Source organism: Grampus griseus (genome assembly GCF_964374135.1).
Source record: "Grampus griseus genome assembly, chromosome: 17".
NCBI lineage: Eukaryota > Metazoa > Chordata > Mammalia > Artiodactyla > Delphinidae > Grampus > Grampus griseus.
The window spans coordinates 38,094,671-38,656,583 of NC_139011.1; the positions used below are offsets into that span (position 1 = coordinate 38,094,671).

Consider the following 561,913-nt stretch of genomic DNA (forward strand, 5'->3'; position numbering starts at 1 on the left):
CCCTGTGCCTGCAGAAGGGGGCGGAGGGTGAGTGGTGGGGACAGGAACGGTCGCAGAAACCCCGGAGTGTGCACATCGCTTGCACACTCAGCTCAGCGTGGCCCAGGGAACACTGTATCACCGGAGTGCTTTTCTGCGGGAGGCTGAGCTCTCTCTGGAGGTTTTTAAAAAATAACAAGTAAAAGATAATTCCTTCTTTCTGGAATGACGTAGGTGTGGTCATGTCTTTTAAAAGCAGAGATCAGTTGACGCCTAATCGTCCCGTTTAGCTTTATGACTATGATGAACCATTACTGGACAGGGGGACTCACTGTTTTGAACATTACTAAATCTGTTTTTAATAACGTCGCCAACTCAAGACCAAACCCCGACCCATCGCTGCAGTAAAGGTCCATCATCGCTGGAGAGAGAGCGCTGGGTCATGGAGGGCGGAGACGGGAGAGCTGGGACAGCCTGTTTGTTCTCAAGGATGGGACTTGGTGAGTCATAGACCAGCTCTGGGATGGGTGGAGGGCTTGAAGATTTATCTCAGATGAGATCTGAGGAATAAAGAAGAAAACAACAGCAAGGAGACAAGAGCCACAAGGATAACAGCCCAGCTTGGAAATTGCTTAGGAAAGGGACGCGGAGACCACGTTGTCATCGGCATCCACACGACATGTATAATGTGCAAACCACAAGCACACAAAGAGAACACCCAGTGTGTCGAACATGATCCGACAAATTTGTCTCCGGCTATATCCAGAAGTGACCAAGCTCCTATTACGTGACTCCAAGATTAAACATTAAATTGAAGGTCCGCCGGGGCCCAAAACACTGGTAGGCGCTGAAGAAACAAGAAGGACCTACAGAGGAGAACAGGACCCAGTAGCCACCTTCCAAGAGGTGCAAACCAGTCATGGGGACATGCAGTGTGACAAGAGGAAAGAGAATGGACAGGATCTCAGAGGGCAGTAACGCCAATGGCCAAGGGAGAGATCCCGGGGCATCTGGCCAGCTGGCCCTCGGACGCTGCGGGTGTTGACAGCACTCCATCACCTCCAACCCCACCAGAATCCAGGACTTTTTGTATTGAAAAGGAGGACGGAGTCCACGTTGGGCAAAAGAAGGATAAGCGTGAGCAGGCCCTGGCTTCTGGCTCTGATGCTCAGATAGGTGAGCACCAAGCCCCGGGAATGCTGCTGGGTCGGGAGACTAGGTTACCTGGGTCCCACAGCAGCGTGGCTTGTGCACAGAGTTGCCAAAGTTGTCACTGACAAAGGCAGGGGGCCTCTCTCCCTCGCCTGCATGGATCCCGTGTCGCTCCAGCTCCCAGGGTTACACGGACTCAGCGGCTGCCACATGATGCTCCCACGTGGGGCTGCAGCAACAGAGCAGCGGTGAGGCTCCTCCAAGTGGCCCTCAGGGAGTGCATGTCTGGGACAGGACCTGTGACCTGCGACCCTGGCTAAGGGCCTGGTGTATGTATTCACCTGATGTCCCCTTGGGAGGGAGGAGTTGAAGGCCCTGCCTGAGTGGATGGGAACTGGAGCTTTAGAGCCACCAGGAACATGAGGAGAAGCAAACTCAGGCAGGGGGCCTCTGCAATAAAAAGCTCCGGTGCTCGAGGCCCCAGCCCGCCCCCCTCCCCCTCCGCGGGCTGCTCAGGACCAGAAGTGTACACACCTATGCCCAAGAGCTGCAGTGCGTGCCCTCCCCCTGCCCCCGTGGCCTGTCCCCACGACTCCCCTGCTTGTTCACGCTGCTCCAGCCATACAGGCCACTTGCTGTCTCTTGAAAACTCCTGACACTTGCACCTCAGGGCCCCTGCACTGACTGCTCCTCTGCCTAGGACATTCCCCCCCTTGGAATCACCGGACTCAGCCCTCGCCTCCCACAGGCCTTTACCCGGTGTCACCTGCTCAGTGACGCCTTCCTGGCTTGCCGGCTGAAACTGCGGCCAACTCCTGATTTGCTCTCCCCTTCTCTTCTCGCGTTTCCCTCACAGAACCTCTTGCTAGCAAATATTCAACAGAATCTCTTTTACTTATTTGGGTAATTGTCCACTTCCCCAACCAGAATGTAAGCTCCCCTGAGGGCAGGGATTACTGTTTTGTTCCTGCCAGCTCACGAGTGCTTAGGACTTACAAGTCATTGTGGAAGGAATGAATGAACAAATGAACAAAAGAGAGAAAGGGAGAAATGTCACAGGGTCCCTGCCCCAAGGCCCTGGCTGTCTGCTTGGGTAGGTTCTTTTGCTTAGAACATCTTAGGAGGAGCACAGACTCATTTCTCTTGTAAGATGTTTAAAAATGTGTCAACATTTGCAGCCCTGCCCTCCAGATTCCAGGCAGAAAATCCCGTTGATCTCAGTCCTTTATTCCAAAAGAGTCGTGGCCCATGATGGAGACTCTGAGGGACTTAGGAGGAAAGTCATCTGCTGCCTTGTGTTCCTCACCCAAACCAGCTGGCCTGGGGGCGGGGGCAGAATGCTGACAGCAAGCAGAGCCGACTGTGCTCGCAGTGCTGAGCACTGGAGCAGCCACTAAGGAATGTTGGCAACACCCAGGCGTGGGGAGCACAGAGCAGCACCGAGGCCATGAAGGGGAGGGCTAGCAGTGAGGCAACAATATGGAGCACATGTGGCAGCAAGGTGATTTTATTTTTTTTATTTTTTATTTATTTATTTATTATTTATTTTGTGGTACGTGGGCCTCTCACTGCTGTGGCCTCTCCCGTTGCGGAGCACAGGCTCCGGACGCGCAGGCTCGGCGGCCATGGCTCACGGGCCCAGCCGCTCAGCGGCATGTGGGATCTTCCCGGACCGGGGCACGAACCCGTGTCCCCGGCATCGGCAGGCGGCCTCTCAACCACTGCGCCACCAGGGAAGCCCGCAAGGTGATTTTAAAACGCTCCCAGAACGCATGGCATCAGCCTTGCTCCAAGAGTGGGCAGCTCAGTTCTAGGAAGGGTCTTAATGCCTGAAATTCTACCCTTTGAGTCCTGTCTGTATTAGTTAGCTAATGCTGCATAACAAATCACTCTAAAACTTAGACACTTAAACACCAGGAGCCATCCATTCTCTCTCATCATTTCTGTGCGTGGGGAATTTAGGAGCCACTTGGCTGGACAATTCTGGCTCAGACTCTCTCATGAAGTTACAGTTGGGTTCCAGGCAAGGCTGTAACTATCTGAAGGCTTGGCTGGGATTGGAGGGTCCACTTCCAAAGTAGTTCACACACATGACTGGCAAATGGGTGCTGGGCTGTTGGTCTGGGGTCTCTTCCCGCCCATGTAGGCCTCGCCACAGGACTGCATGAGTCTCCTCCTGGCATGGAATCTGGCCTCCTCCAGAGCAGGTGATCCAAGGACCAAAGCAGAAGCTGCAATGCCTCTTTGACATAGCCTTGGAAGTCATCCATCGTCACTTCTACCACTGTCTATTCACCACACAGGCCAGCCCTGATTCAGTGTGGAGAGGGGCTACACAAGGTATGAATACCTGGGAATAAAGGTCACTGGAAGCTCTCTTGGAAGCCAATTAGCACATTATGTTTTGTGACATCAAGTCATCTCCCCGAGTTGGGGTACATGGGTCTCTGGTTCCAAGCCTGAGTTAGAACTTGAGCTTGTGTAGCTGTGTTGCCCAGATCTCATTACTTAAAATTCCTTTGCCTCTGTTTTTCTTCTGGGATGTGGGTCTAATGATATTGACCTGGGGATTCAAGATTAAGTTAGGTAACTGTCTTTGTTGGCTTGGGCTGCCCTCACAAAATATCATTGACTGGGCTGCTTAAACAACAGATACTTATTTCTCATAGTTCTAGAGGCTTGGAAGTTCAAGATCAGGATGTCAGTGAGGTAGGTTTCATTCTGAGGCCTCTTCTCTTGGTGTGTAGGTGGCACCATCTTGCTGTGTGCTCACATGACCTCCTCTTTGTGTGAGCGTGGAGAGAGTGCCAGCAAGCACTCTGGTGTCTCTCCTTAGAAGGGCACTAATCCCATCATAAGGGCCCCACCCTCATGATCTCATCTAACCCTAATTAACTCCCAAAAGCCCCATCTTCAAATACCATCACATTGGGGGTTAGGGCTTCAACATACAAATGGGAGGGTGGCGGGCAGGGACAAAAACTTTTAGTCCATAACAGTAACGTACACTGAGGAGTCCCTGTGTGCCAGGTGCTAATTCCCTGGCCCTCGTGACCTCCTTCTACCCTCCTTACACCCCAGCAGGGTGGCATGAGGCAGGACAGCTTCATGGCTAACAGCCTAGCTCAGAAACTACCCACCTGACATACAGAATGTGCCAACCAGTATTTGTCATTATTTGCTTTACTTTCTGGATAAGGAAACTGAGATGAAAGAAGACAAGAAACTTGCCAGAGGGGTGAGCTGGGCTGTCAGTCTGGGCTCCCCAACTCTAGGCTCCACATGGAAAGCACTTGGTGTGATTCCAGCACAAGGCAGAGAGATATTGAACGGGAGAGCGAACAGTAGTGCAGCCGCTGCTGACGACCGTGGTTTCCTTCTCCCTCAGGCAGCTGCCCGGCCACTGTTGCCTGGGTGCTGTGGGAGACCCCGCAGGGCCAAGCCCCCATCCCTGAGCCATGCCCACCACTGCAAACTGTTGTGTCGCCTTCCACCCTCTCCCACTCCCATCAGCCATGGCCCAACTGCAAGATGCAGCTTCCTCAGCTGGTGCTTATGGGGGGCTTCTGGTGGCCAAGGGCAGTCAGGTGTTGCTGATGCAGGGTGGCCTTGGCCGTGGTTCCAGCCTCCTTCCCAACCTTTCTGTGCACTTCCCATCAGGGATCAGCTGCTCGGGCAATGCTGAGCGAGCTCCCGTGTGCCTTAGTCTGTGCTCCTCCCCGTCAGAGCTAAGTGGTACCATGTTCCAAGGGCTGGTGTGAAGACTCCCCACATCACTCCCCACGCACCCTCTACACACACGCACAGACACACACGCATACACTCTTCCACAGGGTCTCACCCCTCTTTGTCTTCCAGTTATTACAGCACATGCGTTCTCTCTCTCACCAAACTGCATGCTCCCTGCAGGCAGAAACCAAGAGAACATTGTGTTCTGAGTGTCCAGAGACGTGCCAGGCCCCCAGCACTCGCTCCAGGAATGTTTATCAAACTGGATTGAGTTGTTGGAGTGAAATCCAGAGCTCCTAGGGAATCTCATTATCGCCTGATCCGGGCCAGAAACGCCAGGGTGAAGGAATGTCTCTGTGTCCCAGACACTAATTTCAGGCCTCTCCTGAGAGAGGGAACAGGGGATCAATCAACACCGAGGGTTTAAAACCTTGGCTTTTCTTTTTTTTTCCCTTTAAGGCAGGTTTATTTTTATAATTGGCCCCAGTATCTTAATTCCCACAAAGACGCGTCACCTCCAGTCTCTGTAACGTCAAAATGTCATCAGGTAACCTCCCAGATGTCGCTTTTAACCTCTACGTCAGCCATCAACACCCACAAGGCGGGCGCAGCACAAAGCCGCGAGGAGGGGGAGGTATAGTCACCCCCTCTTCCTGCCTCTCCTGTTTCTATATATATGCAAAAGAATTATCAGAAATAAAACCTTTGTCTCTGGTGCTCAAGCTAAATCTTGCAGAGATGATGTTTTGCTGCTCCCTCTGTAAACCGCCCAGGAATGGCTTGTCTCCAGAACTCTGTTATCTTCAGAAACAGAGAGAACATCCTCGTCTCTCTGTGTCATCCTTGCTTTCACCTGCTTGTCTGCTGCTCTGCAAATTTTCTCCCAAAACCTCATTTTTGTCTTCTGTCGTAAGCATAACACTTTGCTAAATAACAATGGGGAAAAATAGCTTCTTTAAGAAATGCAGCCCTTTTAATTTCCCAACATGCAGATTCTTTTACACAAGTCCTTTCTTTTGGGACACACAATGTTCTGCAGACTCTCTGTGTCTATAGAGGTGGTTTCATATTTAGGACTTGTATCAGAGCACAGTTCATAGGTGGGTACACTTCTGGTCCAGGGCAGCCCCTGTGTCTGTGTAGTGGAAGCTGTTACTAGATGAAGGTTTGTGTTCCCCCAACATTCCTATGTTGAAGCCCAGACTCCCAGTGTGATGGTATTTGGTGGTGGGGCCTTTGGGAGGTGATTAGGCTTAGATGAGGTCATGAGAGTGGGGCCCGCATGATGGGATTAGTGTCCTTCTAAGAAGAGGAAGAGAGACCAGCACATCTCATTCTCTCCCTCTCTCTCTCTCTCTCTCTCTCCTATGTGAGGACGCAAGCAAAAAGGTGGCCGTCTGCAAGTCAGGAAGAGAGTCCTCACCAGGAACCAAATCTCCTGGCACCCTGATCCTGGACTTCCATTCCTCCAGAACTGAGAGAAATAAATGTCTACGGTTAAAGCCACTCGGTCTGCGATGTTTTATTACAGCAGCCAGAGCAGCAGTCTTGGAAAGATGTATTCTAGATGAAATAGCTTTGAGGTAGAAGAAGGCCATGGCTGTGATGTGAAGTATAACTTCTGGCGTGTTACGTATTTAGATTTCAGGGTTGACCTGTTGCAGCAACTCGCATCACCTCACTTCTAAAATAATGCAGATAATACCAAGTGTACAGGGTGTTGTTAGGGCTGGATTAGATAATCACTGTTAAAAGAAATCCTGTGTGTGGTCTCACTCAAGTAACTCAAATTCAACAAGTGCCTAAATTGCACATTCTACCTGCCTGGAACTGTGCTGGATGCTAGAGATTCAAGCCCCAAAAGCCTGCCCTCAGGGACGTTTTAGTCTAGCAGGGCAGACCTGTAAACAGACAGATTACTATACGTGGCGAATGTCCAGTCATTGGAGGGCACACAATACACAGGAGGGAGTGGTTAATTCTGGAGGATTCAGGAAAAGTGACACCAAAAGGGTAGATGGGTAGCTATCTGAGGAAGAACCAGAGCTTGCCAGGTTAGAAGAGGCAGAGGCCTGCCCCAGGTGAGATGGGTTTGGTCATGAATGGTGGGATGTGCTTAGTAAGGAAGGCCCATTACTGGTCTTTAGAACATTCATCTAAGCCCTGGGATTCCCAGATTCCACTCCCTATGGGGATGGGTCACTCCCAGTGAGCAGGCAGGACTGGCGGAGGTCTGGGGAAGCATGAAGTTCTCATTTGCTGGCGGTAAAGAAAATACAAGTTTTAATTTTTTTTTTTAAGGCCATAAAAAACTGTCCTGTTTTTTTTTTTTTTGTATTCACTTTGAAGGGACCAGCGGTATCCGTGTCTGCCTCCCCAGGTGGACTGTGAATTCCTAGGGGACAGGGACAGACCTGGTCATGTATGCCCCCGGGTTCCCAAAGCCCATGTCCTAGTCTGTGGCCAGAGCTCCTCAAACCCTGTTGAATCCAAAGGAGCGTAAAGCTCACCTGGTTCCCGGGCTGCAGCGCTGGACAACAAAACTGAAGGCCCCTCCGGGGCCTGCTTTCCTGAATCTCCATCCGCGGACGTGTCAGAGGCGGAACTGAGGTTCCTCTCCCGGGGACCTGGGGGAGCGTCTGTGTCGGTCCACGGCGCCACCCCGCGGCCAGACCCGGGAACTTCATCGCCTCGGACTGTGGGAGCCCACCCCCCACCACCACCACCTTGCCAGTAGGATCCTCCTCATTCCCACGGTTTTGAGGGAAATAGGAATCCTGAGCTGGTCAGCCTCAACCCCACCTCCTTCCCCCTATGAAGGCTCTGAGAAAGGACAGGCAATGCTTTGACCTCCATTGTTTTGGTCCTTGATCCCTTAAGCCCCTGTTTGCTAAGGGCCTATTAAAGGGAGGTCACTGTGACAACCCAGTTAAGGACGTGGACAGATGTGGGTTTGATCCCAATTAGCTGTGTGACCCTGGGCCTTGCCTCACCTCACGGAGCCTCAGTGTGCCTCTCTATAGAATGCGGATTATATAACTCACAGAATTGCTGTGAGGATTACAGGACATAAGCCGTGTAAATGAGGCCAAGGATCTGTGAATGGCACGTGGCAAGTGCTCGACAAATATAAACACAAGCGTTTGTGCTCCTATAACTCCACTTGAGTCTTGCTGCGAGACGGTGAGGTGGACGTTGATATTATTTCCATTTGAACGGAAATAAAATGGAAATGGTGGATCCAACCGCTTAAGGGACCTGCCCAGGGCCTTTCGGCAAAGGGAAGGCCAGGACTTGAACCTGGCCTTGTTGTTCTCGCCAGCTTTCCAGGCAGCTTCTGAAAGAAGAGATGCAGAGGGCAGAGCTGCCAAAGAAAAGTTGGGGGCAACACAGGAGAGGAAGAAAGAGTAGCTGCAGAGCTTGAGTGCAGCATAGACCTGCTCCACTCTCTTGTGGATGTTAGACTCTTTCTGGAAAAAGTTTTAGTTTAAGAGATGGTCCCGAGAAGCACCTGGCCCTGTCAGGACACCTGGGCTCTGGTCCCAGCTGTGACTGGGTGACAGTGCGACGTCCCCTCCTCGGCAAAATGAGCGAGGGGGTTGGCCAAGACGTCTCTCAGGGACTTTCAGCTCCCAACCTGTCCCTGGACAGCCTGCCTTGCAGAGACCCTGTATGTGTCCAGGGTCGGGGGTCATCACCGTTGGCCCTCAGAGACCTCGGATGGAAGGAAAGGAGGACACAGAGCTCTGGCCTGGGGGGTGACAGATGGAAAGAATAACTCAACTCACTCTCATGGACAGGAGATTAACATTAATCCTCGTTGGGACTGCAGGGCTGGGCCCGAAGAGGCCCACACAAGCGGCCGGGGGAGGAGCAATGCTTGGAGGGATGCAGGCGGGGGAGCCGGGCCCACTGACTGGGGGGCAAGATGAAAAGAATCAGATGAGCTGAGGCTTCGAAGACCAGCACTGGGCAGAGCGGGAGGAGAGACAAGTGCTGGGAGACCACCTCTCTGGGCTCAGAAAGACCATGCTGTGCTGTGTACCCAGTCCTCTCTGGGAGGAAGAGTGGCTGTTTTTTTTTATTGCTTTGCTTTTTGGCTGATGTTTCAAACACGAGCAGGCCAACTGGGAGATGTAATCACGGGCTTTTCATACATGCCTATCAATGGCAAGATGAATGGTTTGGGCGGTGCTCGAATCATAAATAACAGCAGCATATCGGGGCAAAAGGAAGAGAGAGAAAAGCAAGTGAAATAAATCTATTGGGACTCCAGGGCCATCTTTCCTAGGAAAACATCAGGATGAGAAAGGCTTGATTCCTATGCCAGACCGAGAGCCAAAATTCTGAACACTCTTCACGTGGCACCACAGGAGCAAGTTGTTGACCTTGAATGGCTTCAGGACATGCCCACGTCTGATGCACGCTTGTGTCTGACCCTCCGGTGCCTGGCACAGAACACACTCTGATGGTCCAAATGGATGAAGGACGGGGGGCAGCAAAGCCTGGTGACCAGACCCCGAATCTGTATCTTTCTAGCAGATTACTGAATTTCTCTAAACCTCAGTTTCCTCATCTGTAAAATGGAGACAGTAATAAGAGTGTGGTTGTAAATAGTAACTAGAATATCGCACGCAAAGCCTAGTGTACAGTGAGCACAGTGTCAGTGCCTCTTTGTTACTGCTAAGGACTGAAGGAAGTAGCTGGAAACTGAAAATCCATCCCACATGCCACGCTGGTATAATTTTTTCATACCACAGGGAGATACAGGCTGAGGAAGCACTGGTGACGATGATGAGGGAGGCGTTATGCTGGGGTTTGGGGCTCCCTAGCCACCCGTTCCCCTCTTTCCTCTCTGCACTCCCCCTCAAACTCGGGGAGGTGTCCGCTGATTCAGGCTGCAAACGTGGCAAACACGCAGCCCATGGCCCCCCTCAACTCTGGCCTCTGGGAGGGTGGGGTGGGCAGAGCTGTCTGTGATGATGCTGGCCCAGGAAAAACAAACCCCAGACCCCGAACCTGCATTGACACCAGGCTGAAGGCCAGCTTCCCCTTAGCTACCACTTCCTTCCCCGTCCAGGGTACCCCGTCCCCAGTGTGTTCAGCTAAACGAATGGCAAGCTTTTGGGGGAGCCAAGCTCTGCCCTTAGGAAAAAACAATTCCTACCTTCTCTCCTCTCTGTTCCAAAGGGATAGCTCTGCCTGCCACGGAGAGGCAGAAAACCATGAATGACACATCAAGGGATTTAATGGGGTGAGATATTAGGCTTTGCATGAGAGCCCAAGTGCCAGGAGCACCTTCGACGGAAATCTTTCTTTCGGTTTGGTGCCTCCTGCCACCCGGCTGGGGTGCCCGGAGGTCTTCAGACGCTTCAGTGCCCTGTGCTCCGGGGCCAGTTAGTGCCAAGCCAGCCAAGCTCCTCTCCACATGAGGTGCTACCACAGATGCCCCCGCCAAGGCGCCCACGGCGAAGGATTGTAGCTGCTTCTCAAAGGCTTCTCAGGCTTGCGTGGGTGTGAAGTCAGTGGACAGGACCAACTCGGGGCATCCGAGACGCCTGATGGGACCAAATGCAATCAGACACTCTGACTTCTCTCGGTAGATGCTTTGGGCTCCATCTCTCAATAGCATAACCAGGGAGTCCGGACCGGGCATCTCAGGCACGGCATCCAGCACTTAACGCCTAAGGGGCTGAGGCAAAACGCCATCCCAGGCGCCACTGGAGCGTCTCCAGTGGGAGCTTGCAGGGCTTGGCAAAGTACCCATGAGTTACTTAAAGGGACATCAGGACACTGGGACTCCAGGGCCATTAGATCTTGGAAGAAAGACAAGTTCCTGACCAGAATATTCAGAAATTAGAAACCAGGCCTGTTTAAAACACACACACATACACACAAAAACCTTAGGTCCTGCTAATTCATAACACCCAAAAAGAGCGACATTCAAATTTGTGAAAAGTCAGTGAGCGGCAAAAATGTCAGAATCTTAGAAGTGGAAAAAAACCAAAAGATGCCTGTTCTGGTGATTCTCAGACATGATCCCACGAACGGCCTGTGTTGGAATCACAAAGGGAGCTTAATAAAAATTACAGATTTCAGGGCCACCGATGCTCAGAAATTTGTGTTTTTATCAAACTCCCCAGGTGCTTCTGATGACAACCAGGTTTAGAAACCACTGAATCGATCTGCTGCACCTGCAACTTTCCTGTGGCCGTGAATCCCCTAGCGACTTTCTTCAAATGCAAACTCGTTTCAGGAGGTCTGGGGTACGGCCTGAGACCCTGCATTTCTAATGCTGATGCTGCTGGTCTCAGGACCACATTCTAAGTAGCAAGACTGGATAAAATGTGTGTATTTCTCAGACAGAAAAGACATGTCGAGGTAGAAACGTACCTTTCAACTATTCACGGGTAAGGAAAGAATTTATTAGTACAGGATGCTTGTGAGAGATACAAGCGGGCGGGCAAAGGAGTGGTGCCCTGAGAACTTACTGGGCTACAGTTTTATAATCAAAGGAAAAGTTGGGGGGAGGGGAAGACCACCTTCTTCCTCATTCTTGAGTAGACGTCACCGTTTCATCATCGGTTCCTCCCGCACGTCGGGCAGGGGAGTTTTCTTGGTCCCTACATGGTCAAGCTGGGACTGTCATGGCACAACGGAAATAAGCAGAAAGGCAAGTAACGTAGTACACTAAAATATGATAAACCATCTCAGGTTTCAGTCTAATTTCATCTTTTCCTTGTATTTTTGTTTTTAGTGTGCACAGAAGAGCATGTCCCAGGATTCATTAACTTACTGACCTCACTGGGCAGGATGTGGGTCTCACGTTACCCTTGTTTTGTTGTTTGGGGGCATGTCTCATGCTTCTGTTGCATGTTTTGTTGCTAAGCAAGCCTGCTTTCTTGAGTGATCATTCATTTACAGGGGACTCCCATACTTGTTTTGTCTACTTGCAATCCCCCAGTGGGATTAATTTTTTTTTTAACATCTTTATTGGGGTATAATTGCTTTACGATGGTGTGTTAGTTTCTTCTTTATAACAAAGTGAATCAGTTATACATATACATATGTTCCCATATCTCTTCCCTCTTGCGTCTCCCTCCCTCCCACCCTCCCTATCCCACCCCTCTAGGTGGTCACAAAGCACCGAGCTGATATCCCTGTGCTATGCGGCTGCTTCCCACTAGCTATTTTATATTTGGTAGTGTATATATGTCCATGTCCATGCCTCTCTCTCGCTTTTAATCACCTACTTTGGCCCTTTTCTCTGTCCCTATCAATATTACCGAGGAAACGGATAAACTGAGCTGCAGGCATGGGGGAGGCTGAGACAGGAACCCCTGAGTTCGGAGGAAAACAATGAGGTGGGTGGGGACGAGCCAAAGGGAGCTGGAAGCTAGTTGGGCAAAAACGACGGGAGAGTCAGCCCTAGAGCCAGCAGAACATCTCCACTGGGGGATTTACTTACCAGACAGGAGTCCTGGGACTTGTTTCCTAACGATGGCTGCAGGCGTACAATGGGGAATATTCAGAACCATGCCAGGCGGGGCTCACCGAAGGAGAAAGGCTCTCCGCAGAGACACCCCACCCCCGGAAGGACAGGTGGCAGCGGCTGGACCATAGCTGTCCCCACTTTGGCAAGATCAGCTTCAGAGTCTACACGCCAACTGCTGGGACTTATTCCAGAAAACTCATCAAGCACCTCCCCATACAAGCGTGCACATGCGTGCGCCCCCCCCCCCCCGCCACACACACACACCCCTTGGCTTCTCAAAAGTGGCACCATGAGAGAGTCACCTATTCCGAGGGCTCTACCCCCGGGCACAGGTTTTGTTCAGCGCTGGCTGCAGCTCTGCCTTAGCTGCACCTCTTCTGCCTCGGGGCTTTGCACAGGCCTCCCTGGGATGCCCACGAGCAGATTCTGCCGTTCTAGCCCCTGTGCAAACCTGGAGGTGCAAGGAAATGAAGACTCCCTGGGGTAGCCCTTGCCCAGGAGGAATGAGAGCTGATGCAGAGATTCCCCTCTCCTGGGCCTCACGTGGACCGTGCGGGGTGCCCTTACTGTCCAGCTGTAAGGGCATGTCTCCACGGGTGACCAGCTGAATAATGCCCGCTTCATCGGCTCTCACTCCTTCTCCAGTTCCCTTTGCCCCGGCTCTGCATTCCCGTTCCCTTAGGTCACTTCCTAAAACAAACTACCTGCCCGTAAGCCATCCAGGCTCTGCTTTTGAGGAAAACCACGCTCACACACGCCTCAAGCAGTAGCGGCTAAATCCTGCAGGGCAAGGGAGGAGAAGGCTGGAGACTTCAGAGAGGACCCACAGTGAGCCAGAATGTTCGAGGTGCTCCCTAAAGCCAGCAGCCCCTGCCCGAGGCTCGTGCAGCAGTGCAGGGGTGTTCTGAGAACAAATTATGTCTTGTCCAAAAATTAATTTAAGGTCCTCTGTGAGATGCTGGAACCAAGAGAAGGGAAGCTAAAAGAAAGGAGGCTTGTTTAGACTGGAGAAGAGAAAGCAAAAAGGTTAATAACTGACTTCCTAAAAGTAAACTGCTTGTTCTCAATGTGAGCCCACGGAAGCAGGGAGGAGGGGAGACAGGCTGAAGCTGGGGCTAAAGGGCTAGGTTGCCCATCAGCATGCTGCCAAGGGGGAGATGGCATCTTCGGGTGAAGTAATGAGCTCCCTGTCATGGGAGGCATTCAGCAAACTTATTGGGGATAATGTGTATGGGATTTATTTTTTAGATGAGAGCTTTTCAATTTGTTTCTTCTCTAGGCCCCTCTTTAAAAATCACGGAGCCTTTTCAAAGTAGGATCTTGGGAGTAGGGGTCTGCCCCAGAAGAGAGAACATTGCTTGATCTGTAACCTCATAAACTCCCCCCCCCCCACACACACACACACACACACACACGACTGAATTGTATTCCACTTCTGATGTTATTCCACAGCAGGCGGTTTTCTCATGAGGTCTTGGCACCACCTAGTGGCTCCTTAGTCCATTACAACATATACTGGGGATAGATGGTATTGTAGTTTGAACACAAACACCCTCTTTGATTAAGACATCGATTCAACAAAAATATATTAAATACAAGATGTGGGTGAGGAATTCCCTGATGGTGCAGTGGTTAAGAATCCGCCTGCCAATGCAGGGGACACGGGTTCGATCCCTGGTCCAGGAAGATCCCACGTGCCGCAGAGCAACTAAGCCCGTGCACCACAACTACTGAGCCTGCGCTCTAGAGCCCGCGAGCCACTACTACTGAGCCCGCGTGCTGAAGCCCGCGCACCTACAGCCTGTGCTCCACAACAAGAGAAGCCACAGCGCACCGCAACAATGACCCAATGCAGCCAAAAATAAATGAATGAATGAATTTTTAAAAAAAGATATGGGTGAGGGACTGTGCTAGAATCTGAGGTGCAAAGGTAACCAAATAAGACATGGTCTCCCCTTCGTGAAGCTCACAGCCTAATGGAAAGACAACAAACAAGTAAACAACAAAATAATCATTACACATCGTGCTGTCATCAGGAAATAAATCCATTGTGTGATAGAAAATAACGTAGGCAGGAGCGGGTCTCCCTGAGAAACATCAGGCCAAGCTCAGCAGGATGGGATGAGAGGGACAGGGGTGCAGAAAGCATGGGGGAGGGGTGACAACATTCCGTGAAGGCAAAGCACAGCACACGTCTGGTGGCATCAAGAGCCTGGCTGGTCAAGGAGCCTAAAGATCAGTGTGTTCAGTGCAAAGTGAAGAGGACGAAGCGGGGTGCAATGAGGCTGGGGCAAGGACCTAGGAGTGGTCCACGTTTGTAAACACTTCCTTAAGCGAAAGCACACGGGTGGTTAGGGTGGGTTCTTCCAGAACAGTACCTGGTTGAATTTTAATTTTAGAAAAAGAAGAAGGAAAATGCCATTATGTGAACTTGGCCGTTTGCTCCAATGCAGCAGGACCCCATCCGGGGACATCAGTGACAGCTGCATGCCCTGCTGAAGACAGCCTACATCTATCTGCTCCTGCCCTGCATGATAAGCTGATAAGCTTCTGTGTCCTTGGCTAATTGCATTGAACCTCATATTAAAGTCTAGACCACGGGTTCTCAATCCTGGCTGCAAGTCACCTGGAACTCATAAGAATCCTAAAGTCAGGCCACACCCCTGACTCGTGAAGTCGGCATCCCTGGGGGTGGGCCTGAAGTAGGAGATAGGCCCCTGGACCAGACAGCTGGTGTTTGTCAAATGGAGCAAAAGTGAAGTTTTGTCCTCAGCCAGACGAGAATGACACCCGTTTCCCTTCCTTCATTGATATGGAGGGAATGAACTAGCAGTGGGGAATTTCTTGCAGCAGAAATAGAAATGAATTTTCCTTTTCCTAGGAGCAAGGGAAAAAAAGGGAACAGCAAACAGACCAGAGGAGAAATATAACCTGGCCTGAAAGAGTTAATCACTCCTAGTTTTGTTTTGTTTTGTTTTTTAATAAATTTATTTATTTGTGGCTGAGTTAGGTCTTTGTTGCTGCGCGCAGTCTTTCTCTAGTTGTGGCAAGCGGGGGCTACTCTTCGTTGCGGTGCGCGGGCTTCTCATCGCGGTGGCTTCTCTTGTTGCGGAGCACGTGCTCTAGAGCGCAGGCTCAGTAGTTGTGGTGCACGGGCTTAGTTGCTCCGCGGTATGTGCGATCTTCCCGGACCAGGGCTCGAACCTGTGTCCCCTGCATTGGCAGGCGGACTGTTACTAATCCGTCGTGTCTGTAACTAGATTTGTACTTCACAAAGCTAACCTCACTCCCTGACACTATGTAAATTACACTCTGCACCTATCACCCCTAACTCTGTGTGAGTTACATCCTGTGCCTATCACTCCCTAACCTTATTACACCCTGGTGCTTACATTCCCTATGCCCCCTTCTAATAAATGACCCCCTTCTAACAAATCACCCCCTGTAGGGTCACCACTTCAGAGAAAAGGTTGCTGGCCGATAAACCAGAGACAAACGGACCCAATTACCAGAATACCAGACCCAAGTTACCGGGCTGCCTGATGCCAGCTATGACTGTTTTGAAATAATGCAAAGGAAAAAGAATACAAGGCCTTCACTACTCTGATCCTTATCACATACCCCGGACTGCAAGCCCCGCGTATAAAATCTTCTCCGATTCTCCGAGGAGGGAGGCGCAGTTCTTGAGGCTCTAGCCTGCTGTGTCTTCCCTTCTGCCTGGCAGAAAAATAAAGCCATCTCTCTCATCCTCCAAAACCTCTGTCTCCCTATTTCTGTTCGGCAACGGTGCACAGAGAAGCCGAGATTTTGGCAACATCACCTGCCACTGGCCGGGAAGAAAGAACTCACCCTGGGCAAGTGGCAGCCAAGACAGCAATGCAACATCGAGTACTAACTTCCGATAAAAGGAGAATGAACATTAGGGTCACGATAAGCTCCATAAGGAACTGACAACATGCACTTAGGCGGCGCATGTCCTGCATGGGTTTTTTATACACTATATATTGCTGATGCTATTTTCCTTAAAAGAAAACTGCCGCCATACATCTCAATGCCTAGAAGGATATGCACCAGAAAGGTAACTGGGCCTACAACCTGGATGGTGAAAATCCAGGTGACTTAAGTTTTGTGATGGTTGTTGCTTATCTGCATTCTCTAGGTTTTTATGATGAATGTGGATTATTAATATAAAAACATTACTTATGTACTATTTTTAAAAAGCAGAGCATAATCACACAGACAGAATTCTGTTTCATGCACAATTCAGGCGTGTAGCTGGTCCCGGGTGCTCAGCTCACAACCTGGCTGCTCAGGACACTTCCTGACCGAGTGAAATCTCTGCTGCTCAACCAGAGGGCGGGAGCCACACTGTCCTTATTCGGTTGCTCGGCAGACACCCAGTAGGATCACCATAAACACGTCCATTCATTTCATTGCTATAGAGAATAAGACCATTCCTATCAGTCTTTTTCACAACAGAAATGGACACTTTCCTGTTTATCTACTTATGCAAATTCTGTCACACTGTTTTGCAAGGTATATTTCACGAAGAACTAGCATTCTTCGGACAATAGGTATGCAAAAAAAAAAGTGGTGGTCTGTGAAAGACAGATGTCCTTCCTATCGGTATTTGCAGAGCCTCAACTATACAAATATTCATTGTGGATGTGCAATAGGAGGGTACAGTATATGGCCTTCCCCAAATTTATGTAGCCATGAAACACTTTTTTCCCAGGAAACATCTCCAGGGACCAGTGCTCCCAGGAATGTATTTTGGGAAATGCTAGTCTATCCTCTTAGCGCATAGTTCTTTGACCTGCCACCACAAAGCAGAGCAATTGTGCCCTGTCCCCCGTGATGAGGGCAGGGCAGCAGGGCCCATGCGGGGTGCTGTACGGAATGAGACAGTGACACAGCTAGCTCAGATTTCTGTCATCAAGCGAGCTAAGCCACAGAAGTGGCTTAGAGCCTAGAAAATAAATGAGGAATGGCCCATCAAATATTAACAACCAAGCACCAGGTGCCATTTTAATTTATTCTGCTTACAGAAACCAAAAAAGAATTATACTATTTTTTTCAGTTTCATCTGCGTTGGACACAAATACTTTCAGAGGCAGAGTGAGAGGGAAAATGACAGACGTTTCACTGGCTACTGTAATACTGCTGTATCTCTTCCCAGCCTGTCACTCCCAAAGACAGTCACTGCCAAACGCTATTGCAGAAACACAATGCATTTACGTCAATAACACCTAACTGTACATTTAAATAAAAAATTAATACTAATCCCACCTAAGCTCTGCTAGAAATGTATGGCAGAAAACGACGGAGTAAGAGTATGAGTGAGACATATGAGTGTGAGTGCACAGCCACCAAAAGCTGATGAGCACCTAGCTTCCCTGCAAGTGAAAAAAAGCAGTGATGACGCCACTCTTCCATATGGGGCAGGATGAGACCCCTCTTTTATACCCTGCTCAAAATGTCAGGTGGACAATGGGACTGCATGAACGTTTAAAAGCAGCTCGACATTTTAGCTATCACCTTGCAGAGGTCATCGCTGCACTGCACGGCCGCACTTCCCAAAGTATGTCCCTAAGAACACTGGTCCTTGAAAACAGAATTTGGGGCTCAAAAAGATTTATAAAATACTATAAAAAAAAAAAGATACTATAGACTATCATCCACTTCTTGGAGAATCACAATATACATTATCACATGGAAGGTTCTAGAAGTCCTTTAAAAAGAAGTGCTTAACTGTATTTATTTATTTATTTATTTATGGCTGCACTGGCAGCAGGGGCTACTCTTCATTGCGGTGCGCAGGCTTCTCATTACGGTGGCTTCTCTTGTTGCGGAGCATGGGCTCTAGGCGCGCAGGCCTCAGCACTTGTGGCATGCGGGCTCAGTAGTTGTGGCTCACAGGCTCTAGAGCGCAGGCTCAGTAGTTTGTGGCGCACAGGCTTAGTTGTTCTGCGGCATGTGGGATCTTCCCGGACCAGGGCTCAAACCCATGTCCCCTGCATTGGCAGGTGGATTCTTAACCACTGTGTCACCAAGGAAGTCCCGCTTAACTGTATTTAACCCAGAATTTCCCACTCTGTCCTTGGACTCTTTTCCTTACGTAACATACTTCATAGAACATATTTTGAGAAATGCTCCTCTATGGCTTTGAAAAATTCTTTGCAGAAACAAAGCACAGAAAAATTAAGTAACTCCTGGAATCATGCGCTGGTCAACACCACAGAGGACGAGTGGTCATAAAACCACAGACCACCACTCTAGTTCCATCTCAACACTTTTGCCATAAACTGAGCCTGCCTGAAAAGAGGCAACAATACGTTTTCCACGATTTCCTTCTTTATGGTGTAAAGCGTTGGGCATGCTGATCACAGTACAGAATTTAACGTGGCCCCCAGGGCCCCATACTTCATGCACAGAGACCAGATGTTTCTAGTCTTTCCCACTTCTGTAACAATCAAATCATTAAACAACCGTCGTCGCTTATCACATGACTACAAGATTTTTCAAATAGACTTGACAGCCCTTTGTTCTTGAAAGGACACAAGAAAACAATAGGGCTTCTAATTATTTTCAGCAAGAATTACACAGACCAAGAAATCAAAATACGAAAGCTTTTGGCTATATATGCCAAAAAATTTTAAAGTATTACAGCAAGGACAGGGAAAGATGGAAATCAAGGACATTACTGGAATGAGGTAAACATTTCATCCATTTGCATAAATACATAATTTTTTAAATTCTCATTTCCAAGGAATTTAACATGATATATTGAAACGGAAGACAGCAAAAACAACTCTCCAGTTGTGGGACTTGGCAAACACAGTTATTATCTGTGCCAGGATGTAAACCGACCTCACACCTCAATAACGATTCTCGCAAATCGATACTGCAGAGAGGCAGGCGGCCTCAGCAACACGAGACCCCTCTCCACTCCTGGCTGGCTGGACAGCATATCCAGCAAGCCCGTCAAACTAACAAACCCCAGGGCTTCCCCACAGCCGACAGCCATGGAAAAATCTCCCTGTGTGACAAAGCCAAGGAGAACTCTGGAGCAGTGAGAAGTCACAACCGGGAGAGGGCCTGACCACAAGCCCAGGGTCAGAGGCTGCTGTCCAGCTGCAGAGTCCCCCTCTGCCAGGCCCTCAGATGCAGCACAGCCTCGCTTCTGCCTCTTCTCTAGTTTCTTCTTCTCCTTCTGTTTCCGGATCTGGCTCTTGAATGGGTCACTATGCTTGGGCTCCTGGGGCCCACAGTACAGCCGATCCTGGCTGAGCTGGAGGAGGTCCTCCTCAGCTGGAACACAGATCATGGTGTGCGGCTCGGGGCTGCCCTTCCTCAGCAGGGACAGCCTGACCCACACCAGGGCCTTGGGGAAGCGGTCCAGGATGGACAGGCAGGCCTCTCTGCTCAATTCTTGCTGCCCTGTGCCAGGAGCTCGTGGGGCTGCCCGACTGTTCCCAGAACTGGGTCCACACCAGGCTGACAGCTGCCTCAGTAATTTTCTACTCCTGCATGAAGTGGGAGACACACGTTTTGAGGATATTTTGTTCAAGGGGAAAATATGCAGTTAGAAGACTGGACGTTGCTGGAGTTCATTTGATTTTCTGATACTCTATGGGGGGAAAGGATCAAAACTTCGATTTTTTAAAAATCAAAAATACACATTTGTGTGATGATACTTTTCTTTTTATGTGTCTACTACTCTGAGACTCAAGGATTAAAGGTTTCAAGTTGAAGGCAGAGAAAAGTAAGACAGTGGAGTAGAATCTATGGCTATATTCACAGTGAGAGGATTCGAGTAAAAAGGAACTGATGTTTTGATGAAAAAAGAAACTCTAAGGGACACTTATCTGAAAAGTAAGAAGGAAGGATATGAAATTACTGTACAGAAAAATAAGTATAAAGCAAAGGGGTGGCACTCTTTTAAAATCAGAGCACAGAATAAAGGGTTAATGATAAGCAGAATCGGATAGCCTGCAGCAGCACTGAGAGAAGAACACATTTTACACAGTAACCTCTGTGATATGACAATATCACAATGAATGGGGATCTAGTCGGCCACAAATGCAGGTCATTCAAAAGCAATGGGAAGAAATCTAATTCAATGATTTAAAGAATGCTTGCAGGGGTTCTTCATTACTTAAGATCACAATCGTGAGGGGACTGCTTTGTGAGCAAAGACTAAATAAAATAGGTCATAAACTGCCCTGGTTTAGGTCTATTGACGCGATATTTTAAATCATTTCGTCAGTTAGCATCATGCCCCAAAGCAAATGTATGTGATTTAGCCTTTTCCCTGGGCCCTCTATGATTCACTGGCTTTCCCTTCCAGAAGGTCCATAAATTCACTTGGGCTTTGTGTAAAGGAGCAATGATAACTTTTACTTCCTGGTCAGTATCAAAAAAACAGACAATCCAAAAACGTACCCGGAAGTCGTGTGCACTTACCTCAGAACGCAGAGGAGACTGCCGGTGGCACCCTGGCCCACTACCCCCTCAGTCCCCACCCGGGCTGGACCATCTGTGTCCATCACTCCCTTGGGCTCGCTGGAGTCGTTTAGGGGTGTGCCCTCGTCATCAGACAGCTGTCGAGTCCTTCCAGGCATGGGAGCACAAGGCACCACATCTCTCCTCAGGCTACTCTCCTCACCACCAGGAGAGGAAGCTGCAGACGATTTGTCTTGGGCCTGGACTCTTGATTCCCAGTCTCGAGTTAACTGCTCCCAGGGACAGCAGAAAGGTGCCAGGGTGCCAAGCTTAACGTAGTTGGGCCGTTTTGCCGGAGGGCGTCTAATGGAAATCAAAGAGGAGAACCAATTTTGAACAATTTAGGATGGACAATGAAAATAACCATGGCCACCGTACTCCATCTCTATTTTAAAAACAAACATACAAAAAAGTCTTCTAAGAAATACGATTTTAAAAAATAATAATAACCAACTCTAGTGGCTGAGCGTTTTTGTTTTCTTCGGTTTTTACTGTAATAGATGATGCACCCACGAAGTCGCCCTACGTGTATCACTCCGGGGAGCGCCACTCCTGAAGAGCTGCAGGTAAAGGGTGCTCCTGGAGCTGTGCAGTGATGCCCCTGAATACTCACAGGGTTTGAAGTTCAAAAGGTGCAGAAGGGGGACCTCCCTGGTGGTCCAGTGGTTAAGAATCTGCCTTCCAATGCAGGGGACGCAGGTTCGATCCCTGGTCAGGAAACTAAGATCCCACATGCCATGGAACAACTAAGCAACTCTGAGCCCACACACTCTGGAGCCCTCGTAACCCAACTAGAAAGCCTATGCACCGCAACTAGAGAGCCTGCGTGCCACAACTACTGAGCCTGTGCACCACAACTAGAGAGAAGCCTGCACACCACAACTAGAGAGCGCACCACAACTAGAGAGAAGCCTACGCGCTGCAACACAAGATCCCACGTGCTGCAACTAAGACCCGATGCAGCCAAAAATAAAAAAAATTTTTTTTAAAAAGTTACAAAAGGGGTGATGGTGAAGTTTCTCTCTCACCCTTGACCTCTGCTGACCCAGCTGTCCTCCACAGAGACAATATCATCATCTGTTTCTTATATATCCTTCTAGAGACATTTTATAAACTTACAAGCAGATATATACATATTTCTTTTTTTACCCATTTTACACAAATGGTGGCAAACCGATCCTGTACTCTTTTGCTTAACTTTATTCATTTAACAAAATATCTTGGAGGTCATTTTATATTAGCACATCAAGACATCCCTCATTCTTTAGCACAAGTCTTATCCCACTGGATGGTTTATACCTTATTTAGACAGTCCTCTCCTCGAGGACATTTTGGTTATTTTCAAGCTTTTGCTTCTACAAACGATGCTGCCATGAATGACCTTGAACATGTTGTACAAGTACAAGTATATCCACAGGATAAAGTCCAGGGAGTGGAAGTGCTAAGGCAACGAGTATTATTAGCACTTGCAATTCTGACAGATATTCCAAACTGCCCTCCACATGGGTGATACCAAATGACTTTTCCAGCAACATGTAAGTGAGGGAGAACCTTCAAAAAACCACTAACTAGTGGGAACCAGGGCCTGCTCTGGTATGTAATGACCCCAAGACGTAGGGAGCAGCCTGGCCATGGGCCCTTCCGGGCTGGGGTACTCTGTGGGAGTCCCAGCCTGCACCCTCAGGCTGATGGTCTCCTCGGGGACAGGCCCAGACATTCCTTCCCCCCTCTGTTTCTTACTGTGTGCTGTGCCCTAGGACCTCAAATGGAAATGAACCTGTACACTTAATCAGAGGTTCAGTTTGAGCCTATGTTCTGGAGACTGAACCAAATGTGTTCTGGCCTCCTGAGAGGGGCAGCTGGTGAAAAACCCTCTCAGGGTACTTGCTTCACCCAGAAACTTTTAAAAAGAGAGACGGGCAGTTTATAAAAAGAGAGACAAAAAATGGTGAAAACACTTAAGAGTACCCAACCTCACTTGTAAGCAAACAAACAAAAACTGAGAACGGTAAGATGCCATTTTTTCATGTATGTTTTGTCAGTATTAAGATTGGTAAGAACTTCCCTGGTGGCGCAGTGGTTAAGAATCCGCCTGCCAATGCAGGGGACACGGGTTTGAGCCCTGGTCCGGGAAGATCCCACATGCTGCGGAGCAACAGAGCCCATGTGTCACAACTACTGAGCCTGCGCTCTAGAGCTCGCGAGCCACAACTACTGAAGCCCGTGCACCTAGAGCCTGTGCTCCACAACAAAGAGAAGCCACGACAACTAGAGAAAGCCCGCATGTAGCAACAAAGACCCATCGCAGCCAAAAATAAATAAATAAATAATTTTTTTGATTAATTAAAAAAATAAAATAAAAGATTGGTAATAGCCCATGTTATCGAGACGTGAGGGAAAACAGGCACCCTCGGAACTAGCGGTAAAATTCTACACTAATACAAATAGCCATTTGCCAATGGTATGTCAAATCCTCAAAGCATGCAGCTTTTTTTTCTTTTTAACTAGAAATCTTATTTATGAGATTGAGCCTAAGGTCCTTCTTTGCCTTCTTTCCGCTACAGCTCCTCTCAAGTGATAGCTCTTTCTTTTTCACACCCCACAGGCCTAGGGGTGGGCACATTCCTCCTGATGCCCCCAGACCGCTTTTCTTCTCCTTCCCGCTCTCCTGAGGCACAAGCCATCAGATAAACCTGGCTCTCCCTGCTCAGCCAGGGCCTCGGTCAACTCCCCAGGCACCCCATTCCCCGCCACTCTGCCTTCTCCTCCATCCCGACCCATTCATCCTTCTAGTACCCTGGCCCACCAGAAACTTCTCACACCTTTTACTTCCCCCCATCTCAACCACCCACTCTCCTGGTCACACCTTACCTTTTGGTCACTGCCAACACTTGCTCCACCTTAAAATCTCAATTTCAAGTATCCTTCACTCAGAATGACGCCTCCTATGTTGCCTGCCCATTTACCTCTCCACGGCAACAATTCCTCAACCACTGGAACTTCCTACGGTAAGTCCCCTACATACGAATGAGTTCCGTTCCAAGAGCGAATTCATAAGTCCAATTTGTTCGTAAGTCCAACAAAGTTAGCCTAGGTACCCAACTAACACAATCGGCTATATAGTGCTATAATAGGTTTATAATATCAATACTTTTCACACAAATAATACATAGAAAACAAACACAAAAAATAAAGAAAACATTTTTAATCTTACAGTACGGTACCTTGAAAAGTACAGTAGTACAGTACAACAGCTGGCGTACAGGGGCATCGAGTGAACAGGCAAGAAGAGTTACTGACTGGAGGAGGGAGAGGAGGTGGGAGATGGTAGAGCTGAAGGATCCTCAGCAATAGGAGACGGAGGGCAGGCTGCAATCTCACTCACGCCTGACGCTGATGGAACACACGTTCACATCGTTGAAAGTTCGCAACTTGAAGGTTCGTATGTAGGAGACTTACTGTATTCGTTTACCACTTCATCACTGCTCACTACCATCCTCACGTCTCTCTCCTTGGAAGCCTAGATGCCACAGTTCCTAAGAGAGTCACTCCCTTTACACATACCCCCAAGTCCCTCCTCCGGCAAAGCCCCTGCTGGTTACATTCAACCCTCCACTACCCCACGCCAGCACCTCGTTGGCAGAACATGGCTGGGGAAGAACATGCAGTAGTCCCGAAGGGTCTCACTATCAACACAACTTAAGTGGACTCCTACACTTCTTACAAATCTGATACGTTTCTCCAGTCGATTCTATCTTCCACTCTCCCAGAACACTGTTTATATCAATTCCTCTCTCCTCAAATCTCCAACAGCCTCTCTGCCCCTTATTCCTAGATGATAACCTTGCCTATTTTTCAGAGAAGACGGTCACAGTCAGACTACTACCCAACCTCTGCGCAGAGTCTAGCCTACCGAAATCTGTATTCACATTTTCAGAGTCAGCCTTCCAGCCTTACTAAAAATAAGACAGCTAAGCCTGACCCTAAGGAATGCCACTCCTCCCCTTATGCCCTGGATGCCACCCCGTCTTCCTCACTCAAGGGCTTTGCTCTGGCCATTTTAGCCTCCCTCCCCTTGCCTGGATCCCTCCCACTAGTGTAGAAACACGTACTTCCATCAAGAATAAGCCCCACAAGGGCACAGCAGACTTTGCCCGTCCTGTCCCCTGCTGCAGCCTCAGTGCCTAGAAAGGTTTCTGACACATGGCACGTTCTAAGTCAACATGTGCTAAATGAATAGATCAGACAAATACGTAGAGATACAAATGGAAAGCTGTTCACAGAAGCACAGAGCAAAGATTCAGAAAGAACCTACAGGGCCACTGAGAAATCACAGAACAGCCATACTGCATTGGCAAACTACACCTCACTGGGCAAACCTGGCCCACTGCCTGTTTCTGTACGACCCGCGAGCTAAAAATGGTTTTTACATTTTTCAATGGTTGAAAAAAACACAAGAGGGAATTCCCTGAAGGTCCGGTGGTTAGGACTCCGCGCTTCCACTGCAGGGGGCCCGGGTTTCATTCCTGGTTGGGGAACTAAGATCCCACAAGCCGCGCGGTGCGGCCAAAAAAAAGAAAAAAGGAAAGAAAAAAACACAAGAGAATAATATCGTGTGGCACATGAAAATGCTATGAAATTCAAATAGGATTGTCCATAGCATGAGCCTGGAACACAGCCGTGCTCACTCATTTATGCGTCCTCTGAGGCTGCTTTCATGCCACATGGCAGAGTTGAGCAGCTGCCATGGAGACCAAAGGGCCCACAAAGCCAGAAATAGTTATCATCTGGCCCTTTACAGAAAAAGTTTGCCAACTCTTGGTTTAGAGTCATATTTATTGATATGGGAAAACTTTCCATAATACACAGCTAAATGAAAAAAGCAGGTTTCAAAATAGTGTATGTAATACAATGCCTTAAAAAAAATTTGTGTCTATGAAAAATTTACATACATAAAAAAATCGAAAGGGTGAGAAATAAGTATTACTGTCAATTATTATTTAACAAGCATGGAGAAGCCCCTGCACACTATGGGAGGCGTAGGATGTACAACACACAATGGCTGCCCTCAAAGGGCTTGTAAACCAGCAATCCAGGAACGTATCCCCGTTCACTCACTCACTCATTCATCCGTCATTCAAACAATAGCCGGAAAGCCAAGCCAACTGTGGCCAAGCCTGTCTCTAGAGTTGCAGCCGTGCACAGGAGAGCACAACTGTGGAGCTCACAGTCAAGGAAATACAACATTCAATTAGTCACCCATTCATCAGTCAACAAAAAAACAGGTATTAAGGCCCACTGTGCACTAGGCACCGGCTAGATACTGCAGATGCCACAACAAACAAGAGAGTTTTTGTGCTTCCCGAAGTCTACAGTTCAGTAGGAAATACAGGTGTCCTATGTTTCCTTTCCAGAGTATAAAGGAAATAAAGCCCCTCACTGGCCACTCCTCCAATGGAAAAGAAAAAAGTCTAGATGGATAGATACCAAAATGTAAAAACAGTGCTATCTCTCTGGATAAAAGGAATACACCAGTTTATAAAGTATTTTTGTATGTTTCCATACTTTCATTAAAATTCATAGGTATGTACTCCATCTATAACCATTACGAAAGACACAATTTCCATTTTGAGGAGGCAGGGCTCAGTAGCGGGAATCAATTAACAAGTGCCCGGAACTCAGGTCCACAGCTTAGGTGTACACCATCATCAGTGAAGCAAATAACAAAGAGAAAGGCTTGTAACCTGCATGGGCTATAAAATCTAGATATAGGGCAATCTCCTGACCTAAGCAGCATCTTCTTAATTATGTCTTGGGAATGTTGACAAGTCTAAGAACTCCACATTATATAGTAAGAGTCCCTGAAGCCAGGACAAACATGATTGTTCAATGTGTCTTCCCCTTAATACATCAAACTAGGGACTTCCCTGGTGATGTAGTGGTTAAGAACCCGCCTGCCGGGCTTCCCTGGTGGCACAGTGGTTAAGAATCCGCCTGCCAATGCAGGGGACACGGGTTCAAGCCCTGGTCCAGGAAGATCCCACATGCTGCGGAGCAACTAAGCCCGTGCACCACAACTACTGAGCCTGCTCTCTAGAGCCTGTGAGCCAAACTACTGAAGCCCGCGTGCCACAACTACTGAAGCCCGCGTGCCTAGAGCCCATGCTCTGCAACAAGAGAAGCCACCGCAATAAGAAGACCGCGCACCTCAACGAAGAGTAGCCCCTGCTCGCCGCGACTAGACAAAGCCCACACTCAGCAATGAAGATCCAATGCAGCAAAAAACAAATAAATTTATTTAAAAAGAAAAAGACATCAAACTAGAGAAGCCAGTTTCTTACCTTTTGTACTTTTCAAGAAGATTCTTAGCTTGCTCTTCAGCAAAGAGAATCCCAGCAGGGCAGTCTGGGAAATCACCTGGGACATTAGGTGACCTTTTATACTGAGAATGCACTACAGTCTCTTTTAATCCTCCAACTCTTGCACCTCGATAGATCTAAAAGAAATGCCAGAAAGATCCTGTCACTATACCAACTTAAAGTGAAACTGCTAAATTCTTTGTATGGAGAAAAATGGGAAACCTAAATACCCATCAAAAATAGAATGGATAAATACACCGGGGAACTACCCCATGATGGGTTACCATACAATAGTAAAAATGAATGAAACAGAGCTTCACCAATCAACATGGAAAAATCTCAATGTTGAGTGAACATTGCAAGTTGCAAAAGCATTTATACAAGGAATAAAGTTTAAAAACATGTCAAATATAGCTATTTTATTTTAGGATATACACACACACTTAATAAAGCTATAAAAACATGCATGATAGTGACAAACACCAAAAATAGGACTCGTGATTCCTTTAGAAGGAGAGAGGGAAATGGGATTGGAGAGGGATACACAGAGCGCTTCCAATGAACCTGTAATGTCTTATTTCTTAAGCTGGATGGTGGGTGAAAGGTACACAGGTATACCTTCTGTATGCTTAAAACAGTTCATAATTTTAAAGTTAGATTTAAAAATATTCCCACTCCTAAATGATTAACTGAATGTCCTTTGCACTATGCATAATCAATAAAATTAATTATCTGCCTGAATCTAACGGTCTTACATGTCATGTCCTTTATGCTTTCTAGCTCAAAGTAATTATTTAACCAGGAAAAAAAAAACACACATTAGACTTTTAATAGAATTTTTAGCTGCAGTTAATAAAAGAGGAATAAATGGAACAGTACGTAAAAAAAAAACTGTATTCTATACATCTATAAAAACGAAGTCTTTTGGCTTTTAAACTGTAACAAATTTCAAGTAAAGAAACCTCAACATTTTGTTGCCACTATTATTCAAAAATCAGGCCACTTTTAAAACCTCAAAAATTCAAAAAATGTCAGCACAACTCTTAGTAATGAAAACCGGGCTCCAGGGACTCTATGAAGTATCTTATATCCAGGATTATAGCTCAAAGGGCAGAAAACTAGCGCTCAATTTCTAGGTCGTGCGTAAAGTCAGGAACATTTTCAGTGCTTGGCATTCACTAGGAATGTATTTTAAATGTTGTAACTGTTGGTCAGAATCGAAGAGTAACTTACAAATGGAATCCAGAAAGCCATGCCCCAGCCCTTTGGGAGGAGGACATCCCAGCCACTTCCCCAGCCTCGCTGGTCATCACCAGTCACTTTTCCTGGCTGTTGAATCAAAAGTATAGGAACCTTGGATTCATGGGGACCTAAAAAAAGTTGTGACCCGGGCACCAGCAATTCACTCCTCTTCCGGTTTAAATCCTGAAGTAGAAGAAAATAATTCAAGACAAACAACCCTAGTCTTCCGGGAGATCCTACTGGGTCTCCCTATAAGCAGCTTTAGAAAGTTCAATGCTCTTTTAAAAAGCAAGAAAAAGGTGTTCTCAATAAATAAATGTAAGCCATTTTAAGTACAAGATATTTCTCCCAGGATGATTTTCCTCTATACAAGTGCTTTGGTAGAAAATGCCAAATTGTCTTAAATTAGAATATACTAAGTGATTCAAAGTAATAAAATAATATACATTCATTCTGCTAATTCCTTATCTATCAGGATTAATCTTACATTGTGATACTCTGTCCCTACATTTATTTTGGTTAAGATTGGTGGTCATGAAGTAAAAAGGGCTATAAACAAGAACTTCTCAAGGAGGGGCACGTGGGAAAATACTCCAGCTCTTAAGAAAATATCTCAGCAGGTCTTAGAAGATGCTATAAATGATCTATTAAGTGGACTGCAGGGAGTGGATAACAACATCCTTGCAGTCTTGCCAGGTGGAGACAGGCCTGACGCTCAATTGAGAAGACTACACAGGAGACCACCTCCATGCTACAAAGTCTAACTCACGAATGCCCTTCATGCATGACCAAGTCCCGAGTCTCCTTTTTTTACCTTTGGTCAAGTTTCCACTACCTTCTACATATTGGTAATTCCAAAATATCTATCTTTTTAGTCCCAACTTTTCCTCCTGGGATAGAAACCTGTCTCCTGGACATCTGCCCCTGGGACGTCCTGAGGCCCCTCAGTTTATCTGAGACTAAACTCATCTTCCCCGCTGCGTCACTCTCCTCCTGTGTGCCCCGGCTGGCTGGATGACATACAATTCTCACAGTTCATTAGCTCATTCATTCATCCTTTCAAATGTTTAGTCTTCATTCATTTACTTGTTCATTCAAATATTTCCTAAGCACCTGTTATATGCCAGGCACTTAGCTAGAACTGGGAAAGACAGCAGTGACAAGTCAGACCTGGCTCTGCCTCTCTTTTATCTGAGCTCCTAAAACCAAGCTAGACCATTAGGACCTAACCCACAGGCCTCCTCCTTTCTCACTTCCCATCTTCCAATCAACCACTGAGTCTAGGCAGTTTTACCTTCCAGGTATATGTATTAAACCCCAGCCCCTCCGCTCCAGCCATACTGCCACACTTCAGGCCCCCATCATGCCATCTGGACTACTTCAAGGGTCTCTTCTAAGCCATCCAACCACAAGCCCTCTCTCCAGCTCTTCCGCCCCTTATCCCCGTCTCTAGTCTCCGTAGCACTCCCAGACTGAAATCTGATCACGTCATGGCCCAACTTAAAATCTTCAATGGCCCCTGCATCTTCAGTCCAAATCCAAAAATGCCTCAAGGTCTTTTATGCTATAGCCCCTTTTTATCTCCTCAGTTCCATCTCCTACCCTACCCTTAACTCCAAGATACTGATCTACTTGGAGATTCCCGAACATGCCATCCTGGTTTTGGCCTGGGCCCTTGCCCTCGTTCTCAACTCCAACAATCCTTTCTCCACTGTAGCCTTAGCTCCTGGCCCCTGGCCGCCAAGAAGCCTGGTTAATTCTCACCACACACCTAAGAGTTAGCTCAAATACCAGCTCCTCCACCCAGGAAGCTTTCCCCAGTTTCCCTAGTCCGGGCTCAGTACCCCTTCTTTGGACTTCCTTTGTACTCTGTACTTCTTCAACCTAATCCTAGTCATCTACCCCATTATCTAATACAATACCTGGTGCTGATAGGAGCTGAATCATTGTGAAATTAATGACAGAGAACATTTAAGGGGAAAAACAGTAAAAGAAAAACAAATTAAACCGTAAGATTATCATTTCAAGAAGAAGTCTTTGTATTAACCTTTTCTAGAGATTATTCTTCTCTAAGAACGGAAAATAGCATTGTATATATCGTAAGGGATCCAAAAATTGAAAATAAAAGGAAGTCTATGGGATTCTATTAAATATGAAATAACGTTCATGGTCTCTAGAGTGATGAATTTCAGCCTGTTTTCACGACTTTACCATTAGTTACCTGATCCGAGATTTTATTCTCTGTGACACTCTTACAGATATCTTGGTTCCAAAGAAAGCTATGCGAACACTCCACAGGCACACCCTCCAGAAGCAGCTGTCTAACTTTCTCATTATCTAAGAGGGAAAAGAAATAGCCTTAAACCACATTCCTTAGATCAGTGAGGTCAAATTCTAAACAAAGCCAGGTGACCTTTTCTTCCAAGAAACTATTCTATAGGCTCCTCTAGAAGCCTAACTTCTCTAGAGGAATTTATTTACTTGAGTAGAAATTGTTATTCTTACAGTTGGTTTCATAATCTGTGAAACAGCAAAGGCTCCTAAACTTATTTCTTTGACATTTATTTTTAGTCTGTAAGATGCAAACATTACATTAAATTGCCTCTAAATATCTGCCTGATTCCACATTTAAGATAATCACATTCTAGGCATCACTGCAGAGGCGAACCATTTCTTGATTATATGCTCTTGACAGCACAAATCATATTTTAACTATTGGCTTCAGGGCTCTTTATATCACCCCTGACCCAATGGTCTTGAGCCAACAGATACCATCCTTTTCTTCTGTCCTATTACTTCAAGTCTCTGATAACCCTTTTTTATTGAATTGAATGTATTCCTTTCTGTAAAACGTATTTTTCTCAGTCCTTTAAAACGGATATATTTGTTGTGAAATATGTTGTTTCATCCCTTTAAACCAGCTACACCATGCCAAAAAGTACTCTAGTGGGAAAGGAGTAGGAATTTTTTCAGTTATAAACATATATATTGATAGAAGAGACTTCCTACATGCAATTTACTTAAACACTAGGGGAAAAAAAATCTTTCAAATCTTACTTTGTTGGACTGAAGAATTAAAAGTAAAAAGTCAGACAATTCATGAGTTTAGGCTAAGGTCCTAAAATGCCAACATAGAAAGGTCACTCAACCTGCATGGGTCTGATGGCTGACAAAAGTAAGTTGGAAGTGACTTGGCCATAATGTGACAGATATCAGGGATAAACAAGTTAGAAAAAACTAAACTGGTGAAAAGATCTGAGATGAAAGCTCCTTAAAAGCAGCAACTGCTTCTAGTGCAGCTGGAGAGAATAACCAGCAGCATCTCAAGTGACAAGGCGTGTGCTGTAAAAATTCACACGGCCTGTCTAGGAGCAAAAGAGCCCCATCCAACAGCTGTCTGCCGAGAAGGCTTTCCTGTGGAGTGCTGCCGTAGATCTGAGTGACAGAGCTGGGATTTTATTCAGATTTGGCCGCAGACAAAAGAGATGGCTAATACTTAGGGTGTAAAGGCATAGGAAAGCACAATTTCATCTTCAAATATTCTAAAAAATACTAAGTAAAAAGATGAAACAAAGTAGATGGTACATCCAGACAAAAAAAAAAAAAAATGAGCTATCAAACAACCTAATCCAAAAATGGGTAGAAGACCTAAACAGACATTTCTCCAAAGAAGATATACAGACTGCCAACAACACATGAAAGAATGCTCAACATCATTAATCATTAGAGAAATGCAAATCAAAACTACAATGAGATATCATCTCACACCAGTCAGAATGGCCATCATCAAAAAATCTAGAAACAATAAATGCTGGAGAGGGTGTGGAGAAAAGGGAACACTCTTGCACTGTTGGTGGGAATGTGAATTGGTACAGCCACTATGGAGAACAGTATGGAGGTTCCTTAAAAAACTACAAATAGAACTACCATATGACCCAGCAATCCCACTACTGGGCATATGTCCTGAGAAAACCATAATTCAAAAAGAGTCATGTACCAAAATGTTCACTGCAGCTCTATCTACAGTAGCCAGGAGATGGAAGCAACCTAAGTGTCCATCATCGGATGAATGGATAAAGAAGATGTGGCACATATATACAATGGAATATTACTCAGCCATAAAAAGAAACAAAATTGAGTTATTTGTAGTGAGGTGGATGGACCTAGAGTCTGTCATACAGAGTGAAGTAAGTCAGAAAGAGAAAAACAAATACTGTATGCTAACACATATATATGGAATCCAAAAAAAAAGAAAGAAAGAAAATGGTCATGAGAACCTAGGGGCAAGACGGGAATAAAGATGCAGACCTACTAGAGAATGGACTTGAGGATACGGGGAGGGGGACGGGTAAGCTAGGACAAAGTGATAGAATGGCATGGACATATACACTACCAAACGTAAAATAGATAGCTAGTGGGAAGCAGCCACATAGCACAGGAAGATCAGCTCGGTGCTTTGTGACCACCTAGAGGGGTGGGATAGGTAGGGTGGGAGGGAGGGAGACGCAAGAGGGAAGAGATATGGGAACATATGTATATGTATAACTGAGTCACTTTGTTATAAAGCAGAAACTAACACACCATTGTAAAGCAATTATACTCCAATAAAGATGTAAATAAATAAATAAATAAATAAATAAATAAATAAAATAAATGAGCTATCAAGCCATGAAAAGACAAGAAAGAACCTTAAAAGCGTATTACTATGTGAAAGAAACCAGTCTGAAAAGGCTACATACTGTATGATTCCAACTATGTGACATTCTGGAAAAGGCAAAACCATAGAGACTGTTGAACAATCAGGGGTTGGAAGCAGTGAGAAAGGGATGAAAAGAGAGAGCACAGCTGACTTAGGATAGTGAAACTATTCTGTGTGATACTATAATGCCAAAGCAGAGGATGTCTGAAGGCAAAGGAGGCCTTTAAGTCAACAGTCTTCACTACTGAGAAAAAAATATTATCAGCTGAGTCAGCACGCCCCTCAGTGTGCCCAGAATGACTGTCAATTCCGTGCGTAATTCTAAGTCCTTCCCCCAAGACTCACATAAAGCACATTCTCTTTCATCTCGGACCAAAGCTAATTGACTACAGAACTCCAGAATTGTGACTTAAAGGTTGAATAGCTTATCTTCTCCTTTCTTAAATGTATTTGAAGATTACCAGATTTTAAAATTTCCTTAAGTGTTTCTTAGAGAAGCAAGGGAAATGAATAAAAGGTTTAATCATTTGGGATTCAAATGAACCAAAGTTACAGCCTTCAAATTCACTCTATTTTAAATTAAATTTGCAGAACAGTTAAAAAGGCCCAGCTGAAGCTATCAGATATTTTTTCTCCCAAGAGCAGAAACTGAGAAGTCATGGCAATAATGACCAATAACTGGGAACTTGAGAAAGTCAACTGTTTGGGGTACACGGTAATAGAGAGGGTATAAAGAGAAAGACTAAAAGGAGCCCATGAGCACAATGTAAGGTCATTATTTTCTAAAGCAAATTCATCTCTGGAAGACAAAGACTAGTTAAAATAATCTAACAAAGCAAACCAGATGTTAAGGAGAGCAAATACTAAAAGAACAGATAGTAGAGCAGAACTTGTATTTTTAAATTTCACCCAGAAAGCCAGTTCTTTACACAGTGAAATGCTGTGTTAATGAAGTTGAAAAGATTCGCAAAAACATATTGTTAATATTTATCAAACTCAAGAAATGAATGATAGGACTTCCCTGGTGGCGCAGTGGTTAAGAATCCGCCTGCCAATGCAGGGGCCACGGGTTCGATCCCTGGTCCGGGAAGATCCCACATGCCGGGGAGCAACTAAGCCCGTGCACCACAACTACAGAGCCTCTGCTCTAGAGCCCACGAGCCACAACTACTGAGCCCGCGTGCCACAACTACTGAAGCCCGGGCACCTAGAGCCCGTACTCCACAACAAGAGAAGCCACTGCAATGAGAAGCCCGTACAACGCAACAAAGAGTAGCCCCCCGCTCGCCACAACTAGAGAAAGCCCGCGTGTAGCAACAAAGACCCAACGCAGCCATAAATAAATTAATTAATTAATGAAAATAAATTTATTTAAAAAAGAAAAAGAAAGAAATGATCAAGTAAACTTTTTCAAAGCACCTGAGGATACGCATCATCACCTCAGGGTCTTCACTGAAAGAGAAAACCATTTCCATTTCTGTACTCTATTCTACTCTCAATATTTCTGACGCTCAAGTGTGTGGTTGTTTTTCCCACAGCAAACAATTCTCTGACACCAGCTGAGTGTCCTACAATTTAACTCAATCCTGACGCTACCTACCTAGAGATAGCATCAGATCCCACAGGTTAAGGGCTCAGTCCCACAGACGGCTCCCACTTCAGACACCAATTTTAAGTCCTGACCAACTGGCTATAAATTGGCCAAGTCCAATAGTTTGCTAGAATGGCTCCCAGAACTCAGGAAAACAGTTCACTTACTACATTACTGGGTGATTTTTTAATAAAAGGATACAGCTCTGAAACAGCCAGATGCAAGAGATGCACAGGGCAAGGTAAAGGGGAAGCGGTGTGGAGCTTCCATGCCCTCTCTGGGCACCCCACCACCCAGCACCTCCAAGGGTTCAGCAAACAGGAAGCTCTCCAAACTCCACTCTAGGATTCTTATGGAGGTTTCAGCAGGTAGGTATGATTGATTGGCCATTAGCGATTAAGCTTAATCTCCAGCCCCTCTCCCTTCTCAGGGAGAGAAGGGGTGGCGCCTGAAAGTTCCAACATTTTGGTTGGTTCCCCTGGCAACCCGCCCCCAACCTTAGGGGCTTTACCAAAAGACACCGCATTAAAATAAACTCAGGTGTGGTTGAAAGGGGCTTGTTAGGAATAAGAAAAGGCTCTCCTTTTAGCCTTTAAGGCTCTTGTCACTTAGGAAATTACAAGAGTTTTAGAAGCAAGGTGCCAGGAACCATGGACAAACACCAAAACATGTATTTCTTATTACCTCACAGTATCATATTGCTGTATCTTCTCTTTTCCAAGCTCTCTATAATTCCCAGCACACATAAGAAGATAAATTGTTTATGTTATGCAAGTCAGGCAAACCCTTCCTATGGTTTAAGTAGCACCAGAATTGATCTGTTTTGTCCAAGTCAAAACAAAGAATGACTTCAGATATGGAAAGACAGACTGGAAGTTATGTCAGAGAATTAAGACCATCATGACCTTAAGATTCTTCTAAGGATTCACCTTTTATTAATTGATCCAGCTCATCAAGGTATATTTCTAAAATTAGTTTTGAATTGTCATCCCAGATGGTATGTTACATTTGTTAATAATATTTGTGTAATACTAAATCCTTAAAAAGTTTACTTTTTTATATAGCTCACATGCCGATACTTCTTCAAAGAAATTACTTAAAACAGGTTTTAATAAAATACAACAATAAGATTGGTGGCCACGATGGTGAAGTAAGACCCTGAACATACCTCCTCACATGGGCACACCAAAATTACAACTGTTTACAGAGCAACTATCTATGAGAACGTCTTGAAGACTAGCAGAACAGGCTCTCCACGACTAAAGATAATAAAGAAGGAACCAGATAGGAGAGGTGGAGACATGGTAGAGTCAAGATACACACCCCTGGGTAGGCGACCCACAAACAGGAGGAGAATCATAATTGCAGCGTTTCCCCGAGGGAGCAGGGGGACCGAGCTCCTCATCAGGTACCCCAGCCTGGGGGTGCTGCATAGGGAGGATGAGCCTGTACAACGTCTGGCTTTGAAGGCCAGCTGGGCTTGAGAACAGGAGAGCTGGAGGGCTACAGGAAACACAGACTCCACTCTTAAAGGGTACACGTAAAATCTACATGTTCCAAGTCCCAGCACAGAGGCAGTAATTTGAAAAGAGCCACTTGTTGATCTTCGAGAGTTTCCCAGAGAGGCAGAAGGCAATTGGGAGTCCTCCTGGGGACACAGATCTGGTGAGGATGTGGAGAAAAGGGAACCCTCATACACTGCTGGTGGGAATGTAAATGGGTGCAGCCACTGTGGAAAACAGAATAGAGGTTCCTCAAAAAACTAAAAATAGAACTACCATACAATCCAGCAATTCCACTTCTGGGTATATTTCCAAAGAAAACGAAAACACTAATTCGAAAAGATACATGCACCCCTATGTTCACTGCAACATTATTTATAACAGCCGAGGTATGGAAGTGTCCATCAACAGATGAATGGATAAAGAATATGTGGTATACATACAATGGAATACTACGTAAAAAGAATGACACTTTGTCATTTCCAACAACATGGATGGACTTGGAGGATATTACACTAAGTGAAATAACTCAGAGAAAGACAAATAGCACATGATATCACTAATATGCGGAATCTAAAAGACAAAACAAATGAACAAACATAACAAAACAGAAACAGAGTCCTAGATACAGAGAACAAACTGGAGGCTGTGAGAGGGGAGACGTGTGGGGGGTGGGGGGGATAAGTGAAATAGATGAGGGAGATTAAGAGATACAAACTTCCAGTTATAAAATAAGTAAGTCATGGGGATGTAATGTACAGCATGGGGAATATGGTCAGTGATATTGAAATAAATTTGTATGATGACAGATGGTAGCTAGACTTATCCTGATCATTCGGTAATGTATAAAAATACTGAACCACTATGTTATACACTTGAAACTAATATAATATTGTAAATCAATTATACTTTGATTATTAAAAAACACAATGACATAAGATGGCAAGCTTTAATAGTAGAAATTAAATCATGTTTTTCAAGATAGACTTTAATTTTCCTTGAACTGATTTATATTAAGACAAAAGGTTTAGGAAGAATTGAATACTGCCTTATTCCAAAAAAGCATTTGAGGCAGCAAGAGAAACTAAGTAGAGTTTAACTACAGTTTTGAGATGATTACGACAGTAAACATTTATTGGTGTAGTAGACGCTGGTAACTTTTATGGTTGTTCCAGACCATATTGCTATTAAAAAAGAAAGAGGCAACAATGAATTGATTAAAGTGTTAGGCTCTGTAATTAACTAACTTACCTATATATCTTAAACTCCTCCCTCATCCAATCCACCTTTCATGTGAAGTTCTGGCAGAGTACTTTATTGCCCCCTTAATAAGCTATCTAACTACATGTGAAGGTAAAAAAAAAATTCTGAAGTTGTTTCTACACACACCTGTATCCTTTCTCCAAAAATTCATAAGCTGATTTTAATCATTCTTCCAATTAACCGTGTTTAAATGACAGTAAATACGAGACATGATCACAATGGCTGCAAATCGCAATCTTAGACTAAAATTTTAGCCAGCCCCTACCCATCCCCCACCGTGTCACCCCAAAGAACTCCTGCAGGCCACTCTACTGAGTCTAAACCAAGACGTCTTACCCTTCAGCACCTGGGATGGCCTTGCCAGGATTCGAACCTGGATCATCTGTATGGTCAGACAGAGGCTTCCAAAGAGCACAAGACCAGCTGCGGGTGCAGATCCCTTCCTCACAATTAAAATTCTGCAAAGCCAGGCATTTTCAGAGAACCAAGTTTGCAGAGACAGGTTTTACTTAGATACTAAAAATAGAGAACTCAGGGAAAAAAATGAACATATTGATCAGGCTACATGTTTACAGCTAAAAGATACTTCCTCATACACATCTCCTTTGATCATAATCACCTTGAAAGGTAGGCAGGTAAAGACTGCCCTAATTCTTCTATAGATAAAGTTACTGCAGAAGTGTCACAGGCAGAACTCTTCTAATGGGACTGACTGCTCTAAATAGTAAGGAAAACCAGGTTGTCTCAGGAACTTTACCTTGGCATTTTTCTGGATTGGGCAAAACTCTGGACCTCTTTTGAGGCAAATTTATTCGTGGATCACCAACTGTCAGTCCCAGAATAGTACCTGCTGGAATTTCTGCTGGTGATGTTATTCCTTTAGCAAAAAAACAAAACAAAACAAAAAGCAAACAAAAAGTTATTCACAAATACATATATATTTGCTTTTATTTTCAAATTTCTCTAATGAAACTTTCACCTTGGGCTAATTATGTAAAGACACGTATTCCCCTTTTTTTCCCCGAAGATACTTTCAGAGAATAAATTAACGTTCATAAAGAGTGAAGTTTCTTACAAAAAGCATTAAATTAACATAACAGGTTATTTTACTACATGAGCATGTATGTTCGTATCAATAACTACAGGAGCTTCACACACAAATGCAATCATGTGAAGGTAAGTAAGATTTTAGTTTAGTAGCTGGCACACGCATTTATCTATAGCAATGGAATGCCAATTATTTAGAATACTAACACCTCATTTGTGCTTTCTTGCTGTATTTTAACAAACAGTTACAAGTTAAAAAGCACACTACATTTAGGTAGCTCAACTGCAAGATGCTCTTTTAACCCATTTCCCACTCTTCCCTTCTTCCCCAGTACAACCCAGTATCCCCCGTTATACCTCCCAACAATTCAAAGATGGTTTCCTGTCTGTGATGAAGGGAAACGCTATCAGGATTCCTGCAGGTTTCAATCCACCAACAGTGAGGTGTCTTCTCTGTGTCCTCTCTCTCCTGAAAAACAACAAGTCCTGTTCACCAGACAAATAATGGATCAGACTTAATAATTTTGGCGAAAATCGTTGTGCTATTGGCCCCATCCTTTTTTCCCTGTTTGTGGGAATGAATCTTTTGTGAGGGGAACCAGGGAAACTGTCACATCAGACTAATGATTCTTCTAATTACAGACAAGGACACAGGACTATACTTCTCTCAAGATTTCACAAACTAAGAAAAACATTCGTGGTTTTCTGAGAGACTACCTACCTAACTGACCGCACACCTGTGGTCTCTGTAGCACAGTGCCAACAAGAGATGCCGTGTTCTTCTCCCACTCTACCAACTTCATCACCACAGAATGAAGCAATAAAATTTTCCTCACCAAAGAAAAACCAAACCAATACCTTTTGAAGAAATCTTCAGCAAAAGGATTTATTACTACTATAGAATTTCTAGAAATTTCAAGGAAGTTACACAAGTATTTTACTTGCCTTTTTTCTGAACAGAACTAGGAATTGGGAAAGGTTTCAAATAGCACTTCAAGTACCATAAGCATGCCCAGGAAGAGAATGTACAGCTATGATTCATACCAAAGTTCACTGAAGTAGGATGTGCCCCTACAGATTCCAACCTGTAATACATGCGCCCATTACCTCACACAAACTCAGGTGGCACAAACTAGTGGTTCAAAGTACAGGCCCTGGAACCAAACTTCCGAGGTTCAAATCCTCCCTCTGCAACTTATGAGCTAGCATGGAGTAACAACTCTGCACCAGGCACTGTGCTAAGCCCAGGGGACAGAGTAAAGAATGGGACTGCTCTGTCCTCGCCATCACGAAGCTCAGACTCTTATGAGACACGAACATCGAATAAATATGCAAACAAATCTAGACGTAAATAGAGGAAATGTGCAAGATGGGATGAAAACAACAGGAGGGATGTAATTTAACTTAGGGGATCAGAAAAGGATTCTAGAGGAAAATGATATAGATGTTGAAACTTAAAGAATGAGGAAGGCTTAGCCAAGAAGAGCGATAGAGGTGGGACGTTCAGACAGGCTCTAAGGGAGGTGAGATCTGACATATTCTAGAACTGGAAGAAGGCCAGGGTGGCTGAAGTGCCAAGGGCGAGGAGAGACGAGCCCAGACAGACGTGAAGGTATAAGATTACCAGTCAAATTAAGGGCTTTGGAATTTATCTCAAATACAATGAGAAGCTATCCAAAAGCTTTTAATCAGGAAGTAGCGCGATGTGAATAAATTTTCAAAATATCACTTTGCCTCCTGCGTGGAGAACAGAGTGAAAAGTGAGAGCAATGAAGGAAAGTTAAGAAGCTGCTTCAGGATTCAGGAAAGAGACAACAGTGGTTGAGACTACTGTGGAAACAGGGAAGAGGGAGAGAGAAGTCGTCTTTTTTTTTTTTTTTTTAAATATCTGTCTTTTAACAGCTCAAACTCCGTTCAGATCTATCACCATATTCAACGTGTCCAATCTGCAAGAGGCACAGGCACTGAAGGGTTAATTGCACAAATACAGAAAAACAAACCGAATCTGAACCCAAAGTGTCTGATTCCTAATCTAGTCTCTACTCTCCAGACCTGCACTGTCAACATGGCAGCCACTAGCCACTGAGAACAGTTTGAATTTAACTGTTAGTTAATTAAAATTAAATAAAGGAACCAATTCACTTCCTCAGTCACGCTAGCAACTCGGTAGCTACATGTGGCTGGTGGCTCCGTAATGGACGGCACAAAGAAACATCACCCTCGCAGAACATTCTATTGGACAGAGTTGCACTCAACACACTGTTCTCAACCTGTTAGACATCACCCTTAAAACTAGCCCCAGAAAATATGCATCACACAAGTACAAACAAAAAAAACTAGCATATACTTTCCAGGATTTTAGGGCTCCCTGTTAGCTGCCTATGGAGAAGTTAAGAACCTTCTACAAGACTCAGAAGCTCAGGAGCAGTCTGTATTTAAATAAGAACAAGTCAGTTTACTTATTCCATTCACTTAGATTTGCTCTTCTAGGAAAAGTGAAAGATAAAAGTCTTTGATAATAAGCATAAGTAGGGAAACAAACATTTATAAGCCATGGCCCAAAATGTTACCAAATTATGTTAGGTTTCACAAATTTGCTAAGAAGGAGGTGACCAGAATAAAACATTACAAGCACGTTTACTCTTACAGTGTGGACAGAAGCAGCTTTGAGTGCTTCAGTTAGGATGGAGTGGGAAAGTGGACCAATCAGCCGGAATCTGTTCATCTCCATCGTCAAATCACTGAAAGAAAGAAAAGGTCTTAAAATGGAAACTTCCATCGTATATGATGTCTGTTTCACCGGCAAAAACAGAGCACACCTTCACTGAAAATGGTCAGTAGGTTCAGAGCAAATTCAACCCATACCTGATTACAATGCCTGTGGTTGGAGAGATCCAAGAATACGGCTGAAGTGGATCTCTAGTTCCATCACCGATGACTTTTTTAATTGGTTTAGTATTTTCCTCATCATCTTTCCATTTTCTTTTCTTGCCAATTTTCTCTGTGGGCAGGTCAGTTTGGCTTTTTTCTTGGGATGGTGTCAGAAGGGGATCAGGGAGGCAGACAGTCGACTTGGTGGGTTCCACACACTGGCACACTGCTTTTATTTCCTCTAAGATATCCTAAGGATATGTTTAAACATTTTACTTTTAAACTCTGGAATTTAAATACGTTTCGAATTTAAGTTGGTTTAGTTTATGTTATTTTTTCTACCTTTAAAAATGTACATTTTTATTCTTCACAAATTAAACTACATTTATCATCATCAAAAAGGTTTTTTGATTCCTCTGCACTTAGAACAGAAAAAGAACTCTGAAATGTCAAAGATTAATGAAAACAACATGAATACTCTGACCAGTTTTTTTAAAAAACTAGTTTAAAGAGGAATTTGGAGAAAATTTACAGTCTACTGTATAAAAGCAGGGAGTATGATAAAAAAGGAAAGCTAAGCTAAATGCAGTATTAAAAAATCATCAGAATTACTCAAAACAGATTCTCATCATCAAACAGGCTCTCACAAGCACCTGAATACCAATGAACCCATTCAGGCTGATGGAAGCATTAGTCCCAGTGCACCATTTCAAGCCCTTTGCCTAATAAGATTGGTTTTCATCTCTCCTTCTACTTAGGGCTTACTAAAAGTCAGGTCAAGATTTGCTCCACTTAATATTCACATAACTATCCTCCCTATATTCAAATACCAAGCTATCAATCAAACTTTTAGACTATTCAAATTTCTATAGCACTGATTTCCAACAGTCATCAAGAATACAGTGACAGAGTGATGAGGAAATACTGTCAAGGATTATACCTGTTTAAGACTTGGATGAAGCCATATCCACAAGTGCCTGCTCTCAGAAGTGTCACCAGGGGTCCTCTCAGCCTTCCAGATAAATGTCACAGGACCCAGCATTTCTCTAGGATATTTATTTGCCCGGTAAAGCATGAGACTACCTTGGCGCTTTCCAGACAAACAGTGAACTGCTGCAAAAGTCAATCCTGACATAAACAGAAACAGAATTCTAAGATTTCAAGTGCTGAGACTGCATTATTAGTTCCTGATAGCCATACTGTTATTTATTGTCTAACTCCATGATGGATGAGGTGTTGGTTTCGATCACTGCTTAGATCAAGAAGTGATCAAAACCACCCAAGAAGTTCTCAGTTAAATATTTGAGTAAATGATTTAATGAGTTTTGAGTTTCCTCCTGCCTAAATTCACTCCACCAGAATAATGGTTCTCTCACTTTACACTCAACAATATTTGAAATGGCTGTAAAGCCACCCCAAGCTTTCCTTATATGAACATAGTCATTGGTAACATGAACTGTCTCAGTAAAGCGTGTTTAAATTCCAAAATGCTTACAGCAGACACTTGTTCATGAAATGAATACATATATAAAGACTAAAATAGGACTCTGGGCTTCCCTGGTGGCGCAGTGGTTAAGAATCCGCCTGCCAATGCAGGGACACGGGTTCGAGCCCTGGTCCGGGAAGATCTCACATGCCACAGAGCAACTAAGCCCATACGCCACAACTACTGAGCCTGCGCTCTAGAGCCCGAGCCACAACTAGTGAGCCCACGTGCCACAACTACTGAAGCCCGCGCACCTAGAGCCTGTGCTCCTCAACAAGAGAGGCCACCGCAATGGGAAGCCCACGCACTGCAAGGCAGAGTAGCCCCCACTCGCCGCCACTAGAGAAAGCCCGCACACAGCAACGAAGACCCAACGCAGCCAAAAATAAAATAAATAAAAATAAATAAATTTATAAAAACTAGAATAAAATAAAATGGGACTCAGCTCTGAAACAAGTTTACCTGTGTCTATGCTACACATTGGAGAAAGTGCCTTCAGTATTTCTTCCTCTTTGCCCTTCAACTCCAAACAACAGTAGTAGGATAAATCCTGCAAAAAGAGGGAGATACAATCAAAAGCTTGAATTTCCATTGAAAATGTAAGTGGCAGTTCCTACTTTTTAGAAAGAAAATATGTGTTTTATCCCATATTCACAGATAAGTTCGAAGTAGGGTGTAAAAACTACTGCCTCTAAGTAACGGATTATCCCTCTCCAAAACCTAACTAAAGTAAAAAAAATCAGAGTAGAATAAGCAAGACGGTAATAAATTCAGCAATATTATGTTAAGCTTGCTCACTTTGGTTCCCTAATTCAGGACCTCAGGATTACTAAACACTGAGCCTAAAGACACACGTGGCAGTTTATCCCACATTTCTCCACTGCTCAGTCTTGACCATGATATCCAAATTTGACTAAGCAATGGCACAAGGAAAACTGAGAGCAATCAGAGTAAGGTCATACCAACTTAAGTAAGATGAAGAGAGCTCAGACTGAGCTAATAAAATCAATTACATTAAAGAACTATAATAATGGTTAATGGATACTGAAAGGTTACTTAAGTGCTAGCAATGGGCTAACTCCTTATATGGACTGCCATTTAATCTTCCCAAGACCTGATGAACCAGGTACTATCGTAATCTTATTTGACAGATGAGGACACTGAGACAGAGACTGTTACTTGAACAGAGCCATATCTTCAGTAAGTGGAGAAGCTAGCGTTCAACTCAGGCTCACTGACCCCCAACCAACCCCTCCGCCATGGCTCCTTTAAGCAATTTCAGTACACGCAGCAACTGAAACTAAAGTCATAGGTAAGGCTCTGACAAACTCACATTAATCAATGCTACCACTCACACACAGAAATCTTCCCAGCAATAGCGATCCGCTCTCAGCTGTCAGTGGCAGAGGAACCCCACCAGAGTGTGTACAACTGGGTGACAGCAGAGAATAATGGTTAAGAGCGTGGAACTCTGGAACCAGACTACCTGGGCTCAAATCCCAACTTCACCACTCATTAGTTGTATGGCCGGGGATAAACTGCCCAACGTCTCAGTTTTCTCATTTGTAAAATGGAAATAATGGTAAAACTTACCCCATACTGTTGTTGTAAGGATTAAGTGAGTAAACACATGTAAAGTACTAAAACAGACATAAATTAAGTACTCAAAAATATTTGTTATTACTATTATTTTTATTACTTAGGACTAATCAAAATATAAAGAAAATACCTGATAACCTCAGCAAAAATTCTGTCCAAAATGAGAAGTAACTATATGTCTGCCTTAAAATTTGAGAGATGACAGAGTACAGTGGAAAAAGCAGAGGCCAGGGGAATCAGCTCCCGACGTAGCACTGGGGAGGGCCTATCTTGCTACGTAGGCCACCAACAAGCTGTGCAGCCCTAGGCAAGTCACTTCATCTCTCTGGATCCCAGGCTCCTCAACAATCAAAATGAAGAATTTGACTATAACCCATGATTTCTGCTGCTGAGTCTTCAAATCAAAGGCTCTTATAAGGTTCTTGTATTTACTTTACACCCATTAGGATGGCAATTATCAAAAAAACAGAAAACAACATGTGTTGGTAGGACATGGAGAAACTGAAGCCCTTGTGCACTGCTGATGGGAATGCAAAATAGTGTAGCCTTTATGGAAAAAAGTATGATGGTTCCTCAAAAAAATTAAACATAGATCTACCACATAATCCAGCAATTCCTCTCCTGGGTATATACCCAAAAGAACTGGAAGCAAGGAACTGAAGAGATATTTGTACACCCATGTTCATAGCAGCATTACTCACAATAGCCAAACGGTAGAAGCAGCTCAAGTGACCACTGACAGATGAATGAATAAACAAAATGTGGTATATACATACAATGAAATATTATTCTGCCTTAAAAATGAGGGAGGACGCCTCTGGTGGCACACTGGTTAAGAATACAACTGCAGTGCAGGGGACACGGGTTTGAGCCCTGGTCCGGGAAGATTCCACATGCCGCAGAGCAACTAAGCCCGTGAGCCACAACTACTGAGCCCGTGTGCCACAACTACTGAAGCCCAGGCACCTAGAGCCAGTGCTCCACAAGAGAAGCCACCACAATGAGAAGCCTGCGCACCGCAACAAAGAGTGGCCCCCGCTCGCCGCAACTAGAGAAAGCCCATGTGCAGCAAGGAAGACCCAATGCAGCCAAAAATAAATAAATAAATAAATATAATTTAAAAAAAAAAAAAAGAGGGAAACTGACGAATGATACAACATGGATTAATCTTGAAGACATCATGCTAAGTGAAATAAGCCAGTCTCAAAAGGAGCTGGCTTACTGTGTGAGTCTGCTTATACGAGGTACCTAGAGTAGTCAGATTCATAAAGACGAAAAGTAGAGTGGTGGCTGACAGCAACTGGTGGAGAGAAGAATGGGGAGTTAGTGTTTAATGGATGCAGGGCTTTGGTCTCGGAGATGAAAAAGCTCTAGAGATGGATGGTGATGACAGTTACACAACGTGAATACACTTAATGCCACAGAACTGTATACGTAAAAATGGTTAAAATGACAAAGTTGTTGTTATGTCTAATTTACCACAATTTTTTTAAGGTTCTTGTATTGACTATTCTGCTACATTGCTCTCAAGAGGTAGCAGAGGATGCTAATACTAACGGCTTTCAAAAGTTGGCCAAGGTCATCCTGCCATTGAAAGATAGGCCCTCTGCAAAGAACAAATTTCTAAACACGTACTGGAAGAGAGAAAGCTGCTGAATTAGCAACTGACCGGGGGCGGGGTGGGGTGGGGGGATGCACAGGAGAAGACAGGACAGCCAAATAAATACTATTATGTAGCTCTAAAACCAACTGTCCTCTTAAAGAGTTTAAAACAAACTTCCCAGCATAGATGGTTCTCAAATATCTGTGGTGGTGAATGACCGCTGAATGAATCCCGAGCATGACCGACAAGATCCTGCAGGATCTGGTTCCTACTTATTCTCCAGAACTAATCTCGCCCTATGTTAGCCCTGCTCTCACTCTCTTCATCTTTCTCACAATGAATTTATTTCAATCCTTCCTTCCTATCTGGCTGCCTCTGCCTTCACCCACTCTGCCATTTCCTTATCCCTTAGAGCTCCGCTCAAGCATCACTTCCATGGGGAAGCACCCTATTCCTGTTACGAACGGTCACGGTATCGTATGGCATTCCCTTACAACTGTATATTTGGCTAATTATTTGATTAATGTCAGTGTGCCCCAAGAACTTTAGGCTGCTTCATCTCCAGCATCTGGCAAAATGCCTCTTGCCCAGTAATTATTTTTAAAATGAATAATCTTAGATAGGGCTTTGGCATACCATGAACTGGTCTAAAAGTCTAAATCAGAAAGGGTCTAAACGAAAGTAAAGGGGAAAGCAATCGGAAAAGCATACCTGAAGGAGGCAGCGGCTCGTCATGGCTCGATAGCAGGCTCTGTGGCTCTTGACTGTCGGCCTCTCCCCCAGGCAGTAGCCCCACCTCTTGACCATGTGAAACCGCTTCGCGTGCCAGATGTGAGTTTCTAGCCATTTGTTCTTCTTTTGTCTCCGGTTAAATTCTAGCATCCGGTTTATGTGACATCGCCGAGCTTTATGGCACTTATTTTTTGAGTGTTCTTTTTTCTGATGAACCGCTTTCTCTGCCTAGAGTTTCAAGAAGACAGGCAGATCCTAGTTTGTAACCATCTCAAAACAAAGTTAAATGTTAGGAATTCAAACAGCTCATTTTAGGTGAAGTGGAGTACCTTACAGACTCCATTAGTTTGCTTAATTTTTTAACTTGGTGATTTCTCCAGTGAAAGTAGAGGAGGCAACAGAAAGAGTGAAGATTTTAGAAAAAGGTAAACCTAGGAAGGAAACACAGTTCTATCACTTACTAACTGGGCAAGCTTCGGGGACTGGGAAGATTAGAATATTTATAAAATGTTCAACACAGTAACTCAAACTTATTTGTGGCTATTAATATTAGAAAGCAAGAAAGAATAAATCAAACGCTAGCTTTGTGTTGATTTTTTTTATTGTTTTTTAACATCTAAGAATATAACTAAACCCAAAACTTAGGACCAAAGATATAAAAGTGGGGAAAACCTGCACATTTCATATCACTTAGGTACTGACAGACAAATGTTTAATGTTACCACTAGGAAACAGACTTCACATTAAATCTAGAGAGAACAAAATTCCTGTTTAGTTTTCATTCTTCACTTCTTCCATAGCTAAGCTAAACTTCTGTGGGAAAAACTCTTTTCCATTAGTTTGTGGGCCCCTTAAGAATAAGGACTTTACCTTAATGGACCCTAACCTCACCACCAGCATAATACCAGTACACGGAAGGCACTTGATAAAGAAATTCTGAATCAATTAGTAAAGACATAGTGTGGTTAGACAATCATAGAATGTCCAAGCCAAGAATTTTGGTAAAGCCAAAAACAACTGGACATGAACAAAAAATTAAATCCAAGTTCAAGTTTTCAACATTAAAAAAAGACAAAAGGCAAATACTAGGCATTGATGCTGCCTTTTTTAACCTTCCGACTCTCAACTGGTCACACCCCCAAAGTGCAGAGCTAAAATTATTTATCTGGTAAGAAGGTCAAATTTTCATTTTAAATCTGGCAGGGGAACATCAACTGTTTAACATCATAGAGAGAGGTTCCAAATGCTGTATCTAAAAGTAACTGTAATATCCAACAGCCTGCTAATTTTGGAAGGGAGTGGAGGTGGAGGTGGGGAATATAATGATTAAACCAAAAAATATGCAAAATGAGCATGTTGTTTTTTAGTCTTCATTTTAATAAATTCTGTTAGGTTAATACTTCTCAACTTCCTTTAAGGACCACTAACCTAAACATTTACATTAAGGGACACTTATACCTCTTTCTGGGCAATCTCCTGTAACCGTCGAGGAAGGCGTTTGACATTGTGACTCATGGCTCTTCGTCTCATGTGCCGTGGCAGTGTCTGGAAAACCAGTGAATTAGAAGATTTCTGGGCCACTGCTTTCAACATGGCACTGATTTCAGCAGCTCGAGCTTGCGCAAAAGTAGAAGCTGTCGAAGAGAACACCACCGTCATTAAAAACTCATCTTGAATTGACACTTTTCCTGGTAGGTTTCAGAAGGAAAACAGATTTGAAGCACATGAGCTTACAATTCACCCACTACCCTAACTCCTAATAGATTAACACCAATAGTAGTTATTTCTGTTACATGATTGTGAAACTAAGGATTCGGTTTTACTTTTCTAATCAGAAGAAATTTAGTTAAAAAATAAGGTAAAGGGCTTCCCTGGTGGCGCAGTGGTTGGGATTCCGCCTGCCAATGCGGGGGACGCGGGTTCGTGCCCCGGACCGGGAGGATTCCACATGCCGTGGAGTCTGCGCGACCGGAGCCTGTGCTCCGCAGCGGGAGGGGCCGTGGCAGTGAGGGGCCCGCGTACCGCAAAAAAAAAAAAAAAAAAAAACGGTAAAAAAAGAGTTTTTTTAAAACAGAGAGCTGGGCTTCCCTGCTGGCACAGTGGTTAAGAATCCACCTGCCAATGCAGGGGACACAGGTTTGAGCCCTGGTCCAGGAAGATCCCACATGCTGTGGAGCAACTATGCCCATGCACCACAACTACTGAGCCTGTGCGCCACAACTACTGAGCCCATGTGCCACAACTACTGAAGCTCACATGCCTAGAGCCCATGCTCTGCAACAAGAGAAGCCACCGCAATAAGAAGCAACGAAGAGTAGCCCCCGCTCACTGCAACTAGAGAAAGCCCGCATGCAGCAACGAAGTCCCAATGCAGCCAAAAATAAATAAATAAAATAAATAAATTTATTAAAAAAATAAAAAAAACAGAAAGCTACATGCAATATAATCACAACCATTCTTTTTTTTTTCTTTTTTTTCTTCTTTTTTTTTTTTTTGCGGTATGCAAGCCTCTCACTGTTGTGGCCTCTCCCATTGCGGAGCACAGGCTCCGGACGCGCAGGCCCAGCAGCCATGGCCCACGGGCCCAGCCGCTCTGCGGCACGTGGGATCCTCCCGCACCGGGGCACGAACCCACGTCCCCTGCATCAGCAGGCGGACTCCCAACCACTGCACCACCAGGGAAGCCCACAACCATTCTTAAGTGTAATAATCCCACAAGAAAACAAAGAAAAAACAAAATTTTAAATGATTTTGACTCCAGGGGTTTTCTTCCTTAATATTTCCTGTTTTTTTACAAATATGTGACCGTAACTATTTTCAGTTTTCTTTATTGAAAAATAGACTATTTTTTCTGAATAATAAACAGAGCACTGGAGAAATTTAAGTGAATGCCTCCAAGAAGGCATAAAGAAACACCAGAAGGCACGCTTAAGGTGTGTACAAGGAATACAGGGTTACCAGGTAGTGAGGGGTGACGGTGAAGGGGGGTATTGGAAAATGAGACTGGACAGGGCCTGGAGACAGGTACTTACAGGTCTTGGTTGCCGTCAGAGTGCGTTAAATTGGGTTTTATCTTTGGAGATTCCATGCTGAGGAGTGTGGATGGCGTTTTATACTTTTTAGAAAGGGGGGAGGGGGTGACAAAGATGACTTTAAGACAAAAAGGAACAGTTCACAAATCAGAACCTCTAAGAAGACAGTAAGAGAGAGGAGGGAGCCCGAAGGAGGGAGAGCTAGCAGGCCCAGGGAAGCGCTGGTCTGAGTCCAGGCTGGAGGTGAGACACGCCCATGTGGACAGAAGGGAGGAGAGAGACAGTGAGGCGGGGCCAAGGCCCGGGGCGGAGAGAAGGCACTAGAAATCTGGCTGCAGGAGAAACAGAGAGCTCCCGGTACAATCAAACTTGGCTTCTGTACAAACACCTACCGGTTATATACTTGGGAATCTCCTGAGAAGTGCCCTCGGGACCTGCTTTCCATCCTCCCTTTTTTTTAAAGGTTACCCTGGAGGAAGGCTGCTCCTTCGCATCAGACTCAGCCAGCGAATGGTGGCTCGTTTTGGTTTGCCGCTGTCGTGAAGGTCCAGAATGAGGCTCTAGTATATTTTCAAAAAAGAAAACAAAAAGAAAAAACGTCACTTTTATCAGAGATAAGGATTAGAGTGTTGGGTGAAAACTGATCAGGTTTTTAATCCTGCAACCACCCTGTAAGTGGCTATTACTGTCCTCCCCTTAAGGAGGAGGGATCTCAGGCAAGGAGGTGAATTGACTTGCCCAAGGTCACATAGCTAGGAGGCAGCACACTAGCTAATCATGTCAGTGTGACACATGAAAGAACCTTGGGTATAACAGAGGGAACTTTTCTCCATATAAATAGTGCAATGTGGCTTTTTCACCTAAGCTCCCTTAAATACTATAATCCACATGATTTTGCATATGCAGTCTTTAATCATAATTCTCTGGCACACTCAAGTTGAGAGCCACTATGCTAAGAAAGAAATAAAAGCAGTCTCTATACAAATGTCTAGGCATTCAAACCATTCTGACTTTAACACAATATCTCTATGAATACAGGGCAAGATCAGTAGAGAATTTTACAGTCTTCCTGTTTATTTCCATGGCAGTGATAATTAAGCCCCTATAATCATGAAACATGTTGCAAGGTCTGTCATTGTGAGGTTTAAATGAGATAATGTGTGCTATGGCTTCTCACTTGGCACAGTGGGCATGAATGTTGGATCTGAATCATTTTTCTGTTGCTGCCTGATGAACAGCTATCCCCTTCATATCACTTTACAAGGTTCTAAAATCAGCACACAAGTTAAACGCAGATATGATGAATGCACTGCGTTTCTTTTAGGAAATATAGAAGTGTCATTTAATAATAACTGTTAAGGTACAGATAAAATATATCAGCTGTAAAATACCTACAGCCAATTCTCATTATTCCCAGCAGTTATGTTCTAGAAAGTCACAGCCAACACTGAACTAGTGAACACTGAACCACTGCTCCTAGAGAAAACAAGTATGTATCTATGTATGTATGTATACATACATCTCACAGAGATTATGACCTTAAATCGTAAGAACAACTCATCCTAGTAGATTCTATTTCCTTTCTTTTACAAAGAGAAAATGAGGTTCAGAAGTGTTAAGTGACCTGCCTCAAGCTGCCCCACAATCCCAGTTCAAACCCCGGTGAGAGCTGGAGCTTCCTGCACTACACTGCCCTGTCCCACCAGTCTCCCTCCTCTGGTCATCTCTGTACGAAGCTGAAGCAGGAAGGCACTGGGAACCTCCACTGGGAATACCCACATCAGGTGACTCAAAATTTTCCCCACTCTTTGCACGTCCGCGAATAACCATCAAAGTGCCATGAGTATTAAGTTTGGGGTTACAAATTTAGCAACTAGGTGAATGTGCAAATACAAAACTTGCAAACAATGGTCACCTGTATCTATTTTTAACTCAACTCCTTTATCATTTAGATTATGACTAACAAAAGGAGCTGACAAAAGCAATCCAAATGGAAGTATGTGTAGAGAGCACCATGTTTATCTTACCTTTTGGAGACTGGAAAGGTTTTCTACCTCCATTATGGTACTTTACACCACTGTCAGCCACAAAGCCAGAGGATAAAGTCACATTGGTGGGCTGGTTTCTCATTTTCTTAGCATGTTTCCTTTCTTTTGCATTAGACATTTCTGGAAAGAAAGTAATAAATTTACTACAGGGAGAAGGAACTTCCTTTCAAAAATAAAAATAAATTTAATGGATAAATGTTCATGTGACTCAAAATTTGATTCTTCAATGTAATAAATCTCCATTTATTATAGCTGGATTGATGATATCAAAACGTTATCATGATATTGATCTACAGCAAGGACCCAAAACCCGATTCAACAGAAAAAAATAATTTTGTTTTGCACTGTCAAATAATTAAGTCACATACCAGTGTTGACACTGCATAAAGTCTATTGGAAGAATGAAAAATGAACTGTGAGATAAGATCCCTATGCTGCGGTAAAAAACTTAAATTAGCTAAACCAGTTTATCAAAATTCTTAGGTGAAACGAGTCACATGAATTAATGAAATATGGGACACACTATTCAGATACGGTAACTTCACTAAAAACTGAACATAAATTACTGATGTTTTCATTTCTACTGCTGAGATGAGGCCAGGTGTACCTTTAATTTAGAATAGCAAAACGATCTCAATTTGAAGTAAGAAGGACAAAGGACAAAAACCTAGTGGAGCCTGATTACACAGTAGTTCTCAACTCTCAGACTCAATGTCCCCTTTCTTTTACTGAAGAGTTTGAACACCTGTTTTCTATTTTTAAATGAAATTCATTAATTACATAACCTACTAGACACATAACTTTTATCAAAACATGTCCTACAATATGTGTCCTCATTGTGATGCAGAGGAGAACTAAAAGTAATTCTAATAAAATAATATCTATTTTCTATATGTAAATATTTCACCATAACTAGATGGCATTATGAAATAGAGATATTTTTAACCCAGGGAGATAATCACCGACACAGGCACCAACACAGGCATGGGCACAATCTGTAGAGCTGGAGAAGGGTCCCGAAGCTCCCATGCAACAGTCATTAACTCTTTCCTTGCTGACTGTAGGGAGGTCGGACACAGGGAACGGTCCTGCAGGAAAAGGGGGACAACCAGGAGGCTGGGAAGCTCAGAGTAGCAGAACCAAGCTATTCTCCAAGCATTTAAATGTTTTAATACTAGTCTTTACTCATACCTAAACATAGAATTACGTGTCTGAGGCTTCCCTGGTGGCACAGTGGTTAAGAATCCGCCTGCCAATGCAGGGGACACGGGTTCGAGCCCTGGTCTGGGAAGATGCCACGTGCCGTGTAGCAACTAAGCCTGGGGGCCACAACTACTGAGCCTGTGCTCTAGAGCCCGCGAGCCACAACTACTGAATCCTGCGCGCCTAGAGCCTGTGCTCTGCAACAAGAGAAGCCACCGCAATGAGAAGCCCGTGAGCAGCAATGAAGACCCAACGCAGCCAAAAATAAATTAATTAATTAAAAAAAAAAAAAAGGATTACATGTCTGCAACAGCTACAAAGGCAAAGTAATATGGGTGTGTTGTACGAGTACCTCTAAGAGAAGGTAGTAATACCACTGGCGACAAAGGCAAAGTAATATGGGTGTGTTGTACGAGTACCTCTAAAAGAAGGTAGTAATACCACTGGCGACATAATCTCCCAAATTGGTAAACACTCTTTGATAAAGTACAAAATTTTTTTTAAAAATACAATCTTGCCTCATTTATTGTATTCCTGGAAAATTCAGTGTATATTAAATCCATGAAGCCGATGCTTTTATGCAAAGCAGAGTCAGGTACTACACACTGCAGGATGGCTAACATCCCTGACCCCTGCCCAGTAAATGGCAGCAGTGTTACCCCAATCATTATGCCCACCAAAACAGCTGCACAAACTTTCAAATGCCACATCCGGATTTGCACCACGTCCAATAAGTAGCACTGAACTAACGACCTTCCATTCACTTACCACCTTTCCAATGCAAGACTTCATGCAAAATTAAGAGTAACCTATGTGGCATAGTGTTTAAGAGCCTTCACTATCTTCCTTAACACTTTTTAGTTGTATAATCTTAGGAACGTTACTTTCCCTCTTTGAGCTTCGGTCTCTCCTTCTATAAATGGGAATAATCAGCAGGTTGCTATGAGTATTAAATAAGGTAATGTACATAACACAAATCATGGGGCTTTGCATAAACTAAGGGCTCAGTTTATGGTAGCTCTTATTCTTAAATAATAAATGAAATAAGAGACTTATGTCATTTCACTTTCTCACTCCATTCTGCTTTGACCTAAATGAAAGACAACCAGATCTACACCCCAAAACATTTTTCAAACTAAAAAATATGTAGGAGGTAAATTGAGTTCTACAGAGCTTGTTGGCTAGTGAAGGACATGATTCAGATCAGTCTGTATTAAGAATCATTCAAAATTATCCTACAAAACAATTTATTCCACCTGCTTGCATCGGAACTTGCCCAGCAAAACAGAGCACTACCTGGGAACCCTGGGTGGGACACTACGGTTAGGGTGACCTTCAGAAGTCACATCTCTGAGCTTAGGTTCGAGGGCAAAAAATTAGCATTCCATTGTATGTATATACCATACTTTGATTATCTACTCATCTATCAACGGATATTTGGGTTGCTTCCACCTCTTGACTATTGTGAATAGTGCCGCTATGAACATGAATGTACAAATATCTCTTTGAGATCCCGCTTTCAATTCTTTTGAATATATACCTACACGTGGGATTTATGGCTCATATGGTAGCTCTGTTTTTAATTTTTTGAGGAATGGTGATATGTTTTCTATTTTGGTTGTGCCATTTTACAATCCCACTAACAGTGAATGGGTGCACGGCCTTACTTGCTCCACGGCACGTGGGATGTTCCCGGACAAAGGCTCGAACCCATGTCTCCTGCATTGGCAGGTGGATTCTTAACCCCTGTGCCACCAGGGAACAACGAGGATTTTCTTATATTCCGTTTCAGAAGCAGGATAGGGCAGGGATTTTGCCAGTCTTTTTCACTGTTGCATCTCCAAGACCTAGTCTTGCACAAAGCAGGGACTCAATGTATATATTTGTTGAATGTACATGTGCACGCATAAATGGAGTGAAACGTGCCTATAATGCGTATATTAACAGTAAAAAATATTTAGCTACAGCATGACCGAATATCTTCCAAGAGAACAGCTCTGGGGCCATCTGCTGGACCAAGACCTATAATCTACCTGAAATCAGATCCCAGTCACTAGGCTTCTGCTGAGATAGAAAGGGAATGCAGAGACACCTTGAAAATCTTGGGGAGCTCTCCCAGAGAAGGGAGCATGGGAGGGAGTAGGTGAACAATGGCCAGGTCTCAGCGTGGTCCCCTCAATGACCCATCTTATTCCTTTAGGATGTGCAAGCCAGCTCCCAGGACGGCCTCTGCCCCGAGGTGCAATGCAGAGAAATGACAGACACAGTGGGCTCAGTCACAGGGGCTGAAGTGTAAGTAGATGAAGTAGGGGGTCCCCGGAGAAAGAGAAGCAGGCATGAATTTCTTGACATAAGAGAAGCCATTTTTGGCCCAAGCCATTTTGTGATCTAAGCCTGGCCACAATGTTTGTCTTTAAACAGGTCTCAGTAATAGTGATCTTAAGGGAACTAAAGAACAAACGACAGTTATCAGGCAAGAGAAGTAACAACAGTAAAAATCAGTTGTAAACTCCCATTTCTATTCCATGGCAAGATTAGCCTGAAGCACTTTCTTGAGCTGTTTTGCAGAATCTGAATCCCCTCGAGCACTCAATCACCAGATCAACAGAACCTAACCCAAGATGATGTTGACCTTTCTTATGACCCTGGATGTTTCAACTAAAGCTTGGACTCTGTTGACCTTTGCCACAATTCAATGCTGAATTCCCCTCTGCTGGAGCCCCTTCATGAATATGCATGCATCCTTAGCTTAAATCTTCCCCAATTTTTCTGTTGGAGAGATACTGCTTTGGGAAAGATCCCCAGTGTTCTGCTTACTTGCAGCAAGTAATAAATCCTTCCTTCTCCTGATCTTTGTCTTGGTTGGTTTTTTTGGTTTTGTTTAGTTTTGCTTGTCTTGACATCCACCAAGACGTGAACCCAGTTCTTGGGTAACAGAAAGAGGTGCCAGGCAGGAAGAGGGGCCCCTGCGCAGGCAGCAAGAGAAGAAGAGTAGGTCAGCTGGGTGTGAGGGAGAGAATCGGAGGGGAGCCCGGGGACCGCCACACACACTCCCCCATACTTGCGAACCCTGGCGGACGCCAGCCCTCACGACCTACCTGCCAGACGCTCCGTGGTCCCAGGTCAGAATGACAATGTTCTACCACAGTCCCCGGCGCGACGTGCGCGGCGAGAGAGCTGGAGAGCGCATGCGCCACTGTGACTGCGTCCTCCACGTGGCCCGGAGTCGCAAGGAAACTACAACTCCCAGAATGCCGAGCGAACCCCCCCCTCCCCGCCAACCAGCCACTCTTTAAAGCAGGAATTCTAGCCCCAGCTGTTCAGACCCGTGAGACACGAGTAGAAGCAGCATACGTGGTAGTTGTCTCCGAGGGGCGGCAAGGAAAAAGGATTAGCCATGTCGGCTTTGATCAGAAAGGTGATCAGCACCGCGAAAGCCCCAGCGGCCCTTGGTCCCTACAGGTACAGGAGGCCTGTGGGAGCTGAGAAGGACGCGGGGCCTGTGGGGTCGGAGGTTGTGGGGTCGGAACTTAGGGGCTTGGGCCAGTCCGGGTCCGAGCTGCGCCAGGCCTTCGGGGTTCACCGGGCAACCTCATGCAACATGCTGAACCCGGAAACGGAACCCGGGAAGGCGGGAAGCCCACCGAGAGACCCACTACGTGTTATAAAATTATCAATTTTGTATTTAAAATTATAAAGAAGAAAGATAACGGTCTGCAAATCAGGGGAAATGCCATGAAATGAAAGATAGGAAAGTTGGGAGCATGTTGGAAAACAAACTATAGGGAATTAGAAATGAGAATATCTTGTTTTCTAAATAACCGTGAAATGGGGTAAAACAAATTTTACTTCTAAATTTAAATTGATATTGTTTTCTTTATCAAAAAAAATTTTTTAAACATTTAATGCCATTGAACTGTGTACCTTAAAACGGTTAAAGCGGTAAAAAAAATTTTTAATATAAATTTATTTATGGCTGTGTTGGGTCTTCGTTGCTGCGCGCGGGCTTTCTCTAGTTGTGGCGAGCAGGGGCTACTCTTCGTTGCGGTGCGCGGGCTTCTCATCGCGGTGGCTTCTCTTGTTGCGGAGCACGGGCTCACGGGCGCGCGGGCTTCACTCGTTGTGGCTCACGGGCTCTAGAGCGCAGGCTCAGTAGTTGTGGTGCACGGGCTTAGTTGCTCCGCGGCATGTGGGATCTTCCTGGACCAGGGATCGAACCTATGTCCCCTGCATTGGCAGGTGGATTCTTAACCACTGCGCCACCAGGGAAGTCCCTAAAATGGTAAATTTTATGTTTGATGTATATTTTTTTATCACAGTTAAGAGAAACAATGACGGGGCCTTCTTTATCCAAAAACAAATAAATTGCCTTTAAAGTTGATGTGTTTGGCTCTCTTTCAGGTCTCAGTGTAGCTTATGCTTTTTCTTGAGACCTTATCCTAATTCTGATATTTAGTATCCTCATTACAGAAATAATCAGTTCCGAAAATAAGCACTTTGCAGAAAAATGTACCCTCACAGGTGGATCCTTAATTGACCCTTCAGCAGTGATCAACCTTGTCTAATTACTTATTTTCTTAAAAGTGCTCTTGGCATTGCTTTCTTTTGCTTGTTTTACAGCTTTACTGAGGTATTAAGTTACATACAAAATTCACCATTTTAAGTGCAGAGTTCCATGAGTTTGGGTAAATGTATCGAGTCATGCACCTACTGCCACAGTCAAGTTTTTGAACATTTACATCAACCCCGCAAACCACCCCCCCTTGCAAAAACAATCCGTCATACCCGTTTGTGTTCAATTCCCACCCCTACCCCTGGCCCCAGGCAGCCACTAATCTACTTTCTGCTGCTTTTTTTGTTTGTTTTTTCTAGAATTTTATATAAGTAGAATCAAATAATATGTAGTCTTTAGTTGGATCTATCCGTGTTTTTTATTTTTATTTTTTTCCTTTTTGCTATCATGAATAATGCTGTTCTGAATATCCATGTGAAGTTTTTGGACATATTTCTTTTGAGTAGTTGTCTAAGAAAGAAGTCGCTGGGTTGTATGTTATGTGTATGTGTTTTGTTTTTTTTTTTTTTGGCCACGCCTCGCACTTTGCGGGATCTTAGTTCCCCCACCAGGGACTGAACCACGGCCCTCGGCAGTGAAAGCGCGTCCTAACCAGTGGACCACCAGGGAATTCCCTGCTTAAATTTTTAAGAAACTGCCAAACTATTTTCCAATGTGTACTATTTTGCATTTGCACCAATAAAGTATGAAGGTTCCAGTTTCTCCACATCCTCATCAATACTTGTTACTATCAGTGATGCTTTATTGTGTGTGATGGTATCATAAGTGTGCCTTTGGTTTGCATTACTCCTTCACCTTTTGTATGTCTTCTTTAGTGAAGTGTCTGTTCAGATCACTTGCCGATTTTTTACTGAGTTGTCTTTATATTATTGAGTTGTAAGCGTTCTTTATATATTCTGAATACAAGTCCTTTGTTAAATATGTGTTTTGCAGATATTTTCTCGCAGTCCGTGACTTGGGCTTTCATTTTCTTAAAGCTGTCTTTCAGTAAGCAAAAGGTTTTAATTTCAATGAAGTCCAATTATCAATTATTTTATTTTACATTTTGTTCTTTTTGTGTCTTAGCAAAGAAATCTTTTAGCATTGAGTTTCACATTTTATGTTTATGTTTTACGTATATCCTGGATTTCTGTTCATTACAGTCAGGCTGTGTTAGTCGACAGGACCATTTACATTTCAGGACAGCTAGGCATGGATCCTGCAAGTGGACAGCTTGTGCCAGGAGGGGTGGCAGAAGAGGCTAAACAAGTGAGTCATTTTCCACATTTGGAGTTCCCTTCTCTACTCCTTTTTAATATTGAGGAGTATTAAGAATCCATTTGGCTGGTTTGTTTATTATAGAGATAATCAGATAAGTACTTTTTAAGTTACTGGTTAACTAAAGACAGTTTTATGTCAGTAGAAAGTTGGAAATGTGATGACTCATTTAACAACCAAAAAAAAAAAAGATTTTACTTTCCAAGGTGACCTTAAACCTGAATTACTGGATATCAACTAAACTTATTGTGGTAATGATTTCACAGTATATACATGTATCAAATCATCATGTTATATACCTAAAATTAATAAATGTTATATGTCAATTATATTTCAGTAAAATGGGAGGGAAAAACCCTGAATTATTGAAAACATCTTGCCACTTCCACCTGGGTTGGGAAATTGTTTTATCAGGGCCAATGACCTGCAAAAAAAAAAAAAAAACTCCACCACCACAAAAATAAAAGTCAACATTTTGTTAGAAAGAGAAATATCAAAGGTTACATGCAGTATGTTTTTTTTAAATAAGAATGGGGGATATAATTCTAATCCAATAAATGGAATTAAATTATAATTTAATACATTCACTGAGTCATTTGTAATACCCAAAGATAGAAAACAATCTAAATGTCCATCCATGAGGAACTAGATAAATAAATCATGCTACATCTGTACAACTAAATTCATATGGAAAGATCTCCAAGATAAATTATTATATGATAAAATAAAACCAAGATGCAGAACAGCGTGCACAATAAGCTACCCTCTGTGTGTGTGTCTAAGGATACATACATTTATGTTGGTACAAGCATTCACTGTCTCTGGAAGGATATACAAGAAACTAGAAACAGTGGTTACCTTTGATGAAGGAAACTGGGGAGGGGGAGTAAGGGTGGAAGACATCTTTTCACTGTATATGCTTTTTTATTGCTTTTGAATTTTTGTCATATCTATGTATTACCTATTTAGAAGGTTAATTTTTTTAAGTCATCAACTATTACAATGTGACCAATCAAAGTGGAAGAATGAACTGAAAAATAATAAATTAAGGACAGGGTGAAAAACTAATGTTTTTCCAAAGCCCAGAATATCAAACATGTACACAATTTACTACTATTGTTTTTTGAGAAAAAGGAAAAGAACCTTTTTAAAATCAAATATTGCTTTAAAGAAAACAGGTTTTAATGCTTACTAGCTCATACTTATCCTCAGAGTGATATGGAATTAGGAGCCCCAGCAATAATTCTATTTTAGCTTAGTGGACATTGGCTGAGAATTTCACCATTCTAGCACTGAGGAAGAGAGTTCAGTCTTTTTCCTCACAAAAGGAGGCAACTTCTCACTGTATTTCGGAAAGATTCATTCCATTAAAGAAAGCCAAGAAGCAATTCACTTGTATAGAGGTGGCCTACAAAGAGTAGAATTTCCTAGAAAAGGGAGATTTTTCTGCAACATAGGCTATTTAAGGAGATTTTAGTAAAGATGGTTAATTGAATTGAATTAAAGCTTCAATGTAGCATCAGTGCCTTAGGCCTTTCTTACCTCGGTTCACAGGCTCTTACAAACATGGGTGAAATTCTGAAAGCAGCAGGCTGTGACTTCACAAATGGTGAGCAACTTGGTATTATTTCACATTTCTGTTTGATATTTCTTTGGTCTTTTTGAAGAACACATGGCATCCAGTAATATATCATGCCATATCTTTGTTATTTGAAGTTGGTTTAATTTCAGTCCCATTTTAATCAAGACAGTCCAGAGCCATATACATAATATCAATGAAAAGTTAATCATTAGTCAATCTAAGAAAAAAATGGAAAATTTTATTTGACCCAACCTGAGGATTATAACCTGGCCGACTTACAGAAAGATCAGAGGACTGTTCCAAAGAGGTAAGGGGAAAGGCCAGAATATATATGATTTTGGCAAAGAGGTACATGCAATCCAAATGGCACACATCTTGGTAGAAGGTTACTGCTGTTCGCGAGGAACAGATATCTTAGTTAATGGTTTTAGTGCTTCTCTTAGTATGGGAACATGTGAAAAACTAGGTGCATAAAATTTTCTCCCGAAAGTATCTGAGGGCCGGTTCTGCCAGTTTTCCCAGAGCACAGAGTGCCTTATCCTGATCTCTTACCTGAATTCCTTTCTCAATATATTGTAGGTCAGCGACCGCAGTGGCTAATGACTTGATTCTTGTAGAACTGGATGGTGGGCAACGTTCTTACTTTACAGTCCCCTCTCTTTCAATCTTAATTTCAGCCAAGGTTTGGGAGGCATTTCGTGACCAATTTGTCCCGCTGTGCTAGAAATGCTCATTCCCAGGTCAGGTGGAGATTTCATTGCTATGCCACTCAATGTCCTATTAGTGGACTAAAGCTCTGTTAATAGTAGCCAAAAGCCAGGAAATGATTCTCTCTTGTTGCTTCTTCCCATATCTAGAGTTACACTATTATAATCATTGATCCTGTAGAACTATATTTTAGGTGAATAATTTCAAGTCATCTACTTATTATTTTTATTGGAGGCTCAGTCGCATTTGATCATGCAAGAAACAAGAATCTTGTAAAATAGGCAGAACACAAGTAATATAGCTAGTGCCATTAATAAGGTCATAAGTAAGAAATGTTATGTTCTAAGGGGTCACATGGCTGGCACCAGCAGAAGAAGAACTGAACTTCATGGTTGGGCAGGTATTTCTGTTGTTGGAGGGGTCCGGCTAATGCTCAGTGCAGATGCACACTGCACACTAGAGGGGACAGAGGAGGACTAAATGGGCAGAGAAAAAAAATTTTATGTTTAAATTTTTCTTGTCTTGCCTTAAAATATGAAATTTATTTCATCAGTACTGTTTTTCTAAGTAATGTTTTGGATCAGACCAAATAACTAAATAAACCTAATGACAATGTATGTATCTCCTAGTGGTAAAAACAACGGTTTTGCTGGCTGACATAAACGACTTCAATACTGTCAATGACATCTACAAACAATGTAAGTAATTTGGCTTTATTACTATTTTCCATTTTAAAGAGAAATGTATCTATTAACCTTAATAAGTGTCCATTATGAATTAGGAATGTTGGGAGATGCTAAAGAAATGGTCATAGATCCTGTCCTAAAAGAATTAATAGCCTGATTAGAAACACACACTGTCCCCCCCATGAAAACATCCAAGATATTTCTATTGCATTTCCTAGAATAACATACTACAACCGGACAAATCCATTTCCCTAAAGCTTCATTTTGTTATACCCTCCTCAGGCTTTCTAAGCCCTCCTAATCATTTTTCAACACATAGATTGTATTTATTATCGCTGTGATAAGGTCTAGCCACCACCTCTGTTCTACTCTCTCAGGATCATTAGCTGGTTAGTTAATATTTCTGTGCCTTGGTTTCCTCATATGCAAAATGGGGATAAAACCTTATAAGGTTGTTGGAATTTTAAATGTGTTAATACAACATGTAAACATGTTAGAACAGATGCTGGCACGTTGTAAGCACTCAGTAAGTGTTATCTGTTATTAACATTGCTGTCCTAGTGGGGAAAATGAGTATCCCTATCACCTGGTGAGATAAGACAAAGGTATAACATGGAAAAGGCATCATTACTTATAATTATCACTTTAAAAACAACCTCCTTCATGTCAAACAAGATCAAAGTGTCAGAGTATGTGAGTATTTTCATATTTTTCCCCAGAAAACTAAGATTTTTTAAAAATATTAAACATCATGGGAATCATGGCAAAATATCTTATCAAATATAAATATGAGCTTCTTCTTTTCCACGTTGCTTGTATCTAAGAACTGACACATAGCTGAAGCACTTACCAGATTCTTGATCCTGCAGTGTTGAGTTTCAGCATAGTATCTGAAAACTGAAATGAAATTCTTTTAAATTTAGATTTCCAGAGTAGTTTTCCTGCAAGAGCTGCCTACCAGGTTGCTGCTTTGCCCAAAGTAAGTACACATTTGTCTTAAAATTAAGAAAATTAAAAATCAAGGCCATACATGGACATGAACACAACAGAATCAGAGTACTTAAATTGTGAGAAAAACTAAAATAGCGCTGTATTGTTTTACTGTTACTTAGAGACTATAAACTGAGCCAGGTCTGTGAGTTCTGCAGTAAATATTTTACTTTTCTATCATATAATAAAAAATCTAGGGTATTCTCTAGCAGTCGGTCCAGGGGTTAGGACTCTGTGCTTTCACTGCCAAGGGCCCGGGTTTGATCCTTGGTCTGATCCTTGGTTGGGGAACTAAGCCCGCCAGCCACGCGGCGTGGCCAAAACAAAAACAAAAACAAAAAACAAAAAAACACTAGACCTTCTATTAGAAAAAGTCATCTGAAAACCAGTGGCTCATAGATTTCTCACCATTCCTACTTTGGTATTCTAGTCAAACTAGAAGCTCTTCCTATGCCCCTTAGCAGCACAGTATTTCTACCTATAAAGAAGCAGCTCTCATGGACTTCTGGCAATTTTCCACTAAAGAAATTTATCTTCTATGAGTGGTATTTTTGTTGCTTTAATTTTTTGTTACTTGGAATGATCAGTATCTTCAAATTTATTTAGGTATAGAATGTGATGGAAGGAGCTCCAAACTTGGAGTTATAAGACATGGGTTTGAACCTCTGCTGTTTAGTTTTGTTTGTTTTTTTTGGGGGGGGGGTTGGTACGCGGGCCTCTCGCTGTTGTGGCCTCTCCCGTTGCGGAGCACAGGCTCCGGACGCGCAGGCTCAGCGGCCATAGCTTACGGGCCCAGCCGCTCCGCGGCATGTGGGATCTTCCCGGACCGCGGCACGAACCCGTGTCCCCTGCATCGGCAGGCGGACTCTCAACCACTGTGCCACCAGGGAAGCCCTGCTGTTTGGTTTTGTGCCCTGGGATGGGTTAAACAACCTTTCTAAGCTACAGTGTATCAATCCTCTGCATTGAGAGAACCCCTGATAATAGAGCTGCTGTGGGAATCACATGAGCTAACATAGACGAACACATTGAGCATGATAACTTGGCCTACTGTAGATTCTTGGTGCATGTGCCCCCTCCTTTACTTCTTTGATAAGTTTAATGTTAAAAATGCATATGTTAAAAATTGCATATGTTTTTAGTAGGTATTATGGCGCTCTCTTAATTTATTCATTATTTTCCTGACAGGGAGGCCGTGTTGAGATTGAAGCAGTAGCTGTCCAAGGACCTCTCGTGACAGCATCGCTCTAAGTGGGCCCAGTGTTATTTAGTCTGGAATTTTAATAATGTTTTTAAATTAACATCTTAATTTTTACAGTATTTGTTGGAAAGTGTAAGGTTGACTGAAATATCTGAAGTTATTATGGAAATACCATATAATAAGGGGAATTGAACATGCGTTGAAGATTAATGATGAATCTAGTTACTGATGTTATAAATTACACTTCTGTAACACTCATTACTGGATGTGGGAAAAGAGACACACATTACATAGTTACTCAGAAAAATAAAAGTAAAGGGAAATAGCATGTAGGAAAGATGAGTTACTCTTCCTGAGAAATAATAAACAGCACACCTAATTCAATTAAACTATTAATTTAATGGTGTGAACTATTTAGTTCTCGTGTCAGATACATGATTCTGCTTTTACTTGAGTAAAATTAAAGCATTTAAGTTTGAATGGTAGAGGTAAAGGAGAAGAAACTGGACCAAATTTTATATAGATAATATTTTTCTAATGGAAATAAAATAGCATGCAGATTTTCCTTTGTGTCATTCTGTTCATTTATTTTTTAAAAGTTTAATGTATACACTAAATCCTATTACCTAAATAAAGGTGGGGCAACTATGAAGTTTAAATTCCAACTTTTTTTCTCAAAGCTTACTTCTGGCTTTACATTTTTACACTGTGGTAATAAGGCTATGTATAACCATTTTGTGTTTGTTCTTTGAAGTCTTTTAACATTTTCAGAAACTACTACGTGAATACCTCCTTGTTGTAGAATAAATTCCAACACAGAATTATGTAGATTAAAAAGTAAAAGTCAAAAGAAAAAAAAAAAGTAAAAGTCCCAGGACTTCCCTGGTGGCACAGTGGTTAAGGATCCACCTTCCAATGTAGGGGACACGGGTTCAAGCCCTGGTCCGGGAAGATCCCACATGCAGCAGAGCAACTAAGCCCATGCGTCACAACTACTGAGCCTGCGCTCTAGAGCCCGAGCCAGAACTACTGAGCCCGCGAGCCACAACTACTGGAGCCCGTGCACCTAAAGCCCGCGCTCCACAGCAAGAGAAGCCACTGCAATAAGAAGCCCGCACGCCGCAACAAAGAGCAGCCCCCGCTCGTAGCAACTAGAGAAAGCCCACACGCAGCAACGAAGACCCAACACAGCGAAAAATAAATATATAAATAAATTTTTAAAAAAAAAGTAAAAGTCCCCGTCACTCACTGGCCATTCCACTTACCTCCCCAAAGATGACCACTGCTAAGAGTTTTGAGTGTAACCAGCAGATAGTTTTCTATTCATTATATACTTAATCATCTAGTTTGGTTTTGGCTTGTTTACATAAATGGATCTTTACTGTAGATATTACTCTACAGATTGCTTTCTTCTTGTCTTGAAGGTCTTCCATGTAACTACATATTGATCTCCCTCATTTTTAAAGCGGTTGCGGAGTCATCTTTTCTGTAAATATACCTTAGGTGTTTAAGCATTGATCCAAACAATTCCATATTTGCAAAATTATCATATCAATGCTGCTGTAACATTCTTACATACACATGTAACATTTTACATATACCTATTTGTTTGAGGTTAATTTAGAAATGTCATGCTAATTTGAAAAGTTTGGTAAACCAAAAGATAATATTAGAAGCACTTGGGAAGAGCAGTTATAACACATTGACTAGAAATGTATTAATGTCTTTTGTTACCCGAACGTTATTGACCAGAGAGACATATCAATATCACTTAATAACAAATCACCGGCCATAGGAGTTAGTTTCTGCAAAAATCGCCCAGTCAATAACGGGTTTAAGAGCACAGACTTTGGAGTAATTCTAACGGGATTCAAGGCCCAGATCTACCACTTATTAGCTGTATGATCTTGAGCTAGTTATTTAACCTCTTTAAGTCTCAGTCTCCTGAGAGAGAATAATTGCACCTTCTCAAAGGGATGTTGTAAGGATTAAATAAGATAATGTATATGGAAAGTACTTAGCAGTGTCTAGCATACAGCAAAGGATCAAAAAAGCTGTCACTATTCATCAGTATTTAATAATTATCATATAGAATAATGTGCTAGATGGAAAAGTTTCTGCTATTTACATACCTAAATTTATTGACATAAAAGATAAGAATGAGGATCCTTCAAGGAGGTAGAGTTGGGGAATATAGCACTATGAGTTGATAAACAAGATTAGGCCCTGAAAATTATTTTAGATATTTTTACATGAAGCAGTACAGTACAGTAGTCAAGGGTGTAGGCTCTGGAGCCAAACTGCTTGATTTCAAATTCTATTCCACCACTTACTAGCTTTGTAGCTTTGGGCTAGTTACTTAAGCTCTCTGTTCTGTTTCTTCTGTAAAATATCTCCTTTGTTTCATCTGTAAAATGGGGATATTACTAGTACCTACCTTATAAAGTTGTAAGGTTTAAATAAGTTAATATGTATAGAGCACTTAGAATAATGCCTGGCACATAGCTATGATGATAATGATAGAAACCTTTCTGTTATTTGGCAATAAAAAGAGATGAGGGAATTCCCTGGCGGTCTAGTGGTTAGGATTTGGCACTTTCACTGCCATGGACTGGGTTCAGTCCCTGGTTGGGGAACTGAGATCCTATAAGCCGTGTGGCACAGCCAAAAAAGAAAAATAAGCTATCAAGCCACAAAAAAGACATGGGGAACCTTAGATGCACGTTACTAAATGAAAGAAGTCAATCTAAGAAGATAACATACTGTATGATTCCAACTATGTTGCATTCTGGGAAAGGCAAAACTATGGAGACAGTAAAAAGATCAGAGGTTGCCAGGGTGGCAGAGGAAGTAGGGGAGGGATCAACAGGTGAAGCACAGGAGATGTTTAGGGCAGTGTAACTACTATGTATGATACTGTAATGGTAGATACATATCATGCATTTATCAACCATAGAATGTAAAACTCAGTGAACCCTCATGTAAACTAGGGGCTTTAGTTAATAATGTGTCGCTGTTCATCAATTGAAACAAAGGTACCACACTAATTAAAGACGTTAATAATTGGGGAAACTGCAGTGGGGAGGAGGAGTATTTGGGTACTCTTTGTACATACAAATGCCCTAGAAAATTTAAACCTTTTTTTTAAGGACTGTAGTAATGCAGTCTGTGGTAGACTGTTAAGTGAAAGGTCTTTTCCCTTTCAGTTAAAAAATGTTGCTCATAGTTAACTGGTATTGCCTAAAAATATAAAGACTCAGGAAAGAGCTTCCCTGGCAGCACAGTGGTTAAGAATCCGCCTGCCAATGCAGGGGACACAGGTTCGAGCCCTAGTCTGGGAAGATCCCACATGCCACGGAGCAGCTAAGCCCATGCGTCACATGAGCCTGCGCTCTAGAACCCGCGAGCCACAACTGCTGAAGCCCGCGTGCCACAACTGCTGAGGCCCGCGCACCTAGAGCCCATGCTCTGCAACAAGAGAAGCCACCGCAATGAGAAGTCCGTGTACCACAACGAAGAGTAGCCCCGGCTCACCGGAACTAGAAAAAGCCCGCGCACAGCAACGAAGACCCAATGAAGCCAAAAATAAATAAATCATAAATAAATTATTTTAAAAAAAAAAGGCTTAGGAAAATCAGCAGGTGACAAACACCCCCCGCAAAGTGTGCTTGGAAAAATGTTGGCAGGTGATGAAATTTGTCTAGGACAATACCCGAGTTTATGTTACCCATCAAAACCGGTTTATTATCCACTACTTCACACTTATCAAAGAAGCTATGTAATTTACATGCATGGTTTTTGTTTTTGTTTTTGCGGTACGCGGGCCTCTCACTGTTGTGGCCTCTCCCGTTGCAGAGCACAGGCTTCGGACGCGCAGGCTCAGCGGCCATCCCTGCATCGGCAGGCGGACTCTCAACCACTGCGCCACCAGGGAAGCCCTATGCATGGTTTAAACAATACTAAAATGAACACCTACGTACCAAATCCAGCCCAAGGAAGGAACATCACCAATAATCTGGGAGCCCTGCATAAGCCATTACCCTCACTTCTGCCAAAGGTAACTACGGTCCTAAATTTTATATGAATTGTTCTTGCTTGTCTTTATAGTTTTGCCATTTAGAAGTTATGCATTCAAATAAGAAGTGAAGATCATTTAGTTTTGCCTGATTTTAAATTTTATATTCATAAAATACAGAATACATTTGTCTGACTTGTTTTCACTCAATATTATGGTTTTAAAAAATTTTAAACATCTAATACCAAGCAGATACAAAAGAATGTTGACCACCCACGTTCCTACCACACAGTTTGAGAAAAAGAACACTCTTACTGCTATATAAGACCAGATATGATGCTCCAATCCGGATGTCCCCTTCCCTCCCATCTCAGAGGAAACCTGAATTTTGCATTTATCATTTCTTCTTTCTTCTGTTATCATATGTTTGAATCATTGAAATATTTTAAGTCTCTGAGCTGAAACAAAAGTGAAATCAGGGCTTCCCTGGTGGTGCAGTGGTTGAGAGTCCGCCTGCCGATGCAGGGGACGCGGGTTCATGCCCTGGTCTGGGAAGATGCCACATGCTGCGGAGTGGCTGGGCCCGTGAGCCATGGCCGCTGAGCCTGCGCGTCCGGAGCCTGTGCACCACAACGGGAGAGGCCACAACAGTGAGAGGCCCGTGTACCGCAAAAAAAAAAAAAGAAAAAGAAAAAATCATATTTGCGTTGTTATTTGTTTTTAAAGGAATGTCTTTGACATGTCACCATTGAGTATGATGCTTCCTATTGGTTTTCTTTTAATAAATTTATTTATTTATTTTTGGCTGTGTTGGGTCTTCGTTGCTGTGCGCGGCCTTTCTCTAGTTGAGGGGAGCGAGGCCTACTCTTCGTTGCAGTGCGCAGGCTTCTCATTGCGGTGGCTTCTCTTGTTGCAGAGCACGGGCTCTAGGGGCGTGGGCTTCAGTAGTTGTGGCTCGAGGGCTTAGTTGCTCCTCAGCACGTGGGATCTTCCCAAACCAGGGCTCAAACCCGTGTTCCCTGCATTGGCAGGAGGATTCTTAACCACTGTGTCACCAGGGAAGTCCCACTATTGTTTTTTATATATCCCTTTTATTAGATCAAGAAAATTTCCTTCTAGACCTACTTTGCTAAAAGCCCTTCCTCCCTTCCTTCTTTCCTTCCTTCTTTCCACAAATACTTAATCAGCCAGATATTGTCATGAGTGCCGTGATTTCCGCAATAAACAGCCTAAAATTCTTGCCCTCAGGGAATTTACACAAACAAAACAAGTAAATTATATACTAGGGAAATATATATCATAGGGACAGAAAATAGATTAGAGCTTACCAGGGGTTGGGAGTAGCAAGCTATGGGGAGCTATTGCTTAATGGGTTACGGTTTCTGTTGGAAGAGATGGAAGAGTTTTGGAAATAATTGGGATGGTTGCACAGCATTGTGAATGTATTTAGTGCCACTGAATTGTACACTTAAAAACAGTTAAAATGGTAAATTTTGTTATCTATATTTTACCACAATTTTTTAAAGTAAGAAAGAAAAACCAGACAAAAAATTATGTTAGATTGTTAAGAGCTATAGGGAAAAGCAAAGCAAGGGGATTTGGAGAGTATAAGGGAGTGCAGGTTTAACAGGGTCAGTGAGAAGGTGACATTGGAGTTTAAAATGGTTGCTGAAATTTGTTGAATTTTTCCTGTTATCTATGAGGTCGTGATATGATTTTTTTCATTCAATTTGCTAATATGGTAAAATACAACTATAGTAATGAATTTTTTATAATGTAGAACCAACCTTTCATTCCTAGATAAATTTAACTTGGTCAACATATATATCATAATGTATGTTTTATACACTCAAATTCAGAATGATGTATTTTTTGTTTGTTTAAGATCTTTACATTTATGTTCAGCTGTGAGACTGGCTTTTTTCTTTTATAAAAGAGTTTATGGTTGTAAATATCTATCCTTGAATGTTTGATGGCGTTTACCTATAAAACTGTTGGGGCTTGGTATTTTCTTTGGGAAAAAATTTTAAATTACTGATTCAGTTTGTTTCATGGTAACAGGAACATTCAGATTTTCTAGTCTTTCCTTCAGTTTGGGGTCATTTACATTGTCGTAGAACTTGCACACTTCATCTAAGTTTCACCTTTTTAATCTCTTGCATCTGTATTCAAGGGCCTTCATTTCATCTAATATAGTTTATTTGTGCTTCTATTGTTTTTTAATCAGTCTTGCCCAGAAGTTTATCAATTTTATTAATCTATTTACAGAACCATTTTTTGGCTCGTTTGATTCTTTCTATTACCTTTCTTTTCTTTAGCATTAATTTCTGCTCTTATATTTAATATTTTCTTCAGCTCATTTATGACACTTCTTTCTACTTTTAATATTAAGACTCTTATTTGGATGTGACAGAAACCCAACTCAACTAGTATAAGTGGAGAAAAAGAGGAGTTCATAGGCTCATGTAACAGAGAAATCCAGAGTACAGCTGGCTTTAAGCATGTGTGTTCCAGAAACCTCCCGGCTCCATCTGTCTCTTAGGGGAAGATGCTGCAGGGCCACCAAGGTAGAGAGAGACCACCAAGGTACTAACCCAGCAGAAAGACATCATTTCCTGATATCTCTGGCAGGAGAGTCTCAGAGAAGCCTCTGATTGGTCCAGCCCAGGATAGGGACGCATTCCTAAACCAGTCACTGTAGTCAGGAAATCAGATACTACTCTGGCCAGTCAGGGTCTGAGGGGCATAGTTACAGATAGGTCATGACTTCAAATTCTAACCCTACCATGAGAAAGCTGGAAATAAAGTGCTGATATCCAAGCTGGTTTGTTAGCGACTGGGTTGGGATTTTGAGTCTTCTTGCCACAAGGAGAATCATGATTTTGTTAAACGTGAAGAGGAACACATTGCACGTTAACCTTTCAAACATAAAGAAATAGCAATCTCTTTGAAGTGTGTTATCATTAAATAAGTGATCATAAAATGTCTAAAGAGTCATCCATATTTCCCTGCTGTTGTCATACTCCTTACCTTTGTGGGAGTGGGTAATTTAAAAAATGCTTTTCTTTCTGAAGGACACAATGAGTCAAAAGTAATATGTTTCTATAACAAAAATTCACATAAATACAGAGAAAAGCTTTCAAACACTTTATTTCTAATAACATTCAATCAAAATTGTAAATATTGAACCAGCAGTACAAAATAATTTTATAAAAATGTTGGCCATATTTTCCCTATAGCCAATTATATTCAGTTCTGAGGAAATTATCATGATTATATAAGAATAAAGAGCATGTATCATCAACAAGCATTTAGAGCGCAAAATTTGTACTAGGCCCTGTAGGGCACTTTTCCTGCTCTCTAAAGAGCTTACAATCTTTTCACTGACATTTGGTCAACAGTTAGAAAGCTTTAACAATAATTTCAAATAAAATTTTTAGTTTCAGTGTTTTTTCCTAAGATATCAAAAAATTAGTTATCATAAACTGTGGTCAGCTAAGTGCTAATATACTTGGGCATAGTTGCTCTCTCTGTAACACTAATCAATATTTACTAATATAGCAAGGATTATTGGAACATTCTCTGTAACCTGCTATCTCCAATAGATTCCAGTGAGGAAAATCCAGAAGTGCTATGCTCAGCGGTTCAACAGACATAAAGTTCTAATAATAGTTGTGCTTTGGCTAACTTGCTATTGCAACACTAAAAAAATAATAATCCCTGATTGTATTATGTGTAATGTTAGATTTCCTCTTTTTAAAGTTTATATTTTCTGAAGTTTCTACCGTGAACATGTATTCATTTTTTACTAAGAAAAAAGTATTATTTTAATAGTAAAGGAGTTCTTCCTTGCAATTATTACCTAAATAATCACTGTGTCATATACAAGTACTTAGAAGCAGTGTTTTTACCAAAAAAAACCAACAACAACAACAACAACACTTTTTAACAAAGCTCTGATATCCAGAAAACTTGAAGCAAATCCATACTGATCCACTAAATAACCACTAGCTGAAATAAACTTTTCATTTGTTTTCACAGTGGACTGCTATGAGTTCACCTTTGGGCCTGGTGTCTTCCTAGTGAGGTGCTGGGGCTGAAACTCCCTCCCAGCCCAAAGCCCCTCTACAACAGTACAGCTGCTGTGGAGAGCCTCTTCTCTTTATCACTGAATATTTTTTTTTAAGTGTTTGGAATCAGGGTCACATAAATTGATTCAGTATACTATGCATTACTTTTTTCATAAATTTATATGATAGCATGAATTATGTTTTGCTACAGTTACTTTTATTTTGTTAAGAAAAGTTTGAGAACTACCTATATTTTACAAGGAAAAAAAAAAATGAGGCAGATTTCAAACCAAAATTATTGTCCCTAACTGGTTTCTCAGAACTCTTTTTCTGTAAACTGGTGAGGCTTGCAGATCTCTGTCCCAGTAGTGGATAGAGTTATATGTTTATTCATGTCAGTTGCACATTATTAAACAGAAAGGGTAATTTAGATTAACATAATACAGACTGGCCCCTCTTCGACCTTCAAAAGTTATTAAAGCCTGGCTGATGTCTGGAGACTTCTTTCATTAGGCGCAGAAGTAACGATATGGTTGTTAGCTTGCAGTATCTCAACTATTGCCCAACACATTTGCTGGGTGGTATTTCTGAAGTAAAGCTGAAGGTCTCCAGTTTGACTCCATATGGGTTAACACTGACACGGAATTCCTTAACTTTTGCTGAAAGTAACAAGAACTGAAAAGAGAAATTCCACACCTGTCAACAGTTCTCTGAGATTACACTGATTCTGCAATTAAAACCTTGAGATTACAACGAATCTCACTCCTTAACTTTATAAGCTCTGGGGACAAGAGGAGCTGACAAAGTTTTAGATTAAATGATACCTTGTGAGCAAATGCTTTCAACTTTTCAGACACAGCCATGCCTTGCTATTAGAGGATCATTCTCCTTTCACCCAACAGATGCACTAGGCTACATGAATGGCTTTATGATGTTCACATTGCTGACTTTTGTGAAACAATTCAGAATTGGGTCACCAGATTAGCTTTATAAAAATGAGATGCTTGTAATGTTAGATGCTATAAGAAGCTATTGTATTTACCAAAAGAGCACAGATTATTTGACTATGACCACCCAACACTCTTTGATTACTTCAATGTGGAAAAGAAACATTTTCCTTTAAAAGCCATTTTTAACTCAAGGCCAAGTGTGGAATAAAGCATTTGTTAAGAATGATGATGGGGAATTCTATGGTGGTCCAGTGGTTAGGCCTCTGTGCTTTCACTGCTGAGGGCCGGGGTTCTATCCCTAGTCAGGGAACTGAGATCCCACAAGCCATGCCGCATGGCCAAAAAAATTTTTTTTTAAATAATGACTTGGGTGTTTTGACTGCTCAAAGGCTATTAGCTATGCTAGGACTCTTACTGCAAAGCTGAAATGGAAAAAGCAATGAGGTCACATGTTGGCCACACACTCCTATCCTGTGGGTCCCCCAGGAGTGATGCAGAAAGCTCAGCTTCTCTGTACACCGGTGCCAAATCAAATCTTGGAGGCAGAGTTTTGGGTGAAGTAGAAAAGGATAGCTTTATTACTTTGCCAGGCAAAGGGGAACACAGCAGGCTCCTGCCTGAAAATACTGTGTGTCCTCACTTGGAGAAGATAGTGAGAAGTTTTATAGTAATTGTTCAAAGACAGTGTGATCAGCTCATGGACATTGTTCTGATGGGTTGGTGGTGAGGTAAGAGTCGGCATCATCAACCTTCAGGTCCAACTGGTCTGGGGTCTACATGCTTGTGGGCAGCATACCGTCCTTAATCGTTAACTTCTCCCACCTGGAGGGGGTTTCGGTATCTGCAAAATAGCTCAAAGATATTGTTGTGTGCCTCGGTTGATGGGGAAACAGAGCCTTGCCCCAAGGCTGCTCTTGACTGTTTGTTTCTCCCAGGTCTCGCATCCCCTTCCTTCCCTAATTAACAACTGCTTGAATTTGCCTATTGGAACTCAGGGAAGGTCATGGAGGCTGAATGAAGGCTGTTTCCTGTAATCACAGAAATGGGGGACACAGAAAGTCTTTGTGCCCAGGAGCCCCACAGGGCCCTGCTTGGTATCAAGTGATGGTACAGAGCACATTTGGCCAAGAGTTTTGGAGTCTGGTTTGGAATTTCCCAGATTTGCAACTGGCACCCTCTATCAGTAAACGCCAATGTTCACGCCCTAATGGGGATACCAACTGGTGAATCGTTCGTTCACCATTTCCTTCCCAGCTAGATACAGAGAATTCTGCAATCATCTTAATAGATCACAAAACTAGGTTAAAAAGTGGTTGTACGGCCACTGGAATTTGAAAATCCAGTGGAAAATCCAGCCCTGATGGTAGTTTTTTCTATTAATTCATTATAAATAGCTCAAGCCTTATTCAACTTGTGCATTTTGAATCTGGAAGCAAAATTGATAAACTCCTCTCCGAGTCTGGGGACTTAGAATGCACTTTGATATGCTAAGTCTATATACCAGTTTTAGGCAAAAGAAAAAACTTCTAGCAGTGGAAAGGATGGATTCGTGGTTTTACATGCACTTTTTCACAATGTAAGGACAAAATAGTGATTCGTGGGTTTTTTTCTTAATTAATTAATTTATTTATGGCTACGTTGGGTCTTGTTGCTGAGTGGGAGTTTTCTCTAGTTGTGGCCAGCAGGGGTTACTCGTCGTTGCAGTGTGCAGGCTTCTCATTGTGGTGGCTTCTCTTGTTGCGGAGCATGGGCTCTAGGCGCGCGGGCTTCAGCAGTTGTGGCACGCGGGCTTCAGTAGTTGTGGTGCATGGGCTTAGCTGCTCTGCGGCATGTGGGATCTTCCTAGACCGGGGCTCGAACCCATGTCCCCTGCATGGGCAGGCAGAGTCTTAACAACTACGCCACCAGGGAAGCCTGTCATTTGTGTTTTAAAATGTGGATGTGTAAGCATACACTTCTGTTTTAGCATATCCACATAGCCTGGCTTATACATCACCCTTTTTAAAAATTTATTTATTTGGCTGTTCTGGGTCTTAGTTGCAGCATGTGGGCTCTTTTAGCTGAGGCATATGGGCTCTTAGTTGTGGCAGGTGGACTCTTAGTTGCGGCATGCCTGTGGGATGTACTTCCCTGACCAGGGATCGAACCCAGGCCCCCTGCATTGGGAGTGTGGAGTCTTAACCCCTGGACCACCAGGGAAGTCCCTACATTACCTTCTTATGAAAGTAAACACAAGAAGCTTTATCATCTTTTCATAGAGGGACAAAAGGATATGGGAGGAACAACTTTACTTCCCATTTTATACCTTTCTTTATTATTTGAGTTTTACTACAGGCACTTATTACTTTAATTTTGTTTAAAAAAATAAATTAGCAGATTATTTAGATGAAACGTTTTAATTTTGGAATATTCAAATATTATGGAACATTTCAATTTTCTTTATAGGTTTTGAATTACAAAGTTATTAATATTATCTAAAAGAATAATTTCTAAAAATGTCTTAGTAACCACATTAAAGGCCAAAGACAAAAGTATAGAAAGTATCAGAAATGTATACAAATTTCCAAATTTTTCTGAGAATAAATGATTTTAGTTATTATGGAAAATAATGGTATTAGTAAGTAATTTTAAAACTTTTACATTACAACTATATAATAATGCTTTTGAGAAAGACTTCTTTCAAGAATGAGCTCTGAATAGAGGTCTCTTTAACATATGTTAGAGATTTTTTTTTAAATCCACACAATGGAGAATGGACCTTTATGCCTGTTAAGTAAATGAATCCTACTATTTGAGTACTTGATACAAAGTACAATCACTTTTTAAGGTGATCATACTTTACACTAAGCTCTGACATTTTCTATTTACTAGATATCTATATAAAAATACCTTTGGGTCAGGAAAAACACCTTTGGATTACAAAATGTAGCTTGAAAGATGTTATAGCAGTTCTGAGTTATGTAACTTTCTGACCCCAAATTATTACTGTTTTTGGAACTACCCTAAATATATAGTCTTACTAAGCTTGAGCAGCTTTGGAATGAAAACATTAGTGTCACACAAATTCATATTTCAAATTCAATATATAAAGAATTCTATATTGGTTTTTTTGTTTGTTTGTTTTGTTTTTTTCTCGCAGTACACGGGCCTCTCACTGCTGTGGCCTCCCCCGTTGCGGAGCACAGGCTGCGGACGCGCAGACTCAGCGGCCATGGCTCACGGGCCCAGCCGCTCCGCGCATGTGGGATCTTCCCGGACCGGGGCACGAACCCGTGTCCCCTGCATCGGCAGGCGGACTCTCAACCACTGCACCACCAGGGAAGCCCTATATTCTTTTTTAATGAATTAAGTGTAAATGGGAACACTTGGTATTTATTATTCATTTATTGATTAGACAAATACTTATCAAGCACCTATCATGTCCCATTAAAAGAGCTAAATGCATGAATTCAGACACATAAAACAATCCTTGTTCTCAATCAAATCACAACCCAGCTTCTATACTTTGCAGGAAGGATGAAGTCACCTACTCAAGTAACTCCTCTTGTTGGCTACCTCAACTCTTTAAAGTCAGAAACATACACTAACATTAAAATCAGAGTAAGGATGATAATTCTTCCCTCTATCCTATATTCTTAAAATTAATTACATCATCTTAATAGTCAGTTTAATATAGAAGCTAAAGTAAAAATAGTCTAGTTAATTCATCTGAGCAGTTATCTTTAAACCACATATGTACAAATAAGATAAAGATATAAAATGTTTCCAGAATATAACTCTATCCTGATATTCATAAACACAAGGCACTCATTGGTGGGCAAGATTGCTACCATTATTATTATTCACATATCATCGTTTACCAAAATCCCTTGCAACTTTGGAGGAATACTTGAAAAGGGACTTTCTGTGGTGTATCATTTTAACACAAAGGAAATAGTATAAATGGTTTTTAAATCCTGATTTTTCAGCTCTTTTCCACATCTAAAGCCTAATATTAAATCAGAGTAATCTTAAAAAAAAAAAATAGGGCCCAAGGAATAGACTCCACATAGGCAACAAATCTAGGTTTTAATTCTTGCTGTTTGTTGCCTCTGAAATATATTTAAAAGTCAGTTAATTTAAAATACCTTTAATGTCAGTCAAAAGGATAACACCAATTGAAACACCTCACATAAGTATAAAATCACTAGACGATTCAAAATGGCACATAAAACATGTATAACCTTTCATTGTGAAAATGCCTAATCTTATAACAGCACCAGAGTCTGCATTCCTTTACGAAGAATTTGGTTACCATATTTAATACACCACGATCAATAAGGATGTATGGTAGTAGATAGACTTAAGGTGAGAAGGTAATTAGATGACATACTTTCCCAGGTTCCCACCAGCTCTAAATTCTGTGATAGGAAAGAAATACTACGTATAGTTTGCCCGGTTATTGTTGATCATTCTTACTCCATCCTAATTCCAACTGTATGACTTTATTATCATGAGCTCCCTAAAATCTGCTAACTCCTTTCTCCGGCCACTTATACTTAAAGGTTTATACTTTCTTTTAGGGTCTTATTTTCTACACTGAATGGACCCATTGCCACAGTGGAGAAAACACCCTCACACTCTTAAACGAACATATACCCTAGTTGGTATTGGCTCTAGCTATTGTATTTTTCGTCTTTTTTTTTTTTTTTTGTAGTTTTGAATTGTAAGTAGCTAGAAAAACTGTTCACAGCTTAGCAGTTTTATGGAACAATGTAATCAAGAACATGATAACATGATAACACTCCTTGTATAAAACACGTAGATGTTGAAAGATAAGATCTGTAACCACAAACTTCACTGCCGCTTTCTGTCTTCTCTGTTATAATACGCTGTGTCCGTTCACCCTTCCATCACCATACCTATATACGGGGCTGCTGAAAGACCCACAGCTTCTCCCGTTTCTTCTTCTTTTGTTTCAGCCCCTTCACTTACTTTCTCATTCTCCACGTCTGTTTCAACCTTTTCTCCTGTTTCACCTGGAAAAGTAATCAAAGGTGACATTAAGAGATACTTGTTTAGCATTAGCAACAAAGTGCCCCGCAGCTGGTTTCCAAGGCGGGCAGCTCTTGCTCTTTAGGTCTAGACAGTAAGTTTCTCTGGTGGTGTCAAGAAAGGCAATTGCCCTGGGTCTCGCAGATCCTCGGAGTGGCCCATGTCACTTACCATTTCCGAGTCTTCGCATTTTCTTATATAAAATCAGGATGCAGAATTACCCAAGAAAGACAGTAGAACATATTACAAATAGAAAATTCCATTTGTATTTAATTCAAAATGTGTTCTATGGGTGCCCAGAAAGCGTCTTGTTTGGTCATTCTGGTGTTTAAAGAAAACAATCATTGAACTTTTAAAGAGTTTAAACATTTAAAAGCCTGGCCATTGCACATACAAATTTTTCCGTAAGAAGTCACTTTGGGCAACACTGGTCCCCGTGCTTTGAGTGGAGCCCAGAAGCAGCTGCCTCTTTTGATAGGATGGTGCTCCTGTTAACCAAGGTGCCCGGGGCTTCCCACAGCATTACATATGCCCCTCACTTCACCCGCTGTCATTATCCTAGGCCCTAGAGACTTGAGTTTGCTAACCCTGATCTAACAAATATATACCTTTACTTGCTTCTCCCTTGTTATTCCCAAAGCACTTTTATATACCTTCACTAAAGCACTTACCTCAGTAGACTGTAGTATTTTGTTTAAATTCTGCCTTCTCCCTGCTAGACTGTGAGCCCCTTGAGAACAGGGAGTAACCCATTATTCCTGCAGCTAGCAGATGATTAGACACTCAAAAACTGCTGCATTAACTAATGAGAGAATTAAAAAACAGATGAATGTTTCACTTAATTATACTGTAGGGTGAAGCCAAAATTTACTAAAATGTAAAACCTGCCCTAGAAGATTTTTTTTATTATAACTCCAATAAAGAACAGTATAGATACCATTTGCTTTATACTGGTAAAGTACATTAAAAAAAAACACCATTTGCTAAGACGTAATACATTTCTCTAGTCTTCTAATAAAGATAAAAAGACTATAGGAGAACAGGAGCAGGCTGACAGTAATTTTCTAAGGATAAGAGTGCAAAGATGGGGCTTCCCTGGTGGCACAGTGGTTGAGAGTCCGCCTGCCGATGCACGGGACACGGGTTCATGCCCCGGTCCAGGAGGATCCCACATGCCGCGGAGCGGCTGGGCCCGTGGGCCATGGCCGCTGGGCCTGCGCGTCCGGAGACTGTGCTCCCCAGCGGGAGAGGCCACAACGGTGAGAGGCCCACGTACCGCAAAAAAAAAAAAAAAAAAAAAAAAGTGGAAAGATGAAAATGACACTCTAAGAGGCATTATTTGTGTGTTCTTTCATTAAAAAGTCAGTTCCTCCACTGACCATCTTTAACTTGTATCCTCATGCCATACATGGGGCCTGATGAAGAGTGAACTCGGAAAAATTCAGAAATTTAACATTCCTTCAATATTCCATTTTATTCAACAATGAAGCTCTAGGTTACAAATCTGGACACAGACTATGCTTTAGAAAATTTGTGCCAGAAAGTCAAATGCCTGTTTTTCAAGTATGGAATCCTTTTGGGTTTGGGTCAAATGAACTTCAACCACTGAAACAGAGACTAGAGGGACTGTGTCAGCCACCCCTGTCCCCCAGAGATGATCTTTTATGGAGCACACCTAAACAACCTGAATCTGTGACAGCATGACTTTTACCTTCAATGTGTTGGTCCTCTTCGTTAGCATGAATATTCCTGACCGTTTCCACATTTGCCCCTGTCTCTAGAATTTCTGCTGGATGTTCCATGTTTCCAACTATTCTTTCAGGTTGGATCTGCTCCATGTTTCCTGGACCTTCAGGAGTTTTATGGAGCGAATCATCCTTGACAGCTGTTTCCATAAGCTGGCTTCTGTCTGATACTTCTGGTGTTCCATTCTCTCTGGGAATCATCTCTAGAAGTTGGGACTGGTGCTCTTCTCCCAGCGTTTCTTGAAGTAGCTGCTTTTCAGCTGTTTCCACAAGCTGACTTCCTTCCAATATTTCTGGAGATTCCGTCTCCTTGGGAACTGTTTCTGGGAGTTGGGACTGTTCATCCGTCCCCATAGCTTCTTGAGATTGTAGCTCTCTAGCTGCTTCCAGAGGTGGAATTTTCTCAGCTGTTCCTAGGGGTGTCATCTCTCCGGCAGCTTGTGGATTCTCAGTACCTTCCACTGCTCCAGGAGAGTCCCTCTCTCCCGCTGTCCTCAAAGGTTGACTCTTAGCTTCTGCTCCTAAAGCTTCGGTCTCAGCGTTTCCTTTAAAAGGCTGAGCCTCTGTCACTGCTTCCACGTCCTTCTTCTTTTCTCCTGCTCCTGGAGTATCATCTTTGCCACCTGGCTGAGGTGACCCAGACTCCTTCAGTCCCTTAAGAGGCTGAGTTTCCTCTGTGGATCCTGGTGGGTCTGCAGCATCCTTTGCCAGGGGCTGTTCATGGAGGGATTTAACACCATTAGCTGTAGACACAGCTGAAATCTTGAGCTTTTCTAGTCGAGGAAGGCTTTCGTTTTGTACCTTGCCATATAAAGTAGATTCTCTTCCCAGTGTGCGTGGTTTTGGTTGGACAAAGCAGGACTCACTTTCTTCTGTGGTTGAAAAATACATATTTGAAGTTACTTTTTATCATTCATTTGAAAAGAAAAAAATACAAATTCTTGTTTAGTTTCTATCCTGAGAAAGTGTATTGCTATCAAGAAGTAGATTTAACAGTTCAAGACAGTCCTGGGTACAGTACAGTTGAGAACAGAGAGGCCATACCATGACCCTAACATGCCCTAAGTCAAATCTCTTTAGTGTTTTCAGCTCAGATACCTAGTCTTAAGCATGAAGATCCCCCAAAATCACAGGTTTTTTTCCTGTTTGTTCCTTGTGCACCTTCTCATTGACTCCAGTTCCATATTCTAATTTAGTACCCTTTGTTTCCTCATGCTCTTTCCTCTGCCCCACCCTTTCTCCTCCTTAGGCTTGGTAGAAGATTTTATAGCCCAAGAAGTGGTCCTTGGGCTGCTAGAGAGGTCTTACCTTCCCCCTAAAGCAGAATGGCCCTCAGTGAAAGGAAAGGGTCCCATGACAGAGAAGCCCCACTAGGTCAAAACTAAGATGTCTGGGAGAGAAAGTGGCAGGCACAGTCCAGCCTGAGTTTCATTTCATTTGGGGGTCCTGGTTAGAAGAGAAATCAAGAAAGAGTTGGGAAACATGCATTTTAATTCTGGCTCTTCCGCCAACTGTGTGACCTTGGGAACTTAGCTCCCAATAATCATATCTATAAAAATGGCAGTGAATCTGTCTCTCCTACCTACGTCAGAGTTGCAAGAGGCATCATATCACATTAAACAATGAATGCATAAGTGCCCTCTGGACAATTTAAGAAAGCAACGTGGCAACATGTTTATACTCTTTGACCCAGTGATCCTACTTCTGGAAATTTACCCTAAAAGCAGAAACTTCAGGGAAATGCTCTGGGGGAAAATATATCATCCCAGTATTCTTTATAACAGCAAAATCTGGAAAACAACTTAAAAGTCTAATAATTTGGGGGAAAGATCAATAATCCATTGGGTGGAATATTATTGTGCCATGAAAAAGATGATAATGAAGACCATATGCTAAAATAATAAAATAATTATTATATAATAAGTTAAAAAATCAGCACTCCCAGTTGGGTTAATCAAATAAAATAATGGATATAAAGTGTATATTAGCACAAGGTCTGCTGTGCAACTATGTGCTCAATAAGTTAGCTATCAATTTTACATACAGTATGATTATAGCAATGTTGATCATTGGAAAGGAGAAAGACAGGAAAAGCAAACAGAGGGGGAGATACTGGAAGAAAATAAACCAGCATGTTAAAATGGGCCTCTAGGTGATATATTTCCTCTTCTACCTTTTTTTCCCCAAAGATAATTTTTCATCTTTTCTTGTTCTTTTTTTCCCTAAGTTACCCCTGACCCCAGCTATATATGCATATCGTTTAAAGAGTTACCTGCTTATTTAATGTAAGTTAAGACATACAACTAAGACTCAGGTCTGCTCTCTCTTTTCCCCTTCTCTAGGGTCAAATTTAGCTGTCTGGGAGGGATACTTTTTTTTCCTGTATCTTTAAGTGAATTGCTACTTCATTATTTTTTAGTTTGGGCATTTCAACTAACTCCCACTATAGAAAATAAAGACTTAGCTCTTTTTTTCCGCACCTCCATCATCCTTCACCCTCTCCCATTACACATTCACATTTCCTTTCAATTCAGTAATTGCATATTAGTAATGATTTAAGATAGTAATCATGAAACTTCCCAGGTGTTCCAGTGGTTAAAAATCCGCCTTCCAATGCAGGGGACGTGGGTTCGATCCCTGCTCGGGGGACTAAGATCCCACGTGCCGTGGGGCAACTTAGCCTGTACACGCTGGAGCCTGCACGCTGCAATGGAATATCCCGCATGCCGCAACAAAGATCCCACATGCCGCAACTAAGGCCCGATGCAGCCAAATACATGAATAAATAAATATTTTTTAAAAAATAAAATACAATAGTAATCATGTTGTAATTTGGGTTATATCGATATTCAGTTATATGTACACATAATTAATATGTCTGCTACGAAGAACTGAGCCATGTAGTAAACTATTACTTGTGTAAATAAGTTTTAGTTTGTTTTTCCCGAGTTAGTAACTGTCATGGATCTTCATGTCCTTAGTTTATGTATTCTCATTACTTCATTTCACTGCCAATTGTTTCTCTTTTTAATACATTTATTCACATCAAATAGTCTCCCACCCTACCTCTGCGACTGTGTTTGAATCCCCCAGTGGAAAGGAATTGGAGCCTGAAGCTGGAGAAGCAGAGTTCAGAGAGGATTTTGTGAGACACAGGACACAGGCTGTGGGCCTGGGGTCCAGAGCTGGGAGGAGGGCTAGCCTTCGCCTCCCCCTCCAGCCTCATTATGCACGAAGACTTCAAATTAATAGCACAGAAGGCAACTTAACAGAAGCAATTTCTCAGGTCTATAAAGAAATTCATTATGACAAGATAATTCATTTAGATACCACACAAAGGATGTTTAGGCGATGGCTGCGTTAGGGAATTGACAAGGAAATGTATTATTATGCTAATCACAGATGTCTGCCAAATTATATTTTCTGCTAAAATAGTTATTACAGTGATCAGTACTGTCAGTTAAATGAGACGAATGATTTTCATCCAGCTGTGCCAGCTGTGGGTGCATTCGATCGTCATCATTCTTCTAGAGCAGAAAGCTTGAAGGAAAAAATGTGTTGACACACCCAAATCATAGCCACTCAATTTTATATTTTGAAAAATATATTATGCTATCAGGCTAAGTCAAGTATTTTTCCCCTAAAACCAAAAGCTTTGTGAAAATTTATTTATACACAAATGGTGTCTTATGTTTCCAAAGGATCTATCAATTTTTGTCATAACTAGAACGTTGATGCCCATGATCACAGTATTGATTTTCATTCTTATGTACTTTTTCTAATCTTACTGGCATACGTGAAGTAGAGAAATGTCCTCAACATATAATATTCTTATACTGTAACCTGAAAATAGTCAACCAAGCTGGGAAATATTACAAAAGAAGTCACTGTCTCTAACATTTTTCTGAGGTAGCCCCAAAAGCTAAAACATCTTTAAAATGATCACCAAAAATTAGAGAAAATGCGAAAAGTGTAGTGACACACTCATTGTGTAATTCATGTTGATTAACTGCACTCTGAATTTTGAAATAAATGTATTTTGGAGTTAATAACTCCTCACTAATCACTCAGTAGTTCTTTTTCCTATGTGATAGAAGAGAGTAATCTGCTCTAAAAGGGAGGACAGAGATCTTATGATCTTGAAAATGACACCTCCAATGTACTAGGTTGGAATCCTCATTCTTCCACTTACTAGCCTTGTTAAGCCTCTTTGTGCCTCAGTTTCATCACCTGTAGAGTGGGAAGAGGAGCGGTCGAGCTGTTGTGAGGATTACACGAGTCAATACCTGGAAAACACCAGCACAGCGACTGGCACCCCCTGAACCCAAGCAAGCTAGCCATGGAAAGCGTTACACTTCACCTGCCAGCCCTAGCAAGGAAGAGACCGTGGTGGACACACAGAAAGGGAAGGTAATTCCATTCATCCTAATACTGGTACCTTTCTCTGAGCCTATTCAGAAAAAAAGAAAGATCAGAGTCAATACATGAAAAGGGTTGGAAAACAAATGGTTGTTTCAAACCCTCTCTCAGAGGACACAATACTAAAGACTACAGTGACCACAAAACTTCCTTTCTTATGCTTCGGAATGTTTTTATCCCCAGCTGCTGAGGGAAGTACAATTTGGGGATCCATCTGGGCTCCCTCCTCTTCAGCTGGAGCAGGGCATTCCAGACTGTTCTGATGTTCAGTGTGACCCCTCATCCCATCATTTACTTAACTGTGCAACACGGACAAGTTACGAAACTCTCTGGACCTGGTTTCCTTATCTATCAAATGGGGATATTATCTTTGCCTTTCAGGCTTGTTAGGATCATTGATAATTCTGAGGTGATATGTGTGTGATTACTCAACATGGTATGTGACATGAGAAGGTACTCAGTAAACAGGGACGCAGCCAACGGCTCTGCAGGTTTCTCAATGCATGGGGTGTGTCCCGCTGAAGGGGCAAGGGAGAGATGAACTCCAGCCTGTGTGCACCAGCAAGGTTGCATGCATCAGGGGTGGGAAGGGCAGCGTTTTCTGATTTCATAAAGGTCCTCTGTGGGTTAGCAGTAGCCCAGTAGTAGTCAATAAATTATAGCTAATTTAGCAACAGAAAGAATGAACTGCAACATTAAAGAGCTTGGATAAACAGTCCCCTAAACACTGTAAAGTTGTCACTGTTGACCTATAAAATTCTGTTCTTACTAACGGTAAGTTTTAAATCATGATTGTTGATAGAGAGTGAAGTAGTATTCATGTCAGCCATGATTTGACCAGATTTGACTGGCATTAATAAAGGCCACTGTTAGCTTTTATATAAACAAATATGTTTCATTCTGTTTGTTGGCTTTAATTTCATTTATTCATCAAGTATTGATCAAGTGCCTACTATATGCCTGCCCTGGGCTAAGCACAAGGGTTACAGCAGTTAACAAGGAAGATCTGGTCCTCGCCATCCTAGACTTTACTGTCTGCAAGGATTTTCAAATAATAGCTACTTCCCATATTAAGCACAGCTTGGTACCTACGCACGACCTCTTACCCAAGGGTCTCCACACTCTGTCCACGTGGTTTTGTGAATCCCTAGGATAACTCCTTGAGGTGGAAGAAGTTTCTACACCATTTCTTCTAGCACTCTAACTTGAAAAGCAGTGAGATCTTTTGTTCAAAAACAGGAGACATTTTATGCCTAATCTGTATTATTATGTAATAAATATTGTGGACAGATGCATTGTTTCCACACCCGAAGTTGTTTAAGGATGTGACTGTTTTCTGAACCCTACATTTTATCAAATCATACACTGCTCTGGGCCTAATCCTTCGGTGCTCATTATCTCTCTTGATTCTGTTGTAAATTGATCCCTGCACAAATTTGTTGTGACAGCTGAACTAACAGAACCCTTGTTGCAAGCACCATTGTGATAGGCACACAAAGAAATTAAATACTAGGCAACATTACAGAAGGGATTAGAACCAGAACTAACATACCTGAAATTCACATTATGGTGGAAGCTTTTTTACTCAGTTCATTACCCTAATCAAAAATGAAAAGTTTCTACCCAGCAAGGAGAAAAACTTGAGGTCAATATTTCCTAATCCACGGCTGGGGCATATCAGCCATCCCAAAGACCTCACTGGATTGTCTGCTGAGTTTTCTAGAGAATCAATGAGAAAGGGCATCCTGGTATTTTCCCTTGCTGCCACCATTTCTAGGTAATGGGTTACTCTTTGCTGCGGCGCACGGGCTTCTCATTGCGGTGGCTTCTCTTGTTGTGGAGCACGAGCTCTAGGCGCGCAGAGGAGTCAGTAACTGTGGCATGCAAGCTCAGTAGTTGTGACTCGCAGGCTCTAGAGCTCAGGCTCAGTAGTTGTGCCACACGAGCTTAGCTGCTCTGCGGCATGTGGGATCTTCCCGGACCAAGGATCAAACCCGTGTCCCCTGCATTGGCAGGCGGATTCCCAACCACTGCGCCACCAGGGAAGTCCCTAAAATTAGTTTTGATATCACAAGGTAAATGCAATAAAGTTTGAAGGTAAATCTAATTTTGAAATTTAACTACAGAGTAACAAGAACATGTAGTTGGAAAGATACTTCTGGAATACTTAAGAAGTACACATGGAGATGGGGGGCTTCTGCCTAGGGGAGAGGCTGACATTGAAGAGCTACAGAGCCAGTCATCAAACATAACAAATAGTCACCACCTTCAGATATGATTTTCTAGTTTCATTTTCTTTGGTTTCTTCTAGACTCCCATCAGATAAACTCTTATTTCAAAAAAGGTATTTTACAGTGATTGCATAAAACATTTTAAAAATTATCCACAGTATTTGTACTAAAAAAGGCAAGTTTCATTGATTGATGGTCATTATTGGCACATGGGAATCCAACATTTGAGCAGAAATCCAGTCTACAAAATCAAAGACTCGTCAGTGAACAAGGAAAAAGAGAGAGAAAGTGAAGATTATGTCTCTGACATGTATAAATTGTGACACTTCACCAACCTAAACAGGCCTCGCCCATGATGCTTCACTAGGAACAAGAGTGGCTAACATTTATTGAGGCACTGTGCCTAGACCTTTACAGGGATTATCTCATTCAATCTTCCCAACAACTCCACAAGGTAAGTCCATTATTATCTCCATTATATAGTTGAGGAAATACGGCACAGAAAGATTAGGAACATTTATCCGGGAAGGGTGCACAGTTCGGAGTAGCAGAGCTCAGATGTGAGCCAAAGGAAGTGTGATCCTACTTTGAAGATTTAGGCGCTTTAAAGCAAATTGTGGTTCCAGAACCTGCACCATCAGTATTACCTGGGAGGTTTTTGGGTTTTGTTTTAGTGTTGACTCACAGGCCCACGCCCAGATCCACTGAACCAAAATCAGTATTTTTAATAAGATCCCCAGATAGTTAGCTTATCTATGGCAGCACTCTGGGTTTATCAGGGAAAGGCATGATGGGATTAGTTAGGAGAGACTAAAGTGGATGACAAACACACAGAACTGATGGGTGTGGGTGTCCCGTGTTCTCCGCAGGCAGTGCTGCCCATCTTTAAACATTGGGTATGGTCTCTGTCCTCATGCTAGCATGCCATGGCAACACAAGAGATGAGGTGAGTATATTGCTGCAGCAATGAAGCAAGGGCCAGAGCTGATCTAAGTGAGCTCCATACCGGGGAGCAAGATTTTTCTCAAGCTTCCTCATGTCCCAGAACTGACTGGGTTTCCTAAGCCTCCACCTTGGCTAAAAGACAAAGAGGTCTTCTAATTTCTCATCTGAAAGGAAGGTTAATACTCGCTGCGCCTCGCTCTCTAAGGGCTCTGAGCAAGCGGCTCCACCGGTGCTCATATTGGTGGCTGTTCTCCCGGCTCTGTCTCTGAGGCCACTGTGTCTGTGCCTCACTCCATCACGGTGCAGAGTACAAAAGTGCCTGCGGCCAAGAGCAGGTGTCTGTGCTCAAGAAGGGAGTATTCCCATTAGCAGTTAGCAAGTCTGTGGCTGGGATGGAATACTTAAATTTTGCAACAGAGCAGTCAGAGTCACACCAGACATTTGGACCTCAAGTCTGGGTGGTTAGTGTACCCTGAGAGCCCCCCAGAAAAAGCAGTGGGCAGACCAAGTAGGATTGTGAGCCCAGGTCTTTCAGCTGACCGCTGCTACTGCTCTCTCAGGTTAGGGATCCACATGCAATTCAGATGACTTTGCTGCCATGGTTAGTACAGATCACATTAAGGGAAGTGGGGGGGGGCTTCCCTGGTGGCGCAGTGGTTAAGAATCCGCCTGTCAATGCAGGGACACAGGTTCGAGCCCTGGTCCGGGAAGATCCCACATGCTGCGGAGCAACTAAGCCCATGCGCCACAACAAGAGAAGCCACTGCAATGAGAAGCCTGCTCACCGCAAGCAGAGAAAGCCCACGCACAGCAAGGAAGACCCAACGCAGCCAAAAAATAAACAAATTAATAAATTAAGTAAATTTAAAAATAAATAAAGTATGGACTTTGGTTCATAATAATATATCAAGCTTGGTTAATTTCTTGTGACAAATGTACCCTACTAATGTAAGATGTTAATAATAGGGGAAAGTGGATGTGGACTATATGGGAACTTTCTGTACTATCTTCATAATTTTTCTGTAAATCTAAAACAATTCTAAAATCAAGTCTCTTTTTTAAAAATTATAGTAGCAAAAGTACAGGAGCAAGTAACCTAGCAAAATAAGCTCTAGAAGCCTTAGAAAAATGTTCATAAAACTTGGGCCATTCACATAACCGCTTTTGTGATTTTTGAATATTTTTGTACCACTTGTGCTATTACTGACAGTATTTTTGTCACTTTCCTTTAACACATTTACTAAAAAGAAAAAAAGCTCAGAAAATCAACAGATTCAGATCTAGACCTTGATCTTGAGGGAAAAAACAAAACTTGATCTTGGAAAAGCAATAAAAATTGAGATTTACTAAAATTGATATTAACTGATCATTTTTTTTGAGGACTTACTAGACAATATTCTAAGCCAGGGGTCAGCAAATTTTTTTCTGTCAAGGGACTGACAGATGGTAAATATTTTCAGCTTTGCCAGGCATAGGGTCATTATTGCAACTACTCAACTCTGTCATCTGTCATTGTAGTGAGAAAGCAGCCTTAGACGATGTGTAAGTGAATGGGCATGTCTGTGTTACAATAAAACTTTATTTACAAAAACAGGTGGTGGGCTGGTTTGGCCAGCAGGCCAGTTTGCCAATCCCTGGTGTAGGCAATATTTAGGTTCCATTTAGTTCCATTAGTGTACTATAGGTACACTATAGTATTAAATCATTTATTCCTCAGAACAACTCTATGAAATAGGAACTACTGTTAATCCTATTTTACAGATGACATCACTGAGGCATAAAGAGGTTGAGTGGCTCAAAGTCACACAACTAATAAATGATCCTGAACCATGATTTAGACCCAGACAGTCAACTCCAGACCCACATTTTAAATTGGAACTCTATACTGTCTCTTAGTATGTTGAAATTCTCGCTTTCACGTGTGCCCCCCACCTCTTTCTCTCTCTCTCACACACACACACACACACACACACACACACACACTAATTCAAGGTGTACAGGTGATTATAGCCTCTCACAACCATTTAGTCCGTAAAGGACTTCCCTGGTGGCACAGTGGTTAAGAATCCGCCTGCCAATGCAGGGGACATGGGTTCGAGCCGTGCTCTGGGAAGATCCCACACGTCGCAGAGCAACTAAGCCCGTGCACCACAACTACTGAGCCAGCGCTCTAGAGCCCGCGAGCCACAACTACTGAGCCCATGTGCCACAACTACTGAAGCTGGCACGCCTAGAGCCCGTGCTCCGCAACAAGAGAAGCCACCGCAATGAGAAACCCGCGCACCACAACGAAGAGTAGGCCCCGCACACCGCAACTAGAGAAAGCTGAGCGCAGCAACGAAGACCCAATGCAACCAAAAATAAAAATAAATTAAAGAAAAACAAAAAACCATCTAGTCTGTAGAGGCTACTCCAGGGCAAACAAAGGAAAAGGAGATTAGCCAAAGGAAACTATGCAGTTCCTATCAGTCTTAGGAAAATGGAAAAGGATAAGAATAAGGAGGGGAAAAAAGTTCCTTATCATTACCAATGACAGTGAGAAAGAAGCAAGGAGGGCGGTTTGGGGAGGACATTTCAACAGAGGTCCTCAGTGGGATGGCTGAAGGCAAATGTTCTCTCTCAGTAAGAGAAACTACTAGTGAAAGCAATAGAGCAGTTGGAAGGCCTAGCCCAGGGCTTCCCATCTCTTTAATGTCACAAGCACACATAGAATATGGTATTTGTGCAGCACACGGGGCACATGGAGAAAGCTGTACCCAGAGGGCTCGGACCATCCCGACCCTGCCTCCCTAGAGGCTGGGAGGAAGGCTGGCACACTGGATCCCATGCTCACAGGCTGGGAAGCTCTGATACATACAGCACAGGGACAAATGTATTTCTGTCACCAAAAATAGACTAGAGCAGCATTAGCTGGGCAAGGCTGAGAAGATAGATGAAGCAGGGCGGTCTGCAAAGGGTGGAATGTTCTCATCCTGCAGGGACCCTTTAGGACTGGGTTTTAAAGAAAAGCTGCTTATTGGAGAAAGCAGAAAGGGCCTTTTCACTGAGTATAAAGACAAACACATTACAGGCTTGAAAAAGTATTGTCCCCGAATGAGTGTCCTGGTGAAAGAGGCAGACAATTAATTGATAGGAAAAAAAAAACTTGATTTGATGGTACATCCTTATGACTGTAGGGGAAGAAAGCAGATCGCAAGGGCCTTTCTTTTAGTGAAGAGGAAGCAGGTCTATCACTGACCCCCAGGGGCCTGGCATGGGGGGACCTGGGGGAGAGGAAGTTGGAACAGCCACAAAGGAGCAGGCCGAGGCTGGGGGCTCAGGTCGTAGAGAAGCCTTGTTGAGCAGCCTCTTGACTGAGAGTCATTTCAATCTTTAGCCTATGAAGTCAAGTTCATTTTATACTTATCTGTCTTACGCGATGTTAATTGGTGCTATTTTGATGTCCACTTTGAATTATACTGTCATGGCCATAGAGTAAATTGTATATAAATGAAATGTGACTTTCGGTGACCTGGAAAATATATAGATAGGGCAGAGATGTCATGATGCTTCTTGTATCTTTATACATCTTGCCTCTCCTACTTAATGTTCATTTGGACCTGTCACTTATCTAAACGGGCCTAATATGAATCTGCTCATCTCAAAGCAGGTAAAGCCATACAGATTTGAAAGTCGAGAAGTGTTTGGTAGGAATAAAGAGCATGTTATCAGGCCTCGGGGGCTTTTGTCTTATTAGAAAAGCCAGGCTGGAGGAGAGGCCCAAAGACTGTTGATTGTGTCGTCTGAGAAAAGAGGGTCATCTCTCTTGGATGTGGGGCTACGGCCACACAGTCACCACGTCACCAGAGCCCAGTCCAGTAGTCCTGAGGACCCTACAGCCCCTTGGGCCCTTCCACAGAGAAGAAAATGGTGTTAGCTGAACTTGACCCCATGACACAGGTTGCCCTTTCTTTTCTCCATCTCCAATGACCACCCTTGTTTCTGAGTACGCTAGCACCACCTGGCTTATTTCACTCACCTTCATAAAGCGTAATGCCTACGGCGTTTTAGCTGTTAAAAACAATGTGAGGCTTTATGGTTTGGATTTTTGGGGTTCCCCCCCCCCCGCAATCTTCATCCTTAAAGGGATGAAGCTCTGACACCCTTGAATACACACAAAAGAATGATCTCTAGCACCTGATGGCAATTCCCAAGGAAGGGTTTAAGGAATGTGAACGACAGCAACAGCTCCGGGACTGTAAGGAAGCTTCTGAGGCCATCATGATACTTCCCTGACATTAACACTCACTTGGAGAGCTATATTCTGATATTTCGCTTTAAAAAAACAAAATCATTACCTGTACTACCTACACTTATATACACCGGGATTCGAAGCCTGGCCAAGTTTGATGGTTTTTTTAATCAGTTTTGGTGAGCCTTTCAGGAACCCTCACAAGTATTCGTTTTTTATTTTAAACTTGATGTTGTAAAACATTAACACAAAAGGGAAAGAGTGAAAGTGTACATGTGAGCTGGAATGTGCAGCAATCTTACAGAAGAATGATTTCATAGAACACAATAAAGCTTTGTTTTGCTGTGTTGATCTTTTCCTGCATGACTAGGAGAGTCTCTTCACAACCCAACCCTGTCTTCTCAAGTCCATCTCGGCCAATGTTACCTTCCAGTCTTTGTTATTCCATGGGTCCTGATGCCTACTCTCCCTCTGCTTTTTCCAGTAGTACTCTCATCCCCCTGAATTCCCATCTCCATCAGTCCATCCATTTACCCAACCACCCCCTCAAGAGATATGGATTGCATTTCTCCTTCGTGGACAGCCACATGACGAGTTCTAGCAGAACCAGGACAGGACCCAGATGGAACTGGAGTTTGTGAAAAGAACAAGAGCTTTGGAGGCACACACATTGGGCTTAAGCCCCAGGTCCATCACTTACTAGCTCTGAGACCTTGGGCAAGTTACCTATCCTCCCTAAGCTGCAGTTTTCTAGCTGTACTTGGTGAAACTAAGGCTCTTATGGGGATTACATGAGATTATGAGCTAAAGTATCTGAAACCAACTGGGTGCTCCTACCTTGTCTCCTGATTTCTGCTCCATGTTCATGTTTTGATGAGGTTGCACTAATGTCAAAAGCCTTCAATTTTAGAAAAAGATGTATTATGTTGTTGATGAGAGTGTAATTTGGTACAACCCTTATGGAAAGCATTTAGGCAGTTAGCTCTCAAAATTATAAATGTGCATACCCTTTGACCTAGTAATGCCACCTCTGGGAAATGGTCTTACAGTTATGCTTGCATACTTTCAAAATGATGTATGTGTAAAGGAATTCACTGCAGTCTTGTTTGCAATGGAAAAGACTGGAAACAAATCAAATGCCCCTTGCTGGCGGTCTGGGTAAATAAATTACACAACGGATTCTTAAACGAGGGTAAAAAAGGAGAAAGAAGTACTCTATATTATAGAGAGATTATAGAAAGAGCTCCATATTTTTAGCTGAAAGAACAAGGTAAAGAATTATGGGTATAATACACTATATTTTATGAATAAAGATGGGAGAGGGAAATAATATTTGCAGTATATAAAGAAACTTCGGAACAATACACAAAAAAAAAAAAGAAAACCTAATAAAAGTATTTACCCATGGCTGTGATTGGAACTAAGCAGATGGTGGAGCTAGGGTGGGAGGTATACTTTTCACTGTACGCATTTTTCAAATGTTTTCAATTTTTTGAACCACGCACATAGTTCTTATATTCCATTATAATTAGCTGTATGTAATAATCAGGCCCACCACAAAGACTTACTGAGCATTCTCTGTGCCAAGCTCTAGAGGTGACACAAAGACATACAAGACTCAGTCCAGAGACTTCTAGCACTTGAATGAAAGTGATCCCATTTATATAATATGTGTATGCCAGAAAAGCCTATAAAACTCATTTTAATGCTAATGATGTTTGTTCTTCAATTACAAAGAAGTGTTTGTCTACTTAGGACTGAAATGTCACTGTGTGAAAATATTGGTTGATGACTGAAGGTATTTCTACAGTACAAAGATCAATTCACATAACTGTGAAATTCAACCCTCTTCCTATTACCTAGGCAGTGTGGACTCCAAGCAGCTAGTGAGAGTTCAGATAAGAACAAACACATGATTACAGCTGTCAGTGGAAATGTACACATTAACCTAGCAAAGAATTTGTCAATAATTACCATCTGTTTACTCTGTCCACATTGTTGCTTAAGCTATAAAATCTCAGGAAGAAGTTTGCCAGAAATGGATGGCATTTATATTAGGAAAGAGTGGAACAGTAATCACACCTAGAGGCAGGGGGCTGGTAGCACAGGGAGGAAGGTTCAGATGCCAAAGACCTGGAAACCTTTGGGTCCATTAATGTCTATGAAGTCAACAGAATCTCTGTGTTCAGACTCATCAGCTCCTCAAGGCACTGAAAGGAATAAAAATTGTCCTAATATGTAGAACATGCTTCCATGAACACAAGAAATTCCAAATTCAATCTGTCTAGTTGTCCTTTGGAAAAGAAAAGCCTCTTTTCTCACACATTTCAGGGCATTCAGTAAAAATCTATGTGTGACTACCACTTACTAGGCTCTGTTCTGCACTTTGAGTAGCACTGGATAATTATTTACACCAGAGGCCAGTCTCTACCTCTGTCCTCGTCCCCTCCCCCCCACATCTCTTTCCCTAGTGAGTCATCTTTTGGAGGTGATGGAAAGCAGCTCAGTGGGATTCGGTGTCTGATGGGTCAGAGCAAATGTCTGCATGCAATCAATAGTATGGACTATTCCTATTCAGCCTAACAGCTACCTGACCAGTAGTAACTCTCTGATTCGTTGGAGCCCAGAAAATAAGTATTATACCTCCATATTTTAGTGTTACAGGATTTTAGAGCTGTAAGAGATCTTAGAGGTAATCTAGTCCAAGCCATTATTTTATGATGCTTTTGCTTCTAGGCTAATACTGCACTATGTATAACAGTTCTTAAGCCAGTTACAGAAAATTGTTAGGCGGAACTGTACAAACAGAAATCCAGTCTACAGGCTAGTTGATGTATTTTAGCTTTAACTCATGGAGTTCTAAGGTTGATATTGTGAATTTTAAAAGAATCTCTTATGATATGAAGATTATCTGTAGCTCTATGGGAGGGCACAGGAAACTTCTCTACATCTATGTAGCTGCTGAAAATATCTCTAAGGCTAAGTGTCCTCCAAACATTCCTAGTTTAAACTTGGAAGCAAATATAAACTTTATATTTTACTGACTCATACTTAGGGATAAATATTTTACTTGTGATAATATTTATTATATTTATATCATATGAATATATTATGTGCATGTACTATAATATTTCTATAATAAACTCTATTATACTATTAAATTAAATTTATTAAATTATAATAAATACTCTATTATACTTTACTATATTTCTTTTGTTGTTTGCATAGTGGATGACCACACACCTAATGGGGAACCAGAGTGATTTGAGACAAAAACAGGTTTAAATCTAGTTATCACAAACTGGTTTAAGGAGGAAAAGAACAGATGAAAGGTCAAGTTCTAGAATCACAGTACCTGAGTTCAAAGCCCAGCTCTGACTCTCAAGGAGCCCCGCAACCTCGGACAAATTATTTACTCTTCTCTGTAAAATGGGGATGATCATAATACTTAGTCAAAGCATTGTTATAAGGATTAAATGAAGTAATTCATTCAACAATCACGTGCCAAGCATCGTTAAGCACTGGGAGTACAGTGAGTAAATGCATGTAGGGGACATTTAATAACCTTGGACTATTTTTATCTAAAAGCACATAAACACAGGCTTAGGGTTGTATACGGAATTTAAGGAAGTTGTGAGCTACAGAAACAGGAATGAATTATTTATGGGGTCTCCAAGACCATGGAGTTGAAATGCTAATGAACATACAATAGTATCCGATTACAAGAGAGTACTGTCTGAGGATCAGAAGCAAAATACACCTGTTGATGGATTCGAGATGTGCATTGAGCAATTTATGCAGTGTCTTAATTGATTTTCTATGCAACTGGTTGTTACTCGTTTTAACACTTCTTTCAGAACAACATCTGCGAAAACTTAGAACAGCAATGAAAGCATGAATAAAAAATGAAACGGTGTGACTCATGTGGATGGCTATTTATACTGGCGATAAAATGTTTTTTAAAACAAGGTTACTAAAAAAAAAAAAAAAGACAAGGTTACTCATTCTTTTCTGAGAGGATTAAAAAACCCTTCCATCCGTTGGACACTTCTGTCCCTCCCCAAGAGTAACATTCCCTACAATCATTTGTTTAACTTGTTTGTTGTCTGTCTCTTCCAACCTCAACCCCCAAGAGTAGGGTCACTTACATTGAATACCTTCAGCATCTAGCCAAGCACCCGGCTGTTATACAGTAGACACTTAGATAACATGTTGAATTTCTATATAGGATTCAGTGAAGACCACTTTTTTTTTATCACATGCATATTCGTCAAGAAATACTTAAGTCAAGGATAGAGGAAAATGTATCTGACCTCTTTAAAAGTGCAGGAACTGGGGCTTCCCTAATGGCGCAGTGGTTGAGAGTCCGCCTGCCGATGCAGGGGACACGGGTTCGTGCCCCGGTCCGGGAGGATGCCACGTGCCCCGGAGCGGCTGGGCCCGTGAGCCACGGCCGCTGAGCCTGCACGTCCGGAGCCTGTGCTCCGCAACGGGAGAGGCCACAACAGTGAGAGGCCCGCGTACCGCAAAAAAAAAAGTGCAGGAACCTATTTGATGGAGTAATCTGAAATCTCGTACGTTTAAGAGATTAACAGCAGTTATCGTCAATTGAGGAAATTCCGCCTCTGTTGAAGAGAACGCCGTGGCTGACCGCGTTAGGGATTTAAGGCGAACTCCCCGCGCTCACACCCCCCAGCAGGGCCTTCCCACGCCTGGGCTCTCGCGGGGGGCAACGTGCGCGGCGGAGCGCGCGGGAACCGCCGCATCCTGGGGCACAGCAGCGCCGCTCCGGGTTCCACTCGCATACTCAGGGAGGAGCTGCCCCCTGCCGGGCCGCCTGGGCACGAGACGCACCTGACGGACACCCGGGGAGCAAACTACCCGAAGCCCGAGGCCCGGGCGGGGGTGGGGCCGGGTCCCCTGCTCACCGCTGCGGGGCCTGATGCCGTCGCCGGCCTTGTTGAGGGCGCTGCTGGAGCAGCCCATCGCGGGCAGGAGGGCGCCCGGCGGGCGAGCTTGGCCCCCTGTCCCAGCTCCGCGCGGGCTTGGGTCCCCGAGTCCGGATCCCGCGCGAACCGCTGCCTCAGCACCAGTTCCTCCGACTTCGCGCGGCCGCTCCCGAGGCTGCAGAGCGCAAGCCTGGAAAGGAAAGCGAGCCGCTCGCTGGGGGAAGGAGCCAGGGTGGGGACAGCAAGGACGCAGAAGAGGACAGAGACAAGGAAGGAGCCAGGTAGGGAGAAGGTGGAGAGGGTGGGAAAGGCAGAGAGGAAAAGGGCTTCAGCAGCGACAGGGATGATGTCAGGGAGAGAGAGGGCGAAGGCCTGGGAGGGCTCATCTGAATCATCGCGAAATCTCTGGGGAGGGGAGGAGGCGATTGTAGCCAGTGGTATTGATTGGTGACTAGATTTGTGATGACAGTCTTCTTACATAACTTCAGTATTGTTACCACAAGGAAGTTTAACGTTGATAACATACTATTTAATCCACTCTCTCTTCGGGTGTGGTCAATTGTCCAACTCAGGACCACACTTTGCATTTAGGTGTCGTGCCTCTCTCGTTTGCTTTAACGAACTGAAGTAGTTCAGCAGTCTTTCTTCGTCTTTCGTTTCTTGTTTTGTTTGTTTTTTCTTTGTTTTGAGAACAGGCCATTTATTTTGTAGAAAGTTTCTGTTTGAGTCTGATGTTTCCTCATGATTGTTTTCAGGTGATGCAGTTTTGTCTGGAATGGGCAGACGTTTGTTGTCTGTGGATTCATATAAAGGGGCACATGATGTCAGTTTGCCCTATTATTGGTGATATAACTTTTTGCTGCGTGCGGGCTTTCTCTAGGTGCGGCAAGCAGGGGCTACTCTTTTTTTTTTTTTTTTTTTTTTTTTTTTGCGGTACGCGGGCCTCTCACTGTTGTGGCCTCTCCCGTTACGGAGCACAGGCTCCGGATGCGCAGGCTCAGCGTCCATGGCTCACGGGCCCAGCCGCTCCGCAGCACGTGGGATCTTCCCGGACCGGGGCACGAACCCGTGTCCCCTGCATCAGCAGGCAGACTCTCAACCACTGCGCCACCAGGGAAGCCTCCTAATCTCCTTTTCTTATAAGGACACCAGTCATATTGGATTGACATCATTTTACCTTAATTACCTCTATAAAGGCCCTAGCTTCAAACACAGCCACATTATAAGGTATAGGGAGTTAGAGCTCCAACATACAAATTTGGTGGGGACACGATCAGCTCATAACACCATCATTATTTATTTTGATGCTCAAATTGCCTAAAATTTGTCATATTTCCCTCTATGGGTCATGGGGTACACAGCTATGGACATTACCATATACTTAGAGGTCTCTCCCTCCCTCCCTCCCTTCATTCCAATCTTCCCTTCTCCTTCCCCTCCCGATGCTGTCTCTATTCTCTCTTTCCATCTTCCTCTCCCTCTCCCTTCTGCAGCGCAAGCCTGATGAAGCCTTGGCCATCCAGCAGTCGGTTCACAAATCCCTTGGTAGGAAGAGGAGACTGGGTATCTTTGAGGAAGTACGCTTCATAACATTACAAATATGTACTGTGATTCTTCTCCTTACCTTCTACCTGGGGTTACTGTGCCCCAAGGAAAGAGAAGTACTTTGAAAGTGGCTAATGATTTGGCTGGATTCCAAGTCAAGAACTGAGAATACAGGATTTGTGCCAGGAAGTTTAAAGGAGGAATGTGGATGGACCTTTCAGAATAAGCCTAGATTTGGGAAATATTTCTCATATAAATGTTATCAAAAGGCCCTGTAGAAGTCAGTGTGGGCTGCCATAACAAAACACCATAAACTTGGTGGCTTAAACAATAGATGCTTATTTCTCATACTTCTGGGGCCTAGGAAGTCCAAGATCAAGGTGCTGGCCGATGTGGTTTCTGGTGAGAGCTTACTTTCTAGCTTATGGATGGCAACCTTCTCACTGTGTCTTCACGTGGGGGGTTGCAGAGGGGGGGAGATCTTCCTCTTCTTGTAAAGCCAGAGTCCTATCAGATTAGGATTCCACCCTTATGACCTCATTTAACCTGAGTTACCTCCTAAAGACTCTGTCTCCAGATTGAGCCACTGTGCGGGTTAGGGCTTCAACATAGGACTTTGGGGTGGGCCACAAGTCAGCTCATAGCAGGCTCCCACTTCAGATGATTCTCTTTCTTTTTTTAAGTGAAAGCCACATTTTATTTAGCTAGTGAAAATTTTCAAAACTCCATTGTTACAAAAAGGAATGCAATCACTCACAGATTAAACATAAATACATGACTTGGAATTCTCTGCCTCTTAATGCTTTCGTGCTAAACCAGGGCTTATTGAGCCCAGGTAAGTTCCCCCTTTTCCCCATCAATTATGTTTTAGGAGTTGACTTGGGTATCTTACTTTGCCTCAGAGGTAACTTGTTAGTCAAGTCATGGTCTCTTCCATTTCTTTCAGAGGAAGCATTTTATAATCAGGTGAACAGTAATAATCAGGTGCCCCACGGATGTTAGGAGATCTTTCTCACGAGACACCCCAATGCTTGCTCAATGGGCTCAAGTATGAAATGACAAGGATAGAAGGTATGTACGGGCTCACACCACTTAACATGGTTTTCCTGGCTGAGTGCCTGATTTGCCAGCAGCAGCAACAGTAACCAACTGTAAGCCTCTGAAATGATATCCTTACTTTGAAGATCTTGCTTGCGGAAGACTTATTGGACCTCTTTGGGGACAGTAGAGAATCTTTACTGTAATACACACTGGATTAAATTTGCTTTTCCTGCCCATCATGCCTCTGCCAACACCATCAATTAGGGGATGGTATTATCAAGCCATTACACATCCATCAAGACATTACATTCAGTATCATATCTTATCAAAGAACTCACTTTACTATGAGACAAGCAAGGTAATAGGTTAATTTCTATGTGATTTACCGGTCTTTCCATATACCTCATCATCCAGAAGAAGCCAAACCTATAGGATGATAGGGTGGCACTCAGTTATGGCACAGACAAGGTGAAGCACCTTTGAAAGTTGGGATGCTGTCCTGAGGTTTGCAGAGTGTGCTCTGAACCAGTGACTAATAAATGGCGGTGCCTCCCCCATGACCAGTATACACAGATCCAGTTCTTGCTCTCCAGGCTTCCTGTTCATTTGGTGAACTACAAAATAAATTCCTTTTCTGCTTAACTGGCTAACTTGTTTCTATTGCTTACAAAATAAGTATCTAAGCTAAGATATAATGCTTACTCTCCCTCCCCTCTCCCAGACCACACTCATTCTTAGCAATTACCAGTCCTTATTCCTTTAGTCCTATCTTGATAATACGGAATCATAACTGATACTGTGATTTTACAGGCTGATGTGGTACATCTTGAAGGCATAGTTCATAAATCTTTTTTACCTTCAAGGACTCCTTTTATCACTTTTCTTTGACATACCCATGTTATGATGTTGTCACAAAATTGCATTTATTATCTATTTCTCCATTAAGTAATCAGGGACATTTTCTGATCAGCATGACATGCAGTGTTACAGAATTAAATTTTACTTAAAAGAGAAAAAAAAGAAGCCTGTGCATTATAGCTTTATTAAGAATAAAAGTATATGTTAGACTTTTCAAATTATTAAAAATAAAACGTAAAACGTCATACTTTTGTGGACCCTTAGAAACACAGGAATCTCATTTAACACTGAAATTTCAAAAACTGACTCTAAGAAATGTAAAACTACTCTACTTTCCAAAAGTGTCACTCCTCCACAGTAAAATAGTGAATAAAGTGCTCTGGGTTCTTTGTATGCAAGAGTATAAAAATATACCCATTTTGAAGAATGGAAAAATTATTTTTAAGAAAATAGGAGAAGGTGTTTCTCTGCCCTACTTTTAACGCAGTGCAGTCTGGAGCATTCCCAGTCTGAACAGAAAGGGGTATAGGAGAAATACATTGGATTCTTCATTATTGTGGAGGCAGAAAGGGTGGAGAGGAATAGGTGGCATTCATTCCCTCTTGTCCTCTATGGGTTCAGAATTCATGTCTCAGTGTATGTATGTTTAGCTAGCTGAAAGGCCACCAACATTCACTGAGTTTACAGGGTCTTTTCACTTGGATTCACAATCCCTCCCTCTCCCTGCTTTATTTCTGAGCATGTTTAATGTCCAGGGTGCCTTAAGAATATGAAGGCTGAGTTATGACAACGAATATGATAGATTTAACTGCTTAACAATAAGGGGATGGGCCAGTGTACTGAACCCATGAATAGCAGATGATCTTGTTGGTATTTGCTCTAACAGGGAATGCAGCCTGTCACTTTTCATTCTCATAGCAAGTAAAAACCAAAAGCACAATAAATGCAGGTGTCTGCAGAATTCTCAGAAATTTAGAGCAGTGATTTTGGGGAAGGAAAACCAGAGAGCCTTGTGTGAATTCTGTCCTGTCACATTTACCTGTTGGTATTCTTTCTAAATCACTCTGAAATGCTACAGACTAGCATCCAGAAAAAATAAAATAATGTCTGAATGGCAAAGTCCTTTCTTGAAACATATAAATTCCTCGACTTTTTGGTATGAAGATTTTCAAACTCACAAAAAGTTGAATAGTACGATGAATACCTGTATGCCCCCCATGTGGTTTTTCATTTTTATTTTTTAAAATATTCTTTTTTTTTTCTGTAGTTTTACTTATTTATTTATTGGCCATGCTGTAGGGCATGCAGGATCTTAGTTCCCTGACCAGGAATCAAACCCAGGCCCCCGCCGTGGAAGCGCAGAGTCTTAACCACTGGACCACCAGGGGAGTCCCACCTCACCGCTCCCCCGCCCCCGCCCCGCACTGTAAAGTCAAGAGTTGTTAACATGTTGCTGCATTTGCTCTACCTACTTGTTTATCTACATTTATTTTAGGATTTTATTTACATTTATTTTAGCAATTTGGAAGTAAGTTGCAGATATTATGACACTTCATCTGTAAATACTTCAATACACATCTCTTTAGAATAATGACGTGACTTAAAGTAGCTATTTTTAACGAAAGTAATAGTCATCTTCTAACACAGGGGTCAACAAAGTATGGCCTGCAGGCCAAATCCTGACTTTGTAAATAAGGTTTGACTGGAACACAGCCGTGCTCATTCATTCAATGAATGAAATTCATTCATTTACATATTGTGGCTGCTCTTGTGCTACATCAGCAGAGTTAAGTAGTTGCCAAAGAGACCATATGGCCCAAAAGCCTAAAATCTTTACTATTTGGCTCTCTACAGAAAACGCTTGCCAACTCCTGCTCTAATAAATACAAGTGTGGAAATATTTACAAAATCTTCACGAGCCAAAGGATTTGACTGTCGTTCTTGCGTGGCAAGTGTTTCTTCCCCTAGCGTTTGGGGTTTGCAATGTGGTGAACCACAACTTAAGCTGTGGATGGGTGGCTGCAGTGGGGAGTTAGGGAGATAGGAGTGGGGCTGAGGAAGAGAACTAACATCCACTGCACACTTATTATGTACACGGCCCTGTTCTAGGTGCTTCATACACCGTTATGTTTACTGTGATCCTCATAACAATGCCATGAGGTAGACATTATTATTCCAGTTTTTTGATGAGGAAGCTGAAGCTTAGAGAGGTTAGACAATTTGACCAAAGTCCTGCAGGTATTAAATAGAAAAACCAAGAACCTAAATATATCTCCAAAAAGATATGGCAAAAATCAGTTAAGATACCCTAGGAAGAATTCTCAAACATTTTGTGGTCATGGTTCATATATATGAATGTATGGATGAATGAGTACTTTGGGCTTCCCGGGCTTCCAGTACACAACCATGGTAAGATCCCTGTGAGAAAGCACCTAAGGCCTTTCTTTAAAATATAGTGAGGACGGGGCTTCCCTGGTGGCGCAGTGGTTGAGAGTCCGCCTGCCGATGCAGGGCACACGGGTTCGTGCCCTGCTCTGGGAAGATCCCACATGCTGCGGAGCGGCTGGGCCCGTGAGCCATGGCCGCTGAGCCTGCGCGTCTGGAGCCTGTGCTCCGCAACGGGAGAGGCCACAACAGTGAGAGGCCCGCGTACCAAAAAAAAAAAAAATATATATATATATATATATATATATATAGAGAGAGAGAGAGAGAGAGAGAGAGAGAGAGAGAGAGAGAGGACATTAAGAAAACAAAACAAAAAATATATATAGTGAGGACATATATTAAGGACCAGAAATTTGGTATTATAAAGTGAAAAGCACCGAGGAAAGTCACCTCAAGTGCTTTAATCATATACTTTCTAAAATGCGGGTAATATTTGGCCTGATTACTTTGAGGGAAAGTAGATATTAAAAAGCATTCAAAGTATAGAGCTCATTATAAAAGTGTAAGGCATCATTAGTTTGTGTCTCTGTCTAAGCATGCATGCCTCAGAACCAACTAGGCTATTTCATTCCTCTCGACTTCTCAAATTTATATATGAGAATCGTGGAGGCTGCTCATTAACCTCAAGATTCCCAGGCCCTACATCCAAAGATTTCTTCCACAGACCTGGGTGGGGCCCAGGACTCAGAATTCCAGGTGATTCTGAATCAGGTGATCTGGGAGCCATACTTTGAAAAATACTGCTTTAAGATATAATTGACGTTTCACAAGCTCTATTGAAAACAACCACTTTTTTTATTAAAAAGGAGCTCTTTACGTAACAATGCGTGCTGTAAAATAATACAATGTAAAATAATTCAAGCAGTACTGAAACATACAAAGTAAAAGTAAATGTTCTCTCCTCACCACCTACTCTTATCTCTCATCCAAGTTACATTCCGATGATTAGTTTTCCAGACTTGAATTGTCTATGCATATACCAACATATATACTGGTTAAGAATGATGAACATTTGATGTTTCTATTTTTGTTTTGCTATTAAAAATTAATGCTGAACTAAATATCCTTATTCTCATGTCTTTGGGCATGAGAATGTAGGATAGATTCCTAGAAGTTGACACACGATGACAGCTTACCTATTGGTCAGATTTTACCTTTTTTTGCGTGTGTGTGTGTGGTGGTGACTTTCTGTGCCTAATATTTTGAATGGTTCGTTACTGATATCTGTCCAACGTTCACAACAAAAAGATTTTTAATTAGACCTGTTATCACCCCCAGTGAAAATTCGGCTTACAAGTTCCCACTAACAGGCCACAAAAGAGGTGAGTTTAGGGGAGCCAGAGGGGGGCGCCACCGTTCTCTGACAACTTGTACAGGCAACTTGGGTGAGTGCAGGGGAGTGCACGGAGCTTCTTCAGCCCCGGCGCAACCGACGGCAGAGGGTAGACCCGGGAGCTGCGGCACACCCCGGTCCTCCCCGAGTCTCCTCAAGAGCCCCGACTTGGGGCAGAGATGCACTCAGCGGCGCTACGACCGAGGTCCAGCCGCCGCCGCCGCCGCCGCTGCCTCTTCTCACCGCCCCTCCCGCCTCACTCTCAGTCGGTTTCTCCAACTCGCGTCCGGTTCTACGTTCCTCAGTCCTCAGCTATGAGCAGCGGAACAACACAGACGGCGAGGTTTACGGCCCGCAGCCGGCAGGCGAACAGCACCAGCCAGCTGCCTAACCAATTCCAAGCCCCTAGAGATACCCACATCAGCCCTTCTCTTCTTGCCCCGCCCCTTCCGCTTGTGATTTGCTTCAGCTTCCGGTCACGGGGTCTCAGCCCTGAAGTGAAGAGCGTGGCATTGTGGGATTTCCTTCCTTTCTCGCTCTCCGGCCATCTTGGCGGCTGCAGTGGGTGAGTAGGCTGTTCCGTACCGAGGTTTAGGCCTCGCGGGGAGTCCAGGGTGTTGCCGTTTGGAGCTTCGCATCCTAAACTTCCTGTCTTGTCCTCTGTGTTCTAGGCTGGGGGCGTCTCGCGCCTAAGGCAGGAAGATGGTGGCCGCAAAGAAGACGGTGAGTGTAGCAGGCCAGGGCCGGAAGCCTGTTCACATGGAGAGATGAGTCTCGGCCGGGGCGGGCGGGTCCGAGCACAATGGGCGCACAGCGTCTCCGCTGGCTTTGTAGGGGTCCAAAATAAATCCGAAGGACTCTCCCAGGGATTTGGGACCCTCTGCGGAGGTTTTGTTAAGGGGTTCAGCTTCCAGGAAGCTGGATCCAGTTTTAAGTGGTTACAAACAAGGCCTTCAAGTCCGTGTTACATGTTTGCTTTGTAGAAAAAGTCACTGGAGTCGATCAACTCCAGGCTCCAACTGGTTATGAAAAGTGGAAAGTACGTGCTGGGGTACAAGCAGACTCTGAAAATGATCCGACACGGCAAAGCGAAACTGGTCATCCTCGCCAACAACTGCCCAGCCTTGAGGTAATTGAAAGAACCTGAGTATGTTTGTCGCCCACTGCAAATTGGTTGTGAGCGAGTATCCGGGAATGTGAACTTGCAATCTGGGTAGCATAAACTGGGTATCATGTAAAATTTTGTATTACAGAGGGACACCTGGAGAATAATTTAACGGTTGTTGATTTTGGGCTCTTGATTTTTCTCTCCCTCATCATATTCTCTCCTCGTATGAGGTTCTCTTTGGGAGAAATGCGTGGCAGAAGGGGTAAAAACCAGAGAACGTCCAAGTTTGAGGGCAGCGCAGAAACATAATTTGTTTGTCCATGTGTCCTGCCTTTTGGGTCGTTTTTTTTTTTTAACTTTAAGATGCTTTAAAAGAGGTTCATTTTATGAACTTGTAGAAAAGCTAAGATCAGAGAAGTTCAGGCTGGCCTGTGGAGCTGCAGGTTCCCAGTTCACCCAGTTTTTGCTTGCCTCACTGTTTTGAAACTGAATTTAGTGGGTATTTTAAATAAGTTAAAGAAACTTGGACCATGCAGAATATAAGCCGTGTTTTCAGTCCCTTTCCCTTGTTGATTTTCTGTGGTAATACATAACCTCACAGCATTTTATATAGTGTCTGTAGGTAATTGGCAAAGCCTGGAGAGATCTCTTTTTCCATCCCATCCCCTCCCAAACCTTTGGTCTTATTCCAAACCTTTCATGCTTACCTTCTATAGCAGTGCTTTTCAAACATGAATATGCACACAGTCACGAATGATCTGGTTTAAATGCAATTTCTGATTTAATGTATCTGGATTGGGGCCTGAGATAATGCATTTTTAACAAGCACCTTTTGGCACTACTTGTCTGCGGCTGCACACTTTGAGTGAGTAGTGGCAACAATGTATTAGGACTCCCTTCAAATTCGTAAAACCATTCACGTCTGCCTACTTAGTGGACACAAAACTGCTAACTCTGGGTAAGTGCAAGCATATGGCATCCCTGGTTTTATTGCACTTCACTTTATTGTGCATCGTAGATACTGTGGGGTGGCTTTTTTTGTTTTTTTTTACGCATTGAAGGTTTGTGGCAACCCTGCATTGAATAAGTCTGTAAGTTCCAGTTTTTCAACAGCATTTGCTCACTTCATGTCTATGTCACATTTTGGTAATTCTCGAGATATTTCAGACTTTTTCTCTATTGTTATGGTGATCACTGATCTTTGATGTTACTACTGCGACTCTCAGAAGGTTCGGGTGATAGGCAGCTTTTTAATTTATTTATTTTTGCAATAAAGTATTTTTTAACTAATGTATGTACGTTGGCTTTTTTAGACATAATGTTGTTGCACACTTAATAGGCTGTAATATAGAGTAAACACAACTTCTGTATGCACTGGGAAACTAAAAAATTCCTGGGACTAGCTTTATTGCAATATTTGATTTATTGCAGTGGTCTGGAATGAATATGCAGTATCTGAGGTATACCTGTAATATCACTCTCCATCTAGGTTTCAGAGCGCCAGAGGGTGATAGAAACGGCTTAGAAGTTGTCATGGGAATTTTATAATGTAAAGTGTCTGGCGATAGTAAATGCTAAGTAAATGATAATTTTATTTTGTACTCTACTCTTTTCCACAAGCACAGGTATTTACTGGTTGTCCCATCCCTTGTAAGGGATCCAAGGAAGGATGATTTGTATTGAATAATGGATATGGTAATGTTTTTAAAAGTAATAACTGGCTTACTGTTTGAAGACCTTACCAACATTAGAACTGATGAGAGAAGTAACATTTAATCTGTGTTACTTGGTATGATATTTATCTACCTTGTTTTGGTTCCCAAAGGAAATCTGAAATAGAGTATTATGCCATGTTGGCCAAAACTGGTGTCCATCACTACAGTGGCAATAATATTGAATTGGGCACAGCGTGTGGAAAATACTACAGAGTATGCACACTTGCTATCATTGATCCAGGTATGCTTTTTAAATCATAAAGTAATTCTTTTCCTTTATGATGTAATACAAGTATTTCTTGCTATACAAATGTCTTTAGTTTCTAAGTTCAGATGTTGAGGATTTGGATACAGCAAGGGATATCCTGTAATTTTATTTTACAGAGAATTGATAATGAAGGTCAGTACAGAATTACCTTTTTATAAATGAAATTCTCTTTATTTTGAGATCATGAGTTTCATTTCATGCAGCACCTAAGAAATGATGACTTCAGGGCCTTGGTAAAAGGTGAAATTATAAAGGGACAGAATAATCAGGTGAAACGGTAGAAAAAAGGAACGTTTACTGGCTGTCTGAGAACAGATGGATAAAATTAAGTTGAGAAAAAGAAGGGCCTACAAAAACATGTCATGTTTTGAACTTAGGAATTTTTAATTAATTCATAAAATACTGCGAATATTCTCGCTGTTCTGATGTTGTAATAATCAGGGCAGGCTAAACATTCGCTATATTAAGACCATGCATGTGTCCCCGGACCTAGTTCTTTTCCTAGGTCTGGTTTTATAAATGCTGGTGATAAACTAAGTCTGATTTACATGATGAATCTTATGTGGGAAATGTCTGTGACTCTAGGTATCCTATCAACCTTGAGAAATGGTAGCACAGCTAGTGTAATAACTTTTGAAGATAACAATTGCTAATTTGATGATTACCTGTTGACATTAAATGAATTGTAAAATTATTGTGTTTTATTTTCTAGGTGATTCTGATATCATTAGAAGCATGCCAGAACAGACTGGTGAAAAGTAAATCATGCACAATTTTTCTTTAATAAAACTGGCCAGAGCTTGTTTTAAAAATACTGTATTCATTTCAGTCATTTTTTAAAATTTCTTTTTGTTTCAGTGTACCTTCCTGAAGCTAGGATTAGAGGGCATGGGGCAGCTAGATATATTGGTAAGACTTCCCAGACATTGCTGTTTCTTTCCCTGTTTTTGTAAAGGGAGCGCACTGAGTTCCTTTCCTGTACTAGATTTTTAAGAGACTTATTAATTTTCATCATTTTCAGTCTCAGGTTATTGTTATTTTATATTTGAGTATGTCAGAGGCAGCAAGGTTCCATACCCAGAATCTAACCAGAATTGCAATTTACAGTCCAGCTTAAATCCACCAAATCTGAGTAGCAAAGAGGATTAAGTGAAGTATGTTCCTTCCACCCCAAAATTTTCACAGGCTGAGAGAAGTTCTGTTTAATGAAGCAAGGTCTTACCGAAGGATGTGCAGTGGTTAGGGTAGAAGAAGTGTACTTGGACAACTTAAGAATATTCCTAGATCTTCAATAGTGTTAATTCCACAGTTTTGCAAAGTGTTTTATATAATTATAGTCCTAAAAGATATACTGTGAGGTAGGTTTGGTGTTCAGATTTTGGGGAAACTGCATACTACATCTCCCAAGTATGTCCTATGTAAACCTTTTCCCACATTTAATAATATCCTTTGGAACATTCAAAGGAGTTAACTTGGGGGAAGAATGTTGACTTAGATTTATAGAGCTGAATATTGCTGGTAGGGTATACCCTGCACAATTTGTGTTGGGTTCTAAGGTTCCAGAAGTGTCAGAAATGTCTTTTGGTCTTCAGAATCAATCAACTTGGGTAGGCAGTTTTTGGTGGTAGACGAATGAGCCATAGGAGATGTGGATGCCTTCAGTACACTACCCAGGAAATATTTACTGAACTTGGAGTCAGAAGGCTACCTCTTAATAGTTATGTAACAGCCATGGGTGGGTCAAATTCCTACTTTCACAGGTGAGGGAATTGGTTTCTTTCAAGCTAGATGTTGCATGATTTTAGGTTATATCTGAAGTTAATCTAAGGTTGTGGGTATAATTTGGAGAGTGGCCATCAACTAGAGTTTTCTTACCAGTTCATTTACTCAAATTTTCTCGATTAGGGAGTACTACTGACATTTTTCGATGGGACGGTTCTTTGTTGTGGAGGATTGTGGATACTGCTTGATGTTTCTCATTCCTGGTTTTCCTTCCATGTTATTGTAACAACACCCCCAAGCGTCACCATGTTTTCACAGCATCTCGTGGTTAAGAGCCACAGTTATAAAATCTTTATCTCTGATAAGAATTCCTTGGTCAGACTACTGCTGATTTCTAATGCTGTTAGTCTGTTTCCATGGTCATTGAAATGTTTGTCTTTTGGTTAAGGAAGTTTGTGTGGTTATTACTTACTTGATCAATTTCTTCTTTCAAATTGACCTTTCATGCTATTTTGTTTTGTTTTGTTTTTTTTTTTTGGCTGCGTTGGGTCTTCATTGCTGTGCACGGGCTTTCTCCGGTGCGGTGGGTGGGGGCTACTCTTCATTGCAGTGTGCGGGCTTCTCATTGTGGTGGCTTCTCGTTGCAGAACATGGGCTCTAGGCGCGGGCTTTAGTAGTTGTGGCTCACAGGCTCTAGAACGCAGGCTCAGTAATTGTGGTGCACGGGCTTAGTTACTCTGGCATGTGGGATCTTCCCAGACCAGGGCTCAAACCTGTGACCCCTGTATTGGCAGGCGGATTCTTAACCATTGCGCCACCAGGGAAGTCCCTTTGGGTTATTTTTGGATTATTTTCCCCCTCAAGGTTGACTAGTTCCAATTTCTTAAGGTTTGGATGGTACCCGAAGAATACAATATTGTGACTACCGGTGTACCATTTCTTTGTAAAGGTTCTGTTGCATGACTTCGGCTGTAGGCATTTTGGAATTATGATTTTTGGAAAAATAATTTATAATTTCTAGGACCTTCTAGGTAGTGTTAATATGCTGTAAGACCATTTGGATTTTACCTTGATATGTGGCTTTTATGCAGTCATCGTTTCAGCAGAAAGTTTAAAGTTCAGAGGAAAGGAGTCTAGAACTAGTAGATGGGAAACATACCTCATTCATTCTGGCCTAGGGCAACTGTGATGAAGTGCCATTAAAGTGCTGCCAGACTTGGAGAAAATAAGGTCTAAGGTGGCATTTTAAAATATATTTTTCAGATTATAATGAAAGTACAGTAAGTCTCCTGCATATGAACGAGTTCTGAGAACGTGTTCCTAAGTCCTATTTATTTGTAAGTCCAACAAAGTTAGCCTAGGTACCCAACACAATCGGCTATATAGTACTGTACTGTAATAGGTTTATAATACTTTTCACACAAATAATAAAAAAAAAACATTTTTAATCTTACAGTACAGTACCTTGGAAAGTACAATAGTACAGTACAACTGCTGGCATACAGGGCAGGTTCGCATCTTCGAAAGTTCACAACTTGAAGGTTCGTATGTAGGGGACTTAACAGTAATGTGTTTGGCTGGGAAGCTCTAATATGCAAGGATTGCAGGAAATTCCAGTCAATTGGACTTAATCCATACTTAATGCTGAGCTACCTGTTTTTAGGCCTAGAAATAGGAAGGTCCCAAAGAAGAGTCTGGATATTGTGGAGTATGTTAATTGCAATCGATATGATATGGAAGCAGGAGCAAAAGGTATATAGAGAAGAAAGAAAACTTTAGGCTGGTAGCAAATGCCGTTAGTTGGGCCTTCTAGACGATGATCATCTAGTTCATAGAAAACAGTTCTCTTTGATTTCTTGCAGCTCTTCCAGCTACTCCTTAGACTTGCACTCTCTCTGCTTTCAGTGGCATCTTGTTTCTTTCCCTCTTCCCTCATTGATAGTAGGTCTTGAACATCTTGTACATTTACCATTTATTATATTTACTACCTCCTACCTATTTGCTTCAAAAGATAATGTAGGGGCTTCCCTGGTGGCGCAGTGGTTGAGAGTCCTCCTGCCGATGCAGGGCATACAGGTTCGTGCCCCGGTCCAGGAAGATCTTACATGCCGCCGAGCGGCTGGGCCTGTGAGCCGTGGCCGCTGAGCCTGCACGTCCGGAGCCTGTGCTCCGCAACGGTAGTGGCTACAACAGTGAGAGGCCCACGTTCCACCAAAAAAAAAAGATAATGTAGGAGTGGGAGTCTGCCAAAGTACTCTCCTCAGGTAAGATAAGCAAAGAATCCATTTAACATACAGTTAAAAGTATCATCCTTGTGTGCAGTACTCTTGGCTACTGAAGAGTAAAAACATAGTATCTAACGTAACATGTAAGTACTGTACGTGTTAACCCATTCAATCCTTATGACAATCCAATGAGGTAGTACTTTTTTATTGAACTATAGTTGATTTACAATATTGTGTTAATTTCTACTGTATAGTAGAGTGATTCATTTAAACATATACATCTTTTTTATATTCTATTACAGTTTATCAGGATATTGAATATAGTTCCCTGTGCTATACAGTAGGTCCTTGTTTATCCACCCTATATATAATAGTTTGCATCTGCTAACCTCAACCTCTCACTCCATCCCTCCCTGACCCCACCCTCCCTTGGCAACCACAAGTCTGTTCTCTGTGAGTCTGTTTCTGTTTCATAGATAAGTTCATTTGTGTCACAGATAAGATTCCACATTTAAATGATAACATATGGTATTTGTCTTTCTGACTTCACTTAGTATGATAATTTCTAGGTCCACCCATGTTGCTGCAAATGGCATTTCATTCTTTTTTACGGCTGAGTAGTATTCTATTGTATATATGTACCACATCTTTATCCATTCATCTGTTGATGGACACTTAGGTTGTTTCCATGTCTTGGCTATTGTAAATAGTGCTGCTATGAACATAGGAGTACATGTATCTCTTTGAATTATTATTTTGGCTGCGATGGGTCGTTGCACGCAGGCTTTCTCTAGTTGTGGCAAGCAGGGCCTACTCTGCATTGTGGTGCGTGGGCTTCTCATTGCAGTGGCTTCTCTTGTGGAGCACAGGCTCTAGGTGCACAGGTTTCAGTAGTTGTGGCTCATGGGCTCTGGAGCACAGGCTCAGTAGTTGTGGCGCACAGACATAGTTGCTCTGTGGCATGTGGGATCTTCCCAGGCCAGGGCTCAAACCTGTGTCCCCTGCATTGGCAGGCAGACTCTTAACCACTGTGCCACCAGGGAAGTCCTGAATTATAGTTTTGTTTGAATATATGCCCAGGAGTGGGATTGTTGGGTCATATGGCAACTTTTTTTTAGTTTTTTCGGGAACATCCATACTGATCTCCCTAGTGGCTACACCAATTTACATTCCCACCAACAGTGTAGGAGGGTTCCCTTTTCTCCACACTCTCTCCAGCATTTGTTATTGTTATTTGTAGACTTTTAATTGTGGCCATTCTGACCGTTGTGAGGTGGTAGATACTTCACTGTAGTTTTCATTTGCATGTTTATAACAATCAGCAGTGTTGAGCATCTCTTCATGTACCTGTTGGCCGTCTGTATGTCTTCCTTGGAGAAATGTCTATTTTGGTTTTCTGCCCATTTTTTGATTGGGTTTTTTTGATATTGAGTTGTATGAGCTGTTTGTATATTTTGGAAATTAAGCCCTTGTCAATCATATCATTTGCAAATATTTTCCCCCAGTTCATGGATTGTCTTTTTTTTTTTTTTTTTGTGCTACGCGGGCCTCTCACTGTTGTGGCCTCTCCCGTTGCGGAGCACAGGCTCCGGACGCGCAGGCTTAGCAGCCATGGCTCACGGGCCCAGCCGCTCTGTGGCATGTGGGATCCTCCTGGACCGGGGCACGAACCCGTGTCCCCTGCATTGGCAGGTGGACTCTCAACCACTGTGCCACCAGGGAAGCCCTGTCTTTTTGTTTTGTTTATGGTTTCCTTTGTGCAAAAGCTTATAAGTTTGATTAGTTCTCATTTATTTTTGCTTTTATTTCTATTGCCTTGGGAAACTGACCATTGGTACAGCTTATGTCAGAGAATATTTTGCCTAAGTTCTCTTCTAGAAGTTTTATGGTGTCGTGTCTTATATTTAAGTCTTTAAGCCATTTTGAGTTTATTGTAGTGTATGGTGTGAGGGTGTGTTCTAACTTCATTGATTTACATGTGGCTGTCCAACATTCCCAGCACCACTTGCTGAAGAAATTCTTTTCCCCATTGTATATTCTTGCCTCTTTTGTTGAAGATTAATTGACCATAGGTTTGTGGGTTTATTTCTGGGCTCTCTGTGCTGTTCCATTGATCCATATGTCTGTTTTTGTGCCAATACCATGCTGTTTTGATTACCGTAGCTTTGTAGTATTGTCTGAAGTCTGGGAGGGTTATGCCTCCTGCTTTGTTCTTTTTCCTTAGGATTGCTTTGGCAATTCTGGGTCTTTTGTGGTTCCATATAAATTTTAGGATTACTTGTTCTAGTTCTGTGAAAAATGTCATGGCTAATTTGATAGGGATCACATTAAATCTGTAGATTGCTTTGGGTAGTATGGCCATTTTAACAACATTAATTCTTCCAATCCAAGAACATGGGATATCTTTCCATTTCTTTGAATCATCTTCAGTTTCTTTTATTAATGTTTTATAGTTCTCGGCATGTAAGTCTTTCCACCTCCTCGGTTAGGTTTATTCCTGAGTATTTTATTTTTTTGGATGTGATTTTAGGAGGAACTGGTTTTTTACTTTCCCTTTCTGATTTTTCATTGTTAGTGTAAAGAAATGCAACCAATTTCTGTATGTTTGCTGTATCCTGCTACTTTGCTGAATTCGTTTATCAGTTCTAGTAGTTTTGTGTAGAGTTTTTAGGGTTTTCTATATATGGTATCATGTCATCTGCATATAGTGGCAATTTTACCTATTCCCTTCCAATTTGAATACCTTTACTTACTTTGTTTGATTGCTGTGGCTAGGACTTCCTATACTGTGTTGGACAGAAGTGGTGAGAATGGGCATCCTTGTCATGTTCTACATTTTAGCAGGAAGGCTTTACCTTGTCATCATTGAATATATTATATTGGCTATGAGTTTGTCATAAATAGCTCATTATGTTGTGACATATTCCCTCTATATCTCTTGGTAAGAGTTTTTATCATGAATGGATGTTGAATTTTATCAAATGGTTTTTCTGTATCTGTTGAGATGATCATGTGTTTTTTGTCTTCTTTCATTGATGTGGTGTATCACATTGATTTGTGTATATTGAACCATCCATGTGACCCTGAGATGAATCCAACTTGGTTCTTGTTTATGTGGTGTCGGATTCAGTTTGCTAATGTTTTGTTGAGAATATTTACATCTATATTCATCAAAGATACTGGCCTGTAATTTTCTTTTTTGGTAGTGTCTTTGTCTGATTTTGGTGTCAGGGTTATGGTGGGTTCATAGAATGTCTTTGGGAGTGTTCCCTCCTGTTCAGTCTTTTGGAAGAAGAGTTCAAGAAGGATTGGTATAAGTTCCTCGTGTGTTTGGTGGAATTCACCTGTGAAGCTATCTGGTCCTGGACTTTTGTCTGTAGGCAATTTTTTTTTTTTTTAACAGGTTCTATTTCATGTCTAGTGATCAGTCTGTTCAATTTCTTTTTTTAATTTTTATTTCTTTTATTTTTTTTTTGCGGTACACGGACCTCTCACTGTTGTGGCCTCTCCCGTCGTGGAGCACAGGCTCCGGACGTGCAGGCCCAGCGGCCATGGCCCACGGGCCCAGCCGCTCCGCGGCATGTGGGGTCCTCCCGGCCCGGGGCACGAACCCATGTCCCCTGCATTGGCAGGCGGACTCTCAACCACTGTGCCACCAGGGAAGCCCCAAATTTCTTTTTTTTTTAATTCCATTGCTGTGTGCAGGCTTTCTGTAGTTGCAGTGAGCGATGGCTACTCTTCGTTGTGGTGCGTGGGCTTCTCATTGCAGTGTCTTCTCGTTGTAGAGCACAGGCTCTAGGTGCGTGGGATTCAGTAGCTGTGGCTCATGGGCTCCAGAGTGCAGGCTCATTAGTTGTGGCACGGGCTTAGTTGCTCTGCGGCATGTGGGATCTTCCTGGACCAGGGCTTCGAACCCGTGTCCTCCACATTAGCAGGCAGATTCTTAACCACTGCGCCACCAGGGAAGTCCCAATTTATTTATTCTCGATTCAGTTATGGTGGGCTGTATGTTTCCAGAAACTTGTTTGTTTCTTCCAGGTTGTCATATTTGTTGGCATATAATTCTTCATAGTATTCTCTCAGAGTGTTTTGTATTTCGGCCGTATCGGTTGCTATTTCTCTTTTTTCGTTGCTTATTATGTTTATTTGGGTCCTTTTTCTTCTTGGTGAGCTTGGCCAGAGGTTTGTCAGTTTTTGTTTACCCTTTTAAAAAACTAGCTCTTGTTTTTATTTTTTTTTCTATTTTAAAAACATCCTTTATTTATCACCTCTATGATCTTTATTATTTCCTTCCTTCTGTCATCTTTAGGTTTTGTTTGGTCTTTTTCTAATTCTTTTAGGTGGTAGGTTAGGTTGTTTGAGATTTTTCTTGTTTTTTAAGGAAGGCCTATATCACTGTGAACTTCCCTCTAAGAACTGCTTTTGCTGCATTCCATACATTTTGTATGGTTGTGCTTTCATTGTCATTTGTCTCAAATTTTTTTTATTTATTAATTTATTTATGTCTGTGTTGGGTCTTTGTTGCTGTGCGGGCTCTCTCTCTAGTTGCGGCGAGTGGGGGCTACTCTTAATTGCGTTGCGCGGGCTCCACTGCGGCGGCCCCTCCCATTGCAGAGCACGGGCTGTAGGTGCGCGGGCTCAGCAGTTGTGCCTCGCGGGTTCTAGAGTGCAGGCTCAGTAGTTGTGGCGCACAGGCTTAGTTGCTCTGCGGCATGTGGGATCTTCCCGGATCAGGGCTCGAACCTGTGTCCCCTGCATTGGCAGGCGCACTCTTAACCACTGCGCCACCAGGGAAGTCCTGTCTCAAATTTTTAATTTCCTATTTGATTTCATCGTTGACCCATAGGTTTTTTAGTAGCGTGTTTAGTCTCCATGTAATAATTTTTTTCTCATTTCTATTTCTGTGGTTGATTTCCAGTTTCATGCCCTTGTGGTCAGAAAAGATACTCAATTTCTATAATCTTAAATTTGTTGAGGCTCATTTTGTGCCCTAATATGTGGTCAATCCTAGAGAATGTTCCAAGTGTCTTGAAAATAATGTGTATTCTGGTTTTCTTGGATATAATGTCCTGAAAGTATCAATTAAGTCTAAATGTTCTATTGTATCATTTAGGATCTCTGTTGACTTATTGATTTTCTGTTTAGAAGATCTGTCCATTGATGTGATTGGGTGCTAAAAGTCTCCTACTATTATTGTATTCCTTTCAGTTTCTCCCTTTATGTCTGTTAGTATTTGTTTTATGTATTTGGGTGCTCCTATGTTGGGTGCATATATGTTGACAAGTGTAATAACCTCTTCTTGTGTTGATTCTTTTATCATTATATGGTGTCTTTCTCTATGGTCTTTGTTTCAAAGTCTATTTTGTCTAATATGAGCATTGTGACCCCCTCTTTCTAGTCATTTCCATTTGAGTGAAATATATTTTTGCATCCCCTCACTTTTCAGTCTGTGTCCTGAATTGGGTCTCTTGTAGGCAGCATATTGTAGCCTCTTTTTTTTTTATCCAGTCTGCCACTCTGTGTCTTTTGATTGGAGCATTTAGTCCATTGACATTTAAGGTAATTATCGATAGGTATGTATTTATGGCCATTTTAAACCCTGTTTCCCAGTTGATTCTCTATTTCTTTTTTGTTTTTCCTTTTGTGGTTTGATGAGTTCATTTTATATTGTGCTTTTGTTCTCTTTTTAAAAAAAATTATTTTCAGCTGCGTTGGGTCTTCGTTGCTGCGCACTAGCTTTCTCTAGTGGCAGCAAGCGGGGACTACTCTTTGTTGCGGGGCATGGGCTTCTCATTGTGGTGGCTTCTGTTGCGGAGCACGGGCTCTAGGAGCGTGGGCTTCAGTAGTTGTGGCACGTGGGCTCAATAGTTGTGACTTGCGGGCTCTAGAGCACAGGCTCAGTAGTTGTGGCGCACGGGCTTAGTTGCTCCGCGGCATGTGGGATTTTCCCAGACCAGGGCTTGAACCTGTGTCCTCTGCGTTGGCAGGCGGATTCTTGACCACTGCACCACCAGGGAAGCCCTGTTCTCTTTTTGGTTTTTGTGAATCTCTTATATGTTTTTGATTTGTGGTTACCCTGTTTTTCAAGTATGTTAACCCCTTCCTTTACGTGCTTTAGACAATATTCATATATGCTCAGACACTTTCTAAAAAAACCCTACATTTTCTTACTCTCCTCCACATTTCATGATTTTGAGGTCTTCTTTTACATCTTCATGTTTATCCTTTTGCTGTTCATTGTGGTTATTACTGCTTTGACAAAAATTTTTTTTTCTTTTAATCTGTATACTGGCTTATTTTCTCTTTCCTATAGCTTCTTGCTTCTTTTCTATTTAGAGAAGACCTTACAGTATTTCTTTTAGGATAGTATTTTTTTTTTTTTTGAGCATTTAAAAAAATATTTATTCAGCTGCACCAGGTCTTGGTTGCAGCATGAAAACTCTTCATTGCGGCATGTGGGATCTAGTTCCCTGACCAAAGGATCCAGCGCGGCCCCCTGCATTGGGAGCGAGTAGTCTTAGCCACTGGACCACCAGGGAAGTCCCTGGGATAGGTTTAGTATTGCTGTATTCTTTTAGTTTTTGCCTGTCAGAGAAATTCTTTCTCTCTCCTATTCTAAATGATAATCTTGCTGAGTAGAGTATCCTAGGTTGCATATGTTTCCCTTTCAGGACTTAACTGACTATATCTTGCCACTCCCTTCAGGTCTGTAAGGTTTCTCTAGAGAAATCAGCAAGAGGATTCCCTTGTAATTAACTCTTTGTTTTTCTCTTGCTGCCTTTAGAATCCTCTTTTTATCTTTAACTTTTGCCAGTTGAATTATAATATGTCTTGCTGTAGGTCTGTTTGGGTTCATCTTGTTTGGGACCCTCTGTACCTGGATATCCGTTTCCTTTCTAGGTTTGGGAGGTTTTTAGCCGTAAGTTCTTCAAATACGTTTTCGATCCCCTTTTCTCTTTCTTCTCCTTTTGGAATTCCTATTATGCATAGATTGGCACGCTTTATATTATCCCATAGGTCTCTTATATCGCTTTCTTTTTTTTTTTTCATTTGGCTTTCTGACTGCTGTTCTGATTGGGTGATTTCTATTCTATCTTGGTTCTTCTGCACTATTCAATCTGCTGTTCACTGCCTTTAGCTCTCATCTCTGCAGATGAGTTTTCTAATTTTTCTTGGCTCCTCTTTAGAGTTTCTAGTTCCTTTTTACAGTAATCTGTATCTCTATTGATAGCCTTTCTTAATTCCTTCAGTATTTTCATTATCTATTTTTTTGAACTTGGTGTCTATCAGACTGAAGAGATCTGTTTGTTCTTTCAAAGGGGAGTTCTCTTGATATTTTAACTGGGGGTCATTCCTCTGCTTCATTTTACTTGTATTTCTCTTACTCTGAGTTTAGGAGAAACAGTTATCTATTGTGATCTTGGAGGGCTATGTAGGAGCATCCCTGTGTAGCCTGCGTGGGTTTAATATTTTTGGTGCGAGGGCTGTGTTTAGTATGGATGCCTGCCACCTCTTTCCTCAGTGTGTCCTTATCTCCTTGATAAGGGGGTGTGACTGGTGGTGTGACCAGCGCCTGCACCGGATGTTAAGTGGGGCCTTCTTTTTGCTCTTTGGTTGTTATAACCCTGTCAGGCACAGTATCTGCTCCCTAGTTGTTGGAGTAGAAGCCCCCAGATCCGTTTCTGAGTTGCGCTTCTGAGCTGCGGTGCGAGGTAGGTGGGATTGAAGTGCTCCCACTGGGAGGAGAGCCACTGAGTATTCCTCCGCCAGAGCTGTCTGCCTGGGAGTGCGCTCTATTGTTAACCTGTCATCCTTTTGTGCGGGCTCACAGAGTACACTGTTGGCACTGCCATCTGTCCTGCCTCAACCGTAGGAGTGCTGGCAATTGGCTCTGGTACCCCTGAGGTGGTGTTTTCACAAGGCCACCAGCGCAGATCCACTGAAGTCAGGTCCCAGGACTGCAGTAGTCTCGCACCTGGACCCTCTGTGGAAGCTATGGAGGCAGCCCAGACCTGTCCCAGCCATGGGGACACCCGTTTATCAGTCCACGTCCCGTAGTGCTGAGTTTACAAAGCTGGAGGTGGAGGTGTAAACCCGCGTCTCACAGCCCTGAGGAGAGGTTTAGCCCTGCTTCCTAAGTTGCACAGCCTCCAGCACCTGATCCCGGAGGCCGCTGGGGCAGTGGCTGGTACACAGAGGAAAGAGGCTGCCACACTGGGCCCTGCCCCCTCCTTCGTGCGCTGCTTAACAGTGGCGCTTTGCTTCTATGGTGGGCCTGGGCTTCTGTGTACACCTCTGCTTGCGGCCGTACCGCGCTCCAGCCCCTTTGGGCTGTCTCCACACGGCCAACCCCAATCCTCTCCCCAGGTCTGTCCTCTAAACCCAAGTTTCAGCACCCAGCCCCCACGTGTACCCACGGGCGCGGGCGTCTCAACGCTGGGGAGCACGGAGAGGTGGCACGTGGTTGTGCTCCCATCTGAGCCGCTGATTCCTCTTCACAGCTCCTTCCCAGGGGCGCAGGTCCCATCCCGCTTCCCCCACCCCTGCCTCATCCTACACAGGTTCACGGGGAGATCTTTCTTGTCCTTTCAGGTGTTTAAGGTCTTCTGCTAGTGCTCAGTAGGTATTCTGTGAGAATACATACGTAGATGTATTTTTGGTGTATTTGTGGAGGTGAGTTCCATGTCCTTATACTCCGCCGTCTTGATTAGAGCCCTGAGATAGTACTGTTTGACAGATGAGGAAATCAAGGCTTGGAAAGGTCACACAAATAATGAAACTGGAAAGCAAAACTTTTATACCTGAGATGTACACAGAGCAAAACAAGGAAAATGGAGAACTATTTCAAATTTTAGACAATATTCAAGTTAAATATTTTAGATTAATATGTACATTTGATGGACTGGTTGGAGGTTTTGTCTCCCACGAAGGCATTTTCCTTCCCAAGTTGGAGAAAGTTGAAACATGTATTTAATAGCTAAAGTGTGTGGGAGTGGTGGCTGTGTGTTTGTGTGCACACAGTCTAGAGCCACTAGAGGGAGCCAGGACTCAACAGAAGACAGATTTGCGCCAGCTGGAAAATGCCTAAACTCTGACTACATCTCAAAAGGTAATGCCAACCCAAATCAGCACTTCTAATGAAAACCTGTTTTCAGGATCATTGGGAGGACTCAAATATGAATATAAACTGAAGGTTTAATACTTCGAATCACAACTCTTATGCTTGGAAAGAATTAGATGATTTCCAGATAGGATTGTAGCCCAGGAGATGTTCTTCCTAGTTTAGCACACTGCCCTTTGGGAGGAAATTTTGATGGGAACACTTGTCTTGAAGTATTTAAACATAAGCCTATTCAAGGTGTTTTGTTTGTAAAAGCATCATTTGGCCTCAAAAATACAGTAGGTTCCATAGGATGGATGTCATTGGGGGTGGGGGGGGGGTCTTCATTTCTTAAAGAAGCTGCCACTTGTATTTTCTTGATCCTATAAGTGCCTTGAACTGATAGATTTGAAGTCTCCTTCGACTCTATCCCAATCCCCACTTCCTTGTTTTCCCAGGGACAACACCACTCTTGTGTGTATCCTTCTGGAACATATTTGTACTTAAATGTACATATTTATGTATCTTTGAACAACTAGCAGTGTAGTTTGTTTTTTTTTTCATTTACCGAAATGGTATGCTAAACACAGTTTGCCATTGACTTTTTAAATTCATCTTTGTTTTTGAGTTTTACCATGTATACATGTAGACAATATGTTTCTTCTAATTTTTTATTTTTTCGTTTGTTTTTGGCTGCGTTGGGTCTTTGTTGCTGCGTGCGGGCTTTCTCTAGTCGAGGCAAGCGGGGGCTACTCTTCATTGCTGTGCGCAGCCTTCTCGTCGTGGCTTCTCTTATTGCAGAGCACGGGCTCTAGGCATGCGGGCTTCAGTGGTGTGGCTCACGGGCTCTAGAGTGCAGGTTCAGTAGTTGTGGCGCACGGGCTTAGTTGCTCCACAGCATGTCCCGGACCAGGGCTCGAACCTGTGTCCCCTGCATTGGCAGGCAGATTCTTAACCACTGTGCCACCAGGGAAGCCCAATACATTTCTTTTAAATATTGCATAGTATTTCTGAGGTATGCCACAATTTATCAGTTCCCTCTCTGAAGATGATTTAGGTTATTTGTAATTTGTTAACTTTTATCAACTCGAGTAACATTCTTTTTCTTTTCGGACAAGAAAGTAGGATTTATTGGTGGGCATGAGTAAGGAGGGGACAGCGCCAAGGCTCTCATGCGTGCAGGGCCTGCCATTTGTCCAGAGAGCCACGATTAGGGATGTATTTGACCCCACAGGCCCCGGGATGAGCCAATTTTCTGCCACCATGTTTTCAAATTCATCTGCATTAAACTTAGTAAATCCCCACTTCTTGGAGATATAGATCTTCTGGCGGCCAGGGAACTTGAACTTGGCCTTGCGGAGTGTCTCAATCACATGTTCCTCGTTCTGCAGCTTGGTGCTGATGGACATTATGATTTGGCCAATGTGGACCCTGGGCACTGTGCCCTGGCGCTTTCCAAAGGTACCGTGCATACCTGTCTGGAGCCTAGATTGGGGACAGCATGCCAGTCATTAATTTACACTGGAAAGGGCTGTCTCCAACGTCCGTTAGGGCAACCTGTATAGGCAACAGGCTGCATACACTACCGAGGAGGCTAAAATCATCTAGTTAGATACCTGTAACTGCAGTAGCTAGAGTACAGGGTAGGGCTGCATTTTCAGTTTTACTAGGTGTTGATAGATTATACTCCAGAGGCTGCCCATTTGTGTTCTCACCAGCAGTGTACAAGAGCCCCCGTATTTTCACATCTTTACCAATGCTATAGTCAGACATGCTAACTTTTGCCAAGCTGATTGTTTTAACCTGCGTTTTCCTGATTCTCAGTGAGACTCAACATTTTTTTCATATGTGTTTCAGCAATTTCTCATGTATACATACTTTGCATTTAAAGTTAAACTTAGAATTTTACACAGTACCATTCTCTGAAGTGAATTTTAATATTGTATTAAAAAATGTAACTTGTTACACGATACATATGTTCTATGACTTTATGTATACATCCATATACATATATCAAGGTAAAGTCCAATACAAAAAAAAAAAATAGTTTTCCCATGGCCAGTGTTCTATGGAAGTAAGCCTGTGCAAACTTTATTTTGGAGTCAAATAAGATTGCAACACTAAGGCAGAACAAGGCAAAAGCAAATGTGTCCACAGTATATTACAGAATATCTTGCATAGCTTATTTGTTCTCACTTGATAAACTCATTTTAGGATTCTGAAAGATTTTTTTTCTCAATGAATTTATACAAGTTAATGTGTACTTTTTGCCTTTGCTCTATAGCAAACCAGCTTTCTCAGTACTAGTTATGTTTTAGTTTACAACCTTACAGAATTAATGATAGCTTGAGCTTTTGGGGCTCTGAACTGTTTCACTGTAATCCTTGATACAATGACGTACAAATACATATAGCATTTTGAATCTTCATCTGTATCTCAGGCGATTTTCCAGGGCTTCCATTCTCTGTGTCATTTCTTCTAGTAAATCTCAAATTAAGGAAGAGGAATCTGAATGGCCTATATTTATTTACATTCAAATCAACCTGATTTATCTACATAAGAATTTGTGTCCTGAAAAATCTAAGGCTTTTGGTTTTTTTTTTTCCCCATTTCTGTTAAGTATTTTAAAATTCTGACTTATAAGTTTATAGTAACTCATTAGCACGTGCTATCAAGACTATAAATCTGTATGGGGTTAAATACTCTTTTCTTTTTTTTAACTTTAAAGCCAGATATTTCAGATTTTTCTTATTAAAAATTTTAATTCTACTCACACCCCTGTTGCTTATAAATTAATTTGCCATAGCACACCTCTTGAAGCCAAACTGATAATGTTGGGAATGAGGTGAAGAGAAGAAAACAAAAGGATTAGGCCTTGGAAAGTAAGATATGACATTAGAAGAGATGAAGAAAGATGGGGAGTTTTCACCAATGATGATAGGACCAAAGTGTAGCAGCCTTGAAGACTTCTGACCTATGCTCTTTTATTTTTTTTATAATTTTTTAGATTTTTTTTCTTTTTTTGGATGTGGACCATTTTTAAAATCTTTATTGAATTTGTTACAATATTGCTTCTGTTTTATGTTTTGGGTTTTTGGCAGCGAGGCATGTGGGATCCTAGCTCCCTGATCAGGGATTGAACCCGCACCCCTGCATTGGAAGGCAAAGTCTTAACCACTGGACTGCCAGGGAAGTCCCAACCTATTCTCTTTTCTATATAACTGCCTTATTCTCTTGTGAGGTAAACTCTCAGAGGTGGGCTGGGAAAAGGCAGAGCAGAGGAGCATTACAATAAACATTTGTCTTCCTTCCTGAAGCTTCTTAATACCCTCCACCTGCTCCCTCAATGGCAGAATGAGAGCCTGGATTCATCACCTGTATTAAACACTGTCAGATTATTTTACTTTACTTTATGGAGCATATTTCCAGTTTTCAGAGAGGGAATGGCTGTATGCTGTTCTTTATTTTATAAACCCATTTGCACAGAAATAATTCAGAATTAAACCATTTCCCTTTAGACTAGTTGATGCATGTTGAGCTAGATATCAGGCAGCTTACTATAATTTTAAGTTCAGAGCAGTTGGCAGGGTGTGTTCAGTGTATAAAAGCACTGAGTCCTCATTTCTCCATTATCCCAAAGCATCCCTTTTATTTGTAATGTTTTAATGAATCATTGGATCCTGCTGTTCCCTTGGTAGAATGTTTCATCTTAGAGTGCTGATAAAAAAGATCTCTGCTGCCAAACAAAAAAACCCCCACCCCAGTCCTCTAAACCTACACACTGACCAGATGTGGCCGCAGTGTGGCTTGGGGCCAAAGGAAGGGTTTGGAGTTTAGGTAAAAGACTTTGAAACCTCTTCATTCTACATAAGTCTTTGCCTATACGCACTGTATCTTTAATGCACTTCAGATCTCGTATATAGCTTTCATTTCCTCCCAGCAGAGAAGGAGTTAAATAAGTCTTTTTTCTTTACCTTGCATACTGACTGGCAGACTGGCCTTACTGCTAAACCTCCTAGAACCAACCGCAGATAGCAGCTAAGTGCTTGACCTGTGCCAGAAGCTTGGCTTGCCCTTGGCTCTCAAGCACCTATCAGTCTGCTTAAGAAAAAGCCTTTCTTGGAGTTCACTGTTCTTGACTTTGTGGAAATGACTTCATTTGATATATACCCATATATAGTATTTTTTGAAGTTGTGGTAATATTCTTTGCATTCCATACAGAAGCATAACATTAGAAAAGGATATAGCGCTGCGTTAATTTTCTTACTTCTTCATTTGCAAGGTTCTGGAACATTATAAGGTTTTCACATTTGCATTGATTGTGTTTTTCTGCCAAAGGACTTCCTAAGAAAGCAGATGGAAAGTGTTCAACTCCATAACCCACCAAACTTCCCAGACGCATAACAGTAGGACTGAATCAGCATATGAAGGAAACCATAATGAAAGAAATGTTCAGCTTTTTCCATGCAGCCACATCCAGTAAATACCAGGAAAGGGCTGTATGTGCTTCCAGTGCTGGAAGGGGCTTTTACTGTGGACTGCGGGAGGACTACTCCACTTTCTTTTAGTTTATTCTTTTAGTTCTCATTTTCCTTAAGTTCTTCTCTTTCCCCCACTCCTACTTCCTCCTTTCCTGTCCTCCCTTAAGCTGAGTTTGTTGGCAAATTGAGAGGCTGATAGCAAATTACCCTATAGTAATATTTTACTTGGAATTACCTGAGGATTTTGTCGAATGGAAAAGTTTTTGTGTAGACCGTGCAAGATTGTTTTCTTCAAACAGATATCTGTGTTGCACTGCAAAATTAGAACAGGAAAGTATGTCTCGGATATTTATGGTGACTGGCTCAGATTCTGTAAAGAGAAAGAAAACTGAAGTCAAACCTGTTTAACATGGCTGTGGTTATAATATAGCCATCAGCTGTCAGAGTAAGGTACTTGGTATTCCTAGAATGGGGTACATAGCTTTATTTTGGGACATACTATGGCAGAAAGACTGTCAGCAGAGAGGCTATTACCAACTATGGCTAAAAAAGTGTAAATGTTTCCTGTGTGATGGAACAACTTTTGTCTGTGGGGAAACCACGGTGTAAGTATCAACCAAAGATTCTAAAAATACGGCTTTTAAAAAATGTACCTGTTGGCTGGCGCGCCCTCTTTGGCAGTTCCCCTGCTGGGGAATCCCGTCTTCCACCAGAGTCTTCCAGAGCTGAGAGGTAAAAGATGACCAAAAGAGTGACAGTTGTCCACATGGGCGCATGTGTTCTTTAGGAAACTGGTCCCAGACCAACTCCTTACCTACCTGCCACCACCCAGGATGTTCTGGTTTGATTTGGTAACACCACCGATTCACAAAAGCACTTGGTTCCCCCGATAATCTAAGACCTTTCTAGGGCAGTTCTCTCTAGTAAGAGAAGCCTGGATCCCTTAAATGCATCTTAAGAATATCCCCAAAAATGTTATGTCTAGAAGGCAGGGTGGGAAAAAAAATTAAGTTTGTCCAAGGGTTAAGTTGCAGTGGCAGCAGCTCCATTTGAGGTGTTTCAGCTTAAATGAAAGAGCTTAGAGGCAAAACATTATCAAGTTGCATTAGAAATCTGAAAGGCCTTCCCTTCCTGGCCTCTTTCATCCCAGTGCTCTTTCCTGTGGAGGAATAAGACACATCACTTTGACTGGGATTTTACTGGCGACTGAAGCTGGGACAGAAGTAAAAGGAAAAATGGGCAGAACTGCTATATGCAAGGACACCCACACAGTAGTGAACTGGAGAAAAGCACGAGGGGCTCCTATACATAAGAAATTCTAAATTCTAAAGGGCAGTTTAATGTTCTGTAAACAGAAGTAGTCCATGCAAGAGGGCATTCTTTACATTTTCATCAGTGAGCTTGGAAGGACTACCATCCCTTTCCACTCTAGTTACAGGTATATCCCAAAATGTGCATCAGCTTTCCTGATTCATATAATGGTTTTTTCTAGTTACGTGTTCATCTCCATAGGGTTTTTGTGAGGATTAAGCATTTTGCCATGTGTCAGAACACTCATCACACTGCTCAGTACAGAGCAAGTGCTCAAGCAACGTTAGCTATTATTTTGTCTTCTCTCTCCCCTATTCCACTTTGTGCTTAGTGTTTCTGGGCATCACTGGCCCTGCCTACAAGGGAGGCACTTTTTTGAGCACTTTGAAGGAGTGGGTTGAGAATTTCTCATTCACATGTTGCTCTGTTTGCTAAGGTCTCTCCTAGACGTAAGCTATACTACCTTCACATATGCCTTTCCGTAGTTTATCACTTATCTCGCCCATCGTGCTGAAGTCTTCGGCATAGAAGAGATGCTCTTCTGTGGGCTCAGAGGCAATCTCTTGTAGTTCTTCCTCAATGGCTTTCCCTACCCCAACAGCATACATGGTTACACCTAAGGAACAGAGCAAGTTAAGAACAGGGTAGTTACACAGACATGGAAAACAGACTTATGGTTACCAAAGAGGAAAGGGGCGGGGAGGGATAAAATAGGAGCTTGGGATTAACAGATACACAACTATATATAAAATAGACAACAGGGTCCTACTGTACAGCACAGGGAACTATATTCAATACCTTATGATAACCTATAATGGAAAAGAATCTGAAAAAGAATAATATATCTGTGTGATTATATATATGTGATATATATATAATCTGAATCACTTTGCTGTATACCTGAAACTAACACAACATTGTAAACCGACTTTACTTAAATTAAAAAAAAAGAACACAGTAGTTAGAGTTGTATTCCCAGGATCTGGAAGTTGTGTGTACTGCACCCACAGCCAGCTGGATATTAATAAGTGGTGTGATTTGAGGGGTCCATGTCAACCTCCCTTTACTTTTGCATCATTTTTATTTTGGCCTTGTGAGCAAAAGACAGGGATCCAAGCGAGAGGAAGGTGAGGCATGAAGGAGGTTGGGGAGCTAGACCACCAACCTGTTGCTCAGCTCTGGACAAGGTCATTAACAAATCTTCAACTTTTCCCTGAATTAGCCTTGTGGTAAAGTAGAAAAGAGCACTACCTTATGGCTTACTAAATGAGAATCTCTTCTGGGAGAATTCTAAGAAACAGGTCAGTTTATGACCTTGTAACCTAGGTTCTACTTCTCAGAGGTACAGATAGGAACTTTAAGTGACCTGTGGCCAAGTGAAGCTGTATTCTGCCCACCCATCTTGGGAGGACAAAGCCTTGTGAGGAGGTGCTAAGCTGAAAAGGAGAATCTGCAGACCAATGGAAATCCCGTAAGTCAGAAAAAAGAACAAACCCAAGTATCAACCTTAGATTTCAAGAGGCATATGAGATTGTTCCAAAAGCTTTTCTAAACAAAATGAATCATTAGACTCCCTTCCCCAATATCCTCTTCAACTGAAAGTAAAACATAATAAGAACCTAAGTTCTGCTTGATTTTCAACATTTTTCAGCAGGTATCTTATTCTGGCTAATTCATTAGACTAGATTTTTTTTAAAAAAACAGACATAAAAATGGCTCTTTAAAAGCCAAAGGGCAAGAGTTGGCCTCGTTCTAAAGTCTGTGTCAGGTCAACAGCCAAGTTCAGCATATTTGTCTGAGAGCCCAGTGACTTTATGCACAGCTTCCTAAAAAGGATAACTACTATTTTAAGATTGTGTTAGCTATACGTAGGAGTAATTAAATTCGTTAGAGGATGTCACTTCAGATAAATCTTGTTGATTCAAGAACCAAGTAAACATGTTTCTTCCACCACCTGTCTTTGGAGGATTCGTGGAAATTTGGGTAAGAGTAAGGTAGATTGGCTTCAATGAGACAAATAAAAGGGTTGACAACTGATTTTGGAGACAGGGTGCTTTCCCCTATACATTTTAAGAATGCAGATTAGAGGGGCCTGTGGGTTTGACATAGGCTCAGGTAAGCTAGTCTAGAAGCAGGGGAACTGCGTGTGAGCAGCCAGTTTTAAAATCCACCCAGATGATTCAGGCAGGACACTTTGTGGCTCCTACTCTATTGGGTTCAGAAAAAAAGAGTGACGTAAGCAATATCAATAAAACGGCCTCCTCTGTGAAGAGAGTGACTGAATGTTGAGGTGAACCAGCCTTTCTGTGAGCAGGAACGGAGTTCACCAGTGCTATTGCCAGCACTTTCACCCTTTGTTCACTCACTCAGCAAGGACTGGTCACACATGTACTGTGTTCCATGCCTGATGGAGGCACTGAGTCCATAAAGTCTTGAATGGAGCCCTGGTTGGTACATATCCTTTCCCGCTTACAGGACCTGCTGCAGCAATGTGCCCACGACAAGTTCTTAAAGAAAGCAGCTTTCAAGCAAACTGCTTCACAACCTCAAGGTTTCTCATCTCCCCAAGGAATCCAGACACTTTCCCTCAAGCTCTCTCCACCAACCATCATAGCTTTTGGGTTTCCTTTCGTCAAGAGCCATACTCCCCCGCCACACTTGACATCTAGACACAAATGAAGTAACCTCAAGTCCCCCTGCATTATACATGGAGTCAGACAAACCTCAGAGAAGAGGCTGAGCTCTACTGAGCAACAAGAGTTTAGGGTCACGATCTTGTCTGACATTTTGATTTTCTCGAAAGTTAACTTTTGCCTCCTGCAAACACAAGAGTATTCGCTGTCCTAAGGCCACTGCACTCCCAGAGTGTTCACTGGAAGCATTGCTTAAAAAAGGAAAAAAAACTATTGGTAAGCGTTCCTCCTACCAGGAGTCAATTTTTATCAAGCTCTTCAGGTGATTCTAAAGCAACCAGACCAGTGTCTGGGAACTGTTGTATATTTCTCTGGTTAAATAGCACGTGCAGGATTGATTCTCTGCTCTGGCGGTCACACCCTGGCTAGTAAATCACAGTAGATGATTACTCAGGTATAGTCCGCAAGATTTTCGTATCCTTCCCGAGTCCTTTAACTCCTGTGGGGTGCCTTTAAGGCCACTAGGTGGCAGTTTAGTAAAGGTGTGTAACAGTGGGGACAGGAAGCCTTTCTGTTCGCTCAAAGAATCTCACTCCTGTGGCCCCATGTGAACACCAAGTGAGTTTAAGAAACCCGAACCTTGAGTGGTGTAAACCACACCTCCATCCCATATTACCATTGGCCTGGGCTTTACTGGCCCACTCGGAGACATCATCCTGAGCCCGTCCATCTGTTAACACGATGGCCACTCTGGGCACCCGTGCGGAGAGCGGCCTGGCCCCTTCTACTTGGGTAAAACTTCTCTCAAACATGTGTTTCAGAGCCAGTCCGGTCATAGAGCCCTTGCCCATGTATTTCATGTGGGCCACAGCTTTTTTCATGTCTTTGGCCGAGCTGAAGTTTCTCAGTGTAAACTCTGTGCGGACCTGCGTGGAATACTGGAGCAGCCCCACTCGAGCGGCTTTTGGGGAAATTGCCAAGGAATCTATAATTCCAGTGACAAACTGCTTCACAATCTCAAAATTCTCTTCTCCGAGGCTCTTGGATCCATCGATCACAAAGACCAGGTCAACTGGGCCTTCAGTGCATCCTACAGGAATGAAAGGAAAGTTGAGCTAGTTAAATGATAAAAATCACTTATGCACAAGAGAAGAAAACTGGGCTTCCCTGGTGGCGCGGTGGTTGAGAGTCCGCCTGCCGATGCAGGGGACACGGGTTCGTGCCCCGGTCCGGAAAGATCCCACATGCCGCGGAGCTGCTAGGCACATGAGCCATGGCCGCTGAGCCTGCACGTCCGGAGCCTGTGCTCCGCAACGGGAGAGGTCACATCAGTGAGAGGCCCACGTACCGCAAAAAAAACAAAAAACAAAAAACTCTGCTTCCACTGGAGGTATAACCACTTGGGAGAGCCACCTTTATTCTTTACATAATACACAGGACAGACAAAGGGTAGGGAGAGTAACGAGCAACAATAAAGCTCAGAATTGCCTTTATATGCGGCTTGTCAAATTGTTAAAATTGTATTTTCCACAAGCAAAAACACAGCCGATGTACAAATTGGAAACCAGGTCCACACTGTACCCTGGGTCACCGGCAGCCAAGTCTGGGAGGGACTGTGTGTACAGTACTCTGAAGGGTCTGACAGCACCCAAAAGATTCCAATAACTTTACTCCAGGCGGGTGATATCACCCCGGTGCTGGCATCTGACAGACAACGGACTTGGAAAGTCTTCCAGTTCAGCTCGGCCATCACCTCTTCCAGGGATATCTCCTAGTAACCCAGCTTGTCTTAGTTACTCTCTGTGTAGCCCTAACACTACTAATTTAGTGGACAAAGAATTGTTTATTGAGCACCTGCTTTGTGTAAGGCAGTCAGTGCAGTAGGATTGCAACAGTGACCAAAGCAAAATCCCTGACACCACGTTGCTTATAGTCCAGTGTACTCTGTGCAGTGCTCCACACTGTACAACAGCTAGTTAATTATGTGTCAGTTTCCTCCTCTAGTCTGCCAGTTCCTCCTCAGCAGGAGCCATTTCTCATTAATTTCTGTACCTCCAATACCTGGCACACAAGAGTTGTTAAATAAATGCTTGCTGACAGAATAAATCAAGGAGGTGGTGTCCATTGGGTAGCACACCCGTAAGTATCCTATTGACTTTTTCTTTTTTTTTTTTTTGGCCAAGCCACACAGCCTGTGGGATCCTAGCTCCCCAACCAGGGACCGAATCTGGGCCCTCGGCGAACCTGGGCCCTCGGCAGTGAAAGCACGGAGTCCCAACCACTGGACCGCCAGGGAATTCCCCCCTATTGACCTTTTAAAGTTTTAAACTGAATTATCACTGTGAATTCTTTATCTATATGGAAGTTTTCCAGGCAACTCAGATGGGTGACAGTAAAAGCTTCATGCAAATACGTAAGCAAACTGGGCGTAGAGAGATTTTTTTGTTATTTAGGGCTGCATAAGAAAAATTTACAGATCCCAAATGAATGATCTCATTTCAAACAGTCTACAGTACGCAATATACATTCTCTTTTACATATCAAGCAGCTGTCTAATATTTGAAAATGAAGCACAGCAATATTAGGAAGTAAAGACACATGCAAAAATATTTCTATTCCTGGGCTTAACTAACATGCTAATGTAATTGTGTGTGTGTGTGTGTGTGTGTGTGTTGGAAGAGTTGGGTTCCTCTCTTTCTTCATTAAGTGCTTATCCTCTTTACCCAACCTATTGATCTGTTATTAATGAAAGAGGAAAAGGCCAATTCAGAGCTTCATTTACATTCATAGCCTGAATCTCAAGGACTGTGCACGTGACTCTCCAGCAGATTTCATAAATAGTGAAATAATTTTCCAGCAGTGAATCTGTTTTCTCCTCTTCCCCATATACTCTTTTCTTACAGAATGAAACCAACACCTGCAGCCTCCATGCATAGAGGGGTGTAGAAGGCTTCGCCAGGAAACAAGAATCCTAGGTCTAGTGGAAGAGCATCAGGGTGAGAGGTGCCAGACTCTCACTTTTAGATCCAGGGAGAATGACAGTCCCTCTTGCTGGCTACTTGTTTGCAGGAAGGTCACTCAGCTTTCCTTGGATGTTTTCTTTGGGTAGTTAAGTCAATGAGACTGGAACGGAGCAGCGTTTTGCCTTCTGAACTTAATTTTCACAGAGTTCCAGAATTTCAGGGTTGGACAAGACCTTTAAAAGCCACTGGTCCAGCCACCCCTGTTGCTCACATCTTTACTGCATCCCTACCCAGTAGCCATTCATTCAGCCTGGACCTGAATACCTCTCCTGATGAGGAACTCATCACTTCACCACTGAAGCCCCATCTGTAGACAGCTCTGCTGTTGATGATTACATTTGTAGCTATCATTTGTCGAGCAATTGGAATGTGCCAGCACTGGGCTAAACACCTTTAAATACATGATATCATGTATTCCTCATAACGATTCTGTGAGGTATTGTCTTCATATTATACGAAGAAACTGAGACTCGAGTTAAATAATTTCTCCAAGGTCACACAAATGTATGAATAGGGTGTTCAAATCCAGGTCTGTCGAAGCTCATGATCTTAACTAATTAATCACACAGCTTCTCTGAGACAAAGTGTCTTTGTCCTCATGTTCAGCTGTAGCTTCTCCCCAATGTCCTTTCTTTCCCTGGGGTTTGGGGGGGGAGTGTCATATAATTAATGGGTGAGGAGATTGTCAGTTTGGTATTTGAAAGGTACCTCAAGTCTTTTTTTCTACATAGATCTTCCTTTATTTTTCACTTGACATCATATTGAACTTCCCCACCATGATGCTTTCTAAATCTTGTCTCTATCCTTTTTATTTTTTTCTAAAAAAAAATATTACATGCACATGGAACAAAGTTCAAACACTACAAAGGGTATCTATATCTATATATCTCCATCTCTATCTACCTATATAGCTATGTCTATATTGAGAGAGAGAATATAGGTTAGAAAGAGCCTTTTGCAAAATACATCAATGGTAACATACTATAAAAACCATTCAGCACCATGCTTTTTTCACCTAAAATATCTTGGGGATACATCTAGAGCTGCTTCATTCCTTTTAACAGCTGTATAGTATTCTATTGTATAGATGTACCATAATTTATTTAATCAGTATCTTATGGATAGACATTTACCTTATTTCCCATTTTTGCTACTGCAAATAACGCTGCACAAAATATCCCTTTAAATATGGCTATGTGTTCTTATGTGATAAGAACACATGCACTTATCTGTGGGATAAACTCCTAGAACTGGAACTGCCTTTAAAATATTACCAAATTGCCCTCCTAAAAGTTGTACCAATTCAGACGCCTAGTGATAAATTTACAATTGCCTATTACAACATACCATTGCTGGAGACTTCCCTGGTGGTCCAGTGGCTAAAGTCTCCACGTTCCCAATGGAGGGGCCTGAGTTTGATACCTGGTCAGGGAACTAGATCCCACATGACGCAACTAAGAGTTCACGTGCCGCAACTAAGTGTTCGTGTGCCGCAACTAAAAGATCCCACACGTGGCAATGAAGATCCTGCGTGCTGCAACTAAGACCCAGTGCAGCCAAAACACACACACACACACACACACACACACACACACACACACACACACACCATTGCCAATATAAGGAATCAAACTTTTTGAACTCTGATAACTAAGAGGTAAAAAAATGTAGCTTTAATCTCTCACTGTACATTTTCCCTTTTTTTTCTTTTATGGCTTTTATGTTTCATGTCATGTTTAGAAAATTCTTCTCTACTCTGAGATGATAAAATAACTCAAAATTTTTTCTGCTACTTTAGAGGTATTATTTTTTAAGTTTAAAAGCACAAGTCTTACCTCCCTCATTCCAGATATTCTTATTCAGCTAGGCTCATTCTAGCCTCTTAGCTGATAGTGAACTTACTGTTAACTAAAACCATAAGTTTTTTCATAGGTGCAGTTAAGCTCTCTCTTCCCCATTCTGTATCTATGCATACACATTTATATCTATGGTAGAAGCAGAGGTGAGGGATTTATTTCCTGCAAATACTCCAAAAAGCAGTTGCTCCCAAACCAAATTAAGGCAAAAAAACCAAGTTGAGATCACTTACTTTTGCACCGTCTTCCATCCTCAGCTAGAATAAATCCCTTTGAGCATTTGCAGATGTAAGAACTGCCACGATTAACACAAATGTGTTCACAGCCGTGGTGGGTTGATTTGCAGACATCCTTCCCTGAGGGTAATGAAGGAAGTTAAGCAACCTCATCAATGTAGAAATGAGCTGGATTGAACAGTCATGTCAGGACAGATCATAGAAATAATCCATTTTAAAAAATCTCTATTCAAACTTCCTCTATAACATCCCCCCTTTCAGTCTAATACTCAGGATAGGGCATGGTAAAGGAAACCTCTCAGAAAGCTCTAGCTCCCATGAAACTGCGTGGTCAGATGGGTGATCACGTGTCCTGGATTTATTGTTAATTTTTAGAATTGTTCCATGTGCTTTGAGTTTTGGTTTTCCCAAGCTACTGAATTTTCCCCATAGACATCCCAAATGCTTCAGTTTTAATTGTCTGATGAACATTTCTCATGTCTGAGATACTTTAAACTCTCCAGAGTAGTTACAGCCTTTTAATCTTCACAACATCCTGTGGAAAGAGGAGGGCAGGGATAATTATACCCAAGGTATAAATGAAGAAACGAAGTTTCACAGAGTTGCCCAAGGTCGTACAACCAGTTGATGACACAGCTGAAGCAGGATGTGTCCTGAGTAGTCCTCCTCCACGGCATGAAAGCCTTTGGCTCTCTGGTTCTTTTCGGTCATTAGCTCCCTAAAAGGAGAAGCTTCCTACAAAATTGGAATCAGTGACTACAGATCCCTCTGGAAGTGGGAATGGTGGGATTTGATTTAGCAATCAAATTTCACAGGAAGAAGTTGTGCCTTGTGTACAATTGTGTACAAATAGCTCAACTTATTGAGCAAAAAATACATTGAATAAAGAAATGATGCACACGTGTGCCCATGCTTACAGAAAGAGAAGCATGAACAAATGGCTCAGGCAGACATAATGGGCAGAACTGCAGCCATGGGCTCCGTAGAAGGACACCCCCTCGTGAAGGCAAAACATAGGCTAGTGTAGGGAGCCCTGCAGAGTCAGGCCACGGACCCACAGGCATCCCAGGAATCGGTTTTTCAGACAGAACTTCTCACTAACAGTAGAAGCCCCTCTTCCTGGCAGAAGAATGAGGAATGAGCTCTCCCCAACCCCACTAAGGTTGACCTGTGGAGGCCCCCAGTTATTTCGGGTATCCATGAGGATATTCCCCCAAATCAACCTCAACAGCGATTGAATTTTTTTTTTTAACTAAAAAAAAAGAACATTCTGCCCACCGGAGCAGAGTATCACAAAAGCAAGTAGACAGTGTCAAGATCACCCAAAGTAGGGATTAACAGCTCAGAATCTCACAGTGGAGGAAAAATCCCCACCCTGTTCTTGTCTACTGCCCACCTCACTGAGCTCGGCCAACCCTGTCTCTTCTGTTGGGGGCTGTGATGGTTAACTTGATGTGTCAGCTTGTCTAGGCTATGGTGCCCAGTTGTTGCGTCAAACACCAGTCTAGATGTTGCTGTGAAGGTATTTTTTTTAGATGAGATTAACATTTAAATCAGGAGACTTTGAGTAAAGCAGATTATCCTCCATATTGTGGGTGGACCTTATCTTGAAGACCTTTAGAGAAAAAAAGACTGAATTCCCCAAAAGGAAGAGGGAATTCTGCTTCCAGACTGCCTTTGGATTACAGCTGCAACATCGGTTCTTCCCTGGGTCTCCAGCCTGCCCGCCTGCCCTACAGATTCCCTGTCTATTTATCGATCTATACACACACACACACACACACACACACACACACACACACACATTTTACTGGTTCTCTGGAGAACCCTGACCAATATACCTTCTAAGTAAACTCTCAGAAAATCTGTTTTGAGTGACCTACAGAAGCAAATGATAGAATGGATAAACAAGACTCACAGAAAATCCTTTCGGCCCTTCTCGCACCTTCTGCCCTTACTTATAAGGTTTTCCAAGAAGAAATAGCACTATAACTGTTCTTTGATCCTTATAGAGATTGCTGGCAGAGATTCTAATCCCATCCAATGGCTAGCCAGGCACCGTGCTAGGCTCTGAGCACCCACACAACTCTTGTGGAAAGGGCCTATAGCTGGGAGAAAGTGAAAAGCAGCGAAAAGCCTGACAACTCAGGATCTTGACTGAGAAATTCTTGAAGAACTAAGGGTCTATTGTACTGATCACTAGCACAACAGTTTCAGAGCACCCAAGGCAGGAACTTAACAATAGTGACACTGATTATAAAGGAAGACTTTCAGTGCTTAATGAAGTTCTCCAACTGTCCAAGACCCACAGATGGAAAAGTCCACCTCCACCTTGAAGCCACTTACTTCTGCAGTGTTTCCCATCCTCAGCGAGTCGGAATCCCTCCAAGCACTTGCAGATGTACGACTCATCACTGTTCACACAAATGTGTTCACAGCCGTGGTCTACTGCTTGGCAGATATCTTTCCCTGTGGATAGCAGAGCAAGTTAAATGTTACCAACATCAATTTTCCCTGGGCTTCACCTGGGAATTTCCATCCACCTCAGCCCCTGGACTCCAGGGCCCCCTGAGCTCAGTGATCCGTGGGGAGGAAGGTAAAACTGAGGATGACCTTCAGCGGCTCCAATGCGGGCTCACTCTCCCAACTTCCTCACTATCACCGCCACCGTCATTCACCAGCACCTACTTCAGTGTCTCATAAATATGCAGTCCATCATCAGCTTTCTGCAGATGCAGTTTGTGATATCAGAAGGGAAACACTGTTGGTACGATTACTTAGGAGATTCAACCTCAATTTAGATTAGTGGCACTGAAATCTAATTTTGGCTTTTTCCCTGACATATGACTTTGGAGAATGACTTAACCTTACCTTTCCTTTCTGAAAAATGAGAAAAATACTTTCAGTTACCCATCTTTTCTTCACATGTGAAATATGAGTTGTTCTTTGTAAAGTACTTTTGAGAAGCTTAAGAAAAAGACGACTGATAGGGGTGGGAATCATTTGCTCAGGGTTACACACTCCCCTTTGACTATATAGAGACGTGTCTTGGCCCCATCTAAGAGGCCTTGCTTTCTGAGACGTAGAATGGCCTCACCATAAGGTGGTCTCTAAGAGGGATTTGTGCCACCAGAAACAACAACAACAATACTATTAAAGATAAAGAAACAGAGGCTCAGAGAAGTTAAGCAACTTGCCCAGCTAATAAATGGCAGAGCTAGAAGCTGATAGAATACTGGATTTCAGACTGTACATCTTTCCAGTAGAGCACACTGCCAACCTGTCGTTTCTTTCCACAGGGCATAAATGAACATCTTCAGTTGTAGCTCTGGCACTGACTTTTTTCATTTGTCCATTTGTTTGTTTTCTTTTTAATAGACTTTATTATTTAGGACAGTTTTAGATCTACAGAAGAACTGAAGATAGTACAGAGAGGTCCTATAAACCCCATACCCAGTTTCCACTATTATTAACATATTATACTAGTGTGACACGTTTGTTAACAATTAATAGACCATTACTGATACAGTAATATCAACCAAAGTCCATAGCTTATTTATATTTCCTTAGTTTTTAAGCCAAAGTCATGTTTTTCTGATCCAGGATCCCACATTACATTTAGTGGTCTTGTGGCATTGGTTTTTGAGAGTAACTGATACACAGAGATCAGGACGGTGGATTTCATGCAGAGGTCAGATACAGTAATGTGAGCCCACTCCAATAAAAACTTACTTCTGCAGGTTTTCCTATCTTCACGGAGTATATACCCTTCAAAGCACTGGCACACAAAAGAGCCTCCACTGCTTACACACGAATGTTCACAACCATGGTTCCCCAAAGCACAAGAGTCCAATTCTGACAATCCAATTGGAATTAGAGAAAGAGAAAAAGGAAATGATTCATACATTAGCTACTTATTCAATCTTATAAGACATTTCAGACACCTTAAATGAAAGCAGTACTTTATCCCACAGGGCACATTTCAAAATAGAAAGCATGTCTATGAGCAAAAATTCTTAATATATAAAGAGCACATAAAATAAAACAATATGATCATCTCCATAGGAAAAATGAACAAAAGACATGGAAAGAAAAGTTACAAGAGAGATAAAAATGGCCTATAAATATTGGAAAATAAGTTCCACATCATTGATTATCATATAACTGTAATGTCAGCTTATCTACATATCTGCTTATGTATGCATGTAGGTGTCCTACTTTGGTCATCCATCCATCCAGTCATTCATTCATTTGTTCACTGAGTTGTGGAATATTTCATGAGTCCCTTCTCTCTGAGTCAGGTACTCTTCTAGGGTCTGGGGACATAACAATGAATAAAACCAAGTTTCTGCTTCTGTGAAGTTTACATTTTGTGGCAAGGGTGGGAGGAAAGAGGGGGCAAGACAAACAACAGACAAACAAATATATATGTTAGATGGGGAAGGTGCTATGGAGAAAAGCAGGATAAGGGGGATGGAGAGTGCCCGCTGGTTTGGGGCATAGGGAGGGCTTGTTATTTTACATGCTGCAGTCAGAGAAGGTGACGCTGAGCAGAGCCCTGAAGAAAGGGATGAGTGAATACGTAGTGTTTGGAAAGAACAGCACCCAAGGAGAACAGCATCTGCAAATGGCAGTGGTAGGAGTGGGTGTGGCACGTTTCAGGAAAGGTAAGGAGACCAGGGGGCCAGGCAAGTGATAAGCCGGGATAGACCACGTGGGAGTCACAGGCAGTGGTTGCATCTAAGTAAGAAGGGGTCACTGGATGGTTCTGAGCAGTGGAGAGACATGAACTGACTTTATTTTTAAAGGACTACTGTGCACAGAATGGGGCACAGGTAAGGCTAGAGCACGGAGAGCTGGAAGAAACCCAGTGCACTGATTCTGGTGGCCCAGACAGGCTGGTGAGAGGGGTCAGACTGTGCCTGTACTTTGAAGGTAGAGCCTACAAGCTTTGCTGATGGATTGATATAAAGAGTTTATCTTCATATGGATATGACAGAAGAGTCACAGGTGACTCTGAGGTTACAGGACTGAGCAACTGCAGAAGGGCGCTGCCGTCCACGTGGCTGGGGCAGCTTCTGCGGGAGCAGGTTTGTGAACCTGTGAAAACCAGGCTGATAGTTAAAAAACCCATTACTGAGGATAGGTGGGAAGTGATTTTTTATAAGAACCAGACATAATTCTGAGAGTCAACGCTATCGTTTCAGATCGAGGAGAATTTCTACAATGGATATGACTTGAGGTTACTAAATAAATGCTCCAAAGTGCATAATCACTTCCACAGTCTGGCACAGACCACACGCTTTTTTCTGAGACATTTTTGCAGTATTTCTTTTGGAAGGGAGTCCTGAGAACCACCCTATGCGTTAATTAAAGCAGCTGTTGTTGTTCTCATTTACCAGCGAGGGAAACTGCAGTTTGGGAAGATTAGTGGCTTGCCAACATCAAATGCTAATAAGTGATAGCACCAGATTAAACATGTAATCTTCAGATAATAAATCCCTAGCTAAATAAATGTTTTCCCTAGCTACATTGCGTTGCTATATTGTAAAGTAAGCTTCCAAACATTAAGGGAATTGTGCTTGTCTTCGTTTGGGCAGAAGTGCTGCCAAAATCGTTGTTCAGTGGGAAGGCATTATATCAACTAACAGTATAACTGCAGAGGAGAGTCAAAGCAGAGCTGTCCCTTCCTCTTTGCTCTGAACATGACTTACTTCTCTGGGCACAATCTAGACTCATTATTAATGCAGAACATCACCCGATAGCTTGGGGTAATCCCTCACATAGTGTTGAGTGGAAATGCAGTTGAGTGATCCATAATACAGACAGCTGGCTGGCTGTGGAGGCGAGCACTTTTTTCCTCACCATGAATTTATATTAAGAAGACTCCATTTTCCAATGCAATAAAATAGCTATACATAACTCTTTCAGTCCAGTCTTGCCAAGCCATAATCCAGACAGACCCCCATGGCACACCCCTTCTTTTTTTTTTTTTTTATAAAATTATTTATTTATATTTTTGGCTGCGTTGGGTCTTCGTTGCTGCACACGGGCTTCTCTTGCTGTGGCGCACAGGCTCTAGGTGCGCAGCTTCAGTAGTTGTGGCTCGTGGGCTCTAGAGTGCAGGCTCAGTAGTTGTGGCGCACGGGCTTAGCTGCTCCGTGGGATCTTCCCGGACCAGGGCTCGAACCCGTGTCCCCTGCACTGGCAGGCGGATTCTTAACCGCTGCGCCACCACGGAAGCCCACACCCCTTGTTTCTGGAGCTTCCCCCATGCCCTGTCCTGTCCCCATTGCTCCATCTCAGGCTGCAATTTTGAAGAGTAATTGTCTCGGTGCAGGGACCCTGAAAGGTCATCGTCCCCCAGCTTCTCCCACGCCGAGCCATGGTGGTCTGAGCCTGTACGAGGCAGAGTGGCACTGCTATCCTTTATCAGGAGCCTGCTGAGCCTGAAGCCCCTGTTCTCAGGGGGCGTATTCACTCTTGCTGCAGACTATCCCAGGAGCTCCCAGCCCAGCTTCTGAGCTCTCCTGGGCTTTTGTACTAATAGCTGTTTGGAAATTTTGTTGTGTGCATGCTTTAAAAGCATGTAGAGAGTTTGGGTTTTTAACCTTTCCCCTCCTCACCCGCTTAGAGCATGTGATCAAGAGAGAGGAGAGCTGCGGTTCTCAACCTCTGGTGAGCATCAGTCACTTGCAGAGATTATTTTAAAGGCAAAACAGGCCCATCGTTCAAGATTCAAACATATTAAGGGCGGACTTCCCCTATGGAGGGATAGCTGGCAATATCTACCCAAAGTACAAAATGTACCTTTGACCCGGCAACTTCAGTTCTGGAATTCTCTCCTGCAGATACCCTGGCACATATGAAGTGTATCAATAATTTGATATACTTTTTAAAAAAAATTATTTATTTTTGGCTGCATTGGTTCTTCGTTGCTGCATGCGGGCTAGTTGCGGTGAGCGGGGGCTACTCTTCGTTGAAGTGCGCGGGCTTCTCATTGCGGTGGCTTCTCTTGTTGCGGAGCATGGGCTCTAGGCACGCAGGCTTCAGTAGTTGTGGCTCACGGGCTCAGTAGTTGTGGCTCACGGGCTCTAGAGTGCAGGCTCAGTAGTTGTGGCACACGGGCTTAGTTGCCCTGCGGCATGTGGGATCTTCCCAGACCAGGGCTCGAACCTGTGTCCCCTGCATTGGCAGGCAGATTCCTAACCACTGCGCCATCAGGGAAGCCCCGGTATACTTTCAGGTTATTCACGGCAGCATTGTTTGTAATAACGAAAAGTGGGAAACAACCCAAGTGTCCATGACTACTCAGGAGACAAGCTGAATAAATATTCTGTACAATGAGACACTTGCTCCCGACACGGCTTCCCCAAGAGTGAGTGATTCAAGAAGTGAGAGAGAGCTCCCAAGAGAGCAGCCACAGTGTCTCTGATAACGTAACTGGAGAAGTGACCTCCTTGTTATTTCCATATGCTATTGGTCACACAGAGCAACAATGAAGGAGGGACTACACGTGTGTGAATTCAGGAGATGGGGATTGCTGGGGGCCGCCCTGGAGGCTGCCCACCACCATTCCTGATGGGAAGTGGAGGTAGGGGATGGGTGGAAGGGTAAGAGTAGGAGCCAAACTTCTTAATGTACGTCTTTTCGTATTGTTCTGATTTTTAAACTATGTAAAAACCTTTTACCTACTCTAAAAATAGAATAAACTTTAAACAAAAAAACTTACAAAAGTATTCCTCTTGCTCACCTTTGACACACTACAGCATTATTTTTAAAGGCTGCACCATGATTCATTTAACCAGTTTTTTTTTTTTATAAATTTATTTATTTGGCTGTGTTGGGTCTTCGTTGGTGCGAGCGGGCTTTCTCTAGTTGCGGCGAGCGGGGGCTACTCTTCGTTGCGGTGCACGGGCTTCTCATTGCGGTGGCTTCTCTTGTTGCGAAGCACAGACTCTAGGTGCACGGGCTCAGTAGTTGTGCGCACGGGCTTAGCTGCTCCGCAGCATGTGGGATCTTCCCGGACCAGGCATCAAACCTGTGTCCCCTGCATTGGCAGGGGGATTCTTAACCCCTGCGCCACCAGGGAAGTGCCCTAACCAGTTTCTTATTGGAAGGGCGTTTAGGTGGTTCCTAGGCTTTGCTATTACAAACATTATTGCAATGGATATTCGTGTGCCTGTAGTTTTGCAGACAACGTGAAAGCACGTCTGAAAGATAAACATCTAGAAGTGGAACTGCCTGCTTAAAGAGAATGAACATTTACAACTGGATACATATTTTCAAATTGTCCTCCAAGGAGGTTGCATCAATCACCGTAAGATAATCTCTATTTCTGGGGGTCCAGGGTGCCGCCTGGGCTTCTGGATGTTTTAAAAGCCCCACAGATGATTCCAGTAAACCACCAGGGGTGAGATGCTGGCACTGGACCCAGAACTTATGTTCAGAGACCTTCCCAAGTGTCCAGACGATTCTGCACCTCCACCATCATGAACCACACGCTATCGTCTTTCTCTCGGGCTATTATTACATCGTCCACTAACGGGGTCTCCACAAACCTACTTCCGGCCCCTCCAGCCCATCCTCCCCGACTCAGCCCAAGTCCTCTTTCCAAAATGTGAATCTGCTCACATCACTCCCTCCCTCTGCCTGAGATCCTTTAACGCGTCCAAGAGTCTGGATAAGACACAGAATCGTCGGTGAGGTTCGCGGGACCTGCCCTGCTGCGTCATCTCATCCACACTCCCCCAACTCTGAGTACTTTCCTTCAGAACCTCAGTACCAAGCCAGAAGCTCTCCCCGCACAGGGCTCTGCACAGCCGTTCCTCTGCCCCTCCTTCCTCCGCCGCCTCCTCCAGATGTCTTCCCAGACACCCCCGCATAGGGCCCAAAGCACCAGGCATCTGCCCCCTCTGGTAACATCACAGCTGTCACTGAACAGTTAGTTATGCGGTTGCTCTGGATCTGTGCCCACCTCCTCACTGAACTACGCTCCCATGGGCTCTGACCTCCAGGGCACCACGGGCTGCATCTGCCCTCCTCTCTGTGGACCTAACTTAATGCTTGGCCCACAACAGGTCCTCAGCAAATGCCTGCTGAGTACAAGGAAACATTTCCTCAGTTTTCTACTCTGAAAACCGAGGGTAACTAGATCCACCGCCCAGGGGTTTTGTGCAGGTGTTTTAAATCAGAACCCATGTGGTGGGGATGCCGGCGATCAGCTGGGCTCCCCTTTCTCTCCTATGTACCAGCCTTGCAGAACTCAATTCATATTTGTTCAGCAAAATGTCCAGTTTCTGCACACCAGGGACATTCCGGTCACTCATAATTAGAGAACTACACGTGGTAACTCCCCAACCACAGGCTCTAGCTGCCCTCCAGTCACCAAGTCTGGAAACCAGCTTGGAGTCAGCTTCTCCCCAGAGCCAAAGGTACTCCCACTATGAAAGCACTTCAGTGGTTCCCTAACAGACAAAGAGAGCCACCATCCCTGACTCACGATCATGGGGTGCCTTCAGCCTGGGGAGAATGGTGGGCACCCCGACAAGAATTCATTCATTCAGCAAGTGTTAGCAGAGCACTTACTCTGCCAGGCTCTACCCTCATTCTCAGGCTGGAAGGGACCTTGGGGATGAACTGGTCCAACTCCTTCCTTTAGAGTCCAGGAAACTGATGGCCACAGAGAGGAAGGGACTTTCGCAAGGCCCCTTACCCTGCAGAGATGATTAGTGTCAGCTGTGCTGGGGGCAGAGGCGTGATTAGATCACAAGTCTATCACCTCCATGTTCCCTGGTCCAGCTGCACATCCAGTGGTCATCCTAGCCCAGCAGGGTCAGCAGAGTCTGCTCAGATAGGCTGGTAGATTCTCAGAAGACAAACTAAAATGGTTTTCTCAAGGGAGGCTGGGTCTCTATATAGTCTAATGTAACTCTAAATGTAACTCTAAAAGAGCCCACTTCTCCAGGCTCCAGGCTCCCTCTCACATCAGTACTTAGTACTCAGTACTCAATGTTTAGTACTCAGTACTGAGTACACTCAGCTTCCTTCAGTCCACTCTCGGGACCCTGGGCTTGCATGTGCTATTTCCTGTGCCTGGGAAGACTGCTCACCTCCGTTTTAGTCCTTTCAGGCTGCTATGACAAAATACCACAGACCGAGTGGCTTATAAACGATAGAAATGTATTGCTCACAGTTCTGGAAGCTGGAAGTCTGAGATCAGGGTACCTGCATGGTTGGGTGAGAGCCCTCCTCCGGGTCACAGACTTCCTGTATTCTCACATGGTGGAAGGGGCTGGAGAGCTCTGTGGGCACGAATCCCATTCATAAGGGCCCCACCCTCATGACCTAATCACATCCCAAAGGCCCCACCTCCTAACACCATCACCTTGGGGGTTAGACTCTCAACATATGAATTTGGGGAGGACACATTCAGTCCATAACACCCTCCATCTCTGGCTAGCTCCCTCCATCAATCTCTAGGTGTTGGATCAAACATCTCTTTCTCAGGAGACTTTCTCTAGACTAGGTGAGGGTCCCCCTGCCACACGCCCCTGTGACACCTCTTCTTCCCATATCATGACTCTCATCACACAGAACGGATGATCCATCTTTAATATCCTTCCTCCCTGAGAAACTTGAAACACTGTCAGGGCAGAAACTGAACCTGCATCAACCCCAGGGATGCCCAGTGCCCAGCACAATATGACCAGCACAAAAATGCAGGTCCATGGTAAATCCTTGTGGAGACTGAGAATCAATGACCCAAGAGCTTAAGGAAGTGCCTAGACTCAAATCCAGAGACGAGCGTGAGGACAGACTTGATTGGGAACCGTCACTTAAGTGAAATGGATGAGAGGACTCAGGAGAAATCTCAGGGTGCAGGAAGAAAACATTTTCCCTCCAAGAGAAGGATCCTCTGTTTTTCACAGGTAAGGAGGCAGGTCTACACGTTAATTAATCCCTCGTCGTGAATGGGGTCTGCGATTTGTGATCAAGGTGAGCAGGAGTTTCAGGACACAGCACAGGCTTTTAGGGCCCGTGTCTAGCAGCCCCACACACTGCTACAGCCTGCACTCCTCACATCTGGATTCCACATGCACGTGACTCATGGTGACTCACGCACGTCTGCGGTGCAGCAGTCATGGGGTGATGTGTTCTGAGGTCTCACACCTCTGTGGCGATGACAAACAGCAATCCTGTGTCTGGGGCTCCACGTAGGAGGTTATTAAAACCAACTCCAACCCCAGAGGGAGAAAGCCACAGTGGCCACCTGCCAAGAGGGTAACCAAGGCCGAGAGATAGAATTACACCATTTGCTGGCTTTTTAAAATAATAAAACTAGGAGCAGCCGTTCGTTTGCTAACTCTGTGTAGGCTCTTTCTCAGAGAGAACAGAAGCAGCTGAACTGAGATGTCCTTTTTTTTTTTTTTTTTTTTTTTGCTGTACACGGGCCTCTCACTGTGTGGCCTCTCCCGTTGCGGAGCACAGGCTCCGGACGCGCAGGCTCAGCGGCCGTGGCTCACCGGCCCAGCTGCTCCGCGGCATGTGGGATCTTCCCGGACTGGGGCACGAACCCGTGTCCCCTGCATCGGCAGGTGGACTCTCAACCACTGTGCCACCAGGGAAGCCCGAGATGTACTTTTAAAGGGTATCTCACATTGGGTAAGAGATCCTGAAGTCAGGAGACCCCAGTTCTAGTCCTGACTCTGTCACTGACCCCCAGGGCCAGCTTGAGGGCACCAGTTTTCTCCCTGTGCCTGTTTCCCACAAAAGAAAGGAAAGATCTTTAAGTTTCCTTCTGTTTCGTTAAACCTCTAATGTGAATACATGAGGGTAAAGGTGGTCTTTTGCCTTCACTCTCTGTGATGGACTGAATTGTGTTTCCCCCCAAATTAATATGTTGAAGCCCTAACTCCCAATGTGCTGGTGTTTGGAGGTGGGGCCTTTGGGAGATGATTAGGGTTAGTTGAGGTCATGAGGGTGGGGCCCCCATGATGGGATTAGTGCCCTTCTAAGAAGAGACACAAGACAGCTTATTCTCTCTCTCTCTGTCATGGGAGGACACAGCAAGAAGGCATCCATCTGCAAGCCAAGAGGAGGGTTCTCACCAGAACCTAACCATACTGGCACCTTGATCTTGGACTTCCAGTCTACAGAACTGTGAGACAATACATTTCTGCTGTTTAAGCCACCCAGCCTACAGTATTTCATGATGGCAGCCTAAGCAGACTAATACACTCCTCTTGCCCTGCTCAGGGTTGCTTCTGTCCTTCAAAGTCAAGCTGGGAGGCATCAGGTTGGAAAAGGCCTTTGCATTTCACACCCACCTCTGGTGGCCAGAGTAGGAGTATACCCAACGGAAATTCCCAGTGCCCTATGCTTGTGGCTCAGATCCCCATCAGCACCCTCCACTTGCTAGAAGAAGGTAGTCCCTGGGTTCCTGAGTCTGACTCCTCCCAGGGTGGTCCATCTCTGGAGCTCCACAAGGGGGGCAGGCCTGGCCCTGGGAGTGGGTCTCCAGGCAGCAAGGCAAGGATGCTACCTCACCCCTCTCCTCAGTGTGGGGCAGTCCAGCAGTGGGAAGCAAGACCATAACAAGAGTACCTTAGGGTTTATGGCAATTGACAAGCTTCCCAATGAATGTCTCTCCCTGTGCCACACAGAGGCCCTGAGAGAGAGGCAGAAATGATCATTCCCAGTTTACATATGAACAATCAGATCCAGAGAGGTCAATTCCCTTGCCCAGCATGGGAGCTATAGGATTTAAACCCAGTCTTTGGGCTCTCAAGTTCAGTGTTCTTTCTACTCTGCCACACTGGTTCTAGATCTGAGCACAGACAGCCACAGGGTGAGGTGGGGCCACGAGAGGTCCTAGTGGAGCCTGCCTTCAGTGGGTGGAGCAGAGCTGCTCCCAGCAGGTGAGAGGGGCATGAAGTTCCCCATGGAGGGGATGCTGGCCCTGGGCTGGGTTTCGGCCAGCAGGGTGGGATAGGGACGTTGTCCTAAGTGGAGAGGGGATGGGCTGGAGGTACAGGGCTTACTCAGAGGATAGGGGAGCTGCCCCCATAAGAACTGGAAGGAGCAGGGAAGACCTGGGTGGGGCTCAGGAGGGGAGGAAGGGGTTCTCCATCACTGCCAAATCAAGGCACTCGACTGGAAACTGAGGGAGACAGTGGAGAGCCACTGAAGGCTACTGGGCAGGGGTGGACCCTGTGCCAGGTGCCACAGGATGAAAAGACTGGTGGTCTCTGTCCATTCACTCTCTCATTCACTGAACTTTATAGAGCATCTCCTGTGGGCCAGGCCTGGAACTCAGGCTGCAAACAAGATCCAGTCTCTAACCTCCAGGAGCTCACAGGGCAGTGGGCTGTGTGTTCCATGCACATCTAGCCTATAGAGTCTTTCCTGGTGCTGGGATGCCCTTGTACTAGGTCTATCTCAGGGAAATTTCCAGGAGGTAGAGATGGGAGGAGTCCTCTCAGCTGCAGCTTGTAGAGGAGACTCCCCCATTCCTCTCCCCACCTTACCCCCCAGTCTGTGGAACAATACTCCAAGGCAAGGAAGGTTCCTACGGGCAATCACAGCTTGGGGGCCAGGGGACCTAGAGGAAGGGAGGATGGGCGTCACTCTAGAGGCCGGAGAGCCCAAGGTGCCTGCAGGGGTGTGGGCATAACTGTGTCTACTTCCTTCCCGGGCCCTGGGAAACTGGGCGTGCTCTCCATGCTTCAGAGAACCTTCCAAAAAGCGAGTGAAGTGTTCTTCAGGACACCTGCTATCAAGGCTCTAAGTGGAGGCTGCCTTTATGGAGGGTGAAGGACACCCTTAGCTCCTGAGCCAGGCCTGGCTGAACCCCAGCTGCCTCCCCATCCAGAGCCCAGCATGATTTACAAAACAGATGCGGTCACGGCATCAGGCTCTTTGTGATCTGGCGTAGAGCTGGGAAACATACATCCCAACCCCAGTTAACTACGGCCACACCGAAAACACAGCCCATTATTTCAGGACAGGGCAGCTAGACAGAATCATCCTTGGGCAGACAGAGAGTCTTCAATTAGGGGACGAGCTCAACAGATATGTATGGGTAAAGTGCATCTCTTACATACCACCATTGCCTGAGGATAGGATAATTCTAACCCATCTGATCATCTCACATTTCATATGGACACACCATATATAAATCAATACTTATCAAAATTCACTTCTAATGGCATTGTTGAACATTTACTCATGTGGATGATATCACTGTATCATTAGTTACAAACACTATAAATGAGAAAATGGGCAACATTTAAAAGCGTCAGTGGCCATAACAGATGTGGATGTAGGGAGGGAGGGAGACGGGCACGCGATTGTAAAGGAGAGGAGTAGCATTTGTTTGGAAGGGCCATGAGGATTTCGTAGAAGTCCTGCAACTATCTTATAGTCAGCTCTTGGTCCTCACAGTAATGGGGAGGACCAAAGAAAGGCATGAATAATCTAAGATGATGAGAATTAAAACAAACCAGTTAAAAAGTGTGCTTCTGGCTTTGGCATGCACTCAAAGGTAGATACAATTTGACACACCCACCCTCTTTCTGCACCCCCATACCCAGCCCGTCCCTGTGCTGGCTGTGCTGGCCATGCTGGCCAGAGCAGCGGGCTGGGAGGCAGCTGGGCAGGCAGCCACAAGCAAGCCATAAGACTCAAGACTCTATCCCAAATGGGGGAAACATTTTCTCACAGGCTGCATAGTTAGAGAGGCACACCCAGCTGTGCAATCAGCTCACCTGCCCAAGAGAACAAACGATATAAAAAGGTGGACAAGTTGTGGCCACAATTGTATCAGGGGTCAGGGAATTTGGCCCCATAACCAGAAAGACCAGCAGGACAGACACGGTACATTACAATCCTTTCCCTCCACTTGTGAACCCTTCTCTCAAAATGACTATTTTTTAATCTTTATCTAGGCCAACTTGGAAACAGGATTGCAGGGCAGAAAACACAGCATTCTTGAGTGAAGAAGAGAATACCTGGGAGTCGTTTTTTTTTTTTTTTTTTTTTTTTTTTAAAGTAATGGAGACAGGAATTGGGACCAGCTGCAGGGAAGTATGTACCCAGGAAACGTCACCATCTGCTGCCGGATTATCCGGATTGCGGGTGAGGTTCTCAGCAGCTTCCCCTTCTCCCAGAACTGACTTTGGAGTCACATAGCCCAGAGTTTGAACCCATCACTTAATAGCTGGTAACCTTAGGCTCTTTACTTAATCTGAGCTGCAGTTACCTCATCGGAAGATGGGGATTCCACGGGGCTGCGGCCGGACCAAGCATGTGCTCAGCCCAGAGCCCCGCCTGAAGTCCCCAGTCAGTAATGCGTCCGCATCATTATAACTCGTGCCAGCTCGAAAATGACCGTGAGGCAGACAGGAATAGGGAACAGCCGTCTCAGGGAGTGGGGAAAGGAGCTCGGGGCCGGGGAAGCAGCAGCCACCAGCGCTGAAATCTCCGGGAGAGGCCTTCACACACTTTCACCCACGAAACCGGGGTGCAGACACACCGGTGGTCCCTGTCCTCAGTGCCCCCCACTCACGATCGCTTGTGCCAAGTCCCGCTCGTCCGACCTCAGAATACTCACTGGCACAGGTCTTGCCATCACTGCGGAGCACGTGTTCCTCGGGACACTGGCAGGCGAAGGATCTGTCGGTGTTGACGCAGGAGTATTCGCAACCGTGGTCACTCAGCAAACAGTAATCCACTCCTGCAAAACCCAACAGCCCGGTGAGAGGTCCTCGAGGCTCCTGGGCTACTGAGGATAGGAATCAAGTGACAGTCGTGCTTATACCACGCCCCCACCTCCGCCCCAGGTTCTGCACCGGGGAGGCACGCAGTCCCCAGGAGACACTCCTACGATCTCCAGGGTGCCAAGAGCAGGGGACAGAGGGAGCCTGACGTCCTGTGCAGTCGTCACATTTTTCACGCCTGTTGCGAAAACTTTTGCCCTGTAAGAGAAGTGCGACGGGGACTCACGGGAGCAGGTCTTGAGGTCCTCGTTGATGACGAAGCCTTCCGAGCACTGGCACACGAAGGAGTCCCCGGTGTTGAGGCACAGCTGCGCACAGCCGTGGTCCTGCTCGGCGCAGTGATCCACCCCTGAGGCAATCACATACGAAAACAGCGTAACCGGAATAAAGACGCAGACCTGCTAGAGATCGGACTTGAGGACACGGGGAGGGGGAAGGGGAAGCTGGGACGAAGTGAGAGAGAGGCATGGCATACCAAACGTAAAACAGATAGCTAGTGGGAAGCGGCCGCATAGCACAGGGAGATCAGCTCGGTGCTTTGTGACCACCTAGAGGGGTGGGATAGGGAGGGAGACGCAAGAGGGAAGAGATATGGGAACATATGTATATGTATAACTGATTGACTTTGTTGTAAAGCAGCAACTAACACACCATTGTAAAGCAATTATACGCCAATAAAGATGTTAAAAAAAAAAAAAGTAACCAAGGGCGCTGCGCCCACCAGCGAGGGGGCAATAAAAAACAAAACCACCTCCCAGGGAGCCCCTGCTGGGCTATTTCACTTCGAAGAGAGTGACGTGGAAGGTTTCATTCTATGCTGTGCCACTGGCCTTGTTTGTTCTTCTTCACATTTCTTTGAGGAGTAACGTGCATACGACTCCTGTCATGGGTGGTCATGACAGCAGCCCTCTGTGCCAGGCCTGGGCACGCATCACCTTCAACCGCGGGGCAACGCTGAGAGCAGGCAGGTGCCTTCCCCACTGTCACAGAGAGGAGAGCCAGGCTCAGGAAAGTCGAGCTGCTGAGCCCACAGCCCGCAGCTGACAGAACAGTGCGTCAGAATGAGGGCTCCGCACCCAACTACTTGGGCTCAAACCCCACGTTCACCACTTCCCAGCCGCAGGATGCTGGGCCGTCATTTGGCCTCTCTGTCATCATCTCATGACTTGAGAAATGGGGTTGACGATTACTTTCTTAGAGGAACGTGGTGAGAGGAGTTGACTGACCTACAGCCCTCAGAACAGTAGCTGGCATACAGTAATTACTTCCTGAACGCTTATTATTACTAGTACATTGCTGGGGAGGAATTAACTGTATAGTTTCTTTACATCTGAAAATGAAAAAGCATTGTCACCCCCCATAACCAGGACACCCAGATTCAGAAAGCAAACCAAAGCCAAGGCCTGCATGCGTGGCCGATCCTGGCACCGGGACCCTGAACAGCCGGCCCCGCTAGGATAACAGACACACAGCTGTGGTGAACGGCTCCCACAAGACAGCCCTGCAGGCCGCCTCCCAGATTTCCTTGACGGAGGAAACGCACACCCGGAGACTGGAGGGACACTGGAGGCCTTGTGCAGGGCCATTGGGTGAGCCTCTCTGACTCCCACAGGGCCTGGGACTGGTGCTTTCTGGAACATTCCACCAGTGGATCTGCCTCCTGCAAACACTTGCAGGATCTCAGGAGCCAGAGGCCTGTATTCACATCTCAGTTATACCATTTACCAGTCATGTTGACCCCCGGGAAACTTAACTTTGTTGTGCCACAGTTTCCCCATCTTTAAATAGGGATAAGAGTGTCGATGCCTCATAAGGCTCCAGGGCAGGTAAAGTGAGCGAGTGCCTGGGAAGTGCTCACGGCCGTGGCTGCACAGAGCAGGTGCCTTGTAAGGGCTTCCGGTCATGACGGCCTGGGGGGCTCCCTGAGCCCCCATGGGGAAGAGGATACCATGCCTTTCTCTGGGGACCCCTGGGAAGAAATGGCTTGGTTTACAGTTTCTTGAAGCTGACTAGATGGTCCTTCTTACTAGATCCCAGAGAGGAAGGAGGCAGGTCGTGGTCCCTGGGGCTCTAGGTGGGCTCATCGAGGCCATGCCAAGCCTGCCCTGGGATACCTGCCAGAGCCGTCAGATGGCAGACTCCGCACTCCTGGAAGAAGGCAGACCGTACACAGATCCATCTTCACCAGGGCATCTTCTTGAAGAGTGGAAGGACTCTTCCTCACCACTGGTTTCTCATAAGGACTCAGAGACTTCCAGAGGCAAATGCAGAGCAGTGCCAGCTTTCTGGTTCAAAAATTCTTTGACTTCCGAGATCGATCCTTAGAAAGCCTAATCGAGGCACTCTGTTCCCTCTGGAGACGGGACGGGGCACTAGCTTTCCTGAGGACGGCTGTCTATCTAACACTTCATCTGTGAAACCTCCCCTCCGGGCAGTTGAAGGTCCAAGTGCTGAACAGCTGCACTGTTCTCACTCACAATCTATCTCTGTCCCCAGAGCTGGAGCAGATGTGCGGCTTGCCGGGTGGAAAGCGACACAAAGGGCCCCTTCTACGCTGGTCACATCACTGCACCCCTCTCCAGCGCACCAGGGTCACAGGCCTCCACCGCAGTGTCATGCGCCCCCCACCCCCACCCCCGCTGGCCTGGACCAGTGGAGACCGTGCCTCATAAAAACGACAGAGCCATCCAGCTGGCAAAGCCTGCACGTTTCCACGCATTGACATCACCAAATGGAGCTTTGCTGTGCCTCTTACAAAAGAAAATGAAGAAAAGTCTTCATAAAAAGTCCCATGTTTCTCAGCTCTGCCCTCAGATCAGCTCTGCGGTAGCCCAAGTGCTCTCTGAGGTCTGCCTCCTCCGTCCCATTGTCTCACCCCGGGGCCAGCACTGGTTACTCTGCCAGGCTCCATGACAATAATGAACTATTATCTTTAACCGTATGTTTTCCTTGGGCCAGGCACAGTGCTAAGAGATTGAAATGGTCCTGATTTTTCCCTTTAACAACTCTAGGAGACCAATACTATGATTATCTTCACTTTTTTAAACAGATGGGGAAGTCAAAGCTTGGAGAACTTGCCCGGGGTCACATGTCTAGTATGTGGTACTAAACAGTCCAATCTCTGAGGTAGGTAGCATGAGTAGTCCCATTTTACAGGTGATGAAACTGAGGCCAGGAACGTTAAGGCTGTCGGACCGTCAGGCTCACTGGAAACCCAGGGGCCTCAAAAGTGACTGGCTGCTAGCGAGCCTGGGGGCCTGCGTGTGAACCTGGCCTTCCCATCAGAGCCCCTGCCCCGGGCACACTCACGGCTGCAGGTCTTGCCGTTGGGGTCCAGGGTGTAGCCCCGGTGGCAGCGGCAGTAGTAGCCCTCCTCCGTGTTGATGCATTCATGCTCGCAGCCCGGCTTGTTCAGCGCACAGTAGTTGATCCCTGAGGGGAGAAAGGGCAGATCCTACTTCAGGCTCGGGGCTTCTCCAAGGGCTGAGGTCAGCCCCTCACAGTAAATATTCAGTAAGTAAGATGCTCTATAGCAGGGGTCCCTAACCCCCGGGCCACAGACCAGTACCGGTCCGTGGCCTGTTAGGAACCAGGCCGCACAGCAGGAGGTGAGCGCCGGGCCAGGGAGCGAAGCTTCATCTGTATTTACAGCCACTCCCCATCGCTCATGGTACAGCCTGAGCTCCGCCTCCTGTCAGCATTGTGGTGAGTTGTATAATTATTTCATTATATACTACAATGTGATAATAATAGAAATAAAGTGCACAATAAATGTAATGTGCTTGAATCACCCCAAAACCGTTTCCCCTCCACCCCACCACCCCCAAGTCCGTGGAAAAATTGTCTTCCACAAAACCGGTCCCTGGTGCCAAAAAAGGTTAGGGACCGCTGCTCTACAGGATGGAGACAACAGCTCCTGCTCTCCGTGAGCTTGTTTGAAAGAGAACCTAGCACCTGCAGCGAGCCTCCGCGTTCTCCAGCATAGGTCTCTTCCCCATCTGATGGCCAAAAAGTTGGTGAGATGGGTTGAGCGCCACAGTTCCCAGCACATCTCCCCCCAAGAAAGATGGAAAAGCTGGCAAAATTCAGTCTCTTCTTACAGTTAACCGGATAACTAGGGCTCAAAACATGTAGGGAGCTGCTGTTGGCAGTGACATCTGGCAGTGACATGGGACAGCACAAGGCAGAATACACAACAGCTGATGTTACAAGATACCCAGCTATTTAGGAGAGGCAGGAACAGGCAGTTGCATTAAGAAGGATCCAATGCTCAAGCCGGCTCTGGGTGAGAGCATAACAGCAAAGGTATCAAGAAACTGGAGAAGACGCATCTCTGATGCTGGCCCAGGTAGCTGCAGCTCTGTCCTATGGTAACATTCACCCCCAACCTAGCTGTGTTTCTGCCAGCAGAGGGAAGCAGCATCACAACCAGCAGCCAATTAGCAGTTTCATTTTCTGGTAGAAAATGCTAAAACCACAAGATAGGCCACTCCCCACCCCCCGTGCCCCCCCCCCCCCACAACTTACACACACCAGAGAAGGTAATGGGAGAGACGGAGAACTATAACGGGAAATAAAATAAGCTTGTGGAGGGCCTCTATGGGACTGGTGTTGTGAGAAATGGTCACCAGCAACCTCAGGGGCTGAGCTGGATGCATTTAACTGCATTGTTCTCTTTCCTAGGGATGTGGCAGACATTGTTGGTTGCCTTGCCAACAACTATTACCCTGTCTTCTTGAAACCAGAATCCTGACCCCCAAGGCATGAGTCACGAGTTGTCTAAGGCAACCTGGCAACCATGTTTTCCTTTGTCAGTGATTGGTCTAGAGCTGGGAATATGCCTAGTTCTCGCCAATGAGACATAGGAGGAATTTATTGGGGCCCCTAGGAAAGATTTCCCTTCCTGAAAAGACAAAGATGTATGAAAAAAAATGAAATGAAACCCACACCCGAGGGACCTCAGACTATCCCTTAAAGGGTCCATGATGTGCGCTCCCATGTGACAAGTGGGTGGAACTTTCCACGTGCACAGAGCACGAGTAGAAGTACCTGCAGACCGAGCACAGGGAGAGAACTCCCACGACATGCAGGGGCTGGCCTAAGAGAAGAGATCCCACCACGAGGGTCACGGACCCCTTGGCACTCTCTCTGTACCTCATCCCTTCTGCATGACAGAGGCAGAATATTGTTAGCTGTGCGCGATTTCTCAGTTCATCAACAGCCTTACCTGTGCAGAACAGACTGAATGCCAGGAAACAAGTCAAGAGCTTCAGTGAAGAAAAACAGACCCGGCGATAAAACTCCGGCCACAGACACACAGACAAACAAAAAGCCGAGCAAACAGACACAGAACACAAAGGGTCCCACAGTTTGGGGCCACACAGTGTAGGGCCTGCAAATCCTACACTTCATTACACCATCAGAGAAAATGAAATTATCCTCAGTAAACACTGTTTTTAAAAGCCAGCACTCAGCCACTATGGAAAACAGTATAGAGGTTCCTCAAAAAAATTAAACATAGAATTACATGTGATCCAGCAATTCCACTTCTGGGTTTATACCCAAAAGAACTGAAAGCAGGAACTTGAACAGTACTTGTATATCCATGTTCGTAGCAGTATTATTCACAATGGCCAAAAGATGGAAGCAACCCAGGTGCCTACTGACAGATGAATGGATAAACAAAATGTGGTATATACATAATATGGAATTTTTTTTTTGCAGAATTTTATTTAAAAAAAATTTTTAATAGATCTTTATTGGAGTATAATTGCGTCACAATACTGTGTTAGTTTCTGTTGCACAACAAAGCGAATCAGCCATAGGCATACACATGTCCCCATATCCCCTCCCTCTCGAGCCTCCCTCCCATCCTCCCTATCCCACCCCTCTAGGTCATCGCAAAGCACCGAGCTGATCTCCCTGTGCTCTGCTGCTGCTTCCCACTAGCTATCTATTTTACATTTGGTAGCGTATATATGTCGATGCTACTCTCACTTCGTCCCAGCTTCACCCTCCCACCCGATGTCCTCAAGTCCATTCTCTATGTCTACCTCTTTATTCCTGTCCTGCAACCAGGTTCATCAGTACCAATTTTCTTTTTTTTTTTTTTAGATTCCATATATATGTGTTAGCATACAGTATTTGTTTTTCTCTTTCTGACTTCCTTCAATCTGTATGACAGTCTCTAGGTCCATCCACCTCACTACAAATAACTCAATTTCGTTTCTTTTTATGGCTGAGTAATATTCCATTGTATATATGTGCCACATCTTTTTTATCCATTCATCTGTTGATGGTCACATAGGTTGCTCCCATGTCCTGGCTATTGTAAATAGAGCTGCAATGAACATTGTGGTGCATGTCTCTTTTTGAATTATGGTTTTCTCAGGGTATATGCCCAGTAGTGGATATGGTAGTTTTATTTTTAGTTTTTTAACCACCATACTCTTTTCCACAGTGGTTGTATCAATTTACATTCCCACCAACAGTGCAGGAGGGTTCCCTTTTCACCACACCATTTCCAGCATTTATTGTTTCTAGCTTTTTTGATAATGGCCATTCCGACTGGAGTGAGTGATACCTCATTGTAGTTTTGATTTGCATTTCTCTAATAATTAGTGATGTTGAGCATCTTTTCATGTGCCTCTTGGCCATCTGTATGTCTTCCTTGGTGAAATGTCTATTTAGGTCTTCCGCCCATTTTTTAACTGGATTGTTTTTTTGACATTGAGTTCCATGAGCTGTTTGTATATTTTGGAGATTAATCCTTTGTTGTTTCATTTGCAAATATTTTCTCCCATTCTGAGGGTTGTCTTTTTGTCTTGTTTACGGTTTCCTTTGCTGTGCAGAAGCTTTTAAGTTTAATTAAGTCCCATTTGTTTATTTTTGTCTTTATTTCTGTTATATAATGTGGAATATTGTTTAGCCTTAAAAAGGAAGGAAATTCTGACATATGCCACACATGGATCAACCTTGAAGACATTACGGTACGTGAAACAAGCCAGTCACAGAAGGACAAATATTGTAAGATTCCACTTATATGAGGCTCCTAGAGTAGGCGAAGTCATAGAGATGGAAGATAGGATCGGGGGTTGTCAGGGGCTGGGGGGAGAGAGAATCGGTACAGAGTTTCAGTTCGGAGAGATGATAAAGTTCCGCAGCTGGATGGTGGTGATGGTTTGACAACAACATGAATGTACTTAATGCCACTGAACTGTACCTGTAACAATGGTTACAATGGTAAATTTTGTTATGTATATTTTAACACAATTTTTTAAAGGGCCAACATTGTCTTTAAGAAAGATTTACACACAATAATTAAATTAAAACACATGAAGATTCTCAAAGAGGTTATCACTCAGCTATCTGGCAAAAAGCAATTTAAAAATGCCTCTTCTCCAAATGGAACTTTACAGCAGAGGTTTAATTGTAGATCTTTGCTTTCTTTACATGCTTCGGTCACAATTCTTCACCTGTTACTTAGTCATTCACACATTTATGCATTCAATCTGTATTTATTGACTACCTACTCTGCCCCCCCACATCTGGTCCAGTCTCCTCCCTAACTGCGATGAGCTACACATGGGCCAGGCTTGGGTGTAGGTTTATCTGGCAAAGCCTGGAGTGTCCAATAACCCTGCGAGGTCAGATGGCAGGACTGTCAGATGACCAATGAAACAGCTCTTATGAGTGCCAACTCGCGAAGGAGCTGGAGACCTCACTGAGAAGATGAGAAATAAAAACATGAAAGATCAGTGACCCAGACAGTAAATTATAATGCCAACTGAGTGGCACAGAGAAGTAAGTTTTAGAAAAATTGGACAGGCTACAAAATGTTAAAGCAGAAAGTCGTGTTCCTTCAGTTTAGGGAATCGGGGTCCAGAGAAGCAAAGCAACCTGTCCAAGGTCACACGGCCAGCATGAGTGACACTGCCAAGACCGGCCTTGGCATCCCCTGGCTCAACCCGTGGCCCCCGCCCCAGCGGTTTAGAATGTGATGTCTCCAGGACTTCCCTAATGGTCCAGTGGCTAAGACTCCACACTCCCAATGCAGGGGGCACAGGTTCGATCCCTGGTTGGGGAACTAAGGTCTCGCATGCCGCACGGTGCGGCCAAAAAAAAAATGAATGTGATGTCTCAGCCATGGTGCCAGCGTGAGCAATCCTGGAGTCCAGCACGTGGGACCCACCCACCTCTGATTCCACCCTGGGGCCCCCGCCTAGACCGCCAGTCCCGGTCTCTGTGTCTCTGCCTTAATAATTTATGCTTTAAGTCGATGACAGCACTTTGCAGAAAAAGAAATTATGCCTGGATGAGGAGGAAGAACAAAACCTGGCCAAGGGTGTTTTCTTCAGTAGGATTCTGCCTTGAACTTTCTTTTTTTTCCAGTTTAATTGGATGACATCAAATTCCTTTGAAAAATAGGTTTCTTATTAGAATTGAAAATAGCCCACATCCATCAACTGCCGATTAAACGTGAATGGCTGTACCCTGCGCTTGAGGTCTTTAATGCTCTCGAGATCCTCAGATTCCTAATAACAAACTCCAGATTTTAAGCCCCATTTCTCTGCTTCCCGATTCCATGTAACGCCCCAGAGAGAGGGTAAGCGCTCACTTTCCGTTCTGCCCTAACTGCCGGCGTGTGCGCATTAGGGCGAAGTGGCTTCCAGAGGGACCTCGGGAGTCGAGGGCTGGGTTTGTAGCAAAGACAATGGAAAAAGTAATGATGAGGCAGGATGCTGGGAGAAGGGCTGATGAGGACATTGGGTTTTAAAAACAAATTCCATTTTTCTTGGATGAAAAGTAGGGCACCTGGCTAAAGAGGAAATGGAGCTATCACTGAATACATATGAATGAGCGTTAGGGACTGGGGCTGGGCCGCAGCCTGAGACTGGCCGTCTGTGGGCGGTGGTTACAATACTCCCAAACGGTCCCTTGCTCTGCACTCGTCCTTCTCTTCTTGGCCTGCCTCCTCCCTTGATAACTGTGCAGTCCATGCCTTGGACTCTCCTCTTACTCCAAGTGTCTCTCCAGGCAGGATGTGGAGGGAGGGGCAGAGGGCGAGGGACTCCTAGATGATTGTAAGAGATGCAGAGCTTCAAGCCAAGTCCCCTCCACTGATGGCCACATGCCCAGCTCACGTCCTTCTCCCTCCAAAAGCGACACACAGTGAAGCCTGCAACTCCAATGAGTGTCTGAGTTGAACCAGATCTAATTATCCCCCAGGTAAGAGATTTGGGTTCACAAAGGAGTCCAATGGTGAGTGCTTTTCTCTGGGTGAAGTCAGCCACTGATACTCTCACCCCTAGAAAGAGGTGTAAATAGCACAGAAAGGAGTGGCCAGGCTGACCTTTCCCACGTACTGCATGCATGTGTGGTCTAACGGAAAACTGTCCATCTGATTGTTTTCACATTCCGAACGCTCTCAGTTAAAATTCCCGTCCGATGCTTGAATGTTTCTGGGGTTTGCATCCAGGCAAGGTGGTGGGAATCATTTTTTATGAGAGAGGCTCAGTTTCAAAATATGGGCTCTGCCACCCTCTGCCACCGTACAAGGTTTAACGCGTATTAGAGTGAGTGTGTGAGTTACCATGTGCTGCAAGCAGACTGTAGCTTGTGGACTCAATTCTATAAACCACAAAGCTTTTCAGAAAAGATATATGGTAAAACTTTTGAAAATCCGGTCCTGTGATGCAGAACGCTGCTGTACTTATCACCAGGAGGAAGTGGATAAAGGGACACATAAGAGACTATGTCCCTTAATGGGAGTTCCAGAGAGTTCTGTGAATGACACTGTTGGGAGAACGTGTACAATTCAGTGTGCATAGGTGTGGACTAACTTCGGGAATGCTTTTTGAGAAAACACTTGCATGCCTTAAAAGGGCCATCTTTCTAACAAGATAGAATAATTCAGACGATAGTTGCCATTTCTCCAGGATGATAAATCTCAGAGATCCATTTGCTCATTCATTCACTAAATATCGTGTCACACCAGCATGCGCCAAACCCTGAGGTGACGAGGATTCACGAGTGAGAAGAAGAGAAGAACCTCTGTCCTTGTAGACCTTGCATTCTAGCAGCCTCTCAGGCACAGATCTCTTAAAGAGATCCCACTGGGGGTCCGGGCTCTAGGTCCCCGGTCAAGCCCTCTGAGGTGCTAGACGACAGTATCTGAGTCACTCAGCACATCCTTAATATCATCCTGCTGACACCATGTACCTCTTGAATGCTGCAGGGATGCCCCAGAGTCTTCTATTTTTCCTTCCTTCCTAACAAAGAGGAAAGAGCTGCAACTTCCCCTTTCTTAGCAGCCGTCAAGTGTCTCATCTTGTAGGACTGGAAGAAACCAGCTCCTTTTGCCTCCGACTCTGGACCCAGCCTTTTCTTTCTCAAAGTCCCAAATACTTGTTGCAGGTTGGGGGCGGGGGGTGGTCAAAAGAAGGGAGGATGTGCCCTCATTTCAAATAGGTGGGAGCTTCAGCCTGGGCCTCGATTTCACTAAATGAATCTGATGGACAGACCCAGTCTACGCGGTCTCTAAAAATTCTCCCCATCACAGGATCAGGTGAGACAAAAGGTAAAATAAAAGGCAGAATGCTGTTAGCAAACACAAATACCGAGTACAAGTGCACCTGGTTGAGATTTGCAAGGCGAAGGAAAACCAACAGGGCCATCTGAGGAACAAGCCCTTCTTCAAGGCCCAGCGCAACTTACTTCTGCAGGTTTTCTGATCTGGATTCAGGGTAAAGCCTTTTAAGCAGCGGCAGGAATAGGAATCATCTGTGTTAACACACTCGTGCTGGCATCCGTGGTCAGGTGAGGCACAGTAGTCTATCTCTGAAAAGAAAGAAAACTCAGAATGATGAACAAAGCTAGAAATCTAGCATAGAAAAGTCAAAGGATTTGCAGTCTTAACTTTTCCTAAACAGATACATTCCCGTGACCTCAAACACTCATGCCATAGAGGGATCTATCAGTGAAGGTATTTCCATGTTTAGGGATACGGCCCCCACAGGAAGAGAACTTTCTTGACATGTTACAAAATGTTTATGCTTTGTGAAGATGCTTTCCTTGTCTGGGCTCATGTCAGAGCCACTGGGTGTTGTTCGTTGTGTCACAGGCCAGGAAGAGAGAGCTTAGCTGAATATGTTACTGAACTTACGTAATTAAAATAATGAAATCTTCCCAAAGTCAAACTTTAAACCACTTAACTGAGTGAAACACTGCGCCAAATAGGATAAAAATGATATCCTGGGAAAAAGAAGGCCTGGGAGTGAAAGGCGTATTTTGAGGGCAAAACACCTCCCCTGTTAACGTCATTGGCCTCATCTACACTTAAATCATCTCAAGGCTTCACAGTCAGGGAATGTGATCTCTAGGTACGCATTAATTTAAACCAAAATATTCAGAAACAAAGGTCACATGGAATTTGTAATAGTGAAATTTTACTTGTGTGAGTATTTTTTAGATATGGATTAGGACTGTTGTACTGACAGGTCTGTACCAAGCATTTTGCTGTAGTGGAACTTGGTGCACTGTCTAAAATGGCTTGAAATAAGTGGCCACTGATGGGGTCTTAAAAGGTGTCTTTTTGTTTTAATGAGGATTTTTATCGTTTTAAGGAATATATGAACTGCATATATCATTTTCCTAATGAAGCATTTGGTATAAATGAGTTTTCCTAGCCTGTACCAAAGGAAACGAAACGAGTAAGAGAAAGGCGTACAATATTCTCAAACGAAAAAATATTGAGAAAATGCCAATTCTTCCGAATTTAAAGTCATGGAAAATTTTAAACATATATAAACAAATGAACTGACTAGTATAATAAATCCACGTGCATATCACTCGGCTTCAAGAGACTCAATCTACAGCTGACCTTGTTTCCTGTACACTCCCATCCCCCGTGCTAAGATGCCATTACTTGAAAGCAAACCCCAGATGTTATATCATTTTGTCTATAAATATTTCATAATGTATCCTTAAAGCACTGGAACTCTTTAAAAAATATAACTGCAATACCACAATCACATATAAAGGTATTTAAAAAGACTTTTTATTTGGAAATGATTTTAAACTTACAAAAGTTGCAAACATAAAAATACAAGTAGATAGGTACAAGAAGCACATATATACACTCTACCCAGATTTATCTATTGTCAACATTTTATCCCATTTGCTTTATCATTTGCTTATCTCTCTGAATTATTTGAGGGTAAGTTACATATATCACCATCCTTTTTCCTTAAACACAGTGTGTGCTTCCTAAGAGGAGGGATATTCTCTTATATAACCACAGTGTAGCCATACTTCATAAATTTACATTTATACAAGACTTTTACTTAATCTACCATCCTTATTCTAGTCTTCTAAGTTGATCTAATAATGTTCTTTGTAGCATTTTTCATCCTCCAGTATAGAACTCAATAGAGGGTCAGAGTTTATAGTTAATATTCATGTACGCTTAGCTTCCTTTAATCTGGAACCATGCCGTCTAATGTGGCCATTTAAATTAAAATGGAATGGAAACAACCTAAATGTCCATCAACAGATGAATGGATAAAGAAGGTGTGATGTGTGTGTGTGTGTGTGTGTGTGTGTGTATATATGTACACACACAGTATGAAATGTTATTCAGCCATAAAAAAGAATGAAATAATGGAATTTGCAGCAACATGCATGAATCTAGAGATTATCATACTAAGCGAAGTAAGGCAGAAAGAGACAAATACCATATGATGTCACTTATATGTGGAATCTAAAACATGACACAAATGAACATACCTATGAAAGAGAAACAGACTCACAGACATAGAGAACAGACTTGTGGTTGCCAAGGGGGAGGGGAGGTGGGGAGGGAAGGAGTGGGAGTTTGGGATTAGCAGATGCAAAATAGTATATACAGGATGGAAAGCAACAATGTCCTATTTCATAGCACAGGGAACTATATTCAATATCCTGTGATAAACCACAATGGAAAAGAATATGAAAAAGAACATGTTATATATATGTATAACTGAATCACTACAGCAGAAATTAAACACAACATTGTAAATCGACTATACGTCAATAAAATTTTTTTTAAAATTAAAATAGATTAAAATTAAATAAAATTTAAAATGCAGTTCGTCAGTTGCACTGGCCACACCTTAAGGCTCAGTAGCCACAGTAGCTCCTGGCTACTATATTGAATGGTGCAGATACAGAGCATTTTCACTATCACAGAGTGTTCTATCCAGTAGCAACAGTCTAGAAACACTTCCACAGCCTTTGTGTTTTATGACATTAACATTTTAAAATAAAACAGTCTCCCTGCTCATTTTTAGTTTTATTGATGTACAAATGACAAAAAATAAACTGCACATATTTAAGATGGACATTTGATGTTCTGACATACATATGTGTCCATGAAACTATCACCATAACCGAGGTAATGAACTTACGCATTTCCCTCAGATGTTTCCTCAAGACACTTTCTAATTCATTCTTTCCTACTACTCCCTCTGCCCCCAAATAATCGTTAATCTCCTGTCAAGATAAATTAGTTTGCATTTTCTAGAATTTCACATAAATGGAATCATACGGTTGTGTTCTTTTTGGTCTGGCTTCTTTCATTCCTCATAATTATTTTGAGATTCATCCATGTTCATGTGTATGTCAACAGTTTGTTCTTTTTTTACTGTAGAGTAGTATTTCATTATATGGATATACCACAATTTATTTGTCTATTCACCTGCTGGAGGGATTTGAGTTGTTTCCAGTTTGAGGCTATCACAAATAAAGCAGCTATGAACATTCATGAACAAGTCTTGGTGTAGACATATGCTTTCTTTCTTTTTTTTAAAAAAAAAATTTATTTATTTATTTGGCTGCATCTGGTCTTAGTTGCGGCATGCAGGATCTTCGTTGCTGCGTGTGGGATCTTCGTTAGGGCATGTCGGATCTTTAGTTGCAGCATGCGAACTCTTACTTGCGGCATGTGGGATCTAGTTCCCTGACCAGGGATCGAACCCAGGACCCCCGCATTGGGAGCGTGGAGTCTTAGCCACTGGACCACCAGGGAAGTCCCATAGACATATGCTTTCATTTTGAGTAAACATTTAGGAGTAGAATGGCTGGGTTGTATGGTAGATGTATTAATTTCTTAAACGTTCCTACCAGCAGTTTCATCATGAGAGTTCCAGTTGCTCCACATCCTTACCAACACTTGGTAATTTTAGCCCTTCTGGTAAGTACATAGTGGTTATTTCATTGTGGTTTTATTTTGCATTTCCCTCATGACTAATGCTGTTGGATATATTTTCATATGTTTATTTTCCATTTCTATATTTTCTTTAATGGAGTGTCTGGACAAATCTTTTGCCCATTTTTATTAGGTTGTTTGTCTCCTCACTAAGTTTGAAGAGTTCTTTATATGTTCTAAATACAAACCCTTTGTTGGATATACATTTTGCAAATATTTTTTCCCAGTCTGTGGCTTGCTTCTTCATTTTAGTAATAGTACCTTTTTTTTTTTTTTGCGGTACGCGGGCCTCTCACTGCTGTGGCCTCTCCCATTGCGGAGCACTGGCTCCGGACGTGCAGGCTCAGTGGCCATGGCTCATGGGCCCAGCCGCTCCGTGGCATGTGGGATCTTCCCCGACCGGGGCACGAACCTGTGTCCCCTGCATTGGCAGGCGGACTCTCAACCACTGCGCCACCAGGGAAGCCCCTAATAGTGCCTTTTGAAGAACAAAAGTTTTAATTTTGATGAAGTTCAATTTATTCATTTTTAATTTTTATAGTTTGTGCTTTCTGTGTCCTCTTTTAAGGCATCTTTGCCAAACGCAGGGTCACTAAGATCTTTTCCTATGTTTCCTTCTATAATTTTTATAGTTTTCAATCTTACATTTAAGTTTAAAACTGATTTCAAGTTAATTTTTGTATGTAGTGTGAGGTAAGGGTCAAGTTCCTTTTTTTTTTTTTTTGCACATGGCAATCCAATTGTTCAGCACCATTAGTTGAAGATATTATCCTTTCCCCCATGAATTGCCTTAGTACCTTTGTTGAAAATACTTTCACCATATATGTGTGGGTCTATCTCTGGACTCTGTTCTGTTCCATTGATCTATACTCCATCTTTACACCAATACCACACTGTCTTGATTACTGTTGCTTTATAATTGGTATTAAAAATCAGGTGGTTTAAGTCCTTCGACATTGTGCATCTTTTTCAAAAAGGGCTATTTTAGTCCTTTTCATTTCTACGTATGTTTTAGAATTAGCTTGTCAATTTCTACAAAAAAAGCATGCTAAGATTATGACAGATAATACTGTGATCTATATAGATTAATTTGGAAAGGACAGACATCTTAACAGTATTGAGTCTTCTGATCCATGAATATATCTATTTAGTTAAGTCTTCTTTAATTTCCCTTAGCAATGTTTTGTAGCTTTCATTGTAAAGGTTTTCACATCTTTTGTTAAATTTACCCCTAGGTGGTACATATTTTTGATGCTATTATAAATAGCATTTTAAAATGTAAATTTGTGATTTTCCATTGAAAGTATATAAAAAGGGACTTCCTTCATGGTGCAGTGGTTAAGAACCCGCCTGGCAATGTTATACAGCAGAAACTAACACAACAATGTAAAGCAATTATACTCCAATAAAGATGTTTAAAAAAAAAAAAAGAATCCGCCTGCTAATGCAGGGGACATGGGTTCAATCCCTGGTCCGGGAAGATCCCACATGCTGTGGAACAACTAAGCCCGTGTGCCACAACTACTGAGCCTGCTCTCTAGAGCCCGCGAGCCACAACTACTGAGCCCGCGTGCCACACTACTGAAGCCCGCGTGCCTAGAGCCCATGCACTGCAACTAGTGAGCCAGCGTGCTGCAACTAGTGAAGCCCACACACCTAGAACCCGTGCTCCACAACAGGAGAAGCCACTGCAATGAGAAGTCCATGCACTGCAACAGATTAGCCCCCGCTCGCTGCCACTAGAGAAAGCCCGTGCATAGCAACGAAGACCCAAAGCAGCCAAAACAAAACATAAAACAAATGAATGGCAAAGAAAAAAAGAGGGAAGGAGGACATACAGAGTAAAAGAGACTCAGTTTAAAAAAAAAAAAAAGAAAGTAAATAAAAAATAATTGATTTTTGTATATTGACCTCGTACCCTGCATCCTTGGTAAACTCACTAATAGTTCTAGAGCTTTTCTGTAAATTCCGTTGGAGATGTTGTCTGTTAATAAAGACAGGTTTTGTTTGTTTGACTTAATCATTTTTTTTGTATAGAGTTTTCCATTTTTAATATTTAACAAATTTTTAATTTTCCATTTTTAATATTTAACAAATTTTTCCATTTTTAATATTTAACAAAACATTTTTAATATTTAAACAAAAAAATATTTTATAAACAAACCCAGCACAGGGCCAACAAAAAGGAATAAAAGCAAGAAAAACAAAAAGCCTAGGGTTGCCCCTTACTGGGTATCAGGGTCAGGCCTGCTCCCTTTCTTTTTTTTTTTTGGTACGCGGGCCTCTCACTGCTGTGGCCTCTCCCGTTGCAGAGCACAGGCTCCGGACACGAAGGCTCAGTGGCCATGGCTCACAGGCCCAGCCGCTCTGCGGCATGTGAGATCTTCCCGGACCGGGGCACAAACCCGTGTCCCCTGCATCGGCAGGTGGACTCTCAACCACTGCGCCACCAGGGAAGCCCCTGCTCCCTTTCTTAAAGGAAGTGGGGCTTTTTGCCCTTGGACATCAGCATAGCTCCCTGTTCCTAAGCACCAGAATTGGATATGAACAGAGAAACCAGCCCTGAAATGTTTTACTTAATCATTTTGATTTTACATTTGTATTTGTTTTCTCTTATGCTGAAAGTATAGGTACAAAGTGACATTAACATTATATATATTTATTGTGTCATATATTTATATGTGTATATGTATAATTTCAAAATAAGAAAACAATTCTACTATTAATGCTAATACTACTGGAAACAGTTAAAGCTCTTTTGTTTTTCAGATATATGCCACTTAGAATGTAAAGTCAACATATTCCCTGCCTGTCACTTACAATAATTCTCTGGGTGATTATGCTAACAGCCTCATATACAGTTAGGCTCATTTGCTTCAATTTGTTCTGCAGACAATTCTCCAACACCAATTGGGAGCCCTGTAATTTAATTCAATTCTGACACTAACTACCCAGAGTTAACATCCAGTCTCACAAGGTAAAGTGTAAGGTCCCCAGTAAGACTGTCCTTACTTCAGATACCAGCCTCCAGTGGGCTCCCCAGGCCACCTTCACTTCTGCACAGCCACCTACAATTTTGGGGTCTCCCACAACTCACTCCTTTCAATAATTTATTAGAATCACTCACAGAACACAGGAGAGTGCTATATTTACAATGACCTTTTAATAAAGATGCTTTTAACTCGTCCTTTCCAATCTAGGTTTCATTTCTTACTTTCTTTTTTTCTTCCTTATTAGAATGGCTAGAACCTTACAGTCCATGCTAAATAGAAGTGGTGAGAGTGGGTATCCTGTTTTGTTCCTCATCTTATAAGGAAAGCATTCAATCTTTCATCATTAAGTATGATGTTAGCTGATAGTTTTTTCATTGATGCACTTTATCAGATTGAGGCAGTTCTCTTCATTCCTAGTCTGCTGAGAGACTTTTTCTTTTTAATAGTAAATGAATGTCAGGTCTTGTCCAGTGCTCTTTCTGTATCTATTGACTTGGATCATATAGTTTCTGCTTTTTAGTATGTTAATGTTTTAAATTTCATTTGCATGTTAAATCATCCTTGAATTCCTGGGATAAATCCCACTTGTTCATGAGGTATTATCCTTTTTATATATTGTGGAATTTTATTGCTAAAAATAATTAAAGATCTTTGGCATGTATTTCATGAGGGACATTTGTGTGGTTTTCTCTCTTTTTTTTGGCTGCACCATGCTGCATGCTGGATCTTAGTTCCCTGACCAGGGATCGAACCGGTGCTCCCTGCAATGGAAGCGCGGAGTCTTAACCACTGGACTGCCAGGGAAGTCCCTGGTTTTCTTTTCTTGTAATGCCTTTTTCTGGACTTGGTATTTGGATAATGCTGGCCTTATAGAATAAGTTGAAAAATGCTCCTTCCTCTACTGTTTTCTGGAAGAATTTGTATAAAATTGGTATTTGTTCTTCCTCAAATGGTAGAATTTGGTAGAATTTACCAGTTAAGCCAACTAGCCCTGGAGATGTCTTTGTGGGAAGGTTTACAAGTACAAGTTCAACTTCTTTTAATAGATAGAGGCCTATTCAGATTATCTATTTCTTCTTGAGTTAATTTTAGGAGTTTGTGAATCCAACAACACACAGAAAACATCATACACCATGACCAAGTTGGCTTCATCTCAGGATCACAAGGATGTTTCAACATATGCAAATCAATCAGTGTGATACACCACATCCACAAAAGAAGACAAAAACCACATGATATCTCAACAGATGCAGAAAAAGCATTTGATAAAATTCAATATCCATTCATGATAAAAACTCTTACCAAAGTGGATATAGAGGGAACATATCTCAACAGAATAAAAGCTATTTATGACTAACCCACAGTCAACATAATACTCAACGGTGACAAGCTGAAAGCCTTCCTGTTAAAATCTGGAACATGATAAGGATGCCCATTCTCATCACTTCTATTTAACATAGTACTGGAAGTCCTAGCCACAGCAATCATATAAGAAAAAGAAATAAAAGGTATCCAAATTGGAAGGGAAGAGGTAAAATTCTCATTATATGCAGATGACATGATACTATATACAGAAAACCCTAAAAATTCCACACAAAAGCTACTAAAACTGATAAACAAATTCAGCAAGGTAGTAGGATACAAGATTAACATACAGAAATCGGTTGCATTTCTTTACACTAACAATGACATATCAGAAAGTGAAAGTAAAGAACAATCCCTTGGGGACTTCCCTGGTGGTGCAGTGGATAAGACTCCATGCTCCCAATGCAGGGGGCCCGGGTTTGATCTCTGGTCAGGGAACTAGATCCAACATGCATGCCACAACTAAGGAGTCAGCGAGCCGCAACTAAAGAGCCCATATGCTGCAACTAAGGAGCTGGCAAGCCGCAACTAAGGAGCCCACGAGCCGCAACTAAGGAGTCCGCCTGGTGCAACCAAATAAATAAATAAATATTAAAAAAAAGAAAGAAACAATCCCTTTTAAAATTACATCAAAAAAGATAAAATACTTAGAATAAACCTGACCAAGGAGGTGAAAGATTTATAGGCTGAGAACTATAAAACATTGATAAAGGAAACTGAAGATGATTTAAAAAAATGGGGACTTCCCTGGTGGTCCAGTGGTTAAGACTTCGTGCTCCCAATGCAGGGGGCACGGGTTTGATACCTGGTCGGGGAACTAAGATCCCATATGCCACACAGTGTGGCAAATAAATAAATAAATAAATAAATAAATGGAAAATATCCCATGCTCTTGGATTAGAAAAATTAGTATTGTTAAAATGGCCATACTTGCCAAAGCAATCTACATGTTTAATGTGATCCCTATCAAACTACCCGTGACATTTTTCACAGAACTAGAACAAATAATCCTAAAATTTATATACAACCGTAAAAGACCCAGAATTGCCACAGCAATCCCGGGGGAAAAGAACAAAGCAGGAGGCATAACCCTCCCAGACTTCAGGCAGTACTATAAAGCTAGAGTAATCAAAAGAGCATGCTATAAAAAGAAATGAAATTGAGTTATTTGTAGTGAGGTGGATGGACCTAGAGTCTGTCATACAGAGTGAAGTCAGAAAGAGAAAAACAAATACCGTACGCTAACACATATATATGGAATCCAAAAAAAAAAAAAAGTCATGAAGAACCTAGGGGCAGGACGGGAATAAAGATGCAGACCTACTAGAGAATGGACTTGAGGATATGGGGAGGGGGAAGGGTAAGCTGGGACAAAGCGAGAGAGTGGCATGGACATATATACACTACCAAATGTAAAACCGATAGCTAGTGGGAAGCAGCCGCATAGCACAGGGTACTTGGTGCTTTGTGACCCCCTAGAGGGGTGGGATAGGGAGGGTGGGAGGGAGGGAGATGCAAGAGGGAAGAGATATGGGGATATATGTATATGTATAGCTGATTCACTTTGTTATAAAGCAGAAACTAACACACCATTGTAAAGCAATCATACTCCAATAAAGGTGTTTAAAAAAAAAAAGAGCATGCTATTGGCACAAAAACAGACATTTGGATCAATGAAATAGAATAGAGAGCCCAGAAATAAACCCCCACATCTATGGCCAATTAATCTTCAACAAAGGAGGCGAGAATATAGAATGGAGAAAAAGTCTCTTCAGCAAGTGGTGTTGGGAAAGCTGGACAGCTGCATGTAAATCAATGAAGTTAGAACACACCCTCACACCATACACAAACATAAACTCAAAATGGCTTAAAGACTTAAATATAAGACAAGACACCATAAAACTCCTGGAAGAGTACATAGACAAAACATTCTCTGACATAATCGTACCAATGGTCAGTCTCCCAAGGCAATAGAAATAAAAGCAAAAAGACCCAAATGGGACCTAATCAAACATAAGCTTTTGCACAGCAAAGGAAATCATAAAGAAAACAAAAAAACAACCTATGGACTGGGAGAAAATATTTGCAAACGATGTGACCAACAAGGGCTTCTAAAATATACAAACAGCTCATACAACTCAATAATAAGAAAACAAACAACCCAATCAGAAAGTGGGCAGAAGACAGAAATAGACATTTCTCCAAAGAAGACATACAGATGGCCAACAGGCACATGAAAATATGGTCAACATCGCTAATTATTAGAGAAATGCAAACCAAATCACAGTGAGGTACCACCTCACACTGGTCAGAATGGCCACCATTAAAAAGTCTACGAATAAAATGCTGGAAAGGTTGAAAAGGAAACCCTCCTATACTGTTGGTAGGAACATAAATTGGTGCAGCCACTATGGAGAACAGTACGGAGGTTCCTCAGAAAACTAAAACTAGAGTTGCCATATGATCCAGCAACCCCACTCCTGAGCATATATACAGACAAAACTGTAATTCAAAGAGACACATGTACCCTTGTATTCATAGCAGCACTATTTACAATAGCCAAGACATGGAAAAAAGTGTCCATCGACAGATGAATGGATAAAGAAGACACGGTACTTATTTCCAATGGAATGTTACTTAGCCATAAAAAAGAATGAAATAATGCCATTTGAAATTACATGGATGGACCTAGAGATTACCATACTAAGTGAAGTAAGTCAGAAAGAGAAAGACAAATACCATATGGTATCACTTATATGTGGAATCTAAAATATGACACAAATGAACTTATCTATGAAATGGAAACAGACTCACAGACACAGAGAACAGACTTGTGGTTGCCAAGGGGGAGGGAGGCTTGGGGAAGGGTGGATTGGGAGTTTGGGATTAGCAGATGCAAACTATTATATATAGAATGGATAAACAACAAGGTCCTATTGTATAGCACAGGGAACTATATTCAGTACCCTGTAATAAACCATAATGGAAAAGAAAAAACAATTAGTAGTTTGGGTCTTTCAAGGAATTTGTCTATTTAATCTAAGTTGCTGAAGTTATTGGCATAAATTTGTTTATCATTTTCCCTTATTATCCTTCCAATGTTTATAGGATCTGCAGTGATGTCCACTCTCTCATTCCTGATATTGGTCATTTGTGTCTTCTCTGTTTTTTCCCCCCTGACCAGTGCGGCTAGAGATTCATAAGTTTTACTAATTTCAAAAAACCACTTTTTGATTTTACCAGTTTTGTCTGTTGGTTTCCTATTATCTATTTCTTTAATTTCAGCTCAGATATATACTTCCTTTCTTTGAATGTCTATTAACTTTGTGAAAAAGTGTTAACCTCACTATTCACTAAATCATTCAATAAATATTCTCTGAACATCTACCATGGGCCAGGCAATGGAATCAGCAGCGGGCAAAAGTACAGTCCTTTCCTTCATGGAGCTTATAGGAGTCACTTATATATAATCTCTTATAATGGAACAGATTGTTCATTAATCAAATAACACCAACAGACATACATTTATAAGTTGGACATACATAATTTTATGAAGAAACGGTAACTAAAGACATGATAATAAATAAAGCAATGAGAAAAAGTTTTCTCCTAGTAAATTAACAAAAAGTTTTAAAATCAGGCAATTTGGGCTTCCCGGGTGGCACAGTGGTTAAGAATCCGCCTGCCAATGCAGGAGACACACGTTCGAGCCTTGGTCCGGGAAGATCCCACATGCCGCGGAGCAACTAAGCCCGTGCCTCACAACTACTGAGCGTGTGCTCTAGAGCCTTCAAGCCACAGCTACTGAAGCCCGCGTGCCTACAGCCCCGTGCTCTGCAACAAGAGAAGCCACTGCAATGAGAAGCCCGCACACTGCAACGAAGAGTAGCCCCCGCTCGCTGCAACTAGAGAAAGCCTGCACACAACAACGAAGACCCGACGCCACCAAAAATAAATAAATAAATAAATTTATTTTAAAAAATCAGGCAATTTTATGGTATAGTATAAAAAAATGGTACAAAGTTTTTGGAAAATAATTTTGTAATATACATCAAAAGCCTTAAAAATGTTAATAGCCTTTGACTCAATAAATTTCCTTTCATGTTTTGTTCCTAAGAAAATGATCAGAAATGCAAAGATTTATATGCAAGAACATTTATCACAACACAATTTAAACAGCCAAAAAAGTGCTGAACAAACTGTGATACATACATATGATAGGATATTATGCGGACATTAAAATGCTTTTGATAAAGTTTAAATGACATGTGAAAATGTTCATGATTTAATGTTATACTCTATGATCTCAACTCTATAAAAATATATACATAAGCATTAAAAAGAAAGACCGAGAGAAAGGTAGCAAATCAGTATTAACAATGGTTATTGCTGGGTGATAAGATTACAGATCATTTCATTTTATACAATTTCATTTCTATACTATCCAGTTTTCTACAATGAGTCTATATTACTTTTGCAATTAGAAAAGGTGTTAAAAATAAATATACGCATACATAATTGTGAGACTAGTTGCCATGGAAAATGGCAGAAATAAAATAGAAAAAAGAACGGTGTGGGAGGTGCCCAGTAATTTGGAGAAGAAAATAATCAGGGAACATTGCTAGGAACAATATTTATAGCTTCTGATGTCTATACCTGACACACAAGATATAGGCAAACAAACAAAGCCTGTTTGGGAGCTCAGCATAGGGGAGTGACCATGAGCTCCTAGGGATCGCTGGAATTTGGGGAGATAGGAAGCGAATGTATGACTGTGGAGAGGGCAAGCTGTATGCACTATGGACCATAACACCTGCCTCACCATCTCTCACTCTAATCTAGTCATATGGACTTTCTTGCTGTCCCTCAACACTGCCAGGCATCACAGTTTCTGCCTCAGGGCCTTTGCACCAGTGCTGTTTCCTCTGCTTCAAAAGTTTCCTCCTTCCCTCACCTGCTTCAAGTTTTTGACCAAATGTCACTTTCTTGTTGAGACTTGTAATCCTCTGTTACCCTGCTCCAATAGAATGTACGCTCCATAAGTACAAGAGGTTCTTGGTCTGTTTTATTTACCACTGCATTCCCAGTATCTACAAATGTATCTGGCACATAGTAGGCAATCGACAGGTATTTGTTGAATAAATAAATGGTTACTGGTATTACTCTTAATGGAGTGTTTTGTGAAAGTTTAGATGTGTAAACACTGCCCACTAAGAACCAACAAGGAGTCACTAAGAACAGAAGACAGCTCGTGAACCCTCCTTGATGCTTCTGGCCAGGCTGTTTAAACACTTCCCTCCAGGAGGATCTCAGCTCAGACATTCGGCCAGTTATGAACTCAACCAATGACTCTTTCATCCAGCACACATTTCTCCATCCGGTCTATGGGGCGTGGGGATCTCTTTAGCAAATCGATGGAATGTCTGTTAGAGTCTAGATAGTTGCTTCCACATTTTCCATGCCTGGCTAGTCTACTAAATGAAATAAAATTATTCGGATATGACTCATTCTTAGTGAACAGGAAAATGTGAGAAGCTTAATTTGTCCTGTTGGTCTCAAAGTGCAAGGAAGTAGTGATCAGGTCAGTGTAAGGAATCACTTTCTAAGAGTCAGAGCTGTACAAAGTGAAATGCACTGCAGGGGGTGTAGTAAGTGTCCTGTCAGTAGGGGTATTCAAGTGGAGGCTGGATGATGACACAGTGAGGATATTGTAGGATGGGTGGTTGGGCTAGAAGTAGGTTGAACTTGAGGTCTCTTTCAACTGAGAGTCTTCTTTTTAAAGAAAACACATTTATTTTCTTTTCCATTATCATTTATCACAGGATATTGAATATAGTTCCCTGTGCTATACAGTAGGTCCTTGTTGTTTATCCATTCTATATATAATACTTTGCATCTGCTAATCCCAAACTGTCAATCCACCCTTCCCCAACCCTCCCTCCCCCTTGGCAACCATAAGTCTGTTCTCTATGTCTGTGAGTCTGTTTCCATTTCGTAGGTAAATTCATTTGTGTCATATTTTAGATTCCACATATAAGTGATACCATATGGCATTTGTCTTTCTCTTTCTGACTTACTTCACTTAGTATGATAATCTCTAGGTCCTTCCATGTAACTGCAAATGACATTATTTCATTATTTTTTATGGCTAAGTAATACTCCATTGTATAAATGTACCACATCTTCTTTATCCATTCATCTGTCAGTGGACATTTAGGTTGATTCCGTGTCTTGCCTATTATTAATAGTGCTGCTATGAACATACGGGTAACTTTTTTTTTTTTTTTTTTTGTGGTATGCGGGCCTCTCACTGTTGTGGCCTCTCCCGTTGCGGAGCACAGGCTCCGGACGCGCAGGCTCAGCGGCCATGGCTCACGGGCCCAGCCGCTCCGCGGCATGTGGGATCTTCCCGGACCGGGGCACGAACCCGTGTCCCCTGCATCGACAGGCGGGCTCTCAACCACTGCGCCACCAGGGAAGCCCAGGGGTAACTTTTTAAATTATAGTTTTGTTTGGATATATGCCCAGGAGTGGGATTGCTGGGTCATTTGGCGACTCTATTTTTACCAACTGAGAGTCTTTGATTCATGCACACAGGTCTTACGAAAGCAAGTGGCATATTGCAGCCTGTAAGAAGATACTGGGGCTCAGCAGGTTAACAACAAGCTGGCCAGGAAACCCAGAGACTGATACATTCTAGTTCGTCTATTGCTGATGCAGTAAAAAATTATTTCCTATGTCTGTGTTTCATTTTTTTTTACATCTTTATTGGAGTATAATTGCTTTACAATGGTGTGTTAGTTTCTGCTTTATAACAAAGTGAATCAGTTATACATATGTTCCCATATCTCATCCCTCTTGCGTCTCCCTCCCTCCCACCCTCCCTACCCCACCCCTCCAGGCGGACTCTGTGTTTCATTTTTAATGCAAGTATTAATATTCATTTGGTACTTTGTGAAAGCACTCCTATTTGAAAAATAAGGATAGAAATGTCAACCAAGTTATCAATGGAGCCTGAAAAATAATGATCTCAAAGCCAGTAAGTAATAAACAGGAAGATGCAAAATACGACGTCAACAACTGCCCTTACTCAACATTACAGGTGTTAGATGATTAAGCATTAGACATGAAACCCACAGTCTCCTTGATACCAAAGACACAAATCCCTGTCTCCTGAAAAGACCCTGAGCATCTGAGAATGTTCTCGTGCCAGTTCAGGAGTAACGGTTTCTATGGACCTCTGAAAATCTTGTCCCCATAACATTCAGCAATTCCACTTCTAAGTATATGCCCAAGAGCTGAAAGCAGGGACTTGAACAGATACGTGTACACCCATGCTCATAGTAGCATTATTCATAATAACCAAGAGATGGAAGCAACACAAGAGGATGAAGAAACAAAATGTGGTGTACACATACATGGAGTATTATTCAGCCTTAAAGAGGAAGGAAATTGTGACACATGCTACATCATGGATGAAACTTGAGGACATTATGCTAAGTGAAATAAGCCAATCACAGAGGGACAAATATTGTATGATCCCACTTGCATGAGGTACCTAGAGTAGCCAAATTCATAGAGACAGAAAGTAGAATGGTGGTTGCCAGGGGTGGTGGGGAAGAAAGGGGAGGGGGGAATTATTATTTAATGGGTACAGAGTTTCAGTTTAGGGAGATGAAAATGCTCTGCAGCTGGACGGTGGTGATAGTTGTACAACAGCATGAATGTACTTAATGCCACTGAACTGCACACTTAAAAATGGTTACAATGGAAAATCTTATATTATGTATAGTTTACCACAGTAAAAAAAAAAGAAGTCTTGCCAATATTTTGCAAATTGATGGTACCTGCATATTTCTACCCTTCTCCCCTCTAGAAAATATTCAGATGGATTTGTATGGGATGCTTTAGGGTAAAGAACTGAACACTACTTACATATTTTAATTATATGATTTGTTCAGGAACATAAAGCTCTATTATGTACATTTCGGCTTAATCATAAATTAATCATGCTGGTATATTACATTCACAAGTCTATATTTTTTAGACAATAATTGCACACTTACTAGTTGGATTCGCTTTCAAATATACTTTTGGTTAAAAATAGAGATTCAGGGGCTTCCCTGGTGGTGCAGTGGTTAAGAATCCACCTGCCAATGGAGGGGACACGGGTTCAAGCCCTGGTATGGGAAGATCCCACATGCCACGGAGCAACGAAGCCCGTGCGCCACAACTACTGAGCCTGTGCTCTAGAGCCCGTGAGCCACAACTACTGAGCCCGCGTGCCTAGAGCCCGTGCTCTGCAACAAGCAAAGCCACCGCAATGAGAAGCCCGTGCACCGCAACGAAGAGTAGCCCCCACTCACGGCAACTAAAGAAAGCCTGCGCGCAGCAGTGAAGACCCAAGGAAGCATAAAGAAATAAATAAATTTATAAAAATAAAATAGAGACTCAAATTTAAGGAACTGAGTTTCTTTTACTTCATTTTCTGCAAGTTGATGAGGAACGGGAAAAACCTGTTTTAAATCTCTCACCATCACAGCAGCAGCCAGGCTCTGACTTGGCGGGAAGCTGATGTGATACCTCATTAATTAAAAACAGGATCCCTGCCTTGATTCTGAGCTTTCACCTCCACCCTGTGTTTCTGTCCTCTTAACTGGTCGCTATTTCTCAGTTTGTGTTCCTGTTTTTGTCAGAGATCTGGAGCATTCCCAAGTGTCTTGGTTCTTACAGCTGAACTGCCTTATTCCCTACTCTCACAGCCTTCCAAGTCCTCCGGGGGGGGGGGGGGTGGTTCTATTCTCTTGCCAGTCCCCTCCCCAGGTCTGGCTCCCTGCCGCGCCCCCAAGCATAGCAGGAAGGGGACCCTTCTAGGGGACTCATCTCCCGGAGGCTGATTGCCCAGCACTCTTCTCTGCCCACACATTGGTGGGGGGGCCCACTTCTGGGTCTTGACTCCAACAGGGCCCAGAGACAGCTGAACTGCCAGGCTCCGTGCCTAGCCGGTGAGACCTCACAGCTGGACCAGTCCCTCCCCTGACTTTCAGCTGGAACTCCTCTCCCAGGTCCCCTGCACAGCACCATCTACTTCTAGGGTCTCCCTGTTTGTACTGTCCTGGGGCTTGTCATTCTCCACATCCCGTGAGATTCGGGATAGGTGACATGTTGATGGTGAGGCTCTGGGAACAGGGGCTGGCGGTGAGGTCAGGTGACCTTCCCAGCCAGGGAAGGAGTGCTACAGAGGCAGGAAGGAGACTGGAGAGGATACATGTGTCCCTCCAGGCCTCGTCCCAGGGCGGCAGCCGCATCCCCACCTCTTCTCGTCCCGCTGGCCTCCTCCTTCCCTTAACTCCTACCATGAGTCTTGTCTGTGTCACCCTGGGAGCCTTTGGTCATATAACACCTTGCAGGTGGCTGAGCTGCTATGTGTGGCTTGTGTTCCCAAGCAGTCTCCAGCAGAAGTCTTGAAGTTTGAATTTTTTAGGCGCTATTAAACTTACCCCAGGCACGTGGTATATTCTCAGTAGATCCCAATTTAAAGTCTTTTTGAAGCCAGTGTCATCCCTTCAAGAATTTGCTTGGCACCAGGCCACGTGCTAAACGGTTTAGATGAATTCTCTCATTGAGCCTTCAAGACAACACCATGGAGTAGGTGGTATTATCTCCCCCATTACAGCTGAGGCAACTGAGGCATAACTTGCCCAAGATCAGCCAGCAAGGGCTTCCCTGGTGGCGCAGTGGTTGAGAGTCCGCCTGCCGATGCAGGGGACGCGGGTTCGTGCCCTGGTCCGGGAAGATCCCACATGCCGCGGAGCGGCTGGGCCCGTGAGCCATGGCCTCTGAGCCTGCGCATCCGGAGCCTGTGCTCCGCCACGGGAGAGGCCACAACAGTGCGAGGCCCGCGAACCACAAAAAAAGGATCATCCAGCAAAAATTGCAGATGAACTGGGATTTGAACTGCCCTCGGCAGCATGTGGCCTCCCCTTTGATGGACAGAACTGACTCATCAGCCCAGCAGCCACAACTCCCCGAACGCTACCCCAGCCCAGGCCGCTGGCTCACAGCTCAGAATATTCAGAAAGGAAGGGAGACTAGGAACAGAACAGTCCATTCACTCTTTCTCTTATTCGGTCAATAAGCAACCGTAGGCCAGTTGTAGAGATGGGTCTGCCTGGCTGATATGTTGCACATCTTTCCTCCTCCTGGCCACCTACATCTCACTCTTCTTTACCTGGTGAAGGATGGCTCTGCCTTCGACTCAGCCGAGATATCTCCTCCAGGAAGGACTTGGCCTTGTTCACTGCTATTGGCATGTGGCTTGGGGTCCAGAAATGTATGTTTTGACTTCCTGTGCCCCTTACAGTTTTATCCTAGACCCCTGCCTCTAGCTCTGGTGCTTATAAACTGTTGATATGCAGGGAGGGACTGAAAAGCAAGTTGATGTTTCAGGAGTTTTGGGGGGGACGCTTTTTAAAAACTATGCAGGCATATCCTGCTTTACATAATAGACGTAGTTAGAAAGGTTGTGAGTACATGAACTTTTTATGAATTGAAATCCTGTTTTCTCACTGACGGACGTTTCAGAGGTGACTTTATTCTAAATTGCTATTAAATGTCACTTTTTAAACGTGCTGGGCCCCAATACTTTAAAAACAAACTTTCTCAAGTGAACCTTTCTATAGGGTGATAATTACCCAAACACAATCCCTTACGTGCTCTGACATATCTTTACATTTAAAAGAACGTTTTTGGAATCCTTTTACAAAACGAACGACCACCGTCAGTTTATAAATTGTTATAGTCAGATTTGGGGAGCTCAAATTAATTCTGATGTGGATGCGTATAGTTAAAATAGAACTAAATAGCTCAAACAAACACTGAGCAGTTCTTTGCAAAATGCCCTCCACCAACTCCTCCCCCACCCAGGGGCAACCACAGTCTCTGAGCCTTTTGGCTCAGAGATTTCCCTTTACTTGTGTGGAGTCAGAGCTGCAGCCCACAAGCCACAAAGCTTCAGTGAAAGTATTTCTTAAGCCCTGTTAACACTGGTGGGCACAGGCAGGCTGAGCCAGCATGAAGTAAGATGGTCTGATCGTCAGCACGCTCTGTAGATGCTGGAGGAACACTCCGACATGTGGTCTCTGATCAAAGATACATACTGTTGTCAGATGCTGTGAAGAGTGACACTGAGATAGAGTGGGCTACGGTCTTAGGACAAGTTAAGAAAGGTCTGACAAAGGAGGAATAGGGCAGAAGGTAAAAGGCCCCCTAACCCCAGCACATAATCCTGTGCTTGGAAGATTTCCACAGCCACAGTAGCATCAAAAAATGTGTGTGTATGTGTGTAACTTACTTGTGCATGTCTTCTTATCCGGGTTAAGAGCAAATCCTTTAGGGCACCGGCAAAAGTAGGAGCTGTCGGTGTTTACACACTCATGTTCACATCCGTGGTTTTCTGAGGCACAGTAGTCCACAGCTGTAAAGATGAAAACACAGCGTTTCAGTAGAAACACAAACAGAGGTAAAGGGCATTGTAGAATGGAAACATACTTATAACAAATATAAGTAAGGATTCATATTTTTGCCCCCAGAAAAGGATGGATAAATAAATATGAATCTAAAACCTCCCTTTTGAAAAAAAAAATCAGGAGTCTGGATCAGACAATTCATATCAGAAGATACTAAAGAACTTACAGGACTTCCCTGGTGGCTCAGTGGTTAAGAATCCGCCTGCCAGAACTATTTACAATAGCCAGGACATGGAAGCAACCTAAGTGTCCATCGACAGATGAATGGATAAAGAGGATGTGGCTCATATATACAATGGAATATTACTCAGCCATAAAAAGAAACGAAATTGAGTTATTTGTAGCGAGGTGGATGGACCCAGAGTCTGTCATACAGAGTGAAGTATGTCAGGAAGAGGAAAACAAATGCCGTATGCTAACACATATATATGGAATCTAAAAAAAAAAAAAGGTTCTGAAGAACCTAGGGGCAGGACAGGAATAAAGACGCAGGTGTAGAGAATGGACTTGAGGACACGGGGAGGGAGAAGGGGAAGCTGGGATGAAGTGAGAGAGTGGCAATGACATATACACTACCAAATGTAAAACAGACAGCTAGTGGGAAGCAGCCGCATAGCACAGGGAGATCAGCTCAGTGCTTTGTGACCACCTAGAGGGGTGGGATAGGGAGGGTGGGCGGGAGACACAAGAGGGAGGGGATATGGGGATATATGTATACGTATAGTTGATTCACTTTGTTATACAGCAGAAACTAACACAACAATGTAAAGCAATTATACTCCAATAAAGATGTTAAAAAAAAAAAGAATCTGCCTGCCAATGCAGGGCACACGGGTCCAAACCCTGGTCCAGGAAGATCACACACGTTGTGAAGCAACTAAGCCCGTGTGCCACAAATATTGAGCCTGCACTTTAGAGCCCGCAAGCCACAACTATTGAGCCCGTGTGCCACAACTACTGAAGCCTGCGTGCCTAGAGCCTGTGCTCCACAACAAGAGAAGCAACCACAATGAGAATCCCACGCACCGAAACGAAGAATAGCCCCCGCTCGCTGCAACTAGAGAAATCCCGCGTGCAGCAATGAAGACCCAACGCAGCCAAAAATTATTTATTTATTTATTTATTTATTTAAAAAATCCAATGGTGGCAAGGGAGCATGGAAACAGAGTCCGATCATTAATAGTGGGTGGCATTATGAACTGATAAAAATTCTTCTGGAAGGACATTTGACAATGTTCACTCTGGAAATGTGGCCCCAAGAAATAGTTGGAAAAAAAGGAGGAAATTAACTATACAGAATAAGCTATTTATAGCAGCATTATTTACAGTGACCAAAAAATTAGGAAAATAAGATGAACAATTAATAAGGATAAATGGTTTAGTAAGTTACGAGAAAATGTGCTGGCCTACTTCTCATTAATCCTACGAATATTCACTGAGCACCTACTCTGGGCCTGGCCCTATTTTAGGTACTAAGGATGGAACAAATAACAAAACAGACAAAAATCCCAGTCCTAGAGAAGCTTCCATTTGGATGGTGGTGGTAGATAAAAAAGAAAACAAACAAGTAAAGAATACAGTCTCTTAGAAGGTGGAGAGTGTTCTGGAGAAAAATAAAATGGCACAAAGGAACAGAGACTGTGGCAGGGTGGGTGAGAGTGAGGGTATGATGTAATAGCAGTGGTCAGGAAGGTGGCAGTTGGGCAGAGTCTTGAATGAGGTATGGGCCCTGTGGATATCTGGGAGGGAGCGTCTCGGGCAAAGGGAACAACAGCAGGTGCAAAGGCCCAGAGGTGGGAATATGCCTGGTGAGCTGGAGAATCAGCAAAGAGGCCAGAGTGGCTGGAGCAGAGAGGGGTGAGAGGTGAGAACAAGTGCAGATCAGGAGGGACCGTAGGGCCACTGCCAGGACTTTGGCTTTTACTCTGAGTGATTAGCGAGTCTCTGGAGGGTTCTGAACAAAGGAATCAAGAATAGACCATAGCAGGCAAATGTGACAGTAGAAGACCAGCTAGGAGGCTAGTACAATAATCAGTGAGGAACTGGAGGGGCGGGGGGAGGTAAACCAGAACAATGCAGGAAGGAGGTGGGGTGGAGAGAGAGGGGTGGTCCTCTGGGTTGAGGTGTGTCCCCCTAAAAAGACACCTGTGAATGTGAACTTATTTGGAAAAAGGGTCTTTGCAAATACAATCACGGTAAGATGAGGTCATTAGTCTGGGGCCTAATCCAATATGACTGGTGTCCTTATAGGAAGAGAAGAATGCCACGTGAAGACAGATGGGAGTGATGCAGCTGTAAGCTGAGGAGTGCCGGGGACCAACACCCACCGTCAGAAGCAAGGAAGGGTTCTCCCCTACAAGGTCCAGAGGGGGCATGGTCCTGCCAGTACTTTGATGTCAGACTTCCAGCCCCCAGAGCTAGGAGGCAATACATTTCTGTTGTTTTCAGTCACCTGGTTTGTGATTCTTTGTTGTGGCAGCCCTAGAGAACTGTCAATAACACACCAGGTTGAAAGTGGGGTCAGTAAGATTCCTGTCGGATTAGAGGTGAGGTGAGGGAAAAAGGGAGGGATTAAGGCGGACTCAGGGATGGGGAAGGTGCAGGTTTTGCAGGGAACGCTCAGGAGTTCCATTTGGGGCAGTAGGTAGTTATTAACATTATAATTCTAACATAACTATAAATAGGAAGACAATTATGAGTTGGTGAAAGAAGAAGATCTGAAAGTTGTATATTTACGGTGATTATATCCAGGTAAAATATGGCTCTAAGGCAGAACCTGAAAATTAGAAATAAAAATGTTTGCTGTGTAGGCAAGGTAGTAGGATTAAGGATGATATTTTTTTTTCCTTAAAAAATGTTTCCCTCTATATAATGATTTAGGATATCTGAATAGCAAAACCCTGTAAATAATAACAAGGAAATGGAACCTGCAAATCAATACACATGCACAACTTAAAAGAGCAAAACCACGCATTGCGAAGATATTACATACTTAACACAGTAATCAAAAGATGCGAGGGGAAAAGCTAAAGATTTTTATAGGGTAATGACATGCGTTGTTTATTCTTTAGCTCCCAGGCTTCATTAAGTTTCTGTTAAGTTATTGATTTTTTGTAACTTCACTCCCTAAAGAGTTCTAACAGCACCTCATATTTGTGATTTTAATAGGCAAGCAATTCTGGTGGGAACAGTGCATACAGTCTTAGGATCTGAATATCATGGACCTTAGCCAGTTCCTGGAGTTGAGTCAAAATATAAATTTTGAGCTAGCACCAGATCCTTCTAAAAGTTAATGTCTCATCTTTCAAGAACCAATGTATCAGGACTTCCTTGGTGGTCCGGTGGTTAAGAGTCCACGCTCCCAGTGCAGGTGGCCTGGATTCGATCCCTGGCCGGGGAGCTAGATCCCACATGCTGCAACTAAGAACCCACATGCCGCAACTAAAAGATCCCACATGGGGCAACGAAGATCCCGCACATGGCAACGAAGATCCCGCATGCTGCAACTCAGACCCAGCGCAGCCAAATAAATAAATATTAAAAAAAAAAAGAATTACTGTATCATTAAACAAATAACTGGAGACACTGAGGGCACAGATAAAGGATACCAAGCCCTGGCACGTGCCCCAGGCCACATGTCACAGGAGTGGGCCTTGCTGTAGCCCACACTAACCTGTATTAGCAGGAGACACTCCCCATCTGCAACCTCCTTGTGCTGGGCCTGAGCTGCCATCTTGCAAATCTCCCAACCCTTGATATGGGTGTCTGCTGTCAGTCAGCTGCACCCACCTCAGGCCACCCACTCGTTAGTATCCCTTCCAAACGGAAGAGCTGCTAATCTACCTGACACAAACGTTCCACGGCCCTGACAGCACCACGATGATGAGTGGGCAGGTCACTGTACCTAAAAGGCTGAAACTCAGACTCTGCCTCTCTCTCGAACTTCCTCTTACACACCGTGGGGTATAATCTCTGTGCCCAGCCCTCAGAGAGACACTGGCCCCATATTAGACTGGGGAGAGACTAGAAACTTTGCTTAGACCTAAAGTCTAAGCCACATACTCCAATCTCCCCTTTTTTCCCAGAATGCTCTAGAGCACAGTATCCAATATTGGATGAGGTGTGAATAAAGTTGCACAGAAGCAGCTCTTTTAATTGACCTCCACTCAACCAACTTCCGATCAATCACTGCTTTTCATGCCCTCTGAAAATATGGGACCTGATGCCCAGAACACGCTAAATGCTCAAGGTTACTGGAACCCCTGTGCTTTCGAATACCTGTGCACTTCTCTTGTTGGCTGGGCTGCATGCTTATTCTTTCTTTCTTTCTTTCTTTTTGGCTGCGTTGGGTCTTCACTGCTGCACGCAGGCTTTCTCTAGTTGCAGCGAGCAGGGGCTACTCTTTGTTGCGGTGTGTGGGCTTCTCATTGCGGTGGCTTCTCTTGTTGTGGAGCACAGGCTCTAGGCACGCAGGCTTCAGTAGTTGTGGCACGCGGGCTCAGTAGGTGTGGCTCGCGGGCTCTAGAGTGCAGGCTCAGTAGTTGTGGTGCACGGGCTTAGTTGGTCCGTGGCATGTGGGATCTTCCCGGACCAGGGATCGAACCCACGTCCCCTGCATTGGCAGGTGGATTCCCAACCACTACAACACCAGGGAAGTCCCTGGGTTTCATGCTTATAAAGCAGCCCTGGAGGAACACTTGTGCTCCAGAGCACCTATATACTTTTCCTATTGACTGATTGTACACTTATAAAGCATCAGTTGTCTAAGTGTGGTGGTGACCCAACTGCAACAATCATCCCTTGAGAACTTCTTAGGAATGCAAACTCTCAGGCCCCACCCCAGACTTACTGAATCAGAACCTCTGTGTATGGGGTCCAAGAATATGTGTTTTAACAAGCTCTCCATGTGATTCTGATGCATGTGAAAATTTAAAAACAACTGTTAAAATGAATCAAAGTTGTTTTTGTTTCCAAACTTTTATATGCCATTTGTACACATTATTGTAATTAATTGAAATACTATAAAACCCAATTAAATATAAGTAAGCACTAAAACGAATTGAATTTTAAAAAAAGAAAGAAACAAGTTGAAAGCTTTGGAAAGAATTAAGGCAATCTGCTAACCAAAATTTCTCTAGAACCAGGCATAGATGAAACACGTAAAGGACTAGGGAATATTTCATAAAAATTTACAGATTCTGCCCTTAGACTGTTTTATAGAAATCTTCAAATTCTTTTTTTTTAATTAATTAATTAATTTATTTATGGCTGTGTTGGGTCTTCATTGCTGTGCACGGGCTTTCTCTAGTTGAGGTGAGCGGGGCTACTCTTTGTAGCGGTGCACGGGTTTCTCATTGCGGTGGCTTCTCTTATTGCAGAGCACAGGCTCTAGGGCGCGCGGGCTTCAGTAGTTGTGGCACATGGGCTCAGTAGTTGTGGCTCGCGGGCTCTAGAGCGCAGGCTCAGTAGTTGTGGTGCACGGGCTTAGTTGCTCGCGGCATGTGGGATCTTCCCAGACCAGGGCTCGAACCCGTGCCCCCTGCACTGGCAGGCGGATTCTTAACCACTGTGCCACCAGAGAAGCCCAAAGTCTTCAAATTCTTGCTCCAATTTTTAAAAAATCAAAATTGAAAACCATAGACAACACATTATGGGTATGATTTATGCAAGAAAGATCTTTTTAAATCATATTTTAAAAATGAACTTAAAATTAGTAATTTTTGGAAGAGTAATCAAAAGCAATTTTTTGTTGTTGTTGTTGTTGCGGTACGCGGGCCCTTCACCGCTGCGGCCTCTCCCGCTGTGGAGCACAGGCTCCGGACGCGCAGGCCCAGCGGTCATGGCCCACGGGCCCAGCCGCTCTGCGGCACGTGGGATCCTCCCAGAGCAGGGCACGAACTTGCGTCCCCTCCACCAGCAGGCGGACTCTCAACCACTGAGCCACCAGGGAAGCCCAAAAGCAATTTTTATTATAGGTACATTTATGTGTTTTAAAGAAAGTGTAAATGCTTAAGGTAGGTTTGGAGATGCATTTTCCATGATTCTGCTCTTTAAATGAAAATTTTCATCTATTAGCCAATCTCACAGGATAAGAAGTTTTCTCCTGGACTTTGATTCTCGTGTTGGTTTTGTTTCTAGTGTGCATGGCTCTCTGGGGAACTGAAGGGAAAAGGGGAGATTGGCAAGGCAGGATTCAAGCATTCCTGGGTCCCAAGACCCTGGCCTGTAAAACCTGAAGGTGTCAAACCCCACTTTGATTTGAGGGCCACCCACTGGCTCACTGCCAGACCTCTGGGGACAGCAGAGACGGGCATCGTGAGACACGGAAGAACCCACTTCTGGGCACGTGAACCTAAAAGCTTTCTAAGGGTGAGAGAGCTCCAGTCCGTTCAACTCTGACATCCTTCGCTGCATGTTTTGGGTTCTTTGCATAACTTCCTTGGTTGCCAAATTGTACTTATAAAAAGAGAGGCCTAGCTAGCGGGAAGCAGCCTCATAGCACAGGGAGATCAGCTCGGTGCTTTGTGACCGCCTAGAGGGGTGGGATAGGGAGGGTGGGAGGGAGGGAGATGCAAGAGGGAAGAGATATGGGAACATATGTATATGTTTAACTGATTCACTTTGTTATAAAGCAGAAACTAACACACCATTGTAAAGCAATTATACCCCAATAAAAATGTTAAAAAAAAAATAAGGGAGGCCAAGTTTAGGGGGCGGATGTATGGAGGTGACTTATGTGTATAACTCAGAGGACTGTTGTTCCAAGTCCTCTCCTACTTCAACGAAATCCTTTCTTGGTCATTTTGCCTGAAAATTCTACTCTCTACAACCAGAAAGATTAATTCCTTGGTTGTCGTCCTTCGGCCCTCCAGATCACAAAGTGCTAAAGTCTCAGGGTCGGAAGCCAGTCTCAGCCTAACATGTGAGAAATCGCTCATCTGTCTCCTATTTGGCGCAAGGTCATAAAGCCTAAGATTGACAGTCTCTGATTTACAATCTGGTCAGATTCCAAGGTCTCCCAGCAGGGATCAGTCTGCAAAGAGGATGGCCTTAGAAGAAACAGGATATTTTACGGAGGAATGTTTGGGTTTTTAAGTGTGTTGATGACAGACTAAGAAAAACCAAATTTGTCATTTAGAGAAATGGTAGAACCAGTTTACTTGCTGAGTATATATAAGACACACTCACAGAGTCAGATTCACAAAACCTCTCTTACCCAGGGCATGACTGAATTCTTACATGTAGGAGTTCAAAACTCAGAGAAAGCTTCCTACTGACTTTGATAGCAATAAGGAAGTGTTCTGGGCTAAATTCTGTCTTCCCACCTTAAATTCATTTGTTGAAGTCCCAATCCCCAGTTGGTCAGATGGTGATTGCGTTCGGAGATAAGGACCCTTAAAGGGTGATTAGGTTAAAATGAGGCCATTAGGGCGCGTCCTAATCCAATCTGACTGGTATCCTTATGAGAAGTGGAGATTTGGACGCACACAGAGGCACCAGGCATGCATGGGCACAGAACAAAGACCACGTGCAGAAGCAGCAAGCCAAGGAGAGAAACCTCAGAAGAAATCAACCCTGCCGACACCCTGACGTTGGACTTCCAGCCTCCAGAACTGGGAGAAAATAGATTTCTATTGATACTCGCTCTGCGGTATTTTGTTATGGCAGCCCTAGCAAACTAAGACAGGGAGAAACCCTTGTACTGGGGGGAGATCATGCTTCCAGCATGAGGAGTAAGCTGAAAATCTGACCTTTCAATACAAAGATTGATCCTCCCATCCCTTGTCGCCAACTTAAAAATCAACCATTCCCTTCTCACTGAAGGTGACTGATATAGGAGAATATAGGAGGAAAGCTTTGAGGGCAGCAATAACAGCATGCTAAATCCCCATGTTATGTACCACCATCATTCTGGGTATGGACCTCAATATGATATTTCAAATGTACCGTATGTTTGATGCATTATTAAATGCAAGCATTCATAAGAAGACAAAAATTCATAAAGGATATAGAAATTCAGATTCAACTGTTTCTCAGTTGACCATGTATAGCACTGTTCCAAGTGCTTCCAATATATTTTTTAAAAATTTTTTATTGGACTGCAGTTGATTTGCAATGTTGTGTTAGTTTCAGGTGTACGGCAAAGTGAATCAGTTATACGTAGACATATATCCACTCTTTTTCAGATTCTTTTCCCATATAGGCCATTACAGAGTATTGAGGCTTCCCATACATTAACGCATTTCACCCTCACAACAACCCTTGGAGGTAGGTATTGTTTTCCTCAATTTACAGATGAAGCCACTGAAACAGAGAGGTCAAGAGACCTATAAAATGTGGATGACGATAGTACCTACCTCAAAGGACTGTTGCAATTATAAGTAAAAGGTTTCAAGCAGGTTCTAGGATTTAGTAACATTAAAGAACTGTAGATTATATTTTTATCACACTGCCTCCCTAATCAGATAAGGTTGAATTTGGGAGTAAAGAGATACCTTAATGCTACTCAGTTGTTCCACAACCGTTTACTGAGCAATTACTATGTGTCAGGCATTGCGCTAAATCCTGGATGGTAATGACAAGCAAATAGCATCTTAAGATGGTAAGTCATCTTTTTCTTTCTTGAATTTTATTTTGTTTATATTTTTATACAGAAGGTTCTTATTAGTCATCCATTTTATACACATCAGTGTATACATGTCAATCCCCATCGCCCAATTCATCAACACCACCACCACCACCACCACCCCGCCGCTTTCCCCTCTTGGTGTCCATACGTTTGTTCTCTATATCTGTGTCTCAATTTCTGTCCTGCACACCGATTAAGATGGTAAGACATCTTTGAAGACAGGCAGGAAGGAGAAGCCAGGCTTTTAGCTGTGATTACCTCCAGGAAGTGAAATTGAGGAGTAATGTCTTTCAGGTTTTGATTTTATACACATCTCTACTCTGACTTTTTTTTTAATAAGCAAAAGTTGATTCTGTAATTTAAAAACCAATGAAGTGGAAAAGTTTTTTTTAAAAAAAGAAACATGAATACTTGAGATGGTGATCCCTCAGTCTCAGTCAATGATTCAAGAAAAACATTTTGCAAGTCTCCTCTGTGAAAGATGAAAAGTATAGGAATTGGTGTCTTCCCCCCATGGGTTTACAATCTGCTTGGGCAGATAAGATGCAAACAGGACCAAAGCTACCCCAAAAGGCAAGGCAGTCAGTAAACATCAGGAGAGCAAGTTCAGCAAAAAATTTACCCTCAAAGATAGAGCTAAATGGTCTTTGAAAAAATGTACAGTTTTGGATGGAAATTAACACAGCTTTAGTGGAAGCCGATGGATTACAAACACCATGACTCAACTAAAGCAAAACGAGGACTTCTGTTAGTCAGTAATCCACTCGATCACCTGAATGTTGAAACAAATCCAGTTCTAACCAGAGTTAAAAGAGCAGTTAGGGAAATGGGACTCTAGCACTTGAAGTTAAAGTTCCACTAACTCAAAAGTGTGGAAATGTTGGCTAAAAGGTCCTCAGTCTGGCTAAGAATTGAATTTTCATGTGGTCACAGTCATAATTCTGGGATGAGTCAAAGCACTCCCGTGGGGTCCATTCACCAGTAGCTGGTCATGGTGAATTTCTACCAAACTTCTTTTAAATGAAGAGGTTAGACTTGCTGTCCCTACTTTCTCACCCCCTCCCCCCTCCCCCTAGAAATCTGTCCTTTTACCCCACCCCTCTCGATCGTTATCAATGGCCTCCTGGTCATTTCTGTGTCCCTAAGGTCTAGCAGAGTGCCTGGTAGAGTCTGGAAATGTCTGCTGAGATGAATCAATGACTCAACTCAATGGCTTTTTCTCTAAGTTCTGTTCCATTTGGCCTCGCTGGGGCATGACACTAATATTGACCTGGCCTAGAAATTCTCTTTCCCATCATGTTCCATGACGTCTGGTTCTCTCGCCCACCTCTCCCCAACTCCTCCATCCCCACCTTAGGCGGTTCCTTCATGGCTATTCTTCCTGCCCCACGTCTCCCTCCTGCTTCCCGCATGTGGCTGTAGCCCAAGGCTCAGGCTTCACTGTCTCCTAAGGCCACACTCCATGGCATCCAGGAGATGATGATGATAATAATATGTGTTATAATAATAACAACAGTAATAACAACAATCGTCTAATGTGTATTGGGAACTTTACTCGTTATCTTATTGAATCCCACAGACTCTACGATGTAGGTATTTTTACTCTATGTTATAGATGAGAAAACCAAGGCTCAGAAATAAAATGACACATGACTAGCAAGTAGCAGAACTGGGATTTGAGCCAAGGTCTCGCTGTATTGAAGGTCCAAAACAAACACATAAGTGAACACTGGAAATGGAAATTAAAATTCAGAAGGAAATGGACCGTGCTGCTTCCTGCCTGCACCACTGGTTCTACCCTCTCCTTGCGGTGTTAGCGCTGCCTCTGCTCCCTCTCGACGTGTCCTTGTAGGTGTCCCATCTCAGCTTCAAACCCACTGTGTCTAAAACTACTCATTATCTTTTCTAAAAATCCCATCACTTTTTCATCACTGTTGCCATCACTCTCAGAGTCATGGAAGCTCAAACCCAGGATTCAACTGTGACTTTTCCTCTCCCTCTTTATTCATCGCACCTTCTCTCATTCCTCACCCCTTCCTTCTCGTTTCATTTCTACGCTCTTCAAATCCGGCTCTTGTCACCCCTCACCAGAGGGCTACCATAGTCTCCTAACTGGTCTTTGCAGCCCTCCCTATCTTCCCCCTGGAATCCATCCTGCCCTCTACCACGAGATTAAGTTTCCTAAAATGAGGCTTTGCCTTTATCAGTCCCACTTAAAAACCCTTTAGTGTCTCTTTTTCAGAGATAAAGTCCAGACCCTTTAGCCTGGTTTTCAAAGCCCTGTATCCTCTGGTTCCACCTGATGTCTTCAACTTCATCTCCTACTTCTCACCTGCAGGAATTCTCTGCTTCAACAGAGTTAGTCTCCTCTCCTGCTGAAGTCAGGTTGGCCTTAACTGGGGTGATCCTATACTTTCGCGTTCAGACTGGAGCCCCCTTGAAAGCGAAAGGGAGTGTTCTTGAGAAGTGAGCCAACAGCCGTAACCTGGTGTATCTGTGGGGAGGAAGGTGATCTCCGCGTCTTACTCTTCTGCCATCTTCCTCCCAATCTCCAACAGCCATAAACTGGGACCCTCCTGGATTAACTGGGATTATGGTTCCCCACATTCATACCGTTCTCTGCCCATCTACATACAGGCCACTCAGACCAGGAGCTAGTGGAATGCTTCCAGGGTCCCTAACAGCCTCTGTTTCTCCTCTAAATTTCCTGCTCTAAGTCTGATACCTGGAGTCTCCATCTTGACAAGTCCCTTCAGACTGATGTCTTCAGGTTAGGCTGCCGGTTTAGCTTTCAATTTGGTGGCTTCTCACTGGGACCATCTCTCCTGATCTACCAGCTCTCTACCTGGCCCTCCCAGCCCCGTCTCAGTCCGCACCTCTACAGCGTCACTGCCCTCATGTCTCCCCTTGCCTTAGACATCTGTCCCATTGCTACCCTTCCTTACATGATGAGTCTGTCCCTCTTCTCTGACCTCCTGTGGCCTCTATTACCTCTATCATTTGCTTTGCACTCAGCACAGCCCCATCGAGCAGCAGCTGACATTTTGGAAGTTTATTCAGTCTCCCTAACCGAAGCAACTGGCCACAAAGGTCCAGGGCCACTTAATCATCTGACTCCCAGCCTCTAACAGCTCAGGCATTTGGTGGAAGAGGATGAGAATAAGAACATGCATCAGGCCGGGGTCACACATAGTCTCTCCCAGTTTCCCATTCTTCAGCTTGAGCCCCTGCTCTAAGGAAGGCAGACATTCTTACACACTGACAGCGGCAGCAAGAGCAACACGCATCTCTAATAAACACAGCCCACGCCAGCTCCCCGGCAACCACAGCATTTCTTCTCATGCTTGTTGCTCTTCAGTAAATGTCAAACTCCAGAAGTTTCAGCAAAACCCTTAGAGACTCAAAGGCTGTCTACTACAGAGGACCGTTAGGCAATTATTTGGCAACACCCAGAGATCTGGGCTCCCCACTGCCTTCCAGTTTCCCGAGGGCCAAGGCTCGTCTCCTGCCCCAGCCATGGCCCCTAATGCCCCTGGCCCCGCCAACTCCCCGTCACTCACACAAGCTCTGGGCCCTCCCTGTTCCTTCTCTCACCCTAATTAACCAGACCCCCTCAACCTGTATCCTATAGCTCAGCTACTGGCCTTACTTCCAACTGATTTCCTTCTGACACAACAGCACACAAAGTTTCTCCCCATTTAACAACTGGTAAGGGAAAAATATATATGTAAAACAAAATAGAGAGTATGACCTCATTTTGGTAAACATTAACAAAATGTTTAGAAGTAGATACTTACGTGGGGGAAAGGTCTGGCAGAAAATACAACAAGCTATTAATAGTGCTTTTCTCGTCTGTTTTAAGTTCCTCAATGAAAATAGATTATTTGCATAATAAAAATTAATGAAGGAAAAAAAAAAGCGGGTGTTTCCACATTGGCTTCTTTTTTGCCTGTGTTAATGGATGTGGTACCCTGCTACCTATCACGGTCACGACCCACAGAGTAAGGGGGAAAAAACAACGCAGGCTTAGGAGACCAATTCCATTTGTGGACTTCTGATGAGGGCCGTTTGAATCTCCATCAGTGCGTAAAAACAAACAAACAAACCCATTTTATTCTCATCATCACCTGCAAAGAACAGGCCCCACCTGCACTTTTGTTTTGTTGCTTTTTCCTTTCCCGTCCTCAGCTAAAAGTCACAGTGTGCTGGAAAGCGTAAGTTCTATGTGCAAAAAAATCATCATTGACTGTTTGTGGGAAGCAAAACAGAACAGGTCCTCTGAAAACAACAGAATGTGGAACAGGACATGTAGGATCCAGGGTTAGAAAATGAAGGTTCCAGGTCTGATGTCAGTCAAGTCCTTTTCCTTCCTTTCCTTGTGGATTTTCTGCCTCATAAGTATCCAGCTCAGTTTACTGAACACCTACTATTTGCCGGGCACTGTTTGTTGGTGGAAAGATAAATGAGGCTGTGCAAGTTTAAAGGGCTTTGCAGACACACTGGGAGGTGCCACATGCATATTAGGGATTCAATGGTCTGCCCTGCAGGTGCCCATGAAAACCGTTATCCATCACCGAAGAAATTAGATGCCATCCCCCCACCTCTCACCGGCCCTCGCAATGTGGAGTTGCCGCTCAATGGGAAACCGCTCAGCTGATCGTGAGCCAGTGCCTGTAGTTCCGAGCACCGCCCTTGAGACTGCTTACCCAGGACCAGCGTTTGAGGCCGCTATTTGTTTTCTCTGACCGTGGTGTCTCACTGCACACAGCTGGCCTCTGACACCTGGCGGTCACTGGGGCCTGTCACTGAACTGCAGATCCGTACTTAGAAGGAAGGCTGCCTGCCTCTTCGAGGTGCCACTCAGCCACCTTACCCACCACCGACTGGACCTCGTGTATAACACGTGAGCTATACTGAAGTCAGGCCAGCCCAGACATACCTTCCAAACTGAATGAAAATCCGCCCAGTCCTTTCCGAGGAAATCAGTAACGGACAATTTTGTTTACATAGATTATCATAAATATGCCTTTTGCTGAGGACCCAGAATGAGAAAATGCTAACCTCAGCCACAAACGAAGTCTTTAAAGTTCAAATTCTGACTAACAACTAGACCAGAGGACTTGGACCACTTTGTTGAAACTCACAGGAGAGCAACTGGATATGTGGCACCCCTCTCCCTTCTTACTAGCTTCTCTTGTGTTTCCCCATCAAGCAAGGCTGGGTGGGATACTCACCCACACACCGTTTCCCGTCCTCGGCCAGGATGTAGCCACTGTAGCACTGGCAGACAAAGGAGCCCAGCAGGTTCACGCAGAGCTGCTCGCAGCCGTGGTCCTCCGCTGCACACAGGTCCTGGACTGGGGCAAAGCCATACCATTAGAACGTGGCTCTCAAGGAGGTGACCCTCGGTGACCCTCGGCCATCAAAAAGCAACTCTACAGCACTTGTCAAAATAACCTTTAGGGCTTCCCTGGTGGCGCAGTGGTTAAGAATCCACCTGCCAGTGCAGGGGACACGGGTTCGAGCCCTGCCCCGGGAAGATCCCACACGCCGCGGAGCAACTAAGCCTGTGCGCCACAACTACTGAGCCTGCTCTCTAGAGCCCGTGAGCCACAACTACTGAAGCCCGCGTGCCTAGAGCCCGTCCTCCGCAACAAGAGAAGCCACTGCCATGAGAAGCCTGCGCACGGCAATGAAGAGGAGGCCCCGCTCATCACAACTAGAGAAAGCCCGCACAGTAACGAAGACCCAACACAGCCAAAAATCAGTAAGTATTAATTTTTAAAAAATGACCTTTAAAAACATTGAAAATGTTATAAGATCATAGTGGAAAATTTGGGAAACAGAAAAAAATAGAAAAGAAAATTCACCTGTAATCCCCCACCTGCAGTCCTACCATCCAGAGGCCACCGCTGTTAACACTCGGGTGTGTTTCTATGTATATAGAAAAACTCATTTTTCAAAGTTGGAATTATTCATCTCTATTAAATGCATTAAATAATTTAAAATTAACATCTATTTGTGGGACTTCCCTGGTGGTCCAGTGGTTAAGACTCGGTGCTCCCAACGCAGGGGACATGGGTTCGATCCCTGTTCAGGGAACTAGATTCCACATGCTGGAACTAAGAGAGCCCCATGCCATAACTAAAGATCCTGCACGAGGCAACGAAGATCGTGCGTGCCGCACCCAAGGCCCAGTGCAGCCAAATAAATAATTAATTAAAAAACCCCACGAATTTGTATTTTTCCCATCTCAATGAAAGTGTTCTGAAAACATCTGGATGGTTCTTGAGGACTGAAGTTATCACAAGCAGGTATTTGCGCTTGTCTGCATCAAGTACCATTCCTATTCTTTGAGAACTAAAAGGCTTTGTCATCAGAGTCTCACCAAGGTACACACCGATACACACAGTCTCACCAAGGTACACACTGAAATACACAGTCTCACCAAGGTACACACCGATATACACAGTCTCACCAAGGTAACCTGGTGTTGTCTTTGACTTTTTTTTTTTTGTAAAATTTTATTTTTTTTTCATTTTAACATCTTTATTGTAGTATAATTGCTTTACAATGGTATGTTAGTTTCAGCTTCACAACAAAATGAATCAGTTATATATATACATATGTTCCCATATCTCTTCCCGCTTGCGTCTCCCTCCCTCCCACCCTCCCTATCCCACCCCTCCAGGTGGTCACAAAGCACTGAGCTGATCTCCCCGTGCTATGCGGCTGCTTCCCACTAGCTATCTACCTTACGTTTGGTAGTGTATATATGTCCATGCCTCTCTCTCGCTTTGTCACAGTTTACCCTTCCCCCTCCCCATAGCCTCAAGTCCATTCTCTAGTAAGTCTGTGTCTTTATTCCTGTTTCACCCCTAGGTTTTTCATGAAATTTTTTTTCTTAAATTCCATATATATGTGTTAGCATACGGTATTTGTCTCTCTCTTTCTGACTTACTTCACTCTGTATGACAGACTCTAGGTCTATCCACCTCATTACAAATAGCTCAATTTTGTTTCTTTTTATGGCTGAGTAATATTCCACTGTATATATGTGCCACATCTTCTTTATCCATTCATCCGATGATGGACACTTAGGTTGTTTCCATCTCTGGGCTATTGTAAATAGAGCTGCAATGAACATTTTGCAGAAGCTGAGAGAGAGCACAGTGAAAAGACCTGCTACTCCACCAAAAGAATGGCAGGTCTAGAAGAGCCCCTTATTCCCAAGTCTGCCTTAGTCTCTTTGGACATAGTTTTCCTCATTCCATTTCTCTATCAGAAGGACCTTTCAAAATCCTCTTTGTGCTCTACTTATTCATCCCATAAATGAGGAAAATGGGAAGCCAAAGGAGGTTAGGTAGATGTAACAAAGATTACTAGGGAGAAATGAATGTATGGCTATTAACAATTCTATTTTGATCAAATATTTATTAGTGCTGGGTCCTGGCTATTTACTCAAATGCAATGTAAGAACACATTCACAGCAGTGCATTTACTGCCGTGGAACTAAGAATCTATCAGAGGATGAAACGGTTAAAGGCATTTTCACTCCATCACCGACTCAGTCTCTCCTTTGAAGAAACAGGCTGACATGATGGCATTATTCCTCAGCAAGGAGAACGGCTTGGTTTCATAACTAGCTCTTTGAGTGACTTTACCATTAAAGTTGGAGAAAATCAAAGAGCATTAAAGGGATTGAATATATGAAAAATTGTTTTCCTCTGGTTAAAAGTTACCACTATGACAGCTATGGTAAAAACTTAATACATAGAAAGCTGGATTAATCCCTGAATCCAATGGCTACGCTTTAATGTAATCTCCTAGGTCTTTGAGTTTTATAGTTTATTATGCTTTTAGATAATTATAACATATCAAATTGATAAAAAAGATAAAAGCTGATATATTCATCACCTCTATCAAATGCGTTAAATTTTTTTTAAAAAATAAAAGTTACATCATAAGATGAAGAAACATTTAGGTCTAAGATTCCACAAATAAGGATTCTGGTTTTAAAATACTAAAAGAATTATTTTCATTCCCAAATCAATAAAGTAGATGAAAAAATTATCGATGCAAATTCCTCCCTTCCCAGTCTATTTCTATCTTATATTTCCAATTGGGAACTCCAACTGAGATTTCCCCTGGATCCAGATATAAGGAAAAGAGCAAGAATCAGAAAAAACTTCAGCTCATGCAAAAATCGTGGTGAATAATTAAAGAGTGACAAAATTTACAGTTAGTTACAAGCTTAAGCCAGAGACCTAAGAAAAATCTGAATCATCAGATACTTTGCATTTATTCAGTCAATGAAGCACCTAGTTTATCCCAGGCACTGGGGATATAGTGGTGAACCAAACAGATAAAGGGGTTCCTGCCGACACACAGCTGGTACTCTAAGGGTTAGTGATGTGAAGTTCTAGGAAGAGCATTTCTGATAGAAACTCAGAAGTGGAATTTATCCAAAGAAAAACAAAAACACTAATTCAAGAAGATATATGCACCCCTATGTTCACTGAAGCATTACTTACAACAGCCAAGATACAGCAGCAACCTAAGTGTCCATCAACGGATGAATGGATAAAGAAGATGTGCTACATACAATCAATGAAATGTTACTCAGCCATAAAAAAAGAATGAAATGTTGCCATTTGTGACAACATGGATGAACCTTGAGGGTATTATGCTAAGTGAAATAAGTCAGACAGAGAGAGACAGATACATACGATCTCACTTATACGTGGAATCTAAAACACAAAACAAGTGAACAAGCATAACAAGACAGAAACAGACTCATGGATACAGAGAACAAACTGGTGGTTGCCAGAGGGGACGGGTTAAGGATATGAATGAAACAGGTAAAGGGGATTAAGAGGTACAAACTTCCAGCTATAAAATACGTAAGTCACAGGGACGTAATGTACACATAGGGAATATAATCAATGATACTGTAACGACTTTGTACGGTGACAGATGGTAACTGGACTTATTGTGGTGATTATTTCAAAAAGTATATAATGAAAATGTAAAATACTGAATCACTACATTGTACACCTGAAACTAACACTGGATGTAAAGAGTGTTTCTGACTGAAAGAACAGTGAATGCAAAGGTCCTTAGGTAGGGCTTCTCTGGCGGCGCAGTGGTTGAGAGTCCGCCTACCGATGCAGGGGACACGGGTTCGTGCCCCGGTCCGGGAAGATCCCACATGCCGCGGAGCGGCTGGGCCCGTGAGCCATGGCCGCCGAGCCTGCGCATCAGGAGCCTGTGCTCCACAATGGGAGAGTCCACAACAGTGAGAGGCCCCGCGTACCGCAAAAAAAACAAAACAAAACAAAACAAAAAGGGCCTTAGGTAGAACAAACTAGCCCCATTTGAGGACTGGGAAGGCCAGAGTAGCTATCAGATGCATCCTAAATAACTAAAATACAAAATAGAACATGCTAGAAACCCAGAAGAGAGGTGCTGCCAATACAATGGGAGTTCAGAACGGGGATGGCTTACTGCCAGCCGAGGCTGGATCCCTCAGAAAAGTCTGGCAGGCAAGCGGCAGAGAAGGGAGAAAGGGAAATGGACCCAGGGCTGAGGGAACAGTAAATGTGCGAAACCGAGGGAAGCAGGACAGGCATGGTAGCTGACTTCCACTCTGGGAATTCCAAGGGAAGTAGCAGGAGGGAGCACTGGAAGGACGACTGACACCAGATGGCAGAGGGCCTGGAATCAGGCTGCGTGGTCTGAACTGTGCCCAGCAGGCAGTGGGGACCACTCAAGGTAAAAGCCTTCCAAAGGGACACGGGCCATTTTACCTGAGCTGTGCTTCGGAAGGATAATTCTGGTTGCATCACAGTTTCTTTTAGCTCTGGGAAATATAAAGGACTTCTAGAACAGATAAATGAAAATCACTGCTTTGGGAACAGCAGTAGTTTTCTGAATTCCAAGCGAAAGTAGCTTGGGTTTGCTTGCACGTTGATGGGAAAATCAACCTCTTGACAGGAGGACCTTCAATTGTTCTTCAGAGCTCTCGGCCCCGCCCATCGGCTGTCTGTGCATGTCAGTGCACCCCTGCACTTCTCCCTCCTGGCATGTGTCACAATGTTAATCACATAGGCATTTATGTAGTGATGTATTTACTGTGTCTCCCTTGCTAGGCTCCCTAACTGGGAGGAGAGCGTCCATGCACAAAGTCCTGATGGCTGGAAAATGACACCCCAGTACACTGGACCAACGTACCCCCAAATCCCAAGCCCATCTCTGAAGGTGGGGGGGTACGAGCTTCTCCACCTGGGTCCCCCTTCTCAGCTCCCACAGCTGCTATGCCTCCTCTCTGTGTCCAGCAGGAATCCTGCCTAGCAGTGGTTACGAAGAAGTGGTGGCAGTTTAAGTAATTTTTTTCTCTTATTTATAATGATCTGTTTTTGAATTTTCTAACAAGAGCTTATACAAAGAGCTTTTATAATAATGAAAAAAAATCAACGTTACAAAAGAACCCCTTTGAAAGTAGCATCTTAAAAGCAGTGAGGACTTCCCTGATGGCACAGTGGTTAAGAATCTGCCTGCCAGTGCCGGGGACACAGGTTCGATCCCTGGTCCGGGAAGATCCCACATGCCGTGGAGCAACTAAGCCCGTGCGCCACAACTACTGAGCCTGAGCTCTAGAGCCCGCGAGCCACAGCTGAGCCTGCAAGCCACAACTACTGAAGCCTGCGTGCTACAACTACTGAAGCCCACGCGCCAAGAGAAGCCACCGCAGTGAGAAGCCCGTGCACCGCAACCAAGAGTAGCCCCTGCTCGCCGCAACTAGAGAAAGCCCACGCGTAGCAAGGAAGACCCAACACAGCCAAAAATAAAAATAAAAAAAATAAAAAATAAAGTGTGTCTTTATAAAATAAAATAAAAGCAGTGAACCAGGATCTTGAAGCAATAAGCATTTTCCCCCCAAGACTTCCCCCCATAAGGTAGGTAGAGAGGCAATGAGATGCTTATGCCTTCCGGAACAGGACAGCCATGAATCACTACAGGGTCCCATCTACCAGGGCATGACCTCGCTGCTCATTAGAACCATCTGGGAACCTTTGGAAAATCCTGATGCCCAGCCCAACCCCTTAAATCAGGCAGCTGGGGCTGGGATGCAGGCAACACTGTTTGCTAAAGCTCCCAGATAACTCCAGTGTGCAGCCAGGTTGAGAGCCATTGAACCTACAGGATAAAAGTCCTCACAATCCTTCAAGGGGAAGGGGCCCAGATGCAAGAGTCAGCCTCCCCCTTTATCAACTGAGTCTGCAGGCTCAGATCCTTCTTTTAAGCAAATCTCAGATTTTTTTGCTGTCCTTGGACCCCTCTCCAAGTGGCTAAAAGACCCCGGACACTAAGTAAGGGTGCAAAGTGTGGTAGGAACAGGAGTTCCAGAAGAACGATCCCACAAACAGCAGGCCTGCCAGCTGGCCTCAGGCCTTTCACACTGTTTTTAGAACACTGGGGATTTATGGCCACTAGTGCTCTGTACTGTCTGTCCCAAAGGAGACCATGGAGGATTAATTTAATTAAACAAAGAGTAAGGAATAAATACAGGCTAGGTTCTCACAAAACAACTTTGTTGTTTTTCTGGCAGTGGTCACTTCCATTTGAAACAAATACAGATGTTTTTGGATGATTCCTTATTCTTTAGGAAAACAGCACTTCTTTTTCTCACAGCCCGGGAGGATTTCACTGAAGGGTGATAAAACTGGGCGTCGGAGAAGCAGTGGATTCAGAGTTCCCATTACCCTTCCAAGCCTTCTCTACTCCGTTACCCCCACTCATGGCTACTGACTTCAGCCCGATGTCACCTCCTCCAGGAAGCCTTCTTCAGCTTGGCTGAGCTTAGAGTCTCCTTCCTCTAGGCTCCTCTAGCCCTATACACACCACTCCACTAGAGCACGTATGCATTTAGCCCACAGTATTAGAAGGACCGGATCACAGGTCTGTCTGCCCCATGAGAATGATCTGGTCTGACTCAGTTTTGATTCCCCAGTGTTCTAGCGCATGTAGTTGGTGCCCCGTAAGTGTTCGTCTACTGAATGAACAGTGACAAAGTCCCATACCCCTTGCCTCCCAACAGGGATGTTCCTAGAGTCCTAAAACAACTGCTCCATCAGAAATGGGGTCCTGGGAAGATGAGTGAGATGGGAATAAAATGTTTCCCGAGTCTCTGTACCTCTCCTCGTCCCCAGCAAGAGATATTCCTCTCCCAGAAGAGTACAATGACATCGGGCAGCCAGCCCCCAGCTGCAGACACCAGAATTCTCATGACAGCTAAGGAACCAGCTGCCTTGCTGTCTGCTGCATCCCTGGTACCTAGCACAGTGCCTGGCACATTGCAGGTGCTCCTTAAGTGCTTGTGATGAATGGATGAATGGACCCAACACCTGAAATACAGGGTTGTCAGTCATTCCTCACTCATCAGTCTTACCCAGGCTGTAAGCTCTGAAAGGCACAGGATAAGTCTTCGGTGGTCTTCAGGGTGCCTGTGACACCACACACTTCACGTAGCAGGTGCTTAGTGGACACGTGTTGATCTGACTTGACAGTCACCAGCCTGGAGTACTCAGGGATGGGGGGCTGTTATCTGACCACGCCCTTTTAGAGGTCAAGTTCCCCTTCAGGGGCTTCCCTTACCACAGTTATAACAACACTTAATTTGCAATTGTTAATTTCATGTCTACTTCCCCTGCCATCTGAAGGCAGTGATTGTCCTGTTCAGCCCTCCAGCTCAAATAACTAGCATGGTGTTTGGCATGTGGTCAATTTTTTAAAATATATTTGAATGACTGAATTCATTCATTCGTCAAATTGCTCAAACAGCTGAGAGAAAAACAGTGAATAAAATAGATTAAAAAAATCAATCAATCTCTGTCCCTATGTAGCAGATATTCAAGTGAGAAGCCAGCTCCTACTGACTCACATTGACAGACGGTGCCCACTTCTTCCCAACTCTGCGTTCAGCAAGGCCAAGTGGGTAGCTTGAAATCAGCCATGGTGGTAGTATTGACAACACAGGAATTGGTGAACATTGCAAATTGGAGCTTTTCCCCCTGGAGACCTGGTTGTTAAACATTTACTAGCATACCATGGACAGGGGCCAGACATAAACAACATAAACTGGTAAAAATATATATTACAGGGGCTTCCCTGGTGGCGCAGTGGTTGAGAGTCCGCCTGCCGATGCAGGGGACATGGGTTCGTGCCCCGGTCCGGGAGGATCCCACATGCCGCGGAGCAGCTGGGCCCGTGAGCCATGGCCGCTGAGCCTGCGCGTCCGGAGCCTGTGCTCCGCAACGGGAGAGGCCACAACAGTGAGAGGCCCATGTACCGGGAAAAAAAATATATAAATACATATATATATATATATATATGTATGTATTACGTTAGATCTTAAAAGTGCTATAGAACAAAATTAAGCAGGAAAGGGGGGTTGGGAGTATGGAGGAAAGGGAGCTTCTGCTTTAAATAGTGTGGTCAGAAGGTGGTCTCACAGAAAAGATTATTTTATACAAGGACCTGAAGGAGGTAATATGAAAAAGTAGGGATCAAGGGGATTGAATCTTGGAGGAGGAGATAAGGGGCAGTTATGTTTCTTTCCATAGGGCTTAAGGGAAGCAATCAGATAGAATGAAAAGAATATTGCCTTTGGAGCCAGACCTGGCTTCAGCAAGGTGACCTGCGTGACTTCATATAAGTGATTTCTGTGAGATTGAATTTTCATAGAGGTTAAATAATTAAGTGGAGAAAACATCTTATGGCAGGGTTAAATGAGATAATATAGATGATAAAGCATCTGAGAGATGGGAGGTACTCAACAAATGTTAGTCTCCTTTTTTCCTAGTTTAGGGTAAAGAAAGGTCTTGGTGGTGCAGGCCTAGTTAAGCATGGAGGAAAGGTGAACCCCAACCAAATTTTGCCTACATCACAATTCTAATATAATATCACTTTATTGGGTGCCTATGAAACCCCCCACTAGATTCAGATTGCTTTAAAAGACATCAATGTATCTGTGACTAAGTTTTTAGTTCGTGAGTTCTATGCTGAATTGATCTGACACAGCAAAGTAGGCAATTTTGAATTTTATAACAAAAGATCTCAACAAACGCAAACAATGCCTTTCCAGAGGGCAAATGTTAGCATATATAGCTGACAGTCAGCAAAATCCACTTGCTTCTCTGGTTTCCTGGAGAATTTTAGGAGGGATGTTAACTGCATCTGCTCAGTCTTCCCAAGTGAAATAAATCAGTGAGGATTTGATAACTAAGAGCCCCAGGGCTATGCTCAAAGCCTTCCCTAGCGTTCCCCTGAGGCTCACAGCCATTCTAGATTTCAGGGCCTTCCTCAGTGTGTGATCTTGAAACCCTAGCACAGCACCTCCGCCCAAGAACTTGGAAAACTTCCATCTGGTTACACTGGATGAGAAGCACGGGACAAGGACTGCAGTGGCTGTGCCTGACATCACCCTGGGCGAGATCAAAGGCTTTTTACTGACTTTGCAGAATTTTAGACAAGCCGCATGGCGTGCTGTCGACACCGATGACAGTTTAATTTCTCCTCTGGACTTAGAGCAAAATGAACACCTTTAAAGACATGCTCCACTTTTTTTTTTACGGCTCCTGCTGCTATTTAGCTTGAGATGTAGAAATCAGAAATTATGTATCACAGCGAGAGAGAAGAGAAATTTATTATCAGAGCTGTTATTTCACTCAGCTGGGAAACAACGCCATTTCTGCCTGCTCCAACCCCGAAAACTCACTTGGAGTTAGGGCTCTGCAAACATTTGCCAAACCTAAGCCTGCATTTTGGGGACCATCCCCCTTCTTCCATCATGTCTGAAAGCCCTAATCTTATTTTGACAGCTGCAGTTTGGAGTTAAAGACTTTCAGCAGTAAATGGGAGCCATCAGCCTTGTCTCTGCTGGAAGAAACACCACCAACCCAAAGTCACCCAGAAGAACAAACCTGTCCTTCCAGGCAAACTCCAGCTGTGCCTCGCATCCCTCCTCCCCCAACGGCTTCATTCGTTTTCAATCAGTTCTCCTATTCATGAACGAGATTTTCGTTTTCTTTTCAGAAGGGGAAAAGAGGAGGATCCCCAAAACAAAGCCTGAAAACATAAGTAAATCTGACTGAACGAGGTTGATCAAAATGATAAATAAGAGTGAACGCATAATGCCCTAGTCATGCAGAGCGCTTTGCAGTTTCCAAACGGCTGTCAGTCACATCATCACGTTCTCAATATGAACTCCCTGAGGAGTGGAATCTCCCAGGGAGAGATCTAGTTTGAAACAGCGGGGGCAGTCGTTTTCAAACTTGACCAGAATCCCCTGGAGGGCTTTAAAAGGATGTTAAAAGGACACCCTCCTAGGCTGCATCCCTGGAGTCCCTGATTCAGTAGGTCTGGGGTGAGTAGGGCCTAGGAATTTGCATTCCTAACAAGTTGACCCTCAAAGCCGCCCGTTCGCGTGCGCGCACGCAGTCTGCTCACTCTTGCACTTGCTCCGCGCTGTCTCAGCTTTGTGGGCAGCCCCGAAGCTGAGCCCTTGACCTCCCCTTTCCACGCTACCTTCCTCCCTCCAAGATTCCATCCATCTTCAGGGCCAATTACCACCACCAAGCGTATCCAGCCAGGCATTTTCTTTTTCATCTCCAGTTGCATCCAACCACTTGTGTGGGCTCTCGCCCGGACTCACTGCTTTCCCCGCAAAACCAGTTTTCCTCTCTTAAGTTATTTATCAGTTTAAATTCTAACAACCCTCACCCACCATTCCCCATCTTCGGTCATAAACTCCTCTCTGGGGTGGGGATTATTGCTATGATCTCCTAATTAACTCCATGGGCATAAGAAACACATGCACTGAATTGACTGAACTGATTTGAACTGTAAACTGATTGCATCGTCCATGTTCTGCTCTGCACGTGCAGAGCACAAGGGAAGCCAAGATCTGAGTGTTCTTGGAGGGTCTTGGATCTCAAACATATAAGAGGAAACACTTTTCTCCCACACACCACAAGGGCATCTGGCTCATAGAGGGGAATCAGTAAGTATTGAATGAATAAATGAATGAATGAGTGGATGGATGGATGGTATTTCGGCACCTATTATCTAATCCTAATTCTAATCCTCTGTATATATGACTGCCACGGTCAATTTACTAAAATGTGGTTTTCCCCTTGACACCCTGTGTTCAGCCCCTCTATCCACCAAAGACAGCAGCTGGAACTCAGCTTGGGAATCAAATCACTCCATAATTTGTTCCAGCTTAAATTCCCTTCCTCATCCCCCACTAATGTCCCAAACAAACTATTCCAAATAGGCAGTCTGTACAGTTAGCATCCCCTAAAGACAACAAGCTCTACATTTCTCTTCTCTTCTTTGATTTGCTAGAAAAACCCCTATTCCCCAAAGCGTTCCCTGATTGTTCCATGACTCTTTCTCCAATCTCTTCTCTTGCAGCCTTCTGTCTCAGCACCAGTTACCTACCCAAACCACCCTGTTCTGAAAATACATATATATACATACATATATATTATTGAATTTAAATGACGTACAATAAACTACACATATTCAACATAGACAAGTTGGTAAACTTGACATATCAACATATCATCACCATAATCAAGATAACATATCCATCACCTCCAAATCCCCAAAGTTTCCTAGTGCCCCTCTGTAATCCCTCCACCTGTCCCTTCTCTCCCCTTGGCCCCAGGCAACCACTAATCTGCTGATCATAGATTAGTTACCATTTTCTAAAATTTCATATAAATGGAATCCTACAATATGTACTCTTTTTTTTGGTCTCATTTCTTTGATTCAACACGGTTATCTTGACATTTATCCAGCTTGCTGCATGGGTCAATAGCTCATTCTTTTCATTGCCTAGTAGTATTACATTGTATGCATATATCACAATTTGTTATGAATTCACCTGTTGATGATTTGGGCTGTTTCCAGTTTTAGGTTATTACAAGTAAAGCTGCTATAAACATTTGTTTGGATATAAACTTTAATTTCTTTTAAGTAAATACCTAAAAGTGGAATTATGGTAGGTACATACGTAACTTTGTAAGAAACTGCTAAACTGTTTTCCAAAGTGGTTGAACCATTTTACATTCCTACCAGGAACAATGATAATTCTGTTCCCAACTTTGCTAATACTTGGCATGGTCAATATTTTAAAATGTATCCAATCTAGTAGAAGTATAGTGGTATCTCATTGTGGCTTTAATTTGTATTTCCTTAGTATCTAATAAGTTTGAGCATCTCTTCTTTATACATCTTCTTTGGTTTAGTGTCTATTCAAATCTTTTTTTTTTTTTTTCCTTTTTTTTTTTTTCTGTACACGGGCCTCTCACTGTTGTGGCCTCTCCCATTGCGGAACACAGGCTCCGGACGCATAGGCTCAGCGGCCGTGGCTCATGGGCCCAGCCACTCCGCGGCATGTGGGATCTTCCCGGACCGGGGCACGAACCCGTGTCCCCTGCATCGGCAGGCGGACTCTCAACCACTGCGCCACCAGGGAAGCCCTCTTTTGCCCATTTTGACTGGGCTGTTTATTTTTCTATTATTGAGTTGTAAGAATTCTTTATAAATTCTAAGGTCCTTTGTTGGATATATATTTGCAAATATTTAATTCCAGTCTGTGACTTGACCTTTTCCCTTTAGTAGCAGTGTATCTGGAAGAGCAAATGTTTTAATCTTGATGATGTTCAATTTACTGAGTTTTTCTTTTATGTTTTGTGTCCTATTTAAAAAAATCCTTGCCAAACCCAGGGTTATCAAAATTTTTTCTTTCATTTTCATCCAGACATTTAAATGTTTCTACTCTATATTAACATTTTAAATCAATTTTGAATAAATTTTTGTATATGGTGTGATGCAAGGGTCAATGTGCGTTTTTTGGCACATGGCAATCCAGTTGTTGTAACACCACCTGTTGATGACATTATTTTTTCCCCATGAATTGCCTTGACACCTTTGTCAAAAAACACTTCACCATATACATGTGGGTCTATTTCTGGACTATATTCTGCTCAGGTGTTGTCCATCGTTACACAAATACTGCACTGTTTTGATTACTGCTGCTTTACAGTCAGTCCTCAAGTAAGATAATTTGATCCCCACAACTTTATTTCAAAGTTTTAGTTGATCCTCATTATTTGCAGATTCTGTATTTGCGAATTCACCTACTTGATAAAATTTTTCTTGGAACCCAAAATCAATACTTGTAGCATTTTCAGGGCCATTCATGGATCTGTACAGAGTGGTGAAAAAATTGAGTCACCTGGGGCTTCCCTGGTGGCGCAGTGGTTGAGAGTCCGCCTGCCGATGCAGGGGACACGGGTTCATGCCCCGGTCTGGGGAAGATCCCACGTGCCGCGGAGTGGCTGGGCCCGTGAGCCATGGCCGCTGAGCCTGCGCGTCTGGAGCCTGTGCTCCGCAACGGGAGAGGCCACAACAATGAGAGGCCCGCGTACAGCAAAAAAAAAAAAAAAAAAAATTGAGCCACCTAACGCACTTTCCCAGTGAAGGTCAAACAAGCAATGCTCTGACTTCTTGTTTTAGCTCTCATACTGTAAATAAGCATTTTTTTGGTGTTCTATTTAGGGCCATATTTAAAAAAATTTTTGTGCTTTCTATTGGTGACCTCACTGTGTAAAATGGCTCCTAACAATAGTGTTGAAGTGCGGTCTAGTGTTCCTAAGGCAAGAAGGCCGTGATGTGCCTTTTGGAGGAAAGATGTGTGTTACATGAGCTTCATTCAGTCATGAGTAATAGTGCTGTTGGCTGTGAGTTCAATGTTAATGAATCAACAACATACAATTCTGTCTTTAAACAGAAACACCCATAAAACAAGGTTCTGTATCGATTGGCGAAATGTTGTGGCCAGAAGCTCTCAGGAAACGAACCCTGTACTTCCCCTAGGAACGATGATCCAGTAATCACTATTTCAATGTTAACAGAGACTTATAAACCATAACTATCGTGAATAATAAGAATCAATCATATTTGACTATTCAATTGTTTTCATTTTCATTTATATATTAGAATCAGATTATCAGTTTCTACCCAAAAAATTCTGCTAGGATTTTGATAGAGATTGCTTTGAATCTATAGGTCATTTTGGAAAGAACTGACATCTTAGCAATAGTAAGTCTTCTATTCGATGATTTGACATATCTCTCCATTTATTTAGGTCTTCTTTAATTTATTGCAGACATCTTTTATCTTTGTCAATGTACATCTTTTGTCAAATTGATCCCTAATTTCTATATTTCTGATACTAGTGTAAAATGGTACTTTTTAAATGTCTATTTCAGATTTTTGTTGCCAGTATATAAAAATACAATCAAATAATTTTGTATATTGAGTTTTTATCTTGCAACCTTGCTGAATTCATTAATTAATTTTAGTAGCTTTTTTGAAGATTCTATTAGCTTTTCTACATATGCAATCACATAGTCTGTAAATAAAGACAGTTTTACCTTTTCCTTTCCAATCTGTATGACTTTCTAATTTCTTTTTATTTCATTATTATATCAGTTAAAGCATCCAGTCCAATGTTGAATGGAAGTGTGGCAGTGGACGTACTTTCTTGTTCCTTATCTTAAAAGGAAAACACTTAGTCTTTTACTCTTGAGTATGATGTTAACTGTAGGTTCTTTCATAGGTGCTCTTTATCAGGTTGAGGAATCTCCCTTTTATTTCTAGTTTATTGAGAGTTTTTATCATGAACAAATGTTGGGTATTGTCCAATGCTCTTCTGGCATCTATTGAAATGATCCTATATTTTTTCATTTTTTTAATCTGTTAATATGGTGAATTGAATTATATTGATTTTTATTGAAGTATAGTTGATGCTGTATAAGTTACAGGTGTACAGTACAGTGATTCACAATTTTTAAAGGTTTTACTCTATAATTATTATAAAATATTGGCTATATTCCCTGTGCTGTGCAATATATCCTTGTAGTTTTGTGTGTGTGTGTGTGTGTGTGTGTGTGTGTGTGTTTGTGGCTGCACTGGGTCTTCACTGTTGCACAGGGGCTTTCTCTAGTTGCAGCAAGCTGGGGCTACTCTCTTTTTTTTTTTTTTTTTGCTGTACGCGGGCCTCTCACTGTTGTGGCCTCTCCCGTTGTGGAGCACAGGCTCCGGACGCGCAGGCTCAGCGGCCATGGCTCACGGGCCTAGCCGCTCCGCGGCATGTGGGATCTTCCCGGACCGGGGCACGAACCCGCGTCCCCTGCATCGGCAGGCGGACTCTCAACCACTGCGCTACCAGGGAAGCCCTGGGGCTACTCTTTGTTGCAGTGTGCAGGCTTCTCATTGGGGTGGCTTCTCTTGTTGCAGAGCATGGGCTCTAGATGCGCAGGCTTCAGTAGTTGTGGCTTGCAGGCTCAGTAGTTGTGGCGCACGGGCTTAGTTGCTCTGCAGCATGTGGGATCTTCCCAGACCAGGGATTGAACCCGTGTCCCCTGCATTGACAGGCGGATTCTTAACCACTGCACCACCAGGCAAGTCCATTGTAGTTTATTTTATACATAATAGTTTGTACCTCTTAATCTCCTACCCTTACTTACTCCTTCCCCCTCCCTCTCCCCACTGGTAACCACTAATTTGTTCTTTATACCTGTGAGTCTGTTTCTTTTTATTATATTCACTAGTTTGTTGTATTTTTTTAGATTCCACATATCAGTGATAACTTCCAGTATTTACCTTTCTCTGTCTGACTTATTTCACTTAGCAAAATAATACCCTCCAAGTCCATTCATGTTGTTGCAAATGGCAAAATTTAATTCTTTGTTATGGCTGAGTAGTATTCCATTGTATACATATATCACATCTTCTTTATGCATTCATCTGTTGATGGACACTTAGGTTACTTCCATATCTTGGCAATTGTAAATAATGCTGCTATGAACATTGGGGTGCATGTATCGCGTTTTTGTTTCTTTCGAATATATACCCAGGAGTGGAATTGCTGGATCATACGGTAGTTCTTTTTTTAGTTTTTTGAGAAACCTCTATACTGTTTTCCACAGTGGCTTCACCAACAGTGTATGAGGGTTCCCTTTTCACCACATCCTCGCCAACATTTGTTATTTGTGTTCTTTTTGATGAGAGCCATTCTGACGGGGGTGAGGTGATATCTCATTGTGAATTTGATTTGCACTTCCCTGATGGTTAGCGATGTTGAGCTTCTTTTCATGTACCTGTTGGGCATCTGCATGTTCTCTTTGGAAAAATGTCTGTTCAGGTCTTCTGCCTGTTTTTCAATTGGGTTGTTTGTCTGTTTTGATGTTGAGTTGTATGAGCTGTTTATATCTTTTGGATATTAACCCCTTATCGATCATATCATTTGCAAATACTCTCATTCAGTAGGTTGGTTTTTCGTTTTGTCAATGGTTTCCTTTGCTGTGCAAAAGCTTTTAAGTTTAATTAGGTCCCATATGCTTAGTTTTGCTTTTATTTCCTTTGTTTTAAGAGACAGATCCAAAAACATATTACTATGATATATGTCAAAGAGTGTTCTGCCTGTGTTTTCCTCTAGGAGTTTTGTGGTTTCTGATCTAACATTTAGGTCTTTAATACATTTTGAGTTTATTTTTGTATACGGTGTTAGAAAATGTTCTAATTTCATTCTTTTATATGTAGGTGTCCAGTTTTCCTAGCACCACTTATTGAAGAGACTGTCTTCTCTCCATTGTATATTCTTACCTCCTCTGTAATATATTAATTGACCATAAGTGTGTGGGTTTATTTCTGGGCTCTCTATTCTGTTCCATTGATCTGTGTGTCTGTTTCTGTGTCAGTACATACTGTTTGGATTACTGTAGCTTGGTAGCACAGTCTAAAGTCAGGGAGTGTGATTCTTCTACCTCTGTTCTTCTTTCTCAAGATTGTGTTGGCTATTTAGGGTCTTTTGTGTTTCATATAAATTTCAAAATTATTTGCTCTAGTTCTTTGAAAAATGCCATTGGTATTTTGATAGGGATTGCACTGAATCTATAGATTGCCTTGGGTAGTATGGTCATTTTAACAATATTAATTCTTCCAATCCAAGAACACAGTATACCTTTCCATCTATTTGTGTCGTCTTCCATTTCTTTCATCAGTGCTTTATAGTTTTCCAAGTACAGGTCTTTTACCTTCTTAAGTAGGTTTATTCCTAGGTATTTTATTCTTTTTGATGCAATGGTAAATGGGATTGTTTCCTTAATTTCTCTTTCTGATATTTCAGTGTTAGTGTATAGAAATGCAACAGATTTCTGTGTATTAATTTTGTATCCTGCAGGGCTTCCCTGGTGGCACAGTGCTTAGGAATCCGCCTGCCAATGCGGGGGACACGGGTTCAAGCCCTGGTCTGGGAAGATCCCACATGCCATGGAACAACTAAGCCTGTGTGCCACAACTACTGAGCCTGTGTGCCACAACTGCGGAAGCCCACGTGCCGAGAGCCCATGCTCCGCAACAAGAGAAGCCACCGCGATGAGAAGCCTGTGCACTGCAACAGAAGAATAGCAACCACTCACCACAACTAGAGAAAGCCTGCGCACAGCAACAAAAACCCAACACAGCCAAAAATAAATTAAAAAATTTTGTATCCTGCAACTTTACCGAATTCATTAATGAGCTCTAGTAGTTCGCTGGTAGCATCTTTAGGATTTTCTGTGTATAGTATCATGCCATATATTGACTGATTTTTGAACGTTAAACCAACCTTGCATTCTTTTGATAAATCCCATTTGGTCTTGATTATATTATATATATGGATTCTATTTGATACGTTTTTAAGAATTTTTGCATTCACATTCATGAGGAATGTTGGGTATAGCTTCCTTTTCCCTTTTTAATAATGTGACTGTTTTTCTGTCACATCAAAGGGGTCATGCCCTTTGATTAAACTCGAATATAAAAGCTATTGGACTTCCCTGGCGGTCCAGTTGTTAAGACTCCATGTTTCCACTGCAGGAGGCGCAGGTTCGATCACCGGTCAGGGAAGATCCCATATGCCACACAGTGTGGCCACCCAAAAATAATAAGTAAAATAAAAGCTATTAAATCTCTTATGTAGCTTGGGAAAATAATGTCAGGAACATATCTGAACCATGAAAGCTGTAAAATGCATTTGGTGTGTTTCTCGAGAAAGAAAAAAATGAGAAAGCTGCACAAGAAAGTTTACATTTTCTTGCCAAGTGAAGTTTTCTAAATGTTGCATTTTCATTATTCTTCCAGATAGATTAAATATTCCAGAAGGGATGCAAGAAAGGGAGAATTCCTTGTTTTTTAAAAAAGAAAGAAAACAAGATAAAGTTCCTTCTTGTTAGTGGGAAAAGAATTCAAGGGGAGGGAAATGGTAGAGGGAAACAGACATGTGAAGAGAGGCACACTTCATGAGGATTGCCTCCCCCCACGTTTTTAAATGGAGAAAGGGAAGTACATAAACTTCTATTGAGCCCTATGCGCTATGCACTATGGTAGTGCTTTTGCATATATCTTATATAATGGTTTTGGATGGGGAAGCCTTTTTGGAGGACAGAAGAATCCATAATGTTGCCTCCAGTACATTCCAAATTGCTCATGTGGGCAAAACTTTGAACATAAGATTATTTAATGTGCTTGATCTGGTCTTTAAATGAAAGGGCACATTTTGAGACACTGACTAACTGGTGTCCAGAAGAGGGTTTCTGGACAGTGAAAAGACCCAAATCCGAGTCATCTTAAGATGTATTCATGCCTCCCCTGAAAAAGAGAAAATCAGTGGGGAGTGGGGGATTACACTCTTCAATAATCAAAGGGCTTTCTCTTTTTAGTTGGAAAAGGAAATAAACTTTTTGGTATATAGCTTCAGATGGCAGAAATAGGATCAAAGGTGGGAATTACAGAGAGTAGGACTTCAGCTCGACCACTGATCCAGGCTATCTGGAGGTGGGATACAGGTGCTCTGTAATGACCTGGTGCTCCAGATGGGTGACGATGGTTGGACATGCACCATCACTGTGGGACACCGGGAAGAGACAGAATTCCTGGGTTAAGTGGGAAAGAGAGCTAACAGTCTGATAGACAAGGTCTGTTTCCACTCGAAGAACCTATGAATCAGCTGTGCCTGCCTACTCTCTCCACACAGGCAGGGTTGGAATCGAAAATGGTGGGTATAGTGTGTGTGTGTGTGTGTGTGTGTGTGTGTGTGTGTGTGTGTGTGTGTGTGTGTGTGTGTGTGTGTGTGTGTTTGAAGGCCATTGCCTAAGAGTCCCTCTCACAATCATCCTGTACAATGACAATATCTCAGGATTTGGTAGTTAACTTGGGGGAGCAACAATCATTTGAATGTTAGTCCTGGTGAATTAGTTCTGAGTCTCCCCTGGAAACAGTGAGCCTTTGAACATGCCTGTCCTCGTGGGCTTGGAGGCAGGGTTGCCTTACACCTCAAGGATCATGGGACAGTATCAAATGGTGAGTAAAAGCTAGGCCCGTGCAGTCACACATAATAGGATTTAGGTTCTGGTTTGGTCTCATTATTAGCCACAGAACCTTGAGTAAATGGTCTAACCTTTTCTGGTGCCTTATTTTCCTTGCCTGTAAAATGAGAATGCTAAACCTACCTGAAGAGCTCAGTGTCAGAGTTAATGAGATGATGAGTAAGAAGCACTCAGGAGAGCTCCTGGCGCATGGTAAACACTTAATGAGTGGCTGTAGTTGGGCCGGACGTCCTGTGCGGCACACTGATCTGGGCAGGGGCTGCAATCACTTTGGACCGTCACTACCTTGGCTGTTTATTCAATTTACTTCCATGCAAGAATGTAGCTCCAAGAGAGCAGAAACATGGCTGTTTTATTCACTCTTTGATTTCTAGTAATTTGTACGGGGCCTGGAACACCTTAAAGGTTCAAAACTGGAACTAGCTGTGTCTCATTCCCCTCCGGGCCCGGTGAGTCTCTCTCCACGTCGGCAGGGACAGGCCCCCACGAGCGGCTCAGAACAGCCTCCCCTTGGCACAGTTTTGCACTGTTCACCAGACCAAGATCATGGCTCAGTAGCTGTGGCGCATAGGCTCAGTAGCTGTGGCGCGCGGTCTTAGTTGCTCCGTGGCATGTGGGATCTTCCCAGACCGGGGATCGAACCCATGTCCCCTGCATTGGCAGGCGGATTCTTAACCACTGCACCACCAGGGAAGTCCCCTGGGTGACTCTTAATTACTGAAGCTTGAGAACCACTGCCTGGGTTAAGGCCCCTCTGACCCGGGCCTCCTTGCTCCTCCACCCAAATCAGTCTGTCTGAACCCAGGCAGTTTCTGCATCACACTCTTTGCACCCACAGCCCTAGAACAGGAGGGAGCCAAGGCCAGACTGACACTTGGGAGAGCCTGGGGCCTCAGGACTTGAGGTGGGACCAGGCGGGGACTGGCAAACTTGCTGTGTGGGGAAGGCCCAGCTCATGACATCAAACTTTTTATTTTTTAGTTGCTGGTCTCGAAATTCCTCTGGATTGACTAAGCCAGACCATGGAAAGTGGACATCGGCAGATGCCCGGATCCCAGCGGATCACCAGGGCAGGCCGCAAGGAGAACTTTTTGCGCTCCGGAGAAGGGAAGGGCAGGATGGGAGTTAGCAAGGTAGAGGCAGGCTGAGTGCTCTGCAGAGAAACGCTGAGTGGGAGGCTCCTGGAGAGGATGGGGCACGTCTAAGAAGATGTTTAGGTTGTTTGCTGAGCGGTATGTGAGGCAACCTTGCCTGGGCTCCCCCAGTCCTCCAGTAAATCCTATTAAACTCATGAGCATATGGTACGAGTGATTTTCGTTGTGGAAACTGAAGAAGGGTCAGAGGTTCAAGCGGAAGGCCAGGAGGATTCAGGCTCCAACAAACAATCTGGCATCCTGGAGGAGCCCAGAGAACACAGGGTCCCCCAGGACTTACATAGCCTGAGGGCTTTGGGCTTCTACAGGCCACAGAACCGGAGAAGTCAAGCAGATGTTCCCTAATCTTGGGGGTCAGGGGGCCCCTAGCCAACCACTCTCAACCCAAAGTGAGAAGACAAAAGGAAAATGTGGTTTGGCTCTATAAACGGGATACTAACTACAGCCATTTGTGCAAACTGTTTTCCATTAGTGCTTAATTGCTTACCACGCGGTATAATAACAATTACGCATTGCACGACCTACATGTCAGACTAGCTGAGTTTTATTTGTCTCCGTGTGGGCCAGTCTTCCTCATGTCTTGAGGAAGTCCGGTTGTCTGTGGGCTAACACAGTGGCTTTATTTATAACTTGAAAAAATATTATAGGCACAACACTCAGTGTATGCGTAATTCTCTCCTCTAAGAGGCGGATTACCTCATGTGCTTCAAATGTCAGTATGTTGTCTAGTTGGGGGCTTGGCCCAAAAAAGAGAATGTGCGTTCTATTACACTTTGTATCTGTTTGTCCTTTTCTATTTAGGAGATCTATAAAGCATCCCTCACCAAAGCAATGAGGTCCCCACACACCTCTAAAACAGAACTCGAATCATCATTCCCAGCCAATGTTAGGAGCTCATCCTAAATCCACGCTTCAGGGAAGAGAATAAAATACAGAAACAATTCCTCAGGGCACAGTCAATAGAGACAGCGGATGAAAAGGCTCTTCCGCGGTTCCCCCTTAAGAACAGCTTAGAAGTAAAGGACAGCAGCTCACAAATTCAAGGAGGCTATTTCTGAGAATGAGCCTCCAACGATCTTCCAAACTCTTCCTGATGGCCTACTGTGTGCCTGGCTCTGGCCTCGGCGCCGTGAAGGCAGAGTGGGGGCCAGGGGTCAACACAAAATACACGAGTTACAAAACCTCGTTTCTGTCCTTAGGGAAATGATGACTTGGTTGGGGGAGGGGCCACAGATGAATTAAATGGGCCCAGATAAAAGAGGAGAAATTGGGAGAGCAGAGGAGGACAGAACAAATATAACAGCAAAGCAACCTTACTTCTGCAAGTCGTCTGATCCGAGTTGAGGATGTAGCCTTGTTTGCACCTGCAGACATACGAGCCAGGAGTATTGATGCAGAAGTGGGCACAGTTATGCTCCAGGATGCTGCACATGTGGACCGCTGAAAGGGAAGACATGGCAAGTTAAGGCAACGATGATGCCTTCTCTAACTCCATCCCCCTCGCAAACATTCGTCCAGAATCTACGCTGTGAAGGAACAAGCTGCAGTCCCTACCTTCAAGGGGTAGCCTCTGGTAGGACCAGACAGTTCTACATAAATGCCAGCAGCAACATATACATAGAGGGCCGCAGAGGGTCAAAGGGAAATGATGTTAGGCTGAGCCATATGAAATTGCTGATATCCAACTAAAAATAGGTCAAAAACGACCTACAAAAACAGAAATTTCACAGTGCAATTAATAATATCCAGTTGGTGGGCAGAAGGATCAGAAAGTTTGCTGATACCAGGGGTGGCTCTGACTAGCACGTGGACTTGGTAGGCAGCAGCAGGTTTGGAGGAAAAGTTATTAGTTAAATGAGGATGTGGTAAAGAATCAACAGTTTCTCAGGATCATAAATCCCAAGAGTGATGTAATTTTTTAATAGGCAAAAGTATTATAAAAATTTTTGGAGTTAAAAAATGCACTCATATGTTTCCATAATCTTTATGTCTCTATTTAAAATATTTCTGGGGCTTCCCTGGTGGCACAGCGGTTGAGAGTCCGCCTGCCGATGCAGGGGACATGGGTTTGTGACCCGGTCCGGGAGCATCCCGCATGCCGCGGAGCGGCTGGGCCCGTGAGCCATGGCCGCTGAGCCGGCGCGTCCGGAGCCTGTGCTCCGCAACGGGAGAGGCCACAACAGTGAGAGGCCCGCGTAACGCAAAAAAAAATAATAATAATAATAAATAAATAAATAAAATAAAATATTTCTGGACGGACCTAGAGTCTGTCATACAGGGTGAAGTAAGTCAGAAAGAGAAAAACAAATACCGTATGCTAACACATATATATATGGAATCTAAAAAAAAAAAAAAAAAGGTTCTGAAGAACATAGGGGCAGGACAGGAATAAAGACACAGATATAGAGAATGGACTTGAGGATATGGGGAGGGGGAAGGATAAGCTGGGACGAAGTGAGAGAGTGGCATGGACATATATACACTACCAAATGTAAAACAGATAGCTAGTGGGAAGCAGCCACATAGCACAGGGAGATCAGCTCGGTGCTTTGTGACCACCTAGAGGGGTGGGATAGGGGTGGGAGGGAGACGCAAGAGGGGGGGGATATGGGGATATATGTATACGTATAGCTGATTCACTTTTTCATACAGCAGAAACTAACACAACATTGTAAAGCAATTATACGCCAATAAAGATGTTAAAAAAAAATTTCTGGGACTTCCCTGTTGGTCCAGTGTTAAAGAATCCACCTTACAATGCAGAGGACGCGGGTTCGATCCCTGGTCAGGGAACTAAGATCCCACATGCCGCGGGACAACTAGAGCCCACGTGCCGCAAACTACAAAGCCCACGCACCCTGGAACCTGCGCACCACAACTAGAGAAGAGAAAACCTGCACACCACAACTAGAGAGAAATCTGCTCACCACAACGAAAGATCCTGCATGCCTCAACGAAAATCCCGAGTGCTGCAACTAAGACCCGACGCAGCCAAAAATAAGTTAAATTTTAAAAATAATAATAATGGGGACTTCCCTGGTGGCACAGTGGTTAAGAATCCACCTGCCAATGCAGGGGACATGGGTTCGAGCCCTGGTCCGGGAAGATCCCACATGCCACGGAGCAACTAAGCCTGTGCACCACCACTACTGAGCCCGCCTGCCACAACTACCGAAGCCCGTGCGCCTAGAGCCCGTGCTCTGCAACAAGAGAAGCCACCGCAATGAGAAGCCCATGTACTGCAACGAAGAGTAGCCCCCACTCGCCACAACTAGAGAAAGCCCGTGCGCAGCAACGAAGACCCAATACAGCCAAAAAATAATAATTAATTAATTAAAAATAATAAATAAAATATTTCTGTGTTTAGTTTCTGAAGTACCTCGGCTTTCAGATACACTGATTCTTGCATAAGTCTGTGGGAGCTCATGGAAATTCTTACTGTTTTTTACATCTTAATTTATGACTTTACTCCATATAATTCAACCTGAACATATTTAAAATTAACAAGCATCAGCATAAGCAGAGTACAATTTATGCAAGTGTTGTCATAGACAAAAAGGATGTCCATATGTAGAAATATATTTTTATAAAGCTAAAACAGAAGAGACTTTCAATAGCTAAGGACAATCCCCTCACTCCAGTGCTTAGGAAAACTCAGCTACTGAGGAAATCGATGGCATATCTTAAGTATATGTCCCTTTACTTCAAAGTAAGAAACATGGCGGGCAGTAAGTGAAAGTAAGACCTCTTTATTTCATAATACAATTTAGAATGAGTGTTCTGAGTTTACGATTGACTGTGTTTTAATTCCTGTTAGGATACAAATAATGTTAGGAAAGTTCATAGATTAAATCCAATCAGTCATTTTTACTTCAGAGTGAAAGAAATATCTGGTTTTGTGACCATGGGCTTAACTTCTTTATATTAAATGGGAGTAAAAATGGTACCAACCTCATAAGGGCCTTGTAAGGGTTAAAATAATTAAGATGGTAAAGTGCTTAAAACATAGCGCAGGGGAATACTTGATATACGTTAACTGTATGGTACAAAGGAGAAGCATGGCGGACTTTTGTTTTATTTTACATACCTGGGTTCATCCTATAGATATTCATCTTCACCTTGGTTTTTCACTCAGCATTAATAACAGATTCTATCTCTATTGATATATACTATCTTTCATGGAATCTAAGATGCACCCGATTTCAGAGATGTTAAAGTGTGAGGACACATACATTGATCCTCTTTATTCAGATTCCATATTTGAGAATTTGCCTACGTGCAAACGTTTATTTGTAACCCTAAAATCAATACTCAGAGTGCTTTCGTCATCATTTGTGGACACACTCAGAGCGATGAAAAATTTAGGTCGCCAGCTGAGGTTGAACAAGACGATGCTCTGCATTCTTGTTTCTGCTCTCAGACTGTGAATGAGTATCCTTTTCAAGTGCATTTTTGTGCTTTTTGTTGATGATTTTGCTGTTTAAAATGGCCCCAAGTGTGGTGCTGAAGTGTTGGTGTTTGCTGAAGTGAAGTGTGTCTGGTGCTCCTAAGTGCAAGGAGGCTATGATGTGCCTTATGGAGAAAATGTGTGTTTGATAAATTTCATTCGGGCAAGAGTGATAGTGCTGTTGGCTGTGAATTCAATGTTCAGGAATCAACAATATATAAAGAAGGTGTCTTTACACAGAAACACACATAAAACAAGATTATGTATTGATCAGTTGACAACAGTGTTGGACCAGAGGCTCTGAGGAACCTAACTCTGTATTCCCCCTAGGAGCTGTGGTTCAGTACTTGCTACTTCAGTCAGTGTTCACCATGACGTTATAGGACATAATTACCAAGAACAATGAGAATCAACTGTACGCCTTAGCTTTGATCAAATACATTTGATCTAGTTCATTCCTTTTAATTGCTTTATCCATTGGTCATATGACTAGTCCTCATAATATTTAGCCATTTCCCCACCAGTCCACAGTTTCGCTTTCCCAATGCTGTGATGAATCTTCTTAAATACATCTCCTTGAGCACATGTGCAGTTGTTTCTCTAGGACCGGGTCCTACTTTTTTCTTTTTTGGCTGCGTTGGGTCTTCATTGCTGCGCACGGGCTTTCTCTAGTTATGGCGAGCTGGGTCTACTCTGCGTTGCAATGCACGGGCTTCTCATTGTGGTGGTTCCTCTTGTTGCGGAGCACAGGCTCTAGGCACGCAGGCTTCAGTAGTTGCAGCATGCGGGCTCAGTGGTTGTGGTGCACGGGCTTAGTTGCCCTGCGGCATGTGGGATGTTCCCAGACCAGGGCTCGAACCCATGTCCCCTGCATTGGCAGGCAGATTCTTAACCACTGCGCCACAGGGAAGTTCCTGGGTCCTACTTCAAATAGATATCACCTCACTGTCTTGCAAGGTAGTTTATACCAGCAATGCAGGAGAGTAATGATTCCCACCTCCTCAAAACTTCAGCACTCAGGATTATCAAACGTTAAGTTTTTGACCGTGTTAAGAGGGAAAAATCATTATCCTGTTTCTAATTTGCATTTGCTTTGCACCCTGGAAGGCTCTCTTCTTTTCCTAGGCTGCTGGAGTCAAATTACCCACGGGCACAGAGGCGTTCTTATGCAACTCTCAGCATGTCACTATTTTCCTCCATAATGAAGAAAACCTGAAGTCTAGACAACCAGCAGCACAGCGGTTATACACTGGTATGAGGCCCAAGTGATGAGTCTGCTGCCCGACTTCTCACCGAGACCCTGACAGATAATTATTTTGACAGGAGATGTGAGGCAGAGAACATACCTGCTGGGCAGCAGACAGCACAGTGGTGATGAGAAAGGCTTCTGGAAATAAGACTACAGCTTAGCTTCACCATGACCTTGTATGAATTACTTAATTTCTCTGAACTCCACTTTCCTCACCTGTCAAATAGGGAAATTAAAAGAACCATTGCATAGGGTTTTGGAGAGACAGCTTGTTACTAAGACTTGTCTTGGCCCTTCCGCCTCGAACAAGTGAGGGAAGTTCATGTACGTTGCGTAGCTCTTTTTGGCTTATTTCTTTACCTGTAGAATAAAGGCATGTATGATGTCCAGGGACCTTCAGTACAGACACTTAATTATTTTCTAGAAGCTGCCTTCCTTCTCATTCCAAATGCGTGCTGACTGGGGGAGCGGCTGTGTTGGTGTGAGGCAGCCCCTCTCCTGGCCACTGCTGGGTGTTCAGGGTCTGACAGTCAGAGGCTTTTCTTGGCATGTAGCCACTAGAATTGAGGAAAAGGGGGTTTATGCCGAGCGCAAGCATATCTGGGGGCTGACAGGGTGCATGCTCTCTGCCCCTGGACCAGAGAAGTCCAAGGAGAAGCAGAGTGGGGATGGAGAGAAAGCAAAGCTGTCATTCACTATGCGTCTCCTTATTTCCATGAGTAATATAACACAATCCGCCCTTCTAAAGCTAGTTCAAGTTGAATTTCTATTACTTTCAACCAAAAGAATCCCAAACATTTTTACTAAGGTAGTATAAAAATTTTCCACCTGTAAAATTCTATAGATGAGGAATCGGTGATACTAAGAGCATCTGGCCCTAATGCCTTGCCCTCCCGTGGGGCAGGCCTTTGTGATGTGACTGAAGGGGGCACAAGAGTCCTGCCTCCTACGGTGGCCTGCAGGTGGTCTCACACCTCAGAAGGCCTTGTAGGTGGATGCTGGGTCAAGGCTTTGCATTGGGCGGAAGAAATCACTAATCAGCAGACTAAGTCTTTGGCAGGATTGGATTTTTAACCAGGCGATCTGAATGTTAATAAATGTTTATTAATGAATGTGTGATTGACTAAATGAATGATCAAAAGAGTGGTGGGCTGACTGGGGGTCTTGAAAGGAACAATTACTGGGTATGGAAAGTCAAGGCCTATGGAAGTCCATCTGGCCTCACACTTGGCAACAGGGCCTTGAAGGGCTGCAGTAAGTGTGGACTTTACCCGGGCTGGTTGATGGGAGATGTGTCTTAGGAACACTGTTAGGGCCTTCTATTGTGCCTGGCCTGGGCGGGGTGAGGCTCTTAGGGTAGGAACAACCAGCCTCCAGGCTTTAAATACCAGGCTAAGTTGACAAAGCAGATACCAAGAGGTTAAGTAAAAGCCCTGGGAATTCCCTGGCAGTCCAGTGGTTAGGACTCTGTGCTTTCACTGCCGAGGGCGAGGGTTCAATCCCTGGTGGGGGAACTAGGATCTCGCAAGTTGCTTGGTGCGGCCAAAAAGAAAAAAAAAAAAGGCAGCCCTGCCCAGGTTGCAAGTCATCAGAAGGCTCAGGACAGACATGCATTTTTCAGCCCCTAGATTCAAGTGTCCTCTCTCACTGGGTGGCAAAAATGGTGGGCCCCAGGATGGGTAGGTTTTGGTCATCTTGTAGACAGGGCCTCATTCACAGGAGGCCTCTAAGATTCTCTTGGAGGTCTCGGAGTGGCCTCAGAATGCAAACTCCGGAGCCCTCCTGCCCCCAGCTGTGGCTGGTGTGGGAATTCACTGCCTGTGGGTACAAAGCCACTGCTGTGCCTGAGTTCACGTCCACACAGCCAGTGAGCACAAGAGCCTAATCTCTTCCTAACTGCACGATAAAGGTTCCTGTCTTGATCACTCCTGGAGATACCCCGTCCCCACCAATCCACAGATCCAGCAGCATTTTTCGGTTCTGCCCAAAAGCACACGAGCCTCAGCTCAGCTCCCCTCTGAAATCCCTTCTCTAGGTACACTCTGACCGCCACGTCCCTGCCTAGCCTCTCATCAGCATTTCTCAAGCTGTGGGTTATGTCTCCTTAGCAGGTCACGAAATTAACAGAGACTCTGGACTCATTTTTTTGTTTTTGTTTTTAAATGAAATAGAAAAAACTATTAAAAATATCATTCTTTTCCTGGCTTACTGCAATCGTCCTCCCTACACATCTCTAGCCGGTAAACTCCTACTCTCTTTTTTTTTTTTTTAAGATTTATTTTTTATATATTTATTTTATTTATTTTTGGCTGCGTCGGGTCTTAGTTGAAGCATGAGGGATCTTTTCGTTGCGGCGTGCGGGCTTCTCTCTAGTTGTGGCGTGCGGGTTTTCTCTTGCCTAGTTGTGGCGCGCAGGCTCCAGAGCACGTGGGCTCTGTACTTTGCGGCACGCAGGTTCTCTAGTTGAGGCACGCGAGCTCAGTAGTTGCGGCACACAGGCTTACCTGCTCGGCGGCATGTGGGATCTTAGTTCCCTGACCAGGGATCGAACCCGCATCCCCTGCATTGTAAGGAGGCTTCTTTACCACTGGGCCACCAGAGAAGTCCCCCCTACTCCTCTTTCAAGTCTGTGTAGCACATAGTAGTTAAGATGTAGGTTCTGAGCCAGAATGCCTGGGTTCACACCTCAACTCTGCCACTTAGTGCTATGTGACCTTGGACAAGTTACTGAACTTCTCTGGGTCTCTATTTCCTCTTCTGTAAAATGGGAATTATAGGAGCACCTACTTCACAGGTTTGTTGTGAGAATAAAATGAGTTAACATACGCTAATAGCGCAAAACAGCACATGCACATACTAATAACAATAAGTGTTAGTTATAATCATTATTATCTCTTTAAAGCTCTCCTGGACTCCCAAGGCAGACCCTGGCATTCTTTGATCAGAGGGCCCCCAGTGCCAGGTGACTTCCCAAGGCCTCTGAAGTGCATACTTCATATAGCCAACATCCCATTTCTCTATGATGAGAGCATCTTCCCACCAGCCTGAAACCCTCAGACCTGGCAGGTGGAGGGTAAGAGTTCTGAAGCGAGAGAGACTCCAACTCTGCCGCCTGAAGCCGCTTAGCCTTTCTAAGCCCCAGTTTCTACTTCTGTAAAATGGGATAATAATAGTACCTGCTTCACAGGGCTGTTGTAGTATTCAATGAAATAACATATTGGAAAGTACCTAGCCCAGGACAAAATTGGCTGTTAGCCTCAGAGTGTAGCTCAATAAATGTTTAAGGAACAAATGAGACTTCCAGAACGCCAGAGAACTGCCATCTGCAACATGGTAGACACTGTTGTCTGAGGATTGGAGGGCAGGTCAAAGCTGAGGCCGTCTGCCTACCCTGCTGGTGCTCCGTGTGTCTGACCGTAATCACATACAACATGGTGCACACTGAATGGGGCTCTACAGTTTATAACGCCTGTTCACGCATCTACTCTCCGCAGGTAAAATCCCCAGTTTACAGATGTGCTCAGCATCTGTACAGCTGGCAGGTGGGGTCATTGAAACCTCAGTCTGCCCCTCCCCATCGCAAAGGCTTCCCATCAAACTCCGAGGTGAATGTCAACCTCAGAGCCGGTGTGCCTAGCCTGGCTGGACTGCGGAGGCTGCCTGCAGAAAACCGTTTACCTTAAAAGAGGGATTTCTATCTCCCAATGCGGAGAGGAATGAAATAAGCAAGAGGTTTGGAAGTAGAACCCACCATCTCCTGGCTGCTTGGGAATTCACTTAACAAGTTTACAGTCCTGTAAAAGGGAGGGATGGCATCGTGCTGCCTCCCCAGATTTTCGTGAGGATAAAGTGCGAAAACACAAGAGAAAGTGCTTTGTAAATGTTAGTTATTGTGATCCTTACTGCAGAGGCCCCGGGGCCTCCTTCACCTTTCAAGACAGTTGACAAGTCTGCTCAGCAGAGCCCTGTGATGAGGAGAGACAGGAGCTGGTCTTCTGTGGAGGAGGAAGAGGGACTCAGTTCCCGGGCCCTAACAAAGGAATGAATGAATGGCACAATACTGATGTTTTCTTAGAGCTTCAAGATTACAAAAACGGGAGTAGCCAAACTTTTAATTTTGCTGCCAGGCCATAAAGCACAGAGAAGGTTCTTCTATGAACAAGTCCATATCCTCAGCCTCATTATATTACCTTTCCCTTTGGTGAGCCATTCAGAGAGCTTATAAAAGAACTCATCCATTAACATTTTTCCAAGACAACTGAATAAACACGTCAAAACTGTTACAGAACCAATTTCTTTTTTAAAATATTTCCAGGAAAGAGGGAATACAAATTCTGCAGAAGTCATTTGAAGTCATAAACCTTGAAAATGTTTGCAGTGCATTCTACTGGCTGAAGTTTTCCAGGTGACTCAGGCCACGGCACGCCACAGAGACCCAGCCCCTCTGCGGCGCCAGGGAAATAGCACTTCTGAATGTTTTCCAAGCGACATTGCAGAGCAAAAGTTTCTTTTTCCTTCATGGCGTTGATTTTTTAAGTAAAACTTTTGATTTTGGAGTCAAGAATTAATGGCGTCTCTGCTTTTTGAAGTTAGTTTTCAGCAGAGAATTTTTTTAAAAAGACGTCAAAAGCACACCGTACTTCCTTCCTGAGGCTTTGACAGGGTCGGGGGGAGGTTGGTGGCGGGGGTGGGGGGTGTGTTTCTAGGCTTTGTCACATTCTGAGAACTGGTCTAAAGGTTCCTGCTCCCGGTGAGTTGGAGATGAGTCTGGTCCTTAAGGTCATTCGCCATGCAGACTCCAGGGAAATACTGGTCATTTCAGAATAGATACTTGCTTTTGTTTTCCCATCAAAGAAGCATGGCAGTTGGAGGGGACAGGGACCAATGGGGGTGGGCAAAGCTGGACTGGACACTGTTTACCAGGTCAGGAGGCTTGTTTCCCATTTCCAGGGACCAGTGTGGAGCCTGGGTTGGCAGGCTGGCACCCTGTCCTTCTGGAGGAGAAAAGGACAAGAAGACAGTGGCAGAAGCAGGAAACTGGGGAGAGGGTGAGTTGACCTGCTGGGAAAGCTGAGGCAGGAGCTCGGCTTGGAGGTAAGTGTGGGAGGAGTGTGGCAAGAAAGTGTGAAAGAAGCCTTGTGGAGTGCAGGGTTAGAAAGCAAGATGGGGAAGAAGACCCTTAAAGCAGAAGAATGCAGCTCAAGGACTTGGGGAAGCATGTCCTTGCAGAAGCAGTCGGGAGGCACCTGCCATCCTATCAGGTGGGAAGGTACCAGGAGCACGTGTTGGTCTTCCCCGTACACTGGGCCTCTTTCTGGGTTGAGAAAACATCCACTGCTAGCACCACCATGGGGCAAAAATGCTCAGTATTCCACACCATCCAAGGAGAAGTTATGTTATTATTTTTGCCCTCCCATTCCCATGCTTACTACACCTCATGAATTCCAACCTAGGCAATGCCAGGGCAAGCCAATATGCTGGAGAAAAACTTCCCCTACCTACTGTTACTCGTTCTGCAGTTTGAGTGTAAACGTCCCTTCCTCAGGGAAATCTCCCTGAGCCCCCTGGCCTAGGTCAGGTCCTGTCCTGAATTCTTCCTCTGTTACACTGTTACAACTGCAGTTACTTACGTATTTGTATAACTGCATCCTTAATATGTCTCCTTGGCCAGAGCGTGAGCCCCAAGAGAACACTGTGTCTACCTTGGCCTTTGCTAAACACCCCTTGCCAGCCCGGTACCTGGGACCAGGTTAGCACAGAATGAACACTGGAAGATGAATGAACTCATCCTAACGATCCCCTGAGAAAAGCCACAGAGAAACAGGACTTACTGCACAACTTGTTCTGGAACACTGAGGTCAGTGACTCCATCTGGCTGAAGTTGGCCACCAGGAAGACGTGGTCCTCGTGGGGCTCGCTGCCGATGGCCTTCAGCGTGTTGAAGTCCACTTGGCCCACGCCAATGGCAAAGATCAGGATGCCTGTGTCCCGGGCCTTTGCGGCTACCTCAGCCACCGAGTCCTGGGGCCTCCCGTCGGTCACAATCATTATGACCCGCGGCACGTTCTCCCTCAGTGGCCGGGCACCTTCTGCTTCTGAGAATGCGATGTTCAGGGCGTACTGGATGGCCAGCCCCGTCATGGTGCCCGTGGACAGATGCCGCATCCTCTTGACGGCGTGCTCCACCTCGGACTTCCTCTTGAAGGTCTTGAGGGAGAACTCGTTCTTCACGGTGCTGCCATATTGGAGCAGGCCCACACGGGTGACGTCAGGGCCAATGTCCAAGAACTGCAAGATGTCCACGATGAACTCCTTGACCTTTGCATAGTCGTGGGTGTTGACGCTGCGGGAACTGTCAATGATGAAGACCACGTCTGCCCGCTTGTTCTCACAGGAGCTCTCTGGGGAAAGAGGGGAGGGCAAACGCATCAGAAGAGTGTTAAGCATAAACACACCACTATATATAAAATAGGTAACCAGCAAGAGCCCACTGTACAGCACAGGGAACTCTCCTCAGTATTTTGTAATAACGTATAAGGGAAGAGAATCTGAAGAAGTTATATATACATATATATGTATAACTGAATCACTGTGCTGTATACCTGAAACGAACACGATATTGTAAATCAAATATATTTCAATTAAAAATAAAGAAAAGAAAAGGAAAGGAAAGAAAAGAAGGGTGTTAAGGACCCAGTGCAGGTTGGAAATCCTAGGGCCAGGGATCACCTTTCAAACCTCCCGTCTTCATCGTTTTTCTTCCCCCCTTGGGAAGGTTGTAAGGGTGTATATGTGCATGACTGGGTGATCATGGGTATTGGCAACAAAGATACTATTTCTTTTTACAAGATAAATGAACTTCAGTTTCTAGAAAGTCATCAATGCAGTTTTCAGGTTGGCAAACACCTGAGCAGGGTCAAAATTACTTTATCATTTACTGCACAGCACATAGGCTCGGCTGGATACTGCAGGGAGTATAGAAGACACTTAGCGGGGGCTTCCCTGGTGGTGCAGTGGTTAAGAATCCGCCTGCCAATGCAGGGGACACGGGTTCGAGCCCTGGGCTGGGAAGATCCCACATGCCGCAGAGCAACTAAACCCGTGCGCCACAACTACTGAGCCTGTGCTCTAGAGCCCACGAGCCACAACTACTGAGCCTGCAAGCCACAACTACTGAAGTCTGCGAGCCCAGAGCCCATGCTCCACAACAAGAGAAGCCACCGCAATGAGAAGCCCGTGCGCCCCAACGAAGAGTAGCCCCCACTCACTGCAACTAGAGAAAGCCCGCACGCAGCAACGAAGACCCAACACAGCCAAAAATAAAATAAATAAATAAATAATTTTTTTTTTTTTTAAAAAGAAGACACTTAGGGGGGACGACCCAAATCAAGGAGCTTACAGTCTACCTGGGGAGACTTAATTACTGGAACAAGGAAAGAATAACTAGTATGAAACTATGTGGTGCTGACACTAGATGTTCAGAGAACAGGGATATCAGTGGGCTGGAGTCAAGGAGATGGGACACAAGCTGGCTTTACAGATGCATAGTGTTTGGACTGAGAAGGAACACATGGAGACGGACACATGAACAAAAGCCCAAGATGGCATGAATAGAGTGGATAAAAGAACGAGTGGTAAAGGCCCTGCTAGGAGTTATGGACAGGAATTAAGTTGGAGGGGTAGCATGAAGCCAGTTACAAAATGACTTTAAATTCAGACTGAAATTTGTACATGATGCCACAGGTGATGGGCATAATATGCTTAGCATTATGTAACGTCTCTTCTGTAGGGAAGTTACATAATAAAAAGTCAACTGAGTGGGGCAGAAGTTTGTGGAGAGGATATGGACAGAAGGGAACCCTCCTACACTGTGGGTGGGAATGTACATTGGTGCAGCCACTGTGGAAAACAATATGAAGGTTCCTCAAAAAACTAAAAATAGAGCTACCATATGACCGAGCAATTCTACTCCTGGGAATATATCTGATAAAAAGAGAAATACTAATTCAAAAAGATATATGCACCCCAATGTTCATTGCAGCTCTATTTACAATTGCCAAGATACGGAAGCAACCTAAGTGTCCATCAACAGATGAATGAATAAGGAAGATATGGCGTGTCTGTGTGTGTGTGTGTGTATGTGTATACACACACACACACACACACACACACACTGCAATACTACTCAGCCACAGAGAGAATGAAATTCTGCCATTTGCAACAACGTGCATGGACTTGGAGGGCATTACACTAAGTGAAATAAGTCAGACAGAGAAAGGCAAATACTGTATGATATCATTTATATGTGAAATCTAAAAAAATAAAACTAGTGAATAAAGCAAAAAAGAAACAGACTCACATATGTAGAGAACAAACTAGTGGTTACCAGTGGGGAGAGGGAAGGGGGAGGGGCGATATAGGGGGAGGGGATAAAGAGGTACAAACTACTATGTATACAATGAATAAGTTACAAGGATATATTGTACAGCACAGGGAATATAGCCAATATTTTATGACTATAAATGGAGTATAACCTTTAAAAACTGTGATATCACTATGTTGCACACCTGTGACTTATAAAATATTGTACATCAACTATACCTCAGTTTTTTTAAAAAAAAACAAAAAAACCCACAAAAAACAGTTGAGTCAGGCAGGGGTTTGCAGGGTGGATGATCCAGACCATTTCTGTACAAATCTGGTTGAGAGAGAAACTTAATCTCAACCAGGGGTGGGTGGTCGGGGGAGAGAGGTGGGGGCAGTAGTGGAAATGGAGAAGGTACCTGGCCAAGAAACATGTCAACAAAGGGCACAGTTAAATTGGAAGAAGGTAAATGTCGAAGTCTCTCCCTCACCACCACAATCGCCATACTCATTCATCAAGCGCGCAAGCAAGAAGGCATTCTGGGAAGCGGGTGAGATTGGATGAGATGAGAGGCCTCTGGCCTCACAGGGTGGAGGCTGGGCGTTCCTGCTGGGATTTCTCAGATGTTCTGAGCTATGGCCTCCAGCCCCTCCCTCCCCCTCTCTTTCCCAGACCTCCCACTGCTAAATCCGGATTTGATAGGGATTAGAAAAGGGATCTCAAATGCTTGCCCTAAATCCCGATCACTGCAGCTGCAAGAAAGAGGGAGAAAACCAGAAATGAAGCAGTGAACCCAGTCATTGACATGAGAAGTGGGAAAGGCGGGTGAGGTCATCCCATCCACGCGGGCCTGCCAGGTCGCGACTCGCCCCTGAGCACCTGCACACACACCTCATCCGTTGCAGTCTCACAAGTCTAACAATTTTAGGGGAGGAAGCACGCCCGCATGCCAGCATCATGGCAGAAAGCCAACCTTCTGTGGCACCCACATATAACACTGGAGGCTGGGTGAACTTAAGGTGAGTTTCTCAAACCAGAGCTCCCAGAAACTGCCTTTGAGGGCGCAGGGGTAAGATCAATATCAACCCTGACATTTGCAGGGTGTTTTAACGTCTTTACTCCAGAGAGCTTTCATCATCACTACGGTCTCATTTGATTTCTAGAATAAGCTCTTAAGAAAAGAGCTAGGAGTACCGTACCCATTGGACAGATGAGAACATGAAGGCACTGAGAGTTTGAAAATCTCTTACAATTTAGAAAAAGAAAACCTATATTGAGACAACACCAACACCCACCTCACTGGGTGGTTGTGAGGATCTGAGGAAATGCTGTGGGTAAAGAGCTTAGCCTTGGGCCCAGCATGTGGAAAGCCCCAATGTGTGGGAGCTGCATATGCAGGCTCTGCTCGGCCCACATCGGCCCCACAGTCCACACCTTCCTAGGCCCAGGCTGGGGAGGGGCAGGGCTGCTGCTGCTGTGTAGTTCATGCTGCACACAGGCGCCTGCCCAGGGAAGCAAGGGGCCTGAAATCCAGGCTAGCCCTGAGCCCCAGGGGCTGCGTCCACCCTGAGAGGCACCTGGAGGGAGTGCCTTTCTCTAATTTTCACAGAGGTGTCTATAGTCCAGCACACGGTCCTGGGCCAGAGCACAGCATGACAGACCTGCGTGCCCCAGGAAAGAGGACAAGGGTCAGGACTGAGGCCACTCCAGGAGCCACACCTGCCCCCCATTTCAGCCAGAACTTCATGCAAGGAGAATGTGACCCAATCATCTCCACCTGCTCAGGAGGACCGGAACCAGCCCAGACCCTGCCATGGAGGAGGATATTAATGAAAGACTCCTTGGAAGGGAGAGAGGGATAGAGTCTGCAGACTGGCTCCCTAAGAACTCTCCTCCTCTGGAAATCTTTGGAAGCAGGGGGTCCTCTGGGACTGGGATTTTTACTGTGGGTCTCAGTCATGGTGTCAGCATCCCAGGAAGCATCGCAATCAATTTAGAGGGAAGCCTGGAAGTTCCACGGGGAATTATGTGCTCAACTGGATTAGTTCCCATCAAAACAAATGGGGAGTTTCCACAATGCCTGGCATTCACAAAAACACCACAAAGGTTCGAAATAGAGTTGGAGGGAACCTCCAGAGAGCAGTGATTGTGAGTTGAAAACGACGAGTCCTGGCAGCCCAAGTGACCGAGTTTCTTCAGGATATCTCCTCAGGTCCCTCGAGAGCTCAGAACCACAGCACTGCAGCTTGTCCCTGAAAGGGCCAGTTCAGTGGTTCTCAAGCTCGAGGTGCCTCCCAGTTCCCAGGAAGACTTGTTAAAAACTAAGGTCAGGGCTTCCCTGGTGGCGCAGTGGTTGAGAGTCCACCTGCCGATGCAGGGGATGTGGGTTCGTGCCCCGGTCCAGGAAGATCCCACATGCCGCGGAGCGGCTGGGCCCATGAGCCGTGGCCGCTGAGCCTGCGCGTCCGGAGCCTGTGCTCCGCAACGGGAGAGGCCACAACAGTGAGAGGCCCGCGTACCGCAAAAAAAAAAAAAAAAAAAAAAAAAACAACTAAGGTCACTGGGCCTCACTTCCAGAATTTCTGATTCTGTAGGTCTAGGCTGGCACTTGAAAATGTGCATTTCTAGCAAGTTCCTGGGTGAAGTTGATGCCACTGGTCCAAGGACCACCACACTCTGAGAAACCACTAGTTTAGGAACTAGAGAGATTTCCGGAGAAACGAAGTTCTGGCAAGTCTTGACCTCATATCTCACTGTGAACTCCCCAACGTGGGAAACTAATCATCTCTATAGCCATGCGGTGGGAATACAGTCAGTCTTCAGTCAACATTTGTGGAGTTAAATGGAATTCTGGGTGGTGGAGCCAAGGTTTCAGGTGGAAGGGACTGAGTCAGAGCAGGCAATTCAAGGAGGTGGATTAAAACCACAAAGTCAAAAAGTGCTAGAGCAGGTCTCTGGGTCCTGCTAACAGAGTCACAGATTCTAGGACCCAAATCTTTGCCATTTTATGAGGGAGCATAGCCACTTTTGAACTTCTGGTCCATGGACTCACAGACTAATAAGATCTTAGTGCTGGAGGGTCTAAATAGAGTCCAAGTTACTCACTTTACAGAAGGGGAAACTGAGGCCCAGGGAGGTGACTCTATCTCCACGAGGCCTCATGGCTCATTAGGGTCAGACCTGGGACCATCCTGGTGCCTTTTCCCCATGTCATGGTGGGCATCCGGGAAAACTCTCAATACCGCTGGCATTACCATACGCGCTCTGTAAATACTTGGGGACATTCTGAAATATTTGCCTCACAGTTTCTCCACACGGGGACAGCTGAGAGATGTTTCCAGAAAATGGACTCTCCTCTGTGCGTGTTCCTTTCACATACTGGTTCTGATAAACAGCCTCCCTCCCTGTCTCAGCCTGTGAGAAGAACACACACGATCTTCCTCCTTGCCCCTCACAACAGACTTTCCACAGCAGTTGGAAGAGGGTTTCTGGGCACATCATAAAAACGTCATCCCTTGAACCAAAAGAGTAACGGTCTGAGCTTGTGAACAGGACTTCCAGTTCTGTCAGCTTGACTCTGCAGCCTACTCAATGGGCAAACAAGTGTCTCTTCACCCTGCAGAGAAGGTGAACCTGAACCCGAACAATTTTAAGCAACATTCCCACCCCAGCAGGATTACAACGTGCAGCCTTGGAACTATTTCCTTCCTCTCAGGATTGTAGATTTGTGGCTAATCGGTCTCCCTTGCTGCAGCTCGATCTAATTACGGCCGTGTAATTGTACAGTAAATATTTGGTACCATCTGCCTGGAGAGGTCAGGGCATGTTTGGAGAAGGAAGATATGTGAATCTCGATGACAAGGGTAAAATCATTTCATCCAGAGACTGAAAGGGGCTCTGAAATGCTCAGTGAAACAGCAGCAGAGTCCTATGACCTCAGGGCAAGCCCAGCCAATACCACTTTCTGTCCATGTGGTCTTAAACCTCTCCTTCACCTCTTTGACCCTCAGTCTCTTCTTCTGCGAAATGAGAATAACAATACCTCACAGGGCTATCGGGATACTCAAAAGAGAATATAATAATAATTTATAGGTACTGTTTATTGAGCACTTAATAAGTACCTGGCCTTGTTCAGAGTACTTTTACACGGGATGGCTTATTTATTCTTCACACCCAACTTAGCAAGTAGGTACTATTCCCAATTTACAGATGAGAACAATGCGTCTAGAAAGCTTAGATATCTAGCTCAGGGGCTCATACTTAGGAGGAGCCCGGCTCTGAACTCATCTTGTCTGGCTCCGTAGTCCATACTCTTAACCACCAAGCAATGCTCAGAAAGGATTCTGTCCTTTTAGACCTGCCTTTCCCAGATGCACCAGAACTGCACTGGCTCTCTGGGGTCAATTCTTTCCTTCCCTGGAATCAGGGCCTGAAAGCTATGGCTCAAAATTGCCTGTCTCCTGCCAACTGCTTCTCCCCTGCTAAATGCCTATTTGTGTTTTTTTAAGATTTAATAAAATGATGAAAACAGATGCTTGCCTCTCTGAATAGCAGCGGCTCAGCACATGGGGCTGCTAGTGGTTCACATTCTCATGCACTTAACTTGCCTACTGTGAGAGCTGTAGGAGCAGGGCCCTGGGGGAGGCGGAAGAATGGGACAGGTATGACAGAAAGTCGATCCCCGATCGTTGACGGAACAGGAGAGACATGATCTGGACAACAGGCAAATGCCCAGGGTGGGGTGGAGAATGGAAATGGATTTCAGAAAATGCGATGCTTCCTAACAATTCCCAGCAAAGTTCCCACAAGTAGATGGTTTGTGGGCACTTTAAAAAAAGAACTGTGGGGGCTTCCCTGGTGGCTCAGTGGTTGAGAGTCTGCCTGCTAGTGCAGGGGACACGGGTTTGAGCCCTGGTCTGGGAGGATCCCACATGCCGCAGAGCGGCTGGGCCCGTGTGCCACAACTGCTGAGCCTGCGCGTCTGGAGCCTGTGCTCCGCAACAAGGGAGGCCGCGATAGTGGGAGGCCCGCGCACCGCGATGAAGAGTGGCCCCCGCTTGCCACAACTGGAGAGGGCCCTAGCACAGAGGCGAAGACCCGGCGCAGCAGAAATAAATTAATTAATTAATAAACTCCTACCCCCAACATCTTCTAAAAAAAGTAATAGTCTCCTCAGCCGTAAACCAGGGACAATAGCGCCTACCTCATAAAGTCACTGCACTCAATAAAAAATATCAGCCTTCTACTGGCGTTTGAAAAAGCACACCCTCATTTAAAAAAAAAAAAAAAGAACTGTAAAAAATATAATGATACAAGGGGAAAAAATGGAATATTTTCTAGGACAGTGCAAGAGTGGATGGACGAGGGGACTGAAGTATGATTTCCAGGTGACATTAAAGGCCAACTTGAGGGTGGTGAGCACGAAACTGAAGGGACACTGATAGCATGTGGTGTGTCTTGCTCCGGCTACGCCCAGCTGCACAGGAACAGGGGAAAAGCAGGCAAAAGTTGATATAACCAGGGTTGTCATTTAGCCAAGCGAGAGTGATGAATCAGGAGAGCGACAAAGGTAGGCAACAGAACGACTATAAAGATTTCCTCTGAAATTAAACTGGGGGAACAGGAAGTAGAAGACAGGAAGGAGTGAAGGGCAGAGAAAAAGCAGCAGGGCCAATGGATTGAAAGTCCAGATGAGGTCACAGCATTGTTGAATCCTAGAAGGGGTGAGCTGGGGAAATAGGAGGTTTAAATTGAGATGATGAAGGGACTGCAGTTATTATAATCACAGGGTCAGGAGTATGGTAAGAGAGGTGAATGGCTGAGATACAGTGGAGGACACGAATACTCCAATAATGATCCCTCAAAGGAGGGATGACCAGAGTAACGTTGGAGAAAGTGGCAAGGAGCCGAGAGCTAAAACTGGTTTTGCAACTAGGACTAACCAGAGGGGTTTCTTTAATTCCCTAAGAGTGACCAGAAACACTTTGGAACGTGATTCAAAGGTCATAAAGGGCCAGTGAAAAAACTAGCTCACCAAGAGTTTCAAAGGGAGAAAAGCAGTTTTATGATTACAGAAAGCGGGGGTGGCGGTAGGGAGAACTTGATGATTTTGAGCCAGCAGGAGACTGAGAAGGGAAAAAAAGCACGCACAATTTATGTTTTTACTCCTAGTTAGGATAGATCAGGAGAATCAGAGGAAATCTATAGTTTGGATCTCAGCAAGACAAATAATTGACTCCAGTGAGGAAGAAATGCAGATTCCACATATTTAGACCTGTTAGGTAGAGCAGTTAAATAAAGCCAATCTTTGAACAAATATTTAGTGAGAACCTATTGTGTGTCAGGCTCTGGGAATATGACGAAGGAAGACTCCCAGCTGTTAACAGCAGGCGTACAGACACATAATAACAGGATACAACAAAATAGGCAGACTAAAAAGATAAGTAGGATGCTCAGAGAGAAAGGGAGAGCATAGCTGACTACCTCTGGGTGTGGGTACCCAGGCTCCAGGGCAGGATGAGCAATGTCCCCTTTTTTTTCTTTACCTTGTCCCTGGCAGACATTACGAATCAATTCCCATCCTCTCCCACTCAGCCTGGACTCAGCCTCAGGATCCTTTCAACACTGCCCTGCAAGTACCTACAGACGATGAAATGGAATCATTTTGCCAATCTGGTTTTAGAGTCTGGGGCTCTACAACAAAGGTTGAAGTACTCAATTTTATCTACTTCTAAGAAACTGAATAAAGGTAAGTTAGCTAATCATACTTTTGAGACATTATCTGATAATTAGTGCTAACTTACTACAATTCAATGAGAAATAATAAGGGTGGCCATGTCGACGGCCTGCCCATGAACTTTTAGATAAAGTCACATTTATGATGGAAGGCTGCTGGTGGGCATGGGGTCAGAGCAAAGGAAATAGAAATTCTCTAAGAAATAGTCTCCTCGGGCTTCCCTGGTGGCGCAGTGGGTTAAGAATCCGCCTGCCAATTCAGGGGACACGGGTTCGAGCCCTGGTCCGGGAAGATCCCACATGCCGCGGAGCAACTAAGCCCGTGTGCCACAGCTACTAAGTCTGCGCTCTAGAGCCTTCGAGCCACAGCTACTGAAGCCCGTGAGCCACAACTACTGAAGCCCACGCCCCTAGAGCCCGTGCTCTGCAACAAGAGAAGCCACCACAGTGAGAAGCCCACGCACCGCAACAAAGAGTAGCCCCTGCTCGCCGCAACTAGAGAAAGCCCGCGCGCAGCAACAAAGACCCAACACAGCCAAAAATAAAATAAATTAAAGAAATAAATTTATAAATAAAGGAAAGAAATAGTCTCCTCAAATTGTACAAGTGGTATGTATCCTCCACTATAAGAATATAAAATAGCACATCAGAATTCAAGGAAATTGCATCCCTTAAGCAATTGGTTTATGTGTTTTGAACTATATGGGCTTAACAAAGACAGACAGACAGACTGAGAGAAAAGACGTGATGGCGTAACACCCACCATCACGCTCAATGAGCTTGAGCCCACAGACACCTGAGATGTGGCCCCTGTGGCCACCTCATGTGTTCCATCCCCATGTGCCTCTAGACTATGACCAGCCCTGTGATCTACAGGTGATCTCATGGATATTTCAGAGGCAATTTGGAGCACCTTTGATTTTTGCCTCCAGTGCGACTTAACCTGCAATTCCCCTGTATTTAGGGCTCTTGACTAGGGTGCCATGGTCCTTGGGCAGGGCTGAAAGGACCACATTTCAATTCTTCCCCCTCTAATTCCCTTCTTCGTCAGGTGCCAGCTACTGCATTGCCTCACGCCAGCCGTTTTACAACGCAGATGATGAGCTATGGCTTCCTCTGAATCAATCATGCTCCACTCACATCTTCCTAAAGAACCCCTGGGGAGTGGCCTGAAAAGCTGATCATATTATATTATGGATACACCCTGGACTTCTTAATGGGATCTAAGACATATCGTAGACACATTAGAAAATCAGTTCCCACTTGGTAACATTTTCCAAACAGTTTTCCAAATTCTGGAAGCATTTGCGGTTCTCACTACACCACTACACACTATGCTGGAAGGAATCGCTTAAAAAGCTGAATAACAGAGTCAGGACCAGAAAGGATTTCTGAGGGCTGGAATAATGAGTCAAAATTAACAAGAGGAGGGAAGGGTGAGCTGGGACGAAGTGAGAGTGTGGCATGGACATATATACAGTACCAAATGTGAAATGGATAGCTAGTGGGAAGCAGCCACGTACTATACAGGGAGATCAGCTCGGTGCTTTGTGACCACCTAGAGGGGTAGGATAGAGAGGGTGGGAGGGAGGGAGACGCAAGAGGGAGGGGATATGGGGATGCATGTATACATATAGCTGATTCACTTTGTTATAAAGCAGAAACTAAGATACCATTGTAGACCAATTATACTCCAATAAAGATGTTAAAAAAAAAAAAACTAACAAGAGGAAATCTAAGTGGTATAAATGTCAAGCCCTGAACATAAGGTTCAAAAAATCAACTGTATAAACCACAGAAAGGAGACATCTGGACTGACAGCTAGTCACGTGATAAAATCTCCAGCCAAATCCCAAGCCTTGCGCGCCGGCCCCGCGACCCCCAACTCCAGCACCTGTGAGACACCAACCCCCCCCCAGCCCCGCCCCCCGCTAATCAATCCCAGCCTCAGAATCAAAGCTCAGCCACAGGGGTCCTCTGGGCACAGCGTCCCCCGTCCCCTTCCCACCCCCTAGTGCCTGGAGGGGGCTTGAGAAACAAAACCGATTTGCCAGCCAGACATTCTCTCCACTCGCTCCCATTAGAGCGCTCCAGGCCTTAATGCCCCATCATCTCACCGTTGGTTTTCCTGGCCTGGGAGAGTACAGAGGCTCTCTCCACAAATGCACCTTACTCTTCCCCTCTTTATAGCAGAACTTTCTGACGATGAAATATTTTGGTGAGTTTCGTCAGAGTCACAGTAGCTCAACCCGGCAGCTGTGAGTTCTCAGGATCAATGAGCCCAGGATGCTGTCTCAACAAAGCAATTTCTTCAAAAGCCACCATCCTAAGGGTCACTGACAGCAAGGTCATGGGAGAAGGAACTAATGAACTCTTTAGCCTCCTGGACCCACCCACCACTCCCTGCCCTATATCTACACCTCAGTGATATCTAGGTTTGTAGGTCCCTACGCGTCATCCTCTCTCGGTTGCCTCCTCAGCGTAAGCCTTGGCCCTGTGGTCACCTAGGTCTGAGCATTCTCCTACCAGCATCTCATGTATGGAGCTACCGGCCACATGTAGTGTCTTCTATGAATCCCTAGTACCCAGCAGAGTGCAACGCACGTAGATGCTCAGTAGGGTCTTGGCTTCTTTCCTTCGGGATGCATGTGTGATGGGAGGGGTAGGAGGGCAAAGAAAGGAGAAGTTGCACGTACCCCTCCAGGAGCCAGAGTGGGCTGGGGGAGCTAGTCAGTGGAGGTACAATAAAAACAGCCCACAGTGGGGATCATCAGTGTCCTGATGACATCAGAAACACCTGGGGGTACTTATTTAAAATGATGAATCCTGGGCAGCAGCCTAGACCCAGTGAATTAGAATCTTTGAGGCTGGAGCCCACGAACCTGCACTTAGACAGTTGTTCCGGATGATTCATAGGTGTGACAGACCTGAAGACTCCATCCCCAGGGGCATGGGAGCCTGGGAGACCATCAAAGAGGCCACACAGCAAGAGTCCAGAAGAGACCCCTTCCTGTGTCTCCGCACCCTCCTCCGCAAGACCGGGAGAGACCTTGTAAATATGGAAACCTCACGTCCTGGATTCTCTCATGGGTTCTGATCCACGTCTGGTCCATTGTCAGATCATGTGTAGGTCAGCTGTGTCCTGGCTTTTGATTAGGTTCAGAAAATGAACAAGGTAGGCACCATTATTACTTGCAACTTACAGACGAGGGCCCTGAGGCTTAGAGAGGCTAAATGACAAGTCCACTGGCATGGGGAGAATGAGTGGTACGAGACAGGGATTTCACATCCAAGCCAGTCTGATTGTAGTACCTGCATTTTTAGCCTCCGTTTCCCAGCAGGCGACCTAGCATGAAGTGTCTCCTCTGAACAGAGAAACGTCCCAGAGGAGAGGCTTATGAACTTACTCTCCCAGTCACCAGTTAACACATTAAACCCCAGTTAATATCTGGGAGGGCCAACGGCAGAGACTTGAATGAGACTCAGGACTTAGAGCTCAACTCAAGACACACTCCCCCAAGTGCAAAGTCCTCTTCACCCTCTGTCCTGGGCCAGTGCCTTTGGCCCCAGAGCTTCACCTTCATTTTATTAAGTTCTTTCTGATACCTACGAGCACACCCACTGCACCTACTCGAGTCCACAAGTGCCTCCTGCACCCCCAGGCAGTGATGACAGTAGCACAACTAGTAACAATGTGCAGTGACGTCATCCCACAAATTCCGTATTTGCTGGCCTGCAAGCCCCCCCAAACCATAAGGCAAACCTCTGAGGTCACGAGTGGGCCTCGTTCATCCTCATTTCACGGATGCCTGGCTCAGGGCTGCACATAGAAGGCAGAGAACTGAAGGCACTATGGGCAAAACACAGGCACATCTCAGAGGAACTGCAGGTTCGGTCCCAGACTACCGCAATAGAGCAAATATCGCCATACCGCGTGTCACACGAGCTTTCTGGTTTCCCAGCACATATAAAAGTTATGTTTACACTATACTGTAGCCTATTAAGCGTGCGATAGCATTATGTCTAAAAAAGCGTACCTTGATTTACCTTAATTTAAAAATACTTTATCGCTAAAAAATGCCAGCCATCATCTGAGCCTTCAGCAAGTTGTAATCTTTTCGCAATAGAATATCAAAGATCAACGATCACAGATCACCGTAACAGATAGAATAACAATGAAAAAGCCTGAAATACCAAGAATTACCAAAACGTGACACAGAGACACAAAGTGAGCAAATGCGTTGGAAAAATGGCGCCAATGGTCTTGTCTGACGCAGGGCTGCCACAGACCCTCAATTTGTGAAAAACACAGTATCTGCGAAGCACAACAAAAGCAAAACCCAATAAAACAAGGTCTGTCTGTACAGTGCTGGTGCTGTGGGGCTGTTGCCACCCAGAGGATGCCGGGCCTGGCCTTAGGCGGCTTACAGCCCAGGCAGGCAGTGACACGAGCGTGCAGATGGCGGCAGAACGAGGCAGGGAAAATGAATTACTATTCAGGAAGCATAACATATGCTTATAGCCAGAACAGCTGAACCCTCAGTCACAAAGGTCAGTAGAGACTGTGCTGATGAACAGGGAGGCATGAATCCAGCAGAGGTACAGAGCAAACACATCTCTACCTCTTGGCCGATTACTGAGGACAAAAGCAACGATGTACATCCAGATGGAGGTGATTTCTGTGATCTCCTCCCCCCACACACCTGCTCTGAATGCCAGTTGATACCATTTATGTGCTCCCCTCATGAACGCCCGAGATATGGTCTGAATGTCAACTTTCATTCTATTAACTCCTTTCCAACACCTACAAGCAGAACCAAAGTTCACAGGCAAGCACTGAAACTTACTGTCAGATTTGACCTGTGTACACGTTAACCAAAACCAAGGGGAACCCCTGCAGGGCAGAAAGAGATGGCTGTGGTGGGAGAGAGACTTGCAGGATGGATTCTGTCTGCTCATGGAGACCCACACTGGGAAGTTTTTACGCAAAATATACTTGCCAATGTCACAATGAGTTTGTTTGGGCTTTTGTTTTTATTTAAAAGAAGGTTCTGGTGAATGAGCCTGCATCTTTGGTTAGCAATCGTGCTCCATAAACCAGAGACAAGGGCCAGTGGCGCCCTGAGGGATCCTGGGTTGACACCAGCTCAAATTTCCTTTGTCCCTGCTGACCCTCACAAATTCCTTTAGGAACGCAGCTCTCTAAGGCCCTCAGGGAGTACGCACCAACCAGCCAGCAAACTGGAAAAGAAAAGGAGAAGAAAGAAAAAACATGCCACATCACACCAGTCTCCTCTCATAACTCTCACATGAGCTAAAAGAAAAGAGACGTCGTATGAAGTTCGACAGCTGTGGTTTCCAGAACCCTGGACAATTTTCTTTGCGAGGGAGCCAAAGAGAAAGCTGCCGCAGTTTAGCCCTGGAGAAAAAAGTTTCCAATGAATTGGATTTCCTTGCAAGGTAAAGCAGTTTGCTAAAGCTTCGCTTACAAAAAAATGCCCCTCACACTGACACATCTCTCAGTGTGTCTACAAACAGGCTTTCTCTTAATTGAGAAAAGAAGGATAAAGAAGCCCTGAAACGGTCGATGGTTTTAAAATTCACTGAGCTGACTGAATAGATACAGAATCAGTTTGGTATTCTCTATCAAAACCCTTCTCATCAGCTTTCTTCCTTCCTCCAATTGAGAAATGACTCATATCTTAAAAATTGTAATCTACACACACACACACACACACACACACACCCCCCATCCCCCAATACAAGACAGTACAGAAAGTACTGGGAAACAGGTGATCTCTCCTTTCTGCAAAGTGAAAAAGAGTGTAGGTGGCTTTTAAAAAGCAAACTGGCATTTCACCCACACGAGCATTTTAACTTAATACATTGAACAATTGCCTCCTCTGCTTTCTGAGTGTCCAGATGGAAGTCAGGCGCAGAGCAGAGACCTGTGAATACCAATAGGGTCGGGCTGGGGAGGGGTGAGGGCCACGACGAAGAGGCCTTGCTAGATGCAGTCTTGTAGCTCTTCCCTGGAAGGGGAGGGGTGCAGGCACACACAGAGGCAGGGGCGGAAGCTTCCACAGACCTGTACCAGCCAAGGAAAAGTGTCTCTCATCATTTCGGTTTGGTTGAGTTACGCAAACACTGTGGAACCCTCCTCTCTATGCCAGGTGCTGGGGATACAGCACAAGAACCAATCTCAGCCTGGGAGACGCTGACAACCTTGTAGAGAAGACAGCTTCATAAGATTCATAAAAATCATGTGCAACTAGAGCCTGGAGGAGAGCACGATCCTGGGATGATGGGTGGGAAGATTCCTAAAGAAGCTGAAGGGTACCACATTCTATTGTCTTCAAATATTATTCCATTATTAAAGGATGAGCAGGTATTGGCCAGGCAGAGTTGGGTTGGGCATTTTAGGCAAAGGGTCGGCATGAGCAAAGGCCTAGAGGCCAGAACAGAGGAGGGCGCCATGTGCATGGGTAATGCAGATAGGGTGCTGTGGCTGGATCTTAAAGGACAGGATGCGAATGACAGGGAGGGCTGCACGTACCTCCTACTGAGAAGCTTGCACTCCATTAAGGAGCCCATGGGGAGCCACTGAAGTGTTATAAATGTGCCCGTCCTCTTTTAGGGCACATTCTAAGCGCTCCTGCTTCAGCCCAGACTTCACTCTTCTCCATCCCTGGCCCAACCCAAAGCCCCTCCCACTGGAGCTCCCAGCGTGGTCTCAGGTATAAATGAATGTCCCCTATGTATATACTACAGAGAACGTACCAGGGGGAAGTTATTATTTCCTTTTTTTTTTTTTTACATCTTTATTGGAGTATAATTGCTTTACAATGGTGTGTTAGTTTCTGCTTTATAACAAAGTGAATCAGTTATACATATACATATGTTCCCATATCTCTTCCCTCTTGCGTCTCCCTCCCTCCCACCCTCCCAATCCCACCCCTCTAGGTGGTCACAAAGCACCGACCAGGGAGAATTTAAAGACAACTCCTTTGTCTTTAGGAGTTGAGTTTCTGCCCCTTTGTTATCTAACCCTGGAGTGAGTCTACCTGAAGGACTTTCAGCTGGTAGGGCAGAAAGCTTAGGTCAGCAGTTGGCCCCTTCCAACTCATCCCTCTTGGGTGTCTAACTCCTCTACTGCTATTTCTCTCCCTAGTTAATTGAACATTCAGAGGAAATAACTATTGATTGAATGTCAGTTGGCACTCAGCATGAACTCCCACCTCTTTTTATGAGCCTTCCAGTACTGCAGACGTTAAAAAGACAAGAAGCACATTTCAATGACTCCCTTGCAGCTAGGGTCCTGGGTGAGAATTAGGTAACACCAAGTACATACACTCACAAAGGAGGAAGTGGGGTGAAGTCTGTTTCTGCTGGCAAGTAAGGTGGTAGAAACACAGACTCGGTGTTCTAGTGTCTGCTCACCAGCTTCACAGATGTAGTTATGGCAGCGACAGCATCCTGATCCCAGCAATGGGTTCTTAGGTGATGGCCCTGAACTTCCACTCCTTCACCCTTTCCATTAATTATGTAAGCACCTAATTCCCTGTATGAAATCCCTTTCTGCCTAAAATACCTAGAGAGGTGGACTTCCCTGGTGGTGCAGTGGTTAAGAATCTACCTGCCTATGCAGGGGACACGGGTTTGAACCCTGGTCCAGGAAGATCCCACATGCCACAGAGCAACTAAGCCCGTGTGCCACAACTACTGAGCCTGCACCCTAGAGCCCGTGAGCCACAACTACTGAAGCCCGTGAACCTAGAGCCCATGCTCTGCAACAAGAGAAGCCACCACAATGAGAAGCCCGCGCACCACAACAAAGAGTAACCCCCGTTCGCTGCAACTAGAGAAAGCCTGCACGCAGCAAAGACCCAACGCAGCCAAAAAATAAATTAATTAATTTTCAAAAAAAAGTAATGTGCATGTTTAAAAAAAAAAAACCTAGAGAGGGACTTCCCTGGTGATGCAGTGGTTAAGAATCCACCTGCTAATGCGGGGGACATGGGTTTGATCCATAGTCTGGGAAGATCCCACATTCCACAGAGCAACTAAGCCCGTGCGCCGCAACTACTAAGCCTGCACTCTACAGCCTGTGAGTCACAACTACTGAGCCCTCGTGCTGCAACTACTGAAGCTCCTGCACCTAGAGCCTGTGCTCTGTAACAAGAGAAGCCACCGCAATGAGAAGCCCGCACACCGCAACGAAGAGTAGCCCGCACTCAACACAACTAGAAAAAGCCCACGCGCAGCAATGAAGGCCCAACGCAGACAAAAATAAATAAATAAATAAATTTATAAAAAGACAAAATCAAGTACCTAGAGAGCTTTGTTTTCTGCACTGGCCCTGGTGGTCCCCTCAACTCCTCAATACATCTGCCTTCTTGATGCCTCCCTCATCTACAGTAAGGTCTCGATGAAAACTCCAAATACATTGGAACAAAAAACTACAAGGCGTACTCAGTCCTCTTCACAAAGCTCACCTGAAGACCTAGTCCCTCCAAGCTTTGTGAAAGCGGGGCCAACTTTCCTCCCCTCCCCTAAGCCTCTGTTTGCCTATCCCCTCATCTTCTCTACAGTGACTGCTTCAGGAACCTAGATTGTTCTCATCACCATGTCCTTTGGAAACTTGTCCTCTCTCTCCCCACTCTGATACAATGCTTCATTTCCTCCATCCTTACTTAAATTGGCGTAGGTTTCCACCCCCTAAGTACACTGAGACAGTATATTACACAAAAGGAAATCTACCCAGCCAGCGATTCGTTTCCTCATCACTCTCGGTGCTGGAGCGAACACTGGGCTCCAGCTGCTGCCGCTGACTCAATTAAGCTTAATGCCCAATGCCAGGGTTGCTACGGAAACCAGAAATAACATTGCAGGAATCCCTCACAGCCTGGGTGACTTTGGTTTCTAGGCTGTTCTACAAATAGTCTTTCTTGTAGCTGATCATTAAGATGAAGAGCAGTTAATAAGACAGCAAGTTTCATGATGATGAAATGATCAGACCTGATCGTCACAAAGCACTTAGGATATGCAAATTTTAACGCTGAAAAGGAACTTTAAAGGCTGGATTCAATTTCTGTATTCTGCAAATGGAGAAGGTCATGCAGGGTAAAGGTGGGGCAGCCTCCTGACTCTCGGGCCGCCCATGTTCCCTGACACCACACACATTCCCCATCCTGGGCAAGTTACTTACTCTCTCTAACCTTCAGTTTCCTCTTTTACAAGAGGGAGACAGTGACTGTACCTGCCTCAGAGGGGTGCTATGAAGATTAAGTAAGTGAATATGAGTAAAGTACTTAGAATGGTGCCTGGCACAAAGTAAGAGTCAAATAATTATTTTTGTTATTATTATTATTTCCACCTGGTATTGTGTTGAGGGCTGTATGGAAGCAACATGGCCATAGCAAAGAAAGCACTGCTATGGACTGGAAGTCCAGAGACCCATGTTCTGGTTCCCATTCTTCCACCCACAAGGTGACAGTGACCACATAACCTTCTTTTTTTGGAGGGGGGAGGGTGGCTATGTTACTTTGATCTCTAGGGTTGGACTAAATAATTTCTCAGTTCCTTTCCAGCTCTCGTATGCTATGGTTTTAAGTAAAATGAATTAAATAGGGATGTTCCCTGACCTTTACAAGTGGTTATATCCATATCTATAATGATAGCTAATACTGATTGAGCAACGATTATGTATCAATATAACGCTACATGCACTAACTCCTTACCGTTCACAACAACCTATTATCCCCATTTAACAGGTAGGAAAACTGAGTCTCAGAGAGTTTACAGTAATTTGCCCAAGGTCACACAGTTAGTAAGTAGTAGAATCAAGATTCAAATGCAGGAATCTAGAATTCATACTCTTGATGATTAATCTACAGGAAACAACAAATGTACACACGCAGCTACAGAAGGGTACAACCTGCATGACTTTATATCACATTAATGTTCCCTCACTGTAACTGTAGGTACTCTGCAGGCTTTACATAAATTCCCAGCAGCTGGTACTATTCAAGAAGGTTTTGGGAAACTTGCCACAAATAAAATAATTCTTAGTTCTTCATTACACTCCAGGGATGATCACCTCCACCAACATCCCTCACTGGGATGATGTTGTTAGCCTCCTAAACGGCCTTTGCCTCGTTCCTCTACAGACTGTTCTCAATCCAGCAGCCACAGCAGTCCTTTAAACACAAGTGAGAGCACGTCACTCCTTTGCTTAAAACCCTCCGACGGTTCCCATCTCTCTCAGAGAAAAGCCAAAGTCCTAACAACGACTCACCAAGGTCCCCATGTTACTTCCCTGAGCCACACTGCACTGGCATCGCTGCTCTAAACACTTCAGGCGAGCCTGGAACATTCTTCCCCTGGATTCAGCGACTGTCCCCTCACCACCTTCAAGAAAATGGCTTAACACAGTAGACGGGATGACACTAGTGTTGCCTACTTAAACTTCATTTCTCTACGAATCCCCTTCCTGCTTCCTTGCTAAGATCCCAAGCAGCGAGAAAGTGACCATGATCTCTGCGAGGACAGGTCCCATCCCCACCAGGAACAACTCCTTCCTGGAAGAAGACAGTCTTGGTTATCCCAGTCTCCAGACGAGGTAGCTGGAGTAGGCATGCAATCCAGTTTTGGCCTATGGGGAGTAAGGGAAAGTCTACTGAAGATTTTGGTCTCTGCTAAACGGAGTGAGTGAAGGGACAAAAAAGTCCTCTTTCCTCCACTCTTATTCTCTTCCTGCCTTGACCATAACCATGGAAGGATGTGATGTCTGGAGCTGCAGCAGCCATTCTGTGATTATTAAGGCAGAAGCCTAAGAAAGGAAAGCCAATCTCCTGGGCCGAGGCCGCTTCAGCTGGAAATAACCCTGGCCTCAAAGATAGAGCTGAGCCACTGCCACGAACTGGGAATCACTGATCTCCAGACTTCTTGTAAGATATTCAAATATCTTTTAAGAAAAACACTGTTAGCTTATTCCAATTGCACCCTACTTAATACCCAGAGATTTCACTACTGACGCCAAGCCTGCTATAGAGTAGCTGCTCAACAAAAATGCGTTTGTTCTACGTATGAAGGAATGGATCTGATGGTACAACTTCTGACACTTTAAAAATAAAATGTATGAAACTGTTTTGCTAATTACACGTATTTTCTGAAATGCTCACGTAATCGATGTTTTAGACATCCTTCTCTAAGATCAATATCTGATTTAAGGGTGAAAGAGAAAAAAACTGCTACTATATATTTAAATCAGTAGGTGCTCAAAGAGATCAATAAAAATTAACAATACTAATAATATTAATAAATGTCATCTCTCATTCATTTATTCAGTACACAATTATTGTGAGGCTGCTACACCAGATGCTTTATACCCAGAGACGAAAAGACCTAGTTCCTAGTTTTAAAGATCTCACAGTAGAGTGGGAGCACAGAAGAGTTAACACCACTTTGCAATGTACAAATTGTGTTTTAAAAATAAACTTTAAAATCGACAATAACAGCAACAAGCATTTATTGAAAGCTAAGTCCATGCCAAGCTCTGGGCCAAGCCCTTTATCTGCATGATCTCATCCCATCTTCATTCCCGCTCTGAGGGAGGGGCCGTTATCACCCCCATTTCACAAATGAGACAACTGGGGTTAGGGTCGTTCTGCTACTTACTCATGGTCACACAGTGGAAAGCCAGAGCTCACACCTGTTCAAAGTTAGCTATGGTTATTTGTAAAACCAACCTGACAAGTGTGGTGGCAGGTGTGGAAAGGTTCAGGAGCCACGGTTGATCGGAAGGTCAGTAAGAAAATGGGGCCATGAGACTGTCAGGGCAAAGGAAGCCATCTTAGGCTGCCTCTGCAGAACCAGAGGCTCCTGATCGAGAAACGACAGTTCAGGACACCATTCTGTATTTAAAGGAAACATAGCCAGGGTTATTTCTCCCTCCTGAACTTCAACATGTAAACCAAACTATCAGTTTAGCTTCTCCAAGGGATGTCCCTTTGGGTGCCCCCCAGACACTCCAACTGAACATGGTGTTTGAACTCACACAAGGCACTCCATGTTTGTTGAACAAATAAAAATATAGCTACTGTGGTTGTGTGTGGCAGTTTTACACTGCAGCGGTTTGCAGACACGGATTATGTCCGTCTCGTCTGTGTTTGGGGCTGGCCTTAGCTTCAGTGGCTGGTTGGATGGCTTTGTTCCAGCCCTGACTCAGTCTGACCACTGGCTGAGGCAAACGTCTGCATGAGAGCAGCCCATGTGGTAGGAGGGGAAAGGGCTCCCCTGAGCACTAGAAGACTTGGTATTAAGCCCTGCTGCTGGTCAATTACTTCACCTTGAGCAAAAAGGAATATTTCTGGACTCTGGTTCCCTCACCCTTAACCCTTATTTGTACCAGGGACTTCCATGGCAGTCTGGTGAAGCCCAGCTCTGTGAACCCTTCTCAGAATACAGTTGTTAGATGTCCAGAATAAAATGCAACACACACTAGGATGGGAATTAGAAAAAAAATGGAGAATAACAAGTGTTGGTGAGGATGTAAAGAAATTGGAACTCTTGTGCGTTATTGGTGGGAATGCAAAATGGTGCAGCTGCTATGGAATACAGTTTGGCAGTTCTTTGGAAAAGTTAACCATAGAATTACCATGTTTCCCAGCAATTCCATCCACGGTACATATCCAAAAAAACTGAAAGCAGACACTCAAACAGATACTTGTACGCCAGTGTTCATAGCAACGTTATTTCAGCAGCCAGAAGGTGGAAACAACCCAAGTGTCCATCAACAGATGAATGGATAAACAATGTGGTATATATATATGATGGAATATTAGCCATAAAAAGAATGAAGTCCTGGGCTTCCCTGGTGGCGCAGTGGTCGAGAGTCCGCCTGCCGATGCAGGGGACGCGGGTTCGTGCCCCGGTCCGGGAAGATCCCACATGCCGCGGAGTGGCTGGGCCCGTGAGCCATGGCCGCTGAGCCTGCGCGTCTGGAGCCTGTGCTCCGCAACGGGAGAGGCCACAACAGTGAGAGGCCCCCGTACCGCAAAAATAAATAAATAAATAAATAAATAAATAAAAGAATGAAGTTCTGATACATGCTACGACATGCCTGAACCTTAATCAGACACAAAAGAACAAATATGGTATCATTCCACTTACGTGAGGTATCTAGAATAGGCAACATAAAGACAGAAAGTAGAAAGGAAATTCCTGGGGGATGGAGGGGGAGGGATGGGGAGTTATTTCGTAATGCGTAGAAAGTTTCTACTTGGGATGATGAAAATGTTCAAAACGTCCTGGAAATAGACAGTGATGATGGTTGCACAACGGTGTAAATGTACTTAATGCCACTGAATTGTACACCTTTTTTGGGGGCGGGAGGTGAAGTAGAAAAGAATAGCTTTATTACTTTGTCAGGCAAAGGGGGACACAGTGGGCTCCTGTCCTCTAAAAACTACGTGTCCCCTGTATACTTTAACATGGTTCAAATGGTTAATTTTATTTTATGTATATATTAATACAATAAACAAATAAATAAATCCAAAGGATGAGAAAGGAGGCCAATTATTTGAACTACAGTGCATCAAGATATTAAAAAGAAAAAGAATTGTGAATACAGTAACATACTGACTTTAAAAAATTACACTAAATAACAAGATCAAAAGACGGGTTACTAACTAGTGTAATTCTGAAGTAGTGGTGAGTGAAAGCACTATTCTGAGTTCTCTCTCACGACGATAATGTGCCATGAACAGATCTGTGGTCTCTACTGCTGAGACGGCACTGCTACTACTTTGTGGTTTGTGGTTTACAATTATAATAGAAGGAAATGCTAAGTTGCAGTCAGAGGTTAGTGAAAAAGGATGTTATTTTTTTCTCATCCAAATTACGGACCCACTGAAGTCTATCCAAGGGATCTTTGGAGGTCCATGGACCCCAGGTTAAAAACCTCTCAACGAGATGATCTCTGAACTCTCTTCTAATTAAAACAGTGCGATCTAGCGGTGATTTCTGGCTCATCTGAATACTATGGATAAATTAACATCTCTGATAAGTTTCTTTTTCTTATCTGTAGCTGGGGATTATTATAAAATCGGCCTCTCAAGGGCTTTGTGAGGGAAAGGGAGGTAAGGAAAGCATCAGGAGCTGTAAAGCTCTGTTGTAAATGCTAGGTAGTATCAGGGAAACCTAAGAGTCCGTGAAGATGTCTGCCCCATCCCCTGCACACCCGTCCCCCGGGGCTCAGGGTTCCTTCAGAATTTTTGCTCAGATCTTTGTGAACTATGGGAACAAAACACTGGGCCCCCTTTGTTAAAGAATACCATGCCCCGTGCAAAAACATAGTTTTTTTTTTTTTTTTTTTTTTTTTTGCGGTACGCGGGCCTCTCACCACCGCGGCCTCTCCCGCTGCGGAGCACAGGCTCCGGACGCGCAGGCTCAGCGGCCATGGCTCACGGGCCCAGCCGCTCCGCGGCACGTGGGATCCTCCCGGACCGGGGCACGAACCCGCGCCCCCTGCATCGGCAGGCGGACTCTCAACCACTGCGCCACCAGGGAAGCCCAAAAACATAGTTTTATGAACTATAATGTATGCCAGCAGATTTGAAAATACAGACAAATCAGATCATCTTAAGGAAAATACCAATTCTTAAATAGACTCAAGAAGAAACAGAAAACCTAAACCCACTAATGACTCTTAAAGAAATTGAATGAGTTGTCAAATATATCCTCTCTACAGAAGGCATCCAGCCTAGATGGTTTTAGGTGTAAGTTTTACTAGCTCTTGAGGACGTCTTCTCTCACTGATCCTATACAAATTTCCCCCCAGAAGACCCATGCTGCCTGAAACTGTGGAATGCGTACCAAACCCTAAAGACGCGTGTTCCTTTAATGAATGAATAAATGATAAAACGGAGGCAAATTATGAAACGAAACATAATGTATTAGAACTAAACTATTTTGGTAGAGAAAAACAGCTAGGTAAAATGCGTGGTCTACCTATTCCTTTTCATTCTGGAGACAAATTCAAGTTTGATTGGAAGAGGGGAATCAAGGAGCCTGCTACCTTCAGCGGCTGGGACAATCACACCCAGGACAGCCACAAGACACTGGCACCAGTGCATACGGGTGAATGGTACCGTGGGAGGAGGGGATGCTTCCCAAAGATATAAGGATCCTTCATCTTGCACCAGGCTTAGCACAGCGCCTGGAACATGGGGACTCTCTTAACATATTTATTCAATGAATGGATGGAGTAGACTGGAAGAAGGCCCAGTGTCAGGCCTGGGGAATTAAGAGCTGGAGATGGAAAGCAGCCTCTCACAGGCTTGGCCAGACCTGAGCCCCTTGGACAGGATTCCTCTGCAGTTTACTTCATGGTCCAACTTGACTGTAAAAGCCTCAGGGGCTCATCCTCCCAGGGTTTCTCATGGCCAAATGCCCCTCACTGCACCTACTCCATCGTGCCTTTCCAAAGGCCCCTCCTGGCTCTGAGCCCAAGCGGTCAGATGTTTACGTTCCTCCTGTTTCTCCCCCAGCCCCTTCCCCTGCACCAGCTCTTTGTACATCTGGCCGTCCAGCTTCCTCTTTGATGTTCTCACTCACTGACTGCCTGCGGGCTTACGATAACTTCTCCCTCCTCCTCCTTTCTCAGCCCCACCGTCCTGTGAACCGCCAAAATACACACACTGCCCTCCTTTCTCCTTTCATCTTTCCCTATAAATCAGCCTCCTCTGGATATACTGAAAAGAAGCTTGTCTGAGCTAGTGGTTTTAATTCCTGGCTTTTGAAAGATCTTACCCGGACTTGGTTTCACATCCTGGCTAGACTGCACTGGTTTCCCATCTGCAGCCCAAGGACATTGGCTGCCCAACCCCCTGGGCTTGTCCAATCTGCTTTAAAGACTCAGAAATGTGGTAAATTAATAAGTACCACACCACTGAAGTCTTTGAACATGCTTCCCTGGAGTACGTCAGTAACAGTTATACCACCCTGAAAGGGAAGATAAAGGGAACAGAAAGGAAAAAGAGGCTACTTAGGAACATGTCAGAGAAGACATACTGTCCTCCACAAACTGGGAAAGCAGGAAGCAAAGCAGCTTGTTACGGGCTGAACTGTGTCCCCAAAATTCATAAGTTGAAGTCTACTACCTCAGAACGTGACTGTATTTGGAGATAAGGTCTTTAAAGAGGTGATAAAGATTAAAAGAGATCATTAGGGTGGGCTCTAATCCAATATGACTGGCGTCCTTATAAGAAGAGGAAATGTGGACGCAGACAGATACAGAGGGAAGCCCATGTGAGGACACAGGATGCGGGTGGCCATCTGCAAGCCCAGATGAGAGGCCTCACTGTAACGGAGCAGGACCCTATGGGGCCTTCCTGGGACAGACCCCTCCCCATATCCTCTGCTCTAGCTCCTCTCTGAAGTACCCAGATAATAGTATCTCATGCATATTTCCTGAGCTTTTCAGATACTAAAAACCACCACCCAAACAGAAAAACTTAATTACTTGATAATCATGAGCAAGTAGCCCCCAGACCTTCTGGCACCTAAGGATTGATAATGTTGACCACCCTGCTACCTCACCATCAACAAATAAGGGAAGTGTGAATGAGCTGATCACATGCTCTGGGACGCCCCTCCTCACCTGCTCACCTGGCCTTTAAAAATGCTTTGCTGAAACCCTTCAGGGAGTTCAGGGATTTTTCTGGGCATGAGCTACCCGTTCTCCTTGCTCGGCTCTGCAATAAACCTTCCTCTGCTCCAGACTACGACGTTTTGGTGTTTGGCCTCACTGTGTCTCTGGCACACACACTTGCGTTCGGCAACATCACCAAGAATCCAGTCAGCTGGCACCTTGACCTGGGACTTCTGGCCTCCAGAATCATGGGAAAATAAATTTCTGTTGTTTAAGCCACCCAGTCTGTGTCACTTTGTTATGGCAGCCCTAATAAACTAATATACAACTCAAGTCTCCATAATATTTCCTCTCAAGAATACATGAAATGTTTATGGATTGATTATTCAGGCAACGTTTGAACTAACTCTCCTTGTATCGATAGTTTCAGTATCTAATAGACATTAAATATTTAGACATGAATTTTTAAAGTAAAGATGATTATTCTTTATAATCATTTCAAAAGAATATAAAATATCTTTTAATATTTTCCGTGGGGACTTGGAGAAAGATACAGAAAACATTTCATCAAATTTGCAAATGATTCAAACTTGCTAAGTTAAGGAGGAAAAATAAATGAGTTGAGAATGATGAACCTAAATGAAGAAGATAAAATTTAATACAAAGAATTTTAAGTATTCCACTTAAGTTTAAAAAAAATAGTTTGGTATATCAGGGGTCCCCAAATCCTGGTACCAGTCCACGGCCTGTTAGGAACTGGGCCACACAGCAGGAGGTGAGCAGCCAGTGGGCGAGCGAGCGAAGCTTCATCTGCCGCTCCCCGTTGCCCCCACTGCTCCCCACCGCTCCCCATCACTCACATTACCCCTGAACCATCCCCCACCCCCATCAGTGGAAAAATTGTCTTCCACAAAACTGGTCCCCGGTGCCAAAAGGGTTGGGGACCGCTGTGCTATATGATACTAAGCCACCTGTAATAAAAGTTTAGTGACTTTTGTTGACTGCAAGCTCTACGTAAATTAACCAAAAAAGCTAAGGCAATATACCTGTAATCATTCTTTCACTCATTCGGTGAACATTGCCAGAAGTGAAACCCAGGTATTCAACAAATTATATGTTGCCATCACTAAAAATTTCGCAGTTTCTCCCTTGTTTAAAAAATGTTATTTCAAAGGCTCCTAAGGCAGATTTTTCTTGGAAACCAAATATTTAGCTTTTTTTTTTTTAATAGAGGAGAAAGTCCTTATCTTTGAGTTCATTTCCTAATTCTCCAAGCGCCTCCCCAGAATCCTGGAATGTGATGGTTTGCAGATGAGAGCCTTACTTAACCCCCTGCACACAAGGCCTTCCATATCCCTGAAGCCTGAGGAGCCAGTTCATTTCCGGGGCTAATCCAGGGGCTACAAAGTTTCATATGGAAGAAACATCTGTCTCCTTAAAAGCACAGGTATTGGGACTTCCCTCGTGGCTCAGTGGTTAAGAATCTGCCTGCCAATGCAGGGGACACGGGTTCGAGCCCCGGTCCGGGAAGATCCCACATGCCACAGAGCAACCAAGCCTGTATGTCACAACTACTGAGACTGCGCTCTAGAGCCCATGAGCCACAACTACTGAAGCTTGCGTGCCTAGAGCCCGTGCTCCACAACAGGAGAAGCCACAGCAATGAGAAGCCTGCGCACCACAACGAAGAGGAGCCCCCGCTCACTGCAACTAGAAAAAGCCTGTGCGCAGCAACGAAGACCCAAAACAGCCAAAAATAAATAAATAAATTTATTTATTAAAAAAAAGCACAGGTATTTGGGTCCGCGTCTCCTCTTTAAGGTCTTAACAAGTCAAACTCTGCCATAACACAGCCTTCAGAGAGCCCTTCATCTTCACTTTTTTTTTTCAAACTAAACATCCTCAGGTCTTTCAACTCTTTTCTGCATGCCCTGGCTTTAGAGACTTTTCCTCCTTGCCCATTTGTTGGTTCATTTTCTCCTTCTCTAGGAATTTACTGAGTGTCTGTCGTGTACCTGGCATGTTACTAGCATCACCAATACAACACAGACATCAACGCCAGCAATCAATCACTACCAAGGCTGACAAGTACTGGGCTGGGACAGACGGGCATGCTGCGGGGATGTGATGTGGGGTACCCCAACCTAGAAGATTAGGGCTGCTTCCACATAGACCCGAAAGATGAGTCCAATTCGCTTGGATGAAACAGAGGAGGTAGGATTGCCAGAAAGGGTTTGAGCAGAGGAAATGTTATGTTGGCTTCTCCAACCCCGCCTCTGCTGCTCAATGGTTGCACGACCTTGTGCAAAACATTTAACCTCTCTAAGCCTCAGTTTCTTCATCTGTAAAATGGGGATAATAATATCATGAAGGGAAGGGTGAACTGCCTAGCACAGTGCCTGGCACATAGTAGATGTTTCCCCAAAACGGGCAGCCATCGTTACCACTGTTGTCATTATTAAAATCAGGTGGGGAAACCTGGGACACAATTGGCTCCAGAGGGGTAAGGCTGTATGCCTCGCCCCCCAAGAACAGCAGTCATCAAAGAGGAGAAAAGAACGGTGGCTATGTCACCCACCGAGGGAACGTCCTCCACCCCATCCCCCCACATATACACACTGCAGGTGCCAAACACATGAGCAAGCTGAGGATCAAACATCCTGGAACTGAAGGAGGGAGTGAATGGAGAGGAAGCGATGATGGAAAGTTATGGAAAAGGCAGGGGATAAAGAGTTTACTAGAGAAGAGAAGGTGAGAGAGAGAATCTGTAAAAGAAAAAAGAATCAAGTTATACATTCATTGGGTAGGAAAGCTTTTAACTCTGTGGCTTGTTAGAAGTCAGATACTAATGCTTTTTGGAGTTTTCCCAGTATTAATCACAAGACTGGAATGAAGAATTCACTTCCTACAGTTTCTAAAAATTGAATGATAACAGAGACGTTAGTTTATACCTAAAACAGAGAGCACATGCAGGGAGGGATGAGATGAGATGTACTTTCTGCATCTGGGCTGAGCAGCAGCCATGACAGTCCCTCCATCAGGTCCGTAATTCCATCCCGACCGTATTACAGAGGATGCATAGAGGGGGACTGATAAAAGGGAGGGGGGTGATTTTACTTCAAAGGGTTTATTTTATTTATTTATTGTTTTGCGGTACGCGGGCCTCTCACTGCTGCGGCCCCTCCCGTTGCGGAGCACAGGCTCCGGACGCGCAGGCTCAGCGGCCATGGCTCACGGGCCCAGCCGCTCCGCGGCATGTGGGATCCTCCCGGACCGGGGCACGAATCCGTGTCCCCTGAATCGGCAGGCGGACCCTCAACCACTGTGCTACCAGGGAAGCCCAAAAGGGGTTATTTTTTAAAAAGCCTTTGCTACAGGACTTCCCTAGTGGCACAGTGGTTAAGAATCTGCCTGTCACTGCAGGGGACACGGGTTCGATCCCTGGCCTGGGAAGATCCCACATGACGCAGAGCAACTAAACCCGTGAGCTACAACTACTGAAGCCCGCGCGCCGTGCTCCGCAACAAGAGAAGCCACCGCAATGAGAAGCCCACGCACCGCAACGAAGAGTAGCCCCAGCTCCTCACAACTAGAAAAAGCCCGTGTGCAGCAACGAAGACACAATGCAGCCAAACATAAATAAATATAAAAAGCCTTTGCTATAGTTAAGACAATTCAATAAGCTCTACGCATCAACCTTCATTTTTATAAACAGTTATAATGATAAAGACACACGCCAGCCACTGGATTCTTTAGATATGTGTTAATCACTGCGCTGTAAGAGGCTTGAGTCCCCCCTCCCTTTGCTAACTCCCCTTAGGTAGAAAAATGTTAGCAGCTTATTTTTAAAGCCCCAGAAAGGGTTGATTGACCTGGCTTACAGTTTGCTTATACCCTCCAGCTGCAATTTTCTAAGCAAATGTTTTTCATCCTGCATCTGGCTCGTGCCCCACAGCACCTCTTCCTAAGACCTTTTCCTCCTGCCCATCCCCACCCCACCTCCCAGATTTCTCTTCTGCGAAGGTTCTCAAACTGAGGTCTCCAGAAATGCAATTTCTCAGGCCCCAACCCAGACTTACTGAATCAAACACTCCAGGCATGGGAACCAGTGGTCTGAGTGCAGCGAGCCCTTCAGGAGCTTCTGACACACAGTGAAATTTGGGAACCACTGTTCAGTTTCCTGATCCTTACCCCCACCCCACCCCGCCCCCCGCCGCCGCCTCCTGCCTGATTCTGTTGCCCCACTCTCTCTGTCTCAAAGCTTCTCCCTCTCACCTGCAGAGAGGGAAAGAAAGCCAAAGATTGCATGGGGGGCGGGGGGGAGGGTTCACTACGGGAACCAGAGAAGGGACAACTGGAAGGCGGGAATCGGTGATGTCACCACGCCCCAGACGAGACCTGAAGGATCCCTGACTTCAGCCACCTCAGAAGAAAAGCGGCTTGCCCCGGGTCGCTTGCTAAGAGGCTGAAACCATGCACAAGAGGATGAAATCAGCCACCTGTACGCCTCATCCTCTCAGGGGTCCAACACACGCGCGGAGCTTTCGCCGTGGGCGGGGCCAAAGCAGGGGCTCGAGGTCGGCGACCCCGGTGTTTCCCTTAGGAGCAGCCGCAGCTCCAAATACTGATGGGTATTTCCTCTTCTTCTCAAAACTCCTGGTCGGGGAGCCAGCTCGAGTGTGAGGTGCCTTTTTCTTTGCTCAAACACACGTCTCCTGAGTCACGCATCCTCTCCTGGGGCGAGGGGCGGGGGCAGGGGCGGAAGGTCACCTTTTCATTCTAGGTTTTCAGAAGCCTTAACAAGTTTGCCAGATCGCTTTACTTCTCTTTGCCTTGGCTTCCTCGTTTGAAAATGAGATAAACCAATAACCACCTTGCAGTGGTTTTTTTTTTTTACAGATCAAGTGAGCTAGCTTGTCCCTGCTCACAACAGGGGCTCAGTACCTCCAGAGGTGTCATGAGACATGAAAAACAGTCCCTTTCTTCAAGGGTGTACAATCCGGTACTAAAAACAAGGCAAGTACAAAAATAACCAGAAGAGGAATCCTCGGGTATGTGCCGTTATTACCCCTCAGAATAAGGCAAAGAGGGTTGACACCCTGGTAGAGGACCTGCAGTGCATGTGGCCCATCCCGGGATGGGAGGGTCCTGCCTGGCTGGCAGCGGGAGAAGGTGGCATTTGGCCTGGCCCTGGCTGATAACAAGCCTTGGCCAAGGAAAGATACTCCAGGTAGAAGGAAGAGGGTGAACAAAGCCCTGGAAAGCTCAGGGAAGGAGACCAAAGTTGCATCCATGACAAAGTGGCTTCAGGGCATGTAAGACCGGTGGCCTCAATGGGTCTGGCCTTCCAGAAACCAGAAGCTCAGAGGGCTTCCGGCATCTGCTTTTCCTCCTTCACGGAGGGTGCCAACAAATGTCAATTAGGGGGATTGTTTCAGGATGTGGAAATTCATTTGCTGTCAGCCAATGCTTGAAAATGTTAATAATTATCAACCTAGGCGAAAACCTCCACTGGCAATCCAGAGCAGGACATTCTTAACGCTCATGCCAGCCAACTCCTTCAGCCACACTGCTAACCTAGGCGGTTTCAGCTCCTCATACAAAACACATTTTTGCATTTTTACCCATGTTTTGATGTCAGGTTTCACTAGAGATGTATGCAGAACTGAAAATAAATGCCTCCTAATGTACTGTGGTTTCCAAGGAACAGAATTTGGGGCTGTATACAGTGAGTTCTTAGATTAGCTTTATTTTTAAGTAGTAAATTAACTGCTATGCAGAAATTTCACTAAATCCTGTGACCTCCGCCCTCGCACACCTCTGGAATTTTTCCTAGCAGAGTGTGTGGGGGGAGGGAGTGTCAGCTCCCACCATCCCTTGAACACACTATGGGGTCACCCTCCTTTCAAATTTAATTTTTTTAATATTAAAAAAAAAAACATGAATTCTTCGTGAGTGCTATTGATCCAAAAGGGGAATCTATTATAGGGAGAGGAAGTAGAAATAAAATGAGATAGGCTGGTAAATTTAGAAAAGAAAGCACATGTCAATAAGACTTGGTAAAAGACAGATGAAACAGGGGAGCCAGTGGGCTGAAGCGCAGACAGTTTGAGTGTGTGCTCTCATTCCAGGAGTGAGGGGAGTCACCAGTACAGTGGGAGTTTGGGCAAGGAGGGTGAAGGTTTCCAAAAAGGCTGATCTGCCCCACTGGTTGCCCTGGCGACAGGTCCACCCCCATATGACTGTGATATAGTAAAGAGAAAAATGTGCACAAGCAAAGCAGGCAGCAGTTAAGGATGGGAAGCAACAGGACTTCCAGTTAGCACCACCTTGAGGGGACCTTAGGGAAGAGTCTGGGAGGGGATGGGTGCCACTGATGCAGGATGGGTGCAGAGGGAAGAACCTGAAGGTTTCCATGAGCTTAGGCTCTGCGTACAGCACACCCTGCGGCTCCAACTCCACCAGCCGGCATAGTTGCCTTGAAGGGACTTTGAGTTGGAGAATGTGCTCACTGGTTTTCCTGGTGGCCTGGGACTGCAGGCTCTCCCTGCCCTTTGCCCCAGCCCTGGAAGGCTAAGGCAGTCCAGATGGCACAGTAGGGGGTAGAAAAGGAGTCAGCAGTGATCGCCACTGTTGTCAGCTGAGAGTCCTCCAGGGGCTCCCACCCCTGCAGCATGAAGCCCAGACTTTTCGTCGGAGCCCCTGAGGTCCTAAGTGAGCTGGTTCCCAACTCCCCTGGGCTTGTCCCCAGCTCAGACTACCTGCCTGACAGACAGGGTACCCTGATGGCTTCACCAGGTCCCGCCTCCGTGCTCCATCCTCACCCCTCTCCTGCCAGCTCATCTCCCAGCTCCGCGTGGCCCCAACTTTCCCTAGGAACGTTTCCCGAAACCAGCCATTTACAAAGTGTGGTTTGGGGACCCCCTTCACAGGGTCCATGAGATCAAAACTATTTTTGTAACAGTACTAATGTTTGCCTTTTATACTCTCTCTTATGTGTGAACATCGTTCGAAATGTTTATTGATGTGGTTTTAGATTCCACATTGCAGTTAACCTTTAAGGAACTACCTTTTGTCAAGTTTTGGTGTCCTATCGGAGAATATCCATAATCACAAGAAAAGGCTATTAAAAAACGTCTTCTTTTTCTGACTACATGTCTGTGTGAGGCCATAGTTTCTTCATGTAACCCAACCAAAACAATATTTCATGAAAGGCTGAATGGATGAGAAATGAGAATCCAGCTGTCTTTAATTAAGCCAGACACTGAACAGATTTGCAAAAATGTAAAATCCTGCCATTCTTCTCACAATTTTTTTAATTTAGAAAATATTATTATACAAATATTTTTACTTACATTATGGTTAGGTTATGGGTTTATTATTGTTATTTTAAAATTAATTAATTTATAGGGGTTTTTTTGGTTTTTTTTTTTTTTGGCTGTACGCGGGCCTCTCACCGTTGTGGACTCTCCCGTTGCGGAGCACAGGCTCTGGACCCGCAGGTTCAGCGGCCATGGCTCACGGGCCTAGCCGCTCCGCGGCATGTGGGATCTTCCCAGACTGGGGCACGAACCCGTGTCCCCTGCATCGGCAGGCGGACTCTCAACCACTGCGCCACCAGGGAAGCCCCTAATTAATAGTTTTTAAAGTTCTCCATTTCAGTTTCTGATCCAGTAAACCTCAGTAGACTTAACCCACAAAAATAAAAGCTCTTTGGTATCCTCAATAAGTTTTGAGTGTACAAGGGTCCTGAGACCACCTTCTTATACTGAGCCTACAGCAGGCAGAGTAGAGCTGTTAACTTAGCTATGCCTCTACCATTGCACACCGACTCCACCAAATTAATGACCTTTTTACATGTCTGTTTCCCCCACTGCACAAGTGCTTCCTGATGGTGGTTGTTCTTTAACCCCCTCATGTCTGGCACAAAGCAGAAAGTCCAGATGAATGAATGAAGTAGAAGGGAAGCCCACACATCACAGGCTACCGCCCGAGCAACGTGCAAACATTCACAGGAGGGCAGATAAATATCTGCATTATTTTTTTTTTAACTGGCTCAAGTTGTTACTGGGCCTCTGACTTGAATTTAGACATAAATATAAATATTTTTTTAAAAATCAGAAAATTCAAATGAAAAATTAACCTAAGAAACAATTCTGCTTCTACTCTGTTAAACTTTCAGAGACACCCCATGTAAGCAAGTAACTGGGGAGATACACCATGCAGTGGATAGCACAAATACAGCCAAAATGATCTGCCACAAAAACAGTGACCAGGGCAAGGACCACAACAAGCATAGCTTCTCCATCTCTGTTCGCTGTCAAAGGTAGACCAAAAGCAGATGGCACTAGAGGATCCAGGCCAGAGTTGCGGTGTTGGCCTTTGGTTTCACGATTCTCACTCACTCACCCTGTTCCCAAGTCAAGCAGCCCTCCAGCATGTCAGAGAGCGGCCACGCCATCCCCTGGCGGGCAGAGATGTGCCACATCCCATCCCCCTCTTTGTCCCTGACACATTCTCCTACAAAATGAGAAAAGGGGAGGGGGGGATACTGGACGTGGTATGGATGCCCTTAGCAAAACAGGATCTTTTATCTCCGAAGACAAGGGGTTTCTACTTCAGAGCATGAGCTCAGGGTGAAGGAGAGGGCAGTGAATGCTGACAACTAGGGGATGCCCCGTGGCGGGGGGAGGGGGTATGAGAGTGTGTGAGTGTGTGTGTTTGTGTGCATGTGTGTGTATAAGTATGTGTCGGAGGTGGGGAGAGAAGAGAGAGAGAGAGAGGCAGGGCGTGGGGACGGCATGGGGGCAGAGATATTTGACACCAAGAGGAGTATGCTTTTCTGGCTAAGAGTGTAGAGGCTCATTCCGAAAGCATCCCCATCAGAAACCCAACTGTGTAATCGCTGCTGCTGATCTAGGAATCAGGCGTTTCCAGCTCTCTCTCTCTCTCTCTCTCTCTCCCCCACACACAAGCCTACATATCTCCACCACCTCTGTCTTTCTAGACAGATAGATGATAGATAGATAGATAAGATAGATAGATGATAGATAGATAGATGATAGATAGATACATAGATAGACAGATGATAGATAGATAGATGATAGATACATAGATAGATAGATGATAGATAGATATGTTTATCATATGATGGTATATGTTTATCATCTTGAAATTTGTTTTTAAAAAAACCCTTTAGGGCTTCCCTGGTGGCATAGTGGTTGAGAGTCCGCCTGCCGATGCAGGGGACACGGGTTCGTGCCCCGGTCCAGGAAGTTCCCACATGCCGTGGAGTGGCTGGGCCCGTGAACCACGGCCGCTGAGCCTGCGCGTCCGGAGCCTGTGCTCCGCAACGGGAGAGGCCACGACAGTGAGAGGCCCACGTACCGCAAAAAAAAAAAAAAAAACCCTTTAATCAGCGTACTAAATATCCCCCAGTCCTTTCCACATTTGCAGAAGTCCTATGTTTATGTCACTATGGAAACAGATTCTCAAGAGACTAAAGACATGGAGGGCCCAGCATCATGGAGTCATTGTTTAGGTTAACACCGTAAAGATTCTGACCTCTCAAAACAGAGCTTTTGGTTCCTCTGGTCTCTGTCATTTCGGATGCTGAGGCGACCAGGCACTGGGCAGTTTTCTCAGTGGCCTTCACAGGGGGTGAGATTTTAGGGGGTACAAATATAAAACACAGTTTTGGAGAACAACTTCCTGGAATGATGGTTGTGGTAAAGCTTTCATTCACTGCATGACTATAATTTACATATATTAATTATCTGGCTTTCTCCTCACAAAAATATTCCAAGATCAGCATTAACATTCCCATTTTACGGATGAGGAGACTGAACCTCGGAGAGGTCACGTTGCCTGAGTGTACACACTTGGTCAGTACCAGAGCCAGGTCTATGAACTCAGGTCTATGCCAAAACCCACCATCCTTTCACTGGCCAGCCTTCCTGTTAACCCCCCACATCCTAGGCTTTCCAGAGCCCATGTTTAGAACCAGGCCCATACATCTATATTCTGTGTGTTTTCAGGACCTTTCCTTCCTCTTGGAGAAAGAAAAGGATTCACCTGAAGAAAACACGTTCACTGGGTGAGCCTAACAGACCTCTAACATTTTCCATTTCTAATATCTTTTTTTTTTTTTTTTTTCGGTACGCGGGCCTCTCACTGTTGTGGCCTCTCCCGTTGCGGAGCACAGGCTCCGGACGCGCAGGCTCAGCGGCCATGGCTCACAGGCCCAGCCGCTCCACGGCATGTGGGATCCTCCCGGACCGGGGCACGAACCCATGTCCCCTGCATCGGCAGGCGGACTCTCTACCGCTGCGCCACCAGGGAAGCCCCCATTTCTAATATCTTGATTCCACCTCTCTCTTGTGCCGGCTCCCACCTTCCCCAAACCCGCCTGCTCTACTTCTCATTCTGCCAGGCAGGGAAGCATTATTAACACAGATTAGCCAGACAAATCCAATAAAAAATTCTCAGAACACCCTTGTCCAGGTAAGTCCAACCAGGGCTTTTTCAGATAAAAACTCAGTGCCGTTGCTTATTGGAGACAAGTCATGAGCTTCAGATTAACTGAAAAGCTTTGCAATAGAAGAGGTTTAATTTCATTTGAAAACCCGTGTACAACCACATTCTCAACTCAGGATGCACTCATTGCCAATGAGATGCCCTCTCCCCCAGCACGCCCAACACGGGACCCAGGGCTGGGAGAGCTGCCCCGACGGACACCCATCCCCTGGTCTGGAGGTCCACCCTCGACCACCTCTTCCTACTTCTGTAGGTGGAGCCCCGTCACTCACCCAGGAGGGCCGTCTGAGGGTGGGTCCGAGCATGTCTCCCTCTGGAGATGGACCTGGAAGGAGGCCACTCCCTGGCCTCAGCGGGTAGGAGGAGGATCTGTCCGAGGATCAGCAGAAAGCAGCCCACCAGCATCTTTTCCATCTTCAAGAAGAGAAAGAGGGGCAAGGCTGTGACAAACACAATGGGAGAAGAGGGCGGGGCGAGGTTTCTGGGTCTCCCTGAATGCTAGGTGCTGCAGACTCACACCCCGCCTTTCCCCAGATCAGACAGGCCACTTGTACTGAAAATTCCATTTGTGTGTATGACCCTCAGACCCACTGGTAGGTTCTTGGATACTCTGAGCAGGGCGTACGTAGTTGAATTTTTTGTCACTGTAAGACTGAACGGAAAACTTGGGGGAAAAAACTCTACCCTGAAGTTTCTTTTCAATCAAGTTCATTATCAATTATTCATAGTCACATTCTATATCTTGGATTTGAAAAAGGAAAAACTACATCTGAGGATTCCAAGTAACAATATTTTCTTAGTCTAATAATAGTGGATGGTACAAATTAACATATATGTTTCCCAAGGAATACATATACAGTTGCATAAGATAGCATGACTTAGCCTCCTAGCCTCCCTGCCTTCCACACACATCTATTAAGAGGGAACGTAAAAAAAATAAAAAATAAAAAAATAAAAAAATAAAAAAATAAAAAATAAAAAAATAAAAAAAATTTAAAAAAAAAGAGGGAACGTGGTGCAGTGTTTTTAAGGGCTTGGACCCTGGCACCAGACCGCCTGGCTTTGAAGTGTCCTGGCTCTGACACTTGCTAACTGTGTGTGACCTTGGGCAATCTGCTTAACCTCCTCATGCCATGTGGGAATGTGGTTAATTGGGTGACTTAATCCACGTAACGAAAGCATTCAGGGTAGTGTCTGGCACACATGGGGAGGCGAGGACAAGGAAACAAGCAACAGCGTTAGGGGACCAGAGAAGAATAGGATCAAACGCAACGTTGAGCACAAAGCTCTCGGATGCAGAAAGAATTTTGACTCTTGAGTTGAGCTTCAGATATCCACAGGGGTGAGGGAGTTTCAACCAGAGAAGCACACTCTTGACCAGACTTTACCCGTTTTCTGTACTGGTCCTGGAGAGTAGCTGGTGTGAAGGCTCTGGAGGAAAGATTCTGAGCAGGGAAGCGACATGGTCAGATCCAGGGTTTCCCAGGATGGCCAATCTCAGTGCTTCACATGGGATGAGAAAGGTACTTTCCACATGGTGAATGATGTTGCCTATTCTGCCTGGCAAACCCTCGTGGAGAAGGCAATATCCTGGGACTAGGTTTAAACGTATTTTTCTTCTAGTTTCTATCATTATAGTGGGTGTCATAGCAATTTATTAATTTATACAGATTAGTGAGGAGGAGGGAATATTTAAGGAGGAACAACATTTAAGGAAGATCATCTGCTGTAAAGTCTTTACTAAATCCTCATCCTGTGCTTGGGAATTTCACCCAGTTGATTTCATTCAATCTTCAGACGTATCTCGCATAAATCAGAATTATTATTTCTGCTTTTTATTTTATTTATTTTTTTGCGGTACGCGGGCCTCTCACTGTTGCGGCCTCTCCCGTTGCGGAGCACAGGCTCCGGACGTGCAGGCTCAGCAGCCATGGCTCACGGGCCCAGCCGCTCCACCGCATGTGGGATCTTCCCGGACCGGGGCATGAACCCGTGTCCCCTGCATCGGCAGGCGGACTCTCAACCACTGCGCCACCAGGGAAGCCCTATTTCTGCTTTTTAGAGATGGGGAAACTGAGGCCCAGAGAAGTTTAGTAACTTGACCTAGGTCACCCAGCTAAAGTAAGTAGCAAAGTTAGGATTCAAACCCAGGGTAAGAGGCTAATTTGCCAATTCACCGATGAGAGAAAACTTGATTAGCTGCAAGTCAAGTCCCCATAAGGCAATTCATGAAAGGCCATAGCTGTTTCACCACCAGAGGTGGAAACAGGGCAGGGCAGGGGCAGGGACCACTTCCTAAAACATGAAAAAGTAAATAATAATTCAGTGAACTGTTTGCTCAGCAAACTGCTTTCAGGAATTGACCTGTAGATGAACCCAGGTCTGTCGACCTTCAAAGTCCACAGTTTTTCACACTTGCTGTGTTGAGCTAGCTCACTTTTCACTATGCATTAAAATTCTATTAAAAATAGCAGATGTTTATTCAGCACTTACTATGTGCCAGGCACTGGGCCAAGTGCTTTAAATTTATTAAGTCATTTAATTCTTACAATAACTAGAGAAGTTCAATAATTTGCCCAAGGGTATGCAGCTGATAAAGGGGTGAAGCTCCAGAGCATTGCTAGTTCATTACAGATAACTACTGCCCACCCCTTATGAACAAATTAACTCTTTACTAATTGGACTGTTCCCTATTCATAGCTTAATCTGTGAGACTCCTTTCTAGAAAAGGAAGAAAAAAGATTTTGCCTCTTTCTCTGATCTTAAACCTACTGTTTACTGTCAAGTTCCGTTGGTATTTATCACGTTTTATGTGACATTCTAAGTGTGTTATGTCATTTATATGTGATTTATTATCTTAATGATGTTCTCCTTCCTCCCATCTGAGCAAATACAAAGTCCGCGTTTATTTCTTTTAAAATGTATACAACATGCTCTGAAGGCGCACGTCCATCCTGACACATCTGCAATTAAATCCAAACATTTAGAGCACTATGTGGTGGATAATTATCATTTTCAAAAAACAAATACCACTTCATGTGGCTTGGGTTTACTGTGCATTTCAAGAAGTGTTTGCATTTTCAAGTTACCATGGCCAACCAAAAGGCCCTGAAGATAGATGAGGGATAGGGAGTTAAAAAATAAACAGAAATAAACACTTCTAGCTGTCTAACCCTGAGAAGGTTACTTTCCCTCTCTCTGCCTCAGTTTCCTCATCTTTAAACTGGGGATAATGAAGAAACCTGATCGTTGCATGAATTATATCAGCTCATATATATGTAAAGCACATAGAACACTGCCTGGCACATAGTAAGTGCTCAAGAAGCAATAGTTACTTATTATTATTATCATCATTATGCAAGCAAACCAATTAATATAAAGTACACACTGCTAATTTTTGTCATACTGAGCCATTTAATGTACCTTATATTAACTTTGATGCTTACTTATGACTACTCTACTAAAACAATGACACACAAATCCATAATCTGAAAATACATGTTAGTATCTAAAAGTATTTAAAACTCTCTTTTTCAGAATGAAATAATGCCACTTGCAGCAACATGGATGGACCTAGAGATTATCATACTAAGTGAAGTAAGTCAGAAAGAGAAAGACAAATACCATATGATACCACTTACATGTGGAATTTAAGATATGACACAAATGAACTTATCTACAAAACAGAAACAGACTCACAGACATAGAGAATAGACTTGTGGTTACCGAGGGAGAGGAGGGATGGATTGGGAGTTTGGAATTAGCAGATGTAAACTATTCTATATAGAATGAATAAACAACAAGGTCCTACCATAGCACGGGAACTATATACAATATCCTGTGATAAACCATAATGGAAAAGAATATGAAAAAGAATGTATGTATAGGTATAACTGAATCACTTTGTGTACAGTATAAATTAACACAACATTGTAAATCAACTGTACGTCAATAAAATATTTTTCTTAAATGTTCTTTTTTTTTCTTTTTTTAATTTTTTTTATGTTTGCGGTATGCGGGCCTCTCACTGTTGTGGCCTCTCCCATTGCGGAGCACAGGCTCCGGACGCGCAGCCTCAGTGGCCATGGCTCACGGGCCCTGCCGCTCCACGGCATGTGGGATCTTCCCAGACTGGGGCACGAACCCGTGTCCCCTGCATCGGCAGGCGGACTCTCAATCACTGCGCCACCAGGGAAGCCCAAATGTTCTTTTTTCAAAATGCAATGGCACAGCAAGTCACAGTCTGGTAGAAAAGATTTACAAAACATTATCTGATATATCATTTATCTCCAGACATAAGCTCTTATAACTCAACACAAAGACAAACAACCTACTTGAAAATGTGCAAAATATTTGAACACTCATATTGCCAAAGAAGACATTCAGATAACAAATAAACGTATGCGAAGATGTTCAACATTCTTAGTCATTAGAAAAATGCAAATTAAAAATCACAATGGGGCTTCCCTGGTGGCGCAGTGGTTGAGAGTCCGCCTGCCAATGCAGGGGACACGGGTTCGTGCCCCAGTCCGGGAAGATCCCACATGCCGTCGAGCGGCAGGGCCCGTGAGCCATGGCCGCTGAGCCTGCGCGTCCGGAGCCTGTGCTCCGCAACGGGAGAGGCCACAACAGTGAGAGGCCAGCGTACCACACACACACACAAAAAAAATCACAATGACATTCCATGACAAATCCACTAGAATAACAAAAATTAAAAAGACTGATATAACCAAGTGTTGGCGAAGATGTGGAAAACTGGAATCCTAATACATTGCTGGTAAGAATGCAAAACGGTGTAGCCACTTAGGGAAACAATTTAGCAGTTTCTCATTCAGTTAAACATACACTTCCCAAATGAGACAGCACAGGGTGACCAACTGGTCTGGTTTGCCTAGAATTGCCTGTGTTTTTGCACTGAAAGTTCTTCATCCCAGAAAACTCAGTCCTGGGCAAACTGGGCAAACCAGCAACCTAGATATTTACCCAGAAGATATAAAAACACACCCACACAAAGACTTATACTCAGATGCTCATAGAAGCTTTCTTTGTAAAAGCTGAAAACTGGGAACAATGCAAATGTCCATATATTAACGGACAGATAAATAAATTGTGGTACATCCATACAATGGACTACTACTCAGCAGTTAAAGGAATGATGTAATGGGTGAATCTCAAAATAATTAGGCTGAGTGAAAGCTGCCAGACACAAAAAGAATACATACTGAACAATTCTATTTATATGACATTCAACAAAGGGCAAAACTCTGTGACAGAAAGATCAATGGTTCCAGGGGGTGGGATGGGAAAAGAGGGTCAGCTACCAAGGGGCAGGAGGGAAATTTCAGGGGTGGCAGAAATGTTCACATCATGATTATGGTGGAGGTTACATGGCTCTATACATTTGTCAGAACCCATCAAATTATACACTTCAAAGTGATGAATTTGATTGTTTTAAGTTGGACTTCTAAAAAGCTGTTTAATAGAAACTAAAAGAATGGGGAAAAGGATACTGTATACAAGTCAACATAAAACCAGCATGGCAATATTCATATCAGACAAGACAGGCTTTTTTAAAAAAAACGCAATGGCAGTGAAACAAGAAAAAATAAGTCAGTACACGTAGCCCACATTAATCACTGTTTCTCAGGGAGGCATTTACAGCTGCTAGCATTTGAAGAACAGGAGCCAGATCCAGTTCCAACTGGAAAACAAAATGATGTTTGAGAAACAGTTCCTTTCACATATGGGCATATGAGAAGCATTGTTGTGCTGAGAAATAGAGGTTAATTCAATCAGAACAGATTCCATGAAGCATTTGGGGGCATGGAAAGAATATTTTTTAAAACAATTAAACAGCTTTGACTTTTGTTCTAGCGATTTTTCTCCTCTCCATGAGACAATGAGTCTTTTCATTTAGCTTCACCAAGAGGGTGGGGCAGAGAGAGAGAGAAGGAAATTGTTCTAAGCATCGCTGTTTCAAGTAAATCGACAGATGGCGTAGCATCCCATCAGAGCCAGCACTACGTGCCGTGGGCCTTGAGAGGAGAGGCCTGGCTCTGTCACAACACGCTGCGACCTCGGTTAGGTGATTTAACTCTCTGGGCTTTAACGAGTCAGCCATGAAATGAGAGGCGTGGTCTGGAAGCAGCGTTCCTCAGCCTAAACCAGACCACAGGCCCAGGACAGGGGCCCAGGACAGGACAACGCTGCTCCCCTGAGGAAGATGGGCATGACACCCTCTTCCTGCCCCTGCACAAGAAGACAAAGGAGCTAAAGTACTAATATTTTCTAAGTGCCTACTATGGGCCAGGCAGTGAGCTGGGCGCTTGTATATTGTTATCTCATTTGGCCCTACAGTCATTCTGTGAGGTGGACGAGGTCCCAATTTCATGGGAGGAACACCGGCGGCCACAGATAGAAAGACACTCTCCAAGGTCTCAGAGCTAGTTAAGTGACAAAGCCAAGAGTCTACCCCCGCCACCTCTCAGGCAGCCAGCCTACTTGCTAAAAAAGAGATTTTGAGTCCCCTCTCCAATTCTGAAAGTTCTTAGACATCATATTTAAGAGTTTTGTCCCTCAAAGGCCACTCCATTGGCACACCAAGTGTGCATACTAACTACTCTGTGTTCAATGAGAACCAGTCACACAGGGCTGGGGCCGCAGCAGCCCCAGAGGCCCTCCTTCCTGTCTCCCACCTCAGACCAGAATCCCCAGCGCCCACAGGGCCGGCAAATGGAGCCCAACCTCCATTTAGATGTTGACATTTAGATGTTGACCTGACATTGGCTTTCTGTGACTTTCACCCAGTGGTCAAGGCCTGCTTGCCAGCCCAGCCTTTCCAGGTACAGACTCAAGTCCTTTCATGGTCAAGGTAACTCCATCTGCTCCGGTACCCGGACTGGAAACCTCGGCCTCAGCTTCCATGTGTCCCTTGCGTCACCATCACATTCATGGGTGGACAAGCCCTGGCTTTCCCGCCCCTGCTCCAGCCCTCCTGACGGTTCCCGCCACTGCAGCAATGCTCCAGTCTCTCTATTTCTCACCCAGACTTCTCCAGAAGCTTTGGAACTGCTCTTCCTGCCTTGGGTCCTGCCCCTTCCGTGCTCAGAACCCACCTAAGGCCTTACTACGTAACATTCATGTTCAAGGCCCTCCACGACAGACCACTGCCCGCCCTACAACCATGGCAGTCCCACGTGCACCCCAGCCCCTCTACCAGTGCCGAAAGAATTCAGATTCTTGTCCTAGCTGGGTGCCTTCATCCATGCTGGTCCCTTGGCCTGGTCTACCTTCTGTATTATTCAAAAACGCATTCATTCCTAAAGGCTCAAGTCACATGTCACCCACCCCCTAAAATGTTCTCCGATTTTCCCAGCAAGGATTGACTTTTCTACGCACCCCTGACAACGGGTCTGTTGTCTGCTCTAGCCCTGGGTTTTTGTTTGTTTGTTTTTGTTTTTTGGCCGCGCTGTGCAGCTTGTGGGATTTTAGTTCCCTGACCAGGGATCGAACCCACGCCACCGCAGTGAAAGCACGGAGTCCTAGCCACTGGACTACCAGGGAATTCCCTAGCACTGTGTTTCTTTTTCTTGTTTCCATATCTGTCTCCCTGCCTAGACTCTGAACTGTTCCTTGAAACCACACCCATGTGCTAGATGCTGAATTTCATAACTAAAGTTTTAGAAAATAGGTAAGTGTTGAATAAACACATTTATTGATCAACAAAAGATCAATAAATGTTGAATCAAACTGGCCCTAGTTCTGCACCTGACAACTGCCGAGGCCGAGCCCAGGTCTTCGTCTACATACTCTGTTTGCCTTAACGCAGGCAACCCCAATGGCTCTCTCCTATGATGGAAGGAGCCTCTGCCCCAGATTCCTTGGCCCTGAATACATAATTTTTAAATGATATAGATGAAATATCAAATATCTAGTTATAATAATTAAAGTATCCATTTACTCATACATGCATATTCAAAACATCTGAAATTACAAAATATATATTCACTTAGAAATAATGCTTTATTCATTAAAAATGTTTCAGAAAACAGTGTTTTCTCTCATGTCATAAAACAGTTTTCAAATGCTTGCCTCTCTAACAGCAGTATTTCATCAACGCTAAAGATTTTTTTGCTTTCTGACATCTTTACTTCTAGGTTGTCTGAGAGACAGCACTTTCTGAATCTATACATGATGCTGTCACTGGAAATTTTATCTCAGACCACCAGTTCCCACTTATGTAACATGAAGACAGTTGTTGGGTTTTTTAATATGTCCTGGAGGCATAAATTCACCATCTCTGCAACTTACTCATTCACTGCGCTGCTCTTACAGTATCGTATCCAGTGTCATCCAGCCCTTGCAATTGTGAAACTGTGCCCAGAGGAATAATGACTAAATTTGAGCTGATTTTTCTTTTACTGTTTTGGTCATTGACTTCTACATGTATTCAAACTTAGCACACTGACTGAGGACATTTCAAGCTAACGTGTCTTCCCCCAGTAGTACTTTGTTCAACATATTTCAAAGAGTTCCACATACTCTGAGAGACTTTGCAAGGACTCACATATACAGCAATTTCCTCTTTTCCAAGGAATCATTTTCTGAGGAAAAAAAACCCCTCACTTCATATTTTGGAATATATGGTCATTCCTACCTTATCTTTCCTCCCTTCCATTCAATCAAGCACCATGTTCTACCACGTGAGGTCTCACATGCCTTCTCCCTTTTCCATCCATACCAAGGTCACAGCCCTAGGCTTGCCCCTTATTCATACCGGAGAGACTACAAAGGTCCTGGCAGACACTGCTGTTGCCCCCCAATATCCTCCCCTCCTTCTTTAGTAATAGAACCCTCACTTTTTAACTGGACACATAATGGGGCTGGAAAAAGACCAAGATGCCCAGTCTTCCCTTCTTCCGTATCAGGTGACTGCATGGGGGTTAGGGGGGATGGAAGTGGATGCGGCGAGTACAACTTCAGAGAAGTGTCCTTAAAGGAGGGGTGGGGGAATGACCGCCTTGCTTTTTCCTTCCTGCTGGCTGGAATGAGCACATCCTGGCTGGAAACCCACCAGTCATTTTGAACCACAAGGCACCATGAAAATGGAAGTCATGCTGCATGGTAAAAGTGACAGGGCACAAAACTGTGGGTCCCCGACCCCATGCTCACTTTGGACACGCTGCCTCCAGGCTTCTAGACAGAAATAAACTTCCTTCTTCAGGTCACTGTCATTTCTGTTTTTTGTATAACTTGGAGTTGATCATAATCCTAATTAACTGACTGTTTCTAAGTCTCTCCTATTGACGCCATCTGGCACTAGCTGAATTCAATCTTCCCAACATAATATCATGCTTATCATGCGCCTGCTCAAAAACTATCAGTGACTTCTACATACCAAGCCGATAAAATCCAGATTCCTGGGCTTCCCTGGTGGCGCAGTGGTTGAGAGTCCGCCTGCCGATGCTGGGAACACGGGTTCGTACCGCAGTCCGGGAAGGGCCCACATGCCGCGGAGCGGCTGGGCCCGTGAGCCATGGCCGCTGAGCCTGCGCGTCTGGAGCCTGTGCTCCGCAACGGGAGAGGCCACAGCAGTGAGAGGCCCGCGTACCGCAAAAAAAAAAAAAAAAAATCCAGATTCCTTAGCTTAGCACTCAAAGTCCCATAATCTGGCCCTGTCTTAACAATGCTAACCTCAGAAACACCCCCATCCATTCCACCAACACACACACACACACACACACACACACACACACACACACACACACACACACATTAACCCTCCATTCCAGCCCGTTAGCTCCATACAACGTCTCTTACTCACCGCTGGTTGGATTGAATTTAGGACAACGGAGATACAGGGAGGGAATCACTCCCTTTCAAATTGAACTGTGAATGGAAACAACCTTAACAAGAGAACAGATACACTGTGGTGGAGGCATATAATGGGCTATTATACAACCATAGAAATGAGTGAATTACCACTTGGCGCAATATCATCATAAACTTACAAACATAATATTGAACAAAATTAAATTCAAAAATGGACAAAATGAATCTACAATCTTAGGAATCGGGATAGTGGTGACACTTGAGGTGTCAGTGCACAGAAGGAGGCGTGAGGGGGGGATTGTGGGGTACTGGGAATGTTCTGCTGATTACTCAGTATGCTGACTGCAGGTTCATGAAAAATAATCCAGCTACACGCTAGATTTGCGCACCTTTCTATATGTATGCTTCAGTAAAAAGTTGACTTAAAAAACAGGCAAACGAAGTTAGAAGAGCAGTTACCTTCAGGGGGAGGTGATAATTAATTGGGTAATTGTGGGCACAAAGTGGGGCTTCTGGGGTGCCGATCTGGGAGATGGTCACATAAGAGTGTTCATTTTGCAAAAGAGCCATTGTACTGTTCCCTTATGGTTTGTGCATCTTTTTATATGTTCTTTTGATTAAAATTTTACTTAACAAGTGAAGTGTGCAGTACTACTCCTGCCACCCTTGCTCTCTGATCATGCCATGGACAAAGGGATTCAGGGAGAGATGTGAGCTGCAGCAGAGATTTTAGAGAGAGGCTAATGGGTGTTCTCTCTTGAGAGGGCTATTGTGCACATTCTGGAAGAGGTGTTAATAAGAATGAGGGTGCACAGCTGGTCCTGACCTGGAACTCCTTCTCAAGCCCTGGGGTGGGCAAAATAATGTCCCTCCAAAGATGTCCATGTCCTAATCCCCAGAATCTGTGGATATGTTACGTTACACAGCAAAGGGGAATTACAGTTGCTAATCAGCTGACTTTAAAAATAGGGAGATACCCTACATCAACTATACTTCAATTAAAAAATAGCAAAAAATAGTGAGAGCATCCTGAATTACCCAGGTGAGCCCAACGCAATCACCAGGGTCCTTAAAAACAGAAGAGTGAGGCAGCATGAGAAGGACTCAGCCTGACATTGCTGGCTTTGAAGATGGAAGGAGGCGACAAGCCAAGCAATGAGGGAAGATTCTAGAAGCTGAAAAAGACAAGGAAATGGATTCTCCCCTAAAGCCTCCAGAAGGAACAATTCACCCAGTAAGAACCATTTCAGACTTTTGACTTCCAGAAACATAAGATAATAAACTTTTTAAAAACTGAAGTATAGTTTACAATGTTGTGTTAGTTTCAAGTGCATAGCAAAGTGATTCAGTTATACATATATATATTATATATAATATATATACTTTCTTTCAGATTCTTTTCCATTATAGGTTATTATGAAATATCGAGTATAGTTCCCTGTGCTACACAGTAGGTCCTTGTTGTCTACCTATTTTATATTTAGTAGTGTGTATATGTTAACCCCAAACTCCTAATTTATCTCTCCCCCCTCACCCACTATCCCCTTTGGCAACCATAAGTTTATTTTCTGTCTGTGAGTCTATTTCTGTTTTGTAAATCAGTTCATTTGTATCATTTTTTGAGATTCCACATGTAAGTGATATTATACGATATTTGTCTTTCTCTGTCTGACTTAATATGATAATGTCTAGGTCTATCCATGATGCTGAAAATGGCATTATGTCATTCTTTTTTATAGCTAGGTAATATTCCATTGTACATATATACCACATCTTCTTTATCCATTCATCTGTGGATAGATGTATAGGTTGCTTCCAATAAACTTGTTTTATGTCACTAAGTTTGTGGTAACTTATTACAGCAGCAGTGGGAAACTAATGCACACACTGTCTGGAAATTTCAGAGAGGTGGTAATTTTATTAGAGGAGATCTTGGGGATGGGGGCATTCTTTGTATTTCAATGGAAATGGAGAAGGAGAAGGAGCTAGAAAAAATCAGCAAACACTGTTGATGGGGAAAAGGAGACCATTCTGAGGGGCTAGTGTTAAAAGCTGAGGGTTTGTCAAAGAAAGGGAGAAATTGTGAAAGTAGCAACTTCAGAACTGAGTTTGAAGCAACGCAGGGCTCACAAAAGATTTGACCTATAGCCTTGACCTCTGTGGTCTTGAGCTTCTCATCTTTAAGACAAGTGAAAACAAACTCACCTAACTGGGAAGGTGCAAGGATAAGCCCTCAACAGAAGTGAGATAAAATCCTTTGATTGGGATTTCCTTGGTGGTCCAGTGGTAAAGAATCCGCCTTCCAATGCAAGAGGACGCAGGTTCGATCCCTGGTCAGGGAACTAAGATCCCACATGCCGCGGGGCAACTAAGCCCGCGTGCCACAACTACTGAGCTCGCATGCCACAACTACAGAGCCCACTTGCCTCAACTACAGAGCCCACGCACCCTGGAGCCTGCGTGCCACCACTAGAGAGAGAAAACCCACATGCCACAACTAGAGAGAAGCCTGCACCCACAAGGAAAGATCCCGCATGCCTCAACGAAGATCCCACGTGCCGCAACTAAGACCCGACGCAGCCAAAAATAAAGAAATAAATAATAAATAAATCTTTAAAAAAAATCCTTTGCTTTACATCATTTTCTCTAATAATAACTGTTTATTAGGCAGCATAATGCCCCCAAAGATGTCTATGACATAATCATCCCGGAATCTGTGAATATGTTACCTTTGTGGAAAAAGGGACTTTGCAGATGTGATTAAGCTAAGGATATTGAGAAGGAGAAATTAGCCTGGATCATTCAAGTGGGCCCAACGTAATCACAAGGGTCTTTATAAAAGAGAGAGGAAGGGGGGAGAAGGGGGAAGGGAGAGAAGAACTGGAAGCTGCTATGCTTTGAAGATGGAAAATACCAGGAGACAAGAAACATAGGCACCTTTCAGAAGCCAGAAAAGGCGAGGGAACAGCTTTCCCCCTAGAGCCTCCAGAAGGAACATAGCTTGTCGACACCTTGATGTTAGCCCGGTGAGACCTATTTCAGACTTCTGACCTCCAGAACTGAGGGACAATAAGTTTGTGTTGCTTTAAGCACTAAGTTTGCAGTCATTTGTTACAGCAGCAATAAGAAACTAATACAATAACCTAAAATAGCAGTGGGGTATTCCAATGGGGATGGAGCCACGGTCTCCAACAGTAAAGTTTTCCCTGACAATAAATACTCTAAAAAGAACTTTCGAAAAATGTTAGCTAGCCCACCTGCTCAGCCACTGACTTTATATACAGACAGTTCGGTAAAAATCTTATTTTCAATCAACTCACTCCAAGCACTGGCAGATTAATTCACATTAATTATCTCATTTAACCCTTATAACAACACTATGACATAGATCGTATCATCCCCATTTGATGGATGATATAACTGAGGCTCAGATAATAATAAGTATAGGTAATAAATATTGAGCACTTACTCTGAGCTAGGCATTATACTAAGCACTTCATGTGTGTTAACTAATTTAATTCTCCCAACAATTCTATTTCCATTTACAGATGAGAAAACTGAGGCAGGGAGTCTAAGTAACGTTCCAAAATCCTTGCAGGTAATGAGTGGCAGGGCTGAGACTGGAACCCAGGTCCCTCAGGTGCCAAGATCAGGGTCGTACTCCCACAACCTCTCATCACTGTCAGCATCATTACCACCAATTACTGATAACAGCCGAGGCCTCTGGGATAGAGCCCAGCCCTGCCTTTCTCTCTGAGTCCCTTTCAGGGTCCTACCAGGTAAGGCAGTGGTGGCTGTCTAACGAGCCACCTGGCAGGGTTCAAAGACGACCTCACGGCTAGAGCTCCAAGTGGCAACTGGTCCCTTGGAAGGGCCTCCCTGGCACTGTTTATTAGCAGCAGCAATGACAGCCTCCACTCTCTCCTTGGCACTTCGGCCTCCCTCTTCCTCTGACCCTCCTGACTTATCCCCACCTGTACATTACACAGGGGTGCCCTCCTGAGCCTCCCTAAAGACAGGGAGTCCCAGGAAAGGGCTCTCTTAAACACACATGCTAAAAACCAGAGGGGAGCCAGTCCCGTCCCAGGGATAGCATTCGAGGCTCTGGCTCACTTGGCTGGCCTTAAACGCAGCTGCTCACCCCTGAGTCCCAGCATGTCCCTTCTCACCTCCCACCCAGCCTCACACCCAACACCCTGCAGGCCAGCGTTTACACTGGCACTCCCTCTTCGCCCCAGGCAGAGCTGATTCTAGGAAAACGGTGGGATTTCTCTGCAGAACCTTCAGTGATCCTCTTATTCCTCATCTACCTTTCAAGGAGCAATCTTCTATTTCCTTTGCTTTAAATCTTGGACCTCATTTCAACTACCTCTTGCTAAACAGAGATATATGGTGATGCCGGTAAGAGCTTAGAGCATGACAGCCATCTGAGGGTGTCTGAGAAGTGGACTCTGGTACGGCACCTCCAGCCAGTGAGCTCAGGCCTCAGTGCCTCCAGCTTGCCAGGGCCTGGACTCCTGAGCCCGGAATTTGTAGGAAAGAGAAGCCTGGCAACACAGAGGTCTGACTGAATTCTACTGGCAGGACTAAAAGTTTGGGCAGATAGGAAAACAGAAGGTGAAGACCCAACAGATATCTACCTCTATTCTCAACAGGGGGTTCTAAGGGACCAAGCTTCAGGGGCTGAGAGGAAACTTTCCAGACCATAAACCCATCTTGGAACAGCAATATGGTTTTCTGAGGCTGGGAGAAACAGGCAGGGAGAACCGTGTAGGATGCACTCCTGAATGGAAAACTCCAGTTAAATACATGTAGATCACCTGCCACCCTCACGTACCCACAGAGGGCCCACCTTCCTGATTTGGAGAGGAAGTGACTGCTTGTAGGAACGCCTTGCTTTTCTGGAGAGACAGGTGATGGAACTAATCACCAATCTTAAAATGCCTGGAACTGTTCTAACGACTTGAATTCAATCCTCACAACCCTGTAGGTATTATCAACCCCATTGGACAGATGAAGAAAGTGAGGCATAGAGCAGTTGGGTAACCCCGAAGTTGCCAACCTGTAAGCTTCACTCACAGCCGGGGTCTGAACCTAAGCAAGCGAACCCCAGAGTCTCTGGTCTTGACCATACCCCTCCCCCACCCCTCCCCCACCCCCGCAGCGGGAAACCAATTAAATGCACTTGGTGCAAATGCAGCCCATTTATGACGATTTGGGACTTGGTCAACTGGGTTTGTTCCGGGCGGGAGTATGTGTTCCCGAGGAGCTACCTTCCTGTGCACCTTCCTGTGCGTCCAGTCCAGGAGACGTTAACGAGAGAGGGTCCCCATTTTTCTGTCCTCTCTCCAAACTGCCCTCGGGGTTTCTAGCAACTACCACAAAACGCCCTCCCCTTTCTTTCCTTTCCCCGCAATGTAGGGAAGCTGGAGCTTTAGCTGTCCTAGAGAACCAAGAACCAAATGCAGACGACACGGGCATTAAAATAACAGCCGACAGAGGCGGGGAGTCGGAATCGATCCGCTGGCCAGCTGGACAGCAATCACGCCGCATCCCCGCTCAACAAGTCTCCCTTTCCTGGGGTCGGTGGAGGCCAGGTCTGGGCGGCCCCGCGGCGGGGCACAGCGCCCCCACGGGGCGCTGCGGGGTGGCTGCCACGCGCTGCGCCGGGCTCAGGGAGCTCGCGGAGCTCGCCCGGCCAGGGCGGCCCAACTGGCCCCGGCCGGGGGGTCCCGCAGCGCCGCCCTCCCTCTCGCCCTCTACCCCGAGGGGTCGGGAGCCAGGGGCCCAGGGCGGGAGGGGGCGTCCGACGGGAGGGGCCGCACGGGCCGGGGCGCGGGCCTTTGGGCGCGCCCGCGTGCGTGGGTGCCCAAGCTCTGTCTGTCCGTCTGTCTGTCTGCGCCTCGGGGCTGCGGGGCCAGGCAGGGCCCCGGGGAGAGCGCGCCCCGCTCACCTGCAGCCACCGCCGGCGCCTGGGAAGCGAGACAGGGGCGCAGACTCCCGGGTCTTCGTCGCTGGCCTCCTCGCCGCTCCGAGAGCCACGGCTCTCCTCGGGAATCGCTCGTGGGAGCCGAGGAAGAAGCCCGAGGTGCTGCCGCTGTCTCCTCTTTCGCCGCTTCATCCGAGTCCCATCCCAGAGCGCTCCGCTCGCTCGCTGGCTGCCTGGGCGGCTCTGGGCCAGCGCCGGCAGGCGGCGGGGGAGGCGGCGCCGCGGAGGGTGGGGAGAGGGCCGGCGGGAGGAGGGGTGTACTGTTTGGGGATGGGGCAGGAGCGGAGAGGGATAGGCCGCGAGGACCGCCCCACCCTGCAGGCAGCCCCGGGAGCTGGGCACCCTGGCCGCACGCCCTGCCTGCTGCCACCTCGCTCTGCGCGGTCCGTCCCCAAGCCCAGGCGGGGATCGGACCCCGGGGGTCTGGAGCCGCACGCAGGCTCAGAAAAACAAGGAGCTTTGGGCTCTTGGCGGAGGGGAGTGGGGTGGGGAGCGGAGGAGAGCATCTCCTGGAGGGAGAAAGGCATGACGGGGGTCCTGTTTCCTGAACTGGGGGTCATGATCTACAGGAGGAGACCATCGATGACGGTGATGAAGAAGAAAGTGTTGAGAATTGGGCTAACTGGTGACAAGTGCCAGGAACTGTCTTGGCAGTACCCAGAACACCGGTGCCAGTTCATATTAACAGAGCGCCCACTGGCCAGAAACCAGGCCCCTGGGTGGGGACGGGACTAAGGATGCCAGGACGGAAAGGAAACAAGGTTCCTACCCTGAAGGAGCAGAGAAAGTCTAGTCCAGGCAAGACTTTTGAAATTATGGGCAAAGATGTTTGCAATTTTGTGAAGCGGGGGGACGTGCCCTGAGAGGTCCCCAAGGGAACTTTGGAGGGATGCGAAAGCCAGGATTGGTCAGTGGCAGGGAAAGGGCTGGGGAATGCCACTCTACCAGCTCTCCCTGCTCCTGGGCAGCTGGGGGTGAGTGGGGTCGTTACAACAGGCTAGGACATCTCCTAATAATTGCTCCAGAATTCTAACCCCAAACCATTAACCCAACCACTCAGTTCAGGTTTTAACAAGCTGTGGGGTAGAGGCCGCAGAACTAGCAAGTTTCAAAACGTCTGGTGCCAAAATCTGATCATTTAAGTCCTCTTGGCTGCCTTTACTCTGAACCGTCGTCACTCCTATTTGATGATAGAGTTGGTTTCTGGAATATGAGTAAAAACCTTGTACAAAATCAATTTTTCAGGAAAGCTCCAGGTGGGTAATTAAAATCCTAGCCATAAGGCAAGGGGGCAACATACTCAAGCCATCGGGCAACTCAGTGGTATCCTAATGCCGAGAAAGAATCTTGGATTCATGTTCCCTCACGCTGCACCTTAGGCCCACTGGGCACTCTTGGCCGCCTGCACTGATCAGAAATAGTTTCTTTGTATGTCTTTGGGAGGAGGTAGGTGGAAGTCAGAAAGTAGAGGAAAGTCTTCAGGAAATGTTTGGTCTCTGAAGTCCTGGATCCCACCAATGAAAATCCTTCCTGAGTCTGGGCCAGTGAAAATCCCCTAGGAGCTGGGGAAGTGAAGTTACAGTTTATGGAAACTTACAGTTTAAATGTGTTGCCTTATTTCAAGACACCAGTATGATCCGATAATTTAACCAGGAAAACAATAGTAATTCCGAAATCCTTACAAATTTTAGTGAATTGTAATGTAGCAGTAACAGATTTCAGTGATTCTGGTGTATGCCGAGTAAGATGGATGTTTCTCCCCAGGGAGTTCTATCAGAAGTCTTCAGAAGAGGAAATTTCTGTACAAAGCATGCCTGCAGCCACGTCAAATAGGTCAGTGAGTTGTTCACCTCGTGGAATGACCTTCAGGTCTGCTGGAAAAAAAAAAAAAAAAAAAAGCAGCAGCAAAAGCGATTTCAGGATCCAGAAATATCAAGTAAGGAAAAACAATGGCTTAGTTTCCCAGTTACCTTTAGGGTGAATGCAAGTTGATAATAATAAAGGCTGCTGGGGAAAGCCCAAATTTGCCTTTTCTGCCAGAGGCCCTGCTACTGGCTTAATGTAGAGAACCTTATTCAGAAAAAGTATGATTTCTTGTTCTCAGGTGGGCACTCATACAAGCAGACAAGAACAAGGGTGTGTAGTATCTCAGAACTCATGAGTTAGAATCCATAACTGTTTAAATTACTTACACCTTGGTAGCTATACTGGGTTCAGCTCACTTCTCTGTCTCTGCAGGGGGTCTACTGTGGAACAGAAGGAGGCTGCGGCGGGGGTGGGGGGTGGGCGGGGAGGGGGGGGGCAGTCATTTGACCCAGGCCTCACATTCATGAATAGCCTCAAATATAGACTTTGGCCCTAAGCATTCATTTGTTCCTTGTAAATATTAGAACTTTTTGTTTTGCTTTGTGTTGCACATTAGAATCCTTCCTAGAGGGCAGATTAAAATGAGACTCTATCAAAGAGAAGAGGACCACAATATAAGAAAAACAAAGAGCAGACAGGTTGGCTCACAGAACTCATAGCCTAAAATAACTTTTTTTGGTTTTGTTTTTTTTGCGGTACACGGGCCTCTCACTGTCGTGGCCTCTCCCGTTGCGGAGCGCAGGCTCAGCGGCCATGGCTCACGGGCCCAGCCACTCCACGGCATGTGGGATCTTCCCGGACCGGGGCACGAACCCATGTCTCCTGCATTGGCAGGCGGACTCTCAACCACTGCGCCACCAGGGAAGCCCTAGAAACACCCATTTTATTGACAAGATAGGGCCACAACGGGCAGCTCCACGGAACACAAATGAGGAAGAAGCTAAAATTGCAATGTCACCTCACTCGCACTGTGTTTCTCTAGGTGACTGATGATGTTTGAGTCACATGTAAACTCTGGGAGCCCGTCCCTGTCCCACTCAAGCAGAAGGGCAGGATGTCTCACCTGGGAGAGGAGCTGTCATTCCTTTGGGGCACCTGCCAGTTGGTCAGAACAGGAGATAAGGTAGAGAGGGGGGCCTCCAGCCTTGCGTAAGGAACCCTCTGACATGGGGCAGTGCCTTCTTCCAGATGCCCCATCAATGTGGACAGCTAGTTCCGTGTCAGAGGTCCCCCTGAGGACAGGCTAGCTGACGGCACCATCATCCCAAGTGAAATGATTTCTAAATGAACCTATGACCCCACCTTGGAAAGAGGATTCAAATGTTTTTATGTTACCTTAACTTGTTTACACATCTTCCTTATGCCGTGCTGGGGAAGAGACTGAGCTGCTGTGGCCTTAAACCTGGAGGTTAGAGTGGTTTTTGTGGAATCAGGCGGATGAGGCTACTTATCAAGTATGAGATGATAGGCTGGAGTGGGGAGCCTTAAAACCTGGGCAAGATTGAATGGAATCTGACTCGTTTTCTTGGATATTGACAAGGCTGAAACACTGCCCGTCTCCCTGGAGACTAGTTTCCACTTTGGAAGTGGAGGATGGACCTGCTATGTGTGGAAGCATCACTCAGCAACGCAGACTGCTGCTTCTTGCCTCCTGAAGCCCAGGAATTGGCAAAGAGCCATCTGCTATTAGAAGCCAGTAGCCTCATTCCTGTGACACTCAGCTATCTGCCTTCTCGCCACGCCATTACTGAGTCTCTGTCTGCATCGGTGGCCTGGTGTTAAATCAGACTGCAAGATACTTGGGCAATGAGTATGTGTATCTGTCCTATAAAATCTTCCAGCATTCTGGCAAAGCTCAATAAACTCAAGAATAACAAAAATATCAGAAGAAAGAACGTGGCTTTTCCACGTTCTCTCTTGCTGAAGAAAATAACTGGAACATGGTTATTACCGGGATCCAACAGAAGGGGAAATGCTACAGATGGTCCAGTGGAAAGAATAAGGAATGAGGCAGTGAACTGCTGAGAGCCACAATAAATCATAAGACGGAGAAAAGTAAGATGTAATGCAATGAAGTGAACAATGTTTTGTTGGTAGGGCACTCTCTGAAAAGAAGCAATGGAAATGTCTTGACTCATTTAAAACAAGAATTGACAAAGCAATTCCCAAGTATAGAAAGTGCCAGAACATTACTGGCTATATGTACACTAGCTCTGAACAAAAACATGTAGAAAAGAAGATGCAATAACCGAAGTGTGAAAGAGCTGAGAGTTTCTTTTAGCTAGAGCAAGTTTTAAGACAGCTCAGCATCCCTGGCCAGGCCTAATGAGAGGGTGCAGACCCTCAGTGCTTCACCGTTAGCTCCAGACTACCATGGAGCTGAGAAGTCTAGGGGGAGAAGGGGGAGTGACTATTTATGGGTGTGGAGTTTCTTTGGGGGTTAATGGAAATGTTCTAAAACTGATAGTGGTGATGGTTGCATGACAGCGAATAATATTAAGAACCGTTAAATCATACAATTCTATGGCATGTGGATTACATCTTAATACGTTTTGGTTTATGAGAAGAGGGCGGGTTTTAGTTCCGAGTCCTCACGCAAACACGTTTAGTCTCTTTTTGAATCAGGATGCTTCTCTTCCATGTTTGCACACCGTGCTTGAAACACTCTCCTTCCTGGAACCAGGTCTCTCACACATGGGCGGGGGGGCGGGGGGGCTTCTTGCCACACTCCTCAGCACCTTTTCTGGAGTTCACACTCCTCCTCTGATAATTACTTTCCACTGCAGGACTTACCTGCTGGTGGGGACTTCTGGACTAGTGTCTGTGGTTCCCACCACAGAGAAATGCGCAAGGCTTTACTGTTGCTTGAGATACTCTTGTAAAGGCTGCAAGACAAACATGCTTTATCACATACAGCCTTTCAGGGGTTCTATTTAAATCTGAAGTGCCCAGGAAGTTGAAGAACACATCAGCTGTACTGGCTCATGGGCTTGGTCGCTCCGTGGCATGTGGGATCTTCCCGGACCAGGGATCGAACCCACGTCCCCTGCCTTGGCAGGCGGATTCCTAACCACTGCGCCACCAGTGAAGTCCTGGTCACTGATTGTTTTAACAATACATTGATCTACTAGGAAAGGGAAAAGAGAAAGTTCAAGGGAGAGGCACATCTAGCAATTTAATTTTTCATTCAGAGCCCTACTGAATTAGGCTCACATAAAAGGCACTTGATCACAAGAATAGAGCTAAGAATGTCATTTCCTTTTGATTGCAAATTGTGGCAGAGCATCAGCTAGCCCCTCGTCTTAGCTGTCCTTTAATTTTCCTTCAGAGATCAATCCTTCTATTACCGTGTTGCTGAGTTTTGCCTATCACCTTTACAACTTCTGGAAGTCAAGGCGCCCCCGCCCCACAGTAGACACGCTCGTAGGGTCTATGGAGGAGAGACCTCCCTTTGTTCCCTTGCACAGTCTACAGGAAAGAGATTTTTGTTTTTCTCCAGTGGTCTCTTCTGGGAGAAGGGGTCTCTGTGGAGCTTGAGCCCCACTGAGTTGTTAAGAATTAGTCACAATAACCGTGGGTGGGGTTACAGGTGGTTTTAATTCCTCTCATGCTTATTTTATTCCTATTCTAGTAACTATTTTTGAGTTCGTTCTATGTGCCAAACAAGTGCCAGGTGCTGGGGAAGGAACAGACACAGCTTCTGTCTGAGTTTCTTATCTATTGGGAGATTACAGAAGAGAGAAGCCACAGGAACCAGAGTGTAAAATGAGCCTTGATTGGTATGCTATGGTATGCTCTGCTATGGGACAACATAAAATGAATCTCTTCCAAACTAGTGGGTCATAGAAGGCTTCCAGAAGGAAGTGACTTTCAAGATGAGACCCAAAGGATGTTACTGGCTTTATTTTCTATTTTTTCTTGCAATACATTACTTATGTCCTTTTTTATTTTTATCTTTTAAATTTATTTATTTATTTATTTTTTGCGGTACGCGGGCCTCTCACTGCTGTGGCCTCTCCCGTTGCGGAGCACAGGCTCCGGACGCGCAGGCTCAGCGGCCATGGCTCACGGGCCCAGCCGCTCCGCGGCACGTGGGATCTTCCCAGACCAGGGCACGAACCCGTGTCCCCTGCATCGGCAGGCGGACTCCCAACCACTGTGCCACCAGGGAAGCCCTAAATTTATTATTTTTTTTGGCTGCGCCACGCAGCTTGCAGGATCTTAGTTCCCTGACCAGGGATTGAACCTGGGCCACTGCAGTGAAAGTGCTGAGTACTAACCACTGGAATTCCTGGGAATTCCCTTATGTAATTTTTTAAAAACCCACAAATTTATAATGTTTCCTGATGCCCGAGTCAGACCTGGATTCACTACTAAGACGTTTAAGGAAGTTGGCTCTCAGGGACACAGATGATTTAGTGCCTTAACCTCACAGGGTGGGAGAAAGCCTACAGCCACATGGGAGAGGGCTGCTCTAGTCTGCCTCTACTTGAGAGGCGTGAAAACAGACACCGTGAGATAGGCCTTCTGGGGCGGGGACAATGAAGGGAGTTGGGTCTCACGGCCCCAACTATTCCTCCAAGGTAATGCAGACACATTACATCACTGTTCTACTCCCTTATGATGCTTGAAAACTTACTGTACATATTCTTCTTAAAGATAAAGCAGTGCAGTTTAAAATGGTGCCTAATTTCCTCAGAAGAGAACTGCTCACTTAAAACAATTAACCACTCTAAGAGGCCCACCTCAGTTGATTTTTCTTCCTACCTGAATAAATTCTTTTTTAAAAAAATTTTTATTGGAGTGTATTGTGTTAGTTTCTACTGTACAGCAAAGTGAATCAGCAATACGTGTACATATATCCCCTCTTTTTTGGATTTCCTTCCCATTTAGGTCACCACAGCTGAATAAATTCTTTATGATAAGAATTAAAAGCTGATATTCACAGAACACCATTCAGCCTAATTAAACAGAAAATTGACAGCTCTACTTGTAATACAAACCTCAAGTAAAAAAAATCCACCCTAGGGGCTTCCCTGGTGGTGCAGTGGTTGAGAGTCCGCCTGCCTATGCAGGGAACACGAGTTCGTGCCCCGGTCCGGGAAGATCGTACATGCCGCGGAGCGGCTGGGCCCGTGAGCCATGGCCGCTGAGCCTGCGCGTCCGGAGCCTGTGCTCCGCAACGGGAGAGGCCACAACAGTGAGAGGCCCGCGTACCGCAAAAAAAAAAAAAGACCTAACGTTGAAAGAACTGAAGGAAGATCTTGCAAAACTACAATAGTGAAATAAAGATACATTTGTTTAGCTAAAATGAATACTGGGGGAAAAGTGACATCACACGAAGGCCACCACACAAGACAGTGTCCTTTGTGCTGTGTGCATTGCACAGAGAGCAGACCCAATGTTCCTTCATTTCCCCAGAGCTGGAGTTTCCTTAGGTGGAGAGGCCACAGATGGGAGCCTCATCAGCTCTTCAAAAGGTCTAGGTTGGATGCCCCAAATTCAGGGTCCCAGGAATCCAGGAGCTGTTGTTGCATATGGCTTTTCATAGGGGGAGCTGATAGGCCACAGCACTGAGCTGTGACTAGCAGAAAATCTGACGGCACATTCCCTCCTAGGCTTTCCTGAGAAACTGGCTCAGTCCCTTGATGCTGGCTAATTACGCCCAATCTACCCGGGTCACACAGTTCCTCTCCAAACTCTTTTTATTGCAACAATATACCCTGGACATCTTGACACACACCAAGGAATATATATATTTGCTGAGTTGAAGAGGTTCCCATCTTAACAAGTTTACTTAAAACTTGTTTTGTTTGTACTGCCAATGGCTTTTTAAAAAGTATGTGTAAAGTTTTAGATGGGATAAAATAAATAAAACCTTAGTCCATTGTGCCGTTTTGAGCCAAACTCTTCATTCTGAAGCAGCAGCTGTTTTGCCAACTAGGGTCATATTGATGGGTGTAGAGAGCTGAGAGTTTTGCTTTGAGGTAACTTCTTCTGGGTTGGCCAGGTGACAGTTTCTCTCTTCTGCTGTCTCCACACACCAGTCAGCGGTAGGAATGCGTGGGCTTCTGGGCAGAAGGTCGCAGATGTGGCTGGCTTCCATACACCAGAGTCATCTGGCAGAAAACCTGGCCAGCGTGCAAAAACACTTTAAGTGAATTCCATGGGTGTGGAGACATCCTTGCAATGCCTCCTTTTTCCTTCCCTTTTAGGACATACATGCGAGCTGGCCAAAACTCATTCTACACAGCAGCAGGCACTACTTCTGGTATTGAAATGGCTCAATTTAGCAGGCAGTCCTTTGGCATGAGTTACATCTGCCCTCTCCCCTCCAGAACATAGGAGTCTGCCTATGTGACCAGAAGCAGTGTTACTTAGTAACATTTAGGTCCATTTCCAGACCGGCTGCAAAAGCTGACGTATCTTTTCTTTTTAAATGGAAACAGTGTTTTTATAGTCTCATCGGTTTTCCTCTATCACAAAAGCTCCATTTGCACAGCAGGATTTTTTCTCCAATGGTGACCATTTCAAATACAATATATCCCCTCTATGGAGAAAACTTTAATGGTTACAGTCTCTAAAGGTGGTCTATTGAGAACATTACTGAGAAGTACTGTTGCTTAAGGAACTGAGGGTGGAAAGACAAATGCAATGAGGTGTGGTTCAGTTTAGCAATCAAACTAAACAAACGTTTGTTTGGGGCCAGAAGAGAGTTAAAAAACAAAAATGGGGGGAGAAAGGGAGGGGAAAGTGTCAGGCAACCTGTGGGACAACAGGATAGGGTGGGGCAGGGACAAGGACAGACGCTGGGGAGATGCGGCACATGTGTTTATGTAGCAAGAAGGTGCAGGAAGGGGAGTGACTAGTCTGTTGGCCTGAAAACTTCCATGTGTTGTGCCATTCTGGAAACCTGACTGGCCTGTGCAACGGAAGCTTGGTTTCTAGGGTGGCCAGACCCCATTAAGCCGAAAGATGTGTTTTCCTCTTCTCTCTGTCCAGCAAACAGACTTCAAACCCTCCCACGGGGCTGCTTATCAGTGGGCCCACTTGCACACCTGGTGGTGCTGGACTGAATGTCCATGACCTTAAAATAGGGTTCTGGGGGGTCGAGATGAAAACCCTGAGGAACCCTCAGTCAAGTGACCAGAAAGTATACAGGCACGAGAGCAATTGAGGTAATTGACTGTTTTGTTTCTCTGTAGACAACAAAATAGAAGAAAGGAGCAGGATATTAAAGTGGGCTTTAAAACACATTTAAAAGAGAGGTATGTATCTGGATTGGCGATGACAAGGACACAGCGAATTGCTGAGTGTGCTCTGGGGGGTCATTTTAATCCAAGCATCACAACCTCTCCATAGTGCAGACAGGAAGACAATTGCTTACCGTGTAGAGGTAAGTACGGGGGCAGCTTTGGAGCTCCGCCTGGGTTGGTATGTCAGGAAAGCCCAGCAGCATCGTGACATCCTGGTGTATGTGGTGCTACTGAGTGTCACGTGAACAAGAGCCTCGCCGAGGACCCTACGCAGTCTCCAAACCAGCACTCTTCTCCACCTGACCATGTGCCATTTTTCATATTGTAAAAAAAGTATTAGGCAAAGCACTGGAAAATCATGGGGAGTAACATGCAAATAACTGTGATTTCCTAGGTGCCTTCCACAGGGATCAGTGAAACTACCTGACAGGCTTTCCCCAAACCTAACAACCCTTCATGTGTTAATCTTCTGGGTATAAAACTTCAAGGAACAGAATTTCCGAGGTCGAGTTTACAAAGACTACTAATGAGATACACCAAAAGAAATGACGGAGGCTGATTCTCAGGGATAAGAGTCATCCCCCTTGCCTCTTATTTTATTCTACATTTCCAAATTATCTGAAATACCCGTTCAGGAACAAGCCAAAGCCACTCTTATTTTAATCTCCCTTGGAACACAGTACAATCTGAACAGCGTATTAAAGCTGCACTGTGGACAGAAAGCAATCCTATCCGAAGCAGCCGAGCTGGCAGAGCTTCGGCAGAGGCGGGGTCAGGAATGCTGGAAGCCCGTGTCTGCTCCTCTCCATTTCTCTTGGCCTAAGATGCTCTGATTTTACCAGCACTGAAATATTAAAAAAAAAAAAAACATATGTGTGAGACAAGCCATAAAACCTCCTCCTTAGGCCTCTTGCCCCACTTGGGCAAGAAGGGTTCCCAGGCACAATCACCAGAATCAAAAGGTGGTTTTCTTGGATGTGGGCAAATCTCATTTTAATTGCAAATGGCTTCATTTACAGCACATTCAATAATGAACAAACAGGAGAGCTGTGACTTTTGAACATGTGAATATATAAAAGTCTCTTGAAATTCAGGTAGTCAAGATAAGGGCATTTCACAAGGAAGCACCCCTGCCACCTCCCGTCTTTCCGAAGACCGTTTTATACTTATTTTAAAAGATGACAAGGCGTATTCAGAAGTTCAAAGTAGTAGGATGTGCCTTGCAGGGAGAGAAGAAAACCTTTTTTCAGATTGTTGGGTAAATACTATCAGCAATTCCACTTGACAAAGGCTGATGGAGGTCCTCCCTGAGTCAGGCTAGGACAGAACACTAAGTGAAAGGGGGCTCTGAGCGGGGCTGGGAAGGAAACTGCGAGAAAGGGAGAACCTGATACCACACAGTACCAACCAGTTCCCCTCTAACACTCCACGCCGTGACCCCAGAGGTGGGTGCACAAGAGCAGCCTCCAGGGTGGTGACTGACTGTCCTCGCTGCCGGGAATTGACAAACGGTCTCAATTTAGCCCGTCGACAAAATCCTTGACCGGCGAACCCAAACTGTCACTGAATTTAAATCATAAAGGATCTAAGGAAATTCTTGTTTTATTTATGTGTATATTTGGACTCCTTACACGATTCCTCTTCTCCTAAGGGCTTGTTCTATACACTGCAATGGTCTAAGAGAAGCACTGTATAATTCTGATTTTATTTTACGCTTTCAAAAGAGAAAGGAGGGAACGGAGAGAACAGTGTCACAAATTCTTCAACTCTGGGGCTCAGCACGTACAACAGACTCCTCGGACAGAAGGTTCATCCGGATTGTTGGCTAGTTTCAATGCCGAGGAAAGCCTAGGGGAGCCCACCGCACTCGCACAGAAAGAATTCTACAGTTACTCTATCACAGTGCTCTAGCTAAGCATATGTTTCAAACTACAGAGAGTCTCAACTTAACATCTAAAATTTTAAATTGTAGCATTTCAGCAACAGATAAGCTCAGAGAGCTCGTCTCAGAAGTAAAATTGAAGAACTATTGCTCTGATGTATGGAAGTCAAGCTGTCACTCTCAGCTACGCCCCACTTCCAGGCTTAGGCAGACACGTATGGTGGCGGCGGCTCCTTGGCGGCGCCATTCACAGTGGCATCATCGTACGGGGGTAAGAGCACCTGGGAAGAAGAAAAGACAGGGTTAGTGTTTAAAGGTACACACACATTCCCCTGAGCTTTAATTTTTTTTTTTTTTCTTTGCGGTACACGGGCCTATCACTGTTGTGGCCTCTCCCGTTGCGGAGCACAGGCTCCGGACGCGCAGGCTCAGCGGCCATGGCTCACGGGCCCAGCCGCTCCGCGGCATGTGGGATCCTCCCGGACCGGGGCACGAACCCATGTCCCCTGCATCGGCAGGCGGACTCTCAACCACTGCGCCACCAGGGAAGTCCCCTGAGCTTTAATTTTAATTGTACTTTTCCCATAACCTGTACCAATATCAATTTTCCAGCAAGTGGCTAGACTTTGATGAGAGACTTTTTGAATCCTTAAAGAAGCAGAGGGAAGAGACTTTTGGACCTTTCTGAGTTTTCCAAACTGTGTCCACTTGTACCTGGATGTCACAGTGCCTGGCGGGTCCAAAGGGCTGTGCCTCTAGGACAAGGAAGGAGGCGGTGGTGGCTCTGAAGAGGAAAAAAGGCTGCAGGGTGATGTGTATGTGTGTACACTCAAATAGGGCAGGCGCCTGATTGACCAAGGGGCCCCTCATGGTGATGCCTGAGCACTGGACTGGGAAACACAAGGGCTTTGGTACCAACCTGGACTCAAAGCAGGGCTCAGCCACATCTGATCAGCAACACCATGGGTAGGTTGTTAGCTAACCTCAATATCTATGCCTGCACAATTGGGATAGCTGAGAATTAGAGGTCTATAATACCTAACATACTGTGTGATACACACCTGACATGGCAAATGTTATCTGTAAACGGCTAGAGAGGAACGAATAAGTATCAGCATTAAGTAGATTAATAACGTTTCTGTTCACATTTCAAGTATAAAAACAATTGCATGTAATTGTTTATGAACCGTCAACCTAAAAAAACGTTGGCTGACTTTGGCTTCCTTCCTCCAAAACAGAGAGAATATCAACTTGATATGATTAGCCTTTATTCAGTCAACTAACATTTATTATACACCTACTATGTGACAATTCCTGCCCTTAGGAAATCAGAGATGAGATGAGTTAAAACCTTACTCAGCTCGGGCTTCCCTGGTGGCGCAGTGGTTAAGAATCCACCTGCCAGTGCAAGGGACACGGGTTTGAGCCCTGGTCCGGGAAGATCCCACATGCCGTGGAGCAGCTAAGCCTGCGAGCCACAACTACTGAGCCTGTGCTCTAGAGCCCGCATGCCTAGAGCCTGTGCTCCACAACAAGAGAAGCCACTGCAATGAGAAGCCTGCGCACCACAACGAAGAGTAGCCCCCGATCACCGCAATTAGAGAAAGCCCACGCACAGCAATGAAGACCCAACGCAGCCAAAAATAAAATAAATTAAATAAATAAATTAAAAAACAAAACAAAACCAAAAAAACACCCAGCTCAAGGGCTTTGTGGAAGGAGAAAGAATATTAACAAATGTAATAGAAAACAAAACCACATTTTGTTACTTTTTCTATTATGGACATTACTTAAAGTGGTAAATGGTTATCAATTTCATGACTTTTCATTTACTTATCCCTTTTGGGAGGACACTAAAATTCTCTTTTCAAGTTTCTGTTTTAAGTTTTTGTCCTACACTACTCCCCCCATACACACACACACACACCCTCTCTAACTCAACACAGTTCACTACTTAGTTTTCTCTTCTTCCAGTCTTACAGCTCCTGTCGGGCTGAAGCCCTGTCTTACTTAACCCCAGGATCGGGCCCAGGGCCTATTTACTAGCTGGAACTCAGAAGATGTCAGTCACATAAATGAGTGAGGTATCATTTAGGCTGGCCCTTGGAGACTGGACGGTTGGTGCTGGGGCAGGGGTGGAGCCCGGCATTCTAGGCAGGGGGCATCTGCATGGTTAGGGTCCAATCAGGAGACAGAAACCACCCAGTGGTTTGAACAGAGAAAGTTTAAAAAAGGATTATTAACAGGGGATTGGAGGTATGGAGAACTAACTAAGGGGGAAAAAAGAGATATCAGTGCTGAGCGAGGGTACTCAAGAAAGGAACAAACATGGAAAGGGTTCGCCTCCCTAAGGCTGGGAATCAGACACTGTTGGCTCAACCCACTGGATGGTAGAAACGTTTCAGCCCAAGCTAGTGAACCACCTGCTGAGACACGGCTGCAGAGGTGCTGTTCACGGGGAGAGGGAGGTACCACTTGCCCTGGCAACTGCCTGAGATGGAGGTGCGCTGGGAAGGCCGTCAGGAAGAGGGAGTGCCGGTGCCGCTGCCCTGGGGGCCGCGGCCAGCAAGATCCGGATGCTGTACTGCACACACAGACCGGGGAAGAAAACACTGTCCTCCTCTAGAGCACTCTGCCCACAAGGCCAGGTGGAGAGGTGGCTGGCAAAGGGGAGACTGTCACAAGGCCAGCTCCCAGTAGGCCGACCTGCGAACGTGGGACCTGCACAGCAGGAAGCGGGTAACTGGCTCAGCAAGACACGAGGACGCCAACGGGCCTGAGAATAGCTCCCCAAAGTGGCAGTGATGCTGCCCCCGTGTCCCGAGTCCTTCTTATCAGGCGTTACCCAATCAGAGTCAGGGCCAATGTTCGGCTGCTGGTGGTGCTAGAATGGAAGGAGCATCCAGGGCACGTTCAGTATAGGACGCCAGTCCAAGACCACGTTCTGTGCGTGCTCCCCACAGAACGAAACCATATGCTCTGCACCCAACAGGTCAGCACCTACCGAGGACGCAGAGGGCGCTGGGTCGTGCCCACACACACCGGAACACACCTCGCTGTCTGCTGAGGAACTCACACCCTGGAGAGGGCAGAGATGGGCGCAATGGTTAAGACTGAGCGTGATCAACTTGTGGGGGTAGATAAGATGTGAAAGCACAGACAGGGACAACTGATTTAGGCCGGAGGGCAGGGACGGTCCTCAGGAGGACACATTGAATCAGGCAGAGAGGAAAGAGGACAGCACTGCAGGTGGGGAGGCAGGAGCACAGGCAAAAGGAGGGAAGCTGGAGGGAGAGCTCTTTCTGGGAACCGAGGGGTTGTGATGTGAATGCTTCGGGGAGAACGTGGTGTAGAAGAGGCGGGAAAGACAGGCAAAGGCCAGGACATGGAGAGGGCCTTGAGTCCACCTTAAGGCGCTTTTCCAGTCTTTGGCAGCAGTGTCTCCACTAGGAAGCCTACAAGTCCCAGCTCGAGCTGAGGAACAAAGCCACAGCCCTGGCCTCTGCGTCTGCATATCTGACTCAAGGACTGAGCCTCCAGCACCCATGTGTGCGCACGTTAGAAACGGTAACTCATAACCAGCAGAAAGAGCTGTGATCAGCAAGAGAAACATTCGATTGTGCATGACTGAGTGTCAGCATTATGCTCCCCAACCTCCCTGAACAATTAGCTGATTCCTATCTGTCATTATCCTTGGAGAAGTGACCCTAAAGCACAGTGGAGCTACTTAAAAGGGAGGGAAATCAGCCATCACATCCAATTTATTTTTTTCCCTGAGCAAAACGTAACACTCAAATTCTCCAAAATGTTCACAGACGATTAAACACAAAATTTTCTTTAAGAAGAAGAAAAAAGTCCTGCACATTTGCCTTTTGCTCGTTAAAAACTTATTTTCACGGTAGGCTTGGCTATTTATTTTCAAACTTGTTTTAAAGTTTCATTTCGAATCAACATCCTAATGGCTTTTTCTCTCAAACATTCTATTGCCTTGGGCCCTTTAACCAAAGTCAAGATGCCTGGTGAAGACATTCTCCTTTCACTAAGATTCTGATACCCTCAGTCCTGTCTTCACCTCCCCATTACCACATACTAAATGCTGACCATAAAAATACTCTTCACAGAGCACTTCATGCTCCTTGAACTACTTTTATTATTTTTTAATTTAATTAATTAATTAATTTATTTTTGGCTGCGTTGGGTCTTCGTTGCTGCACATGGGCTTTCTCTAGTTGCGGCGAGCGGGGGCTACTCTTTGCTGTGGTACGCGGGCTTCTCATTGCGGTGGCTTCTCTTGTTGCAGAGCACAGGCTCTAGGTGCGTAGGTTTCAGTAGTTGTGGCATACGGGCTCAGCAGTTGTGGCTCATGGGCTCTAGAGTGCAGGCTCAGTAGTTCTGGTGCACGGGCTTAGCTGCTCCACAGCATATGGGATCTTCCCGGACCAGGACTCAAACCTGTGTCCCCTGCGTTGGCAGGCGGATTCTTAACCACTACACAACCAGGGAAGTTCTCTGAACTACTTTCAATGAAAAGTTCTCCAAACGGAATTGGTTTTAAATTCTGAAGTGACGGTGTCATCTTTTTTTATTATCTAAATGATGTTAATTTTTTTTTTTTTTTTTTTTGCGGTACGCGGGCCCCTCACTGCTGTGGCCTCCCCCATTGCGGAGCACAGGCTCCGGACGCGCAGGCTCAGCGGCCATGGCTCACAAGCCCAGCCGCTCCGCGGCATGTGGGATCCTCCCGGAACGGGGCACGAACCCGTGTCCCCTGCATCGGCACGCGGAGTCTCAACCACTGCGCCACCAGGGAAGCCCTAAATGATGTTAATTTTTAATGATGATTTCAAGGAAGGGTTGGTGAAGTCAGGATTGCCATACTGTTTGTATTACAGTCTGTTAATACTGACTAAAAACACTTGCTACTCTGTCCTTTTCTTCTAATATCAATGAAGTACTTGGAAATCAGAGAAAATAACTATAGGGTCAATTAAGATAGATGCCAATTAAGATGCCATACAAAACTGATTAAAACACAATGATTTTAGTCTTCCCTGGTGGTGCAGTGGTTGAGAGTCCTCCTGCCGATGCGGGGGGCACGGGTTCGTGCCCCGGTCCGAGGGGATCCCACATGCTGCGGAGTGGCTGGGCCCGTGAGCCATGGCCGCTGAGCCTGCGCGTCCGGAGCTTGTACTCCACAACGGGAGAGGCCACAACAGTGAGAGGCCCGCGTACCGAAAAAAATAAAAATAAAAAAAAAAAGTAAAACACAATGATTTTGACATTTTTAGAAGCTGGCATTTAGTTAAGCCCAGTTTTTTATTTTAAGAACTTTAATCATTCACAGTGAATGACCAGGACCTTCCCTGGTGGCACAGTGGTTAAGAAATCACCTGCCAATGCAGAGGACACGGTTTTGATCCCTGGTTCTGGAAGATCCCACATGCCACGAAGCAACTAAGCCTGTGTGCCACAGCTACTGAGTCTGCGCTCTAGAGCCCACGAGCCACAACTACTGAGCCCAAGCACCTAGAGCCCGTGCTCTGCAACAAAAGAAGCCACCGCAATGAGAAGCCCGTGCACCGCAATGAAGAGTAGCCCCTACTCGCCACAACTAGAGAAAGCCTGAGCACAGCAACGAAGACCCAACACAGCCAAAAAAATAAATAAATAAAATAAAACAATGAATGACCAAAAAATAATCTCTGAGGACTAAAATTATAGGTCATGTTCTCCTTCGCTGTCTGGTAAACAGCAGCTACTCAATGAGTCGATAAACACAAATGCGTTATATATCTCAGCCACGCACCACTTTACTTCAAGCAATATTCAGTACAACCAAAACTCTAATCGAAGTACAGACCCTTGGAGTTTGCCTTAATAGGATCTCAACCACAGAGCGACTGATGGTGGAACTCTCTTCCACACAGATGGAAAATCCCTCTTGTCAATGACCCCAGAAGGGCATCTGTTCGTTAGGAAGATTAGCATCCATCTATATATAGTATCTCTTAGGAGCTCTTATGCTAGGTGACATGTGCTGGTGGGAGAGCAGCTCAGCATTCATTTCAATTCAATTCAACAAATATTCGAGGGAAACTTCATTCCCAGATATATCAACATACAGAACAGTTGGAGGGACAAATAAATTAACATCAAAGGCTGCAAAATGTAATACCCTGGAATAGAAGTGATTCCAACTGGCCACAAATCTGCAAGCCATTAAAATTTGGAAAACTAATTCCATCAAATAGTAGGAAATAATAAAACGCTCAAGAGGAAAGAACTACTTATTGGGAAAAATAAGAAATGTTTGGATACTATGGTTAGAGTTTTACTGTAATATCAGAGTTAAGGCACTAAAGGCTTATTTGGAATTGTACAGTTTGCTAGGACTACATTACATATAAGGCACACAAATGTCTTCAGACATTCACAAAATTACGTGCCAGATTTTACGGGTGTGCATTTATTTTCCAGGGGAGGGTGTTCAGAGCTCTCATTAGATTCTCAAAGAGCCATCCAGAGATTCTGGGGTCCAGGACTGGGGGGTGGGGGGGAGGGCAGTACAGGGCACAAGGTAAATTGCACCAGAAGTCTGTCCGCTGGCCCCGCATCCTAATAAGGGTGAGGTAAGTTAAAATGAAATCAAGGCCCAGGATGACAGCTGTGTGGCACCTCATCCACCTTGGAGCAGGAGAAGCTCCAGCAAACGAGGACTGACCGGTTATCTCACAGAGTCAAACATTTGGAAAACATTGATAGGTAATTGACAGACCTGGGAGATCAGGGTGAGGTAAAAGGTCAAACACTTGGCCGCTGAAAAAACAAGGCAAATGTCTGCTCGAGGAAAACAAAAATGGTACAAGAAAGGGAATGTACATGACAGAGCTGTGCACGGAACAACAGTCACATAATCAAGGTAAACATTAACTGGTGATGTAAACAAAAAATCTGATGTGACTGTATTAGGTGGATGAAGGCAGCGGAGAATATGGGGAGGAGAGTAAAAGTTCAATTCTATTCAACACCGGGAAGTCAAAAGGTATCTCAAATTGATCATCAAAAAATTAGTAACACAGACATATTATTTTAAAATATGTAGGTAGGGCTTCCCTGGTGGCGCAGTGGTTGAGAGTCCGCCTGCCGATACAGGGGACACGGGTTCGTGCCCCAGTCCGGGAAGATCCCACATGCCGCGGAGCGGCTGGGCCCGTGAGCCATGGCCACTGGGCCTGTGCGTCCGGAGCCTGTGCTCCGCGGCAGGAGAGGCCACAACAGTGAGAGGCCCCCGTACCGCAAAAAAAAGAAAAAATAAATAAAATAAAATATGTAGGTAATGGAGGTAAATACAAGAAACAAGTAAGAGTTGACAGTGTTTACAGCTGGGGTGAAAAGTGGAGGATAGTCACGAGAATGGCAGAGGACCACTGAGAAATAAATCTTGGGAATTCCCTGGCAGTTCAGCGGTTAGGACTCAGCGCTTGCACTGCTGAGGGCCCGGGTTCAATCCCTGGTCAGAGAACTAAGATCCTGCAAGGTGCGAGGAAAAAAAAGAGGGAGAAAAATAAATCTTTCACTGGCATGATTTTTAGCTATGTACATGTAATGCTGTGTTAAAAATAAAAGTGATATTTTAAAAATAAAAGAATAATCATGGCAGTCTTGAAGGAAAGAAGTCAGTCATCAAGGGGCAACTTTCAACCTGAGGGCGGTGGGCAGGCTCATAGCTACCTCATTCCTCTTGCTTCTTGGCTGGTGGGTGACATGTGTGTTCGCTGTGAGCCCCTGCAGGGGTCTGGAAAATGCTCCTAACTTGCCCAAGATGCCCCTCTCTACGCCGGGAGGGGTGGTGGGGGCTGGACTCGTGCAGTTGAGACGCTAACAAAGCAGCCAGGGAGCGCCTCGCAGATGGAGGTCCCTGCCTAGGAGGTGAAACGTGTTTTCACGGAGCAGCTGGTCAGGACCTGGCCCCTTGCCTGCTTGAGACTCTCCTCCAGACCTGTGAGACCCCACCCGATCTAGGGTGCCCCAAATACCAATGGAAACTAGAGAACTACGATGCCACGAGGGGCCCCCAGGATACCTGCTCTTCACGCCACTCATGCCCAGGCCAACAGCAGCCCAGTGTCTGGCTCTCTCCTGTCTCATTTATTTCCATGACTCCCTAGCACGGCAAGTTCATTACCAATCTGACTCCTTTTGCCTATGATTTTTCCCTCCTCAAATGTTCTTCTTTCTTTGTTTGTCACTCGGTACAAAGCCCAAACACCCCAAGCTCATGTTAAAATCACTTCCAACATGGAGATCTGAAATAGTCTAGCCTCGATTACTCTCTTCTCCTCTGAGTTATGCTGTGCAATTGCAGTATGACAAATTAATTTTTTTAATAAAAACACCAGTTAGATATTTCCATATTCTTTATAGATAACATGAAGTCGTAACACTAGAAATGGCAGTAACTACAGTACAGCACTCTGAACTCAGACACAAAACCACTCTCTTAAAGCACTTACATAACTGGCTTATCAATTAAATTATATGCTATCTTGTACTATTATTAACGGTCTTGTAAACATTTACCTTTCTCCTCTCCAAAAAGTTTCTAAAAGGCAAGACTCTTACACTTCCATAGTCCTTTCTTAGCACTGGTTTTTAGACAGAGGTGTGTCCAAATTTGAGTCCTATCATTTCAGCTCTATGGCCACGGTCAAATTCTAGAGGCAATATGGGGTGGGGGGAGTCAAACTGAAATGAGACACGGGTTCAAATTCCAGCTGGGACGTAGCAACCCTGGGGTCCTGAGAAAGTTAGTAAATCTATCTGAACGTCAGCTTCCACACTTATAAAATGGAGACCACGATGGATACTCCTCAAAAGACTGTTAAGGATGTAAGGGAGGCGGCATACCTAATGCACTAAGTACAGGCTGAGCACTTGAGCGCTCAGTAAACGGCAGCAATTCTCCAACTGCAGCAAGATAACCAACGCGGTATGACTGTCCAACTAGTTCAACTACACACCTTCCTTAAGGAAGCGACACCAGTAAACACTACTCACAAATTGATTCCTGTGGGTCAGAAAAGGAGTTCCTCTTGCCTCTCAGGTGGCTGCAGGAAGTGTAAGAGGCTAACCACTTAAGCTGCTCTGAGCCTAACTCTTCCTTAACAAAAGTAACTGAATGATGAGAAAGGAGACAAAGTGGACACCATTTCTACCGCAGGCTGCAGGTCTGCGGAGCTGTGGGCACCTCTCACATAGTTATAGTTCTAAAAGCCAAAGTGAGTGTGGTTGAAACACCATGTCCGTCCATTCACTCCTCACCCCAGGACACCCGAGCAGCCCCCAGAGAGCAGCTGTTGTGCCAGCTGCTGGGGAGGTGGAGATGGAAGGCTGGAGGATGCCCATCCCAGGAGTGGCGGAGAGCGCACGTGAACTATCCCAAGAGACCGAGAAACACCTGCAAAGGTGTAGGTAGTTTGCTTTAGTTAGAGACCTGGGTGCGTGAGTCGGGATTACAAGGGATGAGCCTGGAACAACAGGCGAGATCCCAGCCAGGCTTGCAAGCAATACCAGGAAGTGAAAACTTCTTCTTTAACAACCAGCCGTCCTCCCCAGCGTGAGGGGGATGGGAGCTTTGGTGATGTTCATGTGTCAGAGCCTCCTGTGGGCATACACAGGTGTGTTTTTACAAAACCAGTTGCCCTTCTCTCCCCCTAAAGCATGGACAAATAAAATACCACTATAGGGCTTCCCTGGTGGCGCAGTGGTTAAGAATCTGCCTGCCAATGCAAAGGACACAGGTTCGAGCCCTGGTCCGGGAACATCCCACATGCTGCGGAGCAACTAAGCCCGTGCGCCACAACTACTGAGCCTGCGCTCTACAGCCCGCAAGCTACAACTACTGAGCCCACGTGCCACAACTACTGAAGCCCGTGCGCCTAGAGTCTGTGCTCCACAACAAGAGAAGCCACGACAGTGAGAAGCCTGCGCACTGCAACGAAGAGCAGCCCCTGCCCACCGCAACTAGAGAAAAGCCCACGCATGGCAACAAAGACCTAACACAGCCAAAAATAAATAAATAAGTTTATTTAAAAAAAAAATACCACTATAAATGGAAACGTCTTTTTCCTTTTTTTTTTTGGCTCCTTTGTGGGGCAGTGGGTAGGAAGCAAGGGGCACAGTATTCATGAGAGCACAATAGCTCACGAGACCCACGACTGTTGATAACACAATCAGTAACAGTCCCTCAAAGCTGCTTCACAATTAAGATGAACTTGGCAGGATGAAGTTATCACTCCACTCCCTTCTCTGGCCTCAAGAAAATATCAGAACGCAAGACTGCATAGCTGAGACTGATGTTGTTACAGGGATAATCCTAAAGCTGTCCTTATTTATTCAAAGAACAAAAAAAAAAGCAAACCATTGGTAAACTGAGATTTTAAATACTACCCCGCAAGTCACAAATGACTGTCATAGAGCGAAGTGGAGTGACATCAGTTGAGAAATGCTAAAGTTATAAACAGCAGAGCCCCTGAAGACTTTTAAATCCAGGGATGACAAAACCAGATTTATGTTTTAGATCCATCTGACAGCAACAGAGAGAAAAAACTGAAGAGAAAGTACAGTTCAAGGCTAGAGGCTAAAAGCCTAACTCTAACAAGTTTAAAGATGACCCCTCAGTTACAGGCTTGAGTGATTAAGTGGACATTGCTACCATTCACTGGAATCTAAGAAAAGAAGCAGATACGGAAGAAACGGAGTGAGCTCTGCAGTGGGATCCTCTCTGGAGATGACCACAGGATGACTGGGGACATGGGCACCGAGCTGATCTGGGTCACAAAATCTAAGCTACTTCCTTCAAGTCAGTAAAAAAAAAAAAAAAGAGCAAGACAAATGATTTGTTAAATACTGTTCATTCATTTCATCAACAAAATGCTGGTCGTACTATGTACCAGGCACTGAGGATACCACACCACTGACACTTGTAAGGTCCGAGCCAGCAGACAGCTTATGTGCTAGGGGAGGAGTCTGATAAACAGAGTTTATCTTCCATGGCGAAGTGCAGAGCTTCTCAACCGGTGTCCATTCACAACAGTGTGCCATATAAATGCTGCAATTTTCTGTTTGCCACCATGTTGAGAAGACTGGGGTGCCCTGGGGTAGCAGCCATGGACTGTGGAGTCAACCGTGTGGGCCGACAAAATTCCCAACTTGGAGGCCTTGGGGCAGTCACTTCTTTAAGCCTCAGCTTCCTCATCTGTAAATGGAGACGAGACCAGTCTGTCTCACAAGGTTAATGAAATGAATAAGCCCAAGTTATGTGCTTATTATTAGCACAGTACATGGCAGGCACTAAGGCTCAACAAATCTGAATTTTATTCCATACATTTGTGAAAGGATGAGATGGCTTGCTGTATTGATCAGGATACAAAATAAGACAAATGAATGTTAAAATGACCCAGAAACAAGGCAAAATAGAGATTTTGGGGGTTATCAAGTTTTTATTTCTATATATGGATGGATGGATACTTATATACATATTTTGACAAATAAGTATAGAGAGAGAGAGGGAAAGAGGTAAGTAAGGGGTGTGTGTGTGTGTGTTACTTTTTTTCTGGCAGTAAACTAAAACAGGACTTTATAGAATGGATCTTTGTATAAAAGATAGTTTCTTATCTTTGCATAAGAGCTTTAGCTGCGGTTTTTCAACACGTTAGCAACTATTTTGCAAGTGAATTATTCTCTTATTGATTTCCACTATAGTTTGTTAAATATAAGCTGGATTTAGAACTACTGGCAAAATAATAAATACGGGAGAATGAAAACTTTCTCAGGAAAAAAAATATCCTTATAAAAAGGACCAAAAGATTAGGTGCTGCTCTTTGCCATTCCACTTGCAGGCGGGGAAAGCTCTATGCAGGCCCTAAGTAGGGTTATTAAATCCCTTGGGATGGTTCAAATAGTCGTCCTACAAACACCTAGAAAACTCAGCTTAAATTGCCACGAAGGCTGGGGTCTGTGAACGATATGGGCCAAACCTGGCCCGCTGCCTGTTTTTTTGTATGGCCTGAGGGCTCAGAACAGTTTTTACATTTTTTAAAAGAAAAACGTTTCGTGATGTGTGAAAATTATATAAAACTCAAACTTCAGTGCAACACAGCCACACTTGCTTGTGTATGTATTTTCTACAACTGCTTTCACACTACAACAGCAGGGGTGAATAGCTATGACAGAGACCATATGGCCCGCAAAGCCTAAAGTATTTACTATCTGGCTTTTACGGAAAACAGTTTGCCTCCACCTGAACGAAGGAAAAGCATTACCCTGAATTCTGACCTTGGAAGATGTGATAATATCAGATGTGAAAGTACAAAGCCCCAAAACAATCGTGTCATTTAGGGGCACTTGAATCTTCCCATGGTCCATTTAAATTAATCCCAAGTAGCCAAAATATTTTTTTCCTTTACCATTTGTTACACCCCTAACAGTCTACAATGTACCTTGTTTAAAACAGGCAGCATTTACATTGACACCACATTTGCCTACTTAGATGTGAGCTTCCTTTACTCGGGCCAAACAGAAAAGGGGAGATAGGTGAACCATGAATCTCCAAGATTAACTGAAACAGCCATCTGGGCATTTGCGATAGGATCATCGCAAACAGGAAGTTTGGGCTTAACTTTTTTTTTTTTTTTTTTTTGCTGTACGCGGGCCTCTCACTGTTGTGGCCTCTCCCGTTGCGGAGCACAGGTTCCGGTCACGCAGGCCCAGCGGCCATGGCTCACGGGCCCAGCCGCTCCGCGGCACGTGGGATCCTCCCGGACCGGGGCATGAACCCATGTCCCCTGCATCGGCAGGCGGACTCTCAACCACTGCGCCACCAGGGAAGCCTGCCTGGGCTTATCTTTAAGGCATTTAGAATAACTGTTTCCAAACTTTTAAAATAACTCCACCTATAATATACACCAGTAAACACACACATACACATAACCATTTATTTCTGATTCTAATGTACACATTTTTGCACATTTTAACGTCTGAATTTAGGCTGTGCCTTGTAACTAACAGCACCTAACAATAAGAAGCACCTAAGATAATGGTGCAATTTACAACCAATGGTATCTTGTACTCAATTCAACACACCAGGGGTCGGGAAGAACAAAAACAAATTTGGAAGATCCTAGTGAAACCTTCCCCCACCTACAGAAGGAATAATTTCCAAAGACAAATAAGGTGGAAAGTAATTGTATCCTCAATTCACTGAAGAACCAGTATAAACTGTCCTCACCTGATTTTATAGGAGGAAGTCATTATTTCCCTTAATTCTCAGCAGAGAAGCTACTCAAATTCTCTCACAGATTATACTTACAATATAGAATTCTTATTTCAAATCTTCCGTATTGGGTCAAAAATCCTCACTGGTGAGATATTTGGGCAGGAAACACCAAAACAATACCGTGGCCCAAATTGAAAGCTAAGATGCACTAAAATATCTAATGTTCAAATAAATATATCTGAAGTAACTATATTTAAAACTATATAACTTTATCAAAATCAGTATCTTAAGAGCTACATTTTTATCTAAAATAAAAATATATAACTATTGAGGAAGTAGAGGGAATGCCCTATCACAGGCATCTCAGCTGCTTCCTGTCCCCCAGGCCTGAATGTGCTGCGCCACCTACTGTGCACATCTCTTTGGGGATGGGGTTCTACCCTGTGTGTTTCACGGGCTGCCAACCAGGCCGTGCTCAGCTGACTGTGCTCAATGGCTGCCAGGGTACTTTGGCTGGAAGGACTGCTCAGAACCTCAGACTCCCATTTTACCTGTTCTCCTTCCCCACACACTTCCCTCCCTCGAATTAATGGAAAGGGAGAAATATCTTCTGCTTTGTTTTCTAGTATTCAAGAAACCAATCGCCTAATTTCCTATTACCATCTAATCTGTTGTCTACAAGCTTTGCTTTCTCATAGCTGTAACTGTAACACAAACTTCTATGTTCTTTTAAAGCATCATAAGCCTTTCTTCTGCTGTTACACTGCTCATAATTTTTATGGCAGTAAGGAGATTTTATCAAGTGGGCATACCCCTATTTAATCAAACTGGTTCCCAACTACTAGACAGTGAAATTGGATACTTTTGCTGTTAAAAAACAATGCCGCATGAATATCTTATACACGTTTTTTTTTTTTTTACTAATTCCTTAAGATACATTCCCAGAAACTTTCTTAGAATGTTGAAAAATACAATTCAATGTCTCCTTTGTCCCTAGAGTAAAATCAACACGGATTCTATTTTGGACATGTGGGATAAAATAAGTCAAGTGCCGAGTGTGTTTTAAAGTAAAACACAATGAAAATAGAGGATGATTTTATAATTGATTCCCTGCAAAGCTACTCTAAATTTTTCTTACTTGCTATTATAGGAAGATTACCATTGAGCGATTGATTAATATCCTTTATTCATGTTCACAGTGAAAACTGGGTCTATTTGAACCGTTCTTCCAGAACTTTTAGGTGTCAATTATCTATGTGTTGGTTTGACCGCTCCAGTTGTTCTCTGGATGAAATAACTGGAAACTTATACGGGTCAGAGATAATTTCCATCAGATTAGTATATTTTTTTCAAAAGCTGTATTTTACTGAAGGAGGGAAAGAAACACGAGCTGAGTTAACATCGCACACTGTCAGCTTGCAGCATGGAATACGTTAAAGCAGGGGAAACGCTTTCCAGAGGAAATCTCAGCGGGCATCCCGTCCAGTCTTATCCACGATGCTTTTCTATCAGAACCAACAGCCAAGTCTGTCTGAAGCCATGTGCCCATATGAAGCTATTAGGAAAATGCGTGGGGCTGAGTTACAGAAGGGAGGGCTATCTAACACAACAAGGGAACTACAAGGACCTACTGTATTGCTCAATATTATGTAGCAACATAAATAGGAAAAGAACTTGAAAAAAAATAGATATATGTATATGTATGTATGAATGAATAAATAAATAAATAAGGCAGCTGCCTTGGTGTCACCAAGTTTACTTCTAACTTTTCTTCCACCTCTTTCTTTAATCCACCCTCCCATTCCTTCCCCTGAGCTAGAGAGCAAAAATAAGCAAACAAAACGAAAAGTCTCACTGCTTTGGAAGTTTGTGACTTGACTTGAGAAGAATCATCAAAATGAATTACTTTCCTGCTTTACTGCTGCTTGTCCTGGTCAATGCCCCGCCAGCAGCAACAGGGAAGAACACCCAGCCCTGGCGGCAGTCTGCACAGATGACAGTCTAGGAGGAGGGTGGCGGGTAAAGAAAGACCGGAGCCAGGCTGCGAAGGTTGTGATCCCCCCTCCGCTCCCCGGGCACGCACGAGCTGTGTGACCATGGGAAGGTACCCACTTGGTAATTTCCTCTTCTGTACCCAGGGATCTACTTCAAGGACTCTTGTGAGACTGAGTTCATATATAGAAAGCCCGCACCGCAGAGCCTGGCAGATGGCAACCACTACCTAAGTGTCTGGGGAGAAACTCCCAGTACAAAAAGCTACAGAGCGGGAGATAGGACAGATGCAGAGAAGAGCAGAACCTCACCGGAGTTCTTCAGCGCTCGGCTGGATGACACCTGTGGGAACACCGCTAAGGAGATGAGAGAGGGTCAGTTAACTTTCAAGGTCTGGTCCTACCATTCGGGTGAGTGATTTAACGTTTCAAGTCACAGTCACAGACCAGACACATCCTGGGGCTTCATGCTCACTCCGTGGCCCCTCACTATCAACTATCGCTGCTACGTCTGACAGCCCTCTTCAAATCCTCCCCCTCTTCCTCAGGCCCTCTGCATCAGAACTGCATGGTCTTCATCACTGTAGTGATCTGGACAACGGAAATGGTCTCCTGGCTGCTCTCTCTGCTTATCTGGGATGTTACCCAGTCTATTATCAAAACCTCTCACATTTTTTAAATTAAAAAAAAAAAAAGCAAAAGCAAAAGCTTAGATCATACAAACTACTAAATTACAAGTGAAAAGAGATATCTAAAATTGAGGTATTATGAATAAGATGTCTCTCTTGTATTCCAGTACTTACTAGGCCAGAAGCTTCAGAGCCAATAACTCACAGGCTGGAGTTTCAAATCCTCTACAGGTCCTGTAACTGGAGAGCCTTCTTCGCCCCCTCCCCACCGCCTCCTGGACCCCCTGGTTCATACAGGCAGGTGACAGTCGTGAAAGGTGTATTTTGTGAGGTATGTTTAACGTACATGAATCTGAAATGCCCAGGACTGAAGGAGACCTTCAGAGCCAGCCTCATTACCGCCTTTAAACGAAGGCTTCCTCACACAGTTTCTGAAAATCAGTTATGACTTTTCTGAAGAATCTGCAAGATGATGACTATACATTCATCTTGGTAACAGTCTAGTTTCTCAGATATGAAGGAACTTCTGAAGTCTAAAAAATCTCTCCTGCTATCAATTTAGTTCATTCCCTCCCCTTCTGTCTCTGGGGGTGGGATGTGGGAAAAGAATAAACACAACTCATGTCACCTGGTCAAGAACTTGTTTCTAATCACATGTAATCTATGCCTAGGAAGTAATGAACAAACTCGTTTTTAAAAGCAGCAGGAGGGAAAAAAAAAACAATGGAATTTTTTATGCACAATTTTTGAAAGTCATTGAGAGGACTACTAAATAAATCCACCCCACCTCCAACCCTTGGCAGTCAACTGAGAGTGTTTTGTGGCTTTCTGACAGCCCAAGGTCAGCCTTAGTTAATCTCATCCTCTCAGGGATATCTACAGGGAAATGACTGCTGGGGAGATAATCTGGCCTTCACCAGGTCACTGACTTTTTTCTTAACTGTGTTTTTCAAGCAGTCAGGATCAAAAGGCAGCCCCACACAACAAAACACTTTTTTTTTTGCCATGTCACATGGCTTGTGGGATCTCAGTTCCCGGACCAGAGGCTGAACCTGGTCTCAGGCAGTTAAAGTCCTACCCACTGGACTGCCAGGGAATTCCCGGCAAAACACTTTTTGAAGTCAGAACAATAAACCTGTATATAGTGTTTACCAAGATTAGCACCTGCAATATGATATGGCATAACGGACTCCATGAACTTTAAAATTTTCCTATTTATTCCTAAATAGCCATTTTCCTACATTGCCCAAGACTATGACCCTTTTATCTGAAATCAGAATTTCGGATACTACTTTGGATAAACATTCATCTCACTGCTTTTAAAGTGCCCCAATTGATTCCCTCCTCATGGATTTAACGCAACACTGGGTACTGCCACGACTCAAGTCTGCACTGGTATTAGCAGATTAAAAGGATTTTTCAAATCTCGATTTGTATAAATTTTAAGGTGAAAGAAATCTGTTTCTACTATTTAGTATTTTAATACATTTTTCCTCTTAAGGCCAGATTTTGATGAAGGTAGGGGAGAAAATGTGGTATTATGTAATATATATCCAGAATGTGATTTCTATTGAATACAGTGTTCTAAAGGGAAGGTTGCATCTCTCCAGGGTACCTAACCGTGTATGGCAGTGACTCAAAGGGACACCACGGGATATTTTAAATTTCCAAGGAAAACACTACAAAGCCTGTTAGGTACTACACTAACTACTACTCTGAAGTTGTCTGGACCTGACTACTTAATGAAGTAAACAGCTAGGTATATCTTCTGGCCTAAGGGCATCATGAAAAAAATACCAAGACCCTAAGAAGCATTATGAACTAACAGAGTTTGTGACCTCTCTGTCTTAAGGCATTTCTTTCAAAGGTTTTTGCTTTGGTTTAGTTAGGAAACTGGAGCAATTAATCCATAGAATGATCTCCAATATATAATAACGCTATCTATTCTCCCTGAGTAGTATTTGGAAAAGTAGATACCTGGCTAATAATATGTGTGCTGTTTTAGAGAAGAAAAAAGCAGCACATTTATTTTCTACCAACAAGAGCCCCAGTATCTTTGCACAGAAGTCACCCTGAGACTCTTCAGCCTGGGAGAAAAGCCATCTGGCTTAATACTTGATAGGAAGTGAAAGACACAATGTGTCTGTGTGGATTCCCCATAAAGACATGGACAAAAGAGAAACAAAAGAGACACACTATGAGGATCTTAATACAGCTATGGAGACCAGGGAAAATGACAGAACTAGATCATTCCAGGCCCCACTTAGGATCTCAGAGTGAGGCTCCAGTATTTTTTTTTTTTTTAATTAGAACTCCTTTGGTTCTTGAACTCCTTTAGTACTAGTCAAAACAACCTTTAAATATGCAGAGCCCCTCTTTAAAAAAAAAATCTATTCTCCAACCCTAGAAATACAGATTATGGTCTCTACTGAAAGGAAGCAGGGGTCCTTGGAGAAATAGCTCCAGGTGTGGAACAGGATATGAACAAGATGAGCCCAGAACGGCAAGGAAGCGATCACACTACCAGAGTTGTGTAAAAAGACTCAGATGCCAACTTGAAGACGCTCCAACTGGGCAAAGACGGCATAATTAGGACACTCAAAAGGATGTTAGCTATGGTGTAGTTGTTCAGAGGAAGATTTTGGGTTTCCCCTTAGAAAGTCTTAAAATAGGTATGGAACAGGAGGTAAATTTTCTTTAGGGTTACTGATAAAATTAATCAAAATAGCTGTACTTTTCAACGGAACATCCCCAGCTCTTCTAATAACAGGCCTCTTTTCATTAGTTCATTTATTACATGAAAAAAAAAAAAACCCTCACTGGCCATCACTAGAGAATGATGGACCAACTTGTCATTTTGAAAACTGATAAAGAGAACAAAAGCACATATATTTATCATTGTCCCAAGTACCACTGGGTAACTAAATACTACTCGAGGGAAAGTGTCTCTTTATAGAAATACTCCAGCTAATAAATGAAAAATGATAGCATGTCATCATATTGCAATTCCTAATGAATTGATGATATCAATGGTTGCTGACATCCCAGAAAGACAGAATCAACCAGACATCACCTGCATCCTGATGGAAGAAAAATTATCAACTATAAAGCAATCTTACAAAAAGAGGAAAATGGGAATATAAATACAGGAAGCGTTTAGATCCAACTACTAATTTACTGGAAATACAGAGATCTATATTATAGGTATGCAATCAGTAAAATCTAGTTTGTGGGCCAGTTGTTTCTTTAAAAAAATTACAAAGTCTTAAAATGCATACTGACCCACAGATCCTGTTTCAAATAAATTGCTAGGAAAATTAACAGGAGTCGATTGAAAATCTAAACACTCACTGGATATATTTTATATTAAGGAATTATTATTTTAGATATAATAAGTACTCTTTAGAAAAATATCCACAATACCATTATTTTTTAAATATTTATTTATTTTTGGCCGTGTTGGGTCTTCGGTGCTGCACGCGGGCTTTCTCTAGGAAAGCAGAAACAAATCATCAGTTTCCTTATCTTAAAAATGGCAAGTTGGGGCTTCCCTGGTGGTGCAGTGGTTAAGAGTCTGCCTGCCGATGCAGGGGACACGGGTTTCTGCCCCGGTCCGGGAAGATCCCACATGCCGCGGAGCGGCTGGGCCCGTGAGCCATGGCTGCTGAGCCTGCGTGTCCGGAGCCTGTGCTCCGCAACGGGAGAGGCCACAACAGTGAGAGGCCCGCGTAACGCAAAAAAACAAAAACAAAAACAAAAAAGGCAAGTTGATACAGAATGACTGAGAAGATAATGACTAATAATAATTATCATCAAGCAATTCCCCAGGACCTTCTGTCAACACACAAGGAAACAATCACAGCTGGCACTAGTCCATGGTCCCAAACCCTAGTTACTACAAACTACTGCCAAGCTGGAAGCCTTTCTGAAGAAAGGTCTATTATTAGAAGAGCTAGGATGTCTAGCTGGAAAGTACAACTATTTTTGAGTGTATGTTAGCCTAAATACAGCTTACCTGCTATCCATACCTAACTTTGAATCTTTCAAAGGGTGGAAAATAAAACTTCCTCTAAAAAACTAGTTGGATGCATTTTAGGGACACACTCATGATTCTTAAATTCTCTAAGCACCCCAATTTCTACAATTTCAGAATATCCTTTGATTTCAGGTGTATTTACACAACGTGTACCCAGACCTTCCACCTTGCTTCTATTAAAAATACACATAACCCTTCAGAAAGCAATGAAAAAACCACCACCAGAAGTATACCAAACAAACATGCGATATGGGCATTATCTTTGCTGAGATACTTTTCAAAGATAGTAGTTTTGTAAGTCCCACACATTCATAATATTTAGGATGGGGCTCTAACATACCTTGCTTGTTTAGCAGCTCAAACTTTTAGACTTTTCATTAGTTCAGCAGGGCAATAAAAGTACTCTGAGATATCTTTTTAAAGAAAAAACAGAAAGATACTGATAGATAACTAACACTCAGAAACTCAGAGAGAAGGAAAAAATTCTTTACACCAGTAATTTTATCAAAATTATAGTAACTGTGAACAGTTATTTCTTTAAAGAGATGTACTGACCCAAGAGGGATTCTCTAAAGGGTTAGTAGGCAGGATGTGTCTACTGTGATCAGTGCAAAGGATTCTGCACGGCCCCCAAAGGGCCCCCCAGCACCTGGGCACGCTGGGTTTGTACATCTGATCGCGGCAGAGCCTCCTCTTAAACCACTGCTCATGCACTTCTGATTCAAACCAACCATTCCTTGCTGAGGACTTAAGAAAACTATTCACGCATAACACGCTTTCTCTCAGAAATCCCACAGAGAACTCAGTGGTATCAGCTTGCACCTGTGTATTTAGTATAAAGTCTGAAGTTGTTTTATCCCCATTTTATTTATTTATTTATCTATTTTTGCGGTACGTGGGCCTCTCACCGTTGTGGCCTCTCCCGTTGCGGAGCACAGGCTCCGGACACTCAGGCTCAGCAGCCATGGCTCACGGGCCCAGCCGCTCCGCGGCATGTGGGATCTTCCCAGACTGGGGCACGAACCCGTGTCCCCTGCATCGGCAGGTGGACTCTCAACCACTGCGCCACCAGGGAAGCCCTATCCCCATTTTATACACATGGAAGTCAAGTCAGGGACAGACTAAATTACTTCAGTAAGGCCACAGAGTAAGCAAGTCACCACAATTTAAAAAACAAAACCAGGGCTTCAACCAGCCACAACTACTGAGCCTGTGCGCCACAACTACCGAGCCCACGTGCCTACAGCCCATGCTCCACAACGAGAGAAGCCACTGCAATGAGAAGCCCGCGCACCGCAACGAAGAGTAGCCCCGATCGCCGCAACTAGAGAAAGCCTGTGCACAGCAACGAAGACCCAATGCAGCCAAAAATAAATAAATAAAATAATTTTTTAAAAAAATAAAATAATAAAAACTACAAAACCAAATATAAAACTCCATTCTAGTTTAAATATAAACACCATTTATATTTATCCTTTCATCTGTCCTGTCCATTCTGTCCCCTCCAAACCTATCCACCTGGACCCATCCCACAGGCTCATGTCACCCATCCTTTCCATTAACCACTCCTCGAGCATTTACTTGTACTGAGCATCACACGTGGTGATGGAGACACAAAGAGATTAGTATCTAGAGGACTTGTACTTTTACCACGAGCCAGGCAAGATAATTACATAAAGGACAAATGATTTTGAGGACTCTTCCAGTGAAGGCATGTTTCTCAAAATCATATTTGATAGGTTTAAAAAAGTTAAGTATGAACAACTAGTGGCAGAACACAGATCATCTAAATTCTTTTGCTAAGGTTTTCATATGCAGGGAAAGTTGTTTTTTTTTTGCAGTGCGCGGGCCTCTCACTGTTGTGGCCTCTCCCGTTGCAGAGCACAGGCTCCGGATGCACAGGCTCAGCGGCCATGGCTCACGGGCCCAGCCGCTCCGCGGCATGTGGGATCTTCCCGGACTGGGGCACGAACCCATGTCCCCTGCATCGACAGGCGGACTCTCAACCACTGCGCCACCAGGGAAGCCCGATGTGCGGGGCAAGTTTTAAAGATACAGTAATCTCTGCCATTCTTATCTCTCTACCTATAAAATGACATTTTTAAGTTTAATTTCACATGGCAAGTGAGATAGTATAGTCAAACTATGCAGAATTGATACCTAGAATTACCTACCATGTTTTTTTTTTTTAAATAAATTTATTTATTTACTTTTGGCTGCATTGGGTCTTTGTCGCTGAGCGCGGGCTTTCTCTAGTTGTGGTAAGCAAGGGCTACTCTTCTGTGTAGTACGCGGTCTTCTCATTGAGGTGGCTTCTCTTGTTGCGGAGCACAGGCTCTAGGCACGCGGGCTTCCGTAGTTGTGGCTCACGGGCTCTAGAGCACAGGCTCAGTAGTTGTGGCGCATGGGCTTAGTTGCTCCGCGGCATGTGGGACCTTCCCGGACCAGGGCTCGAACCCATGTCCCCTGCATTGGCAGGCCGATTCTTAACCACTGTGCCACCAGGTAGGCCCTACCATGGTTTTTTAATAATGCAGGTTTAGGATACGTAAATGTTGGGACTTCCGTGGTGGCCCAGTGGTTAAGACTCCGCACTTCCAATGCAGGGGGCATGGGTTCAATCCCTGGTCAGGGAAGTAAGATCCCACATGCCACTCAGCCAAAAAAAAGAAAGATACATAAATGTGGAGAGGCACATATATTATCTACTTGTAATATTTTTTTAAATGAACCAGAGTTGAGCCAACTAGATTTTAATGTCTTGTAAGGAAAACAAAACACATTTCATTCAACTATGAATCCTTTGATGACTAAGCAGCTCATGAACATGTTTCAACAACAGTAAAAAAAGCAGCAAACACTAGAAATATTTATAAGCCATCGTATAGTGGATGTGTGGAGATCTCCACGTGAAGTGACATCACACCTACCGTAGTGTCATTGCTGGTAACATAAACCAGGACGTCAGAGGAGTTCCTGCCATTGATGTATCGGTAGCAGTTCCAAACACAGCTAATCAAGTAACCCTGTAAGTAAGTAGTGATTGTTAGAGATTTAATTTTCAAAGTTCAGACAATTTACAATATCATCGTGGATAAAGCCATATTGCAAAATGTTCATTTATATAAATTTTAAACACACATTAACTCTACTAAACCGAGAAGGCTTTAAAATTACAAATGTTGGATAGAGTAGCTTTCTGGCCAAGGGTGATACTGTAGCCTTACTACACAGAAGGTGATGGGGAAGGGTGGGGCTGAAAAGAGAAAGAGAATTTCCAAGAAAAGGAAGTTGAAAGGAGCAATCGCTGCAAACATTTACTGCCCCCAAAGAACAATCAATTCATTAGCCGATTCTCATCACACTGTAACTCTGGGTCTTTCGGATCGTTATTCTATATCATTATATATGATTTTATAATACAAGTCAACTTAAAAAAAAAAAGTTCATAGCACATTAATTCGCTCTGTGATCAGTACAATTCACTAAAACATTTCCATTTTCACAATGAAATATCCACAGAAGATAATTAAAATTAAGGTCCAGAATAAAGACATGCTGGAAATAGAAAGCATGAGCTCATGGGAGATGTTTAAAATACGAAGTCTTTGTACTTTCATTCCAATCATGTGCAATCAGATTAAAACAAAATGATTTCAAAGCCCCTTTCTAGCTTTGAAATTCTTTGATTAAAAGGTTAAAGATGTGGAAAAAACGGAGCCCTCCTACATTGCTGGTGGGAATGTAAAATGGTGTTGCTTTAGAAAACAGTCTGGAAGTCCCTCAAAAGGTTAAACAGTTAAATGTGGGGACTTCCCTGGTGGTGCCGTGGCTAAGAATCCGCCTGCCAATGCAGGGGACATGGGTTCGAGCCCTGGTCCGGGAAGATCCCACATGCCGCGGAGCAACTAAGTCTGTGCACCACAACTACTGAGCCTGCGCTCTAGAGCCCACGCGCCTAGAGCCCACGCTCCACAAGAGAAGCCACGCAATGAGAAGCCCACGCACCACAAACAAAGACCCAACGCAGCCATAAATAAATAAATAAATAAACAAACAGTTAAATGTGACCCGGTGGCTCCACTCCAAGGTATATACCCAAGAGAAATGAAAACATATGTCCACACAAAAACTTGTGCACAAATGTTCACAGCAACATTATTTGTAATAGCAAAAGAGTAAAAACAATCCAAATGTCTGTCAACTTAGGACTGGATAGACAAACAAAATATTCCATTGTATGGTATATTCATACAATGGAATATAATTCAGCAATAAAAAGGAAGTTCTGATAACATGCTACAGCACGGATGAACCTTGGAAATGTCAAAGAAGCCAGTCACAAAGGACCACATATTATATGATTCCATTTATATGAAATGTCCAGAAGAGGCAAAGCCATAGTGACAGAAAATAGATTAGTGGTTACCAGGGGATGGGGGTAAGGGCAAACGTCATATGGTAAAAGTGTTCTAAAATTACATTGTTTAACCACAGAGCTGTGTTTATACAACTCCGTGAATATATTAAAAACCACTAAATTGTACACTTAAATGGGAGAACCTTATGATATGCGAATTATATCTCAAGAAAGTTGTTTTATAAAAAAAGAAGACATTTAACAACAAAAGGAGTGCTCGTCAACACTTTTCAGAAGTGAGGTAAATGTTCTGTTGTGAACTCACAATGCTGTCTTAAGCTGCATTCATACTTTTGTTTTTTTTTAATTTATTTTTGGCTGTGTTGGGTCTTCATTTCTGTGCGAGGGCTTTCTCTAGTTGCGGCAAGCGGGGGCCACTCTTCATCGCGGTGCGCGGGCCTCTCACTATCACGGCCTCTCTTGTTGCAGAGCACAGGCTCCAGACACGCAGGCTCAGTAGTTGTGGCTCACGGGCCTAGTTGCTCCACGGCATGTGGGATCTTCCCAGACCAGGGCTCGAACCCGTGTCCCCTGCATTAGCAGGCAGATTCTCAACCACTGCGCCACCAGGGAAGCCTGCTGCATTCATACTTGGTGGTGATTATTTCCTACAGTGAGACTTTCTGTGATAATGTTAATATGAAAATGCATAATGCTATTTTAGTAAAGTGTTTTCTGAATGGCAATAATCTGAAACCAGAGATCAACAATGAGAAAGAGATGGGAAGGGCATTTTTCTTGAACAATATGTTGAATTTACTCAAATCTTCAGTTTACTCAACAACGCTCTTGCTTCTCTATTAAAACAAACAAACAAACAAAACCCTGGACTCATTGAGAATTTTAATACAAATAAAAAAGGAATGCTTGGACATATTCTGTTGTGTACTATGTAAGAAGTCATCCATTATTTTAGCAGTGAACAGAAGGTTCTTTTAAGACAAGAACTCTTTCTGATGTGTGGCCTCCAAAATGACAAATCTATAACTGAAGGTTAAACTGCGGAGGGGAAATACCCAGTGTCTGGGGTCCCATACACCCAGTCAGCATTCTTGAATGCCCCCTGCAACACCAGGGGCGTTCACCCACTAAACACTCTGATGGGAGAAAAACCTGGCCTATTGTCTCTAAACTCATTTCAATGACCAATAATTTATTTCAATGACCTTATTTCCTATTTGACATTTCTGTAATCTTGAATAAATTAAATATTTGGTATATTTCCCAAACAGACTTGCACTGACAAGAGTACATCCATCAGCTACTTGCAGAGCTAGGTGGTAAGCGTTGTTCCCTTTACCAACTAAGGACAGAGAAAAACTGATACATGTTGTGATTTGGGTTCCCAGGGAATCACTAGTGATAAAACTTATTAAAGAGTAACAGTGAATTTAGGTTGTGAGAGCTACTAATCAGGTAAACTGTTATGTGAAACTGCAACACATATATGTGTTCATATTTGTTTAAACTAATAATTACTGAGTCTCCACAAGGGATAGAATAATGAAGGCAGGGTCTACGTTCTCAAGGAAATGCAGTCTGGTTAGTAGAGACAGATACATATATAATGAAATATTAACACATTACACACAGGTTGGAGACAGTGCTGTGAACCATCTATAAGATGCCTTTTATTAGGTCATTATGATAAATAATATTGTTTGCAGTTGATAAAAGCACCACAGACAGGGCAGGGATTTTTCTTATTCACCACCAAACCCTAGCAGCTAAAACACAGCCCGGCACACAGGAGACCCTCAGCAAATATTTACTGAATAAATAAATGAATGATGCATCTTCCCATCCATTAGCTCAATTAACCTCACAGTTACCCTTCACAATGTTTTCTTAGCTATTACTGCTACTTAGTAAATGAAGAAACCAAGGCTCTGGTCACATAGCTATATGGCAGTGACACAAGGTAAATCTAGGTCCTCTGACTCAAATCTCAAGTAAGCATTTCCAATAAAGATGTAAATGCCTACACAGTTAAAATGCCTTTTTTGAGCGCAGTGGGAGGTGCCGGCTTCTGGGTAATGGCACAGGGTAGCTTGGTCAGACTAACCTTCTTCCAGGTAAAAATGATAAAGTCTGGAATAAACACACACAGACACACAGATTCTATTTGAAGGCAGGGCTGAAGGGCCCAAAACAGGCAGAAGCTAAAGGGGAGTCTACCCTTGAGTGGCAAACTGCAGTGAGTGGGATTTGAGGGTCTGAAGCCTTTTGCCAGTGGCTCTGCCCACTCTCCACACAGCTGGTGGTCTGACTAAGAAGCCAGGAAGTTGGGGTGTTGAGGTAGGAGCTGCAGGGGCAGGAAGCCTCAACATCCGTGTATAAAATTCACCCAAATCCTTGACCACTAAGCCACACATGCAGTAACAAGCCATGCAGAGCATGTTGTATGGAGGGCGATGCAGACCTCACTGACTTTCAATGAATCACTTTCTTCCTACTCCTCTTTAACACATTACCATTTAAAATGACTTTTCTCCCTAAATGCAGCTTCTTCAAAACTCACCAAGCTTGGTTTTTAAAGAATTCGGCAATTTTATGCCAAAATAAAGACAATGAAAGATGTTAAGAATTAAAAGTTCAAGGTCTAACTTAAGAATTTTCTACTTATTACTAGCACACAAGCACAAATTATAATGATGTTTTTATTATCAGGTTTACAAAGATGAAAAATAGCACTCGACGGATGAGGGTGAGGGAAACGTGGCAGATGAGAGTGTTAAGGCATTCAACTTTAGGGGAGATCAATTTGACAAACTATCAAAAACCTTCAAATTATGCATACCCTCAAATTTCAGGAAATAGATCTTGAGAAAATAAATGTATAAGTATACAAAAGATGTAATTAATTTAATATATTCACTGCCATACTATTTATAAGTGAAAAAGTAGGAACTATCTCAATGTCCAACAATAACTAATTTATAAAAATGATAAATTCATAATAGACTGTTACAGAATAATGTTCAAAATCGATTACATTTTTAAAAACAAATTACAGGGACTTCCCTGGTGGAGCAGTGGTTAAGACTCCACGCTCCCAATGCAGGGGGCCCACGTTTGATCCCTGGTCAGGACACTAGATCCCACATGCATGCCGCAACTAAGGAGCCTGCGTGCTGCAACTAAGGAGCCAGGCGAGCCGCAACTAAGGAGCCCACCTGTTGCAACCAAATATAGTAAATAAATAAATAAATATTTAGGGAAAAACCCCACAAATTACAAAAGAATGTATTCAGAGACTTGTAATGGATGCTATGGTACTTAATACACACCACATAAATGTACAACATTATATTATTTACATCCAAATAGATTTTAGAAGAACCCTGGGTTGGCCTGTGGAAGTCTGGTTAGTGTTTATCTCTCTCATATAGATAAGAGAAGGAACAGAATTGTGAGGAATTCAAAAAGCAGTTCAGAAATCTAAAACAAGATAAACTAACAGCAAGTTTTCTTACTTCTTTAGCATTCATGAATACATTTAGTAATATTTAGACCGTAAGTAAAATCTTCATGCTTACCTTAAAAGTCAAGATAATGCTGATAAACAGAAGAATAATAAGGACCAAACAGGTAGGATTCACTGACATGATATCATCTTTGTAAGGAAAATCAGGAGGCTACAAAAGAAAAGTACCTCATTAGCAAATCTCATTAACGATCCAGGATTCTATTCCATAAGTATTAACCAGATGTGCTTATCAGAAAGCAATTAATTAAAGCAGATAGTTATTATTTAAGGACAATACAACATTTCTAGTCTACCTCTACTAATGAAAAAGCTATAAACAGTGTAATGGGGAGAGGCTAGTCTGTTCTTAATTCAGGCAGTAACTCTCAAAAAGAAAATTCAGGGCTTCCCTGGTGGCGCAGTGGTTGAGTCTGCCTGCCGATGCACGGGACGCGGGTTCGTGCCCCGGCCCAGGAGGATTCCACATGCCGCGGAGTGGCTGGGCCCGTGAGCCATGGCCGCTGAGCCTGTGCTCTGCAATGGGAGAGGCCACAACAGTGAAAGACCCACATAACGAAAAAAAAAAAAAAAAAAAAAAAGAAAGAAAGAAAGAAAAAAAATTCAGTGGAAGATTCATGAGACGTAAAGACCTAATTCTGCCCTCCAACCATATAGAAAGTTAGAAGTCAATGGTCTTTACAACTCCTCAAAATTTGGATTTTCTGCAAATTCTGCACCATTTTAATGGGCTGTGTAGGGCAAGGGTTGCAGAACCCTATTAAAATAGTGTCTTCTTAATATAGAGCATTTTTGCTGATGCTACTTCTCCTCAAAGAGCAGAACCTTTATATTAGTAGGTTTTTACAGCATTTTAAAAAAATCAAAACTATTATATAGAATGGATAAACAAGGTCCTACTGTATAGCACAGGGAACTATATTCAGTATCCTGTGATAATAATCGAAAAAGAATATGTATATACATGTATAACAATCACTTTGCTGTCCAGCAGAAATGAACACAACATTGTAAATCAACTGTACTTGAATTAAAAAAAAAAACGAAAAACAAAAAAACACAAGTCCTACCATCTGACCATAATGATTAACTACCAGGTCAAAAGAAACCCTTTTAGCAGGACTGAAATCTGCTACTATGGTTCACGGGAATGACAGGATGTCACCGTGAATCTCGTGCTCAGCACTGATCGAAGCTCTCATTGCAAACGGATCGAAGCTCTCATTGCAAACGGATCGAAGCTCTCATTGCAAACGGCTTACACAGTGTGCACAGAAGGCAGCCCCGTGTGCGGTCACCCTTCATCTCCCCTCATCACCCACTACTATGTGTCTGGATCCCACGTGAGCAGTATTCCCAGACATAACAAAGGAGAAAACTCGTGACTCGTGCCTGGCTCCTCCTCCCCAGGATGAGCCTCGCCTAGTGGTTTTCAGAGTCTCCTTTCACTCTGGCAAAATACCTAAGTAATAAAATCTAAGTCACTTTTTGTGATCAGCTCATCAAACTGGCCCCTGCCCTTGGAGCCTAAAAAGGCTGTCTGTAGTACTGACCTCAAAGGGCAAAAATAAAACAAACTGGGGCTTCCCTGGTGGCGCAGTGGTTGAGAGTCCACCTGCCGATGCAAGGGACACGGGTTCGCACCCCTGTCCGTGAAGATCCCACATGCTGCGGAGCGGCTGGGCCCGTGAGCCATGGCCGCTGAGCCTGCGCGTCCGGAGCCTGTGCTCCGCAACAGGAAAGGCCACAACAGTGAGAGGCCCGCGTACCGCAAAAACAAACAAACAAACAAAAAAAAACTGATGTTATCTACAAGACCAACACAAAATCATATTGTTTCCAGGAATGTGGAAAAAAAAAAACAACCGCTATTACAGTGGAAATATATGAGCCTTTCCACAAAGATCTTTACACTCTTTCCCCCAGAAAAGTGAACGTGGTCTCTACATCCACTTAAGACCAATCAAAACACACACATAACTTACTTTAACTGTGTTTTACAAGACTCCACATAAAAAGAACGGGCGCTAGGATTAAGTGGTGCTCTCTAGCAGCCTTCTCAGACAAGCCTCCCCAGATTCACTGTATATCTCAACTTGTCAACAGGAGGGGCAACAGCAGTGGAAATTTCATGTCCCCTTTCAGTGCCGTCTCTTAGGCACTGTGATAACCTGCAGGTCTCGCTCTTCCAGCCCAGACTGATCTTCAAGTCGAACATGCAGAAGATGCCTACTTGTATTATTTGCTTTATAATTATAAATAAAAGTAGATAGTGAGTTTTTAAACTCCTATGAGGATTATTGTGAGCACCACCAATATTATGACTTTACAACTGGGTACGGAGTGACTGGACAATGCAGGTGGAACAGGAAGTAGTGACTGAACAATGCAGGTGGAACAGGAAGTCTTGGTAGTATCCTGAGTGTTCTAAACGCTGGCCTGCACATTAGCCTTTCTCCTCCTTATAAATCTCCAAATACATGGGATGGAGCACACAATAGACTCAAGTAGTCAGGACTGCCATGTGACTTGCCTTGGTGTCCCCTTACTCCAACCCACCCTCTCCCGGCCCCCTCACGTGATGGGCTCTGTGGAGACTATGTTTCCTCCACAATTCCAGGACGATTTTAGGAGCTCAGTGCCAGATCATTATTACAGAGTAGAATTCAAGTCCTGAAAGACAGAGGTAATTCTGCAACCTGTTCATCACATATAACACTTAGCTGTTATCACAAGAGATGACACATAAAATTAGCACATGGGAAATAACACCACAATTTTCTTGACACTACACTCTACGAAAACATAGATCTATTTCTAAGAAACAACAAGAAGCTATTTCTTACAACAATGACAACCTAATGCTTTGAAGGAGCAACACACTGGAGGCTTTTCATACTAGGTCTGTTGAGTACTAGTCACGTGCTCTGGGCCAACTGCCAAAAGATCACAAACTCCTGTGGCCACACTTCCTACCTGGCTCCATCCCCTCCATCCGTCTTTTCCACTGAACTTCCTGACCTCCATTTTCACATCAAACCCCCAGTCTGTATCTCCATCCCAGAAAAACCCCGTTCCTTCCCCCATGCTCAGAAACTACTATTTTTTTTAAAAGGAAATATTTTATTTATTTCTTTATTAATTTTTGGCTGCATTGGGTCTTCGTTGCTGTGCAGGGGCTTTTTCTCTAGTTGTGGTGAGCGGGGGCTACTCTTTGTTGCGGTATGTGGGCTTCTAATTGCAGTGGCTTCATTTGTTGTGGAGCACGGGCTCTAGGTGCAGCGGCTTCAGTAGTTGTGGCGCACGGGCTTAGGTGCTCCATGGCATGTGGAATCTTCCCGGACCAGGGCTCGAACCCGTGTCTCCTGCACTGGCAGGCAGATTCTTAACCACTACATCACCAGGGAAGTCCTCAGAAACTACTATGAAAACTAAAGACTGAACATTCTATTCTCTCCATTTAAAGCATTCTAAGATTTTGAAGAAATTAAATTTTAAGGTACATAATTTAAAACACAAAGATTAAAAAATGTGAAGGCACAGAAGTACTCTAATCTCACACCCTCCACGAGCTTCTTAATAGCCAGCCACCAATATTCACTCATGTGGTCACAAAGGACATTTAATATTGTAGAAAACCAGCCCCAGAAAGATGTTTGGGGCTTCCCTGGTGGCACAGTGGTTAAGAATCCGCCTGCTAATGCAGGGGACACGGGTTCGAGCCCTGGTCCAAGAAGATCCCACATGCCGCGGAGCAACTAAGCCCGTACACCACAACTACTGAGCCTGCGCTCTAGAGCCCATGAGCCACAACTACTGAAGCCCGCATGCTTAGAGCCCGTGCTCTGCAACAAGAGAAGCCACTGCAATGAGAAGCCCGCGCACCGCAACGAAGAGTAGCCCCTGCTCGCCGCAACTAGAGAACGCCTGCGCGCAGCAACAGACCCACCTCAGCCAAAAATAAATTAATTAATTAATTAATTTTTTAAAAAAAGAAGTTTCAAGAAGAAAGGGGTTCTATGGTCAAATAAGTTCAGGAAACAGTACATGGTAGAGTTCCACTTTTCCCATACACAGCAGACGCAAAAGGCTATCATCCTCTGCTGATAACTGAGCAAACTGCATTTTACAAAACTAAGACAATTAGTAAGTAGCTTGTAAATTAGGCAGGCACCTCTAATACCATCACCACCAACTTATCTACCTCAGGGGGTTATGTTTTCCCAAAAAGCATTCTAAGAGATAAGAAAATCTTATCTTTATTCAAAAATCTCTAATCAGTAACTCAGATGCAAGTGAGCCACAAATTAATATGTATATGTATATTTATCTCTACGTCTTTTGTATTTCTATCTTAACCAGGTCTCCCTCACGAAGAGACATAGTAATTATAAAGGTCACATACCAGCTGTCGTATGTATTCCTGGATGGAGTTTGGATAAACAAGCACGGTGACTGCAACCAAGGTGTTCAGGGCAAAATCAAAGATCTGGTAACAGAAGAAGGGGATGATCCAGGCCGCGTGTTGCTAAACGTAAGACAGGACAGGATGTTAACATTTAATATGTTCAATATTACAAAACAATATTTTTTTGAATTCAGAGAAATCTTTTCTTAATCTGAAGGGAAACGGAGGAGTAGAAATTCATTAAAGCAGGTCATGATGGCAACTTGCTAAACCAAACAAAAGCAGCAAACCAACAAGCCTCAATGAACACACTTCTGAGACTGTAACATTGGTTTTCCACGTAACATTAGCAAGAGATGTAAACTTTTAAAGATTCTTACAGGAAACTGAGAACGATCATTCCTCACTTCTTACAGATAGCTGCACAGATTACATGTGTAAGGGACCAAGGAAAAGGCCCAGGACCTTATTTCTAAGCTGCTTACCTTGTATGCTCCGTAAGTAGCCATTGCACAGATCAGGATCATGAGAAGAGAAATTGCGATAGCAATGCACATGTCTGCAAAAAAGTTTTTTTAAAAAAAGAAAGTCAGTAGTAGCTCCACTGTTTTAACATTTTTTAAAGCCACTCCTCAAAGGCATTTTGTTTATAAACCAATTATAGACAAGAACTTTATACTAAGTTAAACACCAGAGTTCCTTTGGAATCTGAGACGACCATTGTTAAGGGAAGCAAAGTGCCTAAAAGATTTTCTCCCTAAATCACACATAGGTCTATATTAAATATATCTATAAATATATCTATGTATATATATATTTCAAAGTTTGGTCTTCTGGTCCACTGAATTATATATATAACAAATAAGGTATTCTTTTTCTTATCAGGACCTTTATGTCTCTGTTTAGTCTAGAGCCCGCCAACCTCTCCAATCTCCTCTCATCCCATCCCACACTTTCCTGCTCACTGTAATCCAGCCATACCATTTAGTTCACTAAACACAGCCAAATCGTCCCATGCCAGGGCCTCACATTTGCAGTTCCCACTGAACAGAAGTAATGTCGCTCATATTTTCACATGATTGGCTCCGCCTTTTTAATCATTCAGCTCAACACCTCCAAGATCTTCCCTGGCCATCCTAGCTAATGTGACCCTCCCAGTCATGCCCACGTGGCTGCTGCATTTTCTTTACGGCATGTTTCACTACTATCTAGCTCATTCGTGTACTGTCTGTCTCTGCTAGAGGAACCTTACTGAGGAAAAGGAGCTGCTGCTGTGTCTCGTTCACTACCGCAAACTCAACACCGAGAAGGTGACAGATGCCGCATGTGCGCGCTGAGCACTTGTACTGTGGTCAATCTGCATTGAGATGTGCCGTAAGATTGAAATGTACTCCTCATTTCAAGGACTTAGTATCAAAAACAAAAAAATCCCATTAATGATTTTTATACTGATTACAAGCTGAAATAATATTTGGGATATACTGAGTTAAATACATTATTAAAGTTAATCACCTGTTTGTTGTTACCTTTTTAAATGAGGCTACTAGGAAATTTAAAATTACTTGTGTGCTTGTATCATATCTTTGTTGAATAGAGCAGCTCTAGTACAAAGCCTGTTTCACAGTAGGTACAAACTGAAGACTTATTCTGATTAGAAGTACAGTATATCTGGGTTTCTGAAGGTAACGTGTAGAGTTATAATCAGGCTAAGACAGTACAAAAACCCTTGCAGTAAAGTATCTGTATAGTGCTGACAGTTTCCAAGGTATTTTCACAGATACCTCATTGAGTCTTCATTACTCTGAGGTAGATGTTACTGTGCCCAGTGAATGGATTATGAAACCAGGGCTCAGAGGTTATGTAACTTGCTGAGATAGCATTTGCATCAAAAGGCTAAACTATGACTAATCCAGCTCTTATGATTCAAAGTTTCAGCTCTCTCTGCTATACGATGCTGCTTCTACTTAAGCTTTTAAATACTGACCAAATGAACCAACCTAGGCTGTCGCTTAGCTACAGGTATTTCTCCAAAGGAAAGCATTCCAGTTCTAGAGCCACCCACACTATATCCTCAGCTTCGGAGATGAGAGGATATTTTAAGCAGGTTTACAAACAGAATCATAAGGTCAAAGTACTTTCTGTGTCAGATGTATATATATCAACAAAGACCATTTGGCACCTTAAAAAAAATGAAGCTTCCTTAAAATGGTCTCTAGATTTAATGCAGTACATTTATAATAAAGTTGATGACTTTTACTAAAGGAGCAAAAATTTGACTCTCAGAAAAAAAGAAGGTTATAAGAGAAGGTTATAAGAGATAATTAATACTAGTCAGTACTTAAAAGAGCATGATTTCTCTCAGGATACATATATATTTTATAGTTTACTTTATAATTTTAATGCTAAATGAACTCACCTTCCCTTATTATGAGGGAAGAGGTACCAACAAGGACATTTCATGTATGCCTCATAGTATTTTTGCCGGGCAAGTAACCTGCCCAAGGTTGCCCAGCTGGCAAGTGGTGGATGAGCTATTCTACCCCAGAAGTTTAACTCCAGAGGCAATGCTCTTAGCCACCATGCTACCCAGCTGCGAAGGAGGTAAAGCAAATGCAGTAGTGGAGGTCAAAGTCCTGGGAAACCAGAGAGCCTCCCTAAAAGGAGTGGACATTCTTTGTTATGTGCAAAGCCTATCAGAACTTGTAGTAATCTCTAAAACTTGATTGAACTCAGGCAGAAATTTATTATTTTCTTTGTCTTACTTTGACGGTTTCCAAATTCTGTACAAGCCTATTTTATAATGAGAAAAAATGAGTTTTATAAAAGGTAGCCCATTAGAGGATACTCTTTGACTCCCTCATAGATCTTAAGAGAAATAGAGAGACAGAGAGAGAAACAAGCAAACAAAAAAATCTAAGGCTTTATTTAAAAATAAAAATATAGGGCTTCCCTGGTGGCACAGTGGTTGAGAGTCTGCCTGCCGATGCAGGGGACACGGGTTCGAGCCCTGGTCTGGGAGGATCCCACATGCCGCGGAGCAACTGGGCCCGTGAGCCACAATTACTAAGCCTGCGCATCTGGAGCCTGTGCTCCACAACAAGAGAGGCCGTGACAGTGAGAGGCCCGCGCACTGCGATAAAGAGTGGTCCCCACTTGCTGCAACTAGAGAAAGCCCTCACACAGAAACGAAGACCCAATGCAGCAAAAATAAATAAATAAATATTTTTAAAAAGAAAAAAATATATAAATATAATGGTTACATTAATATTTATGTTATAATAAAATTTATATAAATTATCTTTTATATTAATATTAGGCATATCAATAAAACCTTTATTAATATAAAATATTAATACAGAATAAAACACTAAAATCTTGAATAATTTTATGTCCTATTCTGGAAAAAAAAAAGAAAACCACTCCAGAACAAAATCTCACATAATCATTAAAATTTTTAAAATTTCCATCTTTTTCAAAGAATATAAATCTCAGGAGAAATTTAAAAGGTACAAATAAAATGAAAGTCATAAAGTATCCTATCACCACTCACAATGAGATACTACAGAAAAAATGTTAATTTGAGATGAGGAAATTTTCAAAATTCTAGTCCTATAAATGACTACACCAACCACACTGAACAGACTGAATATATCACAAGCATGTCAAATAGTTTAGGTAGGATCAAAGCGTAAATCAAATAAAAACACAGAGCAGAGAAGATAAAACAGGTTAATGAACCTTGTATCTCCTAGCAACCTAGAGCACAAGTCAGCTCCTCTGAAGTAGTGTGCGGCGTACCATGGTGAACATGAGAGTTACTCTGAGGAATGAAAATTCATTTCTTTCATAATTATGTCAACAGGCGAATGAGTAACTGGTCCTACTAACAATACAGGAACGTTTACAATCGGTAAAGTACTGGTCAGTGACAGGAATATCCTTTACTTATTCTTTGCACAGCAGCTCCACCAACCAAAGTCAGAGCACACTGTGGGCAAGTTGTTTCCTAAATTAAATTCCTGGCTTAATGACTCAGTTCTAATTTGAAAAGGTTCCAAAGAAAAGCTACACCACAGGCCACAAAGGCATAATTAGAAAGCATTTCCTGATACTTAGTCAATTAATCACTGAAATAGAATAGGCATATAAAGGAGTTCCCTGAAATGCCTTTGTTAAAATAATCTATTTCTAATTCTACTCTTCCTTAACACTTCCTTGGGTTTGTGTCCTTCCCATAAAACTGGTAGCTAGATAGATAACTAGCACCTGATTTATGCTCTCACATCATACTTGCCTAGTCACGAGTCATTCTTATGGCTCAATTTTCGGCCATGTTTTTGGCTCATGAAAACAAACAGTATTTGGGGTATAGTTTCACCATTAAGTCTAGAGGAGAACTATTTTCAGGTGAACTCACAGCAACACTATGAGCTACTGAGAGCAAAATACAAAAGCCCTCAACCCCTGCGGGGGTAAACACAAAACCCAGGTAAGTCCCTTCTATGGGGCCTCACGTTCTGAAGTTGAAAGCTTGGGGAAGAATAAGCATAAGGCACTAATTTTATTCCCCTAAAACAGAAGCAAAGCTCTAATATACTGTTTGTTATTTGTGAGGCAACTGCTTATAACTTTTTATTGAAGTAAATTCAGATAGAAGAGGGGTTTCTTGTAACTTGCTAATTTACAACTTTATTCTTAAACCCCAAATTTATTTCATGAATACTAAATAGGTGTGTAACATGGGATAAAAATGCGAGGCTGCAGAGATTAAGAGGACATAATCTTTGCTCTCAGATGCTTAGCATCTACTAGGAAGGGATGGAAGAATTCAATAGCAGATAACAGATGACAAGCTAGGGGAGTTCAGAGGGGACAATATTTTCAGTCAAGAGAAACAAAAAAGAATTTATGGGAGGATGTGGTTATTTGGGCTGGGTCTTTTTTTCCCCTCATAAATTTTCTGTATTAAGATATAATTCACATTCTATAAAATGCACCCTTTGAAAAAGCATATATATAATTCAGTGGGTTTTTTAGTCACAAAGTTGCACAGCCATCACCACTAATTCCAGAATATTTTCTCCCAAAAAAAAACCCCTCTATACCCTTAGAAGTCACCCCCCATTCCCCCCCACACTCCAGCCCCTGGCAACCATTAAGGTACTTTCTATCTCTTTAGATCTGCCTATACTGTACATGTCATATAAATGGAATCATACAATATGCAGCCTTCTGTGTCTGGCTTATCTCATTTAGAATAATATTCTCAAGGTTCATACATGTTGTCAGGTGTTAAGATTTAAACTGTAAGTTACAAAGGATTAGTTAGTTAAGTAATATACGGAAAATGTCAAGTTCAGAGAATCTCTGTTAACTCCTCACTTTCTAAGATAAGGAAATTAGCTCCTGCCAGCTACTCTCATATTGAGAAATTTATACTGACATAATTAAGTCTCATAAAGGTTGCTTATATAAAAACAGAAAAACCTGGACCTCCCTGTTGGCGCAGTGGTTAAGAATCCGCCTGCCAATGCAGGGGACACGTGTTCAAGCCCTGGTCCGGGAAGATCCCACATGCCGTGGAGCAACTAAGCCCGTGCGCCACAACTACTAAGCCTGTGCTCTAGAACCTGCGAACCACAACTACTGAGCCCGTGTGCCACATCTACTGAAGCCCGATCACCACAACAACTGAAGCCCACGCACCTAGAGCCCGTGCTCTGCAACAAGAGAAGACACTGCAATGAGAAGCCCGCGCACCTCAAGGAAGAGTAGCCCCCGCTCGCTGCAACAAGAGAAAGCCCATGTACAGCAACGAAGACCCAACGCAGCCAAACATACATACATACATACATAAATAAATAAATTTAAAAACAGAAACAGAAAAACCAATAAGGAGTATTTACATTTTTTGTAATTATGGTCACTGGAGAACCAAGATGTGTGACTAGACCTTAAGAGAAGGAAATAAAATAAATTTAATAAAAAATATTCATGATCTATTTGGAACAATTCTGGAAACATTACTGCTGGACACTAAAGAAGACTTGCACAATTGGAAAGGCGTAAGTTTTAATTAGACTTTTTAAAGATTTCACATCTCTATAAACTTACTAAAAATCATGAAGTTGTACATTTTACATAGGTAGGTTTTACAGCATACAAAGTATAGCGCAATAAAGTCGTTTTTCAAAAAAAAAAGATGTCCAAACTACGACATGTAAAGATGTTGCTTCTCCCTCAGCTAATCAACAAATTTAACAGTCAGAGATATACGGCAGTATTTCCTGACAACTGGACATGTGGTGCTCAAGCAGATTTCTGAAGCAGAAGGTAGGTTAGTCCTACCACATACTACACATATTTGCAGGAGAGGTGGTGAACTGGAACCAAGCTCTCATTCCCACCTTCTGAAGTGCCTTCCTATTCTGCAGAGGCTAGAAAGCTAAAATCTACGTTTCCCAGATTCCCTTACAACTGGGTGCTGGAAGCAGACAGGTTTTCCCAATTAGACGCAGACACATAACAAAGATTCCCTCTTCTGACCAAACACCTTAGGCTCTACCCTTGGCCCACTTAGTCAAGTTTTGGCAAGAATCCTACGGAGTTAGTATACCTCACTCTTGGTATCCAATGACTCTGATATCTGGTCAAATTCCTTATTTTTCACCCTCAATAGCCTATCACCCTGGTCTGCCTTTAGCAAGAATCCTGTTGAGTTATCTAGCAAGAATCCCCCAGCCTTGATGTTTCCTCTTAGTGATTTTCCATTCGCTGACCTCCACCCTGCTCCTTGGCTATAAACCCCACCTGTCCTTTTTGGAGGGGGAATTGAGCTCGATTTTTCTCCCCTACTGCAAGGCCCCCACTACAGTAGCCCATCTTGAATAAAGTCTTCCTTATCGTCTTTATCAAGCATCTGAATAATTTTTTCATTAACACAGTAAAGTTGAAAAAGCAAGTCTCAGAAGAAGGAGTACTGTGTGAATCCACAATATAAAGTTCAACCACGTGAAACTTAAACAATAGATCACTGAGTGATACAAATATACGTGGTAAGTTTATACAGAAAAGCAAAAGAATGATAAACAGTTCAGAAGAGTGGCAGCTACCTCCAAGATCAGAGGGGCTCTTTCGAAAGTTAAGGTAAAATTCAATTCCTCAAATCAAGTTGTGGGTGCACAAGTACTTACAATTACTCAGCTTATTTTATAAACATTGTTTTACACTTAATCAATATTTAATAAGAGGTAATCCTATAAAGAATGAGGAACTCCAAATTATTGTTAATGAAAACAGCAAGATAGTTGTTCACTGTATAGCAAACTTTTCTGAAAGGTTTGAATTTTTTCAAAATAAAGATTTGAAGTAAAAAAAAAAATGATCCTGGGCTACCCTAGTGGCGCAGTGGTTGAGAGTCCACCTGCCAATGCAGGGGACGCGGGTTCGTGCCCCGGTCCGGGAAGATCCCACATGCCGCGGAGCGGCTGGGCCCGTGAGCCATGGCCGCTGGGCCTGCGCATCCGGAGCCTGTGCTCCGCAACGGGAGAGCCCACAACAGTGAGAGGCTCGCGTACCGCAAAAAAAAAAAAAAAAAAAGATACTAATACTAAATCTATGTTAAATTGTAAATCACATCCTAATTTCAAAACCACTGAAATGCAAACAACAACAAAATGCATCATCAGAGGAGCAGCACTGGACACCTGTGCTAGTTTAGTTCCTGCTCAGTCGCTGGCAAACTCAAACAAATAAGGAATTCTACAGGCTTAATGTATCTAGTTTTTAAAAAGTCACTTAGTAAAGTGTTTTTCTTTTAAATGGTTTTCTTGTAGGCAAAGTGGGGAAATGTCCACCAAGTTTGGTTAAGTGGAACACTGGATAAGGAGGTGAATGATTCTACCAGATGTCTTCCATTTGTCTTTCCAAACCCACCCTCACCATCCAGTTACCTGCCCTAGCAGGCACACAGGTATGGGCCATCAACAGGGCTCCCTTACCCTGTGGCGTTAGCTGAGTTCACTCAATGAGGAGTCCAGACAAGGGATCAGAGAGAGCAAGAGGCTGGCCCCTGCTGTGAGGCTGCCTTGGTTGGCCCCGGACCAAAAAGGTAGCATTGCTCCTTATAAGGAGTTCAACTCTGTATGACGCTCATTCCCAGCTCTAGTAGCCACTGCCTCCCATCTCTCTTTCAGATCTAGGGATGGTAACAGCTGGTCTTGATTAAGCAAATTACTTCACCGTCCCTAGTGGTCTTCTTACACCTCCATCTTTGTAAAAAGATCTTGAAAATAAATATTCATTGAATTATCCTTGTAAAAAAATAAGATGTTGTCAAAGTGTAGAATATGTAACCTTTTGAGCCATGTGACTTAAAAGATAAAGAGATGGGACTTCCCTGGTGGTCCAGTGATTAAGACTCTGTGCTCCCAATGCAGGGGGCCCGGGTTCGATCCCTGGTCAGGGAACTAGGTCCCACCTGCCGCAACTAAAAGAGCCCACATGCCACGACCAAGACCTGGTGCAACCAAATAAATAAATATTTTTTAAAAAAGAAAAAAGCTAAAGAGATGACAGGATGGAAGGATGGGAGGGTAGAGGAATGAAAATAAAGGGCCAGGATGGTCCTGTGGCTCCGCTCTCCCGGCTGTCACATATGTATGTCTATTTCCTCAAGACATTGGCATGTCACGCACAAGTGGACAAGCTCTGCAGACCAAGTGCCCCGCTGGTTTGAGGGTATGTGAACAGACAGCAGGTAGGCAGCCTGGGCCTTTCCCAATGTGGTGCCAAGAGCCACATGGAAAGCCTCAGCTGTCTTCTTTTCCCTTCTGTTTCTTAGTTTGTATTACCAAAGCTTTCAAACATACACAGAAGTATAATGAATTGCCAGCACCCATTCTGTTTGGATTGTGTCATCTCTTTGCTTCTGTCCATTCTACCACTGGTGGAAAGCTGGACTGTTTCCAGTTTTGGGCTATTATGAATAAAGCGACCGTGGCCATTTTTATACATGGCTAATGATGGACACAAGCATGCATTTACTGTAGGGTACATACCTAGGAGTGAAACTGCTGGGTCATAGGGTGGATGTATATCTATATAGCTTTGGTTTTCCCAAAGTGGTTGAACGATTTACACTCCCACCTGTAGCTTGAGAAATCCGATGGTTCCAAAGCCGTATCAACAGGTGGCACTGTCAGTTCTGTTCATGTTGCCATTTTGAAGGGGTGGAGTGATTCACTACTGTGCTTGTAATTTGCATTTCTTTTACAACTAATAATGTGGAGAATATTTTCAGGTGCTTATTGGTCATATGGATACCTTCTCTGATGAAGTTATCTGTTTTTCTCTTCTTGATTTCACCCAGAACCACTGACTATAAAGACCATCATTTCTCCAATAAATGCAGTAGTGTTTTTATCCTAAACCAGGTTCCTATATACAGTAAACAAATTCTTCATTATTTTTATGGCCATTTCCTCCCCAGGGCAGGTGAATAAAGTAAGTTTGGCTTGAATGACAATTTTTTTTTTAACTTTTTTTTTTTCTCCAAATGTATTTATTTATTTATGGCTGTGTTGGGTCTTCGTTTCTGTGCGAGGGCTTTCTCTAGTTGCGGCAAGCGGGGGCCACCCTTCATCGCGGTGCGCAGGCCTCTCACTATCGCGGCCTCTCTTGTTGTGGAGCACAGGCTCCAGACGCACAGGCTCAGTAATTGTGGCTCACGGGCCCAGTTGCTCCACGGCGCGTGGGATCTTCCCAGACCAGGGCTCGAACCCGTGTCTCCTGCATTGGCAGGCGGATTCTCAACCACTGTGCCACCAGGGAAGCCCCTGAATGACAATTTTGCTACAAAATGAATCAGAAATTAATTTGGATGATCTGTTTGGCATTATGTTTGGCTCTGACACTTCCTGTTACAGTTCCTTGCCAGTCCATTAAAATTTCACAAATAAAATTTCATGAAGTCTACTTATTTGAATTTTACCTGTTTCTCTTTGCCCCCTCATGTCCTTTTTCCATTCCAGAATCTAATCCAGGGTCTTGTACTGCATGTAGTTGTATCTCCTTTGTTTCCTCCCATCTATGACAGTTCCCAGTCTTTCCTAGCATAGTCAATTTTTGATTACATAAATATGTTTATTTGTAAATTATAAATATATATTACAATTTTTTGTATATAAATTACATAAAAATACAAATGTTGAAGAGATAGGTGTTTTGTTTTTTTTTTTTTTTTTTTTTTTTTTGCGGTACGCGGGCCTCCCACTGCCGCGGCCTCTCCCATTGCCGAGCACAGGCTCCGGACGCGCAGGCCCAGCGGCCATGCCGCTCCGCGGCATGTAGGATCCTCCCGGACCGGGGCACAAACCCGCGTCCCCTGCATCGGCAGGCGGACTCCCAACCACTGCGCCACCAGGGAAGCCCGAGATAGGTGTTTTTAAAAAGAGAACTCTTTATATTTTTTTCTTTATCCCAGTGGATTCTCCTCTATGCCCCATTTTAATATAAATCATAGGGATCTGACTTTCTTCTACCAGATCATTTTAGGAAAAGATCACATGGAAAAGTGAGATACACTCCTGCTCTGTCCTTCTGGATAAAACCTTGAGATGACTACCACCATTCCAAAAAGATATCAACTTAAAATTTCTATACACCGGGAATTCCCTGGATGTCCAGTGGTTAGGGCTCCACGCTTTCACTGCCGAGGGCACGGGTTCTATCCCTGGTCAGGAAACTAAAATCCCGCAAGCGGCAAAAAACAAAACAAAACAAAAAAATTGTTATATACCACAACTTTCAAGCACAATTCAAAGCAACTGATTGTACCCATTTCAAGGACTGTTTAGTTGTATCCTCATGTATGTTAAATATAGAAATGTTTGTCAGCCATGATGATGTTTGACCTACAAAGTTCTTTTTAAAAAGAGATCAAAGGGCTTCCCTGGTGGTGCAGTGGTTGAGAGTCCGCCTGCCGATGCAGGGGACACGGGTTCGTGCCCCGGGCCGGGAAGATCCCACATGCCACAGAGCAGCTAGGCCCGTGAGCCATGGCCGCTGAGCCTGCGCGTCCGGAGCCTGTGCTCCGCAACGGGAGAGGCCACAACAGTGAGAGGCCCGTGTACCGCCAAAAAAAAAAAAAGAGAGAGAGAGATCAAAACATATGAAAGGAAAATGTAAGAAGAAAGTTAAAAAAATATTCACTCACATGAATGAATATTCATCCTTCTGTATCTTTTTAACCATGCAATTTAAATGATCAATAGGTAGTCCTAAAAGTAATTACAAACTATTCATTCACTTCTTTCAAATATATGAAATATCAGAGAAACTGCAAATGCACTGGAATTAATATCCAGGTCATTACAAAAACAATTACTATTGTAAGGTCTTGAGTACCAGTAAGCCTCCGAGGTCAGGTAAATTAAGCCTATACTGTCAGACAGTTCACCACCCAGCTTAATCTCTGGCAATTAGAAAAAGGCAGGCAGTGTGACTATTTGATTGAGACACAACTGTATCTGAATCATTTAAAACTTCTTTGCTAACCTCAATTACTTAAAAGGGAATCCTGCTACTGGAAACAGTGAAAGGTAACTTATTTTTAAACGTCAATCAAACATTGTATTTAGAGGTTATATAGTCTTTTAACTCAGGGGAAGGAAGGCAGAGAGATATTAATTTAATATTAATGGAATTCATTATCTTTCTGGAGGAATTCATCAGGGTAACAGGGTTATTGAGAACAGAGAGAATGAGCAATGTTACAGCAGAAGTCATGTCTCAGTCTGACAAGGTCCCGAACCCCAGGATGATACAATGCCTTGGTATCTACTAGAAGCAATGGTGGTAGGAGATGATGGACAGAAAGCATCTCCCGGCTTTGCATTTACTTCGCTTCTAGCTCTTCTCAGGCTCCTCCTCCTGGCCTCTCATGTCAGGGCTCCTTCAGGAAAAGTCTCTTTACTATCTCCCTAACGTAAATACCATTTTGAAGCTTATGTCCTCAAATTTACCTCCGCCCAGATGTCTGGTTCACATATCAAACTACCTTTTTAATCTCTCCACTTTAATAGATCTAAGAACAGTGAGTAAAACAGTGAAATACATTGAGCCCTTATTATGGGCCACACCTCATTCGAAGCATTTTTCGTACACTAACATATTTAATCACAACAATCCCACGAGGTAGATAACTACGATCACCCCTGTATTCAGAGGGGGAAACTAAGCCACACAAACGTCCGTAACTAGCCCAATGTTATCACATTTCACACATGGCAGGGTCAGGTTTCAAACTACGGTCTCCGGCCTCAGAGCCACACTCCTAGCAACTATGCTAAGCCACTTAAATCAATCGAGGGGGTTCTCTGGTGGCGCAGTGGTTGAGAATCTGCCTGCCAATGTAGGGGACACGGGTTCGAGTCCCGGTCTGGGAAGATCCCACATGCCGCGGAGCAACTAGGCCCGTGAGCCACAACTACTGAGCCTGCGTGTCTGGAGCCTGTGCTCCGCAACAAGAGAGGCCGCGATAGTGAGAGGCCCGCGCACCGCCATGAAGAGTGGCCCCCGCTTGCCACAACTAGAGAAAGCCCTCGCACAGAAACGAAGACCCAACACAGCCAAAAATGAATATAAAAATAAGTAAATTAATTTAAAAAAAAAAATCAGTTGAGTCTTCTCCAAGGTGTGTTCCCATCTCCTGACCCTAGACTCTCTCACCCCAGTAAGGATGCAGACCATATATACTCAAGTTGAAAAGTAGGAGTCATCTTTGATTCCTCCCTTTCCCTCACTGCCCATACCAGGAAGTTCTGTCAATCCCACCTCCAAACCCACCCTCTTCCCCATCCCCAGTGTAGCCTGGATCGCAGAGAAACACCCCCCAAACCAGTCTCCAGGCCTCTGTACTCACACACCCAGTCCCCTAAATGTATCCTCTACTCAGCAACAAAAGGGATCTTCTGAAAACACATATCAGTTCATAACCGCAGAATTACTAAAAACCACTGAATGGTTTTCTCACTCCGAGAATAAACTTCACAAGTCTCACCCTGTCTGTTGAATGCTCCTAGTCATTCCCTAAAACTGCATCTTCAGCCCCTCTCCACGTTACTCACTTTGCTCCAGACACTTTTTTTTTTTTTAATGCACTGAAAGTTCTGCAAAGCCAATGAAAAATAAATTTGCATGACCTTTTGTTTGGGATTGTGCACAGCTCTGCCCCTTTCAGTTAGCATGGACACAGCTTGACTTTAGTTGTATGATGTTTAGGTTTCCATGATCTTAGAGCTGGGGGCCTAGCCTCCTTTCTGCACACCCCACATCCACATCCCTGTGCACATTTCTATTTATCTGGAAAAAGCAACAAAATAATCATCAAAAGGATTTCTGGAATGGAGAATGATCACCTCCTGGAAGAATGGTAAATACTGAAACGTAATAGAAGACACAATAAGATACGTAATATCATTTGACCCTTCCTTCCTGCCATTGACTCCCTCTCCTAGCCAAAAGGCCCAGCGTAAAAAGATTATGACAAAGAAACAATTTTTAAAAATGGCTGTGTTAACATTAAGATGAAAAAAAGAAAGACAAAAGAGATTTTAATGAGACTCTTACACTTAGAGACAGAATACACGTAGCACGTAAATATTTGTTGTTCTGACTTGTAATGATGGGAAGAGCGTTAAGTATCAGTTCAAATTGGCCCATGAATCAATATTTGTAATTTAATAGGAAGAACTGGCAGCTGGATTCCCTGCCCTTGAAAATACCAAAATATCTACAATAGTCGTCTGATGTACTTACTGGCATCGTCCATGAACTCAAAGTCACCCCCGAGTTCAGAACTTGAAAAGTGATACTGATCTGGATCGGCCAGGGCACTCAACAGAATCAGCAGTACCACGGCGTTGATGATCTGCAAGAAAGAAAAAAATGTAAGTAACCCCAGTATATGGTCCTTAAAATAGAACATTACATTGACCACATGGAGTTTAACTTCAACAGCTGGTGGCCTTTCAACACGAAGCCCCACCCACTGAGGGAGCAGGCAAACATTTCCTTTTTAAAAAAAAAAAAATTATTATTTATTTATTTATTTTTGGCTGCTTTGGGTCTTTGTTGCTGCACGCAGGCTTTCTCTAGCTGCGGCAAGCGGGGGCTACTCTTCGTTGCGGTGCGTGGGCTTCTCATTGCGGTGGCTTCTCTTGTGGAGCGTAAGCTCTAGGAGTGTGGGCTTTAGTAGTTGTGCCTCACGGGCTCAGTAGTTGTGGCTCGTGGGCTCAGTGGTTGTGGCTTGTGGGGTCTAGAGCGCAGGCTCAGTAGTTGTGGCACGCGGACTCAGTAGTTGTGGCACGCAGGCTCTAGAGCGCAGGCTCAGTAGTTGTGGCGCCCGGGCTTAGTTGCTCCGCAGCATGTGGGATCTTCCCAGACCAGGGCTCGAACCCGTGTCCCCTACATTGGCAGGTGGATTCTTAACCACTGTGCCACCAGGGAAGCGCCAGGCAAACGTTTCTGAGGCAGAGACACTGCCAGCCCATTCATGCAGCCAAGGGCACACGGCTTGGTGTGCAGTTGGCTTTCACCTCACTGTCCCCTGGGCCGGGCACCCTAGAGCAGTGAACAAACATGCAGCAGCGCTGACGCCAGTGGTTGGAAAAACTCTCCAGCTAGCCACGCACATGCTAACGAGCTTGTTCAGGCGACCAAACATTTTTCACAGGTTCAAACAATAAGAACTTTGAGCCCATCCAGGAAGCAGTGTCACAGAATGAGTGCAAAGCTACTTAGTGGCAGACCCTTACTTCTGCAGGAGCACAGGCAAGCCGCTTTCTATCCCAGGCCCCCATTTCTGTCTCCTAGAAACTGCTGAATATATTTCTCTCGGGAACTTCAAACTCACCCCATCAAAGTGGAAACCATCTTCCTTAACACCTCCCACCTCTGCTCCTACTTTCCTGTTCTCTATCTTACAAAACAGCATCACCATTAATAATTAAAAGTGGAAAACACTCAGGCACTGCACTAAGTGCTTTATGTGGAATTTCTCTCTTAAGCCCTCCAATAACCTAATGAAGTAGGTGCAAAATTATCCCTGTTTTGTAAATGAGAAAACTGAGGCTCAGGGTTAAGAACGCTGCCCAAGATCAGGCAAGTAACAAACTGCAGAAACGGGATTAGGATCCAGGAATACCAATTCCAAAACCTAATCTCTTCAATCTCCTGTTGTTCCTCAAAACCTGATTATCTTCGGGCTTCCCATCTTCCTCTTCCCTTACATCCAACCAAGTGTGAGATTCTGACAATTCCACTGCTGCATTTCTATTTCCTTTACTCTTCCTAACTGCCCGGGCTGCTTATACACATATGGACCAACTGTGACAGGGCTAGAGGTGTGGGGGGCAGGTTTTCTAGAGTTTGGTGAGGCTCGGCTGACACTGGGTTGTTATTTCTCCTTTGTTCTAAGCTGAGAAACTTGTGATAGAGCTCTACGTTTCACTCTTGTCAAAATTGAGAGAAAGATGAATAACCTTCATCTTTTATATAGAGAAAATTCTTTTGCTAACAACAGTAACTAAAGGCATTTCCTACTATAAAAATCATATTCGGAAATACCTACTTACAGAAGAGGTTCAAATGGGGAGTCAGGTTATTCCTTTTACAAAATATCCACTCTAGGGGCTTCCCTGGTGGCGCAGTGGTTGGGAGTCCACCTGCCGATGCAGGGGACACGGGTTCGTGCCCCGGTCTGGGAAGATTCCACATGCCTATCTGACGGTCACCCTCCCCACCGTGGCTACTAGAACTGCCAGTTTCTTGTTTCTCTCCAAAGAGCCAAGCAACTTCACAGCACATTTTAAAGCGAGTATGATTAGCAAAACTGTAGCTGAAGAAAAGCTTTCAGAACATATCTGAAGCTTAAAGGAAAGTATGAGTTAGTTCCACAACGGGCAGACGATTTAGCAAAGAAGTTCTTTGACAAATCATCAGGTTTTCTTGGCATTCTATTCCCTCTATATTCTTATCTTTGGAAAAGGCAGACCAAAGATCATGTACTGAAATGAGATAAAATAACCTAAGAATGTGTTTTGAAAAGTTAAGCACCAGACAAAGGCAATGTGTTTACTGCTGTATCATAATGGGGTTGTTTTTTAAGGTTTGGAGGAAAAAAACCCCAAAACACCAACACATAAATTTGGGATTCATGGGTAAAGCTTTAATGAAGGAAGGGGTGGGGTACAGAGGGTAAGAGAGAAAAATGGCTAGGTGAGGCAGGGCAGTGAACCCAGTTAGGAAATACAAGCCAGATTCAGGGATCCTTTAGGGCTAGTTACAGAGTTTGGGTTTTATTCTAAGTGCAACAAGAAGCCAATGGAGAATATTAAGGAAGGAAAGAATGTGATCTGTTTGGGGTTCAAATGAGTAAGTTATGTAAAACACCTAGAAGGGTAGCTGGCATGTAACAGTGACTCAAATTAGTTGCCTTACCTCTTCAAACCTCAACAAGAACCATATAAAAGCTCTCGGCTGGCATCAGAAAGTTACCTGGTCCCAGATCTCCCGAGACAGTGCTACGCAGCTGCTTTCCTGTCCTTACAGTTCCAGTGGGCCTGTCAAGTCTTGGTCAACTTGTTATTACCCCCTTGCCTGCTTTACTTATCGTAACACTTCCCCTAGCTGCCTCCTAGAGTAGGTACTTTGTTAAGTGCTTAGGAAAGAGCCTCCCAGGATTCACAATAGGTTAAATAAATCATGCACCCAAGTAACACAAAGCATGAAGCCATAAACACAGCGAGACTTCACAGAAAGAATAATGGAGAGTCAGAGAGAGATACTACTGAAGCCTGAGGCTGAGACCAGAGTTCGCAGGGAGGTGCAGTGGACCTGGGAGCACTTGGACAGGGACTGGACAGATGAGAAGGTTTGGGAACCCAAGAGGTGTAGAAAAGAACAATTTCGGGATTCCCTGGAGGTCCAGTGGTTAGGACTTGGCACTTTCACTGCTGGGGCCTGGGTTCAATCCCCGGTTGGGAAACTAAGATCCTGCAAGCCACAGGGCGTGCCCCCCGCCCCCAAAACAAACAAACAAATAAGAGAGAAGAACAATTTCAAGTATGAGTAAAGCCACTGGGACAGGGGCCTGAGCTGAAAACAGCAAGCAGTTCGATTTGGTTAAAGCACAGTAGACAAAAGGAAAGTGCTCGGGGATGAGACCAGAAATGCAGGCTAGGGCCAGATGGCAGCGAGTCCTCAAAACCAGGCGAGGAATTTGAGCTTTTATCCAAAACGTTAATGAAGGTTTTTGAGGAAGGATACAAAGTGATCAGAGCTCTCGTTAGGAAGATCAAGCTAGAAAAGGCTGGGAGGCTAAAACGGAGGCAGGAAAGCATTCTAGAAAGTACTGCAATAGTCTGGATGAGCAGTAATGAGGGTCTGATCCACTTCATCTCTAAATCTCATGACAACCCTGTCAGATTGTCATCTTAGGCATTAGTTTGAGAGGTTACTTAGGTCCTACGTGTGGAAGAGTCAAGGTGTGAATCTCAAGGCCTTTCCACGTAGAGGTGGAATTATCAGACACACAGGAAGTGACGAGCTGCAAGGATAAAAAAAGAAGCAAAGGAGACTGAAATTTCGAGCCTGGGTGACAAAATCTTGTCGTTATCAGCAATAAGGACTATGACAAGGTTGATTTTAGGTAGGAAAAGTACTCGCAGGCTGTCCGAATAATCATGTGTTGGCTTGTCCGTCTGGCCTCTCAGCCTCCTTTTTTTATTCAGCCTTTGGTGCTCAGGCCTGCCCTCCATGTGTGTTTGCCTATCCCAGTAGGCAGATTTTTAAAATGTATTATAAAGATCCCCCCCCGCCCCAAATTCAATGAGGTCCTTCTGATTCACCTTGCAGGCCACAGTGCCATCCTTCTGGCATGTCTCCCTCATGGGTGATAGATTAAATCAAGAAACCACCACCACTACACGTTCTGTCTCATATTACTGAAGACGTTCTGCCTGCCCTATGTGGTGCGATTATTGTTACGCCGCTCTACAGACGAGGACTCTCAGACTTTGGGGAAACCCACACAAGGTCATGACATTTTCAGCTGACACTCAGTCATGGGTCCTTTGATTACAAATGCCACACATGCTCCTTCCAGTAACCCAGGTTCCGCCCCAAAAGCCACCGCATCCGGTTCACAAGCCCTGGCTCACAAGCCCTGGCGACTCTGCTCACCAGTCCCCTGGCAGCAGGCTCAGAATTCTTTCCAAGGGAGTGTTCCAGACAGCCCAGCCACTCTCAAGGCGACAGGAAGCTGGCAAGCAGAGTGAAACCGACTTGCGACCCCAGCAGAAGCATCCTCAATTTCCCTGAATGGACTTGGTCAGGTTCTGATCTTCACTCTCTGAGACACCACTGTATGTATTCTCTCAGAATGATGAGAAAGATGTCTGGACAGTGAACAGAAGGCAAAGGATGGTCCTCTAGCACAGGCCAGAAAGAAGGCTGTTCAAAGAGCCACTAGGAGACTTGGTGGGGGGGGGAGGGGTGGACAGGGAGAACAACTGTGTTCCCTTTTATGCCCTAAAGAACATTCTGCATCTCTGAATATGAAGAGACAGGCCTAGCCCAGAGCCTAATTTAGAATGGGCTATGGGGACCTAATCTCTGTGCATAAGGAAGGATCAAGCACTAGGGGGTTAGAAGGCCAGCGTCCACAAAAGAGGAGAAAATATAAACTGCAAAATGGCTAAATTAATTTTTTAGGGCAACAAACATGATGCTCTTTGTGTTCTGATATGCTCTATTCATTAGGTCTATTAGTCCCTATTTGTAACCATCCTACTCCAACAACTTGGATAATCATTAAAAATATGCTTTGGAAGACTGTTTAAAACATTCCCTGTTTAGCTTCAATACATAAAAGAATACTTTATTCCTACAGCTATTCACCAAAGACAAAATTGAAACTCATAAAACAGAATGTCTTTTCTAATGAAAGTGAAGAGGCCGTAACAGACTTAACCATTAGAATATAAATTTTGCATTCTACTCAGGAACAGTGTTGCTATATTGTACTTTAGAGTTAATTTTTTCTTACGAAATAGCAATACATTTAATACACCCCAAAACAACAACTTTTGAAATTAAGACAAAAAACATACACTTTTAGTTTGCACACATGGCTTGCAGTTTAGAATAAAAAGCGGCTAAAGTATAACTTGATAGCTAAGTTTTTAAAAAATCTTGTCAAAGTAAAATAAAATGCAATGATATAATCTAAGTACTCTTAGACGAATGTTTTGTAATCATAATGCTGAACTGTTAATGATTTCTCCTTTCCACACATAATGTGTATGCCATAAATATTCATTACTATGAATCTAGGTAATGGAACATTCTTGAAGGTGACATTAATGTCTGATATTGTTACTTTTAGCTAAAAGAAAACAGTATTAGATTACTTCAAAAGTAAACAGCCTCTGAAGATCATTGTTCTTAAGCTATTCTCAAAGTAAACTAATGAAAAGATTTATCTAGTGAATTAACTGTCGCTAATGTAAATACAAAAATATCTTTAAGATTCTATTCCTGTGTTTATTGTTAGAATTTTTAACTCCAATTTAGAGAGGAAAACTGAAGTACTGAGAGCCAACAAATACTGTTTTGTAGACTGGAATTAAAGCCTCCTATAATTACTACTGGGTGCCCACTGGGCAAACAGGATCTCAGCAATAAGGCTGCCGTTAGGTGTCACGTCAGATTAGTAGATGCCCCTGGAATCCCTGGAATCCGTTCTCCCCTTCTTTCACAGTAATAGGCTTATCTGGATATATCAATGCCCAGCTAAAGATAATATCTCCTAGCTTCCCTTGCAGCTAGGTCGTATGTCTTGTTTCTGGCTACTGGGATATGAGTGACAGCAATGCATACAATTTCCACGTCACATCCTTAAAAAAATGAAGCTGCTTGTCCTCCAGGTGACTGTTCTCCTTTCTAGCAGGCCAGAACACAAACATGGTGCTGATGAGATGTCTCCAACCAGGCAGACAAGGATAACGGAAGCAGCCTCCTACATCCAGAGGAGTCAGCACATTTAGGATGGCACAACTGCCCCACCAGTCTGGGTCGTCTCTGGATGGCCTCACGGAACAAAGCTTGTCAATCCTCCCTAACTGTTAACACAAGCGAGAAGTAAACTGCATTTCTGCACCTCTGTTCACAACACTTTATCTATACCATAGCAAATACAGAGGTTAAATATTAACACAAGAGAAAAGACCAGATTATCAGAGAATCCAATGCCACCTTAAAAGGGGGGGAAGTGGGGGGCTTCCCTGGTGGCGCAGTGGTTGAGAGTCCGCCTGCCGATGCAGGGGACACGGGTTCGTGCCCCACCAGTCCAGGAAGATCCCACATGCCGCAGAGTGGCTGGGTCCGTGAGCCACGGCCGCTGAGCCTGCACATCTGGAGCCTGTGCTCCACAACGGGAGAGGCCACAACAGTGAGAGGCCCACGTACCGCAAAAAAAAAAAAAAAGGGGGGGGGGGGGGAAGGGGGACACTTATGGCTAGATCAAAATTCAGACAACAAAAAGTACTATCAAAGAAGCAAACCCCTCTTGCAGCACAGCTGGAAGAAGACACTGTCGCGGCCTGGAGACTTGCTCCTTTTAGTACTGAATGCTCTCTCTTTTCTGAAGCTGGCCTCACCAAGCTGTCTTTAAGAAAAGCTATTAAGTACTCAAATCACTGACAGTCATAATTTAGTGTCCTCTACAGGAAAAGAATACATAGGCCTCAAGATAGGAGTATTCATTTCCATGAGGATTATATTTCCCCATCAAATATTAATAAATTGGCATTCTGGTTTCATGTGTCAGTCTACTGTAAGTTTAGTCAGTGTGAATCAGCCATTCAACTTTGGGGCATTGACAAGATCCAATCTCTGGTCCAGCAAGGTTGAGGAAAGGCCAAACTCTGATGCGTGCCATCTGGCCTTACCCAGGTAACCCCCCACTAAGTGATTCTTTTCTTTCAACCAATAACACCTCCACGTCGGCAGCCCCAAGCCCTCTACTGTTAGTCAACAAAGATGTCAGCACCTACCTGTACCAAGCGTTATTGCTTCACCATGGAACCAACTAGCTATGTAATTTTAGCAGCTCAAAGGTTAATAAAGACACTCAAGCTTATTTTTAATAATAATTTGAAATTATATTTCCTCAAGCAATTTTTGGCCCCTACATATGTCCCTGAGAAATAATTTTCCCTTGGAAGCTGCAGCTGCAAAAAGGCAACTCTAAACCTTTAAAAGTTTGTTAGACTGGGAATTCCCTAGTGGTCCAACGGTTAGGACTCTGCACTTCCACTGCAGGGGGCACAGGTTCAAATCCCTGGTGGTGGGGGGTGGTGGGGGGGGGAGTTTGTTAGGACCAAATGAAGAAGTGTGATCTCTGCTTAATTTTTATTTTGCTTCAGGTAAAAAACCAGTTTACAGCTGTTTAAGAACTCTCATCAAGGCTCCAGAAAGCTCTATTAAAAGAGCCAAGGGAGCCGGGAGGAAGTGGAGAAAGCACCCATTATTTCCACTAGCAACCCTTTATGAACAACAGTATATCTGCCACAACGGGGGTGCAGTGGGAAGGGAAAAATGAGTCCTCTTCCTTCATGACAAAGATTCAACAGAAGTTGACAAAACAAATAGATCACACCTTTAGTTAATATACACATCACGGTGCAAAACTCACGTTAACCACTTTAACACTTGATGCTTTGTTAGTTCATTAGACGTATCTAAAGTGGGACCCAGAGAGATTGATATTAATAAACACTATGATGGCAATCTTTATTTCTTGGTCTTTAAAATGTTCTGATGAGGGAATTCCCTGGCAGTCCAGTGGTTAGGCCTCGGCACTCTCACTGCCGAGGGCCTGGGTTCGATGTCTGGTCGAGTAACTAAGATCTCCCAAGCCACGCGGCATGGCCAAAAAAAAAAGTAAACGGTTCGGATGAATATCTGTTAACACGAGATAAAAGTTTAAAAAGGCGTTAAATACCACTGAAATCTTCACCAGACAATATTTCATAGAACTTCCCTTGATCCTTTACATTTGGGGGTAGGGAGGCCTATACTTTTAAAAAGGGGTTCATGAGACATCTCTCAAAAATCCAGCATCCCTCTCTGTCCAGATCTGTTCGATTCCTGAATTCAGACGTAGAAAATCTGGATGGCAACGGTATCACTGACTAACTGATCAAAGTTCCCATCCATATTATTTGCATCATTAGCAAATGAAAGATCTATGCTGGGAAGAACTGACATTGCTCCATCTCCTATCTGGAAGGCTGTACCACACCCTGCCTGGTTTCCCAGCCATCTATACAAGAGCCTGCCCTTTCAATCCTCCTTAAAAACTGCTTTCACCCTATCACACCTGTTCATAATTCTTCAGTGCCTCCCCACTGCCTACAGAATAAAATTCATACTCTTTAGCTTATAATTTCAGTCTTTTACAATCTAATACAGTAGGGAAAACATTAGGTAGTAAGGATTACAGAAATATTATGAATTAGCCCCTATTTTGCCCTGGACTTACAGACCAAGTTCAAGAATCTGACAGCTGGAAAGAAACTATTAATCTTAAAGGAGCATATCACCACCTATCGTGCCTGACCCCAGGGTTGCTTTGAGGTCTCAATAAGAACAAGTATGAAGCCCACTGAAAACTATCAATCACTCTACAAATGCAAGATGTCGGTTTTACTCTCCAGTATTACTATACAGACAAAAATCAATAGTTATTGCACCAGGACTTACAAAAAGAACCCACCAGGCTTGGGTACACAAGCAAGCTGTGACTTTCAAAGTGAACTAGTTGATTATTTGACAGGCCAGGTCATAAAGCCAATGAGACCAGCTACCCTGAGCTCTTTCATCCTTTATAATCTGATATATGGCCAACTCCCCTATGAATAATGCCTGGCACAAAGAAGCATTCAGTATGTACTTGCTGAATAACTAACCTCCTAAAACACACCTGGATTATAATAAAAAGGATGATATGCACAAAGGGGGACCTATCCCAGGTGTCAATGACAGATTCTTCCAACTACCAGGACCATTTTTTTTTTTTTTTTTACTGTACGCGGGCCTCTCACTGTTGTGGCCTCTCCCGTTGCGGAGCACGGGCTCCGGACGCGCAGGCTCAGCGGCCATGGCTCATGGGCCCAGCTGCTCCGCTGCATGTGGGATCTTCCCGGACCGGGGCACGAACCCATGTCCCCTGAATTGGCAGGCGGACTCTCAACCACTGCGCCACCAGGGAAGCCCCAGGACCACTTTTAAAAACACAATAAGAAAATTACCTGATAAAACGATGAAAGAAACTACAAAGCAAAAAGTATGCTTGAGTGTATAGGAAGAAACTCAGGTCCTGATGGCAAAACACATTCCACAAGAAATGCGGGCTTTAGCATAAAGAGTATAGCAGGGATTTTTTATTGTATTATTCTCCAAACATTCTTTCCTCCTCCTCCCAGTAACAGTCTCTGATGCCTCATCCCTCCACTCTCAAGCTGGTGTTTTAAATTAATCCCACCTCTGGCTCACATCTCTCCTAGTCAATAAATAGTTCAAGGGAAGCATATCCCAGACCTAATTTCATCAGTATAACTCTAGTCACATAACCCTGGCCTATGTGGCTCAGGGGTGGACAGATAACTTACACTTATCAAATCTGAATGAATCTCAGGACCCAGGGCTTAAGTACTGGCTGGCCATTTGTATCCTAAAGGAAGATAACCTGAAAGGGGAAGGGATGGGAGAAAGGGGGAAAGGGGTGTGGTGGAAACCACTGCACTTGTTAATTGTGTAAGCCAATTTAAGTTGACTTGAAACACACAGGTCATGAAATACACACATCTCCCTGATATAAGCCAACATTTTTTACGAGTAAGATAACAAGCTCATATTTGTGCTTGAGAAAAATACCTCTGGAAATTGCATTTGTAATGGACTGAAAAAAAATGGATTATTGATGGCAAGGCTAGAAGCAGGGAGACCAGTTATGATTCTATTATAATAGCCAAGTGAGTGCTAATGAGAGCCGAAACGAGGGAAATGGTAGCAAGAATAAGAACAGGACAGAATAAGGTAATCAGAGGTTGAGCAAAAATCAATAGGACATGGAGACGGAATAAAGGAAGAGATTCAGATGGCAAGGGGAACAGAGGCAGCTAAACTGGGAAATGTAGATAGAAGGTGAAAGAGATGTGGTGCTCTAAGGACAATGGTGCTCCAAGGACAAAGGACGACCCTGCCTGAAAATGTTTCAGCATTACACCCACTACCGGACTCTTAATCTCCCTCACCACGTTGCCATGGTTATGAAATTCCTGAGCCCACCTGGACAACTTGGGACCAGTCTCAAATAAGGACCCACGTGGGCAATGGGACCTGTCCCAAATAAGGAAAGGTATATGCCCTGTCCCACTCCCACCCTATAGAAGGAAGGTATATGTGCCTTGACCAATCAGGAAACAAAATTTTCACCTCGGACCATTCCTTTGCTTGCTGGCTATAAAAACTGATCAACAGCACATGTTCGGGCTTGACTCTCCCGGACTATTAGGAAGTCGGCCTGCTCTTCTGGCAGCGACCCTTCCCTCTAACAAATTCTATGTTCTTTACATTCTGCCTTGTGTCTGGAAATTCTTTTCCGACCCGCGTTTGGACCACGACAAGAGAGACTCGAGTATGTGCAAATTCGGGGAGAAAGTTAATGGATTCAGGCTTAGAATATTAAGTTTTGTTGAAGAAGGAGAGGAAACCTCAGAAGCCTGCATAGCAATCATTCTACTTTAAGTATTTCTTTCATATCACGATCCCTCTGGAAACCGGGACAAGTCAGTCCTCATTCTCTGTGAAGATGGATAGGCACCTTACTTGTCTTTCTAAAAACATTTGTAGCTATTGAAGGTTATGTGATAAATCAACTTTTTTTTAGGTTTAATGATTAAACTGCCTTTTAAAATAAACACAAACCTCTACCTCACATCGTTAATACAAAACTTAGAGATAGACCACACGATGTAAATATAAAAGCTAAAGCCATAAGGCTTCTGAAGAAAATATAAGAATGTCTTTACAACTTCAGGGTAGGCAAAGATTCTTAGAACACAGAAAGTACTGACCATAAAAGAAAGCAATGACAAGTTGAACTTAATTGAAATTAAAAACTCCAGTTCATCAAAATATACCATTAAGAAAATGAGTGGGCAAGCCACACACTGAGAGAAAATATTCACAAGGTATATGTTTAACAAAGGACTGGTATCCAAAATATAGAGAGTTCTTACAAATCAGTAGGAAAAAAAAGACAAAACCCAATTTAAAAAATTGGCAATCAATAGCACTTCACAAAGGAAGATATATAATTAGCCAAGAAGCAAAGATAAACTGTTCCACCTCATTAGTCATAAGGGAAACTCAAACTAAAGCCACCAGGAGCTACCACTACACGCCCACTGAACTTCATACACTGATGCCTGGAGTGTAAACTGGCAACTTGGAAAACACCTTGGCAGTTTCTTACAGAGTTAAAACACACAAAGGGGCTTCCCTGGTGGCGCAGTGGTTGAGGGTCCGCCTGCCGATGCAGGGGACACGGGTTAGTGCCCCGGTCCGGGAAGATCCCACATGCCGCGGAGCAGCTAGGCCCGTGAGCCATGGCTGCTGGGCCTGCGCGTCCGGAACCTGTGCTCCGCAACGGGAGAGGCCGCAACAGTGAGAGGCCCGCATACTGCAATAAAAAAAACAAAACAAACAAAAAAAAAAACCACACAACAACCAGGAATTCCACTGCTAGGTATGTATTCAAGAGAAATAAAAACAAATGTCCACAAAGTCTTTTTTGCAAGAATGTTCAGAGCAGATTTATCCATAATAGCCCCAAAATGGAAATAACCCAAATGTCCATCATCGGGCAAATGAATAAACAGACTGTGGTATATTCATACAATACTCAGCAATAAAAAGGTACAATCTATTGATACACTCCAAAACCATGAATGAATCTAAGACATTATGCTAAGTTAGAGAAACCCAATACAAAAGAATACATACAGTAGTATAATTCCATTTATATGAATAGGCAAAACTCACCTATGGGGTCGGGGTGTCTGTGGAGGGGTATACTGGAAGAGGCACAAGGGAACTTTCTGGGGCTTTGGAAATGTTCTCTAAGGGTGTGGGTTACAAAGGTGCATGCATTGGTCATGTCAATGAACTGTACACCTAATATCTGTGATTTTCACCATATGTAAATTATGCCTCAATTTAAAAAAGGAAAACTTAAAAGAAAGCAAAACAAACAGATCTCTAATACAAATACCTGAAATCAATATGCTTTTTTTATTTACTGGACTGAAGGAAACCTTTATAATTCCAAGGCAAAAACAAAACACACACTCAACTTTTAAAAGGTTAAACTGTGGAAACAGCACAGACCGAAACATCACTCAAACCACAAGCCAATCTTAAGTAAATCACCTAAGGTCTCTTAGCCTCAGTTTTCATCTATGAGACGGGAATAAAAAAATCTACCTCACCCAGACATAAAAATTAAGCTTATGCAAAGCACTGCAGAGAGGGGACTTCCTGGCAGTCCAAAGGTTAAGACTCTGTCTGCACTTCCACTGCAGGGGGCGTGGGTTTGATCCCTGGTCGGGGACCCAAGATCCCACATGCGGTGCCACGCGGCCAAAAATTTTAAAAAGTTTTTAAAAATAAAATTTTAAAAAAAGCATTGTAGAGAAAAATGTTGCCTACTATTCCAGTTCTCCAAGGATCAAGCCATTAGCCACTGTAGTCACCCACTGACTGTGGGCCTGAGGGGAATTCAGGATGGAGACAAACAGGAAGCAGTCTGTGCTTCCGATGCCTGCCCCAAGATAGTGAAGATACATATCTAAGGAAAAATTTCAGTGACCCCAGATTCTTGCATCTTCCCATACATAGAAAAGCACTAAAATCATCAACTTGAGACGCCTGTTCTTTGTGATTAATAGTCACCTTTTGATTTCGACTACAGGTTTTTTCACAGCAAAAAATTCATATATCCTGGCTCCTCTCCTCCCTTACCTCTTCAGAACGGTTTCTCAGAGCTGAGAGGCTGTCTTCTGGGTTACCTTACACAGTAAGACACTGAATAAACTCAACTCACAGTTCTTACGTTGTTCGTTTTGGCTTTTTTCAAGTCAAGATATCTAGGGAATTCCCTGGCGGTCCAGTGGTTAGGACTCTGTGCTTTCACTGCCGAGGCTGCAGGTTTGACCCCTGGCCGGGGAACTAAGATCCCACAAGCCGTGGGATGTGGCCAAAAAAAAAAAAGAAAAAAAAAAGATATCTAGTATAGTCCCTGGAACACAGGACCTTAGTAAATGATCATGGTAGGAAACAATTAGAAAATGTGTAAAAAAAGATCCACTTTACCTATCCTTTCTAGTGGACTCTTTTTTGAATACCTATCTATACTCCTACCCTTCTGTTTTCCTGAAAACTCTCCCCCTTTCTGATAAGTAACCCCATCTCAGCCAGATGGCTGGTGGGGTGAGGGGGTAAGGTAAGGAGGAAGAGATGCCTTATTCTTTGGCTCCTTCATCTTAAAAACTGTCATGTTAATCAATGTTTTGGATAACCAAATTATATTCAAAGGTATGAGGGAAACTCACTATTTTTTTTAAAAAAAGTTTAAATTGTTTTGTGAAATGCAAAAGACTTATAAAGATGACCGGCAGGTTTCCCGGATGTGAGGTTTACCTAAAGCGGCATTCTTATTCACATTTGCTGGAAAGCTTTCTAATTACCTTTCAAAAGGCCATATATTTCCAAATGCTAAAACGTGCATACCAATAACTACTTTCCCCCAGAAAGCATGCTCAAGCCATAGGCAGAGTACGTGAGTGCTCTCCTTTTATCACACCAATACTGGTTAGTTGGATTACAGCCAACAGCAGGGCTCAAAGTAGATTTATCTTTCCTGTAGATCATGTAGTCCACTTGCCTAATGCAGCGCCCTAGATTTTACAAATTACATTCACTGATGTACTTGCAAGTCTGCAGATTTAAACATTTTCAGGGAGGACACAAGACGTGTATAAAATTATCTGTCTTGATCATCAATAAAAGCACTATTTCGAGGCCACCCACTAACCTTCCACTGTCATTTTAAATTTCTGTAAAGATTTCTTTGCTTTTAGCAAAATCAGGGTTGAGCCAATACGCAGATGTTCTATCTGCATTCACACCGCACAGTAAGAACCCACACACACCAAAGATCTGTTTGAAAGCTTTTAAGGCCAAATATTTCTATTGTGTGGCCTGTGATAGGCACAGACTAAAGGAAACTTGAAACTATAAATAGCACAGAGAACACCATGTGGGGCGGGGGGACGTTCTGCTTAAAATGACACAACAAACGAGTTCACGATTCGGCAAAATGTCCATATATATCAAAAAACTGAATTATGAACTGACCAAAAAACTATGATGACTAAGAAGAATTTATTCCCACCGAAAAGTTCTATATGCCATCTTATTACCACTTTTAAGGTGTTTCCTCATCATGCAGAGATATTCACTGCAAAAAGGCTCGGGTCTAACTCTCCATCATGATGTGACCAAAACCGAAATGCAGTGGAATCCGACTCAGTGCAGTCTTCGGGGGGCCAACAACCAAGCGGGAGCTGGCACAGGGCAAGATTCCCTCACTGCCCCTGATAATCACTGCTCCCCATACAAATAAGATCTTAAAAGCTCCAACCTAAAGACAAACCAGATTTGCCTCCTCCGGTGTCGGCTAAGAAGGTACAGGGATCATCTGTAAAGGGGCAGGAAAGCCAGTGGGTGTAAAATGGCTGCCCCGGGCAGATTGAAACGCAATAAATCACAGGCAAATCCCTTCCTGGAGTAAGGGCTTTACAACAAACGTGTGGGTAAAGAGCCCCCAACCATTTCCACTCGGGATGTGAAGGTGCGCAGGAGACTGGACAGCAAACCCGAGGCCAGATGCGGGCTGGGAGAATAGGCACGCGGGCCCGCAACCCGGGCCGACAACTGGGGGTAGCACGAGGTGCCGGTCACCGCCTCGACGTTTGTCGGGACCCGTCGAAACACAAAGCCCAGCGGGTGCTGCTAAGAAGAAAGGAAAGGAAAGCACGTGCTCCGCAGACCGGATCGGAGTTCTCTGACCACCGAGTGCACTTTCACCGGAAACCGCGGACCTCCCCACGGCCGAGCCGGCTCCCAGCTGAGAGCTTTCCGGCGCTCCCTGCCCTGGGCGCTCCCTGCCCTGGGCGCCCCCTGCCTTCCCGCACCCCCGAAACGCCCCGAACTCCCGGCCCTGATTGCACCCCTCGCCACAGGTTGGCTGAGCCCGGGGCATCGCTGACCCGCTCGCCCCGAGAATTAAGTTTCTAATAATATAACTTTAGGCGGATTAGTGCTGGCATCACCCAACCCCGAAGCCGCACCGGGAACCAGCTAGAGGTCGTGAAAAGCGAGGCGGGGGCGCAGGCCAGGGTCCCTGCGAGGTGCGGGGCGCCCGCCCTCCTCCCTGGCAGGTGCGCCCCGGGGCTCGCCAAGGCCCGCCGCGCTCACCAGGTACCAGACGCCGAGCAGGATGGTGCCGGTGCGGACATGGCAGCACAGGCAGCAGCTGTTGGAGTAGAACCGCGTCCAGGGGGCCACCATCTTCATCGCTCGGGCCGCCGGCGCAGTGGCGCGAGCGCGCGCCCAACTTTGCAGGAGCTTCAGCCGCGTTGGTCCGGGCCCGCCGCGCGTCTACTGCCGGCTCCTCGGCCGCTCCCGCTCGCGCTCCCAGCCCCGCTCGCCGCCCGCCGGCCCTTGCTCCGCGCCTCCCCGGATAGCTCGGAGCGGCTGCCTCGGCCGGACCCAGCGCTCGGAAGGCTGCGGGAGAAGGAGGAGGAGCAGGAGGGGGCGGAGCGGCTCGCGGACCACGTGACGGGCGCCCGGGCCCCGTGATGTCACCGCGGGCTCCGGCCAGCTGCTGGCGCCGCCGGCCCACTGTAAATAGATAAATCATCTTGCACTCTCGGCCGGTCGCGTAGTCGGCCCCCAGTGGAGTTCCTCTTTCATTTGGTCGTTTGTGTAACTCTGTCATGGATTCGAGATTCTTTTACAGTCTAGTTGGTTGTGGGGTTGTTTTCTCCTTCCACTTGTATCTTGCAGATAATCTGTAGGTGCCATCACTGTTATCTTGTAGACTGGATGGAGGGGGGAGAAACGATAGGGGTGATTCCAGCCAACTGCAGTGCTTTGAAACACTGCTGAAGCTGCCGAGAGCAATTTGTCTCCGCTTCCCAGCTCAATTACTGTGGTAGTAATCTTTTCCCAGAAAACAGGCTGCGTGTCAAGGACATCCTTGCTGTGCTTCAGGTAGCATTTTAAATCATAACTGCAGCTCTAAACAATCATCAAGCCTATTACTGCCACACGGTCTCTGTGTAAGTGAATAAGGTAAGGAGTCCCGGGAAAAAGAGAACGAGGCGTGGCTTTCTTGACATAAGAGAAGCCATTTTTGGCCTAAGACATTTTGTGATCTAAGACTGACCACAGTGCTTGTCCTTGAACAGGCCTCAGCAATAATGATCTTAAGGGAACACAAGAACAAACTGTTATCAGGCAAGAGAAGTAACAATAGCAAAGATAAATCAGTTGTAAGACTTCCCTGGTGGCACAGTGGTTAAGAATCTGCCTGCCAATGCAGGGGACACGGGTTTGGGAAGATCCCACACGCCGTGGAGCAACTAAGCCTGTGTGCCACAACTACTGAGCCTGCGCTCTAGAGCCCGTGAGCCACAACTACTGAACCCACGTGCCGCAACTACTGAAGCCCAGGCGCCTGGAGCCCGTGCTCCACAAGAGAAGCCACCACACTGAGAAGCCTGCACACCGCAACGAAGACTAGCCCCCGCTCGCCGCAACTAGAGAAAGCCTGCGCGCAGCAACAAAGACCCAACACAGCCAAAAATAAATAAATAAACAAATAAATAATAAAAATAAATTTCTAAAAAAAAGAAGATAAATCAGTTGTAAAGACTCCCAGTTCTGTTTCAATGGTAAAGATTAACCTGAAACACTTTCTTAAGCTGTTTCGCAGAATTTAAAACCCCCCTCGAGCGCTCAACCACCCTCTAAGGGATGATGATGTCGACCTTTTCTGACCCTCAGGACTTCAATCAACTAAAGCTTGGACTCTGTGGCCGCCAAGCCGCTTCATGACTATGCATGTACCCTTAGCTTAAAATTTCCCCAATTTTGCTATTGAGAAGACACTGCTTTGGGGAAGATTCCCCAGTGCTCTCCTTACTTGCTGCAAGTAATACATCCTTCCTTTTCCTGATCTTTGTTTTGGTTGTCTTTCAGCTCCACACCCACCAAGAGGCGAACCCAGTTTTGGGGGGTAACATCTGCAAGACCCAGCACAGAGTGTTAAGAGATAGTGAGAGATAGGACTCCAGTTTGGAGTTATTTCCTCCCATTTAGTGTTTGGTCTGGAAGAGCCCTTGTCCTAGGTTAGCCTCTAGTAATCACTGTGTAAGCCAAGCATCTCAGTTAAGCACTCAAGATTTTTTTTTAAATAAATTATTTTATTTATTTGGGCTGCCTTGGGTCTTTGTTGCTGTGCACGGGCTTTTCTCTGGTTGGCAAACGGGGGCTACTCTTTGTTGCAGTATGAGGGCTTCTCATTGCAGTGGCTTCTCTTGTTGCAGAGCACGGGCTCTAGGCACACGGGCTTCAGTAGTTGTGGCACATGGGCTCAGTAGTTGTGGCACGTGGGCTCAGTAGTTGTGTCTCGTAAGCTCTAGAGCACAGGCTCAGTAGTTGCGGCACACAGGCTTAGTTGCTCCACAGCATGTGGGATCTTCCCAGACCAGGGCTCGAACCTGTATCCCCTGCATTGGCGTGTGGATTCTCAACCACTGTGCCACCAGGGAAGCCCCCCGTAAGCTCTCTGAAATACAAGATTCCCTTGAACCAATGAGTCATTTGCCTAATGAATCTGCAATTCTGGTGGGGAAGGCAAAGTGGGAGCTAACTATGGCAACTTGCTGGGAGTTGGCACTTGGAATGTAGTACTCCCCATCCAGATTCTCTATTTCCATTCCTTCTCAAGCACTAATGCTTGTTCTTAGAGCTGGTTCGAAGTGGCTATGAGCATGATTAAATATTAAATGGAAGATCCCAAACAGAAAATTATCTCTAATGTGGAAGAAAACAGAACGTTGTAGTGAGAAAAAACAAAACAAAGAAAACCCTGAGGTTTTCTTGTTTGGTATTTCTGATTAACTCCCACAATGATGTTGTTGCTGGACTGAATTTTGGGTCAGCTTACCCACGGCACAGCAAAGCCAATGTACCGACACCGGATGGTGGTGAAGGAAAGTACAGCATTTATGGGAGGCACCAAGCAAAGAGTATAGGCAGCTCATGTTCAAAAGTCCCAAACTCCCCAATGGCTTTCAGGGAAGGGTTTTTAAAGGCACCTTTTGGGATGAGGGGTGGAGGAAGCATGACCTTCTTCTGATTGGTTGGCGGTGAGGTAAGAGGGTGATGTTTCAGGAATATTAATCATCTGGGGTCTACTTAATCACTATCCTCCACCTGTGGTGGGGAGGTGCGTCTTAGTTTCTGCATAACAACTCAAAGATTTATGTCAGATTGTTATGGATGTCCCTTGGGAGGAACTGGGATTCTGCTTTATCACTGAACTATTATTACTTTTCTTGCTGAACTACTTTTCCCTTGTTTCTGCATTCCCTCGCTTCCCTAATTGGTTAGTGCCTGTGCCTGCTCTTTGGAACTCAGGGAAGGCCTAGGAGACTAAAACCTTCTACAAACAAGAAACGGGGGACATGGAGGGGTTTTTGTACACGGGAGGGCCTCACAGGGTCCTACTCAGTTTCGGTGTTCATTATTATTTCTGATTAAGGGCCCATGTCTGACATCTCTGGGGATGACTCTGGGGTCCCTTGAGATCCATGTTTAAGCTACACAATAAGAATGTGACAGCTTTACAGTCTTGTAAAGCTAACCGCTCTTGCACTTAAACAGCCTTATCTCACATTCCTCTTCCTTCCTATATAACCTGTCTTTAAGAAATTTAGATCCAACCAGTTTTTCTCTTGCTCCAAATCTGAAATGAAACTTTGACAATTACTCTATAATAGTCTTAACTTGAGGGCTTCTCAAATCTCTTCTTTTCTAGGACAAATTGTATTTCAATCCATCTGTTAGGAATCCAAATCACCCAATGTTACTTTGAGTGGTGAGTGTTGGTAAGACATACAGACATAAAGGCTACAAACGTTAGAACATTCTGCTCCCAGCGCTATCGTCTAGCTTAGTCCACACGTCACTGTGATGTTAGAAGCTTGCCAAGTATCCTTACAGGTACAAACAAAATGCAATGGGAAAACGGAGGGATTGATTACATTAAAACTGTGGGGAGTTAGTGTTTTGGTTGGGCCTTGCAAAGGGTGAATAGAACGTAGACTAGGAAGGTTGAAGGAAGAGACACTTTAAAAAAAGATTATTTTATTGAAGTAGAGTTGATTTACAATGTTGTGTTAATGTCTGCTGTACAGCAAAGTGAGTCAGTGATACTTATATATACATTCTTTTTCATATTCTTTTCCATTGTGGTTCATCACAGGATATTGAATATAGTTCCCTGTGCTATACAGTAGGGCCTTGTTGTTTATCCATATCCATGTTTATCCATTCATATGATAGTTTGCAAGAGACACTTGATCTGGAAGTTGTATAGAGCCAGACAGTCCTTTGGGGGAGGGAAGGTCTCACTTGAACTACCTCCATGACCTCAGCAAGCAGCTGTCTCAGGAAAGACCTCAGTACTCCTCTTAAAGCGGAGAAATTCAAAGAGCTACTATTTAACTCTCCTGGAAAGGAAAAAGGGGGCTCGACACGTTCCCTCAACGCGTTGGAAGGGGAATCCACGTGCCTATGCCAGAGGGAGCTGTGGAATGTCTTCTTCAATAATGAAAGTACTGCTCTCCTAGGTGAGACCAAAGAAAACCTCATAGGTCTCCTCATGCACTGTCCACTTAAACCAGGGACCCATTCATTCATTCATTCACTCATTTCATGGGAGGGAACTTATTTTGTACCTTCTTGGAGCTAGGCGTGACTGTCACCTCAGAAAATGAAATAGTCTCTGTCTATAAGGAGCTCACAGTTTAATGAGGGAGACAGAAAAACAAATAGAAAAACATAATAGCAAGATAAGTGCTAAGATATTCGTAGCACGGAGCGCTATGAGAATCCCAGATCACAGCTTTGGGAAGGTCAGGGAGGACTTCCCAGAGGTAGTGACAGCTAAATTCAGAATTATAAGATAAGTTGGAGTTAGCCAGGGAGAGAGACAGAGGACCACCCTGGGCAGGATGGGAGCAGGATATGCAAGTGCCTATTGGCTGGTGAGCTCTCAAGTTTAGAAGCAGCAAGTAGTGCAATAGCTGGGGCTTAACATTTGGAGGGAAAGGAGGAAGAAGAGAGATGGGGCTGAGGAAGTTTTAGGGGCGTCAATTTAGGTAGGGGAGGTAACAGAAGATGAAAAGCTTTTCGTGCTATGTTCCACTGAGGTTTGGAGTATATTTCCTTAGGGAACTTCTGAACCACTGAGGGTTTCATAAATATTAAACCCATATGACTTGAAAAATTGATGTCACAAGCTTAAGGTACATACAAATGAGATAGGCAGGACCCTCTACCTAACTTGTGGGTCCAGTGCAAACTGAAAATGTGGTGCCTCTTGTTTAAAGAGTATTAAGAATCTCAAGATGGCAACAGTGGAACCTTAAACCAAGTGTGGGCCCTTTAAAGTGTGGGACCCTGTGCTACTGCCCGGGTCACACACCCATGAAGCTGGGCCTAGAGATAGGTCCCATATTTCTCTCAGAAATTAAAAACCAAACTAAACAACAGCAAAAAAAAAAAAAAAAAAAAAAAAAAAGCGGTGAGAGCTGTCTCTTGTTTCTTTCAAATGACAAAGAAGTGCTTCATGGAGGCTGTGATCCATGCCAGTTTTATAGGAGTGTATGGAAGCAGATATGGATGCCAGACGATTCATTAAGGAATCTGGATCTTGTCCCAGTCAGGGGTCAGGACTGTGAAGGTCAGAATGTGAAGCTGGCTTCAGCCCTGAATTGTAGCCAAGGTGGAAGTCAAACATCGTGATTGACATGCTCTGAGATCCATGTAATGAATTATACACTTATTAAAGCACACATTTGGGGTTTGGTCAGCTTCTGGACTGGGGGTTGGGAGAAAGAGAGACGAAGACACAATCCTTGCCTCCAAGAAACTCATCAAGTAATGAAAGAGACAAGGTGGACAGAGGGCTACATTAGTGGTGGGTAGTACGGCTAACAACAGAGCACAGTATTCTGATCAATAGTGATATTAACATGGTACGTTATACAGTTTATCAATGTTTAAGGATTTGGAGTGCAATCGAATGCCTCTGTACCCATCAGAGCTCAGTCAGGAAAACAGAAGCCATTCTAGACCTTTTACACAGAGGGAAAGTAGTCAGGGAATCGGTTGCCGTAATAATATATTTCACAAGGGCCATCTTGACTCAGTTTTGAAGACGTGGCTGAAAACTCTCCATTCATCTTCTCTCAATTGCTAAGCCCCCACCCAAACTACTTGCCTTATCAGGCTCTAACACGCATGTGTTACAATACGCACTTACCCAAGGCCAGAGGCCCCAGATACCTAACACCCAGGGTGATGCTTTCTTCCTTAGGTCCACAGAGTTATTCAAAATACCCAATCCCCAGGAAGCCCTCGAAACCTTGAACCCCACCCTGCCTGCCATACATAAGCCACCTCCTACAGTTCAGCTCGCTGTTACCCTGTCCCCAGGTGGTCCTGCCTGGATGTCTTCTCTCCTCTGGAGCTTTACGTAACAGAATTCTGCCTATCATCTCTCTGAGTGTCACTGTGTTATGTCCCACCAGTGAAAGAAACCTTACATCTTATATCACAGTTGCACCCAGATGAGAAGGCAGACAAAAGACAGTGAGGCAGCACAGATATTGGCAAAAATAAGAAGGAAGCTGCCGTCACCTCTTGGCTAGAGCTGTGACCATGGTGGGAGGGGTGGAGCGACACAGGTGGCACAGATGCCTTTAGCCAGGCTGCCGCTGGTGGAAATGCCTCCCAAAGCAGAGAGAGAAGGGGACTGCCTTGGCATCTCCCCTCCTGCCATCCTCCAGGCTTCTGCCAGAGCTTTCCACTGGCTGAACTCCCGGAAACCAGCTGACAAGGAGTCTGGGAGACATACTTTCCTGCTTATGAAAACAGCAGGGGGTACTCCATGTTCACAGCAGCAATATTCACAAAAGGAGGAAGCAACCCAAGTGGCGTCCACTGAGATGAATGGATAAACAGAATGGGAGATATATATATACACATATATATATATATTCCATTACATATTTATAATGGATATTATTCAGCCTTAAAAAGGAAGGAAGGGACTCCCCTGGTGGTCCAGTGGTAAAGAATCCACTTTACAATGCAGGGGGCCCGGGGTCCATCCCTGGTCAGGGAACTAGATCCCATATGCTGTGGGGCAGCTAAGCCCGCGCGCCACAACTACTGAGCTCGCGCACCTCAACTAGAGAGCCTGCCTGCCGCAAACTACAGAGCCCACGCGCCCTGGAGCTGGCGCGCCACAACTAGAGAGAAGCCTGCGTGCCACAACGAAGAGACTGCAACCAAGACCTGATGCAGCCAAAAATAAATAATAAATAAATCTTTAAGAAAAAAAAAAAAGGAAGGAAATCATGTCATGTGCTACAACACGGGTGAAACTTGAAGACCTTATACTAAGCAAAATAGGCCAGTCACAAAAAAAGCAAACACGTGTCAAACTCATAGAAACAGACGTAGAATGGTGGCTGGGGGGAGAATGAAATGGGGAGATGTTTCTCACAAGTAGAGAATTTCATATTTGCAAGATGAAAAAGTTCGGGAGATCCGTTTCACAATAATGTGAATAGACGTAACACTGCTGTACTATACGCTTAACCATGGTTAAGAAAGTAGATTTTGTGTTATGTGTTTTTGCCCATAATAAAAACCATGTTTTCAAGGAATGAAGTTCTGATAGCTGCTACAGCATGGATGAACCTGGAAAATGTTAGGCTAAGTGAAATAAGCCTGTCTTAAAAGGACAAATGTTGTATGATTCCACTTAAGTGAGGTATCAAGAGAAGGCAAATTCTTCGAGATGGAGAGTAGAATAGAGGTTACCAGAGGTTACAGGCAGATGGGGAGCTAGTGTTTAATGGGTACAGACTTTCTGTTTGGGATGATGAAAAAGTTCTGCAAACAGTCATAACAGTTACACAACACTGTGAATGTATTTAATTCCACTGAATTGTACACTAAAAAGGGTTAAAAGGCTAAATTTTATGTATACTTTACCACACCCGCAAAAGAGCAGGGAAGGGGAATGGAATGAATTGAGAGCAATGCGACATCTAACCCTGAAATGTTTTCAAGTATAATTTCTCTTCTTTCACGATCGAGAAAGGCAGAATCTTGCAATGCCTTAGGTCTTGAAGTAGGAAGACCGGTTAATCTCCTCTTTTTCAGTTTGTAGAATTTTGTAATCAAAGGGCATGAGTTCAAGACATAATTTGCCAATGGCTGTGTCTTTGGAAGAGTCACTTAATCTCTCTGATTTTTACAAAATGTGAACGATAATCCTACTTTTAGGGTTGTAAGGAGGTTGTTACAGAATAAAGCATGTTACATGCCTGGCACACGGTAAGCGTAGTAAACGGTAGATTAGACAAAATTTACATTATGTAGCACCTGCTAGTGTTTCACATGTATTAGGTAAAGCTCACAACAAACCATGAGCTAAGTATTAAAATCCCCTTTTTTTTCAGATGAGAAAACTGAGGGCCCAAGGCTTTAAGTCACTTGCCCAGTGTCTTGCTGCCAGGCGGTGTCGGCACCAGGATTTGGATCCAGGATGGTCTCACTGCAGAACTTGAGTGCACTATGCTCTCCGTGGTGTCCCTTAGATACTATCCTCAGGGATTTACAATCTGAGGAAAAAGAGCACATGTGCAAAGCACTAAATAAAAACATCAGCCAACACAGGGAGCCCCTACATAAGACGTTCCTAAAAATATACACAGGAAACTACAATGTCCAAAAGTTGATGCAATAGTTTCTGTTCCCGGAGAGTTAAAAACCTTTTGAATCACAGCTTTTAAACACAAGTTTTGTTGATATTGCTCTAGCTCTTTACAAGTTTATTAATGTGTTTCCTTCACAGATGAGCAGAGTCAATTAGCTTAGATTGTCCGGTGAACCTCTGATTGAGACGTTCACAGCTCTGGCATACCTGAGGATCCTCTCCAGTGTTTTAAATTATGAGACCTGTGTTCCTTATGACTCATATCGGCACTTTAATTTTCCATTTTCCGTCCATGGTTATAAATTAATAAGGGCTAAAATGCAATAAAATATTTAAATGCTTGTACCAAGGGTTCCTTAAGAGGGCAGCACTGCAGAAACTGGCTGCATCAGCAGGTGAGATCACAGAAAGCTTGTTTGTCAGCTGAGAGTTGAAAGTTCAAATTCAGCAGAAGAAATGTTTCCTAAGGGAATGGTAGATTGTGTTACTGTCCTGTTCACCCAACAGACTGGTTGCCTCTCCGTGGTGCCCCTCCCAACAGGAAGATTAGCCGTCCTTGCCCTCTTGAACTCAGGAGTCCCCACGTGACTTGCTTTGGCCAATAAAATACAGTTAGAAGCCAGGTGGGTGGAAGTTTTCAGAGTTAGATGATGGTTACCAGGTTATTCCTCTTCTACCTGGAAACAGGCAATGTGACAGGTTAAGACTGCTGCATCAGCAGCCCCAGAGTGAAGATGACATGGATCAGACCCACAGTCAATCCACCGTGGGCATGTTGTGTGGGCAAGAAATGACTTGTGGGGTTGTTAGCACGGTGACCTTGCCCATCCTGATAATACAGGGTATCAGTGTACCACAGATGAAAATGTGGGTTGTTGCACAAGCAGAGTATTAAAAAGTAGTGGATTAAGTGCCCAGAAGTGGCACCTTACAACAAAGGCACCAGGCAATGGGCTGAAAGTTTCCATAGGAGACTGAGGCAAACTGAAAGGCTTTGTAGAGGAAGTGGGACCTAATGTGAGCTGTAAAGGGAAAGGAGAACTTAGACAAGGGGGTGCTTCACCTCTTCTCTGTCCTATCTTAATTGACTAGCTATGCATTTTCAAATAGCAGATAATCAAAAGGCCAACAAAAGGAAAAAGAAGGATATGAGAAGTTTTCATTCTTAAGAAAATGATTCGAGTGATTCGAGAAAAGTGAGAAATATTCACAGTCATGTAACAATGTTTGTATCTGTCACTCAGATTTCATCACTTTCTAAGATGTTGCCATCTGTGCTTCTTGTTTTTTCTAAAGAAGTAAAATATTACAGCACAGAGAACTCTATTCAGTGCTCTGTAATGACCTATATGTCAATGGAGTCTAGAAGAGAGTGGATATATGTATATTTATGGCTGATTCACTTTGCTGTACAGCAGAAACTAACACAACATTGTAAATCAACTATACTCCAATAAAAAAATTAATTAAAACAATTTTTTAATAAAATAAAGTATTACAGACTCAAGCTTCCTGCATACACCTCCCTGATCCTATTCTTCTCCTTTAAAAAGCCTATAACTTGGGACTTCCCTGGTGCTGCAGTGGTTAAGAATCCACCTGCCAATGCAGGGGACATGGGTTCAAGCCCAGCAACGAAGACCCAAAGCAGCCCAAAATAAATAAATTAAAAAGTTCCTGTCTGAAAGAGTTGAAGGTAAAAGATTTCAATTGTGTGGACCACTTCTGTCTGAAACTAAGATGTCTCCTCCTAACAAGCTGAAAACGGTTTCAATAAAAAGCTTTAAAAAGAAAAGCCTACAACTCGGTAAATTAGGCATCTTAAAAAGCTAGAAACCATCAAAATAAAAATCCCACTTAGAAAAACATACACTTAAAAATTTATTTATTTATTTTTGGTTACGTTGGGTCTTTGTCGCTGTGCGCGGGCTTTCTCTAGTTGCAGCGAGCAGGGGTTACTCTTTGTTGCGGTGTGCAGGCTTCTCATTGCGGTAGCTTCTCTTGTTGCAGAGCACAGGCTCTAGGCACGCAGGCTTCAGTAGTTGTGGCACTTGGGCTCAGTAGTTGTGGCTCGCGGGCTCTAGAGTGCAGGCTCAGTAGTTGTGGCGCATAGGCTTACTTGCTCTGCAGCATGTTGGATCTTCCAGGACCAGGGCTCAAACCCATGTCCCCTGTATTGGCAGGCGGATTCTTAACCACTGCGCCACAAGGAAAGTCCCAAATACACCTTTTTGATGGCAAAACTGAGAAGCATACATCTAAAAACAATGAAACACAATTTATTATATCTGGGTATAAATACCAGATAATCATTAAAAATGCCCCGGCCAGAAGAGGGAACTGAGGGAAAGATAAGACAATATTTAATGACTACATCGCTATTTATCTAGTTGTCCACACAACTGGGAAACAGTGTTATCCTGGCCTTTAAGGATTTAACAGGATCATGACATTTCAGAGTGAAAGCGTTTGGAGCTGACTTGAAACCAGTGTCTTCATGTTACACTTGAGAAATTGGCCCAGAGAGGTGAAGCAACTTGCCCAGGGTCACACAGATAATCTGTGTCAGAGCTAGAACTTTGTCTCTGCATAGCATTACCTTCCAAAACTGGTGAGGAAGGGAGACTGGGAGGGGAGGGCCAGCTCTCAGTCGGTGCAGGGTCCATGGGGGCTTTAGGAGGTGTGAGAAGAGCAATCCTGAGGTTCTGGAGGCAGCGCAGTGAAAAGGGAGGGAGGAGCCGCCATGTGGAAAGAGCCGGTCTTCCGGAGGCCCAGAGACCATTGGCAGTCAGGAGAGGCCCAGTGAGTGTGTCCCAGACCCATGGCCTGTGGTGGTTGTCTGAAGGCAGTGTTGCCTGCTGGCGTCACCCTGACAACCAGGAGCTTCACCGGAAGGCTGAGTGGTCTTAGGACTCCGAAAGACTTACAGTGAAAGTGAGTTCTTAGGGCCTCGGGATTCTGAGGGCCCCAGGAAAGCTGTGGGACAGGGAGGTCGCTGCTTCTGCTCCCTGTCTCTCTGACCAAATCATCCCTGGGCATTGTTGGTGGTGGTATTTAATTTAATTTAATTTATTTATTTATTTAGGAATTTTAGTACACACTTTCATCTTCATAGGTGTATTTTAGTTTTGCTTTTATAGTCTGAGGGAGATTTTCTGTCTTTTTTTTTTAACATTGATTTGTTTATATTTTGCTGTGATTTAAATAATACTTAGAAACAAAGAATGCATTTAAATTTCATTTCCTTGAAATGAGGGATTTAGATTAAGCAAATACTAGGGAAGTTTTCACAAGGGTGTTTTCATTTAGTGAGTCAACCATTTTGATCACATCAAGCAATCCCTCCTCATCTATGCCGAGTCCCTTGCTACCCAGAGGATTTAACACATTCCCGAGATGTGCTTGAGAAAAGGCTGAGGGCACTTTGTTTATGGAAATGTGTGCCAGCTTCTCCTGCTTTCCCCATGGGGAAAAAAATCTGCACTTTAAAAAATGAACTGCACTAATATCCATGAGTCCACACTGATGTAAATAAATGATTGAAGAAATAAATAAATGAGGGAGAAGAGATAAATCCCCTGGTGCAGAAAATTCCAAATAACTGATGTGGATGTTTCGCCCACAGGGACATGGAGCGTAGCTCTCACTCCGTTAAGTGTGGGCTGTGCAGAGTGACAGCATAGAAAGGAGCGCAGCATAGAAAGTGGGGGAAGAGTGTGACCTGGAGAAACATGACAAACACTACCCCAGCCAGGTGGTCAAGGGCAACATCAACAGTGATAAGTCTTATTGATGGCCTGTACCTACCGTTGAATGATGTAATGAGAAGGGCACTTTACCTCTGTGCTCGTCATCCCCCAAACCCATGACTCCAGTCTCATTATGAGAAAAGCGTCAACAAATCCCAAATGAGATTCATTCTATGAAATATCTAACCAGTACTCCTCACAACTGTCAAAGTCATCAAAAACAAGGAAAATGAGAAACTGTCACAGCTAAGAGGAGTCTAAGGAGATTAAAGTAAATATAATGCGGTACCTGGATGGGATCTTGGAGCAGCAAAAGGACATTAGGGAAAAACCAAGAATATCTGAATAAAGTGTGTACTTTAGTTAACAATAGTGTACCAGTATGAGTTCTCTAATTGTGACAAACGTACTAGACTACTGTAAGGTGTTACTGATAGGGGACACTGAGTGTGGGGTATGTAGGAGCCTTCTGTATTATATTCATAATCCTTCTGTACATCTAAACTGTTCTAAAAAATAAAGTTCATTAAAAACAAAAATAAAAAAGTGAACTGTGCTGTAGTGAGAGAGGGAATTATTTTAAAACAATATCAGAGAAATTTTTTGAAATACTCAGGTAATCATTAAAACAGAACATTTGAAGAACTCAATTTACTTTAGCATCACCTATGCCAAGTAATTTAGCATCATCGTCTTTACAGAGAGAAAAGGATGTTTTGTGAGTGGATGAAAAGATGATAAATATACATTTTAATAAATTAAATGAATCCATGATACTCCTCAAAGTGTCTCTTGCTTATCGTGCTGCAAATGCTCCCTTTAAATCCCTGGTAAATTTATATAAATAGTTTTTTATTGGCTAAAGGACTGAAAGCAAAGAAATATGCCATTTTCAACTTCAAACACCTTTCTCATTTAACTCAGCTCTTTGCTGCCTTTTCATTAAGCCTTTATTATTCCAATGCAGACTTCCCTGGTGGCGCAGTGGTTAAGACTCTGAGCTCCCAATGCAGGGGGCCTGGATTCGATCCCTGCTCAGGGAACTAGATCCCACACGCATGCCACAACTAAGGAGCCGGCGAGCCGCAACTAAGGAGCCCACCTGCCGCAACTTACACCTGGTGCAACCAAATAAATAAATCTTTTTTTAAAAAACCTTTTATTATTCTAATAAAAATGCTCATTGTGTGACAGTTTTCATTTTACAGTTCACTTACCTTTACAGTTTTCTAGGAATTGTCTTTTGGTAACAGTTCCCTTGCCACGCCCCTCTTTTTAAAAAAATGTAACATCAATACATTCTTCATTGTGATCTCTCAAGATTTGACACTTCATGTGCAAGATTGGAGGTTATCATGAAATATTTCAGAAACTGAGAATTCAGTAAATATTTGTTTTGTAGTGTTTGAGAAGAAAAACACATCCACTTTTAAGCAGCCAGTGGCAGTCACATTGCTATTTGGATAAGCAGTTGAGACCATTCCTCGTTTCTTTCAGGTTTAGGGACAGTGGTGACCAGACCAGGAGGAGAGCTCCCTAATACTCTGCAAGAGATCAGGAGATGGCCTCACTGAAACATGGGACAAAACCCTCAACTCTAACGTTAAAAACTCCAGTATGGTGCTCGGGTTGGGCTGAGATTGGGCCAGTAGGACTTCCTCGTGTGAATGGCGAGAGGGCCCTTTGGATCAGCCGGTGGAGGTCTTTCAGTCCATTTCCACAGCATTTATGGGTAACTACTTTGCACCACATCCCTGGGACCCAAGTTGATTAAGACACAGGTGGGGCTTCCCTGGTGGCACAGTGGTTGAGAGTCCACCTGCCGATGCAGGGGACACGGGTTCGTGCCCCGGTCCGGGAAGATCCCACATGCCGCGGAGCGGCTGGGCCCGTGAGCCATGGCCGCTGAGCCTGCGCATCCGGAGCCTGTGCTCCGCAACGGGAGAGGCCACAACAGTGAGAGGCCCGTGTACCGCAAAAAGAAAGAAAAAAAAAAGACACAGGTGCTCCCCCTTCCCTGAGTGTGGGAACCAGTCAGGGAAAGTCATATCCAAGGCTGCTCTCACTGTGAGACCCAAAGTCACCAGGCCCTGAGTCACATCGGTAGCACGAGTCCCAAGCTTCTGCCCTTGCTTCTGTGGGGACCTCCTCCCTCTTTCAAGTCCCCACCCATCAACCTGAAGGAAAGAGGAGCCTCTCCTCGCTGAAATCTAGCCTGTCAGCTTCAGGCTTCTCACATCGCTCCCATCCCCACACCCTTCCTCTTGCTCCGATGATGCTCGCTGGTTACAAAGCAGCCCAGAGGAGCCTCACTTACATCTAGTCCCAGGGCGGTGCTGCCGTTGCTTCCAAACCCCATTTGTCTGGCGGGAACAGAGCAAGACTGGACTCTGCCCAGAGCTGGGGGGCTGTTCCCTCTTCACTGGGCTGCCCTGTGGTCTTGGGCCCCAGCAGGAGGGTTTCCTTGGCTAGTGGATCGCTAGTATCTCAGAAGAACAACTCCCTCATCCTCTAGAGGCAACTGCTCCACGAAAAACCCAGAGATCTCCAGAAGCACAGGCATCGGTGTGTCAGTGTGGCGTCTTCTCTCAGGTGGGACTGAGGGGCCCCCCGCGATGGCCTGTCGGATCTCTGTGGGTGGCCAGTCTGCTCAGTAGCCCACGTGGATGGTGGACTTGATCCATAGGGGGTGGCACTGGGCCAGAGAGGCTGTGGAAGAACAGAGGCTCAACAGAGTGCTTCAGTCATCAGCCTGAAAGAAGAATCACCCAGGAGGATGACTGAGAGGCTGAGGGAAGGTGGAAGGTCCGAGGGTCTGCGTGCAGGTGCAGGTGGGGAGACGGGTGAGAGATTGCTCGTGTAGAAGCAGCGTTGAGCGCGGGCACAGAGGCGTGGGGCGGAAGGTCCCAAGGGGAGCCAAGGGGCTGAGAGGCAGGGACTAGAATGGGTTGTCCACATGGATGGGTGGTCATCTACAATGACGGCAAACGGGCTAAAGCGGGAAACTGAGCCAGGGGCTGGAGCCTTCAATTCCATGTGGAGAGACACCTGGAACTTGGTAGATGCAGGATGCCCTGTACCTGGGTGGGTGTGCTCTGCCCACCTAGGCAACCTGGAGCTGAAACCCAGCCCACACTCCACTGGAAGGGCCAGGCGCCCTGGCATGGGGCTGTGTTTAGCCAGAGGGAAGGCACCCTAGTGCAGCCCTGGGTGGCTGACCACGATGAGGCAGGGTCAGAGGCATAGTGGGGTGGCGTGGACCTCAAAGAATGAGGGGCTTTTCACGAGAAGGCAGAGGAGAAATAGTGTGGAGTAGCATAAAGAAGGGAGGAGAATGCCCCTGCCTCTGGCCCTGTGACACTAGATTCTTCTGGTTAATAATAATAAAATAATAATAATAATAATGGCCAACATGTCCACAGCTTACTGTATTCCAGGCACTGTGCTAAACTACCTTATACAGAAGCTCAGTTCATCTTCACAACAACCTTCTGAGGTAGCTACAATTATTAGTTCAATTTCACATTGGGGAAACCAAGGCACAGAGATTGGGTTACTTGCTCCAGCTCAAGTAGGTAGGAATCAACCCCCAACTGTCTTGACTCCAGAGTTTGCCCCCCTACCCATGATACTAACACATAAGGTCTGCTTTCCTCCAGAAACAGCTCACAAAACTTGTTTTCTATCCTCCAGATTGACAAAGGTTGATCCCAGTTTAAATCAACTCTAGTTTAAAAATGCAAATGGGAATCCAAAACTAAACTTTATTTCTTTCAAGACAGAGAAGGCCTCAGTTGACTGTGTTTCTCTCATCCTCTAGCTTTGCTCACTTGGCCCTTTGCCTCCTTTCCCACCTTACGTTCCCCTCTCCTCCTTACGCAGCCTCTGTGCAGGGCTCAGGTTGCAGCCTGCTCTACCTTCTGCATCTTGCCTTCATTACAGGATTAGCACTAACTCTATAGCCTGTAGTGTCGTCTACTTGGTTTTGCTGAGGTAAAAGTTTGCCATTGAGCTCCTTCCTCTAATTGTTTAAACACTTGGGCGGTATATGTGCAGGTTGATGGGGCAGCCGGCAGCGTGGCCTGCGGGGAGGAAACGGAAATTCCAGCTGTAGCACTTGGCTCTGAAACCTCAGACCAAACACACATTCAACAGTTACTGAGTGTGTAGCACATGCCAGGTGCTCTCCTGGACATAGACGAATAGGAATTCACCAAACCCAGTCCTTCCTCTCTGCACACATGTGTAGACCATATTTCCCAGGTTTCCTTGCTGTTGAGTGAGGCCTTATGCTTGAGTTTGGGCCATGAAATATGGGTGGAAGTGACGTATGCCTCTTTCAGGCCCCGTCCTTAAACAGCCCTCATATAAGCCTCCACTTTCTCTCTTCTCTGAACCACCACCCCGCCAAATTTTAAGTTAGAAATTCCTGCTAGTGGAGCATATTAGATTTTTTTTTGATTGGAGTAAAATTGCTTTACAATGTAGCGTTAGTTTCTGCTGTACAACAAGTGAATCAGCTCTATGTATAACTCTATCCCCTCCCTCTTGGACCTCCCTCCCACACCCCCCCACCCCACCCATCTAGGTCATCACAGAGCACTCAGCTGAGCTCCCTGTGCTACACAGCACGTTCCCACTAGCTATCTATTTTCCACATAAATAGCAGATTTTAGACAAATACTTGGTGTTCATGCACTTAACTCTGTGATTTCCAATGCTAGCCCTTGGAAGAGATCTGTTGGTTAGGTGTTGCTGAGACAATTAAAACTGAATTAGCACTTTTTATACTGAATTCCCTCCAAACACATTTTGAGAGTTTGTTTGGCTAACTGAATGATGATTGAAATAAAATACCGTTTTGCCGAAATCCTGCTTTAGCTTTTAAGGTGCGTTGGATTCTCTGGCAAAATAAGCACTTGTCTCACACGAAGAAACAGCCTGAATGAATTCTTTAATGAAAGGTGATTTTACTGAATTCTAATATATACTCATTAGAAGGAAAGGAATAAGATTATTAGGGAAACATAACAGGGTATACATCACCAAATTGGGCCGACACTTACTTCCAGATCCAAGCGGCAGCTGGGAAGTCCCGAGGGACAGCAATCTGGAGCCCCAGTTGGGAAGGGTCCCGAGCAGTGCGTCCACCCCACGGGTAAGACTTCAGTTTACAGTTCTGGGGGCTTTCGCTTCAGGCCGCAAACTGATATCATCAGTTTGCGTGCAAAAATGCAGCTCTGGATTCACTTTAACAATGCTGTTGCTTTCACCATGTGAGTCACAAGATTTTCTAGACCGCGGGGGACTGGCCAGGTCCCCAGGGCTCAAGAAATTCCAAGACCCATTCCCCTTTCTACCGTAAGCGCCATTTGAGTGGCTGGCAGCAACTGTTAGGTGTGCAAGGAGGCGCGCAGTCCAGGCAGGGTCACAGGTCGGACAGAGGCCTGCTTCTGCCTCTGAAGCTTGAACAACACTACTTTATTCATTTTCCCAACAAATACCTAAATATCATGTCTCCTATTAAGTCAACTACTCCTTCCATTATTTATTCCATTTTTATAAACACAATTCCAAAACAGTTTATACTGAAGTCTTAGTCCAATCTTATTTCAAACATTTCTTCCGTGTTATGAGTAATATACTTGGTTACTGGACAGTAAAGCACTGTTATCCCCATAAAACTTTTTTTTTTTTTTTTTGCGGTACGTGGGCCTCTCACTGTTGTGGCCTCTCCCGTTGCGGAGCACAGGCTCCGGACGCGCAGGCTCAGCGGCCATGGCTCACGGGCCCAGCCGCTCCGCGGCACGTGGGATCTTCCTGGACCGGGACACGAACCCGTGTCCCCTGCATCGGCAGGCGGACTGTCAACCACTGCGCCACCAGGGAAGACCCCCATAAAACATTTTGCTACATAGGAAAACCTTCTAGATTCTGTGACCTTATACCATTTTTTCCCTGATGCTGTAATTCTCAGATCACTTATTGCAGTTACTTTTCTTTTGGATTTCAGGGAATGTATAAAGCTTGTAATAAAAAGAATAAACACTGTTCATCTTGATACAGCTTTCTTCAAGAAGTCCGGACATTTCAAGGGAAGGGTTATAAAAGATGAGATGAGAGCTGGACAGACAGCAGCTGAAGTCAGACGGAACTCCTAAGTGTTTGGAAGCCTGTGTATCCACATCGATCTTATTTAAAAGATGGTCCATTATTGTGGCGTTAGGACAGAAGGTCAGAACTCCTCTGTGCTTCACTCAGCTCTCAGTGTCCTGGCCGTGAACAGGTCGAATGATGTCAACCATCAAATGAAGATAATTGTAACAAGAAGGCAAGATTAAGAGACGTGGAATAAGATTGTTTGCACCCAGAGCAAAATGTTATTTTTTGGTCTTTTTTGTCAATCAAAAGGAATTGCTTTAGGGCTTCCCTGGTGGCGCGGTGGTTGAGAGTCTGCCTGCTGATGCAGGAGACACGGGTTCATGCCCTGGTCTGGGAAGATCCCACGTGCCGCGGAGCGGCTGGGCCCGTGGGCCATGGCCGCTGAGCCTGTGCGTCCGGAGCCTGTGCTCCGCAACGGGAGAAGATACAACAGTGAGAGGCCCGCATACCGCAAGAAACAAAAACAAAAACAAATAAAAGGAATTGCTTTAGACCTTGACCATCATGTTTGATCCTCCCCCTGGAGTTTGGTGGCCTTGTAGTTCTGGCCTACCCAGACTTCTGCTCACAAAGCGCTCCCTAGTGTGATTTCTTTCTTTCTTTCTTTCTTTTTTTAATTGAAGTATAGTGGGTTTACCATGTTGTATTAGTTTCAGGTACACAGCAAGGTGATTCATTTATACATATATCTATTCTTTTTCAGATTCTTTTCCATTATAGTTTATTACAAGATATTGACTATAGTTCCCTGGCTATACAGTAGGACCTTGTTGTTTATCCATTTTCTATACACTTGTATGTATCTGTTAATCCTAAACTGATTTATCTCCCCCCTTCCCCCTTAGTAACCATAGGTTTGTTTTCTATGTCTGTGAGTCTGTTTCTGTTTTGTAAATAAGTTCATTTGTATCATTTTTTAGATTCCACATATAAGTGACATCATACGGTATTTGTCTTTCTCTGTGCTACTTACTTCACTTAGTATAATCATCTCTAAATCCATCCAGGTTGCCGCAAATGGCATTATTTCGTGCTTTTCTATGTCTGAAATACGATGCGATTTTTGAGTGCGGGAGCTCTGTCTGAGCCAAGATCATTTAGGTGGCGTTCGTTTCACTGCGCGGTAACCTGGAACCTTCCCTGCATCCTCGTCCTTACAGCCATAGTTCTCACCTGGGGTCACGCAGCAGCCTTAGGGTGACCAGCTGTCCCTGTTGGCCCGGGATAGCGGGTGGAGAGAGAGGTTCCTGGAATGCAGAGCTCCCAATGCTAAAATTGGGAAAGTCCTTGGCAAACCAGGATGGGTGCCTTCCCCTGAGCAGCCTCCTACCTACCTCTCCTCGCATTCAGCTACTTCCCCTCTCTGATCTGTTTTCCACAGAACAGCCAGAAAGATCAGCAAATCTGGTCAGGTCACTCCCGTGCTGGAAAGCCTTTGAGTGGCCTCCTAGCATCATTAAAGCTAAGCCCTTTAACCCGGCATCCGAGGTCTTCTGTAGGATTCTGCCCTGCTGTCTCGCTGGCTGCCTCGCTCATCACTGCTAGCATCCCCGCCCTGCCCTCCGGGCTCCAGCGAGCTGCACTGTCAGATCAGCTACACCCACTTCCATAGCCCCTGCGTGAGGTACACGTTTCCTCCCCGGACCTTCTTCACTCACGCTGGTCCCCCTAACCAACACTCTTCCCCACCTCTTTGATTTGCCTGCCAGCGTCTTGCCTTTGATGTTACCTCCTCAGGGAAGTCTTCTCTGATTTACCCGATTTGAGTTCGACGCCTTTATCCTTAGGATGATTTTTGGCTACTCATCACAGAGGCCTGACTACTGTGGCTTAACAGGGTAGAAGTTCGATTTCTCTCTCATGTGACATGAATGTGGAGATAGACGGTCCAGGGCGGTTTGGCAGCTTTGCAGTCACCGGGGACACAGGCTCCTTTCTGTTCCCCCTGTGCTAGCACAGAACACCTCATGGTCCGGGCTGACTGCTCCAGGCATCGTGTCCACATTGCAGGTGAAGCATTTTAGATTTTGTATTTGTCTAATTGACCTCCATTAATCATAAGACAAAACTAACGGCCGAGGTTGTTTGCATCTCCCCTGTGATCCACTCTGACCCATTTCCTTTATCTCACTCTCACACACCAAGCCAACATTTCCCCTGCCCTAATCAACCCGGGGCCAGGTGCCAGACAATTAAGGACAGCCCTTAAGCCCCAAAGCCCACTGGAATTATTCAAGGAGCCAACATTAAGCTTGCCTTTCCCTCGGAAAACACAATAACGGCTGCGGCCTGTGCTTTCCCCTTGCTCCTGCTTCTGCGTCCTGACTGAACCTGCTACTTCTCCACATGGCCCTGGCGGCATGTTGTGCCCCCGCCTCGTGGGAGGTGTGAGTAGTAAGTTCTTCTTCCAACGGCATTAGCCTCTCCACGTCATCACTCAGTATCCTTTATAAACTAAGACCCAGACACAAATCACAAAGTAAGTCAGATCCCTTCAAGCAGCCTTCCCTGGCCTGCATACCACTGCAGGGTACTAACTAGTCTGCTCCCCGCAACTAGCTCCAGAGGAGGCTGGGAGGGTGCAGTGCTGTCCCAAATACATCAGGCTCTGTCATGGGGACGTGTGCTCTCCTGGCCTGAGCGCACATTTATCTTCTTCTCCCACCATTACCTGCTTACTTCTGTGATGTCTCTTTAAGGGCAAGTTGGTAAGATGAGGGATTGATTTGTGATGGTACCTTGTTGACTGCTGTATCCCTGCACCTAACACAGTGCCTTGAACATTGGAGGTGCTCAGCACTGCAAAAGGAAAGTAGAGCTGTTGACTGTTAAGTTGGGAACAGAGGCGACACAGGTCTGCATCGTTAGCTGAAGCATACCTTCTTGATAACATGGGCAACACATGTGACGTGGATCCCTTTATATATGTAGTCACTGAAAAAAAAAATTTTGAGCACCTGAATCAGGCTGATTACTAGTTCTAGGTGCCAGAGATACAGCACTGAGCTAAACAGACACGGCTGTCTATTCAGTACTATATTTAGAATAAATTCCTGGCAGCAGATCTGAGCCTTGCTGGGCTCACCTTCCTCTTTCCTTCAGAGTTTAATGCTATGCCTTTTACAGTAAGTATTCAATAAATCTCAATCGAGCCGCTGGTTGAAACAAGAAGGATAAAGTGGGAGATTTTAAACGTCCTCACTATCATCCCAATTTCCTCTTTAAAATGTTACTTGGTCATTCTTCCCTTTGAAGTTTTACAGCCCTAAAGAAATGAACAATTGGATAATAAGGGCTGGATATAAATTCTTTTTTTTTTAATTAATTTATTTTGGGCTACATTAGGTCTTCACTGCTGCACTCAGGCTTTCTCTAGTTGCGGCGAGCGGGGGCTACTCTTCGTTGAAGTGTGTGGGTGTCTCATTGCGGTGGCTTCTCTTTGTTGCGGAGCACGGGCTTCAGTAGTTGTGGCTCTTGCGCTCTAGAGCGCAGGCTCAGTAGTTGTGGTGCTCGGGCTTCGCTGCTCCACGACATGTGGGACCTTCCTGGACCAGGGCTTGACCCCTTGTCTCCTGCATTGGCAGGTGGATTCTTAACCACTGCGCCACCAGGGAAGTCCCGAGCTGGATATAAATTCTAATTCTCTTTCCTGGAATGTATCTTTGTAACACTCTGTACTGTTTTCCTTTGAACTTTGGATATTGTAGAAATTTATGCAGAAGAGGTTTTTAGAGTGAGTTGAGCCATACAGCATCACACAGTATTTTCTCTCCTGGTCCCACGGCCTCAGGTTGAAGGTCTGGCATGGCATGAAAGCCCCCAGCCACCATCACCTCTCTGTATAAATTCTTTAAAGACATTTTCCCTAAGCCTGATATCTGAGAAAATAAGTACACCTCCAACTAGTTATTGGAATAAAAGTAATATTTTTCTATTTTTAGTCATTTATATACATTTTTCAAAAATGTTTTTCTCTGCTCACCTGCCTTTCTTATGGTAATGGTGACAGAAGTGAATGAAAGCAGTATGTCCTAACTTGGGGGTCTCTCAGACAATATATTACCAGTTTAATGGTGTCAATGCAAATGGAGTATAAACATGAAATTGAAGAAATTCCCTGGCGGTCCAGTGGTTAGGGCTCCGAGCTTCCACCGAAGGGGTCATGGGTTCGATCCCTGGTTGGGAAACTAAGTTTCCCGTGTGCCACACTGTGCGACCAAGAAACAAACAACAAAAAACATGAAATTGAGTCTCTCAAACAAGATACCGCCATTTTTATGCATGAGTGTCAGAGCAGTGGGATCTAAACACAGAATGGTTTCTTTTGCTCCATCCATGACTTCCTTCATCCATTTCCTGTTGAATCTTCCTTTCCTGTCCTTTAGAGACATCCCTGGAAGATCCATCCTTTCACAGTCACTTTCAGAAATAAAAGTCCAGTCTCATTTATAGCTCCTGTTTAAACTTTACTTGGGAATTCCCTGGCGGTCCAGTGGTTAGGACTCCACCCTTTCACTGAGGAGGACCTGGGTTCAATCCCTGGTCAGGGAACTAAGATCCCGCATGCCTCGAGGTATGGCAATAATAATGATGAAGAAGATGATGATGATGATACACTTTATCCCTTGTTCCCTCCACTTCCTCTCCCCACCCCCAAGCACTCACCAGGCTTATGGCTTGCGGGTGTGGAGGTAGGAGGAGCTTGCTCTGTGCTTTCACTTCTTTCCTCTCCCGCCTGGAGTGGAGGGGGGTGGGGGCTTGCGATCTACCTTGGGGATTCCCCGCCCTTCCTTCTCCAATTTCCACAATGTGTGAGGGTAGCCACCTGGGAGAGAGACAGGTTCTGAGTCTTTTTCTAACTGGCTACTGATTCTCTCTTGGGGGTTGTGATGGTTAATTTTATGTGTCACCTCGGCTAGGCTATGGGGCCAGTTATTTGGTCAAACACAAGTCTAGATGTTGCCGGGAAGGCAACTTTTAGTTGTGATTAACATTTAAGTCAGTGCACTTGGAGTAAAGCAGATTACCCTCCGTAATGTGGATGGACTTCATCCAATCATTTGAAGGTCTTAAGAGCAAAGACTGAGGTCCCCTCAAGAGGAAGGATTCTGCTTCCCAACTGCCTTTGGACGCAAGACTGCAAACTGACTTCTGCAGGATTTCCAGACTGCCAGCAGGCACTGCCAGTTTCAGACTTGCCACCTCCCACAACTGCATGAGCCAACTCCTTAAAATAAATTTCTCTCTCTCTCAGAAATGAGCTATCAAGCCATGAAGAGATACAGAGGGACTTAAATGTATATTATTAATTGAAAGAAATCAATCAGAAAAGGCTACCTACTGTATGATTCTAACTCTATGATATCTGGAAAAGGCAAAACTATGGGGACAGTAAAAAGATGAGTAGTTGCCAGGGTTTGGGGGTGGGGGATGACTAGGCAGAGCACAGAGGATTTTTAGGGCAGTGAGAATACTCTGTATGATGCTGTAATGGTGGAGAAATGTCATACGTGTCTCCAAACCCGTATAATGTATAACACCAGAGTGAACCCAAAGGGAAACTGTGGACTTTGGGTGATAATTAAGTATCCCTTGTCCTCCCCCTGAGTAAATGTGCCACTCTGGTGGGAGATGTTGATAATGGGGGAGTCTGTATGTGGGGGACAGGGAGTATATGGGAAATCTCTGTACTTTCTGCTCGATTGTGCTGTAAACTTAAAATGTCTCTAAAAAATGAAGTCTTTTTACAAAAATATTTATTTTTTTATGTATTATTTATTTTGGCTGGGCCAGGTCTTAGTTACAGCACATGGGCTCTCTTAGTTGCAGCATGCATGGGGGATCTAGTTGCCCAACCAGGGATGGAACCGGGGCCCCCTGCATTGGGAGCTCGGAGTCTTACCCACTGGACCACTAGGGAAGTCCCTAAAAAATGAAGTCCTAATTTAAAAAATTATTTTAGAAAGCTCATATACATATTTCCCCTAAAGGCCGTCAACTGATTGGATGAGGCCCTCCCACACAATTACACACACACACTCTGCTGGTTCTGTTTCTCTAGAGAACACTGAGAAGGGTTTTTCTCTGCTTTCTCTGCCATCACTGCCTTGTTTGTGTCAAGGGCCTCCTGGTGCAGTACAGGGACCCATATCTTCAGAAGAGTTTCTCTGGGAGCCCCTCTTTGTTTTGGCTGGGGTGGTGGTGAAGGACCTCCACCATCCACCTCACAAAGAGGGCAGGGGAAGCCTGCTCTGAGCCAACAGCCTTCTACTCTTGTGACTCTTCCCAACTCCCCTCCCCGGTCTTCTTGGGTGGGCTTCGGGGATCGACTTGATGGGAGGGCAGAGACCAGAACAGTGCCCTGGTGATGGCCATTCTCTTTAGAACGCGTGGTACTTAATGCCCCTTGGTTCTCAGCTGGAGGCCTCAGTAGTCGATTCCTCAGTAGAAGTCAACTCAACAGCAATTACAGTAAGTTTCCAGGATGTGACCAGGAATTCCTTGAAAAAAAAAAAAAAAGAGTTTCAAGTCCAAACATATTTGGGGACAACTAAGTGAAACAGAGTTAAACACTTTTTTTAGATGCAACGTTTCTCTGAAACTCTAATATGCTGATATGAATGGCAGACTACAAAGGGAGGATACAGTATACTGGAATTCCTAAACTTTGACTCTGGAACACAATTTTGAGACTCAGGTAGTAACTCCCCTACAGTGGTCACACAACACTGGCTTGAAAAATAATGAGTTAGCAAGATGCCTGAGATGCTGGTTCGAGTCCTTCAGCCCTCACAGCTGCACAGACTCTCTGGGATTTGAGACTATTACTTAAAGTTCCTTAAGTTAGCTTTTGTGAGCATCTGAGATAGCAAACATAAAGCCCCTGCTATGAAATAGATGTTACATACATGACAGCTATGACTGGGGATAAGATCTGAGATTTGTGGACTTGGAATCAACTCATACTCCATCCTACCATCAGTAAGTATATTTTACTGATGGTGCTTTTGTTGTAAGAACAATCAAATGTGTGATGTGCTATTAAGTCCAAATTCTAAACTGTGTTTTAAAAACCTTTCTGCTATAATCATTCTTTACTGGGACTTCCCTGGTGGTGCAGTGGTTAAGACTCCGTGCTCCCAAGGCAGGGGGCCCGGGTTCAATCCCTGGTCAGGAAACTAGATCCCACATGCGTGCCGCAACTAAGGGTTCACGTGCCACAACTAAGGAGCCAGCGAGCCGCAACTAAGGAGCCCACATGCTGCAAGTAAGACCCGGCACAACCAAATAAATAAATACATAATAAAATTATAATCACTCTTTTTCTTTCCAAGCTTCAAAATTGGTACGTGGATGAAATCTGGCGCAATTTTCCTAACTCCAAGAAGATCTGAATAGCTTTTCTACTGGTCAAGTCGACTTTAAAGAGATTGGTGAAGGCAGGACTTCCCTGTTGGCACAGTGGTTAAGAGTTCGCCTGCCAATGCAGGGGATATGGGTTCGGGCCCTGGTCCGGGAGGATCCCACGTGCCATGGAGCAGCTGAGCTCATGTGCCACAACTACTGAGCCCGCATGCCACAACTGCTGAAGCCTGTGTGCCTAGAGCCCGTGCTTTGCTAGGAGAGAGGCCACTGCAGTGAGAGGTCCGTGCACCGGGGTGAAGAGTGACCCCCCACTCTCCGCAGTTGGAGAGGGCCCACATGCAGCAACGAAGACCCAACGCAGCCAAAAATAGCTAACTAAATTAATTAATTTAAAAAAAAGAGAGATTGGTGAAGGCACAGAGAGTGAGTTAAATAGTAGAAAACTCAATTTCCTATTACAAACGTGCAATGAGTAAATACAATTTCCTAGAACAAACAAACAAGGAAAGCCCAGACCTGACAAGCCCTGAGATAAGAGGGACTGAAATCTAGTTAGATTGCTTCCCTCCTCTGTCTAGGCCCCATTCTCACTTGGCAAGAGGGGGTAGTGAAGGCGAATTGTTTCCTTCTTCTGGGGGAGGTTGAAAAGGAACTGCCTTGTGATGATCATTCAACACGTACTCAGACCAGGGTTTGGCCAGATGTGATAAAATCCCTTTATCTTTACTTTTATGCCTTATGAGACAGTATAGATTGGCTGAAAAAAATAGTGTTTTTCGTTTTTTTGCAAAAACACCTTAGATTTATGTGATTTACGTGATGAAATATTTTGGGCTCCATCCCTACATTATGGCCAGATGTTTACTGCCTTACACAGCATTGATGAAAGCTATACAATACTTATTCATCAGAGTTGAAATTCTCAGAAAGAAAGCTTCTGGCAAATAAACTATTTAAATTTACGATGATAATAGACAGAGTGTGTATACACTTTCCAAGAAGGTCTTTTACCTGGAACTGACCACTGTTTATATTGTTGATGACTTCAAGCTCTCTGACTTGTAACATTCTCCAGCGCTTTGTCCTTACGTGAATAATAGAAGGGTAGGGTGTCAGTGCTTTCTCTTCACACACCTAACATCAGGCCTCAGAGATTCTCAGTCTCTCAAGGATGTTGCTGTTAGAAGTACGTGTTCTTGAATTTTTTTTTTTTTTTTTTTTTTTTTGCGTTATGCGGGCCTCTCACTGTTGTGGCCTTTCCCGCTGCGGAGCACAGGCTCCGGACTCGCAGTCTCAGCGGCCATGGCTCACGGGCCCAGCCGCTTCGCGGCACGTGGGATCTTCCCGGGCCGGGGCACGAACCCGTGTCCCCTGCATCGGCAGGCGGACTCTCAACCATTGCGCCACCAGGGAAGCCCTGTTCTTGATTTTTTATAAGTCACCCACCCCCGCACCATGCGGCATGCGGAGCTTCCCCAATCAGAGATGGAACCCGTGCCCCCTGCAGTGAAAGCTCGGTGTCTTAACCACTGGACTGCCAGGGAAGTCCTTGTGTTCTTGATTTTCAAGGCTCTGTCAAAGAAAGAGCTTTATTATTTATTTACTTATTAATTTCTGTGATAAGAAGACAACATGAGGACTTCCCTGGCCGTCCAGTGGTTGAGACTCCGTGCTTCCACTGCAGGGGGCAGGGGTTCTGTCCCTGATGGGGGAACTAAAATCCCACATGCCATGTTGTGTGCCCCCCGCAAAAAATAACACAACATGAAATCTACCCTCTACTTTTGTTTTAAATTGATTAATTTATTATTTGTGTTTTGGCTGTGTTGGGTCTTCGTTGCTGCACGTGGGCTTTCTCTAGTTGTGGCGAGCGGGGGCTACCTTTTGCGGTGCACGGGCTTCTCATTGCGGTGGCTTCTCTTGTTGCGGAGCACAGGCTCTAGGAACACCAGCTTCAGTAGTTGTGGCGCACGGGCTGGTGCTCCGCAGCATGTGGGATCTTCCCCGGCCAAGGCTCGAACCCGTGTCCCCTGCATTGGCAGGTGGATTCTTAACCACTGCACCACCAGGGAAGTCCTGACATTTACCCTCTTAACAAAATTTTAAGTGCACAATACAGTTTTGCTGACCATAAGCACAGTGTTGTACAGCACATCTCTGGAACTTACTCGTCTTGCATAACTGAAACTTTATACCCATTGAGCAGCAACTCGCCATCTCCCCCTCTCTCAGCCCCTGGCACCCACCATTCTGCTCTCTGTTTCTCTGAGTTTGACTAGTTTAGGTTTCTCATGTGAGTGGAATCATGCAGTATTGTCCTTCTGTGACAAGTTTATAAAATTTTTTTTTTGACTGAACTGTGCTTAACATTTCACCAGGAAAAATTATCTTGTTACTTTTTCTAATATCCCTAATGACCACTCTCAACCCAGAACTCACCAGCCTCACCACATTTTTTATCAGCTATCCATAGGGTGCAGAGGAGATGACTATTCAGAACTTTACGTTCACTTCAGTTATTTCTAACATGATCAAGCTCTAGGTGATAACAAACCAAATCAACCGTCCCCAAGTGGATTTTCTGGTCTAGTATGCAGCAGCAGGATCTAATGGGGAGACCAGAGCTTACCTGGGTTAAAGCAAATTTTTTTTTTAAATAACTGTGCTTAGGGTTTATTTTTATTTCATTTATTTTATTTTACTCTTATTCACTCTTTTTTAAAAAATAAATTTATTTATTTTATGTATTTATTTTTGGCTGCATTGGGTCTTCTTTGCTGTGCGCCGGCTTTCTCTAGTTGCGGCGAGCGGCGGCTACTCTTCGATGCGGTGCGCGGGCTTCTCACTGCGGTGGCTTCTCTTGTTGGGGAGCACAGGCTCTAGGCACGCGGGCTTCAGTAGTTGTGGCACATGGGCTCAGTAGTTGTGGCTCGCGGGCTCTAGAGCGCAGGCTCAGTAGTTGTGGCGCACGGGCTCAGTCGCTCCGCGGCATGTGGGATCTTCCCGGACCAGGGCTTGAACCCGTGTCCCCTGCATTGGCAGGCAGATTCTTAACTACTGTGCCACAAGGGCGGTCCCCAAATAAAGCATTTTGAAAGTTTTAAAAATTGTATACAGTTAAATATGTCTATCTTCTCTTTTACAGCTTCAGGGTTTCCTATTCTTGGTTAAGAACATCTTCCCATATAAAGTGATATGTCAATTATTTCTCAATGAAACTGAAAAAATATTTTCCTTTATAAAAACAAAGAAGAAAAGAATATCTCCTCCACTCCTGGGTTGTACATGTAGTTTCCTGTACTGTCTTTTAAGATTAAACAAATTTTTTTTTCAGTCTTTAATCCAACTGGGATTTATTTTCATATAAGGTATGATGGAGCCCAGCTTTATTTTCTTCCAGCCAGATAAGTTGTGCCAGTACCATCTATTAAAGAAATCAACCTTTTGCCACGAAACTAAAACACCACCTAAATTGTATACAGAATTCCCATGAATATAGGAATGTATCTCTGGATTCCCCATCCTGTTCTTCCAACTTATTTGACTATCTTTTTGTTGACAACTTATTAAACTGCACTGGTGTAATGCTCAATAAATTTTGAATATCCTTTATGCTTGGAGTTGCTCACACAGCCAAAATTCATTGTCTGGTATCCCTTGCTGCTTGACACACATGGATATGACCTTGCCCCTGCCCAACACTAAGAAAGGAGGGAGGAAACAGGAGGCCTGGGCAGAACCCAGTTGTGGAGGCATGGCCTGCAGCAGCAGCTGAGTCAGGAGTTGCGGTCTGAGCATCCTCACGGGAGCTGGTGGGCGGGTTGTTTCTGCTCCAGCAGACTATGAGGCCAGGTGTTACTCCTGGTAGGTTAAGGGAATCTGGATGTCTTGTGTTTCCTTTTCAGCATAAACTAGCCAGAGGGGATTCTGGGTTTTACAACTAAGAACCCTGATGGATACAAGTCATTTAAAATTTTATTCTTGTAACTGGTATTCATGAGGCAGGTCCCCCTGCCCTCTCTTGCAGCTGCTCGCTACTTTTTCTTACATCAGTTTTTTCAAATTATTTGTTTCCATAGTCTTTGAGGTACTTGAAAAATCTGTTTCCGTCTAACTGGAATTGAACTGAATTTATATATTTGGGAAATATTGATATTTTTGTTTTCCAAATAAAGAATGATGGTTTTTCATTTGTTAGATCATTATTCTGTCCTTCAAAAAGACTACAGTTTTCATTTGGTCTTGTATCTTTCTTGAAACATTTCTTTCTAGATATGGTAGTTATGGAAATTCCCTGGTCATCCAGTGGTCAGGGCTCGGCACTTTCACTGCTGGAGCCCTGGGTTTGATCCCTGGTCAGGGAACTAAGATACCACAAGCCATGAGGCGTGGGCAAAAAAAAAAAAAAAAAAAAAAAAAAAAAAAAAATCATAGCTCTTCCCTGGTGGCGCAGTGGTTGAGAGTCTGCCTGCCGATGCAGGGGACGCGGGTTCGTGCCCCGGTCCGCGAAGATCCCACATGCCGCAGAGCGGCTGGGCCCGTGAGCCATGGCCGCTGAGCCTGCGCGTCCGGAGCCTGTGCTCTGCAACGGGAGAGGCCGCAACAGTGAGAGGCCCGTGTACCGCAAAAAAAAAAAAAAAAAAAAATCAGTTTTCGTTGTGATGTAATTGGATTATTTTTTCCATTTCCTCTTCTAGGTGCTTATTCTAGTACACAAAATTCTATTGGTTTTGTGGATCTGCCACTTTAGTGTATTCTTTTCTTAGTGCTCATAAGCTTTTTATTAGAATCTCTTGGGTTTTCTAGGTATGCAAACAGGGAAAAATGATCTCTCTTCTTTGATGTTGTATCAATTTAAATATTTAAAAAAATAGATGGTTTCTATGTTTTTTTTAAAATATTTATTTGGCTGCGCCGGGTCTTGGTTGAGGCACGCAGGATCTTTTGTTGCGGCCTGCAGGATCTAGTTCTCTGACCAGGGATGGAACCCGTGGCCCCTGCATTGGGAGCACGGAGTCTTAACCACTGGACCACCAGGGAAGTCCCAATGTAAGCATTTTTTTAACTGTTCATACCTAAGACAATGTTGACTAGCAAGAAACCCTGCCTTGCTCTGACTCTAATGGATTTGACTTTAGTATTTCACCTACTTCAAGTTTTTAAAATCTAAATTTGGAATAGCTGTTGGATTATCATACTTCTTCAGCTTAGTGTCATGATCATGTACTTTTTCTGCTTTAATCTTGCGATTAAATGAAATGTTAGATTTCCTGATATTATACCTGTTTTATTCTTCCGATAAATTTCTGGATTTTGATTGCTAATAATACAAATGTCCCCCGGTTTCTGGCATTTGGATGCCCCTTTCCTAGTTCCAGTGCTAAGGTAGGTTTTCTTCCATTGTTCATTATTGTGGTCATTTCAGTTTTGATGAGAAATGGAAATAGCTCCAAATTTTCCCGGCAATGTATTTTTTAAATTATTGAAGACAGTTTAGAAGAGAAAGAAATCATTCATAATTCCAGGGTCTTAAGCAGCTAACAGCTCTGGTTGTCCTGCCAATAAACACCCTTGTGGTGTTTTTCAGAATGTCTGCAGCCCCTTCAGCAAACTTCGCAAGGAACCCTTGCCCTAAGGACACACGCTGCTCTTCTGAACCCTGGGGGAAGCTCCTGTCTAGAAAAGAGCCTGGCTATCCCCTTTCCCTGTGGAAAGGCTGCCATGTAAACCGTGCACTACTTAACTCCGAGGGCACTATTCACGGTCAGATTCACTGTGCGTATGCATATTTACTACAACAATTTCCCACCAGATGTCAGTGGAGTGACTCGAGGAAGCAGCAGCAGCGAGGCTGTCATGACAGCCTTCCAAGACCAGGTTATGTGTTACCTGGGACCCCTACTCAGTTGTGGCCCCGAAAAGCTGTGCCCAGCTGGGCGCCTGAGAGTAGCTATTTTCATCCATGCCTCCACAGCCCGCCCCTACACCCCGCCTCAGTCCTGTTACCTGACAACAACAATCGGCAAGCTCACCCCCAAGATCCCCTACGGGTAATGTTCTATTTCTTAAGCAGAATGGTGGTTTCAGAGGTGTTCATTTTATTACGCTTTATAATTTATGTACATGTTACATATATTCATTTTGAATGCTTTGATACAATAAATAAAAAAGGAAAGCACACATACAAAAAAGAATGCCATTATCAGGGGGATGACCTTGAATCTGCTTAAAATTTTCTTCAGATTAGCCTATTCATGAACCTCAGTATTGTTAATTAGGTAGGTAGCAAACATCTTACAATGCACCTCATATACCTTTCTTGATGCTAGGATTAGAAATCATTCTGTTAAAGTATTTAGAATAGTTAAAAGTGCCTTTTAATTTTTTAAAGATTACGTTACGCACCAGGGTAACTTCTACTGAAAACTGTTATAGTCTATACTTGCAGTGTAGGTGTGAGAGCAGGCTGCTCAGTTTTTTGAAGCCTCTGGGTCTCTAGGATTTCAAGCAGTCACTGAGTGGCAGAAATTTCTTCCACAATCTACTACATATAAGTTGAAACATTACTAGCTGCAACTCTGAGTAGCATCCGAGATTTAAAATTTTCCGCTCAATCGGAAAAGCTAAAACCTAACCTCAGAAGTGACGCTTGGCTGCAGGATATACACAACGTAGTCAACCCTGTGACAGACCACTAGCTGTTCCTGATATCCACTTCTCTACTGCTTCCTCAGTAATGAATCCTGAAATGTTACTTTGGCCCATGACAGCCCAAGAGAAACACTATGACTTCCCATCCTCCTCTGTAGCTAGTAGGATCAACTGACTGAGTTTGGGTGGATAAGCCTGTGTGGTGTGAGTAACTTGAAGAAGTGTTCTTAAAGGAAGGGAGCAGAAATGCTGAGAGGAGGTTTCTAGCTAGTGCAGCTGCCTGCAACCGTGACACGAAAGCCACGTGTTGAGAATGTGGAAGGGCAACACAGAAGGACCTTGGATGCCTGGCCCTGCAGACTGTCAGAGTAGCCCTGGCCTGCTTTCTTGGGCCTGCTTTCTCTCTTTTTTTTTTCTACATGCAAGAGAAATAAACTTCTATATTAAGTCACTATTGTTTAGGACACAGCCATACTAATACATAATGCCAAATTTGAGTTTAATTTCCTTAATTTAAAAGGTTGATACAAGTGATACACTACACCTGGTGGCAGTTACATCTACTGCTAAGATGATATAAGATGGAAGCTGTTTCCCACAGAGAACACTGTGTCACGAACAGGGACATTTCAAGAGATGTTTCACTCCAAATACTTGACTTGCCAGTGGTAAAGCCTGCAAGTACAACTATGGTTTCAGAGCATCAAGAAGATTTGAAACATTTAGAACCTATAGTTTAGAAACATCAAGAACATCAAAAAGTCATTGCCTTTAGACTAGCTTAGGATGCGAAGTGCCCTCCCGTAAGAGAACTGTAAAGAGCAACTTAAATCAAAAATGGTTTGTTTTATTTACAATACTCAATGCATTTTACAAATAACATATTTGCATTCCCTAAGTCTTTTGGAAAGTAATTCCAGTTTGTGCAATGAGCTTATAGGAACGTCTTAAGACATCTGTTAGACATCCTAAATTCTAAATTTTGAAAGATATTTCACACTCTATTAATAGAGGACTGTTTGTAATTAAGAAAAACTAAACTCTGTAGTTAAATATTGCCCTTCAATATCTTTAACCCAAGTACAAACTGGATTAGCCTATGAAATAATACCATTAGATTCAGATGAGTCATTCCCACTGCCCGCCCAATAAAATGCATGCACAAAGTAAACACGGTCAATTACATTAATGACATTTTATTTCAATACTTGTTTTTTGGACTCTCTCAACTATTGTTTTGCTCAATTCAGGATACAGAGAGGTAGGATTCCAGTCTGGGGAATTCCTAACCCACTACTCCCTGCTCCAGAACAGGGAAGGATTTTCATTCAGTTAAGTACGGGCAGACAGGTCAGGATGAGAGAGAGTTTTAGTAGTTTCTCTAGGAGGCTTTGTTTGCTAATCAGAACAAGGGTCCCCTCCAGCCCTGACAAAGCCTGAAGGGATCACTTATCTCCCTACTAGTGGTTTGGGGAGCATCTAATCCAAGCCTCCAAAGGACAACAGGCTCCCCTCTCTCCCCTGAATCATTACCTTGATTTTATTGCCTTCTGAGTTTATGTTGGAAAACAGTTCCTCTGTTCAGACGCCAGAAACTGCTTTCATGTCACATAAACAACTTTATGGAACAAGTGAAGAGCGATGAACAATGATACTTTGTGCAAGAGTTTGCATCTCACTCATGTGTAAGAGAATGAACTTACTAATTTTATCACTCATAGCTGCCATCTCTTAAAAGATAAAAATCCATGCCCTAGTTCTTGAGCCAGAGAGAAGGGACAGGTATCTCCATCCTGGATCCACCCCAATTTAGCAGTGCACTTCTCCGTCTCAACACCGAATCTGCCCTCAAAAGATGGTGTTTCTAACACTGGTGTTGGTGGTTGAATGAGAGATACTAAGCTGGAGAAATAAAGTCCGACATTCGACATAGCCAACACAATTCTAAAATAAAGAAATGGTGAGGTAGAGTTGAGAGAGTTCAATTCAATTTGTTGAGCATAGATCTTTTGGCACATTCTAAAATTACACAGACTCCCTATTCAATTCTCCTTTGTGATACCTTTACAAAGTGCTGCAATGTAGGAATCCTTGGATCTCTTTAGGAAGCATCTATATAAAGCGAACAGAGCACAGTCATTTGAAGAAATCCACTCCTGGCACTTTAGCTTATTTACCCCGATATTGAAGCAAATAAAAACAATGCTATCCATTTGCTGAATTTATTTAAACAAATCAATTTAGAAATATAGAATTAAACAAAACTTCTGACATGTAAACATACTGCCATGTTCCTGAAACAGATGTTAACACCTGATAAAAGTTAATAATCACTTGTTAGGAAAGCTGTCCATTAATAAGGCCAGTCTTCAGCAAAACTAAAAGCATTTTGTTTCTTTAGCTTTCCTAGTGTGACAATGCAATACTATCAAACCACAGTCAAATATAATAAAGACAAGATTGGATGGACAGATCAGTACCATTGGTTACAGCTGTTAAACAGTTTCATTCTTGGCGCCACAGGAAAACAATTAAGCCAATCACATCGAATAAATCATGGCTTTTTTTCTTTATCACAATTCACTAAGTGATGTTAATTATGGTCCTTGTCAAACACGTTTGGTAAAGGCTATTTACAGTGTACATGGCTGAGCATGCACTATTTATAGTTACAAAGATACCTGCCAGTTTATTACAATAGAATTACACAGTGCCTGAAAATGGTGAAACATCTCACACATCATTTAAATCAATACAGTTTCAAGCAGGAAACGTTCCTTATTTGATCACGATTGCAATAATTACATGAAAATTCTTATAAAAACACGAATCCCCTTCAAGAAATTGATGCATATTCTACGCACTACAGGTTAAGGCAGTAAAAAAATGTATTCCTGATAACTGGAGGTCTTGACAATGTCAATTAAAGCTGTCTGACTTTAGTTTTTCATTCTCCATCATATAATCAAAGTTCTGTCTGTATAACTAGTTTGTGAAAGATTTCATTTTTAAAGTCAAAAAAGTATTAGTAATGATGAAGAGTTGGTGCTGGAAAAAAAAGTAATTGCTAGGGAAAGGAAAAAATGTAAGGTGGATTTTGCCTGAAAGTTTTCAAATCATCAACAAGAGCATTATTTGTGAGTCTGAACCTTAAAAGTATAAAACAAATATATAGTTTACCTTTCTTAACTTAAAATATACTGTACTTTGAACAATTCAAGTAAAGTAAGACTATCAAAAATAACTTCATAAGCCATACAAGTGTCAACTGCATTTTGAATGTTTTAAGAACTTTTTAAAAATTGTAAACTAAACCATGACAGTTTAGTTAAACAAACGATAAATGACTTTTTATTTGCACTTGTGATTTCTTTAATACAAATTGCTACCAACAAATATGTAAAGATATGGCAGATTATGCATTTGATCAAAGCACTTTGATTTAAGCATAAAACAGATTCAAATGGTTTAAGTTCCGTGCATAAGATCCAAGAAGCTGCCTACGAATATGTAGGCAACCCTCTCTCTAATCAGAATCCTTTATTCCTCAGCTGCAGATGAGACAGGGCACAATCTGTTGTAAACAGGGCACTGTTGTAAAACCAGGATAATATTCTTAAATTAAGATCGTTCTTGTTAGATTGAAAAGACTTTCCCCAAGTGTCTTCCAATTCTGCTGACCTCTTAATTTCATAAATTAACTTTCCTTTGATTCCATTTTTACGGTGGTTGTGTTCACAGTTTTGTTTTAAAAATTGGTTTAAATTTATATAAAACTCTGTACATGTTCACAAATTATTGCATAAACAGCATAATCTTCAAGACAGTGTTTGCAAACACATGTCCAATTCAGGAAAAAAAATATTCACGTTTCCCGTCTGGCTTTTTTCTTCTTTTTTATTTGTTTGGGAGATTCCCAACTAGTTTCAGACTTGGCTAAAAGGGGGGGAAAAAAAAGAGAGAGAGAGTTAGGAGGACAGTAAATATTGTTCTGTTTCAAAAATATGAAAGTAGTATCAATAAAAACATGCTTTGAGATCCACTAACGATGCCTCACATTTTATGTTTACATTTTCAAGTTTTAGTTACATGTTTTTCAGGATATTCTCTGGCTGCCTTCCTCTTTTCCTTTCCTCTGTATTATTTGGTTTAACGATATGGATATTATTTCACCAGTTTTGACCTAGAAAAACCATTGTTTAAAAGACTCAATCTAAGTAATAAAAGTGAAAGTGGGTAAAATGGACACTAAAGGTAGTTAAAGGGAGAAAAAGAGGTGGAAAAAAAAGGGCACAGAACAATTTGCAGTCTCAAGAACATGTGCACAGAAAAAGGGAGGGACTGGGCAAGTAAGGGCAGGCATAGCCCTCCTCTGTGTATGTCCTTGGCCACCTATTCTTGCCTGAAGGGATTTCAGCTCCCTGGTCCTCCCAACTGAGGTCCACAAGGGTCCAAGGAATCTTCACAAAGGAGGAAAGGGATGCTCTAATAAGTAATCCATTAGACTTTTAAGATAGTAACACTTATAGACAGTACAGAGAACACCAAAAGAACCAAAAATGAGAATTACTTACTCTGTGAAGGAGGCACACTATTTTGCTTAGTATTCGACTTGGATTTATCTGTTTCTTGTAGCATCGGTGGCACTTGGGAAGAGCTCTTGTCAGAATCACTTTTTGATGAAATAACAGATGGCTCGGTAGAAATAGCAGGTGGAAGAGTCTTGATAGGCTATTTTGAAATGAAATTATCTTAGATTTTCATTAAAAATTTCAAATAAAAATAAATATCATAGTAATACAAGAGGCTGTATAGCAGTAATATGAACATGGTTGCCAAATAATTTATCAGCAGAAGCGCTACAACTCATGCCTGCCCTCTAGTGACACATAACCAAATAAGTCTTTATTTACAATATCCACAAATACAGGTTGGGATAAAAATGGATAAATGTGTAAAATCACAAGATGTTTACTGAATTTCACATGAGTGAATAATTCCATTTTCATTAACTTTTACATTTTTCTTTTTCATTACAAGTAACAGGATTTTTTTATGTTTTGGTATTCAATGCTTCTGCCCACTTCCCACTAACTCTCACCTCCTCAAAACCTTTTCATGTGAAGGCAAAAAGAAAATAGCAAATTTCTGAACTACCAGTAGGTGATACTCCCTTTTGTTCTTCTCAAGAGTTAGAGATATCTCAAACTGCAGCAGCAATAGGTTCAGTTTCCTCCCCAAGGAAAAAGATGGCCTCAGATACAGCAGACTATGGCTACTAGAGTCTTATCTATTAAAGCAACTAGTAAAACTCAGGTCCAAATCATCAGAGTTTTATTGAGTCTGGTAGTGAAGTCATAATGCGTAGGGCCTGAACTCTTGAATCTTCCTTCTCCTCTGCAACCTCTGAGCAGAGAGGTAAACTAACTGTTTTGCCTGAATGAGGCCTGACTGTTAATGAATGTTCAGGACAGGTAACAACAGAAACTCCAACACCTACAGTGCCTTGAGGCTGTAACAGATGAGTAAGAGATCATCTCACCCTTTAGCTCTACCTGTGATGATTATTTTGAATACAGAAACAAGGGTAAGTCATGCTTCTCTTGCCCCTTGTTCTTCCAGGCTCCATGGGTTCAAGAAAGCACAACGGGAAAGGAAACAAGAGGCAGGTGTGCACCCAGGTAACTACTAGAATTCCTTCTTCCTATCTCAGGTATCTGAAGCTGCATTTATGTTGCTTGGTTCAACTTTAATAATGTTTCCTGTATTTATTTCATACCCAAAAGTTCAGTACTCATTTTAAATCTCTTTCCCCCCCATTCTCTCACTTACCTATATTAAATCACAGAAGGACTCAAATATCCTTTACAAGATGGCTTCTGAAAATGACTTATTAAGTAAAACATCAAAATGTCATGTGACCCTTTGCAGTCTTACTATTAAATTTATGTATGTATTTTTAAAAAAATTAGTTTATTTATATATTTTTGGCCGCGCTGGGTCTTCGTTGCTGCACGTGGGCTTTCTCTAGTTGCGGTGCATGGGCTTCTCATTGCAGTGGCTTCTCTTGTTGTGGAGCACGGGCTCTAGGTACGGGAGCTCTAGAGCGTAGGCTCAGTAGTTGTGGCTCACGGGCTTAGCTGCTCTGCGGCATGTGGGATCTTCCCGGACTAGGGCTCGAACCCGTGTCCCCTGCATTGGCAGGCGGATTCTTAACCACTGCGCTATGAGGGAAGTCCTATGTATGTATTGAGACTGCATTCTTTTATGTCAAAATACTCTCAGGGAATTAAAAGCATCAAGTCCAAATAGGAAGTATGGTTAAGATTTTTAGTACCAGACTTACAAATTCTTTCTCTTAACAGTAATTCAGGTTCTTGTGTAAAGCTGTCTCATTAAATATGTAGCCTCCACAGAGGCAGAGATTTTTTTGTCTGCTTTGTTCTTTGATGTGTCCCCAGAACCTTAACTAGTGTGTGGCACTGTGGTAGGTTCTCAATACATTTTTTGAATGAGTATATAAACAAACCATGCAGAATTTCATGGTCATTCGTATTTCTTATATTTCTATATGATATAACTTACCAAATTAGAAATCAGACTTTTAAAGAGCTATGGTCTTTTTGTCACTGGTCTAGACCTTTTGTAAAATGGTCCCTTCTGACATATCAAAATTTTCCACAGAGGCACACAGTTCAAGATACTGTCAGCAAATTTTAAACAAATGCTACATTCTGAGAGGTCGGACCATAGTCATTTTATATTATGTGCATGCTTTTGGGAAAGTGGAACCAGTCACATTTTCTGTAAGCCATCTATCCCTTGTATGCCTAGATATTTAAGGAAAAAATACAGTCTAGTGGTTCTCTCTAGTTTTGCATCTGATAGTTATGGGACTTGGGCCAACTTATTCAACTTCTCTAAACTCATTTATATAATGGGTTGTACCTTTCTTGTGGGGTTGTTGTAAGGGCAATTTGGTGTATTTAAAATGTTTAGCATGGGCCTCCATAAAATATTACTATTAATACAATTCTCAAGTCATCAAAATTTTATTCCTTACATATCAGAAAGTTACCTGGCTATTTTTTTTTTTTTTTTTTTTACGGTACGCGGGCCTCTCACTGTTGTGGTCTCTCCCGTTGTGGAGCACAGGCTCCGGACGCGCAGGCTCAGCGGCCATGGCTCGCGGGCCCAGCCGCTCCGCGGCATGTGGGATCTTCCCGGATCGGGGCACGAACCCACGTCCCCTGCATCGGCAGGCGGACTCTCAACCACTGCGCCACCAGAGAAGCCCTACCTGGCTATTTTTGATGAGCGCTTCAGCTGGATCACTAGTGCTTATGGTCTTCAAAGAAAAAGCTTTTTCCTGTTTTGGACGGACCTTAGAGGTATTCACTGGGAGCTCTTCTCTAACTTCTTTTTCTAATTCTTCTGTGTCCTACAGAGAAAAGTAGTGCATTAGATGATACAAATCACTCATTTTTTTACTAATTAAAATCTATTTGGTTTATAGTACTACTGTCCAGAAGATATTCCAAGAAGATAATTTTATTTCAGAAACTGCCCAAATGGCTTAAAAGAGCATAAAAAAAAATAATTATTCAAAGAATTTTAACCATAGGTACATATGGAATATACGTTCATCATCCCTGCTTTCCTCAGGGATTTAAATCAACTGTGAATTAAAAAACAACACACTCACGTCCCCAAATGGGAACCATTTAATTTACTAAACCAAACAAGTATTTTTTTCCTTTTATAAAAAGTACACGGGGAATTAGGTGCTACTTTAAGACTTTAGAAATAGCATTTCACTTAATGATTTCTTCAAGGAATGAAATATTTATACATAAGTGCATTTTCTAGATAAATTAAGCTTACATAGTAGAAAGGACACAGATAGGAATTTCAGTTTTGGCCATGCCACAACCTAGCTAAGTCAAGGACAAATGCTTACGTCAAGGACAAATCTTTGATTTCCCCAAACTGCAGTTTCCTCAACTGTAAAATAAAATTTGTGTAGATAATTTTTATGGTCTTTTCCAAGTTTGAACATTTCCATTCTTAGGTCTTCAAACTTTTTAAAAGACATTACATGCTTAGGTATGTGAGGTAAGTATGAATTAGAATATATTAAATAGGACTATCATTGTGAATGGTAAGGAAAAAAAAAAATCCAAAACGTAATCATTTATGCATAGGCTACTCTGTGCTATGTACTTTACACAGAACTTCACGGATATCTCATTTAATTCTCGAAACAATCTATGCAGTTAAGGAACTTGTGCAAAATACAACAAACAAACAAAAAACAACTCAGTAAATGGCAGAACTAAAATGTGAATACAGATCTGACTCTAAAACCTGTATACTTATTCACTATATTTAAAAAACAGATCAAACATTTTTTAAAAAGGAATATCAGAATACCAAAGGAACTTTCACAATTTAATGACCTTTGCCAATTAATCTGAAATTTAAGGAATACATCTACCCCACAAAATTTCTTTTAAAAGGAACTCACCTAATCTACAAGTCAGAAAAGCAGTATTAGTAAAGTCCATAGTATGAATCACAGAAATCCAGAAAAAGTTTGGCTAAATGGATTTCAGATAGTATTACTAAACAAAGTATGCCTATCAATAACACTTCTCATCAGCTAGTTCAGCTAACAAGAAAAGCACACCTACTGTATAGTTTTTGTTTTTATGCCCATTGATCTTAGTTATGTTAACCTTAATGCCCATCTATTATTACTGAGAAAAAACTAATACTGATAAGGGAATGGTATCATTTATGAAGGGTTGTGCTCCCCACAACAAAAAAGAACTGAACACATACTTCTTTAAAAAGTCACGCTGAAACTTTTTCCAAATAGAATAAGTAGGAAAATTACTATGTAGCCTATCCTCTAGAAATTCTGGTTATCTCCTACATTTAAAGGAATGAAAACAATTAGCCACATGGTTGTAAGTAAGAAATAAGATTTTCATAAGTTGTAATGTAAGTGATAATGCTTTCAAAAACAAATCCATGCATATTTCCAGTAATCTAGTACATTTGAAATTAAAATCTTTGTTTTCATCTATATAATGATCTAAAAATACTTTCCCAGATAGAAAAAACCAAAGAAAAGGAAAATGTAGGAGTGATATAAATAGAAAGTTTCTGTTAGAAGCCAAAAAATCAGGAAAGGATACCAAGTCGAACAGCCAGCAAACTCAAAGTCAAGGGAAAGACTCCACTTGTTATGCACATGGTTCTTCTAAATGTGCTAAAATTCTAATTTGCTGAATTCCATTACTCAAAGAATTTCTGTATGTGTGAAATACTGTACCCCCTGTTCCATTTCATCATAATATAAACTAAAATGCATCTAATTTAGAATTTTAGTTATTTGCTTTTGGTTTATACCTTTGATATTTTCTTTAGAGCAATAACATTTTTATTACAGTATGACACATAAAATGTTTAAAACATTCTATGACTTTTCAAATGCTTCTCAAGTAAATTTGATGTCTCACATGGTGTCTTTATATCTCTACATTTTCTCAGCATCTGCAAATTATCTTTTCACAAGTCAGCAGTAGGTGCTTAATGAACGATGTCTGTTGTTTTATACTTTACCTGTGCAGGAGAGTTATCTTCACCTTGCTTCTTCTTTTTCTTTTTCTTCTTTTTAGATTTCCCTGTTGGAAGAGCTCCCTCTCCCTTTTCTTTATCTTCATCTGAAACCTGATTTTAAAAGCAAAAATACTGAAGTGAACCAACTGGTTAAGTTTTCATTATTCAGAAAATTATTATGAAATAATTCATTAGGTGCAGTCTTTTTCTCCCAAATTCTAAATAAGAATTAGTAACAATAAAACTGATCTGAAATCACATACTCAAAAAATAACAAAAGTGCATGGAACTTCACTCTTCTATTACGATAAACCTCTTTTTCTTACATCTTTCATCACTCACTACATGATCAATTAGACAGCTGTGTAAACCTTGGTTTTTAAAAACTCGTTTCTTAGGTAATTCATTTTATTTAAACACAGAACTATTTGCATTAAAACTGAACTTGACCCTGTTAAGAGAATGGCAAGCTACGGAGTAGGAGAAAATATTTGTAAACCACATATCCAACAAAGGACTTGTATCTAGATTATATAAAAAAACACTCAAAATTCAACAATAAACAAATAAACAATCCAATCAGAAAGTGTGCAAAAGATACAACAGATATTTCACAAAAGACATTAGAAATGTTCCGTATCTTGACCATGTCAATGCCAATGTCCTGGTTTTGACACTGTACTACACTTTTGCAAGATGTTACCATTGGGGGACACTGGGTAAAGGGTACAAGGGATTTTTCTGCATTATTTCTTACAAGTACATGTGACTCTGGGACTTCCCTGCTGGTCCAGTGGGTAAGACTCCGTGCTCCCAATGCAGGGGCCCTGAGTTCGATCCCTGGTCGGGGAACTAAATCCCACATGCAGGCCACAACTAAGAGGTAGCATGCCGCAACCAAGAAGCCTGCATGCGGCAACTCTGAGCCCACATGCCTCAATGAAGACCCAGCGCAGCCAAAATAAATAAATAAAATATTTTAAAAAGTACATGTGACTCTATAATTACCTCAAAAGAAAAGGCTTAATTAAAAAAATTGAATTTGAGAAGGAATGTCATTGAAAATAATATTCTGCATGACAAGAATAGCAAATTAGAATTGTTAAATTAGTATGAATGATATTTCTTCACACATACCATATAGCTGAGTTTTCTATGGAAAAGTGCTTTTAGATTATTCTGTACAGATGACAGCCAAGATTCTTAGACTCTACTTAACGGGAGAGATGATATAGCTAACTTGCTATTTCTCTGCTCAGCACCATAGTCATTAGGATGATTTTGGAGGTCTCATGAACCATCAAATAGTTTACAGAAATTACTAGCAGATGGAAAAACAAAACCAAACCAAATCCTGCACAAATCCTGCTAAACTTAGCTAAGAGACTTTCAGTCCAAGTTGGCTGCTAGTTGTGGAGAAACTTCCACAGAAGTTTTTACCATAGGCTCACAATGATTAAAATGTCATATGAAAAGATGCATCCTCTGAAGGATATTCAGGTCACAAGAACTCTGGTCAGTCTGCTTCTCAGCCAATTCATAATCCATCCATACTGTCTATGGCTGCTTTTGCACTAATGCATGGCCCTTTAAATAAAAGTTTGCTGACCCCTGCACTAAAATCTCTCCTATCATTAAAATACAAACGACCCCAACAAAACTCTTCATCATACTACATTTTGCTATTATCCACTACTTCTCCTCCATCCATACCCAAACTTGCTTAAGAAAAAAAATCTTAAAAAAAATTTTTATTTATTTATTTGGCTGCACCAGGTTTTAGTTGCAGCATGAGGGATCTAGTTCCCTAAGCAGAGATTGAACCCGGGCCCCCTGCATAGGGAGCACGGAGTCTTACCCACTGGACCACCAGGGAAGTCGCAAGAAAAAAATACCTTATTATTTTTTAACCATCATTTTACTCAACTTACTCCGACTGGCTAGTAGTCCAAGGTTTCTAATCAAACTGCTCTAAATTACCAGAGAACAAATGTCTCAGCCTCTGTGTCCCAGAACTCTCCTCCCTCAGTTTCTTTCATGGGTTAAAAGTTGGGAGTTCCCCAGATTTCTATGCTCAATACATTGCTCTTTTCAACTCTATAAAATTTTCTACACATTTCACTCACCCTCAAAGTTTTAACAACCATATACTAATTACTTCCAAATACAGATCTTTTCCCAAAGCTTTAACCTGTTGCAACCAACTTTTCTTAGGCATATCTACAAAATACCTTACATCTAACACATCCCAAACTGAACCAACCATCTTCCCCCAATTAACTAGCTTTTGCTTTCTCTGTTGGAAGCACCACTTTCACCATCCCAGTTACCTAAGCTACAATTCTGGAAGTCATTTTTTTTTGTTTTTTTTAAGAACAATTTTTTTAAAAAAATTAATTATTTATTTATTTTTTGGCTGCACTGGGTCTTCATTGCTGTGCATGGCTTTCTCTAGTTGCGGTGAGCAGGGGCTACTCTTCATTGTGGTGCGCGGTCTTCTCTTTGTGGTGGCTTCTCTTGTTGTGGAGCATGGACTCTAGGCGCACGGGCTCAGTGGTTGCAGTATGTGGGCTCTAGAGCGCAGGCTCAGTAGTTGTGGCAGATGGGCTTAGTTGCTCTGCGGCATGTGGGATCTTCCTGGACCAGGGCTCGAACCCATGTCTCCTGCATTGGCAGGCGGGAAATCCAAGGTTTTAAACGTGACATTCAAGGGCTTGTAGAACCTGGTTTCTGCTTCCCTTTCCAGTCTCATTTCTGATCACTCTTTGCTACACATTCTGCTTTAACCTCTGGGATGCCTTTGCTAAAACGCCGAAGTGTTTCCATAATACCTAACACATTATAACATTACTTTTATCTTCCAATGTGCCTGTCTCCCTCCTCTCCTCCCTAACTAGACTGTAGGCTCCTCGAAGGCAGTAATTGTGTCTTGTTTCTCTACTAGCACAATATCTGACCCATGGCAGATGCAATTAATGTCTGTTGAATAATAATGGCCCTAGTATCTTCAGAGCCTCTTTGACTTTTCACCCTTCTTTCTATAACCAACCAGTAGAAAAGTTCTATCAGTAGCTTAATGACTTTTGTAAATAACCACTTCCATTTATTTTTCAAAGCTATCAACTTAGTTCATTATCTCCTCCTGATTCATGAAATCAAAATAGTATAAAATAGCCTCCCAAACCAGTCTTCTCATTTTTGCTATATCCAGCCTAATTTTTCTTTTTCAAAAAATTTATTTATTAGGCTGTGCCAGGTCTTAGTTGTGGCACACAGGATCTTCGTTGCAGCACGCAGGATCTTTTTTAGTTGCGGCATGAGTGATCTTTTTATTTTTATTTATTTATTTGTTTGTTTGTTTGGTTGGCTGTGTTGGGTCTTAGTTGCGGCATGCGGGATCTTTGTTGCTGTGTGCGGGATCTTCGTTGTGGCACATGGGATCTTTTTTTAGTTGTGGCATGCGGGATCTTTAGTTGTGGCATTTGAACTCTTAGTTGCGGCATGTGGGATCTAGTTCCCTGACTAGGGATTGAACCTGGGTCCCTTGCATTGGGAGTGTGGAGTCTTAGCTACTGGACCACCAGGGAAGTCGCGGCATGCGGGATCTTTTAGTTGCAGCATGAGGGCTCTTAGCTGCAGCAAGCAAGCAGGATTCTAGTTCCCCAACCAGGGATCAAACCCCGGCCTCCGGCACTGGGAGCTTGGAGTCGTACCCACTGGACCACCAGGGAAGCTCCCAGCCTAATTTTTCTAACCCTAGCAATGATTAGGTTATCCCTAGTTTAAAAGCTGTCAGTAGGTTCTCATTACTTCTAGAATTCCATAAAAATGTGGCAAGGTATATATACCACTCATTTCATCTATTTATTCATTTACTGAATGTGAATCATGTTTTGTAGCTCTAGTTTACAGAGCTACAAAATTAAAACTTCACGGTCCCTTTCTTTAAGGAATGAAGCCTAGAAAGGGAGACTGACGTACAAACAATTGATCCTACCACCAATTGATTCCACACGTGTATTATACCTCTCCACCAAACATGTTACTTTCCTGCCTTGGTCCCTTTTTCATAAGGTTCTCAGTCTTATCTTGCTATGAAGCTTTCCTTAATTTTTCATTGAGAACCAATCTACTCTTCTCTAAACACACTAAAAGTTGGTAGGCTGTTATAATAATTCTGATGAGGACAGGAATTGTGCGTCTTTTTTCTTATCAGTATATAATAGTGCTTTCCACATAGTAGAATCCTCAATAATTTGTGGAAAGAAGAAACAGTAATGGAGAGAAGGCATGTGGACATAAGATGACTGAAGCAAATATGATTAGAATGTCTCTCTGAAGCAACTCTACCCCTGGATATATTTGTAATACAGAATGTAACCCTTAATAATTCCAATACAGTTGGTTGCTTAGAGAAATAAACACCCACTAATCCCTTTACTCACTTTTTGATCATCAGGAATTGGTTCCTGGGACTTTTGAAGTGAAGCTCTTTCTTCATCTACCCAATTTCCCCACTCTTCTGCTGGCGCATTCCAATCAGAGCTGGGATCAGCAGAAGACATACCATCTAAAATTTAACAGTGTCAATTAGGTATCTGTCACTTCTGCCAAAAACTAAATGCAAAACCCCAAATTCCTTATGTTGAACTAAGCTGTAATTTTAAACTACTGCTCTTCTTCCTCCCAAGTACATTTTAAGGGCTAGGAAAAATACCCAATAACATGACGGTAAAAACCTTTACCCAACTTCTGCTGGGCACATTATATGACTAGATGGAATGTCTAAGAAACTCCAGAAAACTTATGAATTAACCATTTATTCCACTCTCGCTACTTCCTTTATTATCAAAGGAAGTTTATCCCCTGAATTTGCTTTCTTTTCACTGTTTATGTGTAACTTCATCTAGGACTTGGTCATTTTTTCTGATTTGTCCCCTCAGGGTGTAAAATGAGTCACTCTCTAACAGCAGTGCCGAAATCACGCTCTTCCCTCCTTGTGAACTGTTTAACATTAGGTTCTTCTTCAAATTCACCAAGTCATGCACAATAGTCAACCTCTTCTTTTTCTCCTCTTTTTAAAAAAATACTTTACCTTCTTATATTTTTTCAGATTATTCAATGCTACTTTTATCTTTCCAAAATATATGAGTCACTTTCAGGGCTTCTATCACCCTCTTCTCAAGAAAAAAAAAATTTTTTTTTGAAGAATAAATTTCTAATCTAGACTTCCAAATTCTTTCACGCTAGGAAGCACTGAATTTTTACCTCCTTTGGGAAGCTATCACTGGCTTATTCTAAAAGAGAAAAACAATCTTTGGCTTTACCCTGGTTAGATAAGTAGCTCTCAAAATTAATTCTTCCCTCCTCTCCCTGGACATCATACACATCCATATATACACCTATAATAACTACTTAATGTTAACATAACAGAACTTAGACTTTATTTCTAAATGGTTAACAAGTCATTCTAACATTGCTCTTTATTGAAAAAAAATCCAACCTTTCCCCAATTAATGCCAAATGCTACTTTTATGAAATATTAAATTCTTAAATATACACTTCAGTCCATTTCTGGAATTTCTGTTCCATTCATCTATTCCTGTCATACAAAATATAACTTGTAATATATTTTATTATCTAGAACAACAAATCTGCCTGCATTACTCTTATCTTCTTCACTATTCTTATTTTTCCACATGAATTCTATTATTTTTGTTTAGAGGGGAGGTATTATTATATGACCTCATGAAGACTTAAAAAAAAATCTGTGTTTTGGATAAATATATTGTGATCTGGGAAAATGCTCATAGAATAAAAATCATAGACAAAACTGCCTGTGCAACATGATCCCAAATTTATAAGAAGAAGAGACAAAAGAAAAGAATACATTAATAATAGATACATCTTAACAACGGAGTTACAGGAATTTCATCTTATTAAGTACTTACTAAATACTAGAACTTGAGCTAGACAGATAACAGAGGTACAAAAATGAGTATGAAATAATCCCTCCCCACATGGAGCTCGCAGTCTGTCTACTCAGGGATGAAGATAAGTAAGTACAACAATTAAGTACAGAGTGACAGATTCTGTCATGGGAAGTGCGAAAAGGGAGAAGAGGGGCTAAACCAGTAGAGGATGGGGAGAGACTGAAAACATCATAAGCAAGAATTTATGGTCCAGTAGAGGAAAAACATGGAGTGATTACAAGTGTGAAATGTGTTACAAAAAAGGAAGTTCCTTCATATATTTCTAAATTTACTACCATGAGCAGGTATCCAGAGCCAGTATTACACAGTAACAGCATAGAGGTTAAGAGCATGGACCTTAGAATCAAACAGACCTATATCTGAATATTGCTCTACCATTTAATAACTATGTGATTTTGGTCAAATGTCTCAATCTTAATTGGCTATGTACCAACTTCATAGGATTGTTGAAAGGATTATATTAAATACATGTAAAGCAGTTCATAGCAATGCAGTAAGTGCTCAATAAATGGTACCTACTGCTTTTAATATATCACTGATGACATTAACGATAGAAAGACAGTTTCTAAGCTATCAGGCATACACAATTAAGAATTTATTTCTCCCAATCCTGATAAATCTCTCAATAAGATACACTTGGTTATGTTTTAATGCAGAAGTCATTTTTATAAGTAAATATGTATGTAGTATGTGACCTCCCGGACTAGTAGTATGGGACTTCCCTGGTGGTCCAGTGGGTAAGACTGTGCTCCCAATGCAGGGAGCCCAGGTTCGATCCTTGGTCGGGGAACTAGATCCCGCATGCATGCCGCAACTAAGAGTTCACATGCCACAACTAAGAAGTCCACATCCTGCAATTAAAGATCCCGCATGCCGCAAGGAAGATCCTGAGTGCTGCAACTAAGACCCAGCACAGACCAAAAAAAAAAAAAAAAAAGTATCTAGTAGATGTCTGGAACCAATTGCTCATCTTACACCAAGCATTCATTAAAAATATTATTAGGAGATTTGAATGCCAAAGCTGTCAACTGTTTTGCTTAAACCTCACAAATAAGAAACCCAGATTTGGAAAATTGCTGTCCATAAGCCAGGTCACTTAGGGATTCCTGTCGGAAAAAAAACTTTATTTTGTCAAAAAAAAAAAAAAAGTTTAAGTGAATGGGCACTATTTAACATATAAACTCTTTTCTTAATAAATACGGTGGTGGTGGGGGGTGAGGGATAAAAATCTAGTAAAGTACTCGGTAAAATTATCTTTTTTTGTAAAAGGCTTAGACAGCCATAAAGTTTGAGGAGTAACTGTAGTCTATGTTTCAACTTCTATCAGAACATTAATAGAAGCATAAATCTCTACAGGCTTTATAAAGCTTTATTGTGATTTTTCCACGTTTACTGATTTCAGGTTGGTTTTTATATAATTTTTAAATTAACTGGGATCAAATAAAACTACTCCCCCCCACCCTCCCACCGCCCCTCACCCCCGACCTGTGGGATTTTAGTTCCCCAACCAGGGATCTAACTGGGGCCCTTGGCAGTGAAAGTGCAGAGTCCTAACCAGGGAATTCCCCAAATAAAACTACTTTAAAACAACAGATCAATCAACTAAGCCTAAAAATTGTCACCAGGAGACAACGCATAATTCTTAAGGTTCATGGGCCTAATGAACCTTAGTTTATTAGCACCAAGTATACATATACTTGGTGCTAATAATCTTAGTTTCCTTGAAACTATGTAGTACAGTTTCATTCATAGCATAGTTCCCTCCATTTATAGAGTAATTTCTCATTTCTTAAAATTCTCCCATTAGTTTGCCAAAGTCTTTCCAAAGAGCTTTATATTAGCTGTCTTTTCAAAATGGTAAGGAATTTGTCTCTCTATTGAATTTGCTTGTGAAATAATGTTTTAGGTTTAAGCATCCCGTAGCTATTTTCCTTTTTATCTCAGTAAGAAAATGGTTGTCAGCTGTTTCTGGTCAGAACTTAATTCAGCATTAACTTTAATAAAATAAAACAAATATGTTAGAAAGAATTTCTCTAGTGTTTAAACAGACAATTTACAAATTAACCCCACTGAGTAGACTAATTATGCTCCTAGAAGAATATCATCAATAGCATCACAGCACTTACTGAATATTTACAATGTATCAGGCAGTGTTCTAAGGGCTTTATAAGTATTATGTCACTTAATCCTCTCAACAAGTCTGTGAGGGAAGAAATATTATATTTACAGATGATGAAACTGAAGCACAGAAAAACAATGAAGCTAAGATTTGAACCCAGGTAGTCTGTCCTCAAAGCCCATGCTCTCAACCCATTCACTATGCTGCCGTTAATTCTTTCACTCTGGTGTGCCAACAAAAACAAAATTCTATTCAACATCTGACTTTTTACAGGGGTTATGACGATATTGTTCCTTTATGATCAAGATAACTGAATGATTAACATCTGTCTTTAAAAAACATTACCTTCTGTACTTTAGCATCTTTAACTTTATTAAACAATTTTTTTTGGTCTCAATGCGTGGCATTCGGGATCTTAGTTCCCCAACCAGGGATCAAACCTGTGCCCCCTCCAGTGGGAGCGCAGAGTCTTACCCACTGGACTGCCAGGGAAGTTCCAGCATCTTAACTTTATATTCAAGTGCTTGGGTAAATTCAATGCCTTTCTGCTAGATAATGATGTTTATGCCTCAAACCAGAGGGTCAATATATTAATCGTATCACATTGTTAAATGTAAAGATAGTATATATATACTTTGTGGATTAGTAATCTCAAATACTTCATGCATTCTATAAATTTAGAAGGAATAACTAAATTCACTGAGTACCAAAATTAGCGACATTAAAGAAGATAACACAAAAAATAAAATTCACAGAGAAAATCAGGTTAAAGAGTAACTTTGGACTGAAAAGACTGCCAATACAGCATAACAAACAAAAAAGGCGGTCTGATACTTATTACTTAAGTACAGAGTCCCATGGATATGTTTATTTCAGTCTCTTATTTATCAGCCAATTGTGTTTTTCATTATCACAAGAATAAAAAGATAAAAGTAGAGCTATTCTTTCCAAGCAGGGAAGCCTAGAGCCCTGTTTGCTCCATTTTCCTCAGCTTCAACCCACAGCTGCCCAAGACAACTCAGTGCTATTTTCTTACAATCACTCCTCAATTCTATTTTGCATATAGCAGATCATTCTTCCCGAAGTACAGACTGTTTCCTCCCCCACCCCCCACAAAACAGTGCTTCACATCCTTGTAATACTTTGTATTTATCTGATACTTTATAATTTTCAAAGAGCTTTCATGTTCACTCCCTCATTAAAACCTCATAACACTCTATGGAAGTAGATATGAAAGATTATTTGCTCTGTTTCACAGGTCAATTAATCTAGATTCCAAGATAAGTGACAAAGTCCAAGACATATGAGGTACTATGTTTTAAAGTCAGGACTAGAACTAGGATCTACCTTCTAAACTAGTACTCTGACCCTTGGCTCCCTAATACTTAGCCAGCAATTCAAGGCTTTTCACAATATGGTCCTTCCTAATATACCTTTCCAACCTCACCTCCCTCAACTGTGCTTCAACGAATCTAACAGAGACTAGTCTAAGACTAATCTTTGGATTATGTTGCAAGCATACCTTCATGATTACAATCATCATCGAGGTTGTACCATGCAGTGGTTAAGAACATGAACTCTGGGGGCCAGACTACCAAAGTTTGATACTAGCTCTTCCACTTAACTGTGTGGCTGGGGAAAATTAGATAACTTTTCTTTACCTCAGTTTCTTCAACTGGAAAGTGTGGGAAAAAAAAATACCTACCTCACAGAATTGTACTAAACAAGCTAATAATATGCATAAGACTTAAACCATCTAGATCACTGCCTGGCACAGTCAGGTGTTTGATTTTATTATCATTAGTACTATTGAACACCTGTGTATAAAAAACTGCACTAGGTACTGAGGATAAGGAAAGTCCTGTTTCCAGAGGGTTTTAAATTCTAACATTTAAGGTTGTGGGGAAAAAGAAAATTTTTTTTTTTTTTTTAAATGAAGATGGTATGAACTTTCTGAACATAAAAACCATATTCTTCCTTTTCCCTTCCTCTTTTTTTGTGACTCTTGCCTTTAACTTTCCTATGCTTCTACTGGAAATGAGACTAAGAAAATGGTTTTCTACCAATATAAAAACGTGCATACCTCATGAATTCAAAGCCATTCCTGTATATTCTATTTACTCTATTATATTAAAACTAGGAAAAGAAATAGAACATTCATTTAAAACAATTTAAAAACTAGACAAACTACAGAGCAATTATAAGAAAACTTCATGTTTAAATATTGCCTCAATCATGAAAAGTGAATTTAGTTTTAATTCTACAGGTATTCAATAGTCAGTTTACAAGTAGTATACATTTGGTATTAAACTATATTACTATGACCTAAAAGGTGAAAAATTAGGATTAAAATTAAAACATAAAGCATGAATTAGGGTGTTAGAAAGAAAATTCTGAAAACAAAAACAAAAATAAACTGATAATTTTTAAAAGGACATACTTAACCCAGACCATTCATCATCGATATATGGTTGATTACGGCTAACATCCCACTGATAATCAGAAGTGGTAGACTGAGAAACTGGCTCAGCAGTAGACCCTTAAATGAAAACGAATGCAATAAAATTAAAAATGGAATTTTCTAATGATGTTTCATAACAATAGTTCTATACTTTGCACACGAAGACTTAATTATTTTTTATTTCTCCTAAAAGGAAAACTGCAGACATCAGAAAAAGAGTTAAGATAAAGAAAAGCAGAATTGAGGGTAATTTTAGATTAAGCACGATAATCACTGGATTGAATTCACTGATCAGAAATGTATTTTTTCCCTAGTACCAATCCCTTAGATTTTGTCCTTTATAATATATACTTCAAACCAGGTATCTACAAATTTCAAGAAGTCAAAGAAAAATTGTTTTATTTTTCTTCTTCATGAAAAATAATAAAGCATAAAAGAAATACTGGAAATTTCAGGGTATGCCTCTATCCTTAGAACCCTGAAGGACACAACTAGAAAATGTCTGAGCTTGCTAGAACCTTCTGCCTAAGAAAAAATAAAAGAAATAGATGACTATCTAGAGAGGTAAGGCAGAAAGAAGCCAAAGAGAATAAGACAGTTGTGCTGGTGGTTTAGAGACCAAGGTAAGTTCAAGTGCACTTAAAAGCAAGAGAATATTATCTTCTAAATTTTTTCTGTTTTTACTTTTTTAGGAGGTGGGGAATAGGTGGGGTGAGTGGGGTCACACAGTCCTTTAGCAATATGATGAAAGCTGTGGTTGGACTACTGTCCAGGACTTACACAAAGTTTTGCATATAAATTAAAGGATGCCAGGTCAAAAATCCTTGGCTCTATAGCCATAAATTCGTTTTAGAATAGAAATGTAAAGCAGTGGTTTTCCATCAGGGATTTATATACCCCAGACCTTCTGAATCAGAATTTGCACATGTTTTGGAGTCCTTCTTAGGTGACTGTGATATTCACTTTGCATTCAGAGCCACTGATAAAGGGTTAAGAAGAATACCTGTTAGTATAAAAGACACTTCCCCTCACAAAAGTCCTTACTCACTTATAAATTTTCACTTGGTTATAGATGATCTTACTAGCCTTCCACTAATATGCTTGAAATATACTCAAAACAGTTATATATTTTAAATATAAATTTTGACAAATGGAGTAACCCTATAAAATTCATATATAAATAGCACATTAGCTGCTTAGAAAGACTACAGTAACATTGTTGCTATTTCTTTAGCAGCTTTCTCTGAATATATGAATAGAATAGCATCTGTGTTGTACAAAGTCACCAAATGAAGGAAGAAATTAACTTGTACCTCTGGAACTAAAATGTAGCCTATGAGACCAAGGGTTGGCAAACTACAACTCATAGGCCAGATCTAACCATCCCTTTTTTGTATGGCCCATGAACCAAGAACAGTTTTTATATTTTTAAATGGTTGAAAAAAAAATCAAAAGAACAATATTTCAGAACCAGACACACTCATTTGGTTTATGTATTGCCTCTAGCTGCTTTACTGCTACAATGGCAGAATTAAGTAGTTGCAACAGAAGACGGTATGGCCCACAAAGCCTAAAATATTTGCTGTTGGGCCCTTTACAGAAGAAGTTTGCTGACCTCTATTCTAGACTAGGTGACTCCAGACACTGTGGAACTACAAGATTAGTACTGGGTCCATGAATTCTAACGTGAACTAAACATTACAAAACTAAATGTGTCCCATGTTTATGTAGTATTTGTTAAGTATATATAGCATCTATATTATTAATAAAAGGCATATCCATGTAAGTAATGCTGAATTATAGTAGTTTAGTAGTAATAATGAATTTTCTAACTCAACAGATACTCAGAGGGTCCACATAACCCAAAAGCTATAAACTCATGATGAATAAGGGCAGATAGAAATAAAATGCCAAACTGCAAGTAGAATTATGGTAGGGGTAAACTAGTAACAGAAGAGTGTCATGACCTTGAAGGGAAGGCCTTCTATTTGCATTCGTCTGTGTGCCAACACACTTTCAGTTAAGTTAGGCCACAAAATCTTCTGATCTCCACCACAGAAAGGAACTAAGCCACCTGCAGGTAAGAATTTAGGTCTTTCTTTATTAAGGCCTCTGCTACTTTATACTGTATATCTATAATTTATGTGGATAGCAGTACTTGACTCTGATTATTTTTTTCAAATAGCAAGTGCTAAAATTAAACAGAAAATTTTTTTGTTAACTAAATGAAAGACTGTTTTCACATACCAGAAACAGCAGAGTTAAGTGTGAGAGATGCAAAAGAAGCAGAATTCTGTTCAGAGGTATTCATTCCCCTATCCACACTAGACCAAGCAGCTGTTAAAATAAAGAACGTCACTTGGAACCTTCAATTTGCAATGAAACTTGAAAGATACGTACAGATTTATAACTATGATAATAATATTTAAAGATACCCTTAGAAATCAGAACCACCTAATATGGCAATAGACATTTATTGAATGTCTATTATGTACTGGGCTCTTTACACCAACTACTTCTAATCCTTAGGGCAGCCCTGCTAGGCAAAGTTTCAGAGCAGTTAAGTGACCTGCTGACAGAAAACACCCGAGCCATGACTGGAACTTAAACCTACTTTCCAAACCCATGTTCTTTCTCTGCTACAGCAAGCTACACGATCATCTACCACAATTAAGCTACTAGTTTGGATGAGGCACTGAAACTTGGTACTTCACACTCATTATAGCCAATCCTTACAACTACTTGAATATGGGATTCACACAGGTTAAATAACTAGCCTAATATCCATAAAAGCTTGTATGTGGAAAAACAGGGATTCATCCCAAATAGGTCTGTCTGAACTAGGAACAAGCTCATTCCACTACACCATGATATCTTCTCAACATTTTAAAGCAATTGCCTACTTACGTATGAGTATTTTAAGGAACGTATATACATCCATGAGACAAGTCACATCTGTCTCTTCTCAGCAACTCACTGCAAACCTCATTTAATATAGTTCCCTTTCAATTTCAATAAAGGTCCTAGTCCATCTAAGCAGGAACTCTAATCTGCTGCTTAAGTTTGTCTACAGCAACATTAAGCAAGTACTACCAACTAATTTATGTACTAATTATGAAAATGCTACATAGGTTTTGTAAGTAAATTGCAAATATCTCAAAAGGTCATTGTTCTTAAGATTACTTGATAAAATTTGACCATTTCTTTTATTAAGTGTGAAAGGATGCTTTATTAGCATAGAAATTTATGCTTTTATTACTGCTGAAAACGAGGCTAGGAATTTAGGGATTGTCTCTTCTTCCAAACAAATCTTGATATTTCTACACAATTTCTGGACATTGCAGGGGAAGAGGGGAGGACAAGCTGAAGAACAATATTAGCAAATGATATAGAGTCTGCTTCTTAGGGATGTTAGTCAACATGAGTTTTTCTAAGCTTACAAGTGATGGGAAAAGCAAGTAACATGCAAAGAAACAGTTCTTTCTACTTAAACACTAAAAACTCTGTAATGTCTATTGCTCCCCCAAACTAAAATAAACCAAGCAAAACATATCTGCAACAAGCACAACAGAAAGGATTATATGTTTAATGCACAAGGAATTACAACTTAAAGCACAAGAAACAGAGGCCATTACACAAATGGGCAAAGAACATGAACAGACAATTTACAAAAGAAACAGAAATGATCAACAAAGTTGTGAAAAACACTCAACCTCATTAGTGATTTTAAAAAGTTAACCAAAACAATTTATGTATTTTTTCCTTATCAAATTAGAAAAGATTAAAAAAATAAGAATACTCAACCTTGGTAAGCATATGATAAATGGCACTCATACTGATGCTGACAGGATAAATTAGAATTCTCCTAGAAAATACTTTGACAACATGTCGTAGAGTAAACATTCATATTTCCTTTAATCCAATAATATCACTTCCAAGAATCTATCCTAAAGAAATAACCCCCAAACAAATATATTCAATGCAACGCCATTTACATTTCTTTAAAAAAAGAAGTTATTTCTCCGATAATACGGGAATAGTGAAATAGTTTATGCTATGTTTACACAATGTATCACATGGTCATTAAATAAAATACAGAAAGTAAAGAAAATGTTTGAGGCACAATATTAAGTGAGGGAGGAGGAACACAAAAATGCATGTATGATTTGGATTGTGTAAAAAAACCAAAATGAAACCCACAGAATTGTACACAAGAAAAAAAAAAAAAGGACCATAAGGAAATATATGGTTGTCACTGGGTAATGTATAACAGTGGGTTTTTCCTTCTCTTTTTGCAGTTTTCCATATTAAATATGGATTTCTTTTCTATAACACATGCACACACAAACACACCTGAAATTAAGTTGCTTTTAACTCGATGGCTCTCAACAGAAATAAGCTTCTCACTACTAGTCTTTATCTTTAGAATCCAGGGGAAAAATTAATTACAAATAGGCATTTTGTAGACTGTAAAATAGTATATAAATTGACGCTATAAACTGTATCTCCATTTACTACTTTTATTTAAACTCAATAGTAGAACTGTTGAAATCAGTCAAAAAGTCTGCTTACACATTACTCTTATTACATCACTAAAAATACACAATTATATCAGTTAGCTAAACTGATAATCAAATGTGATAAAAGCAAGTGAAATAATTAAATAAAGAGTAAATAATAAATGCTATTATTCACTTATTTAGTTCCCATTTTGCTCCATGTGAAGGATGTGAGATGAGTTAATCTATATTCTTTCTGTATAGCATGACTAATTTTTCTACTAATGGATCTGTTTTTCATTCTTGGAAAATTTTAAATGTACCAGATAGGCATTTTAAACAAACTTAAAATTTTCTAACAGTTCTTACCAATGCCAGAAAATATTGATCGGTCACTCCAACTCCTTCCCCAGTCTTTTCCATTTGCATTAGCATCTCCACCGTCTTGACCCCAAGCAGATGGTTCAGTTTTCCTCTTGCCTGCAGAAGGAGGTGAAACAGAGTTCCACTTCTCCTCACCTGCACTGATCTGTGAGGAGAGTTTTACAGACTTTTCATTCCAGCCTCCTCCATTTACAGTGAGGTTTTCATTCAATCCTGAAGAAACTTAAAGAAAAGAAAATAAAGATTAAAAATGGATATATGACTCCCTGTTAAAACTGGGATATTTTCAAGTTTCTATAATTGCTTGATTTATATTTATATTTTTATTTATCCTCTAAATAGCTCAAGCTTTAAAGATAAAATGAAGAATTTAAAAAGTGACATGACCACCATGGATGACTGCTAATTTAAAAACTACGAGTATGTTTGAACTTAATATATATACTAATTATGTTTTCAAAAGCAGACTGACTTGCTCAAAAGAAGTAAAACAGAGCAAAGAAGAAAACACATATTCTGGTATACTCAGAATACTCACCCACTAAGAACATAAAACTTCTTCTTAGTTACATGCGCTTTCCTTAAAAATATATATATATATATATATATATATATACATACACATACATATATATAGTATAAGGCAGTGATTCTAAAACCTGGCTGCACATTAAAATCAAATGAAAAATTTCTTGGGCTTCCCTGGTGGTGCAGTGGTTGAGAGTCTGCCTGCTGATGTAGGGGACACGGGTTCGTGCCCTGGTCCGGGAAGATCCCACATGCCGCTGAGCGGCTAGGCCCGTGAAAAAAAAAAAAAAAGCCTTGAAAGAAATGAAAAATTTCTTAAAAGTAGACACTGGAGCCTCAGCCCAAACCAATCAAAATCAGAATCTCTAGGGATAGAGTCCAGACATCATTATGTTTGTGTGTATACATTTATATGCAGGTATATGTACACATGTGTATGTATTATCTGTGTGGTGTATATATATACACACACACACAAATACACATAGGTGTGTGTATGTAAGTACATGTTTCTTTTTATATACGTGTGTGGTTCTCTAAGCTTCCTAGATGGCTGTAATGTGTAGCCAGGATTGAGAACCATGAGAATGAAGGAAGCTGACAGTGTTAAGAACAAGCCTGAAACGAGAAGGTGCTTCTTCATTTGTGAATTTACGTTTTACTACACTTTAGTTTTTAGGAAAGGTGTATCATTCTCTACTTAATTCAATCTTTATCATAAACTAGTAAATAAAATATATTTTCTATTTGTGAAGTACTGCATAACTCTATACTATAGTCCATTTATTATGAAATATGTGATACTGTTCAGGAAGCAGTTTAGAAGACTATAGGTATTAAGGCTTCTTATCTAATTTCAGGGGTAAAGTCTTTTATCCCATATATGCCTATATCAAACCCAAGTCCGGAAAAAAAAAAATCTTTTTCTCTATTAGCTTAAACAATGCAAGCAAGAATCAAAATTGCATATAAACTATTAACTATTAATTGCATAACTATTAAAGAATGTTTTTACATATAGGGGAGAGGGAGAAACAACTAGAATATACCAAAGACTGTTAGAAGTGGGAGTGATTTTTCTGTTTATCTATTTTCTAAAACCTCTGAACTGTGATTATGTTACTTTAGTAATTAAAATCATTTCTAAGCCTTTTTTTTTCTTTCTGTGTCATTCATGTGAGGAAAGAGACATACATATAAGTTTCTATCTTGATGGGCCTTCAATTTAAGTTACATGTAATTTCTCTCACCCTGAAGTGTAGAATCTCCTTTTCCAGACTTAAAGTTGCTAACTTGAACATTTAGATGAGAATCACCTGGTTGAAATAGAAATAAAATTTATTTAATACTAAATAGGCCACTATGCACATTAAGTTAGGAGTAACATACAAATTAATTTTTACTAATTATTTATCATAAATTGCTCCTTTAAGTACTAAAGTCTTACACTAGAAAAGAGCCACTTTTTACTCACAGCATATTTCACATGTCCTTAAGGATTTGAGCTCTCTAGTTATCATATTCTTAGTCAACTAAAATGCCAAAAAAGGACCTGGAAAATTGCCCAAGTATATATAGAGTCTCCTGTTCTATAATGGTTATCAAGATTCTTTAAAGTAGGAATTGAAGAACTGGGCTCTGTAATTGGATTCAACTTTGCCACCTCTCAGCAATACCAGCTAGGTGCCTTTTCAACAATCCTGGAAGCAAACACATCAACTTAGAAGAATTTTGCCAATATTTGGAGCAGGACTTAGGAAATATGGCAAGCGGTAAGACTACATGTTATAACAAAGATACTATTTCTCTGACACTGAAAAGCATAATGATCACAAGGTATCAAAAACCCAGCATGACATAGGATTGTGCTAGCAAGGAAGGCATGCACAAGACAGTGAAAAGGAGTCACCAACAGAAACACTACAGCATGGCTAATATGTGACAGTGAAAATGGATAAGCAGAAGTCACTGCTGTACCACAGCAATAAATTCCACCAAATCATCAAGCAAAAAAGTAAAAGACACCAAGGCTAAGACAGAGGTTTGGAGACAAGTGGGAGGTGCTGGCAATTAATGAAAAGGTGAAGGAAGAAAAGTCAATGCCTGAAGCAAGATGAACAGCATCACTCTGTAGACTGATGTCTCCAGGGTAAAAGTGATGGCAATGTAAGAACTATCAAGAAGCCATCAGTATTGGATAGTTTGAACATGTGAAATACTTGGGAAGAACATTAGCTCAATAATGTTTGCAGTTCCAGTCTAGCTTTATCAAACACCTACAGCATTCTCAAAAAGTTGGGGTGCTAAGAAATCCAGATAGAACCTGTATTATCCAGAACATGCTTGTTTCATCTTGGAATGAAAAGAATGGTGACAAGTCATTTCATTTAATGAATGTCCACTATAAGAAATGGAGATGTTAGGGAGTTGGGGCAAAGCAATACACGTGAGAAAAAAGCAGCAATCATTCTCTCATGTGACAAGGCAGAAAGGCAATTTTAATTTAACAGGCCATTCATTAGGCAGTATGTGACAAGTAACACTGCTGGTATCAGGTAAACCAATACATGGTCCACAGTACTCTCACGAAGAAGGGTATATCAGCACAATGATGTAAGCAGTTTAAAATAGCCAGATTTTGACGTAATGATATTTTGTACATCTGATTAAAAGGAGTTGGATTTGATGTATCACTCTTATGTTCCACTAATATACCTTTATTCTTCTTGGAACCAACAGGAAATGATGCAGTTGTAACTTGCTCGGTGGTAACTGTGATGGTATTTTCTATCCCAGGGATAGTTGAATCCAATGAACCAGAATCAGACTGCACCTTATCACGTTTACGCTGCTGTCGTTTCTCTCTGTGACTAATTTTAGTTTCCCAGGCTCCTGACATAGCCCCAGAAAAAAAAACGTTATTCAGTAAGGGGAAGACAAAAAAGTTGTAGTTTTGGGGGGAAAACATGGTGGGGCATCTGAAGTATCATGATAAATTTAGATATTAAACTAAAAACCAAGAGTGCTGATTATACTAATTTATCCTATGAATTTATTCTAATCTCGCTGTTCTAGGCAGCTAACTGCCATTATTTATTCTGGTAATTTTTATCAGATCTGTCATCTATGGTTTAGAAAAAATTGATGTAAGTTATCGTGCATATTTTTTATCTTGCTGGATAGTACTAGTAGGGGACTGTTATATATACGTACTAATAAATGGGTTTATTAGGTGAGGACAATAAATGGCTTACTTAAGAATTTCGCACCCAGCCTTCTAGGGATGGTATATTTAAGAACAATGGGAAAAAAACCAAACCACGTTTCTAGGAAACAAAGACAAAATGAACGGCTTTTAAATTGCTCAAGATATTGGGCTAGACCTTAAATTTCAAGGCAGTTCCCTTCAAGGAAAGCATTGTTAGATACTTAAATAATTTAGGGGAAAAACGTGTCTCCTAACAATGTCACAGATGTGTACATTAAAATCTATAGTTATTAAAAAGAAGAGCCAGATAAAAGATTAAGCGAAACAAATGCAGCTTTTATGTAATGCACCTTGGTAAAAAAGGATTAAAAATTTTTCTACAGTCCTTTCACTTGCTCAAGTACCTTCATCAACTTCCTTTCCATCATGGCGTGAACTGTTTTGCACTGCTTTAGCATCTGACTTTGATTTCTTCTTATTTTTCTTTGACTGAAAGTAAAATAGAATGTTACTTAATATTTCATTATGTTTTTGAAAAGGTAGGCGTCAGTAAAATACATAATAAAATGTATGATGCTGACAACCAAAAAAATTTAATGTTTGATTAAAAAACTTAACATATTAAATGGCAATAATAGTATGAGGTTACCATTTATTCAGTGGTTACTATATAAGTACGTTACATTCAATTCTTTATTCCTTAAAAAAAGCTCACTAGAAAGGTATTATTCCCATTTTAGAGATTAGGAAACAAAGACTTAGAGATGTTAAATATTAAATAGGCTGTCTGGGTTGCATTAAGTTAATAAATTAGGAAATAGGTCTATCTGGCTCCAAAGTCTGTGCCCTTAGACATCATGCTATCCTAACTTACATCATAAATAAGGTACTATAACATGATGTTTTCAGAGCAATAAAACGAAAACCTATTGCTAGTGGTCAGAAGGAAAATGATGTACTTGATTATTGGTTTCTTGATTTCGTAAAGCAGATTGTTGGCATACTCTTCGTATAACAAATTAATGAGTCAACTGTACAAAATAGGTAATATTTTGTCAGTTTCCAAGCAGTGTGAAAATACCTAAGATTTGTATATGGTAGATGTGTAGTAATTCATTAAAGAAAAAACATCTACACATACACAAGATATGGACATTTTTGAAATGGCTTTCCAATTCCCTTTGCTAATATTTTCTCCTCTCAAAAGGTTACTAAAAACTTCATGAAGCCATGATTTCTATATTTAGATAAGTGTTTCCAGAAGAGAACTAATATTTAAAAATATAGATTTTATTTATACTTCGTATTCACTCATTTAACTATTTACTGAGATTGGCTATGTATGTATTATTGTGACTATTTACCGAGATTGGCTATGTATGTATTATTGTGCACTATCTTAAAGTTAAGTTTACAACTAAAAAGAAATAGGGTAAGCAGTAACTGACAGTTTGAGTAAGCAATAAATGATAGCTAATTGCTTCTTATCAAGAAACTACTTGCAAATATTCTCAAGTGGCATGGGAATACATAAAAACTATTAAAATGTTTTCTTACGTTCCCCATAGTTGATATGCATCTGTTTCTTTGCATGTTCTCATTATCATTAACATGTATCATGTTTAAGGTACTGGTTTATTACTTCTACCAAACCAGGCTCATATCCACTTAAAAAAAATTGAGATATCTTTTTCAGTGTAGTTCAGCGGTTTTCAGTATCTTCGAAGTTGCACAACTATCACTGGTATCTAATTCCAGAACATTTTCATCATCCCTAAAAAGAAACCTGGGACCCATTAGCAGTCACTCCCTACTACCTTTTCCCCACTGGCACCCACCACTAATCTACTTTCTGTATCTCATATCCACTCTTAAGTAAAGATGTAACACACTGAGCATCTATCAGTTACAATCTAGAGCAAGGGTCAGCAACCTTTTTCTTTTTCTTTCTTTTTTTTTGGCCATGTGGCTTGTGGGAATCTCAGTTCCCCAACCAGGGATTGAACCCACATCCTTGGCAGGGAAAGCGCAGAGTCCTAACTACTGAACCGCCAGGGAATTCCCAGCAAACTTTTTCTATAAAGGATAAAACAGTAAATATTTTAGGCTTTGCAGGCCGTATGGTTCTATATGTAGCAACCAAATAATTCTGCTGCTGTAACATTAAAGTAGTCATATACCATATATAATTAAATGGGTGTGACTGTGTTCCAGTAAAACTGCATTTCTAAAAATAGGAATCTGGCTGAATTTGGGGGTCAGAGTTTGCCAACCCCTGGTCTAGAGTAGTACTGTCCAACAGAAATATAACCCAAGCCACGTATGTAATTAAAATTTTTCTAGCAGATATTAAAAAGTTAAAATATGTAACATTAATTTTTATATTTCACCCAACGCATCCAAACTACTATCATTTCAAAATGTAATCAATATTAAAACTATTAATAAGACAGTACGAAAAAGAATGCTAAATAGCCACACGTGGCAAACAGCTACTATATTGGACAGTCACACCTATAGAAACTAAAGTAAGTACCCCCCGCCTTACAGATAAGGAAACCTGAGGCCATAAAGAGATTATATAACTTGCCTAAGACATAGGGTTAAGTGTTGAAACCAAGACTATAATCCAGTTCTGACTCCAGAGCCTTGCCTCACAAATACTTTCCTTTCTGACTCTCTACATATAATGCCAAATATAAATTCAATCATGTATTAGCTATGTGATTTAGGGTTGAATCACTCTAAATCCTTTTCCCCAACTGTCATATGGGACAAAAACTCCTACTAACTTCACATAAGGTTCTTTTAAGGATTAAGTAAGATGTGAAAGCAGACTGCTGACTACAAAGCCACATGCATAAATCAGCTTTTTTTTTTTTAAAAGAGGGAAGCTATGGAAAAAGGACAGGAATTACATTCACACTGAAATATACTGTGATTTGTCATTAAACTAAAATCTGCAGAAAAGTAAGGGAAATTATCTTGATTTAGGCTTCCATCTTGTTTGATTTTATACTATTACCTTTAAAAGTAACCTCACTTTAAAAGTAACCTCTCACTCAGATGAGACTTCGTAACATAATATACTATTAAAAGCTTTAAAGTGGGCTTCCCTGGTGGTTTAGTGGTTGAGAGTCTGCCTGCCGATGCAGGGGATGTGGGTTCGTGCCCCAGTCCGGGAAGATCCCACATGCCGCGGAGCGGCTGGGCCCGTGAGCCATGGCCGCTGAGCCTGCGCGTCCGGAGCCTGTGCTCCGCAACGGGAGAGTCCACAACAGTGAGAGGCCTGTGTACCGCAAAAAAAAAAAAAAAAAAAGCTATAAAGTAAATATGTATACACACTACTAATTGACCCAGCCATCCTACTGAGGTGAATGTCTTACTTCTGATCAGCTCCATTACAGCTAACAGTTGAAGGAAAACTGAGAACGTAAGTTCTGCCTTCCTGTTACCCATAGTCCTTCCCCCCATTGTTGTCAGGCTTCACTATGGAGCTGGGTGGATTATTAAACTAGCCTCTCCTGAATGGTCTTCATACAATCAAGATTTATTAAATACCTACTATGTGTCAGACATTGTTTTAGGAACTCAGTATACAGAACTAAATAAAACTTTCTACTTATGGAAAGTGTACTATACTAATCTAATAGGAGAAACAGACATGTAAATGAGACATTAGGAGAAATTCTTATCTTCAAGGGCTTCCCTCCCATTGCTCATCTCCCAACATATCTATACCAGTCCAATTAATTTACATTCCCATTTAAAAACTCCCTACCATTTTCTACCATCTATAAAGTCTAATAACTTCCTCATATGATACAGGTCTTCCACAAATTAATCTCAACTGTATATTCTTTTATTCACATATACAATCATTTGGTTCCAACACGACTGTCATCTCTAAATATTCTTGTCTTTGCCCAAACGTTACTGACCATGAATTTTCTCTCAAAATAAAGTACGGTAGCCTGGGTGCTTAGGGTGACTTTCCTTGTACCCTTTACCGTGTACCCCCTCCCTCCCTCTACTGATGTCCAATGCCTAAAATGATGTGCATTATTTTTTCTTAACCCAGCTCAAGTTCCACCCCATTTGCTTTATCTCTGTCATCTTCCTCTCCCCAATTAATTAATTAATACCTTTTAACATCCTAAATAAGAATGCCAATGACTATATATAAAACGTGAGTAAAGCTTAATATTTTGATAAAAAATAGTATAAACAGAAAGCCTAATATTTTCTTCCTTCATCCCAATGGATCTTCTTATGTATTCCAATTTGGAGAGTACAGTCTTTAAAGCACATGCTAAAGTAGTTCTAAGACTATGAGTAATTTGCTCTCAAATTCACAGAACTTAAATATAAAAAAAAATGAACTGGTTATCAAAGAAAACACACAAAAATAACTTCCATAATCAAGCTCATCTTTTAATCTTAACATAAACGAACACTCCGTAATATTAGACAATACCCAAATAAGTGTTATCATGTATTAGAGTGGCAAAAGGTATACCTTGACAACAAAAGCAGATCTATTCAAATGGCTAACTGCTCTCTTAACAGATACTGCTATTTTAAAGAACTGCAAAGTATAAAGAAAGGCAGAACAGTGCCCAATTAATGCTGAAAAGATTAACTTAGGGAGTATAATCTAATATTTGCATTGCAACAAAACTATCAGAAGAGGAATACTGTACAAATTTTTAGTTAAATGATACTTTATTTTGCAATTAGCCATTTACACACAAGGTAAATTGCCAGGTTCTGAATGTAATCCTTATTCAATTTATTAATGCTCTAATCTGGAAAGTACTAGTCCTTAAAATTTGGGGGAACTGACCTCTCTAATACTTACAGCTCTGTAATCATCTAAAGTCTCTGCTGGTAATGTCAGGAGTGATAAAGTAAACAGAGCATGAAAAAGAGGAATGCTGAGTATTTTCTAAAGGTTAGAAATGGATACTAGAGTGCTCTGGTCTGCTGACTAGTGGCTGGTGTATAAGGTTTTTCATTAACTCACAGCAAAATCTTTTTTCCGAGATTTTTGTTCTTCTTCCATTGTGTCAAAATTCCTTTCTTTTTGTAATGGTGACAGTGGTTTTAAAAATGTACTTGTATAATATCACTTATATGTGGAATCTAGAAAAATGGTACAGATGAACTTATTGGTAAAGCAGAGTCACAGATGTGGAGAACAAACTTACAGTTACCAAGGGGGGTGGGGGTGGGACAAACTGGGAGACTGGGATTCACATATACACACTACTATTGTATAAAATAGATAACTAATGAGAACCTACTGTTTAGCACAGGGAACCCTACTCAGTGATCTGTGGTGACCTAAATGGGAAGAAAATCTAAAAAAGAATGGATGCGTACATGTATACGTACACATACACATATACATATACATGTACGTATAACTGATTCACTTCGTTGTACAGCAGAAACTAACACAACATTGTAAAGCAACCATACTCCAATAAAAATTAATTTTAAAAACATCAGCAAAAAAAATTAACAAATTAAAAAAAAATGTACTTGATGGGATTTCCCTGGCAGTCCAGTGGTTAAGACTCCGCGCTTCCACTGCAGGGGGTGTGAGTTCGATCTCTGGTCAGGGAACTAAGATCCCACATGCCAGGAGGTGCAGCCAAGAAAATAAACAAAAATAAAAGTGTACTTGACAAAATTAAAAGTTGTCAGTGAAATTTATTTTGAAGTTTTAGCAATTGCCACTTGAAAAAGTCTGAAAACCATTGCTTTAGGATCAATTTCATCCACTTCCTGCCTAAATGTGGCAAGTCCCTAATTTTATACTGCTCCACATTTTGGCACTATTTATTTTTCTCACTTGTCTCAAACATACAGATGAGTTGGGCATGGTTAAATGGCAAAGGATGAATGGTCCAAGAGGCATACGAATTCCATTTCTCTACTCTGTCTGAACTAGCAGTTTACTTAATCTTAGTACCTTGGTGACACAATATCAGGATGAGATTAATTATGAAAAGTATTACAAACCTTTTAAAAAGTAGACAGGCTTGCAACTGATTTCCCCCATTTTGGGGAGGAGGTATGATTTAAACTAGACTCAGCATCTCTCCACTCACTACTACTCTGATACATTTTTTTTGAATGGAAGTAAGGAGTAGAGATGCAGGTGCAAGGAAGTGCCCACAATGAGCACTTTACCTCTTTCTCCTCACCCTGGTTAGTTATTTTCTTTCACAGCGTTTAACACCACCTGACTTTAGAGACTATACTTGCTTGTTTTTAGTTGTTTTCCCCACTAAACTTCATAAGAATAGTGACTCTTTTATCAATCATTTTATCCTGTTTTATCAACCATTATATTCCTTGTGCTTAGAATAGTATATCCTGCATATAGAAGGTATTCCATTAATATTTTGTTAATCTATGAAAGAACCTAAAATTAGACTGCATTACATATAGCCCTGTCTTCCCAACTCTCACTGTCCCCCCAAATAAAATCTTTGAGCTATTACATTTGTATACTTGATTCATCATCCAAGCCATTAAATTATTTAAATATGTTTGGTGTGAGCTCATAAGTTATGGAACACTGCATAAACAGCATGGTTATCAACTCATAATCTTAAAAAATTTACAAGAAACCTTTCTTAAGAACTTCTTTTATCTAGCCCTGAACTCTTTCCCAGATTTGGTTCTCACATTTCCAATAGCCTAAACTAATTCCACTTGGAGATTCCACTTCCATTCTCACTTCAATCATAGCATTATAAAATACAAATTCACCATATTTCACTTTTGATCCCCTCTTGCCACTATACAAGCAGGTATCATGGAAAAATGATGCGTTAAGGCAGAAGTCCTAGTCCTGGTCTCAGTTCCACTATTCATTAGGTGTTTAGACAGAAAAGTCTATGGGCAGAAATGAGGCTTCTCTGGTAAGATATTCCCACTTTTATTTAAAAAACCACTTGGTTTACCTTAAAGAAGTTCTTGAAAACTAATTCCTTGGGTGAAACCCAAGAAATCACAAAGCTATAGACTGCGGCACAAGGGAGCCTGGAAGGTCAAGAGTCCAAGACCTAGAGAATCAGATGATATTAAAGCACTCCAGATAATGAAACATTTTAATGAACCCAAAAGACTGTATCAGGAGTTTAAAACAGGGGTTCAGCAAAAAAAGGGACCAGATAGTAAATATTTTAGGCTTTGTAAACTATAAGGCCTCTGAACTTTGCTGTTGTATTGCAAAAGCAGCCACAGACAATAAACAAATGAATAAGTGTGTCTGTGTTCCAATAAAACTTTCAACAATAGGCAGAGAACCTGATCATGGCTTGCCAATCCCTGGTTTGAAACTACAGTTTCTAAGATGTATTATGGAACATAAAACAAATGTATGTAAGCTCCCTGAGCATGCAGGTTTTTCTCTATTTTGCTAACTGCTAGAGTTTATGCCTGTATAAAATCTATGCTGCCTCAGAATAATTTTGTCTTTGGTCTTCTAAACACTAATCACTCAAACTTCTTGGTCATAGGATACTCTTTTCTACTCTTAAAAGGTATTGAGGGGACTTCCCTGGCGGTCCAGCGGTTAAGAATCTGCCTTCCAATGCAGAGGACGCAGGTTCGATCCCTGGTCGGGGAACTAAGATCCCACATGCCGCGAAACAACTAAGCCTGTGCACCATAACTACTCAGCCTGCAAGCCACAACTACTGAGCCCATGTGCCACAACTACTGAGCCCATGTGCCACAACTACTGAAGCCTGCATGCCTAGAGCCTGTGCTCCGCAACAAGAGAAGCCACCGCAATGAGAAGCCCGCACGCCACAACTAGAGAAAACCTGCAGGAAAAGACCCAACACAGCCAAAAATAATAAAATAAATAAACTAAATTTCAAAAAAAAAGGAAAAGAAAGAAAACCAAAGTGTCTGGAGCTTAGAGAAGGTAAGCGGTAAGAAAAGAGACTTGAGCCACAGTGCCATTGGATTATGTTCAAGATTGTCAAGTAATAACAACGGGAAATCATGAAGGATTTTAGGTAGAGGAAGGAAAAAATATTACATTAAAACTTGTCAAGTGGTAGTTTCTTAAAAATTGTTGCAAATGTGGAATCTGAAACTACATCAATGAGCTTTCTATACTTTACTACATTAAAATCCATTGGTCTACCTTGCACCTTAAATGAATCTTTTATACTTGTCTACTTTTGTAACATGTAAGCATTGAGCATTTGGAAAATACTGATTCACTGAGTTACATACATCTTCCAAAAGGTTAAAAAACATTCTGGGGGGCTTCCCTGATGGCACAGTGGTTAAGAATCTGCCTGCCAATGCAGGAGACACGGGTTCGAGCCCTGGTCCGGGAAGATCCCACATGCCGGGGAGCAACTAAGCCCGTGCACCACAACTACTGAGCCTGCGCTCTAGAGCCCATGAGCCACAACTACTGAGCCTGCCGCGTCACAACTACTGAAGCCTGCGCGCCTAGAGCGTGTGCTCCGCAACAAAAGAAGCCACCTCAATGAGAAGCCTGCGCACCACAACGAAGAGTAGCCCCTGCTCGCCACAACTAGAGAAAGCCCGCGCGCAACAAGGAAGATCCAACGTGGCCAATACATACATATATACGTAAATAAATAAAATTTATTTAAAAAACCCCAAAAACAAAAAACATTCTGGGGACTTCCCTGGTGGTCTCCCAGTGGTTAAGACTGTGCGCTCCCAATGCAGGGGGCCTGGGTTCGATCCCTGGTCAGGGAACTAGATCCCACATGCATGCCCCAACTAAGATTTCTCATGCCACAACTAAGGAGCCGGCGAGCTGCCACTAAGGAGCCCTTGAGCTGCAACTAAGGAGCCCGCCTGCTGCAACTAAGACCTGGTGCAACCAAACAGATAAAAACAAACAAAGAAACAAAAAACCCCCGATCCATTATATACAATATTAAAAAAACCCAACACATTTGTTAACATCACTGCTGATCTCATCAGAAATTCATTAAGTTCTGGGATGTTGTCAAGCTCATGGTGGTAGACACAAATTTTCCAAATTTCTAATTTTCACTTCGCAACAAATCATTTTATCATTTGCAACAGTACTATCAGTTGTTTTCCTTGAACTGTCTTGATTATTTTTGAGAAAATGTCTACAAATACCCAACTCTAAATAACCATGGTCTATCAGTTGTTCTCTCAAGTAAAAATGGAGTAACAAGAAATAAGTGGCTAGTCCAGCTTGCAACTCAACTGCACAGGTGTTTTTCCTCAAGGCAACCACTGTTTTTCAGTATAGAGCATACTTTATGCATAGTTCCTATTTCATCATACAGAATAATTAAACGGCATGTATTCAGAAGTCAAGATTTAATAAAATGAATAATGATCATTTTTTCAGATTCATCAAGGATACTCTTAAGTGGAATTAGCTTTTTTATTTTTTTTTCCTTTTTTTTCCCCAAGTAAGTGGATTGCAGTAAAGAATTCAACTACAAGTAGCTTGGTGTCACTGCCTTTATTTGTACTAAGGCGTCAGTAGTTTTACTCACTACTGCTTTTGCACCATTAATGCAAATATTAACACAGTGGAAAAGACAAACAATGTCTTAATTATTCTGAAAACAGTTTTGTCTTCTGGGACCCAACAAAAAGGTCCCTGGAACGCCTTCACAGGGGTCCACGGACCATACTTTGGGAACTGCTACCTCAAAGAAATTGAGAGAGCATTACTTACTAGCTATGTGATCCTGGGCAATTCATTAAACTCTTTTCAATGAGCTGTATAAAAAAAATGATACTACCCTCCTCCCTGTGCATTAGGATTAAGATATGTGAGAACATTTTGTACTCTGTGTAGCATCACGAAAATGTAAGAACTTGTTAATATTTATAATGAATATTTCAGTAGGACACCACTGACTTTGTCTAAAACAACCTGATGGTGACCAAATTTTATACGTTTTTGCTTTTGCTATTTTTCTTACTAATCATCTTTACACTTCTATCTTAATTCAGACTCCTTACTAATCATCTTTACACTTCTATCTTAATTCAGACCTTTACAATCACAGATGCAATGCTGATTTGTTAATCACAAATGTTGCTGCCAGCTGAGCATATCTAAGTTTTTATCATACCCCACCCCATCCTGACCAGTCAAACCTGTCTAGGGCTTTCCCTTGAGTCTGAATATGTTGTTTTATTTCAGCTGAACAATGACTGACTGTATTCATTTGTTTCTCTCCCCTGCCAAAATTGGCCTCCCCACTTCTACTACTCACTGAAATACCATCCCCATCCTCAAGAGTCCAATTAAGTCAATCTTTTCTGGCTACCCAAATAGGATAATCTTACTTCTCTGAATACCTGGCAGTCAAGGCCGCATGTTACCTGGTATCTTATCTTATGCTTGCCTTTCATTAACTAGACTGTAATCTCTCTGAGGGTAAGTACATCTTACATTTCTCCTTATTCTCTTCATCATCAAATAGCACAATGCATTCAGCCTGGCTAATGATCCAATGTATACTCTACTAGACACTAGCGTCAATGAAGCATTAACCTTCATATCCAAATGGACCTGGTAGCTTAACTTGCTTTACAGACCCAATATCTATAGCTCTTGTCATATACGGTTTTTAGACAGTTTTATCTATAAGGCTTACTCAAGTGACAGGACAAGGTATTCAGTATCACTGCATATGGGCTTCCCTGGTGGCACAGTGGTTGAGAGTCCGCCTGCCGATGCAGGGGACACGAGTTCATGCCCCGGTCTGGGAGGATCCCACATGCCACGGAGTGGCTGGGCCCATGAGCCATGGCTGCTGAGCCTGCGCGTCCGGAGCCTGTGCTCCGCAACGGGAGAGGCCACAACAGTGGGAGGCCTGCGTACCGCCAAAAAAAAAAAAAAAAAAAATCACTGCATAGAGTGCAACTGCTTTACGGGCAAACCGTATTTCTTAAAGTGCCTAATGTGGCTCTGAGAGGAAAACAAATACATGATAATATATATTTAGGTGCATAAGTAGACGTAAGATGTTTATTTACGAAAAAAGACAGTAAGAAGTCTTAAAAAAAACCACCACATATTTAAAACACACAAAAGCATACAGCACAATAGCATAAAAAGTTAACTGAAATGAGAGTCACCTGGACTGAACCAAGTTAAAAAGCATAAATTCAAGATGTAGGATTTCGAAAAGAAACATTAAGCGTGAGTGGTAGCATTTATTATTATGCAAAAAGTCAAATCAAATAGGCGACAAACCAAAGGTAGAAGCCTTGCACTAAAAAAGCAACGCAACTGAAAGGAGGTGGTTCTGTCAAGTGATTAAACAGCGCATGGGCTTTGGCATCAGAATGACCTGGGTTCAAATCCCAGTTCAGAAACTACGTATGAACTTAGAGAAATCACACAATCCCTCTATGCTTCAGAGCCCTTATCTGTAAATGGGACTAATGCTATTTGCCTGGAAGAGTTTTTGAAAGGACCAGAAATAATACAGAGCAGTAAAAAAGCACAGACTTTGGAGTCAGGTTTGGAGTCAGGTTAGTCTAGGTTAGAACTGACTGTACTTTTAAAAGCTTAGGTAACTTAAGCCTCACGTTTCTTATTTGTAAGATATGATACCAACTCCTCAGCATTCTTGCAAGGATAATTAAAGTAACATGTATAAATATTCTATAAAGTCTTAAAAGTACACCCAGTAAGTGCTCAATAAGTTGTCCCTACTATAAGTAAATATATTTACTTATAATTAAATAATTATGTACGAAGTAAATATGTACGATATATACACAGACCTCACCTTGCACAGTGCCTGCCATGTTTTAGATACTTAACAAATGTCAACCATTATAATTACTTCCTAGCATAAGAGATTTCAGAATGATTTAAAACTTTAAACTATGGTTTTACATCCTGATACATACAATCTATATATAATTAATCAATCAGAGATGAATGGTAGTTGATTAATTATTCCAACTACAGATTTTTCAGGATAATTCAGGGAGTGGAAGCAGGAGTTAAGTATAAAATGCTCACTAGTAGAGAGAAAGCCCAGGAACAAGGAAACACTAGATGGGAGAAGTATACATCTACATTAAGCATATAAACTATTCACAGTGTAAATTCACAATCCCTAAATTGTATGCTTATTTGTTAATAAAAGTAATTTACTATTTATTTTTCTGCCAAAGGCAAAGTCAGACATATATTTAATTCTTTCCCACAACCATCCTTCATTTTAAGCCATCCTACCTGCAGCTGTCTTGGCCCTAGACCAATTTCACCGGGTTACAGGGCAGAATTGATCTCACCAGTTCTTCAGTGGTATTTTGAAATTATGAGCATTAAGAAACTGTACCAACCACTTCACACCACTACTCTACAGGGCTGGAGTTGTGGCACCTTGGTTCCTAGAAACCACTTACCTACCTGTGGTTTTTTGTTCGTTTTCCCTGAAAAGGAGCTATGCATGCAAGGGTTAAAAAAAAAGGGGGGGGGGAGGTTGCAACTTTTAATGTACCAAAAAGAATTAAATAAAAAGTCTCTCGCCCACAGCAGGAGGTACCACTGTTAACAGAGTCTTGTACATTTTGCCTACTTACAAACTAAATTAAGTCAAATAAAAACGGGATGGTTCTAACACTGGCAACTGGAAAATGAATAAAACCCCAGGAATGTACCATTAACGAGGTATAATAGATTGTCTTATTTGAAAACTTAAGAGTGTACATCCAAACCTTTTAATAATGACCTGAGTACAGAATATTTTCCTTTGTTAAACAAATTCAAATTGTATCTAATAAGTAGATGATTATGTCACTGTCACAATAGAAATCTACATTAACACTTAATACCATAGAACAATTTTGCCAAGCTTTCCATGCCAAAAGTGCACTATTAACAAAGGTATCACAATTTTGTTTTCCAATAAGAGGTATGTTACATATCTGGAACCTTACTCATATAAAAGATGTTCAAGTCATGAATAAATTGTTCCTGGCAAAATGAAAACTTAATAATGTCACAGCAATATTTAAAATACTTGGTGATACACCCCTCCTTAACAAACAAACAAACAAAACCAACTTACTTAAACCTCCACCACCCATCCATCGCTATGATAAATTCAGATTTTTAGCTTTCCTTAAATGGGGGTGTACATGTAACATTTTATATGTCACTCTCTTTATTAAGAGCCTTGCATATAATTTCACATGCTCCCAACTGACCTTTTCATTTTTCTTGTGTGTCTCTAATGGCTGCTTAGCTGCTGCACTCCGAGGAGTTCGGACGACCTCTTCCTCAGCCACTTCGATGGTCCGTCCGTTTGGCTGCACAGCAACAATAATGGATTCTGTTATCAAACTGCTTGGCAGAGCAAATCAAAGATTTGTACTCAGGACACAGAATATACAACAATCAAATTCTACCCCCGACCCAAATTAAAAAGATTTTTGTACAGCTGTGTTATCTAAGACTATTGTCCCTAGGAACTACATCTTGTAATATAATAAAGAATGAACTTATAAGCAAAACTGTACCACAAATTTATTTTCTGATTTCACCCAGGCATCAGTACCTCCAACAAAAAATAGTGGAATGGAAGCAGGAAAAAGAACTGAATTGTCTTTGCACTCTGACCACCAATTGGCTGTGTAATCTCAGAGTATTTCACTCGTTATCTTTGAGTTTTTTTCTACATCTATAAAAGTGATAGGTCTGATCTATTCAAAAGTCCACAAACTTTTTTTGGTAAAGGGCCAGACAGAAAATATTTTAGGCTTTGTGAGCTATGGAGTCTCTGTTGCAACTACAAAACTCTGCTACTGTAGCACAAAAGCAGCCATAGATGATATATAAAGGAATGAGTACCTCTGTGTTACAAAAAACTTTACAAACACAGGTGGAGGGCCAGATTTGGTCCATGGACCACAGTTTGTTGGTCTCTGTATTAGATAATCGCTAATGTCCCCTGTAATCTTACAATCTAATAGCTCTACTATTCTAGGATTAAGAAGCTTTACTAACCCACTGCCACATAAAAAGGCTACCTCAGTTTTCCTAACAACCCCAAAATAAAATGACAGCACTTAGAGGTGTTCATGAGTAGAATTAAGTCTCTGAACACCAATTCTGGCTTTTAATCAGAATCACCAGTTTGGGTTTTTTTTTTTTTAAATGAAGCATTTCTGAGCCCCATCACCAGAAATATACTTAGATTCAGAACTTTGAAGAAAAGGGCCCAGGTATCTCCCAGGTATCTGTATTTCTAACCTCTTCTTTCTGGATCTTACTACTACTTTTCACTTGCCCATTCTTCTCATATTCAACACAGTAAGTTAGTAAATCAATATACTAGTTTAAATTGCTTTATTTCTACTTCTTGCAGAACAGATTTCCACCAGATTACTTATTACAGCGGAGTTATAGTAACAAAAACAGTATGAATGTTCAAAGTTTTTCTAATGTGACATTACCTGCATTTGTGCAAAATTATCAGGGATATGCAGTTGGAAAGAGAAACCATTAATATTCCAAAACCCAATCTGCAGGCTTCCCAAAGATTTATGGCAGAAAAATCCAAACAAAAGCTGTCTTTTAGCTGATTAAATTCCTAATTAACTCAAATTTAATATGCTGAGTCTTAAGCAACTTGGTAAAGTCAGACAGCTAATGTTGAAACCAAGTGTCCTCACTCTCGGTTTGGTTTTCTTTCCTCTGGGCTGTTTTGCCACTTTAATGCTGTCTCTTCTCATTTCTCTGTGTTTATGTATATGGGGGGGCAGGGAGGGGTGGAGGAGACAATGCATTGAGAAAGGTCAGAAACCCCAGAAAGGAATTTGGGCTTAGAGCCATATCCACACCAGGAACATAAAACTTTATTTAATTCTACTTTCCCGTATCACCATCTTACTTGTCAGTTCTCGTATGCCATTTCTTATTTCAGACTAGTCAAACTTACTTTTTCTGATTTTCTGGGGTCATCCTCACCTTTCCATGTAAGCTTTACTCCAACTGACCAATCTTACAGCTCTAAGTCCACAGTTTCCCTCTCTTCACGTGGCAGCTCACAAGCCTCACATCTATGAAACTTCATTTAACTAATCCCTTCAGCAAACTATCATAGTCACTTATATGATACCTCCATTTTACTCATGTAAATGACTAAATTGAGTCATTTTAATTTATATAGTAACTGTAAAAAGGTGAAATTAAGTGGTTAAAAACTATCTTAAAAACCGCTAAAAAGTTCAATGCAATTCCTTTGAGACAACTGCAAACAATGCTGATAGAGCCTCCCAAATGAAAGATGAAAAAATCTTTCCTTCTGGACAAATACAAAGTCTGAAGTCCTCAATCAGTGACCAGCAGAGGAACACTCAGTCTCCATTTCATAGGCTCTGCAATGATCAGCAAGCCAAAGGTGGTCCCACATTCCAACCTGTGCCAATTTTACTTCCTTCTTTGCAACAACTTATGTAGCGGCTAGAACTGCAGCTCTGGCCTATGCAGATTTCCCAATTTTCCACTAACTTTTGGGCTTTATATAGGTCTCATAACTATTGGGGTTCCGTAAGTCACCAACAGCTCCCCACAAATGCCTGACACCATGAAATAATAAGCCCCCTATCCCAAGGGAAAAGTCAACAGCATTCTTAGGTAGCAGGAAAAGAGGATACACTTTGATGGTTGTGCCTCTCCTACCTATCAACAGCACTAATCTGATCTCTACTAGCTGGTCAAGGAAGCCTTGTCCTGGTAAAGCATTAACCACATTTAAATTAGCAAATCCCTAAATGGAAGCATATTATGTAGATCTGCTCACGTGAAAAGAACTAATCGCAAACTAACACTTCAAATCCAATATGACTTCCATGCTGGGTTTTACATGAAAGTATCTTCTCTGATCATAGAGACTTTATAATATATATGGTGCTGTTTCTACAGGTTAGAATTACATGGGCCTCTTGCTGTACCCCGGTTTAAAATTCTCTGGAAAATTCTGAGGTGTTCCCCTCCAGGGCCAACCAAAGTTAATTTTATATACAGCATGCAATCTATATTTTAAATTAGACCACCCCAAAATGTCCTTCAAATTTGGTGAAAATCAACCAGTAACAGAAAAATGATATAATCATTCCTTACATGGATAAACTTGTAGATAATGCCATGTCAGCCTTGTTATTAAACATTCCCTCAACTCCCATCCCAGATCCTTTTAAAAAATACATTCACAAAAGAACGTGTGTGTGTGTTGGGAGGGTGATAAGGCAGAATGAAGACACCTAGCTGACAATCAGGAAAATAAAATGGAGGAGGGGGCCACACAGCAGGGGAACAGGGTCTTATTTGATAACTACTCAATAAAATTCTTCACATTAGTCAATCTCCAATTTACTAATTTCATAAACATTTATTAAGTAATTAAGTACAAGGCATCACATAGGGACCTCAGGGTCAAGGACATATGAAAGGAATCTGCCCTCTGAGAGTTTTAAGGTTCAGAATAAGAAGATATGCTTAATAATAGACTTCTACTCCATTTCAGTGGCCTTTATATATCTGTTAAACTGATTCTAAATTGCAGAAGAATCTATAGCTAAGGCAAGCATATACAAGGTTTAACATTTGACACTTCTAAAATGAAAGCATTTAGAATCCTATTTCCACTTAGTTATATAAATTTTATTTTTAGCTACGAAATGTAAAAACCATGACTTCAAATTACTTGGAAACTTCTTAAGTTTATTTATTTATTTTTAAATTTTTAAAAAAAATTTATTTTAGGGGCTTCCCTGGTGGCGCAGTGGTTGAGAGTCCACCTGCTGATGCAGGGGACACGGGTTCGTGTCCCGGTCCGGGAGGATCCCACATGCCGCGGAGCGGCTGGGCCCGTGAGCCATGGCCACTGAGCCTGCGCGTCCGGAGCCTGTGCTCCGCAATGGTAGAGGCCACAGCGGTGAGGGGCCCGCGTACCGCAAAAAAAAAAAAAAAATTATTTTATTTAGTTTTGGCTGTATTGGGTCTTCATTGCTGCGTGTGGGCTTTCTCTAGTTGCAGCAAGTGGGGGCTACTCTTTGTTGCAGTGTGTGGGCTTCTCACTGCAGTGGCTTCTCTTGTTGCGGAGCATGGGCTCTAGGCACCTGGGCTTCAGCAGTTGTGGCTTGCGGGCTCAGCAGTTGTGGCTCGTGGGCTCAACAGTTGTGGCCTGTGAGCTCTAGAGCGCAGGCTCAGTAGTTGTGGCACATGAGCTTAGTTGCTCTGCGAAATGTGGGATCTTCCCGAACCCATGTTCCCTGCACTGGCAGGTGGATTCTTAACCACCGCACCACCAGGGAAGTCCACTTCTTAAGTTTAGAAACTAGAAGGGCAGTCTACTAACTACCAAAAAAAAAGTGAAATATGAAAAGACTACGGGCTTTGGAATGGACAACCTGGGATTAAGGCCCAACTTCCATATTTAATCACTGTGACTTTAAGCATTTTCCTTGACTTAACCCTCAACTTCATCATCTGTAAATATGAAGAAAATATGTAACTTGTCTTATGTAACTTGTTAAAGTGACAGTAAATGAGAAAACATGTGAAAGCATACTTTACTTGCTCAAGAAACAGTTTCTCTCCTTCAATATCCTTTCCTCTCCAAAGCTATGATGACCCATAACCTCATCCCATGTTCCAGCACTCAAGTCATTTTTCATACTAGCAAGCTCAAAATAAACGTTAAGTCCTGGTGGTCAAGACAGCTAACAAACTGTACATGTATCCAATGGGCCCAATGCTCCAGACACAAATTCTTTTGGGAAGTTAACAGAATACAAATGATGAGTAAATGTATCCTCTCAGAGGCTAAAAATAGTCCAGGCTTGCTCTAGAGACATGTCATACTATCTTTCTTTTTTAAAAAGCTGCTTACAGTTTCACTGTTTTCTAAAAAAATTACACAATAATCATTCATGTTCATTCACTCAATATCCAGTAAGTGAACTCAGTAGAGTAATATGCAGAACCCTTAAAACCTTGAAACAAAGACAAGTGAGGCACGATTCCTGCCCTTGAGAAGCTTCGATCAAAGCAAAGGAAGAACACAGGTATACAATAGCGCACACTAAAATAACAGACAGGGCTTCCCTGGTGGCACAGTGGTTGACAGTCCGCCTGCCGATGCAAGGGACACGGGTTCGTGCCCCAGTCCGGGAGGATCCCACATGCCGCGGAGCGGCTGGGCCCGTGAGCCATGGCCGCTGAGCCTGTGCGTCCGGAGCCTGTGCTCCGCAACGGGAGAGGCCACAACAGTGAGGGGCCCACGTACGGCAAAAAAAAAAAAAAAATCCACATAAAATAACAGACAAAAGATGTACTCTGCCTCCCCCCGCCCCGCCCTCCACCCGGCCCCATTCCCCAGCCTCTTTAAGGAGAAGAGTATGAGTTTTGAAGGCAAGCTGAGACCACGGTTGAATCCCAAATGTCTATCACCCTGGACAAGTTACTACTTCACCGGAGTCTTAATTTTCTTAGCTGGAAATTATACTGAGCATACAAGAAGCATAAGACTACATATTATGTCCATGATAAAAAAAAATAAAGGCAAGACATCATGGAAATTCAAGAGATATCATCTTTAGCTGATAGATCTAATAATTTCCAAGTATTTGCCATGTGCCAAGCACATGCATTATCTCATTTAACGGACAAGACTAAGTCTTTGTCAGTTTCTTAGTTTTAGTTGTGAAGAATGCTGATACACATTCAAGATAGAATAATTTCTTGTCATTTATGTGAAAACACAAATCGTGTGTTTTTTTCCTGCCAAATGTTGTGCACATATCAATTACGTAAACTAAACATACACATAAACTACAGCTTCAGTCACAGTAATTTACCAACTTATTTTTAAATTCACCCCCAATTTTAAACTCCTAAAAACTAAGAGGATAATCTTACAAATATGGCCTATAAATCAAATTTGCAAAATCTTGCTATATATCCTGAGTTATTTCCTTTAGGGTAAAGATCCTTGTGCCTTCTCAACAGCTAGCCAAAACTAAATCCTCTTCAGGGATTTCAAAACATCTCTTTGTTGACTGCATCTGGGATGCTCAGGGCTACTTTTATAGGTTAGAGAGATGACATTCAATACCTATCACATGGCCAAATTATTCTAAAGATGATTTCTGAAACGGTAAATACAGCTTTGGTTTTCAAGGCTTTATGTCAGATGGGTACTGAGATAAGGATTACAGGTGATACAGCAGACACATATCCATGTAATTCTTTCTCAGATCCTGATGGATGCGTTCTGGAATACTGGCATTCTGTGGAACAGTTTGAAAACCACTAGCATAGCTGGAAAGAAAACAGAGTAAATTTAAAAACTGGAGAGGAATTCCCAGGTGATCCAGTGGTTAGGACTCGGCGCTTTCACTGCCAAGGGCCGGGTTCAATCCCTGGTCGGGGAACTAGGATCCCACAAGCCGTGCGGCGCGGCCAAATAAAACTGGTCAGATAACACCAACTCCTCACAGAGATCCTATGATTTTGTTTGAATAGTAATAATACTAACAATCATTTAAAAATGTTTTCAAGGCTCTCACAACCTTGAGAAGTAGTACATTCCTCAATAAAGCCAAAGTGCAACAAAAACAAGTGTTCGGAGGGTTTATTGCTGCTCTTGGTATTTAAGATGGGCATGACTATTTAAGGTCTTTTCTGTCAGAACTATTGAAGGTCTTTTCTGCAAGGCCTCTGGCAGAAGAAAATGACAGGATGAAAAAGTCCTGTCATGTAACCAAACAAATAGAGGCAAAATTCTGGAGATTCTGTAAAGGTCATTATAATTTTCAGCAGAAACTTCTGATTCTAAAAGTAAAATTTAAAAGCAATAAAGTAATTCACTGAGAAAATTAGATTTGTTCTCTGAATGCAATATAATATCCTGGAACATGCTATCAAAATGGGAGGTTAAAAAAAAAATCAGAGAGGTATAATGGAAATAACAGTGAGTTCTTAGACTAGAAATCAGGATATTGTTTTGCCTTTGAAATGCCTTTGCTCTATGACCTTGAATAAGTCACTTAATCTCTCTGAAACTCAAGATTCCTTTTGGTAAAATCAGGAATGTTTGTTTTACCTATCACTCAAGATTTTTAAATCAAATGAGTATTCTTCTAAGAGTTAAAACTAAGGGGACTAGTGACTTAAAGGGAAAAAGAAAACCCTGTAGATGACACGTAACTTTAGTAATACCTGGGATGACATGGCAAAACTACCACCTATGAATAAAAGACATAATTCTATTGAGAATATCTTAAAAGACAAATTTATTTAGCCCCGTAACAGTTTAGATTATTCAACTAAACAGTGAGATGTCATTTTAGATACTTCATTCAGCATTTAGTTTAACAAATAATTATCAAAGGCTGTTATATGCCAGTCACTGCTTGCTATCCCATATCAAGGCTTATAATCTAGTGTAGAGAAAAGACCCTGAGCAAATGTAAATGAATAAGTTACTAGACAATTTACAAACTACAATAAAGGAAACACATATAAGAGGTTAAGACAGAAAATAAAAGGGGATGCCTATTTCAAATAGGGTGATCAGGAAAGCATTTTCTGGGAAGGTGAGTTTTAAAAGTGAGATCTAAAGGCTGATTAGAACAGTGGGGTCAAGATGGTTCCAGAAGTGTTAATAACAGCTCATGTAAAGGTACTGGGTTGTGAGAGTTTGAAGAACTGAAAAAGATTACTATAGGTGAAGGTAGCAAATGAGAGGAAACCAACTCAAAACTGCTTAGGAAAAAGAGCAGGTGTTGGGCCATATAGGAAAGAAGTTTAGATTTTAAATGCAAAAGCTACTGAAATGTTCGTTTTAGACAAGATTGTGGTTTTTTTTTTTAGCGGTACACGGGCCTCTCACTGTTGTGGCCTCTCCCGTTGCGGAGCACAGGCTCCGGACGCGCAGGCTCAGAGGCCATGGCTCACGGGCCCAGCCGCTCCACGGCATGTGGGCTCTTCCCGGACCAGGGCACGAACCCGTGTCCCCTGCATCGGCAGGCGGACTCTCAACCACTGCGCCACCAGGGAAGCCCCTGTGACTTGTTTCTAAAAAGACTCCTTACTAGGGTGTCGAGGAAGCACTGGGGGCAGCCAACAGAAGCTACTGTTGTACAAGTGAGTTAAGGTGATAATAGCTGGACTAAATATATGTTTTGGAGATAAAACTGATGGTACTTGCTGAAGGATTAGGATATGAGGTGAAGATGAGGAGGTAAGGAAAAGAGAAGAACCAAGAACGATTCTTAGATTTTTGGCTTGTATGACTGAAGGAATGGCAGAGTCATTTACCATTTATAGAAATGGGGAAGACTGGGAGAGGGCAGGGAATTATAAGCCCTGTTCTGGCGATGTTAAAGTTTTTGAGACAAACATCAGGTTTCTAATTGAAGAAATTCAGTGTACATCTAGACATGAGGTTTTGGAGATGAGAGGAATAGTCCAGTTACAGACACAGGCAAATAAACAGTTGATCACCACTATCTGAAGATTCCATATTGGAAATTTGCTTACTCACTAAAATTTATTTCTAACCCCAAAATCAATACTTGTCATTCTTGGGCATGCACATAGCTGTGAAAAGATCTGAGTCATCCTACAAGCACATTCCCAGGCAATGCTCTGCCTTCTTGTTTCAGCTCTCATAAAAAATATAAAATAAACATAAAAAAAGAGAGACTAACTCTAGCTGGAGAGCTAGAGAAGGCTTTATAGTAAAGGCAGCAATGTAGCTGGGCCTTGAAGGATAGGTAGAAATTGGTAGAGATACAGAAAAAACAGGCCTTTTAGAAAAAAATAATATGAATAGAAAAAGATAATATGAATAAAGAGACACTGACGTCTAGCTAATGGTAATGTCTTAGGGGTAATGGTATGAGATAAATCTAAGATGGGGTTAGATCATGAAAAGGCTTGAGTGCCATGTCACTGGATCTTATTCAGCAGGTGCTGAGGAACTACTGAAAAGATGTGAACTTGAAAGTCACATGATCAGAACTGGGCTTTAAAAGATTTAGCTGGCATGAGTGCGTAGAAAGGATTGGCAACAAAGGGACTGGAAACAGGAAAACCAGTTAGGATGCTTAGGACAGCCTAAGCAAAAGGTAATAAAGTCCAAAAGCAGGGCAGTGGCAGTGAAACTGGAAAAGAAGTAATGGCTACAAAAGACACAGCATACTATTAGAATGATTTATTGGCTGTAGAAAGATGGACCTTACAAAATTTTAGCCAGATGAGGCAAACACAGCCATTTTCCACTGTAAAAATAAAAAGGTGGCTCACATGGAATTTACTAGGCATGAAAAATAGGAGTATGTTGCATAAATACTTTGGTGGGACATCTTACTATATTATGCATTCAATAATTACTTATTGACTGCCAGCACCGTGCAAGGTTATACAGTAGCAAACAAGACAAAACACTACTCTTTTATTTACTGAGCTTATAGATATTAACAATCGCACTATGGCAAATCTTTATGAAAATTCCTAAACTAATATGAAAAAAACTTGTCCACTAAAATGAGTTTTCTTTGACGATGATCTTGGTTACCTGCTTCCAGTTGAAATTCAAAGCAACAATTGTTAAAGATCAGTTATCTGAGATCTTACATCCATCCATATCACTGCACAGATTAAGTCAAGCAAAAAATATTTACTGAGTGCCTATTTAACACTCACAATGAACTAGGTGTCATGAAAAATACATGTATGAAAACAATGATTTCCAAAAATGCCAAGAGCTAAGCCCAGTGAAAAGTGCTGCCCCCTTCATCACTCCCTTCACTTTTAACAGGGGAACAAACTGCAATTCATGCCCCCCAAAACTTATGGCAAGAAATTAGGGGATAAAAAGCAAACTGATATAAGAATTTAAAAAAATGCTTATGAATAGATTTTAAAAAGCTAAACAACATCTATTCTACAAATAAAAGAAGGCAACTAGAAACAAATTTTGAAAATTCAAGTTGTAAAATTTGGAATGATTTAAGAGAAAACTAAAAAGGATGGACTGAAAGGACGAAAATAAAATATTTAAACAAATATGGAATGTCCTTTTAAAAAACTGCAGTAGTTGACATCACTGATTCCACTTGAATCAGAATTAAGTATATCTTAAAATGTTTATCAGAATGATGTAGTAATAAAAGATGGATCATAAGATTAAACATGACTCCATTTAGAAATCTCTCTTATACTATGGATCTTACGGCCCTATTGCAGGGAATGATTTTCAAACTCATAGGCAAGGGAGCTTGTTAAAAATGCAGATTCCCTGAACCCAGTTCCACAGATTCTGAATTTACAAGATATGTAGTAGGACTCAGGAATCTACACCATTTAACAAGCATTCGAAGTAACTCTATTGCAGGGACTTCCCTAGTGCTCCAGTGGTTAAGCCTCCATGCTTCGAATGCAGGGGACGCTGGTTGGATCCCTGGTCAGGGAACTAGGATCCCACAGGCCGTGTGGCACGACCAAAAAAACCCCCAAAGTAAGTCTATTGCAAGTAGTTAGGGTTAACACGCTGAGGAATCCTGCAGTGTTTTAACTCAACTAAGATCTTCAATTTATAAACAAGATAAGCTAATCGGAGCATGGTTAAATGCCTTACTCAAATTTAGAGGTCCTAATTCCTGCCAGGCTGACAGAGTTAAGTCTTCCTCCCCTGAGCCATTGCTGTTTCTTCAGTCTCTCCCACTATCCTGCTCCTCCCCACTTTCAAAGTCAAATTCTGTGATAAGGTTTTTCCTGGCCACCTGGGCCCACACTAGGGTTTTCTGATATCTTTTTCCACAACTGGAATAAGCAGCTCCCTGGGGAAAAACTAAGCTTTTACTTTTGTATTTCCTTCACTGTGAGACATATGAATATTGTTTTCCTTTTTACTGCCTTCAATTTGCAAGCAGTATCCTGCTTTTCCCCAAGTAAATATTTAGCACAGTGCAAACCATATGAGTACTAACTAAATAAATGGAAGCTTATATTTCTTAACCCTATAAAGCAGTGTTTTTCCAACTGTGGGTCACGCTTCATAATCAAATATGAAACCAATTTAGTGGGTCACAAATATCATTAAAGAGAAACAAATAGAATAGTTTGATATATGTGTGGGGGGTATTGCAATGTAAAATGTTTTCACTGTAGGTTGCAAAAACATTTGAAAGCCAGTTTTGTGCTGATGAACTTCTCCAACACAACTTTACCATTAGGTAGGCAAATACGTTTTCTCACGTGATTAACATTCAACCACTCCGTTAGTCTTCCCATTCTCCACTCCCCAAAGATAATACTGGATTTATTTATTCATTCCCCTTTCCTTAACTCAAATGAAAAGGAGAAGGAATAAGTACCAAGTTTGATAAGCATATTTCACAGCTCAAGTTCCAAAGGAGCCTGTCTGTGTTCCTTCTTCAGATGGGTCATCCAAGTGTTGTGATGCACTTCATGTGGGCTCTTGGAGCACCTGTCTCTTGACCCAAGTCTATCTGAAATTCCAGACGTCCCAAACAGGGCTTTGAAATTTTCACACCCTGCTTCATCCACACTGGTCCTAGGCTTATTTATGTATGTGTTTTTTTTCAAGATCACCTTCTTTCCTGTCTTGGAGCCAGGTTCTTTATTTCCACCATAACATTACTTTCTGGTAATCCTTGATACTCTCTACAAGTTTAAATATAATTACCTATGTTCCAAGTCACTTGTATTTTCTCTTTTCCTAACCTAAGGTGGTATTCACACTGACAAAGTTGTATCCTTTTCCAGGTCTTGCATGTATCTTGCATCCTCTTAATCAGCAAGTCTAATCTAGACCTAATAATGCAGTAACTGTGACCTGTCACATCTCTACTACAACCTTATCCTTTGTACTGTTACCAACCATACTCTCATTACTTTAGCTTCAACTCAGATCTCACTTCCTCCAATAACTTGCCTAAATGCCTCCAATGCAAATAGTCTCCCACTCTCCAACCCTCATTTATACTGCTCACACCTCTACAGCACCTGTCAGTCTACAAAATTTTAGAATTATTTTTGAATCTGTCTCCCGTATTAGTTTCCATGCCTGACTTTAACTCTCACGTGTATACTTCTCAGTATCCAGCAAAAATCAGAGCGCAGGTCACACAGTATTGTACTTTATCGTACTGAAAAGGGGAAGAGCTAAATCCAGTGGCTATAAAAATAGGTTAGGAGCTGCTTCTCATTTTGCACACCCTCCATACCCTGTTCAACTGCACGGTACTTTCTTTTTTAAATGAATAAAACCATGAACGTTCCAATGGGAGAACCGCGGGGAAATGGCCATAAAGGCCGCAGAAATGAAACGCGAAGGCATGCTAAAACAGCTGTGATGCTCTCTGCATTTCCACACGTGGCCCGGTAAATCGGTGCCGGAACGCCTCGCGCAGCCTGCGCCTTTCTGCTCTGTCATCCCTTTACTCTATTTCAAAACGCCCACACCGCTCCGCCGAACTTGCCTGAGCGCTCTCTCGGGGGGCCCCGGAGCCCCGAGTACCCGAGAAAACAGACCCCCCTCTTGCCTTGCTCCAGGTCCGGCCTCCACTTGCCACAGGCACCGGAATGAGAGGGGGCCACCGTCTCCCTTCAACAGTCCCAACTAAAATGGAAGCGCGTCCAGACCTGGGTACCTTTAAGCCTGGAGTCAGCCCCGGAGTCTGCAGGCCGCCGTATCTCCCCATCTCAGTGTGACCTGAGCCAGGCTCTGCCTCCCCGGCGCAGTCTTGCCACAACTTCCCCACCGTCAGGTCCCATCAGCCTCCGCACACACATGCAGCCGACCCAGCAGGCCTCGGGGACGTTGGCATGTCGTTCCGGCGGTCAAGGTTCCCGAAAATGACCTGACCGCCGGGCGCTTCTATTTAAACATACCCCACACTGTCTAACTTCCTTCCTCTACACTCATCTTCCCCGCCGGTCCCATGCTTCCTGAGTTTCCACCGTTCTCCAAGAAACGTGTCCACCGATCACCTCCTCCGCCTGGGGAGACTGCGTCCCGGCTCTCGACTAACCTCACTCTTTTCCTTTTCCATTCCCGGCTGGGGCGGCTCGCGTTTGGCCTCCCGCAAGCTCGAGGAGCTCCACGCTGGCCCCTCGCCCCTACGCTCCCGCCACTCCTCCCCTACTCACTTTGGGCTTCTCCGGCAATTTCTTCCGGTTCTTCTTCTTCTGCTCCTCGCTCCTGAGATTCTTCAGCACGCCTAGGTCGTCAGCGGCCGGGCCCGGCGCGGCCGCCGCCTCCTCCCGCTTGCGAGGCGGGCTCCTCCGCTTCTTGCGGGCGCCGGCGCAAGCCGCGGCCCAGCCGTAGCCGAGCAGGAAGAGCAGCAGGAGCCCGAGCGCGCCCATGCCCACCAGGATCACCCAGCCCGGGTACCGTTTCGGCTCCAGCCCCAGGTCGAGGCCCAACTCGGTGCGCAGAAAGCCTAGGCCGACCGAGAGCATTTCCTGCAGCCGGGCTGAGCCCTCCTCGGCCTGCTGGGCCAGCTCGTCCAGCCAGCTCCGTGTAGCCATCTTCCCTCCCGTCAGGGGCACTCGCAGAATGACGCCGGGGCGCAGAGACGCCGTGGAACAGTCAAGGGAAGCAAGGTAAGGCCAGGCCGGACCGCCTCAGGCCGAGCGCATTGCGGCCGCCCCTCGCGCCGGAGCCGGGGATCGGCCGCTGCCGCCGCCAGGAGGACAGGGGGCTCCCAGTGCCCCCCGTCAGCCTCACTCCGCCGCCGCCAGGAGGAGGGGGGCGGCGGGAGGGAGTGTCTCCAGCGGCGGCCGCTAAGCGGCGTCTCCGCGCCAGGGCCAGGCCCCGCTGTCCTCCCTCGGCGGAACAATGGCGGCTCCGGCCGCGATCCACGCAGCGAGCGTAGACTAGGAGCAGGGCAGCGGGTCACGTGGACGCCGATGGGCGGGGCGTGGGGTGTCACGTGGGCGCGGGCGAGGCCAGGCGGGGCTGGAGCCGTTAGAGCTAGCGCGCCGCGGCTGCAGTTGGCGGTGACCCTTTCGGGCCTGGTGGCGGCGCCGAGCCTTGGGGATCGGTGACTCTGGGCGGGTGGCTGGGAGGGGTTAACCGGAGGAAGTCTTTGCGGGATGGCTGGTGGCCCGGAGCTAGGAGACGTGGCGCTTTGAATGAGTCCAGGGGAGGGGCTCTCGGCGAAGCCTGGGGGTTGTGGGGTGTGGAAGAGGGCGAAGAGTGAGGAACCGGGTCACGGGGTCTGGGTCAAAATTGCCCTAGTAGCTCTCTTTTCTCCATTCTTTTTCTGGTAGTGGTGTCGGGGTGGAAGCGGCTTTTTCTCCCTGGGTCACCGGAACCTAGATGCTTCCAGGTGGGCTCAGCCGAGTCTGAAACCGGTCACTCTTCTTTGAGCGCGTAGGTTTAGTTCACAAATTGGGTTTGTCTCTTCACGGCCAACTTACCCACCTTGCGTGTCTACCATTTGCCTGCCTGGGTAGGGCGCTTTTACGTGGTTTCTCTCCTTCGCTCTTGCTCTCGCTGGTATTAGTCGCCAGAATTCAAAAGTTGGAAAGCCCATGGGCAGTATTCTTTTCCTACTCGTTTGTAGCTTGAATAAGAAATAAGAGGCATACTGGATTGTGTTTTACATGTAGAGGTAGATTCCTTGTTGCGTTTTATTTTAAGCTTTTGGGCAAGATCACAAAAGGAGTTTGCAAAATTCTGGGGTTTTTTTTTTGCTGTGTTGACCATATCTGGGTAGCGTTAGTAAGAAATGAATTTTCAGATCTCAGTTACAAAGATGGTATTCGGGGCTGCCGTAGGGTTTTCAAGTTACATTTCCCTGTAAGGAAACTGGTGTTTTATCATTAAATGATAATTAGCATGTAAGCAAGTGTCTTAAGTGAACTAAAAACAGGCTTTCTCAAAGAATAGAAAGTAAATAATTGGTAATTATTTAATTGGTAAATAATAAAAATAAACTGCTACTCTTGCGAAGCTTTATACAGACTTATAATTAAAGGTTGTGTAAATTACAAGGCCAAAACTTAGAAGATGTCATTGGAACTACTTCATCTCTAAAAGGTTCCAAATTCCACTTGTTTATGAAAGTAGATTTATCATTCTACATTTATGTTTTGGTTCCACAGACATGAAGGATGATGACTTTCCTAAGAAGTTCCACTGCCCATTCTAGGTTAGCACCTGTGGATTTATGAATTAAGCTATTATACAATAATAGTAGCTGGGTTTGCCTGTTCTTTTGGCAGCCTAGCAAGTATTGATTATGTAAAATCCTGTCATCTTTCTTTTTCCGTGACTCTCCTTTCTTAAAAATAAAATGTTTATTTTGGTAATACAGGTATAATCATTTTTCATATATAACTTTGTAGTCATCTTTTTAAGTTTTTATTTTAAGAACAAAAATGAAGTCATACACTGTTTACTGTTTTGCATTTGATGTGGTCATGAACATTCATGTCACTTGATAAAGCCCACCTGATGAAGCTCACCAGGAACATACCAGTAGCCCCACAAAGTTAGGTTTATTAACTTGCAGCAGAATGAAGTTTAGGTAAAATTTAAAGGAAGGAATGCTTTGAAAGACAAAGCAAGCTGTGTCTAAAAGAGTTACTATCAGGCCTGGCCTAAGTAAACTCAGAATCCTAATTCCTTGGACATGGCAAAGTTAAGAGAAATATAAAACGTCATTTCTGAAACCTCTTTCCTGGAGGCAACTGAGTTGGGAATGAAAACTGCTTATTCTGAGAGTCAGAGTGACCCATACAATGGAATACCACTCAGACATAAATACATGCAGCAACATAGGTGAATCTCAACATAATTACGCTGAGTGAAAGAAGGTGAAAGAAGCCAGGCAAAAAAAGAGTATGTACTGTATGACTCCATTTGTATAAAACTAGAAAGTGCAAACTAATCTATAGTGACAGCAAATCAGTGGTGACTTGGGGAGGGGAGTGGGACCAAGAAGCAGTGGGAGGGAGGGGTTTAAAAGGGGCACAAGGAAACTTTGGGGAGTGATGGCTATGTTATCTTTATTATTATGGTTTTATGGGTCTGTGGGTTTTATGGGTTTATGTATGTCAAAACTTACCAAATTGTATACTTTAGATATTGTAGTTTATGTCAAATATACCTCAATAAAACAGTTCACAGAAGTTTTTTGAAAAATGACCTATGTGGAACAGCTGTGTATAGGGGTGGCATGCTCCATGCTCGCAGATAGGATTTTTTTTTAATGATATTTATTTATTTATTATTTGGTCGCACCTCGCGACTTGTGGGATCTTAGTTCCCTGAAACCAGGGATCGAACCCTCGCCCTCGGCAATGAAAGTACGGAGTCTTAACCACTGGACTGCCGGGGAATTCCCACTGATAGGATTTTTAACAAAGTTTTTACCAATCTATGATTTTAAGGTTTCTCAGCACTATATCCATTTATTTATTTATTTATTTTTGGCTGCATTGGGTCTTCCTTGCTGTGTGCGGGCTTTCTCTACTTGCGGCGAGCGGGGGCTACTCTTTGTTGTGGTGCGCGGGCTTCTCATTACGGTGGCTTCTCTTGTTGCGGAGCATAGGCTCTAGGCACATGGGCTTCAGTAGTTGTGGCTCGCGGGCTCTAGAACACAGGCTCAGTATTTGTGGCGCACGGGTTTAATTGCTCTGCAGCATGTGGGATCTTCCTGGACCAGGGCTTGAACCTGTGTCCCCTGCATTGTCAGTCGGATTCTTAACCACTGCACCACCAGGGAAGTCCTCAGCACTATATCCTTGATGTTAATTATCAAAAAAATTTTCTTTTTTACAGGTTTGCATAATAAATATTCACTTATTCTATGATCTGGTTCTACTGTAATTTATTTAACATAATTTATTGTTGGATAGTTAGGTTATTTACAAGTTTTTTTTGTTTTTTTGCCATTAAGTGCAATTCTGTCATGAATATGCTTGTAACTAAATAGCTTTGCGAATATCCATAGTAACTTTTTAAAATCAGTTTTATTTTATTTTTTAAAGAATTAAATAATTAATTAATTAATTTGGCTGTGCGGGTCTTAGTTGCAGCATATGGGATCTTTCCTTGCAGTGCATGGGCTTCTCTCTAGTTGTGGCGCTCAGACCCCAGAGCACATCGGTTCAGTAGTTGCCCCACGGCATGGAGGATCTTAGTTCCCCAGCCAGGGATCGAACCTGTGTTCCGTGCATTGGAAGCCGGGTTCTTAACCACCAGACAGCCAGGGAATTCCTCATGATAAGTTCTTGAGGGTAAAATCCTGGCACTGTCATTGCCTGAGGCATAGCCCACGGTATGTGATTTAATGCTTAGTTTGGAAGTTTTAAGAGACCTGAAGAAGTTCTACCTAAGGCCTCTCACTTCATAGAAGAGAAAAAGGAAGCTTCAAAGGGTTAGGGCTCGTACCACAGTGTCAGGGTGGCTGAGCTCATAGTAGAACCCAGTCTTCCCTGTTCGTGACCCCTTGGTTGCTCCTCTTCTTCATATACTCTGTGATCAATTCTTGGGATTAGTGTGTGTTTGTTTTCTCCGACTGCTGTAACAACATTCCATAGACTAGGTAGCTTAAACAACTGAAATTTAGTTTGTCACAGTTCTAGAGGCTGGAAGTTCAAGATTGGGGGCCAGCATGGTTGGGTTGTGGTAAGGGCTCTCTTCCTGGCTTGCAGATGGCCACTATCTTGCTGTGTCCTCACATGGTGGCGAGAGAGCCAGTGAGCTCTCTAGTGTCTCTTATAAAGATGCTAATCCTCTCAGATCAGGGCCTCACCCTTACGACTTCATTGAACCTTAATTGCTTCCTTAAAGACCCTATCTGCAAATATAATCATGTTGGGGTTAGGGCTTCAACATATGAATTTGGGGGGAGGGGGACACAAACTTTCAGTCCATAACAATGCAGGAATCTTCCATTCAAGTAGCTTAACTTTCAGGGCTGATGAAAGAAAAATGCTGATTTGGGTCTTTAAAATGGAGGCTATTGACATTATGAACTCCTGGGTCACAGGATTATATACCTAGGAGGAGGATTTTTTTTAAAAAAATTATTTTATTTTTGGCTGTGTTGGGTCTTCCTTGCTGCGCGCAGGCTTTCTCTAGTTGCGGCGAGCCGGGGCTACTCTTCATTGCCGCGCACGGGCTCTAGGCACATAGGCTTCAGTAGCTGTGGTGCGCAGGTTCAGTACTTGTGGCACATGGGCTTAGTTGCTCCGCAGCATGTGGGATCTTCCCAGACCAGGGCTTGAACCCGTGTCCCCTGCATTGGCAGGTGGCTTCTTAACAACTGCGCCACCAGGGAGGTCCTAGGAGGAGGATTTTACAGTAAAGCAGGGAATACAGTTGAGTGTGCCAAGAATTTGGAGATATGGTCAGGAAAGGGTTACCCTCAGAATAAATTTTGTAAGAATTAGTAAATAATAAAGTTCTCTGCAGATGTATGCTAAGCTGAAAGATAGTTTATGAGTGTGTTGCTGAAAGGGCCAGGATACTTCCAAGCCTCTTTAAAAGATTGGAGAATTTGCTAAGAACCTGGGTGGAACTAAAAACTGGTTGGGGCATGAGGGCAGGGGCCAGGGGAAGCAGAAAAGACGGTGAATATGGTAACAAATATGAAAGTTGTGGTGTATCCATTCAGTGGAATGCTGTGCAACAATGAACATGTCCGAGGACACTCATTGCGATACCATGTATGTAAAGTTTAAAAAATAGGTTTATAGGGCTTCCCTGGTGGCGCAGTGGTTGAGGGTCCGCCTGCTGATGCAGGGGACGTGGGTTCGTGCCCCAGTCCGGGAAGATCCCACATGCCACGGAGTGGCTGGGCCCGTGAGCTGTGGCCGCTGGGCCTGCGCGTCCGGAGCCTGTACTCCGCAGCGGGAGAGGCCACGGCAGTGAGAGGCCCGCGTACCGCAACAACAAAAAAAATAGGTTTATAGATAAAGATGTAATACCATGCATGGGAATAATGAACACCAAGTCAGAATAGTACTCATTTGTAGGGAGAGAGAGAGAGAGAAATGGGATTGGGGTGGAGTATACACGGGGCTACAAATGAATCTATAGTGTTTTTATCTCTTAAATTAGGTTATGGGTAAAAGAGTGCTCCTTATCTCTACTTTTTGTATGCCTGAGATACTTTGTAATTTAAGTGACAAAAATTAAATGAGAGCTTCCCTGGTGGCGCAGTGGTTGAGAGTCCTCCTGCTGATGCAGGGCACACGGGTTCGTGCCCCGGTCCGGGAAGATCCCACATGTCGCGGAGCGGCTAGGCCCATGAGCCATGGCTGCTGAGCCTGCGCGTCCGGAGCCTGTGCTCCTCAACGGGAGAGGCCACAGCAGTGAGAGTCCCAGTACCGTACAAAAAAAAAAAAAAAGAAATAATGGCATTCTTTATTAAAACAGGAATATTGATGATTAGTAGTAACATGGTTAGAGGTTTCAAACAGAAAAGAAGATGTGTGTCTTTGGAGAATTTTGCTTCCCTGGAGCTGAGGGCTAGTATTAGAGAATAGTGCCTGTCTGGTGAGAATAAGAGTAATAGGATTTCTTAGTCAGCTTGGGCTGCTATGTAACAGAAGACCACAGACTGGATGGCTTAATCAACAGAAATTTATTTTCTCATAGATCTTGTGACTGGAAGTCTAAGATCAAGGTGCCCTCAGGGTTGGTTTCTCCTGTCTGCTTGTCTGGTAGACAGCTTCCTTCTCACTGTGTGTTCACATGGCCTTTCATCTGTGTGTGTGCAGGGGGAGAGAGAAATCTTTGGTGTCTCTTCCTCTTCTTATAAGGACACTAGTCCTATTGGATTAGGGCTCCACCCTTATGACCTCACTTAACCCCAATTACCTCCTTAAAGGCAGTATCTCCAAATGCAGTCACATTGGGGGTTAGGGCTTCAATGTAGGAGGTTTAGAGGGGACACAATTCGGTCTATAACACAGGATAAGACCTGGGATTGTTCTATAGAGCAGGGGTCCCCAACCCCTGGGCCATGGGCTGGTACCGGTCCACGGCCTGTTAGGAACTGGACCACACAGCAGGAGGTGAGCAGCGGGCAAGTGAGCAAAGCTTCATCTGCTGCTCCCCATTGCTCACGTTACCGCCTGAACCATCATCCCTCCCCTCCCTCCACCACCCCCGTGGAAAAATTGTCTTCCATGAAACCGGTCCCTAGTGCCAAAAAGGTTGGGCACCACTGGGGTAGAGTCTTTAAGGGCAAGAATACCATAAAATTGATTTGCTGGTATCCCTGGCTAGAACATAAGCTCCATGGGGGCAGGAAGGGCATCTTACTTGTGTACTGTGGTACCCCTAACACTTACTGCACTGCCTATTAATATTAATATTTGATCAACTGATGAATTAACAGATGTGGTGATTGGAGAGTGGGGTGGAATGGAGGTTGTTGCAGTGGTCTGGGATGTGAGGGACCAAGTGCCTAAACCCAGTGGAAATGAAGTGAAAGTGTGACAGTGAGTGACAGTAAGAAGGTGAGATAAAGGGGAGGGAAGAATCATGGATGACTGGCATTCTGTTTTTGCACAACATGATGATCACTGTTCCATTAGTGGAAAAAAGAGAAGTTGAGAGAAGTTAATTTATTAGCATGAGTCCTCATTTTGCAATGAGATACCTCTTAAGACTTATTCATAGTTTGTAAAACTGAAAGTCCTCGTAGTTTCTTCCAGATATTCCTTACGGCTTCTTTGAACTCTATGTGATTTCTTTCTCATCCATCAACATTTAGGGCTTCTATTTTCTGACTTACCTCTCTCACCCAATTTTGGTAGCCCAAAAAAGAATTAGAAAGAGTAGAAACACACATTTCTTCTCCTCTTCTAATAATACTGCTTCTATCTTCACTGTCTTTTATTTGTGGTAGCCATAGTAGAAACAGAAATTATGGTCTTATTGGGCATCACAGTGAAATAAAACTTCTAGCACTAGTGCTCTTTATTTCAAAATTATTTCTCTTTTTCTGACTGCTTCCTTATCTTTATAATTCTCAAAACTTTCTCACTTAGTTCTCTAACTGAATTATTTATGAGTGCAAATTTGTGTCTCATAGCAATCTACTTTCTGAAATTGCTTGTAGTTACAACGATCTCAGTTTATATCAGAAACTTTTTGAACATGTCCATTATCTCTTCTGAGCAAACTATTCTTAGCTAACTTTAAAACCGAAACTGAAAAGGTTGTTAAATATAGATTGAGAGTAATTTGTTTGTATCTCCTAAGAGGATTCAGCAACAGGAAATCATTTATCTTGAATGACTGGAATGCTTTCTTCTAGTTTGTGCTTTAGTTGTTCCAACAAGAATGAAGTTCAATATTTAGGTGCACTTTCCCTAACAGACTATGTTAATGGTTCTTTGCGAGTAGACAGCACTGTGCATAATCTTGAGAATAGGGTTTGTTCCCTGAATTTGGAATTTATAATTGGCTGATAAAATGACCATTTTGAACTATCATATGATGTTAACATCTACCAATTTTAGCAAAGTTACCATCCCTCTTTGTACAGAAATATGTATAGTTCTTTGAATGTTTTGTTGCTCCTTGATTGAAATACTCTGCAACAGCTAGAGAAAATGAAAGTGCAATTAGTAACCAAAAGCATAAATTCTAAATGTAATACAAGTGGAATTGTAAAGTGTTTCAATTAGGATACACGATGAGCTGCTTTAACAAAGACTTACAGGGGTTTAAACAGTATAGAACAATATAGAATTTAAGTCTGATTAATTTCTCACATGATATTGATATGTTGGCTCCTTCCATCCTGCAGTTCCACCAATGGCCCTAAAATATTAACCTCATCTGCTTGGTCCTAGATGGCTTGTCAACACATCTAACTTTTAGGCACTAAGATGGGAGAAGAAGGAGTAGGATGAAAAGACACATCTTCCATTTAAGGGGCGCAACCAGAAATTGTATATGTCACTTCTGCTCGTATTCTGTTGGCCAGAACTTAGTCATATGGCCAAACATAGCTACAAGTTTTACAAGCTAAAACTCAGGGTTTTACTTCTTAAGGGAACGTGAGAAGATGGATACGGCATGCCAAAGGTTGTGACACTTCGGTCAGATGAGCACTCATTGGACTAAGCTGGTTGACTGTGGATTCAACTGTGAAGGAAAAAAGAAAAACAAAATTATATATCATAAGCAAAATGTAGACAATATGTCAAAAACCGAGTCTAGAAGATGAAGTTTAATTAGCTATTTTATATATCTTGTGGGTCTCAGCAATGGAAATGCTCCTTCTAACTTGCAAGTCTATTGTTTGACTTTCAAATCTTTGGACTTTGAATTTATTTAGAGTAACACACTTTGTATGAAAACAATGAACAACCTATGTGTATGGAAATTTCTGGCTCTCCTTTGTTCTGAAATATTATGGTTGAATCAGTGTTACTGAGTAAGCCAAATGCTTTGAGTAGCCAAGTTTCAGTTAAGAGTATAGTGTGGTGGGTTTCACTAGCTGGAACTTCTCTGTTGAACCTTAGAAAATGCCTTGACTTTGTGCACAGGGAAGACTGTCATCAGGCGTCATCAGCGTCCAGCTTAACCACAGCTGCTCTGGAGGAAAGTAGCATTCTCTGGTCTCCTGGCCAGTGCTCTGCTGTGGTTCTGTGAGCCTGTCCGGGAAGAGGGAGAACAGAGCAGCCTGAGAGCAAGTGAAGTGCCCGGAAAGCATGGGGCTACTTCCCAAGTAGACCAGAGAAAAAGATGATTAGAAAGGTCAGGGGTCCCACCTCAGTAGGGAGAACAGTCACATGATGCTTCCCTGCTCTGGTTCCATTTGAGAGCATCAGAAGCTCAGCAGGTGGTGAGGGAATGACCAGTGTTGGCCACCTCCTGAAACACCAGAGTCACAGTGGCTTGAGAGGTTTGATACCAGACCAGGACTAAGTAGCCATATGCTTGGGCTTCTTTGAGGATTCCTCCAAGTCTTACCTGGACGTATTTCACTTAGTTGTCTATGATAGCCCTTGGGGACCTCTGAAAGTTTGAGATGCCATAACTTCCTTCTGGCTCCCGTGGCATGAGTTTTCTACCACTGAAGGCATTCCTTTAGGTTAAGCCATAGAGGTGAAGATGTGGTCTGTGAAAGCCACAGTCTCTTACGTCTTCTGGGAGGGCAAGGAAGTGGGATGTTGTACCTCTGGTCTTCTTTAGCTCATAACCAGTTATAACTGACCTGTTTATCTCATTAACTGGTTGCACACTGGGAGTAAGAGAAGTTTGAGTAAGTACGTCAGCAACAATACAGTCTGATGACCATGGGCTGTTTTGAGGGCATTAAGCTAAGGAGGGCAGGGCCTGGGTGCTGCGTTGTATAAAGGTGAGTACCTGGTGGCTGTGCATCAGAAAAGTAGGAACGGCACACAAGTTTCATCCAGTGAAACATATTCTCCAAGGCTGCTCCTGCTCTGGCTTCTAGGCTTAGAATGTCTGGGCTGGAAATAACATACATTATTATGGTAGCCTGAGTCATGGTGGTTTAATATATTAAATATTTTCCCTCTAAGGATTCATAATTTCTTTTAACTAGTTATATCACTGCATTTTTGGTACCATAATCTTTAAAAAGATATATTGTGATAATTATGAATTTGGGTAAGACTTTTATAGTGTGGGTATGGCCAAGAGCAAGCCTTTGATGAGCTTAGTGTATCTCTATGAGAGACCTATGAACAGTATAGAGCTTCAATGGTATGTCCCTATCCAAACTAAACAAGTTAAAAAAAACTCTACATTTATTTATGTATAAATACTTTTATAAACCTTCATGGGATTAGAGATGGTTCCTTTAATAATGTAAGCGAAGCTGTCAGTCAATGGAAAGTTCACTGGACCTAGATTCCGAGTTCCTAGGTTGTTGTCACAGGTGTTGCTGAAATGATTTTGTTGTGTTTTTAATGGATTGTTTACGTGGTTAATAATTTACAATGAGAAATACACCTTCAGAGCATTCATATCTATTGACCAAGAGCCTAATCAGGGTATTTGGGAATAGGTATAATATTATTTCTGATGTAGTTTCTCGTGATCTTAACTCATTTTTTTGTAATATTAGAGGTTTGGATAAACCTTTAAGGCTCCTTTCAATTCTAAAAATTCCTATTGTATGTTCTGCATTATAGAAAGGAGAAGCCCCACGTAGAACTTAGAAAGTAGGTGGTTCAGTGTCAGGCACTGTGATAAGCACTTAATGTGCATTGTTTCATTTAATCCTTGCAATTTATGAAGTAGGTATTATTATCATCCCTTTTTACAGATAAAGAAACTGAAACCTTACAGGCTTTACATAACTTGTTCAGTGTCCCACAGCTAGTGAATGGTAGAGTCGAGATTTTGAACACAGGCCTGTGGGACTCCAGAACCCGGGGACTGCAGTGTACACCTCTTAACTATCATACAGTAGCAGGTATTAAGGAATGTTTAACTACCCAAGAGCAATAAATAGTCTGACCAAGAATTTTTACTTTTTAACAAATTATGCATCAGCAATATTTCTCTAGATATTTTCTGTTCATAACATTATTATAAGTTTCTAAGATTTGAAAATAGGGTAAATTGACCTCTGAATACAATGGCAAGATAAATCCAGATTAAACACCCTTCCTCCAAATCTAATGAAATGAACAGAAATAGTGAAAGAAAAAAAAAGGCAACAATTTATGAATGGCATCCAACAAAGGAGAATAATTTTACATCATAAGCTTCAAAAAGTGATGGCTAAGGAGCATGTGAGGGGTTTGGGGGTAGCTCTTTTCTTCACACCCACTCCACAGGAGTGGTATTGAGAAGTCTGATAATTTTTATTAATGCCTATCAAATGGACGTAAGCAGTCTGAGGGAGTGAGTAGGGAACCCTGGGAAAGGTAAAGGAAAACGCTTCAAGTGTAGCCAACCCTACTTACACCTTTGGGGCCTTGACAGGGGCAGGAAAGGCCTCCATGGCATCTGAACTTCCAGGTCCCTGTGGGGAGCTGGATGAATGAGAGAAATATACCCACAGCTGGGTGGGGTGGGCACTGGTACAGGATGTTTAACTGGACTTCACAGGAGAAATCAGAGGCTCCTCCTGACCCAGTGTGGGTCACCCCTCACATATTACCCACCATGACCTCAGGCTAGAGATAAATGGATTGAGAGCAGCTCCAGTACATTAAGTTATCTCCAAATGGGGCAGACTGACTGATCCTAATTAGGACAGAGCTATCTAATGAAAAATGAAAAGAAATGGAATGGCAAGTAAGCAAACTCATTAGAGCAGGAAAAAGAAGGAAGAAAAGAATGAAAAGCAAAAGAACAGAACATGGTATTAAAAAGACAGGCGTTTTAAGGGGGAGAATGGGTTTTTAAATAGAAAAATATACCCTCTCCAAACAAACAAAAAAGATTTCTTGGGAGTGCTTTAAGGTATAGAATAACTTTATAATACTATTTTATCATTTTTTAATTTATTTTTGACTGTGTTGGGTCTTCGTTGCTGCCCACGGGCTTTCTCTAGTTGCAGCGAGCAGGGGCTACTCTTCCTTGCGGTGTGCAGGCTTCTCATTGCAGTGGCTTCTCTTGCTGTGGAGCACGGGCTCTAGGTGTGCAGGCTTCAGTAGTTGTGGCACACAGCCTCAGTAGTTGTGGCTTGCGGGTTCTAGAGCACAGGCTTAGTAGTTGTGGTGCACGGGCTTAGTTGCTCCGCGGCATGTGGGATCTTCCCGGACCAGGGCTTGAACCCGTGTACCCTGCATTGGCAGGCGGATTCTTAACCACTGTGCCACCAGGAAAGTCCTGAGAATAACTTTATAATACTATTATTTTATAGAACTAAGTCCCCCAAATGAGGTAATAAAAAAACAGAATGAAATGAACATGGAAATTTCTGTGCTAAGGAAACTGAGACCTTACAGAGCACCATAATACAGTTAATATATAATTTAGGAAGAGCAAGGAACAGGATGGACAGTGGATGAAAATAAAATTAGTGACGGGGAGAAAATGCTTGCAATATTCAGTGAATGCAGAGAAAAAAGACAAAGATTAAAATATGTAAAAGACAATATGGAGGACAGAGACCCTCCAATATAGACAACAAATGGAATAGGAAAAGTAGCTGGATACTTAAGAAATAAACTTTCTCTGAAATTAACAAACTGACTCCTTAGATATGAGGGCACATTGTATGCTAGAAAAGATTGGTACAGCATCATAAACATCAAGACATACTTTGGTTAAGTTATTGACATTCAAGGATAAGAAAAGAAAATTTTGGCTGTTCAGGAAGACAAAGTAAGTCACGTATAATGAAAATTAGGCTTGCCTTAGACTTCTTAGCCATATTCAAGGGCAGAATGCAATGGCACAATATTTATAAACTTCTGAGGAAGAGAAAGTGTGACCCAGCCAAACAACTGGATATAAAATCAGCAAGTAGGTTTTCTCAAACATGAAAAAGCACAGGGAAAATAGTGTTTAGAATCTAGTGTGTAAGAGATATAAAACCTGCGAATCCTCAAACGAATGAAAAAACCACTTGACATTGAAATTCAGCCAAGGAAATGAATGAAGAACAAAAATTTTAAATTGGGGGATCTTCCCTGGTGGTCCAGTGGTTAAGAATCCACCTTCCAATGAAGGGGGACATGGGTTCGATCCCTGGTCAGGGAACTAAGATCCCACATGCTGCGGGGCAACTAAGCCTGTGTGCTCTAGAGAACATGCACCACAAATAGAGAGCCCACGTGCCGCAACTACAGAGCCTGCGTGCTCTGGAGCCCCTGCACCACAACTAGAGAAAAGCCCTTGAACCGCAAGTAAGAGCCCGCGCGCCGCAACTAAGACCCGACGCAGCCAAATAAATAAATATTTTTTAAAAAAGAATTTAAAATTGGTACAAGAACTAGAAATGAGCACTGGATCCATTTTTAAAAAGAACAAAGACTGAATAACTAGGAGTACCACTGTTACAGAACACAATGTTAAACCTGGCAGAGTAAAATGTCTCATAAGCATTGAAAAATGGAAAGAGGGAAAGTGTAGGTAGGAGAAAAAACAGGAGTGTATCGTCTCATCTTTCACAGCAGAGAGTCATGCTATCTAAAATTTAACCTCGTAGTTAAAAAAGCGTTTCCAAACCTTTGATGACTTTTATAATCTCTTTGCTTAACCTGAGAGCCAGCAAGACAAGCCGGCATGTGTGTTCCAGAATTGCCCGCAGCTGTATTTTGGTTTTGTAAAGGGTGGTTCAGTGTTTTTAAATATTTTAAGATTTGAATATCTTTAGGTGGGGGCAAACTTACCAGTCAACCCTTATTTTCCACCTTCTTATTTCACACATTTAGGGGGCTGCATGGCCCTGCTGTTGGAGGAGTCTTTAGGAGCTAAAATTTCCTGTAGTGAAGAATCATTTATCTGAAGTTCAGTAATTCCTAGAGTAAGATAAAATAATAATCGACCAATAGATACATTCTTCTCACTTGTTTTGTAAAACATCTTTTTCTCTGGCATAACAAATGGTATTTTCCCTACTCTATAATGACAGAAATCTGTCTCCTGGCAAACGGAAACACTACTGCCCCACTTTTTTCTTATCTGGACTGCAACCAAGCCTTTGACTCCAGTGCAATCGTGAGTGATACACAGGGAGTGATCACTGTGTAGGAACACTCCAAGGAAACTTCTTATGTGGTGTCTCACTCTATTTAAAGCCACGTGGGCTTAGCTGCTGTCACCTCCTAGCTATTTCTTTGGCTCGGTTTTAACTTTCAGCCCTTTAAATAGTGTACAGATTGAGACTGAAACAGCCAGAAGAAACAGCTGATTGGCTGTGAAGGCCCCCTTGGGAGCTTCTGGAGCTGGCCTTAGAGGCTGAGTTGGTCATTCTAAGAAAAACTGTGTGGACAGCCCTAGGGTCTCCTCTGATGGCTTTAGGAGGGGTATCTGATGGACGGTAGAAGGACTGGTACTCCAGCAGGAGACCATAGATTAGGCACTGAAAAAGAACTGCAGAATTTGTAAGTTAGAATTTCCACATACAGGTACTGTAGTAGTTCTTCAGCAATCTGCTGAAGACAAAAGACATTACCTTCGGAAAGCAAAGCTAACCTTTTATTTAAATTAAATCCTGCGGTAATCAGGAGAGAGATGCCTGCCTCTCATAGAGTTTTGAACTTCTAAATATTTCCATATTTTGAAGATATTTCATGGGAAAGAGGGAAGGCTGGATTGAATAATAGTGGCAGTGAGAATTGGCGTTGGGGGGTAGGGAGTGGGGCAGGAGGGGGTAGGTATGAACCCCACTCCATTCTCACTGCCATTATCATACAGTCATAACATGTGAAAAGAAGAACCAAAGGCTCATACCATGTGAAAGGCTCCATTCTATATCAAAGGAAGAGCCAAAGTTTGGTTCCTGATTGGATATGGGAACAGAGAAGGAATCAAGCTTGATCACTTGAAATGCGGGTAACATTAACCATGAGCAAGTTGAGGGTTTTAAACACAATGTGTTCTCACTTGCCCAATTACTGCTTTTGCAGGTAATACCATTATAGAGCATTTCCTCTGATGAGATGAATTTCCTCTGTCTCAGCAGTGCTTACAATGACAGGTCTCGTAGGATAAAAGCACCATCTCTGAAAGCACCATGACAAATTACCCAGTGCAGATGGGCTTCTTGTGCTTAACAATTTTGTTATGGAAAAAAATGTTCATGAATTTGTGTAAAGCTGACCACACTTCACCTATTGATTAACTTAAAAGTTCAGCTTTTAAAAGTTCAGCTTTTTTAAATTGCTTACAATGCTTCAAGCATATATATGGAATGATATATTTTTCAACTGTTTGGATACTGAGAAGAAATCTCAACAGAAATTATCCCCTCATTCTGTGTGCCATCTATGACATCCTTTCAGTTTATACCTGAGTGCTATCATGCATGGAAAGTACTATCCACATTTGCTTGTATTTAAATAATGTTCAATTTATTATAAATTGGGAAAATGCATTTTTCTTAAGCTTCTAAATCCTATTTGTTATTTTGTTAATAAATCTTGTGAATTTTTGTAAAAGTTAGGAAAAGTCGCTTTTGCTTGCTTTTTAAATCGATGTTCCACTAAATTACAAATTCAACAGATTAAATTCCCCTAAATAAAACTAGTGTATTAGCTTCCTGAGACATTTCAAATTACTATTAGAAGTTTAATACCATCAAATCTATGATGCCATCAATTGTGAGATGCACCATTATTTCATGTAGTATCATGAAAGGAAAAGTACTGCCAGTGCTATCTTACCACACTGATTGTAAGTCACACTCAGGTTGCAGATTTGTTAAAATGAGAAAAAAAGTGCATCTTGGAATTGATAAACTATTGTATATCTGAATATCGCGAATAGTACAAATGCAGGGCATTTCACTTGTTAGGTTTGAAACAAACAAAATCTTTTTTTAAGGATTTAAGCAACTCTCGTAAATCTTGTAAGCACATTAAATTAATATACATGCTATGGCCTGAATATTTGTTGCCCCCTTCTCCCCACAATATTCATATGTTGAAATCCTAACCCCCAAGGTGATGGTATTAGGAAGTGGGCTTTTAGGAGGTGATTAGGACATGAAGGCAGAGCCCTCATGAATGGGATTAGTGCCCTTGTAAAGGGGGCCCAAGAGTCCCCTTACCCCTTCCATCTGTGAGGACTCAGCGAAAAGTTGGCCATTTACAAACCAGGAAGTAGTCTCTCACCAGACACCTAATTCGCTGGCACCTTGATCTTGGACTTCCTGACCTCCAGAACTGTGAGAAATAAATGTCTGTTGTTTATAAGCTACCCAGTCTGTGGTATTTTTGTTATAGCTTGAACAGACTAAGCACAGATTTCTAAATGTAGTATATCATAAGTGTTTAAATACTGTTTATAAATGTAAACAAATTCTGTTATGCTTTCTAAAATAAGTAAAAAAAGACAGATGGAGGGACTTGCTTGGTGGCCCAGTGGTAAAGAATCTGCCTTACAGCCGAGGGGATGCGGGTTCGATCCCTGGTCAGGGAACTAAGATCCCACATGTCCCAGGGCAGCGAAGCCTGTGTGCCACAACTACTGAGCTCGTTGCATGCCTCAACTAGAGCCCGTGTGCCCTGGAGCCTGCGCGCCACAACTAAAGAGAAAACCCTGCATGCTACAGCTAGATAGAAGGCTGCACACCACGACGAAGATCCCGCATGCTGCAACTAAGACCTGATGTAGCCAAAAATAAATAAAATAAATAGGTAAATAATAAATAAATCTTAAAAAAAAGATGGAAAATTTCAGTAACTCATAAGGCTAATATGTCAGTTTCTGTTATATGTCGGATTCTCTTAAACATTTCAAACACCTTAAATGGCAAATACACCAAGATTTTCTTGATGTTTAAAAACTGATTCCTAAACTTAACACAAAAGAATTAATAATGGTTTGGTTACTTCACATCATTCTTCTTATTTCAGTCCCTTCATAGTATTATCAAATCACTTATCCAGTGAGCATACTTACCATGTCATTTGCATGGGTTACTCGTTCTCAAAACACCCCAACTGGATTATAAATTAGATCCAGTGGTTCTCAAACTTTTTGGTGTCAGGACCTTTTTATACTCTTTAAATTTATTGAGAACCCCAAAGGGATTTTGTTTATGTGGTTGTAACTATCAATATTCACTATCATAGAAATTAAATGTGAGAAAAAATTTTAAATGTTACTGATTCACTTAAAAATAACAGTAATAATCCCATTACATGTTAATGTAAATAATACATTTTTATGGGGAAAACTGTTTTTTCAAAGCATAAAAAATTCTTTAAAAAATTAGAAAGATGGCATTGTTTTACATTTTTATAAATATTTTAAATGTCTGCCTTAAGTAAAGAAAATTGGATTCTCATATCTGCTTCTGCAGTGATATCACAGGTCATGTAGCCTCTGGAATACTTTACTGTATACTAGTAAGAGAATGAGAGAGACAAAGGCAAGGACATATTAGTTTTACTATAAAGACAGTTTTGACCTTAAATCCCCCTGAAAGTGTCTCAGACACCCCTGGGCCACACTTTGAGAACCACTGAGTTAGATAATAATGAGTTAAATAATCAGGCCAGGACTTGGGTGCTACATACGAGGATAATTCTACTGAAGCCACAGGTTAACAGGCTGAGCTTCCTCTCACAGTAGATTTGTCTGCTGTGCCAATGAGGGTAAGTCTGTGTCTTTCATCATGTGTCCCCTGGGCATCTTTCAGTCTTCATCCCTCCTTATTTTTTTTCAACTTTTCATCAGCTGATTTAGGAAGTTGGAAATCTTTTTGCTGCATGATTAGAACTTACCGACCCCTGAACTCTCTCATCTAGATTGTAATACTCTCCTTTGCTGTCTAGTTGGACTGTTGACCATAATTCTGTAGTCAATTTATTGCTAGGGCCTAAAGTGCTATTCTCTTGCAGCTAATATCAAGCATCCAAACACCACTACGTTGTGTGAATTCAGCAGAAGCTGGATGACCATGTGTTAGAGAAGCTGTAGAAGTAACTCCTTCATTAGGCAGGAAATTGGGCTAGACCAATGATCTCAAAGATTGTGTGCTGCTGTTCCTTCTCCTATCAACCCTGAAAAACTGCAGGCTGCTCTGAGGACCACTAGAGATCAGGCTGTCTGTTCTCTTCCCTGGTATTCAGTCTCTCCTTTTCCCTTTGTAACAGAAACTCAGTTGTGTTAGATCCTTACCGTGTCCAGTTAAAAAGAAAAAATTCCCTGGATCCTTTGCAACTAGGGGTGGCTTCACGACCTAATTCTGTCCAATGAGATGTAAGCAGAAGTGCATGGGTGAGGGCTCTGGGAAAGTGAGTATTTCCGTTATAAAAAAAGAACACACTTAGAAAATTTGTGTCTTTTTACTTCTTCCTTTCCAAAAGGTAGATGTAATACCTGGGGATGGGGTAGCCCTTGTATGACCATGAGGAAGAAAGCCACATGCTAAAGACTGAGCAGGAAGCTAAAGGAGACGGAAGCCTTGATGATTTCCTTGAGTCAATGCATGAGGCCTGGTCTACATCCTTTTGGACTTCTTTAAGAAGAAGAGTCCTTCTTTAAGACACTGTAATTGAGTTTCTGTTACATGCAGGCTAAATGTGCTCTTATTTGTCTAATCCATCTGCTACTCACTAGTTGTGGCAGCTGGTGCTTTAGCCTGTCATCTCACTACTTGAGTGTTCTCGAAGAGGTTAATACCACGGTCCAGGGCAAAGAGTAGCTTCGGCACCCACCAGTAGAATCCTGGCTCTGTATCAGTGGCCGTGTGACCTCGGGCAAGTTACCTAATCCCTCTGAGTCTAAGTCTTCTTATCCATTGAAATGAGACTGAGATTTAATATCTCCTGGTTTTTGTGAGGATTAAATGAGGGAACAAACAAAGTCCCCAGCACAGTGCCTTATGGGCCAAGGTAGGTACTCAAAACGCGCAGGCTCCAACTCTGTCTTCCTGCTACGGTAGTAAATCAGTTCCATTCATAATATTCCAGACCTATCTCCTACTAGTTTGAAGTTGAATAACAAAAATAGAGCGGGATTTTGATATACTAATACTTAGGCAAATATTTGTACAGAAGTCAGATAGGGGGGACCTGCCTGTGACAACTGGCAGGGTATGCAGATGGCAAAGGTGGTGTCCTGATGATCTGTGACAACACTGAATGGTGACCCTTCAAGGGTAGGAGATTAATAAAGATGATGATAGTAGCTGATATTTCTTAAGCACCTACTAAGTGCTAGTCACTGTGGTAAGTGTTTTACATGCATTATCTCGTTTTTAACACTCAAGAACTATAAAGTAGCTGCTGTTATTATCTCCAGTTTATGGATAAAGAATTGGAAGCTTAGAGAGGTTAAATAATGTGTCCAAAGTCACCCAGTGGTAGAGTTGGGTCTAGACTTCAGCTCTGTCCAACTCCAAGGTCATACTGTTATCCACAGCCAACTGATGCGATGTAAATCAGTGGTGAGCTGAAGTTGGTAGTGAGAGCATATCATGCACATCTCTTCTCAAATCTGTGTTCAGTGAAGTCACATTGGTAGCTTGAAATCAGCCACAGTGAGTGTATTTATACCACAGAAATTGGTAAATGCTACAAATCAGGTTTTTCCTCAACTTCCCTGCCCTAAGAGCTGGTTGTTATGCATTTACCAGCACATGACTGGATGGAATATAGCTGTTTTTAAAAATCTGTGATTGGGAAACAGTGAAACTGGTGAATAGCAGACATCACAGCATCAAATAATTGAGGGCAGGGAAGCCTCTTGTACATTTGTCCTGAGTTGTCTGCCAGGTGAGATAGATTCCTGTGAACAGGGGAATGGGAGAATGAATGATCCTTGGAGGTACAGAGAGAAAGGAGTCAAGTTGGAGTGAGGGTCTGAGGATCTCAAACAAAAGTACGCAATGTACATTTCCCCACTTATTCCTTGATCCTCTTTTTGAGTGCTGGTACTTCTTACGTGTCACATATAGGAACATAAATAAAATAGAATCCCTTTTCTTGTGAAGCAAACAGGTACACAAATAATTACAATGTAATGTGAGAAAAAGTAATAAAAAGCTGTGCACATCAGTTTTTAGTGAGGTGGGAATTTATTTGTCAAAACTACTGCAAGTAACGTTTTTAGTGCTTCACGGATCTTCTGAGGCTCCTTTATTATGATGGATTATGTTAAAAAAAATAAAGCCCCAGGTTATACAGACGTTGTTGTGTTCTCAAGCCATGAGGTTAACGTGAACAGCAGTAGAGACCAAGGTACCCCATTAACATATGTTTGTCCAAGTAAGTTGGTGAAGACGGCCAATTTTAGCTTTCTGAGAGTAACTTTCTTCTCCCTTTCAGTAGCCTTCATGTTGTCTTCAGGTTGTCAACTGGGAAATTATCTCGTATGTCGTTCTTAATGTTTATTGACAGACTGCTTGCCTATCCCTACTGTGTACCATTTCTGTCACTGTGTTGTTTAAACACACTTTTAGTCTTTTAACTTCAACTTTTGAATAAAAGGATTTTTCTGCTGCTAAAGGGACTTCAGCAAACTGTAATAAGCCATAATGGAAAAGAATATATATTTCAAGAGTTTTGTGAGATAATTGTTAAACACAGCTATTATTAAAAACTTAATTATACTCATGTATAATTAAATTATATTAAAACAAAGATAATAAATATTCAAAGTTCCTTGCTCCCTAGGTTTTTTTTTTAAATCTTCTGAAAATATTGAAAATATAGCTACCTGAAGGCCTGTTCTGCAAGTTTGTCCCAGAGCACAGAGTGCCTCATTCCTTTATTTATTTATTTATTTGATGTGGACCATTTTTTTTTTCCACACACACACACACACTGTATTTTATTTTTACAAGAGATAAATAAACTGACACCAAGCATTGTAAATGGATGACCACAACAAAAGCAACAATGATTGCAATTACCAAACACGAAACACACCCATACTATGTCATAATATTGACATTCAGGCCAGTAATCCTCCACTGTAACAGCTCCTTTACTTTGCAGTGAAAATTGATTTGTATATGTTTTGCCTCTGAGTCCTTGTGGGATTTTTTTTTTTTGGAACAGAAAGTCACAAAAATTATAATCATCCTCATCAGTTCACTCAGTCCCATGTAATTAATTTTTTTTCATCTTGGTCTTTTGTTAGCACTTTTATGAATTCATCAGTTTTCCATTAGAGTTCTGAAAATGCTTATTCATTCAGTTCAGCAGTATAGTCCGTTACCAGAAAGCTGTACTTTTCAGAGGATGTGGACCATTTTTTTAAGTCTTTATTGAATTTATTACAGTATTGCTTCTGATTTATGTTTTGGTTTTTTAGCCCGGAGGCATGTGTGATTTTAGTTCCCCGACCAGGGATCCAATCCGCACCCCCTGCATTGGACGGCGAAGTTTTAACCACTGGAGTGCCAGGGAAATCCTGCTCCCTAGTTATTTTACTACATTATACTATTATTTATGCTCCTGAGCTTATTTATGTCTCTATGGTGAAGAATTAGATTAACAGTGTGCTACTACTGCACGTCTTTCTCCAACTCAACTCTGTTCTCTGTGTACCAGGATGTCACACTGGTAGCTTGAAATTGGACGTGGCGCTCTCATGGAAATTTAGACCACAAATCTGCAAGTGCTACAAATCAGGACCTGATTTATTGTTTTGTTGATTGTTTTTTAAGCATAATTTCTGTGAGCATATGGCCGAGGAAGAATAGGCACGTTGTAGTAATGAGTGAACCTCAAAATCTCAGTGGCTTAGCACAATGAAGTTAATCTCTTGCTCACAGAAACCTTGATGAAATTGGTGACTTTCCAGGGTACTGTCCTCCTTGTCGTGATCTTCCACTCCAGGCTGCTCCTGTCTTGTGGAACTTCATCTCAACACATGACCCCCATGACCATCATGGCAGGGGAGGAAAGAGCTGGAAGGCGGCGCTGTCTCTAATATGCTTCCTCCTAGAAGTGACACATTTCTCCTCTCAGCCCATTGGCCAGAACCAATCACATGATCCTGTCTAATTGAAAGGTCGGGTGGAAAATTTGGGAGACAACATGGATATTCTAGGAATACTAAATATCTCAGTGAGTTTTCTGGTAAAATAAATACCCAAATTTAGCTTCCACTTTTATATTCTCTCATAGCACCCTATACTTTCCTTTTTAGGAGTTATCAGAATTGTCATTACATTAGTTCCTAATATCATATTATGGTCTAATTGTCTGTTTAGTAACTTGTCTCTCCCAAAGCTTCATGTAGGTGGGGGTCATCTGTCTTATTCATAGTTGTCTTCCCAGTGCCTAGCACAGTGCTTGCCATATAATATTTTGGTTTGTCAAGTTTACTGCTATATTTTTTAGGTGAATGAATAAATATATAATCTACATTGCTATAGAAAATGTACATAATCTACATTTCCTATAGTAGGGAAGAAAGTTATGTAAGTGAGTGATACATAAGTGCTTTTAAAAATTTAAAATAAGGATGACAGCACTTACATTATCAGTAATCCCACAGAGTGATGGTGGAGTTGATTTGCTGTTACAGTTCTTTTAACAATTCAATGTGTATTATTCCTCTGATTGCGTACAAAATATTGACACATTCTCTTTAGTGGAAAACACTGATAAAAATAGAAGATCTACTACAGCAATTTAAGATGTTCTAATTTACCTACATTTATGCTACTGTATGTTTTCTCAGTTTTCATTAAAAAAATTTTTTAACCCCTTTGGGTACTATTGGAGCATCTATATGGGGTGTTTTCCTTCTAAGTTTTTTATTTTATTATTTTTTATTTTTTGGAACTAAAATCCCATAAGCGCCATGCAGTGGAAAAATTGATAAATAGAAAATCTATTTTCTATTTAAAATAAAACCATAATAACATTATTAATATTGGTTAAAATTAATTAAATTTATAAAATTTTAATAAATTCCATTAAATTAATAAAATTAATACAAAATTTAATGTCATCAGCCATCAATCCACTGTTAAAGTTATTAATTTGAACTCATAATTTAAAAAATATCAGTTTATTTGTTTGTATCTGGATCCAATTAAGGTCTACACATTGTTATTGTTGATACTGCTCCTAAGTCTTTTTAATCCATGGTTTTCTTATCCTCTCTTTGCTTTTCCCCTTGCAGTTTAACTGTTGAAGAAACTGGTCATCTGAATTTTGCTAATTGCTAACGCCTAGTGTGTAGCATGTTCCTTTGCCTCTTATGATTCTTGTGAACTGGTTGTTAAACCTTTTTTTTCTTTTTTCTTTTTTTTGAATTGAAGTATAGTTGATGTACCCTATTATTTAGTTCCAGGTGCACTACATAGTGATTTGACATTGGCATACATTATGAAATGATCACCACGATACGTCTAGTAACCATCTGTCCCCACACAATGTTATTACAATATTATTGGCCATATTCCTTATGCTGTATATTATATCCCCATGGCTTATTTATTGTATAACTGGGAGCTTGTGCCTTGTAATCCCCTTTACCTATTTCACCCCACCCCTACCTCCTCCCCTCTGGCAACCACCTGTTTGTCCTCTGTATCTATTTTCTTTGTTTTTTTAATATTTGTTTATTTATTTAATTTTATTTTTTTGGCTGCATCTGGTCTTAGGTGCGGCATGCGGGATCTTCAATTGTGGTGCGCAGGCTCCTCGTTGCTCTGGTAGGCTTCTCTCTATTTGTGGCCTGCAGGCTCCAGAGCATGCAGGCTCCAGAGCACGTGGGCTCTGTAGCTGTGGCATGGGGGGGTCTCTAGTTGTGGCCCACGTGCTCAGTAGTTACGGTGCGTGGGCTTAGTTGCCTTGCAGCATGTGGTATCCTAGTTCCCTGACCAGGGATCGAACCCACATCCCCTGCATCGGAAGGAGGATTCTTAAACACTGGACCACCAGGGAAGTCCCAATTTTCTTTGTTTTTAATTTAATTTTATCTTTTGTAAAATAACAGTTTTTAAATAAAAAATTCTTATTGAAATATAGTTGATTTACAATGTTGTGTTAGTTTCTGGTGTACGGCAAAGTGATTCAGTTTTATATGTATGTATATATATATATACACACACACATACATACATATGAATATATATATTCATATTCTTTTCCATTATGGTTTATTGCAGGATATCGAATATAGTTCCCTGTGCTATACAGTGGGACCTTGTTGTTTATCTATTTTATATATAGTAGTTTGTATCTGCTAATCTGAAACTCCTATTTATCCCTCCCCCCTTTCCCCTTTGGTAACCATAAGTTTGTTTTCTATGTCTATGAGTCTGTTTCTGCCTTGTAAATAAGATCATTCATATTATATTTTAGATTTCTTACATAAGTGATATCATGATATTTGTCTTTCTCTTTCTGACTTACTTTGCTTAGTATGATAATCTCTAGGTCCTTCCATGTTGCTGCAAATCTTTGTTTTTTAGATTCCACATATAAGTGAGATCATATGGTATTTGTCATTCTCTGTCTGACTTATTTCACTTAGCATAATACCCACTAGATCCATCCATCTTGTCACAAATGGCAAGATTTCATTTTTTAATGACTGAGTAATAATATTGCATTGTGTATATATACCATATCTTCTTTATCTGTTCATCTATTAATGGATACTTTGGTTGCTTCCATATCTTGGCTATTATAAACAATATTGTAATAAACATTTGAGTGCATAAATCTTTTGGAATGTGTTTTGGGTTTTTTTGAGTAAATACCCAGAAGTAAATTTGCTGGATCACATGGCAGTTTTATTTTTAATTTTTGAGGAAACTCCATACCGGTTTCCATAATAACTACACTAATTTACAATCCCAACAACAGTGCACAAACGTTCCATTGTCTCCACATCCTCGGCAACACTTGTTATTTGTTGTCTTTTTGATAATAGCTGTTCTGACAGGTGTGAGGTGATATTTCATTGTGGTTTTGATTTGCATTTTCCTGATGATGAGTGATGCTGAGCGTCTTTTCATGTGCCCGTTGGCCATGAAAAAATGTCTTTGGAAAAGTGTCTTTGGAAAAATGTCTATTCAGGTGTTCTGCCCATTTTTAAATCAGGTTGTTTGTTTATTTGATGTTGAGTTGTATGAGTTCTTTGTATATTTTGGGTAATAACCCCTTATTGGATATATCATATGCAAATATCTTCTCCAGCTGCATTTTAAAAAATTTATTTATTTATTTATTTGGCTGCGCCAGGTCTTAGTTGTGGCGTGTGGGGTCTTCGTTGCGGCATGTGGGATTTAGTTCCCTGACCAGGAATTGAACCTGGGACCCCTGCATTGGGAGCATGGAGTCTTAGCCACTGGACCACCAGGGAAGTCCCTGCATTTTTTTTTTTTTATTTATTTTTGTCTGTGTTGGGTCTTCGTTTCTGCGCACAGGCTTTCTCTAGTTGCGGTGAGAGGGGGCTACTCTTTGTTGTAGTGCACAGGCTTCTCATTGTGGTGGCTTCTCTTGTTGCAGAGCATGGGCTCTAGGCATACGGGCTTCAGTAGTTGTGGCGTGCAGGCTCAGTAGTTGTGGCTCGCGAGCTCTAGAGCGCAGGCTTAGTAGTTTTGGTACAACGGCTTAGTTGCTCCATGACATATGGGATCTTCCTTGGCCAGGGATTGAACCCATGTTATCTGCATTGGCAGGTGGATTCTTAACCACTTCGCCACCAGGGAAGTCACTCCAGCTGCATTTTTGCTTTGTTGATAGTTTCCTTCACTGTGAAAAAGCTAAAAAGTTTGATGTAGTGTCATTTGTTTATTTTACTTTTTGTTGTTTCCCTTGCCCGGGAAGACATAGCCAAAAAAATATTGCTAAGACTGATGTTGAAGAATGCACTGCCTATGTTGTCTTCTAGGAGTTTTATGGTTTGGGTCTTACACTTAAGTCCCTAATCCATTTTGAGTTTATTTTTGTAGATGGTTTGAAAAAGTAGTCCAGTTTGATTCTTTTGCATGTAGCTGTCCAGTTTTTCCAAGATGATTTATTGAAGGGGCTGTCTTTTCCCTGTTGTATATTCTTTCCTCTTTTGTCATAGATTAATTGACCAGATAAGTGTGGGTTTATTTTTGGGCTCTCTATTCTGATCCATTGACCTATGTGTCTGTTTTTCTGCCAGCACCACACTGTTTTGATGACTGTAGCTTTGTAGCTTAGTTTGAAATTGGGGCACATGATACCTCCAGCTTTGTTCTTCTTTCTCAAGATTGCTTTGGCTATTTGGGGTTTTTCATGTTTTAGTACAAATTTTAGAATTTTTGTTTTCTGTGAAAAATACCTTTGGTAGTTTCATAAGGATTACATTGGATCTGTAGATTGACTTGGGTAGTATGGTCATTTTATTTTTCTTATTTTTTAAATATTTATTTATTTAATTAATTTATTTGGCTGCACCAGGTCTTAGTTGCGGCATGCAGGATCTTCACTGCCACATGTGAGATCTTCATTGTGGCATGTGGGATCATTTTTTTTTTTTTTAGCCATGGCATGCATGCTCTTAGTTGTGGCATGTGGGATCTAGTTCCCTGACCAGATGTCGAACCCAGGCCTCTTGCATTGGGAGCATGGAGTCTTAACCACTGGACCACCAGGGAAGTCCTCTCATTTTAAAAATATTAATTCTTCCAGTCTATGAGCATGGTAGATCTTTCCATTTGTTTGTCTCATCTTCAATTTCTTTCACCAGTGTCTTATAGTTTTTTAAAAATTTAATTTAATTTAATTTTTAAATTTTTTGGCCATATCACACAGCTTGTGGGATTGAACCCAGGTCCCCTGCAGTGGAAGTGCAGAGTCCTAACCACTGGACTTCCAAGGACTTCCTCTGTCTTATAGTTTTCAGAGTACAAGTCTTTTTCTTTTTTGGATAGATTTATTCGTAGGTATTTTATTCTTTTTGATGAAATTGTAAATGGGATTGTTTTCTTAACTTCTCTTTCTGATAGTTCATTGTTAGTGTATAGAAATGCAACAGATTTCTGTATATTAATTTTGTAACCTGCAACTTTATGGAATTCATTAATTAGTTTTAATAGTTTTTTGGTGGGGTTGTTAGGATTTTCTATATATAGTATCATGTAATCTGCAAACAGTGACAGCTTTACTTCTTCCTTTCCAATTTGAACTCCTTTTATTTCTTTTTCTTGTCTGATGTCTGTGGCTAGAACTTCTGATACTATGTTGAATAGTTGAGAGTGGGCATCCTTTTGTTCCTGATCTTAGAGGAAATGCTTTCAGCTTTTCACCATTGAATATGATGTTGACTGTAGGTTTCTCATATATGGTCTTTATTGTGTTGAGTCATGTTCCCTCTCTACCCACTTTGTTGTGTGTTTTATCATTAATAGATGTTGAATTTTGTCAAAAGCTTTTTCTGTGTCTATTGGGATGATCATATGATTTTTATTCTTCATTTTGTTAATGTGATGTATCCTGTTGATTGATTTATATGTATTGAACCATTCTTGCATTCCTGGAATAAATCGCACTTGATCATGGTGTGTATGTTTGCTTCCTTCCCCAGGTTAGGAAAGTTTCAACTATTATTTCTTCAAATAAGTTCTCTGCCTCTTTCTCTCTTTTCCTTCTGGGTCCCCTGTAATGTGAATGTTAGTACACTTGATGTTGTCTCAGAGGTCTCTTAAACTATCCTCATTTTTAAAATTGTTTTTTCTTTTTTCTGTTCAGTTTGGGTGATTTCTACTACTCTGTCTTCCAGATGGGCTGCTCCTTTCCTCTGTATCATATAATCTACTTTTGATTCCTTCTAGGGTATTTTTAATTTCAGTTATTGTATTCTTCATGTCTGTTTCTTCTTTTTATTTTCTCTTTGTTGAAAGTCTTCATGTGTTCATCCATTCTTCTCCCATGTTCAGTGAACATCTTTATGATCAGTACCTTGAACTCTTTATTGGGTAGGTTGCTTTTCTCCACTTAACTTAGTTTTTCTGGGGCTTTGTCTTGTTTCCTTGTTTGGAACATACTCCTCTGTCTCCTCATTTTGCCCAATTCCCTGTGTTTCTTTCTCTCTCTTTTTTTTTTTTCTAAAATGCTTAATGTGACGGAAACCACAAAGGTTTCTCATTATTCTTATTTATTTATAAAATTTATGTATTTATTTATGGTTGCGTTGGGTCTTCATTGCTGTGCATGGGCTTTCTCTAGTTGCGGCGAGTGGGGGTTACTCTCCGTTGTGCTGCACGGGCTTCTTGTTGCAGTGGCTTCTCTTGTCGTGGAGCACAGGCTCTAGGCACGCGGGCTTCAGTAGTGGTGGCTTGTGGGCTCTAGAGCACAGGCTCAGTAGTTGTGGGGCACAGGTTTAGTTACTCCGTGGCATGTAGGATATTCCTGGACCAGGGCTCAAACCTGTGTCCCATGCATTGGCAGGTGGATTCTTAACCACTGCCACCAGGGAAGCCCCCCCTGTGTTTATTTCTGTGTGTTACTTTTAGTTACATTTCCCAATCATGGAGATGTGGCCTTATGTAGGAGAAGTCCTATGGGGCCCAGAAGCATGTTCCCCTGTGATCACCAGAGCTATATGCTCTAGGGGTGCCCTCTATGTGAGCTGCATGCACACTTCTATTGTGGTGGGACCAACTACTGTGGGTGCACTGGTAGGTGGGGCTGGCCCCCTGCCTGGTTGGCTGTGAAGTTGTGCCTTGTGCAGTGGCTGCAGGCCCACTGGTGGGCAGGGTAGTCTTCCTGCATGGTTGGCAGCACAGCCATAGTTCCAGGGTGGGGCACAGGACTGCTCCTGGCCTGCTGGTGGGCAGGGTGGGGTCCTGAGCAGCTATCTTTGTGGGCCTGGGAGGGCTTGGGGCTAGTGTTGACCTGTTGGAGGGCAGGCCTGTGTCCTTGCACGGCTATATGCAGAGCTGAGGGGGCTTTGGGCTGGTGCCAGCCTGCTGGACAGAGGAGCTGGGTCCCTGCATGGTTGTCTGTGCAGCCTGGGAGGCTCAGTGGTAATTAGATTTTGAGGCTTTGTCAGATTCAGGTTGGAGTTTTCAGCAGGACCACTTCATAGATCACATGGTCCCTCTTACCAGAGGTACCTGATGTCTGGTTGTCTCTTTGGGATGACATTGATGGTTAGTGCCTAGATCCATTAATTCACTTTGAGTTGCAGAATGGTGGTATTCTAATTCTGTCATTCATTCTTCCTTTCTTAGCTGGACTACTATTTGGTTACACAGTGGTACAGTTTACATAGGAAAGTCAGGATAAATGCTTGATTGTCTGTCTTTATCAATGTTCAAAATAATAAGCCAGTTCACTAGTATCCTCCAGTAGTGACCAATATGTTTTATTTTGCTTTAATATCTTTACAGACTCATGAAGCCAACATATTTGTTGTATTTAAATCCTTTTCCCTTATTTTTTGTATTGATGCTCAGTGGTTCCATCTTTGGTCAAGTTGATGCCTGAGCCCCACTGACATGACTCTATAGTCTGACAACTTCTCTGTTGTCTGACAAGATGTTCCAAACTCATCCTTTATTTCTCTGCCCCTAGAATTAGTCCTTTCTAAGGAGCCCTTATTTCTTTCAGTGAAAATAGTATTTCAAGTTCACAACTGGGGCACTAGGGTGCTTATTTCTACTTTTTTTGGTCTTTGTTTCTAGAACTTCTCATCAGACAGACCTGGGAAATATAGGTTTTGTTTTAAAGATAAAATGAATCATTTGTTCATACTGATACTTCATAATAAATTCATGACTACAGGATTTTTACTTAATCTCTTCTATTTAATTTATTTATTTTCTGTTCATGCTAAGATCCCCAGTTCTCAATAATGCTGGATATGAGAGAATTTGAACATCACATATTTATTCTCATTTGCTTTATCCCAAGTTATACACACAACAGCCTCAGACACTGACAGTTCATACTCTAAAACTTTGAAGATTGTCTTATTAGTTTTTGTTCTTAACAGTCCCTTCTATCCGTAGGGTGTATCCCACAGGGGATGTCAGTCAAATTACTGTGTTTTTAAGTCATTTAGAATAGTCCCTCTCTGGTGGTTATGCCACCATCTGGCTATACAGTTATGTTCATTTTTTCCTTTCATTTTTTGTGAAGGATTGCTTTTTCTCAATTTAAGTATCAATTATTTAAATATTTACATGATCCCAAAGTTACATCTACCAAAGTGCATCTAAAGAAGTCTAGTTTGTGTTTGTTTCTTCTCTACCTCATTTCCTCCTTCCTTCATAGGAAGAGGTATTATTATTTTTATTTTATGATTATCCTTTTGTTGTTTTAAAATATAATCATATATGTTTAAAAAATACAAGCAAATATATTTTTTATACTGTGTTTCCTTATAAGCCTAGCGTACTATTCTTCACTTAATATATCCCACAGCTTATGACAGACTTCTAGAAACAGGGCCGCTAGATATAGGAAAGACAGATTTGAAAGCAGTAGGGCAGAGGAAGGTACTGGGAGAGGAGAAAAACCTCCGGTAGGAGCACTCTGGGATCTAAATTCCTAAGGTTAGGGTTAGGGTTAGGGTTAGGGCTCCAGGCTCCCCATCTCTACTTGCTCTTTTTATTCTGCAGAGCTCTTTAGGGCTCACTCCCTCCTCCCTCCAAAGCTCCTGACTCCCCCATCCAGCAAAGACTCAGATATCAGGACCCTCCCATTGGAAGCCAGTGGGAAAATAAATCCATAAGTAAACAAACAAATACATATATATATTTCAACTGGATATATTATATATTTTAAACACATTTTTGATCTTTAAAATGTATAACAGCAAAACTCAAATTGTAAAGCCAACGTAAATAACCAGTAGAGAGAAACATCTCTACAATTTAAAACTTCTGTGTCTAAGCCATTGAAATCTGTGGTCTTGGCTTACAGAGAGAAAAATTATTTTTTAAAAATGTCTAATTGATTGGGAGGTAGGAATATTGTCCTTTAAGCAAACTCCATAGAAAGAAATCAAGTTAAGAGTGATCACTCACATCAGCAGTTTTCAGCTTTCTTGTCCCTCTTGAAAATCTTCCTCCGGCTAAACTACTTTGGTTGCCATCCTAACCAGGAGTTACTTGCTCATCTCGATTTCACTGCCATGGACACTCGCTTCCCACATTTGGAAAGTCTTCTGTTTCCATCCACTGCTTTCATCAGCAGTTGGCTTAAAACTCACGTTCTCCAGGAAGCTTATCTGACCCAATCCACTCTATTAGGATCCTTTCTGTATCCCACATGCCTCAAATTTAGAGTTGTCAGATTTAGAAAATAATAATGCAGGATGCCCAGTTAACTTGAATTTCAGATAAAGAGCAAATACTTTTTTCCTCTTCCTTTTAGCATGGGACATGCTTATAGTAAAAATTCTTTGTTATTTATAGAATTAAAATTTTAACTAGGGGTCTTGCACTTTATCTGGCACTTCAAGTTTAAAGGTCTTAAAAAACAAATAATCTCCAAATATTGTTACACTTGATTATTATGTTGCTTTTAAAATTTTCCATGAGTTACTTTATGTGTGTGTTTTGCTTTCTGAGTAGATGACAAACTCCTTGAAAGTGGAAGCTGTGTCTTCTGTGTTTGGAGTTCACCTCTCCCACACTTTGCTCTCCACACCATGCTAGTCATCAGTTCTGAGCTAATGTTTGATGAATGAATAAATCCTCAAAGTGAGTTGTTTTTTTTTTTGCGGTACGCGGGCCTCTCACTGTTGTGGCCTCTCCTGTTGCGGAGCACAGGCTGCGGACGCGCAGGCTCAGCGGCCGTGGCTCACGGGCCCAGCCGCTCCGCGGCATGTGCGATCTTCCCGGACCGGGGCACGAACCCGTGTCCACTGCAGCGGCAGGCGGACTCTCAACCACTGCGCCACCAGGGAAGCCCCGAGTTTTGTTTTTGATTACAGAGAGAAGTCTTTGAGTTAAACATAAAATACTATAAAAATAATTTAAACTATTTTAAAACCAATCTAAATTCCTAAGGTTGATTTAGAATAAAATCAGAAACTATTATTAACATTATTAATGATTTACATTCTAAGATTTTTATCAATGAACTTACATGAACAGCTATTATTAAACATATTTATAAAAGTTGGGTCAAGTTGTGAGTTTTTTGTGTGAGTAGAAGTTATTTTCATTTACTGTATCTTATCCTTGCAAAGTTGTACCATTATCTTACCTGCAGTATACATTTATATTAATTAAATTTGGTAGCTGCTTCTTGCTTCACTTAAAAAAAATTGTAGTAACAGTTGCTTCTAATCGCTTTAATCACTAAGTCAATGCAAAAAATTGCCTTATGCCAGAAGCAGTATCTGTTGCGTCACGCTCTCAGTCAGCAATGCTTGAGCCCTTTTGAATCAGCAGAGGGAGCCAACTTCGGTTTTGCTGCGAAGTCACTGCCTTCTAGTTCCAAAGGTGCAAATGTAGGGGCTACTATGTGAAGGCCATTTATTTGTTCTTAGTATGGAGAATGAGGGCATAGATAAAAAAGCTAATTGAGATAACTCCATAACCAGTAGCAAGTTTATGTTGCAAATTGAGTGGGGTGCAGTTAAAGCTAATGCCATGAATTACAGTAATGAAAGCAGTGTAATTTGCTGTTAATTCTCTAAACAAAACAATCCCATGCATGTCAGGATTTTGACACTTTAATCTTGGTTTCTGAAGGCGCTATCAAGGTTGTAAAGAGAAAACCTAAGGGGAGGCAGTTTTCATCACTGGGACAAAGGATACAGAGCAACAGACAAAGGAAAAGGAAGGGGGTTTGAGGGGTGGGCGGAACAGGAGAGGAGCTCTTCTTTTTATCTAAAAGGAACAAAAAGGGAAATGGTGTTTAAACACACACACACAGACACACACAGACACACACACACACAGACACACACACACACACAGACACACACACACACACACACACACACACACACACACACACACACACACCAGAAACAGTGCGACCGGAGGGAGCCTAACTGCGGAATTCAGTTTTCTCTAACAAGGAGTGGTTTGGGGCCTGTGGAAGAGGAAGTAGGGATTGAATGGAAGGAACCCTTTTTAGTCCACCTGGAGGGCTTGCAGGGGTGGAGAGGGGTGGGAAACCAACACAGCCAGGCCAGAGCAGAAAGCAGTGTTGACTGCGGCTTTGGACTAGCCTGGGCGGGGGAGGATCCTGACAACGAGCTAGAATTAAGGGTGGGTATAAAAACGTTCAAAACAAGCTCTGGTGAGGTGAGAGGTGGAATCAAATTTAAAAAGAAAGGAAAAAGGAAAATTATTAGAGAGATACGCTGTAGACTTTATTTTAAAACAGTGATTTTTTTTGTTATTAAATAAAAAATTGAAAAATTATTTTTCCTAGAAATGTGGTATGGAAGATTATAGTTATAGATCTCCATGCATTTGAGCATACAGAGCCATCATCAGAATTTTTTCCCCCAAATTGCTAAGAGCTTTAATTAAAATATCACCTGTGATCTCACCACCCCAATATTATAATCATTGTAACATTTTGATATGTATCCTTTTGGAAAATGCATATGTCCACATATAGATATATTGGATATTTATAAAAACATTGGTATCACACTATATGTAATAATGGTAGCTAAGGCCTGCTGAGAGCTTAGTAGATGCTAAGTGCTGTTGTCAGGGCTTTCCCTGTAATAGTGTATTTAATCTTCACAACAACCTGGTGAGGTAGTAATATCATTCCTATTTTGTAAATGATGCCCAGAGAGGTTAAGAAACTTGCTCAAAGTCACACAGTTAATAGTTGGTACTTGATCACTGACCATCTGACTCTACAGGCTTTTAATCCTTATAGCAAATTATCTTCCATATCAGTATTGGATAATCTGCTTTCTTTTCACTTAAAAATAACATATAACGGACATCCTTTCCTGTCAATACAGAACTTCATCATTAATAAGTCATCATAATGTATCAGTCCTCCACTGATGGACAATTTAGGTGGTTTCACTTTTTTTGCTAGTATATACATACATCTCTGTTCATTTATTCCATTATTTTAATAATTTATTCCTAAAGGTGAGATTTCTAGGTTAAATGCTTTTTTGGGGGTAACACTGTGATTTCATTTTGAGAAAGAAATTCAATGAGCATTCCACCAGCATTGAGTTCTGAAGGCTTTGCGAGCTAACCTTGAAGTTGTACTCACATGTCGGAGATTCCCTGTTGCCACCTAGTGGCACCATCTCTAAATTGTTAGTAGCAACATTGTGTGATCATTCAAGAACTCTCCAGGGAAGATCTTGAGCAAAATGTCCTCAATTTTTCATTATTATAAATAATACTGTAATGATTAAATTTATTCATGTTTAAAATCACTTCCTTAGGGAATAGAGTCATAGACATTTTATACATTGTCAAAAGGTATAAACATTAATTTTTTGTCTTATAAATGTAATACATATTATAAATATAATAAAGAATGAAAAATTACGTTGAATTATAAGAAAAAAAATGCCCTGTAATTTCATCAGCCAGAAAAACCACTTTTTAGGGGCCATTTAGGTAAATTTTATTTTAATATTTTAAAAAACAAAATTAGTGTTATAAGTGTCACAATTTAATAACCTGCTTTTTTTTTAAAGTTCATGTTTTGGGGAGGGGTTAATATCTTACTGATCTGACTGCCTCCTGGGGCTCTCTTTTTTTTTTTTGCTGTACGCGGGCCTCTCACTGCTGTGGTCTCTCCCGTTGCGGAGCACAGGCTCCGGACGCACAGGCTCAGTGGCTATGGCTCATGGGCCCAGCTGCTCCACAGCATGTGGGATCTTCCTGGACCGTGGTACGAACCTGCATCCCCAGCATCGGCAGGCGGACCCTCAACCACTGCGCCACCAGGGAAGCTCTCTCCTGGGGCTCTTAAGATCAGGAACTTTGCCTTATTTACTGTTGTATTAGTAACAACTGCAACAGTGCTTGACAAATACTGGTTGACCAAGCAAGTTTTGCAAGAGCTGAAATAAGCATGTCTTTTTCTTCCCTTTTTTCCTCCCCATTTTTATGAGGTTAAGTCTCTCAGGCTATGGAATGCTTGATCCCATCTTAAGGGGAAATAGTTTCAATATGTTTTTTTAAAGATTTTTTTTTTGATGTGGACCAGGTTTAAAGTCTTTACTGAATTTGTTACAATACTGCTTCTGTTTTCTGTTTTAGTTTTTTGGCCGTGAGACATGTGGGATCTTAGCTCCCCGACCAGGGATTGAACCCGCACCCCCTGCATTGGAAGGTGAAGTCTTAACCACTGGACGGCCAGGTAAGTCCCTATTTTCAATAGTTTAATTTGCTGATTATTTTGGGCTATTCTTAACTCTGCTATCCCTCTTCTTTTCCCTTACTGCTTTCAGTAGTCAGGTGGCATGAGAGACAAAAGGAGCTCCCAGATGAGTGTAGTTAGAAAACTTGCTGTGAGAGAGAAGTGGGCACCCAGGTAATTGAGTGGGGAGAACCTGGGGCTGGAGCTTCAACCAATATGCCCTCATGGTTGCCCCTGAACCAACCTCTGGGTTACCTGGGGTGTAAAATGAAGGCGCTGGCCTCTGGGGTCCTTTGCAGCCCGAAGGGTGTGGGAGTTGATGATCTTAATGTCTGCGTGTGGCGGGTTCAAGGGGGGCAAGTGTCATCTTGAAGATAGAGGCAGATGGGTGAGGAATGAGGCACCAGCAGAGAAAGGGGGGGCAGGGCCGGCTGTGTGCGTGTGTGACCTGCTCTGTGACACAGGCCCCTACTGCACGCAGGAGGACCCCTGCTTGGTTTACTTTAAGTTCTGCTTTGGCCATCCTGAAAATTTTTAATAGTTTTTGAAAAAGGGACCTCACATTTTCATTTTGTACTGGGCCCTGCAAATTATGGGTTGTGGTCCTGGGTAGGGAAAAGGATGGAGGCAGAGGCACAGAAGACAAGAGAGATGTGGCATCGAGGGGAGAAAGAGCAGAATGTGAAAAGAAAGGGGCATGGTATCCCCCCATCTAGAGGCTGCCACCCAGGTGTTGAGTCCCCAGAGTCCCCCACCAAATGCTCCACCAGTAACCTGAATCCTGGGGTCCCTTTCAGCCTCCTTCATGTATCCCATAGCCCCTAATCAGCCATACTTTCCAGTATCTACTGTTCTCCCCCTTCACAGAAAATTATTGTCAGGCAGCCTTCGTTAAGAGTAGTCATTTTTTGGGCTTCCCTGGTGGTGCAGTGGTTGAGAGTCTGCCTGCCGATGCAGGGGACACGGATTCGTGCCCCGGTCTGGGGAAGATCCCACATGCCGCGGAGCGGCTGGGCCCGTGAGCCATGGCCGCTGAGCCTGCGCGTCCGGAGCCTGTGCTCCGCAACGGGAGAGGCCACAACAGTGAGAGGCCACAACAGTGAGAGGCCTGCGTACCGCAAACAAAACAAAACAAAACAAAACAAACTCAAATTAAATGACGACCATTTAAAAAAATAAAAAAGAGTAGTCATTTTTTTTTTCCTGTGAATTCAGCAGAATTTGCACCTTAATCCACTAAATATTTTGAGGTATAAGCTTATGTCTGCTTTGCCTGCCTGACACTTATGCTCAGGCCTGAAGAGTCGGGAAGTTAGAAAACATCTATCAAGTGTGTGCACCTTGGCTGAAGGCAGAGAAGCCACGCCTACCTGCTCAGGTGTTCTTTGTCTCACCAGGCACAAGATAGCCGGGAGAGAATCCAAAGGCGTGCTTTCAAGAGTTTGTGGCAGCTCGCTCTTTGCAGAGGGAGTGAAGCTATGCAGGCTGGGTGACAGCAGCGTGGAAGTTAAAGTAGGCCTGGAAAGACACAAAATCTGATCTCTAAATTTAATCAGTCATTTTTTTACAGAATCCCAGACATTTAAATCTCACAGCTGAATTTCCAGATTACCTGCGGGCATTGCAAAGAATTGAGGGGTAAGGTACCATGAGGTATTATTAATTTACAAATAAGTATTATTTACTTACCTTCAACAACATGCCAGGTGCTGTGATAGGAGCTTTAAGTAGTTTTTTGCATATAATCCTCATAACAACCCAGTGTGGTAAGTCGTTACTGGTTTTATTTTACAGATTTTAATCTCAAATACAGAGATTAAAAATATGTATTAGGTCTCAATAGTAGAATCAATATACAGAGAACTTTCTGAAGGCAGGGAAGGTGGTCCTTAAGGGATATGGAAATAGCTATATTCCCATTTATTTGATTCATTCCTAGACAAGTAAAATGACTTATTCGAGTCTTCAAGGTCCTACTCTGGCCATCGAGTTTCCTCTGACCTTATGTCTGGGAGTCGGGGCCCTGGGGGTAAGACTTCTTAGACCTCTCATGTTAGACTTCTCAGATTTCCCCCATTTGAGACTTCCCATCTCCCAAAGGAACGGGTGGAGCAAGATGGTCTGTAATGGGAAATCTCTCTTACCTCTCTTTCCTCATTAGCCTCTAACAGAAATTCAGTATTTCCTTCAATTACAAATACAGGCCACAAACCACAGTTTTATTAGCAGTATCTGAGACTTAAAAAAAATTTTTTTGTATACATCATGTAATTAATTTATTTATTTTAAAATTATTAATTTATTTATTTTTGGCTGCGTTGGATCTTCATTGCTGCGCGTGGGCTTTCTCTAGTTGCGGTGAGCGGGGGCTACTCTTTGTTGTGGTGCGCGGGCTTCTCATTGCGGTGACTTCTCTTCTTGCAGAGCACGGACTCTAGGTGCGTGGGCTTCAGTAGTTGTGTCGCGTGGGCTCAGTGGTTGTGGCTCGCGGGCTCTAGAGCGCAGGCTCAGTAGTTGTGGTGCACAGGCTTAGTTGCTCCACGGCATGTGGGATCTTCCTGGACCAGGGCTCGAACATGTGTCTCCTGCATTGGCAGGTGGATGCTTAAGCACTGTGCCACCAGGGAAGCCCCTCTTCTAACCATTTTTTAAATGTACAATTCAGTGACATTAATTACATTCACACTGTTGTACAACTATCACCAGGTTTTAAAAATATTTTGTTAGCTATATATATATTTTTATAAATTTATTTATTTTATTTGTGGCTGCGTTGGGGTCTTTGTTGCTGCACGTGGGCTTTCTCTAGTTGCGGCGAGTGGGGGCTACTCTTCGTTGTGGTGCGCGGGCTTCTCATTGCGGTGGCTTCTCTTGTTGGGAGCACGGGCTCTAGGCGTGCGGGCTTCAGTAGTTGTGGCTCGCGGGCTCTAGGCACACAGGCTTCAGTAGTTGTGGCTCATGGGCCTAGTTGCTCCATGGCATGTGGGATCTTCCCAGACCAGGGCTCGAACCCATGTCCCCTGCATTGACAGATGTATTCTTAACCACTGCTCCACCAGGGAAGCCCTGTTAGCTATATTTTAATGTAATAGGTTTCCTTGTGATTGTCTTTGTTTTATACGCTTAAAAGCATTCATCTCGGAAGGAGTTAATATGGTTCATCAGACATCTAAAGGGCTCTGGGACACAAAAAAGTTAAAAATCCCCAATCTATAGGCTCTTTCCACTTTTAACATCCTATGACTAAAAGAATCTAAATCAATCCAGCTTTCTTTTAATAAATGGGGATTATAATGTTTCTCTGCCCTATCTACCCTTGGGTATTGCCACTTAATGCGCTTTTTGTCAGTGCTGTAGGGTACGCAGCAGGCAGGCAAGCCCCAGCACTGCCCTCCGCAGAGCATTAGTATTCCTGGACAGTCTTCAGCATGTGAAGACCCTTGGAGGTTCAGGACTTGGGGTCATCCAGGAGCCCTGTCTCTGAAAGCCTCCAGTGAATGTGGCTGTCAGGAAGCGTTCTCCGCTTCACTTCTGTGCCAGAATCAGGCCAGGGAACCATAGACCAGTAGGTGTTTGCTTCCCCTGGGCCATTCTCAGGATGGGCCGCATTAGCTGGTGAGTGTGAATCACCCAGCAAGTGATGTAAGACATTTGATATAGTTGGGAAGATACCCATTTATTCAGTTCATTCCTTTGTTCAATCATCTGTTCAGTCATTGAATAAAAATTTACTGAGTGCTTATGTATGTGCCAGGATACTTTAGTGAAAAAAGAAAAAAAAGGCCATAGGTTTTGCCCTTATGGAGCTTACATTCTAGTAGAGAGGAGGGAAGGGATAGACAATAACCAAAATAAAAAAAGTGCACTATATAGCATATGATGACGATGAATTCTGATAAAAAATGAAGTAGGGAAGTGCTGTTGGGGATAGGTTGTAATAATTCCTACCAATGGGAAGTGGGTTGACTGAGGAGGAAGTACACCGTGGGTCGCAGAGACCCTTCTGCTGCCTTCCCTTTTGGGATATGCCTGCCAGCAGAGAACATTTGTTCCCACTTGTTTTCAGCCACGTGTAAACCTTAAAGGCCCAGTGGTGTGGGGAGCACTCCCTGAGGGGATCCAGCGTCCTCTGTGACTTGACTGGATGAGTCTCCAGGGGGACTGGGGATCCTACATCTAGAGCCAGATTCTCTATATTAGCTTTGTCAGTTTTCTTATTTTTAAAAATTAAAAAAAAGTATTTATTTAGGGCTTCCCTGGTGGCACAGTGGTTGAGAGTCTGCCTACCGATGCAGGTGACACGGGTTCGTGCCCCGGTCCGGGAAGATCCCACATGCCGCGGAGCGGCTGCGCCCGTGAGCCATGGCCACTGAACCTGCGCGTCCAGAGCCTGTGCTCTGCAACGGGAGAGGCCACAACAGTGAGAGGCCCGCGTACCGCAAAAAAAAAAAAAAAAAAAAAAAAGTATTTATTTATTTGGCTGCGCCGGGTCTTAGCTGTGGCACACGGGATCTTTGTTGCAGCATGCGGAATTTTTTTTTTCAGTTGTGTCATGTTGGATATTCAGTTGCGGCATGTGGGATCTACATCTCTGATCAGGGATCGAACCTGGGCCCCCTGCATAGGCTGCGCAGAGTCTTAGCCACTGGACCACCAGGGAAGTCCCTGCCAGTTTTAAAAGTGATGTTTTGGTCTCCACATGCGGATCCTTTAATTTCTTCGTTGTTTTAGAACATAGGCAGGGAAACGGGATGCTATTTGTTGGTGTTCCAATCAACTCCCCCAGTGTTTTCGTATTTGGGTTTTTGATGCATTTCTTCCCTTCTGAATGTGAGTCCTCCAGGGCAGGAAGGATATTGGCCTTTTCCTCTGCCTGGGATATCCCTACTGTGCCTAGGATAGTACTTGGCACAAAGAATGTACTCCATAAATCTTTATTTACTAGATAAGTTTCATGTAAAGTACAGTAGCCATTGAGTTTTGGTTGTGGATTCATTGGAAGCTTACTGTGCTATAGGTCAAATGAACTGAAAGGGCAAAGGCATTTTTTGTCTGAAGCTGCCCCTATTAACCCATAACTTATTTAAAGGGATAATAATACTTTCCATGGAACATATATTTAACACAAACCCTTAGACATTATGAAATCTTTTCTAAAAAGCAGGATATTAGGTGATCTTTTTTTCACACAACTCATGTTAACTTGACAGCTCCCACAATTAACATTGTAATTCACTTGTGAAGCCCAAGGTGAGTCAGTATTTAAGGTTTCTACCATCACAGCATTGAGTATAGCCTGGAATGTAAAATAGTACATGAGATATTTCAAGAGCTTCAGATATTTGACAACCAATTATGTAGCAGACATGATGCAACTACTGTATACACACAAAATACATTGTGCTGGACACGGGCTTACACAGAGATAAATAACATACACCCTCAACCAGTGAGCTCCTAGGGGCTAGGGTTATGAAATAATGTTAGGGCTTATATGTACCTAGCACTATCTTAAAGGCTTTTTTTTTTTTTTAACACATTTAATACAACAACCTGGTAATTTAGCTGCTATAACATTCCCCACATTTTATTGAACATGTAGCAAGCAGCCTTGGGAGATATACTGTCTCCCTTTGGAGCAAAGAGCAGTTTCCCTGAACTCAGGGTTCCTCTCCTGTAACCACACTGCGTGTGCAGGTTTTTGCATCTCCCTGTGGGAACCGGGGCTCAAGGAACCAGTGTAATACATACTGATTCTCTGGCTACTGCAGTTGTCTTCAGTAATAGACTGTCATTTGTTTCTGACCCAGGAGTTTCGTGTATTCTGCCGGCATCTATGAAAGTATGGCAGGCTAACTTGCTAGTTTGCAAGTAGGGCAACATCTCAGACCCTTCCCAGTTCTTGATGTTCACGAAGGGGGAAAAGACAGATGGTTCAAGAACTTGCCCAAAGTCACTCTGCCAGTAAGTGGAGGAGGTGGGATCCAGACTCTTGCCGTCTAGGGTAGCCGATGAGCTTACTTCCAGGCATATGTGGTTTGAGGTGCCTTGGGCCATCTAGCTGGTGCTATATGCAGTAGGTCTTTGATCATACATGGAGGAACCCAGAACGTAGGCTCTCATTTGGGAACCAGTCACATTAATGTTGTTGCCGAGATGATGAAGTGGGGATTGAATGTATGGATTCCTCTAAAATCTTGGTTACGGAGAGACAGAGATAGCTTGAATGCTAGAGAAGGACATAGAGGAAAAAATCACTTATTTATGAATTTTTAATTGGACGCAGACCCGAACATGTAAAAATATTGTTGGAAAAGAACCACTAGCGGGATGAGGTTGAAGGTAGAGGAGAGGAAAGTTGGTGGAGTCAGTGCCCTAAGGAAATGGAAACTGATGAAACCCAGATCATACATTTTCCACTGAGGTGGGAAGGAAGGAGGGAAAGATAGGTAAGGTGCTGATAGGTGTGTAGATATCTGGATGGCGTAGGGAGTTGAGGGAGTCCTTCTCTAGAATTGGCTAGATCACTGCTAAGAGGAACGAGGAAGGTATTGGGGTGGGGCTTCAGGAGAACAGTGTAGGTTAGAGCGAGAAACAGCAGGTGGAACTGTCTATAGACCATTGACTCTCCTATGTTTGGCCCAATGCCTTGCACATAGTAGGTGAAATTAAATGAATTGAATTAATGAGTAGACACGTGTAGAGGGATTCTTAGGCAATGTACTGAGGTGCTGGTTGAGGAGACCACCTTTCTGCAGAGGCTAGTTTCTGAGATGATGAGTTAGATGGAGTTATGGGCAGGGAACAGTCTCCTATTTGGTGACTGCCTGCAGCCGCTAAGTGGGTAGCACCCAGCCCACCTGCTGAGAGATAGCAAGACAGTCAATCCTGGGCCCCAGGCAGGGCCAAAGTGGGGATCAGCTGGGATGGGGAAGGAATAGTACAGCTTGAGTTCTCCCCTTTGACCACTCTGGATGCCAAGAGGTTGAAGCCTGGTCATGTCTGGATTCTAAGCATATTATAGAGCAAACAAGAATTATTTGTCATGATGTGCTCTGAGAATAAATTCAATGATATGACCTCGTTCCAAATGGGATCAGTTTTTATTTTTAATGTATTTATAGACTTGAGGTTCAGGCTTCCAAGGGAATGAGATAAAGGGATAGAGGTCAATAAAGGGGGTGAGAAATACAGCTCAAAATGAGCCAAGGGGCATTCCATTTTAGAAGAAATGTGTCTGTGACCGGCCAGAAAATGAAGGTAATGGTTGTAAAGAGAAGACAGTCATGAGAGAAAGATTTTAAGTAACTTTCCATTACTTGGCAATGTTTTTAATTTGGCTACATCTGACACCAAGAGGTGAGGGAGAAAGCCAGCCCATAATTCTAAAACTAAATTAAAACTGCTCCTGAGGCATCTGAAGATTTTGATTTTGGAGAATAATTGGTTTTTGTTTCAGTTCACACAAGTCAGCAGGCAGGGTGAAAAAAGCACGGACCTGAAGCAAAGCATTAACCTTCCAAGCAGTGGGTCTTGGTTTCCATAAGTGCAGTGTAGGAGAAAACTCTACAAACCTTCTGCATCTAAGCTGAAAGGGTGCTGTACAATTTAAATGTTCAGGAACCTCCACCCACACGCATTTAGCAGGTGTCCAAGGATACAGCAGCTCATGGTCTTGACCTGCAGTGAAGGACAGAGTGATAGTATGTCTCAAGAGAGCTATTTATAGGACACTAGTGCATGTCATTTTCTTTAACTATCATCTACTCTTGATGTTTGGGGGCTCTGCCATTTATTTCAACATTAAATTATAGGTTTTTAAAACTAAACCATTGTGCCTGACCATCCAGTGGTTTCCTATTACTCACCTGTCACTGCTTGGGAAAGTCATCTGAGGAAATGTAATGAGATCACTGGGGCAACCCCTTTTCCAGGCTAATTATTCCAGCACTCTGTATTGCATTGTTATTTTTAGTTTACTAACATTAGCTTTTTTTCTTCCTAAGGAGACTTGAGTCCACTCAATTTCCCTAACTGTCAAAGATGCAAATTGCAATTTTATTTATTTTTTCTTATTTCCTCAGAAACTATAACCCTCATGCCCAGCCCCATTTTCTCTTTTCTCTTTTTTTTTTTTTTTTGATTTTCTTACAGAGCAGGGATTAAATCTGATCACTGCAAGATGACATTGCAAGAGCAGGCTGGACACATTTTCAAGTGGCCAGGCTTTTGCAGGGGAAGGCTACTGGGAAGGATGGCTTCCATTCATTCAGTGGGGCAACAGCTCTGAACTCTTCTTCCGGCTCTGGCCCTGACACCTCTCCAATCTATTCTCAGTCCAGCAGCCAGGGTGATCCTGGTAAGACATCAGTGGATCGTAAGAGTCCTCTCCCCCAAACCCTACCCCATCTGTCCCCCCCATTCCCTCCTCTTTTTGCTGTTTTCCCTCCTTCACTCTGCTTCCCCCTGGGACTTTCTTACCGTCCCTCAAACACACCAGGAATGCTCCTGCCTGAGGACTTAGCCCTTGCTATTTCCTCTTCCTAGAATTCCCTTTCCCCAAATTCATATTTTTTTTTCACAAGGAATGTGAATAGTTTTATTTTTGTAAATGTATTAAAAATTCTTTCATTTTATATGGAGGCTAGAATTTGAAAAAGAATAGATACATGTATATGTATAACTGAATCATATTGTTTGCTGTCTCGCACCCTTAAAGTCTTTACTCACCGAGGCCATCCTTGACCATTCTATTCTTATATTGCAAGCCCCTCCTCCAACCCTCACCTGGAAATCCCTCTTTGCTGTCCCTGTGTTCCTTCTCTCCACAGCACTTATCACCAACTATCACTACGTGCATTTCTTTTTTATTTTTTCACGTCTGTTTCTCCCCACCAGCATATAAACTCCAAGAAGACAAAACAGTTTGTGTATTTTGTTTATTGCCGTGTCCCTACCGCTTAGAAGAGAGCCTTGAATGAATCGGTAAGTATGTTACCTAACTAGTGACATGTTTCAGGAAGCCTACTGACATTTTATAAGGTCATCCCTTAATACTGCCTGGAATCTCCCTTCTCTTGGTGTGCCGGTGGTATCCTTCCACAAATAGAAACCACAAATGCCCATAACCATCCCAGAAAAGAGTTACAGAAGAAACACAGAAGCACAATGGATTGTTAACGTATGTCTATGTTTCTGAACACTTGGAAAATAGGTCATTCATAGTCTTTCCCATATAGTTAAGAACTCTATTAGCACCATTAGCAAGTTATCGGCAGTGAGTTGGAAGTAAGTCTGTGTGTCATAATCTTTCCCCAAATAAAGGGTACAATTTTAATAGCTCCGAAAGATGTCTTTGACTGAATTTGTTCAACTTGGCTTTATTTTTTGCAGAAGTGATTTCTCTGTATCAGGGATCAATTTTTCAACTCATTCAATATTTATTAAGCAGCTTCTATTCCAAGCAACAATATCATGCACTGTGTTGGAGTTATTTCATTTATGAACTTCTATTAGCAGTCTTGCATTGGGGTATTTGGTTTCTGCTGAGCCAGGCCCTTGGTAAAGGTGTTAATTATTTTCCCTTTTAAGAATCCCCAGGAGGTTACACCTGTTAAAAACAAGACAACAGGCCCCAAATGGAGTTGCTTATGCTGAGCCCCACATCATCAAACTGAGACTTGACTTAATTACAGTTTTAGCTTTCCCAGAAATGGAATCTTTTTATTTTTAAATTTAAAAATTTTTCTCTGCATTGGGTCTTTGTTGCTGCATGCGGGCTTTCTCTAGTTGCAGCGAGCGGGGGCTACTCTTCTTTGTGGCGCACGGGCTTCTCATTGCAGTGGCTTCTCTTGTTGCGGAGCCTGGGCTGTAGGCATGTGGGCTTCAGTAGTTGCAGCTTGCGGGCTCAGTAGTTGTGGCATGTGGGCTCAGTAGTTGTGGCTCACGAGCTCTAGAGCGCAGGCTCAGTAACTGTGGCACATAGGCTTAGCTACTCCGCGGCATGTGGGATCTTCCTGGACAGGGATCGAACCTGTGTCCCCTGCATTGGTAGGCGGATTCTTAACCACTGCGCCACCAGGGAAGTCCCCAGAAATGGAATCTTAACCCAGTCCATCAGGAAAGGCCTGATCAGCACGAGTTAGGTAATCTGCCTGATGTTCCCTGCCATTTCCCTAAAGGAAAGTGACCTTACAATAACCAACCTGCTTTTTGGCCTAGTATAATTTTCTTATTCCTGCTCCATTCTGACTATAAAAATCATTTTGTACAGCTCCTAGGAGCTCCTTTCTATCTGCTAGATGGGTTGCTGTCTGATTCATGAATTGTTGAATAAAGCCAATAAAATCTTTAAAATTTACTCAGTTGAATTTTGTTTTTTAACACACCCTTTGCGAGACTCAGTTCATTCTCCTGGGTAAGGTCTAGCTTTTTGGTAAGTCCCAGTCTTGGTCTCAAAGGTCTGTCTTGCTTCCACCAAATTCCCAAAGAAACCAACAGATAGGATTTCCCCAGAGCAGCTTCTGCTGTTCTGTGTTTATACGCAGTCTTTTGTGGGGATATATATTATATATATATATATATATATAATATGTATATATAAAATTCTCTTTTGCACCAGTTTACTCATTGCTCTTTCAGGGACTGATGGGTTCCAACTGTGATTTGCACTCCCTTCTTTTTAATTTATTTTATTGAAATATAGTTGATTTGCAATGTTGTGTTAATTTCTCCTGTACAGCAAAGTGATTCAGTTATACATATATATACACATTCTTTTTCATATATTTTCCATTATGATTTATCACAGGATATTGAATATAGTTCCCTGTGCTATACAGATGGACATTGTTGTTTATCCATCCTGTATATAATAGTTTACATCTGCTAATCCCAAGCTCTCAATCCATCCCTCCCACACCCCCTGCACTCCCATCTTTTATTTAAAAATTTTATTTATTTATTTATTTAGGCTGCATTGGGTCTTCGTTGCTGCACACGGGTTTTCTCTAGTTGCGATGAGCGGAGCTACTCTTCGTTGTGGTGTGCGGGCTTCTCATTGTGGTGGCTTCTCTTGCTGTGGAGCACGGGCTCTAGGCACACAGGCTTCAGTAGTTGTGGTGCAAGGGCTTAGTTGCTCCGTGGCATGTGGGATCTTCCCGGGCCAGGGATCGAACCTGTGTCCCCTGCATTGACAGGCGGATTTTTTATTTTTAACATCTTTATTGGAGTGTAATTGCTTTACAATGGTGTGTTAGTTTCTGCTGTATAACAAAGTGAATCAGCTATACATATACATACATCCCCATATCTCCTCCCTCTTGCATCTCCCTCCCACCCTCCATATCCCACCCCTCTAGGTGGTCACAAAGCACCGAGCTGATCTCCCTGTGCTATGTGGCTGCTTCCCACTAGCTATCTATTTTACGTTTGGTAGTGTATATATGTCCATGCCACTCTCTCACTTCGTCCCAGCTTACCCTTCCCCCTACCCGTGTCCTCAAGTCCATTCACTATGTCTGTGTCTTTATTCCTGTCCTGGCCCTAGGTTCTTCAGAACCACTTTATTTTATTTTTTATTTTTTTTAGATTCCATATATATATGTCAGCATACGGTATTTGTTTTTCTCTTTCTGACTTACTTCACTCTGTATGACAGACTCTAGGTCCATCCATCTCACTACAAATAACTCAGTTTTGTTTCTTTTTATGGCTGAGTAATATTCCATTGTATATATGTGCAACATCTTCTTTACCCATTCATCTGTCAATGGACACTTAGGTTGCTTCCATGTCCTGGCTATTGTAAATAGAGCTGCAATGAACATTGTGGTACATGACGTTTTTTGAATTATGGTTTCTCAGGGTATATGCCCAGTAGTGGGATTGCTGGGTTGTATGGTAGTTCTATTTTTAGTTTTTTGAGGAAACTCCATACTGTTCTGCATAGTGGCTGTATCACTTTACATTCCCACCAACAGTGAAAGAGGGTTCCCTTTTCTCCATACCCTCTCCAGCATTTATTGTTTGTGGATTTTTTGATGATGGGGCAGGCGGATTCTTAATCACTGTGCCACCAGGGAAGTCCCTCCCTTCTTAAACATAATCAACATATATTCAGTTTCATTCATTCATTGTAGTATAGTAGTTAAGCATGTGGGCTTTGGTGTGCCAAGTACAATTTCCAGAACATTGAAAATCTAACTCTCATACAAGTATAGAATGAACATGTGCCACACATTTAATTAACTAATTAATGAGGGAAGTAGCAGGATGGTAAACCTGGTTCAAAGGATTACCGTTGGGACAGAAGTATTTACAGTCATTGAAAGAAAGAATGCTGGAATGAGACTGCTGTATTAGATGCAAAATGAGCTAATCTCCTTGAGAACAATACAGCTGTAACCTCTGGAGTTATCTTTTTCACTAGAGAGAAGCTCACTTGCCCTGCTATAGGTCAAGAATCATTTGAATCACCCTCAGCTTTCTACAAGTTAATATCTACTCTTACAAAGTTGTAGACTATCCTAATCAATAGTAAAGAGCGAGTCATTAGGGTGAACCCCCTAGAGACTAGGATAATTCTGGAGTGGCTCTGTAATGGTCCAGCATGACATTGAAAAGATGGGCAGCCATCCTTTGTGTGTTTCCAAGTTTTGGATATTTTTGTCTTCACAGTTAGTTAGGCTGCCTGGATTCAAATCCTAGTTCCCATTTCCACTAGCTGTGACCTTGTCCAAGTTATTTAACTTCTCTAAGTCTCAAGTTTCCTCATCCGTAAAGTAGGGATAACAATAGCTTCTACCCCATTAGGTTATTGTGAGGTGTCAATGAGCTGATCTGTTTGAGGACAATAGAATAGAATAGAATATAGTAAGTGCTCAATAAGGCTTAGCTACTATTATTTATATGGGCACTAGGCTGAGCTGCAGGTAATCAGGGCTTGTGCCCTCTATGTCCTGGCCTTATAAGGGAGAGAACTGTGACCCTAAGGCTATCACAGATTTGGTTGTAGCGGTCAGAAGGAGTTCATGTCATTTAGGAGTTTCAGGGAACTGTCAGCTCCAGCCTGTGGTCAGAGTGGCTATTGGCAGTCCAGAGCAAAGCCTTGGTGGAGGCAAAGATGGGGGCCCATGTGAGAGAAATAAGAGGTGGAACAAACAGAAAAGGAGAGCTGAGGGCCTGGTATTACTCACAAGTGGGGCTACTGAGCTAGTAGACATCTGAGTTTTACTTTCCTCCTTTACCTTCTTCCTGTTGAAGTCTCCATTGCATGTACTAGGTACTCTTCTCGTACTTTTCTACTCTTCAAAGTTGAATATGATATAGTCCCTACCCTTAAGGAGTTCATAGACAAGCTGAGGAACCCAATGTGACCAACTGTTACAGTATGTATACAAAGTACCTGCCTCACATGAGAGATGTGTCTGCAGAAGGAAGGCTTTTTACTTCCTCAAGTTGTTCCGTCAGGTGGCCTGGACCACAGAAGGGTGGCAGTGGAGTTCATGAATGTATTAGCAGAGCTCTAGCAATTGAGGGGTATTATGGGTTGAGTTGTGTACCCCCAAGACATATGTTGAAGTTCTAACCCCCAGGACCTCAGAATGACCTTATTTGGAAATAGGTTCTTAGAAGATGTAATTAGTTAAATTAAGATGAGGTCATACTGCAGTAGCATGGGCCCCTAATCTAACATGACTGGTGTCCTTATAAGAAGAGAAAAATTTGGACACAGACATGCATAGAGGGAAGATGATTCAAAGGCACATAGGAAGACAACCTGTGAAGATGGAGGCGTTGGTTGGAGCTATGCAGCCACGAGCCAAGGAATGCCTGGGGCTAACAGAAGCTGAAAGAAGCCAGGAAGGGTCCGCTCCCAGAGGCTTTGGAAGGAACATGACCCTGCTGACACCTTGATTTCTGACGTCTAGCCTTCAGAACTGTGAAAGACTACATTTCTGTTGTCCTAAGCCACCCAGATTGTGGTACCTTGTTACATCAGCCCTAGGAAACTAAACAGCTTTTTTTGGAGGTGATGTTATTTATAATTGCCTCAAAGTTTGCATTAAAAAATCATAGAATAGGTAAACATTGATATAAGATTTATAAAGCACAACAGACATACTCATTTCTAGAATGGTTTGGTCAAAGAGGAAGATCCATGAGACCAAAATGACAAAGAACACGAGGTAACATTCACTGAAGGCTTGTGATGCCCACACTCTTCTAAGTGCTATATACAGATTAATTAATTTACCTTTTTAACAACTCCTGTGAACTAGGTATTATTATTATCTCTGTTACAGATGAGGAAACTGAGGTATGGAGAGACTAAGTAATTTGCCCAAGGTCACAGTTCATAAGTAACAGGACTGGGATTTAAAACCAAGCCGTCTGGTTCTGGAGCTTATGCTCTTGACTGTGGCAGTGCTGGAGTCCTTTACCTGGACTTCAGGGACGGGAGAAGGGACATAAAATCACCAGCAGCATTCCACTGCCCACTACCCTCATAGTCACAGCTGTTCCTTCCTGAGTGGCTGCCCTCAAACACTCTCCCTCCAAATGCCTCCTGGAGCTACCTCTTCTTTTCTTTTTCTTCAACGGATTTAAAAAATGAGATGAAATTCACAAAACATAAAATTAAGCATCTTAAAGTGAATTCAGTGGTATTTAATAAATTCACAATATTATGCAACCACTACCTCTATCTGGTTCTGAAACATTTTCATCCTCCCCAAACCCGGTACCCAAGAGGTGGCCACTCCCCACTCTCCCCTCACCCTGGTCCTGGCACTCACCAATCTTCTTTCTATCTCTACGGATTCACCGATTCTGGACATTTCATATAAATGGAATCTTAAAATATGTGGCCTTTTGTGTCTGGTTTCTTTCTACTGGCATAATGTTTTCGAGGTTCACCCAGCATGTATCCACACATCCTATTGTATGTATGTACTGCAATCTATTTATCCATTCATCTGTTGATGGACATTTTAGGTTGTTTTTAACCTTCAGCTATTGTGAATACTGCTGCTATGAACGTGAATGTACACGGTTTGTTTGAGTATCTGTTTTCAATTTTTGGGGGTCTATACCTAGGAGTGCAATTGCTGGGTCATATATTATTTCTATGCTTAGCTTTTTGACCAAGTGTCTCTTCTTGTTTCTCATTTTTCCGTGCTGATTCCTCATCACAAAACCCTACATGGAGTGTGGGGAAGCTGAAAATCCCACAATAGGCCAAAGAGTAAGGTCAGGATTAAGGAAAGGCTAGGAACACGCCCACATTAATCATCCTTTATTTCATCTGTCACGCTTATTATGTGGGACTGTTTTCAAGTTTTGGGAAAACAGACTAAAAGTTTGCTCTTTAATATTGAATCATAGAACTTTCAGGCTGGAAGAGACCATAGAGATTTTCCAATTTGGTGAATTTTCAAACTTCCCATGGCTGACTTCTCTCAGGCCTCATGGGGAGGGCCCTGGGTTCCTCCCATCTCCCATCCACCCCTTAACCATACTGGTTAGTTTTTATTTCTCTTACATTTTGGATTTCTGAGTAAGATTTCACATGAAGAGCAGAGGGATAATATTTTAAAATCTAAGTTGTTTTTCGTTTCTGGTGTTTCTTTATATCCCTGGGTCCTTGACCCATTCAGTGAGCTTGACTTTCTGTGTTCATTGCCTTAGGAGAAGATGATTCAGAGAAAACAGAGGGACAAAGAATGGAAAGCATTCTTTGGTTGTAAATTTCAAAAGCCTGGGCTTCCAAAAGGGCAGATTTCTGTGTGTAGAACAGAGATTTGGGAAATGAGGAAAGGCAAAGACTCCTGCCTGAGGAAGGACTCAGATCTGGGAGAGGGGGAAGAGGGGTGTAGTGAATTGTGGGAGGTCCCAGGGTGAGGGACCAGACTCTGATAGGTGCAGAGTCAGTCAGCATCTAGTGACTGCCAGGCTCCCCTGGCACATAAGCATTGATGAATGGCTCACCTGTGTTAGGTATCAAAGGAACCAAGTCTCCACTGGAGTGAGCACTGTGTCCTCCATAAGGAGGAGCTTCGATAATGGATTTCTTGGTGTCTGGCAAGGACTCCCTTTTAGACCAACATGTGCATATCATCCAATGACGAGCATGAGGACCTCCATCTATGTCCCAATACTTTCTCATCCCTGTGGCATATGCGGCTAGCAGCCTATTCAATTTCCATGCACCTCTTTTTCCTTGCTGCTCTATCTCCAGTTTGGTTTGGGGGGCAATGTGCCCATCAAAAAATTCCCAGGCCTTCCCTGGTGGCACAGTGGTTGAGAGTCCGCCTGCCGACGCAGGGGACACGGGTTCGGGCTCCAGTCCGGGAAGATCCCACATGCCGCGGAGCGGCTGGGCCCGTGAGCCATGGCCGCTGAGCCTGCGCGTCCGGAGCCTGTGCTCCGCAACGGGAGAGGCCACAACAGTGAGAGGCCCGCGTGCCGCAAAAAAAAAAAAAAAAAAAAAAATTCCCAGGCTTCCTTCAATGTCATGCGGATAGTTGTGGCCAATGAGATGTGAATGAAGCCTTCCATATTCCACTGGATGAGGCTTCCAGGAAAGCTATAGCTTTCCTAATAGAAATGGACAGACTCAGCTGGCATGGGCTCTTTGCCCTCTCCTGTCCCTCCTTTTCCTGCCAGACATGGAGACATGATGCCCAGAGAGGCTACAGACACTTTGTGACCCCTTGCTGAGGATGGCAGAACAGAGATGTAGAAGGAGCCTGGTCCTTGAGCAGCTGCATTTGAGCTGGGCACCTGCTACTCAGTTTCCTTGTTACATGAGAGAAATAAATCCCTCACCTAATCTACTGTTTAGCTCCTGAAACAGGTAACTGAGCACACTTGGGCCCCATGACTCTGACTTTATGTGGACAGCTCCAGTGGGAACACCTGTGCCACATGCATGAGCCCCATCCCATGACTGATGGGGGTCATGGTTCTGGAGACCTGGAGAAGTGGTACGGTGTGGAAGGGAAAACCCCCTGAACTTGGGTGAATCCAAATGGAACCCATTTGCCATCTCCCTAGAGCCAGGACATTGATAGACTTCCCCCTTCCATTACAGAAGAACAGGTTCACTTAAAAAGAAAAAGTAAAATCCTCTGTTCCAGTCTAGCCCTCTCTCATTTTATGAGGGAAGAGAATGAAGTTTAGGGGCAGGAATTGACTTGCCCAGGATCCCACAGGTGGCTAATGGGGATTGGAAGGTAGGTCTCTCCCACACCCATCCTTTTCCCACCAACAGAGTGGTTCCAGTGCTAAGTTCCTTTATATTTTGTTTTGTTTTCTACTAAGGCGATCCGCTGAATATCTGGTGTGCCAAATTAGTGAAATTTGAGGGCTTTTGAATGAAAGTAAACAAGGATTAAGTAAATCGAATAATTTACAGGAGATCCAGATGGTAATTAAAAGGATTAAGCGTGGTATTTCTAAATGACAAATAGTTCTCTTAATTATTAATTGCCAAATTAAATGCAACAGCCTCATATGTTCTCATATTCTGATTTATTCATCAATGTACTTAAGAGAAGTGGAAAACATAAATTAACTGTACGTAAATTTCTATATTCATGAGCAGATGCAACAAGACAGGTCCCACTAGTGCAAAAGGGCTACAGCTGACATAGAACTCCAGTTCGGGGCAGTGTTGATCCCATGTGACTCTCTGCTGCTAAGAAATGGTGTCATGATCTGGAAAGCTAGAGCTGAAGATACAGTGCTTTCCCATGGAGTACAGTTTATGGACAATTGGTTGAGAAAACAACCATGAAAGCTTTGAGACTAGCCCTTGGTAGGTCTTCAATATCTGAGCATTTTATAGGGAACTGCCTGAGGGAGTGCCTTTGGATTTTGGTAAAGTACCCTCTGGTGGCCAAATATTTTCCTGCAGGTTTTTCCACAGGAAAACTAAAACAAAACTGTATGATGAGAGTAATTTTGGAACCACCGTTTTTGTGGTGATTCTGTACCTCTTTTAGGAAAGCATTCCACTGCTTCAGATATTTTATGTTCAACAAAATTTTGCTAAGTCTCAACCTGGATTGCCTTTGATGCTGTTTCAATTCTCTACTTGGTTTTTCTTCAGTTGAAGAATGTAATGATGCTTCTCCAAGCCCCTGAAATGCACACTTTCAAATTCTGCATTTAAAGACCAATTTAGTGGACCAAATGGAAGGAAGGAAACAACTTCTCCTACCTGCAGTCAGTATAAAAGGAAAACTTGCTACCATTCTTGACTTGTGGTCAAGTTTTATTTTCTGGGTTAATTTAATCTAAAAATGATTTTCAATGTATGTGAGAGTACTTGGAAAACTGTCAAGTTCTGCACATATGTAAGTCTTATCTGCATCTCTGTCGTCTGTCTCAAGAGGCTAGGAAACAGGACTTCCCTGGTGGCACAGTGGTTAAGAATCCACCTGCCAATTCACGGGACATGGGTTCGAACCCTGGTCTGGTAAGATCCCACATGCCGCGGAGCAACTAAGCCCGTATGCCACAACTACTGAGCCTGCGCCCTAGAGCCCGTGAGCCACAACTACTGATGCCCATGTGCCACGACTACTGAAGCCTGCACGCCTAAAGCCCGTGCTCTGCGACAAAGAGAAACCACTGTAATGAGAAGTCCGCGCACCACAACAGAGTAGCCCCCTGCTCTCCACAACTAGAGAAAGCCTGCGTACAGCAACAAAGACCCAACACAGCCAAAAATAAATAAATAAACAAATAAATAAATAGACTAGAAAACAGTCACCGAGCTCAATTGTAAAGGCAGAGAATCCTCAGCCAGAAGGATGGAAGATCATTCTTTCATTCCCTCCGCAAACATTTATTAAGCACATGCAGTTAGCAAACACAAAGAAGTTCTTAAAGAGCAGGTAGTCTAGTGAGGAGAGAGAAACATCACCAAATAGTTACTGTGAATGAGTGCTTTTATAAGACAAATTCCCTTAACGTTAACCATAACACAGAACCACTTTTAACCCATAGAATTTGGACATACTGTCTAAAGACATACACCACCTGGTAACAATTATACATGTATATCACATAAAGGAAAAAGAACTCACATCTGTTAATCATGGAATAATTCATTGGTTCAGATCATACCTTAACATTTCCTTTTATTCTGCCATTTTCTGAAATAACAAAAAAGAATACAGACATATCAAAAAATGAAAGAAAGAAAGAAGGAAAGCAAGAAAAGGGGAACGTTTCCGTGGCAAGCTCAGTGTCTGGCACACGGTAGAGACTCAACAAATATTTGAGAAATGAACAAATATATTACTAACAAGATGGGCGAAGGGACTGTTTTGAGTGGCTTCTGTAGCTGGTGGCCACAGAAGGAGACTGGGCCACATCTGTGACCAGGAGCCCTTTGGAGGAAAGGTTTTGCTTCTTGTCTCTCAGGGTGATGGATGAAAAGAGTGACCAGTGGTCCTTGGACAGGGGCTCCTCTGCTGAGCCAGGGACAAAGTTCACACGCTCTACACGCAAACTCACACACCTGTCTTTTCCCATTGATCTCATATGATAAGCTCACAGTTTCCCTGGCTGGGTGCAATGTGCAGCTGAGAAACGATGGCTCCTTCTGGGGTGAGGGTGTAGCTCCTGTGTTGCTCTTTCCCTGCTAATTTACACAGACCAGGTCCATAGTCCCTTATTCAAAACCCCTGGGTCTGCCTCTGTTTTGGCCTTCAGCTGCTGTGGGTTTTAGAAAAGTAAAGCAGTGCACATGTTATATATAATTTAAAGCCCTCAGCACAGTCTGGGGAAATACCCCTTGACCTAACACATTAATATTTGTGCAGAAAAATATGACCATTCATACTCAGCAGGATCGATAAAAAATGTACAGAGCCTCATCCGTGTCAGGTCAGGTTTTGCCAGCAAATAGACTCTGATGACAAAAAAAAAGAAAAGAAAAAAGAAAAAGTTTTCAGAGTTTTTTGCGTTTCAGAAATGTGAATAAGGTTGTGGGCCTGTGTTCGGTCTTTCTAAAAGTGCCACCTTCCAAAGGTTCATTATTCATTTTACCGCAGAAGCACATACGTGTAGCGCTTCAAGCTCTTCTCGGTAATTTCACGTTCTGACGTGTTTATTCCACATGCCCATCCTCTCCACATAGCCTAACACATAATGGGTGCTTAGCGAGTTTTTGTTAACTAAGCAAACAACAGTCTTGCAAGATAAAAGTTATGATAACAGTAGTTTACGGCTGATAAAACCAAGCCCCAGGAGGTTGAGGGGCTGGGCCTAGGGTGACTGGCGTCTTGAACCCCTTGTGCTTTGTCCTCACATTCCTGCTGGTTTGCACACAATGGGCCTGAGGGGTTGTAAATACACCCAGGTTTTAAAAGGAAAAGAGCTGGGTCTGAAGCCGGGGTTCTCAGCAGGGGGCGATTCTGTCTCCGCTCCTGGGGGCTGGGTGGGGGAGGATTTAGCAATGTCTGGAGGTGTTTTTGGTTGTCACAACTTGCCGGGAGTGCTACTGGCATCCGGTGGGTAGAGGTGAGGGATGCTGCTAAACAGCCTAAAACGCACAGTCCTGAAAGTTAATAGTGCTGAGGTTGAGAAACCTAAAGTTTCTAAAGGTATCACCCAATCAAGCTTAATTCAGAAAAAGCCCTAATCAAACCTCTTGAATTAGGACAGCATCCGATTCCTGTTGCTGTCACAGCCTCTCCATTACTTTGTGCAAACCCCTTACCTGCCCTGAGGCACCAGGCAGGAACTCGCCCAACCCCTTCTTTCTTTTTTTTGTTTTGTTTTTGTAAAACACCTCAAATGTTACTCATGGTACGAAATTATTTCATAAGCACCGCGTTGGTACAGAAAAACACATAGCCTAGAGCGCATCCTTTAAAACCAGAATAGCCAAGTGAAAAGTCAGTAGAGATTCTTATTTTTACTTGAAAAATAAAAATAAAAACAACAACCACAAAAAAACTAAGGTGCATACTGGGAATTGAACAACTATGGTTTTTCTTTCGAGGGATGTGACACCCATGTTTTCTGGTCAGTAATGTTCTATCAAACATTGTACTAAACCAAACCAATCCAGGCAGATAGATGACCAGTGAAGCTGTTTGCTATCTCCTGCTTGTACTGAGCTAGACCAGAAGAACACTATCTTGGTGGGATTATTTTGACAGCGAGAAGGAAGTGCAGAGCCCCTATCCCAACAGAAAACCTAAGGAGCTGATTTACACAGAAAGAGTTTTAAGCAAACCTGCACAAACACTAGCATGCTCTAAGAAAGGAAACCTTTTAGACTACTTCCAGCATACACTCATTGTTGCCCAGGAAAATAGGAATACCAACATAGAAAGCATTTTTGCTTTCATAGCACTAACAGCTAGAAAGCACAGCATATAATACTTTGATCTTGAAGTGGGTAATCACAGAAGTTCCAAGATTATATCCACTAGGTTAGCCAGAGTATTCATCTATAAAAATATTTTTTCAAAAACACGTAAATGAGTTATAGAAACAATGGGACTACATCAGGACCAGCAGAAGACAGTGATACAAGGACTACACACATAAGACTAGAAATTGATTTCTTTTTTTAAAAATAAGTTTATTTATTTTTGGTTGCGTTGGGTCTTTGTTGCACTGCACAGGCTTACTGTGGTGGCTTCTCTTGTTGCGGAACATGGGCTCTAGGTGTGCAGGCTTCAGTAGTTGTGGCGCACAGGCTTAGCTGCTCTGCAGCATGCGGGATCTTTGCAGACCAGGGCTCGAACCCATAGTCCCCTTCATTGACAGGTGGATTCTTAACCACTGCGCCACCAGGGAAGCCCAGACATTGATTTTCACATGTAGCTTTTAGGTAAAGGACATCTCTCTAAGTTGATTTCTACAGCCAAGACTAGCTGTGATAGTAGCATTTTCAGAAATCTTGAGATGGGCAGCTAGCTTGAGTTAAACTCTAGATAAACACTCCCAGTCAAAAACCCCATAGAGGCTGCAGGACTGAAACTCTGACCCATATAAGCTGTGAGTGCACAAAAAGCCTGGTGGGACATGCAAGGCCCGCTGGGCAAGAGGGCTGGTGATGGTGGGTTCTCCCAATATGGACACGCTAACATGTATGCTGGGAAAGGGCCCCCCAGGTGGAATGCTGGGCTTGGGCTTGCTGCGGGAGCCACTCAGAAGCCCCTGAGAGAGGTGTCTACTCCGGGAGGAGTACTAGGGTTACTGAAGACAAGAACGTGTCCCTGGAAGGTCGGGTAATTTTCTTCTGACCCATCAATACTTAACATTAATGAAGGGTTGCAGAACAGTCAGTCTTTCCGAGATGTATTCTTCTGACGTCATTAGCCAAAGCCTCTCCCAGTCTATTCGGCTGGTGATGTCCAGAAAGATCCCAATACCTGGAGGTGGGACTTGGGGCCGCATATTGTTCTGGGAACCTGGCAATGAAGATGATTTGCGCAATGAAGATGATTTGCACAATGAAGTAACCACTAAACCGCAGCTTAAGTCCAGTCCTCGGCCTTCTTTTTCTGCTTGAGAGTCCAGGAACATTTCCTTAAAAGCCAGAAAATCCGTAAACGTGAGCAGCATGTCGAAGACGTCACTGGCCACTTCATCTTTATGGTGCTGTAAAGTTGTAGTGAAAGCCTCCATGTTAAATCCAGGAATCCGCTCCAACAGCTCTTCTATATACTTTTCCACCAAAGAAATACATTCGTTAAAAACAGGCGTGTATGTGAGCTTCTTCTCTTCCGTGTCTTCAAACTCCTGGTAGTAAATCCTTGTCCGTGAAATTCCTCTGTAATAAACGGAACTCATCATCCATGATAATGTCCTCTAAATATCCAACCACAGCATCAAATTCTGCATCAGAGGTGGAAGAGAAAGTGCGAAGCTCTCTTCCTCTATGGCGTCCATCGCCGCCGCCACTGTCTCATCCACCGGGCGCGGGCGAGGTGCCCGCGGGCCTTGTACCCCACCCGCGGCCCGGGCCCGGGCGCAGCCTCAGCTCTGCTCCGCAGACACCCAAGCGGCACCGGGAAGGCCTCGCCGCCGAGGCCACTCCTGGCTCATGGCCCAGCCGGGTAGCGCATGCGCACGAGGCCCGGGCCTCAGGCTCCCTGGCTGCGGCCACGCGCCGGCCTCGAAGTCCGGCCAGGCCTCACTAAGCTCGCCACTGCCGCCGGCCACCCCTGCTTTCTTACACCCTACAAACCGAACCATTCTTCCCGTCAACTGAACGAATTCCTGACTTGGAAACAAGATATTTTGAAGTCCCAGCCCGAGGACCGGCTGGGCTACTGGCCCAAGAAGGAAAGTGAACCAACAGACTTTTCTCTCCTACACTTAAAGTAATTCAAAACCCAAAGTAACAAAAAGAATGGGTTTATAATCAGAATGATGAGTTTATATTTCTTGTTTCTTCATCACTTTGTTTTAGGAAGCCGGGAAAGAAAAACTCTTGCCCTTGGTAACTAACTTTTGAATCACCAGCAGAGGGCAGGCATTGCTCACCTAAAGGAAACCCGGAGTTGCCCGTCTGCGTTCAAGTACAGACTGAAATGCCAGTATCCGCAGGAACCCGCTGCTGGATCAACTCCATCTCCTGGTCGTTTTCTTTCTTTCTTTCTTTTCTTTTTTTTGCTGTACGCGGGCCCCTCACTGCTGTGGTCTCTCCCGTTGCGGAGCACAGGCTCCGGACGCGCAGGCTCAGCGGCCATGGCTCACGGGCCCAGCCGTTCCGCGGCATGTGGGATCTTCGCGGACCGGGGCACGAACCCGCGTCCCCTGCATCGGCAGGCGGACTCTCAACCACTGCGCCACCAGGGAAGCCCTGGTCATTTTCTTGATCCCTGTCACAAGTGACACGATTAAAGTCGTCTCACGCAGTTATAATTCTGTATCAGGAAAGATTTGATTTCTTCTCCTTTTGGGAGACAACTACGTTGAGGTGATGTGAAAATCTTTCTTGAAAAAAAAAGTATTATTTTTCCTAATTAAAAATAAAGCCTAAGCATTGAGGAAAATCAGAAAAAAATATAAAAGCACAAAGGGAAGGAAAATTTCACCTCCCAGAGATGATCCCTGTTGGTTTGCTTTTTGGAGCTTTTTCTTCTAATCTCTTTTCTATGAACACTTCTGAAATGTATTTGCAGCAGGAACACACGAGGGGTCCTAGACACACTGATAAATGTTTAAACATGCCGTGCTTTCTCGCCTCTGTGCCTTTGCTCACCCAGCTGAACTGGAGACACCTTTACTAATCTCTGAAAATCCAAATCCAGGATAGTTTTGAAAGTCAGGCTCAAATGTCGTGCTTGATCCTCCCCAGCTGGAATCGATTTGTTTTCTCTGTAGTTTTTGTGTCACTCTGTTTATGACTCTCATGGCAATTACCATCTTTTGCCTTGTATTATGATTTGTATGTACAGTTGAATCTTCCTACTAGGTAGGTCTAAATCTTTTGAACGTGGGAATATCAACTTCATCTTTCTACCCTCCATAGCAGAACATAGGGTTATCACGTAGTAAATATTCATAAATATTTGTAAAAAGGAGGAAGAAAGGAAGGAAAGATGGAATGCCATTTATAATGCCATCTGGTGGAATATTTCTCAGAGTAGAAGATTCGGAGTTGAATTGTGTCTTCCAAAATGATATGTTGAAGTCCTAATACCCTGATACCTGTGAATACGACCTTATTTGGAAATGGGGTCTTTGTAGATGTAATCAAGTTAAGATGAGGCCACGCTGGATTAGAATGGGCACTAGACCCAATGACTCTAAGGAAAAGGATATATGGTCACAGAGGCCCACAGAGAGGGGGGATGACCCTGTGATGACCAGGCAGAACTTGCCATGATGCATCTACAAGGCAGGGATTGCCGGCTACCACCAGAAGGTGGAAGAGGCAAAGAAGGATTCTTCCCTGGAGTCTTCAAAGAGAGCATGACCCTGCTGACACCTTCATTTCAGACTTGTAGCCTTTAGAACTGTGAGAGAATAAATTTCCGTTGTTTTAATCCGCCCAGTTTGTGGGAATTTGTGACAGAAGCCCAAGGAAACAAATGCATCATGTTCAGAACTCTTAGTGACAACAGTCCCCCCAGGAGTGAAGGGCAGTTCCATGGATGTTTGGATGGAAGTCAGAATTCCAAGGAGATACAAGGAGTTCTTGGTGAGAATCAGACAGAAGTGGGTTTTTAATGGGTTCAAAGGTAGGTTTCAGTTGTTTCTTGGCCAAAATTTTAGCACAGGCACTCCGTCTTTTCCCTTCATTTATTTTATTTTTCCCCCGCTTCATTTATTTTTGAAGGCATTTGGCCTGACTGAAGGTCTTTGAAAAACATGGCAAAAGTGAACCATCTGATTTCTTCCGCGTCATCAACGGAGTATTTCTAAATGCATGTAATGGTATTGGAATCTTCTTATCTCCTAAGTAGTTTCTGTTGTATCACGATATATTTGAAAGGATGATGCACGATATATTTGAAAGGATGATGTGAAAAGCTAAAATATGGTACCCACCTAGCTCAAACTCTTAGAAGGGAAGGATGGATTTTCATGTACTGCAGCCATTCATTTATGTGTTATCCTAATTAAGGTTCTTATGGATTCTGAGGGTTAAATTATAACTGGGAAAATATTGCCAAAGTAGGGGAATGGAGTTTCCTCTCTGAAATAAGCCCAATTGTTCCCTCTCACCCCCACGACTCAGGTAACTTAGATTTTATGGTCCAAGATAGGTAGATCAATTCTTAGAATAAAACGACTTGCTGGGAGGTGTAGGTGAGACTGCTTGGTATATGTCATCATCTCTCCCCATAGTAGGAAACATACATCAGCAGACATCTAGATGACTTTCCTTGGGTTCCCATGGTAACCTTCACATGCCGCCAGAATGGCAGGAATAATGATGAAGATGATGGTGACAGGGATAACAATGCGTCATCACTGGAACAAAAACAATAGCAAACACTATTTATTCCAGAAAGGATTTTAACCTAGCAGTGTCTGGCACATAGTATCCACTCAATGAAAGTGCTGGATGAAAGGAAAACATGAATGAATGAATGAGAGGAATTGAATCCCTTATAGCAGTGCCCTTTATTGCTTTGCGACTGAGTTTATTTCTGTAATTTCCTACCTCGACGTCTGGGAGTGAGGGAGGCTCAGTAGATACTGACAATACATGGCCAGAGCTGTTAATTTCAAGCAGTAATGAGTTTTGGTTTTTCTATATCATCTCCTGTCTCTTCAGGGTCACTGGCTCCTGAGCATATTAGGGCTGGGATTTGATCCTAGACAAAGATTTCAGGGCTGCTGTGATACATTGTCTACAAAACCAAAGGCAAGGGACTTCCCTGGTGGTGCAGTGGTTAAGAATCCACCTGCAAATGCAGGGGACACAGGTTTGAGCCCTGGTTTGGGAAGATCCCACATGCTGCAGAGCAACTAAACCCACGAGCCACAGCTACTGAGGCCCGCGTGCCTAGACCCCGTGCTCCACAACAAGAGAAGCCATCACAATGAGAAGCCTGTGCACCGCAATGAAGAGTAGCCCCTGCTCACTGCAACTAGAGAAAGCCTGTGCGCAGCAGTGAAGACCCAACACAGCCCAAAACAAAACAAAAAAACACCCAAAGGCAACTACATTGAACGTTAGCAATGCCCATGACATTTCTGCTTTCAGCTTCTGGTAAGTCACTGGATTAAGTTTCTATTGGCTAAAAATAATATTGCCATTTGAGTATTTCTTGAACTTAGGATCAATGCTAATTGATTTATTCAACAAATATTTTTTGGATACCTACTATGGGCCAGGTGCTTTTAAGGCACTGAAGATTTTTTAGTGAACAAAATGCCTCCATGGAGCTGAAATTCCAGCAGGGAAAGAGTAATAAGAAATAAAAGTGTAAAACAATATCAGGTGTTGGTCATACTATGAATCAGAACAGCAGAATAAGAGGATGGAGAATGTTGGCGAGGCAGGGATCTCTATTTTATTTTATTGTTTTAATTGAAGTAGAGTTGATTTTCAATGTTGTGTTAGTTTCTGGTGTACAGCAAAGTGATTCAGTTATACACATATGTATTTTTTTCATACTCTTTTCCATTATGGTTTATTATAAGATGTTGAATATGGTTTCCCGTGCTATACAGTAGGACCTTGTTATTTATCTGTTTTATACATAGTAGTTTGTATCTGCTAATTCCAAACTCCTAATTTATCTCTCCCCCATCCCCTTTCTCCTTTGGTAGCTGTAAGTTTGTTTTCTGTGTCTGTGCAGGGGTCTCTATTTTAGACAAGGTGGCCAGGGAAGGCTTCTCTGAAGAGGTGACACTTCAGCAGAGACTTAAATGAACTGAGAGAGTGAATTGTGGGAAAATCTTTGGGAAGAACATTCAGGCAGAGGGAATGGCATGTGAGAAGACTCTGAGCTAGGAATGAACTCAAGGTGTTTGAGGAGCGGTGTGGCTAGAGTGAAAAGAATAGGTCTGAGAGTTTAAGGAGATGAGGTTGCAGGGTACATGGGGGCCTATAGAGCGTAGGAAAGAGTTTAGATTTTATTCTGAGTGTGATTGGGAGCCACTGGAGGGTTTTGAGAAGAGGCATGACATGATCTGGCTTATATTTTGAAAAATAAAAATCCCTCAGGCTGCTGTGACTGTAACAGAGAAGATTTGAAGCATGGAGTTTAACCAGGTGGCCACTGCAGCAGTTCAGGGAAGAAATCAAGGTGCTCAGACCAGGGTGGTGCAATGTGGTCTGTTTCTGGGCATGTTCTGAAGGTAGAGGCAGTGGGACTTGCTAACGAATGAAGTGTGGGATGTGAAGGCATGAGAGAGATGTCAAGGAAGATTTCTAGGGTGTGGGTGGGTGTATACTTTTCAGTTATGGGGGAGACAGGGAGAGACACATTATGAGGAACAAAGTCAAGATCTGTTTCAGCTATGTTAAGTTGGAGATGCCTATTAGACTTCTGAATATCATGTTCTTCTGATAAGTTATAGATGTGTGTGTGGGTGTGTGCATGTGTGTAAAATAATATGAAGAAATGGGATGGAATTAAAAGAGCACTGGACACGATGTCCAGAAGCCTGGACCCAGCTGTAGGAAAAAGAATAAAAAAGCTATGTGACGGTAAGCATATAACTTAATTAACTTCTTGGGTCTGATTTTATCTTTAAAATGAAAAAGTTCATTAAGATGATCTCTTTCGGGGCTTCCCTGGTGGCGCAGTGGTTGAGAGTCCGCCTGCCAATGCAGGGGACGCGGGTTCGTGCCCCGGTCCAGGAAGATCCCACATGCCGTGGAACGGCTGGGCCCGTGAGCCATGGCCGCTGAGCCTGCGCGTCTGGAGCCTGTGCTCCGCAACGGGAGAGGCCATGATAGTGAGGGGCCCGCGTACAGGAAAAAAAAAAAAAAAAAAGATGATCTCTTTCTACTATTTTCAAATCCTGTGATTCCGGCTTGTGGTATTTCTACCATGTAACTCTAGGCCCTTGTAGAGTAGCTTCCCTGTTGCCCTAAGAAGGCTATCAATGTCCTAAGCTTTTCCTGAAGGCATGCTTGTCTGGGCAAAGGAGACAGTGCTTTGACCCATTCATTCATTCTCCATCACCAATAGTTGGAGCATGATGAATCCATGATAAAGAGAGTTTTTAGTTAATGTACGTTCTCGTTCTTACATAATGGGTGAGTTGTGGTTGTCCTGTACTTAAGATGTTACACTGTGGACCTGTTATGAGGGAAGCCACCTCCATTGCATGGGAGGAAAGGTTTAATCTCAAGAGTGAAAAAAGGCATTTAGACGAACACCACATCCCACCTCTAACATTTACTACATGGCCCCCACCTTAACTGTGAACTCCAGTGGGCTTGCCTCAGTTTCGTATTAGTTGACTGCTTGATGTACGTCACTTGGCATTGCTGCTGAAGCTCTCATTGAACTGCTTCCTTCATTGCCTTCTAGATCCAGATAACCCTCATTCTCTGCTTACTTCCCTGATCCTTTCTTTCCTGTGTCATTGTCATTTGCTGACCTTTCCTTTTCCTCCCCATTCCTTGAATAATGGACTCTCTCCATAAGGTCCTATTCCTGGTTTTGTGTTTATTCCCTTTTCTTTCTGCACATCCTTCCTGGACCATATTATTTTCTGCCTCGACTTCCTCCACCACTTGGATAACATTGATTCCTAAATCCTCAACTCTGACCTCTCTTAGGAGCTTCCTGTTTTCAAATGATGATTAGGCATCTTTGTTTGTATGTCTTCCACATGGCAGATCTAAAATCGAAGTAATTATCTCCTCCCTCTTCTCCCAAACTGATTTTTGTTCTCTTGTGTTCTGTATCTTGCTTAATCCCATTATCGAATCATTCAAGCCAGAAGTCTCAGAGTCAGCCTTTTAACTTCCATCTTGTTCGTTGCCATAGTCAGGCTCCAAGATGGCCCCCAATTATCCTCACCTCCTGCTGTTTGAATCTTTTTATGGTCCCCTTCAACAATGTATCATGATTGCTTTGTGTGACCAAAGAATATACTAGAAGTGATGGTGTGTGGCTTCTCAGGTTAAGTTATAAGAGAAAGTACCACTTCACCTTATTCTCTTTTAGGGCACTTGCTCTGGGGGAAGCCAGCTGCCGTATCATAAAGACACTCAAGTGGCCCTATGGGGAGGTCCATAGGGGAAGGAACTGCATCCTCTTGCCCACAGTTAGCATCAACTTGTCAGCCATATGAGTGAACCATCTTGGTCGTGGATCCCCTAACCCCAGTCAAACCTTCAGATGGTGTAGCCCTGGACGATCTACTGACTGCAATCTGAGAGAGATCCTGAGCCAGAACAGCTAAGCTGTTCTTGAACTTCCTGACCCACAGAAAATTGGTAAAATAATTGATAAAAAAATTATCATTATTTTAAGCTGATACACTTGGAGTAATTTGATATAAAGAAACAGATGACAAAAATATTTATAAACCACATTTTCTTAATCACTGAATTCTTTTTTTTTTTTCGGTACGTGGGCCTCTCACTGTTGTGGCCTCTCCCGTTGCGGAGCACAGGCTCCGGACGCGCAGGCTCAGCGGCCATGGCTCACGGGCCCAGACGCCCCGCGGCATGTGGGATCTTCCCGGACCGGGGCACGAACCCATGTCCCCTGCATCGGCAGGCGGACTCTCAACCACTGCGCCACCAGGGAAGCGCTGTCAGTTACCTTTTAAAAATATCAATCTGATAATGTTATTCCACTCCTATATCCTATATCAGTCAGGATAGCCTGAAGTTTTGTTGCGGTAATAAATAATCTCCAAATCGAAGTGGCTGAGACAACAAAGGTTTATTTTTTACTCCTGCTGCAAGTCCACTGTCATTCATTGTAATCACTCAGGAACTGAGGCTGACAGAAAAGCCAGTATCTTAAGATTGCTGGTCACTGGCTGGAGGTAAAAGAGAAGGTGGCAAAGCATGCACTGGCTCTTAAACGTCCATGCGTAGGTGACCCCCGTCACTTCTATTCACATGTCATTGGCCAAAACAAGTCATATGATCACTTCTAACTTCAGGTGGGCGGGGAAATTCTATCCCATCATGTACCTGCTTAAAACTTTGACTGGTCCCACACTGCTTTTGTTTATTTATTTTCTTAGAAGTATAGTTGATTTATAATGTTGTGTTAATTTCTGCTGTATAGCAAAGTGACTCAGTTATACATATATATATATATACACACACATATATATATATATATATATATATATATATATATATATATATATATATATATACTCTTTTCCATTATGGTTTATCACAGGATATTGAATATAGTTCCCTGTGCTATACAGTAGGTCCTTGTTGTTTATCCATCCTATATATACTAGTTTGCATCTGCTAATCCCAAACTCCCAATCTTTACCTCCTCCCCGACCCCCACCCTTGGCAACCACAAGTCTGTTCTCTATGTCTGTGAGTCCACATTGCTTTTAGACTAAAGTCCAAATCCCTTTGCAGAGTATGCAAGGTCCTTTGTGATTTGGGCGCAGTCTACGTTCTCAACATCAACTCCTCCCACTCTCTACTTTTCACCCAATGCTCTGCTCCAGTTACACTGAATTGCTCTCATTTCTAGAACATTCTATGTACTTTCTTGCCTCTGTGCCTTTGTACATGTTGTTAAATGTGCCTGGCAGACAACTACTCATCCTTCAAGGCCTTATTTTCCCTTTCTTTATGAAGCCATCCCAGAACTCCCTAAATAGTCACTCCTTCCTCTTTGACCCCACTCTAATTTGTCAATATCTCCATTATAGCATACTTTTCAACACATCACAGGGTAGGAAGTTATTTATTTCTATATCTCTCTCTTCTCTAGTCTAGAACTCCCTTAGGGCAGGACCAATGTCTTTACTCACATTTATGTGGCCATGCCAAGCACAGAACCTGGTGTAGCTTAAGAAATATTCGTTGAATGGGGGCTTCCCTGGTGGCGCAGTGGTTGAGAGTCCGCCTGCCGATGCAGGGGACATGGGTTCGTGCCCCGGTCTGGGAAGATCCCACATGCTGTGGAGCGGCTGGGCCCGTGAGCCATGGCCGCTGAGCCTGTGCGTCCAGAGCCTGTGCTCTGCAATGAGAGAGGCCACAACAGTGAGAGGCCTGCGTACCGCAAAAAAAAAAAAAAAAAAGAAATATTTGTTGAATGAATGCATAAATGTTCTTTTCCACAATCCCGGGATATTAATCATATACCCTCTACTCTCTGGTTCATGTACTTTAAGGGATTTCTGCCATCTTATTTCTTTCCCACTATGTCATTTTATATCTCCCACTTTCTAATAAAAGACTGACTCTTTCACTTAAAAACCCAAGAAGTCTGTTAGTCGTACCCCATGAATTCCCTAAGTAGCTCTGATTGAACTCTCACTTGTGATTCCCGACTAATTTCAATCACATTTAATGCCAGTATTTATTGCACTCTTTATATGCCAGACACAGTGCTCGGTACTGGGGGACATGAAGACAAATGATAGTGTCTGTGCTCTTTGAATCTTGCACCAACATACTCTATTTCACCCACACCTTCGTGTGTACAGTGAGATCTGATTAGGTGCCTACATAGAGGGGGTTAGCTAAAGTTCCTATTCCCATTTTTTTCTCACTGTAGGATCCATATAGTCCTTTAGTGGGAAGAAAGAGTCTTCCTTCCCACCATCTATTAACATTCAGGCTGTTACTTGGCAGTGTTGGCCACTTTAATTATTAACCAACAACAACAGATTAAATAAAAATTTTAGGACAGGAATCTGGAATTTGAGATGAATACATTTCATAAGTCAGAGTGAATTAGGAATGTTCTTGACCTGGAGTGATATTACGGTGTGGGGTGGGGAGTAGCTGGGCACCTTGAAATGTGTCCAGTCTGGATTGAGATGTTCAGTGATTGTAAAATACACAATAGATTTTGAAGATAATACAAAAAATTGAGAATCCTATAATCATTTTTCATATTGATTACATATTGACGTGATAGTATTTTGGATATATTGTGCTAAGTAAAATGTATTATTAAAAATTATCTCATCAGTTTCTTTTTTACATTTTTAATGTGGCTACTAGAATATATCAAGTTACATATGTAGCTCACCTTTAGGGTTGGCATTACATTTACAGCAGACAGCCCTGGTCTAGAAGTTAAACATCACCCATTCGGTTGGTTGTTGCTTCCACCTTCCTTCTTTCCCTTCCTCCCTCCTCCCTTCCTTCCATGCCTCCCTTCCTTTACTGAGCATCTTTTATGTTCAGGTTCTGTTCTAGTCTCTGGGTTCTTTCTAGCAACGTCCAATTTAATGGCAAAGAAATTCAGAGAAACAAATGATTACACTCTAGTGATAAGTACTTTCTTAGGCCATATATTGGGAGTCCTTTGGGGGAGAATTTGATTCCGAGGAGCTGAGGAAACTTGAGCTGACTTTCAGTTCTGCCTGCAGCCTTCTGTGGGAAATGGCTGCCCCCAATCAAACCAGTCTCTATAATTATGGCTCTAATTACTCACCTAATACTGCAAGGGAACAATGACCCTTTCAGTCATGTCAGGAGTGGAAGGAGAAAGGAAAAGGAGCTCAAAAATTGGGACTATACAGTGTACAAAACACTTGCTCTGGGCTTCACATGTACCACCTAACTTCATCCTCTCCACAGACCTTTGGATTATGTATTACTGTAATTACAGGTAAGGAAACCAAGGCTTAGAGATATTCAGGAACTTGCACATCTCACCTTGGCCAACTGTCTTCAAAGAGGCATTGGATAATTGGGTGTGGCTGGCTCAGTGCTAATCCTTCACTAAAATGAGGGAATTGTCTTATTGATCATGAACTAATAATATCATCTCATACACAAAGGATATTTCATGGCTTTAATTTTTTTTTAAATTTTATTTATTTGTTTTTATTTTTGGCTGCATTGGGTCTTCGTTGCTGTGCACAGGCTTTCTCTAGTTGCGGCGAGAGGGGGCTACTCTTCGTTGTGGTACACGGGCTTCTCATTGTCGGGCTTCTCTTGTTGCGAACACGGGCTCTAGGCATGCAGGCTTCAGTAGTTGTGGCACGTGGGCTCAGTAGTTGTGGCTTGCAGGCTCTTGAGCACAGGCTCAGAAGTTGTGGCACATGGGCTTAGTTGCTCTGCGGCATGTGGGATCTTCCCGGGCTAGGGCTCGAACCTGTGTCCCTTGCATTGGCAGGCAGATTCTTAACCACTGTGCCACCAGGGAAGCCCCATGGCTTTAATTTTTAAATCTTTTCCTTTATTATTTTTTTACCTTTCATTTTTCTAAAATTGAAGTATAGTTGATTTACAATCTCATGGCTTTTAATATCCATGATCAATTTATAGTAATTTTGGTCCAGCTTCCTTATTTCAACAATTCTGCCATTTGGTCAAATGTCACTATCAGGATCCTAGTGAGTTCTGTTCTATCTGTTATCCATCTTTCCTGTGCGAGTTAACTTCTGCTTTCATCTCAGGAGTTTTTCAGTTGTAGTATATTACGTCTCAGATGACAGAATGCTTTCTATTAATGGGAGAGAAGAGCTCTCAGAGGCCTTTACCTTTTCACGTTAAGCTCCTATTTTCATTTTGTTTCTATCAATTATTATTTCCTTTCACGTTTTTCAGTTTGAATAACCTATTGCTACCAATGATGAATATTGCCTGAGAATGTTAGAGTTAACCATGATTTTAGCTATTGTGAATTAATGAAAATGATTTTTACATTAGTACTGAATTAGCTGAATGGAATTAGTTCCAAGAAATAAGTCTAGGACCTTTAATTCATACCTCTAACACCCCAAAAATCATCCTTCAGAAAGTGTCTAGGAGTAAGGTATTTTAGGATAAGAGCAATGGCCAGACACTCGTGATCTGGTGTCTGTCTGGTTCTTTGTGTCTCTGTTCTGCTGTCCTCAGTGTTGGTTGCATCTTCAGGCTGGCAGCAAAACGGCTACATCAATATCAGGCAGCCATCTAAAAAGAACAACCCACAGAACCTTCCAGTGGCTCCTTATGGAGAATGAGCGAGGGCCCTTAGCAGACTTTTTCTTGCACCTCATTGGCCATCACTGGGTCATTAGCCCGTGCCTGAGCCAATCACTCCGAAACAGTGGCATTAACCTTGGTGGGGCTGACTTTGGTGGGAGTCACCTTCCCCTGAGGCACTTGGCTGTTACACCTGAGCAAAATTATGGTTCTGTTAGGAAGGAAGAGAAAAAGAATGGGTGTTTGGTAGGCAATAGAGGTGCCCACTCCAACAAAGCCAGCACAATTCAATGTGATGCAGATGATAGGTAGTTATTTTGGTGGACTGTGGTACTACAAGGAAACACTAGTGTTAGTGACTTGATTCTCAGGATAGTTAAGAAAGCCATAGTGAGTCGGAGAACACTCCATAGGCACTGAAGTTTCATAGTCAAGAATATGGTTATATATAAAATTGCAATGTTGTTGTTCTGCTGATGAATCCAGGCCTCTGCAGGGGAAAACAGATGTTTAGAGCAGAGTTAGAAGAGAGAAGACATGAATCCAAGTTCTGCTGCCTAATATTCAGGTGTTTCATCAACTTAGCTGCTTGAGTACCTGGAGAGAAGGCAAGATGCTCTGAGTCAGATGTTTACACATAAGTAGTAGGTCAAAAATAAGTTAGCCTCTTGTTACATCATGCAGCCTGGGGTGGTGTTTAGTCACATCAGACTTCTTATTTATTCACGTTAACAGTAGGAACTAACAGGACGAGTGTAATAGGTGGGACTGGATCCAGACCACACTTGGGAATAGTGGGAAGTTCTGCAAATTCTTGATTATTCACAGCAACGGATGAAAGCAAGAGCACAGCTAATCTAAATTGGCAGTCAGAAGGGTTTCTTTTTGGCAACTATGACTTGCATATGAATATGTGTGTTACCTGCTGTTTTGTTACTAAAAAATCTGGCTCCAGAATTAGAAATCTCTCCATTTCCTCCCTTCTGCCCTCCTGCTGCTCTTTGGACCTCTGTTTCACTCAGATGGAGTAACCCCCATGCCTCTGCAGATGCTGGTCCTTCTTAGAATGCCCTTTCCTACCTTGTTCACCTGGCAAATTCATGCTCCTCTTTCTGGATTCAGATCAAGGCTTTGGAAATTCTCCCCCGCTAATGACTTCCTGCCACTGAAGTGACTGAAGTGGTCTATTGTCTTCAGAATGTCTCCAGCCTAAAAAGAAGCTCTTCATCTTCTTTGTCATCAGAAGGATGACAAACTGTCCCAGTTCACCTGGGCCTGGGCCTGATTTTCAGTGCTAAACTCACAAAAGTTCAGGGAAAACTGTCATGAGTTGGTAATCCTAGGATATCAGCCAGTTAAGAATAAGGAGAAAAGAGGGACTTCCCTGGTGGTGCAGTGGTTAAGAATCTGCCTGCCAATGCAGGGGACATGGGTTCGATCCCTGGTCCAGGAAGACTCCACATGTCGCGGAGCAACTAAGCCCGTGCACCACAACTACTGAGCCTGCGCTCTAGGGCCCGCGAGCTACAACTACCGAGCCTGCATGCCACAGTTACTGAAGCCAGCATGCCTAGAGCCCGTGCTCTGCAACAAGAGAAGCCACTGCAATGAGAAGCCTGCACACTGCAATGAAGAGTAGCTCCCACTCGCCGCAACTGGAGAAAGCCCACACACAGCAACGAAGACCCAACACAGTCAAAATTAAATAAATAAATACATTTATTTTTAAAAAAATAAAAGAATAAGGAGGAAAGAGAGTCAACAGGGGTTGGGCGGCAAGAAGCAGTAGGCGAGGTAGAGGGTAAAACGGTGCCAAAGCTCTCATGAATCCCTCTCCCTCAAACTTCAAAATTCATTACTCTGTTCAGGCTTTGAAAACAGTGAATGAGAACAGTTTTGAGATGGAGACAATTAACAAGGTGTTGGTCTTTTTTAAAAATCTTTTTATTATTATTATTATTTTTTTAACATCTTTATTGGAGTATAATTGCTTTACAATGGTGTGTTAGTTTCTGCTTTATAACAAAGTGAATCAGTTATACATATACATATGTTCCCATATCTCTTCCCTCTTGCGTCTCCCTCCCTCCCACCCTCCCTATCCCACCCCTCCAGGCGGTCACAAAGCACCGAGCTGATCTCCCTGTGCTATGCGGCTGCTTCCCACTAGCTATCTATTTTACGTTTGGTAGTGTATATATGTCCATGCCTCTCTCTCGCTTTGTCACAGCTTAACCTTCCCCCTCCCCATATCCTCAAGTCCATTCTCTAGTAGGTCTGTGTGTTTATTCCTGTCTTATCCCTAGGTTCTTCATGACATTTTTTTTTCTTAAATTCCATATATATGTGTTAGCATATGGTATTTGTCTTTCTCTTTCTGACTTACTTCACTCTGTACGACAGACTCTAGGTCTATCCACCTCATTACAAATAGCTCAATTTCATTTCTTTTTATGGCTGAGAAATATTCCATTGTATATATGTGCCACATCTTCTTTATCCATTCATCCGATGATGGACACTTAGGTTGTTTCCATCTCCGGGCTATTGTAAATAGAGCTGCAATGAACATTTTGGTACATAACTCTTTTTGAATTATGGTTTTCTCAGGGTATATACCCAGTAGTGGGATTGCTGGGTCATATGGTAGTTCTATTTGTAGTTTCTTAAGGAACCTCCATACTGTTCTCCACAGTGGCTGTATCAATTTACATTCCCACCAACAGTGCAAGAGGGTTCCCTTTTCTCCACACCCTCTCCAGAATTTATTGTTTCTAGATTTTTTGATGATGGCCATTCAGACTGGTGTGAGATGATATCTCATTGTAGTTTTGATTTGCATTTCTCTAATGATTAATGATGTTGAGCATTCTTTCATGTGTTTGTTGGCAGTCTGTATATCTTCTTTGGAGAAATGTCTATTTAGGTCTTCTGCCCATTTTTGGATTGGGTTGTTTGTTCTTTTGTTATTGAGCTGCGTGAGTTGCTTATAAATTTTGGAGATTAATCCTGTGTCAGTTGCTTCATTTGCAAATATTTTCTCCCATTCTGAGCATTGTCTTTTGGTCTTGTTTATGGTTTCCTTTGCTGTGCAAAAGCTTTGAAGTTTCATTAGGTCCCATTTGTTTGTTTTTGTTTTTATTTCCATTTCCCTAGGAGGTGGGTCAAAAAGGATCTTGCTGTGATTTATGTCATAGAGTGTTCTGCCTATGTTTTCCTCTAAGAGTTTGATAGTGTCTGGCCTTACATTTAGGTCTTTAATCCATTTTGAGCTTATTTTTGTGTATGGTGTTAGGGAGTGTTCTAATCTCATACTTTTACACGTACCTGTCCAGTTTTCCCAGCACCACTTATTGAAGAGCCTGTCCTTTCTCCACTGTACATTCCTGACTCCTTTATCAAAGATAGGTGACCATATGTGTGTGGGTTTATCTCTGGGCTTTCTATCCTTTTCCACTAATCTATATTTCTGTTTTTGTGCCAGTACCATACTGTCTTCATTACTGTAGCTTTGTAGTATAGTTTGAATTCAGGGAGCCTGATTCCTCCAGCTCCATTTTTCGTTCTCAAGATTGCTTTGGCTATTTGGGGTCTTTTGTGTTTCCATACACATTGTGAAATTTTTTGTTCTAGTTCTGTAAAAAATGCCAGTGGTAGTTTGATAGGGATTGCATTGAATCTGTAGATTGCTTTGGGTAGTAGAGTCATTGTCACAATGTTGATTCTTCCAATCCAAGAACATGGTATATCTCTCCATCTATTTGTATCATCTGTAATTTCTTTTATCAGTGTCTTATAATTTTCTGCTTACAGGTCTTTTGTCTCCTTAGGTAGGTTTATTCCTAGATATTTTATTCTTTTGTTGCAATGGTAAATGGGAGTGTTTTCTTGATTTCACTTTCAGATTATTCATCATTAGTGAATAGGAATGCCACAGATTTCTGTTTATTAATTTTGTATCCTGCTACTTTACCAAATTCATTGATTAGCTCTAGTAGTTTTCTGGTAGCATCTTTAGGATTCTCTATGTATAGTATCATGTCATCTGCAAACAGTGACAGCTTTACTTCTTCTTTTCCGATTTGGATTCCTTTTATTTCCTTTTCTTCTCTGATTGCTGTGGCTAAAACTTCCAAAACTATGTTGAATAATAGTGGTGAGAGTGGGCAACCTTGTCTTGTTTCTGATAATAGTGGAAATGCTTTCAGATTTTCACCATTGAGGATGATGTTGGCTGTGGGTTTGTCATATATGGCCTTTATTATGTTGAGGAAAGTTCCCTCTATGCCTTCTTTCTGCAGGGTTTTTATCATAAATGGGTGTTGAATTTTGTCGGAAGCTTTCTCTGCATCTATTGAGATGATCATATGGTTTTTCTCCTTCAATTTGTTAATACGGTGTATCACGTTGATTGATTTGCGTATATTGAAGAATCCTTGCATTCCTGGAATAAACCCCACTTGATCATGATGTATGATCCGTTTAATGTGCTGTTGGATTCTGTTTGCTAGTATTTTGTTGAGGATTTTTGCATCTATGTTCATCAGTGATATTGGCCTGTAGTTTTCTTTCTTTGTGACATCCTTGTCTGGTTTTGGTATCAGGGTGATGGTGGCCTCATAGAATGAGTTTGGGAGTGTTTCTCCCTCTGCTATATTTTGGAAGAGTTTGAGAAGGATAGGTGTTAGCTCTTCTCTAAATGTTTGATAGAATTCGCCTGTGAAGCCATCTGGTCCTGGGCTTTTGTTTGTTGGAAGATTTTTAATCTCAGTCTCAATATCAGTGCTTGTGATTGGTCTGTTCATATTTTCTCTTTCTTCCTAATTCAGTCTTGGAAGGTTGTGCATTTCTAAGAATTTGTCCATTTCTTCCAGGTTGTCCATTTTATTGGCATAGAGTTGCTTGTAGTAATCTCTCATGATATTTTGTATTTCTGCAGTGTCAGTTGTTACTTCTCCTTTTTCATTTCTAATTCTATTGATCTGAGTCTTCTCCCTTTTTTTCTTGATGAGTCTGGCTAATGGTTTATCAATTTTGTTTATCTTCTCAAAGAACCAGCTTTTAGTTTTATTGATCTTTGCTATTGTTTCTTTCATTTCTTTTTAATTTATTTCTGATCTGATTTTTATGATTTCTTTCCTTCTGCTAACTTTGGGGTTTTTTTGTTCTTCTTTCTCTAATTGCCTTAGGTGCAAGGTTAGGTTGTTTATTCGAGATGCTTCCTGTTTCTTAAGATAGGATTGTATTGCTATAAACTTCCCTCTTAGAACTGCTTTTGCTGCATCCCATAGATTTTGGGTCGTTTTGTCTCCATTGTCATTTGTTTCTATGTATTTGTTTATTTCCTCTTTGATTTCTTCAGTGATCACTTCGTTATTAAGTAGTGTATTGTTTCGCCTCCATGTGTTTCTATTTTTTACAGATCTTTTCCTGTAATTGATATCTAGTCTCATAGCGTTGTGGTTGGAAAAGATACTTGATACAATTTCAATTTTCTTAAATTTACCAAGGCTTGATTTGTGATCCAAGATGTGATCTATCCTGGAGAATGTTCCATGAGCACTTGAGAAAAATGTGTATTCTGTTGTTTTTGGATGGAATTCCTATAAATATCAATTAAGTCCATCGTGTTTAACGCATCATTTAAAGCTTGTGTTTCCTTATTTATTTTCATTTTGGATGATCTGTCCATTGGTGAAAGTTGGGTGTTAAAGTCCCCTACTATGAATGTGTTACTGTCAATTTCCCCTTCTGTGGCTGTTAGTATTTGCCTTATGTATTGAGGTGCTCCTATGGTGGGTGCATAAATATTTACAAATGTTATATCTTCTTCTTGGATTGATCCCTTGATCATTATGTAGTGTCCTTCTTTGTCTCTTGTAATAGTCTTTATTTTAACGTCTATTTTGTCTGATATGAGAATTGCTACTCCAGCTTTCTTTTGGTTTCCATTTGCATGAAATATCTTTTTCCATCCCCTTTCAGTCTGTATGTGTCTCTAGGTCTGAAGTGGGTCGCTGGTAGACAGCAAATATATGGGTCTTGTTTTTGTATCCATTCAGCCAATCTGTATCTTTTGGTGGGAGCATTTAGTCCATTTACATTTAAGGTAATTATTGATATGTATGTTCCTATTCCCATTTTCTTAACTGTTTTGGGTTCATTATTGTAGGTCTTTTCCTTCTCTTGTGTTTCTTGTCTAGAGAAGTGCCTTTAGCAGTTGTTGTAAAGCTGGTTTGGTGGTGCTGAACTCTCTCAGCTTTTGCTTGTCTGTAAAGGTTTTAATTTCTCCATCAAATCTGAATGAGATCCTTGCTGGGTAGAGTAATCTTGGTTGTAGGTTTTTCTCCTTCATCACTTTAAATATGTCCTGCCAGTCCCTTCTGGCTTGCAGAGTTTCTGCTGAAAGATCAGCTGTTAACCTTATGGGGATTCCCTTGTGTGTTATTTGTTGTTTTTCCCTTGCTGCTTTTAATATGTTGTCTTTGTATTTAATTTTTGACAGTTTGCTTATTATGTGTCTTGGCGTGTTTCTCCTTGGATTTATCCTGTATGGGACTCTCTGTGCTTCCTGGACTTGATTAACTATTTCCTTTCCCATATTAGGGAAGTTTTCAACTTTAGTCTCTTCAAATATTTTCTCAGTCCCCTTCTTTTTCTTTTCTTCTTCTGAGACCCCTATAATTTGAATGTTGGTGCATTTAATGTTGTCCCAGGTGTCTCTGAGACTGTCCTCTATTCTCTTCATTCTTTTTTCTTTATTCTGCTCTGCAGTATTTATTTCCACTATTTTATCTTCCAGGTCACTTATCCATTCTTCTGCCTCAGTTTTTCTGCTATTGATCCCCATCTAGAGTATTTTTTTTTTTTTTTTTTTGCGGTACACGGGCCTCTCAGTATTGTGGCCTCTCCCGTTGCGGAGCACAGGCTCCGGACACGCAGGCTCAGCGGCCATGGCTCACGGGCCCAGCCGCTCCGCGGCATGTGGGATCTTCCCGGACCGGGGCACGAACCCGTGTCCCCTGCATCGGCAGGCGGACTATCAACCACTGCGCCACCAGGGAAGCCCCCATCTAGAGTATTTTTAATTTCATTTATTGTGTTGTTCATCGTTGTTTGTATCATCTTTAGTTCTTCTAGGTCCTTGTTAAACGGTTTTTGCATTTTGTCTATTTTATTTCCAAGATTTTGGATCATCTTTACTATCATTATTTCGAATTCTTTTTCAGGTAGACTGCCTATTTCCTCTTCATTTGTTAGGTCTGGTGGGTTTTTATCTTGCTCCTTCATGTGCTGTGTGTTTTTCTGTCTTCTCATTTTGCTTATCTTACTGTGTTTGAGGTCTCCTTTTTGCAGGCTGCAGGTTCGTAGTTCCTGTTGTTTTTGGTGCCTGTCCCCGGTGGCTAAGGTTGGTTCAGTGGGCTGTGTAGGCTTCCTGGTGGAGGGGACTAGTGCCTGTGTTCTGGTGGATGAGGCTGGATCTTGTCTTTCTGGTGGGCAGGTCCACCTCTGGTGGTGTGTTTTGGGGTTTCTGTGGACTTATTATGATTTTAGGTAGCCTCTCTGCTAATGGGTGGGGCTGTGTTCCTGTCTTGCTAGTTGTTTGGCATAGGATGTCCAGCACTGTAGCTTGCTAGTCGTTGAATGAAGCTGGGTGCTGGTGTTGAGATGGAGATCTCTGGGAGATTTTCGCCGTTTGATATTATATGGAGCTGGGAGGTCTCTTGTGGACCAGTGTCCTTAAGTTGGCTCTCCCACCTCAGAGGCACAGCACTGACTCCTGGCTACAGCACCAAGAGTCTTTCATCCACATGGCTCAGAATAAAAGGGAGAAAAAGTAGAAAGAAAGAATTAGTAGAAGTAGAAAGAAAGGAGGGAGGGCGGGAGGGAGGAAGGAAGGAAGGAGGGAAGGAAGGAAAAAAGAAAGAAAGAAGATAAGTAAAATAAAATAAAGTAAGATAAAATATAATAAAGTTATTAAAAAAAATCATTAAGAGAAAAAAGGAAAAAAAATGGACGGATAGAACCCTAGGACAAATAGTGGAAGCAAAGCTATACAGACAAAATCTCACACAGAAGCATACACATACACACTCACAAAAAGAGGAAAAGGGCAAACAATCATAAATCTTCCTCTCAAAATCCACCTCCTTAATTTGGGATGATTCGTTGTCTATTCATGAATTCCACAGATGCAGGGTACATTAAGTTGATTGTGGAGCTTTAATCCACTGCTTCTGAGGCTGCTGGGGGAGATTTCCCTTTCTCTTCTTTGTTCTCACAGCTCCCAGGCGCTCAGCTTTCGATTTGGCCCCGCCTCTGAGTGTAGGTCGCTGGAGGGCGTCTGTTCTTCACTCAGACAGGACAGGGTTAAAGGGCAGAGGCCGGCGTGACGTTGCACCAGCCTGAGGCACGCCCTGCGTTCTTCCGGGGGAAGTTGTCCCTGGATCCCGGGACCCTGGCAGTGGCGGGCTGCACAGGCTCCCCGGAAACGGGGTGTGGATAGTGACCTGTGCTCGCACACAGGCTTCTTGGTGGCGGCAGCAGCAGCCTTAGCGTCGCATGCCTGTCTCTGGGGTCTGCGCTTTTAGCCACGGCTCGCGCCCATCTCTGGGGCTCCTTTAAGCAGCGCTCTTAATCCCCTCTCCTCGCGCACCGGGAAACAAAGAGGGAAAAAAAAGTCTCTTGCCTCTTCGGCAGCTCCAGACCTTTTCCCGGACTTCCTCCTGGCTAGCCGTGGCGCACTAACCCCTTCAGGCTGTGTTCACGCCGCCAACCCCAGTCCTCTCCTTGCGCTCCGGCCTCAGCTCGCAGCCCCGCCCGCCCCGGCGGGTGAGCAGACAAGCCTCTCGGGCTGGTGAGTACCTCGGCACCGATCCTCTGTGTGGGAATTTCTCTGCTTTGCCCTCCGCACCCCTGTTGCTGCACTCTCCTCCGTGGCCCCGAAGCTTTCCCCCTCCGCCACCCGCAGTCTCCGCCCGCGAAGGGGCTTCCTAGTGTGTGGAAACATTTCCTCCTTCACAGCTCCCTCCCACTGGTGCAGGTCCCGTCCCTATCCTTTTGTCTCTGTTTATTCTTTTTTCTTTTGCCCTACCCAGGTACGTGGGGGGTTTCTTGCCTTTTGGGAGGTCTGAGGTCTTCTGCCAGGGTTCAGTAGGTGTTCTGTAGGAGTTTTTCCACGTGTAGATGTATTTCTGGTGTATCTGTGGGGAGGAAGGTGATCTCCGTGTCTTACTCTTCCGCCATCTTCCCGGAAGCCCCCCAAGGTGTTAGGTCTTTTCCCATTAAAACGTGTGTATTAGAAGTATCAGGGCTTCCCTGGTGGTGCAGTGGTTGAGAGTCCGCCTGCCCATGCAGGGGACGTGGGTTCGTGGCCCGGTCCGGGAAGATCCCACATGCCGCGGAGTGGCTGGGCCCGTGAGCCATGGCCGCTGAGCCTGCGCGGCTGGAACCTGTGCTCCACAACGGGAGAGGCCACAGCAGTGAGAGGCCCGCGTACCACAAAAAAAAAAAAAAAAAAAAGTATCACTGTTACCTGGAAGCAATGACTGTCGAATTGCCATGATCACTTAGTCAAGCACTTAACGAGGTGCTTAATGAGAGCTCAGTCTCCACACCTGTCCTTGTAACTTATTCCCCACTCATCCATTCATTTATTCACTCAGCAGACATTCACTGAGTGCCAGGCACCGTGTGGGGGCCATCAGACTGGAGGAGCCCTGGCGACAGCCCTGTCTCCACCAGGAGCTGACTAGCAACTCCTGCCTGTGCATCTTCGTGTTCATAACTGATGGGTTTACTGTGCAGGAGCATCTTGGTGGGCTTCCCTAGCAGTCTTGGGAATGAAATAGTGAGCAGGCAAACCTTGGCAAGTTTGACTATAGCTTGGGACCACAAGTACTGTGAGATACCAAGGAAAGAACATCGCCAACTACAGTTCATCCTCAGCTTACATGCAGTTGTGAGAAATGAAAAGCAAATCATTCTTCGGGTTAACTCCACAGCTCCTGTCCTCGTCGCTTCCCTCTGTCTACCCCCAGTGAACTATGTGTAGCTCCCTGAACTTGTCTGCTTCTCTTTGGCTTCTAGGCCCTTTTGTGGTCTATTTAGGTTTGCTTGAATCATCCTTCCCACTACAACAGCTGCCCCTACTCCAATGAAGTTTCATCTTCGTCATCACCTTCTGTAAACCTGCCCAAATCTTTTCCTTTGTGGCCACGAGAGCCCACGGTACCTGCCCCATTGTAGCATTTATTACACAGTATTGAAGTTACTTATTCAGTTATATGTCTTTGTCACTAGATTGTGAGCTTCTGGAGGCAGGATTGTGCTCTGCTTACCGCACAGCAGGTGCTAATAAATATTTGTTGAATAATTGAAGGGGAGAATAAAATAACATTTCCCTAAAACGATAGTAAACATATGTTCCATGATTTTTGAGGTCAGCTGACATATTATTCTGGTTCAAGAATTATATTCAAAATATTGATTACTACTGAACTAGATCATCAGTTGGAATAGACCCTGGCCCAGTGGGGCTGGATTAAGGTGCTGGAGCCCCAGCTGTGCCAGATGTTAAACTTTTAGTTGCTGGATCCTGGGGAGGTGAGGAGACCCAAGGAAAGAGCCTGATGTCGGAGTGGGGGAAGGGGCATGATGGAAAGATGTTTATTTGCCCATTGATACTGAAGTATTTTAATATTTTAATCACTGTCATGGTCATCCAGGTGCATTTGGGTCACATTTCAGCCCTGGTCAGATTCATTTTCTCATTAAAATGGATGCTGTAGAGTTTGTAGCAGGGAGAGAAAGGCTGCATTTTAAATCACCCCAGTTTCCCCTGGTGGGATGCTCTGTGTAATCTTATCAGATATGTTCATGCATGGGGAGGACTCTTTATTCAGTTTCCATGGCAGAGCAGAGAAACTAATGGTGGAGTTAGTAAGCCCCGTGCTTTGACAGAAGGCGGAATGGGGTGGGGAAGCCGTGGTGGGAATGTTGGCAGCCATGCAGTATTGGGGCCTGCTATGCCCTCGGGAGTTTTCCAGAAGATGCCGACCTTTAAATCAGAGTTTTGAAAACAGACAAACAACGCCTGAGCTGATTTTTTTCAGAGCCTGAAAGTGCCAAAGTAAAGTGTGAAATCATTAAGAAATGAAGACACTTGGATATATTTGAAATCTCTTTGTGTTTCCAAAGACTTTAAAATCTGCCTTCATTTAATTTAGCCATAGGGAGATGGCTGGTAAAATCTCTCGGCCTATTTTACTCAAGCACTGAATATAGAAAGGTGTTTAACTACAACTTGGATGCTAATGAGTGCAAATTTCAGCAACTCTGCCACATTCCCCAGTGAAACTCTGATTTAAAAGAATTATACAAAGCCATACTTTCTAAGCATAAGGGATTTCCCCGGGAAAGAGGTAGAGTTCAGAAAGTGCAGGTTTGTGTTATAAAGCCTGTTTTCTACCCATTTCAATATACGCTTTGAAAACGCAGGAGTATTAGAAGCAGAGGAGAATGTAAGATCCAAGTTATGTACTGAAAGATCCTGGGGAATAGCTTCTAAGGTATAATAGGATGTAAGATGGTAAGAGATTGCGTCAGCTCTGAGAGCACTGTCCCTGATTAAGAGCTCAAATCTGACAGCCGGGACAACTGAAACAGCTGAATGAAAATAGAATCCCCAGAAGAATCTTTGAAAAGAAAATAGGACAGAAACCCAGAGGCATATACAGAAATTGCTAAAGGCACCATGTAAAGAAAGGTCACAAAGAATAAATGAACATGGACTAGGGCTTCCCTGGTGGCATAGTAGTTAAGAATCAGCTTGCCAATGCAGGGGATACTGAAGCCTGTGTGCCTAGAGCCCGTGCTCCGCAACAAGAGAAGCCACTGCAATGAGAAGCCTGCGCACTGTAATGAAGAGTAGCCCCCGCTCACTGCAACTAGAGAAAGCCTGCACACAGCAACGAAGACCCAACACAGCCAAAGATAAAAACAAATAAATAAATTAATTAAAAAAAAAAAGAACATGGAATAGTGAAAGGAAGGGGAAGACCAGAAAGGAGCATCTCATTAAAATTTAATGTGAAAGGGACTTCCCTGGTGGTGCAGTGGTTAAGAATCTGCCTGCCAATGCAGGGGACACAGGTTCGAGCCCTGGTCCGGGAAGATCCCACATGCCGCGGAGCAACTAAGCCCGTGCGCCACAACTACGGAGCCTGTGCTCTAGAGCCCGCAAGCTACGACTACTGAGCCCACGTGTCTAGAGCCTGTGCTCTGCAACAAGAGAAGCCACTGCAATAAGCCTGCGTACCGCAATGAAGAGTAGCCCCTGCTCCCTGCAACTAGAGAAAGCCCGCGTGCAGCAATGAAGACCCAACGCAACCAAAATAAATAAATAAATAAATTTATTAAAAAAAATATAGTGTGAAAAACTCTGCTATTTCTGCTTACTGTGACTTATACAGAGGAAATAATCTTCTGTGCAGGCCACAATTTATGCTCAAAGATGTTCACACAATGTTATTTATCATAACTCAAAAGTGGAAATCATCTTAAAAGTCAACAATAAGGGGCTTCCCTGGTGGCGCAGTGGTTGAGAGTCCGCCTGCCGATGCAGGGGACACGGGTTCGTGCCCCGGTCCGGGAAGACCCCACATGCCGCAGAGCGGCTGGGCCCGTGAGCCATGGCCGCTGAGCCTGCGCGTCTGGAGCCTGTGCTCCGCAACGGGAGAGGCCACAACAGTGAGAGGCCCGCGTACCGCAAAAAAAAAAAAAAAAAAAAAAAAAGTCAACAATAAGAGAATGATTAAAGAAAGGCCAGCATGCCTATAAGATACACTGTAGCATACAGCCATAAAAAAATGTTCTTTGGAAGTTTTTACTGAAGTGAAAATATTTGTGGCATCCACACAGCTTAATCTCACCCATGTAAACAAACAAAGAATTTTTTTTTTTGCTGCAGGTCAGTTCATTGAAATAGTTTGTTTTTCTCCCTATAATTTTTCCTTCTCCCCACTTTGAATTAGAAGGCAGATTTTGTCATTCTTGGCCTCAGAGATCTGAGCAGCAAGCAGAAATAGTCTGAAGTCAATTACCTTTCAAAATATTACTTTTATAATCAGAAAATGGCATAAATGTTATTTAAAAATACTACTAACAAACAGTCCCACTTTAAACATCAGGGGAAAAAATTATGCAATGCCATTTGGCAAAATGGTGCATACAGCCTGCTCCAAAGTAGCCACCTGGGCTGCTGACCCCGGCTGGCCTGGGGCAGCTGCTGCTGCTACGTCTGCCGAGGACAGGAAGGCTGCACGAGGCCTCTGAACCCTGGGGAAAGGATGAGGCGTCCTCATTCTTTCACAGTGGTTGCTAAACAGCACCTCAACTTCTATTAAGAGTGACTTTGATCTTGTAATAAACTATAATGGAAAAGAATTGAAAAAGAGAAATATAGATATATACATGTATATGTATAACCAAATCACTTTGCTCTACACCTGAAACTAACCCAATATTGTAAATTAACTATACTTCAATAAAAAAAATAAATAAAAAAGATAGACTTGGAGCATTTATTATGTGTACATATAACGTATTGGGAGAGCCAAGAGTGATAAATGCTGTTACCATCCTTCTATTTTTTTTTTAACTTTTAACTTTTATTTATTTATCTATCTATTTATTTATTTTTGGCTGAGTTGGGTCTTTTGTTGCCGCGCGCTGGCTTTCTCTAGTTGCGGTGAGCGGGGGCTACTCTTTGTTGTGGTGCGCGGGCTTCTCATTGCGGTGGCTTCTCTTGTTGCGGAGCATGGGCTCTAGGCGTGTGAGCTTCAGTAGTTGTGGCACGTGGGCACAGTAATTGTGGCTCGCAGACTCTACAGCTCAGGCTCAGTAGTTGTGGTGCATGGCTTAGTTGCTCCACGGCATGTGGGATCTTCCCAGAGCAGGGCTCGAACCCGTGTCCCCTGCATTGGCAGGCGGATTCTTAACCACTGCGCCACCAGGGAAGCCCACCATCCTTCTATTAACCACCACTTCCATGATAAGACCTTGCGGTACTTCCTGAATCATCTACATTGGCTCAGTACAGGTTTAGGGTGAAGTACATTTTGTTGTAATCCAATTCTTTCAACATTGGTAATTTAGGTAGCGTCTGAGTCACGACTATTAACTAGAATAGTGGTTTCCAAACTTTCTTTTCAACAGAGCAACAGTACATTCTTCAAATCCAAGGTTATATGAAGTTTAATAAAAGTTGAGTTGCTCTGGTAAAGTGGTGCTGAAGAGCCCCCAGGATCCCCAGCTCAGCCATACTTCTTTTCCTACAAGTTATCTCCCCCTCTTCACCCAGGAGGGCCCGCAGAACCCCCAGTGCTCTGTGAGCACAATTAGAAAGCCACAGGACCTCAGTATTTTCATGAGAATGGGCTTTGTTCTAACCGTACACAGAAGAAAGAGATCCTACAGCTATGGATGGTCTAAGCTTATTACACATTACCGTGGCTTGTGGGGAGGTAGGGGAAAGAGAAAGAAAGGGGTATCTCTCTTAACTGGGAAAGGTTTAGCAGTCCCCGGACCCTTTCCCTCCCCTAAACCTCATCATTTATGCTTTTCTTTGGACTCTGAAATCTGAGAGTGAGATAATACTGCTTTATGGAAAGCAATGTAAAATTAAATGAACCCCCAAATTTTCGTATATTCCAGGGTCAACCGTACATTTGAAACACGAGAAAGAAAAATGCTCTAACAATGTTGCATCAGAAAGCCTTTGAGTTTTTTTTTTTAGTTTTAATTTTTTAATTTTTTAAACATCTTTATTGGAGTATAACTGCTTTGCAGTGGTGTGTTAGTTTCTGTATAACAAAGTGAATCCGCTATATGTGTACATATATCCCCATATCCCCTCCCTCTTGCGGCTCCCTCCCACCCTCCCTATCCCACCCCTCTAGGTGGACACAAAGCACCGAGCTGATCTCCCTGTGCTACGCGGCTGCTTCCCAGTAGCTATCTAATTGACATTTGGTAGTGTATATATGTCCATGCCACTCTCTCTCTTCGTCCCAGCTTACCCTTCCCCCTCCCCATGTCCTCAAGTCCATTCTCTGTGTTGTCTGCGTCTAGTTTTAAGATTCATTTGGCATGACAAATTTCTTCCCCTTTCCTCTTTCCCCAATTAAAGTCAGATTTTCCAGGGTTCCTCCAAGCTCATTTACTAACTACATGGCTTCAGTGGAGAACAGTGGAGGCTCCTGGTGGACAGCCTAGCCTGGGTTCTGGTGCAGACAGAGTGGAGTCTGCATCCTGCCCCTCGCTTAGGAGCTTGGTGTTGGGGAGTAAGCTGTAGGAGCTTCAGTTTCTCCTTGTGGAGGGGGAGAGTAAAAACTTATTTCAGAGGGCGGTTGTAAGGACAATGAGATGATGCATTAAATGCCTATCACAGTGCCTGGCATATTGGAAGTGCCCAATAAGTATTTATTATTATTGTGATTTTTGTTTGTGAGCCTCTAAAACAGTAATGAAAAAAAATACCACGGCTGCCCGTTAGAATCACTAGGAGTGCGTTAAAAACTGTAAATTACTGATAGCCCAGACCAATTCAATCGAAGCTTTTGGGCTGGGGCCCAGGCATTGCTAATTCAAAAAATCACCTCAGTAATTCTAATGTTGACAACCACTGGGCTGAAATATACAGCTGTGAGTGAGAACACCTGATGGTGGAAGAGAGTGGATTTGGGAGCAGGAAGGAGCCTATGGGGGACCCACAGAGATGCTCGGCCTCCTCTGATCTGGCGTGTGTGTGTGTGTGTGTGTGTGTGTGTGTGTGTGTGTGTGTGTGTGTGTGTGTCTGTCTGTCTGTCTGTCTGTCTGCAGGGCGACTGGTGACTGCGAGGGAGGGAAGAACTGATTTCAGAGAGATGCTTGGAGGCAATGGAACCAGTCGCCGGATCTTAAGTGTGCATGACCCTTTACCATTTTCAAAGTGTTTCCCCATAATTAAGCCGTTCAGTCCTTTCAGTAACCCCGTGAAGTACACAGGGCACACGTTATGCCCAATTAAAGAAAGGGGAATTGAGTTACAAACAATTAGGCCCTGTAATTTCAGTCAAACAGTGCTTGACACAGTCAGGAGGATTTCAGTTTTGGACTTCGTGTCAATAACAAACCTTAGTGCTACTTTTGGGCCCAAACTCCCGGAAGTTGAATAAAGTTTGTGAATGGGAGACAAATACATTGCAGGATGGGTTTCAAACGACTTGTGTTGAATATTCCAGGAAAAGTTGACCTGAGTATACATGGTGCTCTCAGTGTCCCATGTAACTTCTTAGAAGAACCTGTTCCAAAGTCAACTGTGGTCTGGAGAACAGCAAAATGCTTACACACATATGTACCCACCCACTTCCCCCAGGGACAATATCCCAGAATTGGATCCAGCTCTTAGGTACTCTGTGGCCCACTACTTTTCTGATACTCCAGCGCTGTTTATTAGTCCAGCATAAACTATCTAATTTCCCTAGGGGATCTGTTGCAACTTTAAATGTTGTAAGTAGACAACGGGTTGACGGGAATCGCCTAACCAGGCATTGCATCTTCATTTGTGGTCTTACAATTGGTTTTGGAGTTGATCTGGATTCAAAGAAGTGAGTGACCACAGAATCAGGATGTGGGTTGGTCTTAAAAATTAGGGTGGATGTTCATTCAGTTACAGCCTTCTGGGAACTAGCTTATTTTGTATCATGAAAGAGAACATCAAGGTGTTTTTTTGTTTGGTTTTATTTTGTTTTTAATGAGACTTGGTTTAGTAATTTATTCGGAGACTTCAAGCTACATGTGAGATCCCCCAGGACCTGAAGGTATGAAGGGAAAACTATTTAAAATCATGTTTCAGTCAATGCTAGTGAGAGAAATATTATTCAGAAAACCTCTGTGTTTCATCCTTAGGGAGTTTTTTTCTCATGAGGATCTCAGAAACATAGTCAGAGAAATGTCAGGTTTATATCTTACTCTCTGGATTCTGAGCAAGGTAACCATTACCACAGTTTTGATGAGCTGTCAGGAGAAAAGATCATCACACACAGATAAGCTGAGAAGTGTGACCGTGGGGTAATGTCACCTTCCTTCTTTCTGGTCCCCCAATATCACCCTCCTTCCTGCTGTAGGACTTTTGACAGGCTCTCACCTGTGCCTCTCTTGTTGTCTCCTAGTTAGCTCCTAACCAACTGTTAAGGGTTGAATTGTGTCCCCCAAATAGGTATGTTGAAGTTCTGATCTCCAGTACCTCTGAATGTGATCTTATTTGGAAATAGGGTCATTGCAGATGTAACTATTTAAGATGAGGTCATACTGCAGTAGGGTGGGCCCTTGGTCCAATATGACTGGTGTCCATAAAAGAAGGTCTTGAGAGACACACAGGGAGAAATACCATGTGCCAATAGAGGCAGATACTGGAGTGAGGCAGCTGCAAGCCCAGGTACACCAAGGATTCATCCATCTGGCCACCACCAGAAGCTAGGAAGAATCTCGGAGGGAACAGGGCCGTGCCGACACCTTAATTTTAGGCTTCTAGCCTCCAGAACTGTGAAAGAATAAACTTCTATTGTTTTAAGCCACCTGGTTTGTGGAGTTTGGTTACGACAGCCGTAGGAAACTAATACCCCATCTTGATCTGGGTTCAAATGTCACCTTTGGAGAAGCCTTCCAGATCCTTCCATGGCTTAGAATGCATTCTGCTGCTTTATGGTCCATTGCTACCTCTAGTTTTCCTTCTTAGCACTTATCACATTTGGCAATTACTGCAAGGTTTATCTCTTCTCTTACACTGTAAGTGCTCTGAGGGCAGAGGTGATGTTTCTGGGACTCATCATTGCATTTCCAGCAACTAGGCTTGTACCTACCATTAGCATGCATGCTCGAAATATTTGTTTAACAAACCAAAGAATAGTGAGTAAATTCTAGTGAAAAATTCCATTTCTAGCTTTTCAAAATTATCAGGATGCTAACACTTTAAAAACAGAAATTTTCTCGTTAAATTCATTTTATCTGAGAGAAGGGATTGCTTTTTTGGAAGTTTGAAACCCAGCCTTTTCATACTTATAATATTTTTCTTCAAAGTACTGAAAATATATTTAGGCTTTCTTCTTTTTTTTGCATATATATATATATATATATATATAAACATCTTTATCGGAGTATAATCGCTTTACAATGTTATGTTAGTTTCTGCTGTACAACAAAGTGAATCAGCTATATGTGTACATATATCCCCATATCCCCTTCCTCTTGCGGCTCCCTCCCACCCTCCCTATCCCACCCCTCTAGGTGGTCACAAAGCACCGAGCTGATCTCCCTGTGCTATGCAGCTGCTTCCCACTAGCTATCTATTTTACATTTGGTAGTGTATATATGTCAATGCTACTCTCTCATTTTGTCCCAGCTTACCCTTCCCCCTCCCCACGTCCTCAAGTCCATTCTCTACGTCTGCATCTTTTTTCCTGTCCTGCCCCTAAGTTTGTCATAACCATTTTTTTTAAGATTCCATATATATATGTTAGCATACGGTATTTGTTTTTCTGACTTACTTCACTCTGTATGACAGACTCTAGGTCCATCTACCTCACTACAAACAACTCAATTTCGTTTCTTTTTATGGCTGAGTAATATTCCATTGTAAATATGTTCCACATCTTCTTTATCCATTCATCTGTCAATGGACACTTAGGTTGCTTCCATGTTCTTGCTATTGTAAATAGAGCTGCAATGAACATTGTGGTACACGACTCTTTTTGTTTTTTTTATTTAATTTTTTATACAGCAGGTTCTTATTAGTCATCCATTTTATACACATCAGTGTATACATGTCAATTCCAATCACCCAATTCAGCACACCACCACAATACCCCCCCCCCCACCCGCCACCACCGCTTTCCCTCCTTGGTGTCCATACGTTTGTTCTCTATATCTGTGTCTCCATTTCTGCGCTGCAAACCGGTTCATCTGTACCATTTTTCTAGGTTCCACATATATGCATTAATATACGATACTTGCTTTTCTCTTTCTGACTTACTTCAGTCTGTATGACAGTCTCTGGATCCATCCACGTCTCAACAAATGACCCAATTTCATTCCTTTTTATGGCTAATATTCCACTGTATATATGTGTCACATCTTCTTTACCCATTTATCTGTCAATGGGCACTTAGGTTGCTTCCACGTCCTGGCTATTGTAAATACAGCTGCAATGAACATTGTGGTACATGACTCTTTTTGAATTATGGTTTCCTCAGGGTATATGCCCAGTAGTGGGATTGCTGGGTCATATGGTAGATCTATTTTTAGTTTTTTGAGGAACTTCCATACTGTTCTCCATAGTGGCTGTATCAATTTACATTCTCACCAACAGTGCAAGAGGGTCCTCTTTTCTCTACACCCTCTCCAGCGTTTACTGTTTGTAGATTTTTTGATGATGGCCATTCTGACTGGTGTGAGGTGATACCTCATTGTAGTTTTGATTTGCATTTAGGCTTTCTTTTATATAAATAGTTTTTAACATGGAAACAGTGTGAAAAAGCACTTGCTTAAATTGTTTGAAGTCTCCCTCCTCCATAAAATGCCATTTAGAATATATTTTGAATATCCTTTTCTTGAAGGATTCAACACTTAAGGGAGTAACAAGGCCATTCACTGAATATGAAGTGAGTCAACAAGTTGAAATTATTTTCCTTGCCTTTTCCTCAATGCCTTTTTCCTTCCTCCTAAGCTGCTGTGAAAGATTATAAAGTATCTTCCCAAAGCTTCATATTCCCTTTAGACCACGTGTAAAAGTTACAGGGAGCATTTAGAAGACTGAAAATAGGAAGTTCAGCCATAAAGCAGTAATTGAAATAAGTGTGTCTCTTCACCTTCAGGTATTTAATCCTGAATTTGTTAAAAACATTGTTCTTTTATTTTGGAAGAGTTTCTAGAACTTTCAAGAAGACTGGTCTTATTACTATATTGTAATGTCTGGTTTTGGAAGAAAAAAATAGATATCCTCTTTATTTACTTGTGTGATCTTTATCTGATTTTTGACCATTTCCAAGAATGGAAATTTGTCCATGATGGGGAAATTTGAAGGGCAGGATCCTGGTAGAGGAGGATGAGAGAGTTCAGCAGTGTCAGCTGTGGTGCCTGAGGAAGTGCTGGGGGTGCAGGGTCAGCATGGATGAACTTGAACTCCCGTTGTTGATGTTGAGCTAGTCCTTAACTCACTTGAGTCTCAGTTTCTTCACTTATAAAACGAAAATAAAATTGCTAAGAAGATGCCTTTTGACAATACATATGAAAATGCTTGACCACATATTAAGTGCTCTGAGGATATGAATTGAAACTGAAGTTAATCAGATATAATTATACTGCACACTTTTGTAACACCACTTACAAATACTTTTGGACACCTTCTGTTATTTGAGATTTAAAATAGTCTAAGCCAGCTGAGCTAGGCATTAACCTACATGATAAACAAGATAAAGTTTCTAGTGTCATGGAGCTTATGGCCTAGTAGGAGAGAAAGACAAATAAATGGATAATTTCAACAGTAAGTGCAGTGATAAAGACATGGATGAAGAGTAATCACAGCTGACAGACATTTAGTGAGTGTTAGTAGGTGTCACATACTTTACCTTGTACTTTATGTGTGTTATCGCATTAAATCCTTGTAATCAACCCATGAAGCAGTAATAATTATCTAGGGGACTTGCCCACAGTTACACAGCTGGCAAAGGATGATCCTGGTACTGAAATCTAAGTGTATCTCTTGAATCTAAGGCTTGATTACTGCACTTGGCAGTGACCTCATAGGTGTTCTGGTTTTATTACTGTGTAACTTACCATTTCAATCTTAGTGACATAAAACAACAATGATTTTATTATGCTCATGGATTTTTGTGAGTCAGGAGTCTGTAAAAGGGTACAGCAGCAATAGCTCACCTTTGCTCCATGGTGTCTGGGCCTCAAGTGGACAGACTGAAAGGCTGGGAAAACTCAATAGCTGGGGGCTGGAAGGCTAACTTACATGTCCAGTGGTTGATGTTGGCTGTCTGCTGGGACCTCAGCTGGGGCTCTTAGCCAAAACACCCACATGTGGCCTCTCCAAGTGACTGCTTGAATTTCCTCAGAGCATGGTGTCTCGGTTTCAAGAGCAACCATCCCAAAGAGAATCAGGCTGCAGCTGCACAGCTTTTTATAACCTAGCTTTGGAAGTCACACAGTGTCATTTATAAGCTCCACTCCCACCCTATATTTAAGGGGAGGGAACATACCACCATTCTCAATGGGAGGGGTATCAAAGTCATATTGTAAGAACATGTGGGATTAGAAAATATAGTCTGCCACAATCCACCCTCTGACCACAATAGTTCACATTCCTCCCACATGCAAAATACACTCATCCCCTTCTCCAAGAATTCCAGGTCTCATCCCAATGTGGCATCAGCTTGAAGTCCAGGATCTCATTATTTAAATCAGATCCAGTGTGGATGAAGCTCTTTTGTTCAGTGCCTCTGGTGGCGTTTCTCTGAAGGGCAGAGAGAAGTTATCGACCCTCCTGCTTCCCATCCAATACACATTTGTGGGACAGGAATTAGCTAGCTGTTACAGCACTCCCATTTGAAAAAGGGAAAATGTGCAGCACAGAGCAGTTACTGGTCCTTAGCAATTGTGAAATTTACCTGGCACTTGTTGTCAGTTCCTTGACCATCTGAGTGATCCTTCCTTTTCTGTAAGAAACTGCTGGTGTTTGTCACTGAGTAGTTTTTCTAGCTGATTTGCCACCAATAGTAGGTCAAAAATCAAAGGCCTCCTGTCTCTGTCCTCTGAAGTCAAATCTGATATACTTCTTTAAAAGATTTTGCAAGTTTCCTGTATCTCTATTTACTCTATTAGACAAAAGCCATAGCCATGAAACCCTTTGAGATAAGCCACGCCCCCCTTAGGCTCCCCTGGAGGCTAATGTGGGACCATGTCCTTATGGTTCTTAGGAGCCATATTGTTTAACAGAGAGAATCTGTGAAGTATGTCTTTAAGATCCTTAGAAGTCCTGTTGCCTGTTTGAAATATTCTATGAGGTCTGAACAAAGGATTTTAGAGTCTCACCCTGGATTTGATCTTTGGCCTGAGGTCCTTTCTTAATTTAAGTGTTGTTTGCTGCTGGAGAGGCTGGGAATGAGAAACATTTTATATTTGAACCTTTGCTCCTTTATATTTAACATTTCATTCTTATTTTCTCACATTTTGTCATTGGAAGCAAGAAGAATCCAAGTGCCATTTTCAATAGTCTGCCTAGATAACATAAACCACAACAATATCTTTTTTGATCCGTCTCCTAGGGTAATGGAAATAAAGACAAAAATAAACAAATGGGACCTAATTAAACTCAAAAGCTTTTGCACAGCAAAGAAAGCCATAAACCAAATGAAAAGATAACTCACAGAATGGGAGTTGCAAATGATACGACTGAAAAGGGATTAATCTCCAAAATATACAAACAGCTCATGTGGCTCAATATCAAAAAAACAAATAACCCAATCAAAAAATGGGGAGAAGACCTAGATAGACATTTCTCCAAAGAAGAGATACAGATGGCCAAGAGATACATAAAAAGATGCTCAACATCTTTAATTATCAAAGAAATGCAAATCAAAACTACAATAAGATATCAGCTCACACCAGTCAGAATAGTCATCATCAAAAAGTCTACAAACAATAAATGTTGGAGAGGGTGTAGAGAAAATGGAACCCTCTGACACTGTTGGTAGGAATGTAAATTGGTACAGCCACTATGGAGGACAGTATGGAGGTTACTTAAGAAACTAAAAATAGAGCTACCATATGATCCAGCAATCCCACTACTGGGCATAAATCTGGAGAAAACCATGGATCAAAAGGATACATGTACCTCAATATTTATTGCAGCAGTGTTTACAATAGCCAAGACATGGAAGCAACCTAAATGTCCATCGACAGATGAATGGATAAAAAACATGTAGTACATATATGCAATGGAATATTACTCAGCCATTAAAAAGAATGAAATAATGCCATTTGCAGCAACATGGATGGACCTGGAGATTACCATACTAAGTGAAGTAAGTCAGGCAGAGAAAGACAAATATATGATATTGCTTATATGTGGAATCTAAAAAAAAATGATACAAATGAACTTATCTACAAAACAGAAACAGACTCACAGACTTAGAGAATGAACTTATGTTACCAGGGGAAAAGTGGGGGGGAGAGGGATAGGTTGGGAATTTGGTATTGACATGTACGCACTGCTATATTTAAAATAGATAACTAATAGGACCTACTGTATAGCACAAGGAACTCTTACTCAGTACTCTGTAATGGCCTATATGGGAAAAGAATCTAAAAAAAAGTGGATATATGTTTATGTATAACGGATTCACTTTGCTGTACACCTGAAACTAATACCACGTTGTAACTTAACTATACTCCAATAAAAATTAAAAAAAAACCTGATGGTGTTTTCTCAATTGTCATATGAAGCTAATTATCCCTGCCTACTAGTAGAGTTGAAAAGGCTAGTAAAATATATATAAAAGTATTCAGAAAAATTTGGCCCCCAGTAAATATTTAATTAGTAATTATTTGTAATATTGAAAATATTATTTACTGTTAATATTGCTATTATATTTTCACATTAATCTTAATGGTGTATATTTGAATGCATTTATACTTACGTTGATGCACCTAGGTGCTTGCTGTTTTTATGTCAGTCCTTAGTATATTGAAGACATGTTCTGGCAGGATGGGTGTTCTTGTGCTAAGTAATACCTCTGGTGTATACTTAGAAGGAGAAAAGTTATATCATTTTTCTTGCTCTGAAGATTTCTATCTCTTTGTTGTAATAAACAAAACCACTCATTTGAAAAAAAAAAAAGATAACCAACAAGGACCTACTGCACAGCACAGGAAACTCTGCTCAGTACTCTATAGTAACCTAAATGGGAAAAGAATTTGAAAAAGAATAGATACATGTACATGTACAACTGAATCACTTTTCTGTATACCTGAAACTAACACAGCATTGTTAATCAACTCTACTCCAAAATAAAATAAAAATTAAAAAAAATTCTGCCTAGAAATCTCCTAACCCTGATCATTGAGTTCATTAGATATATTTCCCAGTTTCCACATTACTATAAGTGACAATGTTGCTAAACTTTCTATCTGCATAAGAAGGGTCCCCTTTCTTCCAGTTTCCAGTAACATTTTTTAAAACGGTTCCTTTAATCCCTCACCAATAACCTCCTCAAAGCCTTATAGGTTTTCACCAACCAACCAGTGCCAAAGTCAATGCTATACGTTTTAGGTTTTATTTTGGCAGCACCCCACTTCCAGGTATCAAAATCTATTTCAGATACTATTACTACACTACAAATCATCCTAAACTGAGTGGCATAAAACAGCAAACATTTTGTTAGGTGGGTCAGGAATTCTGAGCAGGCATAGATCTCTTGTCTCAGTTTCATGAAAGTTTGGAACTGAGACAGTAAATGTCACTTGGCACGTCTTGACGGCTGAGGGTAGCATCGTCTGAAGGCTCATTCACTCGTATGTCTAGTAGTTGGTGCTTTGGCTGTTGTCTGGGATCTTAGCTGGGCTTGTCAGCTGCCCACCTACACATGGCCTTTCCCTGTGACTGCTTGGGCGTCATGGCTACGCTCCAAGAGTAAATTCTAAAGAGAATCAAGAAGAAACTGTCACATTTTAAAGATTTAGCTCCGTGAGTCACATAACATCTCTTCTACTCTAGTCACAAGCCTTCTCAGATTCAGGGAGAAGGAATATGGACCATTTCTTGATGGAAGAAATGTCAAAGTTATTGAAGAATACCATGTGGACGGGAGATACTGTTGCAACCATTTTTGGAAAATATACTCTGCTGTGATTGAGAACTATGGGATTATAAAGAATGAACACCTGAGGATTCCAGAAAAACTGTCAGAGGGAGATCACTTCTGATCTAAGTTTTAAAGGGTGAACTTGGCAAGAGTCAGTATCATCATGTTCCTAACTTGATGGCAAAGCAAATGGAGTTATACGAGTATAACCTAAATTTTTATGGGTATAACCTCCTGAAGTAACTGCTTTAAAACAAAAACACATTTATTTACACAAGTTATATTGCATTAAGAATGTCCACTTTTGGGCTTCCCTGGTGGCGCAGTGGTTGAGAGTCCGCCTGTCGATGCAGGGGACGCGGGTTCATGCCCTGGTCCAGAGAGATCCCACATGCCGTGGAGCGGCTGGGCCCGTGAGCCATGGCCGCTGAGCCTGCGCGTCCGGAGCCTGTGCTCCGCAACGGGAGAGGCCACAACGGTGAGAGGCCCGCATACCGCAAAAAAAAAAAAAAATAAAAAAAATAAAAAATAATGTCCACTTTATAGCCAAAGTCCACACTAAATAGACGTTTAACAATAACCTGTAAATGGTAAAAACAATCACTGCTTCAAGAGATATAATTCAAATGCATTGGTAACAAGGAGCTATAAGGAACTGATAAAAAATAAAATTCAAACAGGAACATCAGCAAAAAGAATATTATAGGAGGAAGAAAGAGAGCTGAGAATCTGCCACAGTACGATGGAGAGGTATTCAAGGCTGCAGATTAAATGGCTCTACAGTTTGGGGATAAATACAGCCAGGACTGGTCAACATCTAGTACAGAGGGATGACATCGAATCTCCTGTTAACAGCTCTAGGTCACTGTCCCCTTAGCACTGTTCTAGATGGGGTTGTCTATGTGATACATTTTCTTGTTCAAATAATAGTCTGATAGTGGATGGAGGGCCATTTGGATTTCTAAGTGCCCTTCTAATCTTCTGCCCTTTCAATGGAGCTTTGTAGTCAAAACTTCTCAAAGCCTTATCTCATCTTTGTGCCCTATCTTCCACCCTACCTTGGCCAAATATTTATTTATTCCTCTTTAAATTTAATTTTATGAATAGCTTTAACATTCACATTATTCAAAAAATCAGAAAGTATCAATGGATTTGCCATGAAATTCTGCCACCCCATTCTTGTCCCTGGTCCACTTCCTCATAGGTAACCACTGTCCTTGGTTTCTCGTGTATTGTTCTAGAGTTTCCTCATGAATAGATAAGCAAATACATACACAGACCTTTATTTTCTTCCTACCTACCTTTGCTCCACTGCCTTTTTTAAACACCAAAGATATGTATATGCATATGTATCTTACGTAACCTGTTCTGCATTTTTCATTTAACTACATTTCTTGGAGATTTTTCCCCTCATATAATTTTATGGTGAGTTTGTCTGTCTGTCTGTATGTATATATTACAGACAGTAAGAGAATTCTTTTTTTTTTTTTTTTTTTGCGGTACACGGGCCTCTCACTGTTGTGGCCTCTCCCGTTGCGGAGCGCAGGCTCAGCGGCCATGGCGCACGGGCCCAGCCGCTCCGTGGCATGTGGGATCTTCCCGGACCGGGGCACGAACCCGTGTCCCCTGCATCGGCAGGCGGACTCTCAACCACTGCGCCACCAGGGAAGCCCTTTTTTTTTTTTATTTTTTAAGCAGAGGTCTTCTTAGAAGCCCATATGATTTAAATTTATTTATTTATGGCTGTGTTGGGTCTTTGTTTCTGTGTGAGGGCTTTCTCTAGTTGTGGCAAGTGGGGGCCACTCTTCATTGCGGTGCGCGGGCCTCTCACTATCGTGGCCTCTCTTGTTGCGGAGCACAGGCTCCAGATGCACAGGCTCAGTAATTGTGGCTCACGGGCCCAGTTGCTCCGTGGCATGTGGGATCTTCCCAGACCAGGGCTGGAACCTGTGTCCCCTACATTGGCAGGCAGATTCTCAACCACTGCGCCACCAGGGAAACCCAGAATTCTTAAACCTCATTTCATTGGAGTTATTGAATAGAATATATATTATTGGGATTAGGACCAATATGAGTTTGAAACTAACCTTTTCAGTTTAAAAAATTTTGATTCAGATTAAAAATTCAGTGTAATATTGGGCAAGTTCCTTGATCTTTTAGAGTCAGTTTCCTTCTCTGAAAGTGGTGACAGTAATACCTTGCAGCCTTGTGGTGATGCCATCAATAAAAGGCTAGATACAGATGGCTTAGAACATAGTAGATGCTCAACAAAAACTGTCTATCATTGTTATTTCATCACCTGAGTTTGGAGTGACACTGATTGTTCTTCAGGTCTCCAGTAATCATCCTGATCTGGTTCTGGAGGGACTTAATGATTCCCTCCTAAACAAGTGCCATCTCTATTCTGCCAGGCACTTTGTAAATCAAGTTCTATAAGCCCTTGAAGGCTTCATGATCTCTGATGTGCATCAACAATGCTGTGCAGGTATTTGGTGGTACTCAAAGGGAACAATGAAAGATATCAGATCTTAAATTGAAGCTTGTGTTATGGCTCAGATGAGCTGGCCATTGTGACTTTTTAGCCCTACTTCTTCACCTTTTCCTGTATCCATGCCATTTGACATGTGACTTTGAAGTTCCCCTACTAAAGGAATGGAGCATATTTCCCTGTCACTTGATTTTGCGTTGGGCCGCGTGATTTGATTTGATCAATAGAAAAAGGTGGAAGTGATGGTGTGTCACTTCTTTTTAAAGAGGCCTTGTGTATTTCCACTCTCCTTTATGTATTCTACCATTGCTGTGAGGAGAACATGTCTAAATTAGCCCTCTGGCCCTAGGAGGATGACAGAAGACATGTGCAGCAGAGCCAACTCAGATGAACCATCCCAGTCAGACAGCCTTGCTGGTCCCAGACAACCCACAGATGTGTAAGTTAAACAAATGGTTAATGGTAAACACTAAGATATTGTGGTTATTTGTTACACAGCAATAGCAAGCCAATACAATTGCACTTCACCAAATGCTAGGAAAACGTTGAAAAATAATAGGAAATTCAGAAGCCACAATTATTTGAGGACTGATTGATCATGCATGGACAGGGTAGGGGTCAGGGAGATTAAGAAATGAAACAGTTAGGTATGTTACAGTGCAGCTAAACAGGGATGAGGAGGGAGTATATAAACCATCTGCAAGCATTTGAAACACAAATAGCAGGGCTGGGCTAAACAGTCTACTGAGCTCCAAGAGGAAAGACTTAGGAAAAAATGCACTAATGCTGAGCCAACAAAAACTTAAGTTGGGCCCGGAAAAAGTCTTCCCGATAAGATCTGCATCACTTCTGCTCCTGAGGAAGGATTAGGGGCCCCCTTCCTTTCATAGTTTTAAATTTAACTGAAGAAGAAAGAAAAATATTGTGGAAATAACCTCTGGCCAACTGGATGGGGGCTAGAATCCACAGTTCAGCAAAGCTGAGCATCCAAATCTCATTACACAGATGGGCAGCTATCCTGTCCACAGTGATCTTCCTGCTGTCTAATTACATCAGTCTGTGAATTTTAGACAACTTAAAAGAGGAACTATTAGAAATCATCTCTTGACCCAGAACAACCTCTCCTTTAAAACTAGATGTAAGGCACAAACAGACCTGACAAGGAGTCCAGGTTAATGCGCTTTGGGTCAGAAAGGAATTGGACTAAAGTCAGGTTGGCCTTTTAAAAGCTGGCATACAGCCTGGGACTATGGTTGGAGCACTGACGGCCAATACAGGCTGAGGCCTCATTGCTATCATTGCTAAAAATGCTCGGACAGGCTAGTAAATACTGGGCTGAGAGGGTTTTCTTTCTCTCTTTTTTTAAAAAAAATGTAACAGCAAGATTGTACATTTCGGGGGAAAGTAATTCTAGGAGAAGTTCCTGTTCCTTGGATAAATACAGACTTTCAGTGCTCCAAATGGCCATTCCAATTTCTTCTTCAGGAAACACATTTTATTCTAAAAGACCCATTTAGAAGTCTCTCTTGCAATCTGGAGAGTCGAATAGTCTGTTGTTTATACAGAAATGGATTTTATGGGAGTGTTGACAGGGCTCTCTTGGTGGGAAGGAATTCACAGGAGGACAGGATGACATAATGTACCTTCTTGTCATTAGCCAAGAAGGAAGTGCTCTGTCTTTGGCTTTATCAGGGGCTGGGTCTGTGTGAATAGCTTCTCCTGGTATTTCTAATAATCTACCTCATAATGCTTTAAAAATAATTTGGATTGACTTCTGTTGACTTCTCACAAATGAATTCCTTCCAGCGTCTGGAAATAGGTAGGTGGGAGAGTTGGCACACTCTCCTTCCTAATGTTGATTTAATTAAAACAGTGTGGTTCCCTCTGGTTGTTTTCTCTGATCTTCTTCAGGATTAATTTTCTTGACTTTCATGAATTAATACAAAGAAATAGAACATTTAGAAAGTAGTTAGAGCAGTGTAATTCCTAGGGGTTAAATATTTTAGTAACAGCAGGGAAAGACTAGATTCTAGGCCAATTGGTAATGATTCTGGAATGTAGATTTACACATGTGTGGGAGAGCCTTTGCTATGTGAGTGATAGAACATGCGCCTATATTTGTATATATTGGAAATACTTTAATCTTCTGTTCTCATTTTTTAAACTGAAGTACAGTTGATTTACAAAATTGTGAACAAGTGGAGACAATCTCTACACTTTAAACAGTGACTACTTCAAAGTCACACGGTAGGTGAAAGAGTTGGAGGTTTCTGGAATTAGAAAAAATGTTCTTATCACAAATGGGATACACTTTTATGATAGAATCAAATGAGCAAAAAGAAGGACACTTAAATCATCCATAATCTCCCCGCCCAATGAGTGATGAAATCCACACGTGGCAGGGAAGACTTCCTCTCCCGGTGGTCTCCACCTCTATAGGCAAGAGGGAAGCAGGGTCCCGAGAACTCTGTAAACGCCCCTTCCACTTCCTTCCCTGCAACTCTCACAGCGTTAGCACCTCTCCCTGCCTTGAGACCAGCAGGATGACTACTCCTGGGATTACTTATCTCAGCTCACCCCTCATTCCCCAGGACATTAATGCCTGTAAGGCTCTGTGCACCCCCTTCTCTGACCTCAACTCCCTACTCTCGCTCCCCAAATTTTCAAATCCGCTTTACTGTGCCCTCTGGAACTCAAGGTCAGTCATCAACCTTCTTTCTCCATCCTCTTCTCTGAAGTTTCCCTTTGCCATCTTGCTCTCACAAGTGAACTCTGTCTCCCCTGCCTTCCTCTCATGTGGTGGCTGCTTTCTTTGGTATACTCTTCACACCACAGAGCCTGGAGATGGGTTCCATCTCCTCCTGATGCTTCTCGCCATGTCCAGATCATTCTCCTTATCTTCTCCCTGAAATTCCTAGCTTTGCATTTCAATCAGTTTGTAACCGCTGTTTCTCCCGGGACAGACATCTTCCAACCCTACCTCCCTCTGTTCCTCATTCCTTAAAGCATGTTCAATGTCATGCTTCCTCTGAGGACTAGAAGCATTCACTATGTCTTGGGGTTTTCAACATCTGCATAAATAACTATTCCAGGACCCTCACCTCTCAGTTCGTTGGCTTCCTCTCCTCCAATGATCTTGTCCTCCACCCTGTCTCGGCCTCTACATCCTGGCCACACCCTAGACCTCACCATTACCAATGACTGCCATGTCTACATGCCAGTTTTTTTTTTTTTTTTTTTTTTGCGGTACGCGGGCCTCTCACCGTTGTGGCCCCTCCCGCTGCGGAGCACAGGCTCCGGGCGCGCAGGCTCAGCGGCCATGGCTCACGGGCCCAGCCGCTCCCGGCATGTGGGATTTTCCCGGACCGGGGCACGAACCCGTGTCCCTGCGTCGGCAGGCGGACTCCCAACCACTGTGCCACCAGGGAAGCCCTACATGCCAGTTTTAAGCAAACCACTCTGATGTTCTCTCTGCAGTTCACTCCCTCCGGTATCCCAGCGACACAACTTCTTCAGCATCACTGGCACCAACAGTCCATCGATCCTCCCAGTTTTCACCGTCTCTCACACCCTCTTCATGTCCTCACCTCCCCCCTTACCGTACTTGGATTTCATGGTCCAAATGACATTACTCCCTCATATCTACTCTTTTTTTTTTTTTTTTTTTTTGGCTCGGGTCTCTCACCGCCGTGGCCTCTCCCGTTGCGGAGCACAGGCTCCAGATGCGCAGGCTCAGCGGCCATGGCTCACGGGCCCAGCCGCTCCGCGGCATGTGGGATCTTCCCGGACCGGGGCACGAACCCGCGTCTCCTGCATCGGCAGGCGGACTCTCGACCACTGCGCCAGCAGGGAAGCCCCCTCATATCTACTCTTAATTTCCTTTCTTTTTCTCCCTTCATCATATTCTCTTGGCAAAACCCTGTTTAAATCCAAGTCTCCACTGATTCTGTGTCTGTTCAACTGAGCATGGCTGGTAAAGCTCATGATTATGCTGACTGGAGCCCTTTCCAATTTATGGCCACTAACCTCAAGTGGGCCTCTGTTGCTGCCTGGCAGTCGCACTACATTTCCTAGCTCATTTATACTCATGCTCCCTGAGTGAGCTATTTCATATCTTTTTTTTTTCTAGTTTGAAATATTTATTGCTGAATAACATACTAAGTGAAGGGGGGGTTTGCTGATGATAATGGAAGGCACTTTATGAATTTTCCCAGTTAATCTTCTTTTTTTTAAAATTAACATCTTTATTATAGTATAATTGCTTTAAAATGGTGTGTCAGTTTCTGCTTTATAACAAAGTGAATCAGTTATACATATACATATATCCCCATATCTCTTCCCTCTCACGTCTCCCTCCCTCCCACCCTCCGTATCCCACCCATCTAGGTGGTCACAAAGCACCGAGCTGATCTCCTTGTGCTATGTGGCTGCTTCCCACTAGCTATCTATTTTACCTTTGGTAGTGTATATATGTCCATGCCACTCTCTCACTTTGTCCCAGCTTACCCTTCCCCCTCCCCATATCCTTAAGTCCATTGTCTAGTAGGTCTGCATCTTTATTCCCGTCTTGCCCCTAGGTTCTTCTGACCATTTTCTTTCTTTCTTTTTCTTTTACACTCCATATATATGTGTTAGCTTACGGTATTTGTTTTTCTCTTTCTGACTTACTTCACTCTGTATGACAGATTCTAGGTCCATCCACCTCACTACAAATAACTCAGTTTCATTTCTTTATATGGCTGAGTAATATTCCATTGTATATATGTGCCATATCTTCTTTATCCACTCATCTGTCGATGGACACTTAGGTTGTTTCCATCTCAGGGCTATTGTAAATAGAGCTGCAATGAACATTGTGGTACATGACTCTTTTTGAATTATGGTTTTCTCAGGGTATATGCTCAGTAGTGGGATTGCTGGGTCATACGGTAGCTCTATTTGTAGTTTCTTAAGGAACCTCCATAGTGTTCTCCATAGTGGCTGTATCAATCTACATTCCCACCAGCAGTGCAAGAGTGTTCCCTTTTCTCCACACCCTCTCCAACATTTATTGTTTCTAGATTTTTTGGTGATGGCCATTCTGACTGGTGTGAGATGATATCTCATTGTAGTTTTGATCTGCATTTCTCTAATGATTAATGATGTTGAGCATTCTTTCGTGTGTTTGTTGGCAATCTGTATATCTTCTTTGGAGAAATGTCTATTTAGGTCTTCTGCCCATTTTTGGATTGGGTTGTTTGTTTTTTTGTTATTGAGCTGCATGAGCTGCTTATAAATTTTGGAGATTAATCCTTTGTCAGTTGCTTCATTTGCAAATATTTTCTCCCATTCTGAGGGTAGTCTTTCTGTCTTGTTTATGGTTTCCTTTGCTGTGCAAAAGCTTTGAAGTTTCATTAGGTCCCATTTGTTTATTTTTGTTTTTATTTTCATTTCTCTAGGAGGTGGGTCAAGAAGGATCTTGCTGTGATTTATGTTTACCTTTATTTTAGTTTTTATTTCCATTTCTCTAGGAGGTGGGTCAAAAAGGATCTTGCTGTAATTTATGTCATAGAGTGTTCTGCCTATGTTTTCCTCTAAGAGTTTGATAGTTTCTGGAATTCCAAGGATGGAATTTAGGTCTTTAATCCATTTAGGTCTTCAGTCCATTTTGAGCTTATTTTTGTGTATGGTGTTAGGGAGTGTTCTAATCTCATACTTTTACATGAACCTGCACCACTTATTGAAGAGGCTGTCTTTTCTCCACTGTATATTCTTGCCTCCTTTATCAAAGATAAGGTGACCATATGTGCGTGGGTTTATCTCTGGGGTTTCTGTCCTGTTCCATTGATCTATATTTCTGTTTTTGTGCCAGTACCATACTGTCTTGATTACTGTAGTTTTGTAGTATAGTCTGAAGTCAGGGAGCCTGATTCCTCCAGCTCCATTTTTCATTCTCAAGATTGCTTTGGCTATTCGGGGTCTGTTGTGTTTCCATACAGATTGTTAAATTTTTTGTTCTAGTTCTGTGAAAAATGCCAGTGGTAGTTTGACAGGGATTGCATTGAATCTGTAGATTGCTTTGGGTAGTAGAGTCATTTTCACAATGTTGATTTTTCCAATCCAAGAACATGGTATATCTCTCCATCTATTTGTATCATCTTTAATTTCTTTCATCAGTGTCTTATAATTTTCTGCATACAGGTCTTTTGTCTCCTTAGGTAGGTTTTTTCCTAGGAAGGACTTTTAAAGCAGTCTGCCGAACAGGCAATAGCTTTTGCACTCCAAAGGATGGGCAGGAAATGAATCAGAGATTTGTCCCACTTTCTTTTCCCTGTCTTATATCCCAACAGGCTTTTTGCCCCTGTAAAAGTAAGTTTTGCCACTAATTTCTCTTTCTTTTTCTGGATTCTTCCTTTTGATTGATTCCTTTACTGTCCCCACTCTTTGACTTCTTTTTTTTTCTTCTAGTTTTATTGAGATATAATTGGCATACAGCACTGTGTAAGTTAAGGTGTGCTGCATAATGATTTGACTTACACACATCATGAAATGATTATCACAGTAAGTTTAGGGAACATCCATCATCTCATATAGATACAATATTAAATAAATAGAAAAACATTTTTCCTTGTGATGAGAACTGTTAGGATTTACTCTCAACAAATTTCATATATAACATACAGCAGTGTTCATTATATTGATCATGTTGTACATTATATTCCTAGTTTATCTTATAACTGGGAGTCTGTACCTTTTGACTGTCTTCCTCCCATTCCCTTCCCCCCACCCCCTCCTCTGATAACCACAAATCTGATCTCTTTTTCTGTGAGTTTGTTTGTTTGTTTTCAAAGTATAATTGACCTACAACACTATGTTAGTTCTTGTTACACAACATGGTGATTCAATATTTCTATACATTTCAAAATGATCACCATGCTAAGTCTAGTTACAATATGTCACCATACAAAGATATTACATAGTTATTGACTATATTTCCCATACTGTACATTTCATACCAGTGACTCATTATTTTACAACTGGAAGTTTGTACCTCTTAATCTCCCTCACCTGTTTCTTTCCTTCCCACCCCCCTCCCCTCTGGAAACCACCTATTTGTTCTCTGTATCTATAACTCTGTTTCTGTTTTGTTATCTTTATTCATTTGTTTTTTAGATTCCACATATAAGTGATAACACAGAGTATTTGTCTTTCTCTGTCTGACTTATTTCACTTAGCATAATACCTTCTAGGCCCATCCATGTTGTTGCAAATGGTAAGATTTCATTCTTTTTGATAGCCTAGTAATATTCCATTGTATACATACACCCTATCTTCTTTATCTGTTCACCTATGGATGGGCACTTAGGTTGCTTCCATGTCTTGGTATTGTAAATAATGCTGTAATGGACATAGAGGTGCATATATCTTTTCTAATTAGTGTTTTTATTTTCTTTGGATAAATACCCAGAAACAGAATTGCTGGATCATACAGTAGTTCTATTTTTAATTTTTTTGAGGAATTTCCATGCTGTTTTCCATGGCAGCTGCACCAATTTACAGTCCCACCAACAGTGCATGAGGATTCCTTTTTCTCCACATCCTCACTAACATTTGGTATTTGTGGTCTTTTTGATGATAGCCATTCTGACAGGTGTGCTTTCCATTTCCATTTCCCTGATGATTAGTGATGTTGAACACCTTTTCATGTGCCTGTTGGCTATCTGTACATCTATTTTGGAAAAATGTCTATTCAGGATCTCTGCCCATTTCAAAAATTGGGTTGTTTATTTTTTGATGTTGAATTGTATGAATTCTTTGCATATTTTGGGTATTAACCCCATATTGGATATATCATTTGCAAATATCTTTTCTCTTTTAGTAGGCGGCCTTTTCATTTTGTCGATGGTTTCCTTCACTGTGCAAAGCTTTGTAGTCTGATAATCCCGTTTGCCTATTTTTGCTTTTGTTTCTCTTGCCCATGGCAACATATCTAAAAATACATTACTAAGACTAATGTCAAAGAGCTTACTGTCTATGTTTTCTTTTTTTTTTTTTTTCTGTATGCGGGCCTCTCACTGTTGTGGCCTCTCCCGTTGCGGAGCACAGGCTCCAGATGCGCAGACTCAGCAGCCATGGCTCACGGGCCCAGCCACTCCGTGGCATGTGGGATCTTCCCAGATTGGGGCACGAACCTGTGTCCCCTGCATCGGCAGGCAGACTCTCAACCACTGCGCCACCAGGGAAGCCCCTGTCTATGTTTTCTTCTAGAAGTTTTATGGTTTTAGGTCTTACATTTAAGTCTTTAATTCATTTTGAGTTTATTTTTGTGCATGGGATGAGAGAGTAATCCAGTTTGATTCTTTTGCATGTTGCTGTCCAGTCTGATTTCTTTTCTTTCCTCTTGCATTGCTCTCTTTTCTTCTTTTTTAAAAATTTATTTATTTTTGGCTGCATCGTGTCTTCGTTGCTGCGCATGGGCTTTCTCTAGTTGCAGCGAGCGGAGGCTATTCTTCATTGTGGTGCACGTGCTTCTCATTGCAGTGGCTTCTCTTGTTGTGGAGCACCGGCTCTAGGCGCGTGGGCTTCAGTAGATGAGGCGCGTGGGCTTCAGTAGATGTGGCACGTGGGCTTAGTTGCTCTGCATTATGTGGGATCTTCCCGGACCAGGGCTCGAACCTGCGTCCCCTGCATTGGCAGGTGGATTCTTAACCACTGCGCCACCAGGGAAGTCCCTTGCATTGCTTTCTGAATTGTCTTAGGCTTATACCCACAAAGGGCTGATGGATTGACTTGCACCTCACATCTGTATTGAATCTTACGGGCTTGCTCCAGGTAAAGAGGGTCTTTCTCACAATAACCATACACCTCCCACCACAAACTGATAAGACCATAGCTCTTGATTCTAATTCTTTGAGCTGCATCGGGTCAGAGAGGCATCATAAGTGTGGCATAAGCTGTTGCTTTGACCAAGAACTTTCACGTTTGATTGGTCCCGGTTTTCCTGTACTGTCTGTACTGACGGGGAACAGCCTGGACTACATTTTCAGGCTTCTCAAAGTGAAGAAATGGACCTAAACTAACAAGATGAAATTGAACAGGGATGTATGTATATGAAGGGGATTGGAATATGGCATCCCAAAATATGCCACTTTGGCATAAGGATTACTATGAGATGAAGGCAATTAAGAAACAGCAGAGGCAGGAGGAGTTTTCTGCCCCTCTCTGTCTAAAAGCAGGGCATAAATTTCCCTTTCATAAAGTTAACATAAATTTCCATTTGTAAAGGTGTCTCCCTCTTCCGTATCAGGAAGAGAATGACTCTTAATCACTCTAGACAACTCTTGTCACTGGAGAGTGTCGTGGTCCGAGCGTGGGTTGGAAGAAGAATTTCCAGACGTGAAGTATTTTAGAAAAGAGTGAGTTTACTGAGAGCAAAGAGCAGAGCAGAGTTAATGAGGGCGCTGCAAGTACAGCGGGCTGACTTCCTGATAGACCAGGGAGAGCTGACCCCCTTTGTGGGCTAGTAGCACTTTTATAGCCTCAAGACAAAGAAAATTCCAGCTGGCAGGATGGCATTAGGTGATTGGTCAGGATGCTACAGGGTTACTACATGGTGATTATTTTGCCTAAGATGGAGTCAGGGGGCTGTCCGGTTTAGATTAGGAGAGCCCATGGCAAGAGTTGCCATGTGTCCTTGATGTAGGTTGTCGTTGATGTAGGGCTCCACAGAGAGAGCACCAACTTGAGGCTGCATACAAACCTTACTAAACAACACTTATCCACCATTGGTTTCCTCATATATTTTCCTTCACACAATTTACCACCCCTAGGCTGCCCTTTTTTTGTCTAGTCACTTCTCTGCAATTTACCACCCTTTGTTAAAATTGTATATAAGCTTCAAAGTCTAAATGCTTCTTCGGGTTTTTCACTTCCTTTCTGTGACCCTCTTCCCCACCCCATGCTTGTAAAATTAAAAAATTGACATCAATAAAATAGAAATGCTTTTTTTCCTGTTAATCTGCCTTTTGTCATTTTAATTCAAATGCCCCAGCTGATACCTAAGAGGGTAGAGGAAAAGTTTTTTCCTTCTCTACATATGTAATGTTCTGAACAAGGAGCCAAAAAATTTGCTACATGAATTCAGTGGCTTAGCTTGCGTCAGGGGCAAGGAAAAAAAAACTAGTCAACAGTAATATCAGTGTTATTCAGAAGTTTTCTTTGCAGTTCCCCATACAAGTTAATGTCCATCTTAGCCTAGACTAACATAAATAGCTTTAAGAGGGATCCGTATGAGCTAGAGCTTATTACAAAGACCAAGATAGAGAATGGCCTGTGTACTAGATTAATTGCAAAAATGTCCCCAATCTTTCAGCCTCCTCCCAGTTTCCATATAGTTTTCAATTTGAACATGCAATTTCTTCCATCAAGAGGTGAAGTCTATTTCTTCACCTCTTGAATCAAGCCTTGTAATGTTCTTTGGACTGTTTAGAAAGTGGCAGAAATGATGGTGAAACAGTTCTGAGCCTAGACTTTGTGAGCCCTTGCACATTTCCATGCTTTCTCTTGGAATCATGCCTCTACCAAGTGAACAAGTCCAGGCTAGCCTGCCCAAAGATGAGAAACACATGGCCTAGTCACACCCATCACCCCAGTTAAGAGTCAGCCAACTGCTTCACATGAGAAGGGACTATTGTAGACCAGCCAGTCCCCAGCTGACCTGGCAGTTGGCTGAAGATACATACATGAGTTCTAGATAAGAACCATCAGTTGACCTGTAGACTCGTGAGCTATAGTAAATGGTTGTTTTTAAAACCACAAGTGTTGGTTTGTTACACAGCAATAGCTAACTGATACAGCGTTGAAAGCACATCTTATAAAGAATTTTTAAAGCAACTAATGATTTTATACTTGTAGAAGAGAAGAGTTTTTAGGAGGGCATGACAGCCCTGGAGACTGTGATGCCATAGACACCTACAGGAACCTAAAGGCCAGAAGACTATGGTAGCTAGCAGACTTGACTAATGACAGAGCAAAGAAAAGTGACTGCCTAGGGAGTGGCCTGCCCTCCCAGTCTGTAGGAACAAAGGATGCGTATTTCTGATACATCCAGTGTGAATTACAGCCTTGAGCAAGTTTACAGAAACTCTGCTTGAGAGGGTAGCTTGGAGGGTGTTAGGATCCTAAGGTGTTAGGGTGCTGAGGGATGGTAATTAAGTGGCTGGCTGGAGGGAGTATCAGCTGTGTTAAGGGGATTGTGTGAGAGATCATGAGGGAAGTCTCTGCTGAACCCACCAATACATCATAAACAAGAGTCCAAATGGCACCAAGGCCAAAACACAGTAGTACCTCTCAGGTAAGCTCTGTCCCTGCCCTTTACTATCCCTCCTCCTACTCTTCAACTCTGTGGGGGAGAGTCCACCTGGTGCGTGGAGGATGAGGGGTGGATGTGCTAGACAGGTAAATACAACGCAGAGAACTAAGCACTGTTTGATCATGGCAGGGCAGGTAAACACTATAGAATAAGTGACCACGTCTTTCCCCCACTGCTCCCTTCCAGCCTGAGCTGGCAGAGGGGAGAAATCTGAACTTCAAAGAAAGTCTGCAGCATTGTCTACTACACAGGAATAGGCACCTACCAAAATGAAGTTACTTGTGACTAGAAGTGATTGGAGGACTCTGTATTATCTAAGAATTTGCAGATAAGATACAGGCTTCCTCAAGATCACATCTATGGGAAGGGGGACAACCAGCTGTAACTTAGGAGTCTTCCTTATTTGGTTATTCCATATACACAGATGTGTGAGAGATATATATTCCCTATATATATTCCTGTGTGTTGTTTATTATTGATTTTAATAGATTTTTAAGAGCAATTTTAGATTCACAGCAAAATTGAGGGGAAGGTACATATACTCCCTGCCCCCCCCCCACGCACAGCCGCCCCCCACTACCAACGTACCCCGCCAGGGTGGTACATTCGTTACAACTGGTAAACGTACACTGACAGATCCTAATCACTCAAAGTCCATAGTTTACATTAGGGTTCACGTTGTGCATTCTACAGTTTTAGACACATTTGTAATAACATGTATTCTGTAGTGTCATACAGAGTAGTTTCACTGCCCTAGAAGTCCTCCGTGCTCTGCCTGTTTATCCCTCCCCACTAACCCCTGACAATCACTGATCTTTTACTGTCTTCATAGTTTTTCTTTTCCCAGGATGTCACGTAATTGGAATCCTACAGTGTGTAGCCTTTCCAAATTGGCTTCTTTCACTTAGTCATATGCATTGAACTTTGCTCCATGACTTTTCATGACTTGATACCTCATTTCTTCTTAGTGCTGAATAATATTCCCTTGCCTGATGTACCACAGCTGATTTATCCATTCACCCGGTGAAGGACATCTAGACTGCTTCCAATCAAGGATACTGACATAGATAATACTCATTAGAAAACTACAAGTAATTTCTAGCTGCTTTTGGAATGCTTGATAAAGTTCCTTTACATCTTTATTTTCCTAGTGTGCTTTTGTTTAGACCAAAGTTCAAATTAAATTTAACTTAGCTAATGAACTTGTCACCAGGACAGTTGTAAGCGGTAGACCAAGGTTAAACCTGGTCCAACGTTAAAAAAAAAGTTAATGGATAATCCACGGTTAACCAAGATTTAACTGTTATTGAAATATACAACTGTTTTATTCTCACACACATGAAAGGCAAATACAATGGCTTCAAAATATTTGTCCAGTGTTTCAATAAATTCTTCTGCACCTATATAAAAAAAATGTACCACAGATTATTTATCCATTCTCCCAGTGAAGGGCATCTTGATTGCTTCCAAGTTTTGGCGATTATGAATAAAGCTGCTATAAACATCCTTGTGCCTGGTTTTGTGTGGACATAAATTTTCAAGTCCCTTGGGTAAATACCAAGGAGTGTGATTGTTGGATCGTATGCTAAGAGTATGTTTAGTTGTCTATGAAACCACCAATCTATCTTCCAGAGTGGCTGTACCATTTCATATTCCCACCAACAGTGTATGACAGTCCCTTACCTTCCCTGGGGCATGAACAGTGTCTGGGCTGTAAGGAAAGAAGTTGCGTTTTCCAAGAGGGAAAATACTTAGAGGGTTTTTCAAATACACTATCCCTACTACAAACAGGAAGATTAATTGAAAAGAGGGTGGTCGAAAGTAAAATGTCCTTGGGGGAGGGAGCGGCAGAATGCTCTCCATCAACTGCCTGGTGGGTAGGGCTTCTGAATGCTCCGCTCTGCTGGCCGGCCCAGCAAGTATTATGTTCTTTCAGCTACATTGATCACATCTCTCTTAAATTCATGAGACCGGCTCACTTCCCTGATGATTATTTTTTCTTTATTGTTTTGCTCTGGGGGACCAGAGTAGGAAAATGGCCATGTTTCCTTTTGCATAAGGATAAACAGATAATACATACTGTTAGTGTTTAATAACCAAGATCTATAGACTCAGCCCAGGGTGATAAAGCTCTATGATTTTTTAATTCACTGTCTTTCACATCAATCCTCCTTCACCACCACATCATCAATCAATCAGATTGTTCTTGGAGTTCTTACGTTACCATGGCAATGCCTTCCTACACAGTTAAAAATAAAACTTCTGTGTTCCTGCTGAAATTTGGAGAGGGCAAGAACCTAATTGCCTGGCGGTCCTCACCATGGGAATTCTGGTACCTCAGTCAAAGGCAAGCCAGTCACTTTGTACTGGAGAGTGAAGATGAAGGGCAAACACTGAGTTGTGTCTCTGTCTCCTGGGCTTGTTCCCATGACAAAGCGAGGCTGCCTCTCGTTTTGTGGTTTTCATCACAGTGGTGGTTTTCATCATAGACCCACTGGAGACTTCTCGGTTCTTAGGCTCGGGGACCATGACAGATATATTCTAGGCAGTTTGGCAAATCTGTGGGGAAGAAGGGAAGAGAAGTCAATGTGGAATGCAGGTTGGGAGGCTTAACTGCTCTCTTGGACACTTTAGACTGTTTTTTAAGGAAAAGATTTCTGCAGAGATGCTACCTTTATTTGTGTTCCCCCAGATACAGAGCCTGAGACATGGATTCAAGGGCAAGTAGTTTATCTGAGAACATTAGTGGGGGTGGGGTGATGGTGGAAAAGTAATATTGAGAAGAAAAGATAGCTAATAAGGGTGTTTTATTAACTCAGCCACCCCAGTGGGTGACTAGGGCTTAATTTGTCAGGGAAACTCTGAGAAATAGGATAAACACTTGCCTTTGAGTTATCCTATCTGAAGAGTGAGGAGCTGGATATTTATATACTGACTCCTAAGGTCTTTCGTTGAAGTCTGCTCTCAAGCATATTTCTTCCTAGCACCTCTGTTCTGCCACATGATACAGAGCAGCTCTTTGGTTCTATGAAATGCCTGCTGGCACAGATGCAGACACCTGCAGTCAGAGGTCTGTGGCTGAGGGATAACGTTGAGACACTGATACACCTGTATCGATAGTGTCAGCTACAGGTGTTCAGATTGGGAACTTCCTTTTGGGAAGTCAAAGAAATTCTATGGAAGCGAGCTTATAAGAACCTAATTATAGTGAGGTCCAGAAATAGTGAGTGTGAAAACAATAAAAGGACAGAAGGTGACTGCAAAAATTGTTTTAGTTAGTATTTTTAAGATGGATATTTTCCCGTAGGATACCAGATCTTTCAATGGACATTTGAATCTTCACTATCATAAAAAAGTCTCTTCATCCTCAGCCAGGGTCTTGGAATTTTAGTTCTTCAAAATCAGGCATTTAATCCCCAAATACCCTCATGTCACCGCATCAATATAACCACCTTCCCTAAGTATGCTCTGCCTTTTAATTCTGCTCCTTTGAAACGTTCCCAAAGATGACTCCTGAGAACAGTATCTGAGAATAAAGTGACTGAAATAACCGAAACACGGGTACCCAGATGAGGGATAAAAGTGCATTTTTCCAGAGCCTGCTATGTGCCAGGCACTGTGCTACATGATCTCCATAGATCCTTTCCTCTAAAACTCATAAACACTCCATAAGGAAGGTGTTATAATGACGCCATTGTACAGATGAGAAAACAAAGGCACAGTAACTTGTTAAAAGTCTCACCTCTAGCAGATTTGGGAGCCAGGATTCAAATCCAGGCTGTCTGTTCCTGGAAAATATGTCTTTAATCAACTTTGTTATCTGTTTTTTTGTGTGTGTGTGATACCTCTTTGTAGTGTTGATTTGCATTGCCCGCTTGTTTGGTTGGCCTAAAAGGGTGTATGCATTTTGCCTGAATATATTCAGGAAAAACACATACACCCTTTTTGGGCAACTGTATCCTTGGCGAAGTTCAGCCGCTTTCCATGTGCTTTAAGGGCGAGTCCAATCTACTTCTTTTCTTTTTTTTTTTTTTAGTTTTTTAATTTAATTCAATTTATTTGTTTATACAGCAGGTCCTTATTAGGCATCAATTTTATACACATCAGTGTATACATGTCAATCCCAATCGCCCAATTCATCACTCCACCGTCGCCACCCCCCTGCTGCTTTCTCCCCTTGGTGTCCATACGTTTGTTCTCTACATCTGTGTCTCTGTTTCTGCCCTGATAACCCATTCATCCATACCATTTTTCTAGGTTCCACATATATGCGTTAATATACGATATTTGTTTTTCTCTTTCTGACTTACTTGACTCTGTATGACAGTCGCTAGATCCATCCACATCTCAACAAATGACCCAATTTCATTCCTTTTTATGGCGGAGTAATATTCCATTGTATATATGTACCTCATCTTCTTTATCCATTTGTCTGTTGATGGGCATCTAGGTTGCTTCCATGACCTGGCTATAGTAAACAGTGCTGCAATGAACATTGGGGTGCATGTGACTTTTTAAATTATGGTTTTCTCTGGGTATATGCCCAGTAGTGGGATTGCTGGATCATATGGTAATTTGATTTTTAGTTTTTTAAGAAACCTCCATACTGTTCTCCATAGTGGCTGTATGAATTTACATTCCCACCAACAGTGCAAGAGGGTTCCTTTTTCTCCATACCCTTTCCAGCATTTGTTGTTTGTAGATTTTCTGATGACGGCCATTCTAACTGGTGTGAGGTGATACTTCATTGTAGTTTTCATTTGCAATTCTCTAATAATTAGTGATGTTGAGCAGCGTTTCATGTGCTTCTTAGCCATCTGTATGTCTTTGGAGAAATGTCTATTTAGGTCTTCTGCCCATTTTTGGATTGGGTTGTTTGTTTTTGTAATATTGAGCTGCATGAGCTGTTTATATATTTTGGAGATTAATCCTTTGTCCATTGATTCATTTGCAAATATTTTCTCCCATTCTGAGCATTGTCTTTTTGTCTTGTTTATGGTTTCCTTTGCTGTGCAGAAGCTTTTAGTTTCATTAGGTCCCATTTGTTTATTTTTGTTTTTCTTTCCATTACTCTAGGAGGTGGATCAAAAAAGATCTTGCTGTGATTTATGTCAAAGAGTGTTCTTCCTATGTTTTCCTCTAAGAGTTTTATAGTGTCTGGTCTTACATTTAGGTCTGTAATCCATTTTGAGTGTATTTTTATGTATGGTGTTAGGGAGTGTTCTAATTTCATTCTTTTACATATAGCTGTCCAGTTTTTCCAGCACCACTTATTGAGGAGGCTGTCTTTTCTCCATTGTATATCTTTGCCTCCTTTGTCATAGATTAGTTGACCATAGGTGCGTGGGTTTATCTCTGGGCTTTCTATCTTGTTACATTGATCTATGTTTCTGTTTTTGTGCCAGTACCATATTGTCTTGATTACTGTAGCTTTGTAGTATAGTCTGAAGTCAGGGAGCCTGATTCCTCCAGCTCCATTTTTCATTCTCAAGATTGCTTTGGCTATTCGGGGTCTGTTGTGTTTCCATACAGATTGTTAAATTTTTTGTTCTAGTTCTGTGAAAAATGCCAGTGGTAGTTTGACAGGGATTGCATTGAATCTGTAGATTGCTTTGGGTAGTATAGTCATTTTCACAATATTGATTCTTCTGATCCAAGATCATGGTATATCTCTCCATCTGTTTATATCATCTTTAATTTCTTTCATCAGTGTCTTATAGTTTTCTGAGTATAGGTCTTTTAGCTCCTTAGGTAGGTAGGTTTATTCCTAGGTATTTTATTCTTTTTGTTGCAATGGTGAATGGGATTGTTTCCTTAATTTCTCTTTCTGACCTTTCATTGTTAGTGTATAGGAATGCAAGAGATTTCTGTGCATTAATTTTGTATCCTGCTACTTTACCAAATTCATTGATTGGCTCTAGTAGTTTTCTGGTAGCATCTTTAGGATTCTCTATGGATAGTATCATGTCATCTGCAAACAGTGATAGATTTACTTCTTCTTTTCCGATTTGGATTCCTTTTATTTCTTTATCTTCTCTGATTGCCATGGCTAAAACTTCCAAAACTATGTTGAATAATAGTTGTGAGAGTGGGCAACCTTGTCTTGTTCCTGATCTTAGTGGAAATGTTTTCAGTTTTTCACCATTGAGGACGATGTTGGCTGTGGGTTTGTCATATATGGCCTTTATTATGTTGAGGAAAGTTCCCTCTATGCCTACTTTCTGGAGGGTTTTTATCCTAAATGGGTGTTGAATTTTGTCAAAAGCTTTTTCTGCATCTACTGAGATGATCATATGGTTCTTCTCCTTCAATTTGTTAATATAGTGTATCACATTGATTGATTTGTGTATATTGAAGAATCCTTGCATCCCTGGGGTAAATCCCACTTGATCATGATGTATGATCATTTTAATGTGTTTTTGGATTCTGTTTGCTAGTATTTTGTTGAGGATTTTTGCATCTATATTCATCAGTGATATTGGTTTGTAATTTTCTTTTTTTTGTAGTATCTTTGTCTGGTTTTGGTATCAGGGTGATTGTGGCCTGATAGAATGAGTTTGGGTGTGTTCCTTCCTCTGAAATTTTTTGGAAGTGTTTGAGAAGCATGGGTGTTAGCTCTTCTCTAAGTGTTTGATAGAATTCACCTGTGAAGCTATCTGGACCTGGACTTTCGTTTGTTGGAAGATTTTTAATCACAGTTTCAATTTCATTACTTGTGCTTGGTCTGTTCATATTTTCTATTTCTTCCTGGTTCAGTCTTGGAAGGTTATACCTTTCTAAGAATTTGTCCATTTCTTCCAGGTTGTCCATTTTATTGGCATAGGTTTGCTTGTAGTAGTCTCTTACGATGTTCTGTATTTCTGCAGTGTCTGTTGTAACTTCTCCTTTTTCATTTCTAACTTTATTGATTTGAGTCCTCTCCCTCTTTTTCTTGATTAGTCTGGCTAATGGTTTATCAATTTTGTTTATCTTCTCAAAGAACCAGCTTTTAGTTTTATTGAGCTTTGCTATTGTTTTCTTAGTTTCTATTTCATTTATTTCTGCTCTGATCTTTTTGATTTCTTTCCTTCTGCTAACTTTGGGTTTTGTTTGTTCTTCTTTCTCTAGTTCCTTTAGGTGTAAAGTTAGATTGTTTAGTTGAGATTTTTCTTGTTTCTTGAGGTAGGATTATACTGCTATAAACTTCCCTCTTAGGACTGCTTTTGCTGCATCCCATAGGTTTTGGATAGTCGTGTTTTCATTGTCATTTGTTTCTAGGTATTTTTTGATTTCCTCTTTGATTTCTTCAGTGATCTCTTGGTTATTTAGTAACGTATTGTTTAGCCCCCATATGTTTGTGTTTTTTACGTTTTTTTCCCTGTAATTCATTTCTAATCTCATAGTGTTGTGGTCAGAAAAGATGCTTGATATGATTTCAATCTTCTTAAATTTACTGTGTCTTGATTTGTGACCCAGAATGTGATCTATCCTAGAGAATGTTCTGTGTGTACTTGAAAAGAAAGTGTAATCTGCTGTTTTTGGATGGAATGTCCTATAAATATGAGTTAAATTGATCTGGTCTATTGTGTCATTTAAAGCTTCTGTTTCCTTATTTATTTTCATTTTGGATGATCTGTCTATTGGTGTAAGTGAGATGTTAAAGTCCCCCACTATTATTGTGTTACTGTCAATTTCTTCTTTTATAGCTATTAGCAGTTGCCTTATGTATTGAGGTGCTCCTATGTTGGGTACATATATATTTATAATTGTTATATCTTCCTCTTGGATTGATCCCTTGATCATTATGTAGTGTCCTTCCTTGTCTCTTGTAACATTTTTTATTTTAAAGTCTATTTTATCTGATATGAGTATTGCTATTCCAGCTTTCTTTTGATTTCCATTTGCATGGAATATCTTTTTCAATCCCCTCACTTACAGTCTGTATGTGTCCCTAGCTGTGAAGTGGGGCGTAGGGCACACTAGACAGCATATAGATGGGTCTTGTTTTTGTATCCGTTCAGCAAGCCTGTGTCTTTTGGTTGGGGCATTTAATCCATTCATGTTTAAGGTAGTTATCGATATGTATGTTCCTATTTTCTTAATTGTTTTGGGTTTGTTTTTGTAGATCCTTTTCTTCTCTTGTGTTTCCCACTTAGAGAAGTTCCTTTAGCATTTGTTGTAGAGCTGGTTTGGTGGTGCTGAATTTTCTTAGCTTTTGCTTGTCTATAAAGTTTTTGATTTCTCCATCAAATCTGAATGAGATCCTTGCCAGGTAGAGTAATCTTGGTTGCAGGTTCTTCACTTTCATCACTTTAAGTATATCTTCCTTCTGGCTTGTAGAGTTTCTGCTGAGAAATCAGCTGTGAACCTTATGGGAGTTCCCTTGTATGTTATTTGTCATTTTTCCCTTGCTGCTTTCAATAATTTTTCTTTGTCTTTAATTTTTGCCAGTTTGATTACTATGTGTCTCAGTGTGTTTCTCCTTGGATTTATCCTGTATGGGACTCTCTGTGCTTCCTGGGCTTGGGTGGCTATTTCCTTTCCCATGTTAAGGAAGTTTTTGATTATAATCTCTTCAAACATTTTCTTGGGTCCTTTCTCTCTCTCTTCTCCTTCTTGGAGATGTGAATGTTGTTGCGTTTAATGTTGTCCCAGAGGTCTCTTAGGTGGTCTTCATTTCTTTTCATTCTTTTTTCTTTATTCTGTTTCACAGCAGTGAATTCCACCATTCTGTCTTCCAGATCACTTATCCATTCTTCTGCTTCAGTTATTCTGCTATTGATTCCTTCTAGTGTAGTCTTCATTTCAGTTATTGTATTGTTCATCTCTGTTTGCTCTTTAATTCTTCTAGGTCTTTGTTAAACATTTCTTGCCTCTTCTCGATCTTTGCCTCCATTGTTTTTCCGAGGTCCTGGATCATCTTCACTATCATTATTCTGAATTCTTTTTCTGGAAGGTTACCTATCTCCACTTCATTTAGTTGTTTTTCTGAGGTTTTATCTTGTTCCTTCATCTGGTACATAGCCCTCTGCCTTTTCATCTTGTCTGTCTTTTTGTGAATGTGGTTTTCGTCCCACAGGCTGCAGGATTGTAGTTCTTCTTGCTTATGCTGTCTGCCCTCTGATGGATGAGGCTATCTAAGAGGCTTGTTTAAGTTTCCTGATGGGAGGGACTGGTGGTTGGTAGAGCTGACTGTTGCTCTGGTGGGCAGAGCTCAGTAAAACTTTAATCTGCTTGACTGCTGATGGGTGGGGCTGGGTTCCCTCCTTGTTGGTTGTTTGGCCCGAGGCAGCCCAACACTGGAGCCTACCTGGGCTCTTTGGTGAGGCTAATGGAGGACTCTGGGAGGGCTCACGCCAAGGAGTAATTCCCAGAACTTCTGCTGCCAGTGTCCTTGTTCCCACGGTGAGCCACAGCCACTGCGCTCCTCTGCAGGAGACCCTCCAACACTAGCATGTAGGTCTGGTTCAGTCTCCCCTGGGGTCACTGTTTCTTCCCCTGGGTCCCGATGTGCACACTACTTTGTGTGTGCCCTCCAAGAATGGAGGCTCTGTTTCTTCCAGTCCTGTTGAAGTCCTGCAATCAGATCCCACTAGCCTTCAAAGTCTAATTCTCTAGGAATTCCTCCTCTCGTTGCCAGACCCCCAGGTTGGGAGCCTGAAGTGGGGCTCAGAACCTTCACTCCAGTGGGTGGACTTCTGTGGTATAAGTGTTCTCCAGTCTGTGAGTCACCCACCCAGTAGTTACGGGATATGATTTTACTGTGATTGCACCCCTCCTACCGTCTCATTGTGGCTTCTCCTTTATCTTTGGATGTGGGATATCTTTTCTGGTGAGTTCCAGTGTCTTCCTGTCGATGACTGTCCAGCAGCTGGTTGTGATTCTGGTGTTCTCACAAGAGGGAGTGAGAGCAGGACCTTCTACTCCGCCATCTTGGTTACTAATCCCTCATTATCTTTTTTCTTCCATTAGTTCTTCCAAATCAAAATTGATGTTTTGGGTTGACATTTTTCAGTATTCAGATGGACTGTATTACAAGCGTCTTGGATTATTAGGACTAACCTACCTGCCCCTAACCATGCCAGCTGGCCCTGGTCAGGAAACAGTGTCGCTTCAAATCAGATATTCAAGGGACGTGTACCAACATCCTCCCCCACCACCTGCCCACCAACACGCACACACCCACACCCACACACAGAGGCAGATTACTGGTAGTATTTGTTCTTAAATATTTCTTTCTCTCATGTCAAAGTTTGTTTTGTATTTCAATTCGTCCAGACCACTAAGAAGATGCTGCTTGAGGACAGTTTGTCTCTGGCTCAGTGAACCCCGGCAACCAATCTGCTGGAGAGGTGAAAGTTTCTTTCCATAGATAAAGCAATATATATATATATATATATATATATATATATATATATGTATGTATGTGTGTGTATATATATATATATATATATATATACACGTATGTATTTTATTTATTTATTTTTTGGATGCAAACATATGCCTCTTTATTTCTAAAGGAATTTCCAGAATATTAGAGCAATATATTTTAATTTATCCTCTTTGGGTGTGGAAAGAGTGACTTAGAATACTATCTCAGGTAATGAACCATTTATTTTAAGGGGACCTGCACACAGGAAACCAGGGAAAACCGCAGAGCCAGACAGGAAAGGGCAGGGCACATAGACTCCAGACAGACGGAAGGGTCTGAATTCTAGAGCTTTGACACCGATGTGCTTTCGGCCCCACTGCAGGCCTGTGCCTTGATCCTCTCTCTGCTCAGTTTTCTCATTTTTATCTCCATGCACGTCTCCGCTTCATATCTTCTGCTTCTTGTAGCTTTTTCTCTTTGTTTTGCACATGGAGCAACAGGAATCCTGGCTTCTATTTTATCATGATCTTTCAACTGCTCTTTCCACAGTTAACTGCCCTAATCTCAGTATTATATTTTAGCTTAAATGATGAAGGGAGAGTATCAGAGTGGACAAGTTTATGTTTTCAATGACTGAGCCACGTCATAAGTTTTAAGTGGCCTGTGGTTTATCGGACTTTAAGTCAAGTGACTGCCCCGGTCTAGTTAGCTTTGGCCAGGTCCACGTGGTAGGACCCTTTCAGCAAATGTGTCCACAAGGGCTGTGGGCAGGACAGGCAGGGACCATGACTGAGATCCTCTGTGCTTCTCTTTGATTTTCGTAACCAAATGGCATCTTGTTCCCTGCATTTCTGTTATTGAAAGCACATGGATCTCACATCAGGCATCAACAGAACTACAGATACACTTAAGATAATTCAGTCTCAAAAGCACAGCCATGATATTTTGTATTTGAGGAAGATAATCTAACAGAATTTCTAATCATCTAATATTCTAGAGTTTCCAGGTTCTCCACATCAGATTCTAGCATCAGAAAATCACAAACCTGGATGTCATTAGTTTACTTCTCTGCAGAAATGCTATCATAGAAATAGACTTAATATTATGCCCTTGGGGTTTAATATAAGAAATGATCACATGACGAACATGTTTGCATCTTTAAAATTGCTTTAAAAGTTGCGTATTACTGTTCTGTAATGTTCTTTATATATGGATTCATGCGATAATTTTCTCTTAGATTTTAGTCCCAAGGACAAAAACTTTGTTTCTATTTTAATGAGTGAGGATTATATAATTCACCGAATTTCCTATTTCCCTCTAGAAAAATCTAAAGTAAAATTTAGGACTCGGCTATAGTAATTCTCCTTAATCTGGGTTTCATATAATAATATTCCTCCTCACAGTACATACTGTTTATATTTTATCCTTATTTTAATGATTGAAAAGTATATATGTCTGTTGGCTAAACCACTTCAAACACTTTTTTTAAAAAACATCTTTATTGGAGTATAATTGCTTTACATTGTTGTGTTGGTTTCTGCTGTATAACAAAGTGAATCAGCTATATGTATACATATATCCCCATATCCCCTCCCACTTGTGTCTCCCTCCCTCCCTCCCTATCCCACCCCTCTAGGTGGTCACAAAGCACCGAGCTGATCTCCCTGTGCTATGCGGCTGCTTCCCACTAGCTATCTATTTGACATTTGGTAGTGTATATATGTCCATGCCACTCTCTCACTTCTTCCCAGCTTATCCTTCCCTCTCCCTGTGTTCTCAAGTCCATTCTCTACATCCGCATCTTTATTCCTGTCCTGCCATTAGGTTCTTGAGAACCATTTTTTTTTTTTTAGATTCCATATATATGTGTTAGCATATGGTATTTGTTTTTCTCTTTCTGACTTACTTCACTCTGTATGACAGACTCCAGGTCCAACCATCTCACTACAAATAACTCAGTTTTGTTTCTTTTTATGGCTGAGTAATATTCCATTGTATATATGTGCCACATCTTCTTTATCCATTCATCTATTGATGGCCACTTAGGTTGCTTCCATGTCCTGGCTACTGTAAATAGAGCTGCAATGAACGTTGTGGTACATGACTCTTTTTGAATTATGGTTTTCTCATCAAATACTTTTTGAAGTAGCTAGAATGCAAGTAATATATATGATTCAGTACATACTCTGTATTAATATTGTTGCTTTGTAAATTCTAATGATTTCAGGAAAATATTTGGTGTTTTACTGAATCTCCAGACTAGTAACTTTTTATGCTCTAACATGTAGTATATGAGATATTAGTTACCACTGTGCTTCATCTAGTGAGCAAATGTCTGCAGGGCTCCTGGAGCAATCTGATGATGTACTTGTGCTGTAGAAAACTGGAATTAAAGAGAGTTCACACAAAGATTTTTATTGAAAGGGGAAGGGCTGAAGTTGGTAGCTACTGGTGAAGAATTATTATTAGTTTTTGGCCAAGCCGCGCGGCATGCAGGATGCACGGTATGGGGGATCTTAGCTTCCCAACCAGGGATTGAACCCATGCCCCATGCAGTGGCGCGGGGTCTTAACCACTGGACTGCCCGGAAAATCCCAGTGAAGGACTATTCATTTCCATAAAGGAATCAAAGAAAACTTGAGAGTAATTGGCCTTTTATAATTGATGTTTCAGGATGATAGACGCTTTTGCTAGTTACTTAAGTATTTTCTTGTTTCGCATTTCTTACGTATGTTCTGGAGTGGTGTTTTCATTCCAGGTACTTTAGCAGCCAGCTGGAAATTTAGTGAATCAACAGTTTGTCTACACAATGTCAATAATGGATTAATGGATTTTTTTCCCCAACTAATATAAACAGGGCAGTTGTTTTGACATTGATAGATACAACTCCACTATATGATTTTAAATAAGTACATGGAAACATACACTTTCCGGAAAGGAAGCCTCTTTCTGGAAGGCAGAAAGCCGTGTGGTCTGCCAGGGTTATAAGCCTGTTTTCCACTAAGTGTTTTTGGGGCTTTGCATTAAAATATGAGCTGTAGCAATAGCACCAACAGAAGGGATCGTCTGTGTGACATGCATCTCTTTGGAGTGGTGTTTTCTGGGCCCCTGGGCATTCTCTGCTTTTGGATTTAGTGGCATGTCAGTGAATTCTTATTTGGAAGTTGCCAAGTCTTAAAACCTTCAGACCCTTTAGCCCCTGTCCAGCCCTCCGTGGCCTTGATTGGTCCTCAGTCAACCTCTACGGCAGGGTGAATTTGACTTGTGGCTCTGGGGACATTTCTCCATGGCTGCTTTTTCTTTTCGGCTCACTTTGGAGGAGCCAGTGCAGTTGCTTTGGCACCTGAGTCTGTAACCTTTCCTGAATTTCTCCTTCACGGCCTCTTGTCACACACTCAAATCTCAAAGGCACATGCTAACTCAGCCCAGATGCCAAGAAGATCCATCCCCAGCTGGGCCATCTGACCCTAATGAGTGGGCAGCCATATGCACAGTTAATTAAAACTGAAGTCAAAATAATAAAGTGAGTTTTCAGGGTACACTTAGCAATGGTAAGGTTTCCTTTTGTAAAACCTGAAAACCACTTGTACAGCCATCGGGAAAAAGGGGCAAGCTACTTACATTAATTCCATCTCCTTCAAAATCTCAGTTTAATAGCTATAACATGGATCTATGCCATATATGGAAAAGTCTACTGAAAGACATTAAAAGACAGATACGGTAGGAAAGAAAGCACAGGCTCTGGTCTCAGCGAGCTTACAGTCTAGTGGGGCATTGAAATATTAAACTCTCTCCTTCAGTTACTGGAGACTATGATTTTTCTGTGTTTTCTTTGACCCTCTGCAGGTAGAACTTGTCTCTTACCTGTGTGGTTCCACGGCACTCTGTGCCTGTCCCTGCATCCTGATATTCTTGTCTCCCTCACTCAACTCTGAGGGCCCGTGGTTGTACCTGAGCTATCAACTGGTCGGGGAGGGGAGGCGGGGAACTGACTGTTACACGTTCAGGAGTGTTGTGAGCCTGCTGCTAAACTGTGGGTGCCTTGATATTGGCCACAGTGGGAATATTTACATCATGACTTTTGGCAACTGCTACCAAATCAAGGCTATGACATTTTGGAGAGTTGGTTTACCAGCACATGAGGTCCTTGAAGTCAGCAGTATGGCTTTCTTTTGGGAACTCCTAAGACTTCCAGTGCCTGGTATATGGTGGTACTCAATACATACTTGATAAATGAATGAAGGGACTCTACTTTGGCTCTCTAGGACACACATAGAGTAAAACCAACCAACCTGGTCTTGTGTAGAATGAAACAAGCTGTCACAACAATGTAGTGATTTGAGAGGCCCGTTGAAAGGGCCCCATCTCCCTACCAGAATGTATCCCTTGCTCCCTTGCTGCAGTACCTGATTCCCATATTGATGTCATTTTTAAAGGAA

At 42.9% G+C, this 561,913-nt stretch overlaps 7 protein-coding genes and 1 pseudogene across 14 annotated transcripts; 2 read left to right on the forward strand and 6 right to left on the reverse strand.

The window, feature by feature from the left end:
- Positions 1 to 19,226: 19,226 nt before the first annotated feature.
- POP1 (POP1 homolog, ribonuclease P/MRP subunit) lies at positions 19,227 to 56,317 on the reverse strand (the record flags this gene model as incomplete). Its single annotated transcript, XM_082675200.1, has 16 exons — positions 56,236 to 56,317; positions 51,914 to 52,054; positions 50,279 to 50,446; positions 48,313 to 48,488; positions 46,834 to 47,082; positions 43,383 to 43,470; positions 42,375 to 42,562; positions 41,429 to 41,685; positions 41,211 to 41,304; positions 38,921 to 39,032; positions 38,274 to 38,393; positions 30,683 to 30,798; positions 28,453 to 28,644; positions 27,202 to 27,356; positions 20,822 to 21,163; positions 19,227 to 19,881 (listed from the first exon to the last, which is right to left on the reverse strand). Exons 2-16 carry the CDS (start codon positions 52,050 to 52,052, stop codon positions 19,227 to 19,229), a joined length of 3,051 nt encoding a protein of 1,016 aa, XP_082531326.1. The 5' UTR covers positions 52,053 to 52,054; positions 56,236 to 56,317.
- A 120-nt stretch (positions 56,318 to 56,437) lies between these two features.
- On the forward strand, positions 56,438 to 64,771 carry RIDA (reactive intermediate imine deaminase A). Its single transcript, XM_082674825.1, has 6 exons — positions 56,438 to 56,599; positions 58,853 to 58,958; positions 60,522 to 60,576; positions 61,887 to 61,955; positions 62,867 to 62,922; positions 64,122 to 64,771. Exons 1-6 carry the CDS (start codon positions 56,535 to 56,537, stop codon positions 64,182 to 64,184), a joined length of 414 nt encoding a protein of 137 aa, XP_082530951.1. The 5' UTR covers positions 56,438 to 56,534; the 3' UTR covers positions 64,185 to 64,771.
- An 11,828-nt stretch (positions 64,772 to 76,599) lies between these two features.
- On the reverse strand, positions 76,600 to 96,760 carry ERICH5 (glutamate rich 5; the record flags this gene model as incomplete). 2 transcript variants are annotated; one of them, XM_082674706.1, is made up of 3 exons in its annotated part: positions 76,600 to 78,187; positions 79,915 to 80,850; positions 96,703 to 96,760. In XM_082674706.1, the coding sequence occupies 3 exons, from the start codon at positions 96,758 to 96,760 to the stop codon at positions 78,051 to 78,053; spliced, it is 1,131 nt and encodes a 376-aa protein (XP_082530832.1). In that variant the 3' UTR covers positions 76,600 to 78,050. The 2 variants fall into 2 exon arrangements, with proteins under 2 accessions (XP_082530832.1, XP_082530833.1); XM_082674707.1 differs by lacking the exon at positions 79,915 to 80,850.
- Positions 96,761 to 104,425: 7,665 nt separating this feature from the next.
- Positions 104,426 to 107,855, forward strand: RPL30 (ribosomal protein L30). Its single transcript, XM_082674554.1, has 5 exons — positions 104,426 to 104,510; positions 104,617 to 104,668; positions 104,929 to 105,074; positions 106,879 to 107,009; positions 107,749 to 107,855. Exons 2-5 carry the CDS (start codon positions 104,648 to 104,650, stop codon positions 107,796 to 107,798), a joined length of 348 nt encoding a protein of 115 aa, XP_082530680.1. The 5' UTR covers positions 104,426 to 104,510; positions 104,617 to 104,647; the 3' UTR covers positions 107,799 to 107,855.
- Positions 107,856 to 122,007: 14,152 nt separating this feature from the next.
- MATN2 (matrilin 2) lies at positions 122,008 to 277,760 on the reverse strand. The gene is made up of 19 exons (XM_082674458.1): positions 277,594 to 277,760; positions 262,082 to 262,223; positions 225,351 to 225,920; positions 215,141 to 215,263; positions 193,398 to 193,520; positions 179,360 to 179,482; positions 160,120 to 160,242; positions 152,713 to 152,835; positions 149,630 to 149,752; positions 149,238 to 149,360; positions 137,357 to 137,479; positions 135,971 to 136,093; positions 133,622 to 133,744; positions 129,186 to 129,599; positions 126,340 to 126,492; positions 125,219 to 125,290; positions 124,801 to 124,878; positions 124,330 to 124,428; positions 122,008 to 122,564 (listed from the first exon to the last, which is right to left on the reverse strand). Exons 2-19 carry the CDS (start codon positions 262,221 to 262,223, stop codon positions 122,509 to 122,511), a joined length of 2,814 nt encoding a protein of 937 aa, XP_082530584.1. The 5' UTR covers positions 277,594 to 277,760; the 3' UTR covers positions 122,008 to 122,508.
- A 10,677-nt stretch (positions 277,761 to 288,437) lies between these two features.
- On the reverse strand, positions 288,438 to 350,851 carry LAPTM4B (lysosomal protein transmembrane 4 beta). 2 transcript variants are annotated; one of them, XM_082674774.1, is made up of 8 exons: positions 350,548 to 350,851; positions 334,699 to 334,810; positions 321,366 to 321,439; positions 320,878 to 321,000; positions 316,525 to 316,623; positions 311,496 to 311,591; positions 291,638 to 291,712; positions 288,438 to 288,914 (listed from the first exon to the last, which is right to left on the reverse strand). In XM_082674774.1, exons 1-8 carry the CDS (start codon positions 350,644 to 350,646, stop codon positions 288,837 to 288,839), a joined length of 756 nt encoding a protein of 251 aa, XP_082530900.1. In that variant the 5' UTR covers positions 350,647 to 350,851; the 3' UTR covers positions 288,438 to 288,836. The 2 variants fall into 2 exon arrangements, with proteins under 2 accessions (XP_082530900.1, XP_082530901.1); XM_082674775.1 differs by lacking the exon at positions 291,638 to 291,712.
- Positions 350,852 to 382,517: 31,666 nt separating this feature from the next.
- MTDH (metadherin) lies at positions 382,518 to 438,837 on the reverse strand. Of its 5 annotated transcripts, none has more exons than XM_082674605.1 (13): positions 438,129 to 438,837; positions 425,150 to 425,251; positions 412,309 to 412,393; positions 411,412 to 411,588; positions 409,947 to 410,012; positions 408,154 to 408,264; positions 405,533 to 405,622; positions 403,265 to 403,363; positions 397,158 to 397,282; positions 392,716 to 392,823; positions 390,386 to 390,526; positions 387,660 to 387,816; positions 382,518 to 387,021 (listed from the first exon to the last, which is right to left on the reverse strand). In XM_082674605.1, the coding sequence occupies exons 1-13, from the start codon at positions 438,507 to 438,509 to the stop codon at positions 386,951 to 386,953; spliced, it is 1,713 nt and encodes a 570-aa protein (XP_082530731.1). In that variant the 5' UTR covers positions 438,510 to 438,837; the 3' UTR covers positions 382,518 to 386,950. The 5 variants fall into 5 exon arrangements, with proteins under 5 accessions (XP_082530731.1, XP_082530729.1, XP_082530733.1 ...); XM_082674603.1 differs by having other exon boundaries at positions 408,154 to 408,390; XM_082674607.1 differs by lacking the exon at positions 438,129 to 438,837 and adding an exon at positions 437,630 to 437,721 and having other exon boundaries at positions 408,154 to 408,390.
- A 57,278-nt stretch (positions 438,838 to 496,115) lies between these two features.
- Positions 496,116 to 496,760, reverse strand: LOC309835226 (ADP-ribosylation factor-like protein 2-binding protein; annotated as a pseudogene). Its single transcript has one exon. The product of its transcript is annotated as an ADP-ribosylation factor-like protein 2-binding protein (transcript).
- Positions 496,761 to 561,913: the final 65,153 nt, after the last annotated feature.

What these genes read in the sequence shown, in the direction of transcription:
- RIDA (XM_082674825.1), top strand. Translation starts at nt 56,535, where the DNA reads ATGTCGGCTTTGATCAGAAAGGTGATCAGCACCGCGAAAGCCCCAGCG. An exon ending in TGGCAGAAGAGGCTAAACAA is followed by an intron (nt 58,959 to 60,521) that starts GTGAGTCATTTT and finishes CTCGGTTCACAG; the next exon opens with GCTCTTACAAACATGGGTGA. An exon ending in CAATGACATCTACAAACAAT is followed by an intron (nt 61,956 to 62,866) that starts GTAAGTAATTTG and finishes TTTTAAATTTAG; the next exon opens with ATTTCCAGAGTAGTTTTCCT.
- RPL30 (XM_082674554.1), top strand. Translation starts at nt 104,648, where the DNA reads ATGGTGGCCGCAAAGAAGACG. An exon ending in AACAACTGCCCAGCCTTGAG is followed by an intron (nt 105,075 to 106,878) that starts GTAATTGAAAGA and finishes TGGTTCCCAAAG; the next exon opens with GAAATCTGAAATAGAGTATT. An exon ending in ACTTGCTATCATTGATCCAG is followed by an intron (nt 107,010 to 107,748) that starts GTATGCTTTTTA and finishes TTTATTTTCTAG; the next exon opens with GTGATTCTGATATCATTAGA.
- MTDH (XM_082674603.1), bottom strand. Translation starts at nt 438,509, where the DNA reads ATGGCTACACGGAGCTGGCTGGACGAGCTGGCCCAGCAGGCCGAGGAG. An exon ending in AATTGCCGGAGAAGCCCAAA is followed by an intron (nt 425,252 to 438,128) that starts GTGAGTAGGGGA and finishes GTTGCTGTGCAG; the next exon opens with CCAAACGGACGGACCATCGA. An exon ending in TGGTTCCAAGAAGAATAAAG is followed by an intron (nt 410,013 to 411,411) that starts GTATATTAGTGG and finishes TATTTCAACCAG; the next exon opens with GTGATTCTCATCTAAATGTT.
- LAPTM4B (XM_082674774.1), bottom strand. Translation starts at nt 350,646, where the DNA reads ATGAAGATGGTGGCCCCCTGGACGCGGTTCTACTCCAACAGCTGCTGC. An exon ending in TGAGTTCATGGACGATGCCA is followed by an intron (nt 321,440 to 334,698) that starts GTAAGTACATCA and finishes ACTTTTTTGCAG; the next exon opens with ACATGTGCATTGCTATCGCA. An exon ending in AGGAATACATACGACAGCTG is followed by an intron (nt 316,624 to 320,877) that starts GTATGTGACCTT and finishes TTTCTTTTGTAG; the next exon opens with CCTCCTGATTTTCCTTACAA.
- MATN2 (XM_082674458.1), bottom strand. Translation starts at nt 262,223, where the DNA reads ATGGAAAAGATGCTGGTGGGCTGCTTTCTGCTGATCCTCGGACAGATC. An exon ending in AGATAGGAAAACCTGCAGAA is followed by an intron (nt 136,094 to 137,356) that starts GTAAGTTTTTAT and finishes TGCTATCCACAG; the next exon opens with GGAAAGATATCTGCCAAGCA. An exon ending in GGATGGGAAACACTGCAGAA is followed by an intron (nt 133,745 to 135,970) that starts GTAAGTGGCTTC and finishes CATTACCCTCAG; the next exon opens with GGAAGGATGTCTGCAAATCA.